Genomic DNA, 576,716 nt, shown 5'->3' on the forward strand with positions numbered 1-576,716 from the left:
GGATCCTTAGTCCAGTGCCTGGCATCGTTGTAATCAGATCCTTTCTGTTTGCTGCTGTCTGCTGGTCCTGGTTCGTGCTAAATTAAGCTAAGTCCTGCTTCTTTGTTTTTTGGTTATTTGCTTGCTCTCATTTTTGTCCAGCTTGTACTAAATGTGATTCCTGACCTTGCTGGAAGCTCTAGGGGGCTGGTGTTCTCCCCCCGGGCCGTTAGACGGTTCGGGGGTTCTTGAATATCCAGCGTGGATATTTTGATAGGGTTTTTGCTGACCATATAAGTCATCTTACTATATTCTGCTATTAGCTAGTGGGCCTCTCTTTGCTAAATACCTAGCTCATTCTTACGTTTGTCTTTTCCTCTTACCTCACCGTTATTATTTGTTGGGGGCTTGTATCCAACTTTTGGGGTCTTTTCTCTGGAGGCAAGAAAGGTCTTTCTTTTCCCTTCTAGGGTTAGTTAGTTCTCCGGCTGGCGTGAGACGTCTAGAACCAACGTAGGCACGTTCCCCGGCTGCTGCTATTTGTGGTGCTAGGATTAGATATATGGTCAGCTCAGTTACCACTGCCCTATGAGCTGGTTTTTTGTGTTTGCAGACTTAGTAATTATTTCTGAGACCCTCTGCCATTGGGGTCATAACATCGGCCCCTTTAACTTAATACTTTGTTGCCCCACCTTTTGCTGTGATTACAGCTGCAAGTCGCTTGGGGTATGTCTCTATCAGTTTTGTACATTGAGAGACTGAAATTCTTACCCATTCTTCCTTGGCAAACAGCTCGAGTTCAGTGAGGTTTGTGTTGTGAATTCCGTTCTCGGGCTCCCTCCTGTGGTCATGAGTGGTGTTGTGTGAGTTCTGTTCTTGGGCTCCCTCTGGTGGCCTTTAGTGCTTACTGCGGGTCTGTAGCTGGAATCCAGCTGCCTCGTTTTCTGCTAGTCTGGCCTCTATTTAACTCCACCTGGACCTTCACTTTTTGCCTGCTGGCGTTGTATTCAGTACTGGTTCTGATCTCTCTGGACTTTCCTTGTGACCTGTCTCCTCCTGAGAAGCTAAGTCTTGCTAGTTCATGTTTGCTCATTATTTCCTTGAAAATGTTTCTCTGTATATGATGAGTTCTGTCCAGCTTGCTTATATGTAATATTCTCGCTTGCTGGAAGTTCTGGGGTGCAGAGTTGCGCCCCTCACATTGTGAGTCGGTGTGGGGGTTCTTGTAATCTCTGCGTGGATTATTTTTGATAGCATTTTATACTGACCGCACAGATCCCTTGCTGTCTTCTGTCTATTTAGTGTTAGCGGGCCTCATTTGCTAAAAAACCTGTTTTCATTTCTATGTTTTCCCCTTAACTCACCGTTATTATTTGTGGGGGGCTGTCTAAAACTTTGGGGTTATTTCTCTGAGGCAAGTGAGGCTTGCTTTCTCTCTAGGGGTAGCTAGTTTCTCAGGCTGTGACGAGGAGTCTAGGATTTTAGGTAACGCTCCACGGCTGCCTATAGTGTGTATTGATAGAATCAGGGTTGCGGTCAGTATAGCTCCCACATCCCCAGAGCTTGTCCTAAGGATTTCTGTTACTTAGCAGGTCAGTTTGCGATCCTTGCCACCAGGGGCATAACAGGTTTGATGGAGATCGTTTGTGAACAGCAGTTTTCAGCTCTTTCCACAGACTTTGACTTGGCCATTCTAACACCTGGATACGTTTATTTGTGAACCATTCCATTGTAGATTTTGCTTTATGTTTGGGACCTTTGTCTTGTTGGAAGACAAATCTTCATCCCAGTCTCAGGTCTTTTGCAGACTCAAACAGGTTTTCTTCAAAAATGGTCCTGTATTTGGCTCCAGCCATCTTCCCATCAATTTTAACCATCTTCCCTGTCCCTGCTGAAGAAAAGCAGGCCCAAACCATGATGCTGCCACCACCATGTTTGACAGTGGGGATGGTGTGTTCAGGGTGATGAGCTGTGTTGCCATTACGCCAAACATGTCGTTTGGCATTGCTGCCAAAAAGTTCGATTTTGGTTTCATCAGACCAGAGCACCTTCTTCCCTGTGTCTCCCAGGTGGCTTGTTGCAAACTTTAAATTACACTATTTATGGATATCTTTGAGAAATGGCTTTCTTCTTGCCACTCTTCCATAAAGGCCAGTTTTGTGCAGTGTACGACTGATTGTTGTCCTATGGACAGACTGTCCCACCTCAGCTGTAGATTACTGCAGTTCATCCAGAGTGATCATGGGCCTCTTGGCTGCATCTCTGATCAGTCTTCTCCTTGTTTGAGATGAAAGTTTAGAGGGACGGCCGGGTCTTGGTAGATTTGCAGTGGTATGATACTCCTTCCATTTCAATATGGTCGCTTGCACAATGTTCCTTGGGATGCTTAAAGTTTTGGAAATCATTTTGTATCCATATCCAGCTTTAAACTTCTCCACAACAGTATCACGGACTTGCCTGTTGTGTTCCTTGGTCTTCATGATGTTCTCTGTGCTTCAAACAGAACCCTGAAACTATCACAGAGCAGGTACATTTATACGGAGACTTGATTACACACAGATGGATTATATTTATCATCATTAGGCATTTAGGACAACATTGGATCATTCAGAGATCCACAATGAACCTCTGGAGTGAGTTTGCTGCACTGGAAGTAAGGGGGCCCAATAATATTGAATGTCCCACTTTTCAGTTTTTGAATTTCCACAAAAATTTAAAATAACCAATACATTTCATTCAACTTCACAATTGTGTTCCACTTGTTGTTGATTCTTCACCAAAAATTTACATTTGGTATCTTTATGTTTGAAGCATGATATGTGGGAAAATGTGGAAAAGTACCAGGGGGCCGAATACTTTCGCAAGGCACTGTATATATATATACACAGTATATATATATATATATATATATATATATATATATATATATATATATATATATATATATATATATATATAATATATAGGTAGAAAAGGAGGAACAGCACCGGAAAAAATACCTTAAAGCGTGCATGCTTCCCTGACCAGCATTCCAATGGCCTTTCAGACAGTAAGCGAAAAGGAAACAGCACAAAAAAATGTAAAAAAGAGGACTTTAATGCCCTGTGGCGTGGCAACGTTTCGGATAAAACATAATCTCAGCGCTGAAATCTCATTTCCCAAGATCTTGGTGCCGAGATCTCCATCTGCTCATGCACCGCCCAGGCAGCCATTTTCCCGGATTCCACCCCATAGTAAACCAAGCAACTGCGGGGGCTCTGGCCTTTCACAAAATGTCAGCAGAGCCCCAACAGCACTGTACACCCGCAGCACCGAACACCCGCAGCGGCGCACCGCACATGCGATCACCCCTTCATCCCAGCCTGCGGCCTGCAGAGACCCTGGACCCTGCTCGACTGTGGCTGGTAAGGTATATCTGCATTATAAGCTGCACCCCCATTTTCCCCAAAAATTTTGGGGAAAAAAGTACGTCTTATAATCCGAAAAATACGGTATGTCTGATGCCTGTGTCTTATATTAGGGCCTGTTCACACTTTCTTTTACTGCTCCCGATGCATTCTACCAGACACGGACAGCGGCCAGAAAACACTTATTTTATATAAATCTGTTGCTGTCGTCTTTTAGCTTTCTTTCCCTATTCAAATGAATGGGACACATGGTGGCTCCGGGGGTCTCCGCCAGTCTCAGCACTGGACAGCAGGGGTCTTGTGGCTGCACCTTATATTATAATGGCAAGCCAGAGGGGATTTAGCAGAGTAGGTTGGGGAACATACAGGATTTTTTTTAATCGCTTTTTATTCTGCTGTTTGTGAGGTAGGATGTAGAAAAAGATGGCAATTCTGCTGTTTTCTATAATGTGACTATACGGCCCCTTCACACGACCTATCATGTTTTTCATGGATGCCACGTGTGCCCTATTTGACCTACGGTGCTGCACTCATGTCCGTGTTTTCCCAGCAGCACAGATGACAAGGGCCAATACAAGTCTATGAGTCCATGTAAACATGCCGTCCATGTGCTGTCCGTGTGCCGTCCGTGTTTAACATGGAAAGTATATGAGAAGCTTTGTCATTTAATTTCCATTATCCATAACGGAAAAACACGGATGGCACACTGATTGAAAACACTGGTGACACCGATATCGGTGTAACATGTACGTGTTTTATATTGACATGGGGGCCCCACTTTGAATTTTGCCTAGGGCCCCAATTTGTCTAAATCCGGCTCTGCATGTGGGGATTCCCTAGCAACCAGGCAACCCCCACATGTACTCAGGCTGGCTAGCAGCCGTAAATCATGCAGCTGCATCAACAAAAACTAAATCTTCCAGCACTCACAAATACTCAGAAACCACCCGAGCATGCTTGGGAAAACCCGAGCAACGAGTATACTCGCTCATCAATAATAACCATGATTTTTAACCACAGCTTTCATGCATCTTGGCATACTTTTCACCAGTCTTTCACACTGCTTTTGGGTGACCTTATGGCACTCCTGGTGCAAACATTTAAGTAGTTCTTCTTTGTTTGATGGCTTCTGACAATCCATCTTCTTGATTACATTCCAGAGGTTTTCAATGGGGTTCAGGTCTGGAGATTGGGCTGGCTATGACAGGGATTTGATGTGGTGGTCCTTCATCCACACATTGATTGACCTTGCTGTGTGGCATGGTGCATTGTCCTGCTGGAAAAAACAGTCCTTGGAGTTGGGGAACATTGCCTGAGCAGAAGGAATCAACTGTTTTTCCAGGATAACCTTGTATGCAGCTCGCACCGCTCGCACTGGGGGAACTTATTTTCTGCTGAGACGCTGCTGCATGTGGTCTACTCAGGAGCAACGGACTGCCACCGACCAAGGCAGCGGATCAGTACCTGCTGGATTCCTTTCATACAGCAAGACTTTCTCCATGTCCCTCACCACTTTCCCTGTGGAACTCTGACAGGGGTAAGAATTTTATTTATATCAGTATTGCATGTACGTCGATCATGTGCATGGGACATTGAACTTCCAAGTGTTTATCCTATGAGGTGTGGTTGATTTCTCACACAACCTCACGTTTATTGGAATTACTACAGTCCTATCTTAGAGGCAGGAACACGAGCGCGGGTATTGATGTATGCATATTTTGATGCAAACATCTATTTATTTTAGTTACTCATCAGAAAAGATTACCTTACTCCAGTCCTTTATGGTCCAATCCTTATGATCTTTGGCAAACTTCAGTCTGGCTCTCCTTTGCCTCTCATTGATGATGAACGGCTTTTTTCTAGCTTTACATGACAACTTCAACACTGCCTCTAGGAGCCTGTTATGAACTGTTCTTGCTGTGCACTTCATCCCACGGTCATCCCGGTCAGTAGAGAGTCGTTTCGCCCTCTGCCGGTCTGTAGCTTTGTTGTCCCCAATATCTGCTGCTTGACCTAGTTGTAATGGAATGCCATCTTAGAAATTTTAAGGATGGAGGCAACATGACGCTCACTGTGTCCCTCTGCTAGTAAAGCCAGAATTGAGCCCTTCTTTTCCTTACTCAAGACTTTTTTTTTCAACTCCTTTGGCATGGTTAAAAGTTATTTTTTCATTCCTATTACTTTTGGGATATTACTAGCACTTGTTTTGTCATCCAGCTTGTCCTATTGCAAGAGGATTGTGAACACCACAGCAGGTTTTTTTTTATACTTTTCTTCGATAATAACATTTGGTTCAGGCAATCACCTAATCAGAAGCACATTAAGTAGAATGAGGTGTCCTCTGGTTGGAATTCAACTGACACTTGAATGGAATAGCTGTCAGACATGTAGAGAAGCTGATTTTTATAAAACTGTGCAATGGTCTCTTAATTTTTGCCAGAGCTGTGTGCCAGATATGACTGGTTATCCCAGAGCATGTGACCAAGGAGTAATAACAACATAGCCAAGCATAGATGTAACTCTTGGTAAGGCTGGAGTCTCACTACACATATGAAAAATCGGTCCGAGTCTCCCTGACGAGAGTCGCATGAGTGTAATGCAAGTGTCATGCGAGTGTCATGCAATTACAAACTGATTTTTCACACATAGCATCAGATTTACATACGAATGCAGTGTGATTCATATCTGACTGCAATGCGATTTTAACATGAGCTTTTACATAGAGTAATTATCTATGTCATATTCATCAAAACACACACACACACACACACATATATATATACTAGATTGTGGCCCGATTCTAATGCATCGGGTATTCTAGAATATGCATGTCCCCGTAGTATATGGACAATGATGATTCCAGAATTCGCGGCAGACTGTGCCCGTCGCTGATTGGTCGAGGCAACCTTTATGACATAATAAAGGCCTGGCGGCCTCGACCAATCAGAGATGCGGGATTTCCAGGACAGACAGACAGACAGACAGAAAAACCCATAGACAATTATATATATAGATATATATATAGATATATATATGTTTGTGCAGCGCCCCAGAGTCCTGGTCGTTGCAGTACTGTGGCTCCGCCACTAAGGGGAGCTATGGTACGTCTGATGGCACTGAAGGAGTTCATCTGATCAGGTATCACAGACACCAATACATTTCACAGTCGGGCCTCCGGGGGGAGCTAAGGGTTCTATTCACTAGACCACTCCCCACCATAGTGGGTAAACTGGGGGTCAGGCAGGAAGTTAGATCAGAAAGCTGACTGGGTTGGAACCAGGCAACACCTTGTGGCAGAGGGTGTTGTGGGGGAAGATACAGTAGGGTCTCTGTCAGGGGTGGGATCCTGACAGAGGCTTGGCAACTTGAACGAACGTAACGGGACCGTGCCTGCTCCGAGTAGCGGCGGTGCCCAAGGAAGGATTAGAAGCGAGATAGATTGTGCTGAGTGAGAAACGAGATCACGCAAAAGGAGAAATACCAGTAGGAGTCGTGCTGTAAGACCGAAGCAACATCCTACTGAGGCGCACTACCGGTGGCCGGAACGCCGAGGGAGTATCATAACATTCAGCTTCAAGCAATACTCCAAACAGCGGCAGGACAGTCAGTTTAAGGCGGGCTGTCTACCTTAAATCACCTATGCAGTCTTGGGGGGCAACCTGTGGAGAGGGGCGACTCTAGGGTCCCGGAAGAGCTCCGAGCCTACCCGTCAAACGGGTGCCGTTCCAACCAGAACATTAGGGAGGGACGGAGGATTAGCAGAACATCATCTAATCGAGTTGTGAGGGAACTTAAGAAACAGACGCAACAGTTGTGGGGACTTTCTGTAAGCACAGCAGGGAAGGACCACAACACATAGCGCTAGAAGGAAGGCACCGATTTCCACCTGTGAGGAGAACTCTGGAGGTGCCATTGGACCGGCCGGACTTGCGCAGCCTGGTGAACCGTGTTCTGGACTGAGGACCCAGAGATCTTCAGTAAAGAGGTAAAGAGACTGCAACCTGGTGTCCTCGTTATTTACTGCACCGCACCACTACAGCTTCATCACCACCACCATCATCCATCATATCTATCCACATCATTGACTGTGCGCCCCTCGGCAGGGTCACGGACCGGGGCCTAGCCACCGTGACAACCCCAGAGCAGAGACTCAGAGGCCCGGTACCGGGTACCCCTCGGCCCTGCGGCGGTGGGGGCGCTACAAACTTGGCGTCACGAACAGGATCTACTTAAGCCTGAAGAATCAGGTCATGTGTGCCTTGGAACTGTGATTTACTGTACTTTATTGCAAAGATTGTGGATTGTCACTTGCCGCCAAAAGTTCGCGCCAAAACCGCCGCCATTACAGCGCTAAGGAGAGCGCAGGAGAAGAAGATGGGCGTGGAAGTGGGCGTGAACAAGCTGAAGAGCGCGAAAGACAATGGCCGCCCAGTCTAAATATCTCGGCCCCTTGAGGACGTGTCCGTCAGCAGCCGAGATCCGCCTCCTGATCCTCAATGGTGGGCAGAGACAGAGAAAACGAAACCGCCCACAAAGGAGAGAGCGGGAAAAGGACCAGAAAGAAGAATTCAGCGACATGGAGGACGCCATGGCCAGCCGCTCGGAGCCGGAGCGTGGGGTCGGAGCCGAGGACTCCCCCAGCTACCCGGAGAGGCACCGCAGCCAGACCTCCATAGTTGACGCTGACCTCCTGCAGACCGGAGAGGACGAGCTGATCAAACCAACTCCCGCAGACGCAGCTGAGCACTGAGGCCGGGTGGAAGAAGACCATCATCGGGAGCCTCACCAGACATCTGTCGGCAGCCTCGTCTGGTCTGGAGCAAGAAAGAAGTTCCAGCGCTCCGAAGCCAGAAAGCAAGGCCCTGCCGGAAAGCGAGATGCTGCGAGCAGAGATGACAACGTCGCAGCACGAGACCCTGCAGCCAGCATTCCAGACCCCAGCGGAGGCAGAGCAGACCGGCACCGGAGGGACCGCATCTGAAGCAGGTATGAAGGACGACCCTGCCCTGACGACCGACACCACTCCAGTGACTGCTAGTGCCACAGCTGCTGACTCCGTTCCAGTGACTGATCTTGCAGCAGCCGCTATCTCTGCTGCAGCAAATGCCCATACTCAAGCTGCACAGACCTCCATAGCTGCGCATGATTTAACCGTACAAGAAGGACGGATTAACGGCGTTTGTCCAGCACTGGGTGTAACCCTGGACCTCACTTTTCCCAGGCCAGGAAGGATTAAGTGCCAGGTGCAGCCCTGGAAGCCGTCCAACTAAACCTCGGAAACCTGAAACTGTACATAGTTAACTGTTTGTTTCCCTGCTTTTTGCTACTTTAAACCCGACCTGGGTTATTCTTAAAGGGATCCTTTTGTTTACCCGGGATCCCTTCTTCTGCTTTTTGTTTTGTTTCCTGTTTATTCATCCCTGAAAGAACTGCTGGATCATGAACAGTGCATGATACAAACTCCTTGTAAATAGTTTGCACCTTATTAAAGGGGCTTCTTACTGGTTTTACTTAAAGAGAGACTCTTTGCGAAGATACCACACCGGAGCCTTTGCTGAGTACGGACTGGTAGCTTGAGAAGATACGCTACCTCATAGGGACTTGTTCTCCTCTTAAAGGGGATGTTCATTTGTTGCACGTAAACGGTGATATTGCTTTAAGACAGATAGCAATAATGTTTGATGAAAGAAAGTGATGATAATGTTTACATGAGTAAGTTATATGTATTCAACTAGTTAATTGTGAAGAAATGCTGATGATGTTCTCTGAAAAGAAAAAGTGAAAGATAGTAGAAGGATGCAGTGGGCCCGTAGGGGTAGACGTGGTGTCCAGCATGCATGTTAGTGAGAAAGATAATGAGAAGGTTTGATGTTATATAAAGAAAATGGTTGATAACGTTGATAGATAATTAGGATAGAAGGTAAACCCTGAGTCCTCATAGGAGTCATGTAGAGATGGCTCAGTGCTCTTAAACTGAAAGTAATGTTATGTTCTATACTATGTATAGTAGTGGAAAAGGCAGTAGGCCCGGGCTGAACGGGGCGGTCCTGCATAGAAAGGAGAGGCAGTAGGTCTGGTGCCGTTAGGACAGGCGGTCCTGCAGATTTAGAGAAGGAGAATGGAAAAGTTAAATTACCTTATAATGTGATTATAGGAAGGTCTTTAGTGGATTTACAGTGTATGTCCTTAAAGGCAATGTTAAATTATTGTTCAACAATCTTGTACTTAGTAGAATACCCGGTTGGGTAAGAAAAGTTATTTATAGCATGTTGCTATGATATTTAACCACATTTGTAACGTTCAAGTGTCCTTACCTCCCATAAAGGGAAGCCTGTTTAAATATGCTTATTGTTATTACACTCAACAAAATTGTATGTCTTTTTGCTAACTTGTATTGTTGTTTTCTTCCCAGTCCCGGAGTACTGTGTTTAACCAGGGGGGAGTGCAGCGCCCCAGAGTCCTGGTCGTTGCAGTACTGTGGCTCCGCCACTAAGGGGAGCTATGGTACGTCTGATGGCACTGAAGGAGTTCATCTGATCAGGTATCACAGACACCAATACATTTCACAGTCGGGCCTCCGGGGGGAGCTAAGGGTTCTATTCACTAGGCCACTCCCCACCATAGTGGGTAAACTGGGGGTCAGGCAGGAAGTTTGATCAGAAAGCTGACTGGGTTGGAACCAGGCAACACCTTGTGGCAGAGGGTGTTGTGGGGGAAGATACAGTAGGGTCTCTGTCAGGGGTGGGATCCTGACAGAGGCTTGGCAACTTGAACGAACGTAACGGGACCGTGCCTGCTCCGGGTAGCGGCGGTGCCCAAGGAAGGATTAGAAGCGAGATAGATTGTGCTGAGTGAGAAACGAGATCACGCAAAAGGAGAAATACCAGTAGGAGTCGTGCTGTAAGACCGAAGCAACATCCTACTGAGGCGCACTACCGGTGGCCGGAACGCCGAGAGAGTATCATAACATTCAGCTTCAAGCAATACTCCAAACAGCGGCAGGACAGTCAGTTTAAGGCGGGCTGTCTACCTTAAATCACCTATGCAGTCTTGGGGGGCAACCTGTGGAGAGGGGCGACTCTAGGGTCCCGGAAGAGCTCCGAGCCTACCCGTCAAACGGGTGCCGTTCCAACCAGAACATCAGGGAGGGACGGAGGATTAGCAGAACATCATCTAATCGAGTTGTGAGGGAACTTAAGAAACAGACGCAACAGTTGTGGGGACTTTCTGTAAGCACAGCAGGGAAGGACCACAACACATAGCGCTAGAAGGAAGGCACCGATTTCCACCTGTGAGGAGAACTCTGGAGGTGCCATTGGACCAGCCGGACTTGCGCAGCCTGGTAAACCGTGTTCTGGACTGAGGACCCAGAGATCTTCAATAAAGAGGTAAAGAGACTGCAACCTGGTGTCTTCGTTATTTACTGCACCGCACCACTACAGCTTCATCACCACCACCATCATCCATCATATCTATCCACATCATTGACTGTGCGCCCCTCGGCAGGGTCACGGACCGGGGCCTAGCCACCGTGACAACCCCAGAGCAGAGACTCAGAGGCCCGGTACCGGGTACCCCTCGGCCCTGCGGCGGTGGGGGCGCTACATTTGCCCACTGATAAAGACATGAACAGTCTATTATTTTAAGGGTATGTTAATTTTAACATTGAGAGATAGAATATCAAATATAAAATCCAAAAAATCACATTGTATAAATTTTATAAATTTATTTGCATTTTGCAGTGAGAAATAAGTATTTGATCCCTCTGGCAAACAAGACTTAATACTTGGTGGCATTGTTGGAAAGCACAGCAGTCAGACGTTTTTTGTAGTTGATGATGAGGTTTGCGCACAAGTCAGGAGGAATTTTGGTCCACTCCTCTTTGCAGATCATCTCTAAATCATTAAGATTTGGAGGCTGTCGCTTGGCAACTCGGAGCATCAACTCCCTCCGTAAGTTTCTATGGGATTAAGGTCTGGAGACTGGCTAGGCCACTCCATGACTTTAATGTGCTTCTTTTTGAGCCACTCCTTTGTTGCCTTGGCTGTATGTTTTGGGTCATTGTCTTGCTGGAAGACACAGCCACAACCTATTTTTAATGTCCTGGCGGAGGGAAGGAGGTTGTCACTCCCCCAAAACATAATGTTTCCACCTCCATGCTTGACAGTGGGGACATTGTTCTTTGGGTCATAGGCAGCATTTCTCTTCCTCCAAACACGGCGAGTTGAGTTAATGCCAAAGAGCTAAATTTTTGTCTCATCTGACCACAGCACCTTCTCCCAACCACTCACAGAATCATCCAGGTGCTCATTGGCAAACTTCAGATGGACCTTCACATGTGCCTTTTCGAGCAGGGGGACCTTGCGGGCACTGCAGAATTTTAAACCTTTATAGCGTAATGTGTTACCAATGGTTTTCTTGGTGACTGTGGTCCCAGCTGCCTTGAGATCATTCACAATTTCCCCTCGTGTAGTTTTATTCTGATCTCTCACCTTCTGCATTATCAAGGATACCCCACGAGGTGAGACTTTCCATGGTGCCCCAGATCAATGTTGATTGACAGTCATTTTGTATTTCTTCCATTTTCTTACTATTGCACCAACAGTTGTCTCCTTCTCATTCAGCATCTTACTTATGGATTTTATAACCCTTTCCAGCTTTGTGCAGGCCAATGATCTTGTTCCTGACATCCTTATAAAGCTCTTTGGCCCTGCCCATGTTGTAGAGGTTAGAGTCTAACTGATTAATTGAGTCTGTGGACAGGAATCTTTTATAAAGGTGACTATGTAAGACAACTGTTTTAATGCAGGTAAATTAGGTGGTTAGGAGTGTCTAAATGGACTGGCCTGTAGGAGCCAGAACTCCTAATGGTTGGTAGGGGATCAAATACTTATTTCTTACTGCAAAATGCAAATACATTTATATAATTTATACAATGTGATTTTCTGGATTTTATTTTTGATATTCTATCTTTCAATGTTAAAGTTAACCTACCCTTAAAATTATAGACTGTTCATGTCTTTGTCAGTGGGCAAACTTACAAAATCAGCAAGGGATCAAATACTTATTTCCCCCACTCTAAATATGCAATATTGAAGGAAAAAAAGATGCAGCACTTACTAGTTCGAATTAATGTGAAAAAGTCCTTTATTCCATTCCTTGAGATTAGGACTAAAACATCAATGTGCAGGTTACAGAGGTGAGCAAGGAGAGGCAGAGTGGACAACGGTCGTTATACGTAACAATGCTTCAATGGGTCAAAGCTGTATATTGTAGGAGATGATGCTTTCATCAGGACGTGCACTTTTCCAACATGACAATGATCCAAAATACAAATCTTTTGGATGTTTGAAGAACAGGATCAAAGTGATTCAGCAGCCAAGTCTGTTTCCTGATCTGAACCCAACTGAAACATCTATAGACAATTCTGAAGAGACAAGGTGAACCTCAGTCTTCATCCAGCGTCCAGGCTCTGAAAGAGGTCATTCTTGAAGAATAGAAAAATATAGATGTTACAATCTGTTGCCAACTTATCCATCCCATGCCTAGAAGTCTTGGTGCTCTCTTTAATAATCATGGATGTTATGCAAAATATTAGATGCAGTTGTTTTTGATGTGGGGGGTATTCATTTTTGTACAACTAATTTGAGTAAGGCTATGTGCACATGTCCGGAATTGCCGCAGAAATTCCGAGACTCCATGCCGCGGGAAAAACACATGCGGAATTGGCATGTGTTTTCCCGCTAAACACTAGCGTTTTACAAGCGTAATTAGCTTGCAGAATGCTAGCGTTTTCCAAGCGATCTGTAGCATCACTTGGAAAACTGATTGACAGGTTGGTCACACTTGTCAAACATAGTGTTTGACAGGTGTGACCAACCTTTTAGTATTGATGCTGCCTATGCAGTATCAATAGTAAAAAGATATAATGTTAAATATAATAATAATAATAATAAAAAAAAATTGTGATATTCTCACCTTCCGGCGTCCCCCGCAGCGTTCCCGATGCTCGCGATGCTCCTGTTCCCAGTAATGCATTGTGAGAATGACCTGTGATGACGTAGTGGTCTCGCAAGACTGCTACATCATCACACATCATTGCCGCAAGGCATTACTGGGAACGAGAGCATCGTGAGGAGCGGGAAGACTGCTGGGGACGCCAGAAGGTGAGAATATCACGATTTTTTGTTTTAATTCTTTTCTTTTTTTAATTATATGGTTCCCAGGGCCTGGAGGAAAGTCTTCTCTCCTCCACCCTGGGTACCAAGCGCACATGATCCGCATACTTCCCGCATGGTGGGCATAACCACATGCGGAAAGTAAGCGGATCAATGCATTCCTATGTGTGCGAAATCCCCGCAATTCCGCACAAAGAATGAACATGCTGCGTTTTTTTCCGGAATGCGATTCCGCCTCAGAAAAAAACGCAACATGTGCACAAAAATTGCGGATTGAATTCTAATAATAGTTAATGTATGCGTTTTTTTTGCGGTTTTATCGCGTTTTTATAATGAAGAACGGCGAAAAAAACAACGAAAAATCCTGAACGTGTGCACACAGCTTAAAACTGAAGATTTGTTTGATGAAAGTAACATTATTAACTTTAGTGTGATGTTATAGGTTCAAAAATGTTTTCTGAAACTCACTCTTGTGAAAATTTTGGAAATTGTTCTTGTGTTCATTGATTCAAATCTTACTTAATTCAAAGGGGTTGTTTTGCTGAGCGCTGTGTATTAGAGGTTAATTAGTGTGATTCAAAGGAATTCAGTGATGACTCCTCACTATTGTGTATTACCATTAGGCTGGAGTCACACATAATGTATAAAAAATCGGTCTGTTTTTCACGGACGAGAATCACTGAACAGTGATCCATATGTCATCCTTGTGAAATGCAAGGATGCGATTTTCTCACATCTAAGCATCTGTGTGACATCCGTGTGATATCCGTGTGGCATCCGTATGGCAAGATTTTCTCTTCGGCTTGCAAAAATGGACATAGAATCGATCCCGGGCCACAAAATAATGAATAAATAATGTGGAAGCCAATTTATTGGCTCCACAAGTTCCATCCTACAAGCGAAAAAAATTGTGTGGTCTCCCGCGCAATTTTCTTCGCCAGAAAGGGAAAGCCAACTGCCGAGGCCAATATTTTTAGCCTGGGAAGGGGTTAATACCCATGGATCTTTCCAGGCTATGAATATCACCCACAGCTGTATATTTAGCCTTTACTGGCTATTCTAATAGGGGGACCCCCAAAAAAATGACGTGGGGTCCCCCTATAATTTATAGCCAGAAAGGCTATGGAGACAGCTGCCGGCTAGGAAGGGGCCATGGATATTGACCCCCTCAGCTAAAAATACCAGCACCCAGCCGCCTCATAAAAGGCACATCTGTAGGATGTGGCAATTCTGACACTTAGCCTCTCTCTTCCCATTGCCCTGTAGCAGTTGCATATGGGGTAATAGGGGGTTAATGTCACCTTGCTATTGTAAGGTGACATTAAGCCCGGTTAATAATGGAGAGGTGTCAATAAGACACCTATCCATTATTAATCCATTAGCATGAAAGGGTTAAAAAATGCACACACATTAAGAATAAAGTCTTTTAATGAAATAATTAAACACAGGTTTTCCATCTTTATTACACTCTCAATCCAAGCGAAGCCCTCGTTCTCCTGTAAAAACTCCAAAACTATTGACCCGGCTGAAAATCACTGTGTAATGAATGAAAAGCTGCCTGGGAGCCTCCCCGCCTGACCGGACATGAGCTTTGTAGCTTGGGAAAGTTTTGGAGCTTTTTCCCACGCTACCGAGTTCAATTACAATGACAATGTCAATGACATATATATATATATATATATATATATATATACACTCACCGGCCACTTTATTAGGTACACCTGTCCAACTTCTTGTTAACACTTAATTTCTAATCAGCCAATCACATGGCGGCAACTCAGTGCATTTAGGCATGTAGACATGGTCAAGACAATCTCCTGCAGTTCAAACCGAGCATCAGTATGGGGAAGAAAGGTGATTTGAGTGCCTTTGAACGTGGCATGGTTGTTGGTGCCAGAAGGGCTGGTCTGAGTATTTCAGAAACTGCTGATCTACTGGGATTTTCACGCACAACCATCTCTAGGGTTTACAGAGAATGGTCCGAAAAAGAAAAAAAATCCAGTGAGCGGCAGTTCTGTGGGCGGAAATGCCTTGTTGATGCCAGAGGTCAGAGGAGAATGGGCAGACTGGTTCGAGCTGATAGAAAGGCAACAGTGACTCAAATCGTCACCCGTTACAACCAAGGTAGGCCTAAGAGCATCTCTGAACGCACAGTGCGTCGAACTTTGAGGCAGATGGGCTACAGCAGCAGAAGACCACACCGGGTACCACTCCTTTCAGCTAAGAACAGGAAACTGAGGCTTCAATTTGTACAAGCTCATCGAAATTGGACAGTAGAAGATTGGAAAAACGTTGCTTGGTCTGATGAGTCTCGATTTCTGCTGCGACATTCGGATGGTAGGGTCAGAATTTGGCGTAAACAACATGAAAGCATGGATCCATCCTGCCTTGTATGGAGCATCTTTGGGATGTGCAGCCGACAAATCTGCGGCAACTGTGTGATGCCATCATGTCAATATGGACCAAAATCTCTGAGGAATGCTTCCAGCACCTTGTTGAATCTATGCCACGAAGAATTGAGGCAGTTCTGAAGGCAAAAGGGGGTCCAACCCGTTACTAGCATGGTGTACCTAATAAAGTGGCCGGTGAGTGTATATATATATACAGTATATACTGCTCAAAAAAATAAAGGGAACACTTAAACAACAGAATATAACTCCAAGTAAATCAAACTTCTGTGAAATCAAACTGTCCACTTAGGAAGCAATGCTGTTTGACACTCAATTTCACATGCTGCTGTGCAAATGGAATAGACAACAGATGGAAATTATTGGCAATTATCAAGACACACTCAATAAAGGAGTGGTTCTGCAGGTGGGGACCACAGACCTTATCTCAGTACCAATGCTTTCTGGCTGATGTTTTGGTTACTTTTAAATGTTGGTTGTACTTTCAAACTTGTGATAGCATGAGATGGACTCTACAACCCACGCAAGTAGCTCATGTAGTGCAGCTCATCCAGGATGGCACATCAATGCGAGCTGTGGCAAGAATGTTTGCTGTGTCTGTCAGCGTCCAGAGGCAGGAGGTGCTACTAGGAGACAGGCAAGTACACCAGTAGACATGGAGGGGGCCAGAGCAGGGCAACATCCCAGCAGCAGGACTGCTACCTCAGATTTTGTGCAAGGAGGAACAGGAGGAGCAGCGCCAGAACCCTGCAAAATTACCTCCAGCAAGCCAAAAATGTGCATGTGTCTGCACAAACAGTTAGAAACCGACTCCATGAGGATGGTCTGAGTGCCCAACGTCCACAGATGGGGGTTGTTCTCACAGCCCAACACCGTGCAGGATGCTTGGCCTTTGCCACAGAACTCCAGGATTGGCAAGTTCGCCACTGGCGCCCTGTGCTCGTAAACAAAGAAAAAGAAAAGAGACATACTAAACTGGGGAACACCCACAAATTTTCATATCAGACATGACTAGAAATCTTAAATATTTATTAAGTCCAAAAGACAAACATAAAAACATTTAAAAACAATAACACACAAACCCCATAAAGAGGTAGACACCCCCCAGGACTAAACCAACAGTGTTGAAAATGTTGTAATAGAGTAAGCACAATACATGGCAGGCCTGATATGGAAACCACCAATGAGCCAAAAAAGAAAGGAGTACTATCGATAAGGACCAGTGTATTATAATAATAATGGCCCCTTTGAGTAAGGGGAACCCCTATACCTGTATACAGTGGTAAAATGCCAAGGGAAATGACCAACCGGACTCCCCTACAAGGCTGTAATAATAAAGACTGCTCCTAAAAAGAATTTTGGCTAGAAAGACAAGGTAATCAAAAAACCGCCATGATGGACAAGCCGGCCTGTACAAAGTCTGTGCAAACCTAGGAATGAAAGTCCAGGGAGGGTCAAAGACCCAACGTGTGTCGCCACAGAAGTGGCTTCATCAGGGGTGAAAAAATGGTACCATTAACATTACCATGTTATTGTTTTTAAATGTTTTTATATTTGTGTTTGTGTTTTGGACTTTAATAAATATTTAAGATTTCTAGTCATGTCTGATATGTATATTTTTGGGTGTTCCCCAGTTTAGTATGTCTCTTTTCTTTTTCTTTGTTTACATGCATTTGTGACATACTTTGGGTTGAGCCCCTGTAAATAATTCTTTAATTATTGCGGTTGGTGCCCTCCATACTCTGTTGTGTTTTGGCGCCCTGTGCTCTTCACAGATGAAAGCAGGTTCACACTGAGCACATGTGAAAGACGTGACATAGTTTGGAGATGCAGTGGAGAGCGATCTGCTGCCTGCAACATCCTTCAGCATGACCGGTTTGGCAGTGGGTCAGTAATGGTGTGGGGAGCCCTCCATGTGCTCACCAGAGGTAGCCATTAGGTACCGAGATGAGATCCTCAGACCCCTTGTGAGACCATATGCTGGTTCGGTTGGCCATCGGTTCCTCTTAATGCAGGACAATGCCATACCTCATGTGGCTGGAGTGTGTCCGAAGATCATGCAAGATGAAGGCATTGAAGCTATGGACTGGCCCGCCCGTTCCCCAGACCTGAATCCGGTTGAACACATCTGGGACATCATGTCTTGCACCATCCACCAATGTCACATTGCACCACAGACTGTCCAGAAGTTGGCGAATGCTTTAGTCCAGGTCTGGGAGGAGATCCTTAGGAGACCATCTGCCACCTCATCAGGAGCATGCCCATGCATTGTAGGAAGGTCATACAGGTACGTGGAGGCCACACACACTACTGAGCATCATTTCCTTGTCTTGAGGCATTTCCACTGAAGTTGGATCAGCCTGTAACTTCATTTTTCCACTTTGATTTTGAGCATCATTCCAACTCCAGACCTCCGTGGGATATTAGTCGTGATCTACGTTGATCATTTTTAGGTTTTGTTGTTCTCAACACATTTCACTTTCAATTTTAGTGTTCCCTTTACTTTTTTGAGCAGTGTATATACATATATATATATATATATATATATATATATATATATATATATATATATATATATATATACACAGTACAGACCAAAAGACCGTTTCATTTAAAGATTTTTCTGTATTTTCATGACTGTGACGGGGTGCTACGCCAGATGACCTGGCCTCCACAGTCACCAGACCTAAACCCAATCGAGATGGTTTGGCGTGAGCTGGACCGCAGAGTGAAGGTAAAAGGGCCAACAAGTGCTAAGCATCTCTGGGAACTCCTTCAAGATTGTTGTAAGACCATTCCCGGTGACTACCTCTTGAAGCTCATCAAGAGAATGCCAAGAGTGTGCAAAGCAGTCATCAAAGCAAAAGGTGGCTATGAAGAACCTAGAGTATAAGACATATTTTCAGTTGTTTCACATTTTTTTTTGTTAAGTATATAATTCCACATGTGTTAATTCATAGTTTTGATGCCTTCAGTGTGAATGTACAATTTTCATAGTCATTAAAATACAGAAAAATCTTTGAATGAGAAGGTGTGTCCAAACTTTTGGTCGGTACTGTATATATATATATATATATATATATATATATATGTGTGTAATACTATACTATGTGTATACATTTATTTTATCTATTCTATTTTAACCTGTTAGTGCGATTTTACATTACAGCGCCCTGAATTGCCGACTTTTTTAAAGGACACCGGCGCTTATTTCTCGCAAGTCACACACGTGGTCAGTGTGTAATCCGTTTTTTCTCGCACCCACAGACTTGCATTGGTGAGTCTTGGCCGTAATACGGTGCAAATCGCAGCATGCATTTCTCTCACTCGCATAATACGCACGAGAAAAAAACGGATGATGGGAGCTGCCCCATAGATTAACATTGGCCCGAGTGCTATGCGATTTTTTATGGCCTAGCACTCGTCCGTATTTCTCGCTAGTGTGACTCCGGCCTTATAGGTAGACACAGGATCAGCCCAATTAGTCCTTCAGCAAATGTATTTGTACTTCTAGGATTTAAATGGAATGAGAATTGTGTTTAGCTCCGACCAACGGTTCATTTTCCAATTCCTAATTTAGGAGAAGTTTGCTACTAACTGGGACAACGGGATTACTTACCCACAAACATATGGCACAATGTATTTATGGTCATTGTAACAATATATGGGATCCAATTATCTTTATTAAAAGTTTTAACAATAAGCAAAACAATAGAGGAGATTCATCAAGCTAAATGTGCCAAAAGTCTGGTGTAATTTGAGCCAAAAAAACTGTCTCTTATGATTTGCACATTATTAATCATGTGTTTAAGCCTTTTTTAAATTATATTATATATGTGCTCACCTGTTTTTTCCCTTCATGGGCGGAGTCTAGCAATTTCCAATATTTTAGCCATTAATTTGAATTTTTTTAAAAGTTGCAAAATTCGGCACAACTTAAAAGAAATCTGTCTCTGTCAGCAAATGTAGTGGCTGAGAGCCTGATTCCAGTGATGTGTCACTTAATGCACTACTTGGTGCAGTTTTCCTAGAATCCTTTGATGTAAAGCCAAAATCAGGAGAGGAACAATTAGAGGAAAAGTATAATAGAAACACGTCACCACTTCTGTATTTATCACCCACTCCTGGTTTTGGCTTACAGATACCGATGGAAAATACTGACCAAATGCTGAACGCTATACTGTAGATGTGCAGTGCTCAAAAGCTGATCCTTGCATAACCTCGCCCACACCCTTGATTGGCAGCTTCCAGTGTACATTGAGTACTGTGAGCAAGCTGCTAATCAGTGGTGGGGGCGGAGTTATACAGCTTAGTCTGACTGGTGTGCACTAAGACCTAGTCCTGCAGTGATAATCTCTTGCTGATAAAGCACTCATTGTATTGTCACTCGAGAAACACAGCCTAGTAAGTGACGCATCCTTGGAATTAGGGCCACTTGCCCTATATTATGCTGCTCTCAGATTAAATAACAAAAACATGCTGAAAGATTACTTTTAATTCCAGTCCCCTTTGCGCCTTCATATGCTTGTCTTTTCATGGGGCTGTGGGAGAGGGACCTCTTCCTGTCCGACGAACAGGGGTTGGTGGACCGTGTCCCTTTATGGACACGTTACATCGACGATATCTTCTTCGTCTGGCAGGGCACATCCATCGATCTTGTGCAATTCATTTCTACACTTAACAGCAATAACATACCAATCCTTTAACAGGATCAAGAAGTGCCAAAAGACAATTCACATTCAATAAAACAGTTTCTTTATTTAGAATATGCAATAATTTAACATATAACAAACATATAATAAAATTGGTGCCTCAAACCAAAATACCAGGAGGTTGGTGGGTAAAGTGAAATATAATTTGACCAGACCTCCGGACCCCCTCTGGTCAAACACGTGGGACCATAGTTTTAGGTAATATGAAGACAGTGTGACTCTGTGTTTTTACTTCTGGTGTTCTGAGGGAAAAAGGGTGTCTGCTTGATGCGAGATAATTCTATCTCAGCATCCAGGTGCAATTTGGTGGCCGAATTTTTTGGTGTATTTTTGCTTCCTTTCCCTGTATACAATATTGTGAGTCACCTAGAGTCTGATTCTCAACACTTATGTCCCCGCAATTTCAATGACTGTATATGAAACCAAAAATTATATTTCACTTTACCCACCAACCTCCTGGTATTTTGGTTTGAGGCACCAATTTTATTATATGTTTGTTATATGTTAAATTATTGCATATTCTAAATAAAGAAACTGTTTTATTGAATGTGAATTGTCTTTTGGCACTTCTTGATCCTGTTAAAGGATTGGTATGTTAGACTAGTTTAATGGAGTGCAACCCATTCCCTTTTGGGGTCTAGGGTCTAGGGTATTATGATTACTTAACAGCAATGACCGGAATATTCATCTGACGTTTGTATGGAGTACGGATAAAATTGATTTTTTGGATGTTACCATTTCTAGGGATGCCGCGGATATGGCTCAGACAGATGTGTTTAGGAAGAGTACCACCACCAATACACTTCTCCATGCCATGTCGGGACATCCACCTTTTATGATCAGATCTGTCCCAATTGGACAGTTTCTGAGATTACGTCGCATCTGCTCTACGGATGCAGATTTTGAGAAAAGAGCCTCAGACCTAAGGGGACGTTTTGTGGCTAGGGGATACAGTGGCAGAGTAATTAAAAAAGCATATCATCGTGCTAAGTACACCTCTCGTCAACAATTGCTGTATGGGACTAGATCAGGTACTGGACGTCAGGGTGACCAAGTGAAGTTTATTACCACCTTTAACTCTCAATCCAGCAGGGTGAGGTCTGTGCTTGAGAAAGCATGGCCCATCCTTAAAGTTGATCCTATAATCAGTAGGTTTCTCCCTGATAGACCGTTGATTACTTTTTGCCGCTCTAAAAATCTTAGAGACCATCTGACACAGAGCCACTATGTGGGACCACATCCATCGACTTTTCTGGATGTTGGCCCCGCTGGGGTGGGTTGCGTCCCCTGTGGTAGATGTATCGCCTGTTCTAATGTCGATCGATGTGCTACCTTCACGGACTCCAGTGGCAAGAGAATTTTTGACATAAGACAACGTATTACGTGTACCACAAAATATGTGGTATACTATGCCTCTTGCCCATGTGGCTTAATTTACGTTGGACTAACAACTCGCCAGTTAAAGGTCCGTGTTCGTGAGCACGTCCTAGGCATCCAGGCGGCATCTACGCAGGAGGACACTTCCACCCTCAAAACGCTACCTAGGCACTTCAAGCTGTTTCATGCCTGTGATGGATCGTTATTGCGGGTACGTGGTATAGATGCCCTTCGGATTAATATCCGGGGTGGCCAACTATCTAAACGACTGGGTATGATGGAGTCACGCTGGATATGGACATTAAAAACAGTCCACCCATATGGATTGAACGATAATCTTCCCTTTGTTCCTTTTCTGTAGTCGCCCCGCCCCTGTGCACCTATCATGTCTGCAATACTGTATTATGTTTTTTTATGTGGTTTTAATTATTGTTTTTTATTTGCAGTATCTATATGCCTTTGTGGGTTCGTGATTGGAGGTACACTACTTGTGAAGATAATGTCATCAAATGTGTGGGAGACTACTTTACCTTGTGCAGCTGGTCGTCCATTTGGAGCCATTACCGCTTTGAGACTGTTTTCCGGGATAATTATATATACACATGGTGTGTGATATTCAATATATTGTTTGCTCATATTTATGCTTCCGGATATACACAATACTGGTCCAATGCTCTATGGATGATGAATTGTACTTGTTATCCCCTCCTGCTATCTATATTTGTATTTTGTTCTGTTATTTTTTGTTGTTGTTTTTTATTTGTATTTTGTATATATGTATTTTGGTCTAGATCTGAATAGGCTATATACTAATATAGTAATATGCTGTATCTCTATCTCTACTCCATAGGCTAATTTTGCCCTTTTTAATGTTTTCCTCTTCTTCTGTCCGTCTTGCGGTAAAATCTTTTTGCTTCTGCTATGCGGCTTATTGTTTTATATGTGAGATTTGGGCGCTGGGACTCCGCCCCTTGTTATCAGTCTGCTGCTCGGTCACATGGGGCCCCATGTGTTCCGGCACCAGCTGATCGGGTAGCGGCGTACCTAGGTGCCTCGGCCGTTTCCATGGTGAAGCTTCAGCGCTTCCGGTGAGGTTCGTTGCATATTTATTGAAATGGTATTTTCGTTGTTGTGGCGATGCTTCAGCGGTGTTTTAGTGACGCTTTGGCAACGTGCCGCTGATTTGCATCATTTCTTTATGTATTTAATATGAGCCTTTACGGTGTTACCGTTGTCATGGTGACGCTGTAGTGACACTCTACTAGTTCCGGTTTTACGGCGTATGCGTTTTGCAGGAAATGACAATGGCAGCTGATTTCCGGTTTCACTTTTGTGGTATACACTTGCACTATATAAGACGGCACATTTTAGTTCTCTGGTATGTCCCCCTGAGGAAGGTTTCTTAATTGAAACGCGCGTCGGGGATAGCGGTGGACGGTGTGGTGGCGGACGTGAAACCCTGGTATGTTGTTGCGTTAGTATGTATAGTATATTACTTTATATATTTTACAATATCTTGACCAGGGTAGCCAAGTATGGCTGTATATAAGGTCACGCCATGATACATCTTGGTTTTACCATTATTTACTAGTACATTACGTCCACGGCTCTCTTTGGGCACTTATTGCGCCGTATTCTTACATGTGCCTCCATGCTCTCAATGTACCTGTTTGTTTATTTTTATGATTAATAAAGTATTTTGCTATTTTGGATATTTAAAAACTGCTTGTGGTGCTTTCCTTTCTTCGCATTTCTGACAATACCAGACTTTTTTTTTTTCACTTGCACTTTTTGGTGCCAATGTGTGACTTTTGGTTCTAAAGGTCGTCACAGTTGTTGAAGACATGAAGAAAGCGCATTTTTTGCTTTGAGACAAATTCATAAATCATGTGCGCCATTTTGATGAATTTGGTGCCAAAAACGACAACTAATACCTCAAGTCAAAAAAATAAAGTGACTTAAAAAACACAAGTGATGAATCAGGGCCTAAATTTGCACTGTATAAGAACTAGACAGTTTTCATTTAGTTTTCAGTTTTCCCCAATGTACTAAAGTGGTTGGTGTTAGATTTCTGTATTCTGCTTATGATCTGTATTAGATCAATATGAATGTTAACCGATGTGCCATATTGCTTTCAAATGCTTTCCGGATGCAATGTAGATTATTAGAATCTGGGCATGGTTTTGATAGTATCTAATTACATTGGAGCTGTCATCACTCCAAGAACAAGTCAGTAGCATCTTTTTAACCCCTTAGTGCCGGAGTTAATGTTGACCTTAATGACCATGTTAAATTTTTTAAATTTGACCAATGTCACTTTATGTGGTAATAACTCCGGAACCCTTCAACGGATTCTGAGATTGTTTGTTCATGAGTCATGACATATCGTACTTTATGATAGTGATAAATTTTGATGGATATGATTTGCATATATTTATGAAAATATCGAAAATTTGACAAAAAATGCACAATTTTCTAACATGTTTATGCCTTTAGATTAGATAGTTATACCACACAAAATAATTAATAAATAACATTTCCCACATGTCTACTTTACATCAGCCCAATTTTTTAAACATAATTTTTTTATGTTAGGAAGTTAGAAGAGTAAAATTTGACCAGCAATTTCTCAATTTCCAACAAAATTTACAAAATCATTTTTTTAGGGATCACATTTGAAGTGACTTTGAGGGATTTAAATGACAGAAAATACCCCAAAGTGACACCATTCTAAATACTGCACCCCCTCAAAGTCTTTAAAACCATATTCAATTAACCCTTTAGGTTATTCACAGGAATTAATGGAACGTGGAAGGAAAAAATGAACATTTATCTTCTTTTCACAAAAATTTGGCTTTAGCCCCAAATTTTTTTACTTTCACAAGGGTCACAGGAGAAAATGGACCTCAAAATTTGTTCTGGAATTTCTCCTGAGCATGCCACTATCACATATTTGAGGGATAACTACTATTTGGGCACATGGCAGGGCTCAGAAGGGAAGCAGCACTGTTTGACATTTTGAACGCAAAAATGGCTTGAATTGAGAGCGGACGTCATGTTGCCTTTGGAGAGCCCCTGATGTACCTAAACAGTGAAAATCTCCCACAAGTGACCCTATTTTGGAAACTACACCCCTCAAGGATTATATCCTGGGGTATAGTGAGGATTTTTAACCCAAAGGTACTGTATAAAATGTTATAATATTAGATCGTTATATTGAATGTGTCGTCATTAGTGTTGAGTGCAAGAGCTCGCTACTCGAGTTTGCTTCCGAATGCTCGGATATGCACCAAGTATCGCTGGTGCCCGAGCGACCCCGATGCAAACTAGAGTAGCGATCACTTGCAATCAACACTAGTCATCATATTGTCATTTTTTTTATCTTCTGAAAAACCCTAACCCCAATGCTAACTCTAACCCTAGCATAACCCTAACCCTAGCCCAACCCTAACCTCAATGCTAACCCTAACCCTAGCACAACCCTAACCCTAGCTCAACCATAACCCTAACCTCAATGGCAAAAATGAAAGAAATACAAATTTTAAAATAAACAAAATGTAATTTGACTATGGGGATGTAAAAGGAGGGACAACATCCTAACTATTAGCTTTTGATCACTGTGATAGGGTCCATCACGGTAATCAAAATTAACCAATAGGAAAAATTCCTGCTCTTGCTGGGTGGTGGCTGGCAGAACTCGGTAGCTGCAGTTGACGTACAGCCAGGGATGCAGCTGGAGGAACTGGGTAATGGCAGAGGTACTGGGGAGGGTTTGGAGACCTAATTTCTCTCTCCTCTGACATGTACAGTATGTCATGTCAGAAGAGAGAGAAATGCTTTTAATAGCTGGCACACGTATTTTTTGGGGGATTGCTGTTAGTCATTGAATAACGGCAATCATGTAATCAAGGACCAGAAAAACCTTCTCTGATCATGTTCTCCAGGGTCTGAGCTACTCCCAGTAGATGAAACCTGGAGAATTTCCATCTCTGTGGGGTGCTATACCCTTATTCCCGATTGCTGTTTTGAAATGGCAATGAGGGAATAAAGACCTTAATTGCTGCCGTTTTAATGTATATCGGCGATCGTTAAGGGGTTAGGCTAGTTCACATTGCGTTAACAGCAGCCCGTTCAACAGATGCGTTAACGGGCTGCTGTTAACGCAAGTGCCGACATGACATCGCGCAAGCACAGATAGAGCTAGCAGGTGCTCTATCTGTGCTAGCAGTGACTGACTCGGAAACGCTGCAGCCCGCATCCCAGGGTCCGTCACTCAATGACGGCACATCGCTAGCGCATGCCCATTGTGGGCATGCGCTAGCGATGCATCCGACATTGGACTCATGGACTGCGTTGCACCGCGTTATGCCACTGTGTTACGTAGTCCGTCCTAAAATGCAGTATGAACCCAGCCTTAAAGAACATTGCATTTCTCTGTTTCTCCTCCTATAAATATATACATTGACAATAAGGGATTTCTATTTTCCTATGTCAAATGTGTGTTTCTTTACAACACGGGTGGGGAACCTCAGGCCCCAGGGCCATTTACGGCCCTCAATGACCTTTTATCAGGCCCCTGAGCAGATTCTCAGGGACCACATTCTTGGGCAGGGAATTGTATTTTGATTGCCACCAGCTCATTAATTTCTTCCTGCTCTGTTAGCACACACATGCAGTATTCACTACTGAACACTGAAAGGCATGCAATAAAAAATTATGTCCTAAAACCAGTGCCAGAGTCAGGATGTACTTTGTAGGTGGAGTTTGTATGGCCCCCGAAGGATGGTATAAATATCCAAATGGCCCTTGGTAGAAAAAAAATTCCCCACCCCTGCCCTACAAGTACTAACTTTGTCAACCTTGGCTGGACCATGTCAAAGAAGGCAGGAACCAAGTTGTGATTTTTTTCATGAATTTCTTGGAGGAATAACAGAGGAATGGTACAGCACATAACTATAGGTAAAGGTTCTCCAGAATTGTTATTTCTTGAGAAAAGCAGATATTTACTAAAATGGACAAATCAGGAGAGATATGTTCTCTTTAAAGAATGGCTTTAAAATTTGGCATCTGCATGTCACTCTTGATCATGGCAATGCTGGAGGCTAAATGTCTTCAGGAGTGTAATGATCACGGTCTCAGAGGCTGCGACCATAACTAGGTCCACCGACGCCAACACCTAATTCTACTGGATGTACATCTGAGGATGCACAGTCAGCTGAAATTTCTTAGAGCGCAGAGACCTGCCGGGTCCCTACACTGCTATACATGCAGCTGGCCAATCATAGGCCAGCAGCTGTCTTTGTTGTGCAAGTCATAGGCACGCATAGCAGTGATGCCATGCGACACCCATAGCAGGCACGACGAAGACAGCTTTTGGCCTCTGTGCCAGCTATAGAAAAGTGCATTGTGGGTATGGGGGAAGGTGAGAAGAATCTTTTTATTTTAATGTGTTAGAGAACAGCGGCAGAATGGAGAGTATTATTGCAGGATGGGTCCAGGAGCTGAGACATTATACAAGGAAGGGGCCCAGGATGGGGGACATACTGTATATTAATGGAAGTGGCCCAGTATGGAGGACATTTATTACTGGAAGGGGCCATGATGGGACATTACACCAGCATGGGGGACCTTATTCCTGGAAGGGGCCCAGGATGGGGGACATTATTACTAGAAAGCAGTGTTACTTGTAGAAAGTTGCTAATTAATGTGTTTTATTTGCAGGTGCAATCCACAGTTCAATGCATAATGTTTCAGTCAGACCCCTGATATTTATCAGATGCACGGACTGCTTTTAGACAAAAGAGAAGAAAATTAAGACATGCACTAAATAGCTGGTCACCACTGGAGAAATGCAGTTGTACCAGGAAGGAGACCCAGATGGAGGACATTATACGAGGAAGGAGCAGAGGATGTTGGACATTATAACCAGAAGAGGCCCAGGAAGGAGGACAGTATATCAGGAAGGAGCCTTGGATGGGTGACATTAGTACATGATGGGGTGCATTATTACATTATGGGGGGGGGGGGCATGTATGTCTTTATAGGATTTAGAACACTACAAGGGTTAATACATCGGGACCAAAATATAGGTGGGGGCCCAGGTCGAAATTTTGCTCTGGGGCCCATCGGTCTCTAGTTACTCCACTAGTCGACTTCTAGTAGTCACCTGAATAAAAGAATATATGCTCTTATATTTGATAGTGGTCATTTCATAAGTGTGTTTTTGAGGCAGAATAAAATACCGCATCTATTAAAGAGTGCTTTAGCTAGTTAATGTTCCAGGCAGTTCAGCAAGACCTTGTGCTGCCTGAGTGGCTTCTAACTCATTGTCGATTAGTACAGTATTTAGCAGGCTCCTTAAACAGATGGCTGGCTAAGGAATCTACCACTTGTTTTCAGTCTATTACAACCTTTAAATGACTTTATCATTGCAGTGCCATTTTAATTACAATGTGGCTGCTTTGTCTCTTATTTTAGACCGTGGAATAATCCTGCATGATGTATATTTAATTAAAATGTTCAGCAGCATTTGTCTTGACTGTCTGAAGCTGCCTAGTGAGGAATGAAGCCTGACTGCATGTGTGGGAGTGCTGTAGGCATGCAGGCTAGAGTACTCCAGAAATAGCCCAGCTGAATCAGAAACCTCTCATTTCCACATTCTAGTAAATACAGGACTAATGAAGCCTGAGTTGTGCTTATCTAGATGTTGACCATTCTGCTTTCCGAGCTTTAATCATAAGTACTGTTGTCCTAAATGGAAAATTCTGGACCATCTTCCTGCATTATTATAGATGCCAACTACCCCACACCTTCTTAATTTAGAGAACGATGTATGGTTAAACTGAATAGGATTCATTTGTTTGCTGTTTTTGGTGTCCATTGGGTGGCTACTGTAATAAACCAAGTTTCTTACCTTTTTAGGCCTTGTGTAGGTTTTCATTCCATCCTGTATGTTTCATATTTAAGGTTTAAAGGATTTCTTGAGTGAAAACAAGTTACCACCTATCCACTGATCGGCTGATCAATGAGTTGTTATCCGATCGCCGCTCCATTCTTTCTCTTTGGAGATGCTGGAAAAGGCTGAGTGCAGTGCTTAGCAGCCACATAGGGAATGAATGGAGCTGTGGTCACTAGTGATGAGCGAACGTGCTCGGGTAAGGCGTTATCCGAGCATACTCAGGTCCTAACCGAGTGACTTTGGTGTGTTCGAAAAAATGTTAAGGTCTCTGAAGTTGCATGTCTCACGGCTGCTTGACAGTCGTAACACATGTAGGGTTTGCCACGCCAAAGTCACACGGTTACCACCCGAGCTTGCTTGGATAAGACCTTATCCGAGCATGTTTGCTCATCACTAGTGGTCACATATGAGAATTGAAGTGCCCTATTTACCAGATTGGTGCAGGTCCCAGCGGACCCCTATCGATTAGCAAGTTATCACCTGTGCTATGGATTAAGGCTTAATTTGTCTTCACCGGAGAACCCCATCTATTGTTAAAACACCAAATCTAAATAAGCCCCTTCCAGGCTGCACATGAAAATTGTGTTCACGCAATAGTTATTATACCCTCTAGCTTACTGTTTGCACATCAGGGCAATTTTTCACCAAGGCACCAAGGAGTATTGTGACAATTGAAGATTATTTCCCCTTGGGAAGTTCTCAGTAACATGAAATCAGTCAATTTATAGCCACATTTTTAGACATTGTCCATTTAGCTATAAGTCTGGTTACATAGTTTTTGCATGTATTTTTGTCTGTACAACTGGCTGATAAAGTTCTATTCACACCTGCATCTTATAATTAATGTTTCAACCGTGAAACAGGGATGCAGAGGTTGGATCTATTATATAACTGATTCGAATAGCACTTGAAGGACCCTATTGGCTCTGATGGGGTGTATCGGTTTTCTATTGTGGTGTCTGTACAGGCAGCACGTAATAGGACCATACTCGCCATGAATTATCAGTTCCTAGAGCAGAACAGGGATACAGAATTACAAAATGCACATGTGAGTATCGCCTAAAATAATATCTTTTTAGATTTTAAACATTTTTATATCTTGGGTATTTAGTATTCTTTATTTCAGCATGAATGTGGTTTTGGTTTTCATGGTCTCTCCTGTAAAATATATGTCCATTGATGTCATGGTGAAGAGTGGAGAGTCAGATATCGGTTATTCCAATTTTGACAATGTGGGTATATAAACATTTTTATACAAAGATAACAAAATACTATTATGGTTACTATGAACCTTATAACGTACAGCAGATGATCAACTGCCATTTCATCTGTAGACATTAGTTACGATAGAGATATGATATTGGTGGCCATCTTTATCTAAAAGACTGCTTGTATACAGTGGTATATAATCACTGACATATAATATATATTCATATGCCCCTCATATATATTAGGCTAACATCCTTTGAATTCGCCAACTTCGACAGGTTCAGCTGACAGTCCAATATGTATAAGGGATTCAAACAGATGATGTGGGGGGGTTAAGGATCTGACATGTCTGAACTGCCAATCTATTCATTCTGCGTGGTAGCGGAGAACATAGGAGAACTTAGCAGATGGCGTGCTCCTGTGTATGGGAGAGACGGCCAAGATAGCTGCTGACCGAGTCATCAGCCATCTAAGGTATATGGGCGGCTTTAGTCAGATTTACTTAGTCATATTAGCCAATCTTATAAAGACTTAAATGATTTATGCATTCTTCTTAGGGCTTCCTCACACTAGCGTATAACTAGGACAAGTTCTGTCTCATGTTTTATCGGATAGCACTTGGACCAATGTTATTCCACAAGGCAGTGCCGATCAACATTTTTGTTCTCATGCCGGAAATCGGATGACACCACCCATTCAAATCTATAGGTGCATGTAAAACATTAGGATGCATTCAGATCTCATCCGAGTGCAGTCCGACATCTGCCGACTCACACCACGGAGCTACGATTGTGTTAACCGAGGGAATCACACGGTGCTTAATCTCAGATCAGAGCGTCATTAGCTTTTTCGAGCATGAAAAAATCCACGCTCATGTGAGCGAGCCCCTAGTGACACATATGGACCCTGTACTTACCTGATCTGTGAAGATAATGGCGACTGAGTGAATAAAGTAGACATTGGTGTGAATTTCATGTGGGTTTCTTTGCAGTGAAATAAAAAAGCACGGACACAGAGTTGCAATTGGCACTGTTATTTTATTAGTACGAGTATACTGAAACAATAAACTTGTACTGGTATACAGACAATTTATTTAAAACAATTTTGTTCAAATTTTGAATCAAACATTGTTTTATTATAATGAAATAATTTCTACCTAGAAAACCTGCAAGCACCATCAAAGAAAGGGACCATAAAATTCAATAAACAGACTTGAGTGTATCCTACAAATAGACACACCACGATTAGAAAATAGAATATGAATTCTTCCATTTTTTTTATATTTGTTTTTATAAAAGCTAGTGCAAGTACAATATTTTACACTGGAATTACAGAGAGTATGCACGCATATGGAAAAAAAATTCTGTCACAATAAAAGCTCTCTACTATGTATGCACTGAAAGTTTTTCCTCTGCTCAATAAGGTGCAAAACATTATTTCCTCCATCTTTCCACTTGATAATGGCTGGATCAGCCTAGATGGATCTTAAGACAAAGCTGCAAGTTCCTTTTCATTTGGCGTTATCTTGGAAGTGTGTCATACAGAAGAATAGGAGGATCACCCTTTGATTCCCAATAGGTAGGGTAAAATAATGACTCTCGTACTCTAGCTATACACTTGAGGTTGAAGATGTTTATGTGTTATGGACCATGTTATGGAGAAAAGCACAAAATTAGGGCTTCTGTGAATTACAATTCAACTACATTTGTAAGACTTCCAGGCAATAAAGTTGGGGTCTCTATTGTGTATCTTAATTGATTTGATATGGGATTTGGGGTTGTTTCAGCACCTAATATGAATATGTGAGGTTTCTTCATTGCCATATAAATTAGGGAAAATATTCTTAAAATATCTTTTAATATTTGCCATGTGTCTAGATATCTAGTGATAAAGGGTCTGGTTTCTCATTGGTCTTGATGAGGGGGTATGGTGGAGTCAGTCAGTCCTGAGTCATGAAGAGGTGCACATCTTTTCATGAATCAGGAGCGTCTCATGAGCAGGGTGCGTATATGTGCGCCATGGCAGAAATCTTACCTCAGTCCCAGATTGGGACATGGTGCCACACGCCCTCATTTAGATGCAACTGGGAGAAACTGGCGTGAAAACGTCAAAAGCAGCAACACTTTTGCACAACTCCAAGTTACGCCGAAATTTTGTGACTTTTTAAACCAACATATGCCAAAATTCTGGCAAAATTGCTTTGATGAATTGGGGCCTATGTAACTTTGCATGTACAAGTAGTAATTTGAAGTAAGCTATTTCCCATAAAGTTGATTTGGCCATCTTAGACCATAAATGATAAAAGAAAATGAAGGTTCACAAGTTATACAGAAGTAGAACTTGACATTTATTTAGCTATGTACTAGCAATACACCCATATTACTCTATCATAGAGTAAACATTCTTTGCCTAGCAAAATTAACTTCTTGCTTTACAATATTTTATCTATTCTCACTTCTTTTTAAATATGAGATGTGCGGTACTTGTATTTTTTTTCTTTCTTGGGTTGTCTTGGATTCGCCATTTTAACCTAGTGCATTGGTATTAATAAAAACTCCCGTCAACCATAATGCACTCACTACTAACACAAATCTCAGTATTCAAAAAAATTGGGGCTCATGAGCACTACTGTAAGTCTCCAATTTCACAGAAAGTGTTTTTTTCTACTGGAATCATTGGTTGTCATATTACAGATATATTCTCCCCTAGAATATCGCAGGAGACCTAACAGATAAAGTGACACTAACCTGCCTGTGACTTGAGGCGTGGTGGTGCTGGTAGCACTTGTGTCACGCCATCTGGCAAATTAGCTTTGAAACAAAGGAAGAAGTGAAAATCATGAGTGCAGAGGTGGATCTTGGGCAACCACATGTTCCAAAACTGATTTTTTTTTTTTGCTCAGATTAACTCTTGCAGTACTACTTGACAAATTAAGCAATTTGCGAAACAGTAATTCATATGTGTCGGAAACCATGCCATCCTTCTCCTTGTGTTATACAGTCGTGCAATTTTTCATAGTTTTTAATGATCAAAAAAATTGTGGTCCTCCATCCCAAGATAAATTGAACAAATACTGTATAGATTGTGCTACTCTTCGAGTGTTTAGATTTTTTTTTAATAAATCTATTATTTTTTTTTTTTAATGAAATTACTTATTACGGTACTTTTTTTTTCAGATCCAGGGGTTTATAGGCTTACTAGCAATGTAAGCATTATCTGTAAAACATTTCCAAACTGTGACAGACACACAACCAAGAAAAGACAATTGCAGCTTTGACCAGCCAAAATATTAACATTCACAAAAATATCATGGGTGAAGTCTCCAATTAGTTTCAATGGAAGACTTTAGTCTTTTCACGCAATGACAAGAAAACAATACAATTCAGAGAATATATACAATAACTACTTCTTGTGGCAAGATTACAAAGAACAAATATTCTTAACTGTAATTGAAGAACAAACATTAGGAGCCTTCATTCTCTATATCTAGATTGCAGGAGAACCTACTTAGATAATACATATGGAAAAAGTGATATTTGATTTTAGAACAAAACCTTATGTAAACATTTTTCAAAAATAAAAATGAGAGGAAGAACTTATTTGTGTCTTCGATAATAGGTTTGACATTCTTTTTTGTGAAAGGTCATATATATATATATATATATATATATATATATATATATAAATTCAAAAGTGCTTAGTGAGCTGGTTGTGAAGTAGTAATGATTTTTGATTATTCATATTTGTCATTATCATTTTACTCAAACCGGCTCATTTGTAATATTTTGTAAGGAAATCAATTAACGATATGGACTTGAAATGTGCATCCTCCCATGCTTTGCTGCTGTAGGTAAAATGTGCATAATTTGCAGAAAACATATGACTGTCGTAGCTTCTAGCAGTAAAACCTTGTATTACTACCAAGGTCTGAGATGAAGCACAGTGTGATGCTGACACTACAATGACACCACCTTGGATAAAAAAAAACCTTGGTCTAAAAAATATTTGAAAATTGAATAGCTCTCCTTAAAGATGATCAGTCCCCAGATTTCACATTGCAAATGGCATATATTATTAAAGGGGCACTTTGCTTATTTTTTTTGTATGGGCCTAAGAACTTATCAGCCGTTCTGGCGTCGATTCTCCTGTTCTGGTGACATGAAGTTGACAGAGCTTCTTCTCTTCCATTCTACTCTGTCAACGCTGATTAACTATTTGAAGAGAAAGAGCTGCTCTGTTAACATGAGGTCAAAGGAAGCCAAAGCCTGAGGTGGCAAAGATTGACACCAGGCAGAACAGTAATTTAGTTGGCAAATGCCGGCTGATAAGTTTTTAGCCCTTATAAGAAAAAATAACCAAGGTCCCAAATAACCCCTTTATGTAGATCTCATAAATCTGATGAGGCTACTGTGCCTACGTTAAAAATATATGTTAGAATGTTTGTAAATCCTTTTTTTTTCAATTTACCCATCTGATATTGACGATAGAATGAGCAAAAATGCTAATTTTAATATCTCTTTGGAAATGTTTCATAAAGTATTATGAAGTCATTCTACTATAGGTATTTAAAGCACGGTCTAAGAGATATGTATGACAGCACATTGTGAAATCTGGTGACAAATCCCTTAAGAAATATGGTGGCTGGGTATCATCTGTAATGGATCTCACCACCTCATGCTTACTAATTCTACACTCACATAGGTCATCATGGAAACACGTAGCATGGGTAATATTTAGCAAAACTGGGAAAAACTATTTTCTAAAGGGTCTAGAATATCTGTGCCACTTTACTTCCTGTAGTTTTATGAAATACCCCCAATGTTTTATGCCCAGTGTTATTGATATCATTTCCTAAACTGAGGGGGCCAGGGTTTACCTTGGAGTAGTGCAGTGAAATCTACACTAAACTTCAATGGATAGTGTTTAGACAAAACCAGGAATCGATAAATTAGAATTGTCTACCCATGAACCTGACTAATCAATGTTCGTATAGCAATAAAAATTATATTTAATCGAATACTACAACAGTAAATCATTATGACGACCCATACAATAACACATAGAAACATCCAATTGTAGCGACCCTACAATTACACTATTTATAAAATATTTATTTTACGCGCTCCAGTTTTGGTCGACTTCATTTTAACAAAAGGTAAATTCAAGCTCACAATTTGTTTAGGTCCAACAGTCATAATTAAGTATAGTTGTCCTTGACAAGCCATCAAAAAGTAGAAATTGTCTCTGGCTAAAGCCATGTACACCTGATCATCTAAACTCGACAGATTTCTATATACAATAAGAAAAAATAGCAAAGTTTTTACCTTTCTACTTTTGTATACAAACGTGAATATCCGCGTGTGTGCGCATATGTATAAAAAACATTTTTTATACACCGACGGACACACACAAACACACACTCACACACATACACGCATATATATATATATATTTATTTACTTTACAAAGTATGAAACCCATCATTGTTTCAATAGAATCCATGTCTTTTCAAACACTGAATTACTCATTCCAACATTCATTTTTTGTGCAATTTCATTTAAGCTTGTCATGTACTCCTAAATATGAGTGCTTCTGAAAAATAAAGGTATACGCTTCTCAGATTAGGTTTACATAAAAAAAAAAAAACTACCTATATATTCCCACAACATACAGTATAGTGCTACGAGAAAAGGTTCTATCAGTAAGGTAACACATCTGAAGCGAGGTCATCCGCGTAAAAATTAAAAAAGAATAAAGTTCACTCCGGAGTAGAGGTGTGCAAAGTGTTTGGATTTGTTTGTCATTTGGTTTAACACAACACTGTAAAATACAGTAAAACCTAAGGACCTGACACCAATGTGGAGCCATATTAAAGTGCCGCCATTTTTCTTATCTAGTCATTATGGATAAGGAGGCCAAAATAAAGACCGTATGAGTGAAAATGTTCTCCGTTTTCAATATTTTGTAAGCATCCTACCACAGATAAAGTGCCCGAGGGGCACAAACTGGAGTGTTATCTGCCCAAAATAAGCAAATAGTGCATTTTTTGTCTTTTTTTTTAACTTTTGGCATCTTTGTTACAAGTTTAGTTTTGATTATTTTTAACAGAAATGTGAAAACTTATCAGTTTGGTTTGTCAAATTTTGTTCGACACTAATTTGGCAGCACATAATATACTGTCACATTTTCACATGCTGCTATATATATTGCCTTTATTTTACACCTTTTTTTGTGTGTTGTCCCAGGCTGAAGGTAAAAAACACAACAAACATTTATATATTGAACATCCCTACTCCAGAGTAGTGAAAGTGCTGCTTCTGGTCACGTGTACCAAACATACACCAGCCCCATCCCTGAGTAAGAGGTGTGAAAATTGTCTAAAAGTTAGCCGATAGGAAATAGTAATGATGTCACATTCTGTGAAACGATGATGTTATAGACAGACATGATAAAAATGAAATGTCTCCAGGTTGGTGTAAATGGTAAAATACAGACGGAGAAGGTTGGGGGGATCACTTAGACAATGGAAACGTAATCCAATGAAAGACATAAGGCAAAAAGAAAATTTTGAATCACCCCCTACCTAATGTGACCCACATAAAATGGTCATTAAAATCTGCAAGCAACAGTCATTAGTTTTATAGAAATCCCTATTGAGGATCTTTTTCTTTATTTACTCCCTGACTAATTTATTGGTGATTGTGTTTTCATTGTAAACTCAAATGTCTGGCACTATAACTATAACCAAAAGATAAAAGAACAGAAAATACAATGACCGATGTCAAATGCTATTGCAAAGAAGGGGACGACGGGAAACAGTGAAAGTCTGGTTTACTATAAGCTAAATGTCATATGAATAGATGGTAAGTATGCCTACTATTGTTACACCTCTTAATCCACCCAGCTCAAGAAACAAAAAAAAGAATACGAGTACCATGAAGTTCTACACAAAGATCCAGACTAGGCCATACCAAAAGAAAACACAAAGTAAAAAAAGTAGCCATTTATGGTTTCACAAACACTCGTTGCAACTGTATTAATAAGCAAGTGCGTTAAGAATGAATATAATCATAAGATAATATCTAAGGAGATATACATTGACAGGATTGCTCATCCCACGGTTCTGATAAATTCCATAACCGACCAACAACAGAGAAACGCGTCAACACCGTAACATGTGAAGTAAAAGCAGCAGTCCATCGCCTCCCTTCCTTCGCTCAACCCAATAAGTGGCCAGCACATAACATTTGGTTGCAAATCTTTGAACAAAACAAATTAAAAAAACAACACTATTTAAGCACCGAACCCCCCCAAAACGAATACGGTATGCAAAAAGCTGGGACACTGAAAAGAGTATAGACAGCAATTGCAAAAAGTACAGGTATTTTATATGTTGTTGGTTAACGGAATTATTCTTTAACACCCCACCCCCCCACGAGCATGCAATAAAAATAAGTATTTGCCCACCTCAGTAGCAATTCAATGGACTGCTGCTTTAAAGTTGCTTGTATCGTTTATAGCATTCTTAAAAAAATATCTATTACTAATTGGTGAGGCACCATTATGTTTGGTGCCAACGTTTCTTTTGGGTTTGCTGAATGTAAGGGGTAGAAAAATAACACTTCACCTGTATGTATACTTTGAAATGTAAAAAATATATATGATGTCTATATACACATATATCTCTATCTTTTTTTTATTTTTTGTATCTCTATTTTTTTTCTCACTATACATATAGCTATATATACCTGACCCTGGAATTACATTTAGTAACGAATGGCAGAGCCATGAGTTAAGGATATTAAAAATGTATAACAAGTGAAAAAAAAGCAAAAAAACAAGTACGTGAATTACTCATATTACAATCATTTTTTATTTCACGTGGCCATATATGTGAATTATCTCTATACAGAACAGTGATGACACGGAGCTTCCTGGACACTCTATAGACAGGACTGGTGCCCATGGATATACTGGGAACCATCGACATGTGTTCCTATGTTGCAAACACGGAACCTACAGCTAGGATTTCCAACCATGAGCATATAAATTCCTATACCAGGATACAAAGTTCTGAATTCATTATAGAAATGTGATGCCATCATGTATAGAGACTCTATATTGCATCTGAGGATGAGATAATAGAGACGTTGCATAGCAACCAAGTTATTTTTGCCTTGTCTCCATGCAGCTGCTATAATTCCCCCCCACCCCACTGCTGACAACTCCGCACACCGAGGTGAGATACACTCTGATTTCTAGAGAGTGCATGCATGTCTAGGCGGGCATGTATGCGTATATAGGTCTATATATTCACATGCATATACACGGGCATATACATATATGAACATGCAGCTGAGTGCTACCGTGGGACATAGATACCGGGATACCTGTTTATAGGATGCATTTGGGATGGCCCTGAACAACTCACTCAAGAAAAAATCATTCATCTATTGGTATTTAAAAAAATAGATCTGCTATTTGTGTAGCCACCATGTATATTATGAAGGTATACTGTAAGTTAGATAACAGTCACAGGCACAGCCTAAGACGAGGAGGCTTCATCAGCTCAGAAAAGACTGCCTCGAATTCTCACATAAGAGGTATGCAGGTCATCTCTCGCTATTTACTATGCTATATATAGATAGAAATCCAACATGTACATATGTTGGATTTAAAGGGGATAGACTTACCCCTTTAACATCAGGCAGTGGCAAAACTTGATTCTTGTAGGCCCCAATGCAAAATTTCCAACAGGGCCTCCAACTATCACGGGTCTTTAATTCTTTTAGTCTTCTCATACGTGCCAAAAGGACCTTTTTCGGCCCACTCTGCACCCACAATAGTTACTCCCCTGACATCTATGACATCTGTATCTGTCATAGAGGGGCAGCTTAATATTTTAACATGGGTACAACCCTTAATGGCTGCAGTCCCAGAGATCCATAACTCCAGACAGTTCACGCAAACCGTGCAAATGGGCTCATGTGCAATCTTGAAACAAATGACCAGCACTTTACTAAACTTAATTGGTAAAAAAAAATTAAAGGTATATTGCTGGGATATGTCATGAGTCATGACTTTTGAATAGTGGGAGTCTTACTGTTGGAACCCCTATCAATCTTGAGGGCAGAAAAGTTAACCCTTTCGCCATTGTTGTTTAGAGAGCAATGCTCCCAGCCACTTGCTGCAGAAGGCTGTATCATGGCCCTCTTCACTTACACGGAAGTGGCTGTGTTGCAGATCACTTCCCTGCTGGGCAGGTGAAATGCTGTATAGAACTCGGTCCCTTCAATCTCAGGTTTGGCAGGGGCCATAGAGGTCGGACCTCCGGATGACATGCCATAGCATTAAACCTATTCGAAATGATTGATTCTGTCTGCGTTGACAAGTCACAAATATCAACCAGCAATGACTTTGTTTTCCCCTATGGTCACTGTATGTCCTAAGGTGTCTATGAGGGATCTCCCAGACTGATGTTTTGGAGCAGGAACCACTGAAGTTATACAGAGTTTGTTTACAGGTGCCCCAATGAATTTTTTTAGTAAACTTTTCACATGGTTTAGTGGTAATTATGATTCCATACACATCCTCATCCCTCATACCAAATTAAACAGAAGAAAAAAGTGCCCTGAGGATAATAAGTACATCATCAGTCCATCCAAAACTACAGAGGACAGAAGTACAATGTGAGACACGGGATGGGGGAGAGAAGCTTTGTGGAAATGGGGTCCAGGTAGATGCAGCACTCAACAAGCAGTCTAAAAAAAAAATTGCGTATCAGATTTTTGAGGTTCAATTGAATAGACTAGATGTCTAAGTGTAACAGAAGAGAGGTTGGAGCTATAGAGAGTTACAGTATGATATACTGGTTCATTGCTACAGTCTTTATTTTTCATCACCTATCTTTTATTGCTTCCTAGATTGGCTGAAGTATTAGTAGTTATAAGGGTATTGTGAGCGTTATCCTCAGTTTACTTTGAGGAGATGGTTATTGCGCTAAATATATATTTCTCTCAAATCATTTAAAAAAACTTTTTTTTTCAGAATAGGGAATATATATATTGATACTTATATCTATGTAGATATACATCTCTCTATATCTAACATATATATATATATATATATATATATATATATATATATATACATACACATAGATAGATATCAGTATAGTCAAGATACAAACATCATTATATATGTTGCCTTAATGTGTTGACTGATATATTAGCCTTGCTGTATTTTCAGTTGCTCGCCATGGGAGGAATTGGTGAAAACATTATATTAGGGAATTACCATTTCATAAAATAGTTTAAAACTGAATGAATGCTGTAGTAATAATAATTTCAGCCCATGAGCTGTTTTCAGACGTAGCAAAATGTCTAGACGTATCTTTAAGGAACCTATTCTAGTCCCTCTGTAGCCATCCCTGCCGCACTAATATATGATAAGAGAGCTGTACCTGAGAGCTTGCCGGTTATTAGAATAGGTGCTGTGTCATTACAGTCAACAGAGCATTGAAATTCTGGTAAATGGAGGCACTGCAGACAATTTGCGGTCTTGATGATGAAAAGAAAAAAGAGACTATGTCCATTCATAAAACAATTGGCAAATTCAAAGATTCTATAAGAAATTAAATTCCATGGGAAAAGTTTGAACACTGCAGAAAGTACAATTTTTTCTGCCGTTACAAGCAAATAACCAGTTTTCTAAAACAAAAAAAAAGAGATCTCGTCTCTTGAAGCTACATTTCAACTAGAAGATGGAGTTATGGTAAAGAAAAAAAATTAACTAAGCAAACAACCTAACTTTGGAAATTAGGGCCATTAAAGCCAGTATGTGCAAGACTCAAGTAAAAAATATCACAATATACACAACATCTAGAACATCTAATTCTGAAGGCTAAATATGATACCGAGAAAGGAAACGCAACAGTGATTCCGTAATAGGGGAAAAAAGATGTCACACCTTTTCCGGGAAAACCTCAACTAAAACAAGAAAGGGAAAACACAAGCTCATTTTTTATCCACAAGAGCAAATTGCCATATTAAATATAGTGTGAACAACTAAAATTAAAAAAAAAAAAAAAAAAAGTGTATATAATACATATGGTACACATTACTTTTTGGATTACGGTGGGAAATACAAATTGATATTTTTCTCTGTGCAATATATGGTTTTTAGCAAAATGTTGTTTTTTTTTAACATAACAAATGGGCAAATATGCATTTGTACACATAAACGTCTTGTACTCGTGACTATAGGTGCTTGGTGTAGAGGTTAATTAGAAGGTGAAGACACACAAACATTCACACACTGATGCAGACATCCATCCCCATACGCTCTATTACACTGCGATTTCTCAGAATTCCTTCTCAGACTCTATTCAGTGTGACAGAAAGACTGAAACTGAAAGAAACACTACCCTAACACATTAGGCAGGTTAATAGTAAGTAATTGCTACATGTATCCATGTTCTTTCAGCTGTTCATTCCTGTCTCTACAACATTATTACATTTAATTTGCAGGAATTTCATTCAAATGCGCGAAACTTAAGATGTGCAAACTGCAAGATTTTTTTTTTGTGGTTTTATTTTTATTTTTTGTTTAAAGTCCATCTTTTATTTTTTTTAAAACACTGGACAATTATTTTTACGTTTTCTATCTAGCTTAATATTTCCCTATCAATTCTCTGTAATCATGTCAGCTCACGTATGACTTAAACCCCTTCTTTTCTAAAAGTGCCTTCTGTAAAGTAGTCCTTTGGGACAATAAACGGTCACAACCTAGGTCAAGAATTACATTCATCCCTTTGAAACCACATTAAAACTTTCGACATCTTGCTCTAAGAAAGCTCTATGCATTTTCATGTAGGTTTCAGTGTTGAAAAATATTTAAAAAGAAAAAAAACATATTTTTTTTAAAAATACACAGATTAAAAGTGAGATACAGTACTTAGCAAACATTAGACCAAGATGCTCGGCAATAAAGTGTGAACAGCATTGTAAGTGCTAATAGACAATCTCTAATCGCTCCTCCAGTTCTTGTTCCTTAATGTGTCACACTCAACGTTAAAAAAAATAAAAATAAAAGTGGCACCAGTTGTAACTAAAGAAGAGAATTGAACACAAGATGGTTGCACCCATGTTGCAAGTAATTGATGTTAGTGCTCTATACAGGCAATGTGCTTAAACCTTGGGAAGCACATGCCGAGTTTACAGGACATTTACTTGCTATACTATAAGAAATCTTTGTCCCGACTGGATTCTGCTAGCGTAATAAACCTTATAGACTCTGCATCCTGTCAAATTTTGCTTGCCTTGTTCCAGGGGCAATCAAATGCTTCGTCAGCAGATCTAACATTGGAAGGTTTACTAGTAATAATATAAAATTAATATCAAACATATGACTGTGTTTTTCACAGCACAAAATTTTAAAAAAAAAATGTTTAGAGCTAAGAGGTACTCTGACCCTCAAACATTAACATGTGCAGTTAGGCTTTCTCAGGATGAATTTATGGTACTGTAGACCAAGTGCCATTTGCCAACGTGATGTAGACGTAGATGGTTATTCTCATGTTTTGAGTCACTTGAAATGATTTCAGATGTTCACTGCAATCTATGGGGCTGAAATTGTGAAAAATATACCACACCAACATGAGACATGGCACTAGATTCGAACCTTTTATGAGACCAAATGAAGAAAAGGTGAACGTAGATAATCTTCTTCCTGACATACGTATATGAATTGGTATCTTTACCAGTTACCAAGATAATGACATTCAACTGGGATTGTTTGTGCCAGTGACCTACTACAGAAACAAACCTGAAGCTATACCCTCCCAATAAGGTGCAGCCAACATCTTTCTTCATTTCCCTTGTAATCCTTTCTGAAAGAAAATGCTGAAGTCATTTGAACTTTGAAGTTGACATCCTGCAACTAAATCACAGAAGCCATGTCTATACAATCCCATCCATCAAGAACGCAGAAAGCTTAGCCCCCCAAATCTTAGCTACTGCACGAGTGAACACTTGTGGAAAGAACTTATGCATCAACAATCTCCTGAAAGATACCAGTCGCAACTATAACAATGTTATAACATAAACCTAAAATAAGATGATAATGTGTAAATACTGGGTTATTTATTCTACAGTACAGTAATCTGAATAAAAAGACAAGGGTAAGCCTATTTTTTCTTCTCTAAACATGTTTCACTTGCCTACATTGGATCGACCTTCGATGCAAATCTTAACCTCCTGAGGAATAAAAGAAGGCTTGGGAAGAGTCAATGGTGGTTCATCTTCAGATTTCTCTAGTTTTCTTGATTCTGGGGCAGACCACCTCCTCTTCCTTGTCACCATGGGTTTGCCAGGTTCAATTTTGGCTTCAAAGGTTGCAGGATTCAATCCGGCAGGGCACCTTAGTTCACCATTCTCAGAGGATACCTGTGCGCTTCCCTGATTAATCCCATTCTCCTGTTCTGCATATCTATGTCTGTTTCCTGACATACTGTCATTCTTTGGGTGCTTCAGCAAGATGCTAGCTGAATCCATGGGTTGCCCCTTTTTTATGGAGCCATTTTTCAGATTCTTGAGTGTAAGCGATATGCAGACATCTCCTACGGACAATTTTGAGCATGGTAAATCAAACAGCTGGCTTGTTCTCTCAGGACTACATGATGACCAGCCTTGGCCAAATACAAAAAATGGATATTCTATCAAGACTTCTACGCTGACCTGCAGAGATACAATAAAGAAAGATATACGATAAGAATGTACAGTATATGCCACCTACCAGATCTGTAGTGGCTAATGTCAAAATTACAATATTTTTTAACTTTGTTTTATATAAAAAGTGATATGGAAAATTCTAAATATCAAAAAATTTCTTACACAGTTTATTTTTAGTGATGAGCGAGTATGCTCATTGCTCGAGATTTCCCAAGCACGCTTGGGTGACCTCCGAGTATTTGTTAGTGTTTGGAGATTTAGTTTTCATCACCTCAGCTAAATGATTTACATCTAAAAGCCAGCTTGAATACATGAGGGAATTCCCTAGCAACCAGGCAACCCCCACATGTACTCTGGCTGGCAATTAGCTGTAAATCATTTAGCTGAGGTGATGAAAACTAAATCTCCGAACACTAACAAATACTCGGAGGTCAAAAGGGACTACTATTTTGTAAAATGAAAACTACCTTGGCAAAATAAAAACAAGTAAGATTTAATCATTGACTTGTGTCAATTGACAAAAAATGGAAGTGTGTTCTAAAAAATTAATAGAGGCTAGAATTATGAAAACTGATGTACTAGTTAGAGATGAGCACATACATTTGAATGGAATTGAATTCTACTTGAATTTTACAAAAATCTACATTTGCCAAAATGCAGATTATTTGTAATTTGCTTCTGTGCAGATTCAGCAAAGTGGCGGCCTCTGGAAACCATTTTTCTGAACCATAAAGGGCCACAAAAAAATTAAAGAAATTGAAAAAAATCTTATAGTCACCTTATCACTCACTTCTCTAGCCCCTCTGCTACTCACTGTCACAAATCTGGTCCGCGCTGCATCTTCTGATCTATCAACACTTACACTGAAATCGTGTTGTCAGGACACCATGACCTTCCACGCATCTGCACAGAACCCTCCAGGCCCTCATGAAAGCTGGAAGCCCCTGCTGAGTGTGAGAAGTCCAGAGATTCTAGTACAAATGACAGCGGGTCAGAAAATGCAGTGTGGATCAGACCAGTTTCCGTGAGTGGTGAGGTGAGTAAAATGATTTTTACATTTTATTTTACATATTATGCTTATTATGCTCTGTGGTCTAGAGAGATATGGGCCTTTTATTTACTCCTAATTGTATGGTTTTTAACATTGGGGCATTGTGCATTTAGACTGTTCCGCATAATTACTCCTAGAACAATGACCTCTTGGTAACGAACATAAAAATAAAAGCTAAATAAAAGGTCCACTTGGCGCATAAAACCCCCCAAAACAATACTCAAAAGAGCAGCGGGAACATAATAAGAGTAATGTCCGACCACTTTTGAGTTTATGACCCGTCTTCTTTAAAGGCAAACTATCATCAGGAAATTAAATATTATTTTCAGGTTTTTGTGTTAACTGTTCTTTTTTTGTAATGTTGCTTTTTTCCATATCACAATCTGGATTAAAAATTAAGAATAGAAGTCTTGGAATGTTCACTCTGACCACTGGGGCCTTTTTAGACTCTAACTTCTTATTGTTTTAGGAAACAACACATGTACATAGCCATAATGTCAGACGCTAACCCTATATTTTGTACCTAAGTATCTAAAGAGTCTGAAAAAGTCATTGTGAAAGTAAGGTAAGCAGAATCAGCTATGACATCGCCTGTTGTGTTTGGTGGATCTTGTGTTATCAGCTGGGTATAGAGGTGTCATTCATGATTGTAATACTACCTGTGATGACAAAGAGCTTTGCTGGAAGCACCTTCTGAATGGACTTTTGTAATTTAAAGTCTAAAAAAGGCCCAGTGGTCACTGTGAAATTTTGAAGATTAGCAATTAATTTATTTTTTTTTTATAAAGATCAAGATAGGAAAACAATTGCCCAAAATTTTGAAAAAAATAAAAGTAAAAACACAAAACTTTGATTTATACAATAGGTTATTTATAGCTTCTTTAAATATATATATATATATATATATATATATATATATATATATATATATATATATATAAATATATGTATATATATATATATATATATATATATATATATATATATATACAGTACAGACCAAAAGTTTGGACACACCTTCTCATTTAAATATTTTTCTGTATTTTCATGACTATGAAAATTGTACATTCACACTGAAGGCATCAAAACTATGAATTAACACATGTGGAATTATATACTTAACAAAAAATGTGAAACAACTGAAATTAAGTCTTATATTCTAGGTTCTTCAAAGTAGCCACCTTTTGCTTTGATGACTGCTTTGCACACTCTTGGCATTTTCTTGATGAGCTTCAAGAGGTAGTCACCGGAAATGGTTTTCACTTCACAGGTGTGTCCTGTCAGGTTTAATAAGTGGGATTTCTTGCCTTAGAAATGGGGTTGGGACCATCAGTTGTGTTGTGCAGAAGTCTGGTGGATACACAGCTGATAGTCCTACTAAATAGACTGTTCGAATTTGTATTATGGCAAGAAAAAAGCAGCTAAGTAAAGAAAAATGAGTGGCCATCATTACTTTAAGAAATGAAGGTCAATCAGTCCGAAAAATTGGGAAAACTTTGAAAGTGTCCCCAAGTGCAGTGAAAAAACCATCAAGCTCTACAAAGAAACTGGCTCACATGAGGACCGCCCCAGGAAAGGAAGAGCAAGAGTCACCTCTGCTTCTGAGGATAAGTTTATCCGAGTCACCAGCCTCAGAAATCGCAGGTCAACAGCAGCTCAGATTGGAGACCAGGTCAATGCCACACAGAGTTCTAGCAGCAGACACATCTCTACAACAACTGTTAAGAGGAGACTTTGTGCAGCAGGCCTTCATGGTAAAATAGCTGCTAGGAAACCACTGCTAAGGACAGACAACAAGCAGAAGAGACTTGTTTGGGCTAAAGAACACAAGGAATGGACATTAGACCAGTGGAAATCTGTGCTTTGGTCTGATGAGTCCAAATTTGATATCTTTGCTTCCAACCACCGTGTCTTTGTGTGATGCAGAAAAGGTGAACGGATGGACTCTACATGCCTGGTTCCCACCGTGAAGCATGGAGGAGGAGGTGTGATGGTGTGGGGGTGCTTTTCTGGTGACACTGCTGGGGATTTATTCAAAATTGAAGTCAAAAAGTGTGCAAAGCAGTCATCAAAGCAAAAGGTGGCTACTTTGAAGAACCTAGAAAATAAGACATATTTTCAGTTGTTTCACACTTTTTTGTTAAGTATATAATTCCACATGTGTTAATTCATAGTTTTGATGCCTTCAGTGTGAATTTACAATTTTCATAGTTATGAAAATAAAGAAAAATCATTAAATGAGAAGGTGTGTCCAAACTTTTGGTCTGTACTGTATATATACACACACAGGGGGTTGGACAAAATAATGGAAACACCTGGAAACATCAACAAAAGTTAGTTTACAATGGTGTAGGTCCACCTTTTGTGGCGATTACAGCCTCAATTCTCCGAGGTACGGATTCATACAAGGTGTGAATTGTTTCCAAAGGAATTTTAGCCCATTCTGCAGTTAAAACATCCTCCAGTTCTTTGAGCGACAATGGCGGTGGAAATCAACGTCTAACTTGAATCTCTAAAATCGACCATAAATGCTCAATAATGTTGAGGTCTGGGGATTGTGGGGGCCAGATGAGATGCTCAACTTTATTAGAATGGTCCTCGTGCCATGCTTTAACGATTCTAGCTGTATGAATTGGTGCATTATCATCCTGAAAGATGGTGTTCCCCTCCAGAACAGTGCTTAAACCATTGGATGCACTTGGTCACCCAAAATGCCTAAATAATCTCGGCTGTTAATTCTTCCATGAAGTGATATCATTGGCCTGGCGGATCTCCACGAAATAGCACCCCAGATCATCTGAGAACCTCCATCATGTTTTACGGTTGGGAGAAGGCAGTCTGGATGGAATGCTTCTTTCAGCTGTCTCCAAACGTACACTCGGCCGGAGGTCGTTAATAGGGTAAACGATGATTCGTCTGAGAATATCAGATGTTTCCACTGCTCGAGGGACCAATTCTGGAGTTTTCTACACCACTCTAAAGGCTTGGAAACATTTGTCATTGAGAGCAGCGGTTTTCTAATTGCAGCTTTTCGGTGGAATCCAGATTTGTGCAGCTCCCGACGAACAGTTTTCGTGGAAACTGGGTTCTGTAGGTGTTCATTGAGCTCAGCAGTGATTTTCGGAGCCGTGGTTTTGCGATCCTCTCTCACAGCTCGCTTTAGAGTCCGACGGTCTCTCTCAGTCAACTTTGACTTTCGGCCGGACCTGTGCTTTGCTGTGGACTTTTTTCCTTCTCTTTCAAATGCAGTCATTACTTTGGAGACAGTACCTCGTGACACGCCAAGCATTCGGGCACTTCCGAGAGGTCTGCCATTGGTAGGTTCTCATCAATGTTCTTACAATTATGCAAAACAAACAGTTAATTTACATACACATATCACATAACACAAATAATCAACTACAAAACATTACCATATGTCACGGTTTGCATGCTTATCACATGTTCGAAGATTATGATGCCAAAACGTTAGGTGTTTCCATTATTTTGTCCAACCCCTGTATATATATGTTTTCATTATTATTTTTTCCAGCATTTTTTTACTGGCTTTTTCGTTTCTTTTTTTTTTGTTCTCAGTTCAACAATGAAATAACGCTAGAGGTTTCTGAAGCAAAAATACTCAAATAAATGCTCATTGTCTTCATTGGTAAAGTAAAAAGTGTCTCCTTAGCACAAAATGCATTAAGATTGGTCAGGTCACTCTTTGTTCTAAAACCTGATACTCAAAAGACTGAACATATGAACAGGAAGTTGTTTTTACATAAGAATGCATATGTTCATTCTTTTGAAAATTTTCTGAGCTCTTCTTCAGTTGAGTTTCAGAACCTTCCCACCTGAAAAAGACTTGTGCACATACCCTAAGCACCCCGTCTTATTGGGTCTAAGATATCTATTTATTAACATGCTAAATTTGCATAGCGTAATCTACAGATCTACCATACTTTAAACCCGTGTATCATTGATACTGAAATTGTATTGCTTGAATTGAACGGGGAAAGGGTAAGGGCTTCACAGTGATTAAAAGACATTCTTAAAACCAGGGTCCATGACATTAGCAATCAGGGACTGAATTCTAATAAAATCTATGTTAGAAGAATTCTGCAATAAATGAATATAAATGTATTAGAAATTAGAATATAACTAGGAATATAGAGAACTAATGACCATTCATAAAAAAAATTGTAATATGATTTCAATTGCAGTTTGTCTACTTGAAAAGTGATAATGTATTTTAATATATAAATCATTTCATGCTGATGGTTTTACAGATGTATGTTAGTTCCTGTTCACACCTCAGGGTGTATTCTGGCTGCATAAAATTCTCAAACCAAAGCAGTCAGATATTAAATGTGCAAATTAGAATTTATTGCAAACATTCTGTAAGATGGTGACTAAGAAGCTAATGCAATATGCCATATATAATTTACATTATACACCATATAGGATAATATTAGGAGGTCAATGGCAAAATCGTACTTAGAGATAATAAAAAAAAATAACAAGAGCAATAGCAACTCTTACATGTCAGTTCTCTCCTTAGCTGTAGAAGGCAGAGAAAGGAAGAGGAATGTTTCATATCTGATGGCATTTATCCACAGCATACACCACAACATGCTGAAACAAATACAGCGACCAACAATACTAAGCTACTTGTGATATTAGTCACTCGTAGCTGGGCTTGCCCTTTAAAATCGTGGGTGGGGGGAATTTAGTTGGTTATTTGTACATGATGTTATCATCCAGATTTCACAGTTTTATTCTCAATAACTAGGGAACCGATCTAAAGTGGGTTAGGTAACAGGTCTGTCCTTATGTGATCTTCTAATACATTTCAGACATTATCGCTGGCAGACACAGAATTGTGTTATGTGGCCTATATACAGAACAAGAAAAAATTTAGGGTAACCTACAATTTAGGTGGACTGAGAAAGGGGGCTGCTTAGTGGAACCAAATGCGGTGTAGACATTAGGAACTGTGACTTACCAATCTGCCAACAGAGTACAGAGCTATGTAAGCAACGTGCCCAATCCTTCTGCCGTAAGGGGAGAGTTAGGAGGCCCCTATGAGATCAATCTTCAAAAATCAGTAAATGTCATCCGAGCGCAGTGAGAATCGGAGCACAGCACTAACACTTATAGCAGAGTTTGAGCCGAGTGTCATTAGCATCGAATGCTATATGCTAGCGTGACTCCACCTTAAGTGTTTCCTATGTGAGAGTAAAAGGCGCTCATTCACCTTCATTGATTATTAGATGGATTATCAACAGCTGTTCCTCCCAAAACCTCATACAGAAGCACACTAAGTTTGGCCAAGCCTGCATGTGTTTTTAATGGGAGACTGGAGTAAGTCACCACCTGACACAGTTGGTAGTGGTTGAAAACAAAAGGATCAGGCATTAAATATCAACATGCCTAATCCTTCTTCTATAAGGGGAGAGTCAGGAGGCCCCTATTAGATCAATCATCAAAAATCAGTAAATCTTTCCAAAAGGTGTGTATTTGGCTTTACTTTGTTCTAATATGTGTAGAGGCCTTAAAACATTTGAATTAAAGCAGAATTTTACAATATACATGTTACAGCACTCCTGCCCCAGCTCCCAATACAACATTCACACTCACCTGTGCCCTGTGTTCTCCAACAGCGAATTGTATCACAGCAATGCCTGGACTATGGCTATTCTCAATCCTCTCAACTGTGCTGGAGTCTATTTTCAAGTCGTTGCTAATATCAGCGCTCTGTATGAAGTCTTCTGTTTTCAAATCCTCTACTTTTTTTAGATCACCATTGGCTAGCTGAATGATTGACCCTTTTGCAAAATAAGGGGGCAGTGTAGGTGCAGCTGCCATAGGAGAAGCAACAGACTGTACAACTGGGAGGTGGAATTGAGCCGGAACCAAAGCGGTCTGGTAGGCTGTTTGAGTTGTTAGTGATTCAGCACTGTAGTTATCGCTTTTAGGAATGGGAGTAGTGACAAATGTATGAGGCACTGCTGCAAATTGGGGAGATGAAGTGACAATAGCAGGCGCTACCCCCACTGCAGATGATTCAATGTCCGGATTGCCAACTGGTATGAGCAAAGGCTGAGTGCCAGGAATCACCAAGTGCTGTGGCAAATTTCCAGGATAGCCAATGGTTTGCTGCTGACTGCTGAGATAGCCAATAACTGGCTGTTGTGTACCCGCATAAAAGGCTGCAGCAGGCAGCCCAACAGAAAGTTGCTCTGCTGCACTGTGAGTTGTCTGGATGACTGTGTGAGGAGATAAAGTGGCCACTGTTTTTACGCTTTCTGCGCATAAAGTCTGTTGTGGGGATAAAGCATAGGACCGGTGGGCTGGTTTTCCTAAGTGTAAGCTTCCCTTGTTATGAGCTGTTGAGGGTGAGGTTTCTCTCTTAATGGTTTGTGGAACATCAATGTCCATGGCAGCTGTGTTGCTGTTGGGCACTACCATGACAGAGGTCCGAACACCTGAGTGATCCCGAGCACCAAATTCTGTACTAGGGTGCACCACTATGTGCCTTGTCTCATAATGTTGGGAAGCTGGTTTATTATTGCCTGCTTTCAATAACTGTGCATCTGTAGAGGAAGGAACTAAAAATCCACCATTTAATATTTCCTTGGCTTGTGACCTGGAACTCTCTTCTTTCTTTGTACGGTCCCTAGCAATAAAATGAGCTCCTGAATCAGAGTACTGCACAACCACTTGGGAGGAAGTGCCCAGGGTCAGTGTGTGTGGAATCACTGGGTGGGTATGTAAATGTACTGGGATAGTTGGTGGTGATAGAGTTCTGGCTCCACTCTGTGATGAGCTGGAAATATGGACATATTGACTTGACTGGGTAGGTGGTGATCCTGCTGCAATCAATCCAGGAGTCCGATCTAGATGTGATTCAATTTTATGCCCATGCTGGGTTAAGCTGCTTACATTTGCCAGCATAGTGGAATACGCTTCCATCTGGGTGCGTTGTGATGGAGTGGTGATTCCTGTTGCTGCTGAGGATACAGCGCTTGATGTGGAATTCGATGTAGGTGAAATTAGCTGCGAATTGATGAATCCTGCATATGATGGTCCACTATACTGCGGCCCAATAAACTGGAACGTGTGGGGCACATTAGTATATTGCACGGGAGATACAGATGCCCCTGATTGAGACTGCGCAGTTTGATAAATGGCAGGAACTGTTGTTACTGTTGGTACCGACCTTGGAGCACTGGGGGGAGAATAGTCTATACCAGTTGAATGTGTTTTATGTAAACCTACCCCCTGCTGTAAACCAGCTTCTATTGAAGTTCCTGCATGCCCATGATGACATCCACCATGGCTGCTTACTGTGGTGGGGAGCCATGATAAACTATTGGTACGGTGGTTTTCATTTGTCGTTCCGACTGTCTTCTCTTCAGAAGGTCGACTGGTGGCGGGAATTTCACGTTTCTTTGGTGGCAGGCTTTCATTGCTCCTTTCTTGATTAGATTTCATGTTTTGCTTTCTGCCACCCCCGCCGGCCACCACTGCCTGCTCACTGTCTGACTGATGCTGATTTCAATCTCGTGAAGGGAAAATCACATTTAATTCCTGAAGGAAACCCAACAACTTCATGGGGAATCATCTCCCTGGGAGCACAATGTTCCAACGACTGATGTGGAATCTAGAAAAAATACAAGACATGAGATTAGTTTTATAGGGATTTATCTAAAACCAGACAGAATAAAGCTTAGCACAGGTGCATGGCAATTTTTTTTCCTCCTGGGCTAAATATTTTCTCAATCTACAGTAAGGAAAATATGTGTCCGAGTTGAATTTTGGCAAAGAACAAACATTTCTATAAATATAATTACTCGTTGGTAATAGAGAAATTTTACACATTAGTGATTTTGGTCTCTATCACAAACACTTTTTTTTTTTTTTACTGTTTTAACCCTTACCATCATATAATGTAATGATAAGATTCTATATGGACAGGTGGGGTGGAGGAGGAACTTGGACTCTAGCTTCTCCAACCTCCTCCCATCTCCATAGAATCTTATGAGCAGCAACTGTCATCTCTTATCTCAGCAATGTAAAAATCTGTCTTCACTAAATACAGATTTTAACCCATAATTGAGGATTTTCAAAATTAATGGTCAGTCCTGTCGGAGAAAGAAGCAGTTTGATGTGATACGACATATTACAAAGTTACTTATTTTCATGTGTACTACTGATTTCTGAAATAAAAATTAAAACTACGGTTACTCTATATGTTTGTTTACAATTTTCTTTCTAAACTCCTGAAACAACTCACTCCTTAGGTTTCTTTGGTCCATGTTCAGTGTGGCACACACCATGATACCAAACAGCACAGAGACTACTTTTCACTCCTTAAATAAGCAGACTGACTGACTACAAGTTTGTAGACACCTGTGATGCCATTCAGGACACACCTTATTATGTCCCTATGGTCAGATTATTTTCAATATTTTTCTAGGGTTGCCATCATTTTTCACCAGGCCATATTCATTTTTTTTCCTGTTAAACCACAATTCAAAAGCAATGTTTGATTTTCACTAGTTGTTATACAGTAAATTTTAGAAAATCACTTTTGTCATTTTCAAGTTATTTCAGCCAACATTGTGTGTTTTTATTACTTTACCAGTAGGGTACCAGCAATTTTGTCCATGTGTGTATGTAGACACAGTGCATAACTCTAAGGCCGGGGTCACACTGGCGACTAAAACGGACAAGTGCAATGAGATAAAAAATTGCATTGCACTCGGACCAATGTTAAACTATGGGGCGGCTCTCAGCAGCCGATTTTTTGTCGGCCGTTTTCCTCAGTCCGAGACAATCGCAGCCTGCTACGATTGTCACGGACACTCGGCCGACTCTCGGCTCACTCGCACCCATATAAGCCTATGGGTGCGAGCGAGACAACGCACATCACTCTGATATATCCGAATGATGTGCGTTATACGCTGACCCCGGCAATGGAGGAGATGGAGAAATTAGTTTCTCTGCCTCCTCCGCAGCTGTGCTCCGATCCGCTCTGTGCGAGAGGCTCGGAGCACAGACACATGACACTCGCAGCAGAGCAGGAGCGGATGGTCATTAGCATATCGCATCCGATGCTCTCGCATCGGATGCAATACGCTAGTGTGACTCCAGCCTTACTCTTAATTGACATGCTTCCAATGGATATCCTATGTTTTATGAGAAACAGAGTAGAGGTAGATTGTTTGAATATAAGTGTGAAACAAAATTATTTATTTCGGGCCTTACTGTAACTCCATATAAATCTCATTGCATATGGTTGGAATTTATTTTTAATTCTATAATCACCTAGTGATGAGTTTTTGGTCAGTTTTTGACAATGTAGAATTTCTGCACAATTTCTGCACCTATTATTGAAATTAGGTTGCTTGCTTTTTTATTCATTGCGTTTTTGTGTGTTTTTTTTTTTAACATGAGCTTTTATTGTGTTTATGACTGCGTTTTTTGTCTCTTTTTTTCTGTGTCATGCTTAAATAAAGCATTTTTACCTGCTGATTTTCCGCATTTAATACAAGTCTATGGGAAAAATCTGCGCAGAAAACTCAGCATACCCGCAAAAGAAATTGACATGCTGCGGGTTTGAAACTCGCACCACAGGTCAGTTTATGCTGAGGAAAATAAAAGCACAGTGGGCATGAAATTTCTATAAGGGTATGTTTCCACGGTCAGGAAACGCTGCTTTTTTGACGCTGCGCAGAGCTGCAGCGTCAAAAAAGCAGCGTCCAGATGTTCCAGCATAGTGGAGGGGATTTTATGAAATCCCGTCTCCACTATGCGTGGAAACCCGCACGCGGCGGCCCTGCGACTCCGGACATGCTGCGCGTCTTTTCAGATCGCAGCATGTCCGTACACCTTGCGGGGACGCAGCATCCCCGCAAGGCATATCACAGGGCCCTATGGGAGCGAGCGATCATCCCGGATGTGAAGAGTTAACACATCCGGCATCATCGCGTCCCAGAAACGCAGCGTTTCCTGAACGTGGAAACATACCCTATATCCCATTCACTTTTCTGGACCTGTAAGGGTATGTGTCCACGTTCAGGATTGCATCAGGATTTGGTCAGGATTTTACATCAGTATTTGTAAGCCAAAACCAGGACTGGAACAATTAGGGTATGTGTCCACGTTCAGGATTGCATCAGGATTTGGTCAGGATTTTCCATCAGTATTTGTAAGCCAAAACCAGGAGTGGGACAATTAGAGGAAAAGTATAATAGAAACATATGCACCACATAAGCATTTATCACCCACTCCTGGTTTTGGCTTACAAATACTGATGGAAAATCCTGACCAAATCCTGATGCAATCCTGAACGTGGACACATACCCTTAGAGGAAAAGTATAACAGAAACATATGCACCACTTTTGCATTTATCACCCACTCCTGGTTTTGGCTTACAAATACTGATGAAAAATCCTGACCAAATCCTGAAGCAAGCCTGAACGTGGACACATACCCTGAGAGATCAGATGATTTATGTAGAGATATTTCTCCCCTTATATAAAATAATCCTGTAATTTGACACATGCCCTCGAAAATCTCAGTATTTGTGTTCCCTAAAAAAGTCCTAGTTTAGCTAAAACTTAAACATATAAAAAGTATTGAAAGCAAGAAAAAAGCAGATAACACCATGTAGTTCAAAGTGCTGACTTTCATGAGGATTATGTAGGTGGGTGTTGAAACAAGTGTGAAAACAACTGTGAGGGGAAGACTGTGCTGCACAAAGGATAACTGTTAAAGAACTTGTGATCATTTTTTTCTCTCTGTGCTGGGAACATCTGCCTCACAGCACAGGAGATTAGAAAATTACAGTCATGCATATTCTGTTACCATATAAATATCCAACGTGCTGCCGCATTGGCTCTGTCAGTGGTGGTCGGCAGTGGTATGCTCATGAGTTTGTAAAAGTAGAGGGAAAAACTAGTGTGTGTTAGACTATGTTCTCACTGAGAGCATTACGCTCTCTCACACACGCATCGTTTTTGCGACTTTTTTTGCAGTGCAATCTCATGCACAAGCTTGAATTTAACCCCTTCACAACATGCGCCGTACTAGTACGGCGCATGTCGTGTCTCCCCCTTTGATGTGGGCTCCGGCGCTTAGCCCACATCAAAGTTGCGACATATCAGCTGTTTTGAACAGCTGACATGTTCCTCAAATAGCGGCAGGTGGACTCGCGATCCACCCACCGCTATTAACTAGTTAAATGCCTCTGTCAAATGCTGACAGCAGCATTTAACTACCGCTTCCGGCCATCGTCATGTGATCGGGGGTCAGCGATGCGTCGCCATGACAACCTAAGGTCTCCTTGAGACCTCTGTTGTTGTTGATGCCGACTTGCTGTGAGCGCCACCCAGTGGTCGTCGCTCATAGCAAGTCTGTAATTCTGCTGCATAGGCGCGATCTGATGATCGCTCTTATGTAGCAGAGCCAAACCAGTTGTGCCAGCTTCTAGCCTCCCATGGAGGCTGTTGAAGCATGGCAAAAGTTAAAAAAAAGTTTTAAAAAATATGAAAAAAATAAAAAAATCTAAAAGTTTAAATCACCCCCCTTTCGCCCCATTCAAAACAAAACAATAAAAAAAATCAAACATACACATATTTAATATCGCCGCGTTTAGAATCACCCGATCTATCAATTAAAAAAAAGGATTAACCTGCTCGCTAAACGGCGTAGCGAGCACAAAATTAAAAACCCCAGAATTACGTTTTTTTGGTCGCTGTGATATTGCATTAAAATGTAATAACGGGCGATCAAAAGAACGTATCTGCACAAAAGAGGTATCATTGAAAATGTCAGCTTGGCACACAAACAAATAAGCCCTCAACCGACCCCAGATCACGAAAAATGGAGACACTACGGGTATCGGAATATAGCACAATTTTTTTTTATTTTTTTTTAGCAAAGTTTGGAATTTTTTTTCACCACTTAGATAAAAAATAACCTAGACTTGTTTGGTGCCTATGAACTCATAATGATGTGGAGAATCACAATGGCAGGTCAGTTTTAGCATTTAGTGAACCTAACAAAAAAGCCAAACAAAAAACAAGTGTGGGACTGCACTTTTGCTTGCAATTTCACCACACTTGGAATTTTTCTTACCGTTTTCTAGTACAAGACATGGTAAAACCAATGGTGTCATTCAAAAGTACAACTCGTCCCGCAAAAAATAAGACCTCTGGGAAGGAGGGGAGCGAAAAACAAAAATGCAAAGACGAAAAAGGGCTGCGTCTTGATGGGGTTAAAAACTGTTTTTGAAATCTACAGAATGTCATTTCTTTCAGCGTTTTTGCAGCATTTTTTCACCCATAGAAAGCAGTAAGGAAGTGAAAAAAATGTACAAATAAATGCAGCAAACAAGTCTTGCTACATTTTTGCTGTTTTTGCTGCATTTTATGTGAATAAAACTAACACCGACGCTAGTGTGAAAGTAGCCTTACTGCTTGACCAGGAACTAGATACATTTATAAAAAAAAGTTGCATCTCTGCTCCACACAGACCATGGCATAGAAAAACTGCCAGAATTTTAGGCAGTGTGACAGTTAATAGCAATAATGTGTATTGTGGCAAATGAGACAAATTATCAAATGAGGCAGGTGAAGTCATGAATCTGTCACAACTTAAGACAATAAAGTGTGACATTCATACTCTCATCATAGGGAACTTTGACAACCCTAATCCCATCTATCCCCTTCCCTTCGGCACTTTCCACATATTAACCAGTCACAGAAGCTCTGAGCTTTTTCTTGTCATACTCTCTGCAGCAGTGACCCTGATCCTTCACACCTCCTTCAGTCTCTCTCATCAGCTGTCACTACTCAACTAAATCAATATTTAAGATACCTTTTTATTCTAGTTTCTTTCACTTCTTGCTCAACCATGTGATTATAACCCCATACTTAAAAGAAATGTCTCATGATGAGCACTACTAACTGCAAACCTGTCTCAAATCTCCACTTCATCTTTAAACTCCTGTAATGCTTGGTCTGATCCCCTATCTCTCAGATATCTCTCTTGTCTTGTATTTACAATGTGGTTTCTGCTCTTTACATTCTCCAGAAACTGTCCTTACCAAAGCCTTTAGTGAAATGACTAACTAAAGTCTCTACTAACAGCTAAATCTACTGGTCACTATTCCCTGCTGATTCTCTTGGATCTCTCTGCAGCATTTCAACCTGTGCATCACCAACTCCTCATCACTAAGCTCCACTCTATTGGGTCAAGGATACTGCTCTCTCTTTGTTCTCCTCCTACCTCCCTGACTGCTCCTTCACTGTATCCTCTGCTGGCTCCTCCTCCTCTTCTCTCTCCCTTATTTCTGGGATTTCACTGGAGTTCAGTCCAAAGTCACCTCTTTCTTTCTATATACCCCAATTGGGTAAACCATCAGCAAATTTGGCTTTCATTACCATCTCTATGCTCACACCCAAATATACAAATCTCCTGACGTCACCCCTACACTAATACAAATATCAGTGACTGTCTATCTGCTGTCTCTAACATCATGATATCTCTTATCTGAAACAGAATATTTCCAAAAATAAACTTCTCATGTTTCTTTCTTCTACTAACCCACCTAAACCTAATATTTCCATTTCCATGTGTTACTATTATAACTCCTAAGCACCATGCCTGCTATCTTTGGGTTATATTTGACCCTTACCGTCATTCCTTATATCCACTCATCATCACTTATATTCACTCATTCATTTACATCACTTTCAATTCAAAGACAACAGCAGAATCCGCATTTTTTTTTTTACCTTGTAAACTGCAAAAACTCTTACTTGCCCTCTTAGTCATTTTTGTCTGGATTACTGCAAGTTTCTACTAATTGGTCCTCCTCTCACTAAACTCTCCCCTTTCCAATATATCCTGAATGCAGCAGCCAGGTTCATAATTCTATGAATACAGACGCTACACCGATGCCTCCACCCTGTGCCAGTCATTGCACTAGTTACCCCATTGATACAGAATGCAGCATAAACTTATCACACTTGTTCACAAAGCTCATCTTTGTGCTTTACCAGCTTACATTGCCTCCCTTATCTCTGTCTAAGCATTTTACCAATGATCTAAGACTAACATCCTCCATAATCTGAACATCCCACTCCCTTCTCCAAAAGTTTTCTGTACTGTGCCAGTTTTCTCGAATGCACTACACCAGATAATCCAGTTAAGTCCCAGTATCCACAGTGCTAAATAGGCCATACAAACTCATTACCTTACTAATGTAACTGCTTTCTGTTCTTCGTTCCTGAATTTTACTAAGAATCTGTTCCTTTGTTTCAACTGTTCCCACATTCTGCATGCACTCAGGAGCAATTTGTGTGTGCACATATACAGATACTATATGGTGACCGTTCCATTCAGCTTTACTTTAAATGATGGCTGAACTATACACGACAAGCTTTTTTTACATCCTATTTTCTTATAGATAATAACTTGCAATCAGGGCCTCTCACTGCTCTTGTTTAGATTGTTGAATTGTGACACTGTGTACATTCTGATGTTTGTACTTTATATATACTGTAATTGCAAAACTATGAAGAACATGTTGGTATTTTATAAAAAAATATTCATTTTATTTATTTTGGGAAGAAAACAAGCAGATTGGATTTGCTGGTTCTCCATTGTCTTCCACCTTGCATAAGCGGCATTAATGATGATTGACAGCTACCCGCTATAACTTTGTCTTGTCCCTTTGCTTACCAGATCATGTTGACAGTGGCATCTAAAATGATACTGAGCTTATGAGCTATTAGATAAATTATGTCTACAAATATGAGAAAAAGATCACAGTTCATATACTGTGGCTATGGGATCTTGTGCTTGGAACTCACCATTCGTTAGATTTATAGAACAAAAAAATTATTTCCAGCATGCTATGACTGAGTGTACATTCACACAATATTTTCGGTCCCAGGGCTGTCCATATAACGCACAAACCTCATGTGAACAGCGATTGAACTAATGTTATTCAATTAGGATATTTATATGACAGTTGGGTTTACAAGGACCGAATGTCGGTGTCAACAATTCACCACAAACACCATTGTCTTCCATATATTGGTTTATGGGTGCGTAGAAAACAAAATCTGATCCCATTATAATCCTATATTCTGGAGAAATACTGTATAATACTCCACCCAATGTTCAACATGCCTTAAACTCTACATTATGCAGTACTTGGGAAAGAATCCTGAGCAAGTTACAATATTGTTCAAGGTTTAAAAAATTGAAATATGATCAAAACAAAAACTTCAGCTGTGCAGTAATTGCCGAATGTGGCACTGATTGGAACTGTTGGATCTTTAAAAAGTAATGTTTTATTTTTTCTTACATAAATGAATAGTAAACTTGAAAATAATAAACTTTGCAATGTATCTTATAAGAGGAATGTACTTCTTTCTCCTCCAAGGACTGACATCATTCATTCTCAAAATTCTAAATTCCAAAATCTTGGTGCTTATAAGATTATATTGAGAACTGTACCTGTCATTTCAAGAGAACTTGCTACAGAGTGTCTGTCTGCAACTAACTCCCCCCACCCACAAAGAATTTTTAAAAGAACCAGCTGTAATCTATTTCAGTAATGGTAAAATCTGTCTTCACTGAAAACTAATTTTAGAGACTGTACCCCTGAATTTAAAGTGAAAGAGCAATCTAGGAGGAGAAGAAAGAAGCAGATTTCTCTGATAAGATACATTACATAGATGCTTATTTTCAAGGGTACTATTGATTTAAGAAAAAAAATGAAAACAATAGTTACTCTTTAACTCCTTCCCGCAAACTGCCGTGTATATACTGCGCCGCAATTGTGCGGGCTCATGCAATTTCGATCGAATGCAAGTGTCAGCCCTATGTAATATTTTCTGAACAATTTAATAAGCTCATCTGTTGTCTGTGATAGGTTTGTAGGAGTGATTCTGAATCAGCTCCCAGTGCAGCGCTATAGATGAGGGCTGCATTTCTGCACAATTATACACAGTACTTTCACTGTGAAAGTCATTTCAGTCTATCCCCTTAGGAACTGAAAATGATTTATGATCCTACTACAGTGCATGATAGAAATATGAATAATACAAAACTTTTCCTAATTCAGAGCAGGAATGCAACTTTTATGTATACAGCATTTTAACCTCTAAGTGACAGAGACAATTTGTGACTTAATAACCAAGCCAATTTTTACAATTCTGACCATTGTCACTTTATGAGGTTATAGCTCAGGAACGCTTCAACGGATCCCACTGATTCTGAAACTGTTTTTTTTCGTGACATATTGTACTTCATGTTAGTAGTAAAATTTAATCGATATAACTTGTGTTTATTTATGAAAAAAATGGAAATTTGGCAAAATTTTTGAAAATTTAGCAATTTTCAAACTTTTAATTTTTGTACCCTTAAATCAGAGAGTGATGTCACACAAAATAGTTAATAAATAACATTTCCCACATGATTACTTTACATCTGCACAATTTTGGAAGCATAATTTTTTTGTTAGGATGTTATAAGGGTTACAAGTTGACCCACAATTTCTCATTTTTCCAACAAAATTTACAAAACCATTCTTTTTAGGGACCACCTCACATTTGAAGTGTGTTTGGGGGGGTCAATATAACAGAAAATTCCCAGAAGTGACACCATTCTAAAAACTGCACCCCACAAGGTGCGCAAAATCACATTCAAGAAGTTTATTAACCCTTCAAGTGCTTCACGAAAACTAAAGCAATGTAGAAGGAAAAAATGAACATTTTCCTTTTTTCACAAAAAATTTACTTTGGAACCAATTTTTTTATTTTCACAAGGGTATCAGGAAAAAATGGACCACAAAATTTGTTGTGCAATATCTCCTGAGTACACCGATACCTCGTATTTGGGGGAAAGTGACTGTTTGTGTGCATGGCAGGGTTCAGAAGGGAGGGAGCACAGCTTGACTTTTTGAACGCAAAATTGGCTGGAATCAATGTGGCGCCATGTCGCATTTGGAGACCCCCTGATGTACCTAAACTGTGTAACGCCCCAATTCTAACTTCAACCCTTGTCCTAACACACCCCTAATGCTAATCCCAACCCAAACCATAACCCTAACCACAAACTTAACTCTAACACACTCCTAACCCTAATCAAAATGCTAGCCGTAATCCCAACCATAACCACAACCCTAACCCTAGCCCAACTCTAGCTTTAGCTCACCTGTAACCCTAGCTTTAACCCAACCCTAACCCTAACTTTAGCCGAACCCTAACCCTAACTTTAGCCCAACTCACTTTAGTCCAGCTCACTTTATCCCAACTCTAACCCTAATGGAAAAATAGATATAAATATTTATTTTTTATTTTATAATTTTTCCCTAACTAAGGGGGTGATAAAGGGGGGGTTATTTACTATATTTTTTTTATTTTGATCACTGTCATAGGGTCTATATAATTTCCTATAGTTGCCAGGTGCCGGCCGGCAGATCTTGGCTGGCGCACTATGCACGCGCCCGTCATTTTCTTCCCAGAAGAAGACTCTGGTGGCCCGGTGGATGGGGTGATGCAGGGACAATGGAGGTATTGGGGAATCAGGGGACCCCATTTCTCTCTCCTCTGATGTGCGATCACATCAGAGGAGAGAGAAATTAAATGGGAAATCAAACCTTTTTTTTTGTAGTCGCTGTTGTACAGTTAATAACGGCGATCGCAACACTGGGATTGGTAAAAACCAACCCGAATCATGTTCTCTGGGGTCTCAGCTACCCCCAGTAGCCGAGACCTCGAGAAATTCTCACTCTAGGGGACGCTATACACTTATTTCTCAGCGCCGTTAAAAAGCGGTGTTGAGGCATAAGTACCCTTAACTGCCGCCGTTAAAAGGTGTATCGGCTATTGTTAAGGGGTTAAGTTGGCCATTTGTTTCATATATCTGTGATTCTGTGTATAATCTCTTAAGCATTTCTAGATAGTCATATTTCTCTACTGGAAATTTCCATTTTAAATAGACAGAGTTGGATCATGCCTACAGTTGTGTGAAAAAGTGTTTGCCCCTTCCCGATTTCCTATTCTTTTGCATGTTTGTCACACTTAAATATTTCAGATCACTAAACAAATTTAAATACAGTGCCTTACGAAAGTATTCGGCCCCCTGGAACTTTTCAATCTTTTCCCACATATCATGCTTCAAACATAAAGATACCAAATGTAAATTGTTGGTGAAGAATCAACAACAAGTGGAACAAAATTGTGAAGTTAAACGAAATTTATTGGTTGCTTTAAATTTTTGTGGAAATTCCAAAACTGAAAAATGGGGCGTGCAATATTATTTGGACCCTTTAACTTAATGCTTTGTTGCGCCACCTTTTGCTGCTAATACAGCTGCAAGTCGCTTGGGGTATGTCTCTATCAGTTTTGTACATCGAGAGACTGAAATTCTTGCCCATTTTTCCTTGGCAAACAGCTCGAGCTCAGTGAGGTTTGATGGAGATCCTTTGAGAACAGCAGTTTTCAGCTCTTTCCACAGATTCTCGATTAGATTGAGGTCTGGACTTTGACTTGGCCATTCTAACACCTGGATACATTTATTTGTGAACCATTCCATTGTAGATTTTGCTTAATGTTTAGGATCATTGTCTTGTTGGAAGACAAATCTCCGTCCCAGTCTCAGGTCTTTTGCAGACTCAAACAGGTTTTCTTCAAGAATGGTTCTGTATTTGGCTCCATCCATCTTCCCATCAATTTTAACCATCTTCCCCGTCAGGGCCGGCTCCAGGTTTTTGAGGGCCCCGGGCGAAAGAGTCTCAGTGGGCCCCCCTCTTTAACACATACCACAATTCATGATGCAGAGATACAGCAGAGAAATATAGCACAGGCCATGTAGCGTATAGCACAGCCCACGTAGTATATAACACAGCCACATAGTGTATTGCACAGCCCACGTAGTACTGTATATAGCACAGACACGTAGTATATTGCCCAGCCACGTAGTATATTGCCCAGCCGCGTAGTATATAGCTTAGACGCGTAGTATATAGCACAGCCGCGTAGTATATAGCACAGCCGCGTAGTATATAGCACAGCCGCGTAGTATATAGCACAGCCGCGTAGTATATAGCACAGCCGCGTAGTATATAGCACAGGCAGCCCAGGCACGTACGTAGTATATAATACAGGCAGCCCACGCAGTATATAACACACACAGCCCACGCAGACGCAGTATATAGCACAGCCCACGCAGTATGTAGCACAGACTGCCAGATCCATCATTACAAACAGGCAGGTCAGGCCGCACAGATGAGGCATCTAGTCATGGCCGCCCACCTCTTTACAGTGTGTTTTTCTCTCTTTGCAGTTGCATGGCCAGTGCTATGTTAATAGCGCCCCCTCTGACATCAGGGTCACAGCAATGCTGGAACTTGGATCTCCCCTGGAGATGATTCAGCTCCTGCAAACCCCCTGGGAGGAGAGATTTAAAGTGAAGGCAAACAATAGTGATTGTTCCAGTGGCCATGCATAGAAGGTGATAGTACCCATCCAAACAGGGGGGACTGCATGCAGCACATTGCACCTCTGCCCAATGCAATCTGCCTCCAGCTGTGCAATAGTTAATAAGGCAAGGAAAAGGGATTACCATAGAGGTCTGTGCTAACAGCCTGCAATGTCCCCTCTGCAGGACACAGGTGCTGGGGCTGCTATTTACGATTCACAGCTCAGATCTGTGTTTGTGTAAGTGGCCTGTAAACAGGTCAGAGGTCACGGGAAAGCCATTATACTGTAAAGGTACCTTCACATGAAGCGACGCTGCAGTCTGTTTGATCGCTGGAGAGCTGTCACACAGACCGCTCTCCAGCGACCAACGATGCCGAAGTCCCCTGGTAACCAGGGTAAACATCGGGTTGCTAAGCGCAGGGCCGCGCTTAGTAACCCGATGTTTACCCTGGTTACCAGCGTAAAAGTAAAAAAAACAAACAGTACATGCTCACCTGCGCGTCCCCCAGCGTCTGCTTCCTGAAACTGACTGAGCTCCGGCCCTAACAGCACAGCGGTGACGTCACCGCTGTGCTTTCACTTTCACTTTAGGGCCGGCGCTCAGTCAGTGTCAGGAAGCAGACGCTGGGGGACGCGCAGGTGAGTATGTACTGTTTGTTTTTTTTACTTTTACGCTGGTAACCAGGGTAAACATCGGGTTACTAAGCGCGGCCCTGCGCTTAGTAACCCGATGTTTACCCTGGTTACCAGTATAAAACATCGCTGGTATCGTTGCTTTTGCTTTCAAACACAACGATACACAGCGATCGGACGACCAAATAAAGTTCTGGACTTTATTCAGCGAGCAGCGACATCACAGCAGGATCCTGATCGCTGCTGTGTGTCAAACTAAACGATATCGCTAGCGAGGACGCTGCAACGTCATGGATCGCTAGCGATATCGTTATAAAGTCGTTTCGTGTGAAGGTACCTTAAGATGCAGAGGGCAGAAAAGGAATTTTTATGGCACCACATTCCTCCTATTAACTTATGACACCTGACTGCTGCTCCTGCTCCGCTCGTCTTTCTGCTTGCCGCTGTCCCTGTGTCTGCGCTGCCGCTGGATGCCTGGACCTGTCCTGGACGCGTGGATGACAGCAGCTGGATCTCTTCTCTGAGCTCTTAGGAATCTGACGAGCTCTCACATCCGGAAGTGACAGGAGAGAGCGACCGCCGGCCCGGATTCATGGTGATGGCGGCGCCAGTGGTGACTGGTGAGTATTGCAGGCGCAGCTGTGTGAAACTGAGTCCCAGCAGCAGGCCCGGCCCAGAAGTGACTCTGGCTGCGTCGTATCCATGGTGACGGACGGCCCGACTCCCGGAGGTGAGTATTCCGGCTGCAGCTGCGCACCGTAAATGGGCCCCCCCGTCTCCCCAGGGCCCCGGCACTTGCCCGGGTACGCCGGGTGCTGACGCCGGCCCTGTTCCCCGTCCCTGCTGAAGAAAAGCAGGCCCAAACCATGATGCTACCACCACCATGTTTGACAGTGGGGATAGTGTGTTCAGAGTGATGAGCTGTGTTGCCTTTACGCCAAACATATCGTATGGCATTGTTGCCAAAAAGTTCGATTTTGGTTTCATCTGTTTGTCATGTTTTCAGTATTTCCTTAGTATTGCGCAAGTAGTGGAAGTATCATCAAGACATCAGGAAATGTGTCACCTGTGCAACACTATGGAAATCCTGAAAACATTACCCGTGGGGTCCGTGAGGACTGGAGTTTGGGAAGTACTGGTTTAGAGGGACGGCCGGGTCTTGGTAGATTTGCAGTGGTATGATACTCCTTCCATTTCAATATGATCGCTTGCACAGTGCTCCTTGTGATGTTTAAAGTTTTGGAAATCATTTTGTATCCAAATCCAGCTTTAAACTTCTCCACAACAGTATCACAGACCTGCCTGTTGTGTTCCTTGGTCTTCATGATGGTCTCTGTGCTTCAAACAGAACCGTGAGACTATCACAGAGCAGGTGCATTTATACGGAGACTTGGTTACACACAGGTGGATTATATTTATCATCATTAGGCATTTAGGACAACATTGGATCATTCAGAGATCCACAATGAACCTCTGGAGTGAGTTTACTGCACTGAAAGTAAAGGGGCCGAATAATATTGCACACCCTGTTTTTCAGTTTTTGCTTTTCTGCAAAATTTAAAATAACCAATACATTTCGTTCAACTTCACAATTGTGTTCCACTTGTTGTTGATTCTTCACCAAAAATTTACATTTGGTATCTTTATGTTTGAAGCATGATATGTGGGAAAAGGTTGAAAAGTTCCAGGGGCCAAAATACTTTTGCAAGGCACTGTATTAGATAAAGATAACACAAATAAACACAAAATGTAGTTTGTAAATGAAAGTATTTATTATTAAGGAAAAAAAAAACTTCAAACCTATAGGGCTCTGTGTGAAAAAGTGATTGCCACTCCCTTTAAACATAAATTGACTGTGGTTTATCACATCTATGGGAAGCTGAGTTCAAATTCCATAGCACACCCAGGCCTGATTACTGCCACACCGCTTCTCAATCAAGAAATAAATAGGACCTGCCTGACAAAGTGAGGCAGACCAAAAGCTCCTCAAAAGCCGATCCAAAGAAATTCTGGAACAAATGATAAACAAAGTAATTGAGATCTGTCAGTCTTGAAAACATTATAAAGACATTTCTAAAGCTTTGGGACTCCAGCCAACCACAGTGAGAGCCATTGTCCACAAATGGCGAAAATATGGAAAAGTGGTGAACCTTCCCAGGAGTGGCCGACCCACCAAAATTACCCCAAAAGTGCAGCAACAACTCTTCCAAGAGGTCACAAAAGTCCCCCAACATCCAAAGAACTGCAGGCCTCATTTGCCACAGTTAAGGTCAGTGTTCATGACTCCACCATAAGACTGGGCAAAAATGGCCTGCATGGTAGAGTTCCAAGGCGAAAACCACTGATGAGCAAAAAGAACATAAAGGCTTGGCTCAGTTTTGCCAGAAAACATCTTGATGGTCCCCAAGACTTTTTGGAGAATGATCTGTGGACTGATGAGACAAAAGTTGAACTTTTTGGAAGGTGTATGTCCCATTATATATGGAGTAGAAGTAAAATAGCATTTCAGAAAAGGAACATCATATGAACAGCAAAATATGGTGGTGGCAGTGTGATGGTCTGGGGTTGTTTTGTTGCTTTAGGACTCAAAAGACTTTCTGTGGTAAATGGAACCATGAATTCTGCTTTCTACCAAAAAAATCCTGATGGAGAATGTCCGACTATCTGTTCAGTACCTCAAACTGTAGTGCACTTGGGTTATGCAGCAGGACAATATTCCAAAATACATCAGCAATTCCACCTTTAGAGTGGCCTAGTCAAAGTCCTGACCTTAATTTGATTGCGATATTGTGGCATGAACTTAAAAAGGCAGTTCATGCTCGGAAACCCTCCAATGTGGCTGAATTACAACAATTCTGCAAAGATGAGTGGTAAAGAAGTTATTGCCAGTTATCGTAAATGCTTGATTTCAGTTGTTGCTGCTAAGGATGGCCAAACCAGTTATTAGGCTTAAGGGGCAATCATGTTTTCACACAGGTTCCTGTATGTTCGGATTTCTTTTTCCCTTAATAATAAAGCCTTCATTTAAAAACTTTTGTGTTTACTTGTGTTATCTTTTGTGTAATATTTACATTTGTTTAGTGATCTGAAACATTTAAGTCTGACAAACATGCAAAAGAATAGGAAATCAGGAAGGGGCAAACTATTTTTCACACAAATGTAGGTTATGTTATAGAATATATATAGTAAGGATTTGCCCAAAAAACAACCTCCCTAATATGATTTACAGAACTTAAAGGGAACTTGACTAGTGAGCCATGCTGCCCAAACTACTGGTAACATAATTCAAAGACAGGCTCCACCTTTATAAATGTTCAAGGTTTACTCAGAAACGCTGCAACATTTCAGAGGAAACATACTTTGAATATGGAGCCGAGCCAACAAAGGTGATTAGGGTTGTCAGTAGAGTTAGGTATTTTATTTGCACGTCTCACTCCTGTGGTCACTAAAATGGTCTGTGGTTGCTGGATGGGAGCAGTAATACAACCTCTTACCTACTATTATTTCGATTCGCTAGTTTGTAGCAACATCACATGTGCATTATGCCTCAACAATGATGTTGTGTGAAGCCGGCTAATCAAAAAAAGAGTCAAGAATGTCGGCAGATTAGAGTTGGGATTCCCTCTCCGATCCAATGTCCCAAGACCACTGTCATGGCTAAAGGAATGGGACATGCAAATTGATTTCCAGTAAATCTATTTGTTGGTGATAAGGTAGAAAAACCATTATTTTAAATTTTAAATATGTAGTTGAAAAGATAATACCGGTTGGCTCGTTTGGTTTACACCAGTATTGTACTACATTTAGATGAGCAAATCCAAGCTGAAAAGATCGGAGTACGTACCAGGCTTCTAATGTCTGGTACCAGACATGGAACATGGACTTCTTACTGTATGTCCGGTTTCCTGTTTAGGTCCGGAAATCTGATAAAGCTGTCATGATCCGTTCCAGGGTTTTTGTCCTGTCTGCCCTTTTTCCAGGCGGATCATGTCAAGGGTTAACTTTGCTCTGCCTCGCTCTGGGTTCAGGTTTGCTATTTAGCTCCAATGCATCTTGCTGGCGGTGTCAGCTATAGTTCTGTCTTCGGCATGTGTACCTGTCTCTTTTTTTTTTACATAGTTATTAAGGTTGAAGGAAGACTTTAAGTCCATCTAGTTCAACCCATAGCCTAACCTAACATGCCCTAACATGTTGATCCAGAGGAAGGCAAAAAAAAACCATGTGGCAAAGAGTAAGCTCCACATTGGGGAAAAAAATTCCTTCCCGACTCCACATACGGCAATCAGACTAATTCCCTGGATCAACGCCCTATCAAGGAATCTAGTGTATATACCCTGTAACATTATACTTTTCCAGAAAGGTATCCAGTCCCCTCTTAAATTTAAGTAACGAATCAATCATTACATCATACGGCAGAGAGTTCCATAGGCTCACTGCTCTTACAGTAAAGAATCCGCATCTGTTATTATGCTTAAACCTTCTTTCCTCCAGATGTAGAGGATGCCCCCTTGTCCCTGTCTCAGGTCTATGATTAAAAAGATCATCAGAAAGGTCTTTGTACTGTCCCCTCATATATTTATACATTAAAATAAGATCACCCCTTAGTCTTCATTTTTCCAAACAAAACAGCCCCAAGTGTAATAACCTGTCTTGGTATTGCGGACCCCCCAGTCCTCTAATAACCTTGGTCGCTCTTCTCTGCACCCGCTTTAGTTCAGCTATGTCTTTCTTATACACCGGAGACCAGAACTGTGCACAGTATTCTAAGTGTGGTCGAACTAGTGACTTGCATAGAGGTAAAATTATGTTCTCCTCATGAGCATCTATGCCTCTGGTTGATCTTTATTTGTCCTGCTATGATCCCTTACTTGTCCCGTGTCTGTTGACTCCCTCTGTCTGTCCTTTCCCATTGTTTCCCTGTTAGTTGGTTTTATTTGCTGGTTTTTGATTTAGCTTGTATTTGGACTCGCTTCTGCCTTCTGTCTTTGTCTTATCTGCTTCCGACCGTTGCTGAACCCCCTGACTTGTTTCTGACCACGTGTACTACTGCAACCTCTGCTACTTTTGCTTCTGACTGTGTTTTGACTCTGCTTGTCTGACCACTCTCGCCACTTGGTGGCGCCTGTGCTGCTGCTCTGTGGTGCTACTCTGTGTGTGCAGCCTCACTTCCCTCACAAGCCCCCCTGGTGGAGGTTGCGCTATACTGCACTTCAGCAGCATGACAAAAGCTTGTTGAAAGGTTGCAGAGCTGCTGAAGGCTGTGGGTACTTCTGGCTCCATTATAACCATATCAAGTAATAGCATGAATGTGATTGGCCGGACAGTTACAATAAATAAATAAACCAAGTTGCAAGTCACCTTCCTTTTTAAAACCAGACGAGGGAAAACTGATAGCTGGGGCCATGATTTTAAGACTGGGAAAAGGCCAATATCCATGGACCTGCTCAACCTATTGACAGCTCACAGCTGTCTTATTTGCTTTAGCTGGTTCTTACACTTAGGGTGAATATTAAAAAAAAATGACGTGGACTTTTCTCTGCGTATCTTAATTATTTTTGATTACAGGGTTAGGAAAGGGTGTGACTGATAGACACCTCTCCATTACTAACCTCTAGGCTTGATGTTAGCAAACATTACACAGATAACATCAACTCTGTCAACTATTACCCCGCTTGCCAACACACCATGGCAAGCGGGAAGAGCTGAGGCTTGACAACAGAATTGACGTATCCAATGGATACTCCATTTCTGGAGTGGCTGAGGGCTGGTGTTGTTAGGTTGGGAGTAGGCCAATATTCATGGCTGGAAATTCATGGCCCATTTCCAGCCTATTAATATCAGTCTGAAGCTGTCTGCTTTTATTTAGCTGGTTATTAAAAATAGGGTGGACCCCTTTAAAATCACTCACCCTTTTACTCATGTATTAACATAAAAATAAAAAATCAAAGTAATAAAGTAATCCTCACCTGTCAGCTGTTAATACATAATGATGAGGTCCCACAATGATCCCCGATCCTACTACAATCAGATGTTGTAGTGAGTGGTGACATCAGTAATGGGACCATTCAACACACCAGCTGGAGCACAGTGAGCTTATTGTGCGAACGTGACTGCTGTGAAGAATGGTGATGTAATTAAGCTTACCGCAGGTCACAGGTGGCGGTTCTCACGGTAAGAGATGTGTGAGACAACCTGTGAACTGTGGTAACCTTACTGTAAGGTCACCTGAGTTCATAGCAGCTGGTTCTCATGCTGTGCAGCACCAGTGAACTGATGAACGACTGCGAGTTCAGCACTCGGCACTTAGCATTCTGGCACTTGAGCTACCGTGAGACCCGCGATTGCTCATGATCATTTCTCACAGGCGTAACATCATCGCCAATGAGAAATCACCTTGCATAACGTCTGCAGTCTAGTTCTCGTGGTAGCGTCATCGCTGTGAGCCAGGACTGCAAGATCAAGAGTGCAGAGGTTACTCACAGTCATTTCTCACAGGCCTAATGTCAACGCCCCTGAGAAATGACCTTGAATAACCTCTGCAGTCTCATTCTTGCAGTCATGGTTTACGGGCGATGATGTTACTGATGTGATCGATCATAAAAAAAAAATCGACGTGGGACTAAGTTGGATGTCGTCAGATCTGTAGAGATTTTTTTTTATTAATAAATGGGTAAACCTGGGAATGTGAGGAGGATTCTTTATTCAAATAATAAAAAATTCCTGTGTGTGTGTATTTTTTTCTTTTAAATTACTGGATTAGCAATGGGGGTGTGATAGACACCTCTCCACTACTAACTTATGGGGCTTGATTTTGGCTGACATTACATAGCTGACAACAACCCCACAAACAATTACTCCCCTTGCCAATACACAAGGATAAGCGGGAAGAGCTGGGGCTAAACACCAGAATTGGTGCATCCAATGCTCCATTTCTGGGACGGCTGAGGGCTGGTAGGCTGAGGGCTGTTATTGGGCTGGATGGGGGCCAATATCCTTCCCAGCTGTCTGTTTAGCCTTTGCCGGTTATTAAAATAGAAAGGATCCCATGTCATTTTCTGAAAGGAAAGTAAAGGCCAGAGCACAAGTCCCTGAGAATGGCCAGAAGCCGGCATTACCATGGTTTGTGGAGATGTGGGAACTTTTCTGCTATCTCTTTGATTTCATCTTTTTTTCAGCCTAATGATTGTCTGCTTCTCTTCGATTGAGAACTCCTTTGACCACAAGATGTGGATTCACAGCAACAGCTTAAAAATGCAAATGCCACACCTGTAAACAGCTCCATACCTTTTTAACTGCTTAATTGATGGTGGATTAACAAGTTAATAGCTCATGCAGCCCACTAAAGAGCTTTTGAAATAATTGTCCAAACCTGAATATCACTGTGTAAAAATCAAGACCTGAAAAGAAGCAATATCAAAACTGTACTTTACTAGAAATATCCAAGTTTCCTGGATGAAACATACTTCTTGGAACCTAGTATGCATATGAAAGGAATTGGAGGAAATATAGCTGCCCAAAACTACTTGTTTTGTCACTATAAAGCTCTCTTGGGAAAAAATGTGTGGAATGTTTGTTTGCAAATACATTTCAACCAGATCAAGCACATAACATTTAATAATACTGAGCCTTAATGGCACTTACATTCCTCTCCAGCAAAAATCAGAAAGTTGCGATTGGACTTAGAATTTTCTTTGGCACACAACCGATCTAAATAACTGCCTCACTCTCAATGCAGCATTCATGCTCTAAAGGAGGTCGTTCTTGTAGATTGGAAAAAATATAGATGTTGCAATATGTCGCCAACTTATTCATTCTATTCTTAGAAGAACTGGTGCTAAAAATCAGGGAGGTCATGCAAAATGCTACATGTAATAATTTATGATGTGGGGTGTATTCATTTTTGCATCAACTAATTTGAGTAAAACTGAAGATTCTGTAATGAAAGTTATATTATTAACCTTACTTTCATGTTATGAGTTAAACAAATGTTGTATGAAACCGATTCTTGATGACATTTTGGAAACTTTCTTTGTATTCAGTGAGATATTGATTCAAATTATATATATATATATATATATATATATATATATATATATATATATATATATATATATATACATACACAGTACAGACCAAAAGTTTGGACACACCTTCTCATTTAAAGATTTTTCTATATTTTCATGACACATTCACACTGAAGGCATCAAAACTATGAATTAACACATGTGGAATTATATACTTAACAAAAAAGTGTGAAACAACTGAAATTATGTCTTATATTCTAGGTTCTTCAAAGTAGCTACCTTTTGCTTTGATGACTGCTTTGCACACTCTTGGCATTCTCTTGATGAGCTTCAAGAGGTAGTCTTCCAACAATCTTGAAGGAGTTCCCAGAGATGCTTAGCACTTGTTGGCCCTTTTGCCTTCACTCTGCAGTCCAGCTCACCCCAAACCATCTCGATTGGGTTCAGGTCTGGTGACTGTCGAGGCCAGGTCATCTGGCGTAGCAACCCATCACTCTCCTTCTTGGTCAAATAGCCCTTACACAGCCTGGAGGTGTGTTTGGGGTCATTGTCCTGGTGAAAAATAAATGATGGTCCAACTAAACGCAAACCGGATGGAATAGCATGCAGCTGCAAGATGCTGTGGTAGCCATGCTGGTTCAATATGCCTTCAATTTTGAATAAATCCCCAACAGTGTAACCAGCAAAGCACCCCCACCATCACACCTCCTCCTCCATGCTTCACGATGGGAACCAGGCATGTAGAGACCATCCATTCACCTTTTCTGCATCGCACAAAGACACGGTGGTTGAAACCAAAGATCTGAAATTTGGACTCATCAGACCAAAGCACAGATTTCCACTGGTCTAATGTCCATTCCTTGTGTTATTTAGCCCAAACAAGTCTCTTCTGCTTGTTGCCTGTCCTTCGCAGTGGTTTCCTAGCAGCTATTTTACCATGAACGCCTGCTGCACAAAGTCTCCTCTTAACGGTTGTTCTAGAGCTGCTGTTAACCTGCGATTTCTGAGGCTGGTGACTCGGATAAACTTATCCTCAGAAGCAGAGGTGACTCTTTGTCTTCCTTTCCTGGGGCAGTCCTCATGTGAGCCAGTTTCTTTGTAGCACTTGATGGTTTTTGCCACTGCACTTGGGGACACTTTCAAAGTTTTCCCAATTTTTCGGACTGACTGACCTTCATTTCTTAAAGTAATGATGGCCACTCAATTTTCTTTACTTAGAATTTGTATTATGGCAAGAAAAAAGCAGCTAACAGTCTATTCAGTAGGACTGTGTATCCACAACTGATGGTCCCAACCCCATTTCTAAGGCATGAAATCCCACTTATTAAACCTGACAGGGCACACCTGTGAAGTGAAAACCATTCCCGGTGACTACCTGTTGAAGTTCATCAAAAGAATGCCAAGAGTGTGCAAAGCAGTCATACGAGCAAAAGGTGGCTACTTTGAGGAACTTAGAATATAAGACATCATTTCAGTTGTTTCACACTTTTTTTTTAAGTATATAATTCCACATGTGTTAATTCATAGTTTGGATGCCTTCAGTGTGAATGTACAATTTTCATAGTCACAAAAATACAGAAAAATCTTTAAATGAGAAGGTGTGTCCAAACTTTTGATCTGTACTGTATATACTGCTTTAGGGAACCCTAAAATCACACATCCTAGGTATTACTGAATGAAATATTCCAGTTGTAAATCTTTATTCACTAGTACATAGTGGAATGTGTTGCGAACAATAAAACCTAAAAATTATCAATGTAAATCACAAACAATATCCTACGGAGGTCTGGAGTCTGACTGATGCTCAAAATCAAAGTGGAAAATTAAGTTACAGGCAGATCCAACTTAAGTGAAAATGCCTCAAGACAAGGAAATGTTGCTCAGTAGTGTGTGTGACCTCCATGTGCCTTTATGACCTCCCTACAATGCCTGGGCATGCTCCTGATGAGGCGGCGGATGGTGTCCCGAGGGATCTCCTCCCAGACCTGGACTAAAGCATCCGCCAACTGCTGGACATGACGTTGGTGGACGGTGCGAGACATAATGTCCCAGATGTGTTCAATCGGATTCAGGTCTGGGGAACGGGTGAGCCAGTCCAAAGCGTCAATGCCTTCATCTTGCAGGAACTGCTGACACACTCCAGCCACATGAGGTCTGGTATTGTCCTGCATTAGGAGGAACACAAGGCCAACCGCATCAGTATATGGTCTTACAAGGGGTCTGATGATCTCATCTTGGTACCTAATGGCAGTCAGGCTACCTCTGGTGAGCACATGGAGGGCTGTGCAACCCTCCAAAGAAATGCCACCCCACACCATTACTGACCCACTGCCAAACCGGTCATGCTGAAGGATGTTGCAGGCAGCAGATCACTCTCCACGGCATCTCCAGACTCTGTCACGACTGTCACATGTGCTCAGTGTGAACCTGCTTTCATCTGTAAAGAGAACAGGGCGCCAGTGGTGAATTTGCCAATCCTGGTGTTCTGTGGCAAATGCCATGCATCCTGCACGGTGTTGGGCTGTGAGCACAACCCCCATCTGTGGACGCCGGGCACTCAGACCATCTTCATGGAGTCGGTTTCTAACCGTTTGTGCAGGCACATGCACATTTGTGGCCTGCTGGAGGTAATTTTGCAGGGCTCTGGTAGTGCTCCTCCTGTTCCCCCTTGCACAAAAGCTGAGGTAGCGGTCCTGCTGCTGGGTTGTTGCCCTCCTATGCCCCCTCCACATCTCCTGATGTACTGGCCTGTCTCCTGGTAGTGCCTCCATCCTCTGTACACTACACTAACAGATACAGAAAACCTTCTTGCCACAGCTCGAAATTGATGTGACATCCTGGATGAGCTGCACTACCTGAGCCACTTGTGTGGGTTGTAGAGTCCATCTCATGCTACCACGAATGTGAAAGCACAACCATCATTCAAAACTGACCAAAACATCAGCCAGAAAGCATTGGTACTGAGATGTGGTCTGTGGTGCCCACCTGCAGAACCACTCCTTTATTGAGTGTGTCTTGATAATTGCCAATAATTTCCATCTGTTGTCTATTCCATTTGCAGAACAGCATGTGAAATTGATTGTCAAACAGTGTTGCTTCCTAAGTGGATAGTTTGATTTAAGAGAAGTTTGATTTACTTGGAGCTATATTCTGTTGTTTAAGTGTTCCCTTTATTTTTTGAGCAGTATATATATATATATATAGATATATATGTGTATATATATACACAAAGGCAAGTAAAAATCTATGCACTGGATGAGCTATTAATTATAGAAAATCGGAGGGAAACAATTTAGTTTTCACACAACTATTTTCACCTTGCAGTCTTCTGTATGTGGGCTGCGTAAAGGGTAACATTTGCAAATATTGCTAAAAGATTCTCCGATTTCACTAAATAACCACCCTGCCTTTTTTTCAGAAGCTACAGGAGGAGGTGGGAGGTTTCTCAAGGTTTATATTTATAATCCTGCTTAGTTCTGAAATTAGTAATAATTATGCTTACTTATAAGTGTTACTATGCATCAGTCCTATAAAGAGAATAGAAGGAAAAGAGAATAGAAGGAATAAGCATCTAAGGGTACTGTCACACAGTGCAATTTTGATCGCTACGACGGCACGATTCGTGACGTCGCAGCGTCGTATGAGTATCGCTCCAGCGTCGTAGACTGCGGTCACACTTTGCAATCACGGCGCTGGAGCGATGCCGAAGTCCCCGGGTAACCAGGGTAAACATCGGGTTACTAAGCGCAGGGCCGCGCTTAGTAACCTGATGTTTACCGTGGTTACCAGCGTAAAAGTAAAAAAAAACAAACCGTACATACTCACCATCTGATGTCCGTCAGGGCCCTTGCCGTCTGCTTCCTGCTGTGACTGAGTGCCGCCGTACAGTGAGAGCACAGCACAGCAGTGATGTCACCGCTGTGATCTGCTCTGACTTTCCGGCCGGCAGACAGTCAGAGCGGGAAGTGGACGGCAAGGGACCTGACGGACATCAGATGGTGAGTATGTACGGTTTGTTTTTTTTTACTTTTACGCTGGTAACCACGGTAAACATCAGGTTACTAAGCGCGGCCCTGCGCTTAGTAACTCGATGTTTACCCTGGTTACCAGCGAACGCATCGCTGGATCGCTGTCACACACAACGATCCAGCGATGACAGCGGGAGATCCAGCGACGAAAGAAAGTTTCAAACGATCTGCTACGACGTACGATTCTCAGCAGGGTCCCTGATCGCAGTAGCGTGTCAGACACTGCGAGATCGTAACGATATCGCTAGAACGTCACGAATCGTGCCGTCGTAGCGATCAAAATTGCACTGTGTGAAAGTACCCTAAGACTATTAGTAGACAACCACAGCTAAGTATGATTTCTTTTTATGGTAATGAAGAAAAATAAAGCTCAGTGACCATGTTGCCTTTTCAGTGTACTAAATCTGTTAAAATATTCACTATGAGAAATTGGCTAGGAATATATGGCTACAAAGGTTAGCGATGTGTTAGACCACTTTCATATGACAGAATTTTGGTTGGTATCTTGCATCAATACTTGTAAGCCAAAGGCAGAAATGAAAGACAAAACTATAGTGGGCAGATTTGCGCCTCTTCTTTATTTTGCACACACTCCTTGTTTTGTCTTACAAATACTGACGCTAAACACTGCTAGATCTTCAATGACCAGCAGGCAACAAAATAATTCTGATATGCAAAAAAGTATTACCGTACTTCCTGTATGATGATTATTCATGTAACCTGTTCACCCCCAAGCATTCACATTCATGACCAGGCCAAATTTTACAATTCTGACCAGTGTCAATTTATGAGGTCATAACTCTGGAATGCTTCAACGGATATCACTGCTTATGAGAAAGTTTTTTTTTTAACATATAGTACTTCATGATAGTGGTAACATTTGTTTGGTATGACTTGAATTTATTCGTGAAAAAGTCCGAAATTAGGCAAAAATGTTGAAAATTTTGCAATGTTTAAACTTTTAATTTCTATGCCCTTAAACCAGGAAGTTATGTCACACAAAATAGATAATAAATACAATTTCCCACATGTCTGCTTTATATAAGCACAATTTTTGAAACATAATTTTTTTTTGTTAGGATGTTAGAAGGGTTAAAAGTTGACCATCGATTTCTCATTTTTCCAACAAAATTTACAAAACCATTTTTTAGGGACCACATCACATTTTAAGTGACTTTGAGGGGTCTATATAAGAAAATACCCAAAATTGACATGATTATGAAAACTGCACTGCTCTAGTTGTTCAACTCCACATTCAAGAATTTTATTAATCTTTCAGGTATTTCACAGGAATTTTTGCAATGTCGGAAGAAATAAATGAAAATTTACAAAAAATTTTACTTTAGACCCAAATTTCTTTATTTTCACAGGGGTAGCAGGAGAAAATGGACCCCAAAATTTGTTGTGTAATTTCTCCTGAGCATACCAATACCCCATATGTGGGGGAAAAGTACTGTTTTGGAGCATGGCAGGGCTCGAAAGGGAAAGAGCATCATTTGACCACAGTTGTGTCAATTTTATACCATGGGACAGCGAAGAAAAAATAATTACATTTCAAGCACCAAAATTGTGGTTTAACCCCAGATTTTACATTTTCACAAGGGAAAATAGGTAAAAATTTGTCACACAATTTATTTCTGCCGTATGTAGAAATACTTTATATATGTCTGTATAGTACTGTTTAGCCATATGGTGAGACTCAGGAGGGAAGGAGTGCTATTTGCCTATTGGAGTGCTGATTTTCCTAGAATATTTTGTGGACTTCGTATACAAGACCCCTAAGTCCTGGAAGAGCAGAATCCTCCCCAAGTAACCCCATTTTGGAAATTATATCCCTTTGGGGAATTTATCGACAGGTGTAGTGATGATTTTTACTCCATGGCTGTTTTCCAGAAACAAACAGCAGTGGATGTTGTAAAGTGAAAATTTCAAACTGCCAGTTTGTTCAGTGGTGCCCAGGACGTTTTAGTGATCAGTACGTTGTAGAGCCCAGTACCTTTTAGTATCCAGCTCGTGCTTCTGGAGACAAGCACCCATAAATTAGGTGGGCTCTCATCACTACAGAAATGCCAAACATGTGGACACTAAATGTAGTTTAGGCACACTGGGGCTCAGAACAGAGGGGGGCATTTGGATTTTGGGAGCACAGAATTTGATGAATTTCTTCTTGGGGGGGGGGCGAGGAGTCATTTTGCTTTTCTGGAACTTTTGTACTACCAGTAATATGGCAGCCCCCTATATTTCCATTAACAGATGACATACCTGAGTAGGGACTTGCTTTTTTGAGGACTAATTTGAAGATTTTGTTGGGAACATATTACATAACGTTTGGGATCACATTTATCCTGCGCTCCAAGCTGAGCACTTACATGGGGGTTTCCATCTAAATCTCTGAGTGATGTGATTCAGATAAAACCCCAGAGGGATCTATGGATCCATTCACTCTAATAAGGTAGCAGAGTTACTTTGGACTCAGTCTGGCCTCTGTTCAGAAGTGTCCGTTCAGAAATGCACAAAACTTTTGTGGACCGCGCTTTTATGAATGCCTAAAAGATGGACACCGCTGGGTCATAGGCCAGATGGCATCTACAGTGACTCTATCTGCCTTATTATAGGAGATCTTCCACTGGAGGTTATGTCTGAATCACGTAATTCAGAGATTTACATGGAAACCCTGATGTAAGCGCTCAGCGTAGAGCGCAAGATAAATGTGCGCCAAGCCTTACTGTGATCTTTGTGAGGCAGAATGGAAGAAACAACTGCAGGTGAAGAATTGTCTTTATTTAATTTTTACGCTGTTCCTCGTGTGATATAAGTGATTAGGCAACATTATTCTTCAGTTCGGTGCGATTACAGTGATACCAAAGTTATATCTTTTTTTTGCTTGGCTGCTGTCACACACTAAAAAACGTATTATTGTAAAAACTAGTTTTTACATCGTCATATTTTGAGAGCTATAATTTTTTCATAGTTTGGCCTACAGAGTCATGTGAGGCCTTATTTTTTGCACAACGAGTTGACGTTTTTATTGGTACCATTTTCAGGCCCATAACATTTTTTGATCGCTTTCTATTCTGATTTTTGTGAGTAAGAAACCAGCAATACAGGAATTTTTTTTTTTAATGCCGTTCCACATGAGGGAAAATTGAAGCAGCTTTATTCTTCAAGGCTGGAATTGGGCTGGTTAATCTTTGTGAAGGACTTATGAATCAAGCTGCATACAAGGTTATCCTGGAAAAACAGTTGATTCCTTCTGCTCGGGTAATGTTCCCCAACTCTGAGGACTGTTTTTTTTAGTATTGAACTTTAGTATTATGAACTTGTTTGTTTTTTTTTGCATTATTTGAGGTTTGCAAGCAATTTTTTTTTTTTTGTTATTTTGAACATTTCTCATTTTCAGAAAACAAATACACAATTTATTGCTTGGAAATTCAGAGACATGTTGTCAGTAATTTATAGAATAAAAGAACAATTTAGATTTTACTCAAAAATATATCTATAAAGATAAAAAATCAGACAAACTGAAAATTTTGCAGTGGTCTCTTAATTCTTGCCAGAGCTGTATCTACTATATAATTGTCTAAGGGTCACTTCCGTCTTTCTGTCTTTCTGTCTTTGTCTGTCTGTCTTTCACGGATATTCATTGGTCGCGGCCTCTGTCTGTCATGGAATCCAAGTCGCTGATTGGTCTCGCCATCTGCCTGTCATGGCTGCTGCGACCAATCAGCGACGGCCACAGTCCGATTAGTCCCTCCCTACTTCCCTGCAGTGAGTGCCCGGCGTCCGCTCCATACTCCCCTCCAGTCACCGCTCACACAGGGTTAATGCCGGCGGTAATGGACCGCGTTATGCCGTGGGTAACTCACTCCGTTACTGCCGCTATTAACCCTGAGTGACGAAGTTTTTACTATTGATGCTGCCTATGCAGCGTCAATAGTAAAAACATCTAATGTTTAAAAATAATAAAAAAATAAAAAAATATTATATACTCACCTTCCGCCGGCAGGTTTCGGTGGCAAGGATGGTATGCGCGAAGGACCTGCCATGACATCACGGTCATGTGACCGCGACGTCATCACAGGCCCTGCGCGCCTGCGCAAGAAGGACCTGCCATGATGTCACGGTCATGTGACCGCGACGTCATCACAGGCCCTGCGTGAGAAGGACCTGCCATGACGTCACGGTCATGTGACCATTACATCATGGCAGGTCCTTCTCGCGCAGGCACAAAGAAGCTGCGGTACCATGGGACAGGCAGGGACAGCGTCAGGAGCACCAGGAGCAGGTGAGTATTTCATATTCACCTGTCCGCGTTCCATCCGCCGGGTGCCACTCCATGTTCCCGTCCTCTTGCAGTGACTGTGCAGGTCAGAGGGCGCGATGACGTTTTAGTGCGCGCGCCGCCCTCTGCCTGAACAGTCAGTGCAGAGAGACGGGACGCTAAGGAGCAGCGATGAGAGGTTAGTATGTGATTTTTTTTATTGCAGCAGCAGCAGCAGCATTACATGTGGCACAATGCTGTATGGAGCATCTATGGGGCCATAAAAAACTGCATGGAGCATTATATGGGGCATCTATGGGGCCATAACTGCATGGAGTATTATATGGGTCATCTATGGGGCCATAACTGCATAGAGCATTATATGGGGCATCTATGGGGCCATAACTGCATGGAGCATTATATGGGGCACCTATGGGGCCATAACTGCATGGAGCATTATATGGGGCATCTATGGGGCCATAATGAACTGCATGGAGCATTATATGGGGCATCTATGGGGCCATAACTGCATGGAGCATTATATGGAGCATCTATGGGGTCATAACTGCATGGAGCATTATACTACGTGACTGGGCAATATACTACGTGGACATGCATATTCTAGAATACCCGATGCGTTAGAATATATATAATTTGCTGATTTGTTTTTTAGTAGTTGTACTATTTTTTTAGAAGTCTGTATTACTTTTTTACTTTGTCCATCTATGGGACTCTCACTTTTACAGCTCTGATCACTGTTAGAAACCATTGCAATGGCTTTTAACTATCAGTGCTTCACTGACACAAGTTAGTTAGATCATGCACTGTGCATGATCTAACTTACTTGCTAGAGCCTCGTGACCCGGATGTTGTCATTGCGGCATCAGGTCACCATGGCAGTGATTGGGCCCCCAAGATGATATTGTGAGGTCTCTGATCGAAGGGCAGAATGGCTCCCATCCTCTGTCTGCCTTCTAAATGCTGCGATCAATATTGATAGCGGCATTTAGGGGGTTAAATTGCTCTCAGATGAGGAAGAAAAAACCTGCTGGCAGTTTCCCTTTAAGCAAAAAAAAAAAAAATGGTTTCCAATCACAGAGGAACCCTAGCCAGGTTTTTCCACAAAGATTTCAAGCCACAAGTCAATATCCTCTGGTGCTGAAAGTTTTGACCCGATTGAATACGGCTAATAGAAGGGGGTCCAGATTTGTGTGAAGCCAAAAATAGGCTCAGAAATTTGGGAGAAATTGGAGGCCACTGGCACATTTGCCAACATGCCATAATTGAAATGTTAGAAAAGTGTTAAATGGAAACAAATAAATAGTGACTGAAATTGTCCGCTATAAGTGAATGGAAAAAAGCAAACAAGACCGTATAAATGCCAACAAACTAACTCTGCTAATGCTATCATATCAGGAACCGCACGCCAGCAATATGGTCTTATCAATTTATCATGTACAAATGAAGAAATTGAACAATAATTTTCCAATTTTCTCAATCCACATAATATCAGTGAGAATGTTATGTTAGCGCTATATAAAAAAATAAATAAATAAATAAAGAATGTTTCTAAAGTAAAATTACTAAAATTAACACAACCATCCCGGTAATCAACAAGGTTTTAAAAAGTTAAAAAGTTATTACAGGCCTTTCTTTTTCATAAGATATGTTGTACAAAAGATCTAATTCTATCAAAATATAAAAAAAAAATAAAGATTTGATGGCTTTTCTGGATAAAACACAAAGTAATAAAATATAATATTTCTGCAGGTCTAGATGGATTAGCATAGTAAAGAAGAAAAAGCATATAAATATATATGTAAATATTAAAAGCACTCAAAACAAGTCCAACCAGAAATACAGACAACGGCTTAGCTGTTAAACAAATGGGATATTTTTGAGAATGAATTCTCTGAAATTCGTAAGTGGCTTGAAAGGAACACTTTGCTTCCTTCCTTTTCCACTCTGCCTCGTTCTTAGAGTATATCTCCTTTACAAGCTTTTACGGACAAGCTGTGCCATGCCTACATATTTCTGAAATTGTCAAGCCATCAAGTTTTACAGAATATTGCTACTTGCGAAAAGATGCTAGCAGTATCTAAATGGCCAAATGACAGCTGTCGCACTTGTACAGTCAAAGCTGTCATGTGGAGCGTACCGTGGGAGGTCAGATGGAAGTCAGGTAAGCCGTATAGCCAGCCAAATCAATAAGTATCAGCTAGAAGTGTACCGTCAGGCAAAAGTCCCCTAATAAAAGCTTCCTATATAGTTTAAAGTCATCCTAGGCCTGACCGGTGCATTATCTGCCTGCTGAAGTTACGGTACATCTTTTGAAGGGTAGTATGAGACTGGTATACAGAGTTAATTCACTCTTCCAACTTAATTAAAAGCTGCGTGGGAACATATGAATATATAGGAGCACATTAATATATAGGAGCACAAATTATTTTACAAGACTATGGAGCAGATTTGTTAAACTGTGTAATGGAAAAGTTGTCGTTGTTGTAGCAACCAATCACAGCACAGCTTTAATTTTTCAAGAAAATACAGATTTTTCAATGATTGCCCAACTACATTGATTTTTTTTTCTATGGGCTTTGTTTGGTACTGTGGCTTACAAGGAAAAGGGATTAACCCGCAACACCAGAAAAAGCGCTTGGAAAAGAGTGGCACTGCTTGTCAAAAATGGGTGTGCCTAGTTTCTAATACTGGACTGCAAGCAAGTTTTATTCAAGCTTATAATCAATTTGCCAACTTAAAATAAAAAATGGTAAATGATGACCAGTAATTCTATGGTGGTACAATGACAATTTAATTCATGTTAGAAAATTAATTTTAAATGCTTGATTGCAGTTTTGGTTATCTTCCTTGCCCACATATAACTTAATCTACCTACAGAATGCCTACCCAATTTGAATTTTAATGTAATAATTCAGGAACCACCAGGGCTTTAATGACTTTGGTGTTAAAAACATCACTGGATGGTAGAGCAGCTGCATGACATCATGCAACTGAAGGAGCAGCGAGCCGGCTGTCAGACGCTGATGGATTCCCCATAGAGAAGGCTGGAATAGTTTGCTACTGTTTGAGAAGGCAGAGAGGGAATGTTTTGCACAAAGGAAACACTGCGCATCACCAAAAGAACGCAATACCCACAGTGAAGGATGGTGGAGACAGCATTACACTTTGGAGATGTTTTTCAGCAGCTAGAACTAGGGCTTTAGTCAGGGTGGAGGGAATTATGAACAGTTCCAAATATCAGTCAATTTTGCACCAAATCCTTCAGACCTCTGCTAAAAAGCTGAAGATGAAGAGGAATTTCACCTTTCAACATGACAATGACCCTAAGCATATCTTAAAATCAACAAAAGAATGTCTTCACCCAAAGGCGATCAGATTTTTGGAATGGCCCAGACAGAGCCGAAACCTGAATACAATAGAAAATCTGTAGGTTGACCTGAAGAGGACCATACACAGGAAATGACCTCACAATCTGCCAGATTTGTAACGCTACAAGAAGAGTGGGCAAAGATTGTCAATTCTAGATGTGCCATGCTGATGGACTCGTACCCAAAAAAGGTTGGATAATGTCGTAAAACCAAAGGGTACTTCAAAAAAGTATTAGTTTAAGGGTGTGCATATTTATGCAACCACATTATTTCACTTCTTTATTTTCCTTTTTCCCTGGAAAAAAAATGCAGTTTATTTTTCAATTGAATTGTACAGAATATGGGTGATATTAAAGGAGGAAAAGGTTCTGAAATTATTTTTATTTAGACTACTAAGCATCTGTAGAGTAGAATATATCAGTTCACACGTCTCTTCTCAGGTGCTTTATTTATGATTTTTGATCCTCTGCTCTAGTCCTCAGCTGTATGTCTTTTAATTGTGCTCTCTGGAATCCATGGTCTGCATGTAACAAGCTTCCTTTCCTGCACAACTACTTTCTGAACAACTCTATTAATCTGTTGGCCCTCACTGAAACCTGGATTCAGGATTCTGACATTGTCTCCCCTGCTACTATTACTCATGGTGGCCTACATTTTTCCCATTCCCCAATACTCGCAAACAGACTTGGTTGTGGAGTCGGCAGACTCCTGTCCCCACTATGCACTTTCCAGTTCATCTCCCCAGTTCCATCACTCTAATTCCCTACTTTTGAGGTCTTCCATCCCCTCTCCCTCAGAGTAGCAGTCATATACCGTCCCCCAGGCTCACCCACCCAGTTCCTTGACCATTTTTCAGTCTGGCTGCCACACTTCATGTCCTCCAAATTTCCAACCCTTATCCTGGGAAACTTCAACATCCCCATAAACAGCCCCACATCCCCATCAGCATCCCAGCTTCAATCTCTAAGCACTTCTCTTGGCCTCTTACAGCTCTCAAACTCTGAGACATACAAAGACACCCTTGATCTGGTCTTTGTCCAGCTGTGTTCAGTCTCCTCCCTAGATAACTCACCTCTTCCCCTCTCTGATAACAACATTCTCTCCTTCATGCTCACAAATCTTCACCCACCCCAGCCCAGTCCTACCTATCACACATTCAGAAATCTACAAGCCATTAACCCTCATACACTTACAGACTCCCTACACTCACTGTCCCCAATCTCTTCTTTTTCCTGTCCTGAGCTGGCTGTAAATCACTACAATGACACTCTCAGAAGCACCCTGGATCATGTAGCTCCCCTCACCCTCAGAATCTCCAAACACAGGGTAAAACAGCCCTGGCTCACATTGCAAACTCGATTTCTCCAGCGATGCTCTAGGTGTGCCGAACGCATATGGAGGAAAATTTGCACAATAGAAAACTTTATCAATTATAAATTTATGCTAAGAACCTATAACTCTGCCCTTCACCTTGCCTAACAGACCTACTTCACCACTCTGATCTCCTTACTATCAAACAACCCTTAAAAGCTCGGACACTTTTCACTCCCTCCTCAGTCTGAAAGACCAGGCCCCTGTCAAAGACATTTGTGCTGATGATCTGGCCTTCCACTTTACAGAGAAAATAGAAAATATCCATCAGGAAATCAGCTCCCAGCCACTGAGTGCCGTCACTCCCATCCCTCCCCACATCTCTTCTGGCTCATGCTCCACATTTGACCTAATCACAGAAGAAGAAGTCTTCTGACGCCATTCCTTCACACCTACTCCAGTCGTCACTACTCAACTAATTAAATCTTCAATCTCTTCCTCTCCTCTGGTGTTTACTCCTCTTCATTCAAACACTCTATCATTACTCCATTATTTAGAAAAAAAACCTTTCTCAACTTAACCTGCACAAATAACTACAGACCAGTCTCCAATCTCCCATTCATCTCTAAACTTTTGGAGCACCTGGTCTACTCCCGCCTTATCCGTTACCTCTCCACTCACTCTCTCCTAGACCCATCACAGTCTGGCTTCTGCCTCGTACATTCTACAGAAACTGCATTCCTGAAAGTGACCAATGTCATTTTGACAATAAAACGTAACGGTGACCACTCTCTGCTCATTCTTCTTGACCTCACTGCACCTTTTAACACTGTTGACCGCCGCCTCCTAGTCTCCATGCTCCAATCAATAAGCATAATGGACACTGCTCTCTCCTGGTTCTCATTCTATCTTTCTGACCACTCCTTCAGTGCATTGTTCCCTGGCTCCACTTCTCTTCTTCTCACTATTGGTGTGCAACAGGGTTCAGTCCTTGGCCCTATTCTCTTCTCTCTCTACAAAGCCCCAATTGGACAGACAATCAGCAAATTTGACTTTCAGTACCATCTTTATGCTGATGACCCACAACTATGCACTTCATCTACTGACCTTACCCCCGCTGTACTACAGAACATCAGTGCCTTTCTGTCTGCAGTTTCCAACATCATGTCTGCTCTCTATCTGAAACTCATCCTTTCCAAAAATGATCTTCTTCTGCTCCCACCATCCACTAATCTCCCTAAATCTGACATCTCCCTCTCTGTGTGTGGTACCACAATAACATCCAGGCAGCAGGCTCCCTGTTTAGGTGTTATGTTTAACACCAATCTATCCTTAACCCTTTTGCCAGCTCTTGCCGCTTGCGCCAAAAGAGCAAATCTAGAATTCGCCCCTTTCTCACCATGTAAACAACAAAAACCCTCACTCTTGCCCTGTTCCACTCCTGCCTTGACTTCTGTAATTCTCTTCCAATTAGCCTCCCCCTCACTAGACTTTCCCCTCTTCAGTCCATCCTTAATGCAGCAGCAAGGGTCATCTATCTGGCTAATCTTTACTCAGATGCCTCCGCACTGTGCCAGTCATTGCACCAAACATTATAGGATAATGAATGACAATCAACTAACTGCGCCATTGTGTCTGTTACTTGCTGTAGATTACAAAATGTTCAGGAGTGAGCTAGTACACTAGCCAGATCAATAGGAATGAACACAACAGTAGCTGACAATACTGATCGTGCAGAATAATACACGCAGCATTTACAATAATTCAAAGCTGACACTACTGACCATTATCTATATAAACACTGAGCAGATCAATTAACACACAGTTAAATGACACTTTTAAAGCATTACAATGAAAAGCAGACAACATTACAACCACACCATTAAGTTCTTGGTGTATCTTACTTAAAGGATTTAATAAAGGGAACCTGTCAGCAGGGCAGATAACAAAACAGATTTCATCAACCCAGGTATCATTTTAATCAGTATAATGGCGCCAACCTGACACTGTCTGTAGGTTACTGAGCACAATCTTGCTAACAGGTTCTCTTTAACCCCTTAGTGACAGAGCCAATTTGGTACTTAATAACCGGGCCAATTTTTAAATTTCTGACCACTGTCCCTTTATGAGGTTATAAATCTGGAATGCTTTAACGGATCCCGCTGATTCTGTTTTTTCGTGACATATTGTACTTCATGTTAGCGGTAACATTTCTTCGATATTACTTGCGATTATTTATAAAAAAAAACGGAAATATGGCGAAAATGTTTAAAATTTTGCAATTTTCAAACTTTGAATTATTATGCCCTTAAATCAGAGAGATATGTCACACAAAATAGTTAATAAATAACATTTCCCACATGTCTACTTTACGTCAGCACAATTTTGGAACCAACATTTCTTTTTGTTAGGAAGTTATAAGGGTTAAAAGTTGACCAGCGATTTCTCATTTTTACAACAAAATTTACAAAACCATTTTTTTTAGGGACCATCTCACATTTAAAGTCACTTTGAGGGGTGTACATGACAGAAAATACCCAAACTTGACACCATTCTAAAAACTACACCCCTCAAGGTGCTCAAAACCACATTCAAGAAGTTTATTAACCCTTGACGTGCTTCGCAGGAACTGAAACAATGTGGAAGGAAAACATGAACATTTAACTGTTTTTTGCAAACATTTTATTTCAGAACCAATTTTTTTATTTTTACAAGTGTAATAAGAGAAAATTAACCAAAAAATTTGTTGTGCAATTTCTCCTGAATACGTTGATACCCCATATGTGGGGGTAAACCACTGTTTGGGCGCACAGCAGGGCTTGGAAGAGAAGGAGCGCTGTTTGACTTTTTCAATGCAGAATTGGCTTGAATTGAGATCGACGCCACGTCGCGTTTGGAGAGCCCCTGATGTGCCTAAACAGTGGAAACCCCCACAAGTGACCCCATTTTGGAAACTAGACCCTTTAAGGAACTTGTCTAGATGTGTAGTGAGCAGTTTAAACCCCCAGGTGCTTCACAGAAGTTTATAACGTAGAGCCTTGAAAATAAAAAATCACATTTTTTCTACAAAAATGATCTTTTCGCCCCAAAATCTTTATTTTCACAAGGGTAACAGGAGAAATTAGACCTGAAAAGTTATTGTGCAATTTGTCCTGAGTACGCCGATACCCCCATATGTGGTGGTAAACCACAGTTTGGGCGCATGGCAGAGCTTGTAAGACAAGGAGTTCCGCTTGACTTTTTCAATGCAGAATTGGCTGGAATTGAGATCGGACGCCTTGACGCATTTGGAGAGCCTCTGATGTGCCTAAACCGTGGAAACCCCACCACAAGTGACCCCATTTTGGAAACTAAAACCATTAAGGAACTTATCTAGATGTGTGGTGAGCACTTTGAACCCCCAAGTGCTTCACAGAAATTTATAACGTAGAGCCGTGAAAATAAAAAATCCTTTTTTTTCGTCAAAAATGATTTTTTAGCTCACAATTTTTTATTTTCTCAAGGGTAACAGGAGAAATTGGATCCCAAAATTTGTTGTCCAGTTTGTCCTGATTACGTTGATACCCCATATGTGGGGGGGATCACTGTTTGGGCACACATCGGGGCTCCTAAGGGAAGTAGTGACGTTTTAAAATGCAGATTTTGATGGAATGGTCTGCGGGCGTCATGTTGCATTTGCAGAGCTCCTGATGTACCTAAACAGTAGAAACCCCCCACAAGTGACCCCATTTTGGAAACTAGACCCCCCAAAGAGTTTATCTAGATGTGTGGTGAGCACTTTGAACCCCCAACTGCTTCACAGAAGTTTATAATGTAGAGCCATGAAAATAAAAAATCATATTTTTTCCACACAAATGATCTTTTCACCCCCAAATTTTTACTTTCACAAGGGTAACAGAAAAAATTGGACCCCAAAATTTATTGTACAATTTATGCTGAGTACGATTATACCCCATACGTGGGGAGGACCACTGTTTGGGCGCATGGCAAAGCTCGGAAGGGAAGGCGTGCCGTTTTGGAATGCAGACTTTGATAGAATGGTCTGCGGGCGTTATGCTGCATTTTCAGAGCCCCTGATGTACCTAAGCAGTAGAAACCCACACAAGTGACCCTATTTTGGAAACTAGACCCCCCATGGAACTTATCTAGATATGTGGTGAGCATTTGAACGCCCAAGTGCTTCACAGAAGTTTGACACAGAGACATGAAAATAAAAAATCTTTTTCATACCACCAACAATCAGTATCCTACTTGTGCACCATCGCATCCAGAAGTGCCATGCATTTTTTATATCTCTTACAAATTAAACATTAAAAATCGACAGCATAAGGATTGAAGAATGGGTTCTGCAACTGTGAAGACACAGCTGAAACATTTTAGATTTATGTAGTGGAAAGAGAAATCAATGACTTGTCAAACAGCACCAATCTCTGCAATTCTCTAGGACTACTTGTAGGTTACTAAGAAGTCCATTTCCAAGTTTCAAGAACAGAAACTGAACCGCTAAACGTTTGTTTTACAGTTTTGTTCCAGTCTGGAAAAGAAGCAGAAATATTTTCTAGCAAAGCAAGTCAGGAGCAACTAAACACAGGCGCTGTGTACACATCTTATTCATGCCAATATCTCAGTGGAAGCCTGCCAGATTAATGTCTGGGCTGACATTCAAACATGCTCGGCTTCCTTGAATGTTCTGCTCTCAGTAAACATTCACAATTCATTTCTTAAAAAGAGACTACATAATTGAACCCCCGCATCTCTACACTCCTTAAGGTACCTTCACACGAAACGACATTATAACGATATCGCTAGCAATCCGTGACGTTGCAGCGTCCTCGCTAGCGATATCGTTTCGTTTGACACGCAGCAGCGATCAGGATCCTGCTGTGATGTCGCTGGTCGCTGAATAAAGTCCAGAACTTTATTTGGTCGTCCGATCGCTGTGTATCGTTGTGTTTGAAAGCAAAAGCAACGATACCAGCGATATTTTACACTGGTAACCAGGGTAAACATCGGGTTACTAAGCGCAGGGCCGCGCTTAGTTACCCGATGTTTACCCTGGTTACTAGCGTAAAATGTAAAAAAAACAAACAGCACATACTCACATTGCGTCCCCTGCAGTCTGCTTCCTCCTCTGACTCAGCGCCGCAAAGTGAAAGTGAAAGCAGCACAGCGGTGACGTCACCGCTCTGCTCTCACTGTACGGCGCTCAGTCAGTCAGGAAGTGGACGCAGGGGGACGTGAATGTAAGTATGTGCTGTTTGTTTTTTTTAGATTTTACGCTGGTAACCAGGGTAAACATCGGGTTACTAAGCGCGGCCCTGCGCTTAGTTACCCGATGTTTACCCTGGTTACCAGGGGACCTCGGCATAGTTGATCGCTGGAGAGCGGTCTGTGTGACAGCTCTCCAGCGACCAAACAGCGACGCTGCAGCGATCGACATCGTTGTCGCTATCGCTGCAGCGTCGCTTCGTGTGAAGGTACCTTTAATCTATAGAAATGCCAATAGCTTGGCGAAAAGCCAAAAGTTCCCTTTCCTTTGACAAAAGCATTCATTCCCCAGCTGGGGGTGATTAGTGGAATCTCCCTAAAGGCCCCGTCTCACATAGCGAGATCGCTAGCGAGATCGCTGCTGAGTCACTAGTTTTGTGACGCAACAGCGACCTCCATAGCGATCTCGCTATGTGTGACACGTACCAGCGATCAGGCCCCTGCTGTGAGATCGCTGGTCGTGTCGGAATGGCCTGGACCTTTTTTTGGTCGTTGAGGCCCCGCTGACATCGCTGAATCGGTGTGTGTGACACCGATCCAGCGATGTCTTCACTGGTAACCAGGGTAAACATCGGGTTACTAAGCGCAGGGCCGCGCTTAGTAACCCGATGTTTACCCTGGTTACCAAAAAAAACAAACAGTACATACTCGCCTTTCGGTGTCCAGGTCCCTTGCCGTCTGCTTCCTGCTCTGACTGAGCAGCCGTACAGCGAGAGCGCAGCGGTGACGTCACCGCTGCGCTCTGCTCTCACTGTACGGCCGGATCTCAGTCAGAGCAGGAAGCAGACGGCAAGGGACCTGGACACCGAAAGGCGAGTATGTACTGTTTGTTTTTTTTGGTAACCAGGGTAAACATCGGGTTACTAAGCGCGGCCCTGCGCTTAGTAACCCGATGTTTACCCTGGTTACCCGGGTGCTGCAGGGGGACTTCGGCATCGTTGAAGACAGTTTCAACGATGCCGAAGTCGTTCCCCTGATCGTTGGTCGCTGGAGAGAGCTGTCTGTGTGACAGCTCCCCAGCGACCACACAGCGACTTACCAACGATCACGGCCAGGTCGTATCGCTGGTCGTGATCGTTGGTAAATTGCTTAGTGAGACGGGGCCTTAAGGTCCTGTATTGTGTAAACCAGGGTTGTAAGCTTAACATGTGTAGTATGAGAGCAAGCAGCTCTTAAAGGTGAAGGATTCATTCAAAAGAGAACCACTTTAAGGGTATGTGCACACGTTCAGGATTTCTTTCAGAAATTTCCTGAAGAAAACCGGAAATTTTCTGCAAGAAATCCGCATTTTTTTTTTTGCGTTTTTTTCCGTTTTTTTCGCGTTTTTTTAGCATTCTGCAAGCGTAATTAGCTTGCAGAATGCTAAAGTTTTCCAAGCGATCTGTAGCATCGCTTGGAAAACTGACTGACAGGTTGGTCACACTTGTCAAACATAGTGTTTGACAAGTGTGACCAACTTTTTACTATAGATGCTGCTTTTGCAGCATCTATAGTAAAAGATAGAATGTTTAAAAATAATAAAAAAAATAAAAAAATGCTTATACTCACCCAGACATCTCCTCAGCGGCGTCCGTTCCTCTTCCTATAGCTGGTGTGTGCGCACAGGACCTTCCGTGACGTCACGGTCACGTGAGCGGTCACATGACCGCTCGCGACCAATCACAGGACAGTGACGTCATCGGCAGGTCTTTCACCGCACACCAGCTACAGGAACCGAAGCGACAGCATGCAGTGGAGGCGGGAAGACATCGAGGGTGAGTATAGGACTATTTTTTATTTTAATTCTTATTTTTTGACCACTTATATGGTGCCCAGTGCGTGGAGGAGAGTCTCCTCTCCTCCACACTGGGTACCAACCGCACATAATCTGCTTACTTCCCGCATCGTGTGCACAGCCCCGTGCGGGAAGTAAGCAGATCAATGGACCCCTAGGTGTGCGGAATCCCCTGCAATTCCGCATTTTAATGAACATGTTGCTTTTTTTTCCGCGATGCGATTTTTTCGCGGAAAAAAAGGCTACATTTGCACAAAAAATGCGGAATACACTTAAAATAATAGGAGGCATATGTAAGCGTTTTTTTCGCGTTTTTATCACGTTTTTATAGCGAAAAAACGCGAAAAAACCGCGAAAAATACTTAACGTGTGCACATGGCCTAAAGAGAAAGTCTTCAGATGTAGAGTCTTCGGTGGGGTGTAACAGGTCACGACTTGAACTTGAGATGATCATCCTTTGAAAATATAACCTCATGCCAAACCAAGCAGCAGCCTGCCAGCCCATCCACTTGGGAAAACGTCATGTGTCTGTGTCTACAGCTGTTCTGAGTATGTGAGACATCAATTCCAGTTGCATCTTACAGGCTTCCATGACAGGGTAGTTACATCTTTGCACAACTCATATGAATAGACAAGTCTTACATAAATACAAAAAATATAAAAAGCTTTATTGTACAGATGGGAATTATTGATAGTTAAAGGGAGACTGTCAGCACAGAATGACTGTTCAAACCAAGCGTAGACGCTCAATGCACTCTAGACTTGGCCAATCAGATCAGAGAACCTTCCGACTTTGAAGCTACATCTGTCAGTGAAGAAGAGGGAGTGGAGATAAATGCAAAACAACTAGCTGGAAAGATGTACTCAGGGTTGCCACTAAGAATTTTGGGGCCCCACACTGGCAAAATTTTTGGGCCCCCTTGAGACTCCGCCCAGGCTCCACCCCAGCTCCACCTCCACCCTTCGAACCTTCCACAGTCCCACCGCTCACTCTTGGAAAAACTCAACTTCTCCCCCACGTCATCATAAATCAGATATTAACAGCTCTCATCAAACACCAGATCACATACATAGCCAGCAGCTTTTGTTCTGGCCAAAAGAATTTTTAAGTCACCACCACGACACGGTAGACTCTTTTGGCTGGACTCTACTCTACTCCAACCTATTAAATATAAATATCTTTTTATGAATTTTTCTTTAAGGGAATGAGTCGCACAATTGTTTTTAAAAACGACCATTAATACAACATACAAGGGACGAATACTGTCACACCTTCACCAGACCACATATTACCACCACATAGTGACTGAATACTACAATGCTGATCATTAATAATAAAAAAAACACTACTGAGTGACATTAAACACAGGAACTCTGTACTTACTGTCAGTGTACAGGTAATAAAGTGATCACCAGTGACATTATACACAGAAGCTCTGCAGATAGTGTACAGGTAATACAGTGATCACCAGTAAAATTATACACAGGACCTCTGTATACAGTGTCAGTGTACAGATAATAAAGTGATCACTGGTGACATTATACACAGGAGCTCTGTACAGAGTATACAGTGTATAGTGTCAGTGTACAGGTAACACACTGACTCACCAGTGACATCTCTAGCTGAAGTCCTTCATCTTTGCTTTTCTTTTTCATGCAGCGCAGACCGTCATCACTTCTTCCAGCCAGGACTCATCTATGCATAAAATAACACATTTACCTAGAGCACGACTTCCAGAGCACATTCCCCTCTTTTTCCCTTTCTTCTACACTACACATTTGAATATAGATATGCACCCACCATTAATACATAATTGGTTATTATGCAACCCACCATTCCAAATATAAATTATAATACGCCACTGAGCCCCTTCTAGCTATACATAGCCACTTTCCCCACCTAATAAATATATAAATTAATTAGCACCTGTACTCTTTCCCAATTCATTACCAGTCACTGCACACCCATCGCCCCCCATTATGTACCTCCCGCTCCCCCGACTCAATATATTTACATGCCCCTTCTGCCCCAATTCATTGTCATGTCTTCTCTCTCCCACCCTCTATTCATTATCAACAGCTCTCCCCCCCACATTCAATAGACCATTTACTCCCCCACCCTCAAAATTCATTGTAATTTGCTCTCTCCCAATCATCATTTGCTCTCCCCGCTCCCCACCTTCAATTCAATTGCTGTCCCTCTTCCCTCACTCTCAATTCATCATTTGCAGTGTCCCGTCCCCTCCCCCACTTCATCCTGTGCAGTCCCCCTCCCCCACTTCATCATCAGCAGTCCCCTTCCCCCCACTTCATCATGCACAGTCCCCTTCCCCCCACTTCATCATGTGCAGTCCTCTTAACCCCAGCTTCATCATGTGCAGTGCCCTTTACCCCCCTTCATCATGTGCTGTCCCCTTTACCCCATGTCATCCTTTGCAGTTCCTTTTAATTCCCCACTTCATGTGCAGTCCCCCTTTAACCCCCACCCCACATCATCATGTACAGTCCCCCTTTAACCCCGCTCCCCACATCATCATGTGCAGTCCCCCTTTAACCCCCTCACATCATGTGCAGTCCCCCTTACTCCTTCCCCATCACCATGTGCAATTCCTCCTCCTCCCTTCACCCATTGAATTCATTTTGTACAGAAAACAAAAAAAGTTTTGTATACTTACCTAAAAATCACTTGACAGGAAGTAAACAGAAGACGTAGGGAGCAGGAGCTGCACAGCCGTCAAAGTAAGATGGCCGTGCACAGCTCTGGGAATGCTCCCGGGCCCCAGCGCCAATGTGTGTGCCGCAGCGCGCACCACTTTGCTGCAGGATGGGGCCCGATGAACAGTAGCACATAAGCAGGGTCCTGGACCTGCAGGCCCCTCTGTGTACTGCTGTAAACTGGGCCCCATACAGCAGTAAGGGCAGTAATGCCCTGATGGCAGCCCTGGGTGTACTGAACGGTTCGGCCATACCAATGGTGGAATGAGCATCCGTGCTTGATTTGAACAGTCACTTTAGCTGACAGACTATCTTTAAAGCCCGCCATTTACAGTAAATGAATTTTGGCTGCATAGGTGGTGTCTTTCTTGAGGGATCCACGATACAAGATACAAGATACAAGACACCCGGCACTCACTGCATGCATAAAAGTGCTGTTTGCCACAGTTTTGTGCACTTCTGAAAATAAGTACACCACTAAACAGTGGCCAGACAGAGTCCAGAGTAACTCTGCTGCCTCATTAGTGAATGGATCCTTAGGAGTTTCATCTGAATCACACAACTTGGAAATTTATATGGAAACTCTGACACAAGTGATCAGCCTTAAATCGCAGGAAAATGTGACCCAAATGTTATGTAAAATGTTCCCAATAAAATCTTCAACTCAATTCACAAAAAAAAGCAAGTCCCTACTCAGATCCATCATCTGTCAATGGAAATATAGTGGGCTTCCATGTTACTGGTAGCACAAAGGCTCTGAAAAAGTGAAATGACTCCTCGCCCCCCAAAGAAATCCAGCAAATTCTGCGCTTAAAGGGAACCTGTCACCCCCCAAAATCGAAGATGAGCTAAGCCCACCAGCATCAGGGGCTTATCTACAGCATTCTGTAATGCTGTAGATAAGCCCCCGATATATCTTGAAAGATGAGAAAAAGAGGTTAGATTATACTCACCTGGGGGGGTCGGATCCAATGAGAGTCGCGGTCCGGTCCGGGGCCTCCTATCTTCCTAGGACGTCCTCTTCTTGTCTTCACGCTGTGGCTCCGGCAAAGTACTGCAGTGCGCAGGTGCCAGGCCTCTCTGACCTTTCCCGGCGCCTGCGCACTACAGTACTTTGCTCTGCCCTCAACAGGGCAGACAAAGTATGCCTGCGCCGGAGCCGCAGCATGAAGACAAGAAGAGGACGTCATCGTAAGAAGATGGGAGGTGCTGGACTGGACTGCGACGCCCATCGGACCGGACCGCAGCGGGACCCCCCCTGGGTGAGTATAATCTAACATCTTTTTCTCATCTTTCAGGATACATCAGGGCTTATCTACAGCATTGCAGAATGCTGTAGAAAAGCCCCTGATGCCGGTGGGCTTAGCTCATCTTCGATTTTGGGGGTGACAGGTTCCCTTTAAAAATGTCTCATCCCTTCTGGGGTCTAAGGGGTAACGTTTCTCCTTATGGAGAGTGACATACCATCTCTGGCTTGTCAAGGTAAGGAGGCTTATTCGCCGTGCAATGCTCCTCTGGGAATTTAAATATGCAAATTGCCTCTTCTGAGAAAAAGATGACTTTACTCTATAGCGCCACCTATTGGAAGTAGCGATCCTACAAGTCACAATCAACCCTTTAACGAGTCGTGCAATATGACTTAGGATAAAAGCCAAATCAGTATCTCAATTCGCAGACACGGTGTTTCGGGCTGTTGGCCCTCGTCAGTGCGAAGCATGAGCACCAGTGTGCCTAAACCAAATTTAAAAATTCATATGTTTGACATGTCTGTAGCAATGAGAGCCTGCCTAATTTAAGGGTGCGTATCTCCAGAAGCATGAGCTGGCCACTACCACGAACTGTCCACTACAATGAACTGGTCACTACAACACACTGGGGACTACAACACACTGTGGACTAAAACGTACTGGGGACTACAACAGCAGTTTACAACTTTCACTCAGCAATATCCACTGCTGCTTGTTTCTGGAAAACTACCATTGAGTCAAAATCATCACTTGTAGATACATTCCCAAAGGGGTATCATTTCCAAAAAAGGTCACTTGAGCGGAGATTCTACTGTTCTAGCACTTAGTAGATCTGTATATGGGCTCCACAAACTATTCCTTGAAAATCTGCACTCCTGGAAGCAAATAGTGCTACGTCCCTCCCAAGTCTTGCCATATGGCTAAACAGTTCTGTACAGTTACATATGGGGTATTTCCACATTTAGCAGAAATTATGGGAGACATTTTGGTGCTATTTTTAGTAACTTCCTAGTGTAAAAATGCCAAATCTGTGGCTATAACAAAACTGTGGTTTTAAAAATGTAATTATTTTTTCCAATGGTATAAAATTCTGTGACGCACTTGTGGTTTCTGCTGTTCTGGCACCTCAGGGGCTCTGCCAATGGGACATGGCATTCTCAAACTATTCCAGCAACATTTGAACTCCAATATGGCACTTTTTCCGTTCTGAGCTTTGCATTGTGCCTCAAAAGTAGTTTCTGACCACATATGGGGTATCTGTGTACGCAAAAGAAATTGAGCAACACATTTTGGGTTCATTTCCTCCTGCTATCCTTGTTTAGGCACATTGGCAGCTATCCAAATGCGACATGGTGTCCGGTCTTGATTGCAGCCAATTTTGCGTTCCTTTCCTTCCGAACCCTGCCATGTGCCCAAACAGTATATTTTCCCCACATATGAGGTATCAGCGTTCTCAAGAGCAGTTGAACAAAAAATTTTGGGGGTCCATTTTCTTCTGTTACCCTTGGTAAAATAAAGAAATTTTTGTCTAAAGTAAAATGTTTGTGAAAAAAAGTTGTGTTAAATTTTTCCTTCCACATTGCAAAAATTCCTGTGAAGCACCGGAAGGGTTAGTAAACTTCTTGAATGTGGTTTTGAGCACATTGAGGGGTGCAGTTTTTAGAATGGTGTCAATTATGGGTTATTTGATTTCTGTCATATACAGTGGGTACGAAAAGTATTCAGACCCCTTTACATTTTTCACTCTGTTTCAATTGCAACCATTTGGTAAATTCAATCAATCCATCAATATGGCCATGTGAGAGCTTGTTATTTGCGGGACAAGTTGTACTTTTGAACAACACCATTGGTTTTACCATATAGTGTACTGGAAAACGAGAAAAAAATTCCAAGTGCCGTGAAATTGCAAAAAACTGCAATTTTATAACTGTTTTTTTTACCATGTTCACCAAATGCTAAAACTGACCCACCATTATTATTCTCCAGGTCATTATGAGTTCATAGACACCAAACATGTGTAGGTTATTTTTTTATTTAAGTGGTGAAAAAAAATCCACATTTTGTTAAAAAAAAATTGCATCTTTTTCCGAGACCCATAGCGTCTCCATTTTTCGTGATCTGGTGTGCTGCTGAGGGCTTATTTTTTATGTGCCGAGCTGATGTTTTTAATGATACCATTTTGGTGTAGATACAATCTTTTGATGGCCCGTTATTGCATTTTAATGAAATGTTGCAGTGACCAAAAAAGCGTAATTCTGGAGGTTTTTTTTTCGCTACCCCGTTTACCAATCAGATTAATTCTTTAAATATATTGATAGATCGGGAGATTCTGAACACGGCCATACCAAACAAGTGGGTTTTTTTTATTATTTCACTTTAAATGGGGTGAATAGGGAGTGATTTGAACTTTTAGACTTTTTTATTTTTTAAATATTTTTAAATATTTTTAAAACCTTTTTTTTCTCTCTTGCTTCAATACTTTTTTTGAGACTAGAAGCTGCGATCTTCTGATCGCCTCTGCTACATACAGGTGATGATCAGATCACCTGTGTGTAGCAGAAATGCTCATTTGCTATGAGAACAGACCCCTGGTCGGGGCTCATAGCAATCCGGCAATGACAGCCACAGTGGTCTGCTGCAGACCCCGGGTTGTCATGCCAACCCATCGGTGACCTGCAGTCATGTGACATTGGCGCCGATGGGAGGGATCAGTGACCCGCTTACGGCTTGATCACATTAAATGTCACTGTCAGAGCTTGACAGCGGCATTTAACAAGTGAACAGCTGCGGGTGGATCACATTCCACCAGTTTCTGCACAGAATTTGCTTTAATGAGTGACTTTTTACTTATCTTTTTTCTCAACATAGTGTTTACCTACTTAATATCAATTTAATGCTACATTTATATTAAAATCATTATTAGTTGTTGTGCCATAAATTAAATATCCAAAAAGACAAAAACCTAAACCAACTCACCAGATATAGTTAATCCTGGTTGCAGACCTTGCTCCTGTATAGCATTCCAATGCAAGTTCAAAAATCCACCTTTAGTCCAAGCACAGGGATAGACCATAAAATCTTCTTTATTGAATTTTGAATGAAAACATATTGTGATGGAGTAATATCATAAAATTGAGGTATAGAGCCTACATGCTCTCAGGGGCTTGCCTGATCTTACTCAGGGCATATGTTCATCTCAATGTTTTTGAGATGAACATTGCATGCCTTGAATGAGCTGTCAAGCTGCTTGAAAAACATATGGTTCTGTACTTCAATCTTATGAAGTTACTCAATCAAAATATGCTTTTATTCAATATTCAGTTAAAATATTAAGCTCTATCTCTGTGAGTAGATTGACAATTAATTTTTGGGCCCTAAATTGAATGCTGTTTTGCCAGCTTAGATGACCTAAAGGGGTCTGACATGATGAAACACCTCATGTGTTAGTCCACCTTTTTGCAAATCTTCATTTTAATTTCAAATAAAAGTTTGAGTAACTTTAGAAATACTTTGCTTTACTATTGTTATCTCGGTAAAATCATGTCAACTCAGCAGGTTGTCTTTGGGCCAGACAGAAGTTTCGCTCCATTCTGCTGTCTGACATGTAACCTAACAGCAAAGTTCTCTGCACTCCCACAATGGACTTGTCTCTAGTAATGAAATCCAGCTGAATTTACCTTTTTCTTTGTACTGCCTATAAAATATTATGTAACTAAAATGTCGTACAAGATAAGTAAACAGATGATTTATCTAATTTGCTTAACTTTTTATGCAGATATATAAACTGTGAAATAAAAATATGTCATTCAGGAGTAGTTACCCTTAGACTAAGCATCTTATGTAAGAATGTGAGAGATATTTTCTGCTGAAAAGTTAGGGAAGCATTTCAGCACTGTATAAAAACAGCATTTTTCAGTCATTTACTAAATATCGTTATTAAATAAGGACAATAATGTAAAATGTATAAGATCAAAAGGCAGCAAGACTATAACTATGATATAAGTATAAGCATTACGAAGTATGAAAGACACAGCTATTATATGCAATAATTGACCATAAATGGTAACTCCACCCACATTAGTAATTTCATCATATCATGACAGTCTAGTCTTAAATAACCTTCCCCCTGTTAACCAAAACCATATTATGAACTAGTCTATTTCTAGTTGTGGCACTGATTCACCAAAGCAATTTCACCACAATTCTGGCATAAATTGCTTTGAAAAGTTGCAAAATTTTGACGCAACTCGGGAGTTTTGCAAAAATTTGGGGACTCTTTCCATTTTCACACCAGTTTTTCCTAGCTATGCCAAAAGAGGTAGAACTGGGATGCGACTGGGGTGAAGCTGGGGTGCTCGTTTAATTCATGATCATCTGTGCCGTTCCCTACATCAGAAATTTTACTCTAGTTAGATTTCTGGTGTGGAGGATGGCGGTGCACGCCATTCATCAGAAGCCCCCGAATAAAGACGAGGTGTGCTCCTCTTCATGAATCATGAGCGCCTGACACCTACATCAGAAATTTTACTGTAGTTAGATTTCTGGTGTGGAGGATGGAGGTGCACACCATTCATCAGACACTCTAGAATAATGAAGAGGTTTGCTCCTCTTCATGAATCATGAGCATCTCACTCCACCATACTCCCTCATCAAGACCCAGAAAATCATTGGTCAAAAGTAGATGTGTCAGCTTTCATGACTAGAGATGAGCGAATCAATTCTAAGGGAAAAGAATAGGCTTTGAATTGTTGCACTTTGATTCACTTGAATTGGGCAAAGTGATAATCATCATCCACCACTTTATTGGATTTGTTTTAGGGACAGGAAGTGGGTAAATAATATTATACACATCTCAAATTGATTCTCTTCTTTCCCTCCGTGCAGCTCCCCACGTGGTTCTTCATGCAGTATCTCCCATGTTCATGGTACTCTTTGGAAGCTCTGGCGCTCACTAAGCAACGCGCAGCAATATGACCCTACATTTATTATGCTTTGTGGTCTGAGAGGATCTACCGTACTTGTTGTCTGGGGAATTAGACTGATCAATTGATCTACTCGTAGTTCTCTCAGTTCTCCATATTGAGTGACGTCACTGCAAAAAGTTAACTTACAAAATTATGAGAAACTCATTTCCTTTATGAGTGCGCTCCATGCATGATACCGAAGTTTATATAATAGCATTGTCTGTGAATGAACTGAGTTTCTCACCTTTCTTTCACAGTAACAATAAACAACAAAAGAGTATAAATTCGCAGGCATTTATGTTGAAAATCTACCCATGAATACGAGACTACATAATAGTTTTATTTTTACAAAAAGAATGATTTTTTTTTGCTACTGTAATTTACTGATGTATCACTCAACAGACTGCTATAGAAAGATATGTAGTAGCCAAATATATGGGAAGCCAAAAATAATAAGGCATAGGGATAAATACCCTAATCCTCATAGATTAATTATTGTTCCCATGTCAGCCTTTCATGGCTGATACGAGAATAATTCTGTCATGGCGCCGACGACAGGAGATGGGGCTACGGAAATGGCCAAGAATGGCTGAGATATTTCTGTAACTCCCATAAAAAATAATATTGCTCATTATGCTACATTTTTCCCTTAACTTCAAGTCATTTCTAAGAACAAATCTTGAAAAACCATAGTATTGATAAAGTAGGTAGAGTATATTGCGATATTGTATCAGGCTAGGTTCAAAACCTCTGCTAGAAGGTTCATTTGCAAGGTCTGTGATTCCTGGAAGAAAAAGCTCAGCAAGCATTTCCTTGTGAAAATGACAGTGCGATCCACCTGTTGCCATTTGTGTCCATCATATGGATCATGGATCCATTTCCTGTAGAAGTTTTGTTTTTCTGTTCATGCAAAAAACAGAATCCAAATAAAGAGATTCCAGCATACTTTTCATTATATGATTTGCTGTGTCTGGAAATCCCTTTAATGAGAAACCTTATATCACATGTCTACATATGGAAGAGGTGGTATGACTATATAAACGCTTGTTCTCCTACAAAAATAATACCCTTTTAATAGATTTGTTGTGCCAGTAATGAGAAATGTAGTGTAGAAGTCATACATAAACCACATAAACCAGGCAAGAAGAGCATTGGGGGTACGTCAATGCACTTGGAAGAAGCAGTCCATGTCCACTAACACGCCTCCTGTGCACTTCTTGGCTGATTTAGGCTGATTCTTTGCTAAATTTCTCAGAGCTGGCAAACCAACTCTCTAGAAGAAAAAAATACATTGTTATCAAGAGACGAGCACCTATACAACCCTACCATATTTCAAAACATGTTGACATATTCCCTTTAAGGCAGTCACAATATTGCAACATACAAATCGAGCAATACTTTGACCTTGAAGTTCTTATGGTATGTTTCCATGTTCCGTATATGCAGCACTTTGGACGCAGCTCTGCCCAAAGCGCTGCCGGCTTTTGTATGCGTGGTGGATTCCACATGTGTAGATTGAACACATGTGGAATCACCGCATCCTATACACAGACTATGTGATTTATCTTGCAGAGACTGAGCGTCTCTGCAAGATAAATAGACATGCTGCGGTCTATAAAGACGCGCCACATGTCCGGTTACCCAGGTCTACCACCTGCATCATTGAATGCATAGCGCAGATGGGATTTCATAAAATCCCTCCAATATGCTATAACATCTGGATGCTGCGGATTGGATGCTGCGGCTGTACGCAGTGTCCAATCCGCAGCGTTTCCTGACCGTGAAAACATACCCTCAAGGTTGGTGCTGGCCCAAAAAAAGGTCATCCATCATCTGCTGAGGTGTAGCAAGGCGATAGAAATGTTTTTTTTTCTATTAGTCAGGGACTAGAATTATATTTTTCATATGGGAACTGTTGTTATAATTTCTTCTACTTTCATCTGTACTCATGCAAAAAACATGAGCACACAACATACCCCTCCGAAAGGCAGCAAATACTGTAGCAAGCTGGTTAGACAGATAAAAGAAACAAAACATTGAAGCAGAACTCCAAATATAGTGAAAATTATAGGACTTTAATGGCCCATGTGGCGACATTTTGGTTCATAGTGCAAACCTTTCTCAAGGGATAATTTGCACTATTTTTGGAGTGATGCTTCAATTTTCAGATTAGAATTATGCATGGGAAGCTTTGCTCCCCCATTTGCTCTTTTTTTACATACAGTCGTGGTTGAAAGTGTTTTCACCCTTGAAATTGTTCCAGAAAATGAATTATTTCTCCCACAGGAAAGAAATATATCTTGGTACCGTGTTAGCCAGTAGATAGAAAAATACAGGATTTGTTTTAGTCTTTGCCTGATGAAGAGACGTATGTAGTCTCGAAAGCTTGCAATTTGTTACCATCTTTTCAGTTAGCCATTAAAAGGTATCAACCACTGAGGACTCTCAATTCTAAATATTATTTCTCCCAGAAACTTATTGCAATTGCACTTTTTGTTATGCACATGTTCATTTCCTTTGTGTGCAATGGAACAACACAAAAAACTGAGAGAAAAAGGAAAATTGGACATAATTTGACACAAAAACCCCAAAATGTGCCAGACAAAATTGTTGGCACCCTGAGCTTAACATTTGCTTGCACACCCTTTGGAAAAAAGAACTCCAATCAATAATAATAATAACAATAATAATTTTTATTTATATAGCACCAACATATCCCGCAGCACTTTACATTATAGAGGGGACTTGTACAGACAATAGACATTACAGCATAACAATAAACACAGATCAAAATCAAGAGGAATGAGGGTCCATCTCACAAGCTTACAAACTATGAGGAAAAAGGGAAGACACGAAAGGTGAATGGTAACAATTGCTTTAGTTGTTTGGACCAGCCATAGTGTAAGAATTGGGTGTTCATGTAAAGCTGCATGAACCAGTTAAGAGCCTAAATATGTAACAGTACAGACACAGAGGGCTATGAATTGCATAAAGCGTATGAGAACATGATGCGAGGAACCTGATTATGGTTTAAGTTTTTTGAATGGGCCACACAGGGATAGTTAGGTTAATGCGTTGAGACGGTAGGCCAGTCTGAACAAATGTGTTTTTAGGGAACACTTAAAACTGTGGTAATTGGGGATTAATCATATTAACCTGGGTAGTACATTCCAAAGAATTGGCGCAGCACGTGAAAAGTCTTGGAGACGGGAGTGGGAGGTTCGGAGAACGGAGAGCACGGGTAGGTTGGTAGGCTCAGACCAGGAAGGAGATGTAGGGTAGTGCTGAGCCATGGAGTGCTTTGTGGATGAGGGTAATAAGTTTGTACTGGATTCTGGAGTACATGGGTTACCAGTGTAATAACTGGCACAAGGTAGAGGCATCAGAATAACGGTTTGTGAGGAATATGATCCTGGCTGCAGCATTCAGGACAGATTGGAGCAGGGAGAGTTTGGTAAGACGGAGGCCGATTAGTAGAGAGTTACAATTGTTCAGACGACAATGAATAAGAGAAACAGTAAGAGTTTTTGCAGTCGAAAGTAAGAAAAAGTCGAATTCTAGAAATGTTTTTGAGGTGCAGATAACAAGAGCGGGACAGTGATCAGATGTGGGGGGAGAATGAAAGCTCGGAATCAAGTATGACCCCAAGGCAGCGGGTATGTTGCTTGGGAGTAATGGTGGAACAACACACGGAGATGGCAATGGCAGGCAAAGGCAGGTTAGTAGAGGGAGAAAACATAAGGAGTTCAGTTTTTGACAGGTTCAGTTTCAGATAGAGGGAGGACATGATGTTAGAGACAGCGGTAAGACAATCACTGGTGTTTTCTAAAAAGGCATGTGTGATATCAAGAGCAGAAGTGTATATTGGGTGTCAGCAGCATAGAGATGGTACAGGAACCCAAATCTACTAATTGTTTGTCCAATAGGGGCCATGTACGAAGAAGAGGAGAGGGCCTAGGACTGATCCTTGAGGAACCCCAACAGTAAGGGGAAGATGAGAGGAGGAGGAACCAGCAAAAGATACAGTGAAAGAGCGGCCAGAAAGATAGGAGGAGAACCAGGAGAGAACGGTGTCCTTAAGGCCGATTGGGCGGAGCATAGTGAGGAGGAGCTGATGATCCACAGTGTCGAATGCTGCAGAGAGATCCAAGAGAATTAGCATGGAGCAGTGACCATTAGATTTAGCTGTTAGGAGATCATTAGAGACTATAGTGAGGGCAATTTCAATAGAGTGGAAAGAGCGGAAACCAGATAGAAGAGGGTCAAGAAGAGAGTTATCTGAGAGACAGTGGATAAGATGGGAGTGGACCAGACAATCAAGGAGTTGAGAGATGAAGGGAAGATTAGAGACAGGTCTATAGTTAGCGGCACAGTTTTGGTCGAGGGATGGTTTTTTAAGTAATGGATGTATGATGGCATGCTTACATGAGTGAAAGATACCGGAAGAGAGGGAGAGAGGTTGAATATTTTTGTTAGGTGAGAGGTGACAGCAGGGGAAAGGGACTGGACGAGATGTGACGGAATGGGGTCACTGGTGCAAGTGGTCGGGCGAGAAGAAGCAAGGAGCCTGATTACTTCTTCTGAGGCTGGTTCAAAGTCAATTGCTTCTGTGACTGGTTCAAAGTCAATCGCTTCTGTGACTGGTTCAAAGTCAATCACTTCCTATAACATCAACAAGCTTCTTGCACCTCTCAACTGTAATCTTGGACCACTCTTGATTAGCAAACTGCTCCAGGTTTCTCATATTTGGAGGGTACCTTCTCCCAACAGCAATTTTAAGATTTCTCCACAAGTGTTCAATGAATTTAAATGTGGACTCATTGCTGGTCGCTTCAGAACTCTGCAGCATTTTGTTTCCATCCATTTCTGTGGCTTCTGGAAGTATGTTTTGGTAATTGTCCTGCTGCAAGCCAGCTTTCTGACACTGGGCACTACATTGCGACCCAAAATCCTTTGGTAATCTTCAGATTTCATGATGCTTTGAACACATTCAAGGCACCGAGTGCTATAGGCAGCAAATTTGAACCTCCACCATATGTGACTGTAGGTACTGTATTCTTTTCTTTGTAACATTTTCAGTAAACAGTAGAATTATGTGCTTTGACAAAAAGCTCTATCTTTGTCTCATCTGTCCACAAGATTTTGGCTTACTCACGTGCATTTTAGCAAACTGCAGTCTAGCTTTCTTATATCTCTGTGTCAGCAGTTGGGTCCTCCTGGGTCTCCTGCCATAGCGTTTCATTTCATTCAAATGTTGATGGATAGTTCGCACTGACACTGATACACCCTGAACCTGCAGGACAGCTTGAATTTCTGTGGAAATTGATTGGGGCTGCTTATCCACTATCTGGACTATCCTGTATTGCAATCTTTCATCAATTTTTCTCTGCCTTCCACATTCAGAGAGATTAGCAACAGTGCCATGGGTTGTAAATTATTTTAATAGGTTGTGCATGGTGAACAAAGGAACATCAAGATCTCAGGAGATGAACTTGTAATCTTGAGATTGTTGATATTTTTCAACAATTTCAATCTCAAGACTTCAGACAGTTCTCTCCTCTTACTGCTCTTCATGCTTAGAGTGGCACACACAGACACACATTGCAATGATTGAGTCAACTTCTCCCCTTTTTATTTGGTTTCAGGTGTGATTTAATTGCCCACACCTGTTACTTGCCACAAGTGAGTTTGAACAAGCATCACATGTTTGAAACAAAGTTGTTTACACACAATTTTGGAAAGGTGACAAAAATTTTGTCCTTCTCATTTTGGGAGTTTTGTGTGAAATTATGTCCAATTTGCCATTTTTTTCCTGTTTTTTTCAAATACACACAAAGGACATAAACATGTGTATAACAAAACATATGGAGCTGCAATAGTTTTCTGGGAGAAATACTTCATTTTCTGGAACAGTTTCAAGAGTGCCGAAACTTTTGACCATGACAGTATAGCTGGTGCTGCTCTTTATCCCTTTTTCTAGATAGATAGATGGATAGATAGATATATAGATAGATCTGAATGTGTGAGATCTTTTGATTTCATATGTAGATTCCCCAAAATTCTCAAAATACAGAAGTAGATAATCCAGTTTCTGCTACAGCTATTTTTAGTTTCTCGCATTCCTTGTGCAAACATCCAGATCGTAAAACAGAACGAATCCATAATAAAATGTGTATATTTTGGAGGTACCAAACTTGAAAACTGCCGTACAGAAATAAAAACCCGCAGTGGAAAGCGTGCAGTTCGAAAACCAGGATCTATCACTGAAATTCAGAATATTCAGTATGTCAACACACAAAAGCCATGCAATAAAATGAACTGTAAGAGAAACATGAATCTATGGCAGACATACTGAGCGGAATAAAACACTTAACACCTTTTAATTAGCTGTTCTGCTGCGAGAGAGCTAATGACTTTGGACACTGGCCAGTCATCAACATTGTCATCACTGTTGGAACAAGTCTGGAAATGTATGCGCAAGGCATAATTATATGGGCACTGGCACAAGGCTTGTATTTCAATTTACCTTGTATGTAATGAGCTTAAAGGGAACCTGTCACATGAAAAAACGCAAATAACCTGCAGATATGGGGTTATTCTGCAGGTTAATAGCATGCTGAACCTGCTTGGCGCCAACACTTGGATTCCTGCTGTGGGGTGGAAATGAGCATTATTCCCCCAGGCAGCATTCACATTCAGTCATAGGGGTGGCACCGGTGCTGGTTCAGTCATCACTCTGCATGTAGAGAGCAGCGGCTGTAACCACGCCCCCGCAGCAGGCTCAGCATTAGAGCCTGCGCCAGTGTGGGATGTCAGTATGTTATTTTTATTTTACAAAGGGGACTACTTCATTTAAATAGAAGTTTTCCAGATAGTGGACAACCTTTTAAGACATTTGGTCATGTGAATGTTTTCTACAGTAGATTGTTTATTCTTATTATCTACACATGCCTTTTATACCTGACGATATACAGCTGTAGCTTATTGAAAAAAAACTCCACAAAATTGCTACTTGTCTCCTAAATGATAGTTTAAAGGCTATGTCCACATTGGCTTCCATTTTGGTTCTACATAACTGTAAAAAAATCTTCATTAAAAAAAAGTCTCTTATGCAGATCTTTGTGCCTCCATGGTAACAAGCAACATACGCTACCTGTGTAGTTTGACCCCACAGTTATCCCCCTTTCTATTGAGTCAAATCATTTAGTTAGAAAAATAATTAAATATGTACACCTTCTTTAACCCTTGTTGATAAGCTGTTATCTGTGGAATAAGCTTTTTCTCACTGAATATCTCCAACAAATGGTTATATATGCATCAGGTCCACTAGAGTAGGAGTTATTCTTGGGGTCTCAAGTTTTGGACCCACCTCTGTTATGGCCAAATACCCATATAGAGTGACCCACTGTGATTTTCACCCACGGGCATGAATATACTTGGAGCAAGCACTGCACAAGCAGAGCATAGTCAGTTGATGTCTTGAGTCAGTTACAAGTGTCATCTTGACAAATCCACCTACAAAACCCTAGGAAAGAACTTAGAGAAGGGCTTTATGACTAGATGAGAAGTCCTAGATTTTCTTCAGAAAGGTAGGATATATATAATATACACGGAGAGGAAGATGACTACTATATATTTATCTGAAGTATCTGGTCATCTTATGATGTGACTGAGTAAACCAATCATTAAGAAGGCAAACTGCCGAAAGTATGGAGTAGTCTGACAAGCAGCAGCCAGAGACCTTCAAAAAGCCAATCTAGCTGACATTACTTATGGTTTCTTGGACATGTGCTTACTTTGCAGCTCCGCTGGGTTCACTCCTTCGTCTAGATTTTGTTTTATAACAGATTGCCTGTTCGAAATGTTACATCCTAGATTAGCCTTCTCATATAACACCTTCCTTGATATGAAAGAAATCCATCTTAACTGCTGTGTTTTGCAGTTGTTCAGCCAGACAGTCATTAAGAAATTCCCCAGTTGCAGGCTAATTATAAGCAAATGAAAACTCAGATTCCATACTTGGGCTAGTGCCGAGCTGCACATTCTTGCTCTTAGATATTCACGAGTATTCAAATACTTCTTGAAAGTAAATGGATTACAGGACGGAACAGTGGATTAACCAAAACTCTGAAAATAAAGAATGTATTAGTCACCAAAAGGTTAATGTGGTGCTTTCTTTTTGTTCCTTCTTTATATTTTTTGTTTGTATTTGTCCATGTCTTTCTTTTTCTTTTCATTCAATCTTCCCTTTATTTTCTTCCTTCCTATTTCTTTTTTCATCTTTTTATTTTCCCTCTCTCTTCTTTCTTTCTTGAAGGAGGGCATCATAGTGGTGGTTTCTACATTCATGACCCCCTTTCCTGTGAACTAGACAAAGTGCCACTCTGTATGAGCAGCTCCTTCTGTGGTGAACTTAAAAGGGTTTTCCACTACTAGGACAACCCTTTCTTAAACTAAATATTTGACCCTGATAAAATAATAAAGCCTGTACTCCCCTCCCGTGTTGGTGCCGTTCCCACAGTGTCAGCCCTCACTGTCCAGTGATGTGGTGTTGTGACATGTGATTCCAGCCGGCCAATCAGCGCTGGCGTCACTGTCTCTGCCTTCGGACAAACTGAACATGAAGACAAAGTTCCAGATGAGCTGCAGCCCTGGCTTCGTCTTCATGTTCAGTTTGTCCGAGGGCGGAGACAGTGATGCCAGCTCTGATTGGGCGGCTGGAATCATGTGTTACAACAACATATCACAGCATCAGATAGAGTGAGTGCCGACATCGCGGGAACGGCGCCTTCACGGGAGGTGAGTATAGCTTTTATCATTTTATCAGGAGAGAACATTTAGCTTAAGAAGGGGTTGTCCTGATAGTGGACAGCCCCTTTAAGTTGGTTTTTTTTTACATCTGAATGTCCACTGGCTAATGCGTTTTTTGTTCCTTCTTTATATCTTTCTTTTCTTATTTTTCTTTCTAGGTCTCTCTTTATCCTTTCATCTGTCTTTCATTCTTTTTCTTCCTTCCTTCTTTCTTCCTATTTCTTTTTTCCATCTCTTTATTTTCCCTCTATTTCTTTCTATTTCTTTTTTCCATCTCTTTTTCTTTCTTTCTTTCTCTTTCTTTCTTTCTTTCTCTTTCTTTCTTTCTCTTTCTTTCTTTCTTTCTTTCTTTCTTTCTTTCTTTCTTTCTTTCTTTCTTTCTTTCTTTCTTTCTTTCTCTCTATATAGAGGACCTCATAGATGTGGTGCCCACATTTAAAACCCTTTTTGTATTAACCAGAAAGAGTGCCACACAGTACGAGCAGCTCCCATTCTGGTGAAATTAAGTTGTTCTTCTTTTACATCTGAATATCTACTGTCTATTACTACAATTGGACGCGCCTCGCCCAGCAAATTTAGCTGGTTTCTTTGAATTCCAAAAGTGCGACAAGGGGAAAACAGCTGTTCACCCTGCCGGTCATGTTTTAAAGTGGGTTGATAATTTTTGTGGACACTGGCATAGGGTGCTCTATTGGCTTGGGGGTCCTTATAAAAGGGCTTGTTTCTTCCTCCTCCTACCATGGCTGGTGCTATGCTATTCCTCCTGCCCTCACTCTAAATCCTAATTTAAAAATTTGAAGTGTGCAAGTAATTGGTTGTTGTTGATGATATCCCCCCTTCATTCTCTTTGGCTTTTACAAATATACTTTTTATACGTGTAGCAAATTTTAGCAGAATTTATGGCTGATGTTACAGCCTAGCCGCGTTTGTAATTGGGGTTATGGCACTCCGCATGGCAAAATGTATTTCCTGCCATAAATTCTAAGAATATTAGTAGTTCATATAAAGGTCTGGGTATTGAATCAAATTACTTCAGTGTAGGATTTTCAAGTTGCGTCTTGTTACATCCCATAATTCAGAGCCATATATATATATATATATATGCTACTGCGCATTGCAAGTGTGTGAAGAACCTATCACATGAGAACGTCCTCCGCAGCCGTTCTGCATTCCGGCTCAGTTGTACAGATGTTTTTCTCCTAGTCATATTTCATGACAGTTGGAAGTGCGAGGGAAGAGCTGTTTGATATATAAAGAAAAAGTGCACTGTGGACATAGACACAATGATTAACCTCTGCCCGCTGCGGGTATTTTCCACCTGTTTCGCATTTGTTCTTCCCCGTCATCACCGTTTATTTTTCTGTTCACATGGAATCATAGAATGGTAGAGTTGGAAGGGACCTCCTGGGTCATCTGGCCCAATCCCCGGCTCAAAGCACATCTATATATTACAGCTTGTTTATTTTTTACCTTGATGAACTGTAGTTTTACTGAAACCATTTAATTGCTTGTAAAACTTACCAGAAAAAAAATTGAAAAATTAATAATTTAGTGGTGTAATGGAACAAAGAGCAATTCATTCAGCCATTGTTTCTTATACCCTGTGTTTACTTTGTCTGATAGGATGTCCGCCTCTCTGTCTAACCACTTAGATGCCATTGTTGGTATTTACCGCAGTGTTTAAATTTATTTTCTCACCAGACGTTTGCCACCCAATCTAAGAACAACATAATGCACAGACAGAAACCCTGATTCCAGCGATGTGTCACTTACTGGGCTACTTTTTTATAGTTTTCATAAAATCACTGTTTAATCAGCAGGAGATTATCGCTAGAGGACTAGTAAACCTGCTGCCATGTAGTCCTCCATATTCATGAGCTCTGTATAACCCCACCCCCACCTCTGATTGGTGGCTTTCTGTTTATGCACAGTGTACAGAGAAAGCTGCCAATCAGTGGTGCGGGTGGGGTTACACAAATCTCAGCATTCAGAGAAGTGGTGGATCTGCAGCAGAGAGACCTGTGATTGCCTACTGATCATGAGAGACCGAGACCGCGCTGTACACTAGTCAGACAGCTCCCCGGTGGCTTTTAAAGTATGTTTTTCTCTGAAATGCAGCAGCTTTTGAGAGTCAGTGCTGGATACACACTGACCATAGATTGGGCACCATGTATCAGCTGATAGGTTCACTTTAATGGCAGCTGGTGTAGGTTGGGATGTGCGCTCATTTTGGGTCTTTACCATGGGGCACCTGGATTTCTATGCATGTCCCTGGCCAGAAGAATATGAAATACAACTTCTTGTCTTTTGGGTAGTTTATTGGATGAAACTAATTTCAGCTACAATTTCCTCTCCTTTATCATAAAAGTGTAAATCTATATTCACACCTATGTTGATTTATTATCACAAGAAAATATGCTGCTCCCAATGGGCAGATGAATGAAAACGGTGTAAAAATATATATCTGAGTTGCACCTATCAACCAATCGCAATACTCGTCTCATTTTATCAGAACCATTTACAAGTATGAAAGCTGCCCTCTGAATGGTTGGCCTGAACAGTTGTGATAAATGAGGCCCAGTGGATACAAACATGATCACTACTGCTTTAGGTGTCCTCTTTTTGCCAAAGCAATCAAACAACATAACTTGCATTGTTCATTCTTGTTATTGGATTGTGGGTGAATCTACATTAATGCTTTGGGGTTTTGGAGAAAGTCCGATAAAAGTAAAAAATTTGTTAAGCAATGATTATACAAGGTGTTGCCTTAAAAATAAACAAGGATGTGTAAGGTGTTGGGGAAGCTTATGACAGTTACATTATTTGATGGTGGCCGCACAATGCTAATCCAATATAACGTAGCTACTTTAGTGATCGATAACTTGAGTTATGTAATAATAAAGGCATGAAAATTGGAGTAACACCGGTAAACCACAAACTATAATGATTTTATATGTATATATATATACAGTATATACTGTCAGTCTGATTGTTTAGTCTATTTTTTCAAGTGAAGTTCACTGATTCTCCAGCAGAGGGAGGCAATTTCAAACCAAGCAAAGAATGAAACCATGTTCAGAGTATTGCTCCTTACAATGCATAAAAACTCCTCAAAAGGGTCGCTAACTTGATTTTTAAATTTTTCCTGAAACGTAAAAAAATATCACAGACAGCCAACATTTTTTGTTACGGACACATTGGCAAACCATAATAAATCATTACAATTTTAAGTGATACCGCCCACAATTCTGATATGAATACATGCAACCACCGTGAACTCTACACTGACGATTATTAGAGCCATAATAATCTGTAGAAGACTCTCCAGCTTCAACAAAATCATGAACAGAACCATTTTTTTTATAGAAAGAGGAATTACAGACTGTCCAAGATTTTTTGGAAGTCTGCCCAAAAAGGAGACTAAGTGTGGGACATATTTGACAACATTATGATCACAAATATTTAACCCCTTCCTGCAAATGGGTGTAACGGTACATCCAGATTGCAGGTAATCTCCCGCAATTGGGAGTACAGTTACATCTGATGGATGAGAAAGGCAAAGGAACTGTGCCCGTGCCAACCGCAGTAATGTAGACAGCAGAGATCCTGTTGCATGTGCTGATACCGGACATTGTGCTGATTTCAGCACTTTAAAGGGAATCTGTCAGTAGGATCAACCCTCCTGAGCCGCCTATATGGGCATGTATGTCATAGGAAGCTGAATAAAATGATACCTTGATATCTGTGATCTGACGTCTTATTCCAGAGAAATCCACGGTTTTCTTTTAAGTAAATGAGATGTTCAGAACTATGGGAGGGACACTGATCTGCATGAGACTCCACCTCCAGAGATTATTTTAAATAAAAGGGGAGTCATAATTTTTGTTCAGCATCCTATGTCCTACATGCCCATAGAGATGGCTCAGCAGAGTTGATCCTACTATCAAAATAAGGGAAATAGCTCCTTTTTTCAGCACATCGACACCCCATAAGCGCATTGCCAGGGTGCCAAGGGGTACCGGAGTCCTATCAATGGCCTCTGTGGCTGCCATATCCCACCAGGGGTCTAACTGTCAGTCAAACACAGACTGATAGTGTATTATCAATGTGATATAATGATAACATACTCAAGTCCCTTTATGCGACCGTTAAACATTGCAAAAAGAAAAAAAGTATTTTCAAGGGTTATAAAAAATAAAAAACTTAGAATCACAGTTTTAATAGTAAAAAAATGGTTTATTTGCCAACAAAAATTCCCCGCGTAAAACATCACAAATTGGGTTTAGCCACGCATGTAACGATCTGTATTATAAAGCTATATAACTTTTCCTCCCATATGATGAAAGTCATTACAAATATGAAAAACTATTCCCTAGATGCAATTTTTGTTCATTTTGGCTAAAATAAATAAATATATAAATAATAAAAATGTGGTCAAAAATTCTTAGGCTATGTGCACACATTGAGTATTTGCTTTGTTTCTGCATCTCTTAGCAGGAAAAACGCTGCGGAAAAAACACATGTTTTGCCACTTTTTTGGTGCGTTTTTGTATGCATTTTTGCATGTGTTTCTATACGGCAATTAATGATTTTTTTTAGCTAAGTAAAGATATTTTAAAAAAAGTTTTGTGATGTAATTTCTTGGTTCAACATCACCTTTTTCATGCTGATGCAGTAGTAGGGCTTGGTGTCAGCAGCTGTCATTGACACCAAGCTCTAGGCTTAGTAATGAAAAGATGTCAGCCCGACACCTTCTTTACTAAGCCGACAAGTACACAAACACACACATACATTGTCAGCAGCCTACGTAGGAGTGTTAACAGAATGAACCTACATAGGCTGTAACCAGACAGTAACTGTTAATTTTAAAGAAAAAAAATGAAAAAAAAAGTTGCGCGGGCTCGCCAGCAGAGGTCAAGCCGATGACTGAGGGCAGATGTTAATATTCTGGGAAGGAGCCAATAGCCATAAAGGCTCCCAGGATATTAATATCAGCTCACGGCTGTTTGCTTAGACTTTACTGGGGGACCCCAGAACAAAATTGACATAGGTCCCCCCTATAAAATGTAACCAGCAAATGCTAGGCAGGCAGCTGTGGGCTGATATTAATAGCTTAGGAAGGGGCCATGGATACTGGCCCCTCCCAGACTAAAAACATCGGCTCTCAGCCACCCCAGAAAAGGTGCACCTATAACATACACCAAATCTGGCGCTTAGCCTCACTCTTCCCACTTGCTCTGTAGTGGTGGCAAGTGGGGTTCATATTTGTGGGGTTGATGTCACCTTTGTATTGTCAGGTGACATCTAGCCCACAGGTTAGTAATGGAGAGGCTTCTATAAGACACCTATCCATTACTAACCCCATAGTGATAGTGTATAAAAACACAGACACCCAGTATAAAGTCCTTTATTTGAAATAATGACACAGACTCCTTTAGTAATCTTAATTAAACCATACTGACTGAACGCCTAATTCACCACCGCCAATGTCTCCTGCAACAAAAATAAAATAATAAACCACAATATTCTTCACCCGTCCGCCGAGAAGATAATCCATAATGTCCCACGACGATCCTGATAACTTTGAGAGCAGTCACATCAGTGATGTGACTACTATCAAAGACAGCCTTTGATACACTGACAGGAGGTAATCACTCCTGCATTGTATCACTGAGCTGCCACGAGAGAGTTCACCTGAGTTCATCAGCTGACCAGCTCCAGTGATCTCCCTTACGGCACCACTGCTGCGTGGGAAAGTTCTAACGCAGCAGTGCTGTAAGTGAGAGCACCAGAGCTGATGAACTCCGATGAACTCTCACGGCAGCTCCATGATACGGAAGTTATTACCTCCTGATGTGACTGTTCTACAGGTGAGATCGCTGTGGGACACTCGGATTACCATGATTACGGCAAACAGGTGAGTATATGTTGGTTTATTATTTTACATTATTTCTAGCAGACGAGGGCATCGGGGATTGGGCATTAATGTGAGTATAATAGATTTATATTTTTATTTGAATGTGTATGTAATTTTACTTTTTTTTGTTTTTAACTGTGAGCACAGGCGCTGGCAGATTAGACTATGTCTCCCATCAGTGGCACCTGCTGTCTCTGTTATCAGTGACAGCAGACGTAGCTCAATGGGAGCAGTAGTCTCATCGGTCCACGGCTGCAGGTCACAGTCACAGCAGTGGAGTCATGCTGACATCTGCCAGGATGATCCCGCAGCACTGTGACCGACAGTACCAGTGGTATCGTTGCCTCAAGTGACAGTCACAACTGTGGGGTCACGCTGACATCTGCCAGCATGACCCTGCAGCACTGACGGTTTTACCGGTGGTTGCGTTACCGCTGATAAGAACCACCGCGCCGATGTTTCCCACACTGTCACATAGATGACAGCATGGAAGACACCATAGGAAGCTGGTAAAATGCAAATCAAAAACTCAGAAAATCTGCAGCAAATACGCAAACATTTTTACACCTGCATTTTTTTCTGCGGATTTGACTGACTCAATTGAAGTCAATGGGTGCAGAAACGCTGCAGTAACGCAAAAACAATTGACATGCTGCCGAAAAAAATGCACTGCAAATACGCATGGAAATTTACTGATCATGTGCAGAACACTTCAGGATTGTCATTGAATAAGCTTGCAAAAGGATTCCATAGCATTTTTGGACCATTTCCGTGCAGAAAAAAATGCTGAGAAAATGCATCAAAAACGCACTGTGTGCACATAGCCTTATGTATTCTAAAATGGTACCAATAAAAACTATATCTCTTTATGCAAACAACAATCCCTCACAATAAGCAAGCCCTTACAATATGATGAACAAAAAATGGATTTTTCTTGTGAAAAAGTAGTGAAACTTACAAAAAGGTATAACTTGTACATTAACATATCACTTATACTGCATGGTGAACTCTGTAAAAAATAAAGTTTAAAAGCAATTCCAGATGTAATGATTTTTGCTCTTGCCTCGTACCAAAAGAAGAATTAAACAGTAATCAAAAAGTTGTATGTACCGGTACTTAAAAATGATAAAAGAAAAGCTAAAGCTCGCACTGCAAAAGAAAACAAGCCCTCATACATCTACGGAAAAATAAGAAAGTGATGGGTGTCAGAAAATGGTGACCAAATAAAAAATTTAAAAAAAAAAGTAATTTTTGGTGTCAGGGTAGCAAACCATAAAAAAACCTTTATAAATTTGGTACTATCCTGATCGTATTAGCCAACAGAATAAAGATAACATTACAATTATACCAAAGGGAAAAAAATAATCAAAAATAGATTTGCTATTTTTTCTGTACTTTTTGCCTTCAAAAAGGTTTAACAAAAAGTGGGATACGTTTGCGCAAAAATTTTATAAACAAGGCGCAGCTGATGAATCAGATGAAAACATCTGGAAAAACAGAACCGCATGCACAAAGGTGAACATTAAAACAAAAAACCCAAGAGAACACATAAAATAGACTTTAAAAAAACTCACAAATTAAAAGAAGAATTAGATGCATAGGAAAAATAGGCGTAAAACACTAAATGTAAAACGGAATCGGCCCCTTAGTATCCTTTTCAGACATTGGAACTATAATCCTCACTCTAGCTGGACTCATAAAATATCTATTTTATCATAAGGATTTCAGAATCATTATGACTTGCGTTTTCAGAGTAAGTACACCAACCTCATCAGGCCCAAGTGTCTATTTAATAATGTATGCAGTTTGTATTGTGAACTCTAGTAACATATCTGCTTTAATACTAAACTACTGTACACATCTCAGGCAACAATAGCTACTCAGAATTATGAATGTTCACAGCAGCAGAAAATGAGTGTGCTGACCTTGTGGAAAGAAGTGACCTGTTTCCTCATAGGGGAGGAGTTATTGAGACATAGGTTTGCCAGCTTTGGGTTTTTTTTTTGTTTTCTTTTTTTCTAGACAACTAGGCATTACTAAAAATCATAAGTTGCCATCTTTTCAACAATTGTTATTTAGTTTTAATTATTTTCTTTTAACAGTATTTTAACTAACTAAAGGGGGTTTCCAAGAATAGAAAAAGAAACAAATGACTAAATGTCATTATAAATATATTCCAAAATGCTTTTAATTAACAAATCACAATTATTTGTGTAGTTAAGTAATTACTATTTTATTAAAATGACCGCCAACTAGTTACACTGACAGAAACCTGTAATTCAGAAAAACAGGGTAGACAGCAAAGTAAGGGATCTATTCATATCTCAGCACATCTAATATCTCCAGTAATACATAAAAAAATATATGGACAGCAGTGTGAGCAATGTCTTCTTACATCAACATCCCTGGTATATCCAATATTAGAGCAAAAAGACAGTAGGGACGTCAATGTTAACAGCCTCTTCCTACCTCAGTACTCCTGGTATCTCCAGTATTAGATGAGAAACAGGTGGTGGACAGTACTATGAGTGGCATCTTCATAACTCAGTACCCCTACTATCTCTAGTATTATGTCAGACAGACAGGGTGGACAGCAGTGTGAGCAGCATCTTCTTACTTCAGCAACCATGGTATCTCCAGTATTAGATCAGATAGACATGGTGGACAGCAGTGTGAGCAGTATCTACTTACCTCAGCACCCCTGAAATCTCTAGTATTAGATCAGGTAGATGGGGTGGAGAGCAGAACGAGCAGCCTCTTATCTCAACAACCCTTGTATCACTAGTATTAGATCAGATAAAGAGGAGGTACAGCAGTGTGAACAGCCTCTTCTTACCTCAGCACCCCTGATATCTCTAGTATTAGATCAGATAGACAGGGTGGGCATCAGTGTGAGCAGCCTCTTCTTACCCCAGCACCCCTGGTATCTCTAGCATTAGATCAGATAGACAGGATGGACAGCAATGTGAGCAGCCTCTTCTTACCTCAGCACCCCTGGTATCTAGAGTATTAGATCAAATAGACAGGGTGGACAGCAGTCTAAGCAACCTCTCCTTACTAGTGTTGAGCGATACCGTCCGATACTTGAAAGTATCGGTATCGGAAAGTATCGGCCGATACCTGCAAAGTATCGGATCTAATCCGATACCGATACCCGATACCAATACAAGTCAATGGGACACCAAGTATCGGACGGTATCCTGTATGGTTCCCAGGGTCTGAACGAGAGGAAACTCTCCTTCAGGCCCTGGGATCCATATCAATGTGTAAAAGAAAGAATTAAAATAAAAAATACGGATATACTCACCCTCCGACGCAGCCTGGACTTTACCGCCGTAACCGGGAGCCGTTGTACCTAAGAATGCGCGCTTGAAGGGCCTTAGATGAGGTCACTGCGCTCTGATTGGTCCGTAGCGGTCGCGTGACCGCTACGCGACCAATCACAAAGCAGTGACGTCACCTAAGGTCTTTCAAGCGCTTGAAATACCTTAGATGACGTCCGCAGCTTCTGATTGGTCGCGCGACCGCTACGCGACCAATCACAAAGCAGTGACGTCTTCTAAGGTATTTCAAGCGCTTGAAAGACCTTAGGTGACGTCACTGCTTTGTGATTGGTCGCGTAGCGGTCACGCGACCGCTACGGACCAATCAGAGCGCAGTGACCTCATCTAAGGCCCTTCAAGCGCGCATTCTTAGGTACAACGGCTCCCGGTTACGGCGGTAAAGTCCAGGAGCCGCCGGAGAGGTGAGTATATCCCTATTTTTTATTTTAATTCTTTATTTTACACATTGATATTAATCCCGATACCGATTCCCGATACCACAAAAGTATCGGATCTCGGTATCGGAATTCCGATACCCGCAAGTATCGGCCGATACCCGATACTTGCGGTATCGGAATGCTCAACACTACTCCTTACATATCCAATATTAGATCAGATACACTGAGTGAACAGCAGCATAAGCAGCCTCTTCTTACCCCAGCACCCATGGTATCTCCAGTATTAGATCAGATAGACACTGTGGACAGCAGAGTGGGCGGTCTCTTACCTCAGCATGCCTGTTATCTCCATCATTAGGTCAAAATATCCACTGGGAGCATACAGTGGGGAAAGAAAGTATTTAGTCAGCCACCAATTGTGCAAGTTCTCCCACTTAAAAAGATGAGAGAGGCCTCAAAAATGAGAAAACAAATCCGGAAAATCACCTTGTCTGATTTCTCAAGATTTATTTTTCAAATTATGGTGGAAAATAAATATTTGGTCACCTAAAAACATGCAAGATTTCTGGCTCTCACAGACATGTAACTTCTTAAGAGGCTCCTCTGTCCTCCACTCATTACCTGTAGTAATGGCACCTGTTTGAACTTGTTATCAGTATAAAAGGCACCTGTACACAACCTCAAACAGTCACACTCCAAACTCCACTATGGTGAAGACCAAAGAGCTGTCGAAGGATACCAGAAACAAAATTGTAGCTCTGTACCAGGCTGGGAAGACTGAATCTGCAATAGGCAAGCAGCTTGGTGCGATGAAATCAACTGTGGGAACAATAATAAGAAAATGGAAGACATAAAAGACCACTGATAATCTCCCTTGATCTGGGGCTCTACGCAAGATCTCACCCCATCACCTCATCTTGCAAATGATCACAAGAACAGTGAGCAAAAACCTCAGAACCACATGGGGGGGGGGGCTAGTGAATGACCTGCATAGAGCTGGCACCACCGTAACAAAGGCTACCATCAGTAACACACTACGCCCCCAGGGACTCGGATCCTGGAGTGCCAGATGTGTCCCCCTGCTTAAGCCAGTACATGTCTGGGCCCATCTGAAGTTTGCTACAGAGCATTTGGATTATCCAGAAGATTGTTGAGGGAATGTCATGTGGTCTGATGAAACCAAAGTAGAACTGTTTGGTAGAAACAAAACTTGTCATGTTTGGGGGAGACAAAATGCGGAGTTGCATCCAAACGACACCATACCTACTGTGAAGCATGGGGGTGGCAACATCATGCTTTGGGGCTGCTTCTCTGCAAAGGGACCAGGATGACCATGTACATGAAAGAATGAATGAAGCCATGTATCGTGAGATTTTGAGTGCAAACCTCCTTCCATCAGCAAGGGCATTGAAGATGAAACGTGGATGGGTCTTTCAGCATGATAATAATCCAAAGCTCACCTCCAGGGCGACAAAGGAGTGGCTTTGTAAGAAGCATATGAAGGTCCTGGAGTGGCCAGCCAGTCTCCAGATCTCAACCGCATAGAAAACCTTTGGAGGGAGTTGAAAGTCTGTGTTGCTCAGGCCCAAAACATCACTGCTCTAGAGGAGATCTGCATGGAGGAATGGGCCAACATACCACCAACAGTGTATGCCAACCTTGTGAAGACTGACAGAAAACGTTTGACCACTGTCATTGCCAACAAAGGACATATACAAAAATATTGAGATTAACTTTTGTTATTGACCAAATACTTATTTTCCACCAAGTAGTGTAGCTACTGGGGGGGCAGAGGGGGCCATCGCCCCAGGCCGGTGCTCAGAGGGGGCCCACCCAGAGCTACGCTACTGTAACTGTACAGTTACCTTCTGCGGCAGAGCAGGGAGATTCGATCTCCCTGCTCTGCCGCCCGCTATGGGGCCCCTGAGCAGGCCGGGGGGGCCTGGTGCCAGTAGTGGGCCCCCGCCCATTACCACACTGATGACGGAAGGAGCACTGCACTCCTTCTCCCATCATCCCCCTGTCAGCGTCTGGCGTCACCGACGCTGACAGTGGGCGCGATGACGTCACCACCCGGCGCCTGCAGTCAGAAGATGAGCAAGAGGTCGGAGCACCGCTGGAACAAGGAGGAAGAGAAGAGAGTATTTATTTATTGGTTTTTTTATGGGGGCTGCCTTATACTTCAGGATCTGCCTATAGGGGCTGCCTTATACTTCCGGATCTGCCTATAGGGGGGCTGCCTTATACTTCAGGATCTGCCTATAGTGGTGCTGCCTTATACTTCAGGATCTGCCTATAGGGGGGCTGCCTTATACTTCAGGATCTACCTGTAGGGGGGCTGCCTTATACTTCAAAATCTGCCTATAGGGGTGCTGCCTTATACTTCAGGATCTGCCTATAGGGGGGCTGTCTTATACTTCAGGATCTGCCTATGGGGGGCTGCCTTATACTTCAGGATCTGCCTATATGGGTGCTGCCTTATACTTCAGAATCTGCCTTTGGGGTACTGCCTTTTAATACAGGGTCTGCCTATGGGGTGCTGCCTTTTACTAGAGTCTGCCTATGGGGGGGCTGCCTTCCACTACAGTGTCTGCCTATATGGGTGCTGCCTTAAACTTCACAATCTGCCTATGGGGTGCTGGCTTATACTACAGGATCTGCCTATGAGGTGCTGCCTTATAGTACAGGGTCTGCCTATGGGGTGCTGTCTTATACTACAGGGTCTGCCTATGGGGATGCTGTCTTGTGCTATAGAGTCTGCCTATGGGTGCTGCCTTGTGCTATAGAGTAGGCCTATGAGGAGTGCATTATACTATATGGAATCCTATGGGGAGTGCATTATACTATATGGAGTCCTATGGGGAGTGCATTATACTACATGGAGACCTATAGGGAGTGCATTATACTATATTTAGGATGATCTGGTGCATTATACTATATGGAGGCCATCTAGTGGGCCATCATGCAGTGTGGAGATTACAGTGAAGGGGCCATCATACAGTGTTGGAGCCATCAAACAGTTTGGGGGCTACTAAGGGGTCAGTATACTGTGTGGATGGTACTATACAATGAGGGGGCATTATACTGTATAGGGGAGCTGTATAGGGGGGAGACTCGGGACATTATTAAATGTAAAGTTGGCACTTCTTGTTATAGGGGATCTCAGGTTACTGTGACTATCAAAGGGGCACACATGGCAATATTACTTTCTAGAGAGCAAAATGTGGGCACTGTTTTCTAGGGCACTTGCACCCGGCATTACTATATTATAGAGGGGTGCTTTAGAATTTAGAAGACACAGAGAACCACACAGCAGGTGCAGTAATAGCGACACATATGGCAGCAGCGGCTCAGTATTGGGGTATCAGGGGCAATAATAGGGACCCATACATCAGCAGCGGCTCAGGATTGGTGTATTAGGTGCAGTAGTAGGGACACATACGGCAGCAGCGGCTCAGTATTGGGGTATCAGGTGCAGTAATAGGGACACATACGGCAGCAGCGGCTCAGTATTGGTGTATCAGGTGCAGTAATAGGGACACATACGGCAGCAGCGGCTCAGCTCAGTATTGGGGTATCAGGGGCAGTAATAGGGTCACATTCAGCAGCGGCTCAGTATCGGGGTATCAGGGGCAGTAATAGGGACACATACGGCAGCAGCAGCTCAGTATTGGGGTATCAGGGGCAGTAATAGGGACACATATACCAGCAGCGGCTCAGTATTGGGGTATCAGGTGCAGTAATAGGGACACATACGGCAGCAGCGGCTCAGTATTGGGGTATCAGGGGAAGTAATAGGGTCACATTCAGCAGCGGCTCAGTATCGGGGTATTAGGTGCAGTAACAGGTCACATACGGCAGCAGCGGCTCAGTATTGGGGTATCAGGTGCAGTAATAGGGACACATACGGCAGCAGCGGCTCAGCTCAGTATTGGGGTATCAGGGGCAGTAATAGGGTCACATTCAGCAGCGGCTCAGTATCGGGGTATCAGGGGCAGTAATAGGGACACATACGGCAGCAGCAGCTCAGTATTGGGGTATCAGGGGCAGTAATAGGGACACATACACCAGCAGCGGCTCAGTATTGGGGTATCAGGTGCAGTAATAGGGACACATACGGCAGCAGCGGCTCAGTATTGGGGTATCAGGGGAAGTAATAGGGTCACATTCAGCAGCAGCTCAGTATCGGGGTATTAGGTGCAGTAATAGGGACACATACGGCAGCAGTGGCTCAGTATTGGGGTATCAGGGGCAGTAATAGGGACACATACGGCAGCAGAGGCTCAGTATTGGGTATCAGGTGCAGTAATAGGTCACATACGGCAGCAGCGGCTCAGTATTTGGGTATCAGGTGCAGTAATAGGGACACATATGGCAGCAGAGGCTCAGTATTGGGGTATCAGGGGCAGTAATAGGGACATACGGCAGCAGCGGCTCAGTATTTGGGTATCAGGTGCAGTAATAGGGACACATATGGCAGCAGAGGCTCAGTATTGGGGTATCAGCAGGATGAGGAGTTTGTGCAGGTTGGGAATAGATGGTGATGGGGCTGGAATATGAGAAGTGACATGTGTCTTTGTTGTATTCTCTGCAGACGAGTCCTGGCTGGAAGAAGTTGTCATGTCGGTCTGTGCTAGATGGAAAGGACGGGAAAAGTGAACGATTCCATCAGAGAACATCAGCGGTAAGACATTATCTGTAACTGTGCTGTGATCTCTTATATGTTCTGTAGGGCTGGTATCTACCACTGACCATATGGCGGTAATATCCATGTTGGTCGTTATATAGAGAACTTCAGTAACATTGCGGTCATCTGCTGAGGTTCTCCTCCACTATTAGGGCACGTCACCGAATTGTTACCTGATTAGGGGCCCACTCAGAAGCTTGGCCCCCCTGAACCAAAACACTAGCTACGCCTCTGTTTCCACCATAATTTGAAAAATAAATCTTGTCAAATCAGACAAGGTGATTTTCTGGATTTGCTTTCTCATTTTGACTCTTATAGTTGTGGTCTACCTATGATGTCAATTACAGGCCTCTTTCATTTTTTAAGTGGGTGAACTTGCACAATTGGTGGCTGACTAAATACTTTTTTCCCCACTGTATCTTCCAACACATTAAGAGGAAAAGCAAAATTTCCTGCTGCACATACTCACAGGTCTTAACATTCTATGACAGGGTTCTGTTAGTTTAAAAATGTGGTAGCCATTTTAATTCTATAAAAACTACCTTCCTCGACAAAATGATTGTGATTTGCTATTTAAAAGTACTGTATTTATGGAGATATTGATAATTACATTTCCTTTATTTTTTTCCTATTTTCAGAGAACCACTTTTACAACGTTGAACCAAATGTAGTTTTCATTTAATTATAGCATAATAGCATAATGCCAATATAATAGTGCCACTTATCTCTCTCCCTGTATTGGAAGAAAAATATAATAAGTAAGACCATTTAATTTTAATGTGTATGGATCGCTGCCTCTGATCAAAAAGCAACTGTACAGTACTTACAGTCTGTCCATGAGATCATGGATGCTTGGCAACTCTGATAATGGAGTTAAAGGGGCTGAGCCACAGACATAATGTAATACCTATCCACAGCGTAAGGCTCTTGCAGTCAGTTCAATACATTTTGCATGGAGCGCGCTCAATCACCACTCACTAAAGTGGGGGCTCAAGGCCATTGATCTTGTAAGTCACAAAAAATCATAGTTTACATTTACTCTTATGTCTATGGGGATGACAAATATATAACTTTTTGGCATAACTCATAGGTTATAGATAGACATTTTTGAAGTTGAAGATAATTGGATTATTAATATTTTCCCAATATAATAGAAAACAATAGATATATAAAGTTATAGTAAGTTCAGAATTTATAGCAAAATTGTTAACTATTATTTTCAGCCATCACACTACATGTTGGACCTCACAGAAAAGTATTTTGTCATAGTTTTTACATATTTAACCTTTAATGTTGAAATGTCAACTTTTACCTAGAAATAGACTATTTATTACATACCTTATCGACCTAGAATATACATAGATATGTGTATATATACATATATATATAATTCAAATTCAAAGAAGCTTTATTGGCAGGACCTAATAAACATTAGCACCAAAGCAAGTTTACAGTAGGGAGTAGGGACTGTGGGGATAATGGGTGGGGACTGTAGGAACGATAGATGGGGTACAGGGTGGGGGCTAAGGAAGTACATGGCATATCATCGTTGTCTTTCTCACAGCCTATGGCACGCGCTCACATACTGTGCTGCTATCTCTACCACGTTCTCTTCTTCCCCAGCAAGATATATGTTTTCTCTTCCTCCTTCATGATGCCGAAATCCGGGAAGAGATTGGATAGTCTCCTGAGGTGAGTGTCCCTCACTGCTGAGTATTTGGTGCAGTGTAGCAGGAAGTGGGTCTCTTCCTCCAGGGCCTCCAGGTCACAGTGTAGGCATAGTCTGTCCTCCCTGGGCTTGTAGTTCTGTCTGTGCTGGCCGACCCCGATGGCCAGATTGTGGGCACTGAGTCTATACCGGCTCCGGATCTGGCAGTCTCTGGGGTCCAAGAGTTTCTCCAGATATACAGCCAGCCTGTAGTCTAGCAGGGATCTCACCGAGGTCACAGCAGTTCAGCCCGGCTGGGAACGCAGCCTCAGTGACCGGAGGTAACTTCGATGATGTCACCACCGGTCTCTGAGGCTGCCCTTGCAGCAGTTCAGTCAACAATGGTTCTCAGCCTAGACGGTGGCATCTTGGCACCATCCAGGTTGGAAACTGTTTATCACCCAGACATGGAATACGGCGTGGGACAGAACGACAGACAGGTATGGTATATTGTTGTTTTTTTATTTTAATTTTATTACAGGAGAACGAGGGCTTCGGTGGAATAGGCATTTGGTGTGTATAACTGTGTTTGTTACTTTTAAAGAAAAATGAAAAGTGTGTTTAGTATTATTTAAAATAATGGACTTTATTCTGGCTGTGTCTTTATTTACCATGCAACTATAGGATTACTAATGAATAGGTGTCTTATAGACACCTCTCCATTAGTAAGCTGTGGGCTTGATGTCACCTGACAATACAAAGGTGACATCAACCCTAAAAATTTGAACCCCACTTGCCACCGCTACTGGACAAGTGGGAAGAGCCGAGCAAAGTGCCAGAATTGGCACATCTGTCTGCTTTAGCAAGGCTGGTTGTCAAAAATGGGTGGACCCCATGGCATTTTTTATTATTTACTTAAATAATTAAAAAAGTGAGGACCCCTTTTTTCTTGATAACCAGCCTTGTTGAAGCTGCCAGCTGAGGGTTGCAGACCCCAGCTGTGAGTTTTGCCTGGCTGGTTATCAAAAATACAGGGGAACCCACACCATTTTTTAAATTATTTATTTACAGCGCAGGAGCAGCTGATGAATACTCCCATCTGCCGCTCCTGCTCTCACTGTTATTAGCGGCAGCAGGTGTTGGATGATGGGATCAGTAGTCCCATCAGGTGACACAAGTGACTGGATGTAAACTTTATACCTGCGATCACAGCTGAGCGTTAATGCTGTTTTTTGACAGAGTGGAAACCGCAGCTCTCTGACTGGCGGGGATGATTTCACCGCCCATCAGAAGCGGTGTTTGCCATGCAGTAATGCATATGACAGCGCAGCAAACACTGGATGTTCAGGCCTCCCATTCAAGTGAATGAGGTCCTGTTTCAGGTTTGGGTCCAGGTACTGTTCTTGTACCTGAACCCGATTCAGGAGTCCGCCCATCTCTCTATATAAAAGCATATAGACATATAAATAAAAATATATATCTATATATGCACTGTGTATGTATGTGTATATATCTAAATACACACACATATAGTTGTGTATATACACTCACCGGCCACTTTATTAGGTACACCATGCTAGTAACGGGTTGGACCCCCTTTTGCCTTCAGAACTGCCTCAATTCTTCGTGGCATAGATTCAACAAGGTGCTGGAAGCATTCCTCAGAGATTTTGGTCCATATTGACATGATGGCATCACACAGTTGCTGCAGATTTGTCGGCTGCACATCCCAAAGATGCTCCATACAAGGCAGGATGGATCCAAGCTTTCATGTTGTTTACGCCAAATTCTGACCCTACCATCCGAATGTCGCAGCAGAAATCGAGACTCATCAGACCAAGCAACGTTTTTCCAATCTTCTACTGTCCAATTTCGATGAGCTTGTACAAATTGTAGCCTCAGTTTCCTGTTCTTAGCTGAAAGGAGTGGTACCCGGTGTGGTCTTCTGCTGCTGTAGCCCATCTGCCTCAAAGTTCGACGCACTGTGCGTTCAGAGATGCTCTTAGGCCTACCTTGGTTGTAACGGGTGGCGATTTGAGTCACTGTTGCCTTTCTATCAGCTCGAACCAGTCTGCCCATTCTCCTCTGACCTCTGGCATCAACAAGGCATTTCCGCCCACAGAACTGCCGCTCACTGGATTTTTTTTCTTTTTCGGACCATTCTCTGTAAACCCTAGAGATGGTTGTGCGTGAAAATCCCAGTAGATCAGCAGTTTCTGAAATACTCAGACCAGCCCTTCTGGCACTAACAACCATGCCACGTTCAAAGGCACTCAAATCACCTTTCTTCCCCATACTGATGCTCGGTTTGAACTGCAGGAGATTGTCTTGACCATGTCTACATGCCTAAATGCACTGAGTTGCCGCCATGTGATTGGCTGATTAGAAATTAAGTGTTAACAAGAAGTTGGACAGGTGTACCTAATAAAGTGGCCGGTGAGTGTATATGTATATATATATTCACATATATATCCATGCCCCATCTTTGCTTGTTGTGAACAGGCTTATCATCCAATTGTAGTGTATATATATATATATATATATATATATATATATATATATATATACACTCCCTGACAGAAGTTGTGTCGCTTATCCATGTTATGTATATAAAAGCTTATAACCTGACATTAAATTCATCCATAGGTTGTATAAATTACTCTTTTGCAAGCTGAAACCCTCTGAAATGTGGTTTAGGTTAGGAAAATAAATTGGCATCAATGCAGAAATATTGATCAGTTAATGGAGACAGAATGGTCAGATTTTGGCAAGACAAAAGTTTTGTCGCCCACAGAAAGTAATGCGATATTCAAACAAATAATTAACTTAAAATGCAAATATATGTTGCATAACATTGGTGAATGATGTTGTGGTGCTTTTAGAGTCATATTTAATATTTTGTGTGACTTCCATGAGCTTGAAGGACTGCATAAATGCGGTTCAACAATGATTCATACAATTTATTAATGAAGTCATCAGGAATAGCAAAGAATGCAGTCATACATGCCTCCCAGAGTTCATCTAGATTCTTTGGTTTTGTCTTCCAAGCTTCCTCTTTCATCCTACCCCAAACATGCTCAATGACGTTCATGTCTGGTGACTGGGCTGGCCAGTCCTTGAGCACCTTGATCTTTTTTGCCTGGAGGAACTTTGTTGTAGAGATGATGTATGAGATGGAGCACCATCCTGCTGCAGAATTTGACCTCTTTTATGATTTGGAATATAAGAGGCAGCTAATACTTCTTGATATTTTAGGCTATTGATATTGCCTTTCACCTTGCAAATGTTTCGCACACCCCCATACTGAATGTAACCCCAGACCATGATCTTTCCACCACAAAATTTAACTGTTTTCTGGGTCTATTTTGGATCCATACGGGCTCCAGTAGGTCTCCTGCAGTATTTGTGGCCGCTGTGGTGTAATTCCACTGAAGATTCATCAGAGAAATCCACCTTCTGCCACTTTTCCAGTTTCCATCTGTTTAGCAGGCTGTGGGACTTTGCAAATGCCACACGGTTTTTTATTTGCCTTTTGTTTAGTGCTGGCTTCTGGTTAGTAATTCGACCATGGAGGCTATTTCGAGACAGAATCCTACAAACTGTTCTAGTTGACACAGGGACTTGAGGTGACCAGGCCTGTTGGAGCTCTGCTGCAGTGGAAGAGGGGCTTGCTTTGGATTTTCAAACCAACAAACGTTCCTCCTGAGCAGTTGTCTTGTGGCATCTGCCGGACCTGGGCTTGTCAAACACATCTCCAGTCTCTTCACATCTTTTTTTAATTATTTGTACACGACGCTGAGACACATTAAAGGTGCCAGCCACCTCTGCAGTGGATCTGGTCTTCAGCCTCTTGATAATCCAGGCTTTGGTCGCAGGGTGGATTTTTGGCATGTTGTCAGAGCTCAAGTTGCAGTTCAAGTGAAGGTCTGGGGTTCTGGGTTTCTGTTTATACATACACACTAATTAACCTATCATTTACTGAGCACAGGTGAGGATGTAAACTAGGATTGGGTGCATTATATGACCAAGCAACAAACTTTTGTCGTGCCAAAATCTGACCATTCTGTGTCCATTAACTGATCAATATTTCTGCATTGATGCCAATTTATTTTCTTAATCTAAACCACATTTTTGAGGGTTTCAGCTTTCAAAAGAATAATTTATACAACCAATGGATGAATTTAGCGACAGGTTATAAGATTTTATTTACATAACATGGATAAGCGACATAACTTCTGTCAGGGAGTGTATATATATATATATATATATATATATATATATATATATATATATATATATATATCCTATAATTGGATGTGTAGCCAATTCACCAAAGAGCAAAGATGGGGCATGGATATGAGCACTATATATTGGTAGATATGCCACAAAAAGCATTAGTTGGGTAGTATATTACACAGCGTAGTTAAAGTGCATATTTTAATTGACATTTTGTTTTGTTTTCTAGACTATCAGATGGAACCATGTACAATTGTTACGGCCAAGTCTGGCCTTTGGTTATGGCTATTTTGTAGAAATATGTGCCATTAGTGAGAATGAAGGAAAAGGGAATAAAACATACATTATGAATAATTAGGCTGCTAGTTTATATAAATCCCACTTCCTGTAGTGTTTTACAAAAACTCATCAAGGCTTAATACATTTAACAAAAAAAAATAAAAGGAAACTAAACATTCATATAATTCCAAAGAGCAGTCAAAGAAAAGAAAGATTAAATCAATTATAATTACACTGATGTCCAAAAGCTTAAATTCTTAAAAATAATGTATACTTCTAAAAAAGTAAGCCAGGTAACTTACAGCATTAACTGTGGCAGGTTTGTAGACGTTTCCAATAGGCTATCCTTCCCAGTAACAGTAATGGTTAAGTCTCTCCCAGTAGTCTCCAGCACCCTCTTTATTCACATAAATAAATACCTAAAGAAAAGAAACATAGGAGATATGCTTAACATATTAGCACAGCTTCCGACTGACTGCCGGACCAAATGCATTTTAATGACGTTTTTAAATATTAGACCTTATGTGTAGTTCACAGCCATATGAAATCCATCAGTGAAAGGCCCTTATTTATTTTGCCAGCTATTCTAGCCCTGCACATTGTGTACCCACCAGCATGCGACATAAGCCTTTCATTGAAGATCTTTCACAGCAGATTTCATAATAAATATATAGGATTAAAACATTTTTATTTTTATTAATAGTAGTTTGAAAAAACCTGCTAATCGCTAAGTATTTCATTTCACATCATCGCTTCCTGCGGAGTAATTGAATAGTTTATAATGTTGCTTTATTTAGTCCTTATCCTATGACAAAGGAAGGAGAGATGTCGGGTGAAATGCCATCACACCAGCTTCCTCCTTCGCATCTTATAAAAAATTACAATAATAAGTATTGGGTTTAAAGAGTTCTGGTAATTTTTTTTATCAGGACCACATCAGGCAGCAGGACTGCGGCAGACAGCAGGACTACAGCAGAACACATTCAATTCAATGCAAAAAGAATCCTTTTCTCCACACACCTATAGCATGACGGCCTATAGGCTTCTAGAATAAAGATGCCCACACACATTAGAGCATTTGCCCCCAGCTGTATTTTTGACAACTCTATACACATGAACGAGTGGCTCAGCTGAGCATGTATATGGTCTCTAAGGGAATAAGGTAGGCTGCCATGGAGAACAGAAGGATCGAACATTTAATTTCAAACTACCATCCCTTATTTCACCCATACATATTAGATAGCTGACCACCCTGTCACAGATTCTGTTCATTTCTGCTCACTTGATTAGTAATGTTGCTATGATGGTAAATATGAGGAAATTCAACACACGTTATAGTTTGTAAGTAGAAAGGTTAGGGCCATCAGGAGGATGACTCTGCATACTCCCCATACTCATGACCTTCATAGCAGCTTTTGGGTTGACTCTATGGCATGTATGCCTTTAAATGCTATTGTAATGCATGTACTACTATTCCATAGGTCACACACCATGTGGTGTGCGGATGTTACCACTTTTCTATGGCAGAGACAAAAAAAAAGAAAAGAAAATAAGGTTTATGATGCCAAGGTGCACTAAATTAATTACCGCTTCCTATTACTGTGATGTAATGTGGTGCATTCCAAATAGTCCAGAAAACAGAGAGGCCAGAAGTGCTGTTGATAACTTTTACTTGTTGCACGAATACACAGGTACATCCAGATAAGTGATGATGGAACAGAGATTATATTCCTATGCAACAATCACAGTTACTTTCTGGTATAGTGATGTAGATATAAAAATGGTGCAGTGATTCCTGAACTCCAACTTCTGCTTAGATGCACAGTCCTGATCACACAGATATCTGAATTTGAGGCTGTGGTTTTCTCATATAAAGCAGCTTTGGCTCCTTCCTTGCTCCTTCAGCTTTCTGAGGCAACTACACTTGTGTGCAAAATGTCTCCTTCTCTACCAAGCCCAGGACCCAATCACATGTTCTAACAATGTGACCTTATGGCTATATATGGAAACCAAGGCTGCTTTGTTAACTCTTTACAACCTCCTGATAGCAGAACATAACACGTACATCACTCTATGCATATATAAACCACTTCTATGTACTGAATTATCATGTACTTTATCTGCAAAGGGAAATGTGAACATTGTGCAAACATAATGATGTAGCTGCCATCTCTACTACATCTTAAAGGTGCACACACCACAACTTTGGGGCATTACACTATGAATGCGATTTAAAATCTGCTTGACAAAATCACTGCTCTGATGCCAATTTTTACATTTGTAAAATTTGAAATTGTGAATTTGGATAAATCTATGTTAAAAAGCTAAGCAGGAGGGAGCATCCATGTGTCTAAATATAATCAGCAGCATGCTGTCAAAAGGAAATACACTCTGCTTCTGCTCTAACAATCCTTTTGTTAATCTTAGCACATTTATAGAAAGTGCATATGTTCTTTGAATATATTAACTCCAGAACTCATTCCATATTGCTTTACTTTCAATTAAAGGCATATATCACGTGGCTGCTCTTCCACGCCACTGTTAGAAAGCTGGCCATGCACCAAATAATCTAGATTGGCCTATGACCTAACATCTATGGGGTCTTCCTGGCTGCTCCCCACTGGCAGATGACAAGCAAAAGAGGATGCGCTGGCTGTATTTCAACATGTTTGATCCTTTGGACAATAAAGCGCTAATTTTCCCTTTCCCATTACTAATGGTGGAGTCATGGAAATAGCTGCCAGTTAAAGGGAATCTGCAACTAGGTTTTTCCTAATCTGAGAGCAACATAATTTATAGATAGAAACCCTGGTTCCAGCGATCTGTCACTCATTGGGCTGCTTGCTGTAGTTTTGATAAAATCACTACTGGACAGGGATATATGGAGCTAAGCAATAAGAGAGCTAACAGATTTGCAGCAGATAAAATTGTAATTTTATCAAAACTGAAGCATGCAGCCCAGTAAGTGATACATTGTGGAAACAGATCTCCACCGATACATCATGTTCCTCTGAGATGGCGTAGCAGAAAAGTGGTGACAGATTCCTTTTATAGAAATATTAGTAAAGGTCTAATTACCATTAGAGTTAGAATATAATACTTTTCTTTCCAACCCCAAATTTTATTTTGGGGTGTTGTTGTGAGGTACAATTATTAAATCCTGCAATGATAACTTAGAAAATATTAATGTTGCCCATCTTGAAACACCAGAAGACACATTCTTATAAATGCATGCTGTATATATTGTAAGTGAAGGAAGCACACAGTTTCCAGAGGTCACGTACAGAGGTTTACTACTAGTGATGAGCGAGTGTACTTGTTGCGCGGGTTTTCCTGAGCACACTCGGGTGATCTCCGAGTATTTGTTAGTGTTCGGAGATTAAGTTTCCATCACCTCAGCTTTATGATTTACAGCTATTAGCCAGGCTGAGTGCATGTGGGGGTTACCTGGTTGCTGGAGAATCCTTACATGTAATCAAGCTGGCTAGTAGCTGTAAATCATTCAGCTGCGGCAATGAAAACTTAATCCGAACACTAACAAATACTCGGAGGTCACCCAAGCGTGCTCAGGAAAACCCGAGCAACGAGTACACTCGCTCATCACTAGTAATTATGATATTGTTATGCAATTCTCTACTTTTAGGAAATTTCATTTTACTACTTTATCTCTCTTTGAATCCGACTATTGTCAATTTCGAACCTTAAGGCCACATACACATTTGGCTAATGTTGGCGGGCTTGGTCGGCAAGCTAATATGTATGGGGCATCCCAGATCTCCCCTGACAGGCGACGTCAGGGGCAATAAGGATCTGGCATGTCTAATTTTGGACTGCCGATTGTTTTTCAGTGAGATAAGCCTCCAGAATAGTCTAGAGTGGCTCTCTCCTAGACCAACTGATCCTGTGGAAGGATAGATAGCTGCTGAACCACTCATTATTCGCTCGACAGCTATCTATTATGTATAGGGCCATTCTATAAAGAAGAATATCTAGGTGCAAAAAGAAGATAGCTAGAAAATTAATTTATATTATGATATTCCTTAAATAGGCAGTCCACTACATCACATGTGAAGCAATTCCCTCAGCCACTGAGAGGCGCTATCCCTGCACTCTCACGGCTGACCTGTGATTTTGTATGCGCCTGTGCTGATATCCTCTGATGTCACAAATTTGTGACCCAGCCTCCCTAAGACTCACCCTGATTGGCTGGGCTGTGGGCGGTGCTTCATCACATGTTACAGCCCAGTACTAGAAGAGTGTGCTGGGGTAGGTAGAGATTTCACATCAAGTGGAGCTGCACTGTGGGGGGATGATGACACAGGAGGGATGGGGCCTCTATCCAATGTGGACCCCATACCAGGAAGCAGCCTTGTGCTGTGGCTGCTGGAGATCAGATCCTGAGAGGACAGAGGGGGCTGAATTGAGATGTTTGGAGATGGGAATGAGGTTTCCTTCATTTTTAAAATAGGACTAAGTATGTGTGATCTGACGGTGTATTTTGGGGGCAAAGAAACCTGGATAATGTTTCTACATGGGGCTGAATGTGGGAGGGTTCCACAGGGAAGGGGGTGCTGCTACTTGTATGTGGCTTCTGCTACTTTTGTGGGAGCTGCTCATGGGGGAGGGGAGCTTGCACTGGAAAGGGGTTATTACTTGAGTTGGTTTGCATGCAGGGGGCTGTGCAGACAAGTGGTTGATGCTGGGGAGGCTGTGCAGAGAATGGGGTACTGCTGGGGAGGCTGTGCATTGAAGGGGTGAAGCTGCATGCTGGGGAGGGCTGTGCAGAGAATGGGGTGATGCTGGGGAGGCTGTGCAGAGAATGGGGTGATGCTGGGGAGGCTGTGCAGAGAATGGAATGATGCTGGGGAGGCTGTGCAGAGAATGGGGTGCTGCTTGGGAGGCTGTGCATTGAAGGGGTGAAGCTGCATGCTGGGGAGGGCTGTGCAGAGAATGGTGTGATGCTGGGGAAGCTTTGCAGAGAATGGGGTGATGCTGGGGAAGCTGTGCAGAGAATGGGGTGATGCTGGGGAGGTTGTGCATTGAAGGGGTGAAGCTGCATGCTGGGGACGGCTGTGCAGAGAATGGGGTGATGCTGGAGAGGGCTGTGCAAAGAATGGGGTACTGCTGGGGAGGCTGAGCATTGAAGGGGTGAAGCTGCTTGCTGGGGATGGCTGTGCAGAGAATGGGGTTGTTACGGAACCCCCAGCACCCAGAATATGTTGTGCAGTTATATGTATGTATAATAGGTTCCATGTGAGATGCATGTCCCTAATGCATCAGCCCACAGGCTGCGCCCCTGGGCAGAGGGGACAAGATATCCCCCTTCTGACCTCCCCCACCTTTGTAATTCCCACAGTAAATATCGGCAGGCTCCGGCCACCTGTGGCTATTGTAATGTATGTCTGGCTTGCCACTTTTCAATTGGCCTGCCCTGTATCTGTGTGATATATTATGTGTCCTGTGAGTAAAGTGTTGTGACACTGGAAATACGTGGAGAAGCAGTGATCTTTTATATGCGTCCATGTAACCAAGAAATTCCAGCCAGCATCCTTCATTCAGACTCCAGCCAAAGCAGAGTGGACCTCCTGAAACACGGTGTGGTACTGAAAGAGGTACTCCAGCACGGTAGACCCCGTTACAGGGGTGATGCTGTGTACTGGGAGGTAGAGCAGAAAATGAGGTGATGCTGCATGCTGGGGGGCTGTGTGGAGAATTGAGTGATGTTCCTTGGATGGGACTATGTGCAGGGGATCTGCATAGTGAAGCCGAGGATGATGATGATGCATGTGGGGGGCTGTGGCGGTAGGGGGTGATGTTCCTTGTGTGGGCTCTGTGCTGGGGGGGCTGCACAGGGAATGGGAGGATTATGATGCTTACTAGGGGGCTGTGCGGGGAAAGCAGTGATGGTCCATGTGTGGGGATCCGTACTGGTATGTACTGTTTGGGAATGGGAGGATGATGATGATGGATGCTGCATGATGGGGGGCTACATGAAGTTGCATACAGGGGGCTCCACAGGGCAAGGGGTTATGTCACTAGCCTGGGGTTGCATGCTGGGTGCGCTGTAAAAGGAAGTGATATGACTCGCATGCTGCTGCATGCTGGGGGTCTGTGCGGTGGAGTGGGGCAATGTCTCTGTCATGGTGTTGCATGCTGGGCAGCTGTGGTGGAGAGCTGATGTTACTCGTGTCGTGTGATATTTGCTTTCATCGTCCTTTATCTCCAACGTGGCTTAGTTATATATAATGATTTGTAAAGTTTGTAGTTCTACATTTCTATGTACTGTATAAATATAAATATAAATATATTTATATCTTTCTCCTTTTTGTTAATGTATTTATATATGTGTTTTAATAAAATTATTTGAGAACTATGGATGAAATTTTCTATAATTATGCAGCTTGGTGTGAAATTAGTGAAAAGTAACTTCTGCCAGTTGGATCTATATCTGTGTTGACACATGGTGCCTTGTTAAGGAAATGATCTGCAGCTAAGTCCCCACCAGTACACCCGCAGCAAATCGTTCAGATCTCGCTGACAGGTGAGAGCAGAGGTGGGGAACCTTTTTCCAGCCGGCGGCCATTTGGAAATTTCTACCATCATCCGGAGGCCACATAAAAATGATCACCTTGAAAATTACCCTGGTATATTAAGTCAAACAATTACGGTAACTCACCCTTAATGTGACGGCTGGAGATGCTTCTCTTTGGTGCAGCTGTGATATTAGGTGATGCTGATCATGTTGCTTCTCACAGTTGCTTTTCCAGGGGTGGCAAAAAGATCACAGGGGGGCACAAAAATCACAGGGGGGGGCACAAAGATCAAAGGAGGGCACATAGCTGGAGGGGACAGAGATCATGGGGCACAGATCACATGGGAGCACAAATATCACAGGGGGGTACATAGCAGGGGGCACATAGATCACAGGGGGGCACAAAGCTGGGAGCCAAAGAGATCATAGAGATGCACATAGCTGGGGGGCACAGAGATCACAGAGGGATATTTAGCTGGAGGGCACAGGGGGAACAGATCACAGGGGGTGCATAGCTGGGGGGCATAGAAATCACAGGGGGCATATAGCTGGAGGCGGCACAGATCACGTGGGAGCACAAATATTGCAGGGGGTACGTAGCAGGGTGGCACAGGGATCACAGGGGAGCACAAAGCTGGAGGCCACAGAGATCACAGAGATGTACATAGCTGGGGGGCACAGAGATCAAAGGGGCATACATATAGCTGGAGGGCACAGAAATCATAGGGGGAACAGAGATCACAGGGGGCATATAGCTGGAGAGGCAGAGAGATCACAGGGGGGAACAGATCACGGGGGCACATAGTTGTGGGGCACAGAGATCACAGGGGGCATATAGCTGGAGGGCACAGAAATCACAGGGGGGCATATGGCTGGGGGGCGGGCAGAGATCACAGGGGGCATATAGCTGGAGGGCTCAGAAATCACAGGGGGCATATAGCTGTGGGGGCAGAGAGATCACAGGGGGAACAGAGGTCACTGAGTGGCACAGAAATCACAGGGGGCACATAGCTGGGGGCACAGGGATCACATGAGGGGCACAGAGATGACATGGGGGCACACATAGCTGGGAGGCACAGAGCTCACAGTTGGCTTATAGTTGGGGAGCAAAGAGATCATATTGGGGCACATAGCAGGGGGGACAGAGATCACAGGGAGCACATAGCTGAGGGACACAAATCACCTGCAGACACAGAGCTGCCAGAGATCGCTCTGGACTCTGGCAGCATCTTCTCTTATGGCACAGGAGAACAGAAGAGCATTTGGTGCTAACCCAGCCCACCCAGGTGCTAACAAAGTCTACCCTATCACTAACCCCGCCCACCCCGTTGACATCATTCATGTGCAGGGCAGGTAGCATTCTGTGATGAACGCTCAGTGCCGTGCACTTGGAATTAAAGGGCCTGCAGGCGGCAGGATGCGGCTGCCGCCTGGACATTGCAGACTCCGGGGTCCTTCCCGTGGGCCTCATGAAAAGTGGGCCGGAGATTTCCCACCCATGCCTTAACCATGGGGGTGAATCAATCATGCTTTGGGGTTGTGTTGCAGTCAGTGGGACAGGGAACATTTCACAGGCAGAAGGAATAATGGATTTAATGATTTTTCAGGTGCAAGCTGAAGGTTTTACAAAGGCCCGCACAGTCTTTTAATCTGAACATCATTGAAAATCTGTGGCTAGACCTCAAAATAGCAGTGAATGCAAGACGACCCATTAATCTCACAGAACAGGAAGAATTTTCCAAGGAAGAATGGATGATGTAGATGGCTACAAAAAGTGTGTACAAGCTGTGATACTTTCAAAAGGGGGTGATACAAGGTACTAACTGTGCAGGGTGCCAAAACTTTTGCATCTGGTCATTTTCCGTTTTGCAATTGTTAAAATGTAAAAAATGATATATATATATATATATATATATATATATATATATATATATATATATATATATATATATATATATATACACTGTATATAGATATATCTTTTAGAGATCATTTCATCTTCAATTTGCTTAACTGTTCACATTAACAGTAATTTTGACCAGGGGTGCCACACTTTTACATGCCACTGTAATGTATAGGCGCATAATAGCAATATTTATGAAAAAAAAACAAACAGATATGGTACTGGACAACTTCTTAAATATGATTATTAAAGGAATTATTCAGTTGGAGGTAAAAAGCAGCACATGCTTTAAAACAAAGCAAAAAAAAACCACTACTCGCATTCACTCCTTTGCTGAACCAGCACTAAAACGCTTGTAGACCTCCAAATCTTTTTTTTTTTTGTTCTTTTTTCACAAGCAGTCAGCAAGTGATGGCTTCAGCCAATCAATTGCCTTAGATGTCACATGACATATTGCCTTTTTGCCATATCACACTGATACAGGAGAACCATGTGGGGAATCGGCACTGAGAACTGAATTCTGGGACCACAGTAATAGAGCAACTGGAAATATTCCAACAAATCTTCAAGATTTACAGAGGTCAACGCTTTGTATGATATATTCGGAGAAAAATGAAAAAAAAAGGGTGAGATTTGACAAAGCTGCCATTGTAAGCGATATGATGATGAGACTGTATCCGAAGTACAACAATAAAAATATCTGCTACCTACAGGAATTCTGATCAGCCCTCATGACAATGACTATATTATATATGTTAGATCAGTCCACATTCATATATTGATCTATATATATTGATCTATATCACTGTTGTGAACGCAATACGTATTTATAGGCATTATATACACAGCTCTACAAAGCTTCCGGGAACAAATCCATGATATTCAGTACACACTCCTAACAAAATGAATTAACCAACCGGATGAGTATAGCATGAAAATAATAACTTTAGATTCTACTTAACAGCAAACGTGTATAATTCTAGAAGCTGCTCCTGAGAACATGCTTATTAGACCATGGAAGCATCATAGAAAATGAATTGATGCTTTGGTGTCTGCTATTTACTGCTTTTTTCTTGACTTGAAAACCATCATTTAATTTTTGCTCAGGTTTACCCAACAATCATTTACAATATTTACTTAGAAAAATCTATATCCCATTATTTTGGTGAAAAGATCAGCAATTCCCTAAAATACTACACTTGAAAACAGAAATTGGATTGATTTAGATAATACAGAGGAAAATTATACTCCAGGGGGGGGCTGGAATGGGCAGAGCTAGATGAAAGCCCCCCATGACTGAGTTGCCATGGGAGGGTTTTTTCCCATAACAATTTTGAATTAGGGAAAGGGATTGGCTGGGGGTAAAAAGGGGGGGGAGGAGCTGGGGGCTGGGTATGATTCGTTAGGGGGAAAAGTGCGGGAAGAAGGCCAGTCACGAGGAGGAAGACAATAGAGAAAGCCCACCCACCCTCCCTTTGTTTACGGGGGCATCAAGTAGGGCTGTTGTTTTGGGTATGTAATGTGATTAATTAGTAGGTGAGGACGGTGTTTTGTTATTTTTACGAGTTCTCATTGTCACAGTGGCAAGTGTGGCGGGGGGGCGGGGTTCTTGGAGTTGGTGATGTTTATTGGAGGAAGGTCAATTAAAAGGATGGGGGTGGATCTGGCTTGTGGTTACGCGCTCTGGACGGGGATTGTCCTCGGGAGCTTTCGGGTTTTTGGTCTGCCCTGAAATAGGGTTACATGGTGCCCTCGAGCTGGATGTCACGGCTGAGGGTAAACAGTGTTGGGTTTTGCCCATATATATATATATATATATGATGCCAGATCTTTTAGCTCCAAGAACCCTCCCCCTTAGGTTTTTCAGATAATTCTGTATGGTTATAATGTGTTAACTGTTGTTTGTTAATAAACTGGCCGCTGTGGCCAAAAATTTCCAAAGAATTTAATGTGTCATGTTTTTCTGTGCATATGTCGCATGAGACGGGGTGGCAGAATTTGGTCTGGGGGTGGGGGGGGAAAAAAAACGGTCCAGATGGGCTATACGCGGTCATGTGGTTTTGTCTCTATGGGGGGCACTATCTACGAGTGTGCTGATAATTGGGCAGAGGGCATCTGTACTCTTCTCATGATGCCAGAAGAGCAGCTGAAGGGAATATGAAGTCCCCTCATGTACTCATTTATTATGCAAACACCCCTTGCTGGGAAATAATTGGTAATAGTAATATTATATACAAATATTGGTCTACCAAAGAGTATAAATACTCCAAAAAAGTAAAAAATAGACCATTTGGAAGGGTCCAACAATGGTTTCTCATGACATTTTCTTCGATTTCTAGAGATGATTCTTAGCAAATATTCTGTGCCAATGTCTTTTGTTTTCAGCAAGTAAAGGGAATTAATTAGAGATCTTTGAAATTCAAATTTGACGGATTTTCTCCAGAAATTTGATTTACGGCAAAAATCTTGCTCAAATCTAAATACTCGAAAACTTTTATTTGCTCAGAAAATACACATGGGAAGAGGAGTGAGAGAGAAAACCTCGCTGGTCATAAGAGCATATACTCTGTAGGAGATAATGAGGACCCCGCTCTCCATAAGAGCTTACACACTACAGGAGAGAGAGAAAGAGCCCTGCTGATCATAAGAGCTTACACTCTACAGGAGATATGGGACCTCTCTGATCATAAGAGCTTACACTCTACAGGAGATATGGGACCTCTCTGATCATAAGAGCTTACACTCTACAGGAGATATGGGACCTCTCTGATCATAAGAGCTTACACTCTACAGGAGATATGGGACCTCTCTGATCATAAGAACTTACACTCTACAGGAGATATGGGACCTCTCTGACCATAAGAGCCTACACTCTACAGGAGATATGGGACCTCGCTGACCATAAGAGCTTACACTCTACAGGAGATATGGGACCTCGCTGACCATAAGAGCTTACACTCTACAGGAGATATGGGACCTGTCTGACCATAAGAGCATACACTCTACAGGAGATATGGGACCTCGCTGACCATAAGAGCTTACACTCTACAGGAGATATGGGACCTCGCTGACCATAAGAGCTTACACTCTACAGGAGATATGGGACCTCTCTGATCATAAGAGCTTACACTCTACAGGACACAGACAGAGAGGACACCTCTGACCATAAGAACATACAAATTACAGCAGGCAAATTTCTCTTTTTGCGAACTGTGAATTGAATTCTGATGCATTTCTTGGGTCAATGCCTCTTTAGTTTCAAGATCTCTGTTTTGAACAATATAAAAGAAAACCAGTCATCAGGATTTTTTCCTTTTAACACATGATAAGCACTATATTTGCCCCCCCTCCAAAGCACTTCTAACATTCCCTTTGCCTTTGCAACTAGTTTAATAATTTTTTGCAAAAATCCATTTGTAATAGCGAATAGTGTTGAGCATTCCGATACCGCAAGTATCGGGTATCGGCCGATACTTGCGGGTATCGGAATTCCGATACCGAGATCCAATACTTTTGTGGTATCGGGTATCGGTATCGAAACAACATTAATGTGTAAAATTAAGAATTAAAATAAAAAATATTGCTATACTCACCTCTCCGACGCAGCCTGGACCTCCGCGAGGGAACCGGCAGCGTTGTTTGCTTAAAATTCGCGCGTTTACTTCCTTACTTGAAGTCCCGGCTTGTGATTGGTCGCGTGCCGCCCATGTGGCCGCGACGCGACCAATCACAGCAAGCCGTGATGTAATTTTAGGTCCTTCAGGATTTTAAAATTACATTCTGGCTTGTGATTGGTCGCGTCGCGGTCACATGGGCGACGCGACCAATCACAAGCCGTGACGTCACGGGAGGCTGGACACGCGCCCATTTTGAAATGCGCGCTTGTCCTGCCTCCCGTGACGTCCCGGCTTGTGATTGGTCGCGTTGCCCATGTGGCCGCGACGCGACCAATCACAGCAAGCCGTGACGTAATTTTAGGTCCTTCAGGATTTTAAAATTACGTTCTGGCTTGTGATTGGTCGCGACGCGATGCGACCAATCACAAGCCGTGACGTCACGGGAGGCAGGACAAGCGCGCATTTTAAAATGCGCGCGTGTCCAGCCTCCCGTGACGTCACGGCTTGTGATTGGTCGCGTCGCCCATGTGACCGCGACGCGACCAATCACAAGCCAGAACGTAATTTTAAAATCCTGAAGGACCTAAAATTACGTCACGGCTTGCTGTGATTGGTCGCGTCGCGGCCACATGGGCGACGCGACCAATCACAAGCCGGGACGTCACGGGAGGCAGGACAAGCGCGCATTTTAAAATGCGCGCGTGTCCAGCCTCCCGTGATGTCACGGCTTGTGATTGGTCACGTCGCCCATGTGACCGCGACACGACCAATCACAAGCCAGAACGTAATTTTAAAATCCTGAAGGACCTAAAATTACGTCACGGCTTGCTGTGATTGGTCGCGTCGCGGCCACATGGGCGGCACGCGACCAATCACAAGCCGGGACTTCAAGTAAGGAAGTAAACGCGCAAATTTTAAGCAAACAACGCTGCCGGTTCCCTCGCGGAGGTCCAGGCTGCGTCGGAGAGGTGAGTATAGCAATATTTTTTATTTTAATTCTTTATTTTACACATTAATATGGTTCCCAGGGCCTGAAGGAGAGTTTCCTCTCCTTCAGACCCTGGGAACCATCAGGAATACCGTCCGATACATGAGTCCCATTGACTTGTATTGGTATCGGGTATCGGTATCGGATTGGATCCGATACTTTGCCGGTATCGGCCGATACTTTCCGATACTGATACTTTCAAGTATCGGACGGTATCGCTCAACACTAATAGCGAACTGTTTTTTGGTTTTTTTTACTGATGATGGCAAAACCCCCAAAACACATGTCGACAAAATGGAACTCCTGGATTGGCTTTATATCCTAAGATGTATGGCAAATCACTTTAAAGGGTTGATGTTGACTTTAAGGGCTTGTTTCCATTTGCGAGAAACACGTCCGTGTCTCGCATGTGGAAACCAAGCTCTGGTGCAGGCACTTGGGAGCGGAGCGTGCGGCCGCATAGCAACACATGGAGCCGCACGCTCCGCTCTGGAGTGCCGGCGCCAGAGCTTGGTTTCCACATGCGAGACACGGACGTGTTTCTCGCAAATGGAAACAAGCCCTTAGGATTGCTATATTCAGCAGGTGGCATTAAAGCCCCTGCTTCTCTTCCTCTTGGAAGGGGTTATTTGTATATCAAATCTTCCGCACACATTCAGTAGGGTTATAGGACTAAACAAAAATATAAAGCAGACTTTACAATGTGCATTTGCGGGGCTGTTTGTATAACACGAAGATTCATTTTATTGCACCGCACCTTTCAATTTATTTGGAGCAGCTACCTAACTGATATCATCTAAAATTTCAAAGATCTAACTATTGATTTAGATTTTACACTGTGCCCGGGCAACATTGTGTGAGCGTTGGGAGCCGTTTACTTTTATTACAAAGTCTTTCATTTATATAAAGAATTGCAAATAGAATCCGACAGTTTTCCAAAGCAAATTTCGAATTTCTCATCAGCATGGGAGAAAGTTCACTCAGACACATTTTTCTCTACACAGCAGATCACATCGAGTGTTACATTACAAATAATCCTTTTGTTGACATCTGGGCCGCCATGTGTTTTTCCAGGTACTGACAACATCTACTAATACCAACATTTTGCTTTTAATTTCTATACATCATGTGCTGATTGCAAATTTCATTCATAAAATGGATTAACTCCATCCTAAAAAATACCGGTTTATATGGTGGTGGCATAGGATCAGCAAGGTAAATCAGGGGGAAATTAATCAAGGGCCCTGCACCACCTCAAAACATTTTTGTGCAAAAATTTGTGCAATTTTAGAGTTTGCTCACAAGTTTTAAAAAGTAATGAGAAAAGTGGGCTGGATTTAGTTAGGAAGTTTGGGCCCTCGATGGACTACAGATTTGCTGTATTTCACTTCTCAAATTCATGCAAATGAGAGCAAAAATTTGTGAATATACCATTTCAGACGTTTTTGGTGCACAGACAACCCAAGATGCTGCAAATATGTAAACCTCTTCCCAACATCTGTCTACGGCCACGGTCACATGTTCAGTAAGTGGTCAGTATTTTACATCAGTATTTGTAAGCCAAAGCCAGGAACAAGACAATCACAGGAAAAGTATAATAGAAGCACGTCACCACTTCTGTAATACTGATCAAATACTGAATGTGGCCTTACATACAGTATACAGCACATGGCAAATTTCGATGTGTTGGACCTTTTCTACCATACTTGACAGAAATTACCTATGTTATACAGCTAGAATCTGAATAAAACAGCAACTTTGATCATTACTGTTAACCCCTGAACTGTCAATCTCTTACAGTGGCATTTAAGGTGACCGATGATATATTCCGATGTTTTAAATGTCAGAAAAATAGAAAATGCCTTAATGCATTCAGTCTCCAGGGACTTCAGAGTGCGCGTCCCAAAACCGGGGAGTCCATCCCAGATAGCATACCATATCCAAGCAAATCAAGAAGGACAGCGCCACATTGGATAGCACGATGCTTGATAAAGGTCTATTGACCGAAACGTCGCCGCAGGAGGCAGAATAAAATGTGAGCTGTGCTTCTTCACTATCCATTGTGGCACTGTCCTTCTTGATTTGCTTGGATATGATATTCCAATGTTTTGTCATGGCAGCCAGGGCCCGGTGAAGGCTTCCATGGCTGCTATGTTAGCACTACTGTTTTGCCCAGCCACAGGTCGGACTTCATAGGAGTCTGTCATTTTAGCTATATATTGTAATAGTTGTATTGCTGAATATAAAAGAGATGATGAATTAATCAAAGTATCATGTCCTCTAAGAGGGCTAAAAGAAAATAAAAAAAGTTTTTGAAAAATATTAATAGAAGTAAAAAAAACCTTAGAGATTCAAATTACTCCCTATTCCCACCATTAACCCCTTTCTGACATCGAGTGTAATAGTACGCTGATGTGGACACTGAGCCCACATGTTTCAGGCACATGTCAGCTGTTTTGGACAGCTGACATGTGCCGCTAACAGTTGCCGGAGGAATAGCGATCCTCCCGCGGTTGTTAGCCCATTAAATGCCGCTGTCAACTCTGACAGCGGCATTTAACATGCGGTTTCGGCAAGCATGTCGGAAATCACATGACCGCAGGTCGCTGATGGGTTGGCATGACAACCAGAGGTCTCCAGCAGACCTCTATGGTTTTCACTGCCAGATTGCTATGAGCGCCGGCAGGTGGTTGGCGCTCATAGCAAGTCAGCAATTCTGCTACATACAGGTGATCGGATCATCTGATCGGGTTATGGCAGCTCCTAGTCTCCCATGGAGACTATTGAAGCATGATAAAAGTACAAAAAAAATGTTTTAAAAAATATATATAAAAAATATAAAAGTTCAAATCACCCCCCTTTTGCCCCATTCAAAAAAAACAATAATAAAAAAATCTAACATACATATATTTGGTATCACCGCTTTCAGAATCGCCTGATCTATCAATATAAAAAAAGAATTAACCCGATCACTAAATGGCCTAACAAGAAAAAAAGTAAAAAAAGCCAGAATTATGTTTTTTTGGTCGCCACAACATTGCAGTAAAATGCAATAACGGGCGATCAAAAAATCGTATCTACACCAAGATGATATCTTTAAAAACGTCAGCTCAGCGGGCAAAAAATAAGCCTTCCCCAACCCGAGATCACGAAAAATGGAGACGCTACGGATATCGGAAAATGGAACAATTTTTTTATTGTATTTTTTATAAAAATTGGAATTTTTTTTCACCACTCAGATAAAAAAATAACCTAGACATGTTTGGTGTCTATGAACTCGTAATGATCTGGGGAATCACAATGGCAGGTCAGTTTTAGCATTTAGTAAACATAGTAAAAAAGCAAAACAAAAAACTATTGTGGAATTACACTTTCTTTGCAATTTCACCGCACTTTGAATTTTTTTTACCATTTTCCAGTACACAATATGTTAAAACCAATGGTCTTGTTCAAAAGGACAACTTGTCCTGCAAAAAACAAGCCCTTACATGGCCATATTGACTGAAAAATAAAAATGTTATGGCTCTGGAAAGAAGGGGAGCAAAAAATGAAAACGCAAAAACGAAAATACATCTGGTCATGAAGGGGTTAAAATAAAGATAGATAAAAAATAGACATATTTGATGTTGCCGCATTCATAAAATAAAAAAATAAAAAGTTATTGCTCTTAAAAAGAAGGGGAGGGAAAAAGAAATTGTAAAAAGTAAAATTGACTGCGGCACGAAGGGGAGAAGCACTGTGTACCTTCTTATAAATTTGGCGTCTTCTACTCTAGAAAGAAGGAATATAAGCCAGCTCACCCGTGATGCATAAACCAATCTTCGGGAGCACGGACCTGCTGTGTCCAAGCGTATAAAGTCCAAAAAAGAAAAGAATGTCCAGCTTCACAGAATCCGTAAAAAAAAGTTTTCTTTATTCGCAAACTTTAAATATAGAGGATACAGACTTCAGCACAAACCATATGGGTAAGAATCTCAATGCGTTTCTGGAGACTAAGCTCCCTTAATCATGACACTTTCATGAGCTCATTCCGAAAAAAAATGATGAAAATAACCTAAACTGTGCCGTGCTATTACAGAGTCATTTTACAGGAGAATTATCAAGAGTTCCATACAAAAATGCAAATTCTTAAAAGGAATCTATCACCAGGATTTTGCTACCCCACATGAGACAAGCATGATGTAAGGGAGGAGACTCTGATTCTCAGCCTTACTGGGCTTCCTGCTGACATTTTGAATCATGCGGGCGCTAGTCGTAGTCACCTGGCAGCTCCAAAAAGGCTACCGCGACCAGGATTGGAGCAAAGTACTCAGCTTCCCAAAGCCCAAAGGTTGCCCTGGCCTTCACCTCTTATCCCCTGTATTGGGATCTGGACTTACACAGGGCCCAGAATCCTTGGGCAAGGGCCACAGAGTCAGCAGCTACCGGCAAGAAGGATAGTCAGGTCACCGGGTCAGATCCAGGAGGTATGAGAGGTACAAAATCATCAGGCACGAGAAACATAAGTAAACTAGCTGAGATCAAGGAACAGGATAAACTGAGAACGCTGGTGCGCCAGGAGCACAAACATTGACTGGCAGGAGAACCGATTCTCAGGAGTTTAAATAGAAAGCAGCCTCACCCAGTGCTGACAGCAGGAAGAAACCCAAACCAACAGAATTAACCCCATAGCCAGTGGGCTTGCAAGAGCCACAAGTCCCAGGAATTAAACAGGGCTACTGAATAATCATCCTGCATCGCCCGAGAGCAAAGCAGGTGACAGGTGAGAATTTCACATTTTTATAAAATCTGTTTTATCTGCTGCAGATCTAGCAGTTCTCTGAATGCTGAGCTCTGTATAATCCCACCCACAACACTGATTGGCAACTTTCTGTGTACACTGTGCATAGGCAGAAAGCTGACAATCAGTGGTGGAGGCAGGGTCATACAAAGCTCATGTATTGGGCAGACTAAATGACAGCAGGTTAACTAGTCCTCTAGGGATAATCTCCTGCTGATAAAACAGTGATTTTATCAAAACTACATTAAGCAGCCCAGTAAGTGATGCATCACTAGGATGAGGGTTTCTCACTGTAAATAATGCTGCTCTCACCTTAGGTGCCAAAAACCTTCTGACAGATTCCCTTTAAGTCATATTTTTTTATTTTAGATATTTGGAGTGGACTTATCATATGAATGATATAGCTACACAAATGCTGAGTACCTGTTGACAGAAAAGTCTTAAGTGAGAAATTTGGGAGTATTTTGTACACTGAGGAAGGAGTCATGTTGTGTGGTGTGGATAATCGGATATGTCCAGATATCACAGCTGACTAATGAGGAGTTAGAACGTGTTTCTCACCCGGCTTCTGTCGAAAGCCTGTAGAGGAAAATGAGCAGCTGCTCTCCACTGGATAAGAATGATATTGCCAGGAACAATGAACATCTTGAAGGCAATGGAAAGGTTTTTAGACACAAGAAGGCTCAAGTCATACTAGATCCTACGCGGCAAATACTGTGTGCCGCTTACCTATGTTTTACTACAGAAACTGGCAGCAAAGTGTTCTGCAGTCATCTCTAATTTAGAAATTGTATAGAACTGTTATATGCTAGGATAATATTACGGTAGATTGCTCTATGGTCACTGTATGTCTGTATTCTATTAGTTCCATATGCTTATGCTTTGGGGCACTGCTACTAAGGCACTATATGGTAAACTGCGCCCCAGTTCACCATATAAAATGCCTTATTCAGTTATAAATCAAATTATCATACAAATATCATACAAAAAGTCATTTTCATAGGAAAAGAGCAAAAATCCAATATGGATGTTTTATTGGAGTGTTAAAAGATATAAGAGTACCACAAATGAAACCTCAAAAACAAGTGGGAGACATGTAAACTCATACCAACAGATAGATTCCAGAACTATAAGCAATGGTTTTGGATAAGTCTGAATCCATTACGGTACTTCTGCCTATTCATTCTAGTGCATTAATTAGAGATGATCGAACATTTGGAAATTCAAATTCTGCAACTTCGCCAAATATTTCATAAAAATTTGCCGAAGTTGATGAATTTATTTGTGGTGAATCTCAAGTAGCTCAACTACCTTAGAACATGGTGTAGAACATTTTGCCGACGCTCAATACTGTGTCCAATCTATTTCATTGTTAATAAAGGAGAGAAATTCCCAATTTTTTACTGCAAGATTGATAAGGATAAGTTCCCGCGATAAGTATTTGGTGCGTTTTTGATGCTGCATTTTTTTTTATGAACAAAAAAACGCTGCGAGTTAGAGTTGGAATTTAGTTACCCCATAATCAAAAGAAATAAACACACATAGAGAAAAGTCCTTTAATTGTAAAAAAAAAAAAACACTCCAACCCCCTTTTACCCATTTATTACCATTAAAATGAAATAATCTAAAGGGGTCTGCTGTAGATCCATTCCACTTCCCACGATGATCCCCATCTCTGCTACATCTGGATGGTGTGTTGACCGGTTGCATGAGTAATGTGACCGCTCAGCGGTAACTAACAGTAGCATGTGCAACGAGCACTGACATCATTAAGGTTATCGCAGTTGATAGGCAATGAACTGTGGTAACCTTACTAACGTCACAGTTTTTAGCGTGAGAACTTTTTCAGGGGTGGATCACTTTGGATTATTTCCTTTTTTAATTTTAATAAATGGGTAAAATAGAGTCGGTGAGTGTTTTTTGCAATCAATTATTCTCTGTGTGTTTTTATTTCTTTTGATAGACCCCTGGGCTTGATGTCAGCGGACATTACACATCTGACATCAGCCCCAAAACCATTACCATACTTGCCAACAAATCAAGGCAAAAGGGAAGAGTCGAGGCTAAGTGCCAGAATTGGCACTTGTAAGCCCATAGGTACTTTCTGTATCAGCTGTAAGTCACATAAGGCTATGTTCCCATGATGAGCTTTTCGTGAGTTTTTAATGTTGCAGTTTTTCTGTACCATTTCTTCACCAAGTAAAATCGGTTACTTGCATTTTTTTCGAAAGTACGCAGCGTAAAAAACTCGCAATAAACTAATCATGAGATATAAGCCTAAGACTGTCTTCTCGAATCCAGCCTCATTACTTACATAACTGATTGCTCCATCCAATTCTGCTTTTTATTCATCCTTTACAGTATGTAGACACTTCGGAACACCTCCGGCAGGGGATTTAGTGAAGAAACTATCACAAAATATATCACTATTTGCAACGTAATTACACGGCTGATTAGATTACAAAAAAGAAAAATTGCCATTGATGGCTACTTTATGTACAGTCGGGATTGAAAAAAATTGAAACCTTATATGTTAGAGTCTGTTGAAGCAAGGAAGAGTCAGCAAAAAACCTTAGGCAAAGATTTAACTAATACTGAACTCCATGTAAGGATGTCGATCATTCAATTGTTCAATTCCTGGTCGAGAACTATAAAGATTCATGTACATGGCAGAGGTGAGACTTCAGAATAATCTAAGGCTAAGTTTCCATGATGAGTATTTGGTGAGTTTTTGAACCTGTAGATTTCCTGCATCAATTAACTAAATTAGGTTACTTGGTTCTTCATTGCATTTTTGAGTATTTGTTTGTTAAATGAGCTTTAATCATATTTTTCAGCTATGGTTTTTGTCTCCTTTTGGTAAGTTAAGTTAAGTTGTGTTAAATAGAGCTCCTTTGCATTACATTTTTTTAATAAAACTGTGTTGATAAAGTCATGTGCAGATTACAAGGATTTTTACTGCATTTCCACTGGGAAATTGACTGCAAATTTTTCTCGTCTCATTCAAATCTATTTGGGAAAATCGGCAAATAAAGAACCTATTTACAGCAAGAGAAATTGACATGTTGAATTTTTCAAAAACGTACCGCAGGTCAGTTTACACTGCAGAAAAAAAAACACAATGGGCAGGAGATTTCTATAAATCCCATCCACATCCACTTTGTTGGGACTGTAAGGGTATGTTTCCACCTTCAGGATGGCCGGCGGTTTGGACGGAGCGGCAAACCCGCTCTGCCCTAAGCCCCGCCCCCTTCTGTGACGCGATGATGCCGGATGTGTTCATTGCACACATCCGGCATTATCGCACCCCACACATAGGGCCCTGTGATATACCTTGCGGCGGCGCAGCGTCGCCGCAAGGTACATGGACATGCTGCAATCTTAAAAGACGCGCAGCATGTCCGGAATCGCAGGGCCGCCGGGTGCGTGTTACCACGCATAGTGGAGACGGGATTTCATAAAATCCCCTCCACTATGCTGTAACATCTGGACGCTGCGTGTTTGACGCTGCGGCTCTGCGCAGCGTCAAACACGCAGCGTTTCCTGCACGTGGACACATACCCTTAGGCTGCCGTCACACTATCAGTATTTGGTCAGTATTTTACATCAGTATTTGTTAGCCAAAACCAGAAGTGGTGCATATGTTTCTATTATACTTTTCTCTGATTGTTCCACTCCTGGTTTTGGCTTACAAATACTGATGTAAAATACTGACCAAATACTGCTAGTGTGACGGCAGCCTAAGACGCTGCATTTTTTGGGCACCAAAAACTCATTGTGGGAACTTACCTTAAGGCCGGCATCACACTGGCGAGTTTTAAGGACGTATGAGCGCAGAAAATACACCCGTAAAATACGCATAACATACGGCCCAATGATTCCCTATGTCCCAGCTCCTATCAGCTGTATTTTACTGATCCGTATTATACGGTCTTGTACGGCCGTACAAAATCGCAGCATGCTGCGTTTGTCACCGTATTGCACAAAAAAATCGCCAATGAAAATCTATGGGGGCGAGAAAAATACGGATTACACACGGACCAGCAGTGTGACCTGCGAGAAATACGCAGCGGTGTTAGAGAGAAAAGCCGGTAATTCAATTGCCGGCTTTTCATTTCTCCTTCCCAAACCCGACAGGATATGAGACATGGTTTACATACAGTAAACCATCTCATATCCCTTTTTTTTTGCATATTCCACACTACTAATGTTAGTAGTGTGTATGTGCAAAATTTTGGCGCTGTAGCTGCTAAAATAAAGGGTTAAATGGCGGAAAAAATTGGCGTGGGCTCCCACGCAATTTTCTCAGCCAGAGTGGTAAAGCCAGTGACTGAGGGCAGATATTAATAGCCAGGAGAGGGTCCATGGTTATTGGCCCCCCCGGCTACAAACATCTGCCCCCAGCCACCCCAGAAAAGGCACATCTGGAAGATGCGCCTATTCTGGCACTTGGCCACTCTCTTCCCACTCCCGTGTAGCGGTGGGATATGGGGTAATGAAGGGTTAATGTCACCTTGCTATTGTAAGGTGACATTAAGCCAGATTAATGGAGAGGCTTCAATTATGACTAGTGTTGAGCGATACCTTCCGATATGCAAAGGTATCGGTATCGGATTGGATCAGCCGATATCCAAAAAATATCGGATATCGCCGATACCGATACCCGATACCAATGCATATCAATGGGACACAAAATATCGGAATGGTTCCTAGGGTCTGAAGGAGAGGAAACTCTCCTTCAGGCCCTGGGATCCATATTCATGTATAAAATAAAGAATAAAAATAAAAAATATTGATATACTCACCCCTCCGACGGCCCCGGTTCTCACCGGTCCAAGTGTCTGCCTCCGTTCCTAAGAATGCAGAGTGAAGGACCTTCGATGACGTCGCAGCTTGTGATTGGTCACGTGACCGCTCATGTGACCGCTCACGCGACCAATCACAAGCCGTGACGTCATCGAAGGTCCTTCACTCCCTGCATTCTTAGGAACGGAGGCACCACTAAGAGCCAGGGTCCGCCGGAGGGGTGAGTATATCAATATTTTTTATTTTGATTATTTATTTTTTACATGAATATGGATCCCAGGGCCTGAAGGAGAGTTTCCTCTCCTCCAGACCCTGGGAACCATACGCACCGAACACTTCCGATTCCGATTTCCGATATCGCAAAAATATCGGAACTCGGTATCGGAATTCCGATACAGCAAATATCGTCCGATACCCGATATTTGCAGTATCGGAATGCTCAACACTAATTATGACACCTATCCATTATTAATACAATATTGCGAAATGGTTAATAAAACACACACACATTATTACAAAGTCCTTTAATGAAATAAAGACACAGGTTGTTGTAATATTTTATTATTCTCTTAATCCAGCTGAAGACCCTCGTTCTGTGAAAAAGTAAAAATAACAAATCAACAATATCTCATACCTTCCGATGATCAGTCACGTCCCACGAAGTAAATCCATCTGAAGGGGTTAAATCATTTTACAGCCAGGAGCTGTGCTAAAGCACTCGCTCCTGCCTGTAAAACCCCGGGTACTGAATGGAAAGCAGGGTGATCTGTAGTTACCTTGAGTTGCGGTGATGCGCCCTCTGCTGGATGTCCTCATGAACTGGAGCCTTGGAAAAGTTCCCACGCTCGAGTTCATATGAGGACATCCAGCAGAGGGCGCATCACCGCGACTCAAGGTAACTACAGATCAAACTGCTTTCCATTCAGTACCCGGGGTTTTACAGGCAGGAGCGAGTGCATTAGCACAGCTCCTGGCTGTAAAATGATTTAACCCCTTCAGATGGATTTACATCGTGGGACATAACGACGGAAGGTATGGAATATTGTTGTTTGTTTTTTTAACTTTGTTTCAGGACGATGGTCTTCAGGTGGATTAAGAGTCTAATAAAATATTACAACACCCTGTGTCTTTATTTCATTAAAATACTTGTAAATAATGTGTGTGTGTTTTATTATCCATTTAGTACTATTGGATTAATAATGGATAGGTGTCATAATTGACGCCTTTCCATTATTAATCTGGCTTAATGTCACCTTAAAATTGCAAGGTGACATTAACCCTTCATTACCCCATATCCCACCGCTACACGGGAGTGGGAAGAGAGTGGCCAAGTGCCAGAATAGGCGCATCTTCCAGATGTGCCTTTCCTGGGGTGGCTGGGGGCAGATGTTTGTAGCTAGGGGGGCCAATAACCATGGACCCTCTCTAGGCTATTAATATCTGCCCTCAGTCACTGGCTTTACCACTCTGGGGGAGAAAATTGCGCGGGAGCCCACGCCAATTTTTTCTGCGATTTAACCCTTTATTTTACAAGCTACAGTGCCCAAATTTTGCACATACACACTGCATTAGTAGTGTGGAATATGCAAAAAAAAAAAGGGATATGAGATGGTTTACTGTATGTAAACCATGTCTCATATCCTGTCGGGTTTGGGAAGGAGAAATGAAAAGCCGTCAATTGAATTACCAGCTTTTCACATATATCGCGCTGAATTAAATATAAATACAGAATATATATATATATGTGTCTCAATGACATATATACATATATACTGTATATATGTTTTAACGAACATTTGAGCACATAAATCCATTAGATGTCGGTTTTGCAAGCCTGCGAGAAAATATCGCAGTACGGATGCCATACGGATTACATATGGAGGATGCCATGCGCAAAATACGCTGACACACCCTGCCTACGGATGACATAAGGATCACTATTTTGGGGACTTTTCTGTGTATTACGGCCATAAAAAACGGACCGTATTTACATACGCTGAGTGTGACGCCGGCCTAAGGGCTCAGATGACGTTCAGATCACAATTTGATCAAAGCATGATCAAAATAATCTGTCCATTTTTTCATACATGAGAAAAGTGGAGGTCAAGTCAGATTGAGGTCTGTGCTTTCTGTTGCCAAATTATGGAGTTGTAGGCCTTTTCTCTTGCTCCATATAGTGGCAATGGTGAGAATATGGGCAGAATAACTCCGTAATATGGACACAATAAAACACTCATTTTTGTAGCACAGCTGGTAAAAAATAGTTGCACCGAACCAGGCTCATCACAAAACCTCAAGGAATCAAATGTCAGAATGGAGCTGCAGATTTCTCCATATTTTATTTATTCTCATGCAGATCATAATGTCATCCTTTGCAGTGGCATAACTAGAGTCTGATGCGCCCCGATGCAAGTTTGGACCAGAGCCCCCCTCCATCCTGGAATATATATGTCCCTCATCCTGATATATGTCCTTTATCTTGGGCCCCATCCTCTTACACTTTATATATGTCCCTTATCCTGGGCCCCTTCCTGGGATATATAGCCCCATCGTGGAATATATGTTTTGCCGCTGTTATTTAATGTATAGAAAATAAATAAACCATTATAGCCCCCAGGGGCGTACAAATAAGTCATGGGAGCCCAGAGCAAAAGCATAATGCACTCTCCATAGTCCTGCATATAGTATAATGCATAGCCGATAGTTCTCCCTATATAATGCACAGCCGATGGTCCTCCATACAGTATATTGCGCCCCCATAGTCCCCCATGTAGAATACTGCACCTCCAATAGTCCTTCATTTAGTATAATGCACATTTAGTATAATGAACAACCCATAGTCCTCCATATAGTATAATGCACCCTTCATAGCCCTCAATACAGTATAATGCTCCTCCCATAGTCCTCCATGTAGTTTAATGCACAGCCCATAGTCATGCATGTAATATAATGCACAGCCCATAGTCATACATGTAGTACAATGCACAGCCCATAGTCATACATGTAGTGCAATGCACAGCAAATAGTCATCCATGTAGTATAAAATGCATAGTCCATAGTCATAAATATCATATAATCCACAGCCCATAGTCATACATGTAGTAAAATGCATAGCCCATAGCCATACATGTAGTATAGTAATAAACCATTATACTCACCTTCCCTCTGCTCCACGCAGCATCTTCTACTGAAGCTGGCAGCTGACATAAGCGCATGACGTCACTTCCATGTGTCATGTGCACACCGATGTCAGCTAATGGCTTCGAATTGGGTGTGTGCGCTGCAACACACTTCAGTTGAATGTGCGTCTCAGGATACACATCCAGCTGGAGTAGGGAGTGGCGTCGGCAGGCCCATCACCCACCAGGCCTGGTCGCAGTAGCGACCACTGCCACCCATGTATATATGATGTGCCCACCGTTATGCCCAATATGGTAATAAGATATTGAGGCTATTGAGCTTCTGGGTGGGTGAAACTTCAGACATATGCGGTCAGCCGTACAGTGAAAAATAACATATTATCTCATCTGCAAAACTCCAAATAAAATACATATCCAATACCCCCATCCTCCAGCAAAACAGATTGGCGTCGGCGGGCCCATCACCCACCAGGCCTGGTCGCAGTAGCGACCACTGCCACCCATGTATATATGATGTGCCCACCGTTATGCCCAATATGGTAATAAGATATTGAGGCTATTGACCTCCCACAATTTTACAGGCAAAAAATTTAACTAACGACAATTTTACTAAAGTAAAAAGATTTATTAATGTAATGAAACTTGGTTAATAATGAGTCACTTCACCTTAGAGCGGCATCACCAGAGGGATGAGATGTTCATTCTTAAACATGATTTGCAATGGGGGTAGTATATATTTAAAAACATGATAGGAACAATAATTCATACAAGTAGACAACAAGCACTATTTAGACACAAAATTGTCCTCAGTAGGAAACCGGACTGCAATACAATGGTTAGTGCTGTAAAGGACTAATTGGGTCACTGGATAATAGATATACCCAACTAATATAATCACAGTCCATTCCCTGGTGTAGTATGAAGGGGTAGCCCTTGGCATCAAATTTTATAGGGGTGCAAAATTTAATCCCTAGTCCCCACTGCTGCTGTTCCTCACAGGAGCACAGAGAAAATGTTGACATATAGCGCAAGTCATTTATAGGAAGCGGCCGCTACCATGATAATGGGGAGTGCGCAATGCATAACAGGAGGTGAAAAATGTTTTAGGAAAAAAAGGAACTATGCAGAAAAAAGGCTCTTCCCGAAAGCAAAATCAATAATTTTATTAAAAATCGTGTAAAAGAAAAACACCAATTCCACACAAATTAAAACCTATTAGAATCTGCATAACACAATGTGCCACTATAGGAAGAAAGTCTTATCTTAAATAAGAAACAATAAATCCCCTCACAGTCTTTACGGAGTCTTGAGTATAACGAAGACCTGGAGCAAGATGTAGGATAGATGGGATTTCATATTATACATGTAAGTGTCTTCTCTTTCCATGTTTTTTAGCTTTGCATTTACGTTCAATAATATAAATCACTGATGCATTTACAATAACTCCACCCCTGAGGAAGCCAAAGTTTGGCAATACTCATGGGGCTCTCTCTGTCACTCACAGGGAACTTCCTACTTATCCAATGCTTATTTATTTATTATACATTTCTTATATAGCATTATCATTTTTTCCAGCACATTACAAACCCTATCATCATTGTCCCCATTCACAATCTAAGCTCCCTACCGGTATATCTTTGATGAGTGGAAAGAAACCCGAGAACCCGGAGGAAACTCACACAAACACAGAGAGAATATAGAAACTCCTTGCAGATGTTGTCCTTGGTGTTGTAACCCCGGGACCCCAGCACTGCAAAGCAACAGTGTTAACCACTGAGCCACCATACTGCCCTCGATTTTGGTCCACATTTTTCTATTACTTGTACTTTTCCATGAGGAATTTCATGCTGTGTTATTTTTTGTACATATTATTCTCTGATTTGTTCATTACACCTCTCTCATGGGAGTTAAAAAAACCTCTGTGCCGGTTGGCATTGGCAATCATCTGTTGCTGAAGATTTCTCATGATGATTCCTTACCTATTAGAGGATCTGTTTCCGTGTCTCAGATAGAGGAAGTTCCAGCTTCTTCATAAAACTAAAACAAAAGAAAATAATTTAAGATCTTACAGCCCAGCACACACTTGTTACACATCTGATCCGCTATGTTTATTATCATTTCTTATATATGACAGCTCAAAGATTCAAATCATGATAAAAAAAAATATTTTCACAACGTTAGAATTGATGAAATTGCAAATTCCAAGCAACATAATTTTCAATGAGTAAGGCCCTTTATCCATAACTGACATCCCCGGCTGTGGCCTGGGGGTATTTAGACCAATAATCTTCCTAAATAGGTTACGAAAGCAGATTAAAGTACCTAAAGAAACATTGGTTGGTATTTAACTAGGCTTTATGTGTTTTTTTTTTTTTTTGCCCAAAACAAAGACTATGTTATACATTTATATTGTAGATGCCCTTTGTGTGCTTATTTACTGGGCAATACAGCAAATTAGAATAACTGGGTCACCATGGCTATCATGTATGGGTCTGCATAATGCACAACTCGGGATAATGTAAAGGTGACATGCTCCAAAAAATTGACATTTTTTCCAGCTATTTTCGTAAACCCTGTGTTGGTTTAATAACTTGAAGTAATATTATACTATACTATACTATACTATACTATACTATGCATCATAATAAGGCTTTGTTCCCACAATGAGTTTTTGGTGATTTTTTTAAGTTGCGTATTTATGAGAAAATGCAATGCTCCTCATGGGAATGTAGCCTAAGTGTCAGAAAGCTATACTTTTAGTTTTGCACAGGCTCTGTCAGGCTGGAGGCATTAAATCCAGAGTTAACTCTTAAAAAAATTCACATTGATATTTTAGATATATTCAAAAACAGTGTGAAATGGGTGCAACCAAATCAGAGGAGAGTGCACTGAGGAAAAGTTTTAAAACAAGGCTCCCATATTACATATTATCTGAAACAGGATTACAATGACAGTAAACAACTCTATAGAAATGACAGAGTGGGGATCCAACCATTTTGGCTATGTACACGTGTTGTTTCCTGAAACAACAGGAAGTTAGCAAACAAAAAAGCCCTAGTGGCCAATGTGAAAATTGCAAGCTTTTTATATATATATATATATATATATATATATATATATATATATATATATATATATATATATACATATTTAATACAGATTTGAAAAACAAAAATCAGTGTTAACCTATTTTTTTTATTTTTTTTCTCTACCATGTAACACAAAAACCTGGGTCATTATCTGATGATAATTTCCTTTAAAAAGTTTTTTTCATGGAATCCATTTATCACCTATCACACTAGATTGGAGGCCTGATTTTTTTCCATTGGTGTGAATAGGAAAAAAAAACATGGTTGTGAGTACGCCCTGAATTGATTCATGGGTCAATTATTGTTCTTGTTCACAGGTTTCTGAAAACGATATTGAAAACTGAAAAAATATAGATAATATAAGAAAAATGATTGTCTTGGTGGAAATGAGTCAACAGATAGAAATCAGATCTTTGCTTCTAGACCTTGATCAACCACATGAAGCTCCACGTGTTTATTTTATTTAGTATTTTTTAGCATTTGATACGTTTTCCGTCCAGCATATATGCTTTACATCACGACACATCTTGTACTGTACAGTATAAATATTTTAAGATCCACTGCGATGAGTCTTTGTTACGGAGCTTGTATGTCTAAGCCTACCATGGGAAATTCTGTCCTTCTGAACGAAGAATTACCCAGTATGATATTGATAATTAATGGATCCTTTAAAAACACATGGGGATCATGAGTATGCTGCAAAAGTTGAATCCAGTATATAGAAAAGAAAGGTCTGATTTTTTGCAATTAGTTATTTCTAAGGACAAGTCAGGGACTAAAATTTCCAGGAATTTCCAGAAAACCTGGGTCTGCCTTAGTAAGTTAGGGAAACTTGGCAACCCTAATAAAGAATTCAGTTTCGACAAACTCCTGTGTTCAAGTTTCTTTTCTGAAATGCAGGCTCGAGTAGGAGTATTTTCCAGAACAGGAAATGAAATGATCACTCAATGAAAAAAAAAAAGCCATCCATTTGCCTGGGTGTGAATTGCCATTGAATATATTGAGCTTTTAGATGCACTTATGTAGAAGCTTCTGATAGCCCCTATGATTACTTTAAGCCTGATTAGGATATAGGCAATTTAGCAAGAAACAAGGTAACTTCGTTAGCATTCATCTACCTCTTCTGCACAGCCATTTGATCTCCCTCAAGGTCACTTTCTTAGTAACTTGATGAGCATTACATCACCCCATACACCAGGACAGTTATATCACCGATCGATAAGGAGGCATGTGCAGCACCGGAGCATCCCTTTGTACTTCAGAATCGGGTTACGTCTCTACAGGCGCATCCAGCATTAAAGGGCATTTTTCACATTAAAAGCGCTGGTGAACAAAATCCTGAATTATTATTTGTTGCTTTGGTCCTTGGAAAATGCTGCAGTGTATATCATAATAACTGATCTTCTCACCCAGAGATAAAACACAAAAGTATAGACAGTTCACACACAGTCACATTGCCCTATGGCTATAGAACACACAACAGAATGGTGCCGGCACATAATAAACACAAACCATGGGAAAACTTAGGCACATCTTTTTGGATAAAAGTCATAAAATCTATAAAAAAAACAAAGTTGAAGAAAGGACCAAATGGTAACAAAAATTAATCATCTCTAATAGGATAAGCAGAAGAACTATCCTCTGTAGAGTTACGGCACTGTTTTCTAGCATTTCAGTCTGGATTTTCAGTATTAGGGGTCGTGCACATGACCTTATATTTGGTCCAAGCGTAATCCGACAAAACATCAGATCACACTTGAACCAAGGTTAATTTATGGGGCCGTGAACATGTTTAATTTTTTTATCAGATCGAGGAAGAAAATCGCAGCGTGCCCGAGTTGGATCGCAATCAGCCATACAAGTCAATGAAAAAAAAACAGAGTGCACTCGGATGACATCTGCGTGCAGTCCAATTTTCATAGATGAGCAGAATGGAGAAGATGGAGAATTTTAGTTTTTCCATCTTGTCCTCATCCGAGAAAATTGGATCACACTCAGATTAGAGATTGATCAGAGTGTGTGATTAGCATAATCGGCTCGATTCTCTCAGATGAGAGAAAATACGCTAATGTGACCCTGGCCTTGTTGATATACTGTCTTCATGGAAATATTCAAGAATTCTTTCACATCTTTCCAACCACCTATAATAAATTGCCTATACACATTCATCAATAGATGACTAAAATAGACGTTTTCAGCTAAAACAATATTTAATTGGTTAAACTTTAGAGATGAAAAATTGTTTTAGCCAATTGATAACATTCTGTTGGTACCATAGAGACCAATCGTGTAACTATTAGGGGGCACTTAGAAAGTTCCAAGACGTGGTTGACCTCACCCCACTTTGCTACTGGGTAGTAAAAACCTGTGGAGAATCCCTTCCCAATAAGCCCATTATTGTTAGAAAGGGGGTTTAAGAATGAGCCCAGGGGTGATGAATTAATTTTAAAGGTCATCAGTCGGTGATAAAACCTGATGCCATAATGTGATGCCATATGCGGTCCCTCTCAATTATATTTTCACCATTGATGAGTTCCATCGGTGATGTTCATTGTTGAATTCTTCACAAATGTTGCCATATTTTTACTAATATTCTTCATTTGCCAAATGTAATGTTGATACCAGTATCTATTATGTGCGGCATTTACAATGCACAGTTAGAATAATTGAAGCTTCCCTACAGCCGGCATTTCAGTTTTTTTAAATCTGCCATTCTTGGTTCTAGATGTCTCAGATTCCGAAAGTCTCACTGGGGTAACTGGTAGGTTGAGGAGAGATGAGGGAGGGGAATCTAGGATTTACAAATGGATTGTCCGATTGCTGGTTACAACAATGAATGGACATGACACAATATGTCCCTTTTCAGAAAATCTTGGTCCTGGGGTTCAGTTTGTTATAAAAAAAATGCCTATACTTACCATGGTTGGGTTCACCACTGATTCTCTGCCGCTGCTCCCAGTATTGGCCATGACAGTCACATCAAGTTGACAGAGTGGCAGCCAATCAGCAAGCTCAATGGCTCTGCCCATGTAGAAAGAACATCCCACTCAGAACCGCTGAACTCCATGATTGGCTGCCATGCTGTCAACATGATCTCAGCGCCATGGTACATACTGGCAGAGCTGGACCTGGGAATGGTGAGTAAAGTGTTGTTAGATTTTTTTTATAACAAACTGTGACCAGAGCCCAAGATTTTCTGAAAGGGGGTCAACCTACTTAATGCTAGAGGGCTGCATGTTTTCTGCAGACGCTTCATCCTATGACTTCTCGCTGGCCCCTAGTCTTTTTCTTGCACCCTAACTGCCAATAAAGGATACTGTACTGGCATCTTAAATATGTAACTAAGTGGAGAGGTCTCTCACAAAATCACTGCATTCACCTTCTTCTGGGATAAACATCCATCACTCACCATATTTACCTCCCAAGTGATTCTGTTTTGGTGGCATAGTCCATACTTGACCAACTGGATATAGTCTCCTTTAGCCATATCGTTGCAGACAGACATGGCAGATTCTTTCTATTACAGATTCTGCAGAAAATCTGCTGCAATAAAATGTGACCGCCCCGGTAGACTTCACTGTACATTGTCAATCTGTGAAAATTTCTACACATTTAAACTAACACTATATGCTTAATATAATATACAATAGAGTGACCCCCTACCACCAGAAGAAATCTTTTCCTATAAAGATAACCAACCCAACGGCCCTCTTAAAGGGCATCTCTCACATGTCCCCAAAAATTAGTTTTTTACATTCCCAAAATGCCTGTGATCCTCATTTTGTGCCTCCATTGCAGATAATATGCCTTTTTTTTTTTTTTTGGTGCCCAGCATATTAATTCCAGTCTGGTGGTTCAAGAGCCAAGTTCTCACGAGTGGTGAAGTCGTCCCCCCTCTGCGACACTGCCCAATCACTGCTTGGCAACATCCGAACTGGTCATCAAGCCTGATCTCTTGAGATCTCCCTGTTCTCGATGTGACTTGCCTACATTCATCCTGGAAAATCTTTTGTCAAAGAACATGGAGATTTTGCGAGATCTGCTGTTCGACCAGTTTTAAATGCTGCCGAGCGTTGATTGGGCAGCGTCATAGTGGGGGAAGGACTACAAATCCCCAGAGGAAGTGTTTCTGGCACGCCCTCTTGGACCACAAGCCTGGAATTAGCAAACCGGGTGCCAAGAGGAAAAAAGGACCTATCTCTGCAATGGAGGGACAAATGAAAAGCAGAAAACAGTAGCACATTCAGGGGATTTTGGCAAGATGACAAACTCATTTTTTGGACACCTGACAGGTCCTCTTTAAGCTAAATGTGGGAAAACCACAGGATTATCGGGATGATTTTTTTTTAACTAAGTAAAAATGAAATCTAATGATTAGTTTTAACAAGCATAATGTTTCTTCATATGAACAATGAACCTTATTCATTGCACTGTATTTTACGAGCTTTCATACTTCCATTTTCCCATCATCTAGTTAAGAGAAAATGGTTGTAGATGAGGCAAGCAAAGCCTTTGATAAACAGCACCAGTCTGTCCGCAGAGTATATATGTGGTAACTATGACTAGCTTGTGAAACAGGATATAACCAAGAGAGCTTTCCTTTCTTAGTAAGCCCAATATATTACACAGAATTTCTATATATTATTTCTGTGTTCTAGATCTGTGCCACCATTTATACACAACAGCCTGTATGTATATATGGGCCAGCTACACAGCCAAATCCAGTATATATTATATTGGATAAGCAATTATTGCACACAGCCAGGCTCGGACTGGCCCACAGGAGAACAGCAGAATCCTCCGGTGGGCCACTATGCAAGAGGAAGCTATTTATCTCATACATGAGCAGTAGTTGGTTAATACATTAATTAACTCTGTACAGACAAAAGCAGTACCTCATCATTCATTCAACAAACTACCTAGCTTATTTTTATATAGAAGCAGAAGTACATTTGTGAAGGAGTGTAATATAATATTTGCATGAAGCTGAACAGTGGGCCTCCCAAATCAATGTTACTGGTGGGCCATTGCCACCCCAGTCCGACAGTGCACACAGGACAGGCTATCAAATAGCTGCAAACACTGCCAGTGATAATTCTCATTCCTAATTACTTATAGCACTAAATTGGAATTTTATTTCATTTAGCGCTTTATTTACTCGCTTTCTAATATCTAACAAGTAATATGACCATTACTACAGCAGAGATGGGGTTGTCTTTCAGCTCTACCTAACCAGAGCCGGTCTCGTATGATATATAGGACCACAAGAGATAGTTAGCTGGATTCATCATTTTTGTGACCCACCATATGAGAATAGTCATCCTGACTACAGATTTTGGTGGGATCAACAACTGGTTGGGTAGGGAGAGACAGTGATTGGACCCACTGCTGCTTTATTCAATATCTGTGGGACTGGCATAGTGTAAAATTTTGGATGATTGGAGTATGGAGCTCCTTATGATTGGAGTATGGAGATCCTGATGATTGGAGCATGGAGCTCCTGATGATTGGAGTATGGAGCTCCAGATGATTGGAGTATGGAGCTCCTGATGAATGGAGTATGGAGATCCTGATGATTGGATGTGGAGATCCTGATGATTGGAGTATGGAGCTCCTGATGATTGGCGTATGGAGATCCTGATGATTGGATATGGAGCTCCTGATGATTGGAGCATGGAGCTCCTGATGATTGGAGTATGGGGATCCTGATGATTGGATATGGAGCTCCTGATGATTGGAGCATGGAGCTCCTGATGATTAGAGTATGGAGCTCCTGATGATTGGAGTATGGAGATCCTGATGATTGGAGTATGGAGATCCTGATGATTGGATATGGAGCTCCTGATGATTGGAGCATGGAGCTCCTGATGATTGAAGTATGGAGATCCTGATGATTGGATATGGAGCTCCTGATGATTGGAGCATGGAGCTCCTGATGATTAGAGTATGGAGCTCCTGATGATTGGAGCATGGAGCTCCTGATGATTGGAGTATGGAGATCCTGATGATTGGATATGGAGCTCCTGATGATTGGAGCATGGAGCTCCTGATGATTGGAGTATGGAGCTCCTGATGATTGGAGTATGGAGATCCTGATGATTGGATATGGAGCTCCTGATGATTGGAGCATGGAGCTCCTGATGATTGGAGTATGGAGATCCTGATGATTGGATATGGAGCTCCTGATGATTGGAGCATGGAGCTCCTTTGGATGGTGATTAATGTCGTTTTGCAGAATAACCCCTAAGTTAATCTGGCTATAAGGTTGTGAAAGGCATTACGCTGTAGTGTCTTTTATATGATTGTGATTTGTGAATAATAAAATATAACCATGTGAACAATGCTTACTATGATAAATGCCACAGACTTTTGATGCTATCTGATTGAATAGACTGAAAGCCTGGGAATTTTGAAAAACTTACTTTTGCTTTACAAAACTGCATAAATCCATAGTATAAGAAAATCTAAGAAACCTTGTAATATTAGAGAAATATATTCTTTCTCCACTTATCAGCTCTTCTGCTCCTTTCTCCCTGCCTTCTGCATTCGTCATTCACTCTGAAAAACAGCTAAAATCCATCTCATTCAAATCAACCAAGACTGCCAGATTTTTTAAAGGGAGTCAGTCAGCCCCCCCAAAAGAATATTTTAAAATGGGCTATAAAGTGTTGTAGGTGGCTTAGCCCCTATTACAACCATACTAACACTATACCTGCTACCGACACAGTATCTGAGAAAATAACTTTTAATTCACACACAAATGAGGAGGCTTTGGTGCACCCTAGGCATGCCCAAGAGTTGGTGCACCGTTGTGTCTTGTCATTTGCATAGTGGGGCCCTTCCCTAATTTCAGATTGACAATGCTCCCAGAGCAAGCAATGTCTGAAAGCTGTGCGTGCTGCCCCTGCACTTCAGGGAGGTAAGGACTGTCAATCCGAAGTGGGGGAAAGGCCCCAATATGCAACTGAGAAGGCATAACAGTGCACCTCAGTCTCGGCCACACTAAAGGGAATCTGTCACCAGGTTTTTGCTATGTAATCTGAAGACCGCATTAGGGAGGGGTTAAAGCACAGATTTCAGTGATGCCTCTCTTATCAAGCCCCAAGCTTTTATTTTCTTACAAAGATTGTTTTAGCACCAGGAGCTTATCATGGCTGTGAGTAGCTGGTCATGTGATCCCTGCTCCAGCACGCTCCATTCTATGATAGGCAGGTCACTGTGTATGGACTTTACATACAGAGCATAGTGTGGGCGGGGTTAGCTTCCTCAGCTCTGCTTTATTACTAAATCTAAAAGCTCTAATTGTGTGAGAACGGCTGCACCCAGTAATCTAAGTGATACATTGTTGGATTCAGCTTCTTTTTGCCTGCATCAGGCTGCTCTCAGATGAGGATGCAAAAACTGCTGACAGATTCCATTTAAGAGTGCACAGACACCTCATCATTTGCATATGAATGAACATAATTTTCTCAGGCTCTGTGACAGTAACAGGTTCAGTGCAAGTATGACTGTTATAGAGGCTAAATCTCCTACAATACTCTATAGCCCATTTAAAATGCATTTTGTGGTGTGATGGACTCCCTTTAAGCTATCAGATTACAGCTACCTATTGATATCTATGGAGAGGGAGGGGTGGAAGCGGAAAGATAGAACAGGAAGACAAACAGATCATTCTACTGCTTTATAGTAAGTGTTTTACTGCACCAGAGACTTGGTTTCATGTCTGCACTTCTCAGAGTTACTGTAATTTGTTCTTCAAGCTGCTGCATCTGAACATGTGCTACATAAAAACAGGAGAGGAGAAGTGCCACATGGCAGCATGTGCTCTCTGAGAGACAATATAGAAGTTAGGTTCCACCCACTAGCTCAGAGACAACTAAAATATAAAGATAGAGCCTGCAGAGGAGAGAACTGGCGAAAAATGCAGGTTGCAAGTCATGTAATGGTGTGAAATAATGCCATTAGTCATGGAAACACAAAAACATTTTGGTATTTTAAACTTTTGGAAACAAAAACATTTTTTTGTTATAAACCTAACTTTTTACACATATGTGCCAAAAATATCACTTTTCTAATCCATAATATGACTTTCATACTCCGGTGCATGTCCATAATATAATGAAGTTACAAAACTCCTAATCATCCTATGAGTCTGGCATGTTTTTAGACAACATCAAGGCTACAACCTCTGTTCCCAATGAATAAAGAGGAAAAAAGTCTATCTCTATGCAATTTGGAAAGCATCTGTTCCATAAAAGCTGAACTTCTGCCAAAGAATAGCAATTATATAATGTTCATGAAGGTACTTGGCTGTTAGAAAAAAAACTACCTAGAACTGGATACTTTCACAAACTCACATTATTCCACATTTGAATGCGAAGTCATTAGAGACGCATAAAGAATGTCCCTACTGTCTGTTTCTATAATTTCACAAGTCAAAGACACGGTTTTAGTTCTGCATTTAAAGCGCGGATTATATGGAAATATGCACGCCGGTAGAGTAACTCCTTATCCGCCCTGTTTCTGGAAAGTAGATCAGCTCCTCCACACATGGGATACAGAGTGGTCAGTGTTGTGCTACAGTACCATACACTTTAAAACTTCTGTAAAAACTTTTTGGATTAAAAATGTTGCAATTCTCTTGGATCTTAGTCTTCTGAGGTCAAAACTCATAGGTTCCAAACACTTTAAGAGATGCTTCAAAAGTGGATCTTCATTACAAAAAGTAGTGAATACTGTTTATATTTCTGGCATATTTTCTTATCAACAGAGTCAATATATATTACTAACCACTTGTCTTGCTCTATAGTATGGCAGGAAGTCTCAAAGGGAAAGCGTCAGCATGTTTTTGTTATGTAATCTGAGGACAGCATGAGGTAGGGGTTAAAACACAGATTACAGTGATGTCTCACTTATCAGGCTGGGTGCTGATTTTTACTTATAACTAAGGCTTTATTACCAGGAAATTATCACTGCTGTACTACAGCAGCACATGAGACCATGAACGACTCCGCCCTCTCCTGTGATAAGCAGCTCACTGTGTATAGACCATGTACATAGAGAGCTTGTTGTGGGCAGGGTTAGCTTTCCCAGCTCTGCTACATGCTGCATCTAAGAATTCTGATTTTGTCACAATTGCTGCTTTCTCTACATCATGCTGCTCTCAGATAAGGTAGCAAAATCCTGGTGATTTCTTTTAATTACTGTAACTAAAGCAACTCTGAACATTCACAAATAATAACTTAACTTAAAAGATGTATTTAAGAAAAAATCTAACCAATACTACAGCTCCTATATGTTCAAATAAAATGTTTATTCTAGGAGTGACATCAATCAATATTCATCATTTACTTTAGGATAAGTGAACAATTCTAATTTTGGGAAAAACCCTTTAATCCACTTTTAAAGTTTCCATGCCTTAGGTTTTCAAATAACATTCACCAGTCTCATCAGGTCTAAGAAATCTGTTTAATAATGCATGCAGCTTGTACTGTGAAATCTAATGACTGATCCAATTTAATGATATGCAAACTTTTTTAACTTTTTACTTAAAGGTATACATTTCTGGCAAAACGTAATTTTTGCATTTGGGCTTCAGAAATACATTTTGTATTATTTGGCTTCTGCGGCCTCCATGCTTCCCTGTAAATACAGTTGCTTCTCACAAAATTATAATATCATCAAAAAGTTCATTTATTTCAGTTCTTCAATACAAAAAGTGAAACTCATATATATATAAAGTCATTACAAACAGAGTGATCTACTTCAAGTGTTTATTTCTGTTAATGTTGATGGTTATGGCTTACAGCCAATGAAAACCAAAAAGTCATTATCTCAATAAATTAGACTAATTAAGAAAAACACCTGCAAAGGCTTCCTAAGCACTTAAAAATGTCCCTTAGTCTGTTTCAGTAGCTCCACAATCATGGGAAGACTTCTGACTTGACAGATGTCCAGTCATTGACACACTCCACAAAGAGGGTAAGCCACAAAAGGTCATCACTAAAGAAGCTGGCTGTTCACAGAGTGCTGTATCCAAGCATATTAATGGAAAGTTGAGTGGAAGGAAAAAGTGTGGTAGAAAAAGGTGCACAAGCAACTGGGATAATCACAGTCTTGAAATGATTGTTAAGAAAAGGCCATTCAAAAAATTGGGGGAGATTCACAAGGAGTGGACTGCTGCTAGAGTCATTGCTTCAAGAGCCACCACACACAGATGTATCCAGGACATGGGCTACAAGTGTCACATTCCTTGTGTCAAGCCACTCATAGCCAATAGACAACGCCAGAAGCATCTTACCTGGCCAAGGAGAAAAAGAACTGGACTTTTGCTCAGTGATCCAAGGTGTTGTTTTCCGATGAACATAAATTTTGCATTTCATTTGCAAATCAAGGTCCCATAGTCTGGATAAAGAGTGGAGAAGCACAAAATCCAAGCTGTTTGAGGTCCAGTGTGAAGTTTCCTCTGCGTTTTATCAAGACCAAGGTCAGCACAGCCATCTACCAGGAAATTTTAGAGCACTTCATGCTTCCCTCTGCCGACAAGCTTTTTGGAGATGGGCATTTCATTCTCAGCAAGACTTGGCACCTGTCCACACTGCCAAAAGTACCAATACCTGGTTTGAAAACAACAGTATCACTGTGCTTGACTGGCCAGCAAACTCGACTGACCTTAACCCCATAGAGAACCTATGGGGTATTGTCAATAGGAAGATGAGAGACACTAGACCCAACAATGCAGATGAGCTGAAGGCTGATATCAAAGCAACCTGGGATTCCATAACACCTCAGCAGTGCTACAGGCAAATCAACTCCACACCACACCGCATTAATACAGTAATTGATGCCAAAGGAGCCCCGACTAAGTATTGAGTGCATTTACTAAACATACATTTCAGTAGGCCAACATTTTGGATTTTAAAATCATTTATAAAGCTGGTGTTATAAAGTATTCTAATTTACTGAGATAATGACTTTTGGGTTTTCATTGGCTGTAAGCCATAATCAACATTAACAGAAATAAACACTTGCAATAGATCACTCTGTTTGTAATGACTCTACATAATAGATGAGTTTAACTTTTTGTATTGAGGAGCTAAAATAAATTAACTTTTGAAGATATTCTAATTTTGTGAGAAGTACCTGTAGTAGGCTGCAGAATGAGTTAGCAGTTAGTCAATAAGCTTGTTCTAGTGGCAGAGTTTGTAACTCTTTGGCCGGGGTCACACTTGTGAGTGCAATGCGAGAAACAGTCTCTCGCATCAATACCCGGCAAAGCCGCCGGCACTCGGGACCGGAATTTGTGGCTGCATGTATTTCTATGCAGCTGAACGCTCTGTTCCTGAGAGCGGGCGGCTGTGCCGGGTATTGATGCAAGAGACTCGTGTGGGTTTCTCGGACAGCACTCGCAAGTGTGACCCCTGCCTTATATTTCATCTTCTAAACGCTTCTTTGATGATTTATAGCCATAACATAAAAAAAACATTCTAAGGTTATGGTCAGGTTCTCTAAGTTTTTCTGCATTTTCGCAGCGTTTTTTGACAGCCTTTTTTGGGGTGCAGATTACATGTGTGTGCTTTGTCTACAGTACATGATTAATAAAGGTAGTTTCATTCACCAAATACGTTTTTAAAAAATGTTGCGAAAACTCTGTTTTTTTGCAGGACTTTTACATTGCTCTTTATGGGTGAAAAATGCTGAAAGACTTGACAGGCTGCTCTGGTGCGCTGGATGTGCCTGCATAGGTGTGATGCATCTCTGCACTGCATATCTGTACACCATTCATAGTTTACAGTTGCAGATAAGACAAATGTTGGCAAGCTCATATTCTGGAAAAGGAAATTCCTGTGTTTTTCCATTCGACTGTGAGAGTTTAGAAGCAAAGCTAGAATTTGAGCAGTTAAAATTGACTGATTGCATTAGAAGGGAACTGAATCCTGGAAAGGAGAAATAAATGTAGATAGTGAAGAGAAAATAGTAAAATGAAAGGGGAGAGAAGAAAGAAAGGGATAAGAGAGGAACCAGAACCAGAGTGAAATCAAAGCCTGTGAAAGTTATATTTAGGGATCATACTCATTTGCGAGAAAAACGGACGAGTGCAATCCAATAAAAAAATCGGACTGCACTCTGGCCAATGTTATTCAATGGGTTACATCTCATCTGAAATTTTTTTCTCAGCTGAAATCGGACTGAGAAAAAAAAATCACAGCATGCTGCGATTTGCTGCGTATCTCGGATGAGACTCGCCAATGCAAGTCAATGGATGCGAGAAAAAAAACACACAGCACTTGCACAGGTGTCCTTTGAAAAGCCGGTGATTCATGTGCAGTGTACAGTAAAATCACACTGACAGGTTATAATAGGATAGAATAGAAATATACACATAGACTACATAGATATATACATGTCTGTAGCACACACATACTGTATATATGTATTGATATTGCACAGAAAGATGAATAGAAGAAAACCCGGTAATTCATCTGCCGGCTTCTGTAAAATCACTGCAAGAGCCAACAGGATAGAAGAGATAGATTACATACAGTAAATACAAATAGAATAGGTAGATTTATAGATGTCAGTGGCAAATACAATTAGTACAGTGTATGTGCAAATTACTGGACATGTATGCAATTAATAAAAGATTATTTAACGGAAAAAATGGCGTGGGCTCCCGCACAATTTTCAAAACCAGCAGAGAGAAAGCCAGCGACTTGGGGTAGATGTTTATAGCCTGGGAAGGGGGCAATACCCAAGGAGCTTCCCAGGTTATTAATATCAGCTCACATCTGTATACATAGCTTTACTGGCTATTAAAATGGGGGACCCAAAAAAAAGATGTGGGGTCCCCCCATAATTAAAAACAAGCAAAGGCTATGCAGACAGCTGCGGGCTGATATTAATAGCCTAGGAAGTGGCCATGGATATTGGCCCCCCCCCTTGGCTAAAAACATCAGCATTCAGCCGGCCCAGAAAAGGAGCATCTCTAAGATGCGCCAATTCCGGCACTTAGCCTCTATCTTTCCACTTGCCCTGTAGTGGTGGCAAGTGGGGTAATAGTTGTGGGGTTGATGTCACCTTTGTATTGTAAGGTGACATCAAGCCCAGCTTAGTAATGGAGAGGTGTCAGTAAGACATCTATCCATTACTAATCCTATAGTTTTTACATGTTAAATAAAGACACAGACAGAATAAAGTACTTTAAAAGGAACCTGTCACCCCAAAAATCGAAGGTGAGCTAAGCCCACCAGCATCAGGGGCTTATCTACAGCATTCTGTAATGCTGTAGATAAGACCCCGATGTATCATAAAAGATGAGAAAAAGAGGTTAGATTATACTCACCCAGGGGCGGTCCCGGTACGATGGGCATCGTGGTCCGGTTCGGGGCCTCCCATCTTCTTACGATGATGTCCTCTTCTTGTCTTCATGCTGCAGCTCTGGCGCAAGCGTACTTTGTCTGCCCTGTTGAGGGCAGAGCAAAGTACTGCAGTGCGCAGGCACCGGGAAAGGTCAGAGAAGCCCGGCGCCTGCGCACTGCAGTACTTTGCTCTGCCCTCAACAGGGCAGACACAGTACACCTGCGCTGGAGCCGCAGCGTGAAGACAAGAAGAGGACATCTTCTGATGAAGATGGGAGGCGCTGTACCGGACCGCGACACCCATCGGACCGGACCGGGATCGCCCCTGGGTGAGTTTAATCTAACCTCTTTTTCTCATCTTTTAGGATACATCGGGGGCTTATCTACAGCATTACAGAATGCTGTAGATAAGCTCCTGATGCTGGTGGGCTTAGCTCACCTTCAGTTTTGGGGGTGACAGGTTCCCTTTAATGAAATCAAACACAACACAGTTTCCCATCTTTATTGTACTCCTAATTCTTGCGACGCCCTCGTTCTCCTGTAATAAACATAAAATAATAAACCAACAATACACCATACCTGTCCATGCTGTGTCCCATGCCCGTAATCCATATCTGGGATATATACAGTTTACAACTAGGACGGTGCCAAGATGTGACCGCCCCGGCTGTAAACCACTGATTAATGAATGCTGCCGGCGCTTCTTCAGAAACTAGCGCTGATGTCACTGATGCTGCATTCCCTCACAGCCTGACCCTCGCTGAACTCTGGAGCGTGAGAAAATGAACTGGTAAAAATATTTTACCTTACAAAATGCATCCTCTGCGATCTCCTGCTGTAATGTCAGTATTGTCTTTTGCTTCCTCCCCTGCCCAGGAGCTGTGGTATGTTTGGTACATGGTCAGACACAGACAATTTTTAAAATGAACTTTTGTTTGTGGGAAAACCCCTTTAAAAACGCAAATATCACACGTGTACGGCCGTGTACGGCACATACCACATCTCCTGGGTAGGCGAGGAAGAAGAAGACAATATTATTTTTATTATATATTATTATAGTGCCATTTATTCCATAGCGCTTTACATGTGAAGAGGGGTATACATAATAAAAACAAGTACAATAATCTTAAACAATACAAGTCACAACTGGTACAGTAGGAGAGAGGACCCTGCCCGCAAGGGCTCACAATCTACAAGGGATGGGTTAGGATAGAGTAGGTGAGGGTAGAGCTGGTCGTGCAGCGGTTTGGTCGATTGGTGGTTACTGCAGGTTGTAGGCTTGTCGGATGAGGTAGGTCTTCAGGTTCTTTTTGAAGGTTTCGATGGTAGGCAAGAGTCTGATATGTTGGGGTAGACAGTTCCAGAGTAGGAGTGATGCACGAGAGAAATCTTGTATGCGATTGTGGGAAGAGGAGAAGTTGGTTTTGGAGGTGGAGGACTGGGCAGTTGGGAGGAAGTGCTCTGGGGGTTGTCGACCAAAACTGTCTCTGATGTTATCAATCTTCTGCTTGAAAAATGAGGCAAAGTCTTCAGCTGAGATGAGTGGAGAGGGAGGAGGTGCTGGGGGACAGAAGAGAGAACTGAAGGTGTTGAATAACTGTTTAGGGTTGTGAGACAGGAAGGATATGAGAGATGAGAAGTAAGTTTGTTTATCTGTGGCGAGTAATGCCTTGAAAGTAGTGAGGGACTGTTTGAATACGATGAAGTGCTTGTTGGAGTGGGATCTTTTCTATCTCCGCTTAGCAACCCTGGAAGCTCGCTTCAGTTCTTTGGTCAGGCTGGTGTGCCAGGGCTGTCTGTTGATTTTGCGAGCTTTGGTATGTGTGAGAGGGGCAACAGATTCCAAAGCTACAGTTATTGTGGTGTTATATAGAGCGGCAGCGGCATACGCATTGTGTAGGGAACTTATGTCTGTAAGAGGGAGGATGGATTCAGAGAGTGAGTGTAGATCAAGGCGTTTAACATTTCTGCGAGGGTGTGCAAGTTTGTGGGTTGGGGATTGTAAACAAGGAGTGGAGAGGGAAGAGAATGTGAGTAGGTTGTGGTCAGAAAGAGGAAGAGGTGAGTTAGAGTGGTTAGATAGGGAGCAGAGGCGGGTGAAGATGAGGTCCAGTGTATGGCCATCTTTGTGGGTGGCTGCAGGAAACCATTGAGTGAGGCCGAAGGAGGAAGTGAGAGATAGAAGTTTAGTGGCAGCTGAGAGGGAAGTGTCAATGGGGATGTTGAAGTCACCCAAGATGATAGAGGGGATGTCAGCGGAGAGGAAATTAAGTAGCCAGGTGGTGAAGTGGTCAAAGAAGGTGGTGGCTGGCCCTGGGGGGCGGTAAATGACAACCAGTTGGAGTTTGGAAGGGGAGTAGATGCGCACAGAGTGCACCTTAAAGGAAGTGAGGGTAAAAGAGGGTGGTAATTGGATTCATTTTGTGAGGTAAAATATTTCACTGGCTGTTTTTAAAAAATATTTTACCTCACAAAATGGATCCTCTGCAATCTCCTGCTGTAATGTAAGTATTGTCTTTTGCTTCCTCCCCTGCCCAGGAGCTGTGGCATGTTCGGTACATGGTCAGACACAGCAAATTTTTTAAATGAACTTTTGTTCGTGGGAAAACCCCTTTAAAAAAACTGGCTTCTCCTAAAAAGTACGCCAATGACAATGAAAGGAAAGCAGCAAAAGGCACAACACCGAAGACAACAAAGGCCAAATGAGACTCTTGAAGAGCAACAGCATCGCTGGGACAAAAACAATGCTTATAAGTGTATGCGTATAAGTGTACTCAAGCACATGAGTCCCCTGATGCAAAAGTCATTAGATTATCACAGGATGCCATTAGGCAACAACAGCGCCGCATGTCTGCCCCCATCGTGACATTACCGCCCTCCAGATGCGATAGCATCGGACCTCCATCTAGTATATATATATATATATATATATATATAAATATATATATATGAAATCTATTCTATGTGTATATGTCTATTCTATCTATTCTATTCTAACCTGTCAATGTGATTTTACTGTACGCACACAGGAATCGATGGCTTTTCTATCTATCTATCTATCTATTATATATATATATATATATATATACAGTAAATATATATGTATATATATATGTGTGTTTATGTGTTTGTGTTTTGATGATTTTTTCCATTGAAAACAATGTGTAAATGACAGAGAACTGCTGTATTTCAAAGCTCATGTTAATATCGCAATGCACTTGGATGTAAATCGGATGCTAGGTGTGAAAATCACATTGTACTTACATGACACACGTATGATACTTGCATGACACTTGCATGGAACTCGCATGGCCCTCGTCCATTTTTTCGGTCCAAATTACAGACTGTTTTTTTTCTTGCTTATGGGTATGCTTTCTGTAGAAAAGTGTGTGTATGTGTTTGCTATGTTATTTCCTACATTTTGATACTTTTAACTTTCAGTCTGGGAAAAAAAAAATCATTCATATTCAAAAATAATGCTTACACCTCCATTATGGCTAGGTTAACCAGAAAACAGTACAAACTAAGGCCGGGATCACACACACGAGAAATACGGCCAAGTCTCGCATTTTAATACCCCGCATTGCTGCCGTCACTCAGGAGCTCCGCATAGCAATACATGCAGCCGCACGCTCCACTCCTGAGAGACGGTGGCAATGCTGGGTATTAAAATGCGAGACTCGGCCATATTTCTCGCATGTGTGATCCCGGCCTAAAGCTAAATGCAATTGCAGGTGTGATATAATAATACATCTCAAAAGGGTGCCTATCAACACAAAACGACTTTGCAAACCAAGCACAGGTGCACTTGGCGTCGCTATACAGTTCTGTCCACGTACTCAGCCACTTGTTTCCAAGTATCTCTGCTCACTTGTCTCCTGTAAAGTCCCAGTCATCAATCAAAGTAGTTTGCACTGAGCAGATGTGCTTGGTTTGAACAGTCTTTTTTTTAGCTGATAGACTCTTTAAGCTCTGTTCAAAACAGCTGACATGTGCTGGAAAAGATGTGGGCTCAGCGCTGGAGCCTACATCAAAGGGAGGGGGTCCGACATCGGTGTACTATTTCACCTGATGTCAGGAAGGGGATAATTATCAAGTGACTGCTGCAGTGTAAAGTAGTTATATTCCATAATTGAGTTAATAGTAACCTGTCAGCATATGTAACCTGTCATGCTGGCCAAACCATTCAGCCCGGTATGCTTTGCTCTGAAATTATGTGGTGACTGTGAGTAAATATACTTTTAAAAGCAGCCCGGGAACTAAGTGGCTTAGCTGACTAGTCTGAGGTGATCCCTGGCCCACTTCACCCTGCCCTAGTCCAGTTACCTGACAGGTTTCTCCCTGTGTGTACATAGTCATGGGGATGCTGAAAAACTAGACAGACACAGGAGGTACCCGGTTAAAATGATATCAGGGTACACATCCTCGAAGGTATCTAGAACTAGCACTTTATTCTGAAACAATATGTTGCTTGACATTTACTAATTCTAGAATCATAGAATGTTAGAGTTGAAATTGACCTCCAGGGTCATCATGTCCAACCCTCTGCTCAATGCAGGATTCACTAAACCTTTTTTCAGGGGCCTAAGAACTGACAGGCAGGAGGTTGCTAACTTCCTACCTGTTCCATCCAGCGCTGACTCAGAGCAACAGACTGCGTCTGTCAGCAATTCTTCTGCTTCAGATTAACGGAGCAGCTCTTCCTCTTTTGCAGTTAAACGGTAGGGCCGGCTGTCAATCAGCATGATGTCAGTAATCACTCCCCATCAACAGGGCAGAACAGAAGAGAAGGAGCTGCTCTGTCAATGTGACGTCACCAAAAGACGCATCATCTCCATCAGGAGCAGTCTGTGATAATTGTGAGCTTGCAGAGATTTTTGCTGGGCACAATAGGTAGGTAGCAACTATCTTCCTGTTAGTTCTTTGGCCCATAGAGAAAAAAAATATAATAGTTCTGGACAACCCCTTTAAGTTTATCAAAGCTTAAGCTCAAATCATGTCCTTCTAACAACAAAACATGAAAGAAGAAATACATTTTTGTTTTGTATTTGTAATTAATACGCCTATAATCACACTATAAATTCAGTGGGCTCTAGTAACTTTGCACTGTCGAGTACCCCCCTAATAATCACTATTTAAGATCTTTATTGTGCTTTGTAGATACATTCAACCTATCCACACTACAGAATTGCTCATTATACCTCTTCCTAAGGAAGGTATGTACAGCACAAATTACTGATATTTATCTACTGAATTTCATATTCTGACAGCCCTGTGGTGTTGCCTCATTTGCCGCTGATACCCTCCTCATTACACTAGCGCCTCCTACCACTTACTGCATTTAAGAAATAAATTAAGCAGTGAAATTTTGCAGGGCAGTCAAGGAAAACAATTTAACCAGCATAGATAAACAGCGGTCTGAACTCCGTGACTCCACTGTGAACATTCTCCTCCTCAATGAAGAATGTTCAAGCCTATTTGTAGCTGCCAACATGCAATTGGGAGACTGTAAGAAGAGGGGCAGCCAAGACCACCGGACAATGGAGAAAACACTGCCACTATCTGAGAGACAATGGCACTCCTACATTACACATCATAGACTTCCAGACACTGCATGGGCAATAACAACAGCTTTGCTATGTGGTATAAGCACAAAAAAAGTTAGCAGTCATTCACAGGCTTGAGAATGACATTGAAATGTTATCCTGGGTTTTAACACTGTCTTTTGTGCCTACACAATGCATGGAGAACCGGTGATTATTACAGGAGCGCTAGCCCTGCAGTCAGTCTCATGATAAAAGCTTCTGATACCATTCACTAATACGTATGTAAATGTTTCTGGTGATTCCAAGAACAGGAAAAAGTTTTAGGTAGTAATTATCAGGTTAGATTTGGGTCTAGAAAATTCTCAAGGAGTTGCCTGCTGTAGAAATGAAAACTTGATCGTCAATGTACCCTACTAACTTGTAGGACTGAGACCACACAGTGATTTATACTGCTCCACAGGAAGGCTTAGTCTCCTTGGCTTCGTCTACAGGAGGGAGTCAATTTTTTAGATCATATATTCAAAGCATGGCTAAAGTGTTCTCTAATTGACAACAAAAAATCTGACCTTTCTTCATAGAAAAATCTCATGATTTTACTATGATCGACAGACGATACCATTCATTCCAAACAGAGAATCTTGTGGATGTTATGGGGCCTGTCCACAAAGGCAATATGTATTTGTAATTTTTTCCCACTCCACTTTCACATTAGAATCAAATAAAAGAAAGAATAAGCCAGAGGGTTGGACCCATCTATTTTGTAATACAAGATGTGGGTAGAGTTCTTAACAATCAAGCCCAGTCTTGGAATGGTTAATGCCCTGTTCAGTACCTTTTATTGATGCCACCTTATGGTGTACCATATAGGGCACAGAAAATACAACTATACAGTGCCATTTCTGTAAGGGGCCAGGCACTTACCTAAACACTGTGCAACTTCCTTTCTATAGGTTGGATATTACCTGTCCTGGATGCTTCCTTTTCCCATAGCCTACTCCCTCAGTGGCAGTTCACTCTGAGATACTGCGGTGACCGGCAAACACCTCTGACATCATCACTCAAGACCTTATAAGGTCGGCTCAGGCAGCCATGTGCCGAGTTCGCAAAAAACCTAACACCTTACTTCCATTACCTTTCCAGCCATGAGGCTACAAAAGAAACTTCTGTCTGTTTTCCATCTACAACTACGTTTGAGATCAAACCAGTGAATCCTGTTGCTATCTCTCTCTTCTAATAGCTCAGCTATGTCAAGCTTCAAGTATCACCTTCATCTCGGCATTAAGGTGCTGTACACACTTTCAACTGCTATACAGGAATCCAACATTGAACTCATCTCTGCTGATTTTCATGCTGTTCATCTACAAATCAGATAATTATATCCCATAATGAAACCAATAACCCTCATATACCAGCTCACCTCCATGTGGAGGAGCTGTTGATAGAGGAATCACACCAACAATTCAGGACACTCCAGTGACAATGCATTTTACTCATAGAAAAAAAGGGGAGTTCAAGTCCAAAATAGTATAAAAGTATAAACCATTTTATTTGTACCATATATCAATTCATAACTTGATCCATCAAATACATCATTAAAGTTTATAACATGCTCAGCAAGGGAATGCAACCGGTACCAGACCTGTGTGACCTACCACATACTGCTAAACGTATACAATAAAGTGCTATGGGCTTAAATATAAATGCCATGGGAAACAGAAACCCCCTAGGACCTAGTAATCAGAGTGTCTCATATCACTTGTCCTTAATTAAGGACATCTCTTTACCAAAATGTCCCACAAATAATAAGCCCAAGGTTTGGTTCCTTACCAATGTAGCAGATGAGGACAGACCACACAGTACAGCCCCAACGCGCGTTTCGCGCGTTTAAAAATGTAGCAGTAATTTTTCATTTTTTCATGGAAATTTACAAATTTATTTTTTTTAGGGACCTATCCATGTTTGAAGTGACTTTAGGGGTCCTATCTATTGGAAACCCCCAAAAGTGATACCATTTTAAAAACAACACCCCTCTACAGTGGGGCAAAAAAGTATTTAGTCAGTCAGCAATAGTGCAAGTTCCACCACTTAAAAAGATGAGAGGCGTCTGTAATTTACATCATAGGTAGACCTCAACTATGGGAGACAAACTGAGAAAAAAAAATCCAGAAAATCACATTGTCTGTTTTTTTATCATTTTATTTGCATATTATGGTGGAAAATAAGTATTTGGTCAGAAACAAAATTTCATCTCAATACTTTGTAATATATCCTTTGTTGGCAATGACAGAGGTCAAACGTTTTCTGTAAGTCTTCACAAGGTTGCCACACACTGTTGTTGGTATGTTGGCCCATTCCTCCATGCAGATCTCCTCTAGAGCAGTGATGTTTTTGGCTTTTCGCTTGGCAACATGGACTTTCAACTCCCTCCAAAGGTTTTCTATAGGGTTGAGATCTGGAGACTGGCTAGGCCACTCCAGGACCTTGAAATGCTTCTTACGAAGCCACTCCTTCGTTGCCCTGGCGGTATGCTTTGGATCATTGTCATGTTGAAAGACCCAGCCACGTTTCATCTTCAATGCCCTTGCTGATGGAAGGAGGTTTGCACTCAAAATCTCACGATACATGGCCCCATTCATTCTTTCATGTACCCGGATCAGTCGTCCTGGCCCCTTTGCAGAGAAACAGCCCTAAAGCATGATGTTTCCACCACGCTTTACAGTAGGTATGGTGTTTTGTCATGATCTCAATGGCAAGAGAACATAGCATCAGCATATATAGGAACTAGCTCTTGGAAGATGGGAACTGAGCTGACCATGAACTAAACCTAACACACAACTAGCAGTGGCCGGGTAGCATGCCTACGTTGATTCTAGATGCCCAGCACCAGCCGGAGGACTAAATAATGCTAGCAGAGGAAAATAAGTCCTAGCTCACCTCTAGAGAAATACCCCGAAAGGAGACAGAGGCCCCCCACATGTATTGGCGGTGAATTAAGATGAAATAACAAAACGTAGTATGAAAATAGGTTTAGCAAATTTGAGGTCCACTTACTACATAGCAGAAGACAGAAAGAACACTTTCATGGTCAGCTAAAAACCCTATCAAAACACCATCCAGAAATTACTTTAAAACTCTGGCATTAACTCATAACACCAGAGTGGCAATTCCTGTTCACAAGAGCTTTCCAGACACAGTAACGAAACTACAGCTGTGAACTGGAACAAAAATGCAAAAACAAACATGGACAAGAGTCCAACTTATCTAGTAGTTGTCTAGGAGCAGGAACAAGCACAGAGAGGCTTCTGATAACATTGTTGACCGGCAAGCAACTAACAAAGCAGCAAGGTTATATAACGACTCCCACATCTTGATGGGAACAGGTGAACAGAGAAGATGAAGACACCAGTTCAATTCCACCAGTAGCCACCGGGGGAGCCCAGAATCCAAATTCACAACAGTACCCCCCCCTCAAGGAGGGGGCACCGAACCCTCACCAGAACCACCAGGGCGATCAGGATGGGCCCTATGAAAGGCACGAACCAGATCAGAGGCATGAACATCAGATGCATTCACCCAAGAATTATCCTCCTGGCCGTATCCCTTCCACTTGACCAGATACTGGAGTCTCCGTCTGGAAACACGAGAGTCTAAGATTTTCTCCACAACGTACTCCAACTCACCCTCAACCAACACCGGAGCAGGAGGCTCAACGGAAGGCACAACCGGTACCTCATACCTGCGCAATAATGACCGATGAAAAACGTTATGAATAGAAAAGGATGCAGGGAGGTCCAAACGGAAGGAAACAGGGTTAAGAATCTCCAATATCTTATACGGGCCGATGAACCGAGGCTTAAACTTAGGAGAAGAGACCCTCATAGGGACAAAACGAGAAGACAACCACACCAAATCCCCAACACAAAGCCGAGGACCAACACGACGGTGGCGGTTGGCAAAAAGCTGAGTCTTCTCCTGGGACAACCTCAAATTGTCCACCACCTGCCCCCAGATCTGATGCAATCTCTCCACCACAGCATCCACTCCAGGACAATCCGAAGATTCCACCTGACCAGAGGAAAATCGAGGATGAAACCCCGAATTACAGAAAAACGGGGACACCAAAGTGGCAGAGCTGGCCCGATTATTGAGAGCGAACTCCGCCAATGGCAAAAAAGCAACCCAATCATCCTGGTCAGCAGACACAAAACACCTCAGATATGTCTCCAGGGTCTGATTAATCCGCTCGGTCTGGCCATTCGTCTGAGGATGGAAAGCGGACGAAAAAGATAAATCTATGCCCATCCTAGCACAGAATGCCCGCCAAAATCTAGACACGAATTGAGTCCCTCTGTCAGAAACGATATTCTCAGGAATACCATGCAAACGAACAACATTTTGAAAAAACAGAGGAACCAACTCGGAAGAAGAAGGCAACTTGGGCAGAGGAACCAAATGGACCATCTTAGAGAAACGGTCACACACCACCCAGATGACAGACATCTTCTGAGAAACAGGCAGATCTGAAATAAAATCCATCGAGATGTGCGTCCAAGGCCTCTTAGGAATAGGCAAGGGCAACAATAATCCACTAGCCCGAGAACAACAAGGCTTGGCCCGAGCACAAACGTCACAAGACTGCACAAAGCCTCGCACATCTCGTGACAGGGAAGGCCACCAGAAGGACCTTGCCACCAAATCCCTGGTACCAAAAATGCCAGGATGACCTGCCAACGCAGAAGAATGAACCTCAGAGATTACTCTACTGGTCCAATCATCAGGAACAAACAGTTTATCAGGTGGGCAACGATCAGGTCTATCCGCCTGAAACTCCTGCAAGGCCCGCCGCAGGTCTGGAGAAACGGCTGACAATACCACTCCATCCTTAAGGATACCTGTGGGCTCAGAGTTACCAGGCGAGTCAGGCTCAAAACTCCTAGAAAGGGCATCCGCCTTAACATTCTTAGAACCCGGTAGGTATGACACCACAAAATTAAACCGAGAGAAAAATAATGACCAGCGCGCCTGTCTAGGATTCAGGCGCCTGGCGGTCTCAAGATAAATCAAATTTTTGTGGTCCGTCAATACCACCACCTGATGTCTGGCCCCCTCAAGCCAATGGCGCCACTCCTCAAAAGCCCACTTCATGGCCAAAAGCTCCCGATTCCCAACATCATAATTCCGCTCAGCGGGCGAAAATTTACGGGAAAAGAAGGCACAAGGCCTCATCACGGAGCAGTCAGAACTTTTCTGCGACAACACTGCCCCAGCTCCGATCTCAGAAGCGTCGACCTCAACCTGAAAAGGTAGAGCAACATCAGGCTGACGCAACACAGGGGCAGAGGAAAAACGGCGCTTAAGCTCCCGAAAGGCCTCCACAGCATCAGGGGACCAATCAGCAACATCAGCACCCTTCTTAGTCAAATCGGTCAATGGCTTAGCAATATCCGAAAAACCAGCAATAAATCGACGATAAAAGTTAGCAAAGCCCAAAAATTTCTGAAGACTCTTAAGAGAAGAGGGCTGCGTCCAATCACAAATAGCTTGAACCTTGACAGGATCCATTTCAATGGAAGAGGGGGAAAAAATATATCCCAAAAAGGAAATCCTCTGTACCCCAAAAACACACTTAGAACCCTTCACACACAAAGAATTAGACCGCAAAACCTGAAAAACCCTCCTGACTTGCTGGACATGAGAGTCCCAGTCATCCGAAAAAATCAGAATATCATCCAGATACACAATCATAAATGTATCCAAATAATCGCGAAAAATATCATGCATAAAGGACTGGAAAACTGACGGAGCATTTGAAAGACCAAAAGGCATCACTAAATACTCAAAGTGGCCCTCGGGCGTATTAAATGCGGTTTTCCACTCATCCCCCTGCCTGATTCGCACCAAATTATACGCCCCACGAAGGTCAATCTTAGAGAACCACTTGGCCCCCTTTATGCGAGCAAACAAATCAGTCAGCAACGGCAATGGGTATTGATATTTAACAGTGATTTTATTCAAAAGCCGATAATCAATACATGGTCTCAAAGAGCCGTCTTTTTTTGACACAAAGAAAAAACCGGCTCCTAAGGGAGATGACGATGGACGAATATGTCCCTTTTCCAAGGACTCCTTTATATATTCTCGCATAGCAGCATGTTCAGGCACAGACAGATTAAATAAACGACCCTTTGGGTATTTACTACCCGGGATTAAATCTATGGCACAATCGCACTCTCGGTGCGGAGGTAACGAACCAAGCTTGGATTCTTCAAAGACGTCACGATAGTCAGACAGGAACTCAGGAATTTCAGAGGGAATAGATGATGAAATGGAAACCACAGGTACATCCCCATGAGCCCCCTTACATCCCCAGCTCAACACAGACATAGCTCTCCAGTCGAGGACTGGGTTGTGAGATTGCAGCCAAGGCAATCCTAGCACCAAATCATCATGTAGATTATACAGCACCAGAAAGCGAATAATCTCCTGGTGATCCGGATTAATACGCATAGTTACTTGTGTCCAGTATTGTGGTTTATTATTAGCCAATGGGGTGGAGTCAATCCCCTTCAGAGGAATAGGAGTCTCCAAAGGCTCTAAATCATACCCACAGCGTTTGGCAAAGGACCAATCCATAAGACTCAAAGCGGCGCCAGAGTCGACATAGGCGTCCGTGGTAATAGATGACAAAGAGCAAATCAGGGTCACAGATAGAATAAACTTAGACGGTGAGGTGCAAATGGAAACAGATTTACCAAGCTTTTTAGTGCGTTTAGAGCATGCTGATATAACATGAGTAGAATCACCACAATAGAAACACAACCCATTTTTCCGTCTAAAATTCTGCCGCTCGCTTCGGGACAGAATTCTATCACACTGCATACTCTCTGGCGACTTCTCAGTGGACACCGCCAGATGGTGCACTGGTTTGCGCTCCCGCAAACGCCTATCGATATATCCTTAATGGCATCAGAGAGACCCTCTCTGAAAGTCGCCGCCAGGGCGCACTCATTCCACTGAGTAAGCACAGACCATTTACGGAATCTTTGGCAGTAAATTTCCGCTTCATCTTGCCCCTGAGATAGGGACATCAAAGTTTTTTCTGCCTGAAGCTCCAAATGAGGTTCGTCATAAAGCAACCCCAAGGCCAGAAAAAATGCATCCACATTGAGCAACGCAGGATCCCCTGGTGTCAATGAAAAAGCCCAGTCTTGAGGGTCGCCCCGGAGCAAGGAAATCACAATCCTGACCTGCTGTGCAGGGTCTCCGGCAGAGCGAGATTTCAGGGACAAAAATAATTTGCAATTATTTCGAAAATTCTGAAACCCAGATCTATTCCCCGAGAAAAATTCCGGCAAAGGAATTCTCAGCTCAGATACAGGTGCATGACAAACAAAATCTTGCAAATTTTGTACCTTCGTGGCGAGATTATTCAAACCTGCAGTTACACTCTGAAGATCCATTACAAACAGGTGGACACAGAGCCATTCAAGGGTTAAGAGGAGGTAAGAAGCAGCTAGACAGCAATTAAGGGCTAGACAGCAAAACTCTGAAGGGAAAAAAAAAAAAAAAAAAATTTCCCTTAAACACTTCTCTATCTCCTGCTTCAGCCCAAACAATTAACACTTTGTTGGCCGGTCAAACTGTCATGATCTCAATGGCAAGAGAACATAGCATCAGCATATATAGGAACTAGCTCTTGGAAGATGGGAACTGAGCTGACCATGAACTAAACCTAACACACAACTAGCAGTGGCCGGGTAGCATGCCTACGTTGATTCTAGATGCCCAGCACCAGCCGGAGGACTAAATAATGCTAGCAGAGGAAAATAAGTCCTAGCTCACCTCTAGAGAAATACCCCGAAAGGAGACAGAGGCCCCCCACATGTATTGGCGGTGAATTAAGATGAAATAACAAAACGTAGTATGAAAATAGGTTTAGCAAATTTGAGGTCCACTTACTACATAGCAGAAGACAGAAAGAACACTTTCATGGTCAGCTAAAAACCCTATCAAAACACCATCCAGAAATTACTTTAAAACTCTGGCATTAACTCATAACACCAGAGTGGCAATTCCTGTTCACAAGAGCTTTCCAGACACAGTAACGAAACTACAGCTGTGAACTGGAACAAAAATGCAAAAACAAACATGGACAAGAGTCCAACTTATCTAGTAGTTGTCTAGGAGCAGGAACAAGCACAGAGAGGCTTCTGATAACATTGTTGACCGGCAAGCAACTAACAAAGCAGCAAGGTTATATAACGACTCCCAAATCTTGATGGGAACAGGTGAACAGAGAAGATGAAGACACCAGTTCAATTCCACCAGTAGCCACCGGGGGAGCCCAGAATCCAAATTCACAACAGTGTTTGATGGATGCAACTCAGTATTCTTTTTCCTCCAAACACGACAAGTTGTGTTTCTACCAAACAGTTCCAGTTTGGTTTCATCAGACCATAGGACATTCTCCCAAAACTCCTCTGGATCATCCAAATGCTCTCTAGCAAACTTCAGACGGGCTCGGACATGTACTGGCTTAAGCAGTGGGACACGTCTGGCACTGCAGGATCTGAGTCCATGGTGGCGTAGTGTGTTACTTATGGTAGGCCTTGTTACATTGGTCCCAGCTCTCTGCAGTTCATTCACTAGGTCCCCCCGCGTGGTTCTGGGATTTTTGCTCACCGTTCTTGTGATCATTCTGACCCCACGGGGTGGGATTTTGCGTGGAGCCCCAGATCGAGGGAGATTATCAGTGGTCTTGAATGTCTTCCATTTTCTAATTATTGCTCCCACTGTTGATTTCTTCACTCCAAGCTGGTTGGCTATTGCAGATTCAGTCTTCCCAGCCTGGTGCAGGGCTACAATTTTGTTTCTGGTGTCCTTTGACAGCTCTTTGGTCTTCACCATAGTGGAGTTTGGAGTCAGACTGTTTGAGGGTGTGCACAGGTGTCTTTTTATACTGATAACAAGTTTAAACAGGTGCCATTACTACAGGTAATGAGTGGAGGAAAGAGGAGACTCTTAAAGAAGAAGTTACAGGTCTGTGAGAGCCAGAAATCTTGATTGTTTGTTTCTGACCAAATACTTATTTTCCACCATAATATGCAAATAAAATGATAAAAAAACAGACAATGTGATTTTCTGTATTTTTTTTTCTCAGTTTGTCTCCCATAGTTGAGGTCTACCTATGATGTAAATTACAGACACCTCTCATCTTTTTAAGTGGTGGAACTTGCACTATTGCTGACTGACTAAATACTTTTTTGCCCCACTGTATATATTAAAATTTGCCAACATGTAGTTTATTATTCCTTCATGTGATTTTCAGGAATTGATGCAAAGTGACATGACAGAATTAAAAAGTGTATTTTTACCACCTAAATGCCGCTGACTTTTGAACAGGCCACTATAGCACGGAGACTCTAAAGCCGCTATTTGGCTGTAAACTGCCATGGCAAACATCAGGACCACACAATCGTCATCTCAGGGTGCCGATGGGGATAAAGAGGGAGAAGCCACACTCTGTCAAACATTCATATGATATAGTCATTATTGACAGCAGCATCTAAGGGGTTAAACAGATATGGACGGTGCAAACACTGATCGTGGCTGATGCAGCAAGGTGCCAGCTATAGTGTACAGCCGACAGCTGCTGGATTGTCACCTGTATGGGGAGGCTATTCCCTTATATCTCAGGTCAGTTAAAAGACGTATTGGCTGTCATTAAGGGGCTATATGATTTTTTTTATTGTTTTATTTTGAATGTGATGAAAGGGGGTGATTTCAGCTTTTATATATTTTTTTATTTTTTTAATATTCTTAAATTTTTTTTTACTTTTTACTTGCTTGAGAGACTAGATGCTGCGATCATCTGATTGCTTGTGCTGCATAGAGCAGGGCTGCATAGCTATCTGGCTATGACCACCACAGGGGTCTCCTACTGACCCCGGGTTGTCATGCCAACCAATCGGCGATCAACGGTCATGTGACAAGGGCCCCGATGGGAGAAGGTAATGACATGCTTCTTGCGCGTGCATGTTTCACAGCGGCATTTAACATGCTAACAGCCGCGGGAAGATTGCGATTCCACCTGCAGCTGTTAGGCGCACATGTCAGTTGATCAGACTCTGCCCATCATTGGATGTTAAGGGGTTAAGTGTGGTGTGATTATTTGGTAGTTTATAAGGTAAGAATGAGGAGGGGAATAAGAGGAGGGCTTAAAATCGAAGCTTACATGAATCACAAATACCCCTATGTCATACCTTGGAGAACCTACCTCACCAGGTGAGCCCATACCTGTGGGATTGGAGGTGCAAAGTTTTGGTGCCCAAATTAGTAGAGCCAGTGGCACCCCACTGTGATTGCCCAGGCTTCATACCACTAAGGTCAGCCATGTCAAAAATCACAGCCTGCTTTTACTGGATGGCGGCATAAACCAACAACAGGAGGGAATCCAAGCTGGGGCATAAACCTGTAACCTGAAGATATTCCACTTTGCTTTTTTGTGCTGTGGCTTTAGTTGAGATTTATTTGCTCACAATCTAAATTGCAATAACATGCGACTCTCTACAAACGCGTCCTGTACCCCACAGAGGATGAGACAGATTATCGCTGCACTCTTCTTCAGCAACAGTCTATAGTTCATCCATTTATATTTCTAAAAAGAAATTCCTCCAGAGAATTACAGTACGTTTTGAAATTGAAAAATCATTTGTGCAATTTAGAGAATCCTCAGTCAAGGTTAGAACTGTCTGCAATGGAAAAAACACAAATGCATAAACATTGCAGATGTGTCTTCCATTGCTTGGGGTTAGGTGAAATCATAATTACATTTATACAAAGCTGTACTTAATCCACTGTTTCCTATAGTGACCTATTTATGGGAAGTGCATTCAGACTGGCACAATTTCTCATTGTCCCTCTCAGAAACATCATCCTATTCTTTTTTAAGTCAGTATAAATCTGCTGCTGCTGTTCTTCTTTTCATCAGGGTCAGTATTGTCACTGATTCCATGCTATGGTAAATCTACAGGGCCTATACAATTGATGGATACGTGTACTGAATGTATTTAAACTGGATCAGAATATTGTGAATCAGGATGCATTGAACAAAAACTGTTACATAACGTTACATTGTATTTGTCCATCATTGTGCAAGTGCGGGTAACCTGCTTCACTATGTAATCGACAACTTCTATCATTTGCCAGTTGCTTTCAGCTGCAAAATTATCTACTTAAAGGGAATTGGTCGGCAGGATTTTGCTACCTCATCTGAAAGCAGTATAATGTGAACAAAGAGACCCTGAATCCAGCGATGCATCACTTAGTTTATTGGGTGCAGCCGTTCTGACACATTTAGAGCTTTTAGATGTATCATGAAGCAGAGCTGAGAAAGCTAACCCCGCCCATACCAGGCACTGCATGCACAGTCTATTGGCAGTGAGCTGCTTATCACAGGAGGGGGTGGAGTCACACTAGTATGCATGCACTGCTGTAGTCTGGACAATGATAATCACCAGGTGACAAAACCTTAGGCGTAAGAAAACAACAGCACACAGCCTGACATGTGTCACATCCTTGAAATCTGTGTTTTAACCCCTCCCTCATGCTGTCCTCAGATTACATGGCAAAAACCTGCTGACATGTTCCCTTTAAAAGAATAATTTATCTTTATTTTTCATTGCTAATATGTACTTGAGAATGAGTGCATTACATTTTTATATAGAGTAGCCAAAAATGCACTATTCATCTCCCTACTACTTAGGATGTTGTGCAGTTCCATGACTCACAGGCTGCGACACTGCTGAGATGCACTAATAAGGCTGGGACATGTACATCCAGATACAGTGAGCATGCATCGGGACTAGAAGACAATGGTACTTGCACAGGATTCGGGACTGGCTTGACATGACAAAGTATCATTAAGGATGTCTTTGGCAGGTTGAGTCTTTTACAGAGCAGCTCCACTTCCTTGACTTTACCAGGTTAATTAACATATGGCTTAGGCTACGTTCACATTTGCGTTGTGCGCCGCAGCGTCGGCGCCGCAGCGCACAACGCAAACAAAAACGCGGCAAAACGCACGCTAAAACGCTGCGTTTTGCGCCGCATGCGTCCTTTTTGGCCGAAAGTTGGACGCAAAAAAAATGCAACTTGAAGCGTTTCTTGCGTCTAACGCTTGCGGCCATGCGGCGCAAAACGCAGCACAACGCATGTCCATGCGCCCCCATGTTAAATATAGGGGCGCATGACGCATGCGGCGACGCTGCGGCGCCCGACGCTGCGGCGCTGACCGCAAATGTGAACGTAGCCTACACGGGTATTTAAATGCATTTTTAACCAGTAGGGACACTCTTATGAAGCACAGCATATACATATAATCTAACAGTAAAGGACACGTATATAATTCTGCCCAAAAGTGCCCAAATAATATTGTTAGGTTGTGCATAAATAATTCTCATCATCCAAGTTATGCAATAATATTAGCCCTAGGAAACCTACTCCAATATGATTATAGTAACAGAAGCTCATACATATAAATTGGATTAGCAATTGCAGAAATTTCTACAACCAATATGTCACATGTGAACATACCCTACTAAGTACACCATTTCATTTCTTAGTGAACTATAGACATTATCACCTAATTGTGGAAGACACTCACTATAGAAAAATGTGCCGTTATGATCAGGATGTTCATTTAATATTTAGACCAAACTCCATAATGAAATCTGAGTATTACTTATAGAGTGATTGCTGGTGTTAGGGTGAATTAAAGAGTGTTTTCCTCCACAACTTTTCATTACTGACTTGGGTAATAACTCCATCCACCTCTGACAATTGGAGGTGAAGCTAGAGAATTAGCGGAGAGCAGCTGAGGTATGCTGGTTCAATAAGTCCCAAGTTCATTCCCAAATCCGTTCATTTCTATAGTAGTATATAGTGTTTCTATCATAGAGAATCTGTTTGTGTGGTCAATCACACCACCCCCAAACTGCACATATGGGCATGCAAATCATCCATGAAATCTTTATATCTTCTATCTGTTGCTGCATTCCCCCCCAAAATCAGCATTTTAATCCATATGCAAATTAGATGTTAAGTGCCATGGGCATGACAGAGCACTTTCCAAGACTCAGCCTCCTGAGTATGTTTTCTGTTCAGGCACCAGTCTCTTTAGCATAATTGACTGCTCTCTATCAGATTTCCTTGCCTGTTGTGTGACATGACACAGACAGCTATCAATCAAACGAAAGAAGTGGCTGCTAGACAGGTAAAAAATCTCAGGAGGCGAGTCTCAGGAAGTGCTGTCTCAAGCCCTTGACGCTTAACACCTCATTTGCATATTAATCAAAATGATAATTTTTCAGAAATGCAGCAACAAATAGAACATATAAAGGTGTCAATTGATCTAACATTCAAATGCTTGTATGCCCATATATACGGTTTGGGGGGGTTGATTTTACTGACAGGTAAGAACCTATATTGTCATTAATCGGACACTTTCTCTATCCCACTAGAGTGTATCACTTAAAATGAACACAACATGCCACCTAAATTGAATATTTTTATTTTAGAATTTGCATCCCCAAGGCTAAAATAAGGAAGAAGAATATCTTTAAAAGGAAATACGGTATGTTTTTTATTTTAACAGATGTCACTCTTAATGGCAGTTTACATTCCAAATGTTTTCTGTAATAACAGAAACACTTTTCTAACATTTTATGTTGTTTTTCTTACTGAGAAGAAGAAAATGTTAAATTATGAAGACATTATCACTGATCAAGCTTTACGTAGTAAAAAGGGTAAGAAATTGACATGTTGCATGGCAGAAAGGATAAGTACTAAAACGTAAGGTATTTATTCCATATTCCTAGAGAATATGTGGCTGCTGACAACATGGGGTACGGAAAGGAATTAAAGCCAGGATTAATAAGTGCAACATGCACCAATATAAGGAATAATGCTAGCTATCATGTTTGTAACAAACTTTTATCAAATAGGATGGCAAAAGTGAAGGGGTTAGGTACCACGGGATCAGTTTAGCTATTAGTTTACCAACACCGTCTGTACTAGTTGTGTTCAAAGGCTGGTAATCTGGGAAGGAGGCCCAATTTATACAAATCATCTGGACTAGTGCCTTCTTTGTAAACTTTATTACTGCTGCTGCCATTACAGAAAATTTTTCATCAGCCAACCCCTTTACCCTTACAGAAAAGCAAGGTACCATTATGTCCCAGGGAGCACTGTTAGTGTAGGGGTCTCAGGTGCTGGGCTCCCTCCACATGCAGTTGATCCCAGCAGCGACAGGAGCTGAGTTCTGACTACCCATTTAGATGCCGCTGTCAATCTTCACTGCCATCTTTGTACTCCTGTAAACGTTAGGCCACGTTCACACCTTCAGTATTTGGTCAGTATTATCCATCAGTATCTGTAAGCCAAAATCAGGAGTGGGTGATAAATACAGAAGTGGTGACGGGTTTATACTATATCTTTCCTCTGATTGTTCCACTCCTGTTTTTGGCTTACTGACCTGGAGAATCAGGTTTCTAGGTCATTTTTTACCATCCAATGAATACTATAAAAACAAAAATTCAAAATGGAAGATTTTCATTTTTTTTACCATTTCATCACATTTGGAATTTTTTTCTTGTTTTTCATTCAATTTTATGATAAAATGGATGTTGTCACACTACAACTCATTTGAGAAATAACAAGCCCACATATGACTAGGTCAATCACAAAAAAATAAAAGTTTTGGCTCCTGGACAGCAAGGGAACAGTGCAAACGTAAAAAATGAAAATCGGCTGCAGATGCAGTGGGTTAAAGAGAACCTGTCATAGCGTTTATTTATATGGCGTAGCTTTGTAGACACTTGTCATTTCATTAAAAATAAAAATTATACCTTTTTTTGGAGAGATCTGATTTGCCAGTCATGATACAACTAATGTAAAAGCCATAGTCAAATCAGATTAGCAGTGCACTGGGGGTGTGTCCATGCACTTAGAAGAGGCAGTCCAAGTACACTGACACACCCACTTATACACCACCAATCCGATTTTATATATATTTTCCAAACTACTTTTCTCGCGAATGGCCCAGACATCAGCTCTCTAAAAAAACAGTATCATTTTAATTAATGGACTTGCAGCTGCATAGATAACCACTATTTTGTTATTTAAAAATGTGCTGATGGGTTCCCTTTAAGGACAAACATGACATTGTTATAAAGTGGGCACACGGAGTGTGGGCATGTAGAATGTCCTTTCCTGGGCACCACCTGTTTGCTCACTATGTTTAGTCAATATGGAATATATTAGTATTAGAAACACTGTTTCGCAGCAGCAGGGTCAGCTACGTGAATGTGTTTCACCACATATTAACACTATTCCAAAGAGATAGGGGGTGAACTTTATCCTGGCAACCATGTTTTCTATAGGCCCCTATGTCACTGTATCTTTCAACCAACACCCTTTGCATGTACGACACTTTTAAAGGACCCATCACCCCTGCCACCATTCCTTTTAGGGCTCGTGCACACAACCAATTTTCTCGAACGAATCCGATCTGTGGTCCTCACGGATACCACTCATATCCATGATATTCTATGGGGCTGTGCACATGTCCAATTTTTCCCACGGACCAAGAGGTCTGCAGAGAGAATCGGAGACATGCCTGATTTTGATCAGTGGGGTCAGATGAAAATGGGTAATGCAAGTCTGTGAGTCTATGAAAAAAAATCGGACCCCACTTGGATGACATTCACAGACTGAAATAAAGGAGAAGGTGAAGAAAATGTTTTCTTTTTTCTCTCCACGACCGAGAAAATCTGATGCCACTCTCATCACCCTCCAATTAAAGTCTGATTGGAATATTCGATCCGTTTTTCACATAAGTGGATACATCAGTGGTGTAAGCCTACCCTTATAGTAATATGTGACTTCACAACTAATACTTGAATTTTTCATCATATAATTTGGAGTATCTTTTCCTTTCTTTGAATTCTGCATGGTTGCACAATTGCAAAGTACCAGTGTCCAAAAGATTCAAAAAGATTCTCAAAGTTTACCTTCTAAAAAGTAAATGAAACCGACTGCATGTAAACAAGAGCCAAGAAATGACCTAAAAGGGCATGATATTCCATTCATTTTTGCATTAACACAGGTAGTGAACCAGTGTTTACGGTCAAAGATTCCGACAATGATTTAATTTTCCAATAAAAAAAAGAGAACACATCAAATGAGTAAAAATAAAGAACACGCAAGCACTAGTAATTAGTATGGGGAAAATCGAGCTCTGCTATGACAATCATCATATTCTGTTTGTCTTTCTATTTGATAAGGGGGATGTGACATGTGACACATTGATACATTTTTGTAATGCAGTTTTTGAAGGGATAAGTCATAATTGAAGGGGAAGATTCTACTTCTTTTTGTTGTGAATCCAGGACAATTTCTGTATTTAAAAATTGCATCAAAATAGCATACAGTATGTGGACATGCGACATAGGGTAAAAAGACACAGTGAAGGAGAAACAACACCCATAAATTGTTTGCAGCATTTTTGTATGTTTGACAATGCTTTGCTTTTATTATTAGTATTCTTTTATTGGTGTTATAGGGATGGTATGACACAATTGCATGTAAAAGTTTGGGCACCCCTGGTCAAAATGACTGCTATTGTGAACACTTAAGAAAGTGGAAGATGAAATGATCTCTAAAATGACTAAGGTTAAAGGGAAGCTGTCAGCAGGATTGTGCTCAGTAACCTACAGACAGTGTCAGGCTGGCGCCGATATACTGATTACAATGATACCTTGGTTGATGAAATCCGTCTTGTGGTTGTTTATTTTCAATTTGTGTTAATGATCTGCCCATACTGCGGGGCGGCCTGGAGGCTGGATCTTTATGTGGTGCTATGATTACATATTCATAATGCAGACTGCTGACAGGTCACTGATCCCTCACTGACCTGCCCCCTAGTTTACATAATGAATATCTGTACATACTTAAAAAAAAACCCCTTCTGCAGGCAGGTGCCGGCTGGAGCACCTGCACCACAGCATAATCGCATGTTTAGTGTCCTACAAATAACTATTCTTGATTTGATTTTTTTTTGTACTTGCACAATGACATCAAGAACAGTTATTACTAGGACACTAAACATGCAAAGGTTTTTTTTTTCTTCAGTATGCACAGATATTCATTATGTAACCTAGGGGGCAGGTCAGTGAGGGATCAGTAACCTCTCAGCAGTCTGCATTATTAATATCTAATCAGAGCACCACATTAAGACTCCCACAAGCTGCCCCAGGGCACAAGCATATCAGTAACACAAAACTGAAAATAAAGATTAAACAACAACCACAAGATGGATTTTATCAGCCAAGGTATCATTTTAATCAGTATAACGGTGCTGACCTGACACTGTCTGTAGGTTACTCATCGCAATTCTGCTGACAGCTTCCCTTTAAAGATGACACATTTCCTTTGTATCTTAGGCAAAAAATATATACATATTTTCATCTTTTACATTTTAAAAATTACAAAAAGGTAAATGAGCTAATGGAAAGGTTTGGGCACCCTGCATGGTTAGTAACTAGTAGCTCCCCCTTTTGAAAGCATCACAGCTTGTAAACGCTATTTGTAGCCAACAAAGAATCTTCTAATTCTTGTTTGAGGGATTTTCATTGATTCTTCATTGGAAAATTCTTCTAGTTCTGTGAGATTCCTGAGTCATCTTGCATGCACTTATATTTTGAGGTCTAGCAACAGATTTTCAATGATGTTCAGATCAGTGAACTGTGAGGGCCATTGCAAAACCTTCAGCTTGCGCCTTTTGAGGTAGTCTATTGTGGATTTTAATGTATGTTTAAGATCATTATCCATTTGTAGAAATCATCCTCTTTTCAACCTTAGCTTTTTTTTTTACAGATGGTGTTATGTTTGCATCAAGCATTTGTTAAAATTTAATTGAATCCATTCTTCCTTCTACCCGTGAAATGTTCCCTGTACCATTGGCTTCAATACAACTCCAAAGCATGATTAATCCATCCCCATGCTTAATGGTTGGCAAGATGTTCTTTTCCTGAAATTATGTGCCCTTTATTCTCCACACAAACCCATGATCATTGTGGCCAAAGAGTTCTATTTTAACCTCATAGATCCACAGGATTTGATTTCCATAATGCATCAGGCTTATTTAGATGTTCCTTTGCATACTTCTGAAGCTGACTTTTATGGTGAGGACGCAGGAGAGGTTTTCATCTGATGACTGTTCCATGAAGGCCATATTTCTTCAAGTATCTCTGAACAGAACAAGGTACCACAACTTTAGAGTCTTCCAAATCTTTTTGAAGGTCTTTTGCAGTCAAGCTGGGGTTCTGATTTGCCTCTCTAGCAATACTACAAGCAGCTCTCACTGAAATTTTACCTGGTGTTCAAGACCTAATCTTCACCTTCACTGTTACTGTTAACTGCCTTAATTACATTTTGAACTGAGGAAAGGGCAACTTGAATACGCTTTGCTCTCTTTTTATAGCCTTCTCTTGCTTTGTGGGCCTCCACCATTTTCATTTTTAGCGTGCTAGGCGGCTGCTTAGAAAAATACATGGCTGCTGTTTTTTTGGCACAAGGTTAGAGGAGGCTGGGTTTTCATGAGGATGGGAAATTTGCATCACCGGGTCTTTCCTAACGATGATGGTGAACATGCCATAACCCTAACAGGCTAATTAAGATCTGAAACCTTGGTCAAAGTTATCTGAGCACACAAATCTCCAAGGGTTCCAAAACCTTTGCATCAGCCCATTTTCCGTTTTGTAATTTTTAAAATGAAAAAAATTGCAAACATTTTTTTTCCCTAAAATACAAAATAAATGTGTCATCTTTAACTTTAGGCCTTTTAGAGATCATTTCGGCTTCAACTTGCTTAACTGTTTACATTAACAGTAATTTTGCCCAGGGGTGTCCAAACGTTTACATGCCACTGTATGCATGTGGATCTGTATAACAGCTGTATATATTGCACTCTTCCTTGGCAACTATGGTTTTCAACTAATAATATTTATAAAGGGGAAGGAGGATAAAGGAAAAATTCTAAATAAGAACCAAGCACACTCCATTTAAGTCAATGAAAATTGTGGAAAGAACTGTCTCTCAGAAAATTCAATCAAGAGGCCCTTTAGATCATTTCACATTACAATATGAATATGCATATCAAGTATATTTATCAGACCTGATGACACTGGTGTACTTATTTTGAAAATCCATGACATGCCATTATAATCCTGATATTAAAGTTAGCATTTTATCAGTTTAAGTAGTACTGAGTAGTGTGACAGTTCAACAGTTGCAGGATGGAGGGGCACCTTGGAGCTGTCAATTTAGTATAAGTGGGCAGAGATTGAGCTTAACTTGTGACTACCAAAACCGTGAGATCTTTTTTGCTGCTGTAATGAGTTTATTTAAAAAAAAAGATTAAAAGCCATTTTGACACAGATCAAAGTAAGCACACCATCTTCATCAGGTTTAATTAATTTATTAACCCCTTCATGACCCAGCCTATTTTGGCCTTAATGACCTTGCCGTTTTTTGCAATTCTGACCAGTGTCCCTTTATGAGGTAATAACTCAGGAACGCTTCAACGGATCCTAGCGATTCTGAGATTGTTTTTTCGTGACATATTGGGCTTCATGTTAGTGGTAAATTTAGGTCGATAATTTTTTAGTTTATTTGTGAAAAAAACGGAAATTTGGCGAAAATTTTGAAAATTTCGCAATTTTCACATTTTGAATTTTTATTCTGTTAAACCAGAGAGTTATGTGACACAAAATAGTTAATAAATAACATTTTCCACATGTCTACTTTACATCAGCACAATTTTGGAAACAAATTTTTTTTTTTGCTAGGAAGTTATAAGGGTTAAAATTTGACCAGTGATTTCTCATTTTTACAACAAAATTTACAAAACCATTTTTTTTAGGGACCACCTCACATTTGAAGTCAGTTTGAGGGTTCTATATGGCTGAAAATACCCAAAAGTGACACCATTCTAAAAACTGCACCCCTCAAGGTGCTCAAAACCACATTCAAGAGGTTTATTAACCCTTCAGGTGTTTCACAGCAGCAGAAGCAACATGGAAGGAAAAAATGAACATTTAACTTTTTAGTCACAAAAATGATCTTTTAGCAACAATTTTTTTATTTTCCCAAGGGTAAAAGGAGAAACTGGACCATGAACGATATTGTCCAATTTGTCCTGAATACGCTGATACCTCATATGTGGGGGTAAACCACTGTTTGGGCATACGGCAGGGCTTGGAAGGAAAGGAGCGCCATTTGACTTTTTGAATGAAAAATTGGCTCCAATCTTTAGCGGACACCATGTCGCGTTTGGAGAGCCCCCGTGTGCCTAAACATTGGAGCTCCCCCACAAGTGACCCCATTTTGGAAACTAGACCCCCCAAGGAACTTATCTAGAAGCATAGTGAGCACTTTAAACCCCCAGGTGCTTCACAAATTGATCCGTAAAAATGAAACAGTACTTTTTTTTCACAAAAAAATTATTTTAGCCTCAATTTTTTCATTTTCACATGGGCAACAGGATAAAATGGATCCTAAAATTTGTTGGACAATTTCTTCTGAGTACACTGATACCTCACATGTGGGGGTAAACCACTGTTTGGGCACATGGTAAGGCTCGGAAGGGAAGGAGCGCCATTTGACTTTTTGAATGAAAAATTATCTCCATCGCTAGCAGACACCATGTCACGTTTGGAGAGCCCCTGTGTGCCTAAACATTGGAGTTCCCCCACAAGTGACCCCATTTTGGAAACTAGACCCCCCAAGGAACTTATCTAGAAGCATAGTGAGCACTTTAAACTCTCAGGTGCTTCACAAATTGATCCGTAAAAATGAAAAAGTACTTTTTTTCACACAAAATTTCTTTTAGCCTCAATTTTTTCATTTTCACATGGGCAACAGGATAAAATGGATCCTAAAATTTGTTGGGCAATTTCTGCTGAGTACGTTGATACCTCATATGTGGGGGTAAACCACTGTTTGGGTGCACGGCAAGGCTCGGAAGGGGAGGCGTGCCATTTGACTTTTTGAATGGAAAATTAGCTCCAATCGTTAGCGGACACCATGTCGCGTTTGGAGAGCCCCTGTGTGCCTAAACATTGGAGCTCCCCTACAAGTGACCCCATTTTGGAAACTAGACCCCCCAAGGAACTTATCTAGATGCATAGTGAGCACTTATAACCCCCAGGTGCTTCACAGAAGTTTATAACGCAGAGCCGTGAAAATAAAAAATAATTTTTCTTTCCTCAAAAATGATTTTTAGCCCAGGATTTTTTAATTTTCCAAGGGTAATAGGAGAAATTGGACCCCAAATGTTGTTGTCCAGTTTGTCCTGAGTACGATGATACCCCATATGTGGGGGTAAACCACTGTTTGGGCACACGGCAGGGCTCGGAAGGGAAGGCACGCCATTTGGCTTTTTGAATGGAAAATTAGCTCCAATCATTAGCGGACACCATGTCACGTTTGGAGAGCCCCTGTGTGCCTAAACATTGGAGCTCCCGCACAAGTGACCCCATTTTGGAAACTAGACCTCCCAAGGAACTAATCTAGATGTGTGGTGAGCACTTTGAACCCCCAAGTGCTTCGCAGAAGTTTATAACGCAGAGCCATGAAAACAATAAATGTGTTTCCTTTCCTCAAAAATATTTTTATAGCCCAGAATTTTTTATTTTTGCAAGGGTAACAGGAGAAATTGGACCCCAAAAGTTGTTGTCCAGTTTCTCCTGAGTACGCTGATACCCCATATGTGGGGGTAAACCACTGTTTGGGCACATGCCGGGGCTCGGAAGGGAAGTAGTGACGTTTTGGAATGCAGACTTTGATGGAATGGTCTGCGGGCGTCACGTTGCATTTGCAGAGCCCCTGATGTGCCTAAACAGTAGAAACACCCCACAAGTGACCCCATTTTGGAAACTAGACCCCCCAAGGAACTTATCTAGATGTGTGATGAGCACGTTCAACCCCCAAGTGCTTCACAGAAGTTTACAACGCAGAGCCGTGAAAATAAAAAATAATTCTTCTTTCCTCAAAAATTATGTCTTAGCAAGTAATTTTTTATTTTTGCAAGGGTAACAGGAGAAATTGGACCCCAACAGTTGTTGCCCAGTTTGTCCTGAGTACGCTGGTACCCCAAATGTGGGGGTAAACCACTGTTTGGGCACACGTCGGGGCTTGGAAGGGAGGGAGCACCATTTGACTTTTTGAATGCAAGATTGGCTGGAATCAATGGTGGCGCCATGTTGCGTTTGGAGACCCCTGATGTGCCTAAACAGTGGAAACCCCTCATTTCTAACTTCAACACTAACCCCAACACACCCCTAATCCTAATCCCAACTGTAGCCATAACCCTAATCCCAACCCTAACCCCAACACACCCCTAACCACAACCCTAACCCCAACACACCCGTAACCCTAATTCCAACCCTAACCCTAATCCTAACCCTAATCCCAACCCTAACCCTAATCCCAACCCTAACCACAACTGTAACCCCAACACACCCCTAACCCTTTTCATAACCCTAACCACAAGCCTAATCTTAACCCTATTTCCAACCCTAGCCCTAATTCCAACCCTAACCCTAAGGGTATGTGCCCACGTAGCCGATTCGTGTGAGATTTTTCCGCACGACTTTTGAAAAATCTGCAAGTAAAAGGCACTGCGTTTTACCTGCGGATTTACAGCAGATTTCCAGTGTTTTTTTGTGCGGATTTCACCTGCGGATTCCTATTGAGGAACAGGTGTAAAACGCTGCGGAATCCGCACAAAGAATTGACATGCTGTGGAAAATACAACGCAGCGTTTCTGCACGGAATTTTCCGCACCATGGGCACAGCGGATTTGGTTTTCCATAGGTGTACATGGTACTGTAAACCTGATGGAAAACTGCTACGAATTCGCAGCGGCCAATCCGCTGCGGATCCGCGGCCAATCCGCTGCGGATCCGCGGCCAATCCGCTGCGGATCCGCGGCCAATCCGCTGCGGATCCGCGGCCAATCCGCTACGGATCCGCAGCCAAATCCGCACATGCCATAACCCTAACCCTACCCCTAACCCTACCTGTAACCCTAACCCTAACCCTAACCCTACCCCTAACCCTAGTTCTAACCCTAACCCTAGTTCTAACCCTAACCCTAGTGGAAAAATATATATATATATATTTTCTTTATTTTATTATTGTCCCTATCTATGGGGGTGATAAAGGGGGGGGTTTATTTATTATTTTTTTTATTTTGATCGCTGTGGTAGAACCTACCACAGCGATCAAAATGTACTTGTAAGGAATCTGCCGGCGGGCGTACTGAGCATGCGCCCACCATTTTGGAAGATGGCGGCGCCCAGCGAGGAGACGGCCGGACACCGGGAGGATCGGTAAGTATGAAGGGGTGGTGGGGGGGTGGATTGGAGCACAGGGGGGGTGATCGGACCACAGGGGGGGTGATCGGACCACAGGGGGGAGCGGACAGCAGGACGGGGGAGCCGGCAGGCGGACGGAGGGGACCGGACCCCATAACGGAGGACGGGGGGGGGTTACTTCAGGTTTTCCAGCCATGGCCGATGATATTGCAGCATCGGCCATGGCTGGATTGTAATATTTCACCTGTTTTTTAGGTGAAATATTACAAATCGCTCTGATTGGCAGTTTCACTTTCAACAGCCAATCAGAGCGATCGTAGCCACGGGGGGGTGAAGCCACCCCCCCTGGGCTGAAGCACCACTCCCCCTGTCTCTGCAGATCGGGTAAAATGGGAGTTAACCCCTTCACCCGATCTGCAGGGACGCGATCATTCCATGACGCCACATAGGCGTCATGGGTCGGATTGGCACGGGTTTTCATGACGCCTACGTGGCGTCATGGGTCGGGAAGGGGTTAATACATGCAGTTTGTAGTGTGAAATCTATTGACAGATCCCATAAATCTTGGAATAGCCACAAATCTATGAAAAGGTGTCATCCAAAAATCTGTGAACTGGGGTTAACTCCTAACTCTCTAAGGTGCAGATGCCTTCTGTGGGAGCCTAACCTATTAGGTATTTTTGGTATATACCACAACTCCTGAAAAGCGTGAAAAATGCTTTCAAGGCAATCTGTCAGTAGGATCAACCATCTTAATCCGTCTATATGATCATAAAAATTTGAATAAAATGATACTTTGATATCGGACGATGTCTTGTTCCAGGGAAATCCACATTTTCCTTATATGTAAATGAGCTGTTAGGATCTATGGGCCGGACACGGCTCTACATGAGAATCTGACTGCAGGGCATATTATAAATGACGGGGAGTTACCAGTGTGAGACATGTAGATCAGGAGAGCAGACTGTCAGTCGTTACATGTCTCACACTGGTCATGGAGGGTTGATCTTACTGATAGATTTCTTTTAAATATAGAGTGTTAGATTAGCTTTAATTCTAGAGTAAATAGCAACTACACTGAGAAGAACATTATGGGTGCCATTGAAAATGCATTTTAGTTGTTAGATGCAACAATGTACACTATAAAAAATACACCCAAAGTGGTGAGTCCAAAGCATCCCGGATAAAAGACTCCATGTCTGTAATTGTGTGGAAACATAAAATTACAAAGTATAAGTCGATTAAGTACAGTAGTGCTTAATCAAAGCCACTGCACACTTAAAAGAAATCTATGGAAAGGCTTTCAAAAATAGAATGAAAGAGAGATGTGACTTCGCGATGATCACCGCGGTTCTTGTACAGACAGAGTTTGATCTTATGTTGTCATTTTTGACAAGAAAATTGGTGCAGGTAAATGGTATCGTGTCTGCCACATCCATCAGCCATTGTACTTTTGCTAATGTGTCACTGTAACTTATGAAACATTTGATTCCATTTGTAATTTTTATTGTTTCTAAAAGTTTAACATTTTTATTCTGCACAACTTCTCTTATGTAAGGGAGCAGGATGCCTTCTATACAGGCTGTCTGACGCATCATAAGGCCTCATTCACAGGGCACTACATTGCATCAGTGTTTGTAGGACGAAACCAGAAATATAAACAGAGATAACTACATGGATGTGTTCACACAGTGCTTTTTTTTTTACAGCGTTTTTTTTTTTCTTCATGAAAAAAGCAGAGTGTTGGCAGGAAAAATGTTGATTTTTTGATGCATTTCTAAAAAAATGTTTTTGAAGCACTTTGTATGCCTTCAACGGTAAACTCAGAAAAGTAAGGGAAAAAAATGTGCAAATGAGATTTTAAAAAATTAATTTATCTAGCTGCTATTGTAAAACACAGCAACAATGCTACTTGTGAACAAGCCCTAAGGCCTCGTTCAGGCATCCATAAGTTTTCTCACACGTTAAAACATGGATCAGTGTTTTAGATCTAATTTTCATCAGGGTTTGGCCAATTTTTACTGATGAAGAAAAAATAAATGACATAGCCTCTCCTGTACCCTACAATGTTGATCATGGTCAGTACACAGACTGCACACTGATGCCATCCATGTGATGTCTGTTATTTTCATGGAGCCATAGACTTGTATATGCCATTTTGATCTCTAGCTTAGATCAAAAATGTACATGTCTCTGTTCTTTGCTGCGGACTATCCTGTCTCCAAAATGCCACAGACATGAAAACAGCCCAACAGACTATAATGGTTTTTTGGTGCCTACTATGCCTAATTGTTAATCTGGCATAGATTGTTAACCTTCACACATGATGACTCCCTCCAGGATTGACTGACACTCTTAGCTCTCTGAGCATGCATACGATGCTAACACAGTTAAACCCCTAGGCAAAGCAGAAAGTCAAGAATCCTTGCACTACCACTCTCCGTTTTGTAGACCACAGGTCATTTTAGACCACCAGCTTACAGAATGGGAGTAGCGTGCCCAGGATATCAGAATCGCATGGCCTTCCCTGTGTGGGACAATGGGGTTAGGTGAGTATAAACTTTTTTTAATTAATTTTTCTGCCACATAATCATTTCTTTTGGTAAAGAAATGCAAAAGCGCAATAGGGTCTTATCCACATTAAAAGGTTGATAGATAAAGGTAGAACCGCTCACCTTATGAGGTTGTGTGAGACACACTTAAAGAGGCTGAAAAAAACAGATGCAGCTTCCATGAAACAGTTCCTTTGAGTAGCAGAATTGGAAGTTTTTCTGCGTCCTCTGGAATATGACACATTTAGTGGTATGATAAAAATGTAGGTTTATTGCCAATGCGTTTCAGAGTCCACAACTCCTTCTTCAGGACAACCATACTTAAGATTTCAGCTCCCGAGATCTCAATATGTGCATGAGCCACATCAAGTGGCTATTTTAATGAAATCTTCCGCAGTGAAAACGATTGGAAGTTGTGGGGACACCGCCAACATTTTCTGAAAGCCCAGGTCCACCGCAGCCTTGCGCCGCCAAACACCCTCCCTTCCCAGACTCGAGCACACAGTTGGTCAGTATAATGTACAACACAAATTACTGATCGATCCACTTCAAGTTTATCTTCCACCACTTCACCTTAAACTTGGTTTAATAAAAAATGATGTAGTTGCAATTGATCATGATGGAAATGGTTTTGCAGTATTTGAAGGAGAGGTTTAGCACACTGAAAACTGAGGCTAAAACAAAGGCCGGAATTTTTATTGCCCCTGAAATCAACAAACTAATGCATGACGACACATTCAGAACAAAAGTAAACCCTCTGGAACTTACAGCTTGGGTTGCATTTGTGCTAGTAGTGCAGAACTTTCTCGGGAAGAGATGAGCTGAAAACTACGCTGAACTGGTAGACAACATGCGTAAAGCATATGATAAACTTGGCTGCCGAATGACATTGGAAATGAACTTCTTACATTCCCTTCATGATTTTTTTTCACCCCATCTGGAACACGTAAGTGACGAGCAAGGAGAGAGGTTCCATAGAGATATTTCTACAAAGGAGAACAGATATCAAGGCCGCTGGAATACCACCATGATGGTGGACTACTGCTGGTTTTTGCAACAGGCACATATGACCTCAAACAAGTGCAAAAGCAGATGTCCGAAACACTTTTACCAGTAGTGGGTCTTGCTCAAGTAAGACTTTTAAACTGGAATACGAGACTTTTTGAAATGTTGTTATTCCGTTCCATTTTCATATACTTTTTACTACGAAAACTTTGATGTAGATCTGGTACTTGTTTGAGTAAACCTCGTTCTTTACAAAATCATTCAATGCTTTCCAAGTGTTTAATTAATTTGGGCAAACGTATACATAACAAAATTTCCTGACATGATACAGCAATTCTGGCCATGTATGCCCAAGCCATCACACTGCCTCCGCCGTGTTTTACAGATGATGTGGTATGCTTTGGATCATGAGCTGTACCACGCCTTCGCCATACTTTTCTCTTTCCATCATTCTGGTAGAGGTTGATCTTGGTTTCATCTGTCCAAAGAATGTTCTTCCAGAACTGTGCTGGCTTTTTTAGATTTTTTTTAGCAAAGTCCAGTCTAGCCTTTTTATTCTTGATGCTTATGAGTGGCTTGCACCGTGCAGTGAACCCTCTGTATTTACTTTCATGCAGTCTTCTCTTTATGGTAGATTTAGATATTGATGCGCCGACCTCCTGGAGAGTGTTGTTCACTTGGTTGGCTGTTGTGAAGGGGTTTTTCTTCACCATGGAGATTATTCTGCGATCATCCACCACTTTTTCTTCCGTGGGCGCCCAGGTCTTTTTGCATTGATGAGTTCACCAGTGCTTTCTTTCTTTCTCAGGATGTACCAAACTGTAGATTTTGCCACTCCTAATATTGTAGCAATTTCTCGAATGGGTTTTTTCTGTTTTCGCAGCTTAAGGAAGGCTTGTTTCACCTGCATGGAGAGCTCCTTTAACCACATGTTTACTTCACAGCAAAACCTTCCAAATGCAAGCACCACACATCAAATCAACTCCAGGCCTTTTATCTGCTTAATTGAGAATGACATAACGAAGGGATTGCCCACACTTGGCCATGAAATAGCCTTGGAGTTAATTGTCCAATTACTTTTGGTCCCTTTAAAAACAGGGTGGCAGATGTTAAGGAGCTGAAACTCCTAAACCCTTCATCCAATTTTAATGTGGATATCCTCAAATGAAAGCTGAAAGTCTGAACTTCAACTGCATCTGAATTGTTTTGTTTAAAATTTATTGTGGTAATGTCTATAACCAAAATTAGAAAAATGTTGTCTCTGTCCAAATATATATGGACCTAACTGTATGAATTGTATTGTGAAATCTGGTGACACATCCACTTTAATTTTCTGTAGCATTTTTCAATCTGTAGTATGTATGGACATAACGACGGATACAATATTATAACGACTACCTGTTTAATATCATATCTATGACTAAGAAATTAAATAAAGCCTGCCATCAGTATGTATATACAAATGTAAAGGTTATCGCGTAGGATTACTGACAAAAAAAACAGGAACAATACAGTCAAAACAAAACCCGTTTATTCAAAGTGATGATTCAGGAAAAAGAAAGTGTCACTTTAAGAGCACTCGGCTCATGAAACCACAAAGCAGCAAATGATTGCGATAAAGCCTCACATTTTTACTTTAGCAGAATAGCTGTGCATAATCCGCCTTGGCAGATACAGAATATCATAAAAAACAAGATTTATTTTATTTACCCATAATTATCCTTCCTAAAATACCCTAAAGCTACGCCCTTTGTTCCCACATTTTACAGGCATGTTATGTTATGTTGAAAATATAAATCTAATTTATACAATCCTCTATACCTAATCCAAAAAAAAAAAAATCACGAATAATTAGATATGTTTAGGAAGTGCAATTGAGTAGTTAATATTTTGTACTTATTTTTAGGAAGATTTTTGTACTAAACTATATTATGTATTGCATACCTTTTAAGGTCCTAATTCGTACATACTCCAGAAAAGCACAAAAAGTTAATATTTTTTTAATAAAAAAGACAATATCTAACACCAAAAACTGAATCCCTATAAATTCTTGACGCACCATTAAAAATGTAAGGTGTAATTTACCCTAGTTGTCCACAAGGTATGGATATTTCTAGTGAAATCTACAAGAATCTTTTCTTGTGCTTCCCTTACTTTTATATTAGGCTTCATTTGGACGTCTGTTTTTCTTTTTCTCAAGAAAAAACAAACCATTTTAATCAGTGTGCTAAGATCTGATTTTCATCCATTTTTGGTCCGTGTGTCCTATTCTACCATCAGTGTGGCATCCTTTTTTCTCGCATGCAAAAAGAAAAAATTTTGAAGCTTCTTCTACAATTACAAATAAAGGGAATGTGTACTTCCCAACAGACTATAATGGATACAAGTTCTAACCATAAAAAAACATGAATACAGCACACACATGAAAAAGAGATGTCAGAATTACGGCCATGAGTAGGCCCTGATAAGGCAATGCAAAAAATGTCTACCTTGATGGTTGTCTTATGGTCCTACATACCCTGTATGACAATAGAAAGTGAATACTTACGGGCAAATCTAATCTTAAATGGGGTTTCCAGAAATATACATGATAATAAATGACAGATGATGGTCAGTCCCTGGGACCCCTGTCAATTACCAGAATGGAGATTGGCGTTGGATTTATTGGTTTTTCACGCACAACAGTGATTTGTATATGCAGTCGTGCCTGATACTCCAACTCAGCCTTACTAATTCATCTAAACCAAGGGGGTATAGGAAAATGTGTCTGAAAGGGGCTCATATTAGAAGCTTTAAACCCCTATCATGTCATAATCATTAACAATCAGACATTGACATTTTTTTCTTTTTTATAAGTATCTGATTTTCAGTCCCAGTAATAGACGTCATCAAGGCTGACTGTTTTAAGGGGCACCTGTCATGCTGTACATGCAACCTGTGGACAGCATGTTGTAGAAAATGAGAAGCTGAGCAGAATGATATGTAGGCTTTTGAAAAAATTCAGAATGACTTGAGTTTTAGTCATCATTCACGATTCCCTGGTGTTTGTACCCATATGAGTTTCAGTGGGAGGTCCTATGCAGTGACTGACGGCTATCTCTGCTAGAAACTAGAAAAACAAATGGAAAAGAGAGGACTCTCCATACTTCAGAGATCTAAAGCTGGCTTAGATAAGAGGTAACATGCTCACTTTAATAGTATTATATTGTTAGGCACACCCTTTTGTAAAATGTTTTATAAGTGTTGCTAGTCAGAAATAATAAAGTAGTAACTGGTAACTGAAGTAAAGATATCCAAATAAAATGTTTATGAAATGTCTACACGTTTTGGCACTGGACAAGTGCTTTCCTCAGGCCATATTACAATAAGAAACAACAGGGAGTTATATACATGATAAAACAGGAAAAGGCACAAAAAAATGACATAATGGGGGAATGTAAAATGGTTATGACATCATAGAGGAGGAGGAAATAAAATGAACATTTATAAAACTTCCTGACTGATTGGGTTTGAACCCAAGATTCCTGTATTAGGGAACATCATTTTGTTTATACTCCACAATCATAGTTAAGAATTTAACTCTCGACTCTACAAACAGGTGGAAGTGCCATGGAGAGCCAATTTACTCCGTCCTTCGCAAACTCATACACGGGATTCTTTGAAGAACAAGACCTCAATACAAATAATCCCATTTTTCATAACAACATTCTGTTATACGAACGCAAGATTCATGATGTTATTTTCCTTTGGAAAGGCACAGAGACAGAAGTCTAAGTCTGTCTCAATAGTAATAACCTACGACTTTCCTTTACATCAATTTCCCTCACATAAAATAGTTGCTGGACCTGTTAATTTCTATAGACACCCGAAGCAACACTTTTAAAATTTTTCACAATTTTTTTCATTTTTATTTTTTGGGTTACTCACTAAATAGGACCGCCCACTGGACTCCTACGCAGCAGGGATTTTAACCCCTTCATGACCTTGGGATTTTCCGTTTTTCCGTGTTCGTTTTTCGCTCCCCTACTTCCCAGAGCCATAACTTTTTTATTTTTCCGTCAATATGGCCATGTGAGGGCTCATGTTTTGCGGGGTGAGTTGTACTTTTGAACGACATCATTGGTTTTAGCATGTCGTGTACTACAAAATGGGAAACAAATTCCGAGTGCGGTGAAATTGCAAAAAAAGTGCAGTCCCACACTTGTTTTTTGTTTGGCTTTTTTGCTAGGTTCACTAAATGCTAAAACTGACCTGCCATTATGATTCTCCAGGTCATTTCGAGTTCATAGACACCTGACATGACTAGGTTCTTTTTTATCTAAGTGGTGAAAAAAAAATCCAAACTTTGCTAAAAAAAAAAAATTGTGCCATTTTCTGATACCCGTAGCGTCTCCATTTTTCATGATTTGGGGTTGGTTGAGGGCTTATTTTTTGCGTGCCGAGCTGGCGTTTTTAATGATACCATTTTGGTGCAGACATGTTCTTTTGATCGCCCGTTATTGCATTTTAATGCAATGTAGCGGCGACCAAAAACGTAATTCTGGCGTTTCAAATTTTTTTCTCGCTACGCTGTTTAGCGATCAGGTTAATGCTTTTTTTTATTGATAGATCGGGCGATTCTGAATGCAGTGTTACCAAATATGTGTAGGTTTGATTTTTTTATTGTTTTATTTTGAATGGGGCGAAAGGGGGATGATTTAAATTTTTATATTTTTTTATTTTTTTTCACATTTATTTTTACTTTTTTTTTTTTTACTTTTGCCATGCTTCAATAGCCTCCATAGGAGACTAGAAGCTGGCACAACGCAATCGCCTCTGCTACATGCTATGCATCAGAAATGCAGGTGTGCTATGAGCGCCGACCACAGGGTGGCGCTCACAGCTACCGGCGATCAGTAACCATAGAGGTCTCAAGGACCTCTATGGTTATTATTCAGAAGCATCGCTGACCCCGATCATGTGATGGGGTCAGCGATGCGCTTATTTCCGTCCGCCCGGCCGGAAGCGCCGGTTAAATGCCGCTGTCTGCGTTTGACAGCGGCATTTAACTAGTTAATAGCGGCGGGTGAATCACGATTTCAAAACAGCTGACATGTCCCGGCTTTGATGCGGGCTCACCGCCGGAGCTCTGCATCAAAGAGGGGGATCTGACCTCGGACGTACTATCCCGTCCGAGGTCAGAAAGGGGTTAATGAATAAAACAAGCAACACTGAAACTTTTCCCACAAATCTTACTTTAACTCTGATCAGCCCCTCTTGGTCTATAACATCCCGGCCGCAGATCACATACTATTTTCCAGGTTCCCATTTAGGGTCAGCCCTAGACCTGAAAAAGGCTCCATGGTCTGGACTGTGTGGTGCCCTGTAAGGCCATACCTCATGTATACAAGCTTTATATACATTCACACAATTCCAGCTGTACAGACAATTGGAAATGTCAAGTAAAGGAAAGTGTGATGTGCATAATTCATGTCATCTGTTGCTTGAGCTGCTTGTACATATTGTTTTGGTGGATGTTATCTAAGGAAACATCCCAGCAGTGCTGTAAGTAATAGGACTGCAGACAAAAAGAATACCCACTGGGTCATATTATCTTTGTATGTCACTGTGCCACTGTGAAGTTATCAGCTGGCCTTCCAGCACGACACATTGGCTGCTCAGCAATCTCATTTCATTTGACAACATATAGAAATGCAAACAATTATCCTTTTGTCTCTCAAAGTGAAACCGAGGAGAGACGTTCGCTGTTTGTGTCATCTGGCCAAAAAAAAACCCTTAAGATTCGTCTACGAAGAGCAACAATAAGTGATTATTGATAATCTAATTATCTCAGAAAGCCAACACGCTCCATTACGGGCAATATAGAAGAGATTAATGCAAGTCTCAGTAATCTCTCTCAGGGGAAAAACTCTAGTGATGAGCTTTAGGTTATTTTTATGGTTTCACTAAAACCTATGAAATTTGATTGATCATGGCTGAAACCCGTGGGCCAACAATCTTCCAACTTTAGTGAAACTCAAAGTAGAAAAATACCTGTGGGTGTTTCAAGCCTATTTGCTGTTTTATTTAAAAATTGAAATCCTCCTCTTAAGAATTGGAATATACAGAGTTTGTTCTAAAAGTGCTGCCCCCGTTCGGAAAAGCAAGGGTGAAATTTTCAACATTGATGGTGCACCCCAGGACATTGACATGTTGGTAGTGGAAATTAAATTGCTGAAAAGCAAAGATTTGTCTCTGCTACACGTCACCAAGGACTTCTAAACATTTTTTTTATATTACTGACATGATAGGAACCATTTCTTCTATGTTCACAATGATTTTAATTATTTAGATGGAACAGTTCAAAGGCTTAACCTGGACATGGTTTATCTTTCCACACAATTCACAAAGGAATGTTGGGACAACCTACTCTTTGATAGAAAGTCTTCCTGTCCTAAACACTCTACAAGGTCATGGTCGTTCTTCAGTTTGGCAGGAAACTGAAGGTTTTTTTAACTAAAAAATAAAAATATATATACAAACGTGAAAATTTACCTGAACACAACAAAAACTTGTGACAAAAATAGACTTTATTTATTTTACTTTTGGTGCTTAAAGGGGTCGTCTCATCTTGTTAAATATTAAAATTGAAAAGTTCTTGTAAAAATAAGCAACTATACAGTTTACCTCTTATTAAAAATCTACATTCTTAAAACAGAAGGCTTTTTAATTTTGTATTGTACTGGTCATTTCTAAAGTTAGTCGGCTGGTCTCCTAAGCAAGGAGTGTGCACTTGTAAGAGTCTGGCAGCGAGAGGCCAAGCACTCCTCCGTATGGGGGAGATGGGAAAAATAGCTGTCAGCCAGTTAATTCATCAAATTATCATTGAGGTACTTTTTACTATTTACTAGAATTGCCAGAATTCTGCATTAATATGCGACACATACTGTTTTACATGTTGTGCAAAGTGGGGGATTTCAACTTGAGTTGAATTTTTTAAATCACCAGTGTTTGTGGCTGTGATAGCATTGCATGATATTTTATTACTTGGCATATCTTTAAATATAATATTCACATTTTTGCAAAGTTGCAATTTATATATCTGCTTTAAACTTTATTTATACAGCTAATCATGCACAGAGATTTCATAGCCCATTTTAAAATTGTAAAGAATAGAGTAAAATATCAAAAGGTCACAAACTTTCGTGCAAAAATTATTCATTAAAGCCAAACATTTGAGGCAAAACCTGTGATAAATTCCCCCAGAAAACTTATTTTAAAATGTTTTACATACTTTTTCCAACTTGCACAAAAAGGTGAACTGGCTTTTGTTAGAAATAGGCATGACTTCATTGGAAAGGAAAAGTGGTTTTACATGTAAAGACATGGGCTAAAATCCTGCCAACATTTTTTTTCAAACTTCTGGTGCATTGTAAGCAAACTAAAAGGTAATATAAAGTAGAATACACAGTTAAAAAACCCCAGATGTATCATACAGCATGAGCCAGTTTAGTAAATTTAAGCCATTTTTAGACTGAACTAACTTACACTGTGTAAAAATTAAACAATTTTTTGCCCCAGTATGGGGCAAATGGGAAGAATCTTGATGTGGCCTGGAGGACTGTGCGCTATACCCCAAATCCTCTTGGAGATTGGCTCAAACTCAAAATAACTGATGGCTTTTACCTAAACTCTTTATGCCACCAATGGCCTAGATGTAGTTTGCATGGTTGCAGCGGCTGCTCGGTAGATTTACAAACTCACATAAATTTGTTTCTATTTCTACTGTTACACTTTTCAAAATAGAGGTCAATGATTACCACGAAGAGCAGGGAAAAACTATTTCCTGTGAGTTACGAGTGCATCCATTAGACGGAGTATAGTTGGCCAAAGAGGTGCAAAGAGATAGTGACACCAGAGGAAATTTGAATACTTTTGCCTCTCTATGAAGAAGCATGCCATGTTAGAGGTTGGTAGCTGGTACAAGTGTGAGACGTAGTGTGCAAGGAGAATGCAATATTGCCAGACCAGCTAAGGAATTGCATGAATATCAAGAGTGGCAACCAAAGGAGCTGAGTCATACAGACAGAATGTATTCTAGCTGAGGAGATTGTCATCAGTCTACATTAAGTGTCATAAGTAAAAGTTCATAGTTGTTGTTTATGTTCACAGTCTACCTCCGTTCAAGCCATTGCCTCATATGAGATTTTTGCTGTCCGATGTTCTACTAAAAGTCTGCTATCCCTCTGACTGCAGACCTCTGAATCTTTACAGCTCGAGAACTGTGCCTTGTATCGCTTGTGAGAGTGGCTGGTCATGTGACCACAAGTATACGATTTGCATAATTCTAGTCACATTCCGATGAGACATGCTCAACCTCACTCAATCCAATTGTATTGATCAAGGCAGAGTACGTCTAGTCGTCATGTGATAGCATAGCAAATCACATACTTGACTGCCGACTCTCACCAGCAACAGAGTTACAGTAAACTTTTTACAGAAGACTGGACAAACCCTGTAAGCATATTGTCCCTTGAAAGACTTTACCAAGCTTGTTGCCCCTTTGTGAATAGAATTGATTGTGAACTGTCTATGTGTACATATGCATTCCCTTTGCCATCCCATTCCATCAAATCATTCTACGCCTACTGTAATTGGGGGGAGCACACCATGAACTCATCTCCCCCTCACGTACCACACCTGTCGATCTCCTGCACCTGGGCAATGAAATTCAGATGTTTGAAGCCAGCCTATAAAATAGTAATTACCACAACATGCACATGGCTTAATTGGTTTAGGATAGAGAGTATTAGGCTTGGTAAAAATAATTTTGTGAATGAAGATGGAGATATACTTCAGTATTAGGCTATGTGCACATGTTGCTGAATTGCCGCAGAAATTTCCACGGCAATTCCGCAACTCCCTGCCACGGGTAAAACACATGTGGAATTGGCATGCTTTTTCCCACTAAACACTAGCGTTTTGCAAGCATTATTAGCTTGCAGAATGCTAGCATTTTCCAAGCGATCTGTAGCATCGCTTGGAAAACTGATTGACAGCTTGGTCACACTTGTCAAACATAGTGTTTGACAAGTGTGACCAACTTTTTACTATTGATGCTGCCTATGCAGCATCAATAGTATATATATATATATATATATATATATATATATATATATATATATAATGTTAAAAATAATAAAAAAAATAAAAAATCGTGATATTCTCACCTTCCAGCGGCCCCCGCAGCCTTCGCGATGGTACCGGCAACTCCCGTTCCCAGTGATGCCTCGCGACAATGACCCCAGATGACGTAGCATCACTCGAGACCGCTATGTTATCACTAGGGTTGAGCGAAACGGGTCGACCATTTTCAGAAGTCGCCGACTTTTGGCAAAGTCGGGTTTCATGAAACCCGACCCGACCCCTGTGTGGGTTCGGCCATGAGGTTGGCGATCTTCTGAATCTGGTATCGGGATTCCGATACCGAGTTCCGATATGTTTGCGATATCGGAAATCGGTATCAGAATCCACATTTAAGTGTAAAATAAAGAATTAAAATAAAAAATATTGATATGCTCACCTCTCCGACGCAGCCTGGACATCGCCGCTGGTAACCGGCATCTTCCGTTCCTAAAAATGGCGCTTGAAAGACCTTTCGAATGCTTCACGGCTTGTGATTGGTCGCGGCGGCTCATGTGACCGCTGAGCGACCAATCACAAGCCGGTGACGTAATTCTCATGTACCTGAGAACCAGAACAGGACCTGAGAATAACGTCAGTGTGCCGCCGCGACCAATCACAAGCCGTGAAGCATTCGAAAGGTCTTTCAAGCGCCATTTTTAGGAACGGAAGATGCCGGTTACTACCAGGGCGCGTCAGAGTGTGAGTATATCAATTTTTTTTATTTTAATTCTTTATTTTACACGTAAATATGGATCCCAGGGCCTGAAGGAGAGTTTCCTCTCCTTCAGACCCTGGGAACCATAGTATCCCATTGCACTGCATTGGGTTTCGCGTTTCGGCCGACCCCGACTTTTTTATAGGATCGGCCGATTTCACTCGACCCGACTTTTGAGAAAGTCGGGTTTCGTGAAACCCGACCCGATCCTATAAAAATAAAAGTCGCTCAACCCTAGTTATCACAGGTCATTGTCGCAAAGCATCACTGGGAACGGGAGCTGCCGGGAGCATCACTAAGGCCTGGGCTGGATCCGGGGGCCGCCAGAAGGTGAGTATATACGGTAACTATTTTTTATTTTATTTCTTATTTTTAACAGGGATATGGTACCCAGGGCCTGGAGGAGAGTCTCCTCTCCTCCACACCCAGGTACCATCTGCACATGATCCGCTTACTTTGCGCATGGTGGGCATAGCAGATCAATGCATTCCTATGTGTGCGGAATCACCACGATTCCGCACAAAGAATGAGCATGCTGTGTATTTTTCCACGATGCGATTCCACCATGGAAAAATACCCAGCATTAGCACAGTATTGCGGAATCCCACTGAATTCAAAGGGTTGTGTTGTGTATGCATTTTCGCCCCCAAAAAAGTGGCAAAAACGCACACTATCCACAACGTGTGCACATAGCCTCAGGTATTTGGACCCATGTATTGCAAACCCTTTAGAATAATATTTTTTAGCGAATATTTGTTTTGATCATAATATGTTTCGTATATATAAATATATACTATAAAACATTTTCCATGTTCACATGCTAATTTACCACACACTGGGGAAAAATCTACAATAAATTGCTTCCTTATGGTATCTAGATCATGTTTCTAAAAGAAGGATGGTGATACACAGAATAAACAAAAGATATTGTTTTTTAAAACAAGAATAATGTCAAACATATTTTACCTCCAGGGAATTTTTAACTGCTGAGAAAAAAAATTTATAGGCTATATTTATGGAATAAAGTAAACTTAACTTTCCCTATGTCATAAATCAAAGCTGTCGTAAGTTTATCCATGTTACTTTTGTTATTAGACATAACAATGACCAGTCTAAATGAACAATACTATAGTAAATATCTATGCGCCATAATGTTTTAATCCGTTGAAGGCTACGTTCACACGTTCAGTATTTGGATCACATTCTACATTAATATTTGTAAGCCAAAATCAGGAGTGAAATAATTAGAGGAAAAGTATAATAAGAGACACGTCCCCACTTCTGTATTTTTCATCTACCGGTACTTGGTTTTGAGTTACAAAAACTGATGTAAAATACTGATCGAACACTGAATGTGTAAACGTGACCTAAAATGGCTTTATCAACTAGATCAATGAAGTCTCCCCTGTTTATAACAGTTCTCTGTTCTGGCTAAAATAAGTACTTAATAAGGAACATAGGAAGTCCACTCTGACAAAATAGTACTGATTGACTTCAGTGGTCATGTGACATGTTCACCAGGAGAGTCCAGGAGGTAAGAAATATTTTTTTTCATTTTGTCCTGCAGGGTGGATCTATTAAGATAGGGTGGACAGTGATTGACAACCCATTTTAAAAAAGCAAAAATTGCAGCCTAGCTACCCAATTGTAGTATTTTACTTGCATGTCTGTGGTCACAGTTTACGAAACCCTTTCAGAAGTTAAGCTTGTAGTCATTTATAAACTGTGGGTGAGTGTAGGCTGATATAAAAACACAGATGAAGTGAAATGCTCACTAAATACAAAGATGATGCACACAAAACTGTGCAAAGAGGCATGAACACACATCACAACAATAATACATTCAGTTTTAGTTACTTGGGTGTTCATGCTGAATAAAGAAACTGCACATTAAGGTCTAAAATAACACCACAAAAGTGAAGGCAATTTTGCCTCTATTCATTTTCCTGAAATTGTTCTGATGGAAAATTACACTGGCTCTAGATAAAAACAGACGTAATATGTGAGGTACTTTTTCTTTCTGCCACTTAACAGAGCTGAGATAGTTGGTCTTGAAAACCGTGACCTTGGTTGCCCTGTTCTATTATTATTTTATTTCTAGATTTCAGCAAATGGGAAAAATCATTGAACATGCCTTGTCAAACTGTAAAGAATGATATGCAAAAAGCACAGTCATACTCATAACATATGAGAAGAAACTAGTGCTCTCTGAGCTACCACAGCTTCCAGCCAAGATGAAGTTACCACATTTACCAGCCTGAATGGAACTACCACAGTTTCCAGCTTTAAGGGACCTACCACAGTACCTAGCTGGAATGCAGCTGCAACAATTCTCAGCTTTGATAGAGCTGTCACATTTCTGAAAGCAACTGCCACAATTCCCAGCTTGGAAGGAGCTACAACAGTTTCTAGCCTGAAGTGAGCCACCACAGTTCCCACCATGGATGGAACAAGTACAGTTCACAGTCTGGTGCGAGTTACCACAGTTCCCTGCCTGGATGAAGCTACCACATTTCTCAGCCTGAAGGGAGCTACCACAGTTCTTAGCCTGTAGCACACTACCAGAATTTCCAGTCTGCATAGTGCAACTACAGTTCCAAGCTATAGGAGAACTTCCACAGTTCCCAGTCTGTAGATGGCAACCAAGGTTTACAGTCTACCATGGTTCCTTGTCAGTATGGAGCTACCAAGATTCCCAGCCTACCACAGTTCCTTGCCTCGATGGAGATTGATACCAAGGTTTCCAGCTTGAGGAGCTACCACAGTACCCAGCTGGAGAGAGCTACCACATTTCCTAGCCTGGGTGGAACAAACAGTCTGAAGAGATCTGCTTGTGAGCCTCTGATCAAAGAGGTAACCATAATGATGGACAAAGTTTCTGTGTTCCATAGAGATCCCCAGAGAATGACAATGGAGACCAATGAGAAGTGCTGCTGTATTGACTTTAAAGGGAACCTGTCACCCCCAAAATCGAAGATGAGCTAAGCCTACCAGCATCAGGGGCTTATCTACAGCATTTTGTAATGCTGTAGATAAGCCCCCGATGTAACCTGAAAGATGAGAAAAAGAGGTTAGATTATACTCACCTGGGCGGGCGGTCCGATCTGATGGGCGTCGCGGTCCGGTCTGGGCCTCCCACCTTCTTACGATGACGTCCTCTTCTTGTCTTCACGCTGCGGGTCCGGTGCAGGCGTACTTTGTCTGCCCTGTTGAGGGCAGAGCAAAGTACTGCAGTGCGCAGGCGCTGGGCCTCTCTGACCTTTCCTGGCACCTGCGCACTGCAGTACTTTGCTGTGCCCTCAACAGGGCAGACAAAGTACGCCTGCGCCGGAGCCACAGTGTGAAGACAAGAAGAGGACGTCATCGTTAGAAGATGGGAGGCTCAGACCAGACCGCGACACCCATCGGATTGGACCACAGTGGGAACGCCCCTGGGTGAGTATAATATAACCTCTTTTTCTCATCTTTCAGGATACATCGGGGGCTTATCTACAGCATTCCAGAATGCTGTAGATAAGCCCCTGATGCCGAAGGGCTTATCTCACCTTCGATTTTGGGGGTGACAGTTTCCCTTTAATAGTGACATGTGTAAATAGTTAATGAGGACTGAGCCTTTAGGAGCTGTATTCCCTTCAGTTACAATTGAGTTATATGTATGACAAGAAATGAACTAGTGTGTGACTAGTGTGCTAATGAAGGTTTAGCTGGTCACAGAGCTACTGTCAGGCACTTACTAAGTGCATTATCTACTGCAAAATTGTGAAAGTCGTAGACGATGAATGTTGAGGTGTGTTGAAGTGGAATTTAAGTTAGGTAGAAAACAAGTGGGAGACAGAAACTCCTCACCTGATGTCGACTGAGGCCTGAAAAGAAGCTGATACAAGTTTATCTAAGAGGAACACATCTGAATAAGAAATATCACAGGATTGTTTCTGAAGAACTAGAGAGAAAATGTCAGTCAACCACAAGGTTCTGAAAAGGGAAGTCAACATGCAGAGGCTGAGTGTTGTACCAATTATAGAGACTGTTCAAGTGTGAGCCTCTCCATGAGAAGTACTAAAACTGTATGTGCCCAAAAATTGTGGATGGTTATGTGGACTGAATTTTATACTACCTACAGTATGTGGTAGCTCATGTTCCGGCTGTGACATACCTGTTCCTGGGTAATTGCCACTTAACCCCTCACCTTACCCCATGGAACCATCACTTTGCAAATAGATTATAAAATGGTAGCAATTGTACCTGGATGTGCATAATGGGTACAACATAAAAAAACTACTATGCTTTAAGATGAAGATGTGTAGGAGCAATATAATATCATGCTAAATTACATAGCAAAGTATTCATCCTAAATAATTTTAAAACAAATCTATATTGCTGTCAAATGGTTGCTTTATTTTTACGGTCTCTGTATTGCAGTCATCTATATATATAAGAGGCATCGTGATTACTCGCTAATCCCGCCCCCTGCACAGTAGCTCCGCCCCACCACATCACCACACATAATCCCGCCCTCCAACCCATTACCACACACAATTCCGCCCAAAACCACATTACCACACATAATCCCACCCCCCACCAAATCACCACAGATAATCCTTTACCACATTACCACACACAATCCCGCCGCCCCACCACATTACCACACACAATCCTGCCCCACCACATCACCACACATAATCCTGCCCACCCACCACTTCACCACACATAATCCCGCCCACCACATCACCACACACAATCCCACCCCTCACCACATTACCACACACAATCCTGCCCCCCACATCACCACACATAATCCCGCCCCCAACACATCACCAAACATAATCCCGCCCCCACCACATCACCACACATAATCCCGCCCCACCACCCATCACCACACATAATCCCGCCCCCACCACATTACCACACAATCCCGCCCCACACATTACCACAGATAATCCTGCCTCCCACCACATTACCACACATAATCCCCCCCACAACATCACCACACAATCCCGCCCCCACCACATCACTACATATAATCCTGCCCCCACCACATTACCACACACAATCCCGCCCCCCCACCACATTACCACACATAATCCTGCCCTACCACCACACATAATCCCACCCCCACCACATCACCACACAATCCCGCCACCACACCACCACAGATAATCTCGCCCCCCCACCATATTACCACACATAATCCCGCCCCCCACCACATCACCACAGATAATCCCACCCCCACCACATCACCACACATAATCCCACCCCCCACCACATTACCACACATAATCCCGCCCCCCACCACATTACCACACATAATCCCGCCCCCCCTCCACATTACCACACATAATCCCGCCCCCCACCACATTACCACACATAATTCCGCCCCCCACCACATTACCACACATAATCCCACCCCCACCACATTACCACACATAATCCCGCCCCCCCACCACATTACCACACAAAATCCCGCCCCCCACCATATTACCACACATAATTCAGCCCCCCCACATTACCACACGAGGCTCCGTCCCCACACATTGCCACACGAGGCTCCGTTCCCCCACATTACCACACGAGGCTCCGTCCTCACACATTACCACATGAGGCTCCGTCCTCACACATTACCACATGAGGCTCCGTCCCCACACATTACCACACGAGGCTCCGTCCCCACACATTACCACATGTTAATTTACCACCTGCGTAAGCGCTATTTAATGTTGTCATTATTTACTTTAGTTTAATCACCAGCAGCGTTAATTAGATAGCAATGAGCGTGCCGAGCGTTAGCTGGCTGGAAACACCTAGTCATAATATACAGTGAGTACGGAAAGTATTCAGACCCCTTTAAATTTGTCACTTTTTGTTTCATTGCAACCATTTAGTAAATTAATGTACACTCTGCAGTGCACCCCATCTTGGCTGAAAAAAAAAACAAATGTAGAAATGTTTGCATATTTATTAAAAAAGAAAAACTGAAATATCACATGGTCATAAGTTTCCAGATCCTCTGTTCAGACACACATATTTAAGTCTCATGCTGTCCATTTCCTTGTGATCCTCCTTGAGATGGTTTTTCTCCTTCATTTGAGTCCAGCTGTGTTTAATTAAACTGATAGAACTTGATTTGGAAAGGAACACATCTGTCTATATAAGACCTCACAGCTCACAGTGCATGTCAGACCAAATGAGAATCATGAGGTCAAAGGAACTGGCCAAGGAGCTCAATGACAGAATTGTGTCAAGGCACAGATCTGACCAAGGTTACAAAACAATTTCCTAAGAGCACAATGGCCTCCATAATCCTTAAATGGAAGTTTGGGACCACCAGAAGTCTTCCTAGACCTGGCTGTCCAGCCAAACTGAGCAATCATGGGAGAAGAGCCTTGGTGAGAGAGGTAAAGAAGAACCCCAAGATCACTGTGGCTGAGCTCCAGAGATGCAGTTGGGAGAAGGGAGAAAGTTCCACAAAGTCAGCTATCACTGCAGCCCTCCACCCATCGGGCCTTTATGGCCGAGTGCCCCAACGGAAACCTCTCCTTAGTGCAAGACATATCAAAGCCTGCATAGAGTTTGCTAAAAAACACATGAAGGACTCCAAGACTATGAGAAATAGGATTCTCTGGTCTCATGATAATGGTGATAATTCTAAGCAGTATGTGTGGAGAAAACCAGGCACTGCTCATCACCTGCCCAATACAATTCCAAAAGTGAAACATGGTGGTGGCAGCATTATGCTATGGGGGTGTTTTTCAGCTGCAGGGACAGGACGACTGGTTGCCATTGAAGGAAACATGAATGTGGCCAAGTACAGTGATATCCTGGATGAAAACCTCTTCCAGAGAACTCTGGACCTCAGACTTGGCCAAAGGTTCACCTACCAGCAAGACAATGACCTTAAAGGGCCACTGTCACCCCCCCCAGCCGTTATAAACTAAAAGAGCCACCTTGTGCAGCAGTAATGCTGCAGTCTAACAAGGTGGCTCTTTTAGTTTTTGATTCATTTATTACCTCAATAAAGCGTTTTAAAAATTGGCCACAAATACCAGATATTGTACCGGGAGGCGGTCAGAATCGTCCTCTATCAATCTCCCAACTGCCATCACTCTTCTCTTCAGGGGCGATGGTCGCCGCCCCCTTCGCGCTGTTGCTTCTTAAATCCAGCGTTTGCGCTGTGCGTGCCTGCCTGGGGCCCGCACTGTGTTATTCATTATGCACAGTGCGGGGCTGGGGTTCCTGGGCATGCGCACTGCGCTTGTCAGACGCTCCCCCGGTCCCCCGCCTTCCAGCATTGCCGGAATATACAGGTTTCATTGCCGACGTTTTGAACAGCCACAAAGAACAACGCTGGAAGGCGGGGGACTGGGGGAGCATCTGACAAGCGCAGTGCGCATGCCCAGGAACCCCAGCCCCGCACTGTGCATAATGAATAACACAGTGTGGGGCGGGGATTCAGGAACAGGGTGGCCGCACTGCCCGCACAGGCGCAGTCAGGCACCCTGCGTCTGAGCTGTGACTGACAATGAAGACTGCGCCTGCCCCAGGCAGGCACGCACAGCGCAGGCGCCGGATTTAAGAAGCAACAGCGCTCAGGGGGCGGCGACCATCGCCCCTGAAGAGAAGAGTGACAGCAGTTGGGAGATTTATAGAGGACGATTCGGACCGCCTCCCGGTACAATATCTGGTATTTGTGGCCAATTTTTAAAACGCTTTATTGAGGTAATAAATGAATCAAAAACTAAAAGAGCCACCTTGTTAGACTGCAGCATTACTGCTGCACAAGGTGGCTCTTTTAGTTTATAACGGCTGGGGGGGGGGGTGACAGTGGCCCTTTAAGCACACAGCTAAAATAACAAAGGAGTGGCTTCAGAACAACCCTGTGACCATTCTTGACTGACCCAGCCAGAGCCCTTATCTAAACCCAATTGAGCATCTCTGGAGAGACCTGAAAATGGCTATCCACCAACGTTCACCATCCAACCTGACGGAACTGGAGAGGATCTGCAAGGAAGAATGGCAGAGGATCCCCAAATCCAGGTGTGAAAAACTTGTTGCATCATTCCCAAGAAGACTCATGGCTGTACTAGCTCAAAAGGGTGCTTCTACTCAATACTGATCAAAGGTCTGAATACTTATGACTAGTGTTGAGCATTCCGATACCGCAAGTATCGGGTATCGGCCGATACTTGCGGGTATCGGAATTCCGATACCGAGATCTGATACTTTTGTGGTATCGGGTATCGGTATCGAAACAACATTAATGTGTAAAATAAAGAATTAAAATAAAAAATATTGCTATACTCACCTCTCCGACGCAGCCTGGACCTCACCGAGGGAACCGGCAGCGTTCTTTGCTTAAAATGCGCGCGTTTACTTCCTTCCGTGACGTCACGGCTTGTGATTGGTCGCGTGCCGCCCATGTGGCCGCGACGCGACCAATCACAGCAAGCCGTGACGTAATTTTCAGGTCCTCAATGCCTAATTCTAGGCATTCAGGATTTTAAAATTACGTTCCGGCTTGTGATTGGTCGCGTCGCGGTCACATGGGCGACGCGACAAATCACAAGCCGTGACGTCACGGGAGGCAGGAAACGCGCGCATTTTAAAATTACGTCACGGCTTGTGATTGGTTGCGTGCAGCCCATGTGACCGCGACGCGACCAATCACAGCAAGCCGTGACGTAATTTCAGGTCCTGAATGCCTAATTCTGCATTCAGGACCTGAAATTACGTCACGGCTTGCTGTGATTGATCGCGTCGCGGTCACATGGGCGGCACGCAACCAATCACAAGCCGTGACGTAATTTTAAAATGCGCGCGTTTCCTGCCTCCCGTGACGTCACGGCTTGTGATTGGTCGCGTCGCCCATGTGACCGCGACGCGACCAATCACAAGCCGGAACGTAATTTTAAAATCCTGATTGCCTAGAATTAGGCATTGAAGACCTGAAAATTACGTCACGGCTTGCTGTGATTGGTCGCGTCGCGGCCACATGGGCGGCACGCGACCAATCACAAGCCGTGACGTCACGGAAGGAAGTAAACGCGCGCATTTTAAGCAAAGAACGCTGCCGGTTCCCTTGGTGAGGTCCAGGCTGCGTCGGAGAGGTGAGTATAGCAATATTTTTTATTTTAATTCTTTATTTTACACATTAATATGGATCCCAGGGCCTGAAGGAGAGTTTCCTCTCCTTCAGACCCTGGGAACCATCAGGAATACCGTCCGATACTTGAGTCCCATTGACTTGTATTGGTATCGGGTATCGGTATCGGATTAGATCCGATATTTTGCCGGTATCGGCCGATACTTTCCGATACCGATACTTTCAAGTATCGGACGGTATCGCTCAACACTACTTATGACCATGTGATATTTCAGTTTTTCTTTTTTAATAAATTTGCAAACATTTCTAGATTTCTGTTTTTTTTTCAGTCAAGATGAGGTGCATAGTGTACATTAATGAGAAATTTACTAATTGCTGCAATGAAACAAAGAGGGGTCTGAATACTTTCCGTACCCACTGTATGTTGCTACCTGTGCTGGTGCGGTATCGATTCGGTGATAGGCGACATACCTTTAAACTTAGAGATCCACTGAGGGGATGACGTGCCTGTGGGCTTCATATAGTCTAATTAGACTTGTTAACTAAGAACCTCTCGTTCAGTTTTGTTAACTTTTTGCGTCGCTGCAATAGGTCAATGTATGTGTTTTGGATGTACTGTCCATGTCTTTTTTTCCCTACAGTTATGTTATATTTTATTTTATATTGTATTATATTATATATTTTTTTAAGTTTTAACATTTCAATGAAACCCACAATACGTGCACTATTACTTCTTATTGCTGCTTTTTTTAGTTGAGGTTTTAATAAAAATAAAGACCAATATTGATGTAACAGTCTGAAACCCCCAAACAGCGTAAGAAAAAGAAAATGCCTGGCATGCACTAGGTGGCAACTGTGTGCATTTCATTCAGATGAATAGCATCCAGCGCTTCTCTTCGTCATCCTGGCACGCCGCCGTCTGTGAACTGAACACAGCGCTGCTTTCAATGCTGGGGATTTTTGTCTTCCAGGCAACGTCAGGCAAGTAATCACAAAAACTCAGTCCTCCAGTTAAGAATGAGGCTAGTCATCTGTACTTAATATGACAACTGTCCTAGACTTGCTGGCGATCTTTATTCGGCTTACTGTCAGCTAATCTTGTTCTCTTACTATATGCATACTATATGCATACAAGCAATAACATGTGCAGACAATTGCTACACACACAACACGAATTAAAGTTTACGGGGAATTACTTCCCATGGGTTACCCTGCATTTGGTGAAAAAGGACGTCCCTCTCCAACAGTTCATATACAAAAGATAAAAGACTAAAAATATTTACTATTGGAATTGTATGAGCTGCTAGCGACAATATCACACTTGAGAATATACCGGTACCTCCTAAGGCTATGTTCACATGTGGCGTTTTTGCAGTGTTTTACTATTGCTTTTTATTTTTTTTAACAGAAATGAAGCTGCGTTTTACAGTACCAGCAAAGGCTGTGATATTTCAGAATTATCATGCAGACTGTTTTTTCCTGCTGAATTTGAGCACTGTACATTTTTGATAATTTGCAGCATGTCGATTCTTTCAGCGTTTTGCAGCGTTTTTCCAGCAGTTTTTGCCTATTGAAAATAATGCAAAAATGCTCCTGAAAGGCAGCATATTTGTGCAGCCTCTTTGGGGAATATAACTACATTTTTTAACAAGTATAATAGACAAATACAATCAGCACCAAAAAAGAGCAGGAAAAAAAAAACAAAACACAGCGGAAAATAGCTGTTTTATATGCTGCATTTTTAATGTGTGAACGTTTTAGCTGCAGAAAGAAAAAGTCACAAAATGCCACATGTGAACATAGCCCTAGGGACCAGCCCTAATTCCTATATTGTTTTACTGAAATGGTTCCATGTAGCATCTAATCAATTGCATTGAATTCTTTATGGCATATCAGCACCTATATTTATATAAATATATAGAATCCCTTTGTGTACGGACACTTATATACATTCATTAGTAGGTTACAGTTGTATAGTAAGGTATAGTATAGTGAGTACAAGGACTACGTGGAGGTTGCACACAACATTAATTCAGTAGCCTCAAACATATACTGTATATATGTGTGTTCCCGTGCGGTCGGCGGGAGCATCTAAATGACGCATCCGCATACATTCGCATACATCCGCATGTCCTGCATACCCAATGTTAAAGATAGGAACACAGGACGCATGCAGAAGTAGGCGGACCTAAACGGAAGAAGTACAGAAGTGGGCGGAGCTTCGCAGAGGAAGCCGTCCGCAAAGCCCGGTGTGCAAGTGTAAACGTAGCCTAACTCACTCAAATTCAGAAAGGTAGATTTTATGCACAATGAATTATATTACCATTTAGACATATATAATTACATACATAAAAGATTGGCAACTTTGCATATACATATATCAACCTTGAGTTTTAGCCAGTTGACAACCCAGAGCTGCATTCACAATTCTACAGGTTTTCAGAGCTGAAATCTCCCAGCATCTCTTGCTGGTTGAATATCTGCTAGTTAAATTATCTTACTAGAGGAAAATACATTAAATTTGAAATGTCTATTTTTATGGAGTTAGATGGACATTGGATATAGTCTTTAACAGCTGCTCATTTCCATACTTGCCAAGTAAGATTATTTCTGATGCTTGTTTTAAGTCTCAACATTTTTTCTGACTGACAGTTTAAGCTATGGACATGTCTATACAAATGTCTTGAGCTATAGGATGTGTCAGTACTTCTGTAGTCTGTTAAGATGATATACAGTTACGTCCATATATATTTGGACAGAGACAACTCCTAAACCCTTCATCCAATTTTAATGTGGATACCCTCAAATGAAAGCTGAAAGTCTGAACTTCAACTGCATCTGAATTGTGTTTTTTAAAATTCATTGTGGTAATATCTATAACTAAAATTAGAAAAAATGTTGTCTCTGTCCAAATATATATGGACTTAACTAGATTGTGTCTACGGTCCTGCTACAAAAGTTATTATCAGAAAGACATCATCTGTGATGTCACCTTTAGTGATTAAACACTGATCGGGATTATGTAGGCTTCTTGAGGGCTGTGCTCCAATATTGGACTTATGAGAAGTAGTAAATAACCATGCAGCTCTATGCAAAACATGGTATGTTACCTCAACAGACTATTGACTCAATATAAAGTATGTTTAGGATTGTTTTTACACTGAGTCTCATGTGCCTTTAACTCGTTCCTCTGGTTCCTTATACAGTGGTGGCCCATGGCTGTGTGGAACTGAGGGATAAACTGAGGCGTTACCTATAGGCAAATCTGATCATTACCACCTTGATAGATACATTTTTTTTCAGCTTTGTACAAGGACGTACCACCCATAGCAGAAGACCACATGCCCACTATAATGCCGATGGGCAGGGAGGGCTGAGGGGACCCTCCCTTAATAAATCAAAATTTCAACAGTATGTAGATATAGTTAAATACAATGGTGGAATAGGGAGACATCGGCTCCCTGCTGCACCAATCAGCTTCAGCGGCTGAATTTCAGCACAGTGACTCAGTCCACACATTGCTTAGTATTGGGGGCTGTGAGTAATTTTATTAGTATTAATGTCAGCAATTTTGGGGGAGCTATGAGAAGCCTAGTACTATGTATGAGGGGGCATGATATAGTGTGGGAGCTATCATATTGTGTGTGAGGGCCATTATAATCTGTTTGTGGGTGTCATCATACTGTGTGGGCAGTCTGGAAGGCCTATCATATTGTCTGAGGGCATCAAAATGTGTCTTTACTAAGTGGAATATTATACTGAGTGGGGGCCATGATATTATTGTATGGAGGAGCTGTGGGGTGATCATATTTAGTGTGTGAGGGACTATGGAAACATCATACCATGTGTTGTATTATGCTGTGATGGAGTTTGTGGAAGGCATTACACTGTATTGAAAGTCCCTGTGGTGACATTATACTATGTTAGGAATTCTGTGGCATAACGTGTGGATATCATAATGTACTGAGGGCACTGTGGCAGCATCATATTGTGTTGGAGGCACTCTGGCGGCATTATACTTTGCATGTGGGGATACTGTGGGGATAAAATGTGTTGGGAATTTACTGTGATGATATCATACTCTTTGTAGGGGACTTTTTTTTTGCATTAAACTCATATGAAGGCCACTGCATATAAGGGTCATGAAAGGGGCATTGCAAGGGCTTCAGTGGGGGCAAAATTATTGTGTGTCATAAGATATGTTCTGTTTTTAAAAGTTGTGAGGTATGAGTGCCCAATTAGGACCTTTGCAATGGGACCACCTGATTTCTATGTAGTCCCCTGGCTCTGTCCATCAGTCTTGCCCAGCAAGGTCTCCATAAAATGACAGATTACCCCTCTGGCAATGACCAAGATGCTGATAGGACTGATATTTCATACTACCTAAAGAAGTATTTCAATAAATCATCTTTTTTTTCCTACTGACCACCTGACAGGAACCAGCAGCTGGTATAATACCTGACAGAGAGAATGTAGGATGTCCAAAAGAGCTTAGGGAATGCTAAAATACTGAATTTGCTGACACTTCATATAACACAAGAATAACACATTTATTCATTTAATAAATGCTTAGTAGTCTGAATAGATGATACCAGGTCATGTTTCAAAAACACTCTGTTTACCCCATAAATCATCAGTGATTTTTAATTTCACCTCTATTTATGCGGGTTTATGGTTAGTGGTATAGGGGTGCCTCCAAAATATGAAGGCTTTAAGTATCTATGCCTTTATACAAAACAGAGAGAGAGAGAGCAAATATAAAGAAATAATTATCCTCTACTGAAAGCTAACATATATATATATATATATATATATATATATATATATATATATATATATATACATATATATATATATATATATACATATATATATATATATATATATATATATATATATATATATATATATATATATATATATATATATATATATATATATAGATAGATATATATGTAGATACACATACAGGTGCTTCTCACAAAATTAGAATATCATCAAAAAGTTTATTAATTTCAGTTCTTCAATACAAAAAGTGAATCTCATATATAGAGTCATTACAAACAGAGTGATCGATTTCAAGTGTTTATTTCTGTTAATGTTGATGATTATGGCTTACAGCCAATGAAAACCCAAAAGTCATTATCTCAGTAAGTTAGAATACTTTATAACATCAGGTTGAAAAATAATTTTAAAAACCAAAATGTTGGCCTACTGAAAGCTATGTATCAATGCAGCGTGACATGGAGGCGATCAGCCTGTGGCACTGTTGAGGTGTTATGGAAGCCCAGGTTGCTTTGAAAGCAGCCTTCAGCTCGTCTGCATTGTTGGGTCTGGTGTCTCTCATCATCATCTTAACAATACTCGTTTCTCTATGGGGTTAAGGTCAGGCGAGTTTGCTGGCCAATCAAGCACAGTGATACTGTTGTTTTTAGACAATGTATTGCTACTTTTGGCGTGTGGACAAGTGCCAAGTCCTGCTGGAGAATGAAATTTCCATCTCCAAAAAGCTTGTTGGCAGAGGGAAGCATGACATGCTCTAAAATTTCCTGGTAAACGGCTGTGCTGACTTTGGTCTTGATAAAACACAGTGGACCTACACCAGCAGATGACATGGCTCCCCAAATCATCACCGATTGTGGAAGCTTCACACTAGACATCAAGCAGCTTGGATTGTGTGCCTCTCCACTCTTCCTCCAGACTCTGGGACCTTGATTTCCAAATGAAATGCAAAATTTACTTTCATCTGAAAACAACACCTTGGACCACTGAGCCACAGTCCAGTTCTTTTTCGCTTTGGCCCAGGTAATACACTTCTGGCGTAGTCTGTTGGTCATGAGTGGCTTGACACAAAGAATGCGACACTTGTAGCCCATGTCCTGGATACATCAGTATGTGGTGGTCTTGAAGCAATGACTCCAGCAGCAGTCTACTCCTTGTGATTCTTCCCCAAATTTTTGAATGGCCTTTTCTTAACAATCCTTTCAAGGCTGCAGTTATCCCTATTGCTTGTGGTGCATTTGTTTTTGTATAATAGAAAACATGTAACAAAGCTGCTCAAAGGTTCGTCCAATAGTTATCTCCCCCTATTCTGGGCTGAATGATCCTGTGTTCGCTATGAGAGAGCCGCTGCCAGACTACTTTGTCAGTGGCTTATCTCCATGCTGAACAAAAGGATCCATCGTAGAAATTGAACAGGCCGGATCCTTCTCTCCTGCATCATCACCTGAAGGGAGAGTTAGGATGCCCCTATCCCATTTGGCTGACTTTTATCTAGTGTGTATGGAGGCCTTAAGCACATTACAAGTAGATTACTGTCCTTAAGATGTAGCGTATGGAAACATACAATCTGAAGTCCAATTTATACCATATATAATATATGTCAGCAGGGTCGGACCTAGGCACTGGTCCCAGGCACTGACATCTGCTGGCATACAGGGTTGGCAGCTGCCTAGGGTCCCTGCTGCCTCAGGGGCCCCAGCCAGTGGTGTGTTATTAATAGCAACACACCACGCAGCTGCTATGAGACTTGTGAGTCAGGGGGGCCCGCCCTGCACCAGCAGAGCAGCAGTGGTGCCCCAGCGGATGTGAGGATGCAGGAACCGGCTGCTGTGGCTAAAACCTGCGCTGGCTGCCAAAGAGAAATAAATATTCACTGATCCCCATGCCCATGGGTATGGTGAGCAGGGAATATTCATTTCACTTTAATAGTGGGCAGTGTTAGCTACAGCCGCCAGTTCCTGCAGCAGCTGCCCGCTATCAGGGCCGGCATTAGAGGCAGGCAGAATAGGGTCTCCACTCCCTCAGAGGCTGCTATCTATTTAGCCCATGAGTCACGGGGGCCCACCAGCGCTCGCCGCATTCAACTGTACCGGCATCATAGATGACATTACAGTTGAAAGCAATAAGGGAGGAGAGGGCATCAGATGATGCTCCCTCCCTCATCATTGCCCTCTGCCTCTGACAGAGAGGGTGCGCGATGACGTCACTTCATCACGTGCCATGCTGTGCGCCATAATCAGCGGGGAGAAGAGGTGAGTATTGTGTTGTTTTTTTTTATATGTATATATCAGTGAGTGGGTACCGGTGGCCATAATACTGTAGGGCTAGATTATATTCTATGGAGGAGCTACATTATATTCTATCTGGTGCTGCATTTTACTCTATGATGGTCTACATTAAATTCTATGGGGGGCTGCATGAGACTATATGAGGGGGGCTGCATTATACCATATAAGAGGGCTATATAATATTCTATGAGGGAGCTGCATTATACCCTATGAGGGGGGCTGCATTATACCCTATGGGGGAGCTGCATTATATTCTATGGGGGGCTGTATTATATTCTATGAGGAGGGTGGCATTATACCTTATAAGGGGGCTGCATTATAGCCTATGAGGGGGCTGCATTATACTCTGAGGGGCTACATTATTTTCTATGGTGGGGCTGCATTATACCCTATGAGGTAGACTACATTTTACCCTAGGAGGAGGCTGCATTATACTCTGAGGGGGCTGAATTAAATTCTATGAGGGGGCTGCATTATACTATATGAGGGGCGCTGCATTACACTCTGAGGGGGCTGCATTATATTCTATTGGGGGGGCTGCATTATACTATGAGGGTGCTAAATTATATTCTATGAGGGGGTCTACCCCATCCCCTGCTATATCATTAAGAGGTATACAACTCATATTACACCCTGATATCAGCGTGTGGTCTTGTATTTATTTCTATGTAGCTACATAGTGGGCCCCAAGTATGATTTTTTCTGATGGACCCAAGGTGTTCCAGTCCAACGCTGTATGTCAGTCATTTTCGTTCATAAATTGACACCCTGGTATACAGACTCTTCACTTTAAACTTAAAGATCAACATACCATTCTAGTAACTGATTGATTTTGGGGTTTTGTGTCTTTTTTCCATCACTGAACAAAGAAAATGAAAGAAACTGTCATAATGAAGACTGCACTCTCACACATAACAGTAAGGCTATTGTGTACACCCCGAGAAATTGACATTTCTATGTTCGTAGAAATATTTAAAAGCCAAACCTCAACTATATCTACACCCTTCATGACTATTTCAACTGTATGTTACACTTGCTTAAAACCACCAGGTCACATAAAATATCACTACGTCTAAGCATAAAATTTGGTGTGCAATCCCGTACAATGGTGTGCTCACAGAAACATATAGCACAATTCTATCTATGTTCCATATTATAGTCCAGTGTTCCCCAACTCCGGTCCTCAAGAGCCACCAACAGGTCATGTTTTCTGTATTTCCTTAGTATTGCACAGGTGATAATGGCATCACCTGCACAGGCCATATTTCCATCACCTGTGCAATACTAAGGAAATCCTGAAAACATGACCTACTGGTGGCTCTTGAGGACCGGAGTTGGGGAACACTGTTATAGTCAATCATAGTTAAAATAAATTGGACAAGCTCAAGACATTATCCACTGTGATAAAACTTGTGATATATAGAGTAAAGTTTTTCTTTGTGGAAAGTACCAAGTTGGCATAGGGAGACTTATAGGCCATGCAATGCTCCCTTGCAAAATATAACATGCAAAAAGTCTCTTTACAGAGGAAGAGAACGGCGTTTCTGCAGGTGGCATTAGAGACCTCGAATTTGCATGTGTAATAACAAGTGATGACAGAGATTTGTGCTACCCTAAAGTTACTCTACTGGGTTAATCTATTGACTCTTTGCGTTGTGCCTAATATCCACCTGAATGGGGCTAAGCTTTAACACATAAGGGTACTGTCACACAGTGCAATTTTCGTCGCTACGACGGCACGATCCTTGACGTCGCAGCGTCGTATGATTATCGCTCCAGCGTCGTAGACTGCGGTCACACTTTGCAATCACGGCGCTGGAGCGATGCCGAAGTCCCCGGGTAACCAGGGTAAACATCGGGTAACTAAGCGCAGGGCCGCGCTTAGTAACCCGATGTTTACCCTGGTTACCAGCGTAAACGTTAAAAAAACAAACAGTACATACTTACATTCCGGTGTCTGTCCTCCGGCGTCTCAGCTTCTCTGCACTGTGTAAGCACCATAGCCGGAAAGCAGAGCGGTGACGTCACCGAGTCACCGCTGTGCTCGCTTTCCGGCTGGCAGACGCTCACACAGTGCAGAGAAGCTGAGACGCCGGGGGACAGACACCGGAATGTGAGTATGTACTGTTTGTTTTTTTAACGTTTACGCTGGTAACCAGGGTAAACATCGGGTTACTAAGCGCGGCCCTGCGCTTAGTTACCCGATGTTTACCCTGGTTACAAGCGAACACATCGCTGGATCGATGTCACACACAACGATCCAGCGATGTCAGCGGGTGATCAAGCGACGAAAGAAAGTTCCAAACGATCTGCTACGACGTACGATTCTCAGCGTGATGTCTGATCACAGTAGCGTGTCAGACACAGCGATATCGTAACGATATCGCTAGAACGTCACGAATCGTGCCGTCGTAGCGATCAAAATTGCACTGTGTGACAATACCCTTAGATGCAAAAAAAACTCGAACTGTAACTGAGGGAAAAAAAAAACTTCAATTTTTAATATTTCTGCTTGCTTTAAGTGAATATAAGCATGCATTGCTTACATTCAGTGGCTGATATTGTATGCAGCAAAAGGGAAATTCTCTGTGCACTAAATATAAGCAGTATATGTAATATGTGTGTGTATGATAAAACTTGAAGAATCACTTCATTGCTAAGAGTGAGTACTACTAAAAAAGACTAGTCAACATAGGGGACAGCCTCTTCTGACTCTCTCTGCCATGTTAGCAATAGGAATTAAGGAGAGTAGGTTGCACACATATTAGTCATTTACCAGGAGGAAATAAAAACAGTAGGATGTGAATGATGTTGAAACTTTTAGGGTTTGTTCACACATTGTGTTTTTGCTGTGTCTTTTCTATGAGTGTTTGATGTAGAAAAAAATGCATCATAGTACAATACCAATATTTCGGAAATCTCGTGCACACGCTGCTTATTTTTTCCTTGCAGATTTGAACCTTGCAAATGTTTTTGTCAAATCTGCTGCATGTCAATTCTTGCAGCGTTTTTGCAGCATTCTTCACCCATTCAAGAGAATAGGGGAGAAAAACAAGTAAACATACATAAAACATAAAACAAAGTCTGACAAAACAAGTCAAAGGCATGTAAAAAACGTACATAATTTACGCAGCGTTTTTCCTTCCAACACCCTGGTTTTATGCTGCAAAAAAACCGTCTGCAAATAGTCAACGTGTGCACATAGTCTTAAAGGATCGCCTTATGAAGCCAGCTTTCATCATGAGAAAGCTCTCTCAAGGCTATGTGTTCAGAGTATTTTTAGGAGTTTTTGGAAGGTGAGCGGAATCTTTCCAAATCTTCTTCTAGATCTCAAAACTCTGCTCAGTTTCAGCACCAAAAACTCAGCAAAAAGACCCTGTGTGCACTTACCCCCAAAAAGTACCTGTAAAAATGTAACACTTTACTATATAAACAAGTATAGCTAAATCTAGCCCCCTCTAATTCATTGTCAAATGCTAAATATAAAACATATACACACTGAACAACTCGGAGCTGAACAACCTGTTTTTGAGCAGATGCACTTGAAGTCATGCAATAAGGATGAAATCTGACAAGAACAGTACATCTAATTAGTGCATAATATATTTTTATCTACTGTGAACATCAGCTCTTTGCCAGAGAGAGAAGGAAATATTGTTTCCGCTAGTGTAAATCCTAAAATCCACAGTGATCTATAACAAACCATTTTATCCAAAAGTAAAAATCTTTGTGGATAAACAAGTTGCAAAGGAAATTTTTTTCTTTTTCCAATTAGAATAAAGATTGGAACAATGTATTGTCAATACGTATTTTAAAAAGTAATGTCACTTTTGACCCATATTTTACAGTTAAATAGAGATGATCTGCACATTACTTGTCATCTACTGATCCTGCGTTACAGACTGCATCCTAAAATTGAAATTGCATGTATTTTAAACACCTAAACGGGTTTCATAACTCAAGATTACAAAAAATAAAACTAAAATAAACTAGCATATTCCCCCATTGATCCCCTATTGTTCCTTTACTAGAGTCTCTTCTATTCCTCACCAATCTCCACAGTTTCTCTTATGGCCAGATTCTGCCAATCACTAGTCATAGAAGGTATACAGCGGTCAAAATAAGTGGCCAGAAGGGAAACCACAAAGACCACTAGGACACTTGGGTAATGATAAGAGAGTTGTGGCAGGGGGATTGGTTGATAGGTGTGCTTTTTATTAGTTTATTAGGCCATGCTGCATGCATCGCCTAATAAAATAAGCCAGGGTGTAAAAAAAACTTTTTCCAGTTTAGGATACACAAAAAGTACATCTCAATGTATTTTGCTCTGACAGGTATGTGTGCTTATGAGAGTTGTTCATATAAACCAGGGGTGGGGAACCTGACTGTTTATGGCCCGAGATGTCATTTCTTCCAGTCCACAGGCAGACCACAGTGCTTGGGACGCCGGTCACATTTTGCCTGCTGCCAAACCTTTAAATCTACCTTAGACTGCGAATGAGCTTCCACATGCAGTGTGCACTTCTAAATGCGGCTGCCCATGCAACAAAAAATTACTTCCTGATGCTGGTCTGGCCATTCTTTATAGGCAGAGTTAGCGTGCTTTGTGCTCCTGTTCCATTCCTAATGATGATGTCAGCTGCTGTAGTGTCTCCTGTGTAATGTAGTAGTATTCTTTCTGTTACATATACAGTAGTCTCAGTGTCTTCTATGTGATGTATATACACTAGTCCCAGTGTTTCCTCTGTGATGTATATGCAGCAGTGTCTCTGTCTCCTATGTCATATATATACATCAGTCTCTGTGGTGTGTTTCCTATGTGATTTATATACAGCAGTATTTGTGCATCCTATGTCATATATATATATATATATATATATATATATATATATAAAAATATATATATATATATATATATATATATATATATATACTAGATGGTGGCCCGATTCTAACGCATCGGGTATTCTAGAATATGCATGCCCACGTAGTATATTGCCCAGCCATGTAGTATATTGCCCAGTGACATAGTATATTGCCCAGTGACGTAGTATATTGCCCAGAGACGTAGTATACAGCACAGAGCCACGTAGTATATTGCACAGCGTTGTAGTATATTGCCCAGCCACGTAGTATATTGCCCAGTGACGTAGTATATTGCCCAGTGATGTAGTATATTGCCCAGTGACGTAGTATATTGCCCAGTGACGTAGTATACAGCACAGAGCCACAAAGTATATTGCACAGCAACATAGTATATTGCCCAGCCACGTAGTATATTGCCCAGTGATGTAGTATATTGCACAGCGACATAGTATACAGCACAGAGCCACGTACTATATTGCCCAGCCACGTAGTATATTGCCTAGATACGTAGGAGATTGCCCAGCCATGTATGTTACAGGTTAAAAAATAAAAAATAAACATACTCACCTTCCAATCCGAGGGCCCCTTGTAGTTCTAATATACTCACCATACTTGTAGTTCTGTCGCCTGCGTGCGGTACAGGCGGCAGCTTCTGGTCCCAGGGTGTGATGACGTCGCGGTCACATGACTGTGACGTCATGGCAGGTCCTTCTGCTATACGATCCTTGCTACCGGAACCTGCCGCTTGCACAGAGCAGTTACCGGAGGGTGGCGAGGAGCGGGAAAGGCGGCGGAAGGTGAGTATATAATGATTTTTTATTTTTTTTTATTATTTTTAACATTAGATCCTTTTACTATTGAGGCTGCATAGGCAGCGTCAATAGTAAAAACTTGGTCACACAGGGTTAATAGCGGTGGTATTGGAGTGAGTTACCTGTGGCATTACGCGGTCCGTTACCGCTGGCATTAACCCTGTGTGAGCGGTGACTGAGGGGAGTATGGAGCGGCCACCCGGCACTGACTGCAGGGGAGTAGGGAGGGACTAATCAGACTGTGCCCGTCACTGATTGGTCGCGGCAGCCATGACAGGCAGCTGGTGAGACCAATCAGCGAATGAATAACCGTGACGGAAGTTGCCGATAGAAGGACAGACAGAAAGACGGAAGTACACCTTAGACAATTATATATATATAGATATATATATATATATACAGCAGTCTCAGTGCTTCCTATGTGATGTATACTCCTATGCAATGTAAATAGCAGTCTGAGTATTTCCTATGCGATGTACACAGCAGTCTCAGTGTCTATGTGATGTGTATATAGCAGTCTTGTTGTCTCCTATGTGATGTATACTGCAGACCTCCCACTGCTTGAGTTCTATAAATGAACCATGAGCAGTCATGAAATTCCCACTGTTAGGAGACCTGTAGTGTACTATACATATGTGTTTGGAACAACATGCTGCTGCAAGCCTTTCTAAACTTTACTAAACTTGTCATGGCAAAGAGTCATCTGAGCTCCAGACTGACAAATGCAAACTGGAAATGCAGTTACAAGAAGCATCATCATCAATATGACCTAACATCACAGGCCCACCAAAGAGAAGTGGTTCCTGCCATCACATTAAAGGTATTATTTATTATGTTTTGCTTATATAGCGCCATCATATTCCGCAGCGCTTTACATAGATTATCATCACTGTCCCCAAAGGGGGTTAACAATCTAATTTCCCCATCAGTATGTCTTTGGAGTGTGGGAGGAAACCAGAGTACCCAGAGGAAACTAACACAAACACAGGGAGAACATACAAACTCCTTGGAGATGTTGTCCTTGGTGGAATTTGAACCTAGGACCCCAGCGCTGCAAGGCTGCAGTGCTAACCACTGCGCCACCATGGTAAGTTAATAATTGTTAAGCTGATAATTCGGTATAGCCTGTGAATGATGGTATACATATCCAAATGGCCCTTGACAGAAAAAAGGTTCCCCAACCTGCACTAGACTTTTTATACTTACAGTTGCAGAGATGTCAAAATATTAGTCCTACATCCCTGCTACTCTTTATGGAAATAGCTCATAACTCAATGAATTACTAAACAGATATTTTCCCATTCATAGAATGTTAAGCTGCAGATAAAGTACCAGCATGAACTACTTAAACAGGTGGTGCGTTTTAGGTTGGCTCAGATTTCCATGGAAGCCACCCACAGTAATTACTTCATAGATATCAAGCATTGTCTGTGAAGTAATGGATAAAAGGGTGTGTTACATAAAAAATAAATTGACCCAAAGGTTAGCTTGTTACATGTCCAGCAATTAGGAATTATCCCGCAAAACGCCATTACCAGGAGAACTAAGAATTGTTGCATGACATGATGGACCTTCAATATGACAGCGTAACATTTATAAAAGGCATACGGAGAGGGACAAACCTTTTGTATATATAATTTTTAGCCCTTTCTATAACAAATTACTTTTTTGTATCCATGCTTTATTATGTTTAATTGTTGCAATATCAATGTTTTAAATATACCTAGCCCATGTCTAACTTAGGAAATTGTTCTAATCAAAGCTTTGAATCAGATAGGAGTATGTATTTTCCATGAGGGTATAAAGTAAAACATAATTGATTTAAGTGTTTCCAGAACCAAGTCAATTAAAAAGCTATTCACATGCACAATGCTCTTTAAAGCATGGTGGTGTATAGTAGTAACTATGTCACATTAGCTCTTGCACTCAGTATCTATGTAACCTAGGACACTGGAAATAGGGGTCATAGATCAAGGCAGAAAGGCTGATAAGAGGGAAAAAAACGTAATTGCCCTCCAGGTCTCTTAACTTTATATCTTTGGGGCTTCAGATTGAAGAAACCCGTCCTGTGCTAGAATAGGATTAAAGAATTTCTTATGGGTAGTGTTGAGCGATACCGTCCGATACTTGAAAGTATCGGTATCGGAAAGTATCGGCCGATACCGGCAAAGTATCGGATCCAATCCGATACCGATACCCGATACCAATACAAGTCAATGGGACTCAAGTATCGGACGGTATTCCTGATGGTTCCCAGGGTCTGAAGGAGAGGAAACTCTCCTTCAGGCCCTGGGAACCATATAAATGTGTAAAAGAAAGAATTAAAATAAAAAATATCGCTATACTTTACCTCTCCGACGCAGCCGGGACCTCAGCGCAGGAACCGGCAGCGTTGTTTGTTTAAAATTCCCGCTTTTACATGGTTACGCGAACTCCCGGCTTGTGATTGGTCAGGGCGCCCATGTTGCCGGGCCGCGGACCAATCACAGCAAGCCGTGACGAAAATACGTCACGGCTTGCTGTGATTGGTCCGCGTCCCGGCAACATGGCCGCCATTAACCAATCACAAGCCGTGACGTCACGGGAGGCTGGACTTGCGCGCTTTTGAAAAAGCGCGCGTGTCCAGCCTCCAGTGACGTCCCGGCTTATGATTGGTCACGGCGCCATGTTGCCGGGACGCGGACCAATCACAGCAAGCCGTGACGAAAATACGTCACGGCTTGCTGTGATTGGTCCGCGGCCCGGCAACATGGCCGCCATTAACCAATCACAAGCCGTGACGTCACGGGAGGCAGGACAAGCGCGCATTTTAAAATTGCGCGCGTGTCCAGCCTCCCGGCTTGTGATTGGTTGATCGCGGCGCAACCAATCATAAGCCGGGACGTCACTGGAGGCTGGACACGCGCGCTTTTTCAAAAGCGCGCAAGTCCAGCCTCCCGTGACGTCACGGCTTGTGATTGGTTAATGGCGGCCATGTTGCCGGGACGCGGACCAATCACAGCAAGCCGTGACGTATTTTCGTCACGGCTTGCTGTGATTGGTCCGCGGCCCGGCAACATGGGCGCCCTGACCAATCACAAGCTGGGAGTTCGCGTAACCATGTAAAAGCGGGAATTTTAAACAAACAACGCTGCCGGTTCCTGCGCTGAGGTCCCGGCTGCGTCGGACAGGTGAGTATAGCGATATTTTTTATTTTAATTCTCTCTTTTACACATTTTAACAATGTTAAAATGTGTAAAAGAGAGAATTAAAATAAAATGTTGTTCCGATACCCGATACCCGATACCACAAGAGTATCGGAATCCCGGTATCGGAATTCCGATACAGCAAGTATCGGCCGATACCCGATACTTGCAGCATCGGAATGCTCAACACTACTTATGGGTCCTGCTAACAATCATCTACCTACTGAGGTCGTTGCCATTTAAACCTCTACACAAACACAATTTTCTAGAGACACATGCTTAACAACCCAATAAAAAGTCAATAAGGTTTAGGCTGTGACTAGTGATGAGCGAGTATACTCGTTGCTTGGGTTTTCCCGAGCACGCTCGGGTGATCTCCGAGTATTTGTTAGTGTTAAGAGATTAAGTTTTCATAGCGGCATCTGAATGATTTACAGCTATTAGTCAGCTTGATTCGTTGCTTGGGTTTTCCCTTGCTCGGGCGATCTCCGAGTATTTGTTAATGTTCGGAGATTAAGTTTTCATCGCCTCAGCTGAACGATTTACAGCTATTAGCCAGGCTGAGCACAGGTGGGGGTTGCCTGGTTGCTAGGGAATCCCCACATGTAATCAAGCTAGCTAATAGCTGTAAATCATTCAGCTGCTGCGATGAAAACTTAATCTCTTAACACTAACTAATACTCGGAGATCACCCAAGCGTGCTCGGGAAAACCTGAGCAACGAGTATATTCGCTCATCACTAGCTGTGACACTTTGTGGTTTACTCCATCATCCTTACCTCCCACTTGTGCCTATCTTCTATTGATCAAGGAAAGCACATCCAGCCCATGAATGGCAGCACTTCCCAGGACTCACATCAAAAGATGATATTTCATATTTTTTATTTGAAAATATGATATTTCATATTTTTTTTATTTGAAAAGTTAAAATAGAGGAGATGCAATGCGTTTTGGATACAGTATATATCCTTCTTCAGGTATCATAGAAACAATTCTTTGCCCCAACACGTCCGACTATCAACCACATTCGGATCCTTCAGACGGAACCTGAAACCCCACATCTTCAGGAAAGCCTACAGCCTGCACCGACCCCACTGCCTCCTCACCATTACCGGAGCTACCGCCTCACCAACACCGGAGCTCCTGCAACCCTCCAACCTACTGTCTCCTTCCCCACCATCCTGTAGAATGTAAGCCCGCAAGGGTAGGGTTCTCTCCCCTCTGTATCAGTCTGTGATTGTTAGTTTGTTTACTGTAAGTGATAGCTGTAATTTGTATGTAACCCCTTCTCATGTACAACACCATGGAATCAATGGTGCTATATAAATAAATAATAATAATAGTATAAAATGCAATTACACTTATACAGTATATAGAATCAAACCTTTTATCCCAGCCTCAGAATCTTAACTTGGGGTGTGGACCAAGTTCAGGAACACACCCACTGATTGATGCAGCCTTGTCAACATTGATGCAAAAAAAAAAAAAAATGAAAAAAAAACAACGTTTAAACTCTCTCTATAATATCAGTCTATCCATTTGTATATAATGTTCCCAAACGATATATCCAAAACTTTTCTTTCCGGTTTAAAAGAGCATTCCTGTTTGCAACTCCAGAGGGTATCTGCTCCACCGAAGTTACCTTTATGTTAAAAATGTTATGTTTAATTAGCAGATGCCTTGAGAGACTATGTTTTAAAAAGCCATTTTCTGCTCTATTTCTGTGACCATTAATGCGGGATCGCAGTGTCTGCACTGTGCATCCCACACATTGTAAACCGCAACTGCATGTGATGACATATACAACATGATCACTACTACAGGTGAGTCTTTGTGGGATCTCAAAGACACCACCAGTATTATTACATTTGATAGTTTTAGCCCCGTGATCTAGGATCCCACAGGTACAACATTTTTTAGAGTTACACTTAAAAACTCCGGTTCCTTGGAGAACACCACATGAAATGTAATCCTTACTTTTATTAATGCTTTTTCTTTTTGAATCCAACTGTTTTTTTAGTTTCCTGGGGGCCACCACATTTTTCAATGTTTTCCCCCTTCTATATGTAATCCCTGGTTTATCAGGGAGATGTTTTCCCAAAACAGGGTCACGCTTTAAAATGTACCAATACTTTGAAAGCACAGTTCTTATGACTTTATTTCCCCTATTGAATGTTGTCATAAAATTCAATTATTGAACCATCTAATGACAAACAGCTGTCTTCCCCAATTCTTCCTCAAGCTGCACCTTTACTCTAGAATTCACTTCTTTGCCCTATTTAGCAATCTCTCACCATTCCTAATTTCAAAGGGAATCTGTCACCCCCTGTGACATATATGACCTATTACTATGGGCATACAGGTAATAGAAATGTTAAACTAGTCCTACCTGTTTGCCTTGTATTAATGGTCTTGTTTTGGAGAAATGTTATATTCTTTCTTCATGTTAATGATTTCTTCCAGGCTCGGGGGCGTGCGATGCTGTAAGAAGTCCCTGCCTCCTGTCTTCATTGTAATACTACCCCCCTCCCATCAGCGTCAGTTCCGGCCCTGGAATCAAGCGCCTGCGCCATGCACTCCCTCAGATATACATACCTCATCCTCACTTCTTTGGCACTTTATTCAGGGATCTTCTGCACAGGCGCCAGCGACTTCTGCTCCAGTGACCTCCGGTGTGCACACCAATAAGGTGCTCTCCCCATTTCCTCCCTGCATAATCATTGCCATGTACACATGGTTCCTAGTGATGACTGTGCAGGGAGGAAGTGGGGATAGCATATTATCGGCGTGCACCGGAGGTCAAAGTGACTCACCGGCGTCTGCGCTTAAGATGCCTGAAATGCAGTGACCACAGATGGGAGGAGGAGGTATGTATTTCTAAGGGAGTGCAGGGTGCAGGTGTGGGATTCCAGGGCTGTAACTGAAGTGCATAGGAGGGGGTAAGTATTACAGTGAAGAGAGGAGGCAGGGATATGTTCCAGGCACCGCACGCCCTGAAGCCTGGAAGAAATCATTAGCATAAAGAAAGAATATTTCTCAGCAACAAGACCGCTAATGTGAGGCATACAGGTAGGACTAGTGTAACATATCTATTACCTGCATGCCCATATTAATAGGTCATATACATGCCGGGGAGTGACAGATTCCCTTTAAGAGAACCCACACTTTCACAAAGACTTATATAATCCATTTAATCATTAGTCCCTTACCATCATTTATCTAACTGTCTTAAAACTCTTCAGCATATTCAGAAACTTTTCATTCTTACTCCTGTAGTTGCTCTTACTCTTTGCATCCCCATGTACTTGATGATTGGCTCACCTCTCTCTTGCTCTGTAAAACCATGGGTGTCTGTTTATAACATTGAAATAAATGGTGGGCATTAACCCCTGAGAGAGAAGGACTCACTCATGATCATCTTTGATCTGGGAGGACCTGAAGAAATGCTGCACAGATTGAACAATCATTTTGTAAATAACTCTCATTCTTAATTTTGCAAAACAGGTAAAAAAAATCGAAGATGTGTAAGGGTATGTGTCCATGGGCCGGATTACATCCGGATTAGCTGCGGATTGAATGCTGCGTAGAGCCGCAGCATTCAACCCGCAGCGTCCAGATGTTACAGCATAGTGGAGGGGATTTTATGAAATCCCATCTCCACTATGCGTGCGAACACGCATCCGGCGGCCCTGCATTTACGGACATGCGGCGCGTCTTTTTAGGATACAGCATGTCTGTTTACCTTGCGTCGACACTCCGTTGCCGCAAGGTAAATCACAGGGCCCTATGTATGGGGTGCGGAGATTCCAGATGTGTGCAATGAACACATCCGGAATCACCACGCGTACAGAAGGGGGCGGCACTTTGGGAGGAGCAGGTTTTCCGCTCCGTCCAAAGCGCCGCCATTACGGACCGTGGACAAGCACCCTAATAGTATCAGTGTAATAACTAATGATAAACTAGTAAAAGCTGAAAATTGCAGCATAATCCACATGTTCAATGCAAAGGATGACATACATACATATAAGTGTTATAACCATCTAAAAAGCACACTTAGGTCGACAATACATTCATATTCAGAGTGTTACAGCTCTATGTTTTTCAATGCTTCATGACAATGGAATGTCAGTCTAATGATAAAATAAAGATAAAAGAAAAAAGGTACAGAAACATAAAAAGCATAGCCTAGTGTGCAGAATAACCTCCGCACTGCTCCTTCTCTCACACTACACATGGACTTGGTTAACATGAAGACAATTAGGTGTTGACAGGTTTTAAGCATTGTGTTGCTTTTCAAATGCATTGCTTCACTTATTGTGTATTACCCAGGCTCACACTACAGCCCATTATGGTGCACATTCAGAATCTCCCAACTATGTGCTCATAGACATCATTTGACCAACCTGTTTGATGAGTATGTGTCATGTTTCACAAAAACATGGTGGACATGTGTTAGAAGTACTGGTAACTTTACTTATTTTTTCTGCAGACTAAAACATTAAAATGTTATAATCGTCTGTGAGAATAAAAGTATATCTCCTAAATGAAGTGAACTGTTTATTACTACAATGTAGGACTGACTCTTACACTCACAAAATGCAATTCCAATAAAAATACCACTGTTGAATCAAAAGATCCAGACAACTATAGTCAGCCAGTGACTATAAAATTTGAGAATGTAGTCTGCTCTCTTAGATCTTAGATTCCCTGCTTGCCTAAAATGTGGTCAGGTCATTTGACAACAACAATATGCACCTGAAAATATTCCAGAAGATTACACTTACCAGTCTCTGTATTCTTGGCATCACTGTGAATATGTAATTTATGAGGCTTGTCTACCACCATTGTCACAAAACTGTAAAACATGAAATGAACCTTGGCTTTAGTTGCTTGAGCATACAAGTTATACAAATCAAGTTTTAATATGCAGTGCATAAAAATAAGACAAAAGAAGTCAAACCATCCTAGGAGAACCCAACAAAGATAATTCCGAGGGGCTCAAGACTGATGTTTCATAGATGGACATAAATGCATCTAAAGTTTACTGTGTGGCTAAATTGCTTAGCGCTAGATGGTATTCAAGGGCCCAAACTGTGTAAAGCATTATACCAACCAATGGACCACTGACATTTCTCATAGATAGAAATATTAGTAACTTCATGGAAATTGACTGACACTCCTTGGCTCTTCTTCCAAATATACAAAAAAAGCTATGGAGAAAAATCTTTTAATGAGTGAATTCAATTTTTTAATTCAGTCCCATTACCACAAATTTTCTAAATCCAGCCCCTAGCCATGTAGTCTGCCTTTACTAACATTTGTGGAAAAATGGCTTGTTCTAAAGAACTCATTGAATTTGACAGTGGTGCCGTAATAGGATGATACCATGTTAACAAGTCAGTTTGTGAAATTCCTTCCCCCTTATTTATTTCATGATCAACTGTGAGTGGTATTAATTAAAAGTAGAATCTTTTAAGAACCACAGAAACACTGTCATGAAGTGGCAGACCATGTAAAGTAACAAAGCAAGGTCACCAAGTGCTGAGTCGCCAAGTATATAAAAATCCACTCAATAACTGTGGTTACAAATCTCCTTTTGCACTGATATCAGCACAAAAACTGTACCCCCTGGAGCTTGACGTTATGAGTTTCTATGGTTGAGCAACACACAGGCCTTCCATCATCAAGTACAATGCCAAGCTTCAGACGTGATGTAATTCGGCTGCCACAGGTTGGTGCTGGCATGGTTGGGTGCGTTAGATGTGGAAGAACATGACTGGCCATATAGAACCCTGACCTCATCCTCACTGAGCAGTTTTGGAACTAACTAAGTTAGAGATTGTGAGCCAGGTCCTTTCATCCATTCAAGCCATACATTGTGGCCCTCTCATCCATCAATCATACATTGTGATCCTCTCATCCAACATCAGTGTCTGATATATTTATATTTATTATATTTATATAAGAGGGGTTTGCGAAAATGTCTGCCCATTCATCCCGAGTGGTATTTTTGAGGTCATACCCTGATGATGGACTCTATAAAAGACTCCAGGACCATGCTGGGAGCAGAACTAAACTTTAACATGAAAGCACGATGAGCATCACGATGACTAAAAAAGAAAACATTCCTCCTACTTAGTTTTGCATTCAGTCATGCAGGTTTTGAAGTCTGTCCAGTGGTCACATTATAATAAGTGGGTGTTTTTCCTATATATACTGTATGTAGCACACAGTAGAAATGTCTCATAACAATGGTCACAATTCAGGTCTGGTTGGCTAGAAAAAAAGAATCTGCTGTCATTCCTGACATGGGCTGCGTTCGTAAATACTTTTGTTCCGAAAAAATACCATTGCCAAAGCATCTTTTTAATATAAATGTACATTGTACTGTTCCTCTCTTATTCCTGTAATGTATAAATAAACTGATATTTGATAACTGGGTTCCTGGTTCCAGTTCCAAATATCAAAAAAAGTGTCTTTACACAGCCTGACAAAGTTTACATTACTGCATCGGTGATATCTTCATTAAAAAAGAGCACCGCATTTCCTCATATTGACAAAGGGAATGGTAAGGTCCTAATGTTCATTTATTCTTACATTTCTAAAAGGAAAAACTGAGAACGGACATAGTGCAGATTTGTAATGAAAGCTGCTCAAGTAATTGGTATGTTAAGGGGAAATGCAAGTTTTGAATATCATACAGCATGTGGGACCAAGTTGGGAATCGGGGTAATTTTAGTGGTCTAGTCTGGGGCCTGATTTGACCTCATTGCTAGTCTGGGGTCTGGATACATTTGTGTGTCTTGTCGAGAACGGAATTATTTTAGAGATCTTTCCTGGGACTAACTTTTTTTTAGGGGCCTTCCTTCTAGGGATCTGGTCTGGCATCTGAATTAAATTAGGGATCTAGTCTGGGTCTTAATTAATTTTAAAGGTTTGGAGTGTAAATAAGTCTAGGAGTCAGATATTGGGTTTTAATGAGTACTGGTGCCCCATCTACGGTCGGATCTGGGGTTTGAATGAGTTTTGGGGTCCTATACTATAAACTATAAAGCTTGTGAGATGTTCAGAAAACCAACTTCTATACGAATGGGGTTTAACTCAGGCCTTCACTTGACTAGAGACCCAAGAGGTAGGCAGAAATTTACAAAAACAAGTTAAAGGGGTGCTCCAATGAACATATGTTATCACCTATCCAAAGGTGATAATTTATATATCGGTTGATTGGTGGGGGTCTCAGGGCTGGGGCACGCACCAATTGGCAGAATGGAGATACTTTAACTCCAAATGGACGGTTCTATACCCACTAGAATGGAGCAGGAGTGCACATGCCCAAACAGTCCTACAGTCATTCCCTATGTGGTTGCTGAGCGCTGCACTTGGCTTTTTCACAGTGGATTGGTGATAATAACTAATCCTTACCGGACAATCCCTCTGTGTATATTGGGCTTAAAAGGAAGCTAGATGATTTCACTGAATTTCTGGATTTCGAATATCACAGGACCATGTGGAAGCAGGTCAGGTTTACATACCGCATTCACGTTTGCATTTATTCCTGCTACTCGGATGATCTCTACTCTGCATCCTGATATTTATAGCAACGTGATTTTCACACATCATCCATGAACATTACAGATCATTGGTCATTTCTAGATAAAAATGGAACGGCTTTGGTGGGTTGTACTGTTTTTTTTACATGAAGTAAAAATTATTATTATTCTATATTTTATTTATCAAGCGTGTATTCACATTACATGTTACCACTACATTTTAGCACTCGCTCCTGGCAAGTCCTACCAACATAAGCTGTATCTATAGGCCCATTCACATAGCCTATGCAAAAAGGATGTCACCTTGGCATACACAAAGGTATGGGATGGGTCATAACTTTTCTTCATTTTATGAAAACAGCATTGTAGACTAAGCTATTCCATGAAAATATTCAGTAACATGTCATTTACAATGTCCTCCTCTTTGAAATATACTCCACTGATTGCTTTTACTGTGGTATACAAAAAAGTCAGAAGTCACAAGAAATTTACGTCAAGAAACACTCTTGACGTAAGATGAAACCTTACATCAAAGGCTCAAATATAAAGTGTACAAATCGATATATAGACAAATCCCACAGAATATTTGCTTGCATTCAATGATGTTGATCTTAGTTCTACTTTCACATGTAAATCATCACTGCATGCACAATTGTAGTGACCACTTCTGGTGCACCACTCCATCAACTCTGTGCTCTCTTGGGGCAACTCTCTACCATGTTGCCAGTAAGTCCAACAAAAGACACCAGATATATTCCTCAATGAGTTTCTTTATTAACCAAAACATAATTAGGATAAAAAGATGCAATGTTTCACCCACAAATGGTCTATTTCAAGACATACATTGAAACAGAGCACACACTGCATTTCAATTTATGCTCCATTTGAATTTACGGCTGTATAAAGACCATTTGTGGCTGAAACGTTGTGCAATTTTTATCCTATATATGTTTTGATTAATAAAAAGCTTACTGTGAAACATATCCAATGTCTTGAACACTTCTTGTTTCACAGTTGTAAATATAGACATCTGGGTCCAATAATAAGAGTCACATTGGATCCAAGACCCTTCTCTTGTAGTAAAGATGATATAGTTCCACTAAACCTCAGACACCTCCTGTTTGAAAGCATAGAATGAATTACTGTAATGGATGCAGTGATCTGTGTAACCATAACATCAAACTCCCACGTTTGGCTTTCACGCAGCTCTGCTATTGCCCCATCTGTATAAATATCCTCTGATATTGTTCTTCTTAAACTGACATTTTGCAGTGCCTTAAATGTGACAATTTAAAAATTCCCAAGAGGACCACTACATGGCGAATAAGCCTACTTACCGTGGCATGCCAGAGCTGGTATATCACTCTCCACAAGGACAAATATTACCCATTAGACCTCAGTCTAGAGCCTCTCACCTAGCTAAATCCGTTCTCACACTTTGAACTGATGAGGGGCAAAAAGCCCAAAACACCGTGTCTACAAATTGAGATTCTGATTTGGCTATTATTGTAAGTCACATGTCAAGGCTCATTAAAGGGTGGATAATGACTTGCAGGATCGCTGCTTCTAACAGGTGGCACTATAAAGTTCAAGTCCTCTTCCTCTTAGAAGAGGCAATTTTCATATTAAATTTCTCAGAGGAGCACTGCATGGTGAATAAGCCTCCTTACCTTGGCATGCCAGAGCTGGTATGTCACTCTCCACAAGGAGGAACGTTACCAGGTAGAATGGAGCATGCACACTCACAGTGCATAGGATTATGGTTCTCCAGTCGAGACAACCGCTTCCATGCTTCTAGAGGAAAATACCGCTTTCATAAAGCATTTGATCAAGCATGCCGGAACATTTTGAATATGTCAGACGAAACCTCTGTGTACATCTGCAGGAAATTAGAGGCATAAAGAGGTATAGGAGAGGAGTCTATCAGTGCCCTATTACAGCTTTGAATAACTTAGAAGTTGTTCCGAGCTCTAGTATGGCAATATGTCCGAGACCCGGAAGAATTAAACAGCATATAACAAAGGAGCATTTATGAACACTATGCAGTATTATAGCTTTGCTATGTATCCATTCCCTAATGTATTATGTGACTTTATTGTGGAGCTTCACATTAAAGCCATTCGATTTGAATCAAACTATAAAGAAAATACTTTAACTACATTAACATATTTTATTTAGTCGGAAAGGGTCTTGAGAAGCTACTTCTTATCTTGAAGCATGTTCTCCCCGAATGTGGAGACACTAACAGACACACACCAACCATACTAAGTGGTATGACCTGCTAACTGAAAATATAAGTTACAAAAAAGATGTATGTTGGTTTTAAGTAGGATGAAATGCAAGTACAGAAAGTTTCAGGTAGCATGTTTACAGCAGTAAGTCATCCTGCCGCTGCTATGTTGTTTAGTCGAAACCACTGTAAGTTCTATGACTAATACAATTTAACCTTCATATTGATGAAAGATGAACACATCCTAGACAGACCTCCTACACCAGCCTCACCACAAAACAAAGCTTTGCATTCTGGGTTAGGCTAGGTTCACATCTAGGTTGGAATCTAAATTTTACCAGACGAAATGGTGCAGCATGCTAAAATGATGCATACTATGATGGAAACCCAATTGCTACCCCATCTGAAAGTAGCATGATGTAGGGGCAGAGACCCTGATTCCAGTGATATATTACTTACTGGGCTACTTGTTGCTTGCCGTAGTTTTTGATTTACTCGTTCTCTCAATGCTGAGCACTGCGTACAATCTGCATAGGCAAAAAGCAGCCAATAAGTTGTGTGTGGTAGGGTTATATAGAGCTAATGAATATGGATGGGATATGTGGTAACAGGTTTACTAGTTTTCTAGTGAGAAACTCATGATGATAAAACAGTGATTTTATAAAATCTACAGCAAGTAGCCCCCTAGTAAGTGATGCATCCCTGGAATCAAGGATTTTGCCTCTACATCATGCTGCTCTTAGATTAGTGGACTAAAACATGCTGGCAGATTCTCTTTAAACTTATCAGCTGAAAGTAAACCCTGAGATGCCATAGTCAATGGGGACTGGGCAGGGGCTTAATGAGGGGACCCAAAAACACCGGTGCCTAATTCAGCTGGATGTGTGTCCATGGATGCGCATTCAGCTGAACTCCATTGTGACGCAGAAACCCACAGGGTCCCTGCACTGCAATACATTCTGATGGCCAATCAGAGGCGAGCAGCTGATTTAGGCATGCTACAGAAGCTAGCTTCAGAAGAAGACACCAAGCGATGTGGGGGTGGGGACAAGGCGAGTACAATTGTTTATTAGTGGGAAAATGGGGACACGTACACTAGGATGGGGGACATATATACCAGGATGAGCCCAGGATTGGAGACATATATATCAGTGTTGGAGACATATATTCCAGGATGGGACCAGGATGGTGGACATAGCCATCAGGATTGGGATTATATTTACCATTATGGGGGACAGAAATACCAGGATGAGGGACGTATTTACCAGGATGGCTACAGGATGGAAGACATATATACCAAAATGGGGCACATATATACCAAGAAGGGCCTCAGGATGGGGGATATGCATATCAGGAAGGGGACCAGAATGTGAACATATAAACACCAGGATGGGGTCGATATGAGGTACATATATACCAGGATGGGCCAAGGATGGATGACATTACTACGTAATCAAGGAAGGGAGGTTATACGTATGTCCTTATTGAACTTAGAATGCTACAAGCATCCGTACATCTGACCAACATTCGAGGGGGTCCCAGATCCAAATTTTGCATCAGGGCCCATCAGACTCTAGTTATGCCACTGCATCGAGAGTATTAGATAGCAGAAAAGGGCTTATTGTGTGACCACTATAGGATCACAAGGTGTCAATAGGTTGACATAGCAGCCTTGTTCTAAGAAATTCCCAAGGACAGTTAGGGACAGCCTGTCAGGTTTTATAAAAGCATCAAATAATTGAACTACCCTTGAGTGCTATAAACTTTATTAAACTTTGTAAACTAATTTTTAGCCAATTTTAAAAAAAAATTAAAAATCACTGCAGGAAAAAATACATTTTTTCAATAAAATTGGATATTTTATGCATAAGGTTAGAAATACCCCTCATATGGTACCATTGCATTTGTATGGATGAAAAATAGGAATGACATGTTCTTTAAAACACACTGTACTTAAAAAATGAAATCCACCCCCCCAAGAAATCTTAAAAGATAACCAATAATTTATTTTTAATTAAAATTTGTTCTATTAGAATATAAGAATTGTCCCACTAAAATTGGCACCATTACAAAATACAATTTACATAGCAAAAACAAGCTAACAGACAATTTCATCGACAGATCAGATACGTTATATAAATAATGAGATGAAAAAAAACCTAAAGATTCTTCCAAAAATAGGACTTATTAGTGGGGTAAATCCTGCTGTAATGAGGGGGTCTGTGTTTAGTCCACAACCATTTACCAAAAGCAGGACCAGATCTCTAATGATCAGGATAACACAAAAAATGCTTTCTTTTATGCAAGTGAAATGATTTTATGTGAAATCAGATATCGGCCAACAAGTTGTTGCTGAATATTAATTCTTTTGGTTCAAAATTTATTCAGAGATTACATGAAAGCTGACTTTAAGTGGGAAGGAATCCAGCCACCGACTTACCTCAATTACAGCAGCTAAACGAGAGGTGCAAGTGCCAATCTGAAGGTGAAATAGCCAAGGTTTTCCATTTGTGTCAAGAAGCACTTAATATTTACATGGGTGTCAGTCAAAAAAGAAGAAGTGAAGACACTCGGATATTACGACACTTTGTACAGGAAAAATAAGGTAATAATAACATAAACAAAAATACAGCAGTAATAATGTAATAAAAAAGTTCTTTTATTATATGGTGAAATTCACAAAACATTGAAACGTCGTCAAATTACACGCTAAGTTCAATCCCATGTGTCAAGATTTCTTTTTTTTACTTCCAGTATCACTTAGGAATATATAAATGATGACATGTAAAATCATCCAAAGGCACTCTACAGGACTTATCTTTTATCCCGGCTAGACAAGTAGTATTTTGACCAAGACAAGGGTTATTTGTGTAACGACACAATATAGAGCACTTCACCAGTTCAGGCACGAACCCACAATTCATTGGTTTCTGTGAAGGACTTGGTGAAATGGACTTCCAACTTCAGAGCTGCATTGTCTTTCATAGGGCAGAGACAGACTGCCGTATAACTTGTGCCAAGATCGCATCACAATCCTCTTACTGGCTGTCTGCTTTCCTGATCTGAGCTTGACAGATGCATAGAAATACATCATGCTGTCAAGTTCAGGTCAGGAGAGGCTAGTCCGTGCAGTGCGCTGCCATCATCTCACGAGTTATACAGCAGTCTGTCTCTGCTCTTAGGGTGCAGTGCAGTCATATGGCCGTATAATACGGACGACGATTATATTGTAAGGCTGCCGTCACACTAGCAGTATTTGGTCAGTATTTTACCTCAGTATTTGTAAGCCAAAACCAGGAGTGGAACAAATAGAGGAAAAGTATAATAGAAACATATGCACCACTTCTGTATTTATCACCCACTCCTGGTTTTGGCTTATAAATACTGAGGTAAAATACTGACCAAATACTGTTAGTGTGATGGCAGCCTAAGGGCTCATACTCACATGCGAGAAACTCGGATGAGTCTCGCACGTCAATACCCGAAACTCAGGAGCGGAGCATGCAGCTCCATGTATTCCTATGCGGCCTCACGCTCTGATCTGAGTGACGGGTGCAGTGCCGGGTATTGACGTGCAAGACTCATCCGAGTTTCTCACATGTGAGTATGAGCCCTAATGCTCGGACTAGCCAGCAGCTCTCCTGACCCATGCATGACAGCATGTATTTCTATGTGGCTGTCACACTCAGGACTGTGGAGCCACCAGCCAGTCCGAGCATTCAGATCGTTGTCCGTGTTATACGGCCATATGACTGCACAATTATCAAGAGAGATAACCAAGAACTTATAGGGCGCACAGTAAAATAAAATGTTGTTTTGGGATGCGATATAATTGTATATTGTCCAACACGATAGCAGCATAGATTTTGAGGCCTATGCACTGCATGTATACCAACATGGGTTCCGGCTCATTTCTTTGGTTTTACTTTAGTTTTTAAGGCCGATTGTGCACATGATAAGATTGCCTTCAAGAGACAGAGTGAAGGAACAGTAGTGATAAAGTGACTCTCACTCTGAGTGAGTCAGCGGTCAACAGATTCCTGAGGGAGCTCACGAAGGCTATGTTCACATGCAGCATATTTGTTTGCAGTTTTTTTTATGCAAAATAATAATAATGCTTTTTTCAGTACCAGCGAAAAAGCTATGAGATTTCGAAAAATCTTATTGAAATCTGCAGCATGTCAATTCTTTCAGATATTTTGCAACGTGTTTTCACCTGTAGAAAGCAATGAGAAAATAAAAAAAAAGCTGAAAAAAAATGAAACAAATGTTTTTTCAGCGTCTTTGAAGTGTTTTGGTGAATAAAACCAATTTGAATTTTATTAATCATGTACCATAGGCAAATCACACATATAATCTGCACCAAAAAACGCTACAAAAACGTGTTGGAAAAAACAGGATTTTTTAACTGCCAACAGAGCATGTTTTAGCTTCAGAAAAAACCGCAGCAAAAACACTGCATGTGAATATAGCCTAAGTGTACGTGCACATGATATATTTTTCAGAAGAATGAACATATGTATTTCTATGTAAAAACAACTTGTTCATATGCTCAGTCTTTAAGTTTCTAAAAATGTTAAGTGGTTAAAAGAATCGACATGTCTGTTCTTTGGGCCTTTTCTCTCAGAAGATGCTCTGTACTGTATATTGAGGTCAATAGGAACGTCCAAAAGATCCTGGTAGTCTTTTGAGCAATTTTCTTTGTTTTTGCTTAAAAAAACAGTTAGCAGTTTCTTCATTAATCAGTGTACTGAAAAAATTGACCATAAAAACGACAGTTAGGTTCTGTGCAAAAGCAACCCATAAAATGCACACAATGCACAGCAATGTAAAAATGAAATTGCTGTGCACATGATCCGTCTTATATGTTAGTTCTTTTAATTGATTTATACTCTAATCCTTTAGGTTATACACACACTGAGTCTATTTGCAAAGTTTTTTAAAGAGGTTTGGGGGCAGAAACTGAACGGAAACTGAGTATGAATTGTACAAACCCTCTTCCAAATTTCAAAACACCTCAAAAACGTTGAGTTTCCACACAGTTTCTGCTCTAAAAACTCAACAAAACACTCCGTGTACACAAGCAGAAACGCTCCAACGCCTATAAAAACTCAAAACTTCTCAAAAACTCGAAGGTTCTGCTCAGTTTCTACTCCAAAAACAACTCTGTGCACAAAGCCTTAGTTTTTTGGAGAAGTTTTGAGTCTACTTAGTGGCTATGTGCCTTTTGAGTATTTCAAGGAGGTTTTGGCCAGAAACTGAGCAGAAACTGAGATTACACTATTTAATTCTTCCTTAAATATGCAAAACTCCTCAGAAACTTGAAAATTCTGCTCAGTTGATTCACAAAGAAGCCAGCAAAAAGACTCAGTATGCATGTATCCTAAAAACACATGACAGAAAACAAGACATAGCCCTCCAAAAAATGTTGACAACCGAACCAGAGAATAAACACTGAGGCAATGATTGAAAAAAAATGCGCTTCAAGAAAAAGGAACTCTAAAGTTCCCGAAGGATCTTCTGCTTGAAAAACTCTGCAGGCTCATCTGAGTTTAACAAATGTCATGAGTAAATTGGAATAATAGGGTTAATTCTGTGCTGCTGGTAGTCAAAGAAGGAAGAGAAGAACAGTATCCAGAAATGTGGTTTATAGTTTCAACCTTCTTCATCAGGACAAACCACAGTGCAACAGTGACACTGTTTGGAACTTTGAAATGCGTTGACAAATAAACCACATTCCTGAATACTGTTCTTCACTTCCTTTCTTGAACATCAGCAGTGCCGAATTAACCCTATCATTCCATTCAAGTTGTTATCTTAACCATGAGTCTGCAGCATCCTTGATCCTTTTTGTGGTTGTGGTCGCACAACCATACCAGGTGAGTACTATTGCCTTTGGTCTCCCCATTGTAACTCAGATAAAACCCTATTGTACTTATTGTTATTCCAGTTTTTTTTTTACCTAAAAACATCATGTGCTCATAGCTTAAGGCTATGTGCACAAACAGTTTTTCAATGAGTTTTTGGAGTGGAAACTGGCTATATGCACAGTTTCCTTTTGAGAGGAAATTGAGCAGAACCTCCAAATTGTTGAGCAGTTTTTCATTTAGGGTACGCTCACACTGCTGTATATTCTCCTTTGTGAGAGAATTGGGACGATAATGTTAATGATGCTCAACTCAAACTCTGTCAGAGTCTGACTCAAGTGTGATCTGATTCTCTCACATTAGAGAATTGCAGCACAAGTGCGGAAGAAGATGGAGAACTTAATTTCTCCATCTTCTCCATTGGTTCTGTGTGAGTACATTGGACTGCATTTGGATGTCATCTGAGTGCAGTCCGATGTTTCCTCACACACCCATAGACTTGTATGGTTGCACTTGAGCCGAGTCTCACAATAAGGGCTCATTTCCACCTGCGAGAAAAAAAACGGTCCGATTTACGGACCGAAAAAACGGAGGAAAATCATGCGATTGTCATGCGAGTGTCATGCGATTTTTTATCGCAACATCCGTATGACATCCATATTGCTGTCCGATTTTTACGCAGCGGTGTCTTTTGAAAAGCCGGTAATTCAGCGCGGTATACAGTAAAATCACACTGACAGGATAGAATAGAGTAGATATATACACATAGAATAGGTATATATACATATATATACTGTATGTCAGTGAGACACCTATATATATATATATATTTATATTTAATGCAGCGCTAGATAGCAGAAAAGCCGGTAATTCAATTGCCGGCTTTTGCTATCTCCTTCCCAAACCCGACAGGATATGAGACATGGTTTACATACAGTAAACCATTTCATATCCCTTATTTTATTACATATTCCTCTTCACTAATGTTAGAAGTGTCTGTGTGTAAAATTTGGGGGCTCTAGCTGTTAAAATAAAGGGTTAAATCACGGAAAAAATTGGCGTGGGTTCCGGCGCAATTTTCTCCGCCAGAGTAGTAAAGCCAGTGACTGAGGGCAGATATTAATAACCTAGAGAGGGACCATGGTTATTGCCCCCCTCCCGGCTAAAAACATCTGCCCCAGCCACCCCAGAAAAGGCACATCTGTAAGAGCGGAGCATGCGGCCGCACAGCAACACATGGAGCTGCACACTCCGCTCCCAAGTGCCGGCTCCAGAAGAGGGTTTTAACCTGCAAGACACGGACGTATGTCTCGCAAGTAGAAATGAGCCCTAACGGCCAGCTTCAGTGTTATACGGCCATCTGAGACTGCGCCCTAACACTGAATATTTTAAGGAATACACCCAGAATTTCAAAACTAGGATAACACAGTTGTAATAAATACCTGCTATATAAAAGGTTTGTGAAATGATCCAAAGAGTTGTTAAAACCAACCACAACATACAGCACCTCAGTACAAGCCTCTGCAGCTAATTTAACGGTGTCTTTTGGTTGCTTCCCATTTCCTACTGACATACCACATTCCGAAAGGCCAACAATACAGGAAAGCATTCACAACCCAGCTTCTGCATTTTTCCCAGCAGACTGCGGAATCATGTCAATAGAGTACTACTGCTTGCTCTGTGGTTTCAGCAGCTTGTTCTCAGCTCACCAGAGAGATTACAGTACATGTTGACTTTCTTATGGCTATTAACCATAATAAAAACTAAGTAGAAAAATTAATGATTGCATATGGAATGAACACATTTTTGAACACAAGTTCTAAAGTGAGACATTTATTGAAAAAGACAATGAACATTTCCAATTGCTTTATTACATCGAATTTGCTAAATGTATGGAATCTGTAAGAAAAGGGCTTTTATTAAGATACTTTTACACTTTGCACGTATACTAGCTTATAGTCCGGCTCTTTCTTTCGTTTTGCTGTTTTTTTATACTAGGTAAAAGTCTTTGTGCTGCATAGGTCATCTTACTGTGCAAGGCAGTGGTCTCCAACCTTTCTTACCTGGAGAGCCATATTCAACTCAAAGAGAGTGGCGCGAGCCACATCCAGACCTCCAAACATACGGAGGTATGTGGAGCTTATCATACAGGGTGAAAGGATTGTAAGAGGTCCATAATAATGTGTGGGTGGACAGTGGTGGTCCATTATACTGTGGGGGGGGCTGTGAGGGCCCTTATGTTGTGTTGAGGGCAGTGGAGGCTATCATGCTGTGTACAAGGTTGTGAGGGCCATCATACTGTGTGAGGAGCTGGGAGGGTCATCAGATTGTGTGGGGGTTTGTAGTAGCCATTATACTCTGTGGAGTACTGTGGGGGCCATCATACCGTGGGGGAATATGGAGACATATTGTATTGGTACAACTGTTGACCTCAGAATGTGTGTGGCGGAAGTTACTGTGGGGTCATAGTTTGCTGGTGGAAATGTGGGTTTATAATATTGTGCATGTGAAGGGTATCATGAAGGAATTCATTAGGGGGTATCATACTGTGCTTGGGGGCATTTTTGCTGGCATAACACGCGTGGGTGGGCTATGGCAGTTCATCATACAGTCTAGAGAATTATGGGGGCCATCTTACTGTGTGGGGGGTTGTAAGGCCAAAATACTGTGTCGGTAGCTGCAGGGGCTATCATATTGTTTGGGGGGAGATGTGGACCATCATACTGTGTGTGATACTGTGTGGGCCATCATTCTGTGTGGGGGAATGTGGAGGCATCAAACTATGTTGGGGCCTCCTAATGTGTGTTGGGGAACTTTTGGGACATCATACTTTGCTGGGGAAATTTCCGGTGGGGTTATCATACTGTGCATGTGAAGGGTATCATGAAGGAATTCATTTGGGGGTATCATACTGTTCTTGGACTGCTTTTTATTGGCATAATACGTTATGGTGGCCATAAAAAGGGAATCATAGTAATTGTGAACACTAAGGGGCTCCAATAGAGGCAAACTTACTAGAACTGTACCCAAACATGAACCAGAACCCGAACCCCATTGAGAACAATGGAGACCAGAACTTTAGATCAGTAAAAAACTTTCTTTCTCTCTCTGCAACAGACTTCCGAACTGAGCAACAGACTTCCGGAGAAATCCGTGTTTGGTGTGTCGTGCCAGACCATAACTGTCCAGTATGAACCTCTAACTTTTAAGTTCGGGTTCGCTCATCTCTAGTGACAACTTGCTGATCAGTGGTTGCCCTACCACTGATATCCTCACTGCTTGTCAGATCAGGAAATTTTTATCTCTGTCGGGGCACTTTTATCCATCTTACAAGAGTGTGTGGCGGCTCAGACAACCGACTACTGCTCCATTCATTCTCTATGGGGCTGCCTGACACAGCCAAGTGCAGCCTCCTAGGGAATGAATGGAGAGCAGGTCAAGTTCCATTCTAACAGCAGTTCCCCGCTCTACCTATCGGTGCAGGCCCCATCGATCAATAATTTTTCACCTATCATATGGAAAAGTGATAACTTGTTTTCACTGCACAACCCCTTTATCATTTCAAGTTTCCTTGTTTGTTTTCATCTGTTACCTGAAAAGTTTGCAAATGTGGATTTGGTTTGAAGTTCTGCAGTTAAATCTGCACAAATCTCCTGCCAAACCAGTTTTACTGTTTTCATGTGTAAAATAAATTCTAGTTGATATAGCGATCATAACAGCATTCATTATTGATAACATGGCAACATTGTACTCAGCACTGTACAATTGGGTCAATAATACAATAAAAGCAAACAAAATTACAAATTGTATATACCGTAAATGTATTTTTCGGTAAACTGTCAATGGTGGAAAATCATCAGGTTTATCAAGTTATTTCAATTGCTAGTATTGTTCCTATTTTATCAGGTTTTAGCAACCACAGGAAATTAAAATTGTCCAGTTCTGCTCTCTTCTAGTTATCTAATTTGAACTCCTCTCACCCCATTACAACAAAAAAAGTTCAGTTATTGTAGTTAAATTAGGGGATCACAGACAGTAAATTTCTCTAGCATATATAGAAAAATGTGTTCATTTTTCTCTTTAGTAGCAACACTAATAATGAGTAAATAAACTTTTTTTATTATTTAATTAATCTCAAGTCATTCCATAGTAATTAATTAATTGTAATTTGACGTAATTACCTTATGTTGCGTTCTTCTCCTCAAAAAACAATGCAGTAGTGCTTTTTCAATACCTGATCCAATGCCCCTTCAAAAGCTTCTTCTAACTGCTGCTCGGCAATAACCGTATCCTATACTCAAACATTGAGATTCCCATGCCAGCCTCTCTATGCTCCTCATCCCTATACTTAGACAGGAAAAGCACTGTACCTAGACTGTGTGGAAACAATGTATGTATTTTGCCAAGTAGCAGTTGAAAGGAGCTTCGAAAAGAGCATGAAACAAGCTCAGCATGATGTTTTTGGGGAAAAAAGAGTGTTTACACAAACCCCTCTCACAAGGGGTTGTCTCCAGAGTAGTCTCTAGGTGAGATTGTGGTGGATTTTAGCAGAATTTGGGGTGGGTGACTAAACCATCCCTTACTTGCCAACATTGATGTTGGCAACTATGGAAATGTTGGTTCACTATGGACGACATGGACATGTTCTTATGATACATACAGCTTGATGTCTATTAATTTAACTTCATGAGGCCTACTGACTCTTTCTTGCTCTGCTGGGTATGTGCTTGCACTGTTATGTTTAGATAGAGACCTTATATTTTTTCAACCAGGAGCATTATTTTCAATTTACTATATGAAGCACTTCAAGCTTAGTAAAGCCTTTCTCTTTTAATAATAATTCCATCTTTTTCCCACCTCCAGAATGATCTCCCTGCTGGGTTTTACAAAGCTAAAAACTGCTAGGTTCTCGATACATCATAGAAAAATGGAGTATAGGAAAAAGAAAAGCCATTATGTTTCTACAACTACTCTTTGGAGTACGTACTCTTATCTTTTATTTTCAAGCAGCATGAGAATGAAAAAAAATGCTTCAAGTTCACGTACATGCACTTTCTCACCTGATTCTAATAGGGTTTCCCTATCTGCAGACAAGGATTTTTTTTTCATACCCTGCTTGGCTCTTCACCGTTTGTCTCCCCAAGATTACAAATGTATCCAGCTTATATAGTTTCTTGTATTAGGTTTCTAGTATTGTATTTTTTGCTGGGCTGTGGAGTCGGAGTTGTGGAGTCGGAGCCCATTTTGGTGGAGTCGGAGTCGGTGTCATGGAAATTGAGGAGTCGGAGGTTTGGCTTACCGACTCCACAGCCCTGATCTTTTGTCTTAAATGGATTCTAAATGAATCTCCTAACTGGTACTATGCCATATAACTTACAATTACGCTGGGTCTGGTGTTGCCAGTGTATTCTTACAAATTATCATCATGTGGCTGAATTCTGCATGGACAAGAAGTCTTGTGACCTCCGCTCATCAAAACACTCATAGGAGAGGAGGACATTCAAGGATAAAGCTAGACTTTCTTTCAACCAGGACAAACATTAAAGGGGTTGTTTGGTCCAAAACAATAAGTGTGCTGCGAGGATTTGCTAGGTAAACCCATAGGTCAAGAGTGGACCTGTTAATTTGTCTCTTATGTAACCAGAGTTAACCACTGAGTCACCTGAGCAATAAAGTAACATTTAATAAATTATGTGGTTATCATTAATTCTGCATTTTAAAATATTACTAAAATATTAAGTTACCCAGCTGGAAAAATATGGAAAGGAGTTCTAGCTGCTTTATTTCCAGCTTGGCTTTGCCATCCCAGAGAATTTTCTGTGCAATCATGTGACAAATGCGGAATGTGAAGGGGACTGGCTAGCTGGCTGGCTGACTGCTTATTTTAATGGCTAAGCCAGTCCCCTACGCCGTTTATTCATTGCATTTGAAATAGAAGGGGGCTGGCTTATCTATTAAAATTAGCTAGCCAGCCCTTTGTATACACATCATGGGTCATGCGCCGCTGACACAGGAAACTCTGTCTGTTGAACCCGATGTGGACGTGGAGCAGCCAGGACCCAAGGCTGGCACTGACAGCAGCAGGACATTCATGGAGGTTCGATAATGAAAGAGTGTGACTTGGCTTTAATCCCAGAGAGAGTTTTCTGTGTCAGCATATGACAAGTCCTATATATAAAAGGAATTAGCTGGCTACTCAATTCAACATCTAAATCAGCCCACTTCTCTGAAAATGTATGGCCTCTTGAATTAGAAGAGAGCTGGCTTAACTTAAGCCTGCCCCTTTTAAACATATCACTGATCAAATGCTGATACTGGACCCTGTCTCATGTTGAGCCTGAAGCGTAGCTGTAGCCTAGTAGTGGAAGCAGCCATGGCCTCGTCCATCACTTGTCAGTCAATTGCTTAACTGTCCTGACAATTGGAGGCAGCGGAGTTGCGTCCACTGAAAGATTGGTGGCAGCGGTGTGATCTGCGTGATCTCTCCGGTGTTATTCCTGACAAGTTCTAAATACATTTTTACACATTACATTTTATATTAGAGCTTTATGCATGAAGAGTGAGAAACAAAATTACTATTTCGTGTACACTGCAATGCTTTATTAAATAGAACAATGTCCGGTTTTCTAAAAAATGCCCAAAGAAAATTTAATTTATGTTTCTTGCTGCTTGAATTACAGGATTATGGGGAACCCCTAAAATGAATCTTGTAATCGTGATCTTGTGAAGTTTATGATTTCTTGGATCATAAACATTAAAGTAAACATTGTTTGTGACTATGTGGTCCCCCTAGATCTAATATTTAGCAGACATGCTAAACATTTTGGGTTCTACCTTATTACTAGATTTTCTTACCAAAACCTTGATCCTTCTGGGGTACTGTATGGCTGGGATGTTGGAGCAATACTCCTTTCCATTTTCACTTATTTTATCCCTCTACCCTGTCTTTCCTTCTCCTTTTATATTATTTTTTTTCTGTTCTGTACTCTCAGAATTATTCAATTGAAGGGAAAAAAACAGAAAAGAGTAGGCAGAAAAAGAAAATCACTTCTCTTCTCTCCCTTTGTATTTAATGTTGCACCTCAACTGTATTATTTGACATTGGTGATGCATTTAACATTCTTTCAAGTTTATAACTTGAACAGGTTAACTTTTCTTGTTACACTGTGTATCTCCTCCATTGTGTGATATAACTCTACCATGCTGATATTTGTTATGTATTCTCTTTCGCTCTTGCTTAAGAGGTTAAATAATCTTTATATATCTTCTATAAAAGGGAACCTGTCAGCAGGATTGTGCTCAGTAACATACACACAGTGTCAGGTCGGCGCCGTTATACTGATTACAATGATACCTTGGTTGATGAAATCCATCTTGTGGTTGTTGTTTAACCTTTATTTTCAGTTGTGAGTTAATGATATGCTCGTGCTCCGGGGCGGCCTGTGGGGGGCGTCATGTGGTGCTGGGATTAGATATTCATAATGCAGACTGCTGACAGGTCCCTGATCCCTCGCTGACCTGCCCTCTAGTTTACATAATGAATATCTGTGCATACGGAAGGGAAAAAAAATCCCTTCTGCAGGCAAGTGCCGGCCATGGCCCCTGCGCTGCAGCCTAAACGCATGTTTAATGTCCTAGTAATAACTATTCTTCATGTTATTGATCAAGTACAAAAAAAATAATTTTGTAAATGGCGCCCGTAGCACCTGCGCAGTAGTAGCTATTGGTGTGTCTAGAGATCCGATAGCTGCTATTGCGCAGGCACTGGCGGCACCATCTTGCTGGAGAAGAAAAATAAATAAATACATTTCCTCCTCCAAGATGGCTGTAGGCTACTGTGCACAATCCTGCTGACAGGTTCCCTTTTAAAAAAAAATTAACAATGAAGTCTCTCCAAAAGCAATATGGAACTGCTAGTTATGCAATTCTCTAATTCAAGCTTTAATGTTAATATATCATCTTCATGTATATTAACTAATTGTTGACGCCAAACATTTTAAATTGTTGGAAAGACACTGTAAGGCTGGAGTCACACTAGAGAGTATTACAGACGAGTGCTATGCGAGAAAAAAAAAGCATAGCACTCAGACCAATGTTAATCTATGGGGCAGCTCCCATCATCCGTTTTTTTCTCGGCCGTATTGTACGTGCAAGTGAAATTGCAGCATGCCGAGACTCACCAATACAAGTCTATGGGTGTGAGAAAAACTCACACACCACACGGGCCATCAGTGTGACTTGCGAGATATACGCACCGGGGTCCTTTGAAAAGCCGGCACTTCAGTGTGGCGTAATGTAAAATCACACTGACAGGTTACAATAGAATAGATAGAATAGAAATATACACATAGTATAGGTGTATATATATATATATATATATATATATATATATATATATATATATATATGTATATGTATATATATATATATATATATATATATATATATATATATATACAGTGCCTAAAAGTAGTATTCAACCCCCTGCAGATTTAGCAGGTTTAATAAGATGCAAATAAGTTAGAGCCTTCAAACTTCAAACAAGAGCAGGATTTATTAACAGATGCATAAATCTTACAAACCAAAAAGTTTTGTTGCTCAGTTAAATTTTTATAAATTTTAAACATAAAAGTGTGGGTCAATTATTCTTCAACCCCTAGGTTTAATATTTTGTGGAATAACCTTTGTTTGCAATTACAGCTAATAATCGTCTTTTATAAGACCTGATCAGGTCGGCACAGGTCTCTGGAGTTATCTTGGCCCACTCCTCCATGCAGATCTTCTCCAAGTTATCTAGGTTCTTTGGGTGTCTCATGTGGACTTTAATTTTGAGCTCCTTCCACAAGTTTTCAATTGGGTTAAGGTCAGGAGACTGACTAGGCCACTGCAACACCTTGATTTTTTGCCTCTTGAACCAGGCCTTGGTTTTCTTGGCTGTGTGCTTTGGGTCGTTGTCTTGTTGGAAGATGAAATGACGACCCATCTTAAGATCCTTGATGGAGGAGCGGAGGTTCTTGGCCAAAATCTCCAGGTAGGCCGTGCTATCCATCTTCCCATGGATGCGGACCAGATGGCCAGGCCCCTTGGCTGAGAAACAGCCCCACAGCATGATGCTGCCACCACCATGCTTGACTGTAGGGATGGTATTCTTGGGGTCGTATGCAGTGCCATCCAGTCTCCAAACGTCACGTGTGTGGTTGGCACCAAAGATCTCGATCTTGGTCTCATCAGACCAGAGAACCTTGAACCAGTCAGTCTCAGAGTCCTCCAAGTGATCATGAGCAAACTGTAGACGAGCCTTGACATGACGCTTTGAAAGTAAAGGTACCTTACGGGCTCGTCTGGAACGGAGACCATTGCGGTGGAGTACGTTACTTATGGTATTGACTGAAACCAATGTCCCCACTGCCATGAGATCTTCCCGGAGCTCCTTCCTTGTTGTCCTTGGGTTAGCCTTGACTCTTTGGACAAGCCTGGCCTCGGCACGGGAGGAAACTTTCAAAGGCTGTCCAGCCCGTGGAAGGCTAACAGTAGTTCCATAAGCCTTCCACTTCCGGATGATGCTCCCAACAGTGGAGACAGGTAGGCCCAACTCCTTGGAAAGGGTTTTGTACCCCTTGCCAGCCTTGTGACCCTCCACGATCTTGTCTCTGATGGCCTTGGAATGCTCCTTTGTCTTTCCCATGTTGACCATGTATGAGTGCTGTTCACAAGTTTGGGGAGGGTCTTAAATAGTCATAAAAGGCTGGAAAAAGAGATAATTAATCCAAACATGTGAAGCTCATTGTTCTTTGTGCCTGAACTACTTCTTAATACTTTAGGGGAACTAAACAGAATTCTGGGGGGTTGAGGGGTTGAATAATAAATGACCCTCTGAAAAAACTTTTCACAATTTAAAAAAAAAATAAACAAAGAAATAACATTCTTTTTTGCTGCAGTGCATTTCACACTTCCAGGCTGATCTACAGTCCAAATGTCACAATGCCAAGTTAATTCCAAATGTGTAAACCTGCTAAATCTGCAGGGGGTTGAATACTACTTGTAGGCACTGTATATACTATGTGTATATTTCTATTCTATCCTATTGTAAGTGGTCAGTGTGATTTTACTGTTCACCGCACTGAATTGCCGACTTTTCAAAGGACACGGGTTCCTCTCTAGTGTGACTCCAGCCTAAGGATGTTTATAAACTGCGCAGAGTTCGGAGATAGCTAAGCTCTCCATCTGTCTTTGTGATCACAGTATGTACAGGGCTGAATGAGGGCTGTGTATACACTCCAGGAAGCAGTAATGGTGATCTTGCGATAATGTCACTAACTACTAGAGATGATAGAGCCTTCAGCCTAAAGTCAGAACGTAACCCTGGCATCCTGGGACAGCGGGACATCTGCACCAATTCAGGACAAGCAAAGAACAAAGGAAAACCGAGATCAGAAGATACAAAAACATATTTTTTATTAAGGGACAACTCTATCAAGATATCCACAAAGAATCTGCAACACAGCAGAAAGGAGGAGCATGAGAAAAATAAATAGAAATATATATATATGTATATATATAAACTCACCGGCCACTTTATTAGGTACACCATGCTAGTAATGGGTTGGACCCCCTTTTGCCTTCAGAACTGCCTCAATTCTTTGTGGCATAGATTCAACAAGGTGCTGGAAGCATTCCTCAGAGATTTTGGTCCATATTGACATGATGGCATCACACAGTTGCCGCAGATTTGTCGGCTGCACATCCCAAAGATGCTCCATACAAGGCAGGATGGATCCATGCTTTCATGTTGTTTACGCCAAATTCTGACCCTACCATCCGAATGTCGCAGCAGAAATCGAGACTCATCAGACCAAGCAACGTTTTTCCAATCTTCTACTGTCCAATTTCGATGAGCTTGTACAAATTGTAGCCTCAGTTTCCTGTTCTTAGCTGAAAGGAGTGGTACCCGGTGTGGTCTTCTGCTGCTGTAGCCCATCTGCCTCAAAGTTCGACGCACTGTGCGTTCAGAGATGCTCTTAGGCCTACCTTGGTTGTAACGGGTGGCGATTTGAGTCACTGTTGCCTTTCTATCAGCTCGAACCAGTCTGCCCATTCTCCTCTGACCTCTGGCATCAACAAGGCATTTCCGCCCACAGAACTGCCGCTCACTGGATTTTTTTTCTTTTTCGGACCATTCTCTGTAAACCCTAGAGATGGTTGTGCGTGAAAATCCCAGTAGATCAGCAGTTTCTGAAATACTCAGACCAGCCCTTCTGGCACCAACAACCATGCCACGTTCAAAGGCACTCAAATCACCTTTCTTCCCCATACTGATGCTCGGTTTGAACTGCAGGAGATTGTCTTGACCATGTCTACATGCCTAAATGCACTGAGTTGCCGCCATGTGATTGGCTGATTAGAAATTAAGTGTTAACAAGAAGTTGGACAGGTGTACCTAATAAAGTGGCCGGTGAGTGTATATATATATATATATATATATATATATATATATATATATATATATATATATATATACACTCACCGGCCACTTTATTAGGTACACCTGTCCAACTTCTTGTTAACACTTAATTTCTAATCAGCCAATCACATGGCGGCAACTCAGTGCATTTAGGCATGTAGACATGGTCAAGACAATCTCCTGCAGTTCAAACCGAGCATCAGTATGGGGAAGAAAGGTGATTTGAGTGCCTTTGAACGTGGCATGGTTGTTGGTGCCAGAAGGGCTGGTCTGAGTATTTCAGAAACTGCTGATCTACTGGGATTTTCACGCACAACCATCTCTAGGGTTTACAGAGAATGGTCTGAAAAAGAAAAAAAATCCAGTGAGCGGCAGTTCTGTGGGCGGAAATGCCTTGTTGATGCCAGAGGTCAGAGGAGAATGGGCAGACTGGTTCGAGCTGATAGAAAGGCAACAGTGACTCAAATCGCCACCCGTTACAACCAAGGTAGGCCTAAGAGCATCTCTGAACGCACAGTGCGTCGAACTTTGAGGCAGATGGGCTACAGCAGCAGAAGACCACACCGGGTACCACTCCTTTCAGCTAAGAACAGGAAACTGAGGCTACAATTTGTACAAGCTCATCGAAATTGGACAGTAGAAGATTGGAAAAACGTTGCTTGGTCTGATGAGTCTCGATTTCTGCTGCGACATTCGGATGGTAGGGTCAGAATTTGGCGTAAACAACATGAAAGCATGGATCCATCCTGCCTTGTATGGAGCATCTTTGGGATGTGCAGCCGACAAATCTGCGGCAACTGTGTGATGCCATCATGTCAATATGGACCAAAATCTCTGAGGAATGCTTTCAGCACCTTGTTGAATCTATGCCACGAAGAATTGAGGCAGTTCTGAAGGCAAAAGGGGGTCCAACCCGTTACTAGCATGGTGTACCTAATAAAGTGGCCGGTGAGTGTATATATATATAATATATATACTAGATGGTGGCCCAATTCTAACGTATCGGGTATTCTAGAATATGTAGGTATGTAGGTAGTATATAGCACATGCTACGTACTATATTGCACAGTGACGTAGTATATAACACAACCGATGTAGTATATAGCAGAGCTACGTAGTATATAACACAGCCACGTAGTATATAACATAGCCACGCAGTGTATTGCACAGCTACATAGTGTATTGCACAGGTACGTAGTATATTGCTCAGCCACATAGTATATAGCAGAGCCAAGTAGTATATAACATAGCCACATATATATTGTAGAGCCACGTAGTATATTGCACAGCCACGTTGTATATAACACAGTCACGTACTGTATTGCACAGCTACGTAGTGTATTGCACAGCTATGTAGTATATTGGTCAGCGACATTAGTATATAGCAGAGCCACACATAGTACATTGTAGAGGCACGTAGTATATTGAATAGCTACGTAGTATATTGCACAGCCACGTAGTATATTGCACAGTCGACGTAGTATATAACAGAACCGACACAGCCACATAGTATATTGCACAGCTATGTAGTATATAACCCAGAGCACGTAGTATATTGCACAGCCACATAGTATATTGCACAGTCCCATTGTATATTGCCCAGCTACATAGTATATAGCACAGAGATGTAGTATATAACAGAGCCCACGCAGTATGTAACACAGCCCACATAGTATAAAACAATGTGGGCACTATATGCATGGTTAAAAAAGACTTAAAATAAAAAATAAACATATACTCATCTTCCGAAGGCCCCTTGAAGTCCTGGTGCCTGTGTGCGGTGCACGCAGCATCATCCGGTCCCAGGGTTGGTATGAGCGCAGGACCTGTGATGGCATCGCGGTCTCATGACCGTGACGTCATGGCAGGTCCTTCTCGCATAGCATCCTTGGCACCGGAACCTGCCGCTTGCACTGCCAAGGACTGCGCGCGACATCGGAAGGTGAGAATAATCTTTTTTTTTAATTATTATTATTTGTAACAGATCTTTTTACTATTGATGCTGCATAGGCAGCATCAATAGTAAAAAGTTGGTCACACAGGGTTAATAGCTGCGTTAATGGAGTGAGTTACACTGCGGCATAACGCGGTCCGTTAACGCTGCCATTAACCCTGTGTGAGGGCTGACTGGAGGGGAGTATGGAGCGGGCACTGACTGCGTGGAGGAAGGAGCGGCCATTTTGCAGCCGGACTGTGCCCGTTGCTGATTGGTCGTGGCTGTTTTGCCGCGACCAGTCAGCAACTTGGGATTTCCGTTACAGACAGACAGAAGGACAGATGGAAGTGACCCTTAGACAATTATATAGTAGATATATATATATAGTATGTTAACCCCTTCACGACCTTGGGATTTTCTGTTTTTTTGCTCCCCTTCTTCCCAGAACCATAACTTTTTTATTTTTCAGTCAATATGGCCATGTGAAGTCCTGGCTTTTGCAGGATGAGTTGTACTTTTGAACAACACCATTGATTTTACCTATAGTGTACTTGAAAAAAGGAAAATAAATCCCCAAAAATTGCAAAAAAAAGTGCAATTCCACAACTGTTTTTTGAGGTTTTTTTTCATGTTCACTAAATACTAAAATTGACCTGCACTTATGATTCTTCAGGTAAAGAAAAGTAAAAAAAAAAAAAAAAAAAAAGGCGCCATTTCCGAGACCGTAGCGTCTCCATTTTTCGGGGATCTGGGGCTGCGAGAGGGCTAATTTTTTTGTTCGCCGAACTGATGTTTTTATTGATACCATTGTGGGGTAGATACAATGTTTTAAACGCCAGTTATTGCATTTTATTGCAATGCTGCAGCTACCAAAGAAACAGAATTTTGTTGTTTTGATTTTTTTTTTTTATATTTAATGATAAGACTACTTTTATATTTTGATAGATTGGGTATTTCTGAATGCAGCGATACCAAATGTGTATTTTTTATAATTGTTTTATTTTGAATAAAAAAATGGATCATTAGATCATTAGAATAGTGCTGTACAGCATGTTAAGGCGGAACATTGTTTTTCTAGTCTGACAATCAGGGGTCCATGTAAAGTACTATGTAGGTGAACTTTATCTACAGTATGCGCCCACCCCACAATTCAGGACGGCACAAGAGCCCGGACCGCAAGTGCCGACTCCACGGGAACGGCGCTGGCACAGGAGGTGAGTATAAACTTTATTATTTTATCTGGGCCAAGCGAGGGGTATGAGAAGGGATAACTTCTTTAATATGCAATTGCCAACAAAATGGCGTAATAGTAGTAGTTGCATTCAACTTGGTCAATAAGTTGTGAATGAACAAAGGCTGTGAGTGATATGACCATTTCGTATATACATAGTTTTTCTTAGGCCTTGGTTATGGAAAAATGCAGATATAAATTTAGGCAGATGCCTCTGGGTTATAATGTGCTAATATGTCACCAGACGACAAATCATGTTAAAAAGCTGGTATATACATGGTACAGTAAATTGTTTTACCAACTGCAGTATTATAGCCCCCACTTCTTGTGGTGAAGTCAGCCTAGCTAGAGGCACCATATTTTATTTTCACCTTGAGCTAGATATTTTGTTCAGCTAGCTCTGTAATAACACTGGCGGTACAAGCCTGCATAGAAATAATTGTTCTCTATAGCATAATTCACCTCAGAAAAATGTTCTTGCTGGATATAATAGATCTTATTACTCTGGAATTCCTGAGCATTTACGACAGACATGTCTGATGTGAGACATTGAGGTCCTGACAGTTGCAGAGACGCTAGTAATCCTATATCCACTTTTGTTGAATAATTTAAACAGCTATTATATTTTCAGACATTTCTCTGTTAAAGGATAGTCAGACCTATGCGTCTCAGATGTCTTAGATAGGGAATAGAAATATATTCTACAGATTTCTGGGAAATAAAGCAAATAAAAACTCATAATAATTTGTCATATTGCTAAGCAATCTGTAAATTTCTTACTCATGGAAGGCAAAGATCAATACCTGGAATTCAAGTCTAACTCTATCCAAAATCTGGAATTAACCCAATCTTCGACTTCCCTACAATTTATATTTGTTGGGGCTCATGAACACGAGATATGGGCCTCCTGACACTGGAGAGATGTCTTTGTCCGTGTGAAAGTATGAAAAGAACATTGTAGCCCCCAGAGTAATGGCTTTATGGGATCATAGAAAGTCTAATTTGATTCCTTTTCCACAAGAGCCACTACATTGTTGGGAAAATGAATTAGTTGCATTTTGGAACAAGAATAAATAAAATACATAGCTGTGCAATTTGGGAGCTTTACAACTAAGCTTATTTGCCTAATTTGAGGGCAACATGGGAGTGGTAGGCTGGTTGCTGGTAACTGCATTCAAGATCCATCTTCTAACATGAGTTTGTATGGTTAGGGTGTATTCAGGTGTAATAAGTAAATATGGTGGTTATCACATGACAAGATTATACTTTATCTCCAATACACATACCATAATTTTATATTTAGCAGGTGTCATGTCTTGGTTCTCAGAATTCAGAGAATGGAACATAACAATAAAGTGTTCTTACAAGGCAGCTTGGTCCTATCAAGGAATTCAAATCAAATCTCCTCCTTACATCTGTGACCTCGTCTCCCGATACTTACCTACACGCAACCTTCGATCCTCACAAGATCTCCTTCTCTACTCCCCTCTTATCTCCTCTTCCCACAATCACATACAAGATTTCTCTCACGCATCACCCATACTCTGGAACTCTCTACCACAACATATCAGACTCTCGCCTACAGAGGAAACCTTCAAAAAGAACCTGAAGACTCACCTCTTCCGACAAGCCTACAACCTGCAGTAACTACCGATCAATCAAACTGCTGCATGACCAGCTCAACCCTCGCCTTCTGTATCCTCACCCATCCCTTGTAGATTGTAAGCCCTCGTGGGCAGGGTCCTCTCTCCTCCTGTACCAGTGGTAACTTGTATTGTGTAAGATTATTGTACTTGTTTTTATTATGTATACCCCTCCTCACATGTAAAGTGCCATGGAATAAAAGGCGCTATAATAATAATAAATAATAATAATAATCAAATCAATAACAACTTTTCCCTAATAGCGAAATAAACATTTGACTAGATACATAGTATAAAATACTCATAGACTAAATTCACTAGGGGGTTTATATATTATTATTATTATTATTATTATTATTATTTATTGTTATAGCGCCATTTATTCCATGGCGCTTTACAAGTGAGGAGGGGTATACATAATAACAAGTACAATAATCTTGAACAATACAAGTCATAACTGGTACAGTAGGAGAGAGGACCCTGCCCGCGAAGGCTCACAATCTACAAGTATATCTGCACTTTAAAGTCTGTGTAACAGTAGTGTTTCTTGGACCTCCTAGAACTCTACTGATCTGAACTTTCTACTGAACCGAATGTAGAACAACCAACTAAGAGAGGCACATCTCTCGTTCTTTCTTTCTATCTCTACAGCATTTTTTTTACATCTATCTATCTATCTATCTATCCATCATTATTATTATTATATTTTCTGCAAAAAAAATAGCATGTTATTTTCCCATTGATTTTTATTTCCATACTGTGACAAGCATGAATAATGAAAATGTGTGTTGTCTTGACATTTGCATTGAGAATACAGTGTTTTCCATGAGGATTCATGTAGTGGAACTGAAAGGCGCAATTCTTTTTTATGACACTTTTAGCATTTATGTTAATTATAACAATATTTGTATTAAAGGAAACCTGTCACCAGGTTTGGCCGATACGAGTTACATCACCTTTCAGGGCTTATCTACAAGAAGATGGGAGGAGCCGGACCAGGACCTGCGACACCCATCGGACAGGACTGCCCCCCAGGTGAGTATAATAAAAGTTATTTTTCTTCTCTTGCAGATCGGACCAGGGAGGGCAGATATACATCATTTTAGAATGCTGTAGATAATCCCTGAAAGGCGGTGGCCATAACTCGTCCAAACCTGGTGACAGATTCCCATGAATCTTAAAGGGAATCTGTCAGTAGGATCAACCCTCTTACGCTGTCTGTATGGGTATACAGATCATAGGAAGCTGAATAAAATACCTTGATATCTACAATCTGATGTATTTTATTCAAAATAAGCTCTGGAGTAAAATTCTCATGTAGATCAGCGTCCAGCCCATAGATCTGAACAGCTCATTTACATATAAGAAAAATATGGATTTCTCTGGAGTAAAATATCAGTTCACAGATATCAAGGTATCATTTTATTATGCTTCCTTTGACCTATTTGCCCATACACATGGCTTAGGAGGGTTGATCCTACTAACAGATGACATTTAACATGTTTTAACATTAAGTTAAAGAACAGCACTATCAAAATAATTAGGATCTCAATCTTCTCCTAACTCAAGACAGGTCTTTTAAGAGTTAAATTGGAAATCTAAAAATTGCCCCTACCAATCATTACCATATTTTTAACTTACCAAGATAATCTCATTTGAGCTATGAATGGTAGCTGTGGGCGAACCCCAGTTTAATATATCTTAAACACACTATAATACATTACTTAAATTATTATATACCGTATATTTCTGTAAATCTCATTATTTTGACGATCTTTGTTACTGGAGGATAAGAACTTTGGTGTTTACTAGTGATGAGCGAATATACTCGTTACTCAAGATTTCCCGAGCACGCTCGGGTGTCCTCCGGGTATTTTTTAGTGCTCGGAGATTTCGTTTTCTTCACCGCAGCTGAATGATTTACATCTGTTAGCCAGGCTGAGCACATGTGGGGGTTGCCTGGTTGCTAGGGAATCCCCACATGTAATCAAGCTGGCTAGTAGCTGTAAATCATCCAGCTGCGGCGAAGAAAACTAAATCTCCGAGCACTAAAAAATACTCGGAGGACCCCCGAGCATGCTCAGGAAATCTTGAGTAACGAGTATATATTCACTCATCACTAGTGTTTACATCATAAGGCTGGAAATCCCTACAGATGTAGTCGTGCTCTTTGTTTTACAGGTGATTTTAATTGATCCTATTCTGTGTAATCTTCTGCATTAAATTACACATCGTAATGTAACCACTGTGACAATACAACAAATTAACCCTTTCTATGATGTCTATGGCAGGTAGGGTAGCTGAACTTGTCCATAGTATAATACCGTGTTTTAACATACCAATAAATACTGTAAGTCACAAGATTGTTAAAAATACATGTGGTAGACGTTTTCTGTTACTTAGAAAATAATATTTAGCCCTGCCTTTTATTTGGGCATCAAGAGTTAAAAGTAAACTTTTGTGTAGAGCTAAAAAATAAGAAGTAAAAGTAATGTGGTTTGACTATGTCATACACTGTTCAACATTTCCAAAGGAGGAGAAAGTGCTGACAATGCCAACTCAATATTTTATTTTTACAGGCATTTTATAAATTTTTGGGTTCAAATTGTTGTCAAAAAGAATTAAAGAAATGGGCAAGAATATTGCTTCTAATTAATAGATTATTTCAATCATTTACATTTTTAAAATTATATTAGCAAGAATAACGAGGGAATATATTCAAGTAGAATTGAATTCTACTAGATCTTTATGAAAATCCACCATCATCAAAATGCGGATTCGTCATTCGTTGCTTCTGTGCAGATTCAGCCAAATGGTGGCCACTTTTGGAATAAACATAAGCGTTGATAACTTCCCAAAAGATAAAGTACATCTAAGTAAAATCTGGTGACTGTTGTTGACTTTCAACCGGGCCGCGTCTAACTATTCTACTTGTAATAATAAAATAATATAAATAGATATTAAGGGCCCAATGCATCAAAGCTTTGAAGCCAGAATTCTGGAGTAAAAGCTCTGAAAAGCCGCAATTCAGAGCTGCACCTAAATTGCTAAACTTCTGGTGTTCTCACTCCATTTTCTCATTGATCTACTGAAATAGACAGAACTGGGGTGGGATGGTGGGGGGGTGGCATGCCAAGTTGTTATCACTTATAGCCTTGGGGTCCCAAGTTCAAATTCCACTAAGGAAAATACCTAAAAGGAGTTTGCATGCTCTCTCCATGTTTGAGTAGGTTTCACATACTTGTTAAAAATAAGTTTTAGTATTCATAAGAAAGCTCATACATAGGAAAATTGATTATTTTATAATAATAATGAAAAACCTTTGCATTCATGAATAGGGAGTTGAACAACAATTCTAAACGACTTCTCAATATTTTTGCATAACATAGAGTTCTTGCTCTCCAGGAACAGTGATATTACTACAAAAGCTTTTCTATGACAAGATGGTGTTTTCAATAGAGGGAAGCAATGTCAAGAATGCAGTTGTGAAGCTAAGCAACTGATGCAACAATAAAGACACTTTCACAGTTTTCAACATTGTGTAGTGTTGAAAGTATTTTAATGGGGCACCCAGCTACAGAGAAACCATTTTCTGGTAGGTGATAACATATCTATTACAAGATTTATTGTTATTGTAATGCTTGCCATTTACAACCTATTAAATATATTGAATTCTTGCACTCCTACGCAAGTTTTACTGTATTATTCCTCAATGTTTTATAGGTTTTTTTTGTCTTAAAGACAGAGCACATTGGGAAGTTACCTTTTTTTGGTCTTATGCTTTATGAATATTATAGCTAGACTGTTTGTTTAAATTAGACATAATGTAGCTGCTATAAAACTTTTACTTTCGTAAAATACAGTAAGGCCAAGTTCACACCACCGTATTTTCTCAAAAAACTGACAGCACCAATGTTATTCAATTGGGCAGTGCAGATGAGCGTTTTTTTTTTTTTCATGGACTTAATCTGCACCTTTGAAAATCATCTCAGTGTGCACTAGTTTCTTTCATGTGTCGGATGAGAATCATACATTCAATATGGATTCGCTCAAAAAATCGAATTTCATACAAAGCCACAGTATAGCATCCAATTTTTAAGGACACATTGCAATACTTAAACATATCGTATTCTCCCCTTTTCAATGCACACTCACAGTGCGCTTTGTTGCCAGCTCGCCATTTCTCAGTAGAACCAGTGAGGGAGTGCACTGTCACTGCGTATTCAAAGGATTATAAAGCAGGGAGGAGGGAGCGCATACTGACAAACGAAGCATGCCCAGTAGAGCAAGGAGTAGTCAAGACCCTAAAATGAATGTCACTTTGCTTTGCTTCAGGGTGGAGAAAGCAGCTGCGGCAATGACCGCTACCCCGCCTCCTGAAGATGACATCTTGTTTGAGAACCCCAGCATACACTGGCAATTCTCAATTGTAACAGCATCTGAACAGATGTAAAACAAAAAAGCAGGAAGTTAAAGAGGGAAAAATAGGGAATTTTTAAATCAAGTATATTCAAAATGCTTTTGGTTATCAGGTTAGATAGATGGGCATTTAAGTTCAAATTCAAATATGGTTTCAGACCACCTCTTTAAGAAGGGATTGTCCAGTATTGGACAACCCCTTTAACTTGATGATTATGTCAAAATGTGCAACAGGCCCCCTAACTTCCATGTATAATTTATAGTGCTGGCCTTTTTTATGTGCCCAATGTGCAGGGCAAGGTTTAGCATTGAGTATATCATAGAGTATAGAACTGTTATTTGTCTGCTGCATGTCATTATTATTTGACTACCATATAAAAGTATGTCCTCAAGGAACAGTATATTATATACATGCTAGTACTGTGTAGAATTGGTATTATTGCGTAAAGCCACTAGAATATCTCATACTGTACGCATGGTTCAGTTGCATCGTGTATATACCAGTGTTTGTTACCATCTACATAGTCTTTGCAAATAAAATATAATTTTATTTTATTTAATAGGTGAAGTTATTTTGTTAATAATCATCTTAGGCACAATAATTCTCTGCTTATTGTGAATGTAAAATTTAGAAAGTTGGGTTTTTAAACCAACATATTAATAACCTTTGTTACTTTATTATGCATAATAAAAAGATATCCTTCAGTCAAACACAATATATATATATATATATACATATATATATTTATATATATATATATATATATATATATATATATATATATATATATATATATATATATACTGTATATATATTTATACAGAATTTTTGCATGGTAAAAATGAAACTTCCTTACCGGATTATTAACTCTTAAGATCTGCATTCCTAATGTCCACAGCATCATCTTCTCTGGCTATTCCTGCAACATTGTTCAACTTTCTTGACCTTTTAACTGAAAAATACAGAAACACAGTAAAAATTATTATTATATTCTGAAAATTAAAGATAGTATTATTTACCAGCATATTAACTATAATAGTATATTCTAAATTAAAACTGCAAAGTTACAAAATCTGGAAGAAAATTTATTTGACACCGCGACTCTATATATAATCTTTTGGCTTTGTTGAACCAGTCATATCGACATCCAGGTTAAGACAGCATGTGCATACTAGACGCGTTTCAGGTTATGCAGGGTCCTTCGTCATAACATAGATTTCATGTGAAGTGCTGGAGACTAGTGTTGAGCGATACCGTCCGATACTTGAAAGTATCGGTATCGGAAAGTATCGGCCGATACTGGCAAAGTATCGGATCTGATCCGATACCGATACCCGATACCAATACAAGTCAATGGGACTCAAGTATCGGAAGGTATCCCTGATGGTTCCCAGGGTCTGAAGGAGAGGAAACTCTCCTTCAGGCCCTGGGATCCATATTAATGTGTAAAATAAAGAATTAAAATAAAAAATATTGATATGCTCACCTCTCCGACGCAGCCTGGACCTTACCGCTGGTAACCGGCAGCCTTCTTTGCTTAAAATGAGCGCGTTCAGGGCCTTCCATGACGTCACGGCTTCTGATTGGTCGCGTGCCGCCCATGTGACTGCCACGCGACCAATCACAAGCCGTGACGTAATTCTCAGGTCCTAAATTCCGATTGGTCGCGTGGCGGTCACATGGGCGGCCGCGACCAATCACAAGCCGTGACGTCATCTAAGGCCCTGAACGCGCTCATTCTTAGGAAGGAAGGCTGCCGGAAAGAAGCCGAGGGTGAGTATATTCCTATTAGGTATATACTCACCCTCGGACGCGCCCTGCTTCTTTCCGGCAGCCTTCCTTCTTAAGAATGAGCGCTTTCTGGGCCTTAGATGACGTCACGGCTTGTGATCGGTCGCGGCCGCCCATGTGACCGCTCACGCGACCAATCACAAGCCGTGACGTCATCCCTCAGGTCCTAAATTCCTAGAAGGGAATTTAGGACCTGAGGGATGACATCGCGGCTTGTGATTGGTCGCGTCGCGGTCACATGAGCGGCACGCAACCAATCAGAAGCCGTGACGTCATGGATTAGCTGAATGCACTCATTTTAAACAAAGAAGGCTGCCGGTTACCAGCGGTGATGTCCAGGGGCCTCCAGACAGGTGAGTATATCAATATTTTTTATTTTAATTCTTTATTTTACACATTCATATGGATCCCAGGGCCTGAAGGAGAGTTTCCTCTCCTTCAGACCCTGGGAACCATACACTGGAAACTTCCGATTCCCGATACCACAAAAGTATCGGATCTCGGTATCGGAATTCCGATACCGCAAGTATTGGCCGATACCCGATACTTGCGGTATCGGAATGCTCAACACTACTGGAGACATTTTCTCCTTTTATTGTCGTCGCACACAGTGCTACCTGGGGACTGGCAATCAACTTTGCATGTACAACCAAAACATTTTGGGCATTGGGTCTGTAATGATTGCATAACAACTCAAATGGAGAAAATAGGTAACAAACTAAAAACTGCAACTGACCCTTCCGTTTCTTGTACAGACTAGAGTTCCTGACCAGCTGTCCCTAAGGCTATGTGCACACGTTGAAGATTTCCTGTGGATCTGCAGCGTTTTTTTCCACGCAGAAATGCTGCAGATCTGCAAAGTGATTTACAGTACAATGTAAATCAATAGGAAAAAAAATCCTGTGCTAATGGTGCGGAAAATTCCGCATGGAAAACGCAGCAGATTGAAAGAAGGAGCATGTCACTCCTTTTGTGCAGATCTGCAGCGTTTCTGCACCCTTCCATTATAGAAATACACAGGGGTAAAAAACGCATGAAATCCGCACTGAATCCACAAGAAAAACGCGCAAAATCTGCAAGAAAAACGCATCAAATCTGCACCTTCGTTTTCTCCCAAGAGATGCAGAATCCGCGCAGAAAATTCCAAAGGCAAATCTGCAACATGTGCACATACCCTAAAGGTTCCTGCATGAGCAAAGATAACCCTAACCACAGACTAGAAGATGGCAACTCCCTGCAAGACCATCGGGTGCTTCACGTTCCTCCTAAAGAAACGAATGGCAGAGCAGAGTGTAGATTACCTACAAAAGGGAAAGTGTGCTTAAAAAATAAAAGATACCAGAGTGAGTAAGTAAACCACAAAATACAAAATAAAGTATAAAGTACGAACTGTTAGATTGTATACTACAGTAGCTACTTCCTAAAAAGAAACCGAAGGTGGGTGCAAACCCTAGCTGGATTTTCCCTGACTGGCTTCAAGCTATAGTAGAATGGCTGAACATCCAAAAGAAACTATCAGCAGCAAGAAATGCCAGCAGGGTGATAGAATATAAAGTTGTACCCGAAAGTTGATAGGGCAGGCAGATGAAAACACATGTGTTATGGTAAACACTCTGCAGCCAGAATAACAGAACCTAAACACCAGGAGAAAAGGCGTCTGTTGTGGCTTAGTGGTCAAAGAAACCCATCACAAAACACAGGCTCGGGGGTTCGAACCCAGGAGCAAGACAGTGTCACCTATGCTCCCAAACAACCCAGGTAGTGCATGGAAAGCATCACTTAAATTATTGCTAAGGAAATTATTAAATAATGACTAATACATTTCAACTGCTTAATGTATGTGTTGAATTATGAGATGACATTTTTACAGAGTGAGAATTTCAGGATATGGAAAGACTAAAGTTTTGGACAGATGGTCGAAAGGATGATGACTTCACAAATTGGGATTGAATGGAGCTCTTTTCATATATAATGTATTAACTGGAATACTGCCATTTGTACCTTTCTGAATGAATTAGAAATCCAGCTGCAGCTTCAGAACTTTTTAGTTTTACATGGTCCGGACGACAATGTAATTAAATTCTATCCATTAAAACAAATACTAGTAGACACAATATACTGCTACGCATGTATTTTACAATGTAATATTGATTTCAGAATACTTGCATGTTCAAACAATTCCAAGCGTAATAATGTTTATTATGATACACTTTAGGAAAACCAAATAATTCTAAAAAAGGTAGTTTTATAGGTAGAGAGCATATAATAAAGATATATGGGTGCAAAGTGAATTATTGTATCGAGATCCAGTGTTTGTACAGGTCCATAGAGAACACTCAGCTCAAAATAAGAGTGCATCTGGAATTACTTTCTTTATAATTGGGAAACCAACTTCAGGTGGCATGTTATGTGGAATATAGCACATTACCCTTTAACTTTAATAAATAAAGAGGCCACCACTAAAAAAAAAAGGCCACCAGTAAAAAATCCCCAAAACAATTGTGGGATTGCACTTTTTCGCAATTTCACTGCACTTTGAAATTTTTTCCCATTTTCCAGTTTATGATTTGGTAAAATCAACTGTGCCATTCAAAAGAACAATTCGTCCTGCAAAAAACAAGCCCCACATGGCCATATTGATGGAAAAATAACAAAGTTATGGAAGAAGGGGAGCAAAAAACAAAAAAGATAAAACCCTGGTCCTTTAGGGCTTAAGATGGCATCCTGTAGGAATAACTGAGCAATCTGCCCATTTTCAACTTGAATGAGTTGGTTCATTCTTTGTGACCTCAAAGAAAATTAATTAATTAGCGTTGCATGCACTGGCAAAAGGTGCGTAGATAGATAGATAGATAGATAGATAGATAGATAGATAGATAGATAGATAGTGAGATAACAGACAGCTAGATGATAGATAGATAGATAGATAGATAGATAGATAGATAGATAGATAGATGGATAGATAATAGATAGAAAGATAGATATAGATAGATAACAGATAAATAGATAGAGATATAGATAGATAGATAATAGATAGATGGATAGATAGATAATAGATAGCTAGATGATAGAGATAGATAGATAATAGATAGATAGATTGAGGTATAAATGATAGATGATAAATAGATAATAGATAGATAGATGATAGATAATAGATAGATAATAGACAGCTAAATGATAGATCGATAGATAATAGATAGATAGATAGATAGATAGATAATAGATAGATAGATAGATAGATAGATAGATAGATAGATAGATAGATAGATAGATAGATAGATCACATTCCAAACACAATCTAACTTCATGGCAATGCATATGACTTGTATCGCTATATGCCTAAGGCTGAGCATGTCAGCAGAGCCCAAATATTCCCATGTAGCTGCTACAGACATAACAGGCATCTTTAAGCCCTCTTTGTGTCTGGAGAGATTTCCTATCATGTCTGAGTCTTCTCTGCTAATGCTGACTATCCCAGTCTTTTACCCATCACTCACTGGTTAATATGTGAATACAGTTTCTCAACTTAAACAATTGTGTTACAGAATTAAGTACCAATATAGAATTTAAGACAAATGCCAGAAGTACTCGTTCTTCAGTTCTTGACAGATAAAAAGAAACTGAAAACTATCAAGCATGGAACACGTCAAACTGACAAGCTAACATCTTTTAAGAAATCGACATTCGCATTACATGAAACAATACATTATGTTAAAATGCCGACTTTCATTTCATTCAAGGTCAGTAAAATGGAAAAAGTAACCAATTCTTGCCTGATACTTTTATTTGATTACAATATAGCTAAATACAATTTGTAGCCAATAACATTTATTTATCAAAGTTAAATCAACATATACAATTTTTCGGTAACATAACTAATTAGAAAAAATCAGTTACAAAGGGTGAATTATATCAATAGTGGTGTAAGGTTCACGATTCACGAACACTCCAGAAATTGTGCTAAATTTATCCAAATAAGCCAAATGATAAATATGATTCAACTCTTTCTTCTCTACGTCATGGTTGATGTGCAGCTACAATGTATTGCCAAGAAAAATTGAGCACACCTTTTAAAAATGTTGTGCCATTTTAGTCAGAAGACATAATGTAACAAAATAGTATTTTTTTCTTTTTAGTGGAATATTATTAATGACGTTTCTCTACTAGCTCAGAAAAATAGTAGGACACTTTAGTAGAAGTAGGACATTTGACCTAGAAGTTCATCATGAAGCAATAGAAGGGCTTCAGCGACCCCAAGCTAACAAGGGGAACTGAGTAGTCAAATTTTTTATTGTGGACCAGAAAAAAAACACCTCATAAATAAATGTTATTGTGTTGATTTACAATGGTTGATTATGGGGAAAATCCCTGTTCTCGGCAGCACATCAACCTGTGTAAACAGGACATGTGCTGCCGAGAACAATAACAGTTTGTGTGCACGGAATAGTCTGAAACCACAAATGACCCCCTGTTCAGCTTTTAGCATAGATAAAGAGCCCATCAAGCTATATCCGCTTTATACAGAGCACTAAACGTAAAAAGCGAATCCTTACATGCACTTTACTAAGCTTCCATGGCATAAAATAGGGGTATTGCACCAAGTTCTATGGCTCTATCCCTCCTTCACGCTAAAAGCCATTTGTCACAGCTTTCACTAAACATGTTCTTTACTTTACAAATTGACCAAAGGATTATTTTAAAATGTCTTGCTGTCACACTATCAAACACAATCGTTTGTGTGGTTAAAAACGCAGCAGGAGCAACTTGAAAAGCGAAAATGTCAAGAGCCGCGTACAATTTCATACTATTTTTGACCCATTGAGGCGATAAAGTAATTATGTATAATTCTTCACAATAGTGAGCCTGAATTCTCGGCTCTGTGAAATCTTAATAGCTCCTAATGGCAGTGTACAGTCTTCAGACGTCTGTTTGCAGTCTAGCAAATAACCACACAAAGACAGCAAATTTCGAGTTGCATGCTACTTTTGATTCTTCTCTAAAAAGCACGGGGGGAACAGAGTGAGACATTAGGACTTGACCAGCTGTGAGATAATGAATGCCAAATCCCTGCCTGCTAGAACGGGTAATGACATGTGAAATGTGACAAATCAGGGGAAAGTGATCGCTACCGGCGGAGTCCTTGACCTGTGGTTGGAGAGCAGCAGTTGGTCACCGACCTCCTCCCAGTTGTGTATAGTCTGTAGTTATGTCTTCACTAGGGTTGAGCGAAACGGGTCGATCATTTTCAAAAGTCGCCGACTTTTGGCTAAGTCGGCGTCTCATGAAACCCGATCCGACCCCTGTGCTTGTCGGCCATGCGGTACGCGACTTTCGCGCCAAAGTCGCGTTTCAATGACGCGAAAAGCGCCATTTCTCAGCCAATGAAGGTGAACGCAGAGTGTGGGCAGCGTGATGACATAGATCCTGGTCCCCACCATCTTAGAGAAGGGCATTGCAGTGATTGGCTTGCTGTCTGCGGCGTCACAGGGGCTATAAAGGGGCGTTCCCGCCGACCGCCATCTTACTGCTGCTGATCTGAGCTTAGGGACAGGTTGCTGCCGCTTCGTCAGAAGCAGGGAGAGCGTTAGGCAGGGTCCACTAACCACCAAACCGCTTGTGCTGCAGCGATTTCCACTGTCCAACACCACCTTCGGTGTGCAGGGACTGTGGAAGCTATTTTTTTTTTTTTTCCCCTCAGCGCTGTAGCTCATTGGGCTGCCCTAGAAGGCTCCGTGATAGCTGTATTGCTGTGTGTACGCCACTGTGGAAACCAACTGCTTTTTTCAAAGCACATATCCTCTTGTTCCTTCCTTTCTGCACAGCTATCTTTTTTGTTTGTCCACACTTTTTATTTAATTTGTGCATCAGTCCACTCCTATTGCTGCCTGCCATACCTGGCTTAGATTACTGCAGGGAGATAGTAATTGTAGGACAGTCCCTGTTTTTTTTTTTTTTTTTTTTGTGGGAGATTAAGATTTGCATTTCTGCTACAGTGCCATCCCTGTGTGTGCCATCTCTCACTGAGTGGGCCATAGAAAGCCTATTTATTTTTTCCGTGATTTGTGTTCTAAATTCTACCTCAACACAAAAACACTACATCAATCAGTGGGAGAAAAATATTGGCCTCAGTCAGGGCTTGTGTGCCACTGCTGTGTGTGCTATCTCTCATTCAGTGGGCTATAGAAAGCCTATTTTTTTTTTTTTTTTTTTTTATATTATTTGGTTTCTAAAGTCTCCCTGAAAAAAAAAAAAAAACCTAAAAAAACAGTGGGAGAGTAATATTGCCCTTTCAGCTTGTGTGCCAGTCTTGACTCCTGGGTGTGCCACCTCTCTCCCTCTCATTCAGTGGGCCATAGAAAGCCTATTTATTTTTTTTTTTAAATATTATTGGGTTTCTAAAGTCTCCCTTAAAAAACAAAAAATACATAAAAAAAACAGTGGGAGAGTAATATTGCCCTTTCAGCTTGTGTGCCAGGCTTGACTCCTGGGTGTGCCACCTCTCTCCCTCTCATTCAGTGGGCCATAGAAAGCCTATTTATTTTTTTTTTTAAATATTATTGGGTTTCTAAAGTCTCCCTTAAAAAACAAAAAATACATAAAAAAACAGTGGGAGAGTAATATTGCCCTTTCAGCTTGTGTGCCAGTCTTGACTCCTGGGTGTGCCACCTCTCTCCCTCTCATTCAGTGGGCCATAGAAAGCCTATTTATTTTTTTTTTTAAATATTATTGGGTTTCTAAAGTCTCCCTTAAAAAACAAAAAATACATAAAAAAACAGTGGGAGAGTAATATTGCCCTTTCAGCTTGTGTGCCAGTCTTGACTCCTGGGTGTGCCACCTCTCTCCCTCTCATTCAGTGGGCCATAGAAAGCCTATTTATTTATTTTTTTAAATATTATTGGGTTTCTAAAGTCTCCCTTAAAAAACAAAAAATACATAAAAAAACAGTGGGAGAGTAATATTGCCCTTTCAGCTTGTGTGCCAGGCTTGACTCCTGGGTGTGCCACCTCTCTCCCTCTCATTCAGTGGGCCATAGAAAGCCTATTTATTTTTTTTTTTTAAATATTATTGGGTTTCTAAAGTCTCCCTTAAAAAACAAAAAATACATAAAAAAACAGTGGGAGAGTAATATTGCCCTTTCAGCTTGTGTGCCAGTCTTGACTCCTGGGTGTGCCACCTCTCTCCCTCTCATTCAGTGGGCCATAGAAAGCCTATTTATTTATTTTTTAAAATATTATTGGGTTTCTAAAGTCTCCCTTAAAAAACAAAAAATACATAAAAAAACAGTGGGAGAGTAATATTGCCCTTTCAGCTTGTGTGCCAGGCTTGACTCCTGGGTGTGCCACCTCTCTCCCGCTCATTCAGTGGGCCATAGAAAGCCTATTTATTTTTTTTTTTAAATATTATTGGGTTTCTAAAGTCTCCCTTAAAAAACAAAAAATACATAAAAAAACAGTGGGAGAGTAATATTGCCCTTTCAGCTTGTGTGCCAGGCTTGACTCCTGGGTGTGCCACCTCTCTCCCTCTCATTCAGTGGGCCATAGAAAGCCTATTTATTTTTTTTTTAAATATTATTGGGTTTCTAAAGTCTCCCTTAAAAAACAAAAAATACATAAAAAAACAGTGGGAGAGTAATATTGCCCTTTCAGCTTGTGTGCCAGTCTTGACTCCTGGGTGTGCCACCTCTCTCCCTCTCATTCAGTGGGCCATAGAAAGCCTATTTATTTATTTTTTTTAAATATTATTGGGTTTCTAAAGTCTCCCTTAAAAAACAAAAAATGCATAAAAAAACAGTGGGAGAGTAATATTGCCCTTTCAGCTTGTGTGCCAGGCTTGACTCCTGGGTGTGCCACCTCTCTCCCTCTCATTCAGTGGGCCATAGAAAGCCTATTTATTTTTTTTTTAAATATTATTGGGTTTCTAAAGTCTCCCTTAAAAAACAAAAAATACATAAAAAAACAGTGGGAGAGTAATATTGCCCTTTCAGCTTGTGTGCCAGTCTTGACTCCTGGGTGTGCCACCTCTCTCCCTCTCATTCAGTGGGCCATAGAAAGCCTATTTATTTTTTTTTTTAAATATTATTGGGTTTCTAAAGTCTCCCTTAAAAAACAAAAAATACATAAAAAAACAGTGGGAGAGTAATATTGCCCTTTCAGCTTGTGTGCCAGTCTTGACTCCTGGGTGTGCCACCTCTCTCTCTCATTCAGTGGGCCATAGAAAGGCTATTTTTTTTTTTTTGTTTTTTTAATATTATTTGGTTTCTAAAGTCTCCCTGAAAAAAAAAAAAAAACATAAAAAAACAGTGGGAGAGTAATATTGCCCTTTCAGCTTGTGTGCCAGTCTTGACTCCTGGGTGTGCCACCTCTCTCCCTCTCATTCAGTGGGCCATAGAAAGCCTATTTATTTTTTTTTTAAAATATTATTGGGTTTCTAAAGTCTCCCTTAAAAAACAAAAAATACATAAAAAAACAGTGGGAGAGTAATATTGCCCTTTCAGCTTGTGTGCCAGGCTTGACTCCTGGGTGTGCCACCTCTCTCCCTCTCATTCAGTGGGCCATAGAAAGCCTATTTATTTATTTTTTTAAATATTATTGGGTTTCTAAAGTCTCCCTTAAAAAACAAAAACTACATAAAAAAACAGTGGGAGAGTAATATTGCCCTTTCAGCTTGTGTGCCAGGCTTGACTCCTGGGTGTGCCACCTCTCTCCCTCTCATTCAGTGGGCCATAGAAAGCCTATTTATTTTTTTTTTTAAATATTATTGGGTTTCTAAAGTCTCCCTTAAAAAACAAAAAATACATAAAAAAACAGTGGGAGAGTAATATTGCCCTTTCAGCTTGTGTGCCAGGCTTGACTCCTGGGTGTGCCACCTCTCTCCCTCTCATTCAGTGGGCCATAGAAAGCCTATTTATTTTTTTTTTTAAATATTATTGGGTTTCTAAAGTCTCCCTTAAAAAACAAAAAAAACATAAAAAAACAGTGGGAGAGTAATATTGCCCTTTCAGCTTGTGTGCCAGTCTTGACTCCTGGGTGTGCCACCTCTCTCCCTCTCATTCAGTGGGCCATAGAAAGCCTATTTATTTATTTTTTTAAATATTATTGGGTTTCTAAAGTCTCCCTTAAAAAACAAAAAATACATAAAAAAACAGTGGGAGAGTAATATTGCCCTTTCAGCTTGTGTGCCAGGCTTGACTCCTGGGTGTGCCACCTCTCTCCCTCTCATTCAGTGGGCCATAGAAAGCCTATTTATTTTTTTTTAAAAAATATTATTGGGTTTCTAAAGTCTCCCTTAAAAAACAAAAAATACATAAAAAAACAGTGGGAGAGTAATATTGCCCTTTCAGCTTGTGTGCCAGTCTTGACTCCTGGGTGTGCCACCTCTCTCCCTCTCATTCAGTGGGCCATAGAAAGCCTATTTATTTTTTTTTTAAATATTATTGGGTTTCTAAAGTCTCCCTTAAAAAACAAAAACTACATAAAAAAACAGTGGGAGAGTAATATTGCCCTTTCAGCTTGTGTGCCAGTCTTGACTCCTGGGTGTGCCACCTCTCTCTCTCATTCAGTGGGCTATAGAAAGCCTATTTTTATTTTTATTTTTTTTAATATTATTTGGTTTCTAAAGTCTCCCTGAAATAAAAAAAAAACTTAAAAAAACAGTGGGAGAGTAATATTGCCCTTTCAGCTTGTGCGCCAGTCTTGACTCCTGGGTGTGCCACCTCTCTCTCTCTAATTGTGGGCCATAGAAAGCCTTTTTTTTTTTTTTTTTTTTAATATTATTTGGTTTCTAAAGTCTCCCTGAGAAAAAAAAAAAAATAAATTAGGTGGGAGATTAATATTGACATTAGTGCTTGAGTGACAGTCCTGCGTGTGTGTCATCTCTGTGATTTTGTGCCACAGAAAACAGAGTGTGTAACATTGTGCCTGATTTTCCTTGTGGTCTCACCAACCTGTTAAGGGATATTGAAATCATACTGAAGTTATAGCTCACCGTGTAAGTTGTTTGACAGCAACAAATAAAGTTACTTTGGTTAAGATTTTAAAACAATGAGGAAGTCTGGTGCAAGAGGTCGTCGTGGGCGTTCATTGTCAGCTGGTAATGATGGTAGTGGTAGTGGAGCATCAGGTGGTCGTGGGGATAAAAATATTCCACCTAAGTCTGGAGCTGTGGAGCCAGTTTCGTCGTCAGGCTACACAAGGCCTCGAACGCTCTCTTTTCTGGGAGTAGGAAAACCGCTTTTAAAGGCGGAGCAGCAACAGCAAGTTTTGGCTTACATTGCAGACTCAGCCTCTAGCTCTTTTGCCTCCTCTTCCGAAACTGGTAAATGTAAAAGCAGCGCGTCGCTTGTGGATGTTCACGGTCAGGGACAAGTCGCTTCCTTGTCCTCCTCAGCAAAAACTACAACAAGAGAGAAGGATGCAGCAGGCGACACAACGGGTCACTCCATGGAGCTCTTTACACATACCGTCCCTGGCTTAGAAAGTGAAACATTTAACAGGCCATGCCCATTACAAGTATATTCTGACATGGAGTGCACTGATGCACAGCCACAGCCAGAGTACTATGCTGCTCCTTTGACTCAGACCACCACATTGCCCTCTCAGGGTACAGATCCACAATCAGACCCTGATGAGACTATGTTGCCCCGCCACGAACGCTATACCACCGACCGACACAGTGACACAGACGAAGTTGCACACGAGCTCGAAGAGGAGGTAATAGATGACCCAGTTATTGACCCCGATTGGCAGCCATTGGGGGAACAGGGTGCAGGCGGCAGTAGTTCAGAAGCGGAGGTGGAGGAGGGGCCGCAGCAGGCATCAACATCGCAACAGGTTCCATCTGCCGGGCCCGTATCTGGCCCAAAACGCGTGTCAAAGCCAAAACCTGTTGGAGCACAGCGTTGCCATCCGGTTAAAGCTCAGTCTGCAATCCCTGAAAAGGGATCCGAGTCTAGGAAGAGTGCAGTCTGGCATTTTTTTAAACAACATCCAACTGATCAGCGCAAAGTCATCTGTCAAAAATGTTCAACTAGCTTAAGCAGAGGTCAGAATCTGAAAAGTCTAAATACTAGTTGCATGCATAGACACTTAACCACCATGCATTTTCAAGCCTGGACTAACTACCAAACGTCCCTCAAGGTTGTAGCACCCTCGGCCAATGAAGCTAGTCAGCAACGCAACATCCCTTCCGTCACTGTAAGGCCACCATTTTCCGCACCACCGGCAGTATCTGTGCAGGTTTCTTTGCCAGCCAAAAGCAGTCAGGGTCAGGGAATCACCAGTTTTGTAGGAGGAAATATTGCATCTAGGGCACCGGCGGAAACAATACCGTCTCCAACCGTCTCTCAGTCTGCCATGTACACCGGCACACCCGAAAGTTCCACGATCTCCAGCTCTCCAGTCCAGCTCACCCTACATGAGACTCTGGTTAGAAAAAGGAAGTACTTATCCTCGCATCCGCGTACACAGTGTTTTAACGCCCACATAGCTAGACTAATCTCGTTAGAGATGATGCCCTACCGGTTAGTTGAAAGCGAAGCTTTCAAAGCCCTGATGGAGTACGCTGAACCACGATACGAGCTACCCAGTCGACACTTTTTTTCCAGAAAAGCCATCCCAGCCCTGCACCAGCATGTTAAACAGCGCATCGTCCATGCACTCAGGCAATCTGTGAGTACAAAGGTGCACCTGACTACAGATGCATGGACCAGTAGGCATGGCCAGGGACGTTATGTGTCCATCACGGCACACTGGGTGAATGTGGTGGATGCAGGGTCCACAGGCGACATCAATTTAGGGACAGTTGTGCCTAGCCCACGGTCTAGGAAACAGTTGGCTGTAGGCGTTCGCACCCCCTCCTCCTCCTCCTCCTCGTCCTCCTGCAGAAGCTACAGCTCTTCCACAGAACGCAGTCTGCCAACCACTCCATCGGCAGATGACACTGTTGCACACCAGTTGTCCCATTATGGGCCAGCTACTGCCAAGCGTCAGCAGGCTGTATTGGCTATGAAGTGCTTGGGCGACAACAGACACACCGCGGAAGTTCTGTCCGAGTTCTTGCAACAAGAAACGCAGTCGTGGCTGGGCACAGTAGATCTTGAGGCAGGCAAGGTAGTGAGTGATAACGGAAGGAATTTCATGGCTGCCATCTCCCTTTCCCAACTGAAACACATTCCTTGCCTGGCTCACACCTTAAACCTGGTGGTGCAGTGCTTATTGAAAACTTATCCTGGGTTCTCCGACCTGCTCCTCAAAGTGCATGCACTTTGCTCACATATCCGACGTTCGCCTGTACACGCCAGCCGTATGCAGACCTATCAGCGGTCTTTGAACCTTCCCCAGCATCGCCTAATCATAGACGTTGCAACAAGGTGGAACTCAACACTGCACATGCTTCAGAGACTGTGCGAACAGAGGCGTGCTGTTATTTATTTGTGGGAGGATACACGGGCAGGCAGTAGGATGGCAGACATGGAGTTGTCAGGTGTGCAGTGGTCTAAGATACAAGACATGTGTCAAGTCCTTCAGTGTTTTGAGGAATGCACACGGCTGGTTAGTGCAGACAACGCCGTAATAAGCATGAGCATCCCCCTAATGCGTCTGCTGATGCAAAGTTTGACGCACATAAAGGAGCAGGCGTCTGCACCAGAGGAAGAGGAAAGCCTTGATGACAGTCAGCCATTGTCTGGTCAGGGCAGTGTACAGGACGAGGTAGCGGGCAAAGAGGAGGTGGAGGACGAGGAGGATGATGGGGATGAGTATATTTTTAATGCCGAACCTTTCCCGGGGGCACAGGAAATTGGTTGCGTGTCACGGCCGGGTTCTGGTTTTTTGAGGGACACAAGTGACGTAGATTTGCCTGCAACTGCCCCTCAACCAATCACAACCGGAGATTTGACAACTGGAACTTTGGCCCACATGGCGGATTATGCCTTACGTATCCTAAAAAGGGACACACGCATTACGAAAATGATGAACGATGACGATTACTGGTTGGCCTGCCTCCTTGATCCACGCTATAAAGGCAAATTGCAAAATATTATGCCACATGAGAACTTGGAACTAATATTAGCAACCAAACAATCAACTCTTGTTGACCGTTTGCTTCAGGCATTCCCAGCACACAGCGCACGTGATCGTTCTCACACGATCTCCAGGGGGCAGCAGACTAGGAGTGTTAGGGGTGCACACATCAGAAGTGGCGTTGGACAGAGGGGTTTTCTGACCAGGTTGTGGAGTGATTTTGCTATGACCGCAGACAGGACAGGTACTGCTGCATCAATTGAAAGTGACAGGAGACAACATTTGTCCAGTATGGTTACTAACTATTTTTCATCCCTTATCGATGTTCTCCCTCAACCGTCATTCCCATTTGATTACTGGGCCTCCAAATTAGACACCTGGCCAGAATTGGCAGAATATGCATTGCAGGAGCTTGCTTGCCCGGCAGCAAGTGTCCTATCAGAAAGAGTATTCAGTGCTGCAGGTTCAATATTAACTGAAAAAAGGACTCGTCTGGCTACCCAAAATGTTGACGATCTAACATTCATTAAAATGAACCACAACTGGATTTCGAAATCTTTTGCCCCACCTTGCCCGGCCGACACCTAGCTTTCCTATGAAAGGCTCTTGCCTGTGAATTACTTTTCTAATGTCTAATTTGCTGCAGCTGATTGTACAGCATACGACATGTTTACACCTCCCTAAATGGCCAAACTCCCCACACGGGGCCGTGGTATCGCGACTTGGCGCAAGCACCCATGAGACTGCTGTTTGTCTGAAGAGGTGGGTGTGCTCGCTTTTGGTTGACGGCATTGCTACTGGGTCCCTCATAGTACAATGTAGTGTCTCTGGCGGTGGTGGTGCGCACCCAACGTCAGACACACCGTTGTAACATGAGGGGCCCTGGGGCGGTCCCGCCGGCCTCTAGAGAGTTCCCCCCGTACCCCAGCTCAAAATGTGCTCTACCACATGCAAAATTATGTCGCACAGCTCCACCAATCTTTAGTCTATTCGCTGACATCATTCAATGTCTGGCACTGACAATACAAATTTGTAGACATCTATGATGCAACTTAAAGTAGTCTGTGTCTGTGTCCTATATTGGCACCATTAAATAGTTACTGCCAAATTACTATGTCAGAAACTCAGCAGATGAGCCCACCCCTGTACCTAAGTATGCCACCTTTTTTTTTGTTTTGGTTGTTTTGCGAGACATTAACATCTATTTATATTTTGGGAGTACTGGGACAGACACTCCTTGCACTACTCCTCCACTCACCACCAAGCTGCCCGTGTATCCATGTAACCGCTGTAAAACTGCCATGAGCCTATTGTTTGTTATTTTAGGCCTTTGAAGCCTGTCTGCGGTCCCTCCTTCCACTAGTCCTCCACTGACCAGACCACTGCTGCCCGTGTACCCCTGGAACCAATTATAAAGTGCCTACAGCCAGCCCATTTTTTATGTTAGGCCTTTGAAGCCTGTCTGCGGTCCCTCCTTCCACTAGTCCTCCACTGGCCAGACCACTGCTGCCCGTGTACCCCTGGAACCAATTATAAAGTGCCTACAGCCAGCCCATTTTTTTATGTTAGGCCTTTGAAGCCTGTCTGCGGTCCCTCCTTCCACTAGTCCTCCACTGGCCAGACCACTGCTGCCCGTGTACCCCTGGAACCAATTATAAAGTGCCTACAGCCAGCCCATTTTCTTATGTTAGGCCTTTGAAGCCTGTCTGCGGTCCCTACTTCCACTAGTCCTCCACTGGCCAGACCACTGCTGCCTGTGTACCCCTGGAACCAATTATAAAGTGCCTACAGCCAGCCCATTTTTTTATGTTAGGCCTTTGAAGCCTGTCTGCGGTCCCTCCTTCCACTAGTCCTCCACTGACCAGACCACTGCTGCCCGTGTACCCCTGGAACCAATTATAAAGTGCCTACAGCCAGCCCATTTTTTATGTTAGGCCTTTGAAGCCTGTCTGCGGTCCCTCCTTCCACTAGTCCTCCACTGGCCAGACCACTGCTGCCCGTGTACCCCTGGAACCAATTATAAAGTGCCTACAGCCAGCCCATTTTTTTATGTTAGGCCTTTGAAGCCTGTCTGCGGTCCCTCCTTCCACTAGTCCTCCACTGGCCAGACCACTGCTGCCCGTGTACCCCTGGAACCAATTATAAAGTGCCTACAGCCAGCCCATTTTTTTATGTTAGGCCTTTGAAGCCTGTCTGCGGTCCCTCCTTCCACTAGTCCTCCACTGGCCAGACCACTGCTGCCCGTGTACCCCTGGAACCAATTATAAAGTGCCTACAGCCAGCCCATTTTTTTATGTTAGGCCTTTGAAGCCTGTCTGCGGTCCCTCCTTCCACTAGTCCTCCACTGGCCAGACCACTGCTGCCCGTGTACCCCTGGAACCAATTATAAAGTGCCTACAGCCAGCCCATTTTTTTATGTTAGGCCTTTGAAGCCTGTCTGCGGTCCCTCCTTCCACTAGTCCTCCACTGGCCAGACCACTGCTGCCCGTGTACCCCTGGAACCAATTATAAAGTGCCTACAGCCAGCCCATTTTTTTATGTTAGGCCTTTGAAGCCTGTCTGCGGTCCCTCCTTCCACTAGTCCTCCACTGGCCAGACCACTGCTGCCCGTGTACCCCTGGAACCAATTATAAAGTGCCTACAGCCAGCCCATTTTTTTATGTTAGGCCTTTGAAGCCTGTCTGCGGTCCCTCCTTCCACTAGTCCTCCACTGGCCAGACCACTGCTGCCCGTGTACCCCTGGAACCAATTATAAAGTGCCTACAGCCAGCCCATTTTTTTATGTTAGGCCTTTGAAGCCTGTCTGCGGTCCCTCCTTCCACTAGTCCTCCACTGGCCAGACCACTGCTGCCCGTGTACCCCTGGAACCAATTATAAAGTGCCTACAGCCAGCCCATTTTCTTATGTTAGGCCTTTGAAGCCTGTCTGCGGTCCCTACTTTAAATACTCCTCCACTGACCACCAAGCTGCCTGCCCGTGTATCCATGTAACCGCTGTAAAACTGCCATGAGCGTATTGTTTGTTATGTTAGGCCTTTGATAGCCTGTCTGCGGTCCCTACTTTAAATACTCCTCCACTCACCACCAAGCTGCCTGCCCGTCTATCCATGTAACCGCTGTAAAACTGCAATGAGCCTATTGTTTGTTATTTTAGGCCTTTGATAGCCTGTCTGCGGCCCCTACTTGCAATACTCCTCCAATGACCACAATGCTGCCTGGAGTGCCTGCCTGTGTATCCACGTAACCGATGTAAAACTGCCATGACTGCCTACTGTTTGTTATTTTAGGCCTTTGATAGCCTGTCTGCAGCCCCTACTTGCAATACTCCTCCACTGACCACACCAATGCTGCCCGTGTACCCCTGGAACCTATTTAAAAGTTCATAGAGCCTAGTTATATATTTTATTTACTATTAATAAGGCCATGATGGACTACGCTGTACCACGCTACAAGCTAACCAGTCGACACTTCTTTTGCGAGAAAAGCCATCCCAACCCTCCACCAGCATGTAGAAGACCGCATTGTCCATGCACTCTGGCAATCTGTGAGTACAAAGGTGCACCTGACAACAGACGCATGGACCTGTAGGCATGGCCACGGAAGATTACGTGTCCATTACGGCGCAATGGGTTAATGTGGTGGATGCATGGTCCACAGGGGACAGCCTACTAAGTCTGTCTGCAGTCCCTAATTCAAATTGTCCTCCACTGTCTAAATCGGAGCTTCCACCTTCTGGCTTTCGGCCTATAGTATCAGAAATTAAACTGCATTTGGCCTTCAACTTTGGTTAGGGCCTACTAATGGCTTCTGCCCCTCCCTGGTGTTGTCCTCAACTAAATAAAGCTGAGCTTCAACCTTCTGCTCCAAATTACCATTTTAAAAAATGCAATAGGCTTTTCCGGCCTACTAAAGGTGTCTGTCTGTGTGCCCCTGCCTGGTGTTGTCCTCAACTAAATAAAGCTGAGCTTCAACCTTCCGGCTCTCATTAAGTGGTTTTAAAAAAAAAAAATGGTGGTTAGGGCCTACTAACGGCTTCTGCCCCTCCCTGGTGTTGTCCTCAACTAAATAAAGCTGAGCTTCAACCTTCCGGCTCTCATTAAGTGGTTTTAAAAAAAAAAATGGTGGTTAGGGCCTACTAACGGCTTCTGCCCCTCCCTGGTGTTGTCCTCAACTAAATAAAGCTGAGCTTCAACCTTCTGCTCCAAATTACCATTTTAAAAAATGCAATAGGCTTTTCCGGCCTACTAAAGGTGTCTGTCTGTGTGCCCCTGCCTGGTGTTGTCCTCAACTAAATAAAGCTGAGCTTCAACCTTCCGGCTCTCATTAAGTGGTTTTAAAAAAAAAAAATGGTGGTTAGGGCCTACTAACGGCTTCTGCCCCTCCCTGGTGTTGTCCTCAACTAAATAAAGCTGAGCTTCAACCTTCCGGCTCTCATTAAGTGGTTTTAAAAAAAAAAAATGGTGGTTAGGGCCTACTAACGGCTTCTGCCCCTCCCTGGTGTTGTCCTCAACTAAATAAAGCTGAGCTTCAACCTTCTGCTCCAAATTACCATTTTAAAAAATGCAATAGGCTTTTCCGGCCTACTAAAGGTGTCTGTCTGTGTGCCCCTGCCTGGTGTTGTCCTCAACTAAATAAAGCTGAGCTTCAACCTTCCGGCTCTCATTAAGTGGTTTAAAAAAAAAAAAATGGTGGTTAGGGCCTACTAACGGCTTCTGCCCCTCCCTGGTGTTGTCCTCAACTAAATAAAGCTGAGCTTCAACCTTCCGGCTCTCATTAAGTGGTTTTAAAAAAAAAAAATGGTGGTTAGGGCCTACTAACGGCTTCTGCCCCTCCCTGGTGTTGTCCTCAACTAAATAAAGCTGAGCTTCAACCTTCTGCTCCAAATTACCATTTTAAAAAATGCAATAGGCTTTTCCGGCCTACTAAAGGTGTCTGTCTGTGTGCCCCTGCCTGGTGTTGTCCTCAACTAAATAAAGCTGAGCTTCAACCTTCCGGCTCTCATTAAGTGGTTTAAAAAAAAAAAATGGTGGTTAGGGCCTACTAACGGCTTCTGCCCCTCCCTGGTGTTGTCCTCAACTAAATAAAGCTGAGCTTCAACCTTCCGGCTCTCATTAAGTGGTTTTAAAAAAAAAAATGGTGGTTAGGGCCTACTAACGGCTTCTGCCCCTCCCTGGTGTTGTCCTCAACTAAATAAAGCTGAGCTTCAACCTTCTGCTCCAAATTACCATTTTAAAAAATGCAATAGGCTTTTCCGGCCTACTAAAGGTGTCTGTCTGTGTGCCCCTGCCTGGTGTTGTCCTCAACTAAATAAAGCTGAGCTTCAACCTTCTGCTCCAAATTACCATTTTAAAAAATGCAATAGGCTTTTCCGGCCTACTAAAGGTGTCTGTCTGTGTGCCCCTGCCTGGTGTTGTCCTCAACTAAATAAAGCTGAGCTTCAACCTTCCGGCTCTCATTAAGTGGTTTTAAAAAAAAAAAATGGTGGTTAGGGCCTACTAACGGCTTCTGCCCCTCCCTGGTGTTGCCCTCAACTAAATAAAGCTGAGCTTCAACCTTCTGCTCCAAATTACCATTTTAAAAAATGCAATAGGCTTTTCTGGCCTACTAAAGGTGTCTGCCCCTCCCTGGTGTTGTCCTCAAGTGAACAAAGCTGAGCTTCCACATTCTGGCTTTCGCCCTATACTATCAGATATTAAACTGCATTTGGCCTACTAGTGTGGTTAGGCCCTTGAAACAGTGTCTGCTGCTCTTGGGTTTGCTACTCCACTGAACAAAGCAATGCCGCCTGTTTAGTCCTGTTACCAATTTTGAACTGCATGTAGCCTACTTTATTCTTTGGCCCTATATCTGTTTCCTCCTCATCCTGCCCATTGCCCAGCCACTGCTAAATGAGTCTGCTGGTACATTGACCTAGACCACTACATTCCCCTTGTACTCTACACAGCCAGAATCTGACCCTGCTGAAAGTAAGGTTCCCCTTCCCGCATGTTATACCACCTTACACAGGGACAAAGAGGAAGGTGCAGATGAAAGTGCAGGTTCCTTCATCAGGTGGGGGGGCATACTCGTTGGCGACGTCACTGGCACAGGGCCCCTCAGAGTACGCAAAAGTGTCGCTGCTGGTGGGAGGCGCCCCCGCCATGCAAACACACCGCCGTACTTTGAGGGGCCCTGTGCCAGTGGCAATGCGAACGAGTGGGCCCCCCCCTGCTTGCTCAGGATCACAGCACTTGCAACGTTTAAATACTTACCTTTCCCTGCAACACCGCCGTGACGTAGTCCGCATTTCCTGGGCCCACGAAAAACTTGAGCCAGCCCTACTCCCCCCACAACTTTCCCCCAATTCCCTATGCCCAACTATTATTATACAGTTAATTAAGATTGGCAAGCTTCAGAAACAAGAATGGATGTTTTTGGCATTAAAATGGGCACTGTAGGTGTTTTCCTGGCCTCCACTCACTGCCGACTATGCTTCCCCATTGACTTGCATTGGGTTTCGTGTTTCGGTCGATCCCCGACTTTTAGCGATAATCGGCCGACTGCACTCGACTCGACTCTGGACAAAATCGGGTTTCCCAAAACCCTACTCGATCTTAAAAAAATGAAAGTCGCTCAACCCTAGTCTTCACTACTGGAGATGACGAAGGACAATGTTGCTTTGACTGCACGGAGTTAGGAATCATAGTATTAACCAAACCTCCCTAATTATGGCCACCAACTGATATTTCAAGACAAGACCCCACCTCAATCTCTGGCTTTCACAGCTAGGAATCAGTTGCAGGTCTTTACCCTCCCAATTACAATCCTATAATTGCTCGGCCTTATGGCTTTAGGTGGAATATTGTCTTTTTCATATTCATACAATAAGATGATTTAAAGGAAATCTGTTAACAGGTTTTTGCTTCCCTATAATGTAAAGGTAGAAACCCTAATTCCAGCAGTGTATCACTTACTGGGCTGCTTTCTGCAGTTATGATAAAATCAGTTTCATCTGGTGCAGATTTACCAGTCTTCTGAAGGCTGAGCTCTGTATAACCCCCCTACACCACTGATTGGCAGCTGTAGCTGTACACTGTGCATAGGCAGAAAGCTGCCTGTCAGAGGTGGGGGCGGGTTATACAAAGCTTATGAATATAGAGGACTACATGGTAACAGGTTTAATAGTCCTCTAGTGATAATCTCCTGCTGATAAAACTGTGATTTTTCTAAACTTACAGCAAGCAGACCTCCAAAGCATGGTGACTGATTACTGGAGAGAACCTTCTTAAATGCTGTGTTGTCCCTAATAAAATAGATACACATGCTCCGCTCCTGGACTGGCGCCATTTTAGCATTGTCAGTGCCATGTCTCCCCCTCCTTATATCATGTGAGCACTTTGGCCAATCAGTGACCACTGGAGGACTGCAGCCTTCACAGATCCATCAGACTAAACTCCTTCTGATGGAAGGCTGCAGCCCATCAGTGGCTGCAGTTCTCATGAGACGTAATGTCACGGGAGCGCCAGGAGACATCGCTGGAACACCGCCAATGCCTGGACTTTTCTGTTGTTTTTATTTTATTAGAGGGACTAATAAGAAGGGGATTGCCATAGTGGAAAGGACCTTCAATACTATAACAAAAAAAAAAAATATAAATCTGCTAAATGTGAATGCAGAAGAGGCATCAAACACAGAACATGTAATTACATCTTTGGAGATGATCAATACAACCAATACTATGATACCGACGACCTCGGCTAAGAATATCTCCTGGAAAGTTGCCTTCAACCCTTGTATCTAAACCTTAGAAGCGTCCTTGCCCTCTATGTCTGGGAAATCACCATAGTAACAAGCGACTGTATGGATTACTCCAAGCCTCGCTGTAGCATGCAGTATTTCCTTCTGTTTCTGCTGTTATGCACCGTCCTATACTAACGGATTAATCCTGTAAAATATAGATTTGGTGATTTAATGAACTGGCCGGGTGACCTAACTGTTGTGACCACAAGGGATTGATCAGAAAGTGTAATATGATAGCAATGGCCACAGCGCCATAACTCGCTATTGGTTAGTTTATTCATTTATGAGAAAGTTTAGTGATACTTAGGTTTTTTTTTTCAATTTTTACACCCAGTTCAGTGCACTTGTAGAGAATGCACACAATCACAAACTGATTTTTGTTTAGGATCATTAAAGGGACACTTTCGAAGATATTTTCAGTTTTCGGTTACAGTTCCCTTGTTACTCAACATATCATAAATACAGTGAAACCGTTTGATACACCCACCCTATTTCTCGAAAATAATCAAAGAAAAAGTCCAATATATGCAGGATTTATGGAAATTGGTAATGTATCACAATGGTCATCTCAGACAAGAGCTGACTGAAAGTATTCGAGATTGAGAAAATATAAGGCTCCAAATACCATAAGTGTTGTGTCAGCATTAAAGGGGTTGACCGTTCTTAAACTACAAGTCTGCAGACACATGAATTCTCACAACATGTGCACTGTCAGGATTCTCCAGTGCCAGCGCCTGAAGTGGCTGTCATGTGGCCGCAAGTATATGACATGCATACTGACTAGATGGGCACTCACTCAATGTAAGTGAATTGAGCGAGGCCGGGAACAGTCTAGTAAGAATATTACCGGGAGTATACATATCGCATACTTGCAGCCCCGGCAAATCCTCACAACATGCAGTGTGCGCAATGTGAGGATTTATATGTCTGCAGGACTTCACATAGAGTGACTGCAAACTTGTAGTTTAAGAAGAGACTTTAAACCCCTTTAAGTAATGATCAAGGAATTGAGCATTGACCAAATTTGTATCAGATTTTCAAATATTTTAAAGGGAATCTGTCACCTAATTTTGGCCCTATAAATTGCGGCCACCGGCATCAGGGGCTTACCTACAGCGTTCTGTAATGCTGTAGACAAGCCCCCGATGTAACCTGAAAGATAAGAAAAACAAGTTATATTATACTCACCTGGGGGGTGGTCCGGTCCGATGGGCGTCACAGGTCCGGTCCGGCGCCTCCCATCTTCATGCGATGATGTCCTCTTCCTTGCTTCCTATCGCTGCTCCGACGCAGGCGTACTTTGTCTTCCCTGTTGAGGGCAGAGCAAAGTACTGCATATATGTATTGTATGAAGATGGGAGGCGGCTGGACCCGGATCTGCAACGCCCATCGGACCGGACCGCACTGAGACCGCCCCTGGGTGAGCATAATCTAACTTGTTTTTCTTATCTTTCAGGTTACATTGGGGGTTTATCTACAGCATTACAGAATGCTGTAGATAAGCCCCTGATGGCGGTGGCCGCAGTTTATAGGGAAAAAATGAGGTGACAGATTCCCTTTAACATTTGAAGGCTATAGATCTTTGACCTGGAAAAAAATAATTTTTTCATACGTTAATTGTTAATTAGAATTACAAACAAATTGCACTAAGTTTATTTCTTCATTCATTTATATTGATATGAAGTCTGTAAACTTTTCCTGGTGTCAGATTATACACTTGTGGGTGTATCTGTCTAGACATACAAGCTGAATGTGATGGGTGGGTCATGAGGAGCTTCCTAAATTTACTAGTTCTCATGTATCAGCATAGATTCACCCCTTTACTGTTTCCCTTTCTACAGTTCCCTTGCACTGACAAGACACCTGATATTGAACAGCGTAATTTCCCCCTCTGTACCCACCTGCCACTACAGTCTACTCTATTCTCTCCTCCTATCCCCGAAGGCTTTTGTATGATGCCCCCTTATGCACTCTGATCTGCCCTGTACATCCTTCTGCCAACCAATCTTGGCTGCTCTAACTATCATTTGGAATAGAAGGATAGAAAATAAAAGCTGATGCAGCTAAGAGCAAGAGGTTGTTGGATTTATGTCAGAAACAACAGGATAGCCAGTTATGTAAAGGAGTTGTAAAGACTATACACCAACAACATTTTAAGACTATTCGAAAAGTTATTTAACTTTTCATTTTCGAAGCAAAAAACACTAACACAATTCCAGAGCAAAGGAGTAGACTTTAAATATGTAAATCTGGAGGCAACATACTGATCCCACATATCTTGAACTCACAACATTTTTGGGGAACCCCTTATTTATCTTGTTTTCAGAGGACACTAAACACTACTTAAAACTAGGGTTGAGCGACTTTCATTTTTTTAAGATCGAGTAGGGTTTTGGGAAACCCGATTTTGTCCAGAGTCGAGTCGAGTGCAGTCGGCCGATTATCGCTAAAAGTCGGGGATCGACCGAAACACGAAACCCAATGCAAGTCAATGGGGAAGCATAGTCGGCAGTGAGTGGAGGCCAGGAAAACACCTACAGTGCCCATTTTAATGCCAAAAACATCCATTCTTGTTTCTGAAGCTTGCCAATCTTAATTAACTGTATAATAATAGTTGGGCATAGGGAATTGGGGGAAAGTTGTGGGGGGAGTAGGGCTGGCTCAAGTTTTTCGTGGGCCCAGGAAATGCGGACTACGTCACGGCGGTGTTGCAGGGAAAGGTAAGTATTTAAAAGTTGCAAGTGCTGTGATCCTGAGCAAGCAGGGGGGGGCCCACTCGTTCGCATTGCCACTGGCACAGGGCCCCTCAAAGTACGGCGGTGTGTTTGCATGGCGGGGGCGCCTCCCACCAGCAGCGACACTTTTGCGTACTCTGAGGGGCCCTGTGCCAGTGACGTCGCCAACGAGTATGCCCCCCCACCTGATGAAGGAACCTGCACTTTCATCTGCACCTTCCTCTTTGTCCCTGTGTAAGGTGGTATAACATGCGGGAAGGGGAACCTTACTTTCAGCAGGGTCAGATTCTGGCTGTGTAGAGTACAAGGGGAATGTAGTGGTCTAGGTCAATGTACCAGCAGACTCATTTAGCAGTGGCTGGGCAATGGGCAGGATGAGGAGGAAACAGATATAGGGCCAAAGAATAAAGTAGGCTACATGCAGTTCAAAATTGGTAACAGGACTAAACAGGCGGCATTGCTTTGTTCAGTAGAGTAGCAAACCCAAGAGCAGCAGACACTGTTTCAAGGGCCTAACCACACTAGTAGGCCAAATGCAGTTTAATATCTGATAGTATAGGGCGAAAGCCAGAATGTGGAAGCTCAGCTTTGTTCAGTTGAGGACAACACCAGGGAGGGGCAGACACCTTTAGTAGGCCGGAAAAGCCTATTGCATTTTTTAAAATGGTAATTTGGAGCAGAAGGTTGAAGCTCAGCTTTATTTAGTTGAGGACAACACCAGGCAGGGGCACACAGACAGACACCTTTAGTAGGCCGGAAAAGCCTATTGCATTTTTTAAAATGGTAATTTGGAGCAGAAGGTTGAAGCTCAGCTTTATTTAGTTGAGGACAACACCAGGCAGGGGCACACAGACAGACACCTTTAGTAGGCCGGAAAAGCCTATTGCATTTTTTAAAATGGTAATTTGGAGCAGAAGGTTGAAGCTCAGCTTTATTTAGTTGAGGACAACACCAGGCAGGGGCACACAGACAGACACCTTTAGTAGGCCGGAAAAGCCTATTGCATTTTTTAAAATGGTAATTTGGAGCAGAAGGTTGAAGCTCAGCTTTATTTAGTTGAGGACAACACCAGGCAGGGGCACACAGACAGACACCTTTAGTAGGCCGGAAAAGCCTATTGCATTTTTTAAAATGGTAATTTGGAGCAGAAGGTTGAAGCTCAGCCTTATTTAGTTGAGGGCAACACCAGGGAGGGGCAGAAGCCGTTAGTAGGCCCTAACCACCATTTTTTTTTTTTAAAACCACTTAATGAGAGCCGGAAGGTTGAAGCTCAGCTTTATTTAGTTGAGGACAACACCAGGCAGGGGCACACAGACAGACACCTTTAGTAGGCCGGAAAAGCCTATTGCATTTTTTAAAATGGTAATTTGGAGCAGAAGGTTGAAGCTCAGCTTTATTTAGTTGAGGGCAACACCAGGGAGGGGCAGAAGCCGTTAGTAGGCCCTAACCACCATTTTTTTTTTTTAAAACCACTTAATGAGAGCCGGAAGGTTGAAGCTCAGCTTTATTTAGTTGAGGACAACACCAGGCAGGGGCACACAGACAGACACCTTTAGTAGGCCGGAAAAGCCTATTGCATTTTTTAAAATGGTAATTTGGAGCAGAAGGTTGAAGCTCAGCTTTATTTAGTTGAGGGCAACACCAGGGAGGGGCAGAAGCCGTTAGTAGGCCCTAACCACCATTTTTTTTTTTTAAAACCACTTAATGAGAGCCGGAAGGTTGAAGCTCAGCTTTATTTAGTTGAGGACAACACCAGGCAGGGGCACACAGACAGACACCTTTAGTAGGCCGGAAAAGCCTATTGCATTTTTTAAAATGGTAATTTGGAGCAGAAGGTTGAAGCTCAGCTTTATTTAGTTGAGGGCAACACCAGGGAGGGGCAGAAGCCGTTAGTAGGCCCTAACCACCATTTTTTTTTTTTAAAACCACTTAATGAGAGCCGGAAGGTTGAAGCTCAGCTTTATTTAGTTGAGGACAACACCAGGCAGGGGCACACAGACAGACACCTTTAGTAGGCCGGAAAAGCCTATTGCATTTTTTAAAATGGTAATTTGGAGCAGAAGGTTGAAGCTCAGCTTTATTTAGTTGAGGGCAACACCAGGGAGGGGCAGAAGCCGTTAGTAGGCCCTAACCACCATTTTTTTTTTTTAAAACCACTTAATGAGAGCCGGAAGGTTGAAGCTCAGCTTTATTTAGTTGAGGACAACACCAGGCAGGGGCACACAGACAGACACCTTTAGTAGGCCGGAAAAGCCTATTGCATTTTTTAAAATGGTAATTTGGAGCAGAAGGTTGAAGCTCAGCTTTATTTAGTTGAGGGCAACACCAGGGAGGGGCAGAAGCCGTTAGTAGGCCCTAACCACCATTTTTTTTTTTTAAAACCACTTAATGAGAGCCGGAAGGTTGAAGCTCAGCTTTATTTAGTTGAGGACAACACCAGGCAGGGGCACACAGACAGACACCTTTAGTAGGCCGGAAAAGCCTATTGCATTTTTTAAAATGGTAATTTGGAGCAGAAGGTTGAAGCTCAGCTTTATTTAGTTGAGGGCAACACCAGGGAGGGGCAGAAGCCGTTAGTAGGCCCTAACCACCATTTTTTTTTTTTAAAACCACTTAATGAGAGCCGGAAGGTTGAAGCTCAGCTTTATTTAGTTGAGGACAACACCAGGCAGGGGCACACAGACAGACACCTTTAGTAGGCCGGAAAAGCCTATTGCATTTTTTAAAATGGTAATTTGGAGCAGAAGGTTGAAGCTCAGCTTTATTTAGTTGAGGGCAACACCAGGGAGGGGCAGAAGCCGTTAGTAGGCCCTAACCACCATTTTTTTTTTTTAAAACCACTTAATGAGAGCCGGAAGGTTGAAGCTCAGCTTTATTTAGTTGAGGACAACACCAGGCAGGGGCACACAGACAGACACCTTTAGTAGGCCGGAAAAGCCTATTGCATTTTTTAAAATGGTAATTTGGAGCAGAAGGTTGAAGCTCAGCTTTATTTAGTTGAGGGCAACACCAGGGAGGGGCAGAAGCCGTTAGTAGGCCCTAACCACCATTTTTTTTTTTTAAAACCACTTAATGAGAGCCGGAAGGTTGAAGCTCAGCTTTATTTAGTTGAGGACAACACCAGGCAGGGGCACACAGACAGACACCTTTAGTAGGCCGGAAAAGCCTATTGCATTTTTTAAAATGGTAATTTGGAGCAGAAGGTTGAAGCTCAGCTTTATTTAGTTGAGGGCAACACCAGGGAGGGGCAGAAGCCGTTAGTAGGCCCTAACCACCATTTTTTTTTTTTAAAACCACTTAATGAGAGCCGGAAGGTTGAAGCTCAGCTTTATTTAGTTGAGGACAACACCAGGCAGGGGCACACAGACAGACACCTTTAGTAGGCCGGAAAAGCCTATTGCATTTTTTAAAATGGTAATTTGGAGCAGAAGGTTGAAGCTCAGCTTTATTTAGTTGAGGGCAACACCAGGGAGGGGCAGAAGCCGTTAGTAGGCCCTAACCACCATTTTTTTTTTTTAAAACCACTTAATGAGAGCCGGAAGGTTGAAGCTCAGCTTTATTTAGTTGAGGACAACACCAGGCAGGGGCACACAGACAGACACCTTTAGTAGGCCGGAAAAGCCTATTGCATTTTTTAAAATGGTAATTTGGAGCAGAAGGTTGAAGCTCAGCTTTATTTAGTTGAGGACAACACCAGGCAGGGGCACACAGACAGACACCTTTAGTAGGCCGGAAAAGCCTATTGCATTTTTTAAAATGGTAATTTGGAGCAGAAGGTTGAAGCTCAGCTTTATTTAGTTGAGGACAACACCAGGGAGGGGCAGAAGCCGTTAGTAGGCCCTAACCACCATTTTTTTTTTTTAAAACCACTTAATGAGAGCCGGAAGGTTGAAGCTCAGCTTTATTTAGTTGAGGACAACACCAGGCAGGGGCACACAGACAGACACCTTTAGTAGGCCGGAAAAGCCTATTGCATTTTTTAAAATGGTAATTTGGAGCAGAAGGTTGAAGCTCAGCTTTATTTAGTTGAGGGCAACACCAGGGAGGGGCAGAAGCCGTTAGTAGGCCCTAACCACCATTTTTTTTTTTTAAAACCACTTAATGAGAGCCGGAAGGTTGAAGCTCAGCTTTATTTAGTTGAGGACAACACCAGGCAGGGGCACACAGACAGACACCTTTAGTAGGCCGGAAAAGCCTATTGCATTTTTTAAAATGGTAATTTGGAGCAGAAGGTTGAAGCTCAGCTTTATTTAGTTGAGGGCAACACCAGGGAGGGGCAGAAGCCGTTAGTAGGCCCTAACCACCATTTTTTTTTTTTAAAACCACTTAATGAGAGCCGGAAGGTTGAAGCTCAGCTTTATTTAGTTGAGGACAACACCAGGCAGGGGCACACAGACAGACACCTTTAGAAGGCCGGAAAAGCCTATTGCATTTTTTAAAATGGTAATTTGGAGCAGAAGGTTGAAGCTCAGCTTTATTTAGTTGAGGACAACACCAGGCAGGGGCACACAGACAGACACCTTTAGTAGGCCGGAAAAGCCGATTGCATTTTTTAAAATGGTAATTTGGAGCAGAAGGTTGAAGCTCAGCTTTATTTAGTTGAGGACAACACCAGGGAGGGGCAGAAGCCGTTAGTAGGCCCTAACCACCATTTTTTTTTTTTTAAACCACTTAATGAGAGCCGGAAGGTTGAAGCTCAGCTTTATTTAGTTGAGGACAACACCAGGCAGGGGCACACAGACAGACACCTTTAGTAGGCCGGAAAAGCCTATTGCATTTTTTAAAATGGTAATTTGGAGCAGAAGGTTGAAGCTCAGCTTTATTTAGTTGAGGACAACACCAGGCAGGGGCACACAGACAGACACCTTTAGTAGGCCGGAAAAGCCTATTGCATTTTTTAAAATGGTAATTTGGAGCAGAAGGTTGAAGCTCAGCTTTATTTAGTTGAGGACAACACCAGGGAGGGGCAGAAGCCGTTAGTAGGCCCTAACCACCATTTTTTTTTTTTTAAACCACTTAATGAGAGCCGGAAGGTTGAAGCTCAGCTTTATTTAGTTGAGGACAACACCAGGCAGGGGCACACAGACAGACACCTTTAGTAGGCCGGAAAAGCCTATTGCATTTTTTAAAATGGTAATTTGGAGCAGAAGGTTGAAGCTCAGCTTTATTTAGTTGAGGACAACACCAGGCAGGGGCACACAGACAGACACCTTTAGTAGGCCGGAAAAGCCTATTGCATTTTTTAAAATGGTAATTTGGAGCAGAAGGTTGAAGCTCAGCTTTATTTAGTTGAGGACAACACCAGGGAGGGGCAGAAGCCGTTAGTAGGCCCTAACCACCATTTTTTTTTTTTTAAACCACTTAATGAGAGCCGGAAGGTTGAAGCTCAGCTTTATTTAGTTGAGGACAACACCAGGCAGGGGCACACAGACAGACACCTTTAGTAGGCCGGAAAAGCCTATTGCATTTTTTAAAATGGTAATTTGGAGCAGAAGGTTGAAGCTCAGCTTTATTTAGTTGAGGGCAACACCAGGGAGGGGCAGAAGCCGTTAGTAGGCCCTAACCACCATTTTTTTTTTTTAAAACCACTTAATGAGAGCCGGAAGGTTGAATGTTGTGAATTTGGATTCTGGGCTCCCCCGGTGGCCGCTTGTGGTATTGGACTTGTCATCCTCTTTCCTGTTTCACCTGGTTCCATCAGTAGTGGGTGTCGCTATTTAAGCTCATTTCTCTGGTGGTTTCTTGCCGGTCAACAATGTTATCTGATGCCTCTCAGTGCTTGTTCCTGCTTCTAGACAACTACTAGATAAGTTGGACTTTTGTCCATGTTTTGTTTTGCCTATTTGTTCCAGTTCACAGCTGAAGTTTTGTTACTGTGTCTGGAAAGCTCTCGTTGATCAGGGATTGCTACTCTGGCGTTATGAGTTAATGCCAGAGTTTAAGGTAATCTCTGGATGGTGTTTTGTTAGTGTTTTTCTGCTGACCATGAAAGTATACTATCTGTCTTCTGCTATCTAGTAAGCGGACCTCAAATTTGCTAAGACTATTTTCCTGCTGCGTTTGTTGTTTCATCTGAACTCACCGTCATTATATGTGGGGGGCTACTGTCTTCTTTGGAATATTTCTCTAGAGGTGAGCCAGGTCTTATATTTCCCTCTGCTAGCTATTTAGGTCTTAGGCCAGAGCTGGGCATCTAGCGATAAATAGGAAATGCTACCTGGCTATTTCTAGTTGCGCGGCAGGCTTAGTTCATGGTCAGTATAGTTCCATCTTCCGAGAGCTTGTCCCTCTATAGGCTTGCTATGATCTCTGCCTGCAGAGATCATGACAGTTTGACCGGCCAATAAAGTGTTAAAGACGCCAGAAAGTATGCAGTGTGATAGAATTCTGTCCAGGAGCGAGCGACAGAATTTTAGACGGAAGAATGGATTGTGTTTCTATTGTGGGGATTCTACTCATGTTATATCAGCATGCTCTAGGCGTACAAAGAAGCTTGATAAGTCTGTTTCCATTGGCACCATTCAGTCTAAGTTTATTTTGTCTGTAACCCTGATTTGCTCTTTGTCATCCATTGCCACGGACGCCTATGTTGACTCTGGCGCCGCTCTGAGTCTTATGGATTGGTCCTTTGCCAATCGTTGTGGTTTTGATTTAGAGCCTTTGGAGACTCTTATTCCTCTGAAGGGGATTGACTCCACCCCATTGGCTAATAATAAACCACAATACTGGACACAAGTAACCATGCGTATCAATCCGGATCACCAGGAGATTATTCGTTTCCTGGTGCTGTATAATTTACATGACGATTTGGTACTGGGATTGCCATGGTTGCAGTCTCACAACCCAGTCTTGGACTGGAGAGCAATTGTCTGTGTTGAGCTGGGGATGTAAGGGTATTCATGGGGACGTACCTTTGGTTTCTATTTCGTCGTCCATTCCCTCTGAAGTCCCTGAGTTCCTCTCTGATTATCAAGACGTCTTTGACGAACCCAAGCTTGGGTCGTTACCTCCGCACCGTGAGTGCGATTGTGCCATAGATTTGATACCGGGTTGTAAATATCCAAAGGGTCGTTTGTTTAATTTGTCTGTGCCGGAACATGCCGCTATGCGGGAATATATAAAGGAGTCTTTGGAAAAGGGACATATTCGTCCATCTTCTTCTCCCTTGGGAGCTGGGTTTTTCTTTGTCTCAAAAAAAGACGGCTCTTTGAGACCATGTATTGATTATCGGCTTCTGAATAAGATCACTGTTAAGTATCAATACCCATTGCCATTGCTTACTGATTTGTTTGCTCGTATAGAGGGTGCTAAGTGGTTCTCTAAAATTGATCTTCGTGGGGCGTATAATTTGGTGCGGATCAGGCAGGGGGATGAGTGGAAGACCGCATTTAATACGCCCGAGGGCCACTTTGAGTATTTGGTCATGCCTTTTGGTCTTTCTAATGCCCCTTCAGTTTTCCAGTCTTTTATGCATGATATTTTCCGCGATTTTCTGGATAAATTTATGATAATATATCTGGATGATATTCTGATTTTTTCTGATGACTGGGACTCTCATGTCCAGCAGGTCAGGAGAGTTTTTCAGGTTCTGCGGTCTAATTCTTTATGTGTGAAGGGGTCTAAGTGCGTTTTTGGGGTCCAGAAAATTTCCTTTTTGGGGTATATTTTTTCTCCCTCTTCCATTGAGATGGATCCCGTCAAGGTGCAAGCTATTTGTGACTGGACTCAGCCCTCCTCTCTTAAGGGTCTTCAGAGATTTTTGGGCTTTGCCAACTTTTACCGCCGATTTATTGCTGGTTTTTCGGATGTCGTTAAACCACTGACTGATTTGACCAGACAAGGCGCTGATGTTGCTAATTGGTCCCCTCATGCTGTAGAGGCCTTTCAGGAGCTTAAGCGCCGTTTTGCCTCTGCCCCTGTGTTGCGTCAGCCTGATGTGAATCTGCCTTTTCAGGTTGAGGTTGACGCTTCGGAGATCGGAGCTGGGGCAGTGTTGTCGCAGAAAGGTTCCGACTGCTCCGTCATTAGGCCTTGTGCCTTCTTTTCTCGCAAATTTTCGCCCGCAGAGCGGAATTATGATGTTGGGAATCGGGAGCTTTTGGCCATGAAGTGGGCGTTTGAGGAGTGGCGCCATTGGCTCGAGGGGGCTAGGCATCAGGTGGTGGTATTGACTGACCACAAAAATTTGATTTATCTTGAGACTGCCAGACGCCTGAATCCTAGACAGGCGCGCTGGTCTTTATTTTTTTCTCGCTTTAATTTTGTGGTGTCATACCTACCGGGTTCTAAGAATGTTAAGGCAGATGCCCTTTCTAGGAGTTTTGACCCGGACTCTCCTGGTAATTCTGAACCCACAGGTATCCTTAGGGAGGGAGTAATTTTGTCGGCCGTTTCTCCTGATCTGCGGCGGTCCTTGCAAGAGTTTCAGGCGGATAGACCGGATCGTTGTCCGCCTGATAGACTGTTTGTTCCGGATGATTGGACCAGCAGAGTCATCTCTGAGGTACATTCTTCTGCATTGGCAGGTCATCCCGGAATTTTTGGTACCAGGGATTTGGTGGCAAGATCCTTCTGGTGGCCTTCCCTGTCACGAGATGTGCGAGTCTTTGTGCAGTCATGTGACGTTTGTGCTCGGGCCAAGTCTTGTAGTTCTCGGGCTAGCGGACTGCTGTTGCCCTTGCCTATTCCTAAGAGGCCTTGGACACACATCTCGATGGATTTTATTTCAGATCTGCCTGTTTCCCAGAAGATGTCTGTCATCTGGGTGGTCTGTGACCGTTTCTCTAAAATGGTCCATTTGGTTCCTCTGCCCAAGTTGCCTTCTTCTTCTGAGTTGGTTCCTCTGTTTTTTCAGAATGTTGTCCGATTGCACGGTATTCCTGAGAATATTGTTTCTGACAGAGGTACCCAATTTGTGTCTAGATTTTGGCGGGCATTCTGTGCTAGGATGGGCATAGATTTGTCTTTTTCATCTGCTTTTCACCCTCAGACTAATGGCCAGACCGAGCGGACTAATCAGACCCTTGAGACATATCTGAGGTGTTTTGTCTCTGCTGACCAGGATGATTGGGTTGCTTTTTTGCCATTGGCAGAGTTCGCCCTCAATAATCGGGCCAGTTCTTCCACCTTGGTGTCCCCGTTTTTCTGTAATTCGGGGTTTCACCCTCGATTTTCCTCCGGTCAGGTGGAATCCTCGGATTGTCCTGGAGTGGATGCGGTGGTGGAGAGATTGCATCACATCTGGGGGCAGGTTATGGACAATTTGAAGTTGTCCCAGGAGAAGACTCAGCGTTTTGCCAACCGTCATCGTCGTGTTGGTTCTCGGCTTTGTGTTGGAGATTTAGTGTGGTTGTCTTCTCGTTTTGTCCCTATGAGGGTCTCTTCTCCTAAGTTTAAACCTCGGTTCATCGGCCCTTATAGAATATTGGAGATTCTTAATCCTGTTTCTTTCCGTTTGGACCTCCCTGCGTCCTTTTCCATTCATAACGTTTTTCATCGGTCGTTATTGCGCAGGTATGAGGTACCTGTTGTACCTTCAGTTGAGCCTCCTGCTCCGGTGTTGGTTGAGGGTGAGTTGGAGTACGTTGTGGAGAAAATTTTGGACTCTCGTGTTTCCAGACGGAAACTCCAGTATCTGGTCAACTGGAAGGGTTACGGCCAGGAGGATAATTCTTGGGTCAATGCATCTGATGTTCATGCTTCTGATCTTGTTCGTGCCTTCCATAGGGCTCATCCTGGTCGCCCTGGTGGATCTGGTGAGGGTTCGGTGCCCCCTCCTTGAGGGGGGGGTACTGTTGTGAATTTGGATTCTGGGCTCCCCCGGTGGCCGCTTGTGGTATTGGACTTGTCATCCTCTTTCCTGTTTCACCTGGTTCCATCAGTAGTGGGTGTCGCTATTTAAGCTCATTTCTCTGGTGGTTTCTTGCCGGTCAACAATGTTATCTGATGCCTCTCAGTGCTTGTTCCTGCTTCTAGACAACTACTAGATAAGTTGGACTTTTGTCCATGTTTTGTTTTGCCTATTTGTTCCAGTTCACAGCTGAAGTTTTGTTACTGTGTCTGGAAAGCTCTCGTTGATCAGGGATTGCTACTCTGGCGTTATGAGTTAATGCCAGAGTTTAAGGTAATCTCTGGATGGTGTTTTGTTAGTGTTTTTCTGCTGACCATGAAAGTATACTATCTGTCTTCTGCTATCTAGTAAGCGGACCTCAAATTTGCTAAGACTATTTTCCTGCTGCGTTTGTTGTTTCATCTGAACTCACCGTCATTATATGTGGGGGGCTACTGTCTTCTTTGGAATATTTCTCTAGAGGTGAGCCAGGTCTTATATTTCCCTCTGCTAGCTATTTAGGTCTTAGGCCAGAGCTGGGCATCTAGCGATAAATAGGAAATGCTACCTGGCTATTTCTAGTTGCGCGGCAGGCTTAGTTCATGGTCAGTATAGTTCCATCTTCCGAGAGCTTGTCCCTCTATAGGCTTGCTATGATCTCTGCCTGCAGAGATCATGACAGTTGAAGCTCAGCTTTATTTAGTTGAGGACAACACCAGGCAGGGGCACACAGACAGACACCTTTAGTAGGCCGGAAAAGCCTATTGCATTTTTTAAAATGGTAATTTGGAGCAGAAGGTTGAAGCTCAGCTTTATTTAGTTGAGGGCAACACCAGGGAGGGGCAGAAGCCGTTAGTAGGCCCTAACCACCATTTTTTTTTTTTAAAACCACTTAATGAGAGCCGGAAGGTTGAAGCTCAGCTTTATTTAGTTGAGGACAACACCAGGCAGGGGCACACAGACAGACACCTTTAGTAGGCCGGAAAAGCCTATTGCATTTTTTAAAATGGTAATTTGGAGCAGAAGGTTGAAGCTCAGCTTTATTTAGTTGAGGACAACACCAGGCAGGGGCACACAGACAGACACCTTTAGTAGGCCGGAAAAGCCTATTGCATTTTTTAAAATGGTAATTTGGAGCAGAAGGTTGAAGCTCAGCTTTATTTAGTTGAGGGCAACACCAGGGAGGGGCAGAAGCCGTTAGTAGGCCCTAACCAAAGTTGAAGGCCAAATGCAGTTTAATTTCTGATACTATAGGCCGAAAGCCAGAAGGTGGAAGCTCCGATTTAGACAGTGGAGGACAATTTGAATTAGGGACTGCAGACAGACTTAGTAGGCTGTCCCCTGTGGACCATGCATCCACCACATTAACCCATTGCGCCGTAATGGACACGTAATCTTCCGTGGCCATGCCTACAGGTCCATGCGTCTGTTGTCAGGTGCACCTTTGTACTCACAGATTGCCAGAGTGCATGGACAATGCGGTCTTCTACATGCTGGTGGAGGGTTGGGATGGCTTTTCTCGCAAAAGAAGTGTCGACTGGTTAGCTTGTAGCGTGGTACAGCGTAGTCCATCATGGCCTTATTAATAGTAAATAAAATATATAACTAGGCTCTATGAACTTTTAAATAGGTTCCAGGGGTACACGGGCAGCATTGGTGTGGTCAGTGGAGGAGTATTGCAAGTAGGGGCTGCAGACAGGCTATCAAAGGCCTAAAATAACAAACAGTAGGCAGTCATGGCAGTTTTACATCGGTTACATGGATACACAGGCAGGCACTCCAGGCAGCATTGTGGTCAGTGGAGGAGTATTGCAAGTAGGGGCCGCAGACAGGCTATCAAAGGCCTAAAATAACAAACAATAGGCTCATTGCAGTTTTACAGCGGTTACATGGATAGACGGGCAGGCAGCTTGGTGGTGAGTGGAGGAGTATTTAAAGTAGGGACCGCAGACAGGCTATCAAAGGCCTAACATAACAAACAATAGGCTCATGGCAGTTTTACAGCGGTTACATGGATACACGGGCAGGCAGCTTGGTGGTCAGTGGACGAGTATTTAAAGTAGGGACCGCAGACAGGCTTCAAAGGCCTAACATAAGAAAATGGGCTGGCTGTAGGCACTTTATAATTGGTTCCAGGGGTACACGGGCAGCAGTGGTCTGGTCAGTGGAGGACTAGTGGAAGGAGGGACCGCAGACAGGCTTCAAAGGCCTAAAATAACAAACAATAGGCTCATGGCAGTTTTACAGCGGTTACATGGATACACGGGCAGGCAGCTTGGTGGTCAGTGGAGGAGTATTTAAAGTAGGGACCGCAGACAGGCTTCAAAGGCCTAACATAAGAAAATGGGCTGGCTGTAGGCACTTTATAATTGGTTCCAGGGGTACACGGGCAGCAGTGGTCTGGTCAGTGGAGGACTAGTGGAAGGTGGGACCGCAGACAGGCTTCAAAGGCCTAAAATAACAAACAATAGGCTCATGGCAGTTTTACAGCGGTTACATGGATACACGGGCAGGCAGCTTGGTGGTCAGTGGAGGAGTATTTAAAGTAGGGACCGCAGACAGGCTTCAAAGGCCTAACATAAGAAAATGGGCTGGCTGTAGGCACTTTATAATTGGTTCCAGGGGTACACGGGCAGCAGTGGTCTGGTCAGTGGAGGACTAGTGGAAGGAGGGACCGCAGACAGGCTTCAAAGGCCTAACATAAAAAAATGGGCTGGCTGTAGGCACTTTATAATTGGTTCCAGGGGTACACGGGCAGCAGTGGTCTGGTCAGTGGAGGACTAGTGGAAGGAGGGACCGCAGACAGGCTTCAAAGGCCTAACATAAGAAAATGGGCTGGCTGTAGGCACTTTATAATTGGTTCCAGGGGTACACGGGCAGCAGTGGTCTGGTCAGTGGAGGACTAGTGGAAGGAGGGACCGCAGACAGGCTTCAAAGGCCTAACATAAAAAAATGGGCTGGCTGTAGGCACTTTATAATTGGTTCCAGGGGTACACGGGCAGCAGTGGTCTGGTCAGTGGAGGACTAGTGGAAGGAGGGACCGCAGACAGGCTTCAAAGGCCTAAAATAACAAACAATAGGCTCATGGCAGTTTTACAGCGGTTACATGGATACACGGGCAGGCAGCTTGGTGGTCAGTGGAGGAGTATTTAAAGAAGGGACCGCAGACAGGCTTCAAAGGCCTAACATAAGAAAATGGGCTGGCTGTAGGCACTTTATAATTGGTTCCAGGGGTACACGGGCAGCAGTGGTCTGGTCAGTGGAGGACTAGTGGAAGGAGGGACCGCAGACAGGCTTCAAAGGCCTAACATAAAAAAATGGGCTGGCTGTAGGCACTTTATAATTGGTTCCAGGGGTACACGGGCAGCAGTGGTCTGGTCAGTGGAGGACTAGTGGAAGGAGGGACCGCAGACAGGCTTCAAAGGCCTAAAATAACAAACAATAGGCTCATGGCAGTTTTACAGCGGTTACATGGATACACGGGCAGGCAGCTTGGTGGTCAGTGGAGGAGTATTTAAAGTAGGGACCGCAGACAGGCTTCAAAGGCCTAACATAAGAAAATGGGCTGGCTGTAGGCACTTTATAATTGGTTCCAGGGGTACACGGGCAGCAGTGGTCTGGTCAGTGGAGGACTAGTGGAAGGAGGGACCGCAGACAGGCTTCAAAGGCCTAAAATAACAAACAATAGGCTCATGGCAGTTTTACAGCGGTTACATGGATACACGGGCAGGCAGCTTGGTGGTCAGTGGAGGAGTATTTAAAGTAGGGACCGCAGACAGGCTTCAAAGGCCTAACATAAGAAAATGGGCTGGCTGTAGGCACTTTATAATTGGTTCCAGGGGTACACGGGCAGCAGTGGTCTGGTCAGTGGAGGACTAGTGGAAGGAGGGACCGCAGACAGGCTTCAAAGGCCTAACATAAAAAAATGGGCTGGCTGTAGGCACTTTATAATTGGTTCCAGGGGTACACGGGCAGCAGTGGTCTGGCCAGTGGAGGACTAGTGGAAGGAGGGACCGCAGACAGGCTTCAAAGGCCTAACATAAAAAAATGGGCTGGCTGTAGGCACTTTATAATTGGTTCCAGGGGTACACGGGCAGCAGTGGTCTGGTCAGTGGAGGACTAGTGGAAGGAGGGACCGCAGACAGGCTTCAAAGGCCTAACATAAAAAAATGGGCTGGCTGTAGGCACTTTATAATTGGTTCCAGGGGTACACGGGCAGCAGTGGTCTGGTCAGTGGAGGACTAGTGGAAGGAGGGACCGCAGACAGGCTTCAAAGGCCTAACATAAGAAAATGGGCTGGCTGTAGGCACTTTATAATTGGTTCCAGGGGTACACGGGCAGCAGTGGTCTGGTCAGTGGAGGACTAGTGGAAGGAGGGACCGCAGACAGGCTTCAAAGGCCTAACATAAGAAAATGGGCTGGCTGTAGGCACTTTATAATTGGTTCCAGGGGTACACGGGCAGCAGTGGTCTGGCCAGTGGAGGACTAGTGGAAGGAGGGACCGCAGACAGGCTTCAAAGGCCTAAAATAACAAACAATAGGCTCATGGCAGTTTTACAGCGGTTACATGGATACACGGGCAGGCAGCTTGGTGGTCAGTGGAGGAGTATTTAAAGTAGGGACCGCAGACAGGCTTCAAAGGCCTAACATAAGAAAATGGGCTGGCTGTAGGCACTTTATAATTGGTTCCAGGGGTACACGGGCAGCAGTGGTCTGGTCAGTGGAGGACTAGTGGAAGGAGGGACCGCAGACAGGCTTCAAAGGCCTAACATAAAAAAATGGGCTGGCTGTAGGCACTTTATAATTGGTTCCAGGGGTACACGGGCAGCAGTGGTCTGGTCAGTGGAGGACTAGTGGAAGGAGGGACCGCAGACAGGCTTCAAAGGCCTAACATAAGAAAATGGGCTGGCTGTAGGCACTTTATAATTGGTTCCAGGGGTACACGGGCAGCAGTGGTCTGGTCAGTGGAGGACTAGTGGAAGGAGGGACCGCAGACAGGCTTCAAAGGCCTAACATAAGAAAATGGGCTGGCTGTAGGCACTTTATAATTGGTTCCAGGGGTACACGGGCAGCAGTGGTCTGGCCAGTGGAGGACTAGTGGAAGGAGGGACCGCAGACAGGCTTCAAAGGCCTAAAATAACAAACAATAGGCTCATGGCAGTTTTACAGCGGTTACATGGATACACGGGCAGGCAGCTTGGTGGTCAGTGGAGGAGTATTTAAAGTAGGGACCGCAGACAGGCTTCAAAGGCCTAACATAAGAAAATGGGCTGGCTGTAGGCACTTTATAATTGGTTCCAGGGGTACACGGGCAGCAGTGGTCTGGTCAGTGGAGGACTAGTGGAAGGAGGGACCGCAGACAGGCTTCAAAGGCCTAAAATAACAAACAATAGGCTCATGGCAGTTTTACAGCGGTTACATGGATACACGGGCAGGCAGCTTGGTGGTCAGTGGAGGAGTATTTAAAGTAGGGACCGCAGACAGGCTTCAAAGGCCTAACATAAGAAAATGGGCTGGCTGTAGGCACTTTATAATTGGTTCCAGGGGTACACGGGCAGCAGTGGTCTGGTCAGTGGAGGACTAGTGGAAGGAGGGACCGCAGACAGGCTTCAAAGGCCTAACATAAGAAAATGGGCTGGCTGTAGGCACTTTATAATTGGTTCCAGGGGTACACGGGCAGCAGTGGTCTGGTCAGTGGAGGACTAGTGGAAGGAGGGACCGCAGACAGGCTTCAAAGGCCTAAAATAACAAACAATAGGCTCATGGCAGTTTTACAGCGGTTACATGGATACACGGGCAGGCAGCTTGGTGGTCAGTGGAGGAGTATTTAAAGTAGGGACCGCAGACAGGCTTCAAAGGCCTAACATAAGAAAATGGGCTGGCTGTAGGCACTTTATAATTGGTTCCAGGGGTACACGGGCAGCAGTGGTCTGGCCAGTGGAGGACTAGTGGAAGGAGGGACCGCAGACAGGCTTCAAAGGCCTAAAATAACAAACAATAGGCTCATGGCAGTTTTACAGCGGTTACATGGATACACGGGCAGGCAGCTTGGTGGTCAGTGGAGGAGTATTTAAAGTAGGGACCGCAGACAGGCTTCAAAGGCCTAACATAAGAAAATGGGCTGGCTGTAGGCACTTTATAATTGGTTCCAGGGGTACACGGGCAGCAGTGGTCTGGTCAGTGGAGGACTAGTGGAAGGAGGGACCGCAGACAGGCTTCAAAGGCCTAAAATAACAAACAATAGGCTCATGGCAGTTTTACAGCGGTTACATGGATACACGGGCAGGCAGCTTGGTGGTCAGTGGAGGAGTATTTAAAGTAGGGACCGCAGACAGGCTTCAAAGGCCTAACATAAGAAAATGGGCTGGCTGTAGGCACTTTATAATTGGTTCCAGGGGTACACGGGCAGCAGTGGTCTGGTCAGTGGAGGACTAGTGGAAGGAGGGACCGCAGACAGGCTTCAAAGGCCTAACATAAAAAAATGGGCTGGCTGTAGGCACTTTATAATTGGTTCCAGGGGTACACGGGCAGCAGTGGTCTGGCCAGTGGAGGACTAGTGGAAGGAGGGACCGCAGACAGGCTTCAAAGGCCTAACATAAAAAAATGGGCTGGCTGTAGGCACTTTATAATTGGTTCCAGGGGTACACGGGCAGCAGTGGTCTGGTCAGTGGAGGACTAGTGGAAGGAGGGACCGCAGACAGGCTTCAAAGGCCTAAAATAACAAACAATAGGCTCATGGCAGCTTTACAGCGGTTACATGGATACACGGGCAGCTTGGTGGTGAGTGGAGGAGTAGTGCAAGGAGTGTCTGTCCCAGTACTCCCAAAATATAAATAGATGTTAATGTCTCGCAAAACAACCAAAACAAAAAAAAAGGTGGCATACTTAGGTACAGGGGTGGGCTCATCTGCTGAGTTTCTGACATAGTAATTTGGCAGTAACTATTTAATGGTGCCAATATAGGACACAGACACAGACTACTTTAAGTTGCATCGTAGATGTCTACAAATTTGTATTGTCAGTGCCAGACATTGAATGATGTCAGCGAATAGACTAAAGATTGGTGGAGCTGTGCGACATAATTTTGCATGTGGTAGAGCACATTTTGAGCTGGGGTAGGGGGGAACTCTCTAGAGGCCGGCGGGACCACCCCAGGGCCCCTCATGTTACAACGGTGTGTCTGACGTTGGGTGCGCACCACCACCGCCAGAGACACTACATTGTACTATGAGGGACCCAGTAGCAATGCCGTCAACCAAAAGCGAGCACACCCACCTCTTCAGACAAACAGCAGTCTCACGGGTGCTTGCGCCAGGTCGCGATACCACGGCCCCGTGTGGGGAGTTTGGCCATTTAGGGAGGTGTAAACATGTCGTATGCTGTACAATCAGCTGCAGCAAATTAGACATTAGAAAAGTAATTCACAGGCAAGAGCCTTTCATAGGAAAGCTAGGTGTCGGCCGGGCAAGGTGGGGCAAAAGATTTCGAAATCCAGTTGTGGTTCATTTTAATGAATGTTAGATCGTCAACATTTTGGGTAGCCAGACGAGTCCTTTTTTCGGTTAATATTGAACCTGCAGCACTGAATACTCTTTCTGATAGGACACTTGCTGCCGGGCAAGCAAGCTCCTGCAATGCATATTCTGCCAATTCTGGCCAGGTGTCTAATTTGGAGGCCCAGTAATCAAATGGGAATGACGGTTGAGGGAGAACATCGATAAGGGATGAAAAATAGTTAGTAACCATACTGGACAAATGTTGTCTCCTGTCACTTTCAATTGATGCAGCAGTACCTGTCCTGTCTGCGGTCATAGCAAAATCACTCCACAACCTGGTCAGAAAACCCCTCTGTCCAACGCCACTTCTGATGTGTGCACCCCTAACACTCCTAGTCTGCTGCCCCCTGGAGCTCGTGTGAGAACGATCACGTGCGCTGTGTGCTGGGAATGCCTGAAGCAAACGGTCAACAAGAGTTGATTGTTTGGTTGCTAATATTAGTTCCAAGTTCTCATGTGGCATAATATTTTGCAATTTGCCTTTATAGCGTGGATCAAGGAGGCAGGCCAACCAGTAATCGTCATCGTTCATCATTTTCGTAATGCGTGTGTCCCTTTTTAGGATACGTAAGGCATAATCCGCCATGTGGGCCAAAGTTCCAGTTGTCAAATCTCCGGTTGTGATTGGTTGAGGGGCAGTTGCAGGCAAATCTACGTCACTTGTGTCCCTCAAAAAACCAGAACCCGGCCGTGACACGCAACCAATTTCATGTGCCCCCGGGAAAGGTTCGGCATTAAAAATATACTCATCCCCATCATCCTCCTCGTCCTCCACCTCCTCTTCGCCCGCTACCTCGTCCTGTACACTGCCCTGACCAGACAATGGCTGACTGTCATCAAGGCTTTCCTCTTCCTCTGGTGCAGACGCCTGCTCCTTTATGTGCGTCAAACTTTGCATCAGCAGACGCATTAGGGGGATGCTCATGCTTATTACGGCGTTGTCTGCACTAACCAGCCGTGTGCATTCCTCAAAACACTGAAGGACTTGACACATGTCTTGTATCTTAGACCACTGCACACCTGACAACTCCATGTCTGCCATCCTACTGCCTGCCCGTGTATCCTCCCACAAATAAATAACAGCACGCCTCTGTTCGCACAGTCTCTGAAGCATGTGCAGTGTTGAGTTCCACCTTGTTGCAACGTCTATGATTAGGCGATGCTGGGGAAGGTTCAAAGACCGCTGATAGGTCTGCATACGGCTGGCGTGTACAGGCGAACGTCGGATATGTGAGCAAAGTGCACGCACTTTGAGGAGCAGGTCGGAGAACCCAGGATAAGTTTTCAATAAGCACTGCACCACCAGGTTTAAGGTGTGAGCCAGGCAAGGAATGTGTTTCAGTTGGGAAAGGGAGATGGCAGCCATGAAATTCCTTCCGTTATCACTCACTACCTTGCCTGCCTCAAGATCTACTGTGCCCAGCCACGACTGCGTTTCTTGTTGCAAGAACTCGGACAGAACTTCCGCGGTGTGTCTGTTGTCGCCCAAGCACTTCATAGCCAATACAGCCTGCTGACGCTTGGCAGTAGCTGGCCCATAATGGGACAACTGGTGTGCAACAGTGTCATCTGCCGATGGAGTGGTTGGCAGACTGCGTTGTGGAAGAGCTGTAGCTTCTGCAGGAGGACGAGGAGGAGGAGGAGGAGGGGGTGCGAACGCCTACAGCCAACTGTTTCCTAGACCGTGGGCTAGGCACAACTGTCCCTAAATTGATGTCGCCTGTGGACCCTGCATCCACCACATTCACCCAGTGTGCCGTGATGGACACATAACGTCCCTGGCCATGCCTACTGGTCCATGCATCTGTAGTCAGGTGCACCTTTGTACTCACAGATTGCCTGAGTGCATGGACGATGCGCTGTTTAACATGCTGGTGCAGGGCTGGGATGGCTTTTCTGGAAAAAAAGTGTCGACTGGGTAGCTCGTATCGTGGTTCAGCGTACTCCATCAGGGCTTTGAAAGCTTCGCTTTCAACTAACCGGTAGGGCATCATCTCTAACGAGATTAGTCTAGCTATGTTGGCGTTAAAACACTGTGTACGCGGATGCGAGGATAAGTACTTCCTTTTTCTAACCAGAGTCTCATGTAGGGTGAGCTGGACTGGAGAGCTGGAGATCGTGGAACTTTCGGGTGTGCCGGTGTACATGGCAGACTGAGAGACGGTTGGAGACGGTATTGTTTCCGCCGGTGCCCTAGATGCAATATTTCCTCCTACAAAACTGGTGATTCCCTGACCCTGACTGCTTTTGGCTGGCAAAGAAACCTGCACAGATACTGCCGGTGGTGCGGAAAATGGTGGCCTTACAGTGACGGAAGGGATGTTGCGTTGCTGACTAGCTTCATTGGCCGAGGGTGCTACAACCTTGAGGGACGTTTGGTAGTTAGTCCAGGCTTGAAAATGCATGGTGGTTAAGTGTCTATGCATGCAACTAGTATTTAGACTTTTCAGATTCTGACCTCTGCTTAAGCTAGTTGAACATTTTTGACAGATGACTTTGCGCTGATCAGTTGGATGTTGTTTAAAAAAATGCCAGACTGCACTCTTCCTAGACTCGGATCCCTTTTCAGGGATTGCAGACTGAGCTTTAACCGGATGGCAACGCTGTGCTCCAACAGGTTTTGGCTTTGACACGCGTTTTGGGCCAGATACGGGCCCGGCAGATGGAACCTGTTGCGATGTTGATGCCTGCTGCGGCCCCTCCTCCACCTCCGCTTCTGAACTACTGCCGCCTGCACCCTGTTCCCCCAATGGCTGCCAATCGGGGTCAATAACTGGGTCATCTATTACCTCCTCTTCGAGCTCGTGTGCAACTTCGTCTGTGTCACTGTGTCGGTCGGTGGTATAGCGTTCGTGGCGGGGCAACATAGTCTCATCAGGGTCTGATTGTGGATCTGTACCCTGAGAGGGCAATGTGGTGGTCTGAGTCAAAGGAGCAGCATAGTACTCTGGCTGTGGCTGTGCATCAGTGCACTCCATGTCAGAATATACTTGTAATGGGCATGGCCTGTTAAATGTTTCACTTTCTAAGCCAGGGACGGTATGTGTAAAGAGCTCCATGGAGTGACCCGTTGTGTCGCCTGCTGCATCCTTCTCTCTTGTTGTAGTTTTTGCTGAGGAGGACAAGGAAGCGACTTGTCCCTGACCGTGAACATCCACAAGCGACGCGCTGCTTTTACATTTACCAGTTTCGGAAGAGGAGGCAAAAGAGCTAGAGGCTGAGTCTGCAATGTAAGCCAAAACTTGCTGTTGCTGCTCCGCCTTTAAAAGCGGTTTTCCTACTCCCAGAAAAGAGAGCGTTCGAGGCCTTGTGTAGCCTGACGACGAAACTGGCTCCACAGCTCCAGACTTAGGTGGAATATTTTTATCCCCACGACCACCTGATGCTCCACTACCACTACCATCATTACCAGCTGACAATGAACGCCCACGACGACCTCTTGCACCAGACTTCCTCATTGTTTTAAAATCTTAACCAAAGTAACTTTATTTGTTGCTGTCAAACAACTTACACGGTGAGCTATAACTTCAGTATGATTTCAATATCCCTTAACAGGTTGGTGAGACCACAAGGAAAATCAGGCACAATGTTACACACTCTGTTTTCTGTGGCACAAAATCACAGAGATGACACACACGCAGGACTGTCACTCAAGCACTAATGTCAATATTAATCTCCCACCTAATTTATTTTTTTTTTTTTCTCAGGGAGACTTTAGAAACCAAATAATATTAAAAAAAAAAAAAAAAAAAAGGCTTTCTATGGCCCACAATTAGAGAGAGAGAGGTGGCACACCCAGGAGTCAAGACTGGCGCACAAGCTGAAAGGGCAATATTACTCTCCCACTGTTTTTTTAAGTTTTTTTTTTATTTCAGGGAGACTTTAGAAACCAAATAATATTAAAAAAAAAAAAAAAAAAATAGGCTTTCTATAGCCCACTGAATGAGAGAGAGAGGTGGCACACCCAGGAGTCAAGACTGGCACACAAGCTGAAAGGGCAATATTACTCTCCCACTGTTTTTTTATGTATTTTTTGTTTTTTAAGGGAGACTTTAGAAACCCAATAATATTTAAAAAAATAAATAAATAGGCTTTCTATGGCCCACTGAATGAGAGGGAGAGAGGTGGCACACCCAGGAGTCAAGCCTGGCACACAAGCTGAAAGGGCAATATTACTCTCCCACTGTTTTTTTATGTATTTTTTTTTTTTTCAGGGAGACTTTAGAAACCCAATAATATTTAAAAAAATAAATAAATAGGCTTTCTATGGCCCACTGAATGAGAGGGAGAGAGGTGGCACACCCAGGAGTCAAGCCTGGCACACAAGCTGAAAGGGCAATATTACTCTCCCACTGTTTTTTTATGTATTTTTTTTTTTTTCAGGGAGACTTTAGAAACCCAATAATATTTAAAAAAATAAATAAATAGGCTTTCTATGGCCCACTGAATGAGAGGGAGAGAGGTGGCACACCCAGGAGTCAAGACTGGCACACAAGCTGAAAGGGCAATATTACTCTCCCACTGTTTTTTTATGTATTTTTTTTTTTTTCAGGGAGACTTTAGAAACCCAATAATATTTAAAAAAAAGAATAAATAGGCTTTCTATGGCCCACTGAATGAGAGGGAGAGAGGTGGCACACCCAGGAGTCAAGCCTGGCACACAAGCTGAAAGGGCAATATTACTCTCCCACTGTTTTTTTATGTATTTTTTGTTTTTTAAGGGAGACTTTAGAAACCCAATAATATTTTTTTAAAAAAATAAATAGGCTTTCTATGGCCCACTGAATGAGAGGGAGAGAGGTGGCACACCCAGGAGTCAAGACTGGCACACAAGCTGAAAGGGCAATATTACTCTCCCACTGTTTTTTTATGTTTTTTTTTTTTTTTCAGGGAGACTTTAGAAACCAAATAATAAGAAAAAAAAAATAAATAAATAGGCTTTCTATAGCCCACTGAATGAGAGATAGCACACACAGCAGTGGCACACAAGCCCTGACTGAGGCCAATATTTTTCTCCCACTGATTGATGTAGTGTTTTTGTGTTGAGGTAGATTTTAGAACACAAATCAAGGAAAAAAAAAAAATGCTTTCTATGGCCCACTGAATGAGAGAGAGGTGGCACACCCAGGAGTCAAGACTGGCACACAAGCTGAAAGGGCAATATTACTCTCCCACTGTTTTTTTATGTATTTTTTGTTTTTTAAGGGAGACTTTAGAAACCCAATAATATATAAAAAAATAAATAAATAGGCTTTCTATGGCCCACTGAATGAGAGGGAGAGAGGTGGCACACCCAGGAGTCAAGCCTGGCACACAAGCTGAAAGGGCAATATTACTCTTCCACTGTTTTTTTATGTATTTTTGGTTTTTTAAGGGAGACTTTAGAAACCCAATAATATTTAAAAAAAAAAATAAATAGGCTTTCTATGGCCCACTGAATGAGAGGGAGAGAGGTGGCACACCCAGGAGTCAAGACTGGCACACAAGCTGAAAGGGCAATATTACTCTCCCACTGTTTTTTTATGTTTTTTGTTTTTTTTTCAGGGAGACTTTAGAAACCAAATAATAAGAAAAAAAATAAATAAATAAATAGGCTTTCTATAGCCCACTGAATGAGAGATAGCACACACAGCAGTGGCACACAAGCCCTGACTGAGGCCAATATTTTTCTCCCACTGATTGATGTAGTGTTTTTGTGTTGAGGTAGATTTTAGAACACAAATCAAGGAAAAAAAAAAAATGCTTTCTATGGCCCACTGAATGAGAGAGAGGTGGCACACCCAGGAGTCAAGCCTGGCACACAAGCTGAAAGGGCAATATTACTCTCCCACTGTTTTTTTATGTATTTTTTGTTTTTTAAGGGAGACTTTAGAAACCCAATAATATTTTAAAAAAAAAATAAATAGGCTTTCTATGGCCCACTGAATGAGAGGGAGAGAGGTGGCACACCCAGGAGTCAAGCCTGGCACACAAGCTGAAAGGGCAATATTACTCTCCCACTGTTTTTTTATGTATTTTTTGTTTTTTAAGGGAGACTTTAGAAACCCAATAATATTTAAAAAAAAAAATAAATAGGCTTTCTATGGCCCACTGAATGAGAGGGAGAGAGGTGGCACACCCAGGAGTCAAGACTGGCACACAAGCTGAAAGGGCAATATTACTCTCCCACTGTTTTTTTAGGTATTTTTTTTTTTTTCAGGGAGACTTTAGAAACCAAATAATATTTAAAAAAAAAAAAATAGGCTTGCTATAGCCCACTGAATGAGAGATAGCACACACAGCAGTGGCACACAAGCCCTGACTGAGGCCAATATTTTTCTCCCACTGATTGATGTAGTGTTTTTGTGTTGAGGTAGAATTTAGAACACAAATCACGGAAAAAATAAATAGGCTTTCTATGGCCCACTCAGTGAGAGATGGCACACACAGGGATGGCACTGTAGCAGAAATGCCAATCTTAATCTCCCACAAAAAAAACAAAAAAAAAACAGGGACTGTCCTACAATTACTATCTCCCTGCAGTAATGTAAGCCAGGTATGGCAGGCAGCAATAGGAGTGGACTGATGCACAAATTAAATAAAAAGTGTGGACAAACAAAAAAGATAGCTGTGCAGAAAGGAAGGAACAAGAGGATATGTGCTTTGAAAAAAGCAGTTGGTTTCCACAGTGGCGTACACACAGCAATACAGCTATCACGGAGCCTTCTAGGGCAGCCCAATGAGCTACAGCGCTGAGGGGAAAAAAAAAAAAAAATAGCTTCCACTGTTCCTGCACACCGAAGGTGGTGTTGGACAGTGGAAATCGCTGCAGCACAAGCGGTTTGGTGGTTAGTGGACCCTGCCTAATGCTATCCCTGCTTCTGACGAAGCGGCAGCAACCTCTCCCTAAGCTCAGATCAGCAGCAGTAAGATGGCGGTCGGCGGGAACGCCCCTTTATAGCCCCTGTGACGCCGCAGACAGCAAGCCAATCACTGCAATGCCCTTCTCTAAGATGGTGGGGACCAGGATCTATGTCATCACGCTGCCCACACTCTGCGTTCACCTTCATTGGCTGAGAAATGGCGCTTTTCGCGTCATTGAAACGCGACTTTGGCGCGAAAGTCGCGTACCGCATGGCCGACAAGCACAGGGGTCGGATCGGGTTTCATGAGACGCCGACTTAGCCAAAAGTCGGCGACTTTTGAAAATGATCGACCCGTTTCGCTCAACCCTACTTAAAACATTAAAGCTTGTAAATATTACTGTAGATGTCAGAATGCCACCATACACTTTCATAATTTTTACAGCACTGTTGCTAATGTATACTTTTATAAAATAATATACTAGAGTCAAAGCATATTTCACCTGTCATTTTTGGGTTTTACACAAAAAATAGCTCTAAGTATAATAGAGTTCTAAATATAACGAAGCTTGAGCCAGTTGCCCTCACTTTTTAAATAAGTGATAACCTATTTTAAAAAAAGAAAAATTTGCAGTCAATCAAACCCAGCGTAACTCTTTTATCAACAAGTGACATGCGTGATGAACGCCCACACATAATCACCATAACAGCTGAATAAAACAACCCTAGCAATGTATGTGCAGCTCTGTATTGACAGGTACTATGTTGATCTAAGAGATACTTGGCTACAATACAGTATTTGCAGCTGCAATTATGTACTTAACAGCAACTGCAATTTGTACTGTAAGGGTACGTTCACACAGGACTTTTTTGCTGCTTTTTTTTGCTGCTTTTTTTTATGCTAATTTTCAGCTGCTTTTTACAGTACCAGTAAAGCCTATGAGATTTCAGAAATCTCATGCACACACGTTGGTTTTTTGTTTGATCAGTTTTTTCTGCTTTGCTGCTTTTTTTGGACATAGGGCATGTCACTTCTTTCAGCGTTTTTGCTGCGTTTTTGCAGCGTTTTTTCACCCATTGACTTGAATGGGTGATGAAAAAAACGCTGCAAAAACGCTGAAAAAACGCATGTAGCATTATTTGCTGCTTTTTTTGTGCAGAAAATCATGGCCAGCAGGAAGGGATCTCACAGCCAAGAGCTTAGGGGTGTGGTTAGTGAGGTGTGAAGAGCCATTGTGAGCCATTGTGAGGTGTGAAGAGCCATTGTGAGGTGTCCTGATTGTGATCTATTGTGAGGGAGTTCCTGGTAGTGAGGTGTGAAGAGCCATTGTGAGCCATTGTCAGGTGTGGAGAGCCATTGTGAGGTGTCCTGATTGTGATCTATTGTGAGGGAGTTCCTGGTAGTGAGGTGTGAAGAGCCATTGTGAGCCATTGTCAGGTGTGAAGAGCCATTGTGAGGTGTCCTTTTCTAACAAATTAAATGACCAGGTAGTAGGTAAATACCTGCGTGCTTGAGTACTAACTGAGTGTCTTTGGTGTAGTCATCAAACATGTTTGATTCACCATATACCACAAAAAAAGCATGAAAAAAACGCACCAAAAACGCACAAAAAACGCACCCAAAAAACGCACCAAAAACGCACCTATAAACAGCTGAAAATTAGCATAAAAAAAAGCAGCAAAAAAAAAGCAGCAAAAAAGTCCTGTGTGAACGTACCCTAAGTGTGGTTAATTGCACAATGCTTCTCAATGCCATTCAGAAGTGAAAATACATTGGAGACAAAGGTAGGAGCTGAAATAGACATCATTTTACAAAAGAGAACTGCACATATAGTGGGAAAAATAACTATTTGATATACTGTGAAAGTTTTCCCACCTACAAAGAATGGAGAGGTCTGTAATTTTTATCATAGGTACAATTCAACTGTGAGAGACAGAATCTAAAAATAAAAAACAGAAAATCATATTGTATGATTTTAAATAATTAAATTGCATTTTATTGCATGAAATAAATATTTGATCACTTTCTAGCCAGCAAGAATTCTGGGTCTAACAGACCTGTTAGGTTTTTTTTTAAGAAGCCCTCCTGCTCTGCACTCATTACCTGTATTAATTGCACTTGTTTGAACTTGTTACCTGTATAAAACACACCTGTCCACACACTCAACTAATCACATTCCAAAGCCAAAGATCTGTCTGAGGACACCAGGGACAAAATTGTAGACCTGCACAAGGCTGTGATGAGTTACAGGTTAATATGCAAGCAGCTTGGTGAGAAGACAGCTGTTGGCACAATTTTTATAAAATGGAAGAAACACAAGTTGACTATCAATGTTACTCTGTCTGGGGTTTCATGCAAGATCTCACCTCGTGGGGTAAGGATGATTCTGAAAAAGGACAGGAATCAGCCTAGAACTACACAGGAGAACCTGGTCAATGACCAGAAGAGAGATATGACCACTGTCTTATACATTACCATTAGTCCAATACACTGCACCATCATGGAGTTACCCCTTAACCCCCAAGGGTGGTTTGCATGTTAATGACCGGGCCAATTTTTACAATTCTGACCACTGTCCCTTTATGAGGTTATAACTCTGGATCGCTTGCATGGATCCAGGTGATTCTGACAATGTTTTCTCATGATATACTGTACTTCATGGTAGTGGTAAAATTTCCTTCACATTACTTGCGTTTATTTGTGAAAAAAACGGAAATTTGGTGAAAATTTTGAACATTTCGCAATTTTTCAACTTTGAATTTTCATGCCCTTAAATCACAGAAACATGTCACACAAAATACTTAATAAGTAACATTTCCCACATGTCTACTTTACGTCAGCACAATTTTGGAACCAACATTTATTTTTGTTAGGGAGTTATAAGGGTTAAAAATTGACCAGCGATTTCTCATTTTTACAACACCATTTTTTTTAGGGACCTCATGACATATGAAGTCACTTTGAGGGGTCTATATGATAGAAAACACCCAAGTGTGACATCATTCTAAAAACTGCACCCCTCAAGGTGCTCAAAACCACATTCAAGTAGTTTATTCAGGTGTTTCACAGGAATTTTTGGAATGTTTAAAAAAAATGAACATTTAACTTTTTTTCACAAGAAATTTACTTCAGATCCAATTTGTTTTATTTTACCAAGGGTAACAGGAGAAAATGGACCCAAAAGTTGTTGTACAATTTGTCCTGAGTACGCTGATACTCCATATGTGGGGGTAAACATGCGCATGGCAGAGCTTGGAAGAGAAGGAGCGCTGTTTGACTTTCCAATGCAAAATTGACTGGAATTGAGATAGGACGCCATGTCGTGTTTGGAGAGCCCTCATGTGCCTAAACAGTGAAACCCCCACAAGTGACAGCATTTTGGAAAGTAGACTCCCTAAGGAACTTATCTAGATGTGTGGTGAGCACTTTGAACCCCCAAGTGCTTCACAGAAGTTTATAATATAGAGCCATAAAAATAAAAAATCATATTTTTTCACAAAAATGATTTTCACCCCCAATTTTTTATTTTCCCAAGGGTAACAGGACAACAAAAGTTGTTCAATTTGTCCTGAGTACACTGATACCCCATATGTGGGGGTAAACCACTGTTTGGGCGCATGGCAGAGCTCAGAAGGAAGGAGCACCATTTGACTTTTCAATGCAAAATTGGCTGGAATTGAGATAGGACGCCATGTTGCATTTGGAGAGCCCCTGATGTGCCTAAACAGTAGAAACCCCCCAACAAGTGACACCATTTTGTAAAGTAGACCCCCTATGGAACTTATCTAGATGTGCTGTGAGAACTTTGAACCCCCAAGTGTTTCACTACAGTTTATAACGCAGAGCCGTGAAAATAAAAAATATTTTTTTTCCACAAAAATTATTTTTTAGCCCCCAAATTTTTATTTTCCCAAGGGTAACAACAGAAATTGGACCCCAAAAGTTGTTGTCCAATTTGTCCTGAGTATGCTGTTACCCCATATGTTGGGGTGAACCCCTGTTTGTACGTAAGGGAGAGCTCGGAAGGGAAGGAGCACTGTTTTACTTTTTCAAAGCAAAATTGGCTGGAATTGAGATTGGACGGCATGTTGCATTTGGAGAGCCCCTGATGTACCTAAACAGTGGAAACCCCCCAATTCTAACACCAACCCTAACACACCCCTAACCCTAATCTCAACCCTAATCCCAACCATAAATGTAATCCAAACCCTAACTTTAGCCCCAACCCTAACTTTAGCCTCAACCCTAACCCTAACTTTAGCCCTAACCCTAACTGTAGCCCTAACCCTAACTTTAGCCCTAACCCTAATGGAAAAATAGAAATAAATACTTTTTTTATTTTATTATTTTTCCCTAACTAAGGCGGAGATAAAGGGGGGGTTGATTTACTATTTATAGCGGGTTTTTATGTTTGGCAGCTGTCACACACTAAAAGACGCTTTTTATTGCAAAAAATAGTTTTTGCATTACCACATTTTGAGAGCTATAATTTTTCCATATTTTGGTCCACAGAGTCATGAGGTCTTGTTTTTTGCGGGACAAGTTGGCGTTTTTATTGGTACCATTTTTGGGCACATGACACTTTTTGATCGCTTTTTATTCCGATTTTTGTTAGGCAGAATGAACAAAAACCAGCAATTCATGAATTTCTTTTGGGGGGACGTTTATACTATTCCGCGTTTGGTAAAATTGATGAAGCAGTTTTATTCCTCAGGTCAGTATGATTACAGCGATACCTCATTTATATTTTTTTTATGTTTTGTCGCTTTTATACAATAAAAAATATTTTATAGAAAAAATAATTATTTTTGCATTGCTTTATTCTGAGTACTATAACTTTTTTTATTTTTTCGCTGATGATGCTGTATCACATCTCGATTTTTGCTGGAAAAGATGACGTTTTCAGCGGTACCATGTTTATTTATATCGGTCTTTTTGATCGTGTGTTATTCCACTTTTTGTTTGGCGGTATGATGATTGTTTTTTGCCTCTTTTTTTTTTGTTTGTTTTTACGGTGTTCACTGTAGGGGTTAACTAGTGGGACAGTTTTATAGGTCAGGTCGTTACGGACGTGGCGATACTAAATATGTGTACTTTTATTGTTTAGTTTTTTTATTTACATAAAGAAATGTATTTATTGGAACAATATTTTTTTTTCTTTATTTAGGAATTTTTTTTTAACAAATGTTAATATTTTTTTTTTACTTTATAACATCGCCCCAGGGGGGAACATGACTATATAGTGTCAGATCGCTGATCTGACACTTTGCAAAGCACTTTGTCAGATCAATAATCTGACAGGCAGTTGAGGAGGCTTGCCGGCGCCTGCACTTAGCAGGCGCTTGCAAACCACCTCCCTGCAGGACCCGGAAGGCCCCCCCATGGCCATCTTGGATCCGGGGCCGGCAGGGAAGAGGATGGAGGAGACGCTCGGAACAACGCGATCACATCCCTCCCTGCGCGATGCTTCCCTATGCCGCCAGAATGCTGCGATCATGTTTGATCACAGTGTTCCGGGGGTTAATGTGCCGGGAGCGGTCCGTGACTGCTCCTGGCACATAGTGTCAGATGTCAGCTGTAATAATCAGCTGACACCCGTCTGCGATCGGCTGTGCTCCCCCCGTGAGCGCGGCTGATTGGTGATGACATACTATCCCATCCCTGGGAATTAAGTCCCAGGTCACCTCGACGGGATAGTACGTCAGATGGCAGAAAGGGGTTAAAATCCTGCAGGGCACGCAAAGTACCTGTGCTCATGTTAGCACATGTCCAGGCCCATTTGAAGTTTGCCAATGACCATCTGGATGTTCCAGAGGAGGTATGGGAGAAGGTCATGTAGTCAGATGAGACCAAAATAGAACTTTTTGGTATCAACTCCACTCATCGTTTTTGAAGGAAGAAGAAGGAAGATTACAACCCAAAGACAGACTTCCTTAAGGACACAACCAATTTACATTTTTCATTTTCATTTTACCTATTCTTCTGCTAAGAGTAATAACAACTCTTTATTTTCCGTTTGACTGAGCTTTTCACAGGGGAATTTGCAACTTTGAATGACAGCATTCATTTTACCATATTATGTACTGAAAATGGGAAAAAATCCAAGTAAGGTGAAATGATGAACAAAAGCTATTTCACTATTGGTTTTTGGGGCTTTATTTTTATGGCAACCATTATGTGGTTACAATGATTTGCCAAAATTATTCTTAAAGTTAATACAATTATTGCAATACCAAACGTATATTCAGTGGGGGGGTTTTTCAGTTATTTTAATGTCTACAAATAGTATAAATATTTTAATATTCTTAAAGGAAATGGTTTTGTGTAGCTATTTTCTGTAACTCAAATTTTTAAAATAAATTCAGATTATGTATATATATTAAAGTTTGTATTTTGCATGCAAAATTGTAAATTTTGTTGGTGCCTTTTTAGGTACACAAAACATCATGATTACTTTGTATTGCATTTTTCGAGGGAGGTGCAGCAACCAAAAAAATTTAATTTTTATTTCTCTTTAATACAATTGTGAGTAAAATCATTTTATATTTTGATAGCATGAGTTTTTATATATGCATTGATACCAAATATGCTTAATTTTTTATTTATTTTATTTTTAGATGGCATGATTCAACCTTTCATGTTTTTTCCTTGGTGTTTTTAAATACTTAAAGCTTCATTTTTTGGTCCCCCTAGGGGACTTGAACTTGCAATTATTTGATTACTCTGTCCAGTATTTCAGTATATAATACAAATAAAAATGTACTTTTAACCCCTTAAAGACCGCCGATACACCTTTTAATGGTGGCAGTTAAGGGTACTTATGACTCAGCGCCACTTTTTAATGGAAATAAGTGTATAGCGCCCCACAGAGTTGGAAATCTTCTGGGATAGCTGAGACCCCAGAGAACATGATTACCGACCCTAGTGTTGTGATCGCCGTTATTAACGGTATCACGGTGACTGCAAGAAAAGTCTGATTTTCCATTTTATTTTTCTCTTCTCTGATGTGATCACACATCAGAGGAGATAGAAGTAGGGTCCCCAATCACCCCCTCCGGTACCTCCGGAGTCCCTGCATCCCCCCATCAAGTCCCCTGGGCTGCCGGCGTCTTCTTCCAGGAGAAAATGGCGGGCGCATGCGCAATGCGCCTGCCAAACTCTGCGACCTGGCAACAATCAGAAATTTTTCCTATTGGTTCATTTTGATCACCGTGATAGAGTCTATCACAGTTATAAAAATAAAAAAATAGTAAATCAAATCCCCCTTATCACCCCCTTAGTTAGGTAAAATAATAACATTAAAAAAATTATTTATTTCCATTTTTCCATTAGGCTTAGAGTTGGGCTAAAGTGAGTTGGGCTAAAGTGAGTTGGGCTAAAGTTAGGGTATGGGTTGGGCTAGGGTTTGGCTAGGGTTGGGGCTAGGGTTAGGGTTGGGCTAAAGTTAGGGTTGGGCTAAAGATAGGGTTGTGGTTATGGTTGGGATTATGGTTATGGTTGGGATTAGGGTTAGGGGTGTGTTAGGGTTAGGTTTGTGGTTAGGGTTATAATTAGGGTTGGGATTAGGGTTAAAGGTGTGTTGGGGTTAGGGTTGGAGTTAGAATTGGGGGTTTCACTGTTTAGGTACATCAGGGGGTCTCCAAATGCGACATGGCGCCACTATTGATTCCAGCCAATTTTGCGTTCAAAAAGTCAAACAGTGGCTTTTCCCCACATATGGTGTATCGACGTACTCAGAAGAAATTGCACAACAAATTTTGTGGTCCATTTTCTCCTGATACCTTTGTGAAAATAAAAAAATTGGTTCCAAATTAATTTTTTTGTGAAAAAGTTAAATGTTATTTTTTCCTTCCACATTGCTTTAGTTCTCGTGATGCACCTGAAGGGTTAATAAGCTTTTAGAATGTGGTTTTGCGCACCTTGAGGTGTGCAGTTTTTAGAATAGTGTCACTTTTGGGTATTTTCTGTTATATTGACCCTCCAAACTCACTCCAAATGTGAGGTCGTCCCTAAAAAAATAGTTTTGTAAATTTCGTTGGAAAAATGAGAAATCGCTGGTCAACTTTTAACCCTTATAACATCCTAACAAAAAAAATTAAGTTTCCAAAATTGTGCAGATGTAAAGTAGACATGTGGGTAATGTTATTTATTAACTATTTTGTGTGACACCACTCTCTGATTTAAGTGTAAAAAATGAAAAGTTTGAAAATAGCAAAATTTTACTAATTTTTGCCAAATTTCCATTTTTTTAAATAAATAAATGCAAGTTATATTGAAGAAATTTTACCACTAACATGAAGTACAATATGTCATGAAAAAACAGCCTCAGAATCAGTGGGATACATTGAAGCATTCCAGAGCTATAACCTCATAAAGTAATAGTGTCAGAATTGTAAAAATTGGCTTGGTCATTAAGTACCAAAGGGGTTAATATAAGCTGGTTACTAGGCTTCCCAGTGAACCAAATTGCAGTCACATTTGCCTTTAGCAGGCCCACTGCTGCCATGACAACTGTGACATGCAGAAGTAGTGCTAACTGCTGGTGCTTCAAAAGCATCCAGCAACTAGAGGGGTTAACACAGTCACAGGAGACAGGCAGTGGTTAGCAGAGCCCAAGGGGGATTGTGGGAAACTTGTTTACTGTTCTGGCAGCAGAGAAGGGATTAGTGGTGTGTGTCTGTGATCTGTCTCACAAAGTTCAGGCAAGTGAATGATAGGGACACAGGATTCTATTACAGAGTGGGGTTGGGCTATCCAATGTACTGCAAATTGAGAAAGTCTAGCAGGAGCAGGAAGATATGTACTAGAAGAAATTGTGTCTCAGGGATAATATTCCTCAGCAACCCCCCCCCTTCTCCATTACACTGTGCTAAAGGAATGCTGTGGAGTGGACTACTGTGCTTTTGTAAAGAGTCTTGATCTGTGCTGAACTATGATATCAAAAGAGACTGTTAGTCAATGTGCCTCTAAGGAGCAGCTGTACTGTTTATGACACCTGTGCTTAAAAGACTTGAATTGCACTGAATGTGCAGTGACATTAAGTTACACTGTTCATCTGTTCATGATAACTCTATCAATTGAATCTGTGTGAGCAAGTGGATCCATCTTGTGCCCAAGGAAGCTGCAGTTCATGGTCGCCCTGAATAACGGTTTCCCCAGAGTTCCAAAGAATTCATGAGACCTGTCCCCGCCCCTATCTGAACCTAGTGACGTACACGTAACACAACTCATTGGCATTGTGATAGCAATACATGCTTGAAAAGAGACTTTAATTTAATTAGTGATGAATGAACGTGCTCGAATAATGTCTTACCCTAGCACGCTTGAGTGTTATCCGAACATCTGTACGTTATGTTCGAATCTCTGTGGCTGCATCATTTGCTGCTGTTAGACAGCCTCAACAAATGCGGGGATTGTCTGTTTGTTAGGGAATTCCGTTATATGTTCAGGCTGTCTAACAGCCAAAAATCATGCAGCTGCAGGGACCCAAACATAATATACGAATACGCCCAGATGCTCGGATAGCACCAGAGTGTGATCGGATAAAATGTTATCCAAGCACATTTGCTCATCACTAGTGTTGAGCGATACCGTCCGATACTTGAAAGTATCGGTATCGGAAAGTATCGGCCGATACCGTCACAGTATCGGAATCCAATCCGATACCGATACCCGATACCAATACAAGTCAATGGGACTCATGTATCGGACGGTATCCCTGATGGTTCCCAGGGTCTGAAGGAGAGGAAACTCTCCTTCAGGCCCTGGGAACCATATAAATGTGTAAAAGAAAGAATTAAAATAAAAAATATCGCTATACTCACCTGTCCGACGCAGCCGGGACTTCAGCGAGGGAACCGGCAGCGTTGTTTGTTTAAAAATCGCGCTATTACTTGGTTACGTGAATTCCCGGCTTGTGATTGGTCAGGTCGGCCATGTTGCCGGGACGCGGACCAATCACAGCAAGCCGTGACGAAATTACGTCACGGCTTGCTGTGATTGGTCCGCGTCCCGGCAATATGGCCGCCCTGACCAATCACAAGCCGGGACGTCACGGGAGGCTGGACACGCGCTCATTTTAAAATGGGCGCGTGTCCAGCCTCCCGTGACGTCACGGCTTGTGATTGGTTGCGCCGCGATCAACCAATCACAAGCCGGGAGGCTGGACGCGCTCATTTTGAAATGGGCGCGTGTCCAGCCTCCCGTGACGTCACGGCTTGTGATTGGTTAATGGCGGCCATGTTGCCGGGACGCGGACCAATCACAGCAAGCCGTGACGTATTTTCGTCACGGCTTGCTGTGATTGGTCCGCGGCCCGGCAACATGGCCGCCCTGACCAATCACAAGCCGGGACTTCGCGTAACCATGTAAAAGCGGGAATTTTAAACAAACAACGCTGCCGGTTCCCTCGCTGAGGTCCAGGCTGCGTCGGAGAGGTGAGTATAGCGATATTTTTTATTTTAATTCTCTATTTTACACATTTTAACATTAATGTTGTTCCGATACCCGATACCCGATACCACAAGAGTATCGGAATCCCGGTATCGGAATTCCGATACAGCAAGTATCGGCCGATACCCGATACTTGCAGCATCGGAATGCTCAACACTACTCATCACTATTTAAATGCTGCAGTCAAACACTCCCTTTTAACTGGCTAAACAACAGCGAATGGAGCTTGTTCCAATTTCTGCTGCAGGAAGGAGGTGCAGGCTGTACCACACAACTGGAACCTGCTCTGTATGTAGCAAGCTCTGTTCTTAAGCCAACTGTATACAACCATTTCTTTTCTATGTTGTCCTATTAAGTCATGGAGTGAGAGTTAATTAAAACCACCAGCCAAACATAATGTAGGTCCTGCCAAGACATTGACAGCAGGTCCTTTAAGTCATGTAAATTGCAATTACCAATTTTTGCAGTGTGGCCTGGTGAATTACTCCACTGAAAGAGGCTATTGCCATGATGGACTGGAGTATGATTACCTTACAGGAGTGATTCTTTTATGCCCATTATAAGCACATAGTGGGGAAGAGAAGTCAGCATATGCAGCCTTAAGTTTTGAGGCCGTGTGTATTCTAACATCTTTCAATCATAGGTCAAAATTGTGCGGTCCCATGCACCACTCCGAGGTCCATGTAGTCTTGGTGCATTTCCCCACGATTTTGCCAAATTACTAAATACAAAAGATCCAATGTATCAGTTGTTTTCCTCCAAAATGTTATCTTTATATTTGTCTCACGATATACGGGATAAAAAAAAGTGACATCTCGACTATACAGGGCCTTTTTCAAGCTATATACATATAGATGTGTGTTCTTTTTTTCTATATGGCTTAAAAAAGGCTCTATGTAGTCAAAACATTTTTTTATCCTGGCTATGCTATGAAATAATAAAGATAACCTTTTGGAGGAGAACATCTGGGCCTTGGATCTTTACATCTTTCAATCATAGCCAGCATTGACTTAAGTAAAATTCTACAATCATGGCTGTCACAATAGACGCATGTACAGTAACAGTATATTGAAGGTGCAATTGCTGCTTGTTATAAATAAAAGGCTAAAATAAAATTAGTGTATATGACACAACCCTACAGTAAATAAATTACACATACCAATGTCAAGTAGATAGGCATACAAAGAAATTCAAGGAAGCAGCTGCACAAAAATGTAGTATACACAAACAAAATCTTGGCCAAAGAAATGAAGGATAGAAGATAAGCCGATATTAAGTGTATGATTAATTCTGGACTGTCAATGACTTGCAACACTTGGTAACTCAAGGTGAATTGTACCTTCCAAGGGGAATGATGCAATTAGGGACTGATTTTATGGAGAGTGTTTAATGTACCATATTCAGTGCAAACATGATATACCGCTGATAAACATTTCACTTTCTGATTATACGAGATCAGTCACAGAGTGAAACGTTATGAGGAGTTATCTTGGAAAGCTTTCTATTTAAAAAAAAAAAACAACAAAAGTGAAATAAAAACAACAAAATGTGTAATTCTATAAAGTTAGAAAGTAAAAGACAAAATTACCATTAGGGAATTACCAGAGTGGTTAGATCTGAAGCTGATGACATATGGTTGTTTTGGGGGGCTTTTTTCTTAGTCATCTCCTAAATGGTGCTTCAATGAAGTTCTACTATGTCATTAAAATTCCAGTAGTAACGCAATGGAAGACAATATTTCATAAACTCTACCCATATACAACCAAGTGGAAGACTGATTTTCTAATGATTATACTATGAACGTGAAACGAGATAGGTGAAGAGGTCTTTTAAATGAGTTATCCATAACTAAATTACTTTTTGACTGTGGGCCTAAGAACTTACAGGCAGGTAGTTGATAGATACCTGCTGATCTGTCCAGTACAGATCTCTTCCGGCAGGACAGAGATACATATTCACAACCCGGTCCTGCTCAGCCTTATTCACATTGAAGTCACTTTGACACATGGTAAGGTTTTAATACTGGAGGTCAGGAACTTAGAACCATCCCGATTTGGTGGGATGGCTTTTATGCTTTTTTTCTATCAAAAAAGACTTTTACTAAGTACTCTATGTTATTTATACGCACTATTGATTTTACTTATTTACCAGATTTTTCAGACTATAAGACGCCCCTAGGTTTTAGAGGAGGAAATTAGGAAAAAAAACTGAAGCAAAAAATGTGGTCCTCATTCGCATCCTGGTATGCATGGCCCCATCCTTATACTGGTATGCATGGCCCCATCCTTATTGTGGTATGATTGTCCCCATCCCAATCCTAGTATGCATGGTCCCATTCATATTCTGATATGATTGATTGGCCCCATCCAGTTCCTGGTATGATTGATTAGCCCCATCCATTTCCTGGTATGATTGTCTGGCCCCATCCAGTTCCTGGTATGATTGATTGGCCTCATCCAGTTCCTGGTATGATTGATAGGCCCCATCCCCTTGCTGGTATGATTGACTGGCCCCATCCAGTTCCTGGTATGATTGATTGGCCCAATCCCCTTGCTGGTATGATTGATTGGCCTCATCCAGTTCCTGGTATGATTGATAGGCCCGAGCCCCTTGCTGGTATGATTGGCCCCATCAGAAAAGATTTTTAAAAAAACCCCTTTACTTGTACCTTCCTCCGCTCCCTCGCAGTCGCAGCGTCCTGCTCTGGTGCCAGCAGCTGCTTAATGCTTGTAAGCAGCACATGGCAGAGTCATCATCAGCTGCTCACAAGCAGAGCACAGCTGCCGGAATACTCACAGGGTGTTCATCGGAGATCACGGTGCGTATTTATTCCTCTTCAGTAGCGTGCAGTGTCAGCCGCCTGCTTCCTGCTGCTGCCGGCGGTCACGTGTGCCGATACTTAAGAGAAATGAATATTCAGAATATTCATTTCTCTTAAGTTTCAGCACATGTTACTGCTGGCCCAGTCAGGAAGCAGGTGGCTGGCAGTGCGCACTACTGAAGAGGAATGGATACTCACCGCGATCTCTGATGAACACCCAGTCAGTATTCCGGCAGCTGTGCTCTGCTTGTGAGCAGCGCATGATGTCCCTGCCATGTGCTGCTTACAAGCATTAAGCAACTGCTGGCACAGGAGCAGGACGCTGCAACTGTGAGGGAGCGGAGGAAGGTAAGAGTAAATGTTTTTTTTTTTAATCTTTTCTGATGGGGCCAATCATACCAGCAAGGGGATGGGGCCAATCATACCAGCAAGGGGATGGGGCCAATCAATCATACCAGGATGCCAGGAAGAAATGAATATTCATTGCCATCCACGCCCATGGGCGTGGAATGCAGTGCATATTCATTTCTCTTTAGCAGCAGGCACAGGAGTTAGCCGGATCCCGGCTCCTGCCTCTGTGACCTGCTGCTCCTCTGATACCGCTCCCCTACTTCCACACCACAGCCAGAGCCAATATATCCGGACTATAAGACGCACACCCATTTTTCTCCACATTTTGGAAGGCAACAAAGTGTGTCTTATAGTCCGAAAAATACGGTACATATAGCAGGGTATAAGTTCGTTTTGCTTCTGTCTTAGGTTTTCTCTGTTTAATGTCCAGTGTGAACATGATCCTATTTTGCATGCATACCAACTTATACTCCAGTTCATTTTTTTTCGGTTAAGTTTCAGGTTTCTGCACTTAATGCAGGTAAGAGTGTGGCCTCCTTTTCTTTCAGTTGGACATTACTTTTATACAGCTTCCCATTTGCTGTGTATCCATATTCGGGACCTGGTCCTGTTCAGCCCTTATTTATATTGATGTCACTTTGACACATGGTAAGGTTTTAATACTAGAGGTTGGGATCATCCCGATTTGAGTACGCCTTGATGCTGGTGGGATGACTTTTACGCTTCTTTGATCAAAAACGGTGCTTACTGAGTACCCTATGTTATTTATATACTTTATTGCTTTCACTTATTTACTTACAACAGGGTATATGTTCATTTTGTTTGTGTTTTAGGTTATGCTCTTTTACCTGTGGTTAGGGACATAATCTTCCTTAGGAACAATTCTATGAATGTAGTGCTTTGCTGAGATACTAAAAGTCAGTAGTTCTTGTACACGCCATTACTATGTGAATGAGCCCTCGCAAAAAAAAAAATCGCTCATTATCACAAATGTAGCAGAGCTGAGTAATTTATGACTATTCCAAATGTGTTATCTCTGATCTATAGTCAATGAGTTGTAGAGAATTTCGCCTTAGCTACAGTAAATCAATAAATCCAGGATTTTAAAACATTTTTGTTAAAATATTAGTGCAAAGATGAGTGAAAAGATCAATGGGGTTTATCATATACAGTATTTGGCTTGAATCTAAAAAAACTGAACCCGATCAAAAAATTGTTAAAATGTATATATCTGAATTGACCAGCACAGCCTGTTTAATCCACTCTTGTACCTCCAAATATGATGCAATTCAGTGAGGAGAACAGGGATTCCATTCTAGAACAATCTGTTACCCAAAATAAAATGTAGACTCTAGATGATCACCGTAAGAAATTTTGAAAAAAAAAATCCCCAGCACTCTATAATTTTCATCAAGTCAGGCAACTCATAGGCTTTGTGTGGTAGAACAATTCAAAATTGTCACGGAAAATCTGCAGCGAGTAGATATGCCGGGCAGATAAGAAGCAGGCGTGAGCCTCAGACACATATCCTGAGACCCTCCGCCCATTGTTGAGTGAATTCTAGAATATGCAGTGTCATGGCACTGGAAAATGAACATGATGCTTGGCATGGTATCAAATATTACAGCTTGGCTTGGCTGCTGCGAGTTGTAATTTTGTCTGAAAGACATTTCTTTTGCCCTGCATATTAGGCACTGATTTCTCAATATCTTTAATATGTACTGCTATGAAAACTTTACAAAGTACCCATATGACATACAATATCATATTTATTCATATAAGTGACATCATAACTGGTACAAGACCATACCAAATTATCCCAGACAGTATTGGACTGGGGTGCCAAGGGCCCACCAGTAACCAACTCCAGGACCCCACTTCTCAGCTAAAGGCAAATGTGACAATATCATCAATCACAAATGTATATAACAATGACATGGGTAGATTGGTAAATGACTAAGATGCTGCCTGTGTTTGTACATAGTGATTCACATATATTGTACCAAGTGCTGCTTATATTAGACAGTGGTGTCTCACTCCTGCACAGGGGCCCAACGGAGGATTCTCCTGTTCTCCTGTGGACCAGTCCAAACCTGTTCCCAGGGGATTGTTATAATAATATAATAATAATCTTTTATTTATATAGCGCCAACATATTCCGCAGCACTTTACAGTTTGCACACATCATCATCACTCTCCCCGTTGGCTCTCACAATCTAAATTCCCTATCAGTATGTCTTTGGAATGTGGGAGGAAACCGGAGAACCCAGAGGAAACCCACGCAAACACGGGGAGAACATACAAACTCCTTGCAAATGTTGTGCTTGGTGGGATTTAAACCCAGGACTCTAGCGCTGCAAGGCTGCAGTGTTAACCACCGAGCCACCGTGCACAAACTTCTGTTTACTTCTATATGCATATTAAGCTGTGCTACTCTGGATCACGCACCGGTTATATAACTAGATTAATCATCAATATATGTGGTGATAGAAACTATTCACAGCTACTACTGCGCTCGGTCAGTCCCACAAATGAATGGCATATAGGAGCACCTCTGCTTCATTCAAAATGGTACTGGAGAATCCCATTGTCAAGGTTCTCAGGATTCTTGGGATATCCAGCAATCAAAGTTACAGTGGGGGAAATAAGTATTTGATCCCTTGCTGATTTTGTAAGTTTGCCCACTGACAAAGACATGAACAGTCTGTAATTTTAAGGGTAGGTTAATGTTAACATTGAGAGATAGAATATCAAAAATAAAATCCAGAAAATCACAATGTATAAATTATAGAAATGTATTTGCATTTGTAGAGACCCCAAAGAATAACAAAAGTAATATGATAAAACAAAAAAGAATCCTTATATCCATCTCACCGCTTATCTATCGGGCTCTTTCACTCCTCACCAACACTTGTATGGTCCTCATTGAATCTTGAGATTCCCAACAGTGAAATCCATGGGCCTTTCACAGTGCGATGGGACTTCCAGCTCTGAGGAGGCCAGGAAGGGTTCTGTGCAAGCACTTGGAAGGCCACAACATCATGACATTCGCTGTGTCCTTCTTGGGCACATGTGCACTGATCTGCCCCAGAACTCATCAGTGTCGAAAGTCCAGGCTCAGTGTGATCGGCCCATGGATTTCAGCGTGGGTGGCTGGGATCAGAAGATGTGAGAAGGCCTGGACTGGTGGTGAGGAGCGAAGGGGCCAGATAGGTCATTAGTATGTTGAGTGTAAGGTTTTTTGTTAACCTTCTGATGGCCCTTTCAGGTTCACTCAATCCGCACGGAAGCAAACTATAAATACACCGAAGTTTGACGAATACGGATTTTGGTTAAATTCGAATAGAATTGAATTCCATTAAAATATTTCACTTCACTTGAATATTTCACTTATCTCGAGTTAACAGGCAAACCGTACAGTTATAGCAAGAAATGTTTCCAAGTATTTGTAAGGTCTGCAAACTTGCTTTGTCAAAGAACCCATGAAAGACAGGAAATGCCATACATACAATCAAAGATAGGTTTCCATAACAACTAATTTTGTTATTTGAGAACATTGTGGAAGCTTCTATAGAAAAAAAAAGAGGAAAAGGAAAAAAAGAAAAAACTCCCAGGCACCCAAACATTTATGACTTTCTTTTATTTATCAAAGCCCCATAATTTATCAGCATGGACAGATACAGTATAAGCCGATGTAACATTTTGGCTAGTTTTGGGTTTCCCACTAGTTAGGCAACTTCTGCAGTGAGGAGAACACGGCATTTACTGTATGCCTGACCGATCTTTCCTCAGTCCAGTAGGACTCGAATTTTCATCATTACTCTACAACATGGCTGTGTAATATTATGGTGGTGCCCGGGCTTTGCCACATTCAGAAAACAGATAGAAAAGCGTTTTTTAGGCTATAGATATATTCTCAGCCGCTCTTCATGCAGTCGTCACTTTACACTTGATTTCACACAATGGAAGAATTACAGAGAAAACGAGAGGTGAGTTTATGAACGAGACATCATAGTCTCTTCCTGATAATTAAGTGCCAAGACAGAAGTTTCCTAATTCTTGTGCATGTAAGCTTGAAATGAATTCAGAGAATAGATCTGATTTATTGAAATGCTTGTCCAGTGCTAATTATTACTACAGTCCCTTGCTATATTAACCTTGTCTTCATAGGGCAATACTTTAACAATTAAATGAACTGGCAATTTGTAAAGACAAAATCTGAAGCCTGGAAAAAATCAATAGAAACAGAAGAAGAACGTGTTAGCAGCCAAGAAAGATATTATATGGCATGTCACAACAATATGGCTAAGACTTCATGGCATTCGCTTTATGATTCAGAGTAATATCACGGCATTAATGCAACTGGACACATTACGCCGGTCAGAGGAAAAAAACGCTGCAGTTTGCTCTGATTTCAGATCGCACTCGGTTATGCAAGTCAATAAGTTAATGGGAAATATTGGACTGCACTCGAATGAAATCTGAGTGCAATCCAATTTCCACATACTAACAGAGTGGAGAAGATGAATTTCTTCTTCTTCTACCCATTCAAGAGAGTTGGATCACACTGTGATTAAACTCTGACCAGAATGTGACTAGCATAATATACCCGATTCTCTAGGATAGGAGAATCTGCACCTGCCCTTAGTACTATTTTGGGGTTCATGACACTTTATTGCTTTTGATTCAATTTCGTTTAAGAGAAATGGTCATAGAACTGCATTTTTTACGGTGTTCACCAGAGAAAGTGGAGTGACAAGCTAAGGTTTATAATTTGGGTCGTTACGGAGCGTTGCCAGATACTTGTAGGTTCCCCCCCCCCCCTCAATAAAAGACATTTGTAAAAAATCCTATCCCATACACATCCCATTGGTGCCAGAAAGTTACAAACCCATAAGTGATTTGCCTTAATTACCTGATTTTGGAAAAGAGCTGATTTTTTTAGTCATTCAGAAAATCTTCTGAGATCAAATTATAGGGTGTTTCCCACATATTACATTACATTTAGTACTGATCCTCGGGATAGGAGATCAATGTCTGTTTGCAGAGGAACCCTTTATTGGCTACCCAACCCATCAGCCAGTCAATGAAATGGAGATCCTCATCCCCCTGCTTCTGGATTGTACTTTACTGCCTCTGTGGTTAGCCATTGGATAGCTGTTTGTTTTGAGGAAATCCCTTAAATGAAATATGTCACTAGGTTTTTGCCACTTAATCTGAGAGCAGATGAAGGTGCAGAGATCCTGATTCCAGTGATGTGTCACTTACAGGGCTGCATGCTCAAGTTTTGTTAAAAAAGACAGCAGGAGATTATCGCTAGAGGACTAGTAAACCTGGAACCTTATATGAAAGAGGGGGCACCACGGATGCTAAAAGGGGATCACCCAGACCTCCAAAATATGAAACTTCAAAAACACAAAGAAAAAGAAAAAGGTGGAGGTCATAAGAAATGGGGATCACCACTCACAGGATTTAGCAAAAATGAACAGGGTTTTATTAATACAATGCAATACATAGGAAACAAGTAAAGGAAAAACACACATTAAAACCAATTAAAAAAAGGAACATACTAGTTCCTAAAGACCTGCGCCCGTAATAGGGCTAAAACCTGCGCCAAATACACTGGGTCAGTAAGCAATAGGAAAAATACCTATATACCTATATGGACATCACTGTACCAATATGAAACATGGGGCAAATAAATGACTACACCATGGGGCAAAAATGCATGCAAATAAATTCAGATGGAAAAATAAACAAGAGAAGCCATCAATATATAGCGTATATGCAATATATGCCACAATAATTGCTGTAGATGTAACTAAAGCTGCTGACTTTACATGAAGGCATATGCAATATCAAATTTGCAGAGATAGAAGTACTGATTCTCATCACCATATAAGGCTGAGAGCGACTGAAGACGCAAAAAACCCCATGTGCAGTGTGCACTACAATACCCAAGATGAATCCAGTACGACCCTAGTGATTAAAGCGCAGGCAAAGCGGAGACCCAACGCGTGTCGCCCCTCACAGGAGGCTTCGTCAGGGGTGACTACCGCTGCGTCTGTTTTACCTTATATACAGGTTCCATCCAGTAATATCAATCGCAGCTGTGTGCGAGCCGCCGCATGTATAGGTAGGGCACTTCCTGGTACGCCGCTCATACTGCGCAACTGCGCTGTGACGTACGTCCTGTGTATGGATGTCATGGCAACCCTGTGTGCGTACACAAAAGGGCGCCTGCGCGCAGAAACAGAAGGCTACAGATGTACTGCGCAGGCGTAAATGATGCCTGGATAATAGGCTGGTTACTATTATAGCAACCCCAATCCACGCACGTCCGCAGGCGCCTGTATGTAAGATTGTCCTAGATTTCTAGATTATGCATAGCAACTAGCTTATTCATATAGGCATTATTCATGTCCTTGCGATATTTCCATAACGCTCTTTTCTTACATACAGGCGCCTGCGGACGTGCGTGGATTGGGGTTGCTATAATAGTAACCAGCCTATTATCCAGGCATCATTTACGCCTGCGCAGTACATCTGTAGCCTTCTGTTTCTGCGCGCAGGCGCCCTTTTGTGTACGCACACAGGGTTGCCATGACATCCATACACAGGACGTACGTCACAGCGCAGTTGCGCAGTATGAGCGGCGTACCAGGAAGTGCCCTACCTATACATGCGGCGGCTCGCACACAGCTGCGATTGATATTACTGGATGGAACCTGTATATAAGGTAAAACAGACGCAGCGGTAGTCACCCCTGACGAAGCCTCCTGTGAGGGGCGACACGCGTTGGGTCTCCGCTTTGCCTGCGCTTTAATCACTAGGGTCGTACTGGATTCATCTTGGGTATTGTAGTGCACACTGCACATGGGGTTTTTTGCGTCTTCAGTCGCTCTCAGCCTTATATGGTGATGAGAATCAGTACTTCTATCTCTGCAAATTTGATATTGCATATGCCTTCATGTAAAGTCAGCAGCTTTAGTTACATCTACAGCAATTATTGTGGCATATATTGCATATACGCTATATATTGATGGCTTCTCTTGTTTATTTTTCCATCTGAATTTATTTGCATGCATTTTTGCCCCATGGTGTAGTCATTTATTTGCCCCATGTTTCATATTGGTACAGTGATGTCCATATAGGTATATAGGTATTTTTCCTATTGCTTACTGACCCAGTGTATTTGGCGCAGGTTTTAGCCCTATTACGGGCGCAGGTCTTTAGGAACTAGTATGTTCCTTTTTTTAATTGGTTTTAATGTGTGTTTTTCCTTTACTTGTTTCCTATGTATTGCATTGTATTAATAAAACCCTGTTCATTTTTGCTAAATCCTGTGAGTGGTGATCCCCATTTCTTATGACCTCCACCTTTTTCTTTTTCTTTGTGTTTTTGAGGACTAGTAAACCTGTCATGTTTATGCCTATGCACAGTGTACAAAGAAAGCTGCCAATCATTGGTGTGGGCGGGGTTATACAGAGCTCAGCATTTATAGAACTAATAGATGTGCAGCAGAGAAAAACAGGGATTTTATAAAAACTGCAGCAAGCAGCCCAGTAAGTGACACATCACTGGAATCAGGGTCTCTACATCATGTTACTCTTAATGGAGTAACAAACTTTGGTGATAGATTCCCTGTAAAGAAATTGTAATACTTTCTTTTCTACCATGGACAAGAAATCACCAATTACGTTATCCTTATTTTAGCTATTTTTGTTTCACCATCGACATTTTATTACAATCATACCATGGGTAATATGATCCTCTATGAGAGAGTAGTGGGAAGGAAATTCCAGAATGATTGAAGAAATATCTCTGATACCATATTCATACCTGAGAATACTCAGCATAAAAACTCCTCCGTGCAACGTAAGAAACAAGGACAAATGGGATTTCATTTCCCTATGAAGAGTTATGACAGCAGACAAGACGCAGACAACAACTTAGAGCTGTAACTAACTACAAAAATGGCTATCTCCCCTGATGATCGGTCGGCCGTCCGGCGCCCTCATACACGGTAGACTGTCGGAGAAACTCATCGCTATCGGGGGTTCAGTTGACTTTAGTCTAATGTGAATGGGGGATGTTATATATATATATATATATATATATATATATATATATATATATATATATATATATATATACAGGTCCTTCTCAAAAAATTAGCATATAGTGTAAAATTTCATTATTTACCATAATGTAATGATTACAATTAAACTTTCATATATTATAGATTCATTATCCACCAACTGAAATTTGTCAGGTCTTTTATTGTTTTAATACTGATGATTTTGGCATACAACTCCTGATAACCCAAAAAACCTGTCTCAATAAATTAGCATATTTCACCCGTCCAATCACATAAAAGTGTTTTTTAATAACAAACAAAAAAACCATCAAATAATAATGTTCAGTTATGCACTCAATACTTGGTCGGGAATTCTTTGGCAGAAATGACTGCTTCAATGCGGCGTGGCATGGAGGCAATCAGCCTGTGACACTGCTGAGATGTTATGGAGGCCCAGGATGCTTCAATAGCGGCCTTAAGCTCATCCAGAGTGTTGGGTCTTGCGTCTCTCAACTTTCTCTTCACAATATCCCACAGATTCTCTATGGGGTTCAGGTCAGGAGAGTTGGCAGGCCAATTGAGCACAGTAATACCATGGTCAGTAAACCATTTACCAGTGGTTTTGGCACTGTGAGCAGGTGCCAGGTCGTGCTGAAAAATGAAATCTTCATCTCCATAAAGCATTTCAGCCGATGGAAGCATGAAGTGCTCCAAAATCTCCTGATAGCTAGCTGCATTGACCCTGCCCTTGATGAAACACAGTGGACCAACACCAGCAGCTGACATGGCACCCCACACCATCACTGACTGTGGGTACTTGACACTGGACTTCAGGCATTTTGGCATTTCCTTCTCCCCAGTCTTCCTCCAGACTCTGGCACCTTGATTTCCGAATGACATGCAAAATTTGCTTTCATCAGAAAAAAGTACTTGGGACCACTTAGCAACAGTCCAGTGCTGCTTCTCTGTAGCCCAGGTCAGGCGCTTCTGCCGCTGTTTATGGTTCAAAAGTGGCTTTACCTGGGGAATGCGGCACCTGTAGCCCATTTCCTGCACACACCAGACTCAGTCCACTGCTTCCTCAGGTTCCCCAAGGTCTGGAATCGGTCCTTCTCCACAATCTTCCTCAGGGTCCGGTCACCTCTTCTCGTTGTACAGCGTTTTCTGCCACATTGTTTCCTTCCAACAGACTTACCATTGAGGTGCCTTGATACAGCACTCTGGGAACAGCCTATTTGTTGAGAAATTTCTTTCTGGGTCTTACCCTCTTGCTTGAGGGTGTCAATGATGGCCTTCTTGACATCTGTCAGGTCGCTAGTCTTACCCATGATGGGGGTTTTGAGTAATGAACCAGGCAGGGAGTTTTTAAAAGCCTCAGGTATCTTTTGCATGTGTTTAGAGTTAATTAGTTGATTCAGAAGATTAGGGTAATAGGTCGTTTAGAGAACCTTTTCTTGATATGCTAATTTATTGAGACAGGTTTTTTGGGTTATCAGGAGTTGTATGCCAAAATCATCAGTATTAAAACAATAAAAGACCTGACAAATTTCAGTTGGTGGATAATGAATCTATAATATATGAAAGTTTAATTGTAATCATTTCATTATGGTAAATAATGAAATTTAACACTATATGCTAATTTTTTGAGAAGGACCTGTATACACAGTACATATATTAGCCAGTGTCAGATTTAGGGTATGTCTCCACGTTCAGGATTGCATCAGGATTTGGTCAGGATTTTCCATCAGTATTTGTAGCCAAAACCAGGAGTGGAACAATCAGAGGAAAAGTATAATAGAACCATATGCACCACTTCTGAATTTATCACCCACTCCTGGTTTTGGCTTACAAATACTGATGGAAAATCCTGACCAAATCCTGATGCAATCCTGAACGTGGAGACATACCCTTACTCTTCTCATGATCGAGGCAGTGTGAATTTGGTGACGGGCTCCTTTTAAAATCAAAAGGAGAGGAAACATATAGGCAAAAACAATATGGATGGATGCTGTAACAGAAGTAATGAAAACAGCAAAGGCTGAGGGCAAAAAGAGCGTAACACAGTTTGCATATAGACAACAGCAACTCATAATGATAATAACAAAGAACATGAAATAATAATACTAGTACTGCTACATAAATACTACTATGTAATATAAAGTACTGTAGATGGGTATACATGAAGCTGATGTCTCCTACATACATGACTTCTATCTACTCTCCTTACTACAGGTATAAAACTCTTACGGTAAAGTGCTTAGTACAATTCCTTTTGATATCCATTTCCATTTTTCTAGAGCTCACCTTACTTTGCAGGCTGGTGTGCCTCACAGTCCACATACAGTAAAACATGTAACAACATGCTGAGGCTTCAATCACCCCACCCTACAGCTGCACAGCTATATCAGTGGCTTTGTGTGAGGAGCTCCTTAACCCTCAGTGAGTCACATGGACTTTATTTCATTAGTAATCATGGATAAGCCAATAGAGATCCTTTTTATATTTTAGTTTCTGCTGTTCTTCACGGTTAGAACCTAACGTAACATATTGCAGTATCTCAAGACAACACAATGACGTACCAACCAGGCAGTATCTTCTTCAGAGGAGGCATTGACGAAAACAGTTTGTCTACTATTTTAATGATCGCCTTTTCTTTGATCCTGCGTTATCACTCTTCTATCATTTACTTACATACATCTCTGTAACTTCCTACCTTAAAAAAGAGCGTAGACCAAACTAGTGGTTGCTAATCATCTATGGACCCCAATGTGGAGCACATCAGATACTAATGAGTCAAGTCTAATTTATTGATTTTTTTCATGTTCTATAACATCACTGTAAACTACAATATAAAACAACATAGACTGTTAGACATATAAAACATTCCTGGATTCTCCCATTAACATTCCCAAATGTTCCTGGTATGATTGTTTTGTTTTTTTTTAACTGGTGTGGAATAGAAAAGCTCATGCTCTTATATTGACTCACATATTGACTCACATTTCATTTTTGGTATAATTGATTTTTCTTCTAGGATAAAAGATGAGAAGCACTTACACAAGGCTTAAGTGATCTCTCTAAGGACATATTGACCACACACTTCTTACCTTTAATCTGTGGATGTATAGTGTGTTCCAGGAATTTACTACGAAATTAGATACATATATAGAGACAGTACAGAAAATGAAAAAAAAAATCTAATATTCCATGTAAAAAAAAAAGGAACAGCTCTGTGTCATTAGACATGGTGCTTTGAAAAGGGTTGCCCAAGATTTTGACATGGATAGAATAGGTCATCAGTATCAGATAGGTGGGGTCTGACACCATGCACTGCTAGTACATCCTCCAAGTATATAGTGTATGGATCAAGAACTGGTCGGCTCCAAACATTGTGTGGTGGCCATTCTTGGGTACTGCCGAAGTAGATATATACAGTATATCTACTTCTTATTCCAATGACCATCTGCATGATCCAGAGAAGGCTGGGAGAAGATCATGTGGTCAAAATTGAACTTTTTGATATGAACTCCAGTCACCGTATTTGGAAGAAGAAGAAGAATGAGTACAACACCAAGAACACAGTCCCAACCATGAATCATCATAGGGGAATCATCATACTTTGGGGGTGCCTTTCTGCAAAGGGGACAGGGCAACTGTATTGTATTGAAGGGAGGATAGATGGGGTCATGTAGGGCAAGATTTTGGCCAACAAACTCTTTCCCTCAGTAAAAGCAATGAAGATGGGTAATGGCTGGGTCTTCCAGCATGACAATGACCCAAAACACACAGCCAGGGCAACTAAGGAGTGGCTCCGTAAGAAGCATTTCAAGGTCCTGGAGTGGCCTAGCCAGTCTCCAGACCTGAGCTCAATAGAAAATCTTTTGAGGGAGCTGAAACTCAATGTTGGCCAGCGACAGTCCCGAAACCTGAAAGACCTGGAGAAGAGCTGTATGGAGAAGTGGGCCAAAATCTCTGCTGCAGTGTGCGCAACTTGGTCAAGAACTACAGGAAAAGTCTGACCTCTGTAATTGGAAGCATAAGTTTTTGTACCAAATATTAAGTTCTGTTTTTCAATTGTATCAAATATTTATTTCATGAAATAAAATGCTAATTAAGTATGAATCATACAATGTGATTTTCTGTATTTTTTGTTAAGATTCTGTCTCTCACAGTTGAAGTGTGTCTCTATCAGTTTTGTACATCTAGAAACTGAAATTCTTGCCCATTCTTCATTGGCAAACAGCTCAAGCTCAGTGAGGTTTGATGGAGATCGTTTGTGAACAGCAGTTTTCAGCTCTTTCCACAGATTCTCAATTGATTCTATTGTAGATTTTGATTTATGTTTGGGATCATTGTCTTGTTGGAAGACAAATCTCCGTCCCAGTCTCAGGTGTTTTGCAGACTCCAACAGGTTTTCTTCAAGCATGGTCCTGTATTTGGCTCCATCCATCTCCCCATCAATTTTAACCATCTTCCCTGTTTCTGCTGAAGAAAAGCAGGCCCAAACCATGATGCTGCCACCACCATGTTTGACAGTGGGGATGGAGTGTTCAGGGTGATGAGCTGTGTTGCCTTTACGCCAAACATATCGTTTGGCATTGTTGCCAAAAAGTTCGATTTTGGTTTCATCTGACCAGAGCGCCTTCTTCCACATGTTTGGTGTGTCTCCCAGGTGGCTTGTTGCAAATTTTAAACAACACTTTTTATATATATTTTTGAGAAATGGCCTTCTTCTTGCCACTCTTCCATAAAGACCCTGATTTGTGCAGTGTACGACTGATTGTTGTCCTAAGTCCCACCTCAGCTGTAGATCTCTGTAGTTCATCCAGAGTGATCATGGGCCTCTTGGCTGCATCTCTGATCAGTCTTCTCCTTGTTTGAGATGAAAGTTTAGAGGGACGGCCGGGTCTTGGTAGATTTGCAGTGGTATGATACTCCTTCCATTTCAATATGATCGCTTGCACAGTTCTCCTTGGGATGTTTAAAGTTTTGGAAATAATTTTGTATCCAAATCCGGCTTAAAACTTCTCAACAGTATCATGGACCTGCCTGTTGTGTTCCTTGGTCTTCATGATGTTCTCTGTGCTTCAAACAGAACCCTGAGACTATCACAAAGCAGGTGCATTTATATGGAGACTTGATTACACACAGGTGGATTATATTTATCATCATTAGGCATTTAGGACAACATTGGATCATTCAGAGATCCACAATGAACTTCTGGAGTGAGTTTGCTGCACTGAAAGTAAAGGAGCCGAATAATATTGCACGCCCCACTTTTCAGTTTTTGAATTTCCACAAAAATTTAAAATAACCAATAAATTTCGTTCAACTTCACAATTGTGTTCCAGTTGTTGTTGATTCTTCACCAAAAATTTACATTTGATATCTTTATGTGTGAAGCATTATATGTGGGAAAAAGTTGAAAAGTTCCAGGGGGCCGAATACTTTCGCAAGTCAGTGTGTGTATATATATATACAGTGGGGCAAAAAAGTATTTAGTCAGTCAGCAATAGTGCAAGTTCCACCACTTAAAAAGATGAGAGGCGTCTGTAATTTACATCATAGGTAGACCTCAACTATGGGAGACAAACTGAGAAAAAAAAATCCAGAAAATCACATTGTCTGTTTTTTTATCATTTTATTTGCATTTTATGGTGGAAAATAAGTATTTGGTCAGAAACAAAATTTCATCTCAATACTTTGTAATATATCCTTTGTTGGCAATGACAGAGGTCAAACGTTTTCTGTAAGTCTTCACAAGGTTGCCACACACTGTTGTTGGTATTTTGGCCCATTCCTCCATGCAGATCTCCTCTAGAGCAGTGATGTTTTTGGCTTTTCGCTTGGCAACACGGACTTTCAACTCCCTCTAAAGGTTTTCTATAGGGTTGAGATCTGGAGACTGGCTAGGCCACTCCAGGACCTTGAAATGCTTCTTACGAAGCCACTCCTTCGTTACCCTGGTGGTGTGCTTTGGATCATTGTCATGTTGAAAGACCCAGCCACGTTTCAACTTCAATGCCCTTGCTGATGGAAGGAGGTTTGCACTCAAAATCTCACGATACATGGCCCCATTCATTCTTTCATGTACCCGGATCAGTCGTCCTGGCCCCTTTGCAGAGAAACAGCCCCAAAGCATGATGTTTCCACCACCATGCTTTACAGTAGGTATGGTGTTTGATGGATGCAACTCAGTATTCTTTTTCCTCCAAACACGACAAGTTGTGTTTCTACCAAACAGTTCCAGTTTGGTTTCATCAGACCATAGGACATTCTCCCAAAACTCCTCTGGATCATCCAAATGCTCTCTAGCAAACTTCAGACGGGCCCGGACATGTACTGGCTTAAGCAGTGGGACACGTCTGGCACTGCAGGATCTGAGTCCATGGTGGCGTAGTGTGTTACTTATGGTAGGCCTTGTTCCATTGGTCCCAGCTCTCTGCAGTTCATTCACTAGGTCACCCCGCGTGGTTCTGGGATTTTTGCTCACCGTTCTTGTGATCATTCTGACCCCACGGGGTGGGATTTTGCGTGGAGCCCCAGATCGAGGGAGATTATCAGTGGTCTTGTATGTCTTCCATTTTCTAATTATTGCTCCCACTGTTGATTTCTTCACTCCAAGCTGGTTGGCTATTGCAGATTCAGTCTTCCCAGCCTGGTGCAGGGCTACAATTTTGTTTCTGGTGTCCTTTGACAGCTCTTTGGTCTTCACCATAGTGGAGTTTGGAGTCAGACTGTTTGAGGGTGGGCACAGGTGTCTTTTTATACTGATAACAAGTTTAAACAGGTGCCATTACTACAGGTAATGAGTGGAGGAAAGAGGAGACTCTTAAAGAAGAAGTTACAGGTCTGTGAGAGCCAGAAATCTTGATTGTTTGTTTTTGACCAAATACTTATTTTCCACCATAAAATGCAAATAAAATGATCAAAAAACAGACAATGTGATTTTCTGGATTTTTTTTTTCTCAGTTTGTCTCCCATAGTTGAGATCTACCTATGATATAAATTACAGACGCCTCTCATCTTTTTAAGTGGTGGAACTTGCACTATTGCTGACTGACTAAATACTTTTTTGCCCCACTGTATATATATATATATATATATATATATATATATATATATATATATATATATTGGAAGGGGTTATACAAATTTAGGTGCTTCCTCAGATAGACACAGTAACCATTCTGGTAGAGAATCACCTGCTGGTTTATTGGGGATGACATAAACTTTGGCAGGGTTCAGAAAAATAAACAGAACCTTGCTGGCTTAATGGTAAAACAAACAAAAACACAGCCCATATGAGTCCATTCCCTGCGGGGTTCATCTGCAGTTATTCCGCTCAGTCCTTTAGCTCCTCCTGAAGCTATGTGGGAGTTCCTGCTCTCCCAATACATAACACACACTGACTCTCATGGCCAGGTATTTAACACCCATGTGATGGTCACATGACCTTGACCTCACAGAGGTCCTGTCAGGACTGCATGTGGAGATGTGGTGAACCTCCGCCCACCCGCTCTATGGAGGTCCACTAAAACCAGCCCATAACATAGGTTCCTATTTACCCTCTAAGCTCTTAGCGTGCTGGAGGCAAAAACACTCTGGTTTTACACCACTGACCGCAGTATGTGCAGTGACACATATCTCCCTTCACATACTATGTCAGTGACTCTGTCACAATATATATAGTTAGTTATTTTTTTCTGTTTGGGAAAAAAATTATTACATTTCAGCTCACCACTGTGATGGCCGTTTAAGACGCTCCAGCACGGATATAGTTCAGTCCGAACTAAGCACAGCTGTATCCAAACAAGAAGAGTTTTTCCAGCGAGCGTTGGAGGAACAGTAGTAGATGTTTTTGCAAAAAACCATTGATATTTAATGAATCAAATGTTACATATAGAGACAAAAAATTCACCCCTCACCCCCCTGAAACTACACGTTTCATTTCAGCGGATGCCTTAATCAAGTTGTTTTTTGTCTCTATAGGTAATGTTTTGATTCATTAAATATCAAGAGTTGTTTGCAAAAACGTCTACTACTGTTCCTCCAACGCTTGCTGGAAAAACTCTTCTTGTTTGGATTTTTTTCTGTTTGTTACATCTCACACAGGCTATCTTCGACAGTCTTGGCGCAAGCCACTTGGTTTTTCAGATTCCCTAGGTATACCGGCATTTACCCTTTAACCCCTGTACAGCGAATCAGAGGCAAAAGAGTAGGTGGGTAGCCGTGTCAAAAACAGGAGGTCAGTGTAGGGACAAAATCGTAAAGAATGAGAGTAGTCAAAAAGCAAGCCAAGGTCAAAAATGAGGACTGTCTACTGGGAGATTATAGCAAGGCACAAGTTAGACAGAAGCAGGTCAGAATATAACTGGCAGCAGACAGCAAGATTTCAGGATCGCTTGTAGCCCCACCAAAACAACACAGCAGTTAACTATATGTCTTTCAGCATGGAGGTTACTACAAGTCCCTGAGGACACAAAACTAGAACTGTCATTCCCCATTGCCTGTTGGCATTGCGTGGTGAGAGAAGCAGAGGCAGGAAGGGCAGGCCCTTGTCACAATGTTACTACGCATTTTTCTCTCCTACTATTAACTGCACACCTTATGATGATTGGCTGTTCTGTGCACTGTCTGATGAAGCTGGGGCTGTAATATGATAGTGTTGACTCGTGTTGACTACAAATTCTTGAAATATGTGGGAGGTTCAATCCAGCTTAAAAAATGTGTATGCATCACAATACTACTTGAGAAAGAGGAACTTGTGAATGTTTCATAATAAGCTGGTAGCAAAGAAGGAGTAAAGGTCGCATTAATATAAAATCTTCCAGAACACAATACCTGGCTGCTGTATATAAATACATAAAAAGCATTTCATGGCGGTAAACATCTGTGGAGCTTGTACCTATTTCTGCAATAATTCTATCATGTCATATTCAGTCGCAGGATAAATGAAGCTGTCCGCTGCATATAGACAGGACTTATGTGTCTTCAGTTCCCAATGCTTTAAGTCCGATCTACAGACAGACAATGTAATGTCTATGGGCACCAAAAAAAACACAGCAGCGGCTCATTCTCAGAGGAAACCTATTAAAACCTATAGGAAATGACAGGCCATTAGCAGGAAAGTATGTGGTATTTCTAACACATTGCACCACTGTAACATGGCTGGTGTGCCGTGATCTGAGGAGAGCCTGGAAGGGCATGACTACTTGAAAACCTGACTTTTCGCTAGAGCCCCTGATGGTGGGGTTCAACTTGGCTCCTGATGGACTCCAGGTGCTACTCCAGGACAGACCTTGGACACACAGCTGCTGACCGCTAAGGGACAGGTAGATGGAAAGTTTAAGGATAGATGGACTTCATAAGTACAGGCAGGTGTGACAGGAAAGCTGGGAAATCCGGCAGGTGTAGACAGGTATGGCTGGTATACAGGCTGGCACGGTAAGTGCAGGCAGGTATGGCTAGTACACAGACTGGCACAGCAGGTGCAGGCAGGTTCTGTGGGCACTACTAATATACAGGAAGGCTGGTGTAGGCAGGCACAGCTGATGTACAGGCAGGCAGGTGCTGGCGAGCATGGCTGAAGCAGGTGGGCATGGCTAAGGTACAAGCAGGCAGTTTTCCCTATGGCTTAAGGCAAAGCTGTGTGTATGGGCTCTTAATAGAGGTGCATTGATCCACCATGGCACATAATTGTAGACATTTCATGCTCTTCACATGTTACCGTATTCCAATTTAGAGTCTAGGTCATCCCTGCCTACTCTTCCGAAACATCTGGAGGCCTCCTGGAAAAAGGGGAGACTTCTCACACTCCAGAAGAAGTTTCCCAGTCTCCCAGGCCTTGCTGCCTAGCCGTCTGTCTGCACCCATGCTAAGCCTCAGTGTACTATACAGGGATAAAATGCTGCACCGCCAGCTGTGATTCTCCAGAAATACAGCTCAAGCTCCTGCCAAGGGATGCTAGGGATTAGAGTTCCCGCAGAGCCGCTTGGGTTCATCCCTCTACTTTATGCCAGTTTTGTGTATAGCAGCTTTGGTTCCTACACAGCACATTCCATTAGTACTACTTTATTTTTTTACTTTTATTTTTTTTAAGTTTAAGATTTTTAGAAAACTTTTTGCAAAAGGAAAGCAGGAAAAAAAATGTTTCCTGACTCACAGGAAGATAAAGACACATTTGCACTGAATTCTTGATATTGTTCATTTGTTGGCTAACTGCACATGAAACCATTTTTTATTATTCTTCAGTAAAATATCTAACCATTTTGTTGCTGCAGTGCATGTCTACTACAGTTATGTGTTATAGCATAAAACTCAAAATGTCATTGCTGTCTATTCTAGACGGAGGAACAGGATAGAGATATAGCAATCTTTTGGTCCTCTATTAAATATTTCTGCGATATTGCCATGTGCATCAGGAATAATGAAACTTTTTGAATTAGATTTTCTAGATCTGTAACTTTAACATAATTGATACTAAAGTAAAATGAAGAAGAAGCCAAGGCGTAATGTATGCATCATGACTGATTATGCAGAATTTCTAGGAACTTGAGATGTATGAAGTACCGTATTTTTGTCCTTTACTAATTTTTTTTTTCATGTAGGCTAGGGTCACTACACCATTTTTCTCTCATCCGAGAAAATCCAGCCGATTATGCTAATCACACACTGATCAGAGTTTGATTTTCTCGTATGTGTAGAAGATGGATTTATGGTTGCAAATCGCGCACGTTGCAATTTTTTTTACTCGAAGAGACTTCGTCAAAAGAAAAATTGAACATGTGCACAACCCCATAATATAACATTAGTCCAAATGCGATCCAATGTTTTTGTCAGACCAAAAATACGGTCGTCTGCGCAAGCTCGTATACAGATCACTGTTCTGTGAAGTGACATGCGCAGGTGTTTTTTCCTAATGGTTGTACAGGTAAATGCAAAGTAGAATATCACAGTATACGGCTATCACTGTCCTATGATCTCTGACGTGATTAGCATTTCATATTCACTTGTTCTGTAATCTATATTGTTGGCAGGGTGCTGTACAAGTGTCCAAGTAATTGATATAGCATGGAGCTACAAGCTGTGGTCCTCTGCTGGAGATCAGCAGGCCGCTCAAGACTCACAGTTTACATGGACAAGAAAGAAGGTGAGGAAAATAAACCTCAACAGGAATTCTGATTTTTTTTAATTATTTGTTATTTATATTCCTCTAATGCTACTTATTGTTCACATTACTATACTCTATACAATGCTATAATAATATGTCCATAGGTCACCACATTAATTTTCTAACAGCATAAAGAATTATATTTGGAATCCACCTACTTGCTGTAGGAAACACCTCCACTATTTTCTTACACTCATTTTACCCCCCAGTAATTCCCTTTCAATTCCATGTCCACTATCCATTGCTCACTTCAGATTAGCCTTTCATGTAATGTTTATATAAAGGCTGTGCACATACATTTAAATGCCATTTGAAAAATACAGTGGCCCTTGTAATTAAATAAAAAAGCAGTTTGAAACATATGTACACCTTTGCACTGTTTTTTTAGATTGTTCATTTGTTGCCTAAGTGCAAAATTCTACAGTTTTCTAAACAGCCTCCATTAAAATCATCTAAACATTATGTTGCTGCAAAGTATGTGCAACTCCTTCACATAAATGACTGTCCTGCTGATAATCATCTAAACATTATGTTGCTGCAAAGTATGTGCAACTCCTTCACATAAATGACTGTCCTGCTGATTCTGACAATGATTAGAAAACAAAATGCTTCTCGCTATCTCGGCTCTCTCTACTCACTCCCTCTTGTCTCGGTTTACAGCTAAGTTCAAACAAGCTTATCAAAAATTGTATGATTTTTGTCCACAAAAACAGACAACTTTTCATCTGTATTGTCATCTGTATGCTCTCTCTATGCAATCCTTATGGCATCTGTATGTCATCTACTGTTATATATACATCAACATTTATTAACATTTACAAGGTCAAATACAGTTTCTTAGGTTAAGAATTGCAATGTATCCATTAAAATCGGATGTTATACAGTTGATCCGTTTGGGATCTGAATCGTTTTGCACACCCATAGACCTGAATGTGGGAGTCTCATCCGAAATACGGAAGACACTAATGCATGCTGCAATTATTTCATTCGCACATTCAGTTTATGTACAAAACTGTCATCTGAACAGCTTAACTGAATAACATGCTGCCACGTTGATGCCTAATGCTGTGCCGTTGATGATGGTTTTTCCAACAGAAAGCACTTGGAATGAAAATACAATTGTGTGAACTTAGCCTCATGGAGTAAACACACATCTGATATCAATAGGTTGGAGAGTGATCAACTATTGAACTGTTAGATGCAGATGAAGCCACAATGTGGCGAAACGCGCGTTGGGGCTTGAACATTCATCCTGTCGAGGTCCCTCCTTCCCACATGGGTAAGCACGAGTTATGTTTGGGCTAATGAGCAATGTTATATCTTTTTTAACTAGACCGGCAACTGCTGGTGTGGGTTCCCTATTGACATATAAACTGGCCAGGACTAAAGGGTGCTCATGTTACGTTTTTTTCACTTGCTCCAACAGTTATGGAGGCATTTTGATTGGTTGTTTTGTTTTATGTTTTTTCTCCCCTTTTCATTTCTCGTCATGTATTTTGCATTCTGGCAGACAGCCGTTATTTATTGTGGGTGAGCTTTTTGTAATAAAGATTTTTTTCATACTATATTTAAACTATTTGGGCTTCATTTATTACCTAACTTGTACCCATGAGAGTATACACTCCTGGTTCTTTATAGGTTTAATTGCAGTTATAGTCGCTTATGGTAGCCATACATGTTCAATGATATGGCATGAAGGATGAACAGTCTTTCTAGAAATATTCTTTTAGGAACAATCGTTCATGTACCAGAAACACATTTCAAGTATTTTTTTCTGGATGATACCATCTAAAATAATTGCTCGTTGTTAATTTTAAATTTACTTGTAATTCCTAGCTTAAGCAAAGTTAAACTAATATGAATGACCACTCTTAGCGATAACAGAATGGAGGGGACAAATTAGAGAGTGGATAGGCAGAGAGGAGATGGAGATCACAGGGGCAGAAGATAGAGAGGATGCACCAGGCAGTCTGTATGTAAAGGGGGTCATCTACAGGCTGTGAATGAGTGGAGAGACAGAGGCAGTCTGCGGGGAAAGGAGGTTGAACCGCAGACTGTTAGCATTAATGTATGGCAATACAAGCATGAGGAGACTCTTCATGTGCTTTAGAAGGAAAAAGAAGTACAGGAATGAAGCTATGCCCAGAAGTAATGGAGGCATCAGTACACACAGGCTGACAAGCTTGTAAAGCCTGTGCATGCAGACCTCCCATACCTCATGTATAACGGGAAGCAATACCCCACCAAGAGAAAAGTCTGAAACCAGTGGCAGGTTGCAAATTGTATTTCGGGGTCAGGAACAAATTAAGGAATGAAGTGTGAGGCTTAAAGTTCATTGCAAACACTTTAAGTCAAGACCCGAAGCTACAGTAGAAGTTTACATACACTATATAAAAAGACACATGCGAGTACTGTATCAACTGGGCTGAAAGGCCAGTCTGCCAGGAAGAATCCATTACTCCAAAAGAAACATAAAAAAGTCAGATTAATGTTTGCAAATGCACACAGACCTTAATTTTTGGAGATATGTCATGTGGTGTGATGAAACTAAATTTGAACTTTTTGAGCATTGGAGAAAAAAAGAGAGAAGCTTGCAAGTAGTGATGAGTGAGTATACTCGTTACTCGAGATTTCCCGAGCATGCTCGGGTGGTCTCCGAGTATTTTGGCGTGCTTGGAGATTTAGTTTATGTCAATAAAGCTGCATGATTTGTGGCTGCTAAACAGCTTGAATACATGTGGGGATTGCCTGTTTGTTAGGGAATCTCCACATGTATTCAGGCTGTCTAGCAGTCGCAAATCACGCAGTTGCGTCGACATAAACTAAATCTTCAAGCTCGCCGAAATACACGGAGACCATCCAAGCATGCTCGGGAAATCTCGAGTAACGAGTATACTCGCTCATCACTTCTTGCAAGCTGAAGAACACCATCCCACAGGGGTGGCAGCATCATGTTGTGGGGTTGTTTTGCTGCTGGAGGGACTGGGTCTCTTCACAAAATAAATGGCATCATGAGAAAAGAAGATTATGTGGCTATACTGAAGAAACATCTCAAGACATCAGCCAGGGAGTTAAAGCTTGGGCGGAAATGGGTCTTCCAAATGGACAATGACCCGAAGCATTCTGCCAAAATGGTAACAAAGTGGCTTAAGGGTAACAAAGTCAATGTTTTGGAGTGGTCATCAGAAAGACCCGATCTCATTCCTATTGAAAATTTTTGGGCAGAGCTGAAAAGGCAGGTGCGAGCAAGGCGACCTACAAACCTGGATCAGTTACACCAGTTTTGTCAGGAGGAATGAGCCCAAATTCCGACCAACTATGAGAAGCTTGTGGACGGATATCTCAAACATTTGACTCAAGTCATTCAGATTAAGGGCAATGATACCTAATACTAATGAAATGTATGTAAACATTTGACTTTGCAGTACCGTATATACTCGAGTATAAGCCGAGATTTTCAGCCCAAATTTTTGGGCTGAAAGTGCCCCCTCGGCTTATACTCGAGTCACGGTTGGCGGGTGAGGGGGAGAGGGCGCTGAGGCATACTCACCTAGTCCCGGCGATCCTGACGCTCCCCCTGCCCGTCCCACGGTCTCCGGGTGCAGCAGCCTCTTCCCCTGTTCAGCGGTCACGTGGGACCGCTCATTAGAGAAATGAATAGGCTGCTCCACCTCCCATAGGGGCGGAGCCGCATAATTCATTTCTCTAATCAGCGGTGCCGGTGACCGCTGATAGAGGAAGAGGCTGCGGCACCGAAGACCAGCTGTCCGGGGGAAGGAGCTGGACGCCGGGAGCAGGTAAGTATCTCATATTCACCTGTCCTCGTTCCACACGCCGGGCGCTGTCTCCATCTTCCCGGCGTCTCTCTCTCCGCACTGACTGTGCAGGTCAGAGGGCGCGATGACGCATATAGTGTGCGCGCCGCCCTCTGCCTGATCAGTCAGTGCGGAGAAACGCCGGGAAGATGGAGCCGAGGAGCTGCAAGCAAGACAGGTGAGTATGTGTTTTATTATTTTTATTGCAGCAGCAGCACAGCTATGGGGCAATAATGGACGGTGCAGAGCACTATATGGCACAGCTATGGGGCAATAATGGTGCAGAGCACTGTATGGCACAGCTATGGGGCAATAATGGTGCAGAGCACTGTATGGCACAGCTATGGGGCAATAATGGACGGTGCAGAGCACTATATGGCACAGCTATGGGGCAATAATGGACAATGCAGAGCACTATATGGCACAGCTATGGGGCAATAATGGTGCAGAGCACTATATGGCACAGCTATGGGGCAATAATGGTGCAGAGCACTATATGGCACAGCTATGGGGCAATAATGGACAATGCAGAGCACTATATGGCACAGCTATGGGGCAATAATGGTGCAGAGCACTATATGGCACAGCTATGGGGCAATAATGGTGCAGAGCACTATATGGCACAGCTATGGGGCAATAATGGTGCAGAGCACTATATGGCACAGCTATGGGGCAATAATGGACAATGCAGAGCACTATATGGCACAGCTATGGGGCAATAATGGACAATGCAGAGCACTATATGGCACAGCTATGGGGCAATAATGGTGCAGAGCACTATATGGCACAGCTATGGGGCAATAATGGTGCAGAGCACTATATGGCACAGCTATGGGGCAATAATGGTGCAGAGCACTGTATGGCACAGCTATGGGGCAATAATGGTGCAGAGCACTGTATGGCACAGCTATGGGGCAATAATGGACGGTGCAGAGCACTATATGGCACAGCTATGGGGCAATAATGGTGCAGAGCACTGTATGGCACAGCTATGGGGCAATAATGGTGCAGAGCACTATATGGCACAGCTATGGGGCAATAATGAATGGTGCAGAGCACTATATGGCACAGCTATGGGGCAATAATGGTGCAGAGCACTATATGGCACAGCTATGGGACAATAATGGTGCAGAGCACTATATGGCACAGCTATGGGGCAATTATGAACGGTGCAGAGCACTATATGGCACAGCTATGGGGCCATAATGAACGGTATGGAGCATCTATTTTTATTTTTGAAATTCACCGGTAGCTGCTGCATTTTCCACCCTAGGCTTATACTCGAGTCAATAAGTTTTCCCAGTTTTTTGTGGCAAAATTAGGGGGGTCGGCTTATACTCGGGTCGGCTTATACTCGAGTATATACGGTAAGTAATAAACATTTCTTAAAACATTCTCATTATTCTGGCATTTGGCAAATATGAATAATTATGGTAATCCTAATTGACCTAAAACGGGAAAGGTTTATTCTGATTTCATGTCAGATATTGAGAGAACCATGCAAATGTGTCTTTTTATATAGTGTATGTAAACTTCTGGATTCAACTGTATATGTTTTCTGTTAGAGGTGTCTATAACCTTAAAGTGTAACATCATTTCAAGTCAACTCGCCTGTTTCTCCCTGTACCTTTCCATCTCGCTTATCCGTCCTTCCTCTATGAAGTTTTATACACACCAACCTTCATCTCATGCCTCAATATGCTGAAAATCTGGATTCACAGAAAACAGATTTTTCCAGTGAATTAAGAGTGGATGAGCGGTTTAGATGGAGGAAGAAGTCAATTTCTCGAAAAGAAATATTACAAAGTTTCCTCTCTTCACTTGTACTATTGATTTATAAAAATAATAAAAACAAGCAAGCAGCAGTATTATTCTAAGGAACTTGAATAGATCATAAGAAACACATTTAGTAATTGGTGTTAGTAGATGAGAATTAGCTTCAGCATACAAAGGGTGGCTATTGCATGCTTAACACTAAAGGTCAAATGGATATCCAACATTGTGTGAAGACAATGTTTATGAATCTACGGTACATTACTTGAAAGTCAATAACTTTGTTGACTTGAGGCATAAACAGGAGAAGATGTACTGGATTATTGATCCATTTGACATCATAAAAAAGACCTGATTAACTCTGCTGCTGCTGGTTGGGATGTTCTGTGCCCCTAACAGACAGATGAGCAAGGCAAATGTCTTCCCTTTTCTGAAACAACAAAAACCACAAGTTGAACAGCTCTGTTACAACATTATTCAATGGAAGTGGTGATACTGCTGTAATGCTGTATAGTAGTAATGTTGGAATCTGAATGCATTGTAAGAACTGAGGTCGTATAGTGTGCTGATTCCATACATATCATCAGCTTTGTATGTAGGCTGGTCATAAGAGGTACTTGGTCAGTGCCCTGCGCTCTAGAGCTTCTATGCTCGTCTGGTGTATTTTTTGCATTGAGTAGAAATGATAGACTCTAGTAACCACCAGAAAATAGCTGTATTGCATACAGTGGTTCCAGTCACTTCTGGCTCTTGGGCCTGGGAGGGTCAAACAAATCCTGTACCTATTAAGGTGACAGAAGAATAATTGCCATATGGCAGTTGAGGACTCTCTTAGAGATTTTCAACTAGGGCCCAGCTTGATTCATGTTCAAAATTCCCAGCCATTTAAAATGATTGTCATTTTGGCAAGACAATATAAAAAGGTAATTTAACCCCTTTACCTGCCAGCCTGTTTCCACCTTCATGACCAGGCCAAATTTTACAATTCTGACCAGTGTAACTTTATGAGGTAATAACTCTGGAACGCTTCAATGGATCCCAGTAATTCTGAGAATGTTTTTTGTGACATATTGTGCTTAATGGTAGTGGTACAATTTGTGTGATATGACTTACGTTTAATTGTGAAAATATAGGAAATTTTACCAAAATTTAGCAATTTTCAAACTTTTAATTCTTATGCCCTTAAACCAGAAAGTTAGGTCACACAACATATATAATTAATGACACTTTCCACATGTCTACATCTGTATCATTTCTTAAACATAATTTTTTGTTAGAAAGTCAGACGGGTTAAAAGTTGATAATCAATTTTTCTTTTTTCAACCAAATTTACAACACCATTTTTTAGGGACCACATCACATTTTAAGTGACATTGAGGGGCCTATATGACAGAAAATACCCAGAAATGACACCATTCTAAAAACTGTACCTCTGAAACTGCTGAAATCCATATCCAAGACATTTAATAACCCTTCAGGTGCTTCACAACAATTAATGCAATGTGTAAGGGTAAAAATGAACATTTTACTTTTTTTCACAAAAAGTTTACTTTAGCCCCAAATTTGTTATGTTCACAAGTGTAAAAGGAAAAAAATCAACCCAAAAACTTGTTGTGAAATTTCTGCTGAGTATGCCGATACCCAATATGTAGGAGAAAACCACTGTTTGGGCGCACAGAAGGGCTCAGAAGGGAAGGAGCACTGATTGACTTTTTGAACGCATAAATGGTTGGAATCGAGAGCAGTGCCATGTTGCATTTGGAGAGCCCTTAATGTGCCTAAACTGTGAAAATCCCTCCATAACTGACCCCATTTTGGAAACTATAACCCTCAAGGAATTTATCTAGATGTGTAGTGAGCACCTTAAACCCCTTTACCCCTGAGCCTGTTTTTGCCTTCATGACTGGGCCAAATTTTACAATTCTGAACACTTCAATGTATCCCATTGATTCTTAGATTGTTTTCTCACGGCATATTGTACTTCATGATATTGGTAAAATTTATTCAATATGACTTGCATTTATTTGTGAAAAAATTGAAAATTTGATGAAAACTTTAAATTTAAATTTTCATGCCCTTAAATCAGAGCGTTATGTCACACCAAATAGCTAATAAATAACACTTCCCACATGTCTACATTACATTAGAACGATTTTTGAAACATAATTTTTATTTGGTTAGGATGTGGGAGCACAGAATTTCTTTTGGGGGGCAAGGAGCCATTTCGCTTTTCCAGAACCTTTCTGCTACCAGTAACATGGAAACACCCTATATTTCCGTTAACAGATGATGGACATTAGTTTTTTTCGTGGATTGAGTTGAAGCTTTTATTGGGAACATTTTACATAACAATTTGGATTACATTTATTCAGCACTCTATGCTGAGCACTCAAATTGGGGTTTATTTTTACATCTTCAAGTAGCGCAATTCGGATGAGATGAAACCCCTAGTTAGCCAGATTCCCATGATCCGAAACTAGCAGTGCTTTGGACGCAGCTGATGTTTGCTGCGTCCAAAGCACTGCCTTCTATCGAAGGCAGGTAAATCCACATGTGTTCGCTGAACCTTGCGGATTTACCTCATTCAATACATTTCTATTGATATAATTTCTTTTGTGGAGACTCGCGTCTCCGCAAAAGAAATTGACAAGCTGCAGTCTGGAAAGACTCGCTGCATGTCAGTCTCTGTGGGCGATCTGCAGGCATCTGTGGACGCATAGTGGACATGGGATTTCTTGTCCCATCCACTATGCTGTCACAGCTGGCCGATGCAGATTTGGCGCTGTATACAATACATACGCAGCATCAAACTCGCAGCAATTACTGATCATGGGCACATACCCTAACTCTGGACTCTGTCTTGCCTCTGTTCAGCTGTGTCGTTTTTTTCAGTGGTGCAAAAAACTGTGACTGACGGCACTTTTATGCACTTCTAATAAAAAGACGGACATCGCCGGATCACAGGTCAGACGGTGTCCTCCATCTGCCTCATTATAGAGACGCTTCCACAGGGGATTTCGTTTGAATCACATATTTCAGACATTAACACCCAGGTGAAACCCTGGTGTAAGCGCTCAGCGCAGAGTGCAGGATAAATGTGAACTGAGCCTTACTGCAATCTTTGGGAGGCAGAATGAAAAAAATCAACAGCAGGTGAAGAATTTTATTTCATTTATTTTTCACGCTGGTCCTTGTGCGGTATAAGTGATTAGGCGACTTTATTCTTCGTGTCGCTATTACTACAGCGATACCAGATTAATATTGTGTTTTTATGTTTGTTCTGAGTTTTTTTTTAGTGCCGGTCCGCGTGTGGTAAAATTTATAAGGCAGCTTTATTCTTCGGGTCAGTACAATTACAGTGATATCACATTTGTATATATCTTTATGTCTTTGCGCTTTTACACAATAAAAACTGTTTTATAGAAAAAATAATTATTTGTGCATTGCTATAAATTTTTTTATTTTTCTGTGGATTAAGCTGTATGGCAGCTTGTTTTTGCAGGACAAGATGACGTTTTCAGCTATACCATTTGTATTTATATTTGTCTTTTTTATTGCGTCTTATTCAATTTTTTGTTCACAGGATGACGAAAAAGTATTGTTTTTTGCCTAGTTTTTTTTATGGTGTTCACTGAAGGGGTTAACTAGTATGACAGTTTAGGTCAGGCTGTTCTGTACACGGCAATACCAAATATGTGTATTTTTTTTATTTTTCATAAAAATACTTACATATGGGTACAATATATTTTTTTAAAAATGTCTTAATATTATTTTGTGATTTAAAAAAAATATTTTTACAGTTTGTTTTTACTTTTTTTTTACTTAGTCCCTCTATGGGACTTTTATTTTCATCAGTCTGATCGCTGGTATAAAGCATTGCAATGCACGAGCCATTTATACATGTCAGTACTGCACTGAATCAAACCTCTTAGACCATGCTCTGCTCCATGATATATATATACCTAATCGATTGGGAAGTAAGTATATATACTGAAAATGTCAGGAAGGGGTTAATATTTGTTCATCTATACAAATGATAGAATCGGTTTGCCAGATAATTGCAGTGAATAAGGGAGTAGTTTGAAGAATAGCTTCCATGTAACTGTTGAGTAAACTATTTGCCACAGCCACTCTATTGTGATAGTGCTCCAAATTTTTTTTTTAAAGGGAACCTGTCACCATGTTTTTGGAAGATGGGATAAAAATAGCGTTAAATAGGGGCAGAGGTGGGCGTTACATTAGTGTGTTTGTTATGCGTTTATTACCCACCTAAGTTGCCGAAATACCTTTGCAAAGTCTCCGTTTTCGCCTGTCAATCAGGCTAGTCTGGTCAGATGGGCGTTGTCTTCCCCCAGATTTTGCGTAGTTTTCCGTTGGTGGCGTAGTGGTGTGCGCATGCCCAAGGTCCCGAATCCTCTGCCAGGGGATTTCAAAGAGCGAGGTGTCCGTTATTGCATTGGTGATCGGTGGGCGCGGCCATCTTTCTTTGGCCGCGCGTGCGCAGAAGCGGCGCTCTGCTGGCCGCGGCATCAGGAAAATGGCCGCGGGATGCCGCGCGTGCGCAGATGGATATCGCGGCGGCCATTTTCCTGAAGCCGCGGCCAGCAGAGCGCCGCGGCAAGCAGAGCGCCGCTTCTGCGCACGCGCGGCCAAAGGAAGATGGCCGCGCCCACCGATCACCAATGCAATAACGGACACCGCGCTCTTTGAAATCCCCTGGCAGAGGATTCGGGACCTTGGGCATGCGCACACCACTACGCCACCAACGGAAAACTAAACAAGATATGGGGGAAGACACCACGCCCATCTGACCAGACCAGCCTGATTGACAGGCGAAAACGGAGACTTTGCAAAGGTATTTCGGCAACTTAGGTGGGTAATAAACGCATAACAAACACTCTAATGTAACGCCCACCTCTGCCCCTATTTAACGCTATTTTTATCCCATCTTCCAAAAACGTGGTGACAGGTTCCCTTTAAATAAATTGTACTAAAAAATTATTACTCATCTATTTAAACCATCTCAGATCTAGTACCTCTGCTCCAGTGGTCTTCACAAATCCTGCAGCGATTACTGGGGTCATCCATGTGACCACTGCAGGCAATCACTGGCTTTGTGTCCATCATCCGTGTAACTGCAGAAGCCAATCACTGGCCTTAGCAGGGATACAAGCATATATGACATTTGACTGCTGAGGCCAATGAATACCTGTAGCAGTGACATGAATGATAGACATAATGCAATCGCTGTAGCACTGGCGGCTGAAGGAACATGGCTAGAGTGCTGGGGGTTTCAATATGTGATTACGGCCCCCTTCACACGTCCTGTTTTGTGTCAGTATGCAGTCCTTTTTTTAAGGACCGCAAATACGGACACAAGCACATCCATTGTATTCAATAGTGGTGCACACATGTCAGATTTGTCATCCGGACCATGTGTCGGTGTGAAAAACCTGGAGACATGTCGGTTTTTTATCAGCAGCATGGGTTGCAAAACGTCTCGCACACATGCACACTGATGACACAAGGATGACATCCGTGTGTCAACAGTTTGACATGTAACGACACCTGGGAAAAAGCGGTACAGTTTTGTGTTTTTACCATATGCCGGGTGCTGAAGACCGCTCTGATCATTGTCACTTGGTCTCTCTGAGATTATTGCAACCAGGCGATAATGATGGGAGTTGTATTCAGCATCTGCTGTGTACATCATGTGTAAAATTAAGAATTAAATTAAAAAAAGGCTGGGGTCCGATGTCATCTGGGAAAGGGGACAATATCTCTAATAGTTCCCAGGCTGTAAATAACAGCTCACAGCTGTTTGCTTAGCCTTTACTGGTTGGTTTACAGGGGACAATATCCCTGGCCCCTTCCCAGGCTATTAATATGAACCCACAGCTGTCTTTTTAGTCTTTGCTGGTTTGAATTCATAGGGGAACCTATGTCATTTTTTTTCTGGGGTCCCCTGTAAACTATCCAGTAAAGGCTAAGCTGTGAGCTGTTATTGTTAGTCTGGGAACCTTTGGGGATATTGTGCGCTTTCCCAGATTATTACCATCAGCCCCCAGCTGTGGGCTTTCTCTCTGTGGTTATCAAAATTACAAAATTGCACACTATTTTTTTTTATTTATTTCTCAATTTTTACACAAGATGTTCACAGCAGGTGCTGAATACAACTCCTATCATTGCCGCCTGGTTGCGCAAATCTCAGGGAGACCAGGAGACAATCATGAGAGCTGCCTTTAGCACCTGGTGCCTGGTAACACTTTTGTTTATTGCACAAACTCATTTCAACTTACAGTATTATGAAGTGGCAAGTATTTCAGTTATGTTTTCCAAATACTACTGTATATAAAGACTAAGAATGTTGTATGTGTCATTTTTTAATTGCTGGTTTAAAGGGAATCTGTAAGCAGGCTTTCACCCCATAAACAATAGCTATAACTTTACATGGCCAGTCCATTCCTCGGTTACTGAGAAAACAGGGTTTAAATTGATGTGTTAATGAGGATGAAGCCGAAGGTAGATCTAAAGACTCTGTTTTTTGGCTATATTCCCTCTCAGCACCACCTCCTTTCACTTGACTGACAGCTTCTATGCTGTTTGACTTCAGATAAAGGTACCATCAGTGAAGCAGGAAGAGGTGGAGCTGGGCGTGGAATAGAGCTGGAGTGACAGAGGATTCAGATCTACTAACAGCCCTCCAGTCTCATTTCTGTATCATTTCAAGCACAGATTTCTAAGTAACATAGGAAAGAACTGGCCATGTAAAGGTATTGCTGGACTTGTCTTTGAAAGACCTACATGCACATATAAATAGTTTGACGTGTGAAATTCGGCTGACAGATTCCCTTTTAGCTTTTTTACAATGTGACCACATTCATTAATACTTTAATTATGAATATAGTGAAGATTTACTTCTGTTAGGTTACTGTTTGATGCATTTCCAGGAGCCATAAGCTGACTACAGACATAGGGGTAGTGTTTTCTACACCAGTATTAAACTGATTTGATTGGAGTATAGGCCTCTTAATACATTTGGCGCATCTAGGGCAACTATGTATGTAAATGCCATAATTTTCTGAGTGCTAATATTTTGGTCAAGCATTGTAATTCTCCTATGTCCTGCTTTCAGCACTGAAAATATTAACTCTTTCCCAACCAAGCGATCTTCCTTTTTTGCTTTTGGCAAATTTTTCATTTTTGCTCTTCTATTTTTTCCTCCCCTCTTTCCAACAACAATAACTTTTTTTTATTTTTCTGTCAACATAGCTATATGTGCACTTGGTTTTTATGTGATGGGCTGTAGTCGTAAATAACACCATTCATTTTACCATACAATGTACTGTAAAATGGGAAGAAATCCAAGTGCGGTGAAATTACAAAAAAAACAAAAAAACAAATGAAATTGTGCAATAGGTTTTTTTGCCTTTTGTTTTTATGTTATTTATTGCCCCGTAAAATTGACTTGACAGGTTGTTTCATCAAGTCAGGGACCCTACATATGATGTACCAGTATGTTATATGTTTGAAAGGGTTAACAAATCTTTCTATTCCAGTCCTATAGAGATTATTGCAGTGCCCCAGAGTCCTGGTCGTTGCAGTAATGCCATTCTTCCACAAGGGGGAGTGATATTACGTCTGATGGCACGAAAGGAGTTCACCTTACCAGGTATCACAAAACACACACTACACTTCACACTCCAGTCCACCAGGGGGAGCCTTGCTCCTATCTATTAGGGCACTTCTCAGAAGGGTAAAACTGGTGGGTTGGATAGGAAGTTAGTCAGAAGCTGACTGGGCTCGGCCCAGGCAACACCTGTCAGGCAGACAGGGGGAAAGGAGGAACATCTGAGCTGCAGACAGAGGGTCCTTATCAGGGGTGGGATCCTGACAGAGGCCTAGCACGAGACAGAAAGATACGGAGCTGTGCCTGCCCCACGTGCGGCAGCATCCTAAGAAAGGACAAGAAAGGAATTGTATTGTGGAGAGTGAGAAACGAAGTCACAGCACAAGGAGAAAACACCAGGAGGAGTTCTGCCCTGAAATAGGCTGCCTCCTTCCGAGGCGCGTAGCCGGTGGCCGGAACACCGAGGGAGTAATTGACTCTACGCATTACTTCAGAGACTGGCAGGACAGTCAATTCCAAGTTGGCTGCACCACCTTACAACCTAAGAAGACACAGCGGCAAATTGTGGGGGTCGAGGCATCTCTAGGGTCCCTATAAACAAGCCTCAGGCCATCAGTCATACGGGTATGTCCTATCCATACCATCTGGGGGACAGAGAGGAAGAAGTAACATCTAGAACATCTACAAAGGTTGTGAGGACTATCCCGTGGTGCTCAGCAGGGAGGTACTACAACACACAGGCACTAGTAGGAAGGCTACTGATTTCCACCTGGATAAGGGAACTCTGGATTTGCCTTCAGACCAGCCGGACTCTGCCTGCCCTGTGATCTGTACCCTGGAATGTGGATGCTGAAGTCTTCAGTAAAAGGTAAAGAGACTGCAACCTTGTGTCCTCTTTATTCACTGTGCCTTACACCATCACCATCCACACCTCTGGGAAGCCCTGGGGATACACTTCACCTGTGGGAAGGTATACCATCTAGCTGCCATTCCATCACCCCAGCAGACCCCTAAGCAGCGTCGGTCACCCTGACCGAATACCACAGGTGGCGTCACGAACATTCTTCATATAAACTGTCAAACCCCTTTTATTGGACATCCCTCATAGGGCCATGGGCCGGGTCGGGCCACCGTGACATCCCCAGAACTGAGAAGGACCCAGTACCGAGTACCCCATTGCCCTTACGTGGGGGCGCTCCATTATCATGCACAAAGACTACTTGGTTGGCTCTAGTTCAACTAATTTCAAAGCATCTTGTACTCTGGCATTTGTGACATACAATGGGTGTTCACGTTCCATGATGGGATGCAAGAAAAAGGAAAACTTAAAAGAAAGCTGTCATATCCAAGCCCTTTCCACTTCCTGCCGAATTCAACTCAAAAATATTTCCTGGATCCGTACATTCCTCAACCAAGAATCTGCAAAAACCCTAGTCCATGCCCTCATCATCTCCCGCCTTGACTACTGCAACCTCCTGCTCTGTGGCCTTCCCTCTAACACTCTCGCACTCCTCCAATCTATTCTAAACTCTGCTGCCCGACTAATACACCTGTCCCCCGCTATTCCCCAGCCTCTCCCCTCTGCCAATCTCTTTACTGGTTCCCTATTACCCAAAGACTCCAGTTCAAAACCCTAACCATGACATACAAAACCATCCACAACCTGTCTCCTCCATACATCTGTGACCTTGTCTCCCCATACTTACCTGCATGCAACCTCCGATCCTCACAAGATCTCCTTCTCTACTCACCTGTTATCTCTTCTTCCCACAATCACATACAAGATTTCTCCCACACATCCCCCATACTATGGAACTCTCTACCCCAACATATCAGACTCTCACCTACCGTGGAAACCTTCAAAAAGAACCTGAAGACTCACCTCTTCTGACAAGCCTACAACCTGCAGTAACCACTGATCGACCAAACCGCTGCATGACCAGCTCTATCCTCACCTACTGTATCCTCACCCATCCCTTGTAGATTGTGAGCCCTCATGGGCAGGGTCCTCTCTCCTCATGTACCAGTCGTGACTTGTATTGATTAAGATTATTGTACTTGTTTTTTATTACGTATACCCCTCCTCACATGTAGAGCGCTATGGAATAAATTTGCGCTATAATAATAAATAATAATGCTAAAAATAATATTGAACATACAGTCTGATCTGATCATCATGCTGTAGAGCTGGAGAAGATGCACAGATTGATATATCCTATAGGCTTGTGGGAAAAGATTTAGTATAACTTGTATATTAATCCATAAAATCTCGGCTCATTCTGGATTTAGCAGTCTAGTGGGTGGTCCTAAGCAGTGATTGACAGCTAGCTCTGTGCAATAATCCAATGGGGAAAGCTGTCAATCATTGATTAGGACTGCCCACTTGATTACTAATTCCAGAAAGAGCAGAGATTTTAAGCAAGCTCCACTGAATCGTTTCCCACAAACCTATATATCAATCTATATATCAATCTGTTCATGTTCTCCAGCTCTATAGCACGACTGCATATTAATGATGGCAGATTCCCTTTAACATAGACAACTGAAAATAGAGACTAAATAGAACTGTGCAACATGTAAGGCACGTACATCCTCAGGCTTGTATTATAAACCCCGCGTTTCACAGATTGGCACAGAAATCCCGTTCCCAGATGTTTCTAGTAGAGATATTAGCAGTAGTTACTGTGGCTCGGACCTAAACCTGTAAATCACATTCACAGAGAGCATGATGAAATGATGCTGCGCCATGCCCTCTATTCAAGATGGAAAGCCTTTCCTGCAATACAAAGACTTTCCTGTTGATATGTGGAATGTTTTGTTGTTAGAAACATTAAGGGCAGAAATAAGAACAAGTCGAAGCTAAATTATGTCCAGAAGTGTTTGCTAGAATAATCTCTTCACTTGATGAAGAAAAAAGAATATTATTTTTCATGGATAAGTATTCAAATTAGGATTATGCTATACATTGCTTATTATCACAGTCCTTTATCTTAGAGCAAGTCATCATAACGGCATCTACCGTATTTTACTTAAGAAGTATATGAAATATCAAAACTTATCAAGTAATTGAATAACTAGGTCATTGTGCTTTTAAAGCTCCCAGATTTCCCAAAACGTGTTCACGCATAACTGCCATATAGGAAAGGGCCACGATTACTATAGGGGACTATTGGGGGGAAAGTTTCCAAATATTCTTTTTTAATGGGAATTTTTCAGCACGGTTTTGTAATCTTAGAGCAGCATGATGTAGGGGAAGAGAGCCTGATTACTGGACTGTTTGGTACAGTTTTGATAGAATCCCTGTTTTCTCTTTTGTAGAATTGTCAGTAGTCATAATGCTAAGCTGTGTATAACCTGATCAACACCACTGATTGGCAGCTACCTGTGTATAATGTGAATTGTTAGCAACAATGAATGGTTGTTGCATAGATTAGCCTGACTGGCTTGCATGTGAGACTTAGTCTGGCACTGATGATCTCCTGCTCATAAAACACTGATTATATATTGAAGCTATAATACACACCCTAATAAGTGACACATCCCTGACTCCCTTGCCCTTTATAATGCTGCTCGCAGATTAAATAGCACAAATCTGCTGACAGACTCCCTTTAAAAGGCAACACTTTCTGGAGGGTAGCCTTCAGAGTATTTTTCACAAAATTAGCAGACAGTCTTGTGTGTCTTCAACTTCACAAAACTAAAATAAGACAAGTCTTGCACTCCACTACAGTACTATAGTACAATTTCACATTAATGTTGCAATATTGCAAAAAGTCAGAAATAAATTTAGCTAAAATGTTTGGATGACTAAAACCAAACCCATAATATTGAAAAAGAAGAAGAACACAAACGAAAACAAGTAAAGCTATCCGGTGTTAGGTGTGTCTTAAGTGTCGTGCAGTACAGGGACAACCACCAGAGGGCGAGGAGGGGAGGTATCAGGAGCTCACCTCAAACAAATACCCACAGAGCTGAGAAAACACCGCTAGGGGGCAGTAGAGAGGGGCCATACAAGCCAAGTCAGCAACAGCCAGGAACGCGGTGTCAGAGGGGCAGACAGGAGCAAGGTCTGAAGCAAGCCAAGTGTCAAAAAGCTGGTCGGGAGTGCAGTAACAAGAGGACATTACGAAAGCACAGCCAGAAACACACCAAAGGTCAGAGCCAGACAGAGATCAATCCTAAACAGGAACAGAAGACGGAAGAGCAAGTCACAAGTCAAGCAAGCCAAGGTGAGAATCAGGGGGGACAGCAGATGAGACAAGGTCAGGAAAAAGCTGGGTGAGTAACAGGATAGTTACATTATCAGCACGAGATGTCTGAAGAAACTGAGCTCAGTATCTGGCAACTAACCGCAATAAGCTGGAAGGTTAAGTAGGGTGTGGTGCTGCCCAATTGGCCACATCAGAAAGCTGATTGCACTTGTTGAGCTGCTGGATAACACACACATCCATAACCTGCTAGGTGACACCACAGATCCCAGCCACACTATTCCCTGGCAGGATAACATCTGCACTACCTAGAGATATAGTTCATGATGACTCCTCCAGCCCAGCAGCATAGTGAATATGGTGGTGCCTGGTGACAGAGGCAAACAGTGCTAGATGAGCTCCAGGTATGGAAGTGACAAAGAGGTTATCCAGTTTTAAAAACGTGGTACCTAAATGATACAACTCGTTTAAAATAGGAAAATCGGATATTACTGAGCTCAGTGATTGGCTGCAGTGGTGATGTGAGAGGTGAGACAGAAGCAATAATGAAGAGCTGGCTTTGGACCTGGCGAGGGGGAGTACTATCTGATTTTGTTATTGCGAGTTATTTATGATTTGCTGACCACTTTTTTATAAGTGGGAAACCCATTCAACTTAAAAATGTTGTGAATTAAATATAGAATAAGGTGCAAATGAAAAAAAGTCACTATTAAAGACATAATTACATCAGAAAAAAAGCACAAAAGCAATGATGAATCGACCGTAAGTGTTTTTGTCTCTAGGTGATAGATAAACTGAGCACACAGAGGAAGGGTAGTATCAGTTCACTATTTCTTCATTCTTTGGGCAGTTATGTAGGTTTCAGTTATGTTCACATCAATGACAATATGGAATATGACCTTCATGATAGTTTCACTGTCACAATAAATCCATAGTGCAACTTCCAAGTAGACAGTGATATCAACTTTCTACTCACTTAGCAGAATCACCAAAACATGTCTTTATATTAATACTTTTAGTGCACTTGTGTGAAAAGACTTCACATGCTCGTCAGTTTCTCAATGAAGTATAAACTATATAAATACTCTTGGGCAAAATCTGTCACGGGAACATCATTTATACAGAGCCCTTTATAATACTGACATCTGTGTATATGGCAGAGAGCCCTTTGATGCCACTGGTACCTCTGATGGATGAAACAATCGTACGGTATAATTATCCAGCTATAATAACTATTGTATATTTGTGATGACTTAGAATACAACATGGAATGCTGTCTTATATAAGTTATGTAATAGAGATCCCCTATGGAAGACATATACAGTAGATTGCAAACTTGGGCAATTTGTGGCTTGCAGGCCATCTCTGGCTTGTTGGCTATTTCTGTCCATCCTGCAGACTGGTACAGCCAATGAGCTAGAAACATTGACCTGTGTCGCGATGCATCCGCCCCTCCACCCAGCTTCTCAATTTCACTGCTATCTGAATACTCAGGATACAGGTGAACACAGTACTGAAAGTGGGAACCGATGGTTCATTCTTCAGCATTTCAACTTGTGTGACTGAGACTCAGTGCACGTAAAATTCACCGCACTCTTACAGTAAAGCGATGGGGTACCCAAGTAGGATATTCAGCCCGTAACATCTGTAATCGAAAAAATGTGGCACTCACGGAGCGGTAAATTGTGAAAGAAAAAGTTCCATCCCCAAGAAAAAGAGCACCATCCCCAAGCAATGCAGATTGCTGACTACAAATGCGCTAGCCTACAACAGGTTCCTCTTCTTCTTGGCATCCAGTTCTGATGAAAGTTCACACCAGGACCGAAAGCGTTTAACAATATTGTTGGATGCATAATAAATGGTACTTTGTCTTTCACAATGAGAGCAACAAGTGCAGTAACATAGTTACATAGTTATTAAGGTTGAAGGAAGACTTTAAGTCCATCTAGTTCAACCCATAGCCTAACCTAACATGCCCTAACATGTTGATCCAGAGGAAGGCAAAAAAAACCCATGTGGCAAAGAGTAAGCTCCACATTGGGGAAAAAAATTATTTCCCGACTCCACATACGGCAATCAGACTAGTTCCCTGGATCAACGCCCTATCAAGGAATCTAATATATATAACCTGTAACATTATACCTTTCAAGAAAGGCATCCAGTCCCCTCTTAAATTTAAGTAATGAATCACTCATTACAACATCATACGGCAGAGAGTTCCATAGTCTCACTGCTCTTACAGTAAAGAACCCGCGTCTGTTCTTACGCTTAAACCTTCTTTCCTCCAGACATAGAGGATGAACCCTTGTCCCTGTCTCAGGTCTATGATTTAAAAGATCATCAGAAAGGTCTTTGTACTGTCCCCTCATATATTTATACATTAAAATAAGATCACCCCTTAGCCTTCGTTTCCAAACTAAATAGTCCCAAGTGTAATAACCTATCTTGGTATTGCAGACCCCCCAGTCCTCTAATAACCTTGGTCGCTCTTGTCTGCACCCGCTCTAGTTCAGCTATGTCTTTCTTATACACCGGAGACCAGAACTGTGCACAGTATTCTAAGTGTGGTCGAACTAGTGACTTGTATAGAGGTAAAATTATGTTCTCCTCATGAGCATCTATGCCTCTTTTAATGCATCCCATTATTTTATTTGCCTTTGTAGCAGCTGCCTGACACTGGCCACTAAATGTGAGTTTGTCATCCACCCATACACCCAGGTCTTTTTCATTGACAGTTTTACCCAGAGTTTTAGAATTAAGCACATAGTTATACATCTTATTTCTTCTACCCAAGTGCATGACCTTACATTTATCCCCATTAAAGCTCATTTGCCATTTATCAGCACAAGCTTCTAGTTTACATAAATCATCCTGTAATATAAATTTGTCCTCCCCTGTATTGATTACCCTGCAGAGTTTAGTGTCATCTGCAAATATTGAAATTCTACTCTGTATGCCCCCTACAAGATCATTAATAATTATGTTAAAAAGAAGAGGGCCCAATACTGACCCCTGTGGTACCCCACTGCTAACCGCGACCCAGTCCGAGTGTGCTCCATTAATAACCACCCTGTTTCCTATCCCTGAGCCAGCTCTTAACCCACTTACACATATTTTCCCCTATCCCCATTATTCTCATTTTATGTAACAACCTTTTGTGTAGCACCGTATCAAAAGCTTTTGAAAAGTCCATATATACTACGTCCACTAGGTTCCCTTGGTCCAGTCCGGAACTTACCTCTTCATAGAAACTGATCAGATTAGTCTGACATGAACGGTCCCGACTCCCTAGTAAACCCGTGCTGATACTGGGTCATGAGGTTATTCCTCTTCAGATACTCCAGTATAGCATCCCTTAGAATGCCCTTCAGGATTTTACCCACAGTAGAGGTTAAGCTTACTGGCCTATAATTTCCGAGTTCAGTTTTTGTCCCCTTTTTGAATATTGGCACCACATTTGCTATACGCCAGTCCTGTGGTACAAACCCTGTTATTATGGAGTCTTTAAAGATTAAAAATAATGGTCTATCAATGACTACTTAATTCCTGCAGTACTCGAGGGTGTATCCCATCCGGGCCCGGAGATTTCTCAATTTTAGTGATTTTTAGACGCTGCTGTACTTCCTGCTGGGTTAAGCAGGTGACATTTAATTTGGAATTTTTTTCACTAGTCATTTTGTCTGCCATGGGATTTTCTTGTGTAAATACTGATGAAAAAAAGTCATTTAGCATATTGGCTTTTTCCTCATCCACCATTTCACCCAGGCTATTTTTAAGGGGGCCAACACTATCATTTTTTAGTTTCTTACTATTTACGAAGTTAAAGAATATTTTGGGATTATTTTTACTCTCTCTGGCAATGAGTCTCTCTGTCTCAATCTTTGCTGCCTTGATTTGCTTTTTACAGAATTTATTTAATTTTCTGTATTTATTTAATGCCTCATCACTACCTACTTCCTTTAATTCTCTAAATCCTTTCTTTTTGTCACTTATAGCGCCTCTATTTAGCCATATTGGTTTCCTCCTATTTCTAGTATGTTTATTCCCATACGGTATATACTGTGCACAGGTCCTATCCAGGATGCTAATAAACGTCTCCCATTTTCTTTGTGTATTTTTATGCCTCAGGATATCGTCCCAGTTAATTGCAGCAAGATCATCTCTCATCCATTAGAAATTTGCCCTCCTGAAGTTTAGTGTCCTTGTCACCCCTCTATTACACATCTTATTAAAGGAGACATGAAAACTTATTATTTTGTGATCACTATTCCCCAAGTGACCCCCAACCCTTATATTTGCTATGCGGTCTGGCCTGTTGGTTAATATTAGGTCTAGCAGTGCCCCCTTCTTGTTGGGTCCTGAACCAGTTGTGAAAGGTAATTGTCTCTCATAGTTGACAAAAACCGATTACCTTTGCTGGAACTGCATAATAATGAGTTCTCCTTGAGTCGCAGCTTCATCTATTGGCTTTATGAGGATATTCTCTATTGCTTCCATTATTTTTGGAGACTTATAACAAACCCCTATCAGTAATTTATAATTTTTTCCCCCTCCCCTTATCTCCACCCACAAGGACTCTACATTTTCATTAGATTCACCTATATTATCACACAGGATGGGTTTTAAGGATGATTTTACATATAGACACACATCTCCCCCTAAGTGCAGTGGCGTCACTAGATTTCACCTGCTGTAGAGGGCTTCAGTCTACACACACCAAACATCAGCGCAGTGGGATAATGGGGTCAAGATAAGATTTGTTTTTTTTTAATAATGTAATTTAGTTGGGGAATATATGGGGATATTATACTGTGTGTGTGGGGTATTGTGGAAGATCATACTGTTTGGGGCACTGTGGTGGCCATCATTCTGGGTGTGGAGGTTGTGGAGACCGCATACCGTTTGGGGAATTATGGGGCTATCATACTTTGTGGGAGGCTGTGGGTCCATCATGTTGTGTGTTGGAACTGTGGAGTTAGTGATAATACTTGAAAGGCTGTGGGGTCCATCATACAGTGTGTTGGAACTATGCAGTTCATGGTAATATGTGAAGGGCTGTGGGGTCCATCATACTGTGTGTTGGAGACTGTGGAGTCCATCATACTGTCTGGGGGTTATTAGTTCCATCATATTGCGGGAGGATAGTGGGGACATTTTACTGTAGGGACTTCATACTGTATGGAAAGCTGAAGGCACATTATTCTGTGTGTGTGTGTGTAAGGAGCGGTGGGGGATCATACTGTGTGGGGGGTTGTGTGGGCATAATACAGTGTATGGGGGGTTGTGTGGGCATCATGTTGTGTATGGGGGTTTGTGGGGTCCTTCATACTGTGCATCGGGGCAGAGGGACCACCATAGTAACTGGCAAGAGCTTTACTACTAAGTCCCATAATTAAAGGCCTTATGTGTTTATTAACAAATACTAATCTTATTACCCTAATGTATCAAAAAATATATTTTGTGAATCAAACACAAAAATGAAGTAACCTAACATAATTTTGAAGAGATGAATTATACATTGAATAACAAAAAATAAAAAAGTCTACTCTTATTAAAGTTTTTTTTGCCTCAGTTTGGTATTTTAAGTTTTCTCAATTTTATTATCCTATCCTGATTTGTAAGAAAAAAAAACATCTGAACATAAGCTAGCATTCTAGTAAGCTTGTGGGTTCTTTTGCTTCCGTAAAGTAACCAGTCAGGACAGTAATGCTGCAGTGTAACGCTAAAGTCACTGCTCTAAATGGGAACATTTCAAAGATGGGGTTAGCAAGAACCCAGCCCATAATAATAGAAAACAAACTGCAGGAAAGCGCTTCCTTAGGGTATGTGCACATGTCCGGATTTCTTGCAGAAATTTCCTGAAGAAAACTGGAAATTTTCTGCAAGAAATCTGCATTTTTTTTTTGCGTTTTTTTTGCGTTTTTTTCGCGTTTTTTTAGCATTTTGCAAGCGTAATTAGCTTGCAGAATGCTAAAGTTTTCCAAGCGATCTGTAGCATCGCTTGGAAAACTGATTGACAGGTTGGTCACACTTGTCAAACATAGTGTTTGACAAGTGTGACCAACTTTTTACTATAGATGCTGCCTATGCAGCATCAATAGTAAAAGATAGAATGTTTAAAAATAATAAAAAAAAAAAAAAATGGTTATACTCACCTGCAGGCGTCCATTCCTATAGATGCTGTGTGTGTTCAGGACCTTCGATGACGTCGCGGCTTGTGATTGGTCGCTGAGCAGTCACATGAGCGGTCACGCGACCAATCACAAGGCCGCGACGTCACCGCAGGTCCTGAACACAGACCTTCTAAAGGAACAGAAGTGGCAGCATGCCTCCGGGGCCATCGAAGGTGAGTATATGAATATTTTTTATTTTAATTCTTTTTTTTTACCAATTATATGGTGCCCAGTCCGTGGAGGAGAGTCTCCTCTACTCCACCCTGGGTACCAACCGCACATAATCTGCTTACTTCCCGCATGGTGTGCACAGCCCCGTGCGGGAAGTAAGCAGATCAATGCACTCCTAGGTGTGCGGAATCCCCGCAATTCCGCATTTTTAATGAACATGTTGCTTTTTTTTCCGCGATACGATTTTTTTTCGGAAAAAAATGCAACATTTGCACAAGAAATGCGGAATACACTGTAAATAATAGGAGGCATATGTAAGCGTTTTTTTTCGCGTTTTTATCACGTTTTTATAGTGAAAAAAAACGCGAAAAAAACGCGTAAAAAACTGAACGTGTGCACGTGGCCTTAAAGTCCTTTGGCAGCATATTCATGATGAATTCACATCACAAATTAGATCAGATCAGTGGAGGTTCACCTGACACCTCAATTAATCAGCTGTTATCTGCTCTGGCAGCAGCTGGATACAAGCAATGTACAGAGCTAAAACAGAAAAAATTTGCAAAAATTGCTATGAAAAGAATATATTGGCCAATTTATGTGCTAAGTATCTTCTATTCTACTGTATTTTTCAGAGCAATTTTTGCAGATGAATATTTCATAGATACATTATATAGCACTTTTTTTCCATTTTCTGTGGCAGTAATGCATGTTAAATGTTTTAGAGTAATCATTCTTGGTAAATTATGGTGCAACCTTTATTGTTTTTTATAACTAAAACAGCGGCGCCAGGCACTGCACTTCATCTCCTATTTACTTGAGTAGGTGATAAGTTGCAGTACCCAGGATTGGCCACTAAGCAATGTTTGGCGCTGCACTGTTCTGGCTCTGTACATTTTTTACATCTGGCTGCTACCATAGCTGATGATGATGATGGTTGATAGGTGGGGATTGGGGATGTTGAGTGTCAGACCTCACCGATCTCATATTGATGATGTATCCATTGGACAAGTCATCAATGTGCTAATTCCGGACAACCCCTGAAAAAGGACTTGTCACCAGATCAAAATAGACTAGCTTTTCCTCTTATTTTATTCTAGCTGCTCATCTGGATATTTTTCTTTTTTGTTTTATTTTTAAATCTGCTGTCTGTTTCTAGAGATATGGGCCTTTTTATTTAGCAATAATTTTTATGATGTCACAGCATAAAAAGCGCCCCCAGAGAATCCTTTGAGTCACGCACCTTTGGTAAAGACCATCAAAATGAACAGTAAATAACAATCCCATATCTCTGGAACCATATGGAGGACTTAAAAATAAGAAAACCAAAAAAATCCAATATTCAGGGGAGCAGCGAGAATTAAAAAATAGCAAAAACTGGTCACTTTTGACCTTGTGACAGGTCCTCTTGGTGCCTCGGAGGTTCCAGTAAAGTGACTATCCGTAGGTGATGGGTGTGTGGGGAGGGCGGCCATGTTATAGAAATCCAGAATACTGTAAATACATCTTTTGGTGTCACACAGAAGCTTCATGAGTCATGACAACTGTCCATAAATGAAGAGCGATGCTCCTGGAGTTCCCTGAAGTATTTGTTTTAGCTGAGATCTATGACATACAATGACCTCTGTCACCCATAGGCTTTTATGGTCTTTGTTAAACATTTTTTAACAGGACTACACCTCATAGAATATGCTACTACATACCTTTGCAATGTTCTGAGATATGAAGGCCAATAGTACACTTTATGACCGTCATCTGGAACTAGAGCTCTATGGACGAGTTTAGAGTGTCAGGAGCTTTCCACCAAACATGATGCCAACACAAACAGTAAGAATGGTAAGAAGAAAGGAAGTCCAGCACAACCATCCGTTGGTAAAAAACTATTCAATTTTATTAGTAATCCATTCAAATCAGAAGAAGAAAAAAGTTGGTGAAGAAATTTTTTAAAAACCTTACGCGTTTCAAGTGGAACAACTGCCCTTAATTATAGCCCGACCACACATTCTATGATTATGGGCGGTAAGAGTTTTTTAAATTTCCTTCAACTTTTTTCTTCCTCTGATTTTAATGGATTAGTAATAAAATGGAATCATTTTTTACCGGATGGTTGTGTTGGACTTCCCTTCTTCTTACCTGTTTGGGCTGACTCTCTCAGCAAACTCCGCTCGCTACATAGAGCCCGGTCGGCAAACTACTGGCAGCGCTGGTGAGCTTTTTACTTTTTCTATTACTAAACAGTATGACTATTTTTTACAGTTACCGTAAAACTCAATACTCTTTGCTTCCTTTTTCCTTTATACTCCCGCTACCTTTCAGTAATTGAGGGCACATTCACAATAGGATTTTATGTGCTGAAATGATGCCACGACTCTATGATTCCTTACAAAGTGTACTAGGCATAACACGAAGGGGGCGACGGACATATTTAAGGTTAGAAAACAAATAGGAGGCAGGGTTAATAGCAAACAGTGTGTGAAAATGGTGCATTTTATTTTAATCGCCCATTCTATCATTATTTTCTGAGAATTATTTAGGTTTTAGCTGCTTTGAAAAATAGAACAAGGTAAACGCATGTCGCCACTGTTCTTTCTGAGAAAAGCAAGTACGTTGTGCTTGCAAATGCGGAAAAAAAATGGAAGATGTATTCATGTAGGGACGTATGAAATATAACGCAGGCACAGTTAGTATAACAAATATCCCTTAGTAATAACATAAGCTTCTACCACATAACATCTGGTCCTCACGCACTGCCAGCAACATGCAAATGTACACAGCAGTGAATACTTCTTTCTTTCGTGGAGTGACAAATGAGTGACTTTTAATAATGGCTCGACAATGCAAAGAGCCGAGGCGTGACTCAGAAAGGAACACAATTCACCAAGAGCCCTCTAGGAATGTGTAGTTTGCAATGTGCGACCAAACAGCGTACAAAATGAATACACAAGTCCAAAGGAAAGAGAAAAATACACTGCTTAGTCTAAGATTTAATAGACAAGTAGATATTTGTAATGATCTGCCTGAAACCAATGAAAGGGCATAAAGGAAAGCAAGGAAATAATGACAGCGATGCTACAGAAAACTGAACGGCCTAAGGGCTGCGTAAGACTCTGTGCAAATTGGTCAGAGCACATACCACAATGCAAACAATGGGCCGCGCATCTCCTGATTCGGGCATGACAGCTTCATGTGCGTCTATGAGTCTGTGACACTCGGGTCAAGAAAGCCATGGTCAATTCGAGCTCGGGCCGATTTGCATGGACGTCTGAAGCAGCCCTAACTAAGAAAAGGTTTTTCTTTAAAGGGAATTTGTCACAAGGTTTTTCAGCATAGAGCAGAGACAGAGACTCTGATTCCAACGATGTGTCACTTACTGGGCTGCTGGCTGTAGCTTTGATAAAATCACAGCTTTATCAGCAAGAGATTATCACTAGGGGACTAGAAGACCTCCTGTAATATAGTCCTCCATAGTCAGGAGCTCTGGATAACCTTACCTCACCACTGATTGGCAGCTTTCTGCCTATGCACAGTGTACACAGCTGTCAACCATTGGAGTGGGCATGATTATACAGAGCTCAGAATTCAGAGAACTGGGTCATCTGCAGCAGATAACAGAGATTTCATCAACACTGCAGCAAGCAGCTCTGTAAGTAACACATCACTGGAATCCGCATCTCTGCGGCTACATCGTCCTGGTCTCAGATGGGGTAACAAAAACCTGGTGACAGATTCCCTTTAGGCCTCGTTTAATATTTGGTCAGTATTTTACCTCAGTATTTGTAAGCCAAAACCAGGAGTGGGTGATAAATACAGAAGTGGTGACGTGTTTCTATTATACTTTTCCTCTGATTGTTCCACTCCTGGTTTTAGCTTACAAATACTGAGGTAAAAAACTGACCACATACTGACCGTGTGAACATGGCCGGCTCTAATGTAACTATCAGTACTAGAATGTAAGCACTTGGACACTATTCCTCTTTTTCAGTATGTATAGATCGCTGTGGGATGTGGAATCACTTTTATGCAGTTATAGGTGTAATCTTGTCATTTTGGGGAGCACTTTATTCTGTTTAACATAAATCAAAACTGTTTATGAATAGTGATTAGACAAAACCAATACAAAGTTGAAAATCATTGGACCTGGCACTGTGGTGCAATATCTTTCTATATACGTAGTGAAATATGGTACAAGCTGAAAACTTCATGTCTGAATTACTTGATAAGGCACAGAGTCAAAAGATGGGTGTATACAAGACCTGTGAATATATAATAAATAGTGCCATGTTGCCATGTAATAAATAGGCAGTTGAGGCATAGAGCATTCATTTTGCCATATACAGTACATACCATAAGTTCCAAGATTGAAAAATTCCAGTAATTAAACAGGATAATATAATGACATTGCTCAGATGATTTTTTCGAGCAGCCATTGACATGGAGTAATTTCAGGGAACAGCTATTTTACTAATTGGTAGTGCTTATAAAAGGAGTATTCCAAGAATCAAAGGTTATCCGTAGGCCATAGCTGAGGGCCGTCCTTGGCTTTATCCAGCAATGCTATAAGCCATGACCAGAGTGGAGGTCGAGCATGTGCATTTCTGCTCCATAAAAGACAAGTCGGTTCTTGGGATCAAGAGCACCGTTCTCAGGAACACTGGGGACCAAGGGGTGATCCTTTAATTATCCCCATTCATACATTTTGATTTTGAGAATGCCACTTTCAAATAAAGTAATATATGAGACATGCAATAATCTGTTAATTTCAGTAGTATAGAGCACCTTAGGTTCACAGCAATAAGTAGCACCTATCGGCACATCACAATATTTTATCTGTCCTGGTCGGTCTTAAAATGCAGCTGCCTTCAGAAGCATAATTCAAAAATGTGGCAACAGTTTTGTGTTCACTTCCAAAGTATACATTTTAAAATGTACTCTATGATTGATAACTTGACAGCGAAGTCATGTCTGAGTTCATTTCCATTTGCCTTTCTGCGTCATTTGGAATAGAAGAGTTTTAGTTTTAGGTAGGAATGAGCAAGCACTAAAATACTCGTGTGCTTGTTGCTCGAACCAAGCAATTCCTAATACTAATAATACATTCTCGAATAACGAGTGTAATGGGAGTCAATAGGAAAGCCAAGCATTCTTCCGGCAGACCCTACACAGAGGTCTGGGGTCAGTGAAAATATTGCAATGGATGTGAAAAGTGCTGAATGGAAGGAGACCAACATGGACAAGACCCCTTGAAGCATGTCTGACTCCCAAATCGCTGCAGAGAGCAATGGAGTCACACATTTACTCCACTTTAAGGAGTGACAATAAAACATTCCAAACTGACAAGAAATTGCATTTTATGGGAAAAAAATGCTAAGAAACATTTTTTTCCTGTATAATGACTTGTTTATAAGACAAAATTTTAAGTTGACGGAAATCCTCCATGTCTACAAGTCTAAATGGCAACATTTCCATGGTAAGCAGGCTGAAAATGTACCCGTTTAGCATTTGGGCCTGTGGGTGGGGAGCTGGGAACTTTCTTTTTCGTTCCAAGGCCTGGGGTAGGGACAGCTGTATGCTAGGCTGAGACAAGGATTTTGGAGTACCTGAGGATGGCAAATCATGTGTAAGAATAGGTGCAGGGCAGGAGGCATCTGTGCCAGTGCTTCCCAGGGGATTGGGAATCATCTAGCACAGGGGAAGAGGCAGTGGTGTCACCAATTGTGGATCCAGGCACTCGGCACACCGAGTCAGGTGCTTAGATGACATGTGCCTGATCATGCTGGTGGTGGTTAGATTCTTAGTGGTCAAGCCCCTGCTGATCTTTGCATGGAACAGGTTGCAAATGGCCATTTTGTTTATCTCAGAAGTCTCTTTAAAACAATCCCAGACTGGGGAACACCAAACGTTTTGATGGAGAAATTCAGGACAGTGCTCTGCGGAACAGCTGCCCACCATCTATCTCTGGTCACCCTACTGCCTCGTTCTGTCTGTAATGGTGCTGCCAATCTCTCCCCCTCAGTGCTGTTGGCCTCGTTCTGCATGCCAGCTTCCCAAGTTGGGCCGGTGACTTCATCCACCACCTTGTCTTCCACCACTGCACCCTGGGCCTCCTGACTTTGTGACTTAATAACAACAAGACTTAGTGGTAACTGTGTCTCATCATCATCTTTATCCTTATCCTAAATTTGCTGTTCCCCACAGGCATGTTCTTGTGGCCATGGCTGCTTCAAGGTTTGTGCATCACTAAACAGCATCTCCTCCTGTTGCTCTTGGACCATGCAGTTTGAGAGTCCACAATCAAAAAATGATATTTTAAAAAGCTCCTTGGAGTGTCCTAATGTGAGATCACAAGTCTCCTGGGACTAAACATGGTGGGAGGAAGGAGCACCAGGGTGAGGATTAAAAGATCCAGACTTTAAACTGGTGATACTTGACTGTGTGGAAGACTGTGTGGTGATGCCAAGGCTGCTATCAAACCGACCACCTGTTTGCACTACTCTGGTTTCAGAAGTGGTGTAACGTGCCTCCCTGCAAAGTGAGACAGAAACCTATGTGTCATGGATGGGCATGTTTCTTGTGCTTCAGCAACAGGCATAGTCACACCTGCCCCACTTCCTCAGCATCTGCGTGCACCATCATCAGCACTTCCACTTCCCCATCCCTAAAAGCACGCCTTACACATTTTGTAATTGCTAGGTCACTTAAAACCAAGTTCATTTTTGATAAAATAAAAAAAATTGGTCAAGTGTATGGATGACAATAAAATTCAATCCAGAAAAATGTTTCAATGCTTTAGTTCACTTTTAGAGATCACAGAAATTTTTACAGACCACGTAACACTGTATGTCTGAGAAATTGAAGCCTACAAATGTTTTAAAAGCTTTTGTTCACTTTTAAAGATCACAGAAATATTTACAGACCAAGTAACACTGTATGACTGAGAAATGGAAGTCTACAAAATTGTTAGAAGCTTTTTAGCAGTTTTACAGATCACATAAATATTCACAGCCCACATAACACTGTAAGTCTGAGAAATGAAAGCCTACAAGTTTTTTAAAAGCTTTTCTTAACTTTACGAGATCAAAAATACATTCACAGACCACGTAATACTGTATGTCTGAGAAATGGAAGCCCACAACAATTTTAAAAGCTTTTTAAAAGTTTTAGAGAGCACAGAAATGTACTCCACACTACGGAATAATAGTGTATGGCTGAGAAATGTAGCCCAGGAAAATGTTTCAACAATTTTTGCATGTCTTATATAACAAAACAAAGGGTTTCAAAGCACGTAACACTTGATGGATTCAAATATGGTATATTCCAGTTTTTCAGCCCCCATAAAAAAAACCTGCAGCTGTATATTTGCCAATGGACTGCACAGGTCTTATCCCTGTCTACAGACTGGATTCTTTCACTCTTCCTGCTCCCATGACTCTCTCTCACTCTCTAAGTGATGACTCAGCTTCAGCACCAGTATCAACACTACAGGCCTCTGATTCATTATACTGTGCATACAGGCCTAGACAAGCACTCTCTCCCTCCAATACGAAGTGTCACAGAGCTGTGCAATGGCGTCAGTGTGCCAAGCAGGGAGGCACCTGTCCTTTTATAATCCTTGATGATGTGAGATGGCCAGCCAATCACAGTAATGCTATAATCAAGAAGGCTGTGCCAAAGATGTGGGCTGGTGATGTGGGCTGGTGATTTGGGTTTTACACCGCCCATTGCTCACTGAGTAACGAACACATTATTATTATTAATTTATATAGCACCATTAATTCAATGGTGCTGTACATGAGAAAGGGGTTACATACAGAGTTACACATCCGAGTACTGTGATAACTGAGTGCCGAGCACAGTCTCTCATCCCTAGTTTTAGGATCTAATTGTGAAGAGTTATGTAACAATGTATCCACAGTTCCCAAACAGTTGTCCATTTTGATATTTCTGTCTGCTAATGTAAGTCTTGTGATGACTTCAGAAAAGTACTGTAATCTGCTGTACCCTCCCCTATTATGCCTAGATGCCTTTTTTTTTCAAATAATTCAGCAACCCCTAAAGGCTAAAGGTGCATTTACACTGCACAACTACAAGAGTTTCACACTAATCTCGCAGTCCAAAGAGGTTGTCGATCACTCATCAAATGGTTAAATAATTTTTTGGTTTGCACAAAAGATCATCATTCTCTGCAGCGTAAAATCCGATGTAAACAGGACTTCTGCTGCAGAGAAGAACAGCACATCTGAACTGCAGTCGGCCTCTGTGAGCAGGTTATTAATAGCATAGTCAGATAAGATGTTATCCGAGCATGCTCCAGTGCTAGCTGAGTGACTTTGGCGTGCTCGAATAATATGTTTGAGTCCCAGCGGCTGCATGTCTTGCGACTGTTTGACAGCCACAACACATGCAGGGATTGCGTAAGAAACAGGCTATCCCTTCATGTGTTGCAGCTGTCAAACAGCCACGAGACATGCAGCCACGGGAACTCGAACACATTTTTTGAGCACATCAAAGACACTCGGTTAGCACACGAGCATGCTCGGATAACATCTTATCTGAGTATATTTGCTCACCACTAGTTTTTAAATGGCCAACAACCGGCACGCATGTGGCCGATCTGTACTCATTTAGCTCTGCACATCATGCAGTATAACTAGAGCTTGATATAAAAGTACAGTATATTGCAAAAAACACTTATTGAATCCACAACTATCTGTATTATTCAGCAATGGATTCTTCAGAAGATACTTTGGGGAAAAATACAAATCATCTTTAAGAGTGATGGCTCCTGTTTTATACTAATGCTATCAAATTAATAGGTGAAAGTGAATTAATCATTAAATTGGAGGTGTAGGCTGTAAAAGAGTTAAGTGCTCCACAGATTAATCCTTGTTTTTATACGTGAGATTACTTTGAGTAATCCACTTGAGTTCTGTGAGATGGGGCTTTGTTGAGGTGACTAATGCTATTGAGGATTTCTTTCCTCTGATTGAGACAATGTACAGCTTTAGTATAATGAAGTTGTCCTTGAAATCTACTTGTCAACTGGGAACTACTTGGTGAATGTGTCAAAACTCATCACATGCCATGTCGCATGTTGTAATACGCTAGTAAAAAGAAATATAAAATGATTCATAAGTTTACAGAATACTATTTAGATATACTACACAATAATGAGAATGTCTTCTGCTGGGCAAAAAGGGCCTTTTATTCTGTCAGTAGCTGGGCCAGAGGTAGAATCCTCTCCTAGTGCCCGTTGTGTATCTTCTATGAATCAGTAATGTTCTAATAAAAGATATATGCAGTGTGCGGGTAAAACAAGAATGACAACGCATACAGTGCAAACTTCTCAGTGGAGTAATCGAACAAAATGCTTCATATGTAAATTCAATATTTTTCAACATTAGGGATTTAAACACACATGTTCACAAGTCTGTTTTCTAACACGCAGTAGTAGTTACTTCTCAATAGCTTTAGGACATTTTTAGAAAAGCAGACGTCACAAGCTATTAATAGTTTAAGATGCATGTGCCATATTTAATTTAAGGTAAATCTCCCATGTGAAGAATGGGGGGATTTAATGGCGGCTTATACTCCTCCTTCAGCATTTGTAGCTGTAACAGGACACCTGGCTCAGCAGCCGCACTAGCTAGTAACCAAGCTCATACAAGATGACCTCCTGCGGAACCCACACTGTGTGACTGCTATGCCCAGTCAGAGGGGAATTTCATAAGGAAATTTAAAGAGAATATGGAGTAATTGTATGTCCTAGCTACACACCGGTTACATTTTCGAACGTCTTCCAGGGTGTTGATCAGTTCTAGGGTGAGGAGATAAGCAGAACGGCTAGTAGAAGCCAGGTAACAAAGCTGTATTTGGTCTCCAAGAATAACAGGGACTCGGCCAGATCCGATGGTGCCAGAACCACCACCCTATTACCTTCCCTTTAGAAGTTATGATCCTTCATAGGTTTTGGACATTTTAGCTTGAAACACCCAGGAGAGGGGGTGCTGGTGGCAAAAAGGGTGTGACCAACCAAGGGGATAAATGCTTGTGCAAGGCCATGTGCTGTCTCTCTTTTTGTCATGCTTGCTGCTCCCTTGTAAGAAGGGGTCCCTGTCGTGTAACATGCTGGAAGAAACAATTAGCTTGCAGCCAATGTCCACATGCGTCCCAGCACACGTGGTCTAAGATCAAGCTGGTTTTAACTTTCCATGCTACAGAGGCTGGTTTCTGTTCTGATATAATCCCGTTAAGGGACTGGGCTTTTATCTAACGAGGAACTGGTGGCAGTCCTACTGGGCTGATAGGACCTGTTTCACTGGTGCTAGTAAAAGGAGCACAGTGTTTGTCAGTCAATCTCCACATGTTTTGTGGCTGTCTAACAGCCGTGAAACATGCAAGCGTGGGGACTCAAACATGTCACTGGAGCACCCGCGATACTCGGCGCATACCCAAGCACCCTAGGCAAACTTAAGCAATAAGCACTTGCGTTCATCACTATTGACAAGCTTGTCAACTGTTTTTAATAGCAAACAGCAAAATTGTGACTGCAGCACTGGGCCATAACACTAGATACAGTCATGGCCTTTGTGTGTATTTAGTTAACTTTTCATCTTTTCATCTGGTTTCAGGTGTGATTTTCATATTGCTCACACCTGTTAATTGCCGCAGCTGAGTTTGAACAAGCATCATATGCTTGAAACAAAGTTGTCTATCCACAATTTAGGAAAGGTGCCAAGAATTTTGTCCAGACAATTTTTAAGGTTTTGTGTGAAATTATGTCCAATTTGTCTTTTTTTCTATGTTTTTGTGTTGATCCAATACACACAAAGGAAATAAACAAACGTATTACAAAACATGTGAAATTGCAATAATTTTCTAAGAGAAATAATTTATTTTCTTTAACAATTTGATGGGAGTCAACACTTTCAGCCATTACTGTATAACTTAGCATTAATACACGATAGGCACACTCATGGCATTGTGCCATTTCCACACCAAAATGCAAGGTGGGAACTGATTGAGGAGCTGATCCCATTATTTACAATAGAATCATTCCCACTGGTCCTGTGTATCAATTATTGTGCCGGAAAGATTCAAGCACCAATCCCCGATGTCTGTATCACAACATTTCACATTTCCTGCAACCTGTGCCTGGAAGTAAAGTGGTGAAAAAGCCTTAGTGCTCATACACACGAGCGTATTATTGTTTCGAATGCTATCCGTGAAAGATGGGCAGAACTTGGACCAATATTATTCAATGGGGCAATGCAGATGAGCAATTTTTTCACTTACCCAATCACAGTTTCTTCCACAAATTGGAAGATTTAATTCTGTAGGTGAGCAAAAAAAAAACTGGATGCCATACGGGGATATAGTATACCATCGGCTACAGCTGTAGCATGATTATGTATGTAAAGCGCTGCGGAATCTGTTAGCACTATATAAAAATTAAGATTATTATTATTATTATAATTATTATTATTATTATTATTATGGACCACTAATCTTCTCCATCTACACTTTCGGCCTGGGACAGCTCATAGAATCCCACGGTCTGCAGTATCATCTCTACGCCGATGACATGCAGATCTACTTATCTGGACCTGACCTCACCTCCTTACTCACCAAAATCCCACACTGTCTGTCTGCTATCTCGGCCTTCTTTTCTGCTCGCTTTCTAAAACTGAATATGGACAAAACAGAATTCATCATCTTTCCCCCATCTCACTCTACCCCTCCACCAGACCTATCCATTAATATCAATGGCTGCTCACTTTCCCCAGTCCCGCATGCTCGGTGCCTCAGGGTGATCCTCGACTCTGCCATCTCTTTCAAGCCACATATCCAAGCCCTTGCCTCCTCCTGCCGTCTCAAACTCAAAAATATTTCCCCGATCTGCACATTCCTTGACCACAAAAACACTAGTGCATGCCCTCATCACCTCCTGCCTTGACTACTGCAACCTCCTATTCTCTGGCCTCCCCTCTAGCACTCTGGCACCACTCCAATCCATCCTACACTCTGCTGCCCGACTAATTCACCTGTCTCCCCACTATTCTCCAGCCTCTCCACTATGCCAAACCCTTCACTGGCTTCCAATCATCCAGAGACTCCAGTTGAAAACCCTTACTATGACATACAAAGCCATCCACAACCTGTCTTGTACATACATCTGTGACATGGCCTCCCGATACTTACCTACCCGCAACCTTCGATCCTCTCAAGATCTCCTCTACTCCCCTCTCATCTCTTCTTCCCACAACCGCATTCAAGACTTCTCCCGTGCTTCCCCCATACTCCTGAACTCTCTACCCCAACACATAAGACTCTCACCTACCATAGAAACCTTCAAAAAGAACCTGAAGACTCACCTCTTCTGACAAGCCTACAGCCTGCAGTGATCCTTAACCTACTGAACCGCCGCACAACCAGCTCTACCCTCTCCTAGTGTATCCTCACTCATCCCCTGCAGACTGTGAGCCCTCGTGGGCCAGGGTCCTTCCTCCTTCTGTATCTATGCCTTGTTTTTTGCTCATGTTTATTGTATTTGTCTATATTTGCCCCCTTTTCACATGTAAAGCGCCATGGAATAAATGGCGCTATAAAAAATGTCTAATAATAATATAATAATAATAAAATAATTATCGGATTCTTACGCATACGTTGCAATTGTGTAACATGGGAAACTGTAAATGGTATTCTAAAGGATTAATACTGTTAAAAAACAGATTGTATAGGCATCGTACATGGATAAAAGAATAACAAGTGAGAAAAAAATCGTCCCACTTTTCTGAATGAAACTGTGATCGATTTTTCATATACTTGTGTGAACCCAACCTCAGAATCATTGAGGCATTTCTTTATCTGTTTTTCCTTCATTTGTGATCCAATTGAATTAAATTAGGCTAAAAAATATAAAACAAGCATGATTTAACAAACATATGTAAACCCAGCTTCACATGGGCAGGCCAGAGAGAGAGAGAAGGAGTACTCTTTTGCATCAATATTGGCAACTCAAAACCAGAATTGGAACATTAATAATAATAATAATAATAATAATAATAAATTATATAATTGAAAACATTTGCACCTCTTTTATGATTTGGAACCACCCTTACATTAATGCTTACAAAGACTGATGCAAAAATGAGGACTAAAAAACAGAAGTGAGAATTCTGCTTTTTATGCAGCTTACATCTATATATAAAGTGAAGTTTAAACATGAACATATACTTGTAATTCGCTTGCATGCGTATAACACTTTTTAACAAAATTAAGATCCAAAAGTTGCAGACAATTTTGAAAACCCTAGGAAATGTGGGGCTCGTGCAAAGGGTTAACCGGTACTAAAGCTGCCCATTCACACAGGGACTCATGTGTGGCTGCTTCATTACAAACACAAGTGCTATAAACATACTTAACTAACATATCCTTGTAGAAAAAATGATGTAACCTTTTCTTTTCCTAACAGGTCTTTAGCGCTCCCCTGAATGCTGTCAACAGGCTTTTCTTTGAGCTTCTTCTGTTCGTCATGGATCAGAGGAGTGACAAGACCTTGGCTTCTTTGACAGTCCAAGCCCAAAACATTAAAAGCGCTTATCTCCCTAGCTCCAGTCAGCTAAACTTGGCAGCCACGTCTTCCCCGGCACATTGGTACAGGCTGTACCACTTACTCAGCATTCTGGCTGGCTGTGTATGTTAAGGAGGAGCATGGGAGCTCTGACAAGTTCACAGCTTTTCGGGTGTGGAAATAAAACGTCATTTTCCCCATATGGATTAAAAAATGGATAGAAGGATGAATACCGAATCAACCCACAAGATCGCTTCTGTCAGGGAGGAAACATGAATGGTGTTTTTCCACTAAAACAAGATTGTAAAAAAAATTACGAAATGTATGAAGTTCCACTTTTGGGAACAATACATTACACTTCCTCTCAACCATCATGCGCATCGTAAAGTGGTGTTTTAGAGCCCGGTCGGAGGCTTAGTCACCCCATATACTTATGTATGGTGCACCGGTAAAGCACTGTTTTAGGCCATGTTCAGACAGGCGTTTAGCATTTTACATCATTAAGCCAAAACCAGGAGTGGAACAATTAGGCTACGGTCACACGGTCAGTGTTTGGTGAGTTTTTTACATCAGTATTTGTAAGCCAAAATCAGGAGAGGAACAATCAGAGGAGAAATATAATAGAAACACGTCACCACTTCTGCAGTTATCACCCACTCCTGGTTTTGGCCTACAAATACTGAGGTAAAACACTGACTAATACTGAACGTGTGAACATGGCCTAAGGTCAGGGTCACACAACTGTTTTCTCTGCATCCAAGAAAAACAGACCGATTATTCCGATCAGAGGTTGAGCAGATCGTCATCAGTTTTTCTTGGACATGGCGAGAAAATAAAAAGTTTCTTCACCTTATCCATTCTGTCAGTCAGTGAAAATTGGAGCGTACTCGGTTTTCACCTGAGTGGACTTCAATTTTTTTCACAGACCCATAGACTCGTATTCAGGTCAAAATTGGATATGTCCCCAATTTTTTCCGTGGACCACTCGGTCTGAGAAATAATCAGACATGTGAACAACCCCATTGAATATCATAGGTACGAGCACTATCCATGAAAACCACAGATTGCATTAGTACGAGAAAATCGTGCATTAGCCCTTTAAGTGTTTCCAGATCAAAAGTCCTCTCAAAGGGTAGTTTCACACACTGTGCTTTTTTCAAATATATTACATGTGTTAGAAGCATTTTGATCCAATAAAAATATTAAATGCATCATAAAAAAAAAAAAAAAAAATTACCATTTTTAGAGATCTTTTTTCCCAGGTATTTAGTTTTTACAAATACAGAATGCTCCTAATGTCCTGTTATGTTTTTTACAAGATAGAAAACACAGTAACAAAGCATGCAGTGGGGAAAATCATGTTGATGTGTACCTATGATAAAATTACCGACCTTTCCGTTCTTTGTAGGTGGGAAAACCTGCAAAATCGGCAGTGTATCAAATACTTATTTTCACCACACTATGTGTTAAAATGCTACAAATATAGCATGGAAATCTGGATTTTGTTGCCCCACTGTCAAAACATAAAGTGGCAGGGAAACCTAATACTGTTTTCAGTGAAGCATTTCACATTTTTTTCATTATGTTGAGATCTACTGGAATGTAGAAGAAAAGACTTTGCGAAAAGAAAAAATGGAGATCTACTAGAGCCCCATAGCCTCCTATGGGTGCCCCATTATGGCTTTTTAGCTGTATTGTTGTTAGGTATAACATGACTGTTATAAAAATATATTTATTTTTATGTCCAAACATATAACAATTGTTTCTCTTTTCCAAGAAATATCTGTCAATAGCTTGAATTGTGTCACTATGTGCTCTTATATACGAAGTGTATGACATGGCCACGCTGCTACTGGGACATAGTCTGCAGACTACTCCGCGCTGCCAAGTTACAGGTATTATCTAGGGCACAATGAGTAGTTTGTCAGGAGCTAAATCTCATCTTTGAACTGATTAAATTACATGTAACTGAGCATACTCAAGTGTATCCTGTACATCCAGCTCAGTCGGCCCGTTCTAAGGTTACTAGTAAAACAGCGTTTCAGAGGGCACCAATTCTAAAACAACACACCTCTAATCCAGGGGGTATAACATTAGGTGATGGCATGGCAGCACGCTGCCCAGAAAGCTCATATTCACCATATCATAGGTGGAAACTTTCCTTTATCCTAAACCCTGCATTTAATACATTTTCCAGGTTTTCGGAGTGCTTGACACTGTTGCACAACCGTAAATCCTGCACTCTAAGATTCTAATGATACTTGGAACATAGTGCGTATTTTATTGCCGTGAGCAGATGGGTTTACAAATCAGGTCATGGAATCTTATAAAACATTCCTGTGCCCTACAGTGAATAGAGCTGAGCGAGGAGCATTATTGAGAAATGACAAGTCATTACCTGTCTTTGCATTTTTTTTTTTTCACTTAGTTACCTTCTTTACGCACAGAGCCTAACCTGAAAATTCATTAGTCTCCTCACCTAGGATATATATTACATAGTTAGACTTCAACAAAGGGTTAAACTAGTGGAAGGTTGGAGGTTAGGTTATGAATCTTGTGAGCTGCCGACTTTTACTGAGATATTTGGAATCCAAGGCTAAAGCGGGATTATAGGGAGGGCACGTAGGCCAGAACCTCCACCACCATGTGGACCTAGAGGGCTTTACTGGCCATCCTCCCTATCTAAACTGATCATTCAGATTTAGGTGTTACATTTTCAGTCAAGAAGCTATAGTCAATCTAGAGCAGAAAACTTAGTTGACATGAATTGGTAAATATAATAATGTTATGGGGAGTCCTTCATTAAGGAGGATCACACAAATCAATGGCTACCTCTAATATATGTGAATGTGTTGTAATAGGGGGTTTAGGTGGGATCTAAATGGTATACCCGGGATCTTTACCACCTTTTAAGGGAATGTATAATCCGAAAATGAATTTTTAAGTTTTAATAATTTTGGAATTATTTTTATATCACTATACTTTATCTATAGTAACAAATCTTGCAATCTTCACCCTGGCTACTAGGCCCAATAGACTCCTGCTTCCTGTTGAGAATTAGCATTGATTTCTGACTCAGACCCTAGTGGATTGTGTTGAGTTATATAATGAGGATGCTCTCACCGGGGCAAAAGTCATCGTGAAATTAAAGGGAAGTAGCGAGCTCTGACCATATTGTGAATGGTGGCTCCTGGCTGTGTTACCTACTGTGTGTATAGAAATGTTACTTTTCATTGTAATCATGTCTGTGATGATAACGAGACTGCTGATTTTTTTTTACTGTATAACAGGAAGAAATCTAGTATCAGTCATTGTGGCCTACGTAAAAGTTACAAGATTTTTTTATTTTTAATATAGATATTGGAATGGAGAGTGTAGAAAAGTATTATCAAATATTTGTAAACAAGATACATTTAAAATTAAAACAATAGGTAATTAATGACACATTTCCTAAATTCTGGAGCTGGCAATGATGAATGCTGGACTGACAGAGATCTCAGCATGTCTCCTAATTATTATTATTTTTTTTTTTAAGTCTGGATGCTAGATATTGTTTTCAAGCTCCAAAACTTTGGCTAGCAGTCAAATAGGAGAATCTCTAATTTGAACCACTGTTTTAATCCTTTATGGAGATCTGTATGCTCCCAGTATGGGCTCGTGCACATGGCCGTAATTTCGGTCCAAGTGCGATCTGACAAAACATCGGATCACACTTGGACGAATGATATGCTATGTCCGAGTGTGATCCGATATTTGGATTGCAGTCATCCATGCAAGTCAAAGAGTCTGTGGAAAACATTGGACTGCACTCAGATGACATCTGAGTGCAGTCCGATTTCCATCGACTGGCAGAATAGAATGGAGAAATCTTTTTCTCCTCATCTGAGAGAAACGGAACACACTAACATCAAACCCTGATCAGAGTGTAATTAGCATAAGCTGCCCAATTCTCTTGAATGAGACAATATACGCTGGTGTGACTCAGTTGATCACTGGATAAGTTAGTAATTTTGAGTTTGTAAAGCAAAGTGGGGGTCATATATTAATGCACCTGTGTCGGTGTTGTATGAAAATTATAAGAAAGTCTCGCACTCAACTTAAATCTGATAGATTTATTGGTACTAAGGTAGAACTGGAAACGTTTCAGCTCTTTTCGAGCTTTCATCAGTCACTACAACATTTGAAAAAAGGAAATTCATAGAATACAGTGTACAAAACCAAACATATAAACCAAAGTATATACAGTTTTCCACAGGAGTTTAACAAAAGCCAAATTCGTACAGTTATCATAGGTATAATATTGCAGACAATATACGCTTATACATTCTCGCTCGATGTAATATGTGATTAATAGAGAAAACACACATACCGTGCTGTGCCTTATAGTGTGTCAGACGTGTCCTTATTTAGAATGCAGATCATGCATAATGCCTAATATAGCATAGAAAGAGGATAAAGTATTATAATTATATAGCAAAGGACTCTAGTACTATAGTCAAGAAAAGGTGAGGCTGTAGTTACAGTCAATGACTGCTTTTAAGGATGGTAGAGGTGATTCAATATATGAGGCAGGATGCGTTAGAGCTGTGAAATAATAATAGCAGGGGAGGGAGAGGTATATATGAATACCCATCCTTTGTTATACCGAGTTGTTATAATAGAGTAACCTCCTTATGAGGTATTTACCTTATGCACGTTATGGCTATAGTAATCCCAGAGTTTAGACAGTACTGTTAGAGGCACTGGAGGAGAATGCACCAATACTCGTGAGTGTGCATACAGTGCTATTTGCATGTATTGTGCCAGAACCTAGAAGGTCATACCTGGGGGGTAAGCCGCCTGGATATATATATTAGCAGGGGCTAAAGAGAGTGCAAAAATAGAGGAGATGGTCAGTGTGTTATCAGTCACTAACACATAGTATGCCCGGGTGTAACATGTCATACCTGGTAGGGGAGCCGCCCGGGCGTGCGTATTCCTCTCAGACGCGGTATCCACCGCTAGTCTGAAGTGTATGAGGGGACCACGCTCTTTATCATGCAGCCCCTAGGCTGCGAGGGAGAGCCGAAACCGGAAGTGACATCAGACGCTGTGGTAAGGGGGGAAGTACATGGCCGTATGAGGTAAACTAAGGGCATATGTACTGCTACAGTGGCGCTATTTCGGCTCTGTCTAGAAACAAAGCGCTGTGTCTGCGGGCAGTAATGAAATGTAATGTTGGCTGCAGGGACATCTCCTTTACTCATATATGTTAACGGTGTAGCTCCCGTATGTCGGAGGTGGGAGGGAGATAGAAAAGGGGAGGGGTGTTGGAAAGAAAAATGGTTATCATGCCTGTGAGTATGGTAATAGTGGTATCCTAAGGGATCCATGGGCCATACATAGAGAGCTGGAGGTGACCTGTATCATAATACCTGTATTTTACTCCACACGGTGTGTGCGTACTGTGCAGTACCTGGTGGTATACATTAGTGAACTATAGAAAAGAAGAATTATTCGTGATACGAGTGCCGTCCATGTAAGGTCACTTATCCGTGGTGAGTGGTAGCACAGAGAGTGGTGCTTGATCAGGTGGTATTTCATGGTGTGCCAGCCTTTAATATAGACGATTCTAAAAAACAAAGATCACAATCAGTATACAAATACATGTCATTCAGGATGTTACACATCATCAGTACATAGAGATAACCGGAGTAATCAACAGTGTCATCATACAAATGCGGACAGCTCATATTCTCTATTTAGTCCTTTGGGTGACAACGTATCCAACACATGGATCCAGTAAGCCTCGCGTCTCTTAAGCATGAGTGTTCTATTACCCCCCCTACGTTGTTTGGGGACTTGCTCTAGGACCTGAAACCTCAATTGTGTGATATTGTGTTTCAATGTGTGGAAATGGTGAAGTAATGGTAATAGGAGATTATTGCAACGAATGGTAGATTTATGTTTAGACACCCGGTCCTTAATCGGTTGTGACGTCTCCCCCACATATGATAGGGATACAGACCAAATATCATTGTGTATCAACCTCCTCAGGATTATACTCACGTCTAACTTCTTTTTATTCCAAGACACATTTTACCTGCAGAAACGGGGGACCGCGATGGGGTCGCACGCCGCACCCCCATACGCAAATGCGTACATGGTCCAATTTGAGGAGAACACTATTTACCTTAATTCCCTGTTCAGGGACAATGTAATCGTGTGGAAAAGGTACATAGATGATGTTTTCTGTGTGTGGTGGGGTTCGGTGGAAACCCTCCACGCATTCCTATCATTCCTAAATACCTCTTGGCCTGGCATTACCTTCACCATAAATTATGATTTATGGAGCATGAATTTCCTAGACACCCTTGTTGTAAAAGACCAGAGCGGTCGACTGAGTACGGATCTCTACTCCAAAAGTACAGACCGCAATAGTCTTCTACACTTTCAGAGTCTCCATCCCCCATCAACCAAAAGATCTATACCCAAGGCCCAATATCAAAGGGTACAACGCATTGTGTCCAATACTGACATCCGGGAAAAACGCACAGAAGAGATGACTCAGAAATTGAAAGCTAGAGGCTATCCCTCATCCCTCCTTGAGGAATCCAGAACCACCACCAACAGACCCAGGGCAGATACTACCTCACGCATCCCATTTGTACACGCATTTCATCCCTTCATGTACAAACTACATAGGGCCATACGTAGCAATTGGTCCATCCTCTCTAATGCTTACCCTAATGTTCAGGAGTTTCAAAAACCTTTCCTCCCATGTTTTAAAAGAGCCCCTAGTCTGCGGGATAACTTGGTCAAAGCCGATATTGGCACTAACTCTATCACAAGGCAAAGTTTCCTGGGTACACCTAGGGATGGTACTTTCCCCTGCTTGCATTGTGTTCAATGCAATAATGTTCAAAGAGGCAACGTAGTCAGACACCCATACTCTGGAAAGGAGTTTAAAATTCGTGGATACTTTACGTGCGATTCCACTTATGTCGTATATGTGATAAAGTGCCCTTGCGGCCTACTATATGTGGGGGAGACGTCACAACCGATTAAGGACCGGGTGTCTAAACATAAATCTACCATTCGTTGCAATAATCTCCTATTACCATTACTTCACCATTTCCACACATTGAAACACAATATCGCACAATTGAGGTTTCAGGTCCTAGAGCAAGTCCCCAAACAACGCAGGGGGGTAATAGAACACTCATGCTTAAGAGACGCGAGGCTTACTGGATCCATGTGTTGGATACGTTGTCACCCAAAGGACTAAATAGAGAATATGAGCTGTCCGCATTTGTATGATGACACTGTTGATTACTCCGGTTATCTCTATGTACTGATGATGTGTAACATCCTGAATGACATGTATTTGTATACTGATTGTGATCTTTGTTTTTTAGAATCGTCTATAGGTTGGCACACCATGAAATACCACCTGATCAAGCACCACTCTCTGTGCCACCACTCACCACGGATAAGTGACCTTATATGGATGGCACTCGTATCACGAATAATTCTTCTTTTCTATAGTTCACTAATGTATACCACCAGGTACTGCACAGTACGCACACACCGTGTGGAGTAAAATACAGGTATTATAATACAGGTCACCTCCAGCTCTCTATGTATGGCCCATGGATCCCTTAGGATACCACTATTACCATACTCACAGGCATGATAACCATTTTTCTTTCCAACACCCCTCCCCTTTTCTATCTCCCTCCCACCTCCGACATACGGGAGCTACACCGTTAACATATATGAGTAAAGGAGATGTCCCTGCAGCCAACATTACATTTCATTACTGCCCGCAGACACAGCGCTTTGTTTCTAGACAGAGCCGAAATAGCGCCACTGTAGCAGTACATATGCCCTTAGTTTACCACATACGGCCATGTACTTCCGCCCTTACCACAGCGTCTGATGTCACTTCCGGTTTCGGCTCTCCCTCGCAGCCTAGGGGCTGCATGATAAAGAGCGTGGTCCCCTCATACACTTCAGACTAGCGGTGGATACCGCGTCTGAGAGGAATACGCACGCCCGGGCGGCTCCCCTACCAGGTATGACATGTTACACCCGGGCATACTATGTGTTAGTGACTGATAACACACTGACCATCTCCTCTATTTTTGCACTCTCTTTAGCCCCTGCTAATATATATATCCAGGCGGCTTACCCCCCAGGTATGACCTTCTAGGTTCTGGCACATTATATGCAAATAGCACTGTATGCAGTTGGAGCGCCCCCACACCGCCGCAGGGCCGAGGGGTACCCGGAGCCGGGCCTCTGGGATCTCAGTCCTGGGGTTGTCACGGTGGCTAGACCCGGTCCGTGGCCCTGTCTGTCAGTGGGGGACGTCCGGTGCAATAAGTGGTGTTGTAACGGTGCAGTTGTGGGGTGCAGGTCGCGATAAATAATGAGGACACCAGGTTGCAGTCTCTTTACCTCTTTACTGAAGATCTCTGGGTCCTCAATCCAGAATACGGCTCACCAGGCTGCGCAAGTCCGGCCGGTCCAACGACACTTCCAGAGTTCTCTTCACAGGAGGAAATCTGTGCCTTCCCCCTAGCGCTATGTGTTGTAGTCCTTCCCTGCTGTGCTTACGGAAAGTACCCCACAACTGTTGTGTCTGTTTCTGATGTTCCCTCACAACTCGACTAGATGATGTTCTGCTAATCCTCCGTCCCTCCCTGAGGTTCGGGTAGGAACGGCACCCGTTTGACGGGTAGGCCTGGAGTTCTTCCGGGACCCTAGAGACGCCCCTCTCCCACAATTGCCTCCCAAGACTTCATAGGTGATTTGAGTTAGACAGCCCGCCTGAGACTGACTGTCCTGCCGCTGTTTGGAGTATTGCTTGAAGCTGAATGTTGTTCTACTCCCTCGGCGTTCCGGCCACCGGTAGTGCGCCTCAGTAGGATGTTGCTTCGGTCTTACAGCACGACTCCTACTGGTATTTCTCCTTTGCGTGATCCCGTTTCTCACTCAGCACAATCTATCTCGCTTCTAATCCTTTCTTGGGTACCGCCGCTACCCGGAGCAGGCACGGTCCCGTTACGTTCTTTCTTGTTGCCAAGCCTCTGTCAGGATCCCACCCCTGACAGAGACCCTACTGTATCTTCCCCTACAACACCCTCTGCCACAAGGTGTTGCCTGGTTCCAACCCAGTCAGCTTTCTGATCTAACTTCCTGCCTGACCCCCAGTTTACCCACTATGGTGGGGAGTGGCCTAATGAATAGCACCCTTAGCTCCCCCCGGAGGCCCGGCTGTGAAATGTATTGGTGTCTGTGATACCTGATCAGATGAACTCCTTCAGTGCCATCGGACGCACCATAGCTCCCCATAGTGGCGGAGCCACAGTACTGCAACGACCAGGACTCTGGGGCGCTGCACTCCCCCCTGGTTAAACACAGTACTCCGGGACTGGGAAGAAAACAACAATACAAGTTTAGCAAAAAGACATACAGTTTGGTTGAGTGCAATAACAATAAGTATACTTGAACAAGCTTCCCTTTATGGGAGGTGAGGACACTTGAACGTTACAAAACATGCTTAAACATTAAACATTATAAATTACAGGCTATAAATAACTCCTGTTACCCAACCGGGTATTCTACTAAGTGCAAAAATTGCTGAACAATACTTTAACATTGCCTTTAAGGACATACACTCTTAGTCCACTAAAGACCTTCCTATAATCACATTATAAGGTATTTTAACTTTTTCATTCTCCTTCTTTAAATCTGCAGGACCGCCTGTCCTATCGGCACCAGACCTACTGCCTCTCCTTTCTGTTACAGGACCGCCCCGTTCAGCCAGGGCCTACTGCCTTTTCAACTACTATACACAGTATAGAACATAACATTACTTTCAGTTTAAGAGCACTGAGCCATCTCTACATGACTCCTATGAGGACTCAGGGTTTACCTTCTATCCTAACTATCTATCAACATTATCAAGCATTTTCTTCTGAACATTAAGCCTTCTCATTATCTTTCTTTCTATCATGCATGCTGGACTCCTCATCTATCCCTACGGGTCCACTGCATCCTTCTTCTACCTTTCACATTTTTACTTCTCAGAGCACATCATCAGTATTTCTTCACATTTAACTAATTAAACACATATAACTTTTCTCATATAAACATTATCATCATTTCCTTTGGTCAAGACATTATTGCTTCCGGTCTTAAAGCAATATCACGGTTTAAGCGCAACAAATGAACATCCCCTTTAAGAGGGGATCAAGTCTCTGTGAGGTAGCGTATTTTCTCAAGCTACCAGTCCATACTCAGCAAAGGTTCCAGTGCGGTATCTTCGCAAAGAGTCCTTCTTTAAGTAAAACCAGTAGGGAGCGCCTTTAATAAGGTGCAACTATATACAAAGAGTTCGGATCATGCACTGTTCATGATTTCAGCAGTTCTTTTAAATAACGTAGAAAAATAGAAAACAATCAAAAAACAATAGGGATCCCGGGTCAACAAAGGGATCCCTTTAAGAGTTTACCCTGAACGGGTTTTAGCAGCAAACAGTCAACAAACAGTTAAACAAAGAGAGAACTATTTACAGATTCATGGTATCGAGGTTTATTCTTCTAAGTCTGGGGGCGGTCTTTGTCCCCCAGCCAACGTGGCACCCGTACTGGTAGTTGGTCTCTCAGATGCCATCAGATCAGCCGGTGCCTGGATTTGAAGGCTAATTCTGCTTGCGAGTTCGGTAGCCGCTACAGGACGTACCGTGGTGATGGGAACGAGGTCCGGCAAATCGGGATCAGTCATGATCGGGACAACAGGGGGCGCTCTCTCAGGCTCACACCGTCGAACGTTCCGGGCACACCATCCTTGTGCACTCCGATGGCGGGTGTAAGTCACCTGATCCCCTCTTTGTAACGGGTCACCATTTCGACTGCAGCAGGGGGTCTTCACATTATAGCTGCGCCTGATGTGATTCCACTGATGTCGCTCCGGTCCGTTGACAAGGACACTGGAATCGGCTGCAGCCCGGACCGCGGCTCCTCCGGAGTCATTTCTTGACGTAACTCCGCCCTCCATGATTCCGTGACTAGGATAGGCAGGCTCGGCTCCTCCACTGGTGTCTCCAAGGAGTCCAGGTCCCTCACCGGCGGTGGACGCGAGTCCTCTTCTGATGGGTGAGGACAAACCGGGATCACCTCGCCGTTGTTCGGGCACCTGCTGTTCATCGTCGCTGTCCGGCATTCGGCGGCAATGCATGCATCTGACTCCGCCATTTCTCCAGGGCCGTGCTTCTCCGTCTCCTGCTTCCCGCCGTTGCAAATCAGGGGGTCGTCCTCTCCTTGAAGGCAGGTCCTCACTTTGCAGCCAGAAGCGCAGGGGGCGGTAGCCATTTCTCGTGCCACTCTGGTAGTCTCCTCCCATAGCACGCCCTCCTTCTTCTCCAGCGTAGCAATGGCGGCGGCTTTTGGCGGGAACTTCTCTCAGCAAAGAACAGTACACAGTCTTTCAATAAAGTACAGTCCAAGCACAGTAAATCACAGTTCCAAGGCACACATGACCTGATTCTTCAGGCTTAAGTAGATCCTGTTCGTGACGCCAAGTTGGAGCGCCCCCACACCGCCGCAGGGCCAAGGGGTACCCGGAGCCGGGCCTCTGGGATCTCAGTCCTGGGGTTGTCACGGTGGCTAGACCCGGTCCGTGGCCCTGTCTGTCAGTGGGGGACGTCCGGTGCAATAAGTGGTGTTGTAACGGTGCAGTTGTGGGGTGCAGGTCGCGATAAATAATGAGGACACCAGGTTGCAGTCTCTTTACCTCTTTACTGAAGATCTCTGGGTCCTCAATCCAGAATACGGCTCACCAGGCTGCGCAAGTCCGGCCGGTCCAATGACACTTCCAGAGTTCTCTTCACAGGAGGAAATCTGTGCCTTCCCCCTAGCGCTATGTGTTGTAGTCCTTCCCTGCTGTGCTTACGGAAAGTACCCCACAACTGTTGTGTCTGTTTCTGATGTTCCCTCACAACTCGACTAGATGATGTTCTGCTAATCCTCCGTCCCTCCCTGAGGTTCGGGTAGGAACGGCACCCGTTTGACGGGTAGGCCTGGAGTTCTTCCGGGACCCTAGAGACGCCCCTCTCCCACAATTGCCTCCCAAGACTTCATAGGTGATTTGAGTTAGACAGCCCGCCTGAGACTGACTGTCCTGCCGCTGTTTGGAGTATTGCTTGAAGCTGAATGTTGTTCTACTCCCTCGGCGTTCCGGCCACCGGTAGTGCGCCTCAGTAGGATGTTGCTTCGGTCTTACAGCACGACTCCTACTGGTATTTCTCCTTTGCATGATCCCGTTTCTCACTCAGCACAATCTATCTCGCTTCTAATCCTTTCTTGGGTACCGCCGCTACCCGGAGCAGGCACGGTCCCGTTACGTTCTTTCTTGTTGCCAAGCCTCTGTCAGGATCCCACCCCTGACAGAGACCCTACTGTATCTTCCCCTACAACACCCTCTGCCACAAGGTGTTGCCTGGTTCCAACCCAGTCAGCTTTCTGATCTAACTTCCTGCCTGACCCCCAGTTTACCCACTATGGTGGGGAGTGGCCTAATGAATAGCACCCTTAGCTCCCCCCGGAGGCCCGGCTGTGAAATGTATTGGTGTCTGTGATACCTGATCAGATGAACTCCTTCAGTGCCATCGGACGCACCATAGCTCCCCATAGTGGCGGAGCCACAGTACTGCAACGACCAGGACTCTGGGGCGCTGCACACTCACGAGTATTGGTGCATTCTCCTCTAGTGCCTCTAACAGTACTGTCTAAACTCTGGGATTACTATAGCCATAACGTGCATAAGGTAAATACCTCATAAGGAGGTTACTCTATTATAACAACTCGGTATAACAAAGGATGGGTATTCATATATACCTCTCCCTCCCCTGCTATTATTATTTCACAGCTCTAACGCATCCTGCCTCATATATTGAATCACCTCTACCATCCTTAAAAGCAGTCATTGACTGTAAGTACAGCCTCACCTTTTCTTGACTATAGTACTAGAGTCCTTTGCTATATAATTATAATACTTTATCCTCTTTCTATGCTATATTAGGCATTATGCATGATCTGCATTCTAAATAAGGACACGTTCGACACACTATAAGGCACAGCACGGTATGTGTGTTTTCTCTATTAATCACATATTACATCGAGCGAGAATGTATAAGCGTATATTGTCTGCAATATTATACCTATGATAACTGTACGAATTTGGCTTTTGTTAAACTCCTGTGGAAAACTGTATATACTTTGGTTTATATGTTTGGTTTTGCACACTGTATTCTATGAATTTCCTTTTTTCAAATGTTGTAGTGACTGATGAAAGCTCGAAAAGAGCTGAAACGTTTCCAGTGCTACCTTAGTACCAATAAATCTATCAGATTTAAGTTGAGTGCGAGACTTTCTTATAATTTACTATACGGCTTGGGAACCTAGTCTCTGCACCAATACATAGCGGTGCACACGGTGTTTATTTTTAAGTGTTGTATGAAAGACTTTTGAATCTTAAAGCTATACTTTAAGCTCACCAATACACTTACACAAATATCAATAATAGCTTTTCAATTTCTCTGGCTGTCGACTTGCCTTTATGATTTGTAAAGCTGATAAAGTGGGTTCCTGATGGGGCTGATACTATAAAAATAAACAAAAAGTTGTATACATGTATCATAGATTCTTGAAGCTATCAAATGGTGACGACCCGTAGCTTGTTATCTTAAAGTTAGCCATTTACTAAACTTTTACACTTTGTTTTCACATAGAACAGCCCAGACCTTTGGTCACAAATGGTTCTAGAGCCGGTAAAACAGGTGTAGCAAGTCACTTTCTGTCCTTCAGAAGAAAGACAATCAACAGAATTCAGACTTGTCTACACGTTATTATGCTCTCTGGAATCTGCTGCTGGCCTTCTTCATGACGGCAAGGTGCTACATTTATCAGGCAAAACAGCTAATTTCTGTAAGTGAACCTCTCAGGTCCCTGTGCCCTCCTACCCAGCAGCATTCACTTATTTGTTAGTACGTTCCCTGCCTAACCATCCTTGCATATTGTTTTTCTGTATAAAAGAGGTTTGAAAAAAGCATTTATATTGTTCCCATTTCCTATGCTAATGAGGGCTTTGACTAGTCGATGGAGCGTTAGCTTCCACAGACTAGTCAGCCCTCTTTCCATGTTATGAGGCACCTGTAGGTGAGATCAAATAATTTGTATGAGCGGCGTCATCGTGGCTCATGCAAATCTAGCGCATGCTTGCCGCTCACTCTGGCAGCGTCACTGTCATTCTCAAACCAAGTGGTTGTTCCCGGCTTCAGAGGCGCACTGTGCATGACCGGAAGGTATCTTCTGAACTTCAGGTCATACGCACTGCGCCTCTGAAGCTGAGTGTATGCTTAAGGCCGGGGTCACACTTGCAAGTGCAGTGCGAGAAACGCGCATGAGTCTCTCGCATCACTACCCGGCACTGCCGCTGGCACTCGGGAAAGGAGCGTTTAGCTACATAGAAATATATGCAGCCGCACGCTCTGGTCCCGAGTGCCAGCGGCAGTGCCGGGTATTGATGCGAGAGACTCGTGCGCGTTTCTCGCATCACACTCGCAAGTGTGACCCCGGCCTAAGAGATGCACTGCGCATGTCCGGAAGTTCAGAAGATAGTCTCCCGGTCATTCACTGTGCGCCTCTGAAGAAAGGCAGCATACACCTAGTTTGAGAGAGGCAGTGGCGCTGCCGGAATGAGCGGCTCGCATGTGCTAGATTTGCATTAGCGACGACGCCAGCTTGTGGAAATTATATGATCACGCCCACAGGTGTGTGATAACATGGAAAGAGGGCTGACAAGTCTGGGGCAATATAAATGCTTTTTTAAAACCTCATTTGAACACAAAAATGTACAGGGCTGGTTAGGCAGGGAATTTACTCATACATAAGTGAATGCTGCTGGGTTAGAGGGCAGGGGACCTTACAGGTTCCCTATAAATCATCGTCTCTCTTCTCCAGTATTCGAGTACCCCAATTGTTTATGTCTTGGAGCCTCGTTTTTATGGAGTTTAGAGCTACAGCTCAAAAAGGAAATGCATCTAAAATAGAGGGGGATGAGCAAAAATCAAGGTTTGCCGTTCTATTTAGTTGTACAAATGGAAGAGGAGTTGCTGTCTGTAGGCCTTCTTCTTACTGTAAATTTTCCTGATGCATTTCCAATTTTGCAAAATTCCACATGTACATAATACAGCACTTAACCAATGTTCTATGGCAGTAATGCAGTTCCCATTTTCTAGATGTGCTATTCTACACAATCCAGAGTGCAGCTTTATATTTTCTTAGAGCTGTTATGGTAGCTGGCACCTATTCACACTAGTTGGGATGTACTGGTCAGTTTTTTTCTGTTTGTAGGCAAATTAGTGCCCATACAATTCTAAGGGTGACATTTCACATCACTGTACTTCTTGGGGCTTCAATACATCCATGTGCATGACTCCTACAGAATACTTTTGCTATGGGCATCCATGTTGAACCATAATGATCCGTAGCTTACAAGAAGCTAATCTCATCTATCCGTACAGTCAAATAAAGCAGGGATTGTTCATGATTTTGACCATATTCAGATGCTTTTGACATATCTTACATCTGCTTTACTCCGAAAACAATGCAATAAAGGCATTTTCCATAAATACCGTATATGACTAGTACTATGAAATGATTCAGAAGCAATTAGTAAAATCAATATACATTGTTTTTAGAAAATACATGGCTTTGCATGGAGAGAAGCAGAGCAGCAAATTAGAACGCGTGCTCTTCTCATCAACATTCTATTGAACTTGATTTGCATATTGTATTGCTGCGTGTGGCGCCACCAATAGCTCTTAAGTCCCATCAACCAAATTTGTGGATTTGAAGTCATTATAAAAAAAGATTTGTGAAACTACTGAATAATTAAACATGGAGTTGACTGGCTGGCACACAACTGAATTGGCCGAAGGCCACAGGGAGGATTGATAGACACAATGCTAAAATGGTAGATTGCTTTAAACAGAAACCCATGCGTCTCCTGTTTTCTTACTATCCATGATTCTCATATCTATTCAGTAATCAACAGCCATTATTTTTAACTATGTGGAGAATACAAAGATATGCTATAACAAATGCCTCGTATTCTGCTTGCCTTATGATTTCATATGTAATGACCTATTTTACAACTCAATCTTATTACTTAAAGGGGTTATCCGGGGTTAATTTGTTTGTTTTTTTACTATGGGCCTAAGAACTAACAGGCAAGTGATTGCTAGCAATCTGCCTGTTCTGCCTGCCGTTGATTTCTGATGGCTCAGAGAAGTCAGAGACAGAGCAGCTGCTTCTCTTCCGGCTGCTCTGTTGATAGGGCGTGGCTGCCAATGTCATACTGAGTGACAACTGGCTCTCTGGAAGTCCGGAAGAGAAAGAGCTGTTCTGTTGACATGAGGCAGCAAAATCGCCAGCTGGAAAGGTAGTGATTCAGGTGCTCCACATCAACAGAGCAGCTCTTCCTCTTCCGGCTGCTCTGTTGATGAGGCATGACAACATCATGCTGATTGACAACCAGTTTCCTGAAGTTAAGCAGTGCGGAGACGACTGTCAATCAGTATGACATCGGCAGTCACACTATGTCAAAGGAGAAAATCGGAAGAGAAGCAGTTTGTGACCGCTAAGTGCCAGCAAAGATCTGCGCTGGGCAGAACAGCAGGTAGTTACCTATCTATTAGTTCTTAGGCCCATAGTAAAAAAAGATAAACAGTCCTGGATAACACTTTTAAAAAATGGATTTCTTTTTTCAATGTTTTCATCCAAGTTTTCTTCCAGTCACCTTGAGTGACAGATAACTTATAAACTAATCATAGACAACCCCTTTCAGATTGCAGCTCCTGCAGCTTTCATCTGATCACCCTTGGTCTTGATTCCCAAACCCCTGACAATCAGTTGATTTTACTGGGGGAAAGTAACATGCATCAGCCATGCATCAGCCATGCAATGTAGTAGAACATAGAGGCCATCTGGCTCACAGAGAGGGATCCCAAGCAAAGTGGCAACTGAGAATTCAATGATAAAAATAACAGAATTTGTGTTATCTAATTTCCCATTTTGTCTTTTGGCTTTATAGGGAATATGTAATCAGAAAGAGACCTACTGGTAAAATCAGATTTTTATGCTAATTATTATTTTTTTATTTAGTTATTTATTTTTTTCAATGCGTATGAAAAAAACTAAATGGTGGCCCGATGCTATCGCATCGTGAGGGCGGTTCCCGGCGGCGGCGTGTTTGTGACGGTGTTCTGCTGGTGGTACCGCGCAAGAGGCTGCGTATGGCGTATACAGTGTGTGTGTGGTGCCTAAGGCGTATACAGTGTGTGTCTGTGTGGGTGCGGTACATACGGCGTATACAGTGTGTGTGTGCGCAAGAGGTTGGTACCACACTAACAGTTTCCATATTGAGACACCCATCACTTGGGTGTCTCAATATGGCGGCTGGTGAACTTCCACCGCTTGGAATTCTGGGATCCGGACACATCTGGACAGAACAGGATGTGAAGACATTACAAGGTAAGTATATATTAAGATTAGAAATCTTGCAATTTTCACAATGGCCCTAGGGACTTTTCTAGACTCATTCGTCTTGTTTTTTTGGAAATACACTAATACATTAGCAATAATAAAGTAACTCAGACCCTATCTTTTGTATTGAAGCATCCACGCATTGGAGCTGTGTATTGTCTATGGCAGATCCTGTGTTATCAGCTGTGTATAGAAGAGTTATCTGTCATTGTAATTTTATCTGTGATGATAATGAGACATCTGAAAAGTCTTATGTAAAGAACAAGAAGTTTGAGGCAAAAATAACCCCAGTGCCCAGTGTGGAGATTGCAATACATATTGTGATATTAAAAAACATTGCAAAAAATGTTTAAAAATATATTTTACAAAAAAACTTGATTAAAATAATAGCCCATTTTCTGATTTTTATAGTTAATGGAGAAAGATTACAATATGAAAACCTGGATTACAGGCCGAGACATGTATTTTATATTTGGGTTGTCATGATTTTATGATTTTAGTATTTTTTTATTTAATTGTATTGTGCTATAGCATCTTGTGGTATAATTACTTAATGCAAACATACTCCTATAATATACTAGGTCTAGTTACCAAATATTTAAAGTGCACAGCACAAATATATGTCCATTTCCAATACAAAAATATAAAAAAATAAAAAATAAAGCACAGTGGCTCAGTGGTTAGCACTGTTGTTTTACAGCGATGGGGTCCTGGGTTCAAGTGTTCAAGTCCAACTAAGAACAACATCTGCAAGGAGTTTTTATGTTCTCCCCGTGTTTGCGTGGGTTTCCTCTGGGTTCTCCGGTTTCTTCCCATACTCTGTAGACATACTGATAGGGAATTTAGATGTGAGCCCCAATGGAGACAGTGATGGTAATGTCTCTAAAGCGCTGGGGTATATGATGGCGCTATATAGGCAATGCATAATAGTAATAAAAAAGTAGTTTTGACAATCGCTATACGAGAAATCTTACATCATTACTTGCTATTAAAGACCAATTGGGCATAGTGGGTGTAGAGGTAGCAGCAGTCTTCACGGGGATCCAATGACCTCTCTGGCACATGGTAGGTGGGAGGCTAGTAACTTTAGGTTACACCTATGGATGAACTAACAAACTAGTTTGCATTTTTCCACTGTGCATTAGGAAAATGCCATCTGAGATACTATAGATGACAGCATTGCTTTTATTGCACTATTTTTGCTATTTTTCTCCCACTGCGTCAAAGCAAGCTCCTTTTTGTATTCGGGTCTCGAGATGCTTGTAAGAGAAAATGCCATTTAAATGAAAAAACAAATAGGGACTAAACAGAAAAATAAACTCCCATTACCAGCTGGCATAAAGATGAAGTGCTCTCGGTATGCCAAGTGCTGGATGATTTGTTAAAAATAATCCATAATAGTAAAATGAACATGTATCTGTTGGCCATGAATCAGCTTTATAGGTGTATGATATTCAATCTTGTGTATTAGGATCTTGATCATGGAATACATTTACCAACCAGATCAGGATAGTAATTACTGATATTATGAAATCCATGATTTACCGCACGGGAGAACGCAGCTGCTAACGAAGGCTGCCTAAAGACAAAACACACCTGATGAATACTGTCTATTACCATGGCAGCCAGATGATTGATCAGAGAGAACGTCAGCACAAAGAAAGGCCTTTGCTGCTAACATGAAATTTCGATATGATAAGCAAGAAAGAGGGCGAGACACAAAGACCATGCTACAATCTTTTGGAACATCAAACCCAAGCATCTGAAACGGACATCTCGTTTTGAAAGAAAAATACACATTTCGTAAATTATAAATTAGCATCAGATCTCACCCTTTAGTTAAAGGGAACCTGTCAGCAGAATATTGCTCAGTAAACTACTGACAGTGTCAGGTCGGCGCCGTTATACTGATTAAAATGATACCTTGGTTGATGAAATCCGTCTTGTGGTTGTTGTTTAGTCTTTATTTTCGGTTCTGAGTTAATGATATGCTTGTGCTGCAGAGCGGCCTGTGGGGGTCATCATGTGGTGCTCTGATTAGGTATTCATCTTTATGGGCTTATGACAGGTCACTGATCCCTCACTGACATGCCCCCTATTTTACAAAATGCACAGAATAATGTGCAGTTAGAAAAAAAAATTACATTCGGCACATGTGCAGTATCATGTATCGCAAAACGCAAATAATACTGTTGAGTAAAAAAAAAATTTTTACTTTCAAATGGCAGTAACAGTGGCACATGTACAATAGCATCTATTGCTTGCTGATAGATGCTACTGTCTGCGCTGCCGCAATTTTGCTGGAGAAAAAAAATGTGGCTGTAGCAAAATGGTGCCAATATGGCACTTTCGCAGTAGCATCTATCAGAAAGCTCATGCGCTTGTTTTGATGAAGTTAAATTAATTTTTTTTCGAACTCCATAATATTCTATGCAGTATGCAAAATAGGAGGCAGGTCACTGCCGGACCAGTGACCTGTCATAAGCCATACAGATGCATATGTAATCAGAGCACCACATGAGGACCCCCCACGGGCCGCCCCGCAACACGAGCATATCAGTAACTCAAAACTACAAACAATATTACATAACAACCACAAGACGGATTTCATCAACCTGGTATCATTGTAATCTGTATAACGGTGCCGACCTGACACTGTCTGTAGGTTACTGAGCACAATCCTGCTGACAGGCTCCCTTTATGTCCTAATGTTCCTCGTTATTTCATAAAATGTTAGCTGTAACACTACTGCTGAAAAAGTAATATGAAGGGATTTACCAGTAAGTATGTGTGTGTCCGTAGTGATCTGAGTGCGGCCATCATACCCATTGCAGAGAATGCGTGCACAGAGCCAGGGTGGCAGTACATGGAGTCCAAATGAGTCTGGGGAGGAACAGCCTATGTGCTGAATTATGATAGCCTTCTACGGTGCTGCGTTGTGGAGGCATTGTCCCATACAACTAATCATTATCTATTGGGGAATGGCACAAATATTTTATTCACAGACTCCCTACAATTTCATATGGAAAAATAAGAAGGAATAGCATGGGCCCATATATTTCTATGGATGCTGTAAATATGGCTCCAGTGTAATTATCTACAGATATATCATTTGTCGTTACCTCTCCATAATTGCACAACATTTTTCCATTCATATTGCCTTTTTAAAATCACAGCTAAAGTATTTTTAATCCCCATGAGTCAGACATTCCTATCAAAAACACCTCAGTGGGAAATCCCTCCCTCTCCCCATGGTAAATTATCTAATCCTGAACAGCTAAATCCTCATTCTATGCATCCAAAGCCAGACACAAGTCCTGGGTTCAAATCCCACCAAGGACAACATCTACAAGGAACTGGTATGTTCTCCCCGTGTTTCCGTGAATTTCCTCTGGGTACTCCGGTTTCCTCCTAAACTCCAAAGACATACTGATAAGGAAATTAGATTGTGAGCCCCATCGGGGACAGTGATGATGGTGTCTGTAAAGTGCTGTGGAATATAATGGCATTATATAAATAAGCATAATAAATAATATATAAGCCAGTATAAAATGCACTGAAGTTATATCACAACTCTCTTGCAAAAGCTTGTTTCCCTCAATTACAAACCAGTACTAGGGTGTCATGGGGCCACACATATTTTGGATCTGTGTTGTTATAGTCTGTTTTTTTTTTAAAGTCTGTAACCCCATTATTTAGAGTACTGGATGCTGTCCTGCCCTTAAGTGTAACTACCGTATATGTCTGCAGAATGTGCTCCCTGCAAAATGCATAAAACTTCTAACTTCCTCCAAGTTATAACTGCAGTGTCAAGTCCCGTTGCTGCTCACACTGCAAAGAACTCAAGGCCCTATCTATAGGCAAACTTAAAGGGGTTTTTTATGCAGTATTCTCTCCCCTGGATTTCTGCTGATGGTTCAAATTGTTCCTCTCACCCCCATCGCTCCATCACCACATCTCCAGCTGGATAGTCAACTGAACATTTGGGGATACAAGCGAACTGTCATATGTATTTTGTAGCTAAATGCTAAGTCATACCTGTGTTATTAGGTCTGTCCTCTACATTTTGATCATCCTGTTATGCTGTTTGACAATTGTTTTTCCATCTAATGTTATGGTCTCTTATACTTACCTATACACCTTTTTTATTGCCCACACTCCTTCCCTTCAGCAAAATGTCCACCACATTGCGCGCATGTGTTGTGGTTCCACAACATCCCCGAAGCCATCTTCTTGGTCCAGTGCAGCTCAGTGATGTCATGGGAAGTTTTTCCTATGACCCGCATCTGCTTCCTGGATGGCCATAAGTGACGCAATAGCGGCCGTGCATCTGCTTCCCATGCGCCGACACGATTGCGGCATCCATATGATACACCTGGGAAGGTCCCAATATAAGACAATCTGCTATAGCTTAGTCCACACAGCCCCCCCCAAGGAAGCCCACCAGGGCGCGTCGGGGCCATGGCAGAAAGCACTAAGTATCCCACATGGGTAAGCAGCACTAGTCATGGCTAGTCACTAGTCAGTCATTAAGCTGGATACGGGCATGAGGACCACAGTCCTAGGGGGATATTACACTTGGACTTATTGACGCATTATAGACATTCTTTTACTGCCCTGATGTTTTTGTTCTTGTCTGACACCCGCCATAATTTAGTGCCTCTGTGCCATGTCTTCACCATGTCCGTTCATCCTTACCATCCTGTTGCTTATTACTAATTATATGATCATGTTATATGTATTTATAGAACTGTTTTGTATATTGATTAACACATACAGTGTTGGTTATCTTATTATCTACATATATAAGAGGCATCATGATTACTCGCTAATCCCACCCCCTGCACAGTAGCTCCGCCCCCACACATCACCACACATAATCCCACCCCCACCACATTACCACACACAATCCTGCCCCCACCACATTACCACACACAATCCTGCCCCCCACCACATTACCACACACAATCCCGCCCCCCAACACATTACCACACATAATCCCACCCCCACCACATTACCACACACAATCCTGCCCCCCACCACATTACCACACACAATCCCACCCCCCACCATATTACCACATAATCCCGCCCCCCCACATTACCACACAAGGCTCCATCCCCACACATTACCACACGAGGCTCCGTCCCCACACATTACCACACGAGGCTCCGTCCCCACATATTACCACATGAGGCTGCGTCCCCACACATTACCACACGAGGCTCTGTCCCCACACATTACCACATGAGGCTCCGCCCTCATGCATTACCACATGAGGCTGCGTCCCCACACATTACCATACGAGGCTCCGTCCCTCTGCATTACCACATGAAGCTGCATCCCCACACATCACCACATGAGGCTGCATCCCCACACATTACCACACGAGGCTCTGTCCCCACACATTACCACACGAGGCTCCATCCTCACACATTACCACACGAGGCTCCATCCTCACACATTACCACATGAGGCTGCATCCCCACACATTACCACACGAGGCTCTGTCCCCACACATTACCACACGAGGCTCCGTCCCCACACATTATCACGAGGCTCTGTCTCCACACATTACCACACGAATCCAGTTTGCTTTTGATTTTACACTGTGAATAAAATGTATTAGTTAGTTCTGATTTGTAATTATTATTATTGTTATTAACTTCATTTTAAGTTAATTTACCACCTGCATAAGCGCTATTGAATGTTGTCATTATTTACTTTAGTTTAATCACTAGCAGCATTAATTAGATAGCAATGAGCATGCCGAGCGTTAGCTGGCTGGAAACAACTAGTATATATATATATATATATATATATATATATATATATATATATATATATATATACACACACAGCTCTGGCAAAAATTAGGAGACCATCACATCAAAACTCTGCCATGGGCAGCCCAATCTCCAGACCTGAACCCCATTGAAAACCTCTGGAATGTAATCAAGAGGATGATGGATAGTCACAAGCTATCAAACAAAGAAGAACTGCTTACATTTTTGCATCAGAAGCAATGTGAAAGACTGGTGGAAAGCAGGCCAAGACGCATGAAAGCTGTGATTAAAAATCATGGTTATTCCACAAAATATTGATTTCTGAACTCTTCCTGAGTTAAAACATTAGTATTGTTGTTTCTAAATGATTATGAACTTGTTTTCTTTGCATTATTTGGGGTCTGAAAGCGCTGGATTTTTTTTTTAATTTTGACCATCTTTCTTTGTCAGAAAAAAAATACAAAATATATTGCTTGGAAATTCGGACACATGTTGTCAGAAGTTTATAGACTAAAAGAACAATTTACATTTTACTTAAAAATATACCTATAAAGAGAAAAATCAGACAAACTGAACATTTTGCAGTGGTCTCTTAATTTTTGCTAGATATATATATATATATATATATGTGTATATATATATATATATATATATATATATATATATATATATATATATACACACAAACTTTTTTTACATTATCTGGGGGCATTGAACTCAATGTTCTCTGTAAGTTTCTGGCCATATTCCAATTAGTTGTGTCCATTCTAGCTCAATACACTTGTATTGAGCAAGGACGTGCACGTCTAGTGGGCCCATGAGCGTATATATGGAAATCGCATTCTTGTGGTGAGAATCCTCACACTGCTCAGTGCACAGGCTGTGAGGATTCACAAGTCTGCAGTCACACAGAGTGACTACAGACTTGCACCTTAAGGCCAGATAAGCACTTTTTCAGTACAGAGTCAAAAATAACTTACAGCTTTAATGAACAATTTGACCTATCACTTTTAGTTCACATAAGCCCTATTTTTTTACGATCACGTAGCTACCTTATGTCGTCAGCCTGTCCTTGTCATTTATCACTAGATTTGTGGACATTCTTTAAATTCTCATGCTCAGGAAACCTTCCTGACCCTCCTCACCCTGTTTTCTTTCCTCCCTTATCATCATACATGTCTTTTCCCCCTTTTACTCCTTTTACCATGTCTCCTGTGCTGGCATATTCATTATTTATCACATACAACTACAAGTTCTTTGTATTATAGACACATTTTTAGACAATTTAGAGATATTTTCTCCAATGTATTTACCATAAATATTCTTTTATTTACTGTTAAAAAGGAAAAAACATTTTTCCATAAAGATACACTAGTTGTGTCTTTTTCAGTCCCATACAATATGTCACTTTAATTGCTGTCATGTCAACAAATAGGACACATCTCCACCTAATCTTATGTGTTTTGTCGTGACGAGGAAAGTAGAATACTGTGTAGGAATTTCCATTCTCATGTTAACATCTCGCACATGATGAAAGACTTTGCGCTACAAGGCTGTTTTGAGTTCTGTAAGTTTTCGCTCAAATCAAAAGAAAATAATATTACGGTAATTCAAAATTATGTTTCATTGAATTGATTTGATAGAGAAAAATAATCGTGAAGAAAAAAAGAAATATGGATCCTCAAAACTTACAACCAGAAGTGAACTACAGTAGGAAAGCCACTATAATGTATAACTTAGTTTTGGTCAAAGTACAACTAAAGTATGAAGGTGATAAAGTCATAAACATACTACACCTTTAATGGAGAGAACACCAACTCAGAACCTTAGGTAACCTACATACTGTAATAATTCATTTTGTACTCCTAGAACCTGCAGGCACATAACCTTTGGTCCCATAAGTTCTGCCTAGTGCAGTAGTCTGTCACCAAATTTCACAATGCAAACTATATACATTATTAAACAGAATCTGTGATGTTGGTGATCTTACTTTGAAAATCCATGATAGAATGACTATATAATCCTTTATGAAAGTTAACAGATTCCTGCTTTAGAACGTCAGTTAAAGTCCTGGGCAGGGGTCCGCATGTGTAGATGGGGCTCAGGGGCTGATTTCCTTCCACTTTCAGCTGATGACAGCTATATTACATTCGGTCTCTAACAGCCATTGACTGAGCGTAGAGTAAACTGGGTTCCAGTTGCGGCTGTTAACCATTTAGTTGCTGCTGTCAATCTCTGACAGTGGTCCTTAAATGGAATGGGCGTAGATGCTAATGCATAACTGCTCCCATTGGCCCCCGATACATCATTACGAAGGACCGATAAGTTGCCATAGGACTGCTGAAGGTCCATGTCACTGCCATCATGGTACTACTATGAGGGCTCGCTCCCATTTGCGATGAAATTGGACGAACTTAATCCGATTAAAAATCGGATTGCATTCGTACCAATTTAATCCTATGCTTCTGTTCTCAATAATGTTTTTTTCCTGCTCCAATCTGATCGCAATCGGACTGTAAAAAAAAGTAGCATGCTGTGATTGCATGCCAAATTCGCACGCACCCATATAAGTCTATGGGTGTGTTAAACATCACACTGCACTCAGCTATCTCCTGAGTGCAGAGCGATTCCCACAGGCAACAGAGATGAGAAATTACTTTCTCCATCTCATCCGCAGCTGTGCTCAAATCCTGTCATGCGAGAGGATCGGAGCACAGAGCATTGACACTCGGCCCCCGATCGCAGCAGAGCAGAGCCGAGTGTCAGTAGCATATCGCATCTGATCACATCCGATCCTCTCACATCGGTCGAGATACACTCGTGTTACTCCGGTCTGGCACTGAGCTTCAGAGAAGACCATGAATTTTACTATATACTATTTATTTTTACTGTATTTTACAATACTGTTTTATTGCAGTTTATAGTATTAGCAATCAAACCACCGATGGTTCAAGTCCCTTAAGGGGACTAGAAAATATTGTAAAAAATAAAATTAAATGACATTTTTAAAAATATTAAAAAACATAATAATTCAGATCCCCTCCTTTTCCTCAGTTAAAAGAAAGGAAAAAATGAATACATTTTTTGTCACTTCAACTTCCTAGAAAAATAATATTGATAAAAATGCAATATATAGTTGGCAAGTAAAAACATCATCTCACTATGCAATGTTACGAATCTCGGAGAAACAAAACGCAAAAAAAATGTTTTACAAAATTCAGAATTTTTTAAATCACTTAAATACAAAAAAATTGATGTAAGCCTGGTATTGCCATAATCGAAACGACCTGGACAATCATGGTTCCAGGTCATTTTTACCGCAAGATGAATGCCCTAAAAACAAAACCCTCAATAAGCAATGGTGTAATTTTTTTCACTATTTCATCTGACTTTTTACTGTTTTTCAGTATGTTGAATGGCAAAATAAGTGGTGTATTTCCAAAGTACAGCTTGTCCAGCAAAAAAAAAAGCCCTCGTACATCAATGTCAATGGAAAAATAAAAAAGTTATGCTCTTGAAAGAAGATGAGAAAAAATCAAAAGTGCAAAAATGAAAAATTCCCTTGTCTTTAAAGGGTTAAACATGCTTTCCTTTTATTTAGTATAATTAACAGTTCCTCAGTGTCCCTCCTCATTGCTACTCAGTGCAAGCGGCAGCTATCAGTCAAGGTGGGCGGTGGGGAGGAGAAAAAATGTTCCTCCAATTGTTCTTGTCATAAAAATATGAGGTTGCCACCAAAGGCAGCAGTCCCCTTTGATCTAATGAACCAGACCTTAAACATACATTACATACCTTCACTTTTTACAGATTGCCATTTTATTGTAACCTTTGTAGTAAGAGAATGTTACTCTTTAAGATAACAGAATAGTGGCACCACTGCTTATACAGTATATCATTCTCGAGCTTTACTTTTTCCATATAAAAGGACATTTTTTTCACATGGACGTTGTTGTTAAAGGAGAGATTGACCCTGAACAATATGGCAAATGCCTTTAATGTACTAAAGGCTCCCATACACATTAGACTAATGTCTGGCCCGCAGATCTCAGTGGATTCGGCCAACAGTCTAATGTGTATGAGAGCGCCGGCCAACTGATCGTCAGTGGAGATGTTAAATGGGCACTTCTGATTTTGGACTGCTGATCACATTGTCTCCCGGAAATAAGCAGCCACCAGATATTTCTTGCGACTGTTTTCTCATAGAGAAAACATGAGCACTCGGCCAAATGAGCACTCTTGGGTATGGGAGATCCGACTGAGATGGCTGTCCACCAAACGATCAGCTGAAACAGGATAATGTGTATGGCTAGCTTAAAGCACCACTCCAGCATGTTTTTCTTCCCGGACCCTAGTCTTATACTTACTAGCTGCCATCTTCAGCTCTTCCTAGCACCGTTCCAGTACCACCATCTTGTAACTGCACTGCAACTTCTCTCTCAATGTAAGTCTATGAGCTTCTTGTTCTCGTCACATTCTGGTTCTCATAAACTTACATTGAGAAGTGACTTCTGGATCACCCAGCAAACACTGGAGAGATCTGCAGGTCACAAACTGCTGGAGATCGACAGGAGCAGCACCGATAACAGATGAAGATGACAACTAAGTATAAGACTAGGGACAAGGAAATTACATTAGTAGCACCACTCCAGTGCTACAATAAAAAAAGCCCAGGAGCGGTGCTTTAAGTCTAATACCATAAAGTACAATGGGGCCAAACAATTTCCTGACTATTTTTTTAGTATGCAGCATCACCTTAGTTCGAGGGCAAGTCTGAAGAGGAGCACCAGTGAAAATGATTTAGGTTCTGAATTAAGGGAAGGGGTTGTCTTCAACCTCCTTATTTAAATGCTGACCTGCCATTGATGAATCTTATAAGTTTGCAGTGAAAAGATTACATTACAGAACACACATTTAAATGAATGAGTAATCATGTAACAGCATGTAATAAAGAGGAAACTACATATTGCAGCAAGTGTTTGCTCTGGCTAATTGAGGAAGGTCTTAAGCAAGGGAAACCATCTCAAAGACATCCATATGTGCTTGTAGTTATATAGGAGTTGTAAGCTGCACTTTAAATAAGGATGTGTGTCACTGTCATTAAATTGTCACTGTTGTCTGTTTAAACAAAATATTGAAGTACTTAATTTACCTAAAATGATGTTTTCAACCCCAAAATTTAGTCTAAAGTGCAATCAAGTAGGTATTTCCCTTATGTTTGTAGCTTCGTTTAGTCTTTGTTTATTGCCTGTTGTCAAGCGTAATCCATCCTTAAGCAGAGACACAGATTACAGGAAATGTGATAAATAGTTGTCTACACTTCTATTCTCCTCTCGGTCAAAAAGAAGATGTGGGCTTTCAGTTTGTTGCCAGAATGCTATCAGGCAATGGTAAGAGCAATCAATGTTGGGAGATGATGGAATGTCAGCTTCAGCACCTATAATGCTGGCAGAATGCTGATAAAGATTAACCGACCACTCAAAGGGAATAAGATGAGAAATATTACAGAAGTAATGACTTCTTGCCTTATTGGTGCTACTATAGTCCTACTAAATGTTTCACTTTATATATAAAAACATACTTTTAATTTGAAAATATCATTTATAGACTAAATTTCTTTTCAGAAATGTCTCTGTTTTCTTGTCTTGCAGAGCAGCGGCTGATTTTGTTGTCGATGGCGAACGATTCCTCTTTGGCTCTTATCGACCAGATTTATTCCAGACAAAGCAGCTATCAAAGTCATCTACATATGTGTATAGTGGTAAATAGTCGGAGGAGCATATTTGGTGCGGACAAAATGCCACTGCGTTCCCCTACATGTCTGTTCCACAATATTATATCTCAGTGATGTAATTGTGTCAAATTAAAAATTCCCCTTCCTAAGAAATTCTTGCAGAAGTATAAACATGTATAGAATTGATAAGAAATGTATTAGATCATTTAGGCATATCACATCCTAAATAGAATGTCTTCATGATTTTTTTTTTTCCTGTTTGTTTGCATTTTCTGAGTGGACAGTAACTGATTTTTTTGACTGTACTGAATGCAGTGGATGATGTGACATGCTGCGAAATATGTCTACGACTGAACTGGAATTTGACCTTCTTTGGGCTATTTTAGCAAAACTAAAACAAAGTGAAACCAAGGAGCGAGCGTTTACAAAGATACTTTAGATGGATATTGATGGCAGTGTCAAACTACTTACATAAGAGGTTAAACTTTAGAATAATATATATTTTTTAAAAATTCATAAAAATAAAAGTCTAGCAATCTACCAAAATGGAACTTTATATTACTGTGCAAAAAAAACAGCAGCACTGACATGCATAGTGTGTGCAACATGTGCAGTGCTGGGCCTGATGGATAAGTGATACCAGTGGGCAAGTGGAATAAGAATACTTCCTAAAGTTTTATATACTGTATATACTAACATATATACAGTATATATATATATATATATATATATATATATATATATATATAGAACTGTGCTGTGTGATAATACATACTGTGCCTACTACTATAACATAGCCGATATTACATATACATTATTAAAATTCCATACGGCATTTGTTACAAAGGAATATGCTTTTTATATCTATTTTATGTTTTTTTAATTTAAGCCAAATACTCAGGTTTTCTTTTCTTACTGTTATATATGCCCCTGCACCTGACTGCAGGCTATGCTGTGTCTTTCAGTGCAGCAAAGTCATCAGACCTATTACTTTCTTTCTATATTTTCACTGAATATGCAGATAAATGCTGCTGTAAATGCTTCATTGTACACACGCAGTGTAGGATTATATAAACAGATTTGTCTTCCCATCTCTCTTGCATTACAGTTAGTGTAGTTATGTAATAGTCTTCTGATTGCTTATAATTTCTTCTAAGAGTCAACAATATTGAGGAATATATTTTAAATCTAAAAAATTTATACATAAATTATTTTTTCAAGATTATAGTCAATATACATTTAGCCGAAAATAAATGATGTGCTAGAGTTAGCGTTTTACTACTGAAAATGTGTCAGCTGACTTCTGAATTACCAGAAACTATCATCTGTGTTCTGCTTGAAAGAGGCCAATAGTCTAACGACACTTATTAGTTGTCATTATTCGAATAGAAAAATGGCATATTAAATTCAACAGAACAAAAGTATAATGCTGTTGCTGGTAGGCCTACACATGAGCCAAATCCACCAAAGACTACATGTATATGGAGGGAACCCCCTGATGAAGCATCTTGTGCGAAACGCTCATTGAGAGAGGTAAAAATCTGGACTACTTTCTATTAGCACTTGGCCTTTTGCCTTTTATTTGTTTAACTCTGGATTTGTCTTTTCTACTATATAGGCTTCATGTTTACAGCTGACTGACCCTATCTATATTGCTAATATAGTGCATTGATTCCGGTTGATATTTTTATGCAGACATATACACAAGTCTATGTATTAGTTTGGCTTATACTATGAATTCCATGCTTCCAGATCATGTTATAAACTTTCATATCTGCAAGCTTGCTTAGGGTTTGACATCAAGTGTGTATACATTTTGTATTAACTATATTGTTGTTCAGAGGAATATATACCACTTGATTCTCAGGGATCTATGATGTTCCATAGTTCCCTTTGTGAGGGTTCATTTTTTTTATCATACTTTTATAAATGGTCTTGTCTTTTTATTGAAATCATCATCATCAATTAATTACTCTACTTTTTCACAATATTTAATTATTCTTTTCAAACTCATGGTTATTCAGTTTCGGGTTACCTGCATTGTCTATTTGCGTTATCCTCATTGGACATGGTTAAGGTGAGATATGGACGCAACTGTCAGAGTAACCCCCTTGGCCATCCACTGAAAAATAAATATTTTGTCCCCCTAACTTATGATAAAAATACCTAGAAATGTTAGTCCATGAATAGGATTCTGCCATCATTCTGCAATTATTACAAGGGCCCCATTCACAGGTAGCATAAATACTACGAATAGAATAATGAACTTGCTAAATCTCACAACATGTTCAACATTGCAGGGGAAAGTCACAGATCCACCCTATTGAATTTTTTTTTCTTCTGACAACCGATCACATATGGGTATATTGTCAGGAAGTGAAATAAATCTTAGCTAGACGATATATTAGTGTCCTCTGCCGTCCAAGCTTAGAAAGCTAGTAACATATTCTAAGAATATGATTATATGTCCACAACAATAATTGGGAATTTTTGCTGTAATTAAAATAAAAGATGTCTGATTTTGTTTCATTACTATTTCAGAATGTACAGGTAACATTTCCAGTCCTGATCCTCTTCTCTAGTGTGCACTGTTTGACAGCCACTCAGCAGCAGTGAAGAAAATAGGCCTTTTAGTTATCAGCTACTGCGTGCAGCCTGCAAAATGTGTACAATCATCTGATCAAACCTATTGTAATCTAAAAGTGACATAAAGGGAAAAAATCAGATATTTGTCGTATATAATTAAGTATAATATTATTCTAGATATTTTTTTCCACAGTTTTTGCTAAAGCTATTATTCCGATAAAGTTAAGACATAAGTATGATATGGGGGAACATATATGCTATGTGTGTGTGTGAGTACTTATGTGCGTGCTTGTGTGCTCGTACTCATTTATGTGTGTGTATGTGTGTGTTTGTGCTTGTGTTTATATGTGAGTGTGTGCTTACATGTATGTGTGCTTGTGTGTGTACTCATTTATGTTTCTGTGTGCTTGTGTGTGTATACATGTGTGTGTGCACTTATGTGTGTGTGCTTGTGTGTACTCATTTGTGTGTGTGCGCATGTGGGTATGCTTGTGTGTATTTGTGTGTGTTTGTGCACTTACATGTATGTGCTTGTGTGTACTCATTTATGTTTGTGTGCATGTGTGTGTATGATTGTGTTCACTTACATGTGTGATTGTTTGTATACTTATTTATGTGTATGTGTATGTGTGTTTGTGTTATGTGTATATGTGCTTGCCTTTACGTGTGTGTGCGTGAACTTATTTATGTTTGTGTGAATGTGTGTGCGCTTGAGTATACATATGCGTGTGTGCACTTATGTGTGTGTGCTTGTGTGTACTCATTTATGTATGTAATTGTATGTATATGTGCGTCTGTGCACCTATATGTGTATGCTTTTGCACTTGCATATGTGTATATGTGCACGTGTGTGCACTCATGTGTATATGTGTGTGATTGTGTACTCATTTGTGTGTATGCATGTGTGTGTGCTTGTGTGTATATGTGTGTGTGTGTTCATTTATGTGTGTATGCATGTGTGTGCTTCTGTGTATATGTTTGTATGTGCACTTATGGTGTGCCCTCATTTATGTGTGTGTGTGTGGGTATATGTGTGTGTGTGCACTTATGTGTGTTTTTATGTGTATATATGTGTGTGCACTTACGTGTGTGTGCTTGTGGGTGTGCATTTTTGTGTGTGCGCTTACGTGTGTGTACTCATTTATGTTTGTGTGCATGTGTGTGTTCATGTGTGTGTATCTATGTATGTGTCAGCAGCAAATGCAACATGATTTTGCAACGAAAAACCCTATTGTAATATATTTTTTCTAAAAGATACTAAAATGTTGCCCCTAATTGTAGCTTTTACACAAGATGAAGGCCGGCATTTTATTCTCTAGTTATAATTCAGATAACATTTTTCTGCTGGTATTAGCGTTCACATACACACAAAAGAGGCCTTGTCTACCGTTACGAAATTGGAGTAATATTGGAATTTGCATGAAGTCCTATGAAGCAACCAACATTGTGATATCACAGCTAAATGGGCATTTTAGCCATTGCTAAACATATCTTTGAAGAGTTCTAAGAACTCGGCCTTTGGCTGGTCTATAGCAGAGTCCTGTAGTTTCCTCACTTTGTAAATGGCGTTTATTATCTCACCGGATAAAGTACTATGTCCACGGATACTATTTATCACATGATCGCTTCATTAGCACATGCAGCTTGCAGCATATCTTCGTGAATGTACAGACACATAATGTTTGCTGCATCCCCTTGTGGGGAAAGACCGAGAGGCACAAAAAATGGATTTCTTGAATAATGCAACGTGTGATCGTGATAGTCGGCCTAGATATACTACATGTGTAAGCCGGCCATCAGCACTAGGCCTTAGTGCCCTCGGTCCGAGTATCAGACACCAGGAGATGTAGAGTTAACTGTTGATTTGATTCACGCTGAAAGAGGTCACTGGGCAGGACTGACAGATTTTCCTCAGCTTGCATCAAATCGCGGCGGACCCCGGTTTCATTTCTAGGAACGGGTTCATATATATGTGTACTCCTATTTCTTTGTAGAAGGATTTGGGCCCACTCCACGGAAAAGCCTGTTTCCTGGGAAACGGTGGAAACCCCCCATAGTGCAAGCAATGACACTGTGATATGAACAAGGCTTAGCAGCTTTCAAGGCGGCTACAATTAAACTGTCTGTACCGCTTGTTCAGAGATGATTAGAATACACGTAAGTAGGGCGATTTATTTTATAAGGCAGATATAATAATGAGGGTAAAATTCTTACACCGAAACGCCTCACATTGTGCAAACATGGATGGAAATGACTTTTAGACTGCACAGATGAACAACGGGTAAAATGAATGGATATTACAGGTGGGATATTTAACCCATTGCAACCAGAATGACAAGAAGCCCAAGACAAGAAAATGAAATTACCTTGACAGTAGGCTATATATAAAGACACTTGTCTTTGCACAAGTCTTTAGTCCATGGCTGACACAAACCTTTAGGGCTTCAGAATGTGCTTGACAACTTCATCCACACTCTTGTGTCATGCAATCTGCTCATTCTCTTACACGTCTGTCCTTGCCATAGCTAGGCAGCATTTCCCTTAGCAGAGCTTTCCCCAAGGCCCTGTCTCCTTTCACACACACCGCATCCTCCTCCCAGCTACGCCTGACTCACTGTACTCACCCACTGGGAGGAGGGAGCTTTACACTACACTACACACAGCTCTTTCACTATGCTTACTCACTGAGCTTCACGTACATGCTACACAGACAGTTGTAAGACCAGACCAATGAGAAGACCATCATTCTTCACTCTGGATACAAACCCATGGTCTAGGGCGATAAAGACGCTTGCCCAGTTCCGAGTCACCCACTCTTGCTTTTTCAGTGCACTACCATTATGTATTGGTCACATCCTATTAAACGTAGTACATAGTGACATATGTATCATAGTCTTAGTAACTAATAATAAGTTATAAGGTTTCCTTATATATCTATTATCATTACAACAATACATTTATGTCACATTTACTTCTCTTTACTATTGATACAAAACTATAAAATAACTAACTCCCTCCATCTCCTCTGCCCCTTAACACCTTCCGATTGTAAATTCTTAAAATTAAGTTTGAAGGTTTTTTTTTCTATTTTAATATGATTACTTATAATTTTTTATGTCTTTAGCAGTTTTATGATACTATTGGATGAATAATAATTAAAGGCCAGTAACTCCGTGTCTGAATGATTGAGTGGGTCCGTACTGTTCTCCAGGAGGGCCCGGTGGAAGCCTTTAATGCGTAGCCTAGCTTAGTGGGGTGGAGCAGAGAGAATTTAAAGTGCTCAAGGCTGGCCTTTTTATCTACTGGAGGCATTAGGCCCTAACTTTAAAACCAGGACTTAGACTTCAGATCTCAAACAAAGTGGTGTCTACCCCACCTCCCATATATAATAAATGTGAACTATAGGAAAATCCTAACAGTAATAAAGATTTGGGCCTACAGGCATGGAGTGAACTAGAAAATACTTTTTTTTGCTAACAGCTTGTGATATCACTTTAGTATATCTAAAACAAACTTGTTCTTCACTCCTAGGGTCTAGTTTTGGCCGAGATCTCACGTAAAGCATAAGTAGAATATTTACCGACTTCCTAAATATAAGGCCAGGTGCAGACTACATGTCTGTTTCTCTTTCTGAATTAATAAATGACCAGCAATGACTTCAGTGACCATGAAGAATGAAATGATAGAAATGACATGAGAGCTGTAGCTGACTGCCCCCCCAGTAATGAGGTACCAGGTGGTCTCTGTACAAGAGCAGACTGATAGATCAGACAGCAGGAGGAGGGGATTGACAGAGGTGACATAAACGTGAAGTCTCTTCTCTCGTACACATTCACACGTAGGTTCTCCCCTTGCAGACTTTTTTCGGCACCCCATAGGGGAAGTGGTGACTACACCGATCTCTTCCCTACTACTAGTAATGTTAACCGCTGTAACTCCACACAACACTACAGACAGCTATTGTGCAGGAAGGGTTAATGTACACTGTCAAGGCCCATCACATCCACAAAAAGAATACTCACCCTTGTCTAATCCACCGAGTTTATTCTCCGACCCTTATTGAGAACAATTATTAACCGATCTATGACACCAAGAGTGAAAAATCAAAAAAAATATAAAAGAGAGAGAATACGCTTGTACCTCCAGATGATTACAGTTTGCTGCTGCTTCTTTTTCGAGGCTTGCAAAGCAGGAACGGAAAGCCCAGCTTATGGTCGCTTAGGTTGTACTGTATATAAATATCCACAGGAATACGTGTGCATGTATAGAAGCGTCTTGTCTGGCGATATTTCCACATTCGACAAAGAAGAGCAAAGAGGAAAAAATGGACTTACTGTAAAGTGCGGTAGAGAGGTTGTTGGTTGAAGAGGGTGTCTGAGCTGCTGCCTCTTTTTTTTTTTTGTTACTCTACCCCCCCCCTCGCAGTAAGACAGGTCTTGTATGTCTCCTCTACTGTAGTAGAAATGATGTCTGCAGTACAGCTCTCTCTCTCCAGTATGTAAATGTGTAATAGAAGCCAAATATGGAGCAGTTGGCTGCCTCTGCAACAGCTCAAGGATCCTACTTCATGCAAAAGGGAGGAAGGTGGGGGGGAGTGTGTGGAGGCAAGGCAACACACTGGCAGACAGCCAAGGCAGCCACACAGATTATTGCATACGCACAACAGAGCTGGGGCGGTCTCACTTAACCCTTGCTATCGCGCTCTACACTAACCTGACATGCAAAAAAAATATTCCATGCCTTGTTGCACCGTCTTAAAGGGGAGATGCAGGAGTTAAATATTGCATTCTTTAATAGTGAAGAAAGTAGGAAGCGTAAATGCAAAGTAACTTTGAAAGTGTGTGATTTGATTTCGACAGGGTGTGTGCTTCTGTTGGAAAAAAGAAAGGGGTGGAGGAGAGTTATGGAGTAGGAATTGTAAGGGAAAGCCAAGCTCAATGTCCACAGGGATGAATAGTGCGGACTTGCATGTCAACGTCATTTAGGAAATAGCAGCGAGGTTAACATTTTTTGAGGCCAATGAGATCAGACAAGATATGGCACAATTAACAAAGCTACTTGCACAAAGCATTGTTTAAATACACAGTTATCTCTAATGAAGAAAGTTATGTGACTCACCTGCTATGCTGCTCCTTATATTTATTATGCTTACTTATATAGCGCCATCATATTCCACAGCACTTTACAGGCAATATCGGCACTGTCCCGGTTGGGGCTCACAATCTAAATTCCCTATCAGTATGTTTTTGGCGTGTGGGGATCAAACTAGTGAACTTGGAGAAAGCCAACGCAAAAACTTTTTGCAGATGTTGTCCTTGGTGGGATTTGAACCACTGAGCCAACATTGGCATACAGGTAATATTCTTGTGTTCAATTCTTATTAATATGACCATTGATGTTGCAATACTGGTTGGTAAGTATTAGCTCGCCTGGGCAGCACACATAAGATGACCACAATTTGAAGAGATGCTTCACATACATGTGCAGATGTCCTCTTTCTACAACCTCACAGCAGCACTCACCTGTTTCACCATCCTGACATTATGCTAGAAATATCAGTCATTTTTTTCATTAAAACCAATGATGTGTTTCGAAGAAGTATGTTTACCTAGCTATTAAGTGGAAATTAATAGGTGAAAATATACACATGATTTGTATTGATTTGTTCTCAGTTAGACTACTTGGCAGCCATCTGGATACTAACACTTAGGAAAGGAAACTGCCCTGGAAGTATAAATAGTACTTGTGACCCCAGAGAAGAAAAAAATGAATTTGACCTTTCCCCTGGTGTGATGTAAAGGTGTTATATTAAGACGAGGAAGAAAGTATGACTGAGTGATTTCTTCATGACACCCTCACGGTAGACGGCAGCTCACTCCAGTCCGAGCGTCACATTAGTGCAGATTGAATGGCGTTCAATGTGTCTGCTCCCTTGTATTCTGCTTTTGTATTGATTTGCAATGTAAGGATATCTTGGCCCTTCTGGGATATTGGAGAGTAAACACAGGGAAATTTATGTACAACTTTCTGGCTAAGCATTGATCCTGGCCTGCGCTATTTTACAAGCATATTTCAAGACTCCTGTGCTCCTGGCTTGTAGGCGTCTAGATAGTACTGCCATTTGGGAAATAAAATAGCTAAAAAGCATTGTGCTGAGATGCATGCCAATCACATAGTCTGCTGCAGATTAATTTTTTTTAACTAGGTACAGATATTCCCCTTCCCCATCAAGTAGAGTCGCATAGTTTTGTGTATTTCCTTGGCTCTCTTCCTTTATGACATCATCAGAAGTGCTTTACTCTCTCCCTCCTCCCCCCTCCCCTAACAATAGTCAGGGTTGTACATTGTCTTAGCCTGTCAGCTGACAGCTTGTCAGTAAGCCACAGCTTGCAGCGTGAAACTGTTGCTGATTCAGTGGGAGAGCTGTGCAGCCAATGACGTTCCCGCTGCCCTAAGTCAGTCCACTCCCATCCTTGTCAGTCAGGGACGGCTCTGTGCACAACATCTAGTATGAATGATGAAATGGTGTTCTGTGCAAAAATAAACTATATCTATAGACTATCAGGAAACTCATAGCAAAGCAAAGCTCGAGGCAAGGTGTTGCATCAGACATACAAGCAAAGCAGAGTGGATTAGATAAGAATGTTACCAATATTTAGGCATAGAAAGAAAATGTTCATAGAGTAAGTTATAGTGAAACTTCACTTTTAGAAACGAAGCAGATCAGCAAAATTTGAATTTGCTTGAAAATTTCTAGGAAATTTGATTTATTACTATCTGGGAATTAAATACCCTATATTATGATCTGGGGTTTGGAGAGAGACCCCAGAGCATATTAAGCGTAAGATGTGAAAAAAACAACTTATACGGTACTCACCTTCCCGCTCACGTCTTCATCCCCTTTGCTCCTCATCATCACCTGTTTGTTCCTCGACGCAACTTCTTGTCACTGCCGTGAGCACTGAATCCCCGAGCTTCCTCACTCTAGGCCACAACTCTGAGGAGGCTCAGAACGGTTCTGCACAAGCACTAACAAGGTCACAATTTCAGCGCTTGCAGGGAAGATAAGAAGATTTGTAAAGGTTCGAAGGAGGTGAGCGATAAGGTGAGTATAAGTACTTTTGTTTTGTTTGTTTTTTTAAAAAACCTTTTGGTTTAGAAAAATAATAGCCTGTGGCTGCCAACTTGCTGAATCCACATGAAATTGAATTAAAACAAAATCAGCATTTTCATGAATCTGCAATTTTGTAATATTCCTATAGAATTCAAATCAGCTCAAGTATATTCGCTAATCTCTATTCACTTCTGTACCAAATTTGTAAATTCAACTTTTCATATTTTCAAGTCTGATGATGACAATTAGAGATGATCAAATCTTTTGAAACTCGAATTTGCACCATTTCATTAATTTTTCCAAAAAAAATCAATTTGTAGCAAAATGATTGGTGGTGAATCACAATACTACAAAGACTCTAATTGGTCTGGAAAGATGTGTGTAATACTCTGAGAATTGTACAAGTACAGCCTTGGTAATGTCAAATTGACCTCACCATAGAGTATGGCAACCCAGTAATAACCAACAACCTTTTGAATATCACACCACACTGACAGACTGTTAATGCATTGGTAAAGTAAAAAACAGGCAAACATTTTTTACCTCTTAGCTACGTAAGATCAGGAAGATCGTTTTTTGAAGAACTTTGACTCAACAGTAGCCAATAGTCAGCGTGCTCATCACTACTAGTAACTCACTTGAGCACCAGTGTGCTCGGGATGCTCGTTACCTGGTGAGTATTTTTTGAATGTTTGAGTTGGAGCTCAAGTCCCCACCACGCATGTTTGGCACTTTTTAGACAGCCAAGGAACATGTGGAGATTACCTAACAGTCACGGTAATGCCATAGCCATATTGGTAGTGGCATTACTGTGATTGGCTGACCGCATAGCATCATCAGGCGTTTAGCTCATCACACTGTACCCTGGAAACATGCAGAGCAGGAAGAGGTGCTGCTGAAAGAAGTACAGAATTGTAGCTGCGTATTAGCCAGTGATTCAACCACATTTATATTTCTTACAAGTACAACAACAGCCCTCCTTAGGTCTAATTATAACCAATAGTAATACTGCTGTTAGCAGCACAGGGAGAGATTGTGCTGAAGGGATAGTGTAGGACAGGATAGGGTGAATTGCATGTCCTGTATGCTGCAGCCTAAAAATCATACCAAAACCTCTCCTCAGGGCTAATAATATTCTTTATGCTGTTAATCCTGCAAATTTCTGAGCAGAGAAATATTATAACCATTTTTACAATGACAGTTGTGCGTCAAAAGCATATAGCCAGACTTGGTTGAATCTTAATAGCATTGCTATATTGATACTGCCGTCTAACACATCCATCTGAAGTGGGCAAATTGTCCTGGCATTGTAATACTGAAATTTTTTTCAGCAGTGAAATTTTTAGGGCATTTATTGTGCTAGAGTTGTGCCTCAAAACACCCCCCAAAAATTGTTTGGTTACAAATAGCATTGCTATATTGATACTACAATCTTAAATGTCCATCTAAAGTGGGCAAATTTGTCTGGCATTGTAATATTGCAATTTTTTCAGCAGTGAAATGTTATATGGCATTTATCGTGCTAGAGTTGTGCCTTTAAACACCAAGAAAATTGTTAGGTTACAAATAGCATTGCTATATTGATAATGCAGATTTATACATCCATCTGAAGAGGGCACATTTTTCTGGCATTGAAATACTGCAACATTTTCTCAACAGGGATATATCATACATAATTTAAAATGGGCAAGGCGTGTGGTAAGGGATGGGAAAGTGGACATGAAGCTGATGGTGAGCACAGAGTCCGAAGCCATGGCTAAGGTGAAACCGTACCTGCTGAGGTAGCACAAGAAACAAACACATAATGCCAATCTAGCTTCCTTTCCCACTTTGTAAGGGGGTGCAGAACACCACTCTTGAAGCTATACCAGTGTGAAAAAGTTTTTAGATGGACAGCAGATAATGGTTCCAGTCCCTATTCCAGCACCACCCTGTTTTACACATTGTCCAGTCTCAGTAGCCTTGATTCTGGACCACATAATCCTAACCCTGATCCTCCTTCCTCCCACCAGTCAGTTTGCCTCGCCTCAGAGCCACCACCAGGTTCCTGCCATTGTCACACACAACCATGCCTGGCTAGAGGTTCAGCGGTGTCAGCCACAGATCTGCCTGCTCTTTCAGAGCTTTCCACAAGTCTTCAGCATTGTGCGGTTTGTCACCTAAGCAGATTAGCCTCAGCACAGCCTGTTGTTGCTTGGATTTGGCAGTGCTGCAGTGCTTTTAGTTTGGGACTGATGTGCCCATCTCAGAGATGGAGGCTGAAGAGGAGGAGGAGTTGCAGGAGCTGTAGACTGTGGGGGCAACCCTTATTGACGTAGGGGCTGCAACCCTTGGCATCAGGAGGATGTGTTCCATCAAAAAGGTCTGAATGGGTAACGGCTTCCACTATGTTAACCCAGTGTGCCATCAGCGATATGTACCGTCCCTGGCCACAAGCACTTGTTCATGTGTCCATGGTTAGGTGGACTTTCCCATTAACTGCATTGTTGAGGGCACAGGTAATATTGTGGGACATGTGCTTGTGTAATGCTGGGACAGCACAGCAGGAGAAATAGTGCGGCTGGGGACCGAGTCCCTTGGGACGGCTGCCGCCATCAGGTTGCGGAAAGATTCTGTCTCCACGAGCCTAAAAGACAACATTTCCAGTGCAAGCAGACAAGAAATGTGTGAATTTAGTACTGTGGCCTGTGGGGTGTTGGTTGCTTATTTCTGCTTGCATTCCAATGACTGGGGTATGGACAACTGAAGGTTGCGCTGGGTCAAGGATGTGGACGTGCTTGATGATGGTGCTATTTGAGTGTGGGCAATAGCAGGTGCAGGGCAGGAGGCATCTTCGCATGCACCGTGGACAGGGAATTGGCTTTCACGCACAACAGTGAAAGAAGCAGTGGTGTCACCCGCAGACTCTGTTCCTGAAGCCTGGGGTTGGGCCCACAAAGTCGGGTGCTTTGATGCCATGTGCCTGATCATGCTGGTGGTGGTAAGGCTGGTAGTTTTGCTACACCTGCTGATGCTGGCATGACAGGTGTTGAAAATGGCCTGTTTGGGGTTATCAACAGAGTCTTTAAAAAATAAACAAACTCTGGAAGACCTAACAGCTGGACTGGCAACTTCCGTTATGTTGGTGTTACGGGGAACGGTTGCCCGCATTCTGTCTGCAGCCACCACACTGCTTCTTCCTGCCTGAAGGGGTGCTACGCCTACCTCCCCCTGTGTGCTGCTGTCCTCACTCTCTATATGTCCTTCTGCCAGACTGGATCAGTTACTATATCATCCACTACCTCATCTTCCACTTCCGCATCCTGGTCCTCCTCCTGACTTTCTGGCAATTGTGTCTCATCATCGTCCACCTCTTGTGACTGTGGCTGCTCAACTATTTGGTCATGACTACATGGAATCTCATCTTGCCCCGCTTCAAGTGGACCGGGCGAGAGGGCCAAATCTATAAATGGAAAAGGGAACAGCTCTCTGGAGTGTCCGAGTGTGGGATCAGTTGTCTCAGGGCATTCAGCATGGTGGGAGGAAGGAGAATTGGGGTGAGTAATATGCGGTCCAGATTCATGGCTACTCAGACTTGACCTTGTGGAAGACAGGGTGCTGGTGGTGGCCAAGTAACTGGAAGTATTATTCGCTATCCAACCAACAACCTTTTTCACACAGCTCTGGCTTCAATAGTGTTGTCTTGCTGCGGTCCCCTAGGAATTCGGACACTAAGGTCCAATTACCCTATTGTAGGGTAATGTAGTTGTCTTTACATTGATCATGAACTGGCACTTTAGTATGATGTAATAGGTGGCTATAGTGATTCACTCTGGTACAATTTATACCCTTATTTTATCTCCATAGTGCAACACTTTGTATTTGGTGCACCTATACCTTATATTCAAATAGCTCTGTGTTGTGAATTCGGCTTTTGGGTTCCCTCCGGTGGTAGTAGGTGGTAATACAGTTGTCCCTGGGTGGCAGTCCTTGTCAGGTGTGTCTGCTGATTGCAGCTCTGACTGGGGTATTTAGGTGTGCAGGATTCATTAGTCCTTGCCAGTTGTCAATTGTTGTTGGGAGGTGTAGGACCTCTGCCTGGTTCCTCCTGCCTTTCTGCCAAATCAGCAAAGATAAGTGTCTGGTTTTTTTCCCTATGGCACACATGCTGTGTGCTTCACAATTCAGTGCTATTATTTGTGTTTTCTTGTCCAGCTTAAATTGTGTCAGTATTTTCTCAGTCTTGTTGGATTCTCTGGAGTGGCAGATATACATTCCATGTCTTTAGTTAGATTGTGGAACTTTTTGTATTATCTGCTGTGGATATTTTTGGAAGGGTTTTAATACTGACCGCCTAGTAATCTGTCCTTTCCATTCCTATTTAGCTAGAGTGGCCTCTTTTGCTAAATCCTGTTTTCTACCTGCGTGTGTCTATTCTTCTCCTACTCACAGTCATTATTTGTGGGGGCCGGCCTATCCTTTGGGGGTCTGCTCTGAGGCAAGATAGCATTCCTATTTCCATCTATAGGGGTATTTAGTCCTCCGGCTGTGTCGAGGTGGCCCATAATGAGTTAAATGCATCTCAGAAGAAGGGAAGAAAGGTGTTGAGCCATTTTTTTTCTGCAGTCTGTTCTGTCTTTTCTTCCCTCTTTATTTATGGGTGGCTGAGGAGTCTTGTGCCAGCATGGATGTTCAGGAATTAGCTTCTCGTGTAGACCAGCTTGCTGCTAGGGTACAGGGTATTTCTGATTATATTGTTCAGACTCCTGCTTTAGAGCCGAAGATTCCTACCCCTGATTTGTTTCTTGGTGATAGGTTCAAATTTTTGGGTTTTAAAAACAATTGTAAACTGTTTTTTGCTCTGAGACCGCGATCCTCCGGTGATTCCATTCAGCAGGTTAAAATTGTCATCTCCCTGCTGCGTGGCGATCCACAGGATTGGGCATTTTCCCAGGAATCTGGGAATCCGGCCTTGCTTAATGTAGATTCCTTTTTTCAGGCTTTAGGATTATTATATGATGAACCTAATTCTGTGGATCAAGCGGAGAACACGTTGTTGGCCCTGTCTCAGGGTCAAGAGGCGGCAGAATTGTATTGTCAGAAATTTAGAAAATGGTCTGTGTTGACTAAATGGAATGATGATGCTTTGGCGGCAATTTTCAGAAAGGGTCTTTCTGAATACGTTAAAGATGTTATGGTGGGGTTTCCCACGCCTTCCGGTCTGAGTGATTCTATGTCTCTGGCCATTCAGATTGATCGGCGCTTGCGGGAGCGTCAAACTGTGCACGCTGTGGCGTCGCCCTTAGAGCAAAGTCCTGAGCCAATGCAGTGTGATAGGATTTTGTCTAGAACGGAACGACAAGGATTCAGACGTCAGAATAGGTTGTGTTATTATTGTGGCGACGCTTCTCATGTCATTTCAGTCTGCCCTAAGCGGACAAAAAGGATCGCTAGTTCATTTACTATCAGTACTGTACAACCTAAATTTCTGTTATCGGTGTCCTTGATGTGCTCATTGTCATCATTTTCTGTCATGGCGTTTGTGGATTCAGGTGCCGCCTTGAACTTAATGGATTTTGAGTTTGCCAGGCGTTGTGGTTTTCCCTTGCAGCCTTTGCAGAACCCTATTCCTTTAAGGGGGATTGATGCTACACCTTTGGCTAAAAATAAGCCCCAGTTTTGGACACAGGTGACCATGCACATGGCACCAGCCCATCAGGAAGATTGTCGATTTCTGGTGTTGCATAATTTGCATGATGTTATCGTGCTGGGTTTCCCGTGGTTGCAGGTACATAATCCTGTATTGGATTGGAAATCTATGTCTGTGACTAGTTGGGGTTGTCAGGGGGTTCATAATGATGTTCCTTTGATGTCAATCTCCTCTTCTTCCTCTTCTGAAATTCCAGAGTTTTTGTCTGATTTTCAGGATGTATTCGATGAGCCCAAGTCCAGTTCCCTTCCACCGCACAGGGACTGTGATTGTGCGATTGACTTGATTCCAGGCAATAAGTTTCCTAATGGCCGACTTTTCAACCTGTCTGTGCCTGAACATACCGCCATGCGGAGTTATGTTAAGGAGTCTTTGAAGAAAGGGCATATTCGGCCATCTTCTTCACCGTTGGGAGCAGGTTTTTTTTTTGTTGCTAAGAGGGATGGCTCCTTGAGACTTTGTATTGATTATCGCCTCTTGAATAAGATCACGGTCAAGTTTCAATACCCTTTACCTTTGCTTTCCGATTTGTTTGCTAGGATTAAGGGGGCTAGTTGGTTTACGAAGATTGACCTTCGGGGGGCATATAATCTTGTTCGTATTAAGCAGGGTGATGAATGGAAAACTGTGTTTAATACGCCCGAAGGCCATTTTGAATACCTTGTGATGCCATTCGGGCTCACTAACGTTCCATCTGTTTTTCAATCCTTCATGCATGATATCTTCCGGACTTATATTGATAAATTTTTGATTGTATATTTGGACGATATTTTGATTTTTTCCGATGATTGGAAGTCTCATGTGGAACAGGTCAGGATGGTATTTCAGATCCTTCGTGACAATGCTTTGTTTGTGAAGGGGTCTAAGTGTCTCTTTGGGGTGCAGAAGGTTTCTTTTTTGGGCTTTATTTTTTCTCCCTCATCTATGGAGATGGATCCGGTTAAGGTTCAGGCCATTCATGATTGGATTCAACCCACATCCGTGAAGAGCCTTCAGAAATTTTTGGGTTTTGCAAATTTTTATCGCCGGTTCATTGCTAACTAGGGTTGAGCGACTTTCATTTTTTTAAGATCGAGTCGGGTTTTGCAAAACCCGACTTTGTCCAAAGTCGAGTCGAGTGCAGTCGGCCGATTATCGCGAAAAGTCGGGGATCGACCGAAACATGAAACCCAATGCAAGTCAATGGGGAAGCATAGTCGGCAGTGAGTGGAGGCCAGGAAAACACCTACAGTGCCCATTTTAATGCCAAAAACATCCATTCTTGTTTCTGAAGCTTGTCAATCTTAATTAACTTTATAATAATAGTTGGGCATTGGAAATTGGGGGTCATTTGGCAAAAGTTGTGGGGGGTAGGGCTGGTTCAAGGTTTTAGTGGGCCCAGGAAACGTGGACTACGTCACGGCGGTGGAGCAGGGAGAGGTAAGTATTTCAACGTTGCAAGTGCTGTGATCCTGAGCAAGCAGTGGGGGCCCACTCATTCGCATTGGCACTGGCACAGGGCCCCTCAAAGTACAGCGGTGTGTTTGCTCGGCGGGGGCGCCTCCCACCGGCAGCGACACTTTTGCGTACTCTGAGGGGCCCTGTGCCTGTGACGTCGCCAACGAGTATGCCCCCTACCTGTTAAAGAAACCTGCACTTTCATCTGCACCTTCCTCTTTGTCCCTGTGGAAGGTGGTATAGTATGCGGGAAGCGGAACCTGACATTCAGCAGGGTCAGATTGTGGCTGTGTAGCGTGCAAGGGGAATGTAGTGGTCTGGGTCAAAGTACCAGCAGACTCATGTAGCACCGGCTGGGCAATGGGCAGGATGAGGAGGAAACACTGATATAGGGCCAAATAATAAAGTGGGCTAAATGCAATTCAAAATTGGTAACAGGACTAACCAGGCAGCATTGCTTAGTTCAGTGGAGGACAACTGTAATGAGAGGCAGACACAGTTAGTAGGCCCAAATAATAAAGTGGGCAAAATAAAGTTCAAAATTGGTAACAGGAGTAAACAGGCGGCACTGCTTTGTTCAGTGGAGGAGAACACCTTTGAGCGGCAGACACCGTTAGTAGGCCCAACCCAATTAGTAGGCCCTATGCAGTTTAATATTACAAATGAAGGCCGAAAGCCTGAAGATTAAAGGTCAGGAAAATAACACAGGACAACACCAAGGTGCGGCACACACCGTTAGTAGGCCCCAACCACCAAATTTTTAAAAAACAGCACTTAATGAGAGCCAGAAGGTTGAAGCTCAGATTTATACAGTGGAGGACAACACCAGGGAGCGGCAGACACCGTTAGTAGGCCTCAACCACCAAATTTTTTTTAAAAAGCACTTAATGAGAGCCAGAAGGTTGAAGCTCAGATTTATACAGTGGAGGACAACACCAGGGAGCGGCAGACACCGTTAGTAGGCCCCAACCACCAAATTTTTAAAAAACAGCACTTATTGAGAGCCAGAAGGTTGAAGCTCAGATTTATACAGTGGAGGACAATACCAGGGAGTGGCAGACACCGTTAGTAGGCCCCAACCACCAAACTTTTTTTTTTAAAAAAAGCACTTAATGAGAGCCAGAAGGTTGAAGCTCAGATTTATACAGTGGAGGACAACACCAGGGAGCGGCAGACACCGTTAGTATGCCCCAACCACCAATTTTTTTTTTAAAAAGCACTTAATGAGAGCCAGAAGGTTGAAGCTCAGATTTATACAGTGGAGGACAACACCAGGGAGCGGCAGACACCGTTAGTAGGCCCCAACCACCAAATTTTTTTTGAAAAAGCACTTAATGAGAGCCAGAAGGTTGAAGCCCAGATTTATACAGTGGAGGACAACACCAGGGAGCGGCAGACACCGTTAGTAGGCCCCAACCACCAAATTTTTTTTAAAAAGCACTTAATGAGAGCCAGAAGGTTGAAGCTAAGATTTATACAGTGGAGGACAACACCAGGGAGTGGCAGACACCGTTAGTAGGCCCTAACCACCAATTTTTTTTTAAAAAGCACTTAATGAGAGCTAGAAGGTTGAAACTCAGATTTATACAGTGGAGGACAACACCAGGGAGCGGCAGACACCGTTAGTAGGCCCCAACCACCAATTTTTTTTTTTTTAAAAAGCACTTAATGAGAGCCAGAAGGTTGAAGCTCAGATTTATACAGTGGAGGACAATTTGAATTAGGGACTGCAGACAGACTTAGTAGGCTGTCCGCTGTGGACCATGCATCCACCACATTAACCCATTGCGCCGTAATGGACACGTAACCTTCCGTGGCCATGCCAACAGGTCCATGCGTCTGTTGTCAGGTGCACCTTTGTACTCACAGATTGCCAGAGTGCATGGACAATGCGGTCTTTTACATGCTGGTGGAGGGTTGGGATGGCTTTTCTCGCAAAAGAAGTGTCGACTGGTTAGCTTGTAGCATGGTACAGCGTAGTCCATCATGGTTTTATTAATATTAAATAAAATATATAAATAGGCTCTATGAACTTTTAAATAGGTTCCAGGGGTACACGGGCAGCATTGGTGTGGGCAGCGGAGGAGGATTGCAAGGAGGGACCGCAGACAGGCTTACTAGGCCTAAAATAACTAAAAATAGGCTCTATGCAGTTTTAAATAGGTTACATGGGTACACAGGCAGCATTGTTGTGGTCAGTGGAGGAGGATTGCAAGGAGGGACCGCAGACAGGCTTACTAGGCCTAAAATAAATAAAAATAGGCTCAAGGCACTTAGAGTTATCTCGCAGGGTTACACAGGCAGCATTGTTGTGGTCAGTGGAGGAGGATTGCAAGGAGGGACTGCAGACAGGCTTACTAGGCCTAAAATAAATAAAAATAGGCTCAAGGCACTTAGAGTTATCTCGCAGGGGTACACAGGCAGCATTGTTGTGGTCAGTGGAGGAGGATTGCAAGGAGGGACCGCAGACAGGCTTACTAGGCCTAAAATAAATAAAAATAGGCTCTATGCAGTTTTAAATAGGTTACATGGGTACACAGGCAGCATTGTTGTGGTCAGTGGAGGAGGATTGCAAGGAGGGACCGCAGACAGGCTTACTAGGCCTAAAATAAATAAAAATAGGCTCTATGCAGTTTTAAATAGGTTACATGGGTACACAGGCAGCATTGTTGTGGTCAGTGGAGGAGGATTGCAAGGAGGGACCACAGACAGGCTTACTAGGCCTAAAATAACTAAAAATAGGCTCAAGGCACTTAGAGTTATCTCGCAGGGGTACACAGGCAGCATTGTTGTGGTCAGTGGAGGAGGATTGCAAGGAGGGACCGCAGACAGGCTTACTAGGCCTAAAATAAATAAAAATAGGCTCAAGTTACTTAGAGTTATCTCGCAGGGGTACACAGGCAGCATTGTTGTGGTCAGTGGAGGAGGATTGCAAGGAGGGACCGCAGACAGGCTTACTAGGCCTAAAATAAATAAAAATAGGCTCAAGGCACTTAGAGTTATCTCGCAGGGGTACACAGGCAGCATTGTTGTGGTCAGTGAAGGAGGATTGCAAGGAGGGACCGCAGACAGGCTTACTAGGCCTAAAATAAATAAAAATAGGCTCAAGGCACTTAGAGTTATCTTGCAGGGGTACACAGGCAGCATTGTTGTGGTCAGTGGAGGAGGATTGCAAGGAGGGACCGCAGACAGGCTTACTAGGCCTAAAATAAATAAAAATAGGCTATATGCAGTTTTAAATAGGCTACATGGGTACACAGGCAGCATTGTTGTGGTCAGTGGAGGAGGATTGCAAGGAGGGACCGCAGACAGGCTTACTAGGCCTAAAATAACTAAAAATAGGCTCAAGGCACTTAGAGTTATCTCGCAGGGGTACACAGGCAGCATTGGTGTGGTCAGCGGAGGACGATTGCAAGGAGTGTCTGACACAGGTAGTACTCACAAAAAATAAATAGATGTTAATGTCTCGCAAAACAACAACAACAAAAAAAGTGTGGCATACTTAGGTACAGGGGTGGGCTCATCTGCTGAGTTTCTGACATAGTAATTTGGCAGTAAGTATTTACTGGTGTCAATATAGGACACTGACCCAGACTACTTTAACTAGCATCATAGATGTCAACAAATTGGTATTGTCAGTGCCAGGCATTGAATGATGTCAGCGCATAGACTAAACATTGGTGGAGCTGTGAGAGATAATTTTGCACGTGGTAGAGCACAGTTTGAGCTGGGGGGGTGAACTCTCTTGTGGCCGGCGGTACCGTCCCAGGGCCCCTCATGTTGCAACGGTGTGTCTGACGTTGGGTGCGCGCTACCACCACCAGAGACACTTTATTGTACTATGAGGGACCCAGTGGCAGTGCCGTCGACCAAAAGCGGGCACACCCACCTCCTCAGACAAACGGCACTCTAATGGGTGCTTGCGCCAAGTGGCGAGACCACGGCCCCGTGGGGGGAGTTTTCCCATTGAGGGAGGTGTAAACATGTTGTATGCTGGACAAACAGCTGCTGCAAATTAAGAGATTGGAACATTAAGTAAGACAAGTGCACAAGCAAGACCTTTTTATAGGAAAAATAGGTGTCAGCCGGGAAAGGTGGGGCAAAATAATTTGAAATCCAGGAGTGGTTCATTTTAATGAAGGTTAGATCATCCACATTTTGGGTAGCCAGACGAGTCCTTTTTTCGGTTAATATTGAACCAGCAGCACTGAATACTCTTTCTGATAGCACACTAGCTGCTGGGCAAGCAAGCTCCTGCAATGCATATTCTGCCAATTCAGGCCAGGTGTCTAATTTGGATGCCCAGTAATCAAATGGGAATGACGGTTGAGGGAGAACATCGATAAGGGATGAAAAATAGTTAGTAACCATACTGGACAAATGTTGTCTCCTGTCTAGTGTTGAGCATTCCGATACCGCAAGTATCGGGTATCGGCCGATACTTGCGGGTATCGGAATTCCGATACCGAGATCCGATACTTTTGTGGTATCGGGTATCGGTATCGAAACAACATTAATGTGTAAAATACAACATTAATGTGTAAAATAAAGAATTAAAATAAAAAATATTGCTATACTCACCTCTCCGACGCAGCCTGGACCTCACCGAGGGAACCGGCAGCGTTGTTTGCTTAAAATGCGCGCGTTTCCTGCCTCCCGCGACGTCACGGCTTCTGATTGGTCGCGTGCCGCCCATGTGGCCGCGACGCGACCAATCACAGCAAGCCATGACGTAATTTTGAGGTCCTGGAAGCTTAATTCTAGGCATTCAGGATTTTAAAATTACGTTCCGGCTTGTGATTGGTCGCGTCGCGGTCACATGGGCGACGCGACCAATCACAAGCCATGACGTCACGGGAGGCAGGACACGCGCGCATTTTAAAATTACGTCACGGCTTGTGATTGGTTGCGTGCCGCCCATGTGGCCGCGACGCGACCAATCACAGCAAGCCGTGATGTAATTTCAGGTCCTGAATGCCTATTTCTGCATTCAGGACCTGAAATTACGTCACGGCTTGCTGTGATTGGTCGCGTCGCGGCCACATGGGCGGCACGCAACCAATCACAAGCCGTGACGTAATTTTAAAAATGCGCGCGTCTCCTGCCTCCCGTGACGTCACGGCTTGTGATTGGTCGCGTCGCCCATGTGACCGCGACGCGACCAATCACAAGCCGGAACGTAATTTTAAAATCCTGAATGCCTAGAATTAGGCTTCCAGGACCTCAAAATTACGTCACGGCTTGCTGTGATTGGTCGCGTCGCGGCCACATGGGCGGCACGCGACCAATCAGAAGCCGTGACGTCGCGGGAGGCAGGAAACGCGCGCATTTTAAGCAAACAACGCTGCCGGTTCCCTCGGTGAGGTCCAGGCTGCGTCGGAGAGGTGAGTATAGCAATATTTTTTATTTTAATTCTTTATTTTACACATTAATATGGATCCCAGGGCCTGAAGGAGAGTTTCCTCTCCTTCAGACCCTGGGAACCATCAGGAATACCGTCCGATACATGAGTCCCATTGACTTGTATTGGTATCGGGTATCGGTATCGGATTAGATCCGATACTTTGCCGGTATCGGCCGATACTTTCCGATACCGATACTTTCAAGTATCGGACGGTATCGCTCAACACTACTCCTGTCACTTTGAATAGATGCTGCAGTACCTGTCCTGTCTGCGGTCATTGCGAAATCACTCCACAACCTGGTCAGAAAACCCCTCTGTCCAACGCCACTTCTGATTTGTGCACCTCTAACACCTCTGCCCTGTAGCCCCCTGCAGCTCGTGTGAGAACCATCACCGGCGCTGTGTGCTGGGAATGCCTGAATCAAACGGTCTACAAGAGTTGCTTGTTTGGTTGCTAATATTTGTTCGAGGTTCTCATGTGGCATAATATTTTGCAATTTGCCTTTATGGCGAGGGTCAAGGATGCAGGCCAACCAGTAATCGTCATCGGTCATCATTTTAATAATGCGTGGGTCCCTTTTGAGGATACGTAAGGCATAATCCGCCATGTGGGCCAAAGTTCCAGTTGTCAAATCTGCGGTTGTGCTGGTTTGAGGGGCAGTTACAGGCAAGTCTACGTCACTTGTCTCCCTTAAAAAAACAGAACCCGGCCTTGCAACGCCACTAATTTCTGTTGGCCCAGGAGAGGCTTCCTCATTAAAAAAGTACTCATCCCCATCATCCTCCTCGTCCTCCTCATCCTCTTCGCCCGCTACCGCGTCCTCTACACGGCCCTGACCAGACAATGGCTGACTGTCATCAAGGCTTTCCTCTTTCTCGGCTGCAGATGCCTGCTCCTTTATGTGCGTCAAACTTTGCATCAGCAGACGCATTAGGGGGATGATCATGCTTATTATGGCATTGTCTGCACTAACCAGCCGTGTGCATTCCTCAAAACACTGAAGGACTTGACACAGGTCTTGTAGCTTCGACCACTGCACACCTGACAACTCCATGTCTGCCATCCAACTGCCTGCCCGTGTATCCTCCCACAAATACATAACAGCACGCCTCTGTTCGCACACTCTCTGAAGCATGTGCAGTGTCGAGTTCCACCTTGTTGCAACGTCGATGATTAGGCGATGCTGAGGAAGGTTCAAATAACGCTGATAGTTCTGCATACGGCTGGAGTGTACAGGCGAATGGCGGATATGTGAGCAAAGTCTGCGCACTTTGAGGAGCAGGTCGGGTAACCCCGGATAACTTTTCAGGAAGCACTGCACCACCAGGTTTAAGGTGTGAGCCAGGCAAGGAATGTGTTTCAGTTGGGAAAGGGCTATGGCAGCCATGAAATTCCTTCCGTTATCACTCACTACCTTGCCTGCCTCAAGATGTACAGTGCCCAGTCATGACTGAGTTTCTTTCTGCAAGAACTCGGACAGAACTTCCGCGGTGTGTCTGTTGTCGCCCAAACACTTCATTGCCAATACAGCCTGCTGACGCTTGCCACTAGCTGTCCCATAATGGCACACCTGGTGTGCATCAGTGGCAGCTGCGGATGGAGTGGATGTGCGACTGCGGTCTGTGGACGAGCTCTCGCTTCTGCAGGAGGAGGAGGAAGAGGAGGAGGGGGGGCGAACGCCTACAGCCAACTCTTTCCTTGACCGTGGGCTAGGCAGAACTGTCCCAATATTGCTGTCCCCTGTGGACCCTGCATCCACCACATTCACCCAGTGTGCCGTGATGGACACATAACGTCCCTGGCCATGCCTACTGGTCCATGCATCTGTTGTCAGGTGCACCTTTGTGGTCACAGACTGCCTGAGTGCATGGACGATGCGGTCTTTAACATGCTGTTGGAGGGCTGGGATGGCTTTTCTAGAAAAGAAGTGTCGACTGGGTAGCTCGTAGCGTGGTACAGCATAGTCCATCAGCGCTTTGAAAGCTTCGCTTTCAACTAACCGGTAGGGCATCATCTCTAATGAGATTAGTATAGCAATGTGGGTGTTCAAACCCTGTGTACGCGGATGCGAGGATGAGTACTTCCTTTTCCTAACAAGAGTCTCATGAAGGGTGAGCTGGACTGGAGAGCTGGAGATCGTGGAACTAGCGGTGGTGCCAGTGGACATGGCAGACTGAGAGAGGGTTGGAGATGGTATTCTTGCCGGTGCCCTACATGCAGTGTTTCCTACTACAAACCTGGTGATTCCCTGACTGCTTTGGCCTGGAGACAAAAGCTGCACAGATACTGCAGGTGTTGCGGGAAATGGTGGGCTTACAGTGAGGGAAGGGATGTAGCGTTGCTGACTAGCTTCATTGGCCGAGGGTGCTGCAACCTTTAGGCACGTTTGGTAGTTAGTGCAGGCTTGCAAATGCATGGTGGATAAATGTCTATGCATGCAACTTGTATTTAGACTTTTAAGATTCTGACCTCTGCTTAAGGTAGTTGAACATTTTTGACAGTTGACTTTGCGCTGATCATTTGGATGTTGTTTAAAAAAATGCCAGACTGCACTCTTTCTACTATCGGATACCTTTTCAGGCATTGCAGACTGAGCTTCTTTAACCGGATGGCCATGCTGTCCTCCAACTGGTTTTGGTTTTGCCACGCGTTTTTGGCCAGATACGGGCCCGGCAGATGGAACCTGTTGTGATGTTGATGCCTGCTGTGGCTCCTCATCCTCCTCCACTTCAGAACTACTGCCGCCTGCACCCTGTTCCCCCAATGGCTGCCAATCGGGATCAACAACTGGGTCATCTATGACCTCCTCTTCTATGTCGTGTGCAACTTCGTCTGTGTCACCATGTAAGCCAGTGGTATAGCTTTCGTGACGGGGCACCATAGTCTCAGCTGGGTTTGATTCTGGCTCAGTACACTGCGAGGGCAATGTTCTCGTCTGAGTCAAAGGAACAGCATAGTAATCTGGCTGTGGCTGTGCATCAGTGCACTCCATGTCCGATTCAACTTCTAATGGGCATGGCCTGTTAACTGTTTCACTGTCTAACCCAGGAACGGTATGTGTAAAGAGCTCCATGGAGTAACCCGTTGTGTCTCCTGACGCATCCTTCTCTCTTGTTCTGGGTGAAGAAGACAAGGAAGCGACTTGTCCCTGACCGTGAACATCCACTAACGACGCGCTGCTTTTACATTTTGCACTTTCAGAAGAGGAGGCAAAAGAGCTAGAGGCTGAGTCAGCAAGGAAAGCCAAAAATTGTTCTTGCTGCTCTGGCTTTAAAAGCGGTTTTCCTACTCCCAGAAAAGGGAGCGTTCGAGGCCTTGTGTAGCCAGATGACGAACCTGGCTCAACAACTCGAGACTTAGGTGCTGTACTGCTTTTACCACGACCACCTGATGCTCCACCACCACTACCATCATTACCAGCTGACAATGACCTCCCACGGCCACGACCTCTTCCACCAAACTTCCTCATTGTTTGCAAAACGTAACCAAAGTAATGGTATTTGTTACTGTAAAACAACTTATAAGGTGAACTCTAACTTCTGTAGGATTTATATACACCTTTATAGGTGGCTGACACTGAAAGGAAAACCAGGCCCAATGTTACACACTAGGTTTTCTGTGCCCCAATAATTTGAGACAGATGGCACACACACGACCGGCACTCAAGCAGAAATGCCAATCTTAATCTCCCACTATTTTTTTTTTTTTTTCAGGGAGAATAAAAAAAAAAAAAAATGGCCCAGTATTACACACTGGTTTTCTGTGGCACACAATGAAAGACAGATGCCACACACAGCAATGGCACAGAGGCAGACTTGCCAATCTTTATCTCCCACTATTTTTTTTTTTTTTACAGGGAGAATTTACAAAAAAAAAAAAAGGCCCAGTATTACACACTGGTTTTCGGTGGCACACAATGAGAGACAGATGCCACACACAGCACTGGCACAGAGGCAGACTTGCCAATCTTTATGTCCCACTATTTATTTATTTTATTACAGGGAGAATTAAAAAAAAAATGGCCCAGTATTACACACTGGTTTTCGGTGGCACACAATGAGAGACAGATGCCACACACAGCACTGGCACAGAGGCAGACTTGCCAATCTTTATGTCCCACTATTTATTTATTTTTTTACAGGGAGAATTTACATAAAAAAAAAAATAGCCCAGTATTACACACTGGTTTTCGGTGGCACACAATGAGAGACAGATGCCACACACAGCACTGGCACAGAGGCAGACTTGCCAATCTTTATCTCCCACTATTTATTTTTTTTTTACAGGGAGAATTTACAAAAAAAAAAAAAAAAAAGGCCCAGTATTACACACTGGTTTTCGGTGGCACACAATGAGAGACAGATGCCACACACAGCAGTGGCACAGAGGTAGACTTGCCAATCTTTATCTCCAACTATTTTTTTTTTTTTACAGGGAGAATTTACAAAAAAAAAAAAAAAGGCCCAGTATTACACACTGGTTTTCGGTGGCACACAATGAGAGACAGATGCCACACACAGCACTGGCACAGAGGCAGACTTGCCAATCTTTATGTCCCACTATTTCTTTATTTTTTACAGGGAGAAATTACAAAAAAAAAAAATGGCCCAGTATTACACACTGGTTTTCGGTGGCAGACAATGAGAGACAGATGCCACACACAACACTGGCACAGAGACAGACTTGCCAATCTTTATGTCCCACTATTTATTTATTTTTTTACAGGGAGAATTTACAAACAAAAAAAAATGGCCCAGTATTACACACTGGTTTTCTGTGGCACACAGTGAGAGACAGATGCCACACACAGCACTGGCACAGAGGCAGACTTGCCAATCTTTATCTCCCACTATTTATTTATTTTTTTACAGGGAGAATTTACAAAAAAAAAAAGGCCCAGTATTACACACTGGCTTTCGGTGGCACACAATGAGAGACAGATGCCACACACAGCACTGGCACAGAGGCAGACTTGCCAATCTTTATCTCCCACTATTTATTTATTTTTTACAGGGAGAATTTACACAAAAAAAAGGCCCAGTATTACACACTGGTTTTCGGTGGCACACAATGAGAGACAGATGCCACACACAGCACTGGCACAGAGACAGACTTGCCAATCTTTATCTCCCACTATTTATTTATTTTTTTACAGGGAGAATTTACACAAAAAAAAGGCCCAGTATTACACACTGGTTTTCGGTGGCACACAATGAGAGACAGATGCCACACACAGCACTGGCACAGAGGCAGACTTGCCAATCTTTAACTCCCACTATTTATTTTTTTTTTACAGGGAGAATTTACAAAAAAAAAAAAAAGGCCCAGTATTACACACTGGTTTTCGGTGGCACACAATGAGAGACAGATGCCACACACAGCAATGGCACAGAGGCAGACTTGCCAATCTTTATCTCCCACTATTTATTTATTTTTTTACAGGGAGAATTTACAAAAAAAAAAGGCCCAGTATTACACACTGGTTTTCGGTGGCACACAATGAGAGACAGATGCCACACACAGCAATGGCACAGAGAGAGACTTGCCAATCTTTATCTCCCACTATTTATTTATTTTTTTACAGGGAGAGTTTACAAAAAAAAAAAATGGCCCAGTATTACACACTGGTTTTCGGTGGCACACAATGAGAGACAGATGCCACACACAGCACTGGCACATTGGCAGACTTGCCAATCTTTATCTCCCACTATTTATTTTTTTTTTTACAGGGAGAATTTACAAAAAAAAAATGGCCCAGTATTACACACTGGTTTTCGATGGCACACAATGACAGACAGATGCCACACACAGCACTGGCACAGAGGCAGACTTGCCAATCTTTATCTCCCACTATTTATTTTTTTTTTACAGGGAGAATTTATAAAAAAAAAAAAAAGGCCCAGTATTACACACTGGTTTTCGGTGGCACACAATGAGAGACAGATGCCACACACAGCACTGGCACAGAGGCAGACTTGCCAATCTTTATGTCCCACTATTTATTTATTTTTTTACAGGGAGAATTTACAGAAAAAAAAAATAGCCCAGTATTACACACTGGTTTTCGGTGGCACACAATGAGAGACAGATGCCACACACAGCACTGGCACAGAGGCAGACTTGCCAATCTTTATCTCCCACTATTTATTTTTTTTTTACAGGGAGAATTTACAAAAAAAAAAAAAAAGGCCCAGTATTACACACTGGTTTTCGGTGGCACACAATGAGAGACAGATGCCACACACAGCAGTGGCACAGAGGCAGACTTGCCAATCTTTATCTCCAACTATTTTATTTTTTTTACAGGGAGAATTTACAAAAAAAAAAAAGGCCCAGTATTACACACTGGTTTTCGGTGGCACACAATGAGAGACAGATGCCACACACAGCAGTGGCACAGAGGCAGACTTGCCAATCTTTATGTCCCACTATTTCTTTATTTTTTTACAGGGAGAAATTACAAAAAAAAAAAAATGGCCCAGTATTACACACTGGTTTTCGGTGGCACACAATGAGAGACAGATGCCACACACAGCACTGGCACAGAGACAGACTTGCCAATCTTTATGTCCCACTACTTATTTATTTTTTTACAGGGAGAATTTACAAAAAAAAAAAATGGCCCAGTATTACACACTGGTTTTCTGTGGCACACAATGAGAGACAGATACCACACACAGCACTGGCACAGAGGCAGACTTGCCAATCTTTATCTCCCACTATTTATTTATTTTTTTACATGGAGAATTTACAAAAAAAAAAAGGCCCAGTATTACACACTGGTTTTCGGTGGCACACAATGAGAGACAGATGCCACACACAGCAGTGGCACAGAGGCAGACTTGCCAATCTTTATGTCCCACTATTTCTTTATTTTTTTACAGGGAGAAATTACAAAAAAAAAAAAATGGCCCAGTATTACACACTGGTTTTCGGTGGCACACAATGAGAGACAGATGCCACACACAGCACTGGCACAGAGACAGACTTGCCAATCTTTATGTCCCACTATTTATTTATTTTTTTACAGGGAGAATTTACAAAAAAAAAAATGGCCCAGTATTACACACTGGTTTTCTGTGGCACACAATGAGAGACAGATACCACACACAGCACTGGCACAGAGGCAGACTTGCCAATCTTTATCTCCCACTATTTATTTATTTTTTTACATGGAGAATTTACAAAAAAAAAAAGGCCCAGTATTACACACTGGTTTTCGGTGGCACACAATGAGAGACAGATGCCACACACAGCACTGGCACAGAGGCAGACTTGCCAATCTTTATCTCCCACTATTTATTTTTTTTTTACAGGGAGAATTTACAAAAAAAAAAAAAAATAGCCCAGTATTACACACTGGTTTTCGGTGGCACACAATGAGACAGATGCCACACACAGCACTGGCACAGAGGCAGACTTGCCAATCTTTATCTCCCACTATTTATTTATTTTTTTACAAGGAGAATTTACAAAAAAAAAAAAAAAGGCCCAGTATTACACACTAGGTTTTCTGTGGCACACAATGAGAGACAGATGCCACACACAGCACTGACACAGAGGCAGACTTGCCAATCTTTATCTCCCACTATTTTTTTTTTTTACAGGGAGAATTTACAAAAAAAAAAAATGGCCCAGTATTACACACTGGTTTTCGGTGGCACACAATGAGAGACAGATGCCACACACAGCACTGGCACAGAGGCAGACTTGCCAATCTTTATCTCCCACTATTTATATTTTTTTTACAGGGAGAATTTACAAAAAAAAAAAAGGCCCAGTATTACACACTGGTTTTCGGTGGCACACAATGAGAGACAGATGCCACACACAGCAATGGCACAGAGGCAGACTTGCCAATCTTTATCTCCCACTATTTATTTATTTTTTTACAGGGAGAATTTACAAAAAAAAGGCCCAGTATTACACACTGGTTTTCGGTGGCACACAATGAGAGACAGATGCCACACACAGCACTGGCACATTGGCAGACTTGCCAATCTTTATCTCCCACTATTTATTTTTTTTTTTACAGGGAGAATTTACAAAAAAAAAATGGCCCAGTATTACACACTGGTTTTCGGTGGCACACAATGACAGACAGATGCCACACACAGCACTGGCACAGAGGCAGACTTGCCAATCTTTATCTCCCACTATTTATTTTTTTTTTACAGGGAGAATTTATAAAAAAAAAAAAAGGCCCAGTATTACACACTGGTTTTCGGTGGCACACAATGACAGACAGATGCCACACACAGCACTGGCACAGAGGCAGACTTGCCAATCTTTATGTCCCACTATTTATTTATTTTATTACAGGGAGAATTAAAAAAAAAATGGCCCAGTATTACACACTGGTTTTCGGTGGCACACAATGAGAGACAGATGCCACACACAGCACTGGCACAGAGGCAGACTTGCCAATCTTTATGTCTCACTATTTATTTATTTTTTTACAGGGAGAATTTACAAAAAAAAAAAAATGGCCCAGTATTACACACTGGTTTTCGGTGGCACACAATGAGAGACAGATGCCACACACAGCACTGGCACAGAGGCAGACTTGCCAATCTTTATCTCCCACTATTTATTTTTTTTTTACAGGGAGAATTTACAAAAAAAAAAAAAGGCCCAGTATTACACACTGGTTTTCGGTGGCACACAATGAGAGACAGATGCCACACACAGCAGTGGCACAGAGGCAGACTTGCCAATCTTTATCTCCAACTATTTTTTTTTTTTTACAGGGAGAATTTACAAAAAAAAAAAAAAAGGCCCAGTATTACACACTGGTTTTCGGTGGCACACAATGAGAGACAGATGCCACACACAGCAGTGGCACAGAGGCAGACTTGCCAATCTCTATGTCCCACTATTTCTTTATTTTTTTACAGGGAGAAATTACAAAAAAAAAAATGGCCCAGTATTACACACTGGTTTTCGGTGGCACACAATGAGAGACAGATGCCACACACAGCACTGGCACAGAGACAGACTTGCCAATCTTTATGTCCCACTATTTATTTATTTTTTTACAGGGAGACTTTACAAACAAAAAAAAATGGCCCAGTATTACACACTGGTTTTCTGTGGCACTCAATGAGAGACAGATGCCACACACAGCACTGGCACAGAGGCAGACTTGCCAATCTTTATCTCCCACTATTTATTTATTTTTTTACAGGGAGAATTTACAAAAAAAAAAAGGCCCAGTATTACACACTGGTTTTCGGTGGCACACAATGAGAGACAGATGCCACACACAGCAATGGCACAGAGGCAGACTTGCCAATCTTTATCTCCCACTATTTATTTTTTTTTTACAGGGAGAATTTACACAAAAAAAGGCCCAGTATTACACACTGGTTTTCGGTGGCACACAATGAGAGACAGATGCCACACACAGCACTGGCACAGAGACAGACTTGCCAATCTTTATGTCCCACTATTTCTTTATTTTTTTACAGGGAGAATTTACAAAAAAAAAAAAATGGCCCAGTATTACACACTGGTTTTCTGTGGCACACAATGAGAGACAGATGCCACACACAGCACTGGCACAGAGGCAGACTTGCCAATCTTTATCTCCCACTCTTTATTTATTTTTTACAGGGAGAATTTACAAAAAAAAAGGCCCAGTATTACACACTGGTTTTCGGTGGCACACAATGAGAGACAGATGCCACACACAGCACTGGCACAGAGGCAGACTTGCCAATCTTTAACTCCCACTATTTATTTTTTTTTTACAGGGAGAATTTACAAAAAAAAAAAAAAAGGCCCAGTATTACACACTGGTTTTCGGTGGCACACAATGAGAGACAGATGCCACACACAGCAATGGCACAGAGGCAGACTTGCCAATCTTTATCTCCCACTATTTATTTATTTTTTTACAGGGAGAGTTTACAAAAAAAAAAAAATGGCCCAGTATTACACACTGGTTTTCGGTGGCACACAATGAGAGACAGATGCCAGACACAGCACTGGCACATTGGCAGACTTGCCAATCTTTATCTCCCACTATTTATTTATTTTTTTTACAGGGAGAATGTACAAAAAAAAAAAATGGCCCAGTATTACACACTGGTTTTCGGTGGCACACAATGACAGACAGATGCCACACACAGCACTGGCACAGAGGCAGACTTGCCAATCTTTATCTCCCACTATTTATTTTTTTTTTACAGGGAGAATTTATAAAAAAAAAAAAAAGGCCCAGTATTACACACTGGTTTTCGGTGGCACACAATGAGAGACAGATGCCACACACAGCAATGGCACAGAGGCAGATTTGCCAATCTTTATCTCCCACTATTTATTATTTTTTTTACAGGGAGAATTTACAAAAAAAAAAAAAAGGCCCAGTATTACACAGTGGTTTTCGGTGGCACACAATGAGAGACAGATGCCACACACAGCACTGGCACAGAGGCAGACTTGCCAATCTTTATCTCCCATTATTTATTTTTTTTTACAGGGAGAATTTACAAAAAAAAAAATGGCCCAGTATTACACACTGGTTTTCGGTGGCACACAATGAGACAGATGCCACACACAGCACTGGCACAGAGGCAGACTTGCCAATCTTTATCTCCCACTATTTATTTATTTTTTTACAAGGAGAATTTACAAAAAAAAAAAAAAAGGCCCAGTATTACACACTAGGTTTTCTGTGGCACACAATGAGAGACAGATGCCACACACAGCACTGACACAGAGGCAGACTTGCCAATCTTTATCTCCCACTATTTTTTTTTTTTACAGGGAGAATTTACAAAAAAAAAAAATGGCCCAGTATTACACACTGGTTTTCGGTGGCACACAATGAGAGACAGATGCCACACACAGCACTGGCACAGAGGCAGACTTGCCAATCTTTATCTCCCACTATTTATATTTTTTTTACAGGGAGAATTTACAAAAAAAAAGGCCCAGTATTACACACTGGTTTTCGGTGGCACACAATGAGAGACAGATGCTACACACAGCAGTGGCACAGAGGCAGACTTGCCAATCTTTATGTCCCACTATTTATTTATTTTTTTACAGGGAGAATTTACCTAAAAAAAAAATGGCCCAGTATTACACACTGGTTTTCGGTGGCACACAATGAGAGACAGATGCCACACACAGCACTGGCACAGAGGCAGACTTGCCAATCTTTATCTCCCATTATTTATTTTTTTTTACAGGGAGAATTTACAAAAAAAAAATGGCCCAGTATTACACACTGGTTTTCGGTGGCACACAATGAGACAGATGCCACACACAGCACTGGCACAGAGGCAGACTTGCCAATCTTTATCTCCCACTATTTTTTTTTTTACAGGGAGAATTTACAAAAAAAAAAAAAGGCCCAGTATTACACACTGGTTTTCGGTGGCACACAATGAGAGACAGATGCCACACACAGCACTGGCACAGAGGCAGACTTGCCAATCTTTATCTCCCACTATTTATTTTTATTTTTTTCAGGGAGAATTAAAAAAAAAAAAAAAAGGCCCAGTATTACACACTAGGTTTTCTGTGGCACACAATGAGAGACAGATGCCACACACAGCACTGGCACAGAGGCAGACTTGCCAATCTTTATCTCCCTGCAGTAGTCTCAGAAAAGTATGGCAGGCAGCTATAAAAAGGACTGCTGCACACAAAAGTGTGGACAAACAAACAAGATAGCTGTGCAGAAAGGAAGGAACAACAGTATTTGTGCTTTGAAAAAAGCAGTTGGTTTGCACAGCGGCGTACACACACAGCAACGCAGCTATCAGGGAGCCTTCTAGGGCAGCCCAATGAGCTACAGCGCTGAGGAAAAAAAAATGTAGCTTCCACTGTCCCTGCAAACAAAAGGTGGTGTTGGACAGTGGAAATCGCTACAGCACAAGCGGTTTGGGGGTGAATGTACCCTGCAAAACACTATCCCTGCTTCTGACGAAGCGGCACCTCTCCCTACGCTCAGATCAGCAGCAGTAAGATGGCGGTCGGTGGGAACGCCCCTTTATAGCCCCTGTGATGCCGCAGAAAGCAAGCCAATCACTGCAATGCCCTTCTCTAAGATGGTGGGGACTGAGATCTATGTCATCACGCTGCCCACACTCTGCGTCCACCTTCATTGGCTGAGAAATGGCGCATTTAGCGTCATTTAAACGCGACTTTGGCGCGAAAGTCGCGTACCGCATGGCCGACCCCACACAGGGATCGGGTCGGGTTTCATGAGACACCGACTTTGCCAAAAGTCGGCGACTTATGAAAATGAACGATACGTTTCACTCAACCCTAGTCATCGGTCATCATTTTGACAATGTGGGGGTCCCTTTTTAGGATACGCAAGGCATACTCAGCCATGTGGGCCAATGTTCCAGGTGTCAATTCACTGCTTCTGCTGGGTTGAGGAGCACTTTCTTGCAAATCTACATCACAAGTGTCCCGCAAGAAACCTGTACCAGACCTTGCAACTGCACCAGTTTCTATTGCCCCCTGAGAAGCTCCCTCCTCCCATACATATTCATCCCCATCATCCTCCTCCTCATCCTCTTCGTCCGCCACCTCGTCCTGGACAGTTCCCTGACCAGACAATGGCTGACTGTCATCAAGGCTTCCCTCCTCCTCGGCTGCAGACGCCTGCTCCTTAATGTGCGTCAAACTTTGCATCAGCAGACGCATAAGTGGGATGCTCATGCTTATGATGGCGTCGTCTGCACTTACCAGCCGTGTGCATTCCTCAAAGCACTGAAGGACTTGACAGAGGTCTTGTAGCTTCGACCACTGCACACCAGACAACTCCATGTCTGCCATCCAACTGCCTGCCCATGTATGCGTATCCTCCCACAAATAAATGACAGCACGCCTCTGTTCACACAGCCTCTGAACCATGTGCAGTGTGGAGTTCCACCTTGTTGCAACATCTATAATTAGGCGTTGCTGTGGAAGATTTAGCGATCGCTGATGGTTCAGCATACGGTTGGAGTGTACGGGCGACCGGCGGATGTGCGAACAAAGTTTTCGCACCTTCACCTTCAGGAGCAGGGCTGGTAACTCCGGATAATTTTTCAGGAAGCACTGCACCACCAGGTTCAAAGTGTGAGCCAAACAAGGTATGTGTTTAAGTTGTGAAAGGGCTATGGCAGCCATAAAATTCCTTCCGTTATCACTGACTACCTTGCCTGCCTCAAGATGTACACTGCCCAGCCATGACTCACTTTCTTGCTGCAAGAACTCGGTCAGTACTTCCGCGGTGTGTCTGTTGTTGCCCAAACACTTCATTTCCAACACAGCCTGCTGACGCTTACCACTAGCTGTTCCATAATGAGACACCTCGTGTGCAACACTGGCAGCTGCGGATGGAGTTGCCAGGCGACTGCGCTCTGTGGACGAGCTGTCGCTTCTGGAGGAGGAGGAGGAGGGGTGTGGAACGCCTACTGCCAACTGTTTCCTAGACCGTGGGCTAGGCAGAACTGTCCCACTATGGCTGTCCCCTGTGGACCCTGCATCCACCACATTAACCCAGTGTGCCGTGATGGACACGTAACGCCCCTGGCCATGCCTACTGGTCCATGCATCTGTGGTGAGGTGCACCTTTCCACTGACAGACTGCCTCAGTGCATGGACAATGCGGTCTTTGACATGCTGGTGGAGGGCTGGGATGCCTTTTCTCACAAAGAAGTGGCGACTGGGTAGGTCATAGCGTGGTACTGCATAGGCCATCAGGTCTTTGAAAGCTTTGCTTTTGACCAAACGGTAGGGCATCATCTCTAACCAGATTAATCTGGCAATGTGGGCATTCAAACCCTGTGTATGTGGATGAGAGGATGAGTACTTTCTTTTCCTCATGAGAGTCTGTTCTAGGGTGAGCTGGACAGGAGACCTGCAGATGTTGGAACTAGCGGTGGTGGTGGTGGGCATGGCGGATTGAGAGACAGTTGGTGATGTTGTCCTACATACAGTGCTTCCTACCAATAACCTTCTGATTCCCTGCCTGCTTTGGCCTTGCTACGATCCCTCCACATTTGCTGCTGGTGGTGTGTGAACCGGTGGGCTTACAGTGAGGGAAGCAATGTAGTGTTGCTGACTACCTTCATTCTGACCAGGTGCACCAACGGTACAGGACATTTGGTAATTAGTGCAGGCTTGCAAGTGCATGCTGGTTAAATGTCTACGCATGCACGTTGTATTTAAATTTTGAAGAATCTTCCCTCTGCTAAAGGTCTTTGAGCATTTCTTACAGATCACTTTAGACTGATCATTGGGATCTTGGTCAAAAAAATGCCACACTGCACTCTTCCTACTATGGAATTCCTTTTCAGGCATTGCACGCTGTGCAACTTTCAGCGGTTGGCCACGCTGTCCTAAAACTGTTTTTGTCACACGTTTTGGGCCTGATACGGGACTGGCTGAAGACAGCTGTTGCGATGTAGATTGGTGTTGCTGCGGATAACCCTCCTCCGCTTGTGAGCTAGTGCCAGCAGCACCCTCTTCCCCCAATGGATGCCAATCTGGGTCAAGAACTGGGTCATCTATCACCTCCTCCTCCACAATGTCATGTGCACCTTCCTCAGTGTCACCGTGTAAGCCGGTGCTATAGCGTTCGGGACAGGGCACCATAGTCTCATCAGGGTCAGATTCTGGCTCAGGAAACTGCGAGGTCAATGTAGTGATCTGAGTCAATGGAACAGCATCATAATCTAGCTGTGGCTGTGCATCAGTGCACTCCATGTCCAATTCTTCTTGTAATGGGCAGTGTACAATTTCCCTTTCTAACCTGGCACGGTATGGGTAAAGAGCTCCATGGAGTAACCTGTAGTGTCGCCTGATGCATCCTTCACTTTTGGTTTGGGTGAAGGACACAAGGAAACGTCTTTTTCCAGACTGGAAGCATCCATTGACGACTGGCTGCTCTTAGATTTTGAACCTTGGGAAGAGGAGGCGAAAGAGCTAGAGGCTGAGTCAGCAAGGAAAGACAAAACTTTTTCCTGCTGCTCCGGCTTTAAAAGCTGTTTTCCTACTCCCAGGTAAGGGAGCCTTCGAGGCCTTGTGTAGCCAGACGATGACGCAGGCTCAACACCTCCAGCCTTAGGTGCTACTGTGCTTTTGCCACTACCACCAGATGCAGCACCACCACCACCATCAGTACTAGCTGGCAACCCCCGCCCACGGCCTCTTCCACCAGACTTCCTCATTTTTTGGGGGGAGACACTGAACCACAACTCTGTCCCAGTGGTATAACACAACACTATGAACATGGCAGAAAGTGGCTGCCTGATATACGACACACTAGCAGTACAGCAGAATATAAACTGTGTGAGAATTACTATCTCACTTTTGGGGGGAGACACTGAACCACAACTCTGTCCCAGTGGTATAACACAACACTATGAACGTGGCAGAAAGTGGCTGCCTGATATACGACACACTAGCAGTACAGCAGAATATAAACTGTGTGAGAATTACTATCTCACTTTTGGGGGGAGACACTGAACCACAACTCTGGCCCAGTGGTATAACACAACACTATGAACGTGGCAGAAAGTGGCTGTAATTATTATAAAAAAAAAAAAAAATTACTGAAATAACAAGCTTCCTACAATGATCTCAGGACAAGTATGGCAGCAATAAAAAGGACTGCTGAACCAAAAAATTGGTAGACAAATAAACAAGACAGGTAACTGTGCAGAAAGGAGCAACAGGATTTTTGCTTTGAAAAAAGCAGTTGGTTTGCACAGCACCGTGCACACAGCTATGCAGCTGCTGCACTAAAGTATGACCTCCACTGTCCCTGCACAAAAAGGTGGTGTGGGACAGTGAAAATCGCTCCAGCACAAGCGGTTTGGGGGTTTATATTTCCTCCCTAACTCTGTCCCTGCTTCTGACTAACTGCAGCAACCTCTCCCTATGCTCAGATCGGCAGAAATAAGATGGCGGTCAGCGTGCACGCCCTTTTATAGCCCCTGTGACGCCGCAGACAGCAAACCAATCACTGCCATGCCCTTGTCTAAGATGGTGGGGACAGAGACCTATGTCATCACGCTGCCCACACTCTGCGTCCTCCTTCATTGGATGAAAAACGGCGGTAACAGCATCATACGAAATGCGACTTTGGCGCTCTGATCGCCGACCGCATGGCCGATCCCACACTAGGATCGGTTCGGGTTTCATGAAACCCGATTTTGCCTAAAAGTCGGCGATTTATGAAAATGACCGATCCGTTTCGCTCAACGCTACTCCTGAACATTTATTACTGTAATTAAAACAAATATAAGATTTATTATAAACAATAGTTAAGTACTAAAAAATTACATGATTAAGCAATTTATTTACATTTTTACAAATGACTGTTTATTAGCAGCCAGATAACCCTCAACATTTCTATTAATAACACAGGTCTACAAAAAAATATTTTTTGCAATCATTGCAGGTGACTTTGTACTTTTCTAAATCATCTTTATATCCTGATTTAAAAAATGTCTATAGTTTTTCTGTAGCACGTATAGTTTCCATGGAGCAGCATCATTATTATAAGGTATAGGAAATATACTGGCAACATTAAGAAACCAGTAATCTACATATCAGAAAAAAATGCTTCACCTTACAAAACAGTTTTTATTGAACCAAAATAATTTCACATGCAAACATAGAAACTAAAGTATGAGCAAACAATAAAAGTAATTGACATTAGACTGTCGTTGATACGATTTTTCAGGGTTTTCCCTATATAACAACCAACACTAATCTGCCATCATTAAGTCATTCCCAAAAACCCAGTGTTCCATTACTTTAATGTCCTGGTGAAACTGCTCGCCTTGTTCATTGCTTACATCCCCAAGATTGTGAGGGAAGAAATCTAAATGTGAATGCAAAATTTTCAGAGACATGCGACATCCAAGACACTGGTATGCATTTAGCAGTAGTGATGAGCGAGCATATCATGCAGCCGTAAATCATGCAGCTGTGTCAACAAAACCTAAATCTCCAAGCACTCACAAATAGGGTTGAGCGAAACGGGTCGATCATTTTCAAAAGTCGCCGACTTTTGGCTAAGTCGGCGTCTCATGAAACCCGATCCGACCCCTGTGCTTGTCGGCCATGCGGTACGCGACTTTCGCGCCAAAGTCGCGTTTCAATTACGCGAAAAGCGCCATTTCTCAGCCAATGAAGGTGAACGCAGAGTGTGGGCAGCGTGATGACATAGATCCTGGTCCCCACCATCTTAGAGAAGGGCATTGCAGTGATTGGCTTGCTGTCTGCGGCGTCACAGGGGCTATAAAGGGGCGTTCCCGCTGACCGCCATCTTACTGCTGCTGATCTGAGCTTAGGGAGAGGTTGCTGCCGCTTCGTCAGAAGCAGGGAGAGCGTTAGGCAGGGTCCACTAACCACCAAACCGCTTGTGCTGTAGCGATTTCCACTGTCCAACACCACCTTCGGTGTGCAGGAACAGTGGAAGCTATTTTTTTTTTTTTTTCCTCAGCGCTGTAGCTCATTGGGCTGCCCTAGAAGGCTCCGTGATAGCTGTATTGCTGTGTGTACGCCACTGTGGAAACCAACTGCTTTTTTCAAAGCACATATCCTCTTGTTCCTTTCTGCACAGCTATCTTTTTTGTTTGTCCACACTTTTTATTTAATTTGTGCATCAGTCCACTCCTATTGCTGCCTGCCATACCTGGCTTACATTACTGCAGGGAGATAGTAATTGTAGGACAGTCCCTGTTTTTTTTTTTTTTTTTGTGGGAGATTAAGATTGGCATTTCTGCTACAGTGCCATCCCTGTGTGTGCCATCTCTCACTGAGTGGGCCATAGAAAGCCTATTTATTTTTTCCGTGATTTGTGTTCTAAATTCTACCTCAACACAAAAACACTACATCAATCAGTGGTAGAAAAATATTGGCCTCAGTCAGGGCTTGTGTGCCACTGCTGTGTGTGCTATCTCTTATTCAGTGGGCTATAGAAAGCCTATTTATTTATTTATTTTTTTTCTTATTATTTGGTTTCTAAAGTCTCCCTGAAAAAAAAAATAAATAAAAAAACAGTGGGAGAGTAATATTGCCCTTTCAGCTTGTGTGCCAGTCTTGACTCCTGGGTGTGCCACCTCTCTCTCTAATTGTGGGCCATAGAAAGCCTTTTTTTTTTTTTTTTTTTAAATATTATTGGGTTTCTAAAGTCTCCCTTAAAAAACAAAAAATACATAAAAAAACAGTGGGAGAGTAATATTGCCCTTTCAGCTTGTGTGCCAGTCTTGACTCCTGGGTGTGCCACCTCTCTCTCTCATTCAGTGGGCCATAGAAAGGCTATTTATTTTTTTGGTTTTTTTAATATTATTTGGTTTCTAAAGTCTCCCTGAAAAAAAAAAAACATAAAAAAACAGTGGGAGAGTAATATTGCCCTTTCAGCTTGTGTGCCAGTCTTGACTCCTGGGTGTGCCACCTCTCTCTCTCATTCAGTGGGCCATAGAAAGGCTATTTATTTTTTTGGTTTTTTTAATATTATTTGGTTTCTAAAGTCTCCCTGAAAATAAAAAAAAAAAAACTTAAAAAAACAGTGGGAGAGTAATATTGCCCTTTCAGCTTGTGCGCCAGTCTTGACTCCTGGGTGTGCCACCTCTCTCTCTCTAATTGTGGGCCATAGAAAGCCTTTTTTTTTTTGTTTTTTTTTAAATATTATTTGGTTTCTAAAGTCTCCCTTAAAAAACAAAAAATACATAAAAAAACAGTGGGAGAGTAATATTGCCCTTTCAGCTTGTGTGCCAGTCTTGACTCCTGGGTGTGCCACCTCTCTCTCTCATTCAGTGGGCCATAGAAAGCCTTTTTTTTTTTAAATATTATTGGGTTTCTAAAGTCTCCCTTAAAAAACAAAAAATACATAAAAAAACAGTGGGAGAGTAATATTGCCCTTTCAGCTTGTGTGCCAGTCTTGACTCCTGGGTGTGCCACCTCTCTCTCTCATTCAGTGGGCCATAGAAAGGCTATTTATTTTTTTGGTTTTTTTAATATTATTTGGTTTCTAAAGTCTCCCTGAAAATAAAAAAAAAAAACTTAAAAAAACAGTGGGAGAGTAATATTGCCCTTTCAGCTTGTGTGCCAGTCTTGACTCCTGGGTGTGCCACCTCTCTCTCTCATTCAGTGGGCCATAGAAAGGCTATTTATTTTTTTGGTTTTTTTAATATTATTTGGTTTCTAAAGTCTCCCTGAAAATAATAAAAAAAAAACTTAAAAAAACAGTGGGAGAGTAATATTGCCCTTTCAGCATGTGCGCCAGTCTTGACTCCTGGGTGTGCCACCTCTCTCTCTCATTCAGTGGGCCATAGAAAGCCTTTTTTTTTTTTTTTTTTTTTAAATATTATTGGGTTTCTAAAGTCTCCCTTAAAAAACAAAAAATACATAAAAAAACAGTGGGAGAGTAATATTGCCCTTTCAGCTTGTGTGCCAGTCTTGACTCCTGGGTGTGCCACCTCTCTCTCTCATTCAGTGGGCCATAGAAAGGCTATTTATTTTTTTGGTTTTTTTAATATTATTTGGTTTCTAAAGTCTCCCTGAAAATAAAAAAAAAAAAACTTAAAAAAACAGTGGGAGAGTAATATTGCCCTTTCAGCTTGTGTGCCAGTCTTGACTCCTGGGTGTGCCACCTCTCTCTCTCATTCAGTGGGCCATAGAAAGGCTATTTATTTTTTTGGTTTTTTTAATATTATTTGGTTTCTAAAGTCTCCCTGAAAATAAAAAAAAAAAAACTTAAAAAAACAGTGGGAGAGTAATATTGCCCTTTCAGCTTGTGTGCCAGTCTTGACTCCTGGGTGTGCCACCTCTCTCTCTCATTCAGTGGGCCATAGAAAGGCTATTTATTTTTTTGGTTTTTTTAATATTATTTGGTTTCTAAAGTCTCCCTGAAAATAATAAAAAAAAAACTTAAAAAAACAGTGGGAGAGTAATATTGCCCTTTCAGCTTGTGTGCCAGTCTTGACTCCTGGGTGTGCCACCTCTCTCTCTCATTCAGTGGGCCATAGAAAGGCTATTTATTTTTTTGGTTTTTTTAATATTATTTGGTTTCTAAAGTCTCCCTGAAAATAATAAAAAAAAACTTAAAAAAACAGTGGGAGAGTAATATTGCCCTTTCAGCTTGTGCGCCAGTCTTGACTCCTGGGTGTGCCACCTCTCTCTCTCTAATTGTGGGCCATAGAAAGCCTTTTTTTTGTTGTTTTTTTTTTGTTTGTTTTTTAATATTATTTGGTTTCTAAAGTCTCCCTGAGAAAAAAAAAACATAAATTAGGTGGGAGATTAATATTGACATTAGTGCTTGAGTGACAGTCCTGCGTGTGTGTCATCTCTGTGATTTTGTGCCACAGAAAACAGAGTGTGTAACATTGTGCCTGATTTTCCTTGTGGTCTCACCAACCTGTTAAGGGATATTGAAATCATACTGAAGTTATAGCTCACCGTGTAAGTTGTTTGACAGCAACAAATAAAGTTACTTTGGTTAAGATTTTAAAACAATGAGGAAGTCTGGTGCAAGAGGTCGTCGTGGGCGTTCATTGTCAGCTGGTAATGATGGTAGTGGTAGTGGAGCATCAGGTGGTCGTGGGGATAAAAATATTCCACCTAAGTCTGGAGCTGTGGAGCCAGTTTCGTCGTCAGGCTACACAAGGCCTCGAACGCTCTCTTTTCTGGGAGTAGGAAAACCGCTTTTAAAGGCGGAGCAGCAACAGCAAGTTTTGGCTTACATTGCAGACTCAGCCTCTAGCTCTTTTGCCTCCTCTTCCGAAACTGGTAAATGTAAAAGCAGCGCGTCGCTTGTGGATGTTCACGGTCAGGAACAAGTCGCTTCCTTGTCCTCCTCAGCAAAAACTACAACAAGAGAGAAGGATGCAGCAGGCGACACAACGGGTCACTCCATGGAGCTCTTTACACATACCGTCCCTGGCTTAGAAAGTGAAACATTTAACAGGCCATGCCCATTACAAGTAGATTCTGACATGGAGTGCACTGATGCACAGCCACAGCCAGAGTACTATGCTGCTCCTTTGACTCAGACCACCACATTGCCCTCTCAGGGTACAGATCCACAATCAGACCCTGATGAGACTATGTTGCCCCGCCACGAACGCTATACCACCGACCGACACAGTGACACAGACGAAGTTGCACACGAGCTCGAAGAGGAGGTAATAGATGACCCAGTTATTGACCCCGATTGGCAGCCATTGGGGGAACAGGGTGCAGGCGGCAGTAGTTCAGAAGCGGAGGTGGAGGAGGTGCCGCAGCAGGCATCAACATCGCAACAGGTTCCATCTGCCGGGCCCGTATCTGGCCCAAAACGCGTGTCAAAGCCAAAACCTGTTGGAGCACAGCGTTGCCATCCGGTTAAAGCTCAGTCTGCAATCCCTGAAAAGGGATCCGAGTCTAGGAAGAGTGCAGTCTGGCATTTTTTTAAACAACATCCAACTGATCAGCGCAAAGTCATCTGTCAAAAATGTTCAACTAGCTTAAGCAGAGGTCAGAATCTGAAAAGTCTAAATACTAGTTGCATGCATAGACACTTAACCACCATGCATTTTCAAGCCTGGACTAACTACCAAACGTCCCTCAAGGTTGTAGCACCCTCGGCCAATGAAGCTAGTCAGCAACGCAACATCCCTTCCGTCACTGTAAGGCCACCATTTTCCGCACCACCGGCAGTATCTGTGCAGGTTTCTTTGCCAGCCAAAAGCAGTCAGGGTCAGGGAATCTCCAGTTTTGTAGGAGGAAATATTGCATCTAGGGCACCGGCGGAAACAATACCGTCTCCAACCGTCTCTCAGTCTGCCATGTACACCGGCACACCCGAAAGTTCCACGATCTCCAGCTCTCCAGTCCAGCTCACCCTACATGAGACTCTGGTTAGAAAAAGGAAGTACTTATCCTCGCATCCGCGTACACAGGGTTTTAACGCCCACATAGCTAGACTAATCTCGTTAGAGATGATGCCCTACCGGTTAGTTGAAAGCGAAGCTTTCAAAGCCCTGATGGAGTACGCTGAACTACGATACGAGCTACCCAGTCGACACTTTTTTTCCAGAAAAGCCATCCCAGCCCTGCACCAGCATGTTAAACAGCGCATCGTCCATGCACTCAAGCAATCTGTGAGTACAAAGGTGCACCTGACTACAGATGCATGGACCAGTAGGCATGGCCAGGGACGTTATGTGTCCATCACGGCACACTGGGTGAATGTGGTGGATGCAGGGTCCACAGGCGACATCAATTTAGGGACAGTTGTGCCTAGCCCACGGTCTAGGAAACAGTTGGCTGTAGGCGTTCGCACCCCCTCCTCCTCCTCCTCCTCGTCCTCCTGCAGAAGCTACAGCTCTTCCACAGAACGCAGTCTGCCAACCACTCCATCGGCAGATGACACTGTTGCACACCAGTTGTCCCATTATGGGCCAGCTACTGCCAAGCGTCAGCAGGCTGTATTGGCTATGAAGTGTTTGGGCGACAACAGACACACCGCGGAAGTTCTGTCCGAGTTCTTGCAACAAGAAATGCAGTCGTGGCTGGGCACAGTAGATCTTGAGGCAGGCAAGGTAGTGAGTGATAACGGAAGGAATTTCATGGCTGCCATCTCCCTTTCCCAACTGAAACACATTCCTTGCCTGGCTCACACCTTAAACCTGGTGGTGCAGTGCTTATTGAAAACTTATCCTGGGTTCTCCGACCTGCTCCTCAAAGTGCGTGCACTTTGCTCACATATCCGACGTTCGCCTGTACACGCCAGCCGTATGCAGACCTATCAGCGGTCTTTGAACCTTCCCCAGCATCGCCTCATCATAGACGTTGCAACAAGGTGGAACTCAACACTGCACATGCTTCAGAGACTGTGCGAACAGAGGCGTGCTGTTATTTATTTGTGGGAGGATACACGGGCAGGCAGTAGGATGGCAGACATGGAGTTGTCAGGTGTGCAGTGGTCTAAGATACAAGACATGTGTCAAGTCCTTCAGTGTTTTGAGGAATGCACACGGCTGGTTAGTGCAGACAACGCCGTAATAAGCATGAGCATCCCCCTAATGCGTCTGCTGATGCAAAGTTTGACGCACATAAAGGAGCAGGCGTCTGCACCAGAGGAAGAGGAAAGCCTTGATGACAGTCAGCCATTGTCTGGTCAGGGCAGTGTACAGGACGAGGTAGCGGGCGAAGAGGAGGTGGAGGACGAGGAGGATGATGGGGATGAGTATATTTTTAATGCCGAACCTTTCCCGGGGGCACAGGAAATTGGTTGCGTGTCACGGCCGGGTTCTGGTTTTTTGAGGGACACAAGTGACGTAGATTTGCCTGCAACTGCCCCTCAACCAATCACAACCGGAGATTTGACAACTGGAACTTTGGCCCACATGGCGGATTATGCCTTACGTATCCTAAAAAGGGACACACGCATTACGAAAATGATGAACGATGACGATTACTGGTTGGCCTGCCTCCTTGATCCACGCTATAAAGGCAAATTGCAAAATATTATGCCACATGAGAACTTGGAACTAATATTAGCAACCAAACAATCAACTCTTGTTGACCGTTTGCTTCAGGCATTCCCAGCACACAGCGCACGTGATCGTTCTCACACGAGCTCCAGGGGGCAGCAGACTAGGAGTGTTAGGGGTGCACACATCAGAAGTGGCGTTGGACAGAGGGGTTTTCTGACCAGGTTGTGGAGTGATTTTGCTATGACCGCAGACAGGACAGGTACTGCTGCATCAATTGAAAGTGACAGGAGACAACATTTGTCCAGTATGGTTACTAACTATTTTTCATCCCTTATCGATGTTCTCCCTCAACCGTCATTCCCATTAGATTACTGGGCCTCCAAATTAGACACCTGGCCAGAATTGGCAGAATATGCATTGCAGGAGCTTGCTTGCCCGGCAGCAAGTGTCCTATCAGAAAGAGTATTCAGTGCTGCAGGTTCAATATTAACCGAAAAAAGGACTCGTCTGGCTACCCAAAATGTTGACGATCTAACATTCATTAAAATGAACCACAACTGGATTTCGAAATCTTTTGCCCCACCTTGCCCGGCCGACACCTAGCTTTCCTATGAAAAGCTCTTGCCTGTGAATTACTTTTCTAATGTCTAATTTGCTGCAGCTGATTGTACAGCATACGACATGTTTACACCTCCCTAAATGGCAAAACTCCCCACACGGGGCCGTGGTATCGCGACTTGGCGCAAGCACCCGTGAGACTGCTGTTTGTCTGAAGAGGTGGGTGTGCTCGCTTTTGGTTGACGGCATTGCTACTGGGTCCCTCATAGTACAATGTAGTGTCTCTGGCGGTGGCGGTGCGCACCCAACGTCAGACACACCGTTGTAACATGAGGGGCCCTGGGGCGGTCCCGCCGGCCTCAAGAGAGTTCCCCCCTACCCCAGCTCAAAATGTGCTCTACCACGTGCAAAATTATGTCGCACAGCTCCACCAATCTTTAGTCTATTCGCTGACATCATTCAATGTCTGGCACTGACAATACAAATTTGTAGACATCTATGATGCAACTTAAAGTAGTCTGTGTCTGTGTCCTATATTGGCACCATTAAATAGTTACTGCCAAATTACTATGTCAGAAACTCAGTAGATGAGCCCACCCCTATACCTAAGTATGCCACCTTTTTTTTTGTTTTGGTTGTTTTGCGAGACATTAACATCTATTTATATTTTGGGAGTACTGGGACAGACACTCCTTGCACTACTCCTCCACTCACCACCAAGCTGCCTGTGTATCCATGTAACCGCTGTAAAACTGCCATGAGCCTATTGTTTGTTATTTTAGGCCTTTGATAGCCTGTCTGCGGTCCCTACTTTAAATACTCCTCCACTCATCACCAGCTGCCTGCCCGTGTATCCATGTAACCGCTGTAAAACTGCCATGAGCCTATTGTTTGTTATTTTAGGCCTTTGATAGCCTGTCTGCGGTCCCTACTTTAAATACTCCTCCACTCACCACCAAGCTGCCTGTGTATCCATGTAACCGCTGTAAAACTGCCATGAGCCTATTGTTTGTTATTTTAGGCCTTTGATAGCCTGTCTGCGGTCCCTACTTTAAATACTCCTCCACTCATCACCAGCTGCCTGTGTATCCATGTAACCGCTGTAAAACTGCCATGAGCCTATTGTTTGTTATTTTAGGCCTTTGATAGCCTGTCTGCGGTCCCTACTTTAAATACTCCTCCACTCACCACCAAGCTGCCTGTGTATCCATGTAACCGCTGTAAAACTGCCATGAGCCTATTGTTTGTTATTTTAGGCCTTTGATAGCCTGTCTGCGGTCCCTACTTTAAATACTCCTCCACTCATCACCAGCTGCCTGTGTATCCATGTAACCGCTGTAAAACTGCCATGAGCCTATTGTTTGTTATTTTAGGCCTTTGATAGCCTGTCTGCGGTCCCTACTTTAAATACTCCTCCACTCATCACCAGCTGCCTGCCCGTGTATCCATGTAACCGCTGTAAAACTGCCATGAGCCTATTGTTTGTTATTTTAGGCCTTTGATAGCCTGTCTGCGGTCCCTACTTTAAATACTCCTCCACTCACCACCAAGCTGCCTGTGTATCCATGTAACCGCTGTAAAACTGCCATGAGCCTATTGTTTGTTATTTTAGGCCTTTGATAGCCTGTCTGCGGTCCCTACTTTAAATACTCCTCCACTCATCACCAGCTGCCTGCCCGTGTATCCATGTAACCGCTGTAAAACTGCCATGAGCCTATTGTTTGTTATTTTAGGCCTTTGATAGCCTGTCTGCGGTCCCTACTTTAAATACTCCTCCACTCACCACCAAGCTGCCTGTGTATCCATGTAACCGCTGTAAAACTGCCATGAGCCTATTGTTTGTTATTTTAGGCCTTTGATAGCCTGTCTGCGGTCCCTACTTTAAATACTCCTCCACTCATCACCAGCTGCCTGTGTATCCATGTAACCGCTGTAAAACTGCCATGAGCCTATTGTTTGTTATTTTAGGCCTTTGATAGCCTGTCTGCGGTCCCTACTTTAAATACTCCTCCACTCATCACCAGCTGCCTGCCCGTGTATCCATGTAACCGCTGTAAAACTGCCATGAGCCTATTGTTTGTTATTTTAGGCCTTTGATAGCCTGTCTGCGGTCCCTACTTTAAATACTCCTCCACTCACCACCAAGCTGCCTGTGTATCCATGTAACCGCTGTAAAACTGCCATGAGCCTATTGTTTGTTATTTTAGGCCTTTGATAGCCTGTCTGCGGTCCCTACTTTAAATACTCCTCCACTCATCACCAGCTGCCTGCCCGTGTATCCATGTAACCGCTGTAAAACTGCCATGAGCCTATTGTTTGTTATTTTAGGCCTTTGATAGCCTGTTTGCGGTCCCTACTTTAAATACTCCTCCACTCACCACCAAGCTGCCTGTGTATCCATGTAACCGCTGTAAAACTGCCATGAGCCTATTGTTTGTTATTTTAGGCCTTTGATAGCCTGTCTGCGGTCCCTACTTTAAATACTCCTCCACTCATCACCAGCTGCCTGTGTATCCATGTAACCGCTGTAAAACTGCCATGAGCCTATTGTTTGTTATTTTAGGCCTTTGATAGCCTGTCTGCGGTCCCTACTTTAAATACTCCTCCACTCATCACCAGCTGCCTGCCCGTGTATCCATGTAACCGCTGTAAAACTGCCATGAGCCTATTGTTTGTTATTTTAGGCCTTTGATAGCCTGTCTGCGGTCCCTACTTTAAATACTCCTCCACTCACCACCAAGCTGCCTGTGTATCCATGTAACCGCTGTAAAACTGCCATGAGCCTATTGTTTGTTATTTTAGGCCTTTGATAGCCTGTCTGCGGTCCCTACTTTAAATACTCCTCCACTCATCACCAGCTGCCTGTGTATCCATGTAACCGCTGTAAAACTGCCATGAGCCTATTGTTTGTTATTTTAGGCCTTTGATAGCCTGTCTGCGGTCCCTACTTTAAATACTCCTCCACTCATCACAAGCTGCCTGCCCGTGTATCCATGTAACCGCTGTAAAACTGCCATGAGCCTATTGTTTGTTATTTTAGGCCTTTGATAGCCTGTCTGCGGTCCCTACTTTAAATACTCCTCCACTCACCACCAAGCTGCCTGTGTATCCATGTAACCGCTGTAAAACTGCCATGAGCCTATTGTTTGTTATTTTAGGCCTTTGATAGCCTGTCTGCGGTCCCTACTTTAAATACTCCTCCACTCATCACCAGCTGCCTGCCCGTGTATCCATGTAACCGCTGTAAAACTGCCATGAGCCTATTGTTTGTTATTTTAGGCCTTTGATAGCCTGTCTGCGGTCCCTCCTTCCACTAGGCCTCCACTGACCAGACCACTGCTGCCCGTGTACCCCTGGAACCAATTTTAAAGTGCCTACAGCCAGCCCATTTTATTGTGTTAGGCCTTCGAAGCCTGTCTGCGGTCCCTCCTTCCACTAGGCCTCCACTGACCAGACCACTGCTGCCCGTGTACCCCTGGAACCAATTTTAAAGTGCCTACAGCCAGCCCATTTTATTGTGTTAGGCCTTCGAAGCCTGTCTGCGGTCCCTCCTTCCACTAGGCCTCCACTGACCAGACCACTGCTGCCCGTGTACCCCTGGAACCAATTTTAAAGTGCCTACAGCCAGCCCATTTTATTGTGTTAGGCCTTTGAAGCCTGTCTGCGGTCCCTCCTTCCAATAGGCCTACACTGACAAAGGTACACCTGACAACAGACACATGGACCTGTAGGCATGGCCACGGAAGGTTACGTGTCCTTTGTGGCTCAATGGGTTAATGTATTGGATGCATGGTCCACACAGGGGACAGCCTGCTAAGTCTGTATGCAGTCCCTAATTCAAGTTGTCCTCAACTGAATAAAGCTGAGCTTCTACCTTCTGGCTCTCATTAAGTGTTTTTTAAAAACAAAATGGTGGTTCCGGCCTACTAACGGTGTCTGCCCCTGCCTGGTGTTGCCCTCAACTGAATAAAGCTGAGCTTCAACCTTCTGGCTCTCATTAAGTGTTTTTTAAAAAACAAAATGGTGGTTCCGGCCTACTAACGGTGTCTGCCCCTGCCTGGTGTTGCCCTCAACTGAATAAAGCTGAGCTTCAACCTTCTGGCTCTCATTAAGTGTTTTTTAAAAAACAAAATGGTGGTTAGGGCCTACTAACGGCTTCTGCCCCTCCCTGGTGTTGCCCTCAACTGAATAAAGCTGAGCTTCTACCTTCCGGCTCTGATTAACTGCTGTTTTTAAACACATTGCTGGTTCCGGCCTACTAACGGTGTCTGCCCCTGCCTGGTGTTGCCCTCAACTGAATAAAGCTGAGCTTCAACCTTCTGGCTCTCATTAAGTGTTTTTTAAAAAACAAAATGGTGGTTAGGGCCTACTAACGGCTTCTGCCCCTCCCTGGTGTTGCCCTCAACTGAATAAAGCTGAGCTTCTACCTTCCGGCTCTGATTAACTGCTGTTTTTAAACACATTGCTGGTTCCGGCCTACTAACGGTGTCTGCCCCTGCCTGGTGTTGCCCTCAACTGAATAAAGCTGAGCTTCAACCTTCTGGCTCTCATTAAGTGTTTTTTAAAAAACAAAATGGTGGTTCCGGCCTACTAACGGTGTCTGCCCCTGCTTGGTGTTGCCCTCAACTGAATAAAGCTGAGCTTCAACCTTCTGGCTCTCATTAAGTGTTTTTTAAAAAACAAAATGGTGGTTAGGGCCTACTAACGGCTTCTGCCCCTCCCTGGTGTTGCCCTCAACTGAATAAAGCTGAGCTTCTACCTTCCGGCTCTGATTAACTGCTGTTTTTAAACAAAATGGTGGTTCCGGCCTACTAACGGTGTCTGCCCCTGCCTGGTGTTGCCCTCAACTGAATAAAGCTGAGCTTCAACATTCTGGCTCTCATTAAGTGTTTTTTAAAAAACAAAATGGTGGTTAGGGCCTACTAACGGCTTCTGCCCCTCCCTGGTGTTGCCCTCAACTGAATAAAGCTGAGCTTCTACCTTCCGGCTCTGATTAACTGCTGTTTTTAAACAAAATGGTGGTTCCGGCCTACTAACGGTGTCTGCCCCTGCCTGGTGTTGCCCTCAACTGAATAAAGCTGAGCTTCAACCTTCTGGCTCTCATTAAGTGTTTTTTAAAAAACAAAATGGTGGTTAGGGCCTACTAACGGCTTCTTTCCCTCCCTGGTGTTGCCCTCAACTGAATAAAGCTGAGCTTCTACCTTCCGGCTCTGATTAACTGCTGTTTTTAAACACATTGCTGGTTCCGGCCTACTAACGGTGTCTGCCCCTGCCTGGTGTTGCCCTCAACTGAATAAAGCTGAGCTTCAACCTTCTGGCTCTCATTAAGTGTTTTTTAAAAAACAAAATGGTGGTTAGGGCCTACTAACGGCTTCTGTCCCTCCCTGGTGTTGCCCTCAACTGAATAAAGCTGAGCTTCTACCTTCCGGCTCTGATTAACTGCTGTTTTTAAACACATTGCTGGTTCCGGCCTACTAACGGTGTCTGCCCCTGCACTGGTGTTGCCCTCAACTGAATAAAGCTGAGCTTCAACCTTCTGGCTCTCATTAAGTGTTTTTTAAAAAACAAAATGGTGGTTAGGGCCTACTAACGGCTTCTGCCCCTCCCTGGTGTTGCCCTCAACTGAATAAAGCTGAGCTTCTACCTTCCGGCTCTGATTAACTGCTGTTTTTAAACACATTGCTGGTTCCGGCCTACTAACGGTGTCTGCCCCTGCCTGGTGTTGCCCTCAACTGAATAAAGCTGAGCTTCAACCTTCTGGCTCTCATTAAGTGTTTTTTAAAAAACAAAATGGTGGTTAGGGCCTACTAACGGCTTCTGCCCCTCCCTGGTGTTGCCCTCAACTGAATAAAGCTGAGCTTCTACCTTCCGGCTCTGATTAACTGCTGTTTTTAAACACATTGCTGGTTCCGGCCTACTAACGGTGTCTGCCCCTGCCTGGTGTTGCCCTCAACTGAATAAAGCTGAGCTTCAACCTTCTGGCTCTCATTAAGTGTTTTTTAAAAAACAAAATGGTGGTTCCGGCCTACTAACGGTGTCTGCCCCTGCCTGGTGTTGCCCTCAACTGAATAAAGCTGAGCTTCAACCTTCTGGCTCTCATTAAGTGTTTTTTAAAAAACAAAATGGTGGTTAGGGCCTACTAACGGCTTCTGCCCCTCCCTGGTGTTGCCCTCAACTGAATAAAGCTGAGCTTCTACCTTCCGGCTCTGATTAACTGCTGTTTTTAAACAAAATGGTGGTTCCGGCCTACTAGCGGTGTCTGCCCCTGCCTGGTGTTGCCCTCAACTGAATAAAGCTGAGCTTCAACCTTCTGGCTCTCATTAAGTGTTTTTTAAAAAACAAAATGGTGGTTAGGGCCTACTAACGGCTTCTGCCCCTCCCTGGTGTTGCCCTCAACTGAATAAAGCTGAGCTTCTACCTTCCGGCTCTGATTAACTGCTGTTTTTAAACAAAATGGTGGTTCCGGCCTACTAACGGTGTCTGCCCCTGCCTGGTGTTGCCCTCAACTGAATAAAGCTGAGCTTCAACCTTCTGGCTCTCATTAAGTGTTTTTTAAAAAACAAAATGGTGGTTAGGGCCTACTAACGGCTTCTGTCCCTCCCTGGTGTTGCCCTCAACTGAATAAAGCTGAGCTTCTACCTTCCGGCTCTGATTAACTGCTGTTTTTAAACACATTGCTGGTTCCAGCCTACTAACGGTGTCTGCCCCTGCCTGGTGTTGCCCTCAACTGAATAAAGCTGAGCTTCAACCTTCTGGCTCTCATTAAGTGTTTTTTAAAAAACAAAATGGTGGTTAGGGCCTACTAACGGCTTCTGTCCCTCCCTGGTGTTGCCCTCAACTGAATAAAGCTGAGCTTCTACCTTCCGGCTCTGATTAACTGCTGTTTTTAAACACATTGCTGGTTCCGGCCTACTAACGGTGTCTGCCCCTGCCTGGTGTTGCCCTCAACTGAATAAAGCTGAGCTTCAACCTTCTGGCTCTCATTAAGTGTTTTTTAAAAAACAAAATGGTGGTTAGGGCCTACTAACGGCTTCTGCCCCTCCCTGGTGTTGCCCTCAACTGAATAAAGCTGAGCTTCTACCTTCTGGCTCTGATTAACTGCTGTTTTTAAACACATTGCTGGTTCCGGCCTACTAACGGTGTCTGCCCCTGCCTGGTGTTGCCCTCAACTGAATAAAGCTGAGCTTCAACCTTCTGGCTCTCATTAAGTGTTTTTTAAAAAACAAAATGGTGGTTAGGGCCTACTAACGGCTTCTGCCCCTCCCTGGTGTTGCCCTCAACTGAATAAAGCTGAGCTTCTACCTTCCGGCTCTGATTAACTGCTGTTTTTAAACACATTGCTGGTTCCGGCCTACTAACGGTGTCTGCCCCTGCCTGGTGTTGCCCTCAACTGAATAAAGCTGAGCTTCAACCTTCTGGCTCTCATTAAGTGTTTTTTAAAAATCAAAATGGTGGTTCCGGCCTACTAACGGTGTCTGCCCCTGCCTGGTGTTGCCCTCAACTGAACAAAGCTGAGCTTCCACATTCTGGCTTTCGGCCTATACTATCAGATATTAAACTGCATTTGGCCTACTAGTGTGGTTAGGCCCTTGAAACAGTGTCTGCTGCTCTTGGGTTTGCTACTCCACTGAACAAAGCAATGCCGCCTGTTTAGTCCTGTTACCAATTTTGATCTGCATTTAGCCTACTTTATTCTTTGGCCCTATATCTGTTTCCTCATCATCCTGCCCATTGCCCAGCCACTGCTAGATGAGTCTGCTGGTACATTGACCTAGACCACTACATTCCCCTTGTACTCTACACAGCCAGAATCTGACCCTGCTGTAAGTAAGGTTCCCCTTCCCGCATATTATACCACCTTACACAGGGACAAAGAGGAAGGTGCAGATGAAAGTGCAGGTTCCTTCATCAGGTGGGGGGGCATACTCGTTGGCGACGTCACTGGCACAGGGCCACTCAGAGTACGCAAAAGTGTCGCTGCTGGTGGGAGGCGCCCCCGCCATGCAAACACACCGCCGTACTTTGAGGGGCCCTGTGCCAGTGCCAATGCGAACGAGTGGGCCCCCCCTGCTTGCTCAGGATCACAGCACTTGCAACGTTGAAATACTTACCTCTCCCTGCTCCACCGCCATGACGTAGTCCATGTTTCCTGGGCCCACTAAAACCTTGAACCAGCCCTACCCCCACAACTTTTGCCAAATGACCCCCAATTTCCAGTGCCCAACTATTATTATAAAGTTAATTAAGATTGACAAGCTTCAGAAAACAAGAATGGATGTTTTTGGCAGTAAAATGTGCACTGTAGGTGTTTTCCTGGCCTCCACTCACTGCCGGCTATGCTTCCCCATTGACTTGCATTGGGTTTCGTGTTTCGGTCGATCCCCGACTTTTAGCGATAATCGGCCGACTTCACTCGACTCGACTCTGGACTAAATCGGGTTTCACAAAACCAGACTCGATCTTAAAAAAATGAAAGTCGCTCAACCCTACTCACAAATACTCGGAGACCAGCCGAGCATGCTCGGGAAAACCCGAGCAACGAGTACACTCGCTCACCACTATTTAGCAGTTCCTCAACACCTTCAACATATTCTGGAGATTTTTTTTCCTAAGAAGTTTTCACAGATCCACTTGAAGCTTTTCAAAGATCTCAATTCCTTATCATTTAGAGTTCCTTCAAACACATCATCTCTCAAAAGCTCTCTGATCCGAGGACCAACAAATACCCCTTCCGTTAGTTTCGCTGGTGAAATGCTAGAGAATTTCTGTGAAATGTACTGGAACCCTTGTGAATTTGTCTTTGCCATGGCTTTCACAAAGTTTTTAATCAATCCCAACTTTATATGTAGTGGAGGAAGAAAGGTTTTTGTTGGAGCAACTAAAGGATTATTGTGAACATTGTCTCTACCTGGAGCACAGATGTTTCTCTGTCCCAAATCACGATGAACACAATGCTCTACAGTATTTCTACTGTCCCATAAACAAAGAAGCAACAATATTTTGTGAAACCTCATTGCATTCCTATTAGCAGACCAATCACTTTCAAATCTCCACAGATATTCCATTGATGATGCTTATATTGTATAGCATACAAAACAACTGACAGATTTTCATAACTTTCCTTTAGATGGCACGAGTGAGCAATAGAGATTGATGGTTTCATGTTTCCATTGTGAAGCAACACTGCTTTCAAATTTCTCTGGGACGAGTCAATAAATAATTGCCAATCTGCAGCAAAATACTTTTGATTCAGTTTTTCTAAGAGGCCATTCACATTGTTACAGTACACCATTGGTCCATCAACTGTGAAAAATTGTGTTAAAGTGTTACTTCTTTTTCAGTAATAACGCACTTTGACATCATCATGAAGAAGATTCTTCTGTTTCAACCTAGATGCAAGAAGTTCAGCTTTATCTTTTGATAATGAAAGGTCTCTGATGAGATCATTTAATTCTTGTTGAGTAAAGTTTCTGGCTGCTTGGCTGCTCCATCAGGTACATACTCATCTTGACTTGAGGTTTCCATGTCTTTGCCAGTAGCTTCAGCTCCATAGCCTTCATATTCTACTTCATTTTCATCCAATCCAGACAACGGTGGTACAGGAACTGGCAAGGTACCATCATGTGGAACTGGCCTAATCGCAGATTCAAGTTCAGAATAATTAATCTTATGTTTGTTCTTTGTAGAAAAGCCCTTCAGTTTCACAAAACAAAAGTAGCAGTCATTACTATGATTTTTGGGTTTTCTCCAAATCATGGGAACAGCAAATGGCATAGCCACTTTCCTGATATTCAACCAGTCACAAAGATTATTTGTACAACTTGAGCATATCACATGAGGGACCCAGCTTTTGTCTCGGTCACTATGTGGACACGTAAAGTACATCTGGTACATCTTTTTAATATCATGAGTGATTGAATGTACTTGGCCTTTTGGTGTAAAAGAACCACACACATAGCAGAATCTGTTCGGATGATTGATACACTATTGGGGCATTTTTCTCCTTTAAATCAGATCAAACAGTAGAGTAAGTTCAGTTCAATGGTGGTGACAAACTAAAGAAAAAATGTGATGAGCCCACTGACTATATGTAGATATTTTCCGAGAGATGACAGCGGCAGCTTGTATTTAGAACTGATTTTGCTGGAGGTAATCTGATAGATAACTATATACAGTTGTGAGGTAAACGGGTCAGCCTATTCCTACAGATGAACATGTGCAGACAGGCAGTTTCTCAGTGTGATATTGGCTTCATTTCAGGTTCTCTCTCTGTGGAGACCCTCACTCAGTTACACCTCAGTGGCTGAGCTGTTTTCTTCCCTCTGAGGTGGCTTGCCCTACCAGAAATGCAGTGAAAATCCTCTCAATGGTGGCTGTCCGCTGCCTTCCCTTCTATCTCCCTGTGGCAGGGCTCAGATCCCTGTAGAGGCCTGTCTCCTGTCAGAGTCTCACATACCAGTCCTTGTTGCCATCACCATCCTTTTCTAACTGGCTTAAATCTTACCGCCTCATAACACTTAGCTCCTCCCCATAACAAGTGACTTTCCGAGAAGCAGTCATTGGTTGACTGCATTGTCAATACTCCTTCCCACAAAAATCACTAAAACCTTTAATGATGTTGTCCCTGTAAGAAAATGCACAATTAAGTAAGACAAGCAAAGAAATGCAAATAAACTTTATGAGATAGAGCAAAACTAAGCATATTTTTGGAATCAGCACATCAAACATAAAACAGACATATTACCTTTGCTGATTCTTTTTTTGTGTTGACCAGTGACAGTATTTTCTAATTGTCAACAATCTCTGAAGTAAGAGGATGGCACCATAGAATAACTTTGGTGTAACCTAGAGAGATGAATGAATCTCCTGCTCTTTTCAGCTTACAGATTTTATGTTGACCAAATAAATTTGATATGCATCTAGTGGGGTAACTGGAGGTCGATAAACCCGATGTAAAATTTGGTACTGGGCCATCCCCCTGCATGTTTTTCAGATGTGTCTATGTGTTCGCCCTTTCATGTAACAATGTGTAATAATTATAGGGGATAACTCAGGAGACTCTTTGCGTGGAACAAGACAACTACAGGGCACAGTTTTATAAGTGGTAAAGTCTATATTATCACACGGTGATTCAAACAGGTGCAGAGAGAAACTCAAGTCCACAACACTTGGTGTAAATATAAAACGCAGCTTAGCAGTCTATAGGGAACTTCGGAGGAAAATGCAAACACGCAGAAAGTCTATGAAGCACAGTTATTCTTGAGGATACTTGACACGAATAAGTCCTTGTCTTAGTCCAAACACAGATAGATAAGCTTATAAGGCAGTTCAAATCATATCTTAGCTCAACCAGGGAGGCCTGGTTAATAGTCTCAGGTTTTTGCAGAGCAGCAACAGCTTACATGTCCAGCAAATGCAGATGGAAGTAAACACGAGCAGCAGATGAAGGAGGATTACTGGAAACTGGAGTATGCAGCAGGAACTCAGAGCAGAGTAGCAGGATCACCACACAGGTTCACAGGAGCAGGTATATAGCCAGGGAGTAATCAGAGGTCAGGAGCTGGATGCAAGGCAGAATACTCTAGCACAGACTGAAGGCTGGGGTGGAGTTTTATAGCAGGAAGACACAGTGCACATGAGACCAATTACGCCATCTTGGAAAAGGGCAGTAATGCACAAAAAGTAAAAAAAGTTCAGAGTCCTGACACAATGTCCCACTTCCTATAATTTTGTTCCCCATCCTGTGTCACTTTCCTGAAATAATGTCCACCATCCTGGCCACTTCTTGTAATAATGTCCTCCCTCCTGACATCTTCATGTAATAATGTCCCCCTATCTTGAACCCCTTCCAGGTATAATGTCCTCTAGCCAGGGCTTTTTCCTGGTATAGTGTCCCCCATCTCAGGCACATTCCAATAGTCCAATAATAATGTCCCCCATCCTAGTATAATGTCTTCGTTTCTGGGTATAATGCCATCCATCCTGGGACCCTTCCTGGTGTAATGTCTGTTTCCTGGTATAATGTCCCCCATCCTGAACCCCTCCAAGTAAAATCTGTCCTCAATTATAATGCAATGTTATAATGCCCCCTATCCTGGGCTTCTTCCAGTAAAAATGTCCATATTCTGCTGCTCTTCTCTAACAAATATTAAAAAAAAAAAATGATTCTACTCACATTCCCCTATTCACACGACATGGTGCATTTTCTTCTAAACCCAGTGCAAAAGCCTTCTGCAGACCTCAGCGGCGGGTAACGCATGATGTCATTATCATGGGCCGCCAGTCACTTGCACGCTGACATCAGCTATAGGCCTCTGATTGGCCAGCTGCGTATACTGCAGTGCAGGGACCCAGCGGTTCTCTGCACTGCAATACATTTCAACTAAATGTGTGTCCTCGGATGGATATCCTGCCAAATATTTTTTATTTGAGGGGACCCAATTAGACCTTTGGATATGGGGTCCCATGATTAAAATGTGTGTCCCCTGATTCCAAGGTCAGCTTCCCATACATAAAGTCCAGCTTAATAGTAGATGTATTGGATGGAATTTTGGTTGGGCTTTATACAGTTCTGTGCAAATGTTTAGGCAGGTGGAAAACATGCAGCAAAGTAAGAAAGGTTTCAAAAATAAAACTATTTACAGTCTGTTTTTATCAATTAACAAAATGCAAAGTGAATGAACAAAAGAGATAATTAAATTGAATTAATATTTGGTATGACCAGTCCCTTTGCTTTCAAAAAGCATCAGTTCAACAAAATACACATTTAGACCCCCTTCACATGTCCTGATATTTCCGGTACTGGAAAAAAGCAGTTCTGGTACTATCCATGTCTGTGTGTATAATCTTTGTGCCATCAGTGTGCTATCCGTGTATCCGTCTATGACATTCGTGTGCCACATCAGTATGACACGTAATGGAATAGTTTGCAGAACAGAAATAACAGATGTTTAGGTGTTAGATGTGCAAAGATAAACAATAGATACAGTAACATGTAAAAGTTTGGGCACCTCTTGTCAAAATTACTGTTATTGTCAACAGTTAAGCAAGTTGAAGATAAAATGATCTCTAAATTTTTTAATTTTAAAAAGTTAAAAATTACCAAAAGGAAAATGGGCCCAGGGAAAAGTAAGAGCACACTGCATGGTTAGTATCTACTAGCACCCCCTTTTGCAAGTATCACAGCTTGTAAACGGTTTTTGTAGCCTGACAAGAGTCTTTCAATTTTGTTTGAGGGATTTTTCATCCATTCTTCCTTGGAAAATACTTATAGTTCTGTGATATTCTTGGCTCGTCTTACATGCACTGCTATTTTGAGGTCTAGTCACAGATTTTCAATGATGTTCAGATCAGGGAACAGTGAGGGCAATTGTAAAACCTCCAGCTTGCGCCTTTTAAGATAGTCTATTTTGGATTTTGATGTGCGTTTAGGTTCACTATCTATTTGTAGAACCATTCTCTTTTCATCTTCAGATTTCTTAGAGATGATGTTGTTTGCATCAAGAATTTGATGAAATTTTATTGAATTTGTCTTTTCCTGAAATTCTGTGCCCTTTTTTCTCCACACATACCTGTTATGATCTGGTGACCTTGGAGCCGCATGAAACTTTCTCTGGAGTCGGTGGAACCTGTACTGACCACAAATCCTGAACTAACACCGCAACTAGAAGTAGCCGTGGTGTGTGCCTAACAAACCCTAGACACCTCGACACAGCCGGAGGACTAAATACCCCTATAGATGGAAATAGGAATACTACCTTGCCTCAGAGCAGGCCCCCAAAGGATAGGCAGCCCCCCACGAATAATGACTGTGAGTAGGAGAAGAATAGACACACGCAGGTAGAAAACAGGATTTAGCAAAAGAGGCCACTCTAGCTAAATAGGAAAGGATAGGACAGATTACTAGGCTGTCAGTATTAAAACCCTTCCAAAAATATCCACAGCAGATAATACAAAAAGTTCCACAATCTAACTAAAGACATGGAATGTATATCTGCCACTCCAGAGAATCCAACAAGACTGAGAAAATACTGACACAATCTAAGCTGGACAAGAAAACACATAGAATAGCACTGAATTGTGAAGCACATAGCATGTGTGCCACAGGAAAAAAAAACAGACACTTATCTTTGCTGATTTGGCAGAAAGGCAGGAGGAACCAAGCAGAGGTCCAACACCTCCCAACAACAATTGACAACTGGCAAGGACTAATGAATCCTGTACGCCTAAATACCCCAGTCAGAACTGCAATCAGCAGATACACCTGACCAGGACTGCAACTCAGGGGCAACTGCATTACCACCTACAACCACCGGAGGGAGCCCAAAAGCAGAATTCACAACAGTACCCCCCCTGAGGAGGGGTCACTGAACCCTCACCAGAGCCCCCAGGCCGATCAGGACGAGCCAGATGAAAAGCATGAACCAAATCAGCAGCATGGACATCAGAAGCAAAAACCCAAGAATTATCCTCCTGGCCATAACCCTTCCATTTGACAAGGTACTGAAGCCTCCACCTCGAAAAACGAGAATCCAAAATCTTCTCAACCACATACTCCAACTCCCCATCAACCAAAACAGGGGCCGGAGGATCAACAGAGGGAACAACGGGCACCACATATTTCCGCAATAAAGATCTATGGAAGACATTATGGATAGCAAAAGAGGCCGGAAGCGCCAATCGAAAAGACACCGGATTAATAATCTCAGAAATCCTATAAGGACCAATAAACCGAGGCTTAAACTTAGGGGAAGAGACCTTCATAGGAACATGACGGGAAGACAACCAAACCAAATCCCCAACCCGAAGCCGGGAACCAACACACCGACGACGGTTAGCAAAACGTTGAGCCTCCTCCTCCAACACCAAATTGTCCACCACATGAGCACAAATCTGCTGCAACCTGTCAACCACAGAATCCACACCAGGACAGTCAGAAGGCTCAACCTGCCCAGAAGAAAAACGAGGATGAAAACCAAAATTACAAAAAAAAGGCGAAACCAAAGTAGCCGAACTAGCCCGATTATTAAGGGCAAACTCGGCCAATGGCAAAAAGGCCACCCAATCATCCTGATCGGCAGACACAAAGAATCTCAAATATGTCTCCAAAGTCTGATTAGTTCGCTCGGTCTGGCCATTTGTCTGAGGATGAAATGCAGAAGAAAAAGACAAATCAATGCCCAGCCTAGCACAAAAGGCCCGCCAAAACCTAGAAACAAAATGGGAACCTCTGTCGGACACAATATTCTCCGGAATACCATACAAACGAACCACATGCTGAAAAAACAACGGAACCAACTCTGAAGAGGAAGGCAATTTAGGCAAAGGCACCAAATGAACCATCTTAGAAAACCGGTCACAAACAACCCAGATAACCGACATCCTCTGGGAAACCGGAAGATCAGAAATAAAATCCATAGACATATGCGTCCAGGGCCTCTCAGGGACCGGCCATGGCAAAAGTAACCCACTAGCGCGGGAACAGCAAGGCTTGGCCCGCGCACAAGTCCCACAGGACTGAACAAAAGAACGCACATCACGTGACAACGAAGGCCACCAAAAGGACCTACCAACCAAATCTCTGGTACCAAAAATACCAGGATGACCAGCCAACACAGAACAGTGAACCTCAGAAATCACTCTACTAGTCCATCTGTCAGGAACAAACAATTTCCCCACAGGACAGCAGTCCGGTCTATCAGCCTGAAATTCCTGAAGAACCCGCCGTAAATCAGGGGAAGTGGCAGAAAGGACCACCCCTTCTTTCAGAATGCCGACCGGTTCAAGGACCTCAGGAGAATCAGGCAAAAAACTCCTAGAAAGGGCATCAGCCTTAATATTCTTAGAACCCGGAAGATACGAAACCACGAAATCAAAACGGGAAAAAAACAAGGACCATCGAGCCTGTCTAGGACTCAGCCGTTTGGCAGACTCGAGGTAAATCAAATTCTTATGGTCGGTCAGGACCACAATACGGTGCTTAGCTCCCTCAAGCCAATGTCGCCACTCCTCAAACGCCCACTTAATAGCCAACAACTCCCGATTGCCGACATCATAATTGCGTTCAGCAGGCTAAAACTTGCGGGAGAAGAAGGCACACGGTTTCATCAAAGAACCAACAGAATCCCTCTGAGACAAAACGGCCCCTGCCCCAATCTCAGAAGCATCAATCTCAACCTGAAATGGAAGAGAAACATCTGGTTGGCGCAACACCGGAGCAGAAGTAAATCGGCGTTTAAGCTCCTGAAAGGCAGAGACAGCCGCAGAGGACCAATTCGCCACATCAGCGCCTTTTTTCGTCAAATCAGTCAAGGGTTTAACCACGCTGGAGAAGTTAGCAATGAAATGGCGATAAAAATTTGCAAAACCCAAACATTTCTGAAGGCTCATCATGGATGTGGGTTGAATCCAATCATGAATGGCCTGAACCTTAACCGGATCCCTCTCCATAGATGAGGGAGAAAAAATAAAGCCCATAAAAGAAACCTTCTGCACCCCAAAGAGACACTTAGACCCCTTCACAAACAAGGCATTGTCACGAAGGATCTGAAATACCATCCTGACCTGTTCCACATGAGACTTCCAATCATCGGAAAAAATCAAAATATCGTCCAAATATACAATCAAGAATTTATCAATATAAGTCCGGAAGATATCATGCATGAAGGATTGAAAAACAGATGGAGCGTTAGTGAGCCCGAATGGCATCACAAGGTATTCAAAATGGCCTTCGGGCGTATTAAACGCAGTTTTCCATTCATCACCCTGCTTAATACGAACAAGATTATATGCCCCCCGAAGGTCAATCTTCGTAAACCAACTAGCCCCCATAATCCTAGCAAACAAATCGGAAAGCAAAGGTAAAGGGTATTGAAACTTGACCGTGATCTTATTCAAGAGGCGATAATCAATACAAGGTCTCAAGGAGCCATCCTTCTTAGCAACAAAAAAAAACCTGCTCCCAACGGTGAAGAAGATGGCCGAATATGCCCTTTCTCCAAAGACTCCTTAACATAACTCCGCATGGCGGTATGTTCAGGCACAGACAGGTTGAAAAGTCGGCCCTTAGGAAACTTACTGCCTGGAATCAAGTCAATCGCACAATCACAGTCCCTATGCGGTGGAAGGGAACTGGAGTTGGGCTCATCGAATACATCCTGAAAATCAGACAAAAACTCTGGAATTTCAGAAGAGGAAGAAGAGGAGATTGACATCAAAGGAACATCATTATGAACCCCCTGACAACCCCAACTAGTCACAGACATAGATTTCCAATCCAACACAGGATTATGTACCTGCAACCACGGGAAATCCAGCACGATAACATCATGCAAATTATGCAACACCAGAAATCGACAATCTTCCTGATGGGCTGGCGCCATGTGCATGGTCACCTGTGTCCAAAACTGGGGCTTATTTTTAGCCAAAGGTGTAGCATCAATCCCCCTTAAAGGAATAGGGTTCTGCAAAGGCTGCAAGGGAAAACCACAACGCCTGGCAAACTCAAAATCCATTAAGTTCAAGGCGGCGCCTGAATCCACAAATGCCATGACAGAAAATGATGACAATGAGCAGATCAAGGACACCGATAACAGAAATTTAGGTTGTACAGTACTGATAGTAAATGAACTAACGATCCTTTTTGTCCGCTTAGGGCAGACTGAAATGACATGAGAAGCGTCGCCACAATGACTTTGCTCTAAGGACGACGCCACAGCGCGCACAGTTTGATGCTCCCGCAAGCGCCGATCAATCTGAATGGCCAGAGACATAGAATCACTCAGACCGGAAGGCGTGGGAAACCCCACCACAACATCTTTAACGGATTCAGAAAGACCCTTTCTGAAAATTGCCGCCAAAGCATCATCATTCCATTTAGTCAACACAGACCATTTTCTAAATTTCTGACAATACAATTCTGCCGCCTCTTGACCCTGAGACAGGGCCAACAAGGTTTTCTCCGCTTGATCCACAGAATTCGGTTCATCATATAATAATCCTAAAGCCTGAAAAAAGGAATATACATTAAACAAGGCCGGATTCCCAGATTCCAGGGAAAATGCCCAATCCTGTGGATCACCACGCAGCAGGGAGATGACAATTTTAACCTGCTGAATGGAATCACCGGAGGATCGCGGACTCAGAGCAAAAAACAGTTTACAATTGTTTTTAAAACCCAAAAATTTGGACCTATCACCAAAAAACAAATCAGGAGTAGGAATCTTCGGCTCTAAAGCAGGAGTCTGATCAATATAATCAGAAATACCCTGTACCCTAGCAGCAAGCTGGTCTACACGAGAAGCTAATTCCTGAACATCCATGCTGGCACAAGACTCCTCAGCCACCCATAAATAAAGAGGGAAGAAAAGACAAAACAGACTACAGAAAAAAAAATGGCTCAACACCTTTCTTCCCTTCTTCTGAGATGCATTTAACTCATTATGGGCCAGTTGTACTGTTATGATCTGGTGACCTTGGAGCCGCATGAAACTTTCTCTGGATTCGGTGGAACCTGTACTGACCGCAAATCCTGAACTAACACCGCAACTAGAAGTAGCCGTGGGGTGTGCCTAACATACCCTAGACACCTCGACACAGCCGGAGGACTAAATACCCCTATAGATGGAAATAGGAATGCTACCTTGCCTCAGAGCAGACCCCCAAAGGATAGGCAGCCACCCACGAATAATGACTGTGAGTAGGAGAAGAATAGACACACGCAGGTAGAAAACAGGATTTAGCAAAAGAGGCCACTCTAGCTAAATAGGAAAGGATAGGACAGATTACTAGGCGGTCAGTATTAAAACCCTTCCAAAAGTATCCACAGCAGATAATACAAAAAGTTCCACAATCTAACTAAAGACATGGAATGTATATCTGCCACTCCAGAGAATCCAACAAGACTGAGAAAATGCTGACACAATCTAAGCTGGACAAGAAAACACAAAGAATAGCACTGACTTGTGGAGCACATAGCATGTGTGCCACAGGAAAAAAAAACCAGACACTTATCTTTGCTGATTTGGCAGAAAGGCAGGAGGAACCAAGCAGAGGTCCAACACCTCCCAACAACAATTGACAACTGGCAAGGACTAATGAATCCTGCAAGCCTAAATACCCCAGTCAGAACTGCAATCAGCAGATACACCTGACCAGGACTGCAACTCAGGGGCAACTGCATTACCACCTACAACCACCGGAGGGAGCCCAAAAGGAGAATTCACAACACATACCTTTGATCATTGTGGCCAAAGAGTTATATTTGAACTTCATCAGTCCGGAAGGACTTGCTTCCAAAATACATCAGTCGTGTTTAGATGTTCTTTTTCATACTTCTGATGCTGAATTTTATGTTGAGGAGGACACAGGACAGGGTTTCTTCTGATGACTCTTCTATGAAGGCCATATTTGTGCATGTGCCTCTGAAGAGTAGAAAAATGTACAACTCCAGAGTCTGTAAACCCTTTCTGAAGGTCTTTTGCAGTCAAGTGAGGATTCTGATTTGCCTCTCTAGCAATCTTATGAGAAACTCTCGCTAAAATTTTGACCTCCAATGTTCCTGTTAACTGCCATTTCTTAATTACATTTCGAACAGAGGAAAAGGCAGCTTGAAAATGCTTTGCTATCTTCTAATAGCCTTCTCCTGCTTTGTGGGCCTCTACCATTTAAATTTTCAGAGTGCTAAGGAGCTGCTTAGGAGAACCCATGGCTGCAGTTTTTTGGCACAAGATAAGGCTGGGTTTTTATAATGCTGGCAAATTTGTTTCACCTGGCCTTTCCTAACGATGATAGTGAACACCCCATGACCCTAACAGGCAGGGGCGGACTGGGCCAGATGGCAAAGGGGCAAGTGCCCCCCAGGCTGGTCCCCCCGGCAGCAGTTGTGGGTTGCCCGGCCCTTTGCTGCCTAGAGGAAGGCTAGTGGCACTGTACTAACATGTACAAATGCCGGGCGGCCATCCCTGTGTTGTAGACATGCCCACTCTTCTGCACACTGTGTGGGCGTGTCTTCTGATCTCACCTCAGCAGCGCGCTGGCCAGGATGCTTCCTGTCATCCTCTGGTATGAGACAGAGCAGCTTCAGAGAAGAGGTCAGCAGGGGGGCCGGGGCAAGAGGTCAAGGACAGGGCCGGATCCTGCGTCGGAGGCTCTGAAGCACGGTGTGAGGATTTATTGCACCAGTGTGAACTTTCATGCAGCTCAGGTCGATCTGTCAGTGGGAGTCATAGGCTCCAGCGTCACCCGATCTGCAGGAAAGTTCAAACTGCAGCAATAACTCCCAGTCAGGGTCAGACCCCAGTATACAGAGTCATCCTGCACTGACTGCTCCTGAGCCTGGCTCCAGAACATTATATGTCACATATAATTCCATACATTATAATGTGAGGTCTGCAGCCAGTTTCCTGTGTGATCAGTGCATATAACACTGCAGGCATGTGCTCATAGTATAGGACATTACTACACAGATTAGTGTATGACTGGTGTGTAATATACCAGTGGTGGTGAACCTATGGCACGCATGCCAGAGGGGGCACACAGAGCCCTCCAGATGGGCACGTGCACCATCTCAGCACTATCGCTGCCACCACTCTCTTCCCTAGCGTCGGTGCTGCAGCCACTCTCCTCTGCTCCTAACTCCCCCATCAGGCCACGCGCCGTTCCATCAGTCTGCGCACGGGCTGAGGACGGGGATCTCGCACGGGCTGAGGACGAGGATGGCGTGCGGGCTGAGAAGAGTGGTTGCGGCACTATTGCCAAGATGGCGCTCGTGCCCACAGGTAGGACTGATAGATGAAGAGACCAGATCAGCGTTGGAACGGGCAGAGGTAAGTGGATTTTTTTTTAATGTGAGGCCATTATACTATATGCAGCGTCACATGGGACCATTATACTGTATGCAGCATGATGTGTGGCCATTATACTGTATGCAGCATGATGTGTGGCCATTATACTGTATGCAGCATCATGTGTGGCCATTATACTGTTTGCAGCATCATATGTGGCCATTATACAGTATGGAGCACTATGTGTGTCCATTATACAGTATGAAGCATCAAGTGGGGCCATTGTACAGTATGGATCATCATCTGGTTCCATTATACAGTATGGATCACTGTGTGGCCTTTATACAGTATGGAGCATCACGTGGGGCCATTATTCAGTATGGAGCATCATCTGGTTCCATTTTACAGTATGGCGCATCATGTGGGGCTATTATACTGTATGGAGCACAATGTGTGGCCATTATACAGTATGGAGCTTCATGTGGGGACATTATACAGTATGGAGCATTATGTGGGACCATTATACAGTATTGAGCACTATGTGTGGCCATTATACAGTATGGAATACAGTATGGAGCATCATGTGTGGCCATTATACAGTATGGAGCACTATGTGGGGCCATTATACAGAATGGAGCATCATTTGGGACCACAATACTGTATCAAGCACTATGTGGGACCATAATTCTGTATGGAAGGCAATGCAGAGCCCCGTTATGCTGTATAGAGCACTATGTGAGGCCCATTACACTGTATGGAGGACATTTTGTGCAGATTATACTGTATGGAGAGCTGTGTTGGGTTTACCTTTGGAAAATCACACTGTGATGGGGTCATCATTCTTTGTTATTCTATAGTATAGACACTATAGGGCGCTAATGTAGGAGTTGTCTTTCTAATATAAAACCTCAGTATTGCGGTTAAATTGCCGTGTTGGCACTTTGTGATAAATAAGTGGGTTTTAGATTGCAGTTTGGGCACTCGGTCTCTAAAAGCTTCGCCATCACTGTAATATACTGTGTTACAGACATCCAGACATCATCTCATGTCTATACAACCTTTATACCTAAAGCACCAATTGGTTGCTGGTATAAAATAGAAGTGACAAAAACTTGTATTAAAAATATAAATTATTATTTCAATATTAAAATGATTTAAAACAGGAAATGGTACTGAAAGAAAACTGAGGCAAATTAACTCATATAATTTAGAATTTTAGCAGCATAGATATACGATATAGCAGCATGAGTATACATAGTATCTATTGCCCAAAACCTTGGCTAAAATACATTAATATGTAGGACGTGTACCTATATATAGGGGATATGTGAGGGCTCATACTATATAGGGGCTCATACTGAATATAGGGGGCTATTTGGGGCTCATACTGTATATAGAGAGGCCATGTGAGGGCTCATACGAAACATAGAGGGACGTGTGGGGGCTCACATTTTTTTTAAGTGTCTATGAGGCGGCTCATACTGTACATAGTGGGCTATGTGAGGACTCACACTAAATATAAGGATCTATGTGAGGGCTCATACTGTATATAGGGGGAACCTGTTGAGCTCACACTCCATATAAGGGGTTATGTGACAGCTCATGCTGCAGATAAAGAAGTTATGTGGAGGCTCATACCTCATATGGCGGGCTGTGTGTGGACTCATACTGTATATACGGGAGATGTCAGCATACTTAAAGGGAACCTGTCACCAGGTTATTACCATATAACCTATGACCACCACCTTTCAGCCCCATGTGACAGTGTTCTAATGCTGTGTATATGACGCCCTGTGACGTAAAAAAATAGGTTTTATTATACTCACCTACTGGGCAGTCCGGTCCGATGGACGCCGCTGGTCTTGTGCCTCCTCTCATCTTGCGATGGTGTTCTCCTTCCCTCCTTCGTTTGGGTGATGCATCCTATGTCATCCACACAGTGTTCCCCATTGTGCTCCTGCTGTGCAGGCGCTCTTCTGTCTGCCCTGCTGAGGGCACAGCACAGTACTACTGTATAATGCTCATGCGTCAGCGCTCTTTGGCCTTTGCCCGCACATGCGCAGAACTTTGCTCTGCCCTGAGCAGAATTATTTCAGCTTATTGGTTTGGCCTCCACGACAGTCATGGTCTGTCACGTGGCCCCTCTGAGAAATTATATTTGATGTGTATACAGATGATATGTAACTGATATATCACATACCACGGGCTGGATTACATCCGGATTAGCTGCAGATTGTAAGCTGCGTACAACCGCAGTGTTCAACCCGCAGCGTCCAGATGTTACAGCATAGTGGAGGGGATGTTATGAAATCCCGTCTCCACTATGCGTGCGAACATGCACCCGGCGGCCCTGCGATTATGGACACGCGGCGCGTCTTTTTAGAACACACCATGTCTGTTCACCTTGCGGTAATGATCCGTCTCCGCAAGGTAAAACACAGGGCCCTATGTGTGAGGTGCGGTGATTCCGGATGTGTGCAATGAACACATCCGGAATCACCGCTCGTACAGAAGGGGGTGGGGCTTTGGGTGGAGCGGGTTTTCCGCTCAATCCGGACCGTGGACACGCACCCTAAAAGAATCCTCCTGTGTGTAATGACTCTATATAATATAGGAGTTTCACTTTTTGTATCGAAGAAATTAAATAAATTCACTTTTTGATGATATTGTAATTTTGTGAGAAGCTCCTGTATATTACCTGCCAGTCTCTTTACAATGTAAGTCAATGGATCCTCATTTTGAGCCTTGTTCCCATGCTCCATAGACTTATATTGTAAAAGCCACTTATGGGTCACAGAGCACAGTGTGACCTGTAGAGTCTGAATAGCCCTCAGGTGACTTAGAAGAGGAGCAACGCTGTATACTGGAGAAGACTGCGATCTGTGAGTCCATTAACACACTGACACTGCACTAAATTAACATTTAGGCTATGTGCACACGTCAGGATTTTCTGCAGAATTTTCCTAAACAAAACTGGACTTTTTCTGCAGGAAATCCGCTTGCGTTTTTTTTTGCGTTTTTTATTCCGGAGCTTTCCCAATGCATTATATAGCGGAAAATTCATGAACATGCTGCGTTTTTTACTGCGATGTGCTTTTTTCGTGGAAAAAAACGCAACGTATGCACAAATTGTGGAATGCATTATAAATGATGGGATGCATATGTATGCGTTTTTTAAGGGTCTTTATCGTGTTTTTATAGGGGAAAAAAGTGAAAAATCCTGAACTTGTGCACATAGCCTTACACAGATTTAAAGAAAAAGTTGATGACTGTTTCTTAAGGTGGACTGTTTTGTTTGTTTTACAATGGAGGTGAGTATACAGGTCCTTCTCAAAAAATTAGCATATAGTGTTAAATTTCATTATTTACCATAATGTAATGATTACAATTAAACTTTCATATATTATAGATTCATTATCCACCAACTGAAATTTGTCAGGTCTTTTATTGTTTTAATACTGATGATTTTGGCCTACAACTCCTGATAACTAGTGTTGAGCGATACCTTCCGATATCGGAAAGTATCGGTATCGGAAAGTATCGGCCGATACCGTCAAAGTATCGGATCTAATCCGATACCGATACCCGATCCCAATGCAAGTCAATGGGACGAAAATATCGGAATTAAAATAAACCCTTTATACACTTGTAGGTTCATTCTACATGAAGGAAAACAACTAAGAATAATGTAGGATGTATTGGGGGACGTGGCGGAGATATTAAAGGCACAGAGGTTTAGCCCAATGTAATAGAATAGCAGGATTTTGCGTTTTTTTTTATGACGTTCGGCGTTAGAAAGAATTTGACTATGTTAATTTTTTTTTTAATGTCAGATATTGATGTTTCACTGATTCCACGCCCTTCACCTTTTTTTTTACTTCTCCCACGCTTTCTTCTTAATTATCCTCATCATCAGCTTCTTTGACATCAACTTCTTCACCTTATTCATCTTCTTCTTCATCTTCTACCTATTATTTTTTGGGTTACATTGTTCATATTGTTTTTAGTTTACTATTATCTTCATCATATTCTACTTCTTCATCATATTCTTATTTGTGACAGGCATTCCCGTAGTTGTTATCTATAAAAGTTTGAAGATTACACCTTCCGTTCTGCCTGTCACAAAACAGTTACATTTGTCCGCGTTCAGTTTGGCCTGCAGCATCAGGCTTTATCCAGGGGCACCACGAGGAGGAACGGACTCACCCCCATACACTGCTTAGTCTTCTTCTGCTTATAATTTACATAATATTTTTTGCTCTGATATTTTGTGTTATGCTTAATGTCCTTCTGCTCTTTGTTCTGCAGCCTCTTGTTCTTCTGCTTCTCGGTCTTCCAGGTCGTCGTCGTCTCCAGGGTCGTCGTCTCCGGGGTCGTCGTCATCGGGGTGGTCTCCGGGGTCGTCGTCATCGGGGTGGTCTTCAGGGTCATCGTCTCCAGGGTCGTCGTCATCACGGTGGTTGTCGTCTCTGGTGTCGTCGTCATCTTAGGGGTGGTCTTCCGGGTCATCGTGTTTAGTCTCTTGAACTTGGAAATGTAGCAGAAGGTACAAGAAGGCTGAGAAAATGCCGAGAACCAGCTGATGGAACTGGAACTCGGATGGCTACCCGAAGGTCCAAGAGCCAATGGAACGACCGAGGACCAGCTGACGTTACTGGAACCCGGTTACTAAGCAGGAGGTACCTGTGCTGAAAGCACTACCAAGGACCACCTGACGTTGGTGGAACTCAGATACCCAGAGGGAGGCACCTAAGCCAAAGGCTCTGCCCGGAACCAGCTGACGGTACTGGAACCAGGATGGGGAGCAGAAGGTACAAGAGCAAAAGACACTGCCGAGAACCAGCTGACGGTGCTGGAACCCGGATGGGTAGCCGAAGGTCCAAGAGCCAATGGAACTACCGAGGACCAGCTGACGTTACTGGAACCCGGTTACTAAGCAGGAGGTACCCGTGCCTGAAAGCACTACCAAGGACCACCTGACGTTGGTGGAACTCGGATACCAAAGGGAGGCACCTAAGCCAAAGGCTCTGCCCGGAACCAGCTGACGGTACTGGAACCAGGATGGGGAGCAGAAGGTCCAAGAGCAAGTGTCTGCGTGGCTTTTGCAGGACACGTTGCCGGCTGCACAGCAGGGGAACAGCTGGCGGTGCTGGACCCCACTGACACATTGGCTGGTGTTTTTCTCTGTGCAGCTAGCACATCTGGGCCCCAACTGGCGGTTTGTTAGAGCCCAGGGTCAGCAGGAGGAGGAGGAGCAGGAGCAGGGGGAGGGGAGTGTAGGCCGAAGCCTGCACTGGCGGCAGCTTTGGGTCTGTTGTGTCTGCGTGGCGGTCGCAGGACACGTTGCCGGCTACACAGCAGGGGAACAGCTGGCGGTGCTGGACCCCACTGACACATTGGCGAGGTGTTTGGCTCTGTGCAGCCAGCACTTCCGGACAGCAACTAGCGGTGTTGGAGCCCGGGCTCTGCAGGGGGAGCAGAGTGTAGGCCGAAGCCTACTTGAACCAATTTCAAAGGTAACCTTTAACCCCCCCTCAGGGGTTAGAAAGTAGAAGAGCCACAGCTTATGCAGCAGTAGTGCTGCACAAGTCAAAGGTTGCTCTTTTAATTTGGCTCCTTGCACACGCTGAATGGAACACGTATAACATTTAGCCCTTTATACAGTCAAACTGTGTTGGAGGCGCGAGTTCCCTTTGTAATGAGACGCAGCACAGATGTCAAGAATCCCACCTTGGTGCTGGGTGCAGCCTCCTGAGCGTTGTTATTTGCTGTACAGGAGTCTGCGCTGTCGTGTTATCCCCTGGCCTAGCGCTGTTAGCGCTGCCCATCTTCTGACATCATTTAATGTCGGCCGGTGCGGTTCGCGATGACCATGAATCCCAGCCCCGCAGTGTCTTAACATTGTAAAAACACTGCGGGGCTGGGATTCAGGGCCTGGCGCAGCACATATGTTGGCCTCTCACACTCGGGTCCTTACACCCGCTTCAGACTGTGCGGCGTCATCTGATCCCTTATCGCATGCCACGGCCATGAAGCCGCACAGTCCGAAGAAGGCGGAAGGAGAGGAGGGACAGGCGAACTGATGCACTGATCCTGCCCATCAATCACACCCTCGCAGTCCCAATAAATAAGACACCGAGGGGCGTTGTGTGGGTCAGGGCGGCCGCAGAGGCGCAGCCAGCCAAACAATGATGCCAGAAGACGGGCAGCGCTACCAAGGGGGTTGCAGCGTGTCATTACAAAGGAAAGTCACACCACCGGGACGGTTAAATGGTCACACAGAGGACACATTGCAGACGTGTTTTCAGTTCCACATGTGCGAGGAGAATACGTTTCTGAGCCACCTTGCACACATGCAGCATTACCGCTGTACAAGGTGGCTGGATAACGTAAAAACGCCTGGGGGAGGGGGGACAGGTTCCCTTCAATTTCAGTTCTTGTGTCTGCGTGGCTTTTGCAGGACACGTTGCCGGCTGCACAGCAGGGGAACAGCTGGCGGTGCTGGACCCCACTGACACATTGGCTGGTGTTTTTCTCTGTGCAGCTAGCACATCTGGGCCCCAACTGGCGGTTTGTTAGAGCCCAGGGTCAGCAGGAGGAGGAGGAGCAGGAGCAGGGGGAGGGGAGTGTAGGCCGAAGCCTGCACTGGCGGCAGCTTTGGGTCTGTTGTGTCTGCGTGGCGGTCGCAGGACACGTTGCCGGCTACACAGCAGGGGAACAGCTGGCGGTGCTGGACCCCACTGACACATTGGCGAGGTGTTTGGCTCTGTGCAGCCAGCACTTCCGGACAGCAACTAGCGGTGTTGGAGCCCGGGCTCTGCAGGGGGAGCAGAGTGTAGGCCGAAGCCTACTTGAACCAATTTCAAAGGTAACCTTTAACCCCCCCTCAGGGGTTAGAAAGTAGAAGAGCCACAGCTTATGCAGCAGTAGTGCTGCACAAGTCAAAGGTTGCTCTTTTAATTTGGCTCCTTGCACACGCTGAATGGAACACGTATAACATTTAGCCCTTTATACAGTCAAACTGTGTTGGAGGCGCGAGTTCCCTTTGTAATGAGACGCAGCACAGATGTCAAGAATCCCACCTTGGTGCTGGGTGCAGCCTCCTGAGCGTTGTTATTTGCTGTACAGGAGTCTGCGCTGTCGTGTTATCCCCTGGCCTAGCGCTGTTAGCGCTGCCCATCTTCTGACATCATTTAATGTCGGCCGGTGCGTTTCGCGATGACCATGAATCCCAGCCCCTCAGTGTCTTAACATTGTAAAAACACTGCGGGGCTGGGATTCAGGGCCTGGCGCAGCACATATGTTGGCCTCTCACACTCGGGTCCTTACACCCGCTTCAGACTGTGCGGCGTCATCTGATCCCTTATCGCATGCCACGGCCATGAAGCCGCACAGTCCGAAGAAGGCGGAAGGAGAGGAGGGACAGGCGAACTGATGCACTGATCCTGCCCATCAATCACACCCTCGCAGTCCCAATAAATAAGACACCGAGGGGCGTTGTGTGGGTCAGGGCGGCCGCAGAGGCGCAGCCAGCCAAACAATGATGCCAGAAGACGGGCAGCGCTACCAAGGGGGTTGCAGCGTGTCATTACAAAGGAAAGTCACACCACCGGGACGGTTAAATGGTCACACAGAGGACACATTGCAGACGTGTTTTCAGTTCCACATGTGCGAGGAGAATACGTTTCTGAGCCACCTTGCACACATGCAGCATTACCGCTGTACAAGGTGGCTGGATAACGTAAAAACGCCTGGGGGAGGGGGGACAGGTTCCCTTCAATTTCAGTTCTTGTGTCTGCGTGGCTTTTGCAGGACACGTTGCCGGCTGCACAGCAGGGGAACAGCTGGCGGTGCTGGACCCCACTGACACATTGGCTGGTGTTTTTCTCTGTGCAGCTAGCACATCTGGGCCCCAACTGGCGGTTTGTTAGAGCCCAGGGTCAGCAGGAGGAGGAGGAGCAGGAGCAGGGGGAGGGGAGTGTAGGCCGAAGCCTGCACTGGCGGCAGCTTTGGGTCTGTTGTGTCTGCGTGGCGGTCGCAGGACACGTTGCCGGCTACACAGCAGGGGAACAGCTGGCGGTGCTGGACCCCACTGACACATTGGCGAGGTGTTTGGCTCTGTGCAGCCAGCACTTCCGGACAGCAACTAGCGGTGTTGGAGCCCGGGCTCTGCAGGGGGAGCAGAGTGTAGGCCGAAGCCTACTTGAACCAATTTCAAAGGTAACCTTTAACCCCCCCTCAGGGGTTAGAAAGTAGAAGAGCCACAGCTTATGCAGCAGTAGTGCTGCACAAGTCAAAGGTTGCTCTTTTAATTTGGCTCCTTGCACACGCTGAATGGAACACGTATAACATTTAGCCCTTTATACAGTCAAACTGTGTTGGAGGCGCGAGTTCCCTTTGTAATGAGACGCAGCACAGATGTCAAGAATCCCACCTTGGTGCTGGGTGCAGCCTCCTGAGCGTTGTTATTTGCTGTACAGGAGTCTGCGCTGTCGTGTTATCCCCTGGCCTAGCGCTGTTAGCGCTGCCCATCTTCTGACCTCATTTAATGTCGGCCGGTGCGGTTCGCGATGACCATGAATCCCAGCCCCGCAGTGTCTTAACATTGTAAAAACACTGCGGGGCTGGGATTCAGGGCCTGGCGCAGCACATATGTTGGCCTCTCACACTCGGGTCCTTACACCCGCTTCAGACTGTGCGGCGTCATCTGATCCCTTATCGCATGCCACGGCCATGAAGCCGCACAGTCCGAAGAAGGCGGAAGGAGAGGAGGGACAGGCGAACTGATGCACTGATCCTGCCCATCAATCACACCCTCGCAGTCCCAATAAATAAGACACCGAGGGGCGTTGTGTGGGTCAGGGCGGCCGCAGAGGCGCAGCCAGCCAAACAATGATGCCAGAAGACGGGCAGCGCTACCAAGGGGGTTGCAGCGTGTCATTACAAAGGAAAGTCACACCACCGGGACGGTTAAATGGTCACACAGAGGACACATTGCAGACGTGTTTTCAGTTCCACATGTGCGAGGAGAATACGTTTCTGAGCCACCTTGCACACATGCAGCATTACCGCTGTACAAGGTGGCTGGATAACGTAAAAACGCCTGGGGGAGGGGGGACAGGTTCCCTTCAATTTCAGTTCTTGTGTCTGCGTGGCTTTTGCAGGACACGTTGCCGGCTGCACAGCAGGGGAACAGCTGGCGGTGCTGGACCCCACTGACACATTGGCTGGTGTTTTTCTCTGTGCAGCTAGCACATCTGGGCCCCAACTGGCGGTTTGTTAGAGCCCAGGGTCAGCAGGAGGAGGAGGAGCAGGAGCAGGGGGAGGGGAGTGTAGGCCGAAGCCTGCACTGGCGGCAGCTTTGGGTCTGTTGTGTCTGCGTGGCGGTCGCAGGACACGTTGCCGGCTACACAGCAGGGGAACAGCTGGCGGTGCTGGACCCCACTGACACATTGGTGAGGTGTTTGGCTCTGTGCAGCCAGCACTTCCGGACAGCAACTAGCGGTGTTGGAGCCCGGGCTCTGCAGGGGGAGCAGAGTGTAGGCCGAAGCCTACTTGAACCAATTTCAAAGGTAACCTTTAACCCCCCCTCAGGGGTTAGAAAGTAGAAGAGCCACAGCTTATGCAGCAGTAGTGCTGCACAAGTCAAAGGTTGCTCTTTTAATTTGGCTCCTTGCACACGCTGAATGGAACACGTATAACATTTAGCCCTTTATACAGTCAAACTGTGTTGGAGGCGCGAGTTCCCTTTGTAATGAGACGCAGCACAGATGTCAAGAATCCCACCTTGGTGCTGGGTGCAGCCTCCTGAGCGTTGTTATTTGCTGTACAGGAGTCTGCGCTGTCGTGTTATCCCCTGGCCTAGCGCTGTTAGCGCTGCCCATCTTCTGACCTCATTTAATGTTGGCTGGTGCGTTTCGCGATGACCATGAATCCCAGCCCCGCAGTGTCTTAACATTGTAAAAACACTGCGGGGCTGGGATTCAGGGCCTGGCGCAGCACATATGTTGGCCTCTCACACTCGGGTCCTTACACCCGCTTCAGACTGTGCGGCGTCATCTGGTCCCTTAACGCATGCCACGGCCATGAAGCCGCACAGTCCGCAGAAGGCGGAAGGAGATGAGGGACAGGCGAACTGATGCACTGATCATGCCCATCAATCACACCCTCGCAGTCCCAATAACTAAGACAACGAGGGGCGTTGTGTGGGTCAGGGCGGCCGCAGAGGCGCAGGCAGCCAAACCATGATGCCAGAAGACGGGCAGCGCTACCAAGGGGGTTGCAGCGTGTCATTACAAAGGAAAGTCACACCACCGGGACGGTTAAATGGTCACACAGAGGACACATTTTAGACGTGTTTTCAGTTCCACATGTGCGAGGAGAATACGTTTCTGAGCCACCTTGCACACATGCAGCATTACCGCTGTACAAGGTGGCTGGATAACGTAAAAACGCCTGGGGGAGGGGGGACAGGTTCCCTTCAATTTCAGTTCTTGTGTCTGCGTGGCAGTTGCAGGACACGATGCCGGCTGCACAGCAGGGGAACAGCTGGCGGTGCTGAACCCCACTGACACATTGGCTGGTGTTTTTCTCTGTGCAGCTAGCAGTACCGGGCCCCAACTGGCGGTGTTAGAGCCCAGGGTCAGCAGGAGGAGCAGGGGGAGCGGAGTGTAGGCCGAAGCCTGCACTCGAGCAAGTTGAAAGGAAACCTTTAACCCCCCCCCCCCAGGCGTTTGTAGCTGAAAGAGCCATTGTGTACAGCACTAATGCTGGAAAAGGTAAACTTAGCTCTTTTAATTATGGTCCTTGCACATGCGGAACCTAACAGTTATGAAATGTGTCCCCTCACAGCGTAAAACCGTCCGGTAGGTGGAACTTTCCTTTGTCGTGTGACGCAGCACAGCCATCATTTTTACCCCCTTGGCGCCGTGCGCCGCCTCCTCAGCGTTGTTTGAATCTGTCCCGGAGCCTGCGCTGTTAGGTTAGCCCTTGGCCATGCACACATGTTGCGGTGCCCGTCTTCTGACATCATTTGGTGTCAGGCTGGCTGCGCCTGTGCGGGTGCGCTGGCCGAGATCCCGCCTCGCAGTGTCGTCTAATGTAATCCCACCGCGGGCCTGTGATCCGTGCCCGTGCGCAGTGCATATCCTCGCCTCTCACTCCCCTCCCTACGGCTTTTTCAGACTGTGCGGTGTCACGGCCGTGGCATGCTATTAGGGACCAGCTGACATCGCACAGTCTGAAGAAGCCGTAGGGAGGGGAGTGAGAGGCGAGGATATGCACTGCGCACGGGCACGGATCACAGGCCCGCGGTGGGATTACATTAGACGACACTGCGAGGCGGGATCTCGGCCAGCGCACCCGCACAGGCGCAGCCAGCCTGACACCAAATGATGTCAGAAGACGGGCACCGCAACATGTGTGCATGGCCAAGGGCTAACCTAACAGCGCAGGCTCCGGGACAGATTCAAACAACGCTGAGGAGGCGGCGCACGGCGCCAAGGGGGTAAAAATGATGGCTGTGCTGCGTCACACGACAAAGGAAAGTTCCACCTACCGGACGGTTTTACGCTGTGAGGGGACACATTTCATAACTGTTAGGTTCCGCATGTGCAAGGAGCACCACGAAAAGAGGCACTTTTTCCCTTTGCATCATTACTGCTGCACAAGGTGGCTCCTTCAGTAACAAACGCCTGGGGGGGGGGGGGACAGGTTCCCTTAAAGTAAACTTGTTGTGACTGCGTGGCGGTCGCAGTACACGTTGCCGTATACACAGCAGGGGAACAGCTGGCGGTGCTGAACCCCACTAACACATTGGCGAGGTGTTTGGCTCTGTGCGTACAGCACTTCTGGACGGCAACTGGCGGTGTTGGAGCCCAGGGACAGGTGGAGGAGGAGGAGGAGGTTGGAGGAGGTAGGAGGGATTGCCACACACACAGCAGGGGAACAGCTGACGTTACTGAACCCCAATAACAGAGGAGGGACTGTTGACTGTGCGTACAGCACTTCTGGATGGCAACTGGCGGTGTTGGAGCCCAGGGACAGGTGGAGGAGGAGGAGGAGGTTGGAGGAGGTTGGAGGAGGTAGGAGGGATTGCCACACACACAGCAGGGGAACAGCTGACGTTACTGAACCCCAATAACAGAGGAGGGACTGTTGACTGTGCGTACAGCACTTCTGGACGGCAACTGGCGGTGTTGGAGCCCAGGGACAGGTGGAGGAGGAGGAGGAGGTTGGAGGAGGTTGGAGGAGGTAGGAGGGATTGCCACACACACAGCAGGGGAACAGCTGACGTTACTGAACCCCAATAACAGAGGAGGGACTGTTGACTGTGCGTACAGCACTTCTGGACGGCAACTGGCGGTGTTGGAGCCCAGGGACAGGTGGAGGAGGAGGAGGAGGTTGGAGGAGGTAGGAGGGATTGCCACACACACAGCAGGGGAACAGCTGACGTTACTGAACCCCAATAACAGAGGAGGGACTGTTGACTGTGCGTACAGCACTTCTGGACGGCAACTGGCGGTGTTGGAGCCCAGGGACAGGTGGAGGAGGAGGAGGAGGTTGGAGGAGGTAGGAGGGATTGCCACACACACAGCAGGGGAACAGCTGACGTTACTGAACCCCAATAACAGAGGAGGGACTGTTGACTGTGCGTACAGCACTTCTGGACGGCAACTGGCGGTGTTGGAGCCCAGGGACAGGTGGAGGAGGAGGAGGAGGTTGGAGGAGGTAGGAGGGATTGCCACACACACAGCAGGGGAACAGCTGACGTTACTGAACCCCAATAACAGAGGAGGGACTGTTGACTGTGCGTACAGCACTTCTGGACGGCAACTGGCGGTGTTGGAGCCCAGGGACAGGTGGAGGAGGAGGAGGAGGTTGGAGGAGGTAGGAGGGATTGCCACACACACAGCAGGGGAACAGCTGACGTTACTGAACCCCAATAACAGAGGAGGGACTGTTGACTGTGCGTACAGCACTTCTGGACGGCAACTGGCGGTGTTGGAGCCCAGGGACAGGTGGAGGAGGAGGAGGAGGTTGGAGGAGGTTGGAGGAGGTAGGAGGGATTGCCACACACACAGCAGGGGAACAGCTGACGTTACTGAACCCCAATAACAGAGGAGGGACTGTTGACTGTGCGTACAGCACTTCTGGACGGCAACTGGCGGTGTTGGAGCCCAGGGACAGGTGGAGGAGGAGGAGGAGGTTGGAGGAGGTAGGAGGGATTGCCACACACACAGCAGGGGAACAGCTGACGTTACTGAACCCCAATAACAGAGGAGGGACTGTTGACTGTGCGTACAGCACTTCTGGACGGCAACTGGCGGTGTTGGAGCCCAGGGACAGGTGGAGGAGGAGGAGGAGGTTGGAGGAGGTTGGAGGAGGTAGGAGGGATTGCCACACACACAGCAGGGGAACAGCTGACGTTACTGAACCCCAATAACAGAGGAGGGACTGTTGACTGTGCGTACAGCACTTCTGGACGGCAACTGGCGGTGTTGGAGCCCAGGGACAGGTGGAGGAGGAGGAGGAGGTTGGAGGAGGTAGGAGGGATTGCCACACACACAGCAGGGGAACAGCTGACGTTACTGAACCCCAATAACAGAGGAGGGACTGTTGACTGTGCGTACAGCACTTCTGGACGGCAACTGGCGGTGTTGGAGCCCAGGGACAGGTGGAGGAGGAGGAGGAGGTTGGAGGAGGTTGGAGGAGGTAGGAGGGATTGCCACACACACAGCAGGGGAACAGCTGACGTTACTGAACCCCAATAACAGAGGAGGGACTGTTGACTGTGCGTACAGCACTTCTGGACGGCAACTGGCGGTGTTGGAGCCCAGGGACAGGTGGAGGAGGAGGAGGAGGTTGGAGGAGGTTGGAGGAGGTAGGAGGGATTGCCACACACACAGCAGGGGAACAGCTGACGTTACTGAACCCCAATAACAGAGGAGGGACTGTTGACTGTGCGTACAGCACTTCTGGACGGCAACTGGCGGTGTTGGAGCCCAGGGACAGGTGGAGGAGGAGGAGGAGGTTGGAGGAGGTTGGAGGAGGTAGGAGGGATTGCCACACACACAGCAGGGGAACAGCTGACGTTACTGAACCCCAATAACAGAGGAGGGACTGTTGACTGTGCGTACAGCACTTCTGGACGGCAACTGGCGGTGTTGGAGCCCAGGGACAGGTGGAGGAGGAGGAGGAGGTTGGAGGAGGTAGGAGGGATTGCCACACACACAGCAGGGGAACAGCTGACGTTACTGAACCCCAATAACAGAGGAGGGACTGTTGACTGTGCGTACAGCACTTCTGGACGGCAACTGGCGGTGTTGGAGCCCAGGGACAGGTGGAAAAGCAGAGGAACACAATGTAGGCCGAAGCCTGAGAAAGTCGAAAGGGAACCTTTAACCCCCCCCAAGGCGTTTGTAGCTGAAAGAGCCAGCTTGTGCAGCACAAAAGATGCAAAAGGAAAAGGTGGCTCTTTTCATCATGCTCCTTGCACACGCAGAACTAAACACTTATAAAATGTGTCCCCTGCAACCGTAAAACCGTCCCGGAGGTGGGACTTTCCTTTGTAATGTGACGCAGCACAGCCGTCATTCCTACCCCCCCCGGCGCCGCGCACCGGCTCCTCAGCGTTGTTTTATTCCGTCCCGGAGCCTGCGCTGTTATGTTATCCCGTGGCCAGGCACACTTAGCGCTGCCCATCTTCTGACATCATTTGGTGTCAGGCTGGCTGCGCCTGTGCGGCCGCGCTGGCAGAGAGCCCGCCTCGCAGTGTCTTCTGATTTAATCCCACTGGGGGCCTGGGATCCATGGCCATGCGCAGTGCATATCCTCGCCTCTCACTCCCCTCCCTACGGCTTCTTAAGACTGTGCGGTGTCACGGCCGTGGCATGCTATTAGGGACCAGCTGACACCGAACAGTCTGAAGAAGCCATAGGGAAATGAGTGAGAGGTGGAGGTTCAGATATGCACTGCGCATGTCCATGGATCCCAGGCCCCCAGTGGGATTAAATCAGAAGACACTGCGAGGCGGGCTCTCTGCCAGCGCGGCCGCACAGGCGCAGCCATCCTGACACCAAATGATGCCAGAAGACGGGCAGCGCTAAGTGTGCCTGGCCACGGGATAACATAACAGCGCAGGCTCCGGGACGGAATAAAACAACGCTGAGGAGCCGGTGCGCGGCGCCGGGGGGGTAGGAATGACGGCTGTGCTGCGTCACATTACGAAGGAAAGTCCCACCTCCGGGACGGTTTTACGGTTGCAGGGGACACATTTTATAAGTGTTTAGTTCTGCGTGTGCAAGGAGCTAAACAAAAATAGCTACCTTTTCCTTGTGCAGCATTACTGCTGCACAAGGTGGCTCTTTCAGTAACAAACGCCTTGGGGGGGGGGGACAGATTCCCTTACATTTCAGTTGTTGTGTCAGCGTGGCGGTCGCATGACACATTGCCGGCTACACAGCTGGGGATCAGCTGACGTTACTGAAACCCAATAACACTGGGTCGTATGTTTTGACTGTGCAGACGGCACTTCTGAGCCTCAACTGGCGGTGTTGGAGCACAGGAATTTAAGTTCAGGTGGTAGAAAGATGAACACAACAGGAGACCTGGATAACGTATACAGTGACCTAATTATTTAATCAGGAGGAGGAGTGGCAAATTCCTGCGAGATCCAGGCCTTGTTCATTTTCAGGAAAGTAAGCCGGTCAACGTTATCGGAGGATAGTCGCATGCGACGGTCAGTTAGTACACCACCTGCAGCACTAAAGACACGTTCCGATAATACACTGGCCGCAGGGCAAGACAGCACCTCCAATGCATACTGGCTTAGCTCTGGCCATGTATCCAGCTTTGAGACCCAAAACTTGAAAGGGGAAGAGCCGTCTGGGAGTACAGCAAGAGGGCAAGACATGTAGTCTGTCACCATCTGACGGAACCGTTGCCTCCTGCTGACTGGAGCCGTCTGTGATGGTGTAGACTTTTGTGGGGGGCACAGAAAACTGTGCCACAGTTGGGCCATACTGGTCTTGCCTTGGGCAGAGGCACTGCTTCTGCTCCCTCTTTGTGCAGAGCCTCCACCACTGCCTGGACGCACTGAGCTGCTTTGGAATGCACTAGCAGCACTTCTCTCAGTTGGAATGGAGAAGATGATGGAATTGACCAGTGTGTCTTGGTACTCCCGCATTTTTCGCTCACGGTTCAACGGTGTGATGAGGCTTTCTACGTTGTCCCGGTAGCGAGGATCGAGGAGGGTGAACACCCAATAATCAGACATGTTGAGAATGTGGGCGATGCGGCGGTCGTTTCTCAGGCACTGCAGCATGTAATCCACCATGTGCTGCAGACTGCCAACTGCCCAAGAAACGCTGTCCCCTGCTGGAGGCGTGATCTCTGCCCGCCCGTCATCACCCCACCCTCGCTGTACACACTGAGTACTGGACAATTCGGTAACTCCCTCCTCTGGACGGACGTCTTCCTCCTCCATTGACTCCTCCTCATCCTCCTCACAAACTGTCCCCTGCCTAAGCGTTTGTGAGGAACCACGTGGCGCTGACTGTCCAGAAGATGATGGAAATGGTGAATCCTCATCCTCCACCTCTTCCACAACATCATCCCTTAGCGCTTGCAGTGATTTTTCAAGCAGGCAGATAAGGGGGACAGTCATGCTGACTAGTGCATCATCTGCACTCGCCATCCGCGTGGAATAATCAAAGGGACACAAAACCTGGCAGACGTCATTCATAGTGGCCCACTCTGTGGTTGTGAAGTCTGTACGGCGCTGAGTGCGACTTCTTTGCGCCTGAAGCAGCTGGTACTCCATTACAGCTTGCTGCTGCTCACACAACCGCTCCAACATATGTAACGTGGAATTCCACCTGGTAGGTAGGTCACATATGATGCGATGTTCCGGCAGGCGGTGTCGGCGCTGCAGAGCCGCAATGCGCGCTTTTGCCGTGCTGGAACGCCGCAAGTGAGCACACTCTAGGCGGACCTTGTGCAGCAGTGCATCAAGATCCGGATAGTCCCTCAAAAAGCTCTGCACGACCAAATTGAGCACATGTGCCAGACATGGGATGTGAGTGAGGTTGCCGAGGCCCAGAGCTGCCACCAGATTTCGGCCATTATCACACACTACCATGCCTGGCTGGAGATTCGCTGGCACAAACCACACATCGCTCTCCTGCTTGATGGCATTCCAGAGCTCCTGCGCTGTGTGGCTACGATTCCCCAAAAAAATTAATTTCAACACGGCCTGTTGACGTTTGGCCACGGCTGTGCTCATGTCGGTCGTAACAGGTACACGTTCATCACGGGTCCATGTGGAGGTGGACTGTGACGGCTCCTGCAGCGATGATTCTGAGGAACTGGTGTAAGAGGAGGAGTCAATGCGTACAGAATGGATTCCTGCAATCCTTGGAGTGGGCAGGACACGTCCTGCGCCACTCGCACGGTCTGTACCCGGCTCAATGACATTAACCCAATGGGCAGTGAGGGAAAGGTATCGCCCCTGTCCATGTTGACTGGTCCACGCATCGGTGGTGAGGTGGACCTTGCTACTGACGGCGTTCAGTAGCGCGTGTTTTATGTGTCCCTCCACATGCTTGTGCAGGGCAGGGACGGCTTGCCTGCTGAAGTAAAAGCGGCTGGGCACATTGTACTGTGGGACTGCCAATGACATCAAGTCACGGAAGCTGTCAGTCTCCACCAGCCTGAATGACAGCATTTCCAGTGACAGAAGTTTGGCAATGCCTGCAGTCAGAGCCTGTGCTCGTGGGTGGTTTGACGAGAAAGGCCGCCTTTTCTCCCATGCCTGTACTACCGATGGCTGTAGACTGGGCTGGGAGTGTGTGGATGACTGGGAAAGTGGTGCTGCGGGTGGAATTACAGCGGGTCTCTGGACAACAGGGCCAGAGGTTCTTCCACGGCGATCCTGGGAGGAAGCCGAACCAGCTGCGTGTGAGCTAGAGGAAGAGGCAACACGAGCTGAAGAGGTGGTAGCTGCCGCTGTTGGTTGGCCTACCTCTTCAGTGTGTTTTTCTAACAACGCCGGGTGCCTGGTGCGCACATGTTTCCACATGTTGGAGGTATTGAGGCTGCTGACATTTCGACCTCTTTTGACTTTGTGATGACACACGTTGCATCTGACATAGCAAATGTCATCTGCAACTGTGTCAAAAAAGGACCAGGCACTGCAAGTCTTGGGAGCGCCCTTTTTGGCTTTTGGAAGAGACATGCTCCTAACGGGTGCCAAAGCGGAGGCTGCAGGATCCGCAGTCTTCCCCCTCCCTCTCCCTCTTTGGGCCGTACGGGGAATCTCTTCCTCAGAGCTGCTCCCACCACCTTCCTGTCCCTCACGCCAAGATGGGTCGAGGACCTCATCATCTACACTACCCTCTGCCCCCAACTGCTCCTCCTGGGTAGTCTCAGCAGCAGAGCACGCACCAGTAAGTGGCACCTGAGTGTCATCATCAGCTGATGCGGCCTGCGATGTGGTGACCGGAGCCACTGGCCCACCCGCCTCTTCAGAGGAAGACAGAAAAAGCTGTTGGGCATCACTGCACCCTGCCTCTTCTTCCATTTCTCCAATGCTGCTTGGCTGGCCCCCTGTTTCCAAGCCAAGAGATTCAGAGAACAGAAGTAGAGACGGCTCCTGTCCTGGGCTCTCTGTCTGCCTGGGCAATTTGGCAGGTGGTGAAGAGACAGAAGGCTGCTCTCCAGTGCTCTGTGTCTGAGAGGATGTGGCACTAATGGAAGTTGATGCATTAGCTGCCATCCATCCGACAACGGCTTCAATTTGGTCTTCACGCAGCAGCGGTGTACGGCGCTCTGACACAAAGCTGCGCATGAACGACTGTTGCCTGGTGAAAGTGGGTGCTGATGAGTCACCGGTGCCCGCAGCAGGCACAGAATCCCCACGTCCCCTCCCTGCTCCGCGCCCACGCCCACGTGCCTTACTCACTGCCTTCTTCATCTTGGTTGACTGATAAAGATAAGCAGAAAAGTACTAACGGATTTGTGTGCTTATTCCTGAGCAACTCCTCCTAACAGGTATAAGAAACACTAATTTTCTAAAGTGTGGACTAGACTTTAATATGAGCTAATGTGGCCTACACAAATGTAAAGTGGTGTAACTGGTGTGTTTGGTGAACTTTATTATTTATTTCTTTTTTGGGGGCTGAACTGACAACAGATAGAGCTGCAGTCACACAGAGACCGTGCAGACAGCCGTAAACGGCGCTGCAAGGCCCAAAAACCCTCCTCTACTTTATCCTATGTAGTGTTTTTCCACAAATTAGCTGGAGACGGGTGGAAAGACACTAATAGGATTTTTTTAAATTAATTAGCAGCAGACTACACTACTTGAAAAAAAATTAAAATTGATTTGGCGGTATGACGCAGTGAACAACCCTGAGCTGCAGACAACCAGGCTACGGCTGCTCACAGACTACAGGGCGAGCTGCAGTCACACGGAGACCGTGCAGACAGCCGTAAACGGCGCTGCAAGGCCCAAAAACCCTCCTCTACTTTATCCTATGTAGTGTTTTTCCACAAATTAGCTGGAGACGGGTGGAAAGACACTAATAGGATTTTTTTAAATTAATTAGCAGCAGACTACACTACTTGAAAAAAAATTAAAATTGATTTGGCGGTATGACGCAGTGAACAACCCTGAGCTGCAGACAACCAGGCTACGGCTGCTCACAGACTACAGGGCGAGCTGCAGTCACACGGAGACCGTGCAGACAGCCGTAAACGGCGCTGCAAGGCCCAAAAACCCTCCTCTACTTTATCCTATGTAGTGTTTTTCCACAAATTAGCTGGAGACGGGTGGAAAGACACTAATAGGATTTTTTTAAATTAATTAGCAGCAGACTACACTACTTGAAAAAAAATTAAAATTGATTTGGCGGTATGACGCAGTGAACAACCCTGAGCTGCAGACAACCAGGCTACGGCTGCTCACAGACTACAGGGCGAGCTGCAGTCACACGGAGACCGTGCAGACAGCCGTAAACGGCGCTGCAAGGCCCAAAAACCCTCCTCTACTTTATCCTATGTAGTGTTTTTCCACAAATTAGCTGGAGACGGGTGGAAAGACACTAATAGGATTTTTTTAAATTAATTAGCAGCAGACTACACTACTTGAAAAAAAATTAAAATTGATTTGGCGGTATGACGCAGTGAACAACCCTGAGCTGCAGACAACCAGGCTACGGCTGCTCACAGACTACAGGGCGAGCTGCAGTCACACGGAGACCGTGCAGACAGCCGTAAACGGCGCTGCAAGGCCCAAAAACCCTCCTCTACTTTATCCTATGTAGTGTTTTTCCACAAATTAGCTGGAGACGGGTGGAAAGACACTAATAGGATTTTTTTGAATAAATTAGCAGCAGACTACACTACTTGAAAAAAAAAAAAAAAAAAGAACAGTATGAGGCAATGAACCACCCTCCCTGAACTGAATACAACCAGCTATGGATGGCCTATGTGGCTGCACTCAGACTAGAGAGTGGGCTGCACTCACACACACACACAGACCTTGCAGATCGCTGTGAAAACAGCGCTACAAGGCAAAAGCAAGGTGAATAGTAGGTGAACACAGCGGTTGCTAAATTAGCCTTTGGAAAGCACAAAGAAGCAAATCGCTATCTCTAAAGTGTCCCTCAGTCAGCAAACAGCGTCCTGTCACTAACTGAATTCACAGCAGAGTGATCGGAAAATGGCGCCAGCGACTTTTAAACTGCATCATGACATCATTTCAGCAGCCAATCACAGCCTTGCCAGTAGTTTCATGCCCTCCATGCTAAACAGGATGTGCCCACACTTGGAATCATTCTCATTGGCTGAATTTCTGAATTTTGAATCTTGGAACTTCCGATTCCGGTATCCGATACGCGGCAAGTATCGGAATACCAGTATCGGAATTCCGATACCGCAAGTATCGGCCGATACCCGATACTTGCGGTATCGGAATGCTCAACACTACTGATAACCCAAAAAACCTGTCTCAATAAATTAGCATATCAAGAAAAGGTTCTCTAAACGACCTATTACCCTAATCTTCTGAATCAACTAATTAACTCTAAACACATGCAAAAGATACCTGAGGCTTTTAAAATCTCCCTGCCTGGTTCATTACTCAAAACCCCCATCATGGGTAAGACTAGCGACCTGACAGATGTCAAGAAGGCCATCATTGACACCCTCAAGCAAGAGGGTAAGACCCAGAAAGAAATTTCTCAACAAATAGGCTGTTCCCAGAGTGCTGTATCAAGGCACCTCAATGGTAAGTCTGTTGGAAGGAAACAATGTGGCAGAAAACGCTGTACAACGAGAAGAGGTGACCGGACCCTGAGGAAGATTGTGGAGAAGGACCGATTCCAGACCTTGGGGAACCTGAGGAAGCAGTGGACTGAGTCTGGTGTGGAAACATCCAGAGCCACCGTGCACAGGCGTGTGCAGGAAATGGGCTACAGGTGCCGCATTCCCCAGGTAAAGCCACTTTTGAACCATAAACAGCGGCAGAAGCGCCTGACCTGGGCTACAGAGAAGCAGCACTGGACTGTTGCTAAGTGGTCCCAAGTACTTTTTTCTGATGAAAGCAAATTTTGCATGTCATTCGGAAATCAAGGTGCCAGAGTCTGGAGGAAGACTGGGGAGAAGGAAATGCCAAAATGCCTGAAGTCCAGTGTCAAGTACCTACAGTCAGTGATGGTGTGGGGTGCCATGTCAGCTGCTGGTGTTGGTCCACTGTGTTTCATCAAGGGCAGGGTCAATGCAGCTAGCTATCAGGAGATTTTGGAGCACTTCATGCTTCCTGGCACCTGCTCACAGTGCCAAAACCACTGGTAAATGGTTTACTGACCATGGTATTACTGTGCTCAATTGGCCTGCCAACTCTCCTGACCTGAACCCCATAGAGAATCTGTGGGATATTGTGAAGAGAAAGTTGAGAGACGCAAGACCCAACACTCTGGATGAGCTTAAGGCCGCTATTGAAGCATCCTGGGCCTCCATAACATCTCAGCAGTGTCACAGGTTGATTGCCTCCATGCCACGCCGCATTGAAGCAGTCATTTCTGCCAAAGGATTCCCGACCAAGTATTGAGTGCATAACTGAACATTATTATTTGATGGTTTTTTTGTTTGTTATTAAAAAACACTTTTATTTGATTGGATGGGTGAAATATGCTAATTTATTGAGACAGGTTTTTTGGGTTATCAGGAGTTGTAGGCCAAAATCATCAGTATTAAAACAATAAAAGACCTGACAAATTTCAGTAGGTGGATAATGAATCTATAATATATGAAAGTTTAATTGTATTCATTACATTATGGTAAATAATGACATTTAACACTATATGCTAATTTTTTGAGAAGGACCTGTATATGAATCAATTCTATGAGGACAAAATGCAATTTCCAAGCCACACACTTATTTTTTCCAACACTGTTTCCTGGGCTCTAGATGATTTTCTGCAGTGACTGTGTGATGGCACGTTACTGAATCATGATAGAGCACTGTACACATGGTCACGATTCCCTGGAATTGCCAGCGTAGTGATTGCAAGTATGAGTTTGCATACTTGCGATGCTCACGAGCAGACTAGAGTCTGAGACAACTCTCTGAGTAGCTCACTGAGAGAAGTGGATGAGAATCTAGTCAGCATTTGACCACAACTATCCCATCATTACTCCGACTTTATCTTTTCAAACTCTTGTAACCTCTACTCCCTTTTAAAATCAGCCAGAGGTAAACACAATGAGGGTATGTGTCCATGATCAGGATGGCCGGCGGTATCGTCGGAGCGGCAAACCCGCTCCGCGCTAAGCCCCGCCCCCTTCTGGGACGCGATGATGCCGGATGTGTTCATTGTACACATCCAGGATCATCGCACCCCTCGCATAGGGCCCTGTGTTATTCCTTGCGGCGATGCAGCATCGCCGCAAGGAACACGGACATGCTGCGATCTGAAAAGACGTGCAGCATGTCCGGAGTCGCAGGGCCGCCGCGTGCGTGTTTCCACGCATAGTGGACACGGGATTTCAAAAAATCCCCTCCACTATGCTGGAACATCTGGACGCTGCGTGTATGACGCTGCGGCCCCACGCAGCGTCAACCACGCAGCGTTTCCTGACCATGGACACGTACCCTAAGGATGTGCCGCTGCTAATGGGCCACTGCTGTGTACTTGCCGGTGGGGGCAGGATTATGTGTGGTGATGTGGTGGGGGGCGGGATTATGTGTAGTGATGTGGTGGGGGGGCAGGATTATGTGTGGTGATGTGGTGGGGACGGGATTATGTGTGGTAATATGATGGGGGCAGGATTATGTGTAGTAATGTGGTGGGGGCGGAATTATGTGTGGTAATGTGGTGGGGGGGCGGGATTATGTGTAGTAATGTGGTGGGGCAGGATTATGTGTGGTAATGTGGTGGGGGGCGGGATTATCTGTGGTACTGTGGTGGGGGGGCAGGATTGTGTATGGTAATGGGGTGGGGGGCGGGATTATGTGTGGTGATGTAGTGGGGGGTGCGGGATTATGTGTGGTAATGTGGTAGGGTGCGGGATTATGTGTGGTAATGTGGTGGGTTGGCGGGATTATCTGAGGTAATGTGGTGGGGGGGCATGATTATGTGTGGTAATGTGGTGGGGGGGCCGGGATTATCTGAGGTAATGTGGTGGGGGGCGGGGTTATGTGGTAATGGGCTGGGGGGCTGGATTATGTGTGGTAATGTGGTGGGGGGCAGTATTATGTGTGGTAATGTGGTGGGATCGGGATTATCTGTAGTAATGTGGTGGGGGGCGGGCAGGGCCGGACTGGCCATCGGGCAGTTCTGGCAAATGCCAGAAGGGCCGGTGGCAGTAGTGGGCCGCTCGAGTGTGCCGCTGTCAGCACACTCTCCCTGCTGTCGGCGCACTCCCGGCCCCGCATTCAACTATACCGGCGTCATAGACGCCGGTACAGTTGAATGCAATAATGGAGGAGAGAGTGTCTGCTGACGCTTCCTCTCCCATCATTCCCCGCTCTACCTGCCGCTGACACTGCGGGTGCGCGATGACGTCATATCATCGCGCACCTGCTGTGTGACCGGGCGGGCAGAATGCGACTGCTGAGACCAGAGCCAGAGCAGCGCGGGGCAGGAGGAAAGGAGACTAGAGTGGTTTTTTTTGTTTTTTTTTTATCAATGAGTGATGACTGGATTGTGGAGCTATTGGGGGGGGGCTGTGCTGCATTCCATTCTATGGGCCTCTGCTGCATTATATTCTATGGGGCTGGCTGTATTCCATTCTATGGGCCTCTGCTGCATTATATTCTATGGTGCTGGCTGCATTCCATTCTATGGGCCTCTGCTGCATTATATTCTATGGGGCTGGCTGCATTCCATTCTATGGGCCTCTGCTGCATTATATTCTATGGGGCTGTGCTGCATTCCATTCTATGGGCCTGTGCGGCATTATATTCTATGGGCCTGTGCTGCATTATATTCTATGGGCCTGTGCTGCATTATATTCTATGGGGCTGTGCTGCATTCCATTCTATGGGCCTGTGCTGCATTATATTCTATGGGGCTGTGCTGCATTCCATTCTATGGGCCTGTGCTGCATTGTATTCTATGGGCCTGTGCTGTATTATATTCTATGGGGCTGTGCTGCATTCCATTCTATGGGCCTCTGCTGCATTATATTCTATGGGGCTGGCTGCATTCCATTCTATGGGCCTCTGCTGCATTATATTCTATGGGGCTGGCTGCATTCCATTCTATGGGCCTCTGCTGCATTATATTCTATGGGGCTGGCTGCATTCCATTCTATGGGCCTCTGCTGCATTATATTCTATGGGGCTGTGCTGCATTCCATTCTATGGGCCTGTGCTGCATTATATTCTATGGGGCTTTGCTGCATTCCATTCTATGGGCCTGTGCTGCATTATATTCTATGGGCCTGTGCTGTATTATATTCTATGGGGCTGTGCTGCATTCCATTCTATGGGCCTCTGCTGCATTATATTCTATGGGGCTGGCTGCATTCCATTCTATGGGCCTCTGCTGCATTATATTCTATGGGGCTGGCTGCATTCCATTCTATGGGCCTCTGCTGCATTATATTCTATGGGGCTGGCTGCATTCCATTCTATGGGCCTCTGCTGCATTATATTCTATGGGGCTGTGCTGCATTCCATTCTATGGGCCTGTGCTGCATTATATTCTATGGGCCTGTGCTGCATTATATTCTATGGGCCTGTGCTGCATTATATTCTATGGGCCTGTGCTGCATTATATTCTATGGGGCTGTGCTGCATTATATTCTATGGGGCTGTGCTGCATTCCATTCTATGGGCCTGTGCTGCATTATATTCTATGGGGCTGTGCTGCATTCCATTCTATGGGCCTGTGCTGCATTATATTCTATGGGCCTGTGCTGCATTATATTCTATGGGCCTGTGCTGCATTATATTCTATGGGCCTGTGCTGCATTATATTCTATGGGGCTGTGCTGCATTATATTCTATGGGGTTGTGCTGCATTCCATTCTATGGGCCTCTGCTGCATTATATTCTATGGGCCTCTGCTGCATTGTATTCTATGGGCCTGTGCTGCATTATATTCTATGGGCCTGTGCTGCATTATATTCTATGGGCCTGTGCTGCATTATATTCTATGGGGCTGTGCTGCATTCCATTCTATGGGCCTGTGCTGCATTATATTCTATGGGCCTGTGCTGCATTATATTCTATGGGGCTGTGCTGCATTATATTCTATGGGGCTGTGCTGCATTATATTCTATGGGGCTGTGCTGCATTCCATTCTATGGGCCTGTGCTGCATTATATTCTATGGGCCTGTGCTGCATTGTATTCTATGGGCCTGTGCTGCATTGTATTCTATGGGCCTGTGCTGCATTCCATTCTTTGGGCCTGTGCTGCATTCCATTCTATGGGCCTGTGCTGCATTATATTCTATGGGCCTGTGCTGCATTATATTTTATGGGGCTGTGCTGCATTCCATTCTATGGGCCTGTGCTGCATTATATTCTATGGGCCTGTGCTGCATTATATTCTATGGGGCTGTGCTGCATTATATTTTATGGGGCTGTGCTGCATTCCATTCTATGGGCCTGTGCTGCATTATATTCTATGGGCCTGTGCTGCATTATATTCTATGGGCCTGTGCTGCATTATATTCTATGGGCCTGTGCTGCATTATATTCTATGGGCCTGTGCTGCATTCCATTCTATGGGCCTGTTCTGCATTATATTGTATGGGGGCTGTGCTGCATTACATTCTATGGGGCTGTGCTGCATTACATTCTATGGGGCTGGCTGCATTATATTGTATGGGGGCTGTGCTGCATTACATTCTATGGGGCTGTGCTGCATTATATTGTATGGTGGCTGGCTGCATTACATCCTATGGTGGCTGGCTGCATTACATTCTATGGGGGCTGTGCTGCATTACATTCTATGGGGGCTGTGCTGCATTACATTCTATGGGGGCTGTGCAGCATTACATTCTATGGAGCTGTGCTGTATTATAGTCTATGGGGGCTGGCTGTATTACATTCTATGGGGGCTGTGCTGTATTACATTCTATGGGGGCTGATCTGTAATGCTGGATACAGCTGTAATTATATGTTATATAGTCGTGTTACGCTCCCCTCACTTCTTGTAGCCTACAAGTGTACAAAGATATTATACAGTCACCATCTGACAAGTGGGCCTGTGTGACTTCAAATGCCAGGGCTGAATTTTAGTCCCAGTCCGGCCCTGGGGGCGGGATTATGTGTGGTAATGTGGTGGGGGGCGGTATTATGTGTGGTAATGTGGTGGAGGGCGAGATTATGTGTGGTAGTGTGATGGGGGGGCGTGATTATGTGTGGTAATGGGGTGGGGGTGGGATTATGTGTGGTGATGTGTTGGGGGGTGGGATTATGTGTGGTGATGTGGTGGTGGTGGGATTATGTGTGGTGATGTGATGGGGGCGGGATTATGTGTGGTGATGTGGTGGGGGCGGAATTATGTGTGGTGATGTGGTGGGGGGCAGGATTATGTGTGGTAATGTGGTGGGGGGCGGGATTATGTGTGGTGATGTAATGGGGGTGGGATTATGTGTGGTGATGTGGTGGGGGGCGGGATTATTTGTGATGATGGGGTGGGGGGGTGGGATTATGTGTAGTAATGTGGTGGGGAGCGGGATTATGTGTGGTGATGTGGTGGGCGGGCGGGATTATGTGTGGTGATGTGATGGGGGGTGGGACTATGTGTAGTGATGTGGTGGGGGGCGGGATTATGTGTGGTGATGTGGTGGAGGGGCAGGATTATGTGTGCTAATGTGGTGGGGGGCGGGATTATGTGTGGTGATGTGGTGGGGGCGGGATTATGTGTGGTGATATGGCGGGGGCGGGATTATGTGTGATGATGGGGTGGGGGGCATGATTATGTGTGATGATGGGGTGGGAGCGGGATTATGTCTGATGATGGGGTGGGGGGTGGGATTATGTGTAGTAATGTGGTGGGGGGCGGGATTATGTGTGGTGATGTGGTGGGGGGGCAGGATTATGTGTGGTAATGTGGTGGCGGGCCTGGATTATGTGTGGTGAAGTGGTGGGGGGCGGGTTTATGTGTGGTAATGTGGTGGGGGTGGGATTATCTGTGGTAATGTGGTGGGGGGTGGGATTATGTGTGGTAATGTGGTGGGGGCAGAATTATGTGTGGTAATGTGGTAGGGGCCGGGATTATGTGAGGTAATGTGGTGGGGGGTGGGGTTATGTGGTAATGGGGTGGGGTGCGTGATTATGTGTGTTGATGTGTTGTGGGGGCGGGATTATGTGTGGTGATGTGGTATGGGGCGGGATTATGTGTGGTGATGTGGTGGGGGGGCGGGATTATGTGTGGTGATGTGTTGGGGGCACGGGATTATGTGTGGTGATGTGGTGAGGGGCGGGATTATGTGTGGTGATGTGGTGGGCGGGCGGGATTATGTGTGGTGATCTGGTGGGCGGGCGGGATTATGTGTGGTGATGTGGTGGGGGGCAGGATAATGTGTGATGATGGGGTGGGGGGCGGGATTATGTCTCATGATGGGGTGGGGGGGCGTTATGTGTAGTAATTTGGGGGGGCGAGATTATGTGTGGTGATGTGGTGGGGGGGCGGGATTATGTGTGGTAATGTGGTGGGGAGGCGGGATTATGTGTGGTAATGTGGTGGGGGGCCTGGATTATGTGTGGTGAAGTGGTGGGGAGCGGGTTTATGTGTGGTAATGTGGTGGGGGGGGCGGGATTATGTGTGGTAATGTGGTGGGGAGGCGGGATTATGTGTGGTAATGTGGTGGGGGGCCTGGATTATGTGTGGTGAAGTGGTGGGGGGTGGGTTTATGTGTGGTAATGTGGTGGGGGCGGGATTATCTGTGGTAATGTGGTGGGGGGCGGGATTATCTGTGGTAATTATTATCTGTACTAATGTGGTAGGGCGGCAGGATTATGTGTGGTAATGTGGTGGTGGGCAGGATTATGTGTGGTAATGTGGTGGGGGCGGAATTATGTGTGGTAATGTGGTAGGGGGCCAGGATTATGTGAGGTAATGTGGTGGGGGGTGGGGTTATGTGGTAATGGGGTGGGGGCGGGATTATGCGTGGTGATGTGTTGTGGGGGTGGGATTATTTGTGGTGATGTGGTAAGGGGCGGGATTATGTGTGGTGATGTGGTGGGGGGCGGGATTATGTGTGGTGATACGTTGGGGGCACGGGATTATGTGTGGTGATGTGGTGAGGGGCGGGATTATGTGTGGTGATGTGGTGGGCGGGCGGGATTATGTGTGGTGATGTGGTGGGGGGGCAGGATTATGTGTGGTAATGTGGTGGGGGCGCGATTATGTGTGGTAATGTGGTGGGGGGCCTGGATTATGTGTGGTGATGTGGTGGGGGTGGTATTATGTGTGGTAAAGTAGTGGGGGGGCAGGATTATCTGTGGTAATGTGTTGGGGGGCGGGATTATGTCTGATGATGGGGTGGGGGGGCGGGATTATGTGTAGTATTGTGGTGGGGGGCGGGATTATGTGTGGTGATGTGGTGGGGGGCCGGATTATGTGTGGTAATGTGGGGGGCGGGATTATGTGTGGTGAAGTGGTGGGTGGGAGGGATTATCTGTACTAATGTGGTAGGGCGGCAGGATTATGTGTGGTAATGTAGTGGTGGGCAGGATTATGTGTGGTAATGTTGTGGGGGTGGAATTATGTGTGGTAATGTGGTAGGGGGCCAGGATTATGTGAGGTAATGTGGTGGGGGGTGGGGTTATGTGGTAATGGGGTGGGGGGCGGGATTATGTGTGGTGATGTGTTGTGGGGGTGGGATTATGTGTGGTGATGTGGTAAGGGGCGGGATTATGTGTGGTGATGTGGTGGGGGGGCGGGATTATGTGTGGTGATATGTTGGGGGCACGGGATTATGTGTGGTGATGTGGTGAGGGGCGGGATTATGTGTGGTGATGTGGTGGGCGGGCGGGATTATGTGTGGTGATGTGGTGGGGGGGCGGGATTATGTGTGGTAATGTGGTGGGGGGCGCGATTATGTGTGGTAATGTGGTGGGGGGCCTGGATTATGTGTGGTGATGTGGTGGGGGTGGTATTATGGGTGGTAAAGTAGTGGGGGGCGGGATTATCTGTGGTAATGTGGTGGGGGGCGGGATTATGTGTGGTAATGTGGTGGGGGGGCGGGATTATCTGTAGTAATGTGGTGGGGGGCGGGATTATGTGTGGAAATGGGGTGGGGGCGGGATTATGTGTGGTAATGTGGTGGGGGGCAAGATTATGTGTGGTAATGTGATGGGGGAGGGATTATCTGTGGTAATGTAGTGGGGGCGGGATTATGTGTAGTAATGTGATGGGGTGGTGGGATTATGTGTGGTGGTGTGTTGGGGGGTGGGATTTTGTGTGGTAATGGTGTGGGGGCGGGATTATGTGTGGTGATGTGTTGGGGGGTGGGATTGTGTGGTGATGTTTGGGGGGTGGGATTATGTGTGTAGATGTGTTGAAGGGGCAATATTATGTGTGGTGATGTGGTGGGGGGCTGGATTGTGTGTGGTGATGTGGTGCGGATTGTGTGTGGTAATGTGGTGAGGGTGGGATTGTGTGTGGCAATGGGGTGGGGGCAGGATTATGTGTGGTGATGTGGTGGGGGGGCGGGATTATGTGTGGTAATGTGGTGGGGGGCGCGATTATGTGTGGTAATGTGGTGGGGGGCCTGGATTATGTGTGGTGATGTGGTGGGGGTGGTATTATGGGTGGTAAAGTAGTGGGGGGCGGGATTATCTGTGGTAATGTGGTGGGGGGCGGGATTTTGTGTGGTAATGTGGTGGGGGGGCGGGATTATCTGTAGTAATGTGGTGGGGGGCGGGATTATGTGTGGAAATGGGGTGGGGGCGGGATTATGTGTGGTAATGTGGTGGGGGGCAAGATTATGTGTGGTAATGTGATGGGGGAGGGATTATCTGTGGTAATGTAGTGGGGGCGGGATTATGTGTAATAATGTGATGGGGTGGTAGGATTATGTGTGGTGGTGTGGTGGGGGGGTGGGATTTTGTGTGGTAATGATGTGGGGGCGGGATTATGTGTGGTGATGTGTTGGGGGGTGGGATTGTGTGATGTTTGGGGGGTGGGATTATGTGTGTAGACGTGTTGAAGGGGCAATATTATGTGTGGTGATGTGGTGGGGGGGCGGGATTGTGTGTGGTGATGTGGTGCGGATTGTGTGTGGTAATGTGGTGAGGGTGAGATTGTGTGTGGCAATGGGGTGGGGGCAGGATTATGTGTGGTGATGTGGTGGGGGTTGGAGCTACTGTGCAGGGGGCAGGATTAGCGAATAATCATGATGCCTCATATATATATATAGATGCTCATAAGGTGCAAAGCTAGCTAGCAGTCATGACGCATGTTATGCTTACCCATGTGTGTGGTCTCGTGCTTAAGGTGCCAGACAGATAGCCCCGACGTGCGTTTCGCGTTCGGAGCTTCCTCGGGGGGCTGTTATAGATAGATGATAGTCAGTGAGATATGTAATCAGTGCTTTCCAAGTGTATTTTTCTGTACTTGTATTTAGAATAAATAAATAACTGAAAAAAATGGCGCAGGGTCCCCCTTATTTTTAGTTACCAGCTAAGGGAAAGCAGACAGCTGGTCTTTTTAGTCTGAAAAAGAGGCCAATATCCACGAACCTTCCCAGACTTTTAATATCAGCTCACAGATGCCTGCTTAGCCTTTGCTGGTTATTAAAGAGGGGGACCCTAAAACAAAATGATGTGGGGTCCCCCTATATTTAATAACCAGCAAAGGCTAAGCAGACAGCTGTGGGATGATGTTAATAGCCTGAGATGGCATAGATATTGGCCTCTTCCAAGCCTAATAAGATGATCCCTTAGCCACCCCAGAAATGAAGCATCCATTAGATGCCCCAATTTTAGCGCTTAGCCTCGACTATTCCCGGTTGCCCTGGTGCATTGGCCATTAGGATGATGGTTTCTTTGTTGACATAAAACCCAGGGAATAGTAATGGAGAGTTGTTTGTCAGACACCCATATGAATAGCCCTGTAGTCAAAAGAAATAAACATATACACACACAGAGAAAAGTATTTTACTAATTGTAAAAAGCATTCCCCTATAAATAATCCTAGTTTACTCATTTATTAACAAAAAATAAAAGTAACCCACAGCGTATTAGGGTTGGCGGAATGCACCGAGTATATATATATGTTGTAATAATTATAGGGGATAACTCAGGAGACTCTTTGCATGGAACAAGACAACTACAGGACACAGTTTTATAAGTGGTAAAGTCTATATTATCACACGCTGATTCAAACAGGTGCAGAGAGAAACTCAAGTCCACAACACTTGGTGTAAATATTAAACGCAGCTTAACAGTCTATAGGGAACTTCAGAGCAAAATGCAATCACGCAGAAAGTCTATGCAGCACAATTATTCTTGAGGATACTTGACATGAATAAGTCCTTGCTTAGTCCAAAACACAGAAAGATATGCTTATAAGGCAGTTCAAATAATATCTTAGCTCAACCAGGGAGGCCTGGGTAATAGTCTCAGGTTTTTGCAGAGCAGCAACAGCTTACATGTCCAGCAAATGCAGATGGAAGTAAACACGAACAGCAGATGAAGGAGGATTACTGGAAACTGGTGTATGCAGCAGGAACTCAAAGCAGAGTAGCAGGATCACCACACAGGTTCACAGGAGCAGGTATACAGCCAGGGAGTAATCAGAGTCAGGAGCTGGATGCAAGGCAGAATACTCTAGCACAGACTGAAGGCTGGGGTGGAGTTTTATAGCAGGAAGACATAGAGCACATAAGACCAAAGACGCCATCTTGGAAAAGGGCAGTAATACATAAAAGGTAAAAAAATGTTCAGAGTCCTGACATTACTCCCTCCTTTGAAGTGGCCTCAGGACTAGGGTTGAGCGACTTTCATTTTTTTAAGATCGAGTCGGGTTTTGCGAAACCCAACTTTGTCCAGAGTCGAGTCGAGTGCAGTCGGCCGATTATCGTGAAAAGTCGGGGATCGACCGAAACACGAAACCCAATGCAAGTCAATGGGGAAGCATAGTCGGCAGTGAGTGGAGGCCAGGAAAACACCTACAGTGCCCATTTTAATGCCAAAAACATCCATTCTTGTTTCTGAAGCTTGTCAATCTTAATTAACTTTATAATAATAGTTGGGCATTGGAAATTGGGGGGCATTTGGCAAAAGTTGTGGGGGGTAGGGCTGGTTCAAGGTTTTAGTGGGCCCAGGAAACGTGGACTACGTCACGGCGGTGGAGCAGTGAGAGGTAAGTATGTCAAGTTTGCAAGTGCTGTGATCCTAAGCAAGCAGGGGGGGCCCACTCGTTGGCATTGGCACTGGCACAGGGCCCCTCAAAGTACAGCGGTGTGTTTGCACGGCGGGGGCGCCTCCCACCAGCAGCGACACTTTTGCGTACTCTGAGGGGCCCTGTGCCAGTGACGTCGCCAACGAGTATGCCCCCCCACCTGATGAAGGAACCTGCACTTTCATCTGCACCTTCCTCTTTGTCCCTGTGTAAGGTGGTATAACATGCGGGAAGGGGAACCTTACTTTCAGCAGGGTCAGATTCTGGCTGTGTAGAGTGCAAGGGGAATGTAGTGGTCTAGGTCAATGTACCAGCAGACTCATCTAGCAGTGGCTGGGCAATGGGCAGGATGAGGAGGAAACACAGATATAGGGCCAAAGAATAAAGTAGGCTAAATGCAGTTCAAAATTGGTAACAGGACTAAACAGGCAGCATTGCTTTGTTCAGTGGAGGAGCAAACCCAGGAGCAGCAGACACTGTTTTAAGGGCCCAACCACACTAGTAGGCCAAATGCAGTTTAATATCTGCTACTATAGGCCAAAAGCCTAAAGACTGAAGCTCAGCTTTATACAGTGGAGGACAACACCAGGGAGCGGCAGACCCCGTTAGTAGGCCGTAACCACCAAGCTTTTTAAAAAACAGCACTTAATGAGAGCCAGAAGGTTGAAGCTCAGCTTTATTCAGTTGAGGTCAACACCAGGGAGCGGCAGACACCGTTAGTAGGCCGTCACCACCAAGCTTTTTAAAAAACAGCACTCAATGAGAGCCAGAAGGTTGAAGCTCAGCTTTATTCAGTTGAGGTCAACACCAGGGAGCGGCAGACACCGTTAGTAGGCCGTAACCACCAAGCTTTTTAAAAAACAGCACTTAATGAGAGCCAGAAGGTTGAAGCTCAGCTTTATTCAGTTGAGGTCAACACCAGGGAGCGGCAGACACCATTAGTAGGCCGTAACCACCAAGCTTTTTAAAAAACAGCACTTAATGAGAGCCAGAAGGTTGAAGCTCAGCTTTATTCAGTTGAGGTCAACACCAGGGAGCGGCAGACACCGTTAGTAGGCCGTAACCACCAAGCTTTTTAAAAAACAGCACTTAATGAGAGCCAGAAGGTTGAAGCTCAGCTTTATTCAGTTGAGGTCAACACCAGGGAGCGGCAGACACCATTAGTAGGCCGTAACCACCAAGCTTTTTAAAAAACAGCACTTAATGAGAGCCAGAAGGTTGAAGCTCAGCTTTATTCAGTTGAGGTCAACACCAGGGAGCGGCAGACACCGTTAGTAGGCCGTAACCACCAAGCTTTTTAAAAAACAGCACTTAATGAGAGCCAGAAGGTTGAAGCTCAGATTTAGACAGTGGAGGACAATTTTAATTAGGGACTGCAGACAGACTTAGTAGGCTGTCCCCTGTGGACCATGCATCCACCACATTAACCCATTGCGCCATAATGGACACGTAACCTTCCGTGGCCATGCCTACAGGTCCATGCGTCTGTTGTCAGGTGCACCTTTTTACTCACAGATTGCCAGAGTGCATGGACAATGCGGTCTTTTACATGCTGGTGGAGGGTTGGGATGGCTTTTCTCGCAAAAGAAGTGTCGACTGGTTAGCTTGTAGCGTGGTACAGCGTAGTCCATCATGGCTTTATTAATATTAAATAAAATATATAAATAGGCTCTATGAACTTTTAAATAGGTTCCAGGGGTACACGGGCAGCATTGGTGTGGTCAGCGGAGGAGGATTGCAAGTAGGGACCGCAGACAGGCTAATGAAGGCCTAAAATAACAAAAAATAGGCTCATGGCAGTTTTAAATCGGTTACATGGATACACAGGCAGCATTGTGGTCAGTGGAGGAGTATTGCAAGTAGGGACCGCAGACAGGCTAATGAAGGCCCGCAGACAGGCTAATGAAGGCCTAAAATAACTAAAAATAGGCTCATGGCAGTTTTAAATAGGTTACATGGATACACAGGCAGCATTGTGGTCAGTGGAGGAGTATTGCAAGTAGGGACCGCAGACAGGCTAATGAAGGCCCGCAGACAGGCTAATGAAGGCCTAAAATAACTAAAAATAGGCTCCTGGCAGTTTTAAATAGGTTACATGGATACACAGGCAGCATTGTGGTCAGTGGAGGAGTATTGCAAGTAGGGACCGCAGACAGGCTAATGAAGGCCCGCAGACAGGCTAATGAAGGCCTAAAATAACAAAAAATAGGCTCATGACAGTTTTTAATTGGTTACATGGATACACAGGCAGCATTGTGGTCAGTGGAGGAGTATTGCAAGTAGGGACCGCAGACAGGCTAATGAAGGCCTAAAATAACAAAAAATAGGCTCAAGGCAGTTTTAAATCGGTTACATGGATACACAGGCAGCATTGTGGTCAGTGGAGGAGTATTGCAAGGAGGGACCGCAGACAGGCTAATGAAGGCCCGCAGACAGGCTAATGAAGGCCTAAAATAACTAAAAATAGGCTCATGGCAGTTTTAAATAGGTTACATGGATACACAGGCAGTATTGTGGTCAGTGGAGGAGTATTGCAAGTAGGGACCGCAGACAGGCTAATGAAGGCCTAAAATAACTAAAAATAGGCTCATGGCAGTTTTAAATCGGTTACATGGATACACAGGCAGCATTGTGGTCAGTGGAGGAGTATTGCAAGGAGGGACCGCAGACAGGCTAATGAAGGCCTAAAATAACAAAAAATAGGCTCATGGCAGTTTTAAATCGGTTACATGGATACACAGGCAGCATTGTGGTCAGTGGAGGAGTATTGCAAGTAGGGACCGCAGACAGGCTAATAAAGGCCTAAAATAACAAAAAATAGGCTCAAGGCAGTTTTAAATCGGTTACATGGATACACAGGCAGCATTGTGGTCAGTGGAGGAGTATTGCAAGGAGGGACCGCAGACAGGCTAATGAAGGCCTAAAATAACAAAAAATAGGCTCATGGCAGTTTTAAATCGGTTACATGGATACACAGGCAGCATTGTGGTCAGTGGAGGAGTATTGCAAGTAGGGACCGCAGACAGGCTAATGAAGGCCCGCAGACAGGCTAATGAAGGCCTAAAATAACAAAAAATAGGCTCATGGCAGTTTTAAATCGGTTACATGGATACACAGGCAGCATTGTGGTCAGTGGAGGAGTATTGCAAGTAGGGACCGCAGACAGGCTAATGAAGGCCTAAAATAACAAAAAATAGGCTCAAGGCAGTTTTAAATCGGTTACATGGATACACAGGCAGCATTGTGGTCAGTGGAGGAGTATTGCAAGGAGGGTCCGCAGACAGGCTAATGAAGGCCTAAAATAACTAAAAATAGGCTCATGGCAGTTTTAAATAGGTTACATGGATACACAGGCAGCATTGTGGTTAGTGGAGGAGTATTGCAAGTAGGGACCGCAGACAGGCTAATGAAGGCCTAAAATAACAAAAAATAGGCTCAAGGCAGTTTTAAATCGGTTACATGGATACACAGGCAGCATTGTGGTCAGCGGAGGAGGATTGCAAGGAGTGTCTGACACAGTTAGTACTCACAAAAAATAAATAGATGTTAATGTTTTGCAAAACAACAACAAAAAAAAAAGTGTGGCATACTTAGGTACAGGGGTGGGCTCATCTGCTGAGTTTCTGACAAAGGACACTGACCCAGACTACCTTAACTAGCATCATAGATGTCAACAAATTGGTATTGTCAGTGCCAGGCATTGAATGATGTCAGCGCATAGACTAAACATTGGTGGAGCTGTGCGAGAAAATTTTGCACGTGGTAGAGCACAGTTTGAGCTGGGGGGGGGAACTCTCTTGTGGCCGGCGGTACCGTCCCAGGGCCCCTCATGTTACAATGGTGTGTCTGACGTTGGGTGCGCACCACCACCGCCAGAGACACTTCATTGTACTATGAGGGACCAAGTGGCAGTGCCATCGACCAAAAGCGGGCACACCCACCTCTTCAGACAAACAGCACTGTAACGGGTGCTTGCGCCAAGTGGCGAGACCACGGCCCCGTGGGGGGAGTTTTCCCATTGAGGGAGGTGTAAACATGTCGTATGCTGGACAAACAGCTGCTGCAAATTAAGAGATTGGAACACTCAGTAAGACCAGTCCACAAGCAAGACCTTTTTATAGGAAAGCTAGGTGTCAGCCGGGAAAGGTGGGGCAAAATAATTTGAAATCCAGGAGTGGTTCATTTTAATGAAGGTGAGATCATCCACATTTTGGGTAGCCAGACGAGTCCTTTTTTCGGTTAATATTGAACCAGCAGCACTGAATACTCTTTCTGATAGCACACTAGCTGCTGGGCAAGCAAGCTCCTGCAATGCATATTCTGCCAATTCAGGCCAGGTGTCTAATTTGGATGCCCAGTAATCTAATGGGAATGACGGTTGAGGGAGAACATCGATAAGGGATGAAAAATAGTTAGTAACCATACAGGACAAATGTTGTCTCCTGTCACTTTGAATAGATGCTGCAGTACCTGTCCTGTCTGCGGTCATTGCAAAATCACTCCACAACCTGGTCAGAAAACCCCTCTGTCCAACGCCACTTCTGATCTGTGCACCTCTAACACCTCTGCCCTGTAGCCCCCTGCAGCTTGTGTGAGAACCATCACCGGCGCTGTGTGCTGGGAATGCCTGAATCAAACGGTCTACAAGAGTAGCTTGTTTGGTTGCTAATATTTGTTCAAGGTTCTCATGTGGCATAATATTTTGCAATTTGCCTTTATAGCGAGGGTCAAGGATGCAGGCCAACCAGTAATCGTCATCGCTCATCATTTTAATAATGCGTGGGTCCCTTTTGAGGATACGTAAGGCATAATCCGCCATGTGGGCCAAAGTTCCAGTTGTCAAATCTGCGGTTGTGCTGGTTTGAGGGGCAGTTACAGGCAAATCTATGTAACTTGTCTCCCTTAAAAAAACAGAACCCGGCCTTGCAACGCCACTAATTTCGGTTGGCCCAGGAGAAGCTTCCTCTTTAAAAAAGTACTCATCCCCATCATCCTCCTCGTCCTCCTCCTCCTCTTCGCCCGCTACCGCGTCCTCTACACGGCCCTGACCAGACAATGGCTGACTGTCATCAAGGCTTTCCTCTTCCTCGGCTGCAGATGCCTGCTCCTTTATGTGCGTCAAACTTTGCATCAGCAGACGCATTAGGGGGATGCTCATGCTTATTATGGCGTTGTCTGCACTAACCAGCCATGTGCATTCCTCAAAACACTGAAGGACTTGACACAGGTCTTGTAGCTTCGACCACTGCACACCTGACAACTCCATGTCTGCCATCCAACTGCCTGCCCGTGTATCCTCCCACAAATACATAACAGCACGCCTCTGTTCGCACAGTCTCTGAAGCATGTGCAGTGTGGAGTTCCACCTTGTTGTAACGTCGATGATTAGGCGATGCTGGGGAAGGTTCAAAGACCGCTGATAGTTCTGCATACGGCTGGAGTGTACGGGCGAACGGCGGATATGCGAGCAAAGTCTGCGCACTTTGAGGAGCAGGTCGGGTAACCCCGGATAACTTTTCAGGAAGCACTGCACCACCAGGTTTAAGGTGTGAGCCTGGCAAGGAATGTGTTTGAGTTGGGAAAGGGCTATGGCAGCCATGAAATTCCTTCCGTTATCACTCACTACCTTGCCTGCCTCAAGATGTACAGTGCCCAGCCATGACTGAGTTTCTTTCTGCAAGAACTCGGACAGAACTTCCGCGGTGTGTCTGTTGTCGCCCAAACACTTCATTGCCAATACAGCCTGCTGACGCTTGCCACTAGCTGTCCCATAATGGCACACCTGGTGTGCAACAGTGGCAGCTGCGGATGGAGTGGATGTGTGACTGCGGTCTGTGGACGAGCTCTCGCTTCTGCAGGAGGACGAGGAAGAGGAGGAGGGGGGGCGAACGCCTACAGCCAACTCTTTCCTTGACCGTGGGCTAGGCAGAACTGTCCCAATATTGCTGTCCCCTGTGGACCCTGCATCCACCACATTCACCCAGTGTGCCGTGATGGACACGTAACGTCCCTGGCCATGCCTACTGGTCCATGCATCTGTTGTCAGGTGCACCTTTGTAGTCACAGACTGCCTGAGTGCATGGACGATGCGGTCTTTAACATGCTGTTGGAGGGCTGGGATGGCTTTTCTAGAAAAGAAGTGATGAGTACTTCCTTTTCCTAACAAGAGTTTCATGTAGGGTGAGCTGGACTGGAGAGCTGGAGATCGTGGAACTAGCGGTGGTGCCGGTGGACATGGGTGAGTGAGAGAGGGTTGGAGATGGTATTCTTGCCGGTGCCCTACATGCAGTGTTTCCTACTGCGAACCTGGTGATTCCCTGACTGCTTTGGCCTGGCGACGAAAGCTGCACAGATACTGCAGGTGGTGCGGGAAATGGTGGGTTTACAGTGAGGGAAGGGATGTAGCGTTGCTAACTTGCTTCATTGGCCGAGGGTGCTGCAAGCTTTAGGGACGCTTGGTAGTTAGTCCAGGCTTGCAAATGCATGGTGCATAAATGTCTATGCATGCAACTTGTATTTAGACTTTTAAGATTCTGACCTCTGCCTAAGGTAGTTGAACATTTTTGACAGATGACTTTGCGCTGATCATTTGGATGTTGTTTGAAAAAATGCCAGACTGCACTCTTTCTACTATCGGATACCTTTTCAGGCATTGCAGACTGAGCTTCTTTAACCGGATGGCCACGCTGTCCTCCAACTGGTTTTGGTTTTGCCACGCGTTTTTGGCCAGATACGGGCCCGGCAGATGGAACCTGTTGTGATGTTGATGCCTGCTGCGGCTTCTCCTCCTCCGCTTCAGAACTACTGCCGCCTGCGCCCTGTTCCCCCAATGGCTGCCAATCGGGGTCAACAACTGGGTCATCTATGACCTCCTCTTCTATGTCGTGTGCAACTTCGTCTGTGTCACCGTGTAAGCCGGTGGTATTGCGTTCATGACGGGCCACCATAGTCTCCGCTGGGTTTGATTCTGCCTCAGTACACTGCGAGGGCAATGTTCTGGTCTGAGTCAAAGGAACAGCATAGTAGTCTGGCTGTGGCTGTGCATCTGTGCACTCCATGTCCGATTCAACTTCTAATGGGCATGGCCTGTTAACTGTTTCACTGTCTAACCCAGGAACGGTATGTGTAAAGAGCTCCATGGAGTAACCTGTTGTGTCGACTGACGCATCCTTAACTGTTGTTTTTAGTGAAGGACACAAGGAAGCGACTTGTTCCTGACCGGGAGCATCCACTGACGATGCACTGCTCTGACATTTGGCACTTTCCGAGGAGGAGGCAAAAGAGCTAGAGGCAGAGTCAGCAATGAAAGCCAATACTTGTTTTTCCTGCTCCGGCTTCAAAAGTGGTTTTCCTACTCCCAGAAAAGAGAGCGTTCGAGGCCTTGTGTAGCCATACAACGAACCTGGATCAACAACTCGAGACTTAGGTGCTGTACTGCTTTTACCACGACCACCTGATGCTCCACCACCACTACCATCATTACCAGCTGACAATGACTGCCCACGGCCACGACCTCTTCCACTAGACTTCCCCATTGTTTGCAAAACGTAACCAAAGTAACGGTATTTGTTACTGTAAAACAACTTATAAGGTGAACTCAAACTTCTGTAGGATTTATATAAACCTTTATAGGTGCCTGACACTGAAAGGAAAATCAGGCCCAATGTTACACACTAGGTTTTCTGTGCCCCAATAATTTGAGACAGATGGCACACACAGGACCAGCACTCAAGCAGAAATGCCAATCTTAATCTCCCACAATTTTTTTTTTTTTTTCTGGGAGAATTTAAAAAAAAAACAACAAAAAAAAAACAACAATATTACACACTAGGTTTTCTGTGGCACACAATGAGAGACAGATGCCACACACAGGACTGGCACAGAGGCAGACTTGTCAATCTTTATCTCCCACTAATAATTTTTTTTTTCAGGGAGAATTTAGAAAAAAAAAGAAAAGGCCCAGTATTACACAGTGGTTTTCGGTGGCACACAATGAGAGACAGATGCCACACACAGGACTGGCACAGAGGCAGACTTGCCAATCTTTATCTCCCACTAATATTTTTTTTTTTTTTCAGGGAGAATTTAGAAAAAAAAAAAGGCCCAGTATTACACAGTGGTTTTCGGTGGCACACAATGAGAGACAGATGCCACACACAGGACTGGCACAGAGGCAGACTTGCCAATCTTTATCTCCCACTAATTATTTTTTTTTGTACAGGGAGAATTTACCCCCCCCAAAAAAAGAATGGCCCAGTATTACACAGTGGTTTTCGGTGGCACACAATGAGAGACAGATGCCACACACAGGACTGGCACAGAGGCAGACTTGCCAATCTTTATCTCCCACTAATTATTATTTTTTTTTCAGGGAGAATTTAGAAAAAAAAAAAAGGCCCAGTATTACACAGTGGATTTCGGTGGCACACAATGAGAGACAGATGCCACACACAGGACTGGCACAGAGGCAGACTTGCCAATCTTTATCTCCCACTATTTATTTTTTTTTTTACAGGGAGAATTTACCCCCCCAAAAAAAAGAATGGCCCAGTATTACACAGTGGTTTTCGGTGGCACACAATGAGAGACAGATGCCACACACAGGACTGGCACAGAGGCAGACTTGCCAATCTTTATCTCCCACTAATAATTTTTTTTTTTCAGGGAGACTTTTGAAAAAAAAAAAAAAAAGGCTCAGTATTACACAGTGGTTTTCGGTGGCACACAATGAGAGACAGATGCCACACACAGGACTGGCACAGAGGCAGACTTGCCAATCTTTATCTCCCACTAATTATTTTTTTTTTACAGGGAGAATTAACCCCCCCCCAAAAAAAGAATGGCCCAGTATTACACAGTGGTTTTCGGTGGCACACAATGAGAGACAGATGCCACACACAGGACTGGCACAGAGGCAGACTTGCCAATCTTTATCTCCCACTAATTATTATTTTTTTTTCAGGGAGAATTTACCCCCCCAAAAAAAAGAATGGCCCAGTATTACACAGTGGTTTTCGGTGGCACACAATGAGAGACAGATGCCACACACAGGACTGGCACAGAGGCAGACTTGCCAATCTTTATCTCCCACTAATAGTTTTTTTTTTTTCAGGGAGAATTTAGAAAAAAAAAAAAAGGCCCAGTATTACACAGTGGTTTTCGGTGTCACACAATGAGAGACAGATGCCACACACAGGACTGGCACAGGGGCAGACTTGCCAATCTTTATCTCCCACTAATTATTTTTTTTTTTCAGGGAGAATTTAGAAAAAAAAAAAAAAGGCCCAGTATTACACAGTGGTTTTCGGTGGCACACAATGAGAGACAGATGCCACACACAGGACTGGCACAGAGGCAGACTTGCCAATCTTTATCTCCCACTATTTATTTATTTTTTTACAGGGAGAATTTACCCCCCCCAAAAAAGAATGGCCCAGTATTACACAGTGGTTTTCGGTGGCACACAATGAGAGACAGATGCCACACACAGGACTGGCACAGAGGCAGACTTGCCAATCTTTATCTCCCACTAATAATTTTTTTTTTTCAGGGAGACTTTTGAAAAAAAAAAAAAAAGGCTCAGTATTACACAGTGGTTTTCGGTGGCACACAATGAGAGACAGATGCCACACACAGGACTGGCACAGAGGCAGACTTGCCAATCTTTATCTCCCACTAATTATTTTTTTTTTACAGGGAGAATTAACCCCCCCAAAAAAAAGAATGGCCCAGTATTACACAGTGGTTTTCGGTGGCACACAATGAGAGACAGATGCCACACACAGGACTGGCACAGAGGCAGACTTGCCAATCTTTATCTCCCACTAATTATTTTTTTTTTTTCAGGGAGAATTTACCCCCCCAAAAAAAAGAATGGCCCAGTATTACACAGTGGTTTTCGGTGGTACACAATGAGAGACAGATGCCACACACAGGACTGGCACAGAGGCAGACTTGCCAATCTTTATCTCCCACTAATAGTTTTTTTTTTTTCAGGGAGAATTTAGAAAAAAAAAAAAAAGGCCCAGTATTACACAGTGGTTTTCGGTGTCACACAATGAGAGACAGATGCCACACACAGGACTGGCACAGAGGCAGACTTGCCAATCTTTATCTCCCACTAATTATTTTTTTTTTTCAGGGAGAATTTAGAAAAAAAAAAAAAAGGCCCATTATTACACAGTGGTTTTCGGTGGCACACAATGAGAGACAGATGCCACACACAGGACTGGCACAGAGGCAGACTTGCCAATCTTTATCTCCCACTAATTATTTTTTTTTTTCAGGGAGAATTTAGAAAAAAAAAGGCCCAGTATTACACAGTGGTTTTCGGTGGCACACAATGAGAGACAGATGCCACACAGGACTGGCACAGAGGCAGACTTGCCAATCTTTATCTCCCTGCAGTAATCTCAGGAAAGTATGGCAGGCAGCTATAAAAAGGACTGCTGCACACAAAAGTGGGGACAAACACACATGATAGCTGTGCAGAAAGGAAGGAACAACAGGATTTGTGCTTTGAAAAAAGCAGTTGGTTTGCACAGCGGCGTACACACACAGTAACGCAGCTATCAGGGTCAGGGAGCCTTCTAGGGCAGCCCAATGAGCTACAGCGCTGAGGAAAAAAAAATGTAGCTTCCACTGTCCCTGCAAACAAAAGGTGGTGTTGGACAGTGGAAATCGCTACAGCACAAGTAGTTTGGGGGTGAATGTACCCTGCCTAACACTGTCTATCCCTGCTTCTGACGAAGCGGCACCTCTCCCTACGCTCAGATCAGCAGCAGTAAGATGGCGGTCGGCGGGAACGCCCCTTTATAGCCCCTGTGACGCGGCAGAAAGCAAGCCAATCACTGCAATGCCCTTCTCTAAGATGGTGGGGACTGAGATCTATGTCATCACGCTGCCCACACTCTGCGTCCACCTTCATTGGCTGAGAAATGGCGCTTTTAGCGTCATTGAAATGTGACTTTGGCACGAAAGTCGTGTACCGCATGGCCGACCCCACACAGGGATCGGGTCGGTTTCATGAGACGCCGACTTTGCCAAAAGTCGTCGACTTATGAAAATGAACGATCCGTTTCGCTCAACCCTACTCAGGACCATCCTGGACCTGGTTTCTCAGGGAATCTCTGATGAAAATGAGAAATCTTCTGTTGGGCATTGATGTTTTTCACAGGTTCCCAAGAGTCTTCCTCAGGGGGATATCCCTGCCATCTTATCCGATATTGCAGCCGATTCCTGCGAATCCTGGAATCAATAATTTCCTCCACCACAAATTATTCTTGCCCATCAATCACCACAGGCTGCGGAGGTGGCGCAACACGTCCCTGGAAGGTATTAGGAGATACAGGCTTTAGTAAAGATACATGAATAACTGGATGTACCTTCATAGTCCTAGGCAGCTTCAGCCGGCAGGCCACAGAGCTCACAATACCGTTGATCTTGAAAGGGCTAATGAATTTCTGTCCAAGTTTTTGTGAAGGAACGTTTAACTTCAGATTCTTAGTTGCTAACCACACGGAATCTCCTACCTTGAACATGGGTGCAGGTTTACGGAATCTATCAGCCGATCTCTTATAACGTTCTTGAGCTGTGGTCAGGGATTCCTTCAGAACCTCCAGATTTTGCCTCATCGCAGTCAGCCTTTCCTCCACTGCCAAAACCGGAGAATTAATTGGAGACCTAGGTAAGATACACGGATGATAACCCAGATTGGCAAAGAAAGGTGTAAATTTAGTGGTTGCACTCTGAGAATTGTTATATGAAAATTCGGCTAACGGCAGCAACTCCAACCAATCATCCTGGAGATGGCTGACATAACATCTTAGATATTGTTCCAGTGTCTGGTTGGTATGCTCGGTCTGACCATTTGTCTGGGGATGGTAAGCAGAAGAGAGACAGACATTAATATAGAGTGCACAGCAAAACCCCTTCCAGAATCTTGAAGTGAACTGTACTCCACGGTCAGAGATGATCTCATCCGGAACCCCATGCAACCGAAAGACATTCTGTATAACCAAGTTCACTGTATCTTTAGCTAAGGGGAAGCCGGTGCACGGACCAAAATGAGCAGCTTTAGTCAGGCGATTAACTACCACCATGATTGTATTCATGCCCCCCGATGTAGGCGGCTCCACAATAAAGTCCATTGATATAGACCCCCAAGGGTGGGATGGAACAGGTAATGGTTGTAGAAGACTCGTAGGTGCCACATGAGGAGTCTTGTAATGAGCACATACCTCGCAAGAGAGAACATAGTCCTTGGTATCCTTCAGGCAAGTTGGCCACCAGAAGAATCGGCTCAGGAACTCTTGTGTCTTCTGTACCCCCCTGTGACCAGCCAACTTGGAGTCATGTACCAACTTGAGGATCTGCAGATGGATGACCTCAGGGACATAGATACGTCGATCTCTGAACCACATGCCACCCTTAAAGACAAGATTAATATCCACAGGTGGGTTGGCCAGAAATACATCACCGCCATAGGCCTCCCTGCACTCCTTCCACAAGTCCTGATCATGGATACCTCCGATGAAATTGGCATCAGATAGAATGGTCTTGCACGGGGCTCCAGGTACGGAATCCGCAGCATGGATTCGGGATAAAGCATCAGCCTTCCCATTACGAGAACCTTGACTGTACGAGATAACAAAGTTAAACTGATTTAAAAATAAGTTCCAACGAGCCTGATGAGGAGAAAGACATCTAGCGGATCTAAGGAACTCTAAGTTGCGATGGTTAGTTAGCACTAGTGTTGAGCATTCCGATACCGCAAGTATCGGGTATCGGCCGATACTTGCGGGTATCGGAATTCCGATACCGAGATCCGATACTTTTGTGGTATCGGGTATCGGTATCGAAACAACATTAACCCCTTCACCCCCAAGGGTGGTTTGCACGTTAATGACCGGGCCAATTTTTACAATTCTGACCACTGTCCCTTTATGAGGCTATAACTCTGGAACGCTTTGACGGATCTTGGCGATTCTGACATTGTTTTCTCGTGACATATTGTACTTCATGTTAGTGGTAAAATTTATTCGATATAACTTGCGTTTATTTGTGAAAAAAATGGAAATTTGGCGAAAATTTTGAAAATTTTGCAATTTTCCAACTTTGAATTTTTGTGCCCTTAAATCACAGACATATGTCACGCAAAATACTTAATAAGTAACATTTCCCACATGTCTACTTTACATCAGTACAATTTTGGAACCAAAATTTTTTTTTGTGACGGAGTTATAAGGGTTAAAAGTTGACCAGCAATTTCTCATTTTTACAACACCATTTTTTTTTAGGGACCACATCTCATTTGAAGTCATTTTGAGGGGTCTATATGATAGAAAATACTCAAGTGTGACACCATTCTTAAAACTGCACCCCTCAAGGTGCTCAAAACCACATTCAAGAAGTTTATTAACCCTTCAGGTGTTTCACAGGAATTTTTGGAATGTTTAAATAAAAATTAACATTTAACTTTTTTTCACACAAAATTTATTTCAGCTCCAATTTGTTTTATTTTACCAAGGGTAACAGGAGAAAATGGACCCCCAAAGTTGTTGTACAATTTGTCCTGAGTACGATGATACCCCATATGTGGGTGTAAACCATTGTTTAGGCGCATGGCAGAGCTTGGAAGGGAAGGAGCGCCATTTGACTTTTCAATGCAAAATTGACTGGAATTGAGATGGGACGCCATGTTGTGTTTGGAGAGCCCCTGATGTGCCTAAACATTGAAACTCCCTACAAGTGACACCATTTTGGAAAGTAGACCCCCTAAGGAACTTATCTAGATGTGTGGTGAGCACTTTGACCCACCAAGTGCTTCACAGAAGTTTATAATGCAGAGCCGTAAAAATAAAAAATCATATTTTTTCACAAAAATGATCTTTTTGCCCCCAATTTTTTATTTTCCCAAGGGTAAGAGAAGAAATTGGACCCCAAAAAATGTTGTGCAATTTGTCCTGAGTACGCTGATACCCCATATGTGGGTGTAAACCATTGTTTGGGCGCATGGCAGAGCTTGGAAGGGAAGGAGCGCCATTTGACTTTTCAATGCAAAATTGACTGGAATTGAGATGGGACGCCATGTTGCGTTTGGAGAGCCCCTGATGTGCCTAAACATTGAAACTCCCTACAAGTGACACCATTTTGGAAAGTAGACCCCCTAAGGAACTTATCTAGATGTGTGGTGAGCACTTTGACCCACCAAGTGCTTCACAGAAGTTTATAATGCAGAGCCGTAAAAATAAAAAATCATATTTTTTCACAAAAATGATCTTTTCGCCCCCAATTTTTTATTTTCCCAAGGGTAAGAGAAGAAATTGGACCCCAAAAAATGTTGTGCAATTTGTCCTGAGTACGCTGATACCCCATATGTGGGTGTAAACCATTGTTTGGGCGCATGGCAGAGCTTGGAAGGGAAGGAGCGCCATTTGACTTTTCAATGCAAAATTGACTGGAATTGAGATGGGACGCCATGTTGCGTTTGGAGAGCCCCTGATGTGCCTAAACATTGAAACTCCCTACAAGTGACACCATTTTGGAAAGTAGACCCCCTAAGGAACTTATCTAGATGTGTTTTGAGAGCTTTGAACCCCCAAGTGTTTCACTACAGATTATAACGCAGAGCCGTGAAAATAATTTTTTTTTTTTTCTCAAAAATGATTTTTTAGCCCCCAGCTTTGTATTTTTACAAGGGTAACAGAATAAATTGGACCCCAAAATTTGTTTTCCAATTTGTCCTGAGTACGCTGATACCCCATATGTGGGGGGGAACCACTGTTTGGGCGCATGACAGAGCTCGGAAGGGAAGGAGCGCCATTTGGAATGCAGACTTAAATGGATTGGTCAGCAGCCGTCACGTTGCATTTGCAGAGCCCCTGATGTACCCAAACAGTACAAACCCCCCACAAGTGACCCCATATTGGAAACTAGACCTCCCAAGGAACTTATCTAGATGTGTTTTGAGAACTTTGAACCCCCAAGTGTTTCACTAAAGTTTATAGCGCAAAGCCGTGAAAATAAAAATTCTTTTTTTTTTTTTTCACAAAAATGATTTTTTAGCCCCCAGTTTTGTATTTTCACAAGGGTAACAGGATAAATTAGACCCCAAAAGTTGTTGTCCAATTTGTCCTGAGTACGCTGATACCCCATATGTGGGGGGGAACCACTGTTTGGGCGCATGACAGAGCTCGGAAGGGAAGGAGCGCCATTTGGAATGCAGACTTAAATGGATTGGTCAGCAGCCGTCACGTTGCATTTGCAGAGCCCCTGATGTACCCAAACAGTACAAACCCCCCACAAGTGACCCCATATTGGAAACTAGACCTCCCAAGGAACTTATCTAGATGTGTTTTGAGAACTTTGAACCCCCAAGTGTTTCACTAAAGTTTATAGCGCAAAGCCGTGAAAATAAAAATTCTTTTTTTTTTTCACAAAAATGATTTTTTAGCCCCCAGTTTTGTATTTTCACAAAGGTAACAGGATAAATTAGACCCCAAAAGTTGTTGTCCAATTTGTCCTGAGTACGCTGATACCCCATATGTCGGGGGGAACCACTGTTTGGACGCATGACAGAGCTCGGAAGGGAAGGAGCGCCATTTGGAATGCAGCCTTAAATGGATTGGTCTGCAGGCGTCACGTTGCATTTGCAGAGCCCCTGATGTACCCAAACAGTACAAACCCCCCACAAGTGACCCCATATTGGAAACTAGACCTCCCAAGGAACTTATCTAGATGTGTTGTGAGAACTTTGAACCCCCAAGTGTTTCACTACAGTTTATAATGCAGAGCCGTGAAAATAAAACATCTTTTTTTTCCCACAAAAATGATTTTTAGCCCCCCAAATTTTTATTTTCCTAAGGATAACAAGAGAACTTGGACCCCAGAAGTTGTTGTTCAATTTGTCCCGAGTACGCTGATAACACATATGTTGGGGTAAACCCCTTTTTGGGCGCACGGGAGAGCTCGGAAGGGAAGGAGCACTGTTTTACTTTTTCAACGCAGAATTGGCTGGAATTGAGATTGGACGCCATGTCGCGCTTGGAGAGCCCCTGATGTGCCTGGACAGTGGAAACCCCCCAATTCTACCTGAAACCCTAACCCAAACACACCCCTAACCCTAATCCCAACGGTAACCCTAACCACACCCCTAGCCCTGACACACCCATAATTCTAATCCCAACCCTAATCCAAACGTAAATGTAATCCAAACCCTAACCCTAACTTTAGCCCCAACCCTAACTTTAGCCCCAACCCTAACTTTACCTCCAACCCTAGCCCTAACCCTAACCCTAACCCTAACCCTAAACGTGACTGAAATACGTGGCACTGAAATACGTGGCACTGAAATACGTGGCACTGAAATACGTGGCACTGAAATACGTGGCACTGAAATACGTGGCACTGAAATACGTGATACGTGGCACTTAAATACGTGGCACTGAAACACGTGGCACTGAAATACGTGGCACTGAAATACGTGGCACTGAAATACGTGGCACTGAAATACGTGGCACTTAAATAAGTGGCACTGAAATATGTGATATGTGGCACTTAAATACGTGGCACTGAAATATGTGATACGTGGCACTTAAATACGTGGCACTGAAACACGTGGCACTGAAATACGTGATACGTGGCACTGAAATACGTGGCACTGAAATACGTGGCACTGAAATACATGCAACTGAAATACGTGGTACTAAAATATGTGGCACTGAAATACGTGGCACTGAAACACGTGGCACTGAAATACGTGATACATGGCACTGAAATACATGGCACTGAAATACGTGGCACTGAAATACGTGGCACTGAAATACGTGGCACTGAAATACGTGGCACTATGACTGTCAGAAAATGTTCATTAAACGGTTAGGGGTGAGGTTAGGGGTAGAGTTAGGGTTAGGGTTTGGATCCCTTTATCACCTTGATGGTGGTGGGTGGCTTTTCAGTGTGTTTTCTGTTTTTTTTCGATAAAAATGCATGCGTTTTTAACGCAAACGCATGTGCTTAAAAACGCAAGAAAATACTGCAGGTTGTATTTCTGAAAATGAACGCATGCAGAAAAAAACCGCATGCGTTTGAAAACGCGACCAAACGCGTACAAAAAACCGCATGCGTTTTCAATGTTAAATATAGGGAAAAAACGCATGCTTTTTTTGTGCAAAAAACGCTGCAGACAAAAACGGAAGTGTGAAACCAGCGACGCTTTTTATAGCAAAAAAGTTTTTGCGTCTCCAAATTTTGAGACCTATAATTTTTCCACATTTGCTCCACAGAGTCATGTGAGGTCTTGTTTTTTGCGGGACGAGTTGACGTTTTTATTGGTAACATTTTTGGACACGTGACCGTTTTTGATCGCTTTTTATTCCGATTTTTGTGAGGCAGAATGACCAAAAACCTGCTATTCATGAATTTCTTTTGGGAGAGGCGTTTATACCGTTCCGGGTTTGGTAAAATTGATAAAGCAGTTTTATTCGTCGGGTCAGTACGATTACAGCGATATCTCATTTATATCATTTTTTTTATGTTTTGGCGCTTTTATACGATAAAAACTATTTTATAGAAAAAATAATTATTTTGGTATCGCTTTATTCTCAGGACTATAACTTTTTTATTTTTTTGCTGATGATGCTGTATGGCGGCTTGTTTTTTGCGGGACAAGATGCCGTTTTCAGCGGTACCATGGATATTTATATCAGTCTTTTTGATCGCGTGTTATTCCACTTTTTGTTCGGCGGTATGGTAATAAAGCGTTGTTTTTTGCCTCGTTTTTTTTTTTTTTTCTTACGGTGTTTACTGAAGGGGTTAACTAGTGTGGCAGTTTTATAGGTTGGGTCGTTACGGACGTGGCGATACTAAATATGTGTACTTTTATTGTTTTTTTTTTTAATTTAGATAAAGAAATGTATTTATGGGAATAATATATATATTTTTTTTTCATTATTTTGGAATATTTTTTTTTTATTTTTTTTTACACATTTGGAAATTTTTTTTTTACTTTTTTACTTTGCCCCAGGGGGGGACAATACAGATCGGTGATCTGTCAGTTTGCATAGCACTCTGACAGATCACCGATCTGCGAGAAGGGCAGGCTGCTTCACAGTGCCTGCTCTGAGCAGGCGTCTGTGAAGCCACCTCCCTCCCTGCAGGACCCGGATCCGCGGCCATCTTGGATCCGGGTCTGGAGCAGGCAGGGAGGGAGGTAAGACCCTCGCAGCAACGCGATCACATCGCGTTGCTGCGGGGGGCTCAGGGAAGCCCGCAGGGAGCCCTCTCCCTGCGCGATGCTTCCCTGCATCGCCGGCACATCGCGATCATGTTTGATCGCGGTGTGCCGGGGGTTAATGTGCCGGGGGCGGTCCGTGACCGCTCCTGGCACATAGTGCCGGATGTCAGCTGCGATATGCAGCCGACACCCGGCCGCGATCGGCCGCGCTCCCCCCATGAGCGCGGCCGATCGGCTATGACGTACTATCCCGTCGGCGGTCATACGGGCCCACCCCACCTCGACGGGATAGTACGTCGGATGTCAGGAAGGGGTTAATGTGTAAAATAAAGAATGAAAATAAAAAATATTGCTATACTCACCTCTCCGACGCAGCCTGGACCTCACCGAGGGAACCGGCAGCGTTCTTTGCTTAAAATGCGCGCGTTTACTTCCTTCCGTGATGTCACGGCTTGTGATTGGTCGTGTGCCTCCCATGTGGCCGCGACGCGACCAATCACAGCAAGCCGTGACGTAATTTCAGGTCCTTTATGCCTAATTCTGCATTCAGGACCTGAAAATTACGTCACGGCTTGCTGTGATTGGTCGCGTCGCGGTCACATGGGCGGCACGCAACCAATCACAAGCCGTGACGTAATTTTAAAATGCGCGCGTTTCCTGCCTCCCGTGACGTCATGGCTTGTGATTGGTCGCGTCGCCCATGTGACCGCGACGCGACCAATCACAAGCCGGAACGTAATTTTAAAAAATGCCTAGAATTAGGCATTGAGGACCTGAAAATTACATCACGGCTTACTGTGATTGGTCGCGTCGCGGCCACATGGGCGGCACGCGACCAATCACAAGCCGTGACGTCACGGAAGGAAGTAAACGCGCGCATTTTAAGCAAAGAACGCTGCCGGTTCCCTCGGTAAGGTCCAGGCTGCGTCGGAGAGGTGAGTATAGCAATATTTTTTATTTTAATTCTTTATTTTACACATTAATATGGATCCCAGGGCCTGAAGGAGAGTTTCCTCTCCTTCAGACCCTGGGAACCATCAGGGATACCGTCCGATACTTGAGTCCCATTGACTTGTATTGGTATCGGGTATCGGTATCGGATTAGATCCGATACTTTGCCAGTATCGGCCGATACTTTCCGATACCGATACTTTCAAGTATCGGACAGTATCGCTCAACACTAGTTAGCACTATGATCTGTTGTGCAGCTCCTTGCAGATGATGCCTCCATTCTTTGTAAACCGCAATAATAGCCAGCAATTCCTTGTCTCCCACATCGTAATTCTTCTCTGCTGAGGTTAGTCTATGGGAAAAGAAAGCACAAGGATGTAGCAGACCCTTCTCTCCAGTTCTTTGGGAGAGAATAGCCCCCAAAGCATTATCAGAAGCGTCAACCTCCACAATGAAAGAAAGTGTTGGATCTGGGCGTATCAACAGCGGTGCTGATGTGAAACAGATCTTAAGCCGATCAAAAGCTTCTTGAGCCTGTGATGACCACTTAAAGGGCTTTTCCTTCTTTGTCAAGGAAGTAATGGGACGGACAATATCAGAAAAATTTCGAATGAAGCGTCTGTAGAAATTTGCAAAACCAATAAAACGTTGGACCTCCTTAACGTTCTTAGGTACCGGCCAGTCAAGGATAGCCTGAATCTTACCAGATTCCATGTTCAGCCCCTGGGGAGAGATGATATATCCTAAGAACTGTATCTCAGAATGATGGAACTCGCATTTCTCCGGCTTAATATACAGATGGTTCTCTTTCAGACGTCTTAAAACAGTTTTGACATGTTCTTCATGTTCCTGTAGAGAGTCAGAAAAGATTAGTATATCATCCAAATAGATCACCACAAACTGGTCCAACAAATCTCTGAAAATGTCATTAGCAAGGTGTTGAAACGTTGCAGGGGTGTTACAAAGCCCAAAGGGCATCACAAGATATTCAAAGTGTCCATATCGGCATCTGAATGCTGTCTTCCACTCATCCGCTGGATGAATACGCACCGAATTATAAGCCCCACGAAGATCCAGTTTAGAGAACACCTTAGCATGGCGGACTCTTTCCAGTAATTCGGGAATCAGAGGCAAAGGGTAATGGTTTCGTACGGTTACCTTATTGAGTTCCTGATAATCAACACAGGGCCTCAGGGTCCCATCCTTCTTTTTTACAAAAAATATAGGTGCCCCTGCTGGTGAGGATGAAGGACGTAAGAAGCCTTTGGCCAGATTTTCATCAATATACTCCTTTAAGGCTTGAAGCTCAGGTGCCGCCAAAGGGTATACGTTACCAAAAGGAATAGCTGCCCCAGGAGGCAGCTTAATGTGACAGTCATAATGCCTGTGTGGAGGAAGCTGATCTGCATTCTTCTTGTCACAGATGTCAGAGAACTCTTTATATGCTGGAGGTAAAGAAAATACCTCTACATGTGGTTCCGTAGCCGTGGATTCAGGGACAGCTTCTGTTAACGCTGAGTTGCTCCTTGTTGGAAAGATAATCTCCTTGGTCTCCCAGTTGATAATTGGGTTCTGAGAACGCAACCAAGGAATGCCTAAAATCACAGGAAAATGAGGAGAAGAAATTAGCAAGAAAGAAAGTTGCTCCTGATGATTAGGCTCCAACAAAATTTCAAGGGGTACGGTCTCTTGATCCACAGGCCCAGAGATTAAAGGTGACCCATCCACTGTTTCCATGGTAATTGGAGAGGCTCTTTGCTGAATTTCAATACCATGTTCCTTGGCAAATGCAATATCCATGAAATTGCCACCTGCCCCAGAGTCAATCATAGCTGCACTGGAAATCTACTGTCCTGAACACAGGATCTTAATAGGGAGAGAACAGTGAGAATTCTTTTCCTTAAGCTCCTTGGGGTGTGAAGTCATAGAAAGTGAATGGAACACAGCGTTTAAAGGCAGGCTACATTCAGAGATGTCAGACTCATCATCACAGTTGTCATACTCCTCTACCGCTGCTTGCACCTTGTTAGGCCGTCTAGGACACTTAGGACAATTGATCAAGAAGTGGTCAGACTGGCCGCAGTAGAAACATAGACTTTCACGAAGGCAATGCTCCCGGCGCTCATTGATCTCGCGCCTCTGAACGGAATTAATTTGCATGGGCACCTTCTCCACCTCCCGAGATGTTTTACCTGCAGGCTCTTTGGAAGGAAGGGAAAAGTTAGAAATACGGTTATATGCAGCAAACTTTTCCTGCCTACGCTCAGTAAGGCGAATGTCAATGCGCACACAATGCTGTATAAATGTCCCTAGCTCTTGTGGTGACTCAGAGCGAGCTAGTTCATCTTTTACAATACTAGACAGACCCCTTTTAAAAATAGGCAATTGTGCATAACTGTCCCAATTGGTATCTTCCGCTAATCTCCTGAATTCAGTAGCATATTCAGTAACAGAACGTTTAGCCAGGCGTAAAGACAATAAAGAAGATTCAGCAGTTGCACGGTGATTAGGATCATAAAACATTAATGCCATAGCGGCCAAGAAATCATCCAAGTTATTTAACCGTGGGTCACAAGACTCAATCATCGGATTTGCCCTGGTGAGCGCTCGTGCGGTCAGCAGCATTATTACACACAATATTTTGGATCTATCATTAGGAAAACGGTCAGCATGCACATCAAAATATAGCATACATTGATTCACAAAGCCACAAAATTTGTCGCGATCATTATTAAATCTGAATGGGGGCAACTTAGGTGGGCTAGCTGGTGGCGGTTGCCCAGAGGGTAAAGTCGCTTGTGCAGCTATTTGCGTGCTTATGTCCTGAAAAGCCCGTCCATACTGGGACTCTATGCCAGCAAGTTTGTCTTCCTGGGCTGCCATGCGGGTGCTTAAGTCTTGCAAAGTCTGTCCAAACACTTGTTGATTGTGTTCAAAGCTTCCAAACTTCTTTTGCAGACCTTCCACATCTTTCTGCAGTGATCTAATTATGGAAAACACCTGCTCTAATCTGCTTTCTGCAGTCATTGTTCCAACAGTCTCCTCTTTTTTGGCTAGAGTATCCTGTAATAATTATAGGGGATAACTCAGGAGACTCTTTGCATGGAACAAGACAACTACAGGACACATTTTTATAAGTGGTAAAGTCTATATTATCACACAGTGATTCAAACAGGTGCAGAGTGAAACACAAGTCCACAACACTTGGTGTAAATATTAAACGCAGCTCAACAGTCTATAGGGAACTTCAGAGGAAATTGCAATCACACAGAAAGTCTATGAAGCACAATTATTCTTGAGGATACTTGACACGAATAAGTCCTTGCTTAGTCCAAAACACAGATAGATATGCTTATAAGGCAGTTCAAATAATATCTTAGCTCAACCAGGGAGGCTTGGGTAATAGTCTCAGGTTTTTGCAGAGCAGCAACAGCTTACATGTCCAGCAAATGCAGATGGAAGTAAACATGAACAGCAGATGAAGGAGGATTACTGGAAACTGGTGTATGCAGCAGGAACCCAGAGCAGAGTAGCAGGATCACCATACAGGTTCACAAGAGCAGGTATACAGCCAGGAAGTAATCAGAGTCAGGAGCTGGATGCAAGGCAGAATACTCTAGCACAGACTGAAGGCTGGGGTGGAGTTTTATAGCAGGAAGACATAGTGCACATGAGACCAAAGACACCATCTTGGAAAAGGGCAGTAATGCATAAAAGGTAAAAAAATGTTCAGAGTCCTGACATATGTATTAATATGTGCATTCGCAACCCATGGTCCACCGTGCAGGAGAGGAACCTGCTGCTGACAAATGGTGGCGCTATATGGTGGTATAAGCATACTCTGTTAACTCCACAGATTCGCTAGAAACAAGATCCTGTGCCCTGTTAACCTCACGGAGGTACACAGCTACCAAACAGAGCAAAACTGTGGTCATGAAGTCAGAGAAACAGGCAAACAACTCCTCACCGGAGGTGACGGTATTCTAGGGGCTTATTTCAGCCAAGGCCCTGAATACACACATACAAACTCCTCACTGGAGGTGCAGGTATTCTGGGGGCTTATTTCAGCCAAACCCTAACCACATCCAGACATGACTACACTGGCGGTGAGCTCATAGACTTTGGTTTGATACTAGCGCATGGCCGTGCGGCCATGCAAACCTTTTATAGCTGTAGCAGACAAGGACTTTCCAAGTGGTCCAATAGGAGCTGCTACAGGGCCTGATCGTGTGACCCCCAACCTCCAATGAGAGGTCCTCCCATGGGCATCCTCAGTGTGTGCAAAGCAGGACTTAGCCCTAGAAAAGCCTGCACACTGCTGACCAGTGCTGGCTACAAAAGCAGAACCTGGAAAGGCAGCAGTAACTCTCTGCACAGTATCAGGCTGAGCGAGATGCTGGGATTGACGTCTCCACTGAGCAGGCACCACTGCTGCTGAAGCAGAATGGGAGACCGCAGCAGACATGGCTCGAGATTCCCCTTGTGCAGCAGCGGGAACTCGACTGCCAACACAGCGGTTCACTGTAAATCCATAATATTTACATCTCATGACAATCCTTGACTCTGCTACATCCAGAGGCCATGAAGAGAGGTTACATCAGCAATGTGACCGCTCACCACACTGCCAGCACACATTGAGAGTAGCATGTGAACTGTGCTGCAGTGACGTCATTAAATAACCGCAGGTTACAGCTAGCTGTTCTCATAGTAACTTCTCTGTGATCCGCCAGCTGTGAACTTTGGCAACCTTACTGATGTTACCACTCAGAGCATGAGAACTTTCTCACTCTGCAAGTGGTGACTTTTGGTTACTGCAGTTCATCGTCTGTGACCTGCGGTAACCCTACTGACATCACCACTTGTCACTGCAGCCAGGTTCACACGCTACTCTCAGTGTGCTTTGGTTGCTGTGGTGAGCAGTTATGTCCCATGTTTACTATGACAGAGAGAAGCCAGAAGACCACAGTGTCTGATTTTTCCTACTCTTGCACAGTTTAGAAGCACTTCACCTTCATATTAAATGGTGCAGGTTTCTTTTAGCAGTGCAAAGGTTAATCTTCTCAGTTGAGAGCTCTTGGAAGCTTTCCTGCATTAAGGCTCTCAGCTATTCATGGTTAGCCACTCCCCTTTCTTATATATTCTGGGCCCTGACAAGAACACATTGCCAGAGCTAGCTTTATGCTGCATGGTTAGGAGATGGTGGTTTGTGGTTGTTGTTTTGACAAGGCTTTGGTGGATTTATCAGAGACTCTTGCTAGGTTTTGGTTGTATGCTAATTTCCTTCCTTCTCCTACTTTGGTTTTACCCCATGCTCTACACCTCGCTGTTTACCTCTGTTGTTTATGTGAGCATATTTGTATGAATGGTACTTTCCTTTATTGCTGTTTGTATTACCTGTTTGGTGTATTACAGTACACTACTCCTCCCCTCTTCCCTGGGTGGGAGAAGGGTACAGACTGAGGGCAGATTCAGAAGCTAAGGCAAGGTACGTGTCATTGGTTTCTCCACCTTCGGAAGTAATCCAGGGAACAAGGCAACCTAGGGTGCCCTTAGCGGTAGGGACAGGGAAGGAGGATCCAACACCTCTTTTAGGTTATAGCTGCTCTGTGATATTTTGCATTTGCAAATACAGGGGCATGAATATTTTTGCTCACATTATTAAAAAAAAAAAAACCTACTGTGCTTGCCTGTGCTGTTGACTTTACTGCTGCTACAAAGGAAAACACTTTATAGAGTCAAGGAGTATTTCATCATAAAGATCATAAAGAGGTTATTCAAGGTCTGTTTAACTAGGCAGCAATCATAAAGATAAAATAAAACATAATGTATATTGAGCTGTAATTATAAATGTTTCATAACTTTGAAGTTACTTCAGGAGCTGTAAACAAGCATTCTTGTTTTCTGATGTGCATGATACATGTGAACATCTCTCCACCAGAGGTGAAGTGTAAAGATCCAATTGCCACTTGATGCCTCGTTCCAAGAGCATTTTGTGCTGGTTGTACACAGCACTGTAAACATTTTCAGATACTGTATACAATGGCGAAAATAAGTATTTGATACATTTTTCAAGTTTTCCTGCCTACAAAGGAGAGGAATGTAATTTTTTCCCATCCTTGTGCAGGTCTACAATTTTGTCCCTGGTGTCCTTAGACAGCTGTTTAGTCTTGGCCATGGTGGAGAGGTTGGAATGTGATTGGTTGAGTGTGTGGACAGGTGTCTTTTATACTGGTACCGAGTTCAGACAGGTGCAATTAATACAGGTAATGAGTGCAGAGTAGGAAGGCTTCTTAAAGAAAATCTGTGAGAGCCAAAATTTTTGCTGGTTGGTAGGTGATCAAATACTTATTTCATGTAATTATTAATGCAATAATTATGTAAAAATGATACAATGTGATTTTCTGTTTTTTATTTTTAGATTCTGTCTCTTACAGTTGAATTGTACCTTTGCTCAAAATTACAGACCTCTCAATTCTTTGTAGGTGGGAAAATTTGCAAAATCGGCAGTGTATCAAATACTTATTTTCCCCACTGTAGGTCACCAATAGTTGTGTTTCTCATACTGTATTGCTTAGAATATTTCCTATTGGCTTCTTGCCTTATTGGTCCTGCCTCAACATAGAAGTGAATCAGATTAGCACAGCAGTGGACATAAACTGGAGACAGACATTTTGAAAAATAATACGTGGATCCATTGCTTTAACTAGTCAATCAAGACTCTTTGCCTTTTAGCTGACATATCCCAACCTATTGGTAGTTATGAGAAAGGGGAAAGGGAATAATTAAGAGGACACATAATGTGATATAAGTACATAATTGTAATGTAGACTATAATGTCAAAAGAACAACTGGCTAAGGCTACAACCATATATTGTCTCTACACAAAGGAGATAACATCTGACTGCTCTTATTATAGTAACTTAGAACCACAGGGAGGGGTCTCCTTGGAGCATGCTAAAGGTGTCAAACATGGCAGATTCACAGAGCTAGTAGATGGTTTGTAGAATATTTCCTATTGTCTGTAGGTAGATAGAAAGAGAGGGATGATACAGGATATTTGAGATGCCACAATGTAGCCCATTGTCCTTTCACAAGCTGAATCTTTTAAAGGGGCCAATCCGGGACATCCTGGAATTATGAGACTATGGTCAGGACTATAAGCATCTTGGTGACGCAAAGAAAAGGGTGCACATGTGAGGGCGGCCTGGGAGGCTGATGTGCTCCATAATCCACTTCTTTTTCCCTCAAGGAAAACAAAAGATAACTGTAGAAGGAAACATTTAGGTATTTCTGTTATTTCACCCTTTTCATTTTATAATTGTTTATAATTGTTTTACATATTTGGCGTTGTTTTATTTTTACCTCTTTTTAGATATTTATTGTAAACACTGTATATTTTTATATTAAAACTCAAATCTTTAATAAGTTTGACCCCTGTATGCTCTAAAAGAAACCATAGCCTTTCAGAGATTGTGTGACCTTTTGATTGTCTGGCAGTAATATATTTTGGGGACTCATCACCCCGTGTGTAGTGTGAATGGTGTCGGGGTGTTAAGAAATCCGGTTGTGCTGAATAGGTCGGAGTGTGGTTAATGCTGGATTGAGTGAGAGGAGATAAATTAACTATTGCAGGTGCACTCCATATCACTGAGAAGCGTGACACATAAGGTTTTGTTACTCCTTCCCCTTCCTTCTTTCTTCAGATGACATTTATTGCAGTTAACCCCTTTCCCTCTATTCCCTCCTCAGGTTTCCAATGCTTAGTCCCATTTCTTGCATCATATGGGGTGGCTGTGGGTTGTTACTGACCTTACTAGATTCTAATTTAGAGGTTAAATATAGGGACAGATTTTGCCTTGCCACAGTGACTAGAGGAAGAAGTCATCAATCAGGATGCTGAAGTGAATAAAAAGCTGAGTTTGGGGTCTGACCAGCTGTCTGCCTGAAGAACTCATGACTGAATCAGCTCTTCTTGCTTCATGAAGATGTCTTGTCATTGTGTTTGTTAATAATGAGTGGTCGCTCAGTAAAAGCTGAGTGTGTACGTGTATGTCATTTGTTTATTGGTTTAGTTGTTTAGTTATGATCTTTATGAATTGGTTTTACCATTTAATAATTTAAATTCTTAAGTTTTGTAACTCTACAGCTTTTTGTACTGACTGATATTTTGTTGACAGTTTTTATTTGGGTTTTTGGGCGGCTTCTATGATCTCATGAATTTCTAGTCTAGAAAAATTATTATAAGGTTAAAGTTGAAATCCTGCATAAAATTATAAGTTATCATTAACTAAGACATGTCAGACTATACAATTCATAGGATGTTTGAACTCAGACTCATTACTTACCTAAGTTAGTTAAACTACCGTATTTATCTAATTAAAAGGGTCATGGTGCAAGAGATTTCCATAATTCTGAGGACAGAGGTGAAAGCTTTCTCAACAGCACAATTCCAAAAAAGCATTCTCAACAATACCGGTGAACACCTCTATTATATATGAAAAACATAAAATCAGTTTTTGTAATTACTTATTTATTTGCTGTTTTTCAATACTTGTAGTGTTAGGTGTCGAGATCCCTCCGCTGCACAGGGGGAATCTTGAACCATCTCCGCTGCGGTCTCCCATTCTTCTCCAGCCACAGTGGAGTCTGCTCAGTGGAGACATCGGTCCCAGCATCTCGCTCAGGCTGATACTGGACGACTGGTTACTGCTGCCTTTCCAGCTTCTGCCATTGTAGCCAGTACTGGGCAGCGGCGAGTAGACGTGTTTGGGACTAAGTCCTGCTCTTCCCTTTCTGAGCATGCCCAGGGCAAGATCTCTCATTGGAGATCAAGGGTCACATGCTTAGATACTGCAGCAAATCCCATTGGTCCTTTAGGAAGGTCCTGATGGTGTTCTTTTTCAGTAGCTGACTCCCATTGGTCCTTCTGGGAAGGTCCTGCTTATTGCTGCAGCTATAAAAGATTTGCATGGCCGCACGGCCATGCGCTAGTGTACATTTGGAATCGTGTGTGTGTTGATGAGTACGTCATTCTTTAAAATCCCCTCCCTTGTGTATGACTGTTCGCAAAAGGTGGATGCTTGCTGTCTAGCGCCCAACTAAGCTGTCAACATAAAGACACACGATACAGCGTCTATTGCTGTAAACGCCAGTGCGGCGCCGTGCGCTTATAGAGCTCTTTCCTATCCCAAGCCTGGGTGGTTAGTGTCGTCCGCCAAAGCGGCACAACACACACTTTTGTGCTTTAAGTTATATTTTCTGTTACTTTGACACCCCAGTTGGGGTGTCGAGCACAAGTGGTCTGAACATACTCTAACCCAGTGTCTTGGGATAGAGTCCTGAGACTCCTTGCTTGCGCTCTTGGTGCGGTACCGGGGCCCTGTGACACAACAGGGTTTGCTTCCCTCACACAGGGTGAAGTTAACCCATGTGTTTCCACATTGTACCGCCATATAGTCCGTCATTACTCAGCAGCAGGTTCCATCTCTGCACGGTGGACCCCGGGCTGCGAACGCACCTTATACCATCTCTCTTATAATTTGGTGCATTCCGCTAGCCCTATCATGTAGTCACAGGCCTGTAGCTTACATCTGATGTTCTTAGACGTTCTCACAACATACTCATGATAAAAGATCAGCAAAAATAAATATGAATGGACTTATCCAGCCTTTTGAAATTTGGCAATGTTAGGCTATCAATATTTTATCAGTGGACATCCAACTCTTGACATCCCCACCGATAATCTGCTTGACAAGGTCTATAGGTGCTACACCATCTTAAATGTTTAGATCAACTTAGACCATGAATTTTAAAAGGCTGGATAACATGTTAAATTGTTTGCAGATTTATCTTGTACACTTTTGATGTATTAATATACACTGCTCAAAAAAATAAAGGGAACACTAAAATCCCACATTCTAGATATCACTGAATGAAATATTCTAGTTGTAAATCTTTATTCATTACGTAGTGGAATGTGTTGAGAAAAATAAAACCTAAAAATTATCAACATAAATCACAACTAATATCCCATGGAGGTCTGGAGTTGGAATGATGCTCAAAATCAAAGTGGAAAATGAAGTTACAGGCTGATCCTACTTCAGTGGAAATGCCTCAAGACAAGGAAATGATGCTCAGTTGTGTGTGTGGCCTCCATGTGCCTGTATGATCTCCCTACAATGCCTGGGCATGCTCCTGATGAGACGGTGGATGGTCTCCTGAGGGATCTCCTCCCAGACCTGGACTAAAGCATCTGCCAACTCCTGAGCAGTCTGTGGTGCAACGTGATGTTGGTGGATGGTGCGAGACATGAATGATGTCTCAGATGTGTTCAATCAGATTCAGGTCTGGGGAACGGGCGGGCCAGTCTATAGCTTCAATGCCTTCATCTTGCAGGAACTGCTGACACACTCCAGCCACATGAAGTCTGGCATTGTCCTGCATTAGAAGGAACCCAGGGCCAACCGCATCAGGATATAGTCTCACAAGGGGTCTGAGGATCTCAACTCAGTACCTAACGGCAGTCAGGCTACCTCTGGCGAGCACATGGAGGGCTGTGCGGCCCTCCAAAGAAATGCCACCCCACACCATTACTGACCCACTGCCAAACCGGTCATGCTGAAAGATGTTGCAGGCAGCAGATCGCTCTCCGCAGCGTCTCCAGACTCTGTTACATCTGTCACATGTGCTCAGTGTGAACCTGCTTTCATCTGTGAAGAGCACTGGGCACCAGTGGTGAATTTGCCAATCTTGGTGTTCGGTGACAAATGCTAAGCGTCTTGCATGGTGTTTGGCTGTGAGCACCACCCCATCTGTGGATGTCGGGCACTCAAACTATCCTCATGGAGTCGGTTTCTAACAGTTTGTGCAGACACATGCACATTTGTGGCCTGCTGGAGGTCATTTTGCAGGGCTCTGGCAGTGCTCCTCCTGTTCCTCCTTGCACAAAGGCTGAGGTAGCGGTCCTCCTGCTGGGTTCTTGCCTTGCTATGGCCCCCTCCACGTCTCCTGGTGTACTGGCCTGTCTCCTTGTAGCGCCTCTAGCCTCTGGACACTACACTGACAGACACAGCAAACCTTCTTGCCACTGCTCACATTGATGTGCCATCCTGGATGAACTGCACTACCTGAGCCACTTGTGTGGGTTGTAGAGTGCGTCTCATGCTACCAAAGCACAATCAACATTTAAAAGTGACCAAAACATCAGCCAGTAAGCATTGGTACTGAGATGTGGTCTGTGGTCCCCACCTGCAGAACCACTCCTTTATTGAGTGTGTCTTGATCATTGCCAATAATTTCCATCTGTTGTCTATTCAATTTGCACAACAGCACATGAAATTGATTGTCAAACAGTGTTGCTTCCTAAGTGGACAGATTGATTTCACAGAAGTTTGATTTACTTGGAGTTATATTCTGTTGTTTAAGTGTTCCCTTTATTTTTCTTATTTTTTGAGCAGTGTATTTTTGGGGTATTTCTTCTATTTAACAAAGTGTAAATTATGATATAATAAAATAAATTGAAATGTAGCGATACAATTATAAATGTAAAATAATGCAGACATATTAATTAGCTCTGCAGGAAAAAGGATTGAAAAAATAGATGCTGGACAGGACAAAAAACTATAAAGTGATGGAACCTTCAAAGTTTTAAATGGATGTATCAGCCTAAAGAAGCCTCCCATCAAAGTTTTTATCCTCTTAATATATTGCAATCATCATATTATATAGCACTGTGTACTTACAATTGCTCATTTTGCCATTCTACCCACTAAATTCTTCTCTTTTCTCTGTTCTATGTAGAAATAGGAGGTCTCTTGTCCCTGCATTTATCATCACTTTCTTCAACATCTGACCCAGCTTCTCCACCCCTCCACGTGCCCGGGACTTTTGCAGTGATTTATGACTCATACAGGGAATTTTGACCTCCTGTTTCTACATAGAGCTTAGAAGGAATCAGCTAGTCAGTTTTTAATCATGTGATGCCATTAATCTAATGGGAAAGAGAAGAATTAGCTGGGAAGAAAGGCAAAATGAGCAATTGTAAGTACACAGTGCTATATAATACGATGACTGCAATATATTAAGAGGATACAAATTTTGATGGAAGAAGTGCTTCTTTAATATGCTGCCCAATTAAATGACTGTATATGACAGCTACAGGTCAATAAGTCTAGTAGATAAAATGACTCAGTAAACAAGTACGTTTAGCATGTTAATTGTGAGTTGAGTGTATTAATTTAGGGAGTCCTCCCTTGCCTTCCCACACCCCTCATAGTGGTAAATATAGAGGTGCTGTATACTCCTGTAGGCAATATAACATATCCATCAGTTCACTAAGGGGAAGCAGGAGGCACTCTCCTCATGAACTAATGAGGCTGTCCTGTGTATTGTGTAAAGATTTTTGTGCAATTTCAGTGACTGGAAGAATTGTCTTGTAGCAGTATTATGCTTACATGGATATCATATGAATTCACTTCAATTATAGATCAGGCTATTAATTCGTATTACAAAAACCTTGACAAGCTTTGTTTGACTTAATGATCTTGCAAATCCAGTATTCGTTGTTAAAGTACTGCATCAACTTTAAAGAATATACCAGTTACAAGAAGTTATCTCATCCAGTATAGATGATAGCCTGTAGAGTAGTTGATGTTTTATTGCTGAGAACCTCTACAATTATAAGAATGGGGCACTGAATGCGGTGGCAGTGAATTTGCTCGAACTCCGCTCCATTCATTCTCTATGGGACTGCCAGAAAAAGTCAAGTACAGTGTTTGGTCTCCTCTAGCAGTCCCATAAAGAACTTCTTCAGTTTGGAATACCCCTTTGGGAAAAGCTGGACATTTCCATTATACCATAATCATGCTTTTGCAATTTTTTCCTGTTCTAGTGCAAACTTGAGTATTGTAAAGAGTGATGTACTTCATACTATAACTGTAGACATTTTCCAGGAGCCAAATTAGCTCTCATGGGGCAAATATCTCTGAGTCAGAAAATTACAGAGCTTACAAGTCATTGACTGTAAGTACTTACTCCTGGCTGGCATTATAGAGACACCTCTGTATGTTTAGGCCTGGAATAGGTTCTATTTGTAATCTAAAGTTATATCTACATATAATTCCTGCTAATACCTAGTGAACTCAGATCTTGCTGTTAGCTCCTTCTGTTACAGTGCCACTCTCTACAAACCATAATTGACAGGCAGTATCAAGTTTCCACGAATACGGTCGCGCTCTAACGACATCACTCAGTGACAGTTTTCAAAGAGAAAATACCTTTGCCTGTAAATTAAGTACAAAAGTTTGTTAGCCTGTGTTTTGTTCCTAACCCTCGACTGGGGTTTGCCTCTAAATTCTTAAATTCTACCCTTGTTTTTCTCCTTTGCTTCTTTAAATTTGTTATGTGGTACTAGTAGTTCAACATGTTGCTTCAGCCCCTGTTCATCTTTGAGTCTTCTGTTTATATCTTCCTCTGATTTGTTAAAACATCACCGCTCAACAATTGATGACCCATTTCTTTCCTAGAATCCCATGACATTACAGACATTACTACAGGGTTCCCACCACCAATGCTGTAAGGATCATGACCTGGAAATCAACCGGGAAAGTCCATACCTCCTTGAGGGGTCCCAGGATAAACAATTGGAGATTCCACAATGATGACCCATTTCTTTCCTTGAATCCTATGATACTCCAGACACTACTTCAGTGTTTCCACCACCAATATTCTAAGCATCATGACCTGGAAATCCAACCAGGAAACTCCATTCCTCCATCAGGAGTTCTAGGGTCAACAACTGAAGACTCAATAATTGAGTGTGCATATGTATTACATCCTGAAATAGTCGAAAGACAGAGATAAAAAATATTATAGCAAATTTACCTTTGACCAAATTACACATTTAAAGCATACCTCTACTTTCAAATGAAAAACTATTATAGTGCATTACTTTTTAGGATAATAATTTTTCTAAATCACTCTATTAGAGATTTTTTGCTGTTAACTTGCAGCACGAACTGTCTGTGCTGCAGGCTGCACTAAACTAGGCAGTGATCTGCTATGACTATTGGCTTACCGTCTTCAATCCTGGTGCGAGTGACATAGGATCTTACAGCTTTCTCTTCTGCATTATAAAGACAGTAATGAAGAGTGACGAGCAGTGTACTGACTAGTTTAGCGTAGCCCACAGCATGGACCTTAGGCGATCTGTGCTGTGGTTTAACAGCAAAAACCTTCATTAGATGATCATTTAGAAAACTAATTACCCTGCAAAGTTCGGAACTATAATAGTTTTTCATTTATATTGGTGGTACACGTTAAGCTATATGAATTAATGTCAGACGTAAAACTGTTCCTTATTTGCCTTGCTTGCATGATTAGAGAACACTAAAAACACTATCTGTAAGTGAAACTTTACTTCTCCATATAATTAAAAATCACAAAATGTTTGTCGCCCATGCAATGGCTAAGCCAGTCATTCGGAATATGTCTTTCATTTAATAAATCGTTTGACAATCTTAGAAATAATCATACCGAATATTCATCAAGTGGTAAGCACTATATTTATCAAGTACATTTTTATGTACATAAGGAAGTCTTTACTGAATTTATTTCCAGCCTGTATGAACGCAATAATCTCTATGATCACTAATATGTCATTATCATTTATGTTTTTATTATCTCTTTAAGGGCTCCAAATTTGGCATTGCTTGTGTCTATTAAATCATGCACAGGGCCGCAGCTGTCTTAGGCCGGTTTCACACGTCAGTGGCTCCGGTACGTGAGGTGACAGTTTCCTCACGTACCGGAGACACTGACACACGTAGACCCATTAAAATCAATGCATCTGTGCAGATGTCATTGATTTTTTGCGGACATGTCAGTGTTCGTGGGAGCGCACGGATTACACGGACACATTAAAGTCAATGGGTCCGTGTAAAACACGGACCGCACACGGACGTTCTCCGTGTGCAGTCCCTGTGCCGTGCAGGAGACAGCGCTACAGTAAGCGCTGTCCCCCCCACATGGTGCTGAAGCCGCCATTCATATCTTCCCTGCAGCAGCGTTTGCTGCATAGAAGATATGAATAATAGTGTTTAAAAGAAAGATCTATCTGTCCCCCGCCCTCCCACCCCCTGTGCGCCCCCCCGCCCCCTGTGCGCCCCCCTCTGTTCTGAAAATACTCACCCGCCTCCCTCGCATTGTCCTGTCCTGGCCGCACCTTCTACTGTATGAGGTCACGTAGGGCCGCCGATTAGAGTCATGAATAGGCGGCTCCACCTCCCATAGGGGTGGAGCCGCCTATTCATGACTGTAAATGAGCGGCCCCACGTGACCGCATACAGTATAAGGCGCGGCCAGGACAGGAAGCAGCGACAGCCAATGAGGGAGGCGGGTGAGTATTTTCAGAACAGCGGGGGGGGCGCACAGGGGGTGGGAGGGCGGGGGACAGATAGATCTTTCTTTTAAACACTATTATTCATATCTTCTATGCAGCAAACGCTGCTGCAGGGAAGATATGAATCGCGGATTCAGCACCAGATGCTGGTACGTGTGGTACCCAGCACGGTGCGTGTGGTACCCAGTGGGCACACGGGCGGCACACGTGTGCCACACTGATGTACACCAGAAACGTAGGCGCACACGGACACGGATAATTCCGGTACCGATTGTTTCCGGTACCGGAATTATCTGGACGTGTGAGACTGCCCTAAGTGTCATGAATGAGACAATTTACATACTTACATAGAAATTGCTCATGCACATGGCAAAATCATGTGCACAGAACAATATAACAGTACACTTTCAGTGCACAGTACAGATCCATTGACCATATCACCATGTGATCTCTCTGAAGCAATGTTTTTCCCCAAAAAGCTTTCCTTTTAGGTGATAATAGCTTCATGAGAAACCATGAGATTTAGTATGCGAGATTGCCATTACATAAGTATCTATGGGAAGAAAATTTTTCCATAATTTACCGTACCTTTATTTACCTTTATTTTTCTATGATGATGGATCTTGGTAAGAAAATCATAGAAGAAAAAGAAAATTTTAAAGATAAAGCGTTTTTAATAAATGTGCAGTACCAATATACACGACTTAACATTAAAATTATAACATCAAGAAAAAAAATGTTGTGGGATTATGGAAATCACAGAATCAATAGGCATGTTCATGATAAGCAAATAATTAAAAATGAAAATAACATTTTCAAAGCATCTCAACTTACCATATTTTTCGGACTCTAAGACGCATTTTTTTCCCCACAAATTTGAGGGTAAACCGGTATGGCATCTTATAGTTGGAATTTACTTTTAGCGTGGTGGCAGCAGGAGTTGGGCAATTCTTCCGGTGGTCCCACACTGCAGGGTGTTAATCTCACTTACTCTCAATCCCAGCCTGGTGTGGCTGGTGCAGCAGGTTCGGCGGTGCTCGGTGGTGCGGGGGCTCCGGCGACATTTTGTGAAAACCTCGAGTGCCCGCACTTCTATTGTCTCGATGCTGTGGCCTCTGTGAAATCCCATCCCAGGCTGCTACTGCTGCCGAGATCTCAATCTGCGCATTATTGTAAAGGATGTTGCCAGCAGTTGATCTTGATGATTTGTGAGCCCAAGTGGATATAGTGTGGCAGAATGTTCCTCAGACAGACATTAAATACCTTCACTGATAGTAGACAATGCATGTAAGCGCACATATATCTGCACATAGTGCTCATACTCAATTATGAATACCGTATTTTTCGGACTATAGTACGCACCGGACCATAAGACGCACCCCAAATTTTCAGAAGGAAAATGGAGAAAAAAAGAGTAATGACAATAATTTAATTTAAATGTGGAGAGGAGACTCCAAGTTAAGTCCACAACACTTGGTGTAAATATTAAATGCAGCTTAACAGTCTATAGGAAACTTCAGAGGAAAATGCAATCAAGCAGAAAGTCTATGAAGCACAGTTATTCTTGAGGATACTTGACACGAATAAGTCCTTGTGTTAGTCCAAACACAGATAGATATGCTTATAACGCAGTTCAAATAATATCTTGGCTCAACCAGGGAGGCCTGGTTAATAGTCTCAGGTTTTTGCAGAGCAGAAACAGCTTACTTTTCCAGCAAATGCAGATGGAAGTAAACACGAGCAGCAGATGAAGGAGGATTACTGGAAACTGGTGTATGCAGCAGGAACTCAGAGCAGAGTAGCAGGATAACCACACAGGTTCACAGGAGCAGGTATACAGCCAGGGAGTCACCAGAGTCAGGAGCAGGATGCAAGGCAGAATACTCTAGCACAGACTGAAGGCCGGGGTGGAGTTTTATAGAAGGAAGACACAGTGCACATGAGATGAAAGACGCCATCTTGGAAAAGGGCAGTAATGCACAAAAGGTAATAAAAATGTTCGAAGTCCTGACATTACTCCCTCCTTAGAAGCGGCCTCAGGATGATCCTGGACCTGGTTTCTCAGGGAATCTCTGATGAAAACGAGAAATCTTCTGTTGGGCATTGATGTTTTCCACAGGTTCCCAAGAGTCTTCCTCAGGGCGATATCCCTGCCATCTTATCAGATATTGGAGCCGATTCCTGCGAATCCTGGAATCAATAATTTCCTCCACCACAAATTGTTCTTGCCCATCAATCACCACAGGCTGCGGAGGTGGCACAACACGTCCCTGGAAGGTATTAGGAGATACAGGCTGTTATGATCCTAGTGGTAGAGGATCTCAGAAGTTCCAGCTAAGTCCGCAAACACAAAAACCAGCTCATAGGGAGGTGGTAACTTGGCTGACCGTATATCTAATCCTAGCACAACAACTAGAAGTAGCCGGGGAACGTACCTACGTTGATTCTAGACGTCTCGCACCAGCCGGAGAACTAACTAACTCTTTCAGAGAAAATAAGACCTCACTTGCCTCAAGAGAAAGGACCCCAAAGTTATAATACAAGCCCCCAACAAATAATACCGGTGAGGTAAGAAGAAAAGACAAACGTAAGAATGAACTAGATTTAGCAAAGAGAGGCCCACTAATTAATAGCAGAAAATAGGAAGCGGACATATACGGTCAGCAAAAACCCTACAAAAATCTCCACGCTGAATATCCAAGAACCCCCGCACCGACTAACGGTGTGGGGGGAGAATATCAGCCCCCTAGAGCTTCCAGCAAAAATCAGGAATCACATTATGAACAAGCTGGAACAAAATAGAAGCAAAGCGAATAAACAAAAATAAGAAAGCAGGACTTAGCTTATCTTGCAAAGAACAGGAGACCAGGAGTCAGGAGCAAACAGACATAGACTGACTACATCGATTCCAGGCACTAGACTGAGTTTCCAGGAAGTCTAAATAGGAACACCCAAGGCCTAACGAACCAGGTGGGTACCAACCTGGAGAGAGATGATCCAAGTGTAATACCGCTAGTGACCACAAGAGGGAGCCAAGAAATATAGTTCACAACAACAGGCTTTAGTAAAGATACATGAAAAACTGGGTGTACCTTCATAGTCCTAGGCAGCTTCAGCCGGCAGGCCACAGAGCTCACAATACCTTTGATCTTGAAAGGGCCAATGAAATTCTGTCCAAGTTTTTGTGAAGGAATGTTTAACTTCAGATTCTTAGTTGCTAACCACACGGAATCTCCTACCTTGAACATGGGTGCAGGTTTACGGAATCTATCAGCCGATCTCTTATAACATTCTTGAGCTGTGGTCAGGGATTCCTTCAGAACCTCCAGATTTTGCCTAATCGCAGTCAGCTTTTCCTCCACTGCCGGAACGGGGGAATTAATTGGAGACCTAGGTAAAATACACGGATGATAACCCAGATTGGCAAAGAAAGGTGTAAATTTAGTGGAGGCGCTCTGAGAATTGTTATATGAAAATTCGGCTACCGGCAGCAACTCCAACCAATCATCCTGGAGATGGCTGACATAGCATCTTAGATATTGTTCCAGCATCTGGTTGGTATGCTCAGTCTGACCATTTGTATGGGGATGGTAAGCGGAAGAGAGACAGACAAAATTGAGTGCAGAGCAAAACCCCTTCCAGAATCTTGAAGTGAACTGTACTCCACGGTCAGAGATGATCTCATCCGGGACCCCATGCAACCGAAAGACATTCTGTATAACCAAGTTGACTGTATTTTTAGCTGAGGGGAGGCCGCTGAATGGAACAAAATCGGCCCAGGAATTCTTGTGTCTTCTGTACCCCCCTGTGACCAGCCAACTTGGAGCCATGCACCAACTTGAGGATCTGCAGACGGATGACCTCAGGGACGTAGATACATCGATCTCTGAACCACATGCCACCCTTAAAGACAAGATTAATATCCACAGGTGGGTTGGCCAGAAATACATCACCGTCATAAGCCTCCCTGCACTCCTTCCACAAGTCCTGATCGTGGATAACTCCGATGAAATGGGCATCAGATAGAATGATCTTGGACGGGGCTCCAGGTACGGAATCCGCAGCATTGATAAGGGATAAAACATCAGCCTTCCCATTATGAGAACCTGGACGGTACGAGATAACAAAGTTAAATTGATTTAAAAATAAGTTCCAACGAGCCTGACGAGGAGAAAGACATCTAGCGGATCTAAGAAACTCTAAATTGCGATGGTCAGTTAGCACTATGATCTGTTGTGCAGCTCCTTGCAGATGATGCCTCCATTCTTTGAAAGCCGCAATAATAGCCAGCAATTCCTTGTCTCCCACGTCGTAATTCTTCTCTGCTGAGGTTAGTCTATGGGAAAAGAAAGCACAAGGATGTAGCAGACCCTTCTCTCCAGTTCTTTGGGAGAGAATAGCCCCCAAAGCATTATCAGAAGTGTCCGCCTCCACAATGAAAGAAAGTGTTGGATCTGGGTGTATCAACAAAGGTGCTGATGTGAAACAGATCTTAAGCCGATCAAAAGCTTCTTGAGCCTGTGATGACCGCTTAAAGGGCTTTTCCTTCTTTGTCAAGGAAGTAATGGGACGGACAATATCAGAAAAATTTCGAATGAAGCGTCTGTAGAAATTTGCAAAACCAATAAAACGTTGGACCTCCTTAATGTTCTTGGGTATCTTAAAACAGTTTTGACATGTTCTTCATGTTCCTGTAGAGAGTCAGAAAAGATTAGTATATCTTCCAAATAGATCACCACAAACTGGTCCAACAAATCTCTGAAAATGTCATTAGCAAGGTGTTGAAACGTTGCAGGGGCGTTACAAAGCCCAAAGGGCATCACAGGATATTCAAAGTGTCCATACCGGCATCTGAATGCTGTCTTCCACTCATTCCCTGGACGAATACGCACCAAATTATAAGCCCCACGAAGATCCAGTTTAGAGAACACCTTAGCATGGTGGACTCTTTCCAGTAATTTGCGAATCAGAGGCAAAGGGTAACAGTTTCCTATGGTTACCTAATTTAGTTCCGATAGTCAACACAGGGTCTCAGGGTCCCATCCTTCTTTTTTACAAAAAATATAGGTGCCCCTGCTGGTGAGGAAGAAGGACGTATGAAGCCTTTGGCCAGATTTTCATTACTATACTCCTTTAAGGCTTGAAGCTCAGGTGCCGCCAAAGGGTATACGTTACCAAAAGGAATAGCTGCCCCAGGAAGCAGCTCAATGTGAGTCATAATGCCTGTGTGGAGGAAGCTGATCTGCATTCTTCTTGTCACAGATGTCAGAGAACTCTTTATATGCTGAAGGTAAAGTAAATACCTGTACATGTGGTTCTGTAGCCGTTGACTCAAGGACAGCTTCTGTTAATGCTGAGTTGCTCCTTGTTGGAAAGATAATCTCATTGGTCTCCCAGTTGATAATTGGATTCTGAGAACGCAACTAAGGAATTCCTAAAATCACAGGAAAATGAGGAGAAGAAATTAGCAAGAAAGAAAGTTGCTCCTGATGATTAGGCTCCAACAAAATTTCAAGGGGTACGGTCTCCTGATCCACAGGCCCAGAGATTAAAGGTGACCCATCCACTGTTTCCATCGTAATTGGAGAGGCTCTTTGCTGAATTTCAATACCATGTTCCTTGGCAAATGTGATATCCATGAAATTGCCACCTGCACCAGAGTCAATCATAGCTGCACTGGAAATCCACTGTCCTGAACACAGGATCTTAATAGGGAGAGAACAGTGAGAGATCTTCTCCTTCAGCTCCTTGGGGGGTGAAGTCATAGAAAGTGAATGGAATACAGCATTTAAAGGCAGACTACATTCAGAGATGTCAGATTCATCATCACAGTTGTCACATTCTCCTACCGCTGCTATCACCTTGTTAGGCCGCTTGGGACACTTGGGACAGTTGATTAAAAAGTGGTCAGACTGACCGCAGTAGAAACATAGACTTTCACGAAGGCGATGCTCCCAGCGCTCATTAATCTCACGCCTCTGCATGGAATCAATTTGCATGGGCACCTCCTCCACCTCCCGAGAGGTTTTACCTGCAGGCTCTTTGGAAGGAAGGGAAAAGTTAGAAATATGGTTATATGCAGCAAACTTCTCCTGCCTACGCTCAGTAAGGCAAATGTCTATGCGCACACAATGCTGAATAAATGTCTCTAGCTATTGTGGTGACTCAAAGCGAGCTAGTTCATCTTTTACAATACTAGCCCTTTTAAAAATAGGCAATTGTGCATAACTGTCCCAATTGGTATCTACCGCTAATCTCCTGAATTCAGTGGCATACTCAATAACAGAACGTTTAGCCTGGCGTAAAGACAATAAAGCAGATTCAGAAGTTGCACGGCGATTAGGATCATCAAACATTAATGCCATAGCGGCCAAGAAATCATCCAAGTTATTTAACCGTGGGTCACGAGACTCAATCATCGGATTCGCCCAGGCGAGCGCTCGTGAGGTCAGCAGCATTATTACACACAATACTTTGGATCTATCAGTAGGAAAATGGTCAGCATGCACATCAAAATATAGCATACATTGATTCACAAAGCCACAAAATTTGTCACGATCACCATTAAATCTGAATGGTGGCAACTTAGGTGGGCTAGCTGGTGGCGGTTGCCCAGAGGGTAAAGTCACTTGTGCAGCTATTTGCGTGCTTATGTCCTGAAAAGCCCGTCCATACTGGGACTCTATGCTAGCAAGTTTGTTTTCCTGGGCTGCCATGCGGGTGCTTAAGTCCTGCAAAGTTTGTCCAAACACTTGTTGATTGTGTTCAAAGCTTCCAAACTTCTTTTGCAGACCTTCCACATCTTTCTGCAGTGATCTAATTATGGAAAACACCTGCTCTAATCTGCTTTGTGCAGTCATTGTTCCAGCAGTCTCATCTTTTCTGGCTAGAGTATCCTATAATAATTATAGGGGATAACTCAGGAGACTCTTTGCATGGAACAAGACAACTACAGGACACAGTTTTATAAGTGGTAAAGTCTATATTATCACACGGTGATTCAAACAGGTGCAGAGTGAAGCTCAAGTCCACAACACTTGGTGTAAATATTAAACGCAGCTTAACAGTCTATAAGAAACTTCAGAGGAAAATGCAATCAAGCAGAAAGTCTATGAAGCACAGTTATTCTTGAGGATACTTGACATGAATAAGTCCTTGTCTTAGTCCAAACACAGATAGATATGCTTATAAGGCAGTTCAAATAATATCTTAGCTCAACCAGGGAGGCCTGGTTAATAGTCTCAGGTTTTTGCAGAGCAGCAACAGCTTACATGTCCAGCAAATGCAGATGGAAGTAAACACGAGCAGCAGATGAAGGAGGATTACTGGAAACTGGTGTATGCAGCAGGAACTCAGAGCAGAGTAGCAGGATAAACACACAGGTTCACAGGAGCAGGTATATAGCCAGGGAATCACCAGAGTCAGGAGCAGGATGCAAGGCAGAATACTCTAGCAGACTGAAGGCTGGGGTGGAGTTTTATAGCAGGAAGACACAGTGCACATGAGACCAAAGACGCCATCTTGGAAAAGGGCAGTAATGCACAAAAGGTAATAAAAATGTTCAGAGTTCTGACAGCAGAATACTCCCTATTAATCCACAGGAATGCACGCCAAGAATGCAAATAAAAAGTATTTTTTAAATTCCTATCCACACATAGTTTTACAGAAATTGTGTTGACTCACAGATTATGCCCCTTTGTCAAAAGAGTCAGGAAAAAGTGTCTAAAATAAATGTGATGCAAGTTGCACAGTATCCTAAATGCAATTTAAGCCAGAATCCTGGCATATTTAATATCTCCATTGTTCGAATGCCTTAATTCCAAAAGTCATACTCTTTAACATCTTCCCACTATTTCTTGCTAGCTATAGTCATATTGCATACGGTATGTGCGATGAATTTCCCTGTGCAGCTTCTTTAAAAAAGGTCATCCAAATCCTCATCCCTGAAGTCTATTATTGTCTTTGTGATCTGTTGCTTTGCATGGTCTTTGTTTTTGACTTTTTAAGTCCCATACTTATAGACTTGGCAACCTACAATATTTTTTTTAACTAAATCAATAAATCAATCAATGACATTTTCTGTACGCAACACTTCTGAGAAAAAAAAGAAAAAAACGAGAGTTCATGTCTCCATATAATGTTAAAAATCTAAAGGATATATAAAATGTAGCTTTTATAGAAATTATAAAATGTAATATTACAGTTTCAAAATTAATAACAAAGACCTAATAGGAAATTTTCAAAGAGAATAGAAAATTAATATTTTGGGGGGTAATCGAGCTTGCAGAGATTTATGAAGAAACCAAACAATTATTATTGCTAACTTAACTTTGGCTTAGTTTATAGTTTGGATTTCATTTATTGCTTAAGATAATATTAGAACTATGGTTAATAATTGACTAATTTGCAAGCTACGTAAGGGCGAGGATTATTTTTAGCTGACCTACAAAAATCACCTTCATCAAGGAATTTAATTAAGGCACCCATTCCCTCCTAAACAAAGGGTCTCTTGTGTTTCTTTGATAGTTGGTCTCTCCTATGCAACATTTTTCATCTGAAATTTGCCTTCATTTCTGATGAATATGATTATTAAAGGATTTTCTGTGATACAATATTGATGACTTAACTATAAAATGGGCCATTGTGATCGCCAGTATCATTGTATGATCAACACTGGAAGCTTGTTGGCCCCAATGCAAAATGTACAACAGGGCAAATGAATATCATTGTTTTTTTAAAGCATTGGTCTTCTAATATGAGCCCAAGGGCCCTTTTGGACCCCTAAGGCCTCTTTCACACTTCCGTCTTTTTGTTTCCATCACAATCTGTCGTTTTGTAAAAAAACGGATCCAGCAAATGTTTCTGCTGGATCATTTTTTTTCTCATAGACTTGTATTAGCGACGGATTGTGATGGATGGCTTTCCGTTTCATCCGTCGTGCGCTGGATCCGTCATAAAATTGCTGTCTGTCGGGCAGAGAGAACGCACATAGAAACGTTTTTGAGTACATTGGAAAATCACTCAGCGATGGATCCTGCGCTGTCCGTCGTTGGCTATAATGAAAGCCTATGGACGCTGGATCCGTCGCTGACTATCAAAAGCAGGAATCCAGCGACGGATGCCGTCTTTTGAAACTGAGCATGCGCGGAAGAATTTCCAGTCAGGGAAATTCTCTCTCGCTCTTTCTCTCTCTTTTTACTATTGATGCTGCCTATGCAGCATCAATAGTAAAAAGATATAATGTTAAAAATAAAAAAAAATAAAAAATAGTGATATTCTTAACTTCCTGTTCCCAATGATGCCTTGCAAAATGACCCGATGATGTAACGGTCTCGCGAGACCACTACGTCATCACAGGTCATTGTCTCGCAAGGTATCACTGGGAACGGGATCTGTTGGGAGCATCGCATTCATTGGGAAGGCTGCGGGGGACGCTGGAAGGTAAGAATATCATGATTTTTTTTTATTATTTTTAACATGGGTTGTGTTGTGTATGCATTTTTGCAGCGGAAAAAAATGGGGAATACGCCTACACAACGTGTGCACATAGCCTTAATGGATCCATTAAAAAAAAGGACCCAGTGCATCCGTCTTTTACAATCTGCACAGGATCCGTCTTTTTTTACATTTTGACGGATTGTTACTGATTAGTGTTGAGCGATACCGTCCGATACTTGAAAGTATCGGTATCGGAAAGTATCGGCCGATACCGGCAAAGTATCGGATCCAATCCGATACCGATACCCGATACCAATACAAGTCAATGGGACTCATGTATCGGACGGTATTCCTGATGGTTCCCAGGGTCTGAAGGAGAGGAAACTCTCCTTCAGGCCCTGGGATCCATATTAATGTGTAAAAGAAAGAATTAAAATAAAAAATATTGCTATACTCACCTCTCCGACGCAGCCTGGACCTCAGCGAGGGAACCGGCAGCGTTGTTTGCTTAAAATTCGCGCGTTTACTTCCTTACGTGAAGTCCCGGCTTGTGATTGGTCGCGTGCCGCCCATGTGGCCGCGACGCGACCAATCACAGCAAGCCGTGACGTAATTTTAGGTCCTTCAGGATTTTAAAATTACGTTCTGGCTTGTGATTGGTCGCGTCGCGGTAATTTTAAAATCCTGAAGGACCTAAAATTACGTCACGGCTTGCTGTGATTGGTCGCGTCGCGGCCACATGGGCGGCACGCGACCAATCACAAGCCGGGACTTCACGTAAGGAAGTAAACGTGCGAATTTTAAGCAAACAACGCTGCCGGTTCCCTCGCTGAGGTCCAGGCTGCGTCGGAGAGGTGAGTATAGCAATATTTTTTATTTTAATTCTCTCTTTTACACATTAATGTTGTTTCGATACCGATACCCGATACCACAAAAGTATCGGATCTCGGTATCGGAATTCCGATACCCGCAAGTATCGGCCGATACCCGATACTTGCGGTATCGGAATGCTCAACACTATTACTGATTGCAAAAAAAACAGAAGTGTGAAAGAGGCCTAAGCTACATGGCCTGGGTGTGACCACAATCCTTTTACCAATTATAGTTATGGCCCTTGATGATCACCCACCACCTGGGAGCCCTAGCAATCAGCAGAGTGAAGTGGCTTAAAGCTCAGTGGAACACGGTGGTCCCTACTTTTCAGTACACAGTGATGCCCATATGGGTATGGCTATGCCTGGTCTTGCAGCTAAGCCTTTTTGTGACACTAGTCACTTCTCACGGCCAAGTCGTGAGTCAGAGTGGTCAAGGAGTCCAAGGTCAGAAGCTGGGAGGGTACATCATAAACAGAAGGAAGAGACAAAAGCATAGTCAGGTAACTTTCCGAGGTCAGAGTATTGGGAGGATAACGGATCAGAACTAAAGGGGTTAAACAGGCAGCTGGTCAGAATGAAGTCCAAGGTCAGGCAACAGATCAGCATACTGAACTCAAGGCACAGGAAAGCACAAACCTCACAAGGTGAATGTACGTCTGGCAGAGTTCAGGGAGACACAGCTCAGCTAATTACCTGGAATAATGAACATCTGGAGACAGCCAATGCCTCACAGTCTCAGATTGGATAGTCAAGCTGTCAATTAACACACTGACAGCTCAGCAAGACCCTGTACCAGATTGGATGGCCAAGCTGTCAATCAATCAATGTTAACCCCTTTGAGACAAAGCCTGTTTTCACCTTAATGACCAGGCCAATTTTTGCAATTCTGACCACTGTCATTTTATGAGGTAATAACTCTGGACCAGCAATTTCTCACTTTTACAACAAAATTTGCAAAACCATTTTTTTAGGGAGTACCTCACATTTGAAGTGACTTTGAGGGGTCTATATGACAGAAAATACACAAAAATTACACCATTCTAAATACTGCACCCACAAGTAACATCACTTTGGAAACTAAACCCCTTATAGAACTTATCTAGATGTGTATTGAGCACTTTGAACCCACAGGTGCTTCACATAAGTTTATAGTGTAGACCTGTGGAAATAAAATATATACCCCATATGTGTGGGAAAAACCATTGGTTGGGCGCACGGCAGGGCTTGGAAGGGAAAATGTGTATTGAGAACCTTGACCCCTCAAGTGCTTCACAGAAGATTAAAATGTTAAGCCATGAAAAGAAAAAAAATCTAATTTTTCCCAAAAAATCTTTTTAGCTACAAATTTTGTAATTTCACAAAGGTAAAAGGAGAAAATGGATCTTAAAGTTTGTTGTGCAATTTCTCCTGAGTTCACCGATACCCCATATGTGCTTGAAAACTATTTTTGAGGCACAGTCCAAAGCTCAGAAGGAAAGCAGCGCCATATTACAGTGCAGAAGTACCCCCCATAAGTGACCCCATTTTTTAAGTTATAACCCTTTGGGAATATATCTACAGATGTAGTGATGATTTTGACTCCATGAGTGTTTTCCAGAAACAGGCAGCAGTGGATGTTGCTGAGTGAACATTGCAAACTGCCATTATGACCAGTACGCTTTAGTGACCAGTACGCTGCAGTGACCAGTACATTATGCCCAGGTCATGCTTCTGGAGACACGCACCTGTAAATTAGGCGGGCTCTTATCAGATTCACTACAGAAATGCCAAACATGTGGGAGCTAAATGTTATTTAGGCACACTGGGGCTCAGAAGGGAGGGGGCATTTGGATTTGGGAGTGGAGAATTTGCTGACTTACTTTTGGTGGGTCAGGAGCCATTTCACTTTTCCAGAGCCTTTGTGATACCAGTAACATGGAAGCCCCCTATATTTCTGTTAATAGATGACAGATCTGAGTGGGGGCTTGCTTTTTTGTGGATTGAGTGGAAGTTTTTATTGGGAACATTTTACATAAAGTTTGGGATCACCAACTCCCGACGCGCGTTTCCCCCAGACGAAGCATTTCGGTGCGAAACGCGCATCGGGAGTTGGTGGGCATCCAGCAGCGCTTCCTTTGGTAACTATACCATTATACCTTACATTTGTATTTCCTGTATTATGTTACTTTTTTTACTAACATGTGATCACTGGCACAATGATTAGCTATATGATTATATTATTGTCTGGCTTATGATACTATCATGTTGGAAGTTTCTGCTTGGCTAGCCCCCCTCATTCCTGTGTTTTAGGAGTATACCCTCATTGTTATTATTTGTACGTGTTCTTTTGTGATTTAATAAAATTGAGTATAATTATTAGCCCTGTGTGAAGTTGATAATTTGGTGTTTCTTAAACATTGATCAGTAATAGGTGGAAGAGTAACAAGTGTAGGCATGGTGCTTTGAGAGCGCTGCCAAATTTATGCAACACGCATGAAGGAGACCCAACTTGGAGTCCAAACATTTCCAAATAGTTAGGGTCAGTTGCCAGAAAAATGGCATCAATTGACCTACAGCAGAAATTTTATAAAGGCAGTCAGGCATGGGCCATGCATGAGACACAGTCTGGGCCAGCATTTACAGCTTTGAAATTGAGGTGAAATTAAGAGGTGGGTGAGGGATCGGTGTAGGCCTCCTGTGCTGGGAACCCTGATACCTTATGCAACAGCTGCTCAGCCACACTCAGGTGTCACAAAGATCAGCTTTGTTGACTACTACTGTTAGAAACATTTATGGATAGTAACACAAGTGGCTGACTTAAAGTAACTGCAGGCCTGCCGGTCTGGGAGACCTACTGCTACAGGCAACAAACATGAAGGAGACCCAACTTGGAGTCCAAACATTTCCAAAAAGGTAGGCTCAGGCAGAGTCTTGGCCAGCATTTACAGCTTTGAATTAAAGTTAAAATTAAAAGGTGGGTGAGGGACTGGTGTAGGCCTGCTGTACTGGGAGCCTTGACAAATTCAGGCAAAACTCATGAAGGAGACCCAACTTGTAGTCAAAACATTTCCAAAAATTATGGGCAGACACCAGGATAAGTGGCATCAATTGCCCACAGAAGTAATTTTATAATGGCGCAGCATGGATGGATGGAACAGGGCCTGGCACAGCATTTCTAGTTTACACATTGATTAATAAGAGATGGATGAGTGACAGGTGTAGGCCCAATGCTCGGAGACTCCTTCCTTTACAGGCAACCCTCCAGATGGAGACCCATCTTGGAATCTCCACATTTCCAATCACTATTGATACACACCACTAAAGTGGCATCAATTTCCCCAGAGTAGAAATAGTATAATGGCCCACTCACACCCCTTCCACGACAGGCAACCAACCAGATGAAGGTTCAACTTGGATTCTCCAAATTCCAAAACAATATTGTCACACACCACTAAAGTGGCATCAATTTTCCCAAAGTAGAAATAGTATAATGGTGCTCTGACCCCCTTTCACTACAAGCCACCCACCAGATGGATACCCAACTTGGGGTCTCCACATTTAAAAACATTATTGGCACACACCATTAAAGTGGCACCAATTTCCCCAGAGTAGAAACTGTATAATGGTGCTCCGACACCCCTTTCACTGCAGGCAACCCACCAGATGGAGACCCAACTTAGAGTCTTCACATTTCTAAAAATTATCTACAAGGCATATCACTGTGCAGCTGCCAAAGATAGGGAGTTGGGTAGCCCTTTCGATTATAGAAGTTGTAGGTTACCTTTGGAAAGGACGAGCCAGTGTTTTTTCACTAGAGCTTTCAGTAACATTATAATTATAACCTACCCCACATACACCTCAAACACCAAACCTATTCCCCCTTCCACCATGACCTCGCTTTTTCCCACTCATGTTGGATGTACCCTTCCCCTGTTTTAACCAGCTGCTTCACAACCATGGGCCTAGATCTGTCAGTCACCTGTCACTAAACGAATAATCAGTATTTGTTTGCCGAGAAAGTGTGGCTGGACCACAGAATTAGCACAAAATATTTATATGCTAAGGCCATGTGCACACGTTCAGTATTTTTCGAGTTTTTTTCAAATTTTTTCGCTATAAAAACGTGATAAAAACGCAAAAAAACCGCTTACATATGCCTCCTATTATTTACAGTGTATTCTGAATTTCTTGTGCAAATGTTGCATTTTTTTCTGCGAAAAAATCGCATCGCGGAAAAAAAAGCAATATGTTCATTAAATTTGCGGAATTCCGGGGATTCCGCACACCTAGGAATGCATTGATCTGCTTACTTTCCGCATGTGGCTGTGCCCACCATGCGGGAAGTAAGCAGATCTTGTGCGGTTGGTACCCAGGGTGGAGGAGAGGAGACTCTCCTCCACGGACTGGGCACCATATAATTGGTAAAAAAAAAAGAATTAAAATAAAAAATAGTGATATACTCACCTTCGATGGCCCCTGAGTCTTCCCGCCTCTCAGCGGTGCATGCTGCCGCTTCCGTTCCTATAGATGGTGTGTGTGAAGTACCTGCGATGTTGTCGCGACGTCATCGAAGGTCCTGCACACACACACCATCTATAGGAACGGACGCCGCTGAGGAGATCGGCTGTCTGCAGGTGAGTATAACCATTTTTTTAATTATTTTTAAACATTCTATCTTTTACTATTGATGCTGCATAAGCTGCATCTATAGTAAAAAGTTGGTCACACTTGTCAAACACTATGTTTGACAAGTGTGACCAACCTGTCAGTCAATTTTCCAAGCGATGCCACAGATCGCTTGGAAAACTTTAGCTTTCTGCAAGCTAATTTCTCTTGCAAAATGCTAAAAAAAACGAGAAAAAAACAGGAAATTTCTGCAAGAAATCCTGACGTGTGCACATACCCTAAAACGTGGACTGGTGGCTGGGCCACACAATTAGTACAAAGGATTTATATTCTGAAATGTGAACTGGTGGCTGCACCATACTCCTCTTAATATGTCACAAATAGAGGTGCTGTCAAAAGGGCTCTCTTTTTCACCGGTAGAGGGATCTGACTACTTTACACTGGTCAAGGACCTAGAAATTTTCGCTAGAAAATTAATTTTTAAAAAATACTTCGCCCCTAAAGTGGATCCATCTATGACCCCGACAGAGCTACAGGCTCTTAATGACCTGGAGGCCCTGGAGGCAGAGAACTCGCTGTCCGACTCTTGTTCTGTTCCTACATTCTTGCATCAACGTTCCACTGCATTTCCTCCTTTGTCCTCCTGTCCCCAAGTAGAGATTTTTGTTAACTTGGTGAAAAAGGACATATCTAAACTTGATTCGCAGGTTTTGCATGACAATCTCACACCTGCACAGAGGCTCGCCCTTAAGGAGCTTAGAGCCAGGAAGGATGTTGTTATCAAAAGGGCGGACAAGGGAGGAAATGTAGTGGTGTGGCCAGTGGAAATATACGAGGCAGAAGCCTTTAAGCAGCTCAATAGGCCCGAGCACTATAAGAGACTGGAATCGTTACCTGTTATGATTCTCCCAATGGCAGGGAAATCAAAAATAACGAACGGACTAGCTCTCGGGTGATGGGAACTAAAGTGACCGTGACCTGAACCTGACACAACACTGGAAGTAGCCGGGGAGTGTTTCCTACGATGCCCTAGACACC

The 576,716-nt window shown here is 42.8% G+C and overlaps 1 protein-coding gene across 4 annotated transcripts; it reads right to left on the reverse strand.

The window, feature by feature from the left end:
* Nucleotides 1-40,399: 40,399 nt before the first annotated feature.
* On the reverse strand, nucleotides 40,400-433,557 carry ATXN1 (ataxin 1). Of its 4 annotated transcripts, XM_077269931.1 has the most exons (8): nucleotides 433,211-433,454; nucleotides 416,697-416,868; nucleotides 278,271-278,366; nucleotides 245,861-245,931; nucleotides 159,159-159,216; nucleotides 131,716-131,832; nucleotides 50,629-52,654; nucleotides 40,400-43,964 (listed from the first exon to the last, which is right to left on the reverse strand). In XM_077269931.1, exons 7-8 carry the CDS (start codon nucleotides 52,483-52,485, stop codon nucleotides 43,440-43,442), a joined length of 2,382 nt encoding a protein of 793 aa, XP_077126046.1. In that variant the 5' UTR covers nucleotides 52,486-52,654; nucleotides 131,716-131,832; nucleotides 159,159-159,216; nucleotides 245,861-245,931; nucleotides 278,271-278,366; nucleotides 416,697-416,868; nucleotides 433,211-433,454; the 3' UTR covers nucleotides 40,400-43,439. The 4 variants fall into 4 exon arrangements, with proteins under 4 accessions (XP_077126046.1, XP_077126045.1, XP_077126048.1 ...); XM_077269930.1 differs by lacking the exon at nucleotides 416,697-416,868 and having other exon boundaries at nucleotides 433,211-433,557; XM_077269933.1 differs by lacking the exons at nucleotides 416,697-416,868; nucleotides 433,211-433,454 and adding an exon at nucleotides 433,017-433,146.
* Between the last annotated feature and the right edge of the window lie 143,159 nt (nucleotides 433,558-576,716).

The sequence above is a fragment of the Ranitomeya variabilis genome, chromosome 6, assembly GCF_051348905.1.
Source record: "Ranitomeya variabilis isolate aRanVar5 chromosome 6, aRanVar5.hap1, whole genome shotgun sequence".
Classification (NCBI taxonomy): Eukaryota; Metazoa; Chordata; class Amphibia; order Anura; family Dendrobatidae; genus Ranitomeya; species Ranitomeya variabilis.

Excerpts from the sequence above, each read along its gene's own strand:
- ATXN1 (XM_077269930.1), bottom strand. The coding sequence starts at position 52,485 with ATGAAATCTAATCAAGAAAGGAGCAATGAAAGCCTGCCACCAAAGAAA. Across the intron at positions 43,965-50,628 it reads TTGGAGAACACAGGGCACAG|GTCAGCGTAGAAGTCTTGAT; the intron begins GTGAGTGTGAAT and ends GTATCTCTGCAG.